The sequence below is a fragment of the Dipodomys merriami genome, unplaced genomic scaffold (assembly GCF_024711535.1).
Source record: "Dipodomys merriami isolate MVZ:Mamm:240054 unplaced genomic scaffold, mDipMer1.0.p SCAF_4, whole genome shotgun sequence".
Taxonomy (NCBI): domain Eukaryota; kingdom Metazoa; phylum Chordata; class Mammalia; order Rodentia; family Heteromyidae; genus Dipodomys; species Dipodomys merriami.
The window spans coordinates 55,140,198-55,716,913 of record NW_027205603.1 but is presented as its reverse complement, the minus strand read 5'-3'; the positions used below and the strand labels follow the sequence as shown (position 1 = coordinate 55,716,913).

Genomic DNA, 576,716 nt, shown 5'->3' with positions numbered 1-576,716 from the left:
TTAAACCTTTTATAATTTTAGCTCTTATATTTGTGTTTTGTTTAACAGTGAATTAATTTTGTGTATAATGATAGATAATGATATGACTCATTATTTCCTATGAGAATATCCTATTTTCTAAATAACATTTGTTGAAAAAGGTGCAAAAGGGATTTTGTTTTGCTTTTTCTGTCTTTTTAAAAATAAGCACAAGGATACTATTTAAGACTTATAGTGTGTTTTATAGTCATTTATTTGTAATTCACACAAACTATAACTATGTACTATATAATTTATTGACACTGAAGTGTATATCAAGCAAAGAATAGTCTTTGTAGTTTAATATTTCATATGGATAAGATGTTAGACTTGTTTCAGTTCAGTAACATGTTTGAGAGGCCCACAAATCTGACTCCAGAATATTGTTGCATAATGCAAATCTTTAATAAAGTTTTCATGGAGTATAGAGGAAAATATTAAACATAAAAGAACTTAGTCTCACTAATTTTTCCTCTTTTCCTGCCAAACTCACTTCTTTACAATATCTGATCTTTTCACCTGCCCCACCCCACTTCTTACCACCTGTCTGCCTCACTTCTGTTTCAAGGCAACCTGAGAATTTTCCCATGCATTCTAGCCTCTTCTCTGGGATTACCCCATTTGCTTTCCTCTTCTACAGGTTCCTTAGAAAAACAAAAATGATCTTATACGTAGTCTCCTAACTTAGAAAAATAGTAGGTTATAAGAAGAATAACTAAAGTGATTTCTAATGCATGTTCATGTGGCTGTATATTATACACAAAAGTCCTGTTACATATTAAATGAGGGTAAACCACCTCTTAAACAAAACTTAACATTTGTAGGTCCAAGGGCACCAGTTCTGTTACATCTTGTATTCTTCCTCCAAAGCTACCCCCAAGGATTATTTTGTATTGTAATATTATGGGTTTTTTTTGATAGTTTATACCACAAATTTTGTTTTGTTTTGTTTGTTTTTGTTGGTCATGGAGCTTGAACTCTGGGCCTGGCTGCTGTACATGAGTTCTTCAGCTCAAAGCAAGCACTCTACTGTTTGAGCCACAGCTCCACTTCTGGTTTTCTGGTGGTTAATTGGAGATAAGAGTGTCACAGGCTTTTACTGCCTGGGCTGGCTTTGAACCGAGATCCTCAGATCTCAGCCTCTGAGTAGCTAGGATTACAGGCGTGAGTCACAGGCACATGGCCCACATAAGTTTTTTAACTGAAACTTCAGAGTGTTGAAATTCATGACTTTCTCTTCCACACTGGACGTTAAGAGATCCTGGTTTCCAGAATTGCATCTTTAAGTGGAGTAATCCTGTTCTCCTTAGCAACTAGAATGACTTTAGGGAATTAAAGTACATACTGACCTAAACAGCTACGTAACTTAATAAAAATAAAACTTGGATCTGGTATCATAGAAAGGCTCAGGGATTGTTCATTTTTGTATGCGTTTAGTTTATCCAACTATTGCACTGCCCTTTCTGTTACCTACATTTTTTTTAATTTAGAGTTTTTGTTTTCTACTGGAGATATTGATGCATTTGGGATTGAGTTTAATAATAGGGTATAAGGTAATGGTCCATAATCATTTATCCCAGATGAATAATCAATTATTCTGGCACCATTTATTAAATAGTTAATTGTTGTTCCATTAATTTTCAATGCTGAAACAATTTGCAATGCCAAAGCTGTCATCTATCAGATTTCTGAAAATCTGATAAATGAATTCTGCTCCATGGTTCTTTTTAGTTCTCCTCTGTGTTACTATCAGCTACCTTTCTTTATGAAAGCTTTTATAATGGGTCTTAGAACTGAGAGAACAAATAGCTCCTTACTGATTTTACTTCAGTGTGGGTGTATGTGTTGGTGTGTATGTGTGTTTGTGTGTGTGTGTGTGTGTGTGTGTGTGTGTGTGTGTGTGTGTGCATGGTTGTGTGTCATTGAAGATTTAATGGTAGGGCTTCATAATAGCTTTAGTCATCATAGTCTTTCTATTTATTTAGGTTTTCTGCAATGGGTTTCAGCAAATATTTTTATCTGTGATAGTATAAAACAACCTTCATGTACTTTATACATTCTAATCCCAGGTAACGTACATGATTGATTGCTATTGTAAATGCCCCTTTTTTACTGTGTGTGCACACATATATACACATTGCCCATTCACCTCAGTGGGATCCACTAATTCAACCAATGAGGGTGAAAAATACGTGGAAATGATTTTGTCTGTAGTGAATATGTTCAAAGTTAAGTTTTCTTTGTCATTCTTTCCCTAACAATGCCATAAAACTGTTATCTTAATTACTTATTGGTGTTAAAAAAGTTTTTTGGATAACTTCTGGAATTAAATGTGTCAGGTTTGTACTAAAGTTGCATGTCTTTTTCCTACTTGGTGTTAAAAAAATTCAAAAACATTTTTCTTATATGGTATTGTCTGAAATTGTTCCTACCATGTGAGTTTTACTTCTCTAAATTATCATTGAAATGCATGGGGCAGGGATTATGTTGTATGATTTTCAAATCACTCCCATAACTTTGCCCAACGTGTTTCAAAAAGAATGTGTTAAATAAATATAAATAAGTTAAAATTGTTTGTAACTTTACCACAAAATTTAATTACAAATAAACACATATAAGTAACAAAAATAAGTAGAAGCAAGTCAGAAGGATGATTTGTAAAGACTTTCAAATTTTATCCTTAACCTTTATACTTCCAGAGGCTAAATGAACAATCCTTCAGTCTAATTGGAAATTCCAAGTGCAGACATTTTAGCATCCATAGAATGATTTTTTACATTCACGAATGAATATATAACTTTTCTCTTTTACAAATAAAGAATATTATCATTAATGTCTGGACCTTGCTAGTTTGTTAAAGAAAATTCTTTTTAGAGAGGAAAATGGCTTCCGTTGTTCTGAATCTATTTTTTGTGCCAATTTTTTCCCCTTTTTTAGAGTTCCATTCATTACAGTTAATTTGCTACTGTTTAGAGTTTATTCACTTTTATCAAATTTTATACAGTAAAGATTTTATCATACGATGTGATCCTCTGATATTAATTATATTTAATATGTAAACTAATTAATATTTAATTATTTAAATTATTAAATTACTTAATATTATCTCATTTTCTGGAAAATATATGGATATTGAGGGCCTTAGACAAAATAAAATAAACCAGTTCCACAAAGCCAAATATTATACTAGCATAAAAAAGAAAAAATTCATGTCATTAAGAGGGAAAAGGGTGGCATTGGCATGTTGATCATTGTAAGCCACACTCCAAAGGCCAGGTATCATGTTTTCACTTATTTGTGGGAGCTAAACATATATATTAAAATAATATATACCTAACACATTATATAAGACAAAATATAATATATAAAAATATATAATAAAATGTATACATATAAGATCTATACATATTTGCATAATGATATATACATATACATAAAATATGTATAAATATGGGGCTGTTCTTGAGAATAAGAGAGAGGAAAAGGAAGAAAAAATAATAATTTCAAAATCCCATACAATGAGGCTGGGAAGGTGGCTCAGTGGTAGAGTGCTTGCCTTGCATACATGAGGCCCTGGGATCAATTCCTCAGCACCACATAAGCAGAAAAAGCCAGAAGTGGTGCTGTGGCTCACATGATAGAGTGCTAACCTTGAACTGAAGAGCTGAGTGACAGTGCCCAGGCCCAGAGTTCAGGCCCCACGAGTGACAAAAAAAACAAAAATACCATACAACTATGTATGCAGATGTTAAAAGGAATCTCAATGAAAACTATTGATCAATAGGGAGTGGGGAATAGGGAAATGAAACACTAGAGAGAATTGTTCTGATTCAATGAATTCATGAAGGGAAGACTAAATATTCTCTACCTGTTTATTCTCTAGAAGCTAATCTACCTTTTCATTAAGTTCCTCCAAAGTTCCTAAGAGGAAGCTCTGGAATTTGAGGTGTTTTTGTATGAGAATTAAAAGTGTCCTTTCTTCTATTTTTTTGTCAAATACCTATGTACACAATTCAAATGTGTACAATTGAAAACTCACAAATAAATTTTAAATTACCTAGACAAAGCAATTGAATTATTGATTATGCATAAGACTCACATCAGCATGATACAAAGAACATGTTTGGGGGAGTTTCAAGCTCTAAGATTTTGAGGAGATTATACATTTAATGAAACAAATGAAAACAACTAATAGTGTTGGTCTCCAGCTACAATTAAGCAGATACTTGTTTCAAAATCTATTTTGGAGAATGTAACAATTGTATTTGATTAATGTGTATACTTTATGTTTCATATCATTGATACTTGTCATTTAGGGAATATATTGATGCATTTTTTAAAATGTTCATCCTGTAAGTCGGACTTGATGAATGGTTGTCATACTACCATTACATGTGAGGAAATAGACAAAATAAAATGACTGTTTCCAGTGAAGTAGTTAGTACTAATTCTTGTGAATTTTACTCCAGTGCTCCTTCAGTTACTCATGTTCCATTTCCATGATCATCTATTAACAATTATTTTCTCAATGAAACACTAAAATACATGAGTAAAGTGGGTATCAAGCATCTCTAATCTTCATTTTTATCTGGCTTGGAGACAGAAATAATGATTGTCTCTTTTTTTATTCTTCTGGTCAATGTTTATTCTACACCATTTAGTCAAGCTTTTGTTTGTTTTTAAATACATGCTAGTGCCTGAATCAGACTTTTATCGCTGATATCTTTAAAGATAATCTAATTTATATTTCAAAATTACATAGTACATTTAACACTTTCCCATTATTTACTAAAATTCTCTCAGGAAGAAATTATGTCCAACTTATTTTAGCATCCTATCATCTCATGAGATGTCTGGCGTATAGAATAGGGTTCCAAAAAGCTAGGACAATAAATGACTACAATAATACTGGGGTCTATGCTTTATGTTTATAGTAAAATACTATGATTGCAAAATATAAATTACCAGTTTGTACTTTTTATTTCCTACTCTCTGCAAATAACATTTGTCACACTTGTCTTTCCCAGATTATTTCAGACACACAGACACACATATTTATGGCACACTCATAAATTTTTATATATGCATATATATGCATCTATATATATGCAGCAGTCCTGGGACATTGGCTACTCTGAATTACAGAAGGCAATTTATCTTATACACTTTCACTGGCTGAAGCTAAGAAATGACCTTCCTGCTTAATTTGGGTACTTCCTGTAATATAACTACATTCAGTAACTGAAAATTAGTAGGCTACAAAAACAGCGTAGTTCATGTCATTCAATGAAGGATTAACTACAAGAATCACAACAAAAGGATATTTGCCATAGCTCTAACTGCCATTAGTCTTGGGTTTTAAATGTGATTTTCACATAGCTCTCTTAAATCAATGACCTCTTTGGAGAGCTGTCTGTGTAAGAGAAAAAGTACTATATAGTAAATTTGCCTTTGCTTCATTTTTATTGTCTCAGTAACACTGAAATGATCTCTTTTGTCCACTCTAATTTGTTCACCTTCTCCACATGCTTCTTATTCTAAAGAGCTACATCATATACAAATTCTATAAGGCAATAGCAATTTTTGTAAATTATAATGGAGTTGAATAACATTTTCTCATTCTTCAAATCCTAAATCCATTTAGTACAAACTGATCTCAATTTGTCCCAATGGTTCTCTTTCCCCAGAAGTCATGCCATTCATGCCCAACCTCTATCAATACTTATGCTTTGTTAGAAATATCATTCTGAAGATGAAAACTAAAATGTAGTGTTTTCCAACTATGTCAATTTTGAGCCAAATTTTAAAACATTACAACTGTGTCAATTTTTTATATCTCACTGATTACCTAATCCCCGTTGATCCATTTACTAAAAAAAGATTGATTTAATTTAAAAAATAAAATCCCTACCAACAGTGAATAGGGAAAGTGAAGTGAATTCAGCACCATTTCTTATTAATCTTCATGAAAGAAGTTTGACTTTCAAACATTGACTGGGACATAGAAATGAAAGGTTAAGCATAACTTATCTAATTTTTATATTTGTAATCTCTTGTTATGTCAGCTTCTCAGACTATTGAAACACTTTTTTTATATATTGTCTAGTTAAAGTAAATGAATTGGTTTACTGAATGTATGCTTAAACACAAGCATTTGGAAATGTCTTTTCCCTCAGCTTAGAACATTTTCCTGCTTTCTACATATGTCCTCTAGTTTAACTCTCAAACATGAGAATGTTTTTACGTGTATGTGTGCTTCCTTTCACTTTGATTGGATTACATGCTACTTGACAGCAGCTTTTGCAATTAATTACATTTTTTATCTTCTGAAATATTCAACAGATGGCTTTGAAATAGCTACTACTTAATGTTAACTTGAACTAATTTCTTTTCTTCAAAAAGATAGTGCTGCACAGAGAAAAAGAATCATTGTCTCCATTGAAATAACTATATTTATTCCTCAGTTAATATTTGGATCTATAGGAACCAAGTGATGAAAGTAAATGTAGAATCAAATATAAAAGTAATTGCAGTCTGAAGTAATCACCTGGAAATATTTTTTAAAGTACTACCATATTATGATTTCACTTGGAAGCATAAAGACTGGAAACAGAGAATTTCCCCTTGAACAAACTGAAAGAAAATCAGAAGGTTAAAGTTTGTGTATTGCTGCTAATGATATGGGTATGTGAGAAACATTAGCATCAATATCTGAGGGCTTGTTTTTATGTCAGGAGCTCTGTTATTCAGACATTTATTCACTCACTCACAAAAGACCTTTAAAATGGTATCTGCCAAGTATTGGTCTCTGCTCCAGTGACACAAAGCTGAATAGAACTTAAAGCTCCCTCAAAAGTAGTTTACCCCCTAGTAATGTAAAATTGCATTTAAGGACATATTTATTTTAAAATTCAAATAAAGAGCTTGAAAGATGAAATATACTTCTAAGTGTCCTATCTTTCAAATTCAAGTGTTTTCTAGACCAATGGAGCTAGTAGAAATGCCTAGTAGTAGAATGATTTGCTCTGAGTTCCTCTTTTTTCATGAAGAAGTTCCCTTGGAAAGAAAAGAGTTATGTCAAAATGCTTTTGCTGTATTTCACATTAAACCGTTCTTCACAGCCATCCTGCAGTGTCCAGATGTCTGGCGGCAATAGACCTCTATGTTGATGAAACGACTCTGAGCACATGGGGAGTTTCCCACTGAGAATTTCCCTGAAGCCAGTGAATGTGTGGATACATTTTCTTACTCCTATCAGGACACTCACAGAGACATTTTACAGTTGACAGTGACAGAAAGAGGCATTTCCTGTGGTGTCTTCCACAAAGTGCTGGGACTGCTTAGAATATGTGTATGTGTGCTTAAGTCAGATAGTGTGCAGACTAACAATTGATCTCTGGGGGTGCATGCAAGCAAGAGGTAAATGATTGGATTGATACCATTTTTCTTTGAAACAAGAATCATCCTACCTGGGGAGCTCATTTTTGACATGACTGCCTTTGATTACAAGTATACAACTTTGAGCATTCAAGGAACTAGAAAAATTAAATATTCTAAGTATCTTGTGAGGATTTCCTTGGTTTTCTTTTGTTTCCTGTTTTATTTTATTTTATTTTTTTATTGTTAAGATGACATACAGAGTGGTTACAGTTACATAAGGTAATAAGTACATTTCTTGTCAAACTTGTTACCCTTTCCCTCACTTTTCTCCTACTTTACCACTCCCCAACTCTCCTCCCCCAAGTTGTACAGATCATTTCCAACATATTGTCTTATATATACCACTGTTGCATTGGTTTCCCCTTGTCCTTTGTCTGACCATTCTGTTGTTCACCTTCCCTTCCCTAAGTCAAATAAATGTATATAAATTTTGGAACCAGGTACCAAAATCAAATACAGTGACAGCAGAGGATTTACTATAGGTAGAAGAGCATACAAAAGAACCAAAAAAATCACATAGTACATTAAAAAAATAACAACAATAAAGAAAAACCTCTTTTGTCCATTTCCTGGAGTCCATTTCACTTAGCATCATCTTATATGGTCATACTGAGCTACTCTGCTCATCTGCTAAGATTATCCAAATGTATACTAATTATTACAAATAAGGGAAACCATAGAGCCTATGTTTCTTTGGATCTGGCTTACTTCAATTAATAGCAGGCATAATATTTAACACAACAGTTAAAAACAAAATGCTTCCTATTTGTAAAGAAATAGAAAGACTTGGAAAAAATAGTATTAAGTGAATTAAGCCAGACCCAAAGAAATATAGGACCCATGGTTTCCTCATTGTATATGGCTAGCATAGTCCTAGCAGAGGATCATAATAGCTCAATAGCAAAGTATAGATGACCATATAAAATTATGCTAGTCAAAATGAACTCCAAAATATGGAAGCAAGAAGTTTTCATGTTGTTGATTTTGTTGTTTATAATGCACTGTATGAAGTTTATTCTTTTGTTTTCCTTTGGTTTATCCCCTGTAGTCACTATTTTTTATTCTGGTACCTCGTGTCTTACATATATGTTTTCTGAATTGGGGGAGGGAAGAGGAATAACAAAATGGTGAAACAAGGCCAAAGGTGAACCAATGCATCAGTGATACACGTAAGACACTAGATATGTCACTATAACCCCTCTGTCCATCACCTGTACAACAAATTAAATTAATTTTTTAAAAATATCATGTATGTTATAGGTCACTCTGTGATTTTTTGATATATATGTACATTTTATAATCTTCACACCAGAGTAAAAAGTATTTAATATTATTTAATGTTTCTTTATACTGAAAAAGGAAAATATGTTTTTCCGGATTTCAAAAAAATATACCATACATTACTGTAATCTATAGTCACCCTACAGTGCAGTAAAACACTGGAACTTCTTTTTCTTCTCTAACTGTAACTTAGTCATCATTGATTGACTTTCCCTATTTCTACTTCATCTCTGCATGTTGCCTGCAATCTGGAAATCACCATTCAGCTTTCAATTTATAAGCGTTTAGTCATTTTAGATTTCATGTAAGACCGAGATCATACATACAGTGTCTTTCTGTGCCTTAATTCACTTAAGACCTAGACCTACAGCTATATCTATGATCTATAATGACAGGATTTTATTTGTTTAATAGCTGAATAATATTTAATCTTCTATCCAGACAAAATTTTCATTGTCAACTGATGGACACTTTGGATATTTCCATTTCTTGGCTATAGTAGGTATTGACTAAACATGAGAGTAAAGAAATCATTTTGACACTTTGATATCATTTTCCTTTGATATATATGTATATGTGTGTATGTATGTGTGTATATATGTCTGTGTGTGTATGTGTGTGAATTTTAGCTAATCTTGAATTTATCAAGAATTTGTGTCCAATGACACAAACCAATACACATACAAGATTAGTTCAACCACTTGGTGCTTGCAGCTGATGTCTGTAATCCTAGCTATTTAGGGAGTTGAGATCTGAGGATTATGATTCAAAGCCAGCCCAAGACAAAAGTCTGTGAGACTCAACCCTAAAAATGCCAGAATGGGAGCTATGGCTTAAATGGTAGACTGCCATCCTTGAGTGAAATAGCTAAGGGATAGCACCCAATCCCTTAATTTAAGCCCAATGCTGACACCAGAAAAATTTTTAAAAAGATTGATTCAACCGTTCACACTTCTGACAATTTGAAAATGACCACCAAATTCATGCTGAAATAATTTGCTTCTGTGAAAACATTAGGAGGAGCAGCCTTTAACAGGTATTTAAGTGATAAGGACTTCAAACCCTCATGAGTAAACTAATGGTATTCTAGGAATGAGTCTAGTCTCATTTGTGAACTCCTCTCTCTCATCTCTCTCTCTCTGTCTCTCTGTCTCTGTCTCTCTCTGTCTGTCTCTCTCTGTCTCTGTCTCTATCTCTCTGTCTCTCTGTCTCTCTGTCTCTCTGTCTCTGTCTCTCTCTGTCTCTCTCTGTCTCTCTCTGTCTCTCTCTGTCTCTGTCTCTGTCTCTGTCTCTGTCTCTGTCTCTGTCTCTCTGTCTCTCTCTCTGTCTCTCTCTCTGTCTCTCTCTCTGTCTCTCTCTCTGTCTCTGTCTCTCTCTCTCTCTCTCTCCCTCTCTCTCTCGGTATCTTTCCATTATAATGTGATAGAAAGAAGGCCTCACGAGATGCCAGCTACTTGAACACAGACTTCCCAGCATCTCCAACTTTGAACTTGTGTCCACTATAAACTGTCCTGTGTGTATTTTATGTCATAGAAGCAGGAAAGAGACAAAATCATGGTGCAAGTGTTAAGCTTAAGCTTAACACTTAAAAGTGTCTTAAAAATTGTAAGATTAATATAAACCTCATGAAATTTTTAGTGGGCACGATGAATGATATTGTTTTAACATAGCAACCACAATGTGCAGTACTCCAATGGGAAAGTCTAAAGTTACATATTCAAAGTACAATGACACAGCTCCTCTGCTATGGTCTAGTTCTGTCACAAAAACATGCTGCCTTCAGCAACAGGCCCAAGCCAACTTAGGACACAAAAGGAGGTAAGGAAGAGACTAGACAATTGGACCTCTTTTTTTTAAGGACTTAACTTGATAGATCAATACATTTTATTATGTATCGTCAGGGAAACTAACATTATTGCAGCTACCTGTTTGAAAAAGATTTGGGAAACACATGCTTTAGCTAAATTGCATGTGTTCCATTATTATAGTTTAAATATTCCCTGAAGACAATGAGTTAAATACTTGGTTCTCAGTTGGCTCATATATATTAGAAGTTGGTGAACATTTTTAGAGATGATATCTAGTGTGGAGATTTTAGGTGATTTGGAGTACGCCATTAAAGAGGATTGTAGGATATGGGTCTATTTCTTTGGTATGCAGTCATGAGGTGAGCAACTTTTTCCACCACAAGCCCCCCTGCCTTTGCACAGGTTGAAACCTATATAGCAAATCAATCATAAACTAAAATTCTGAACACTGTGGCAACATAAACCTTTCCTCTCTTAAGTTGATTCTTTCAGGTATTTTGTTAGAATAAATAGCAAGTTTTCTAATACACCAGCTTAACATTCTGTTGTAATGTATAAGAAGAAAAAGTAGGCTTTGAGATTTAAAAATATTGCTAACATTTCTGTTACAATTGTAAAATTTTGGAAGAATAGCTAATGCTCCTATTTTTCGACATTTGTTCTCCATTTTCACTTGAGTGTTTGGGTCCTCCCCAAATATCATAATTATTGCTATCTAAACTTCAAACAGATAGTAGTGAAAGCTAGAGTCATGTGGAGGTGAGTGTTTAGGTTGTAAAGGCCCTGTCCTCATGAATAGTATTAGGGTCTATGATGCGGTCTACCTGTGTCTCAGTCGTGGGCTTCCTAGCCTTGAAAACCATAAGAAATAATTCTCTGTTGTTTTTAACACCCAGAATAAAAATTCTGTTGTTTTTAGCAATAAATTCATGGTGTTGTTGTTATACTGACCCAATTTGTCTAAAATATTCTTCACAAACTTCACACACAATTTAGAGTGTGATGAGCACTAGCTCAGAGAAAACCATAGCATTCAAACTAACCAAAATGCATAAAGCATGATTTTTGAGTTTCATATTTGAAGCTTCAGATTCATGCTCACTCCTAAAGTACCCAAGTGAATACCATATGTGTTCCAGCAAATCTCTAATACAGGACAGAAATATTTAGTGGTTGTGAAAAGTCAAATCAGGGCCTGAGAAGGTGGCTCAGTGGTAGAGTGCTTGCCTTGCATACATGAGGCCCTGGGTTCGATTCCTCAGCACCACATAAGCAGAAAAAGCTGGAAGTGGCGCAGTATCTCAAGTAGTAGAGCGCTAGCCTTGACCTGAATTGCTGAGGGACAGTGCCCACGCCCAGGGTTCAGGCCCCACAATCTATAAAAACACACAAACAAAAAAACATAGGGGATGGTTAAGCTGGAGGAAGCAAGTCACTGAGGCATGTCCTGTTAAGATATTCCATGTCACTAGACTAATTGCCTCTCTCTACCACCTGTTTATCATAGGTGAGCAGTCTATAGCACCTGCTCTTGCTCCTATAATATTCTGCCTCCTCTCTGGCAATGGAGCCAAATGGTTTTTGACCCATTGAAACTTCTCGAAAATGTGATTTCACAAAAACTCTTCTTCCATTATGGTGTTTCTATTAGGTGTTTTCACAGCAAGGAAAATGTTACTAACGTGAGACCAAAAAGATGAGCAAAAATGACAAACCAGAGCACCAACTTCTTTTTGTTACCTTTTTGTCTGTTCTGGTATTTTTTGTTATCCTTGGTCTCTGGGTCCTCTATAGAAACTAAAATTACACAGATAGTTCTACTTCTTTTGTCACAATAATAGGGATTAAAGTCTAACAACATTGGATATTAGAATTGGCATTGTGTGTCTTGGATAATGATAAATTTAGAACATTTTAAATGAGATAGAGTTATAAAACGAATGTTGCAGGGGCTGGGAAGTTGGCTCAGTGGTAGAGTGCTTGCCTCGCATGCATGAGGCCCTGGGTTCCATTCCTTAGCACCACATAAGCAGAAAAAAGTTGAAAGTGATGCTGTGGCTCAAGTAGCAGGGTGCTAGCCTTGAGCTGAAAAGGGACAGTGCTGAGGGACATGCCCAGGCCAAAGCTCAGCCCCCACAACCAACAAAAGAAAATAGAAAAAAAAACAACAACAATCATGAAATTTCTACAACAGGAAATACTACAGATTTACAAGTGATATCAACAAATAATCTCCATAGCTTTGACTTCACTTTTTCCTTAAAAGAAGAAAAATACAGTAAGGAATCTGCCAAAAGATTTAAGATTTATCTTTACCAGACTTCTTGAAATTATGTTCAGGCAAAAATTTGGAAAAACTACTTCTGGTATTTATATTTAACAATGGACATCCAGGGGTTCAGTAAAATCTAATGTACTACAGCTTCCTTATGAAGATAACTTTGCAGGGATTAAAAAGACAGATTAAATCTTCATTTACCACAGAAAAAGCATAACTATAAAAAATTCACAAGTTGTCTGCAAAATGTTTGATCATGGCAGAGACTAATGTTCTATTCTGGTTAAGAGAAACTGGAGCAGTTGCTTAATACATGTTAAATGGTTGGTGTATTTTTGCCATACTAATTTCTTATTTATGACGAAATCTGTATTGCCTTAGGCAATTACTTAAAAACTCATTATAATGAGAACTTTAGAAATAAAATAAAAGGAGTATTAATAATTAACAGTGATTGCAAGAGACAGAGAAAGAGAGAAAGAGAGAAAGACAGACCATCAGACAAGTGACACCTTCAAATGGATTAAAGGAAATTACAATACAAATGTAAAGTATTTCAATTGGCTTTGACTACAGTTGGATTTACATCATTTGTTCACCATTGGTCAGAAATGAAAAAAGTTGATGTATATCTAAGGGCCAGTCATTTTTATTCAAGATTTTACTAATAAATGCATTTGTTGATACACTTATTTCCTTTTAGTATAATTATCATTTTAAACATTTTCTGTGTGTTAATAATGAAGTTAAAGATGAATCATATAGTCTAAATATGACAGGTCCAAATGACTTCATAAAAAATGTAACATTTTCTTGATCCATTCATCTACTGAGGGGCATCTGGGTTGGTTCCATATCTTAGCTATGGTAAATAATGCTGCAATAAACATAGTTGTGCTGGTAGCTTTAGTGTGGTCTTGTTTGTGATCATTTGTGTAAATGCCCAGAAATGGGATTACTGGATCATAGGGGAGCTCTATGTGGAGTGTTTTCAGGAACCTCCGTACTACTTTCCAAAGTGGTTGAACAAGTTTACACTCCCACCAACAATGCAGTAAGGTTCCCTTCTGTCCACATCCCCTCCAGCATCTGTTGTTATTAGAGTTCTTGATTCTAGCCATTCTAACTGGGGTGAGGTGGTATCTCAATGTTGTTTTGATTTGCATTTCTTTTATGGCTAGGAAGGATGAGCATTTCTTCATGTACTATTGGCTATCCATCCTTTCCTATTCAGAGAGTTTTCTCTTTTTTTTAGGAGGGGGAGGTCTGGCCATGGGGCCTGAACTCTGGGCCTGGGTGCTGTCCCTAAGCTCTTCAGCTCAAGGCTAGCACTCTACCACTTGAGCTACAGCGCCACTTCTGTCTTTTTTCTTTTTACTTATGTGGTGCTGAGGAATCGAAGGCAGGGCCTCAGTCATGCAAGGCAAGCGCTCTACTACTGAGCCACCTTCCCAGCCCAAGAAGTTTCTCTTTAAGTCTTTAGCCCACTTATTTATCGGGCAGTTGTTTCTTTGAGGATTTGTTGTTGGAGGATTTAATTTTTTGAGTTCCAAGTATATTTTATATATGAGACCCATGTCCATTTTGTGGCTAGTGAAGATCTTCTCCCAATCCGTGGTCTTTCTATTGATCTTGCTAGCTATGTCCTTTGCCATGTAGAAGCTCTGCAATTTCATGCAATCCCACTTGTCCAACCTTTCTTGGATTTGTTGTGTTTCTGGGTCTCTTTTAAGAAAATTTTGGCCTGTGCAAAGGAGACCTAGGGTTTCTCTTATTCCATCCTGTAATGTTTTCAGGTTGTCTGTTTTGACTCCAAGGTCTTTGATCCATTTGGAGTTGATTCTGGTGCAGGGTGATAAACAATGGAATTCTTCGCCCCCATCGGAAAGAATGACATTGCCCCATTTGTTAGGAAGTGGAAAGACTTGGAAAAAATTGTATTAAATAAGCCAGGCCCAAAGAAACATAGGCCCCATGGTTTCCCTTATTTGCAATAACTAGTATATGTCTGAAACAAACAGAAACTGTCAGATAAGTTGATGTTAGGCAAAATGAACCCCAAGATAAGTGTTCAAATGTTTGTTTTCTTTCTTGCTATTGTTTCTAACATATTTATAACATGATTTCTTTGTTGCTTTGTATGTCCCTTTCCCACGGTATAACCCCTGTTTTTACTGCATTTGATGTTGGTATACTTTGTGGAGGGGAAGGAAAAAAAACAAATAATTTAAATAGGGATACAAGTAGACCCATTGCAACAATGAGATGTACAAGACATTATGTCGAAAAAAAAACTTTACAACTTTGATGGGGAGGTAGGGGCAGTGCAGTGGGGGGAGATGGGAAGGGATGGGAAGGGGAAACAGAGCAGGAGGCAACACAGCTTGATAAGAAATGTACTCATTACCTTGCCCATGTAATTGTAACCCCTCTGTACGTTATTTTCATAATTAAAAAATAAAATAAAATAAAATGTAATACACTTTTTGTTTAATCCTTAGAGATTATGATGAATTTGAAGGTGAACATTTAATTTCGATATTTTTAATTGTTTTAAGTGGATGATAGATATTTTAAAAAGTGTTTTATTAAAATATTACTTGATCATGAGGAGCAAGATTGTATTCATGATATCTCATTCCTAGTAAATTCTATTCCATAGTTTCTTAAAAGATAACTTTTCAAAATCGGTTTTATTTTATTTTATCGTCCTAGTTTTGTCTCTTACTTCCATAACTCTCCTATAATCCTGCTTCACAAGTATCCGTAAAACTATATTTACCTTATATTCTTACATGTGAATTTTCCTTATATTCTTATGCATATTCTTACATACTTCACATGTCCTATGTGTAATAGGAGGAAGCATTGACATTGTTGTAAATATCTTACAAACCAGTGTCTTACTTTTTCTCACTCAGCATCATTTTTGAGATTTACATTGGTCTGTGAATAGTTTTGTTTCCTGCAAAGAATTAAACATTATAGAATTTTTAACCATTTGCATATATTGCTATAATATTTGATTGTCAATTAGGTTAGGAGATATCTTGGAGATTAGTTAAGCACACCGTGAGGTTATCTTTCAAGAGGCTTTATTAAGAGGGCAGAAATCCTGAATGTGGGACAGTAGTTTGAAATTAAATTTGAAATTAAGTTTGAAATTAAGTAGTTTGGAATTAAAGGAGAAAAGGAAAAATCCAGCCATGGTCTTTTGCAGGAATCCTCTCTCTCTCTTCTCTCTTTCTTCCTCCCTCTCTCCCTCCCTCTCTCATTCTTTGGTTTCTCACTACCATGATGTGTCCTATTCCACTCTATTATACCCTTTCTGCCCTGACAGATCAAAACCTCCCAAACATGAGCCAAAATAAATATTTACTCCCTTAATTTGTTTTGCTCAAGTATTATATCACAGTGAGATAGAACTATCACACCAATTTTGGTCACCACAATCTCAGCTACTATTAATAACTGTGAATATCTATCCACATGCCACTTTAAGGATTTGTGTATAAACATTCTGAGATAAATATGATTAAAATAGGTCTTAAAAGGAGACAAATGTATATCATTAACTTCAGTCAATTAAACAAATACAGAGTTTATTTCTCTTTAGAAACAAAATTGCTTTGTAACATCCAAGCAATATTATCACATAATAAAGCAATTTTTGAAACTGCCTAATTTTGTTTCTCTAACATCTCTTTGCATTATTGTAACAAGTTGAAAAAATTGTCCATATATTGGTTAGCTATTAAGTCTTGTCTTTTTATTTTTTATTTTTATTTTATTATTATGAATATTATGATGATTATTATTTTGGTCAACTGTGGGGCTTGAACTCTGGGCCTGGCACTGTCCCTCAGCTCTTCAGCTCAAGGCTAGCAATCTACCACTTGAGATACAAGTGGTTAATTGGAGATAAGAGTCTCACAGACTTTCCTGCCTGGGCTGGCTTTGATCTCAGCCTCCTGAGCAGCAGGATTACAGGTGTGAGCAACTGGTGCACAGCTAGGCTTGTCCTTTAGAAACTGTTTATCTACTTAGCACATTTTTCTTTTAAATTTCCATTCTTTGATGGTATAGAAGAGATTTTTTATAACATACATATTAATACCTTGTCAGATTTGATACTGGAAATACCCTTTCTTTCTGTCATCTGTCACAATTGTCTATGAAGCTCATTGTTCAATAAATGCTATCAATTTGGGAGTAGTCACATCCATCATGTTTAGCCTTACAAATCATCAACTTTTAGAAACTTACTTGAGAAGTTTCTCCACACTTTCAAGCCTCAAGACTGTTTTTGTACATTTAGAGCGGTAAATAGTGACTTTGAAAATCTCTAAGACAATTATTCATCAGCTTAATTCTTTTAAATTTCCATGTATTTATGATATATACATGAATTCATACTAGTATTTGTGAAAAGAATATAATTATTCAAATTATATTTATAAAAATTTTGTCTGGCAATATCAAATAGATTAATGAAAACAGATATAAAAAACAAAGATAAAGGATATGACATTCTTTAAAAAATGTAATGGTAGTGACAAAAACAAAACTTTGGAAGACACACATCAATATCCAACAAAGATTGTTACATAATTCTCACATGTTTGGAATTCTTCAAGCCACAGCCTCTGTATCCTTTACTCACCTGGAACCTAAAATAAATTATTGAAATCATATGGTGGCTACTTCAGAGTCCTGCCAGAAGCAAGTGGAAGGCAGTATAACAGGTGATCATTTGTAAAGAGGTAGTTTGTGTTTCTTCTCACAAAATGTCACCTTTATACAAATTTCTTGTTATTTTGTATTTCCTTACAACAACATACACTACTACCAATGTTTTGTATTTTTCTTCTTCTTAGTGATGGAAAGTGGTTTTCCCCATATCAATCTAGATTATGTTGATACAATGTAGAGCTTATTATTTGTAATTTGAGCATAAGAATTATCTCTGCACATTTGCAATTTTCATCTTACATACTCTGCATGGATAAGCAAGTGAATTCCTAGTATAATGTCATCACTCTCCTGGTTTTCTAAGTTCTTCAATATCATGTCTGGCATAGGTACTATTTCCCTTTTGCCCTCACTCTTGTTCTTTCCCAAGCTCACATGGTAGATACACACACGCACACACACACGCACACACACACGTGCACACACACACACGCACACACATACACAGGCTACTTTCATGTTAGGAAGACCTCATCTTTTTAATTGTAAAATATATAAGAACCGATCATTTGAATAAACACAACTAAGAATATTAATTTTAATGTACTTCTCCCAGAATCTAAACATATAGAAAAAGTAATGTAGCTTTATCACAGAAAGTTCAGTGGTCAGTGGTATTTTTAAATATTATTTTATATTTTTTGTATAGGTTGAGGTGGGGGGATATGAAAATGTAAGAAAGGATGCAAGAAAACAGATTTTCAATTTTTTGTGTATGATTATCCTTTGCTTGAAAAGAACTGTGTTCATTAAGAGTAAATTATTTTTAAGCAGTATTAATTGAGGCTATATCATCCCAAATAAAAGTTTTTATCATAAGCTTTCAGTAAGTTAATGTTTCAACTATATTGCACAAATTTTGAGAAGATAAAAGTAAGAGAACAAAAGAAAAGGAATAAAAGACCTAAATGACAATGGAGCATTTTTTGACATTTTTTTCAATTTCTCTTGCCTGATAATGATTAATGATCCTTGACTTTGGCTGTCTCTTATCAAGTTTTTCCAGGTCCTGATTTAGAAAGCAAAGCTTAACCTTTCTCCTTTTGATCAAGGGTATAGAAAGCCTTCTGGATAATGACAGACTACAAATGAGGACTCTGAAACAGGAAAGATAAAAGCTGAGACGAACGATACAGACTTCTAAATCATGAAGTTTATGGATAGGTTGCAAACTTATTCCCTAAATTTTATGGTTCTATAATCAAGAACATTTCTTAACAATTATTGTTAGGAGGCTGAGGAAGATGACGGAGATGCACCTGGGGTCCAACTGAGCTCTCTCCAAGAAACCCGTGTTAGCATCCCAAGCAAAATATCTAGGCTAGAAAGCCACACCCAGTGAGCTGCAATGGAACAGAGATTTGGGCCACATGAGAAAACTTCGACAGATTTGACCACACAGCTGTGGTGGTAGCCATGATGGCAGCCAGACAGCGCCAGGACAAAGGCATCAGAGAGACGGTATGTGGCTTTTCACTCCTATCCAGTTCAAACTGGATAACCAGGGGTAGAAATCCACATCCTGCTGGCCACAGACTAGTACAGATAGTGGACTGTCTGAAAAAGCAAGGGAAAGCATGAGTACCCCACAAAAGATATCCTCACTCTTTCTCACAAAACAGCTTCTGAAGGTAGCCCTCTACCCCCACCTGGGAAGAACACCATCTTTGATAACGGCATAGTGCCAGAACAGCTAGCAGATAACTCAAGCTTGATAAGTAGCGACTGTGGCACCATTTTTCAACAAGGCAAAAGAATCTGACCCATGAGAGCCAGCTCAGCCCAGGGTTAGGTTGCTCAGCCCAGGAGGAGAAAGCTTCTTCCAAGAAGGGACAACTTTACCAAGGTAAGAACAGCAAAAGGTGGCCCCCACCGCTCTGCAGCAAAGACATTCCAGTCATATAGCAGCTAAAGCTAATAATGTCACTGGAAAAAAAAAAACCCTGGATAGTCCAAAAAATCCAAGAGCAGCTCCAGCCTGGACCAAACGAGAATCTTGGGAGCTAGCCCCTCTGGAACAAGACACTGATTCCAGATACACCACAACCCCACCTACACTCAAGCTCACTTAGAGACTCCAAAATACAGAAACCAGCCACCTCCTTCCTGCATTACACAGAAAACAGAACCTCTCCCACAAATTTAGTCTGGGAGGAGAGACAAAAAGACTCCAAGTGTGTAAGACAGAACTTTTTTCTGCCCATTTAAACAAAATGATTTAAGAAATCAATGAAGCCACAAGGAAAACTAACCATTGCAAGGAAATCAAAGGCTATATCAAACGCCTGAAGACATAGGGGAGACACAAGATCCCCCAAATAAATTGAAGAATAGTTTTTCTAAGTTTAATTTTTCTATATTTATATTTTTAACTTTTATTTTATTTTTTCCTTTTTTCCCATTTTTACTTAATGTTTTGTTTATTCCTAGATACAGCTCCTACAGTGATTATTAAGCATCCTCTTTGTGTGCATACCTTAGATTATTCAATTTTCTATTTCTCAACTTAACTATTTTTACCTTTAGTATCATTAGTCTCTATATATGTATATATATATAATTTTTCAGTATTTCAATTTTGTTCTCTATTTTGTAAATGTTTTCTTGTTTTTTATTTCTTTCTCTGAATTTAGGTTTTAGTTTTTTCTATCAGTCCCTTTCCTTCTCTACATTCCTCTATTCTTATTTTTTCTTCCTTCCATGTTTCATTACATCTCTTTATTTTTCTTCTAATTTCACCTCAACCTGTTTGCCTTTATTTATGGTCCTTCATTCCTTCTTAATAGATTTTGTTTTCTTTTTAGTTGATTCTGAGTTGTTTGTTGTTGATCTAGACTGCATCTGTATCCATTTTGACTGTGTAAATGTGGTTCATCATGTCATCCCTTCTATTCAGATTGCTTTAGAGCTCATCACAGATTTCTTCATTGTTTACAATTTTATTCTACATTGTTTACAAGTTTATGTGATCCCCACTCCTGAATCACAATACTCCTCCCCTAAAAAAATATAGGAATACCAATGATTTTAGTTTTTTGGTCGGTCATGGGGCCTGAACTCTGAGTTTGAGTGCTGTCCCTCAGCTCTTCAGCCCAAGGCTAGTGCTCTACCACTTGAGCCACAGCACCACTTCTGGCTTTTTCTGCTTATGTGGTGCTGAGAACTTGAACTCAGGGCCTTGTGCATGCAAGGCAAGCACTCTACCACTGAACCACTTCCCCAGCTCCTTCTATCTATGATTTTGAACCTCTAAAATTGGTGCAATTACAGGTCTTGGGGTTGATTTTTGTCTTAAAACTGTGTTCTGTAGTGATGTTAGATCTGTTTCCATAAGCCAAAAGGAGAGAACAAGTGAAAATACCTATCTATGAATGTGACTCTCTAATGTCTTTGCAGCCATAGGACTGTAGTTTGGTTCTTGTCTTCAACATGTTCTGGTCTGGTATTGGATTTCTAAATGGGTAGAATAAGCCATCAAACACAAGAAAAATAGCAAGTCAATTAACCTTAACTCTTACTTAAAATAAACAGGAAACAAAGCAATCAATGAAAAAACCTAGAGGATAGTTTTCAAAATGCTCTACAAACACTACTGGTAAAAATGCTAAATGAAAAGATTGAAAGCCTACATATAGCTATACATGAGTGTGATGATGCTAAGAATTCATGGAATCCACAAACTAAAGGATTTGAGAGAAAACACTAAAAACCAAATCAAGTAAGTAAATAAGTCCATATAAGATGTAAACAAAGCTTCAACAAATAAATTGAAACTATCAAAATTAAGCAATTGGAAGGGTGTTAAATATTAAAAAAAAAGTAAACAGTCTTAACAGTAGATTAGGTGATCCACAATCACCTATAAAGAGAAACCAGTCATATTTTACATCTCAAAACAATCTGTGAAAATTCAGAAATATTGAAATTATTCCCTTCTTTCTTCAAGACCACAATGGAATAAAACAGCTTAACACCAAAAGCCAATATAGAAAATTCTGTAACTCATGGAAACTGAATACCACATTGTTGGATCACTAGTGGGACATTGGAGAGATCAGAAAGGGAATTCAAATGTGTGTGGTACTTAACAAAAATGAACATGAAAATACCAGCTCTTCTGGGACACAACAAAGGCAGTACTTGAAGAAAATTTATAGCTCCGAGTTTCTACACCAACAAATCGGAATAATCTCAAATCAATAACTTAAAGATTTACCTTAAGGTCCTTGAAAATGAGCAACAACCCAAATCCCAATCCAGTAGATGGAAACAAATAATTAAAATTAAATCATAATTAAATGAACATAGAACATAGAAATGATCAACAAAACCAAGAGTTGGTTCTTTGAAAATTTTGACAAAATTAATAGACCCTTAGCAAATCTGACCCCAAAAAGAGAGCACACTCAAATAAATATAATCAGACATAAGAATGGGAACATTCACCACAGAAATAAGCAAGATTCAAAACATTATAAGAGAATACTTTGCAAACCTTTATGCTAACAAATTTGAGAATCTGGAAGAAATAGAAGAACTTCTAGCAAATATTGATAAATCAAGAAGATTTAAACCAACTAAATAGACCCATATCAAGTATTAAAATAGAAACAACAGTAAAAGACCTCCCATCTAAGAAAATCTCAGAAACAGATGATTCACTGCCAAATTCTATAAGGCCTTCAAAGGAGAACTCACTCCAATACCCCTCAAACTTCTCAAAGAAATTGCAAGTGAAAGATAACTCATTCTATGAGGCCAGCACAACACTCATCCCAAAACCAGATAGGGACACTACAAAGAAAGAGAACTAAGACCCATTTCTTTAAAGAACACTGATGTAAAACTTCTCAATAAAATTCTGGCTGCCTGACTTCAACAACCCATCAAAAAAGTTATACATTATGATCAAAAAGGATTCATTCCAAAGATGTAATACTGGTTCAATACACACAAGTCAATATAATTCAACACATGAATAAGATCAAGGACAAGAATCACATGATCATCTCAATTGATGCAGATAAAGCATTTGACAAGATCCAATACCCCTTTATAATGAAAGCTCTGGAGAAACTAGGACTCTATAGAACATTCTCAATGTAATAGAACATTCTCTGTATATGACAAATCTACAACTAACATTACTTAATGATGAAAAGTTAAAGCCATTTCCTCTAAAATCAGAAATGAGACAAGGATACACTCTCTCCACTCCTCTTCAATATAGTATTAGAATTCCTAGCCAATGGAATAAGGCAAGAGACAAACAAATAGGGCATCCAAATAGGGAAAGAAGAAGTAAAACTCCTTCATTGCAGATGACATGGTCCTGTATTTAAAGAACCTCATAGACTCCTTCCCAAACTACTCGAGCTGATCAAAAACATTGGCAAAGAAGCAGGGTATTTAACCCACAAAAATCAGTAGCTTTTCTATTTTCCAATATTGACAAAACTGAGGCTGAAATCAGGAAAGCAACTCCTTTTATAATAGCCTCAAAATAAAATAAAATAACTTAAAACACCTAGGAGTTAACAAAAGAAGTAAAGGTGCTCTATAACGAAATCTTTAAAAATCTGAACATTGAAATTAAAGCAGATCTGAGAAAGTGGAAAAACCTCCCATGCTCTTGGATTGGGAGGATTAAAATCTTGAAAATGGCAATACTTCCAAAAGCTATCCATAAATTCAGTTAATATCCATCAATATCCAACAAAAATAATAGAAGATGCAATCCAAATATTCACATGGCAAAAGGAGAAGACCCAGAATACCATACAATCTTTACCAGAAAAAATAGTGCTGCAGAAATATCAATACCAAACTTCAAATTCTATCATAAAGCCATAGTTATAAAAAAAAAAACTTGGTACTAGCATAAACAGACCTATGGACCAATGGAATAGAATTGAAGACCCAGAAATGATCCTACAGATATATGGACCCCTAATCTTTGATAAGGGAACCAAAATCATCAGATGGAAGACAGTCTCTTCAACAAATGGTATGTAAGATTGGTTAGACCTTATATATCACCCTGTACCACAATCAACTCCAAATGGATTCAAGACCTCTAGGTAAGAGCAAATAGCCTGAAGATACTACAGAAAGGGATAGGGGGTATCCTAGGTCTCCTTGGCACAGTTAGAAAATTCTTAAATAAAGATCCAGAAACACAACAAATCAAGGAAAGGCTGGAGAAATGGGAATACACTAAACTGCAGAGCTTTTGCATGGCAAAGAAAATAGCTAGCAAGATAAATAGAAATCTCACATATTGGGAGAAGATCTTCATCAGCTATATAACAGACAAGGGTCTCATATTTGAAATATATCTAGAGCTCAAAAAATGAAAACCCTCAATAAAAAATCCTTAAAGAAACAACCATCTCATTAATAAGTGGGATAAGAATTAAAGAGTCTTATATGGAGAGGAAATAAGAATGGCTAATAGACACATGAAGAAATGTCCAACATCTCTGGCCATAAAAGAAATGCAAATCAAAACCACATTGAAATTCCTCCTCACTCCAGTTAGAATGGCCACTATCAAGAAAACAAATAATAGTAGATGCTGGCTGGGATGTGGACAGGGGGAACACTAGTACAGTGTTGGTGGAAATATAAACTGATTCAATCACTTTGGAAAACAGTTCCTTAAGAGGTTCCTCAAAAGACTAAACGTAGAGCTCCCTTATGATCCAGTAATCCCACTCTTGGGCATTTACCCAAATAATCACACACAAGGCCACACTAAATCTAGCAGCACAACTATGTTCACTGCAGCCCTATGTATCATAGCTAAGATATCCAACCAACTGAGATGCCCCTCAGTAGAAGAATGAATCAAGAAAATATGTATATATGCAAAATGGAATTCTATGCTTCCATCAGAAAGAATGTCATTGCCCCATTCCTAAGGAAATGGAAAGACTTGGGGGGTGGGGAGGGGTGGGAAATCATTAAGTGAAATAAGCTAGTCCCAAATAACCATAGGCTCCATACTTTCCCTCATTTGTAATAGTATTTGTGTAGGATAGTCTTCGCAGAGTATCACAATAGCTCAATAGCTATGTACATGTGACAATATAAAATTATGTTAATTCACATGAACTCCAAGATGTGAAAACAAGAGGGTTGTTTTTGTTGTTGTTAATGTACTGTATGAAGTTTTTTTCTTTTTTCTTTTTATTTCTTTTTTATTTTTTTTCCTTTGGTTTATCCCCTCTTCTCTTTATTTTGGTATCCTGTGTCTTGTATATATGTTTATCTAATTTGGGGAAGGGAAGACATATCAAAGAACTGTGAGAAAAAGGAGAAACAGTGAACTAATGAAACAGTGACATTCACAAGACAGTATGTTGGAAATGAAGTCTACAACTTGCCTGGAGGAAGGGGGAGAGGCAGGAGGGTGGGAAATTGGGAGAAAATGAGGGAGGGAGTGACACTGATTTTAGTTCAAAACCAGACTTGCAGGAAAGTCCCTGAGACTCTTACTTTCAATTAACCACCAAAAGCTGGAGGTAGAGATATGGTTTAAGTGGTAGAATACTAACTTTGAGAAAAAGAAAAAAAAAGTGAAAAAAAGCCAAAATCCTCACATATAGAGCTCAGGTACTGACTTCAAGCTTAGTAGGACTACAGGATATAACTAAGTAAATAAGATTTTCAGAGATATAAAATACAAAAACAGTCAAAAAACCCACAAAGTAATGAGTTTAATCTTAGCTGGCAACTTACCTGGATTGAGAGGTGTTGAGAAAACTGGTAAACCACAATATCTTTGAGAATATTTCAGAAGATTGGCATATTGGTCAGTGAACCGAGGGAGAAGACTTCTCAGCATTGTGGGCTTTACTGTGTAACAGGCTGTTAGAACAGATGGAATGAAAGGGCAGAAGGAAAAAGAAGCTGTCTGTCTCTCTGTATCTCTGGATGGCTGTCTTTCTCTTTTTCCTCTTCCTCTCCAAATTGAACCTTTCTAAACAAATGTGTTTTTTTTATTGCTATTGCAACCTGTGGAACTCAGGTTCCAAATTTGTCAGCATTTGAATCTGGACTTCCTATTCCAAGTCAATGTGAGGCTAGAGTACTTCTAGTTTTCATTGCTATATGTGTGCTACATCATTGGGTTTTTGTTGTTGTTCTTGTTCTAAGGATTCCAGTTTCTTGGACATAAATACTACTGGTTCCCCAGCTCTTCAGCCTGTATATGGCCATTATGGGAATACACAGCCCCAATCACATAATTAATATACTATATCCTCTCTTATAATTACACAGGGACACCATTGGTCCTCTTTTTCTAGATAACTCTGACTAATACAAATGCTGAATTTATTTATTGGTTGAGTAAACAAACGGCAGAAAAAATGCATTGACTATTTTAAGTGAGGCAAAAGTGTGAACTCTAAGGGATAGACAGGCAAAACCTGAAACATATGCTTACTAAGCCATTAAAAACTGAAATAGAGCCTGGAGCCAGTGGCTCATGCCTGCAATTCTAATTATTAAGGAGGTTGACCTCTGAGGATCGTGGTTCATTGAAGCCAGCCCTGATTGGAAAGTTTGTGAGACTCTGATTTCCAATTAATCACGAGAAACAAAGAAAGGCAAAGTGGAGCTGTGACTCAAGTGATAGCCTTGAGAACAAAAGCTCAGGAATACTGCCCAGTCCCTGAGTTCAAGCCGAAGGACCAGCACAAATACAAATAAACAAATAAATAAATAAACTACACAGAACACACATCTATGTATATTTGAGCTGCACAGTACTCCTTTTCTTTGGTTACTAAAAGCCTTCAATTTTATCTACAGAGTCGGACAAAATTGCAATTACTCAATTTGATGCTCAAATGGCTTTGTCTGGCTAGAAACAGGTATTATAAAAGATAATCTCCCATTTTGTGTATGTCCACAGCAAACCTATTGAGAGAGAAAAAGTCATTTTATACATTTTTCCCCACTTACAATTCTCTCCAGAATGAACTGAACTACCTGGTTATTTCTTATTATGTGGCCTCTGAATCTCCTAATCTGATCAAATTTAGTAATATTTCTCCATCTCTCATGGCTTCAGCAATTCAGTATGAAAACTTATTAAAATAACATTACCTCAAATTGTTGTCTAGCATAACAGGAAGCCCCTCCCCTTGTCCTTTTAACTCAAGCTAAAAGTAGACTATTATTTGAGGACTCAGAATCATTGCAGCTTTGCCAGGATATGAATGGCTTGTTCTCACTCAGCCTCAGAGCACTGGATTTCAAACTGTACTCTGTCCTCATATCAACCCTTTTTGCCTATTTCCTTGTCTTTCCTACAGCTTTGAGTCTCATGTCAACAGCTTATGGTAGACAGGAACTTGGTTCAACATTGCCTCCAGGTTGCCCAGCTTATTTGCTTTGGCCATTCAAATACACAGTTGTGAATTGATTGACATGAGTACTGCTTTGTCTTATTATTTATAAGCTCCCTGTGACTACTGGAATGTGTATAATTCCAGGCAATCATGTTGCATAACACAGTACCCTTGGTCAAGACACCTTTATTATCCATACAAGACTTGATTTCAATCCCCCAAATTTTAGAAAGATCATTCTACGTCATCCACCTTTACCCAAGACAATAAAGACCAGAAGCATTCATTGGCAGATCCACAGAATCCGTTTGCTTTCTTACATAATTAATGATGGAGCGATTTTTATTAACATCTCAAAACCTGATACAGATACTAATGCATGACCTAATTCTCTATACAGAACAGATTATTAATTCACTTTCTAGGTGCTGGCAGCTAATGCCTGTACTCTTAGCTATTTAAGGAATTAAGATCTGAAGATTTTGGTTCAAAGACATTTTTTTCCAGTGGTATGGCTCTAGGGTCTGAAAATATTTAGATGTTCAACAATATCTCTTAACTACTTAAAAAGGTTAAATATATTTACAAATAGGCATTAAGACTAATTACAATGAAATACACATGTCTTTTTTGGTTCACAGCATATAAATTAGAATATATGTATATATCATGCATATTCTAAACTTATTAAAATGATAAAATGACAATTATTGTAATTGCAATGGTTGATGATATTGATAACAATTTTAATTGAATGTAATTATAATTTATTGAAAAACCCTTGGATTCTAAGATTGTGTTGATCTTCAAGTAAAATTTACAAGATGGACAGTTTTACTATCGTTCTATTCAGAAGGACTTAAGGCTTAGTTAGGTTAATAACTGATCCAAAGTTTCCTAGTAGCTAGGGAATAATTTTTTTTATTCTAACCCAGAACTCTCTTATTGTAGGACATTAGGTCTGTTTCTTCTCTGGGTGAATATTCTCTATATATCTGTCCTTTGATTGTTTGTGGTAAAAGAAAATGTTAATATGTCTCTTTCCATTTTTGCACTTAATAGATGAGGATACAGACAGCCGGTAAAATAACTAGTTAAGTTGTCCCAGAAAACATAGAGACAAATTTGTTTGCCAAATATACCAGGACCTAGAAATTAATCCCCCTCAGACTCATAAACTGAAGGAGAAAGGTACTTTTATGTATTGACCCTTTGCATGATCAGACATTGGTTAGATATGTTCATGCATATAACGTGTTTTAATCTTCACAGAAAGCTAAAAAAATTCATTTTACCAAAAAGAAACTTGGGTATGAAAAGTGGGTATAAGGTAATGCCATGTCTGAAATTCAAATATACTCTATCTGAATTCAAATCTGGTTTTGTCAATATATACACAGTGAGGTTTTTTTTTGGGGGGGGGTCACTGTTTTCTTTCTGTACATTTTCACTGAGACTTAGTAAGAAGGCTTTTATCTGAGGAAATATAGTTTCTATTTAAAATAATTCTCTAAGAAAAATAGTTTTTCATTATTTAACAAACTGGTGGACAAGAGGAGCATCAATCAAGATAGATACTTGGTTCTTAAAATATTTTGTTTTAAAATTACTTTATTTTATGTTTACTGATGCAGAGTATCAATCTCCTTTGTTGTATGCATAATATATAATTCATTCTTTTGACAATAAAATAACCACCTATTAATAAGCCTAAAATTTAAGCTAGACTGTATTTGTACAATATCAGAAAAAAGTAGATGAATATCCTTTAGAAAATGTGTTCAAAAGAGTATAAAGCTATCTACTCTTGAGATCTCAGGATGAAAGTACAACCCAGTCAGGGCAGAAAAGTTTGTGAAACTCTTACCTCCAATTAACCACCATGCTAGAATGAGAACTGTGTCTCAAGAGGTATAGACTTGGACTTTAGGAAGAAAAGCTCAAGGACAGTGTTCCAGCCCTGAGTTCAAGTCCTAGGTTTTTCACACACAAAGAAAAGTATGTAAGGAGATGGTGGCTCACCATTCACCCTGGAAGCAGAGACCAGGCCCACCAGAACATATGAATGGTAGTCAGGTCATAGAGAAAAGTGTCACAGGTTGAACAGGATCTTCTCATAGAAATTGCAGTACTTAACTTACCTAGTTACCTCATTTCTTGAACCAGTTGTTATTTCTTTAAGTGACAGAGTGAAATACTATGATGGATGGAAGAAGAAGGAATGAAATTAAGTTACTATGTGGAAAACTGAGCTTACTAGAAGGATAAGGCATATCTTAGTCAGAAGAGTCAGGATGACAGAATATTGATGAAAAATTACAAAATGAATGATAAGTAACATTTCTAAACCTTTGAACATTGAACATTTATGTTCAATGCCACTCTGAGTAGTGAAGATCCTATTATTTTTAAATTTGTATCAAGAAATTGATAAGATATTTCCACATTAAAGTGCAGAATGCCTCCTATTTATCCAGGTCTAGACAAGTAAAATATTAAAAGACATTTTGACATACTGATGAAAACATAGCAAAGTCAAAGAGAGTTACCATTTTACATTAATATAATTTTAATTTAAATATATGTCCATATCTTTTGATCATTATTGTGTTAATATTCAAGTTCATTATCTCTTACTAAACACGCTGTTTAGAGATCATCAGAATATATATACATACATGCATATATGTATATATATTATTAAGCATGCTTGCAATGGTTTGAAATGTTTAATTAAAGATATTAATTGAAATATGAAAGGTGAAGAAGACTCCATGATTTGGGAGTCTGCTTATGTCATCTCATTTCTCAGGAGATCCTAAGAAGATGAAAGCAATATCTTTTTTAGTTCAGCTTCATTTATTCTTACAATTATAAGTGATATCCAGAAATATTATTTCTTTCTGAAATCAATCCTGAAATATCTTTTCTCCATGCCCATAAAGTGCATCTCTCATCCTTTTTGAAAAACAGAAAGTGCTTTTATGTAGCACTCCTCCTGACCAATTCCTGGAAGTAATTTCCTACGCAGCTGGATTGCTATGAATCAGTATTACTGTCTTGAAAATTATTTAGCCCGTTTCAGAAAAAAATATATCACTATGGAAGTCTTTGACTGAGGTTACTAATGCTATGCAATTAAAGTCATGTATTAAGCCTTTGTAAACTGAAAATACCTTTTGGCACCTTTTGACAGGCGGTCAAGAAAGTAATTTTTTTCCGTTGGAATTTGACCACCAAAATTTTTTTTTTTACTGACAGACAGTTCCATTATAAATTTAAGCCTAGGATGTAAAGGAGTCAATAGAACTACACATTTATCATTTCCTCTCAGTGTGGATGAGAAAGAAGAAAAAAATGTGTTAACATTGGTAGGTGGAGGTTACTGTTTCTTGGGTATTGATCTAGTTTTGTCTGCAACTCAATTACAACTGAGGTGTGTGGGAAGCAATGAAATTGGGAAGTGACACACACAATAAAAATGAAAGTAATTCTTACAAATATGGCAAGTTGACAACTCAATGTATGGCATCGGAAACCCTGAATTTAGTACAAAGTGAATCTTGAAAAATGTGAAGCTGGTGTTTCTACTGCCATCAGTGGAAAACTATTTACCTTTCCTAAGCTTAAAATGTTTAATCTGAAAATAACAGTGATGAAAGAGATTTAAGGGCTTCAGTAATGGCAGAGATCAATACTGTTAGTGTAAATTGAAGGTATCTAACATAGGCAGACATTCCCAAGCGCACTGGCTCAAGACTATAATCCTAGCTACTTGGGAGGCAGAGATTAGGGGATTATGGTTTAATTCCAGCCTGGATATAAAAGTTTCCAAGATTTCATCTGAACAAATGGCTGGGCATAATGGTGCAACTTATCATCTAGCAACATGGAAAAACACATATAGAAAAATTGCAGCCCAGGTCAGCCTGGACTCTTATGAAAATACTAAGGTGGAAGAGAACTGGAGGTGTTTCCTAAGGGCTAGAGCATCTGCCTTGCAAATGCAAAGTTCTGAGTTCAGTCCCAAGTACTGACACCAAAACAAGATAACAAGTCACCACCACCAGAACAAAAGCACAGGCAAACCTAAGAGTTATAGGAAACTAACAACAGAATAGAAATGCTCTCAAGAAATGGTTTTCCTAAGTAACAGAAAAATTTTTAGAAAATATGATACTATGAGAAATCATATTTCATGCTGCTCAATGAAAAGATATCATTACAGAATGTCGATGAAGTAAACAACAATAACAATTAAAAATGGGATTGCTTTCTTAAAATTGATGTTTTTGTGCTTTGTCATCTATTGGCTAATTAATAAAACACAGACAAAGGTATGTCTTTTAAATAAGGGGACAAATTGCTAACCCTTACCACAAAATAGAAAATACAGTTTACACTATAATTTAAAAAATAGCTTAAACCCTTCGCAAAACTTTAAACTGTGATAGTTTCATATCCATGATTCATTGCTTTTCCATTTGCCAAATGCCTTCACCACTTGAGTTTCTTTTACAAATTTCTGAAACAGTCTCTATTCCATTAACTCTGCCAGTCTTTACTCCATAAACACTGAATTATGAGAGGATGCTTGAAAAATAAGCAAGAATGTGCAAAATGTACCTCCTCTGTAGAAATCTGAACACCTCGTAGGGCTTGTCCTGTTTGAGCCCTTATAATTTCATGACCCAAAGCACCTACCACTGAAAAATTTCTCAATTAGAATTAAACACAAATTTCGTATTATTATAATTGTTTATGATTGTATATATATAGACTACTGACTATAACTAAAAAGAAACAAAAGAAAAATATTATTCTCTGTTTTGTGTTCTTTTCTGTGGCTTAATCAATCACATTGCACATGATGTTATCCATGATCTATAAAAAGAAATCAAAATTAAAGTACAGGAAAACTAAAAGAATGGAAGATGGATTAAAATATCATCAACAAGAACTAGACAATTGATCATAATAAAGTAAATTTATTTCCAGATGTTCACATAATTATCTGATTGTTTTCACCATCAAAAAAGTGAAGTACAAGTAATAACAGTATGTACTCTATAAAGTTGTTAGCTTAAATTAGATATGATACAAAATAACGAAGTTGTTTCTGTGCTGGGAGAACACATATGAGGTCATCAAAGCACAATCTTGAAAACCTCTTTACTATCTGTTTCATTACTCAGTTTCCTCATTGTTTTATTTATACATGGATGCCAGTCTTGCAGCTTGAATTTAGAGTCTGAGTGCCTTCCCTGAGCTCCTTTGCTCAAGGATATTGCTCCAACACTTGAGCTACATCTCCGCTTCTAGTTTTTTGGTAGTTAACTGGAAATAAGAGTTCTATAGACTTTCCTGCCTGGTTCAAAGCCTGGTTTTGAACCATGATCCTCCAATCTTAGCCTTCTGAGTAGCTAAGATTAAAGGCATGAGCTAGCCATGCCAACTCCTAATTGATTTTAATATCTTTAACCAATCTGCCTCTTTTCATTTAGCTGATCCAAATGGTGGTGCCAATAGAAAATAACATATTAGAATGTTTCTAAGTTTTATAAAACTTACAAGCTTGGTAAATATAAATCCTAGACAAATAGCATACTGTAATTTGAATTTTGGAAATATTTACTTAACACTAGTCAAACCTCATTTTTATAATAAAATTATTAGCTGTCGGTGATGCTACAAAAGCATAACATATTTAATTGAATGTCCTTATTACTGAGAAAGGTAATTTGAATTTCTTTGACACATTATTTTCTTATTTTTTTACATCCAAAATACTTGTCAGCAAGTTGTACAATTATTTAAAATATTTTATAATTTATATCTTTGGTGGAAAGCAAGATTGTTTTCCTAACAAAATGTATTAATTCCTTCCATCTCAATAAGTCTCTTAAAATGGCAGTAAATTTTTTAAGTATGTTAATATTATTCTGCATATAAAATACTTTCCCCATGGTAGATTTTATACAACTCCTGCTTTCAGTAAAGGTGACCTTTAAAATATATGTTTCCATAATAGGAAATATAATTTTAATAGAGAACTGCATCTACATGAACTAAGACTTTCCCGGGACATGTGGGTCACTAAAATTCATTTGTGTAGGGCAGTTAGAGATGTAGGAAATAGAAATTGAGTTAATAAATAGCATTTCTTATGTTATACTCGCATAAATAATTAAACTAACCATGCAATTGTTCTCAAACTCTACTAGCCTGATTAACTATATCTTTAACTGCTATACATCTTTTATATAATACTGCAAGTTTGCAACATATGTTATTTATAGATCTTTAGTTATGGATTTAACATTATAAAATAATGATAATCATATACTGTCCTTTAAAATATAGTAATTGCCAGGCACTGCTGGCTCACACCTGTAATCTTAGCTACCGAGGAGGCTGAGATCTGAGTATCACAGTTCAAAGCCAGCCCAGACAAGAAAGTCCATGAGACTCTTATCTCCAATAAACCACCAGAAAACTGGAAGTGGTGCTGTGGCTCAAGCACTAGAGTGCTTGCTTTGAGCTGAAGATGTCAGGGACAGTACCCAGGCCTAGAGTTCAAGCCCCACAACCGACAGAAAAAAAAATATATATATAGTAATCCAGAATTATTCATTTTTAATGTAAGTTTTAGTACATAATGAACTATTCTATCAATCTCTCTCCCTCTTTCTCTGTCTATCTATCTATCTATCTATCTATCTATCTATCTATCTATCTATCTATCTATCTATCTATTTGTCCAATCACCTTACTGCTACCATACTTGTCTCTAACCCATTTATCTTTAAAATACATCAGCTTCATAAGTTAGAATTACTATATATTATGATTTATATTTCAAAGTCATTTAATGTCAAGCTTATACTTCATTCATCATAGTACTTCTGAAGGGCATAACAGCAGAATCTTATAATTCCATCAATATAATCAGTTTTTTAATTTATGAAGTATAACTTGTACATAAAAATAGCCAATATTCAAATAATTTCTTATATAAACTTCTAAACAAACTAATAGAACCATTTCTATATACTTCTCAAAGGATTTCAGCTCCTTCTATCCTGTGACATAATGACATGAACAGATTTCTGAGGTCTTTAGATGATAAAAAGAATATACTTTAATTGTTGTGGCTAGAATTGACCCACTTAACATCTAAATATGCTTCATTTATCCAAACTACAAATACTGTCCTGGCCTAACATCAATATTCATGGAAATATTAGATTATCAGCATTGACCATATCACTGTGAAGTACTTTCTAAAAATCAGAAAAGTATATGATAAATTCCCAAAGAACAGCAAAGTATCTGTATTTGAAATCACACTATAGCTAAACATGTAAAATTTCTATTAAAGGCTTTGAAAATAGACTGTGCAGTAAGTCCTTAAGACTCCATCTTCAAAATAACCAACAGAAATCTAAGCTTCCAAGCATGGCTCAAGTGGTAGATCTACACTTGAGCAAGTGGGAAACCCTAAGTTCAAGAGCTAGTACTGAAGAAAAAAAAAGCTAGAAAAGGACAAAGGAAAGTGATTATAAATGATGATGTGGATCCTGACTTTAGTCAAAGTAAATTCTCACAACAGCCTCTATCCAATTGCTTGAAATTGGACTATCAGCTGGAAATAGTACAATGAATGCAATGGATGTGGAGATAAAATCTTACAAGCATTTTTATTGCTTTTATTAATATCTGTTAATGCCTTCCGAACAATGGAATATAATTACTCAATACAGCAACTGCACAATATACATTCCTCTCAGGAAACCATGGATAGTTCACCAAAATAGATAATATTCTGGGCATAAAACAAGTTTGGCAAATAAAAGGAAATCTAAATCATCCCTATATCATATCAGACCATAATAGAGTAAAACTAGAGCCCAAAAGCTATAGAAATAACAAAAATGAAAACAAATCAATGATAAAGAGATTTAAAAACATACTGTTAAAGGACGAGCCTTTGTACTAAGGTGAAAAACTTAAAAGATCCTTAAATCCAATTAAGATGAAAATAAAACTACCAGCACCTTTGGGATATAGCAAATGTAATACTAAAAGGAATGTGTCTAGAGGTGAGGGACTACATCAAAAATCCCTAGCTACTACAAATAAATATAATAATAATGCACTTCAAGATCTTAGAAAAACAAGAACTTCTAAAGCTCAAATCTAGCAGACAGAAAGAAATAAGGTCAAGAAAGATATAAGTGAAATGGAGACAAAATACTATACAAAAATAATGAAACAATAAGTTGGGTCTTTGAAAAGACGTTCCTGCAGTTCTTCACAACCTAATAATTCTATGCAACAAAGGAGGAGACAACAATGCTTGATAAGAAATGTACTCGTTACCTTGCTCATGTGATTGTAACCCCTTTGTACAGTATTTTCACAAAATTTATTAAAAAAATAAAAGGTACACATCCCAATTTTAGATTATATACTGTGGTCTGATCCATGTCTCTCTCTAGAGAATCAGTTCCCAAATGAATTCTCTTGCTGTGTCCAAGCATCTTGGAGGCTACAACAAACTCACAAAAGGTTGGCATGACAGAAAAGTATATCCTTCTCTTGCTGCTTGAAATTCTTTGCCTACATAACAGATGTAACATCTCTTTTATAATTTACACTATTTAAGAGAAAAAGGTGGGTCTACTGAATAATCTTTGAAGTTCAAGAATGAAAGTTCTCAGATAAACAAGAAGGCTTCTACTGAAGCAATTTCTTCATCTATGACACAAAACACTACCTCCATAACACTATCTCTGACACAATAGGAAAGAATCTTGTATCTCATTCTCTGATGTGGCTTATCTTTTATCATCTGAGATAAACTTCTACCTAGAACAATTGTACTCTAGTCTCAAACTCAGAGTCACAAAGTTGTATCATCTTAATCTTGATGCTCTGTCAATTCAATTTTATAGGCTTTAGATACAGAGATAAATCAAGAGTGATGAATTCTTCTTAGGCCTTGGGACAAATTTGAGAGCAAGATATTTTTTCAAATTTGTCAAATAAAACATGTAATACACATAATGACAACGCTTAAAAGGTAGGTGGAAGGAACTCAAATTGAAGCACTGCTATAATCCAATTAGGAAATTATCCTTAGGAATATTTGAACACTTTCCAGAGTTAATTAAAACAGACTATTCCCACAGAGACATCTTTTAAAGTTATAAGCCAGAGGAGATTGGAAAAAACTATATATTTTCACCAAGTTTCAAATTTTAGAGACTCTCGTCTATCATATAAGTATTTAGTAGGGATGAAGAAACTTGAAAGGCTGTAGGACAAATGTAGAAAGCCACATAAGAACAGAACACTTCATATTAATTTGCTTTGATTTTCTGTTTCAGAATATAAGTATATCGTTATAGACCTATCCAGCTGCCTTGAATAATAATTATCATTTCATTCAATCATTTTATTTGGTAGTTAGTACTTTAAACTCTAAGACCTAGAATTTTGTGGTCCATCATTTTTCTTAAGCCTCAACTCATTTTCTGTTTAAAGTACCATTAATTTCTACAAGACAGAATAGGCAATACTATGTAATAGCCTTCATTCATCCTCTGTATTTGAATACATAGTTTAATCCTTATATCAATCTAGATTTTATCAGGCTTTAACATCTATTGTATAATTAATTTAAACACATCTAAAAGGATTTCTGTCTTTATATTTTTAATGTACTATTAATGTGCTTTTGCTTGTAAAAGCACTAATTCTTTTTGTATATGTCAAATTTTTTGCTTAGTTTATATAGTATTCCTAATATATATCTTCTAGAATTAAATAATCTCAAAATAAAACATATATACACAACTACATTATTTTTTCTATTCTGTGTGTGTATGTGTGTGTGTGTGTGTGTGTGTGTGTGTGCGCTCGCGCGCCCACGCGTGGACACGCACATGTGTTCATGTGAATGCATGGGGGTGGGGGTATGTGTTAATACTGATCCTGTGGTTTGAATTCAAATCTTGGGTTCTGTCCCTGAGCTTTTTTTCTCAAGAATGAGCCACAGCTGTACTTCTTCTAGCTGTTTTGCAGTTTAAGGGTCTCATATCTAAAATATACTAGGAACTTAAAAAATTAAATCCCCCAACAACAAATCCTCAAAGAAACAACTGCCCAATAAATAAGTGGGCTAAAGACTTAAAGAGAAACTTCTCTGAAGAAGAAAGAAGGATGGTCAATAGACACATGAAGAAATGCTCAACATCCCTAGCCATAAAAGAAATGCAAATCAAAACAACACTGAGATACCACCTCACCCCAGTTAGAATGGCAAAAATCAAGAACTCTAACAACAACAGATGCTGCAGGGGATGTGGACAAAAGTGAACCTTACTGCATTGTTGGTGGGAGTGTAAACTTGTTCAACCACTTTGGAAAGCAGTATGGAGGTTCCTCAAAAGACTTCACATAGAGCTCCCCTATGACCCAGCAATCCCACTTTTGGTCATTTACCTAAATGTTTACAAACAAGACCACACTAAAGCTACCAGCACAACTATGTTCATTGCAGGATTATTTACCATAGCTAAGATATGGAACCAACCCAGATGCCCCTCAGTAGATGAATGGATCAAGAAAATGTGGTATATATACACAATGAAATTCTATGCCTCCATCAGAAAGAATGACATTGCCCCATTTGTTAGGAAATGGAAAGGCTTGGGTGAAGTAAGCCAAGCCCTATGTTCCCATGGTTTCCCTTATTTGCAATATCTAGCATATGTATGAGTCAAACAGAAAAGGTCAGATAAGGTGATGTGAGAAAAATGATTTTCTTTCATGCATTTGTTTCTAACGCATTAATAAGATTATTTCTTTGTTGCTTTGTATGTCCCTCCTCCATAGTATAACCCCTGCTTTCACTATATTTGATGTCGGTATAAATTGTGGAGGAGATGGGGAAAAATAAGTCGTTTAAGGATACAGGTGGACCTGTTTCAACAATGAGAAGTTCAAAGTTGTCATGTCGAAAACGAACTTTACAACTTTGGTGTGGGGGGAGGGGGGGGAGAGGGGGGAGGCTGGGAAGGGATGTGAAGGGTAAACAAAGGAGGAGGCTGCAATGCTTGGTAAGAAATGTACTCATTATCTTGCCCATGTAATTGTAACCCCTCTGTACAGTATGTTCACAAAAAATAAAAAAATAAAAAAAAAAGAATCATAGACTTTCCTGCCTGGGTTGGTTTTGAACTATGTTCTTCAGATCTCAAATTATTGCGTAGCTAGGATAACAGGTGTGAGACTCTTGCTTTGGCTTTATTTTTTCTATTCTTAAAGCTTTTCTACATTGTACATGTTTATCTTGAATCATGTGAGGGGGGAGGGGTTATGCACATTATAGTGCTACTATATTTTTGAGAGTAAGTTTTTGGTAAATGTTTTTGGGGAGGGTCTTTTATAAGATGTACTCTGAGTCTCCCTATAAAATGTTTTAGTGTACATCCAACTTTTATCATAGTCCATTTTTTTCATAAAAATTATTTTTAACTTTCAAAGAAGAAAAGAAAGGGTCAGATCAAGAAAGAAAAGACTAGGAAATAAATGTCTTCTTCATTTAGCGGTGTTTGGTCTGCTCCTAATTCCTTTACATTTTTCCTTTAACTTCCTCAGAGGATTATATCACACTCCTTTTGGTCTTTGTTAATTTGATTTACATCTCAAGTATTTCATCTAGTTCCAATATAAAGCTCTCAGTTTGTGCACTATCCTGGAATATGCTTTTATAGTCAGAAAATTAGTTTGATTTTTCTCCTTGTTTGAATTCTGTGTAGAGCCACTTCAGGATGGCAAAAAGGCACTGGATATTGCTTGATTGTTTTTCTTTTGACAATCCTGCAGTAATTTATATTCACTCAGCATTTACCCAGATACTTTAATGTCCATTTCAATAACCATTTAATTGTACATGTTCTAATGTTTGGTATCACATTTATAAACTGAATAACCTTAATTAGCATACCTATGCAACTAGGCTTTAGTTCCAATAGAACCAAGGGTAATTTAGTGATCCTGTGAAGTAAAACTGGAATAACTATTTTCTAGCATCATATTTAAAAGGTCCTTGGCATTATTCCTGGAAATAGCAAATGAGAGCAAGAAATATTCTAATACTGTTTACTGGTCCATTACCAATATATGTAATTTTATATAGGTAAATATTTTGTTCAATGGTACAGCTTCTAAAAAATAATGTAATATGTTTTACACAAAATTTGGGACAGATTTTTGTTCCTGTGAAATGAAAGTAGGTGTAAGTATGAGAAGCAGGTAAAACACAATTCAAAAGAACTTTGCCCCAAGCTTTCTAGAATATAAAGGCTCATGGACAAAATAAGAAGCATTTAAAATGTTGAGTTATACCTGTTTAGTCTAGTGATCATTTGGTGAACTTGAAGAAGTGATATTTGATGCAAAAACACATTTTATTACATCTTTTAACAATCACTGACTTTGGTATAGATAAATGATTTATCATAAAAAACACAGAAAACTTGTTTTTGGTGTTATTTTAATTTTAGCTTCAGAATAAAACAAATATTAAAGGAAAACTGTTTATTGGGTTTCACTTTTTGTATTAGGTACCTAATATCTCTGGATTACATTCTCTTTTTCAAATCAGGGAATTGATATTCAGGGTATTACCAGAAATGATTTAACAACTTTGTGACATCTATGACAGAGGTCACTATAGTACCACTTAGCTATCTTTAATGTTTCAATCAGATGAAGATATTCTTGGAATCAGTATTTTGTCACTTGTCATTATTCATCCTTTCTCTGCAGTGACGTTAGTAAAAATATAATGATTCAGTGAAAACACATCACTGAAAACAAAGTAACAAAATCTCTGAATGAATGCCAAAGAAATGCCAGAAATTACATGGAGACAAAAATATGACCTAAATAACTGAACAAAATATTTGACGTCTTGAAAAGTAAATACTTTACTGTTCTTACAAGTGGGAAAAGCTTCTACCTAGTGAGGCTTGTTATTTATTCTTATGTTTATATTCTTAAATTTACCTTAGAATATAATTCAAATTCTATTTTAAAGCCATTATTATTTCTTTTGTCATTGGTTGAGGGTTTTCTTTTGCTGTTGGTTGAACTCAGGGTCTGGCCGTGTACTTGAGCTCTTTTGTCAATGCTAGCATTCTAACTCTTTGAGCCACTACTCCACTTCCCATTTTCTAGTGGTTGATTGGAAAGAGTCTCACAGATTTTCCTGCCCAGGCTGGCTTTGAACTGTGACTCTCATATTTCAGCCTCTGGAATAGCTAGGATTACAAGAGTGAGTCACTGGCTTCCAGCTAAACTCATTTTTATATTTTAACTATTTGCATACTATAGCAAAATTTTCACCAAACTATAAAAGAATCTTTAGCCCTTTTGTAGCTGTCAGTATATGTTTGTGGTATAAAACACAATCAATTTCAGAATATTTGCATTGGTATGACATTTTCAGAATATCTAAGGGAGTTCCAAATAGTTCATTCTCAATATACTAAAGCATTTTTTGGTATTAAATATCAAGTAACAGGAAATATTTTACTAGTACTTAGAGTGCCTGTACTGATGTTGACCAGAGAACATAAAGTCAATAAATGTTATTCCATCTTGGAAAGTAAATTTTTCATTTGTTGCTGATAAGACTATAAAATGACAGCTTCTCTGGCAAAAAAAGTCTGATATTAAGACCTGACAACTTCTCCTATGAGCATTTATCCCAGAAAATTGAAACTTATATTCACACAGAAACTTGTACATGATTATGCAAATCAGTTTTGTGTATAGTAGTCAACACCTAGACACAATTCAGATGCTCTTTCACAAGTGAATAGCTCTACAATCTATGACACATCCAAACCATAGGTTAGTACTAAGAAATAAAATGAAAGGCTACAAATGCACAGAGCTACTTGGATGAATCTCAGGACATTTATTCTGAATGGAAAAAAATCAACATCCAGTAGCCATATGTCATATAAATTAATTTCTATAACATTTTTAAAATTATAAAATTATAGAATTACAAAAACAGGTAAGAGTGGCCAGGGTTGGATTGTATCTTGAAAGCAGAGACAGTTATAAAAAAAAAAGTAGAACATGGAATAAATTGTGAAGAGTTATACTCAAATTCCCAATGGCCATTTTGTGACAAATTGGGAAACCTGAGTGAACCTGCAGATTTTTTTTCTGAATACTTACAAGAGCTTTAGCTTTATTTATTTTTCCCCCTACCATCCCTTCCCTCCCTACCTTCCCCGAGGTTCTTTTTTTTTAATTGTGATTAAGTGATTACATAATTTCCCAAATTTCACAGTATTGTGGAATAATGATGCTCATTTAAAGTCACAAGTTCATTCTAACTTTCCTGGAGCAAATTGTCTATCATGGTCTATAACATATAACAGTGTTCACATATACACCATACATGTGATCAGCAGCATGGAGATATTTAGTAGTGGTTCGACCAGATGAGTGGAATTTCTTTGTTTCTTAAGATTTTTTTAATGTCAACATCTTGATTTAGATATTGTACTGTAATTATGGAAGCTATTAACCTCAGTGATGGTTAATAAATGTAGCACAATTCCTTACTACTTTCTATGATCCTATAGTTACTTCAAAAAAAAAAAAACTTAGAGAACAAAAAGTCACCCAAAGGAAGATAGGCTCTACATTCTATAGTTGATACCTCTATATTATATAGTTGATTTGTTAGAACAATGCCAACTACACTAGAAAAGCTGAAGTAATTTTTAAAAGCAGTTACATATTAGAAGCAGAACAATCGTCTTCACATTAACTTGACAATTAACATTTATTTACCAAGTTCAGTATGTTTTTATGTGTGTTGTTCACTTCTAACTTTTAATAGATCTGAAATCAGTGTACCTTAGAGTTTTGCAAATGTTCAAGACATTAGTAAGATTGGCACAATACATTCTTAATTCTCAAACTATTGGGGTAACCAGAGTTCACCATATGTTATGGTTATAAAAGTGGATGCTATTTGTGTATAGTAAGTGCAGGAGCAGAAGTAAACCTTGATTACATTAATGCTGAGGAAAAGACTTGAATCCTTTAAGTTGGCCAATTTTCAAACTTAGATGTGATATTGATTTTGTACCTTGTTAAACTAAAAGTTACTGCCAGAATCATTTTTTATTTTGGGAGACCATTTAAGATTACAAAATTGGTCTTCATTTTATCTTAATTCTCCTGATGAAAGCTTTCCCATTCTCTCCTTCATTCTATCTCCTCCCCATGTCTCTTTATTTCTTAATAGACAAGACCTCACTTCAGGCACAGAAGAATCAATACAAAACTAAACAAAGTGCTGCTACACATCAAGGACTAAATGAAGAAGTATATAAAGAGTCTTGTACTTGAGTAAAACCATGGAAATCTATCCTTTTGCTACCAAATCTTTTAGCTAGTCAAAAGTTTATTTTATTACAAGTAGTAACTATGAGAAAGGCATATATTTTCTCAAATGCTGACTCAGTCATAACAGTAACATAAACAAACTCCAAATAGTGGCACATAAATATATGTATATATATATATATATATACATATATATGGAACTCAATTTTTAGATGAAAGATATATACAAATATGTTGTCATTGGGTAATATACGCTAAGTTAGCATATATTACTTTTCTGGACTTAAATCCTAAGGCAAATGCTGGCTGCCAGAGCTCCACCTCCTCCAGAGTCCTTGAGAATCCTGTACAAGCATTTTCATCCAGATGATAATGACAGAAAGCTCATCAAGTACTATTGTAAGACAGTTGAAAATGTTATATTTAAAATAGATGAAATATACCTAAATAAAAACTCTGGTGTTCTGAAAGTTTAGAGAACAAGAATGCAGATTGTTCCTTGAGAACAAAAAAAAACAGCCTACCACAGGTACTATATTAGGGTTCTCCAGTTAAATAGAAGTGTGTGTGTGTGTGTGTGTGTGTGTGTGTGTGTGTGCTTGCACACACACATGCATGCATGTACATGCGTGCTTCTGTGCACATGCTTTTGTGTACACTTGCACTCACATACACATTCAGGCATGCAAACAGGTTAAGAAACAAAATATGCAGAACCCAGAGGAGATCAGATAGAACAGTAAATAATTATACGTGTTAAAAAGTATTATATGCAAGTATGATGGGATATCAATATGCAGAACTTCGAAACTAGGATCCAATTTCACACCGTATTTTAAAAATCACCACAAAATTGATCAAAGTCAAATGCATGACCTGAAATCTGAAACTATTATAAGAGAACATAAGAGAAATGCTTCGGGGCTTTGGTCTGAGCAATGTTCTTTAAACCTGATGGAATTATTCTAAACTAAAATGGTTTTGCACAGTAAAAAGAAGCAGTCAGCAGAGTTTAGGTAAGAACTATGGAATAGAAGAAAGTATTTTGAACTATTCCTCTAACCAAGGATTAATATCCATAATATTTAAGCAACTCAAACAACTTGACAACAAAATTTAGTAGTAGTGGTAGTAGTAATAATAATAATAATATAAATGTGACTGAATTAGGCAAATGAGCCAAATAGGCATTCAATAAAAAGGTAATCATTAGGGAAATGAAAATCAAAACCATAAAAAAAATCATGTCATGTAATTATGAATTGTTACCACCAAAAAGACAAAAAGTAACAAATGGTGACCAAGATGTGACAAACCAGAATCTACTATATTGTGAGAATGAAATTAGTAGAATCATTACAAAAGGACATTTCTCAAAGTTCCTAGAAATAGAGCCAGTATTTGAGTCAATAATGGGTTATGTTTTCAAAGGAAAGTAATATTAAAGTGTAGCTCTAATTCGTTTGTTTAGTGTAGTACTATTCACAATAGCCGAGATAGGTAATTAACCTAGATAGCCACTGAAAAATGAATAAAGAGAACATGTTGGGCTGGGAAGATGGCTCAGTGGTAGAGTGCTTGCCTTGTATGCATGGGGCCCTGGGTTCGATACCTCAGCACCACATAAGCAGAAAAAGCCAAAAGTGGTGCTATGGCTCTAGTGGTAGAGCGCTACCTTGAGCTGAAGAGCTGAGGGACAGTTCCCAGGCCCAGAGTTCAGGCCCCACGACCAACAAAAAAAAAGAGAGAGAACATGTTGCGTATACCCAATGGAAGATTATTGCACTAGAAAAATGAACAAAATACCTGTCATCTGCAACAATGTAGATGAGTCTAGATGTTATTATGTTAAGAGAAATAAATCATACAAGATGGTGGGGGGTTGGTACTAAGGTGTAATTAGATGGGATAAATAAGTCCTAATGTTCTGTGGCACACTAGGATATCTATGGACTGACATAATATAATCATGTACTTCTAACTAGCTAACAGAAAGAACTTTAATGAATTCAAATCCAGAGCTCATTATAATACACAGTACAACTTTTTATCCTAAATATTTTACTTCATTTTCCAACAAATTGTTCACCCAGCACTTTAGCCAATATATATACTACTTTCTGATATTATGGAGAATATTTGCTCACAGCAAAACATGCATATATATGAAGAAAGGACTATTTACTCTCCCTTATATTTTTATATGCATACCTTTTCCTCCAAGTTAGTTTAGACTTGAAGAAAATGAAAAGAAGAAATAACAAAATTGATAGTTGAAGATTTCAGATCTATTCAAATGTAATGTATTTCTCTGTAATGAAATGTAACATTAATTAAAATAATCAAACTATTACTAGCATTTATTTATTGTTGCTTGTTGATGTTAGACACTTCGCTAAATTATTTCTGTGACTTTATCACTATATCCAAATGAAATTTATTCATATTTTTAAAAGATGAAAATAATGTTAGTGTCTAAAAATCCATTCAAAGTTATAAGGAAGATTTTAATCCAAGGAAGTTGGAGTCCTAGGTTTTTTCATTATGTATTCATTTTTCACATATATGTGTGCCTATCATTATGCTTTACCATTTTATTTAAAAAGTTAAAATAATATTAACTAATATTTCTTTTAAATGTACATATGAAATACCATACTATGAACTTTGTGGTATTTTTAATTTAATACAATTAAAGGAACATCATATTTAATACTAATAATATAAATGTTAATGAGTATTGTAAAACTAAATTCTGTCACTAATCATGGTATGATTACAGTAATGGCATAGCTGATGGAGAAAGTGTGTGTGAATCATTATAGAAAGATGACTCTAGCTCAGATTCCAAGAGTTCAACTGCTAACTTAATAATGAAGGAAGCTTGATAACTATCAAATACGTATTAATGGAAATGCAGCATGAGTTCCTTCTCCAACTGCTCTGAAAAAAAGATGAAGTGCAAGCTGAGTAGTATGTTTTAAAAGGTTTCTTTTCACACTTTCTATCTTCTTAAGGAAATCATTCAAGTCCAAGGAGGAATCAATTTCCATTTCTGCTATATTATCAAAAAGGTTTAAGAGAAGATTAAGAAGTAGTTCAAGTAGTTTAAAGTCAGTTTCTTTGTAGACCCTCTGTTCTGCTCCTCTGTCACTACTCAAAGCAATAATAAGACATTTGAGATCCATTGAGACATCTCATTGGGGCAAAGCCATGAGATGTCTTTATTTAGAACAAAGGCATTGATTTCTACTATTAAATCTCTTTTAGAAGTAATACTTTTGTGTATTTATGTGGATCCTTAGATTCTTTATTTAATTTTATTACCCTTGGCAAGAATATTGTCCATGGGTTGGTTTTGTAATTGTTCTATATTAGATGCCTGTTATTGATTAAAAAATAATTTACCGTTTAACAATGAGCAAAGATAAGACTTTCTATGCACTGTTTATTAAACTTTGAGAATAATTTGGTAACTATTATAACATAACTTGATGAGTATCTGGACTCATTTAAGTTTAAGCTTGGTTACAATTTGGTCCATGTTAGTAAGTGAAATAAGTAAGGGGGCTAGAAATAAAACAAGGACATGCCCTGACTAACTACATGAAGCAATCTATCAGCTACAGCTGCAGTGATATTTTAGATGAGATTTATATTTCTATATATTATATTATATAATTCTAATTATATATAATTATTTTCTATAATTATTATATGTATTATAATATATAACCATATACTGATTATTTTATATAATAAATATATGTTAAATATATTATAATATAGCATGAATATGCTATGTTATAATAGCATATTCATGCTATATCATAATATAATATGCTTATTATAATATTATATATAATATTATTATATTGTAATAATTTGTATTATGTTACATTATAACATATTATATAATAAATATAACATAATATAATACATATGATAAATATAGTATCATCTATTTATTATTATGTATTATATATAATTATTTATAATATTAGAATATATAACTATAATACACTATGCTACTAATCTATAATAATATAACCATATATTACATATACTTATAAACACTGTTCAACCTTGTATAGAATCATCATAATATACTCTTGCATAGTCCAGTCAAAGAGGAAATATCATGGAAAAGAATTGAAAGGGATAGGCTTGTTCCACTTTATGTCTAGAGTTTAAAATGCTATAGTTCACGAGAAATTTCTCCAGGAAGGCATCTGCATTGGTTCAATTACTTCCATTTGGATGAGAAAGAAATTCAGCCCCATATGTTACATATATTACCTTACGATATTTCATCCTATGACAGTCCATAAATTGAGCACTATTTTATTAGTTCTGAATCACAGTGCCTCCATTCTTTAATCAACTACTACCCCTTAAAAATGATACGCTCTAAGTTACTGGATGTTATGATCATCTCTGAAATCATGACATGTTTACTTCATAGACCATTTAGAGATATGGGTCCTGGAAGAAAATTAAAGTGCATTTACCAGGAGAAAGACAATTGCATGTTGGAGAGACAAGAATTATATACCATAGAAATCACTAGTTATGCTAGGCTTTCCTAAATATTAAATATATATAATTATATAAATATATAATACATACTACAAATATTAATATATTAATATATTTAAATTTTAATACAAGAGACAAAACATGATGCTGCAAATCTAATTAATATCATTTTCGTTAAAAATGCCTTATAGTAATAAACTATATCAGCTCCTAAAATCTCTATTACAAGACTTTATAACTCTTCCTGTCACAAACCATATTGTATAGTGTTCTATACTTCATTAATTAGTCAGACTACAACTTACCTTATTTTGCAAAATAATTTTGTCAGGCCCCGCAAACTAAAATAACCTGGTTAATTTACTTCTTATTGTTATTGTGATAATTTTTAAGTGAAAATAACATACTTTAAAAGTAGAAAATAAATGATTTTATTTAAACATATAATTTAATACAGTGTTTTAATTTATTTTATGCAATCAACTATTTTCATTTTTAATGGAATATGATTTTTTTAATTTTTATTTTTTGTGAACACACTGTACAGAGGGGTTAAAATTACATGGGCAGGTTAATGCGTACATTTCTTTCAAGCATTGCAGCCTCCTCCTTTGTTTACCCTTCACAGCCCTTCCCAGCCTCCCCCCAATCCCCCACCCAATTCCCCCCCCCCGACTCCCCCCCAACATTGTAAAGCTCGTTTTCCACATGACAACTTGTACTTCTCGTTGTTGCAACAGGTCCACCTGTATCCTTAAACGACTTGTTTTTCCTCATCTCCTGTACAAGTTATACTGACATCAAATATAGTGAAAGCAGGGGTTATACTGTGGGGGAGGGACACACAAAGCTACAAAGAGATAATCTTATAAATGCCTTAGAAACAAATGCATGAAAGGAAAAAAACATTAAAATACATATCTAAGGGTTCATTTTCCTAACATCACATTATCTGACCTTTTCCGCTTGACTCATACATATACTAGATATTGCAAATAAGGGAAACCATGGGACCTATGTTTCTTTGGGCCTGGCTTACTTCACTTAATATAATTTTTTCCAAGTTTTTCCATTTCCTAACAAATGGGGCAGTGTCATTCTTTCTGATGGAGGCATAGAATTCCATTGTGTATATATACCACATTTTCTTGATCTATTCATCTACTGAGGGGCATCTGGGTTGGTTCCATATATTAGCTATGGTAAATAATGCTGCAATAAACATAGTTGTGCTGGTAGCTTTAGTATGGTCTTGTTTGTAAACATTTGGGTAAATGCCCAAAAGTGGGATTGCTGGGTCATAGGGGAGCTCTATGTGAAGTCTTTTCAGGAACCTCCATACTGCTTTCCGAAGTGGTTGAACCAGTTTACATTCCCACCAACAATGCAGTAAGGTTCCCTTCTGTCCACATCCCCTCCAGCATCTGTTGTTAGAGTTCTTGATTTTTGTCACTCTAACTGAAGTGAGGTGGTATCTCAATGTTGTTTTGATTTGCATTTCTTTTATGGCTAGGGATGTTGAGCATTTCTTCATGTGTCTATTGGCCATCCTTCTTTCTTCTTCAGAGAAGTTTCTCTTTAAGTCTTTAGCCCACTTATTTATTGGGCAGTTGTTTCTTTGAGAATTTGTTGTTGGGTGATTTAATTTTTTGAGTTCCAAGTATATTTTAGATATGAGACCCTGGTCTGTTGTATGGCTAGTGAAGATCTTCTCCCAATCTATGGACTTTCTATTGATCTTGCTAGCTATATCCTTTGCCATGCAGAAGCTCTGCAACTTCATGCAATCCCATTTGTCCAACCTTTCTTTGATTTGTTGTGTTTCCGGGTCTCTATTTAGAAAATTTCGGCCTGAGCCAAGGAGACCTAGGGTTTCTCCTATTCCATCCTGTAATGTTTTCAGAGTGTCTGCTTTGACTTCAAGGTCTTTGATCCATTTGGAGTTGATTCTGGTGTAGGGTGATATATAAGGATCCAGCTTTAGTTTTCTACAAGTAGTTAACCAATTTTGCCAGCACCATTTACTGAAGAGGCTGTCTTTCTTCCATTCTATTGTTTTAGCTCCCTTATTGAAGATTAGATGGCTATAGGTCTGTAGGTTCATTTCTGGGTTTTCAATTCTATTCCATTGGTCCTGAGGTCTGTTCTTATGCCAATACCAAGCTGTTTTGATTACTATGGCTTTATAGTAGAGTTTGAAATTTGGTATTGATATTCCTCCAGCTGTGTTCTTTCCATTGAGGAGCGTTTTTGCTATTCGGGGTCTTTTATTGTTCCATATGAATTTTTGGATTGCCTCTTCTATTTCCTTGAAGAATGAGGTTGGAATTTTGATAGGTATCACGTTGAATTTGTAGATAGCCTTGGGAAGTATTGCCATTTTCCAATCCAGGAGCATGGGAGGTTTTGCCATTTTTAAAGTTCTGTGTTGATTTCCTTTTTCAAGATTTTAAAGTTTTCATCATAGAGGTCCTTCACTTCTTTGGTTAAGTTAATTCCTAGGTGTTTTATTTTTTGTGGGGCTATTACAAATGGAGTTGCTTTCCTAATTTCAGCCACACTTTTCTCATTGTTGGCATACAGAAAAGCCATTGATTTTTGGGGGTTAATTTTATAACCTGCTACTTTGCCAAAGTTTTGAATCAGCTTGAGTAATTTGGGTGTGGAGTCTATGGGATTCTTTAAATACAAGATCATGTCATCTGCCAAGAGGGAGAGTTTTATTTCTTCTTTCCCTATTTGGATTCCCTTTATGTCTGCATCTTGTCTTATTGCTGTAGCTAGGCCTTCTAATCCTAGATTGAAGAGAAGTGGAGAGAGTGGACATCCTTGTCTTGTTCCTGAGTTAAGAGGAAATGGCTTTAGTTTTTCACCATTAAGTATAATGCTGGCTGTAAGTTTGTCATATACAGCCTTTATTGTATTGAGGAACGTTCCATGGATTCCTAATTTTTTAATGGAATATTATTTAAGATATGCTTTGAGAAGGCTTATTGAAAGAAATTACTAGATAATTTAGGAAAATCTTAAAAACAGGGCATTACTAAAAAGAGAAATAATTAAGAAAGTTTTCAAAATCTTCTCAGGAAGTTTTGTTCCAAACCACACTGCCTTACATGTTTAACTTTGTTACCAGTTAGCAATTATATATATATATATATATATATATATATATATATATATATATATATATATATATATATATATATATATATATATTCCCTGACCTGTTCTATTTAGTCTCATCAGAAAGCTGTTGCCAGAAATCTTATGCTCATATTCAGTGTATAATCTTTTTCAACCTATAATTTTCCTAATCTGTTCCATTTACAAAGTAAATTTGCAAGCTGACCTTTTCAGTGAATAACTTCACTGAAATGACTTCAAATAATATAACTTCACTGATGAGTCAGTCCTCTTTCTTCTGTGTATTACTCTTCCTAAAGTCATCATTGCTGTTCTAACATCTCCCAGAGTTCTCACTGCTGAAATGTTCACCTGTTTTTTCTGTAGGCTTATACAGGTTTACTTTATGGATAGCTGAACATTCAAAAAGAATCCCCAAGATAAGAACTCAAGTGGATAAGGACTCTTGCTATTGTTTCTAACATATTTATAAGGTGATTTTTTGTATGTCTCTCCCGACAGTATCACCCCTGTTTTTACTGCATTTGATGTTGGTATAATTTGGGGAGGGGAAGGGAAAAAACAAATTGTTTAAATAGGGATATAGGTAGACCCATTGCAACAATGAAACATACAAGATGCTAGGTGGAAATACTAACTTTACAACTTTGGGGAGGGTGGAGATAGGAGGGCATGGATGGTAAGGGGAAACAAAGGGGGAGACAACAATGCTTGATAAGAAATGCAATCATTAACTTGCTCAAGTCATTATAACCCTTCTGTTTGGTATTTTCACAATAAAACCTTATGAATAAAAATTTGGGGGGGGGGCTAGGAATGTGGCTCAGTGGTAGAGCACTCGCCTTGTATTCCTGAGGCCCTGGGTTCAATTTCTCAGCACCACATAAGCAAAAAGAAAAAAGCCAGAAGTGGCGCTGTGGCTCAAGTGGTAGATCGCTAGCCTTGAACTGAAGAGCTGAGGGACAACGCCCAGGCCCAGAGTTCAGGCCCCATGACCAGATCCCCCCAAAAAAATTATTGATAAAAAAGATAACACTTATGTTGTGAAAGGTATGTATGATGAGAGTATTGAAATAGTTTGCTGTCTTTGCTTCTCTCTTTGCAGCCCACTGTCCTATTCTGCTTTCTGCCAGATGGGACATGTGAATTATATTCCAGTCACATCTCACTTCTTATTCCCATCTAGCAAAGACATCCAAAGCTCCCTGCATAGCCCAGCATTTCCTCAAGTGACTGTTTCTTCAATTCTGTTGGGATCTCTTTTCTAAGGCTTCCTGTTTCTGGAAACTGCACTTTTTTCAAAATATTGAAATTATCAATATACATCAGGCTATGCTAAAAGGAAAAAATGGGAAACTTGAACAGAGACTTGGAAATTGAATGTTGAAATAAATGTATTTGGAAAGTGAAAAAAATGTATCTAAAGTTTCAGAAAATATTCAACTATCCATGGCTGTAGGTAGTTAAGAGAGCTTAGATACCATGAATTTATACTGTCACTAGTTTTTAAGTTATTATGATTTTCTCAAGCACAATTCAGCTGAGATATGACTGCAAAAGTCAGCATGGGAAATATATCTATTTTCAAGTTTCCAGATGAAGAGAAAAAATTGGATATGTCTCAGAACATGTAAGGTCCAAATTTATGTCTATGGAGTAAGCTGTTGAAATGGAGTCAGTGGTAGAGCCTTGGGATTTCAGAGGTCTTTAAAGTTATGTCCTTGAGTGTTTCCAAATGGAAGTTCTCTGAAAATAGTAATAATTGACATCACAAAAGTTCTCAGTAGGAATTCACTTTTCTGTCACATACAGGGGAAATAGTAACTAATAAAAGAGAATTCATTAGACTGCTTTTTATGAATAGGAATAAAGGATGCTCATTAAATGGTGAAGTTAAATGGTGTTGATTTAATATCATAAGGCAAGCAGTTCTGGCTGCATATGTATATTCAGCTAGGAAACCAAGTCACAGAGGGCAAAAAGGCATGGAAATGAAATGTAAAGGAAATCACAAATTTAGATTATGAAGACAGAAAAGTCTGGTAGCATAGTGCTGGGGAAATGAAATTAGGGAAGTACTGGTAAAACAAAGGATATGTTTGATATTAATATTGACTTGTTTGAATTATATTTTCCTTATAGTAGATGATAGAGGTGAAAAGTATTTATAGTCAGATAAAGATAATGGTTGGCCCACTCCCAGTTTCAGTATGTATACTTCTATGAACATTTTTCCTTTTTAAAAAAATTAAATTTTATTGTAAAGGTGATGTACAGAAGGGTTATAGTTATATAAGTCAGATAATGAGTACATTTCTTTTTGAAGAGTGTTGCCCACTTCTTCATTTTTTCCTACTTTTCCCCTTCCTGGGCCCCTCCCTCCCAAGTGGAAAAGTTCATTTCCAACATAGTGTCTAGTGAGTATCACTGCTGAATTGGTTCATACTTTGTCCCACAGTTTCTGTGATTCGCCTTCCCCTCCCCAAATCAGATAAACTTGCATAGAAGACAAAGGGCACAGAAAAAATTTAAAACAAGTGACATCAGGGAATAAACCAAAGGAAATAAATGAAAGAAAGAAGAAAATCTGCAAACATTTCAATAAAAATACCTATTGTTTCCATTTTTAAAATTTTAATTTTATTGTCAATGTGATGTACTGAGGGATTACAGTTACATAAATAAGGTAGTGATTGCATTTCTTGTCTAACTTTTTACCCCTCCCTCATTTTCTTCCTCCCCCCTCCTCCAATCTGCCCCCCAAATTGTACAGATCATTTCCAACATATTGTCTTGTGAGTATCGCTGTTGCAGATTTCCATTTAGTCCTTTGTCTCAAACATTTTGTTGTTCACCTTCCCTTCCCTAATTCAGGTAAACACATATACAATACTCAGGGTGCTATAATCAAATGCAGTGACATCAGGGGATAAACCCTAGGAGGGAAAAACACAAAAGAAAAAAAGAAATCGTGTAGTACATTGAAAACAACAACAATGAAAAACCTCTTCTGTCCATGTCTTGGAGTTCATTTTACTTGCATCATCTTATATTGTCATATGTACATAGCTATTTAGGTATTATGCTTATCTGCTAAGATTATCCGAGATGTATACTAATTATTACAAATAAGGAAAAACATGGAACCTATGTTTCTTTGTGTCTGGCTTACTTCACTTAATATGATTTTTTCCAAGTCCTTCCATTTTCTGACAAATGGGGTGGTGCCATTCTTTCTCATGGAAGCGCATATATATATATATATATATATATGTATATATATATACATATATATACAGATATATATATATACATGCTTCCATCAGAATATATATATGCTTCCACCAGAATATATATATGCTTCCATCAGAATATATATATATATATATATATAATATTTTCTTTATTCTTGGATGGTTCCATATCTTAGCTAAGGTGGATAATACTGAGATAAACATAGTTGTGCTGGTAGCGTTAGTATGGCCTTGTTTGTGATCATTGCCCAGAAATGGGATTGCTGGGTCATAGGGGAGCTATATACGTAGTCTTGTTTCCATTTCTTAGAGTTCACCTTGATAAGCATCATTTTATTTGGTCATAGTCACATGGATATTGAGCCATTGTGATCTTCTCCTAAGAATATCCCCCTTTGTAGGTTGTACAAAGAAGTTGCTATTTAACAAAGCAATTTATGAATACAATGTATCACCCCTTTCACATTCTCATTTATCCTTCTCCTACAGACTCCTTCTCTCACTCTTCTTAATTTTATAGGTTATACATTGTATTCTTGTCTGCATTTCCTCCTCTTCTCTTCTTCCTCTATCCCTTTCCTTGCTTCCTTGTGACTTATTTGTCTGAGCTGTCTATGGAATTACACTGCTTGAAATATCCTATGCATCTCTTATATTTCAGTTGATACATTTGGTACAATATCTTTCATTCCAATGAATGAGTAAAATTCCATTGTGTGTATATATACCACATATATACCACATTTTCTTGGTCCATTCATTTGGACTGATTTCATACCTTGGCTACGATGAATAGTGTTGAAATATGGATGTGTGTATTGGTGGCACTATTGTATCTTAATTTTTGACTTTTGGGGGTAAATGCCCAGGAACAATTAGTGGATCCTAGGATAGTTCTTCATTCAGTTTATTGAGGCTTCTCTACACTGCTTTCCATATTTGGTTGAACAAGTCCACATTCCCAATGACAGTGTGTTAAGGTTCCCTGTTGACTGCATCTTTGCCAGCCTTACCATTTGTTTCCTTCATACTGACCATTCTACTTGGGGTGAGGTAGAATCTTCTTGTTGTGCCTACATCAAGAAATCAGAGAAATCCCAAATCAATATATTAATGATGAAATTCTATGGATTTTTGTACATCTCTGAAGCTATCACTTGTGAAAATTTGTTTGAAAAATTGAGTTCACTAGAACTCAATGGGAAGGATAATGCAAGTGAGTATAGTGAATTGAGAGAAAAAAACTTTAATTCTACTTTTCCATGTGATCTTTATTCTCACATAGTCACTTGCTAGTGGAAATTCAGCATTTTCTTGAGATAGTAAACAAGCTTTACTTGGAATATTTTTCTGTATCAAATGGGAGAATTCAGCCTGTTACACAATGAGTCACTTGCCAGGAAAATTAATAGCAAATAACCCATAAAATTGATTTATTTCACTTTTGCCTATCATGCTAAATATCACTTTTTCCACTATTACTTTAATTAATGTGCTTCTTTAATTTTTTGTTAATATCTTGTGTAATATAGTATCTTCAATAAGTATTACTTACATTGAAGACTTTCTACCTGTAAAACTGAATTTGTATAACTAGAAATACTTTCACTAGTAAATACATCTAAGTAGGATAAAATTGTGATGATTGAAAAAATACTTATCATAGGACATTATGTTAATGTCAGTGATTATGTATGTCAGTGATTTTCCTGTAAAAGGAATAAAATTCTATTTAAAAATATTGCCCAATATTGCATAACTACAGGACCTAAACAAGCCACAAAAGTGCAATAATCAATGACAATAACAGACAGGCTAGCAGATTGGCAGATTTAGAAAGCAATAAAACAGCACAGCAGCTGTACTAAAATTTCCATTTAATTTCTGGAAGAACTAATTTGGGGGTGAAATTTTGGTAACTAGATCTCAGGAAAAGGAATATGGAGTTATAGCAAAAAGAAGAAAATGGAAATGTAAGGATTGGCAGTATAATTGAGAAAAAATCTTGTCATAGAAAAAAATCTTGTCATAGAAAAGACTCATTAATAATATTAACTGCAGTGAATTAGTAAAAGTAAGAACACTTTTAATTAAACTGAAACATATGTTTTGAGCCAAAACAGGAAGAGACATAATCATTTGCAATTTCTGTATTGCTGAGTCTGCTTTTTGTTGTTCTTATTCCTTTGTATAAGGAACTTACTGGGTCTGCAGATGAACTTTAATTTGGTTGATTTAGTGACAAAGAAATAGTCAGGATTTAATTTACTGGGCTTGGAAAACTGGTTTTATTTATGCCAAAATTTTGCTTTAGATAACGTCTTACAATCCACAAACAGGAGCTCAAAATAGGCCAGCTATATTATACTTAACAGTTTAGTGTTACAAAAGTTCTGTATTATCAATGTTTTAATGAAATGTTACTTTATTTTCTATGCCAAGAATAGCAACTTCTCAAAAAGTTCAAAAATGCTGACTAATTATGTTTTACATATACATTTACTATAGTCTTAAATTCTTCTTATGCTAAAATGAGTACTCAGAGCTCCAACTGTTCAAACTAGGATTTGCCATTAAGCAGTTGTTAGAAATCACTCAATTCACAATTTTTCTGAGCTTAGTTCTCTGTTATAAGAAGATAGTAATAACTAACCAACCAAGACAGTAATAATCACGTTATATATTCTTGTAATCACCATAATAAATGAAAAAGAAGAAAGCAAGACATAGATACTTCACTATGTGTCTGTTATATTCAAAATACTAGTAACTAACAAGCACATTTTTATCAGGACTGTGATATCAATTATTCTCAATGTGGCTTGAGTCAATTCAGTTTTATCATATCCCCCTTAACTCACCAAAACTTATTTTTTTCAACCATCCCATATAGACAATGTAAGTTCTACTTGAAAACAATATGCCTTCTACTAAATATTAACTATATACAGAATAACAACTTTCATGAACAATTTGCTATCAAAAGTAATTGAAGACACAAACTGAGCACTTCTCAGAAGAAGAAAAACAAACAATAAATACATGAAGAACTCGTCAACACTTTAGCCATAAAGGAAATGTATATCAAATCTATGCCAAGACACACTCTCTCACTCTCTCATCCAATTTAGAATGTCAATTGTCAAGAAAATAAAGGACAATAAATTGTGACAAGAATGTGGTGAAAAAGGAACCCTCACACATTTTCATAAGAATATAAACTAGCCCAGTTATGGTGATGGTAGAATTATTCCTTAAAATTAAAAATTATACAACCTTATGACCCCACTACACCGTCTTTAGGCATATATCTAAAGGAATATAAATTAATATAATATAGATAGAGAGATACCTATATTCATTGACATTTGTAATAGTCAAACTGTGAAATCAGCTATGGAGCCCAGACATTTTGGAATGGATAAATATCATACATAAGTGGATATTAATTAGTCTTAAAGAAAAATGTAATTGTGTTATGTTCAGGAAAATGGATAGATCTGAAAATCATCTTTGAACAAGATAAGCCAACCTCAAAATGTTAAGTATCACATATCCGCTCTCATTTGTAAAATACAGACCTAAAATGACTATGGTGATGATGATGATGATGATGTAGATGATGATAGTAGTGTGAGAGTAGTGATAATGGGATAGAAATGTAAAAGGAAGATAATAAAAATGATATAAAAGAGGGAGATCGGTGGTAAGATGTTGTGAAAGGGAATATGGATAAAGATAATCTATATACAAATATACATGTAGACACATACATACATCTGTATATGTATGCATATATAGTATATACATATTCATCTACACACACATATCTATCTATCTATCTATAGATAGATAGATAGATACATATATATTTAAAACTACAGCATAGTAAATCCTACAACACTGTTTGAGAAAGGGAGAGAAAGGACAGGAGGAATGTGGATATGGATGGAGGAGTTGAATTTGTTCAAAATATACTGTGTGCAGGTATAGAAATATTATACAAAGCGGTCTTCTGTCATTAATATAGGCTAATTCAAAAATAAAATAATACAAAGAATGATAATAGTAGTAAATACAACTATCAATATTTACTATCCATTAAAGTCAATGGTAGAATCCTACTGTAGACTTACTCTTTACTATTCCATGCCTGAAGCAGTTCAAAACCATTTTGTTAACTGAATTTTTAAAAAAGACGAAGAAAACTTGATACTCCAGAAATGCTAAACTGAATGTGTCAGGATTGGAATCAAGTTGATCTGCCTAAGTAATCTTTAATTAGTCCACAGGAAATTAATGTCTCCCAATTTTCTCTCCCAAATATTCATCAGGAAAACAAAAGCTTCCATTTTTGAATACTGCTTGAAAGTTAATAGTCTCCCTTCTTATTTCCTAGAATATTGTCATTCTGCTTCCTTCTTCGATCATATTGTACAACAATCTTATTACTCACTCTGTCCTTAGCATCTTGGATTTCCTTACTAGACTCTTACATTTACACATATATGGTTCTCAAAACCTGATTGTTTGGATAGAATTATGCAAAAGCTTTTCAGGAATGTATGCTTAATGAATACCAGATAGTCACACTATTAGAACTTCTAGAGAGCATACTTGCTTTAATATGCTTTACTAATAAACAGAGCCACAAAAATAGACATCATTTATCAGATTCCACTCAAAATACTATTTAATACACAATAATAACAATTCAAAGTGTGCTAAGTGATTGCAACACAGTTATCAACATTGACTAAGATGATCAAGAAATGCTTCATGGAACAAGTGACTTGTGCTGGAACTCGAACTATTTCATTAGACTGAAAAATTAAGGGGTACAGAGAATGTTCCAAACAGTGATGTGAAAGTGTAATATGAACAGAGTTCAAGTATTCTGAAAACCGAGAAGGCTGGTTTTCATTTGTACAGTAATAACTATCAGTAGTCATAATGTTTTAGGAGGCAGAATTCACCATTATAAGTCATGCTCCACAGCTACATATGTCCAAATGCTTGACACTTATTCAGTACATTCTTTATTTGTCAACACTGCAATGTCCAGCATAGCTTTCAGGCTAACTTGATTATAACCTAGAGGTATGAACCAACTCTAATATCTGATGTATGCCACAACCATTTACAACATTCAACCCTTTAAATGTGTTATTTCATTTGCAAAAATAATTCAAGGTCCAAAAATATCATACAAAACAACTAGAATATTACAGGAATTTTAGAAGATATCTATCACAGTTTATGGAAACAAAGGAGGTCCTATTTTTTGTACCTTTTGGACATCTTGAACCCATTCAGATTTCAGCCTCCTGTTAATGCTACACAGAGAATTTGCAAAGATGCCAGCTGCTTCACTCTACCCTGCATCTCAAGAAGCATGTTCTCTTACCCTAACTCAAGTCTTCACCAAGCAGCATGAATCTAGGTCTGTTTAGATGTAGAATCTCTGCTGCTTTGCTATTCTGAAAGTCAAAGGAGAGATTTCCCAATTAAACCAGGACATGTGCAGTTAGGCTTCCAAATGTGTCATATTAGCTTAGATTCAAATGTAAGTCAGAAAACTTGCAGTCAACCTCCTACTTACATCTGCGAATGAGCACATAAGCTAGTGCAGGGTTGTGCAGGCTAAACAGATGGACGGTCCTGTCAGGAACAGATTGCCGCAGAGCTAGGATGTAGGATGTAATGCCACCCCCCACCCATGAAGGGGGAACGTTTTCAGTAGCAGGAAAAGCATCATTTTACTTGTAGTTACTCCTTTTCAAGTCTCCACATCTAACTGTTTCTAAGGAAAGGGTAAATCCTTTTGTCTTCCATAAATTATTTCCTTGGTTAAATTGGTGATATTGTTAACATTCCATTCTGTTGAATTTAGATACTATGTACATTTTCATTAGCAATAATCATTATATGTGTCTTAATGCTACTGTATGTATAATTAGTAATCTAGCTTTATTAACAGAAAGATGACTATACCATATACTATATTTCAAATAATAATCAGTGATTTTATATGAAACATTAGCATTTTATATAGATGATAAATATTAGCAGCTTATTCTTTCATAGAACATGTTTAATTTCCATATAAGTACATATAACCTTAAAACAAATTTAAAATAGTAATCATGAAAAGTACATAGAAAACATGTGCTTGAAACACAGTGTACTGCTAAAAATGGAATTTATAAGAGAGCTCATTTCAAAATTTTCTCAAATTAAAAGTTAACTATAAAATGAAGAATTTTTTAAAAAGATTACTGTATTTTATGGTTCTACTTTTGATAGTGACTTAAAGATTTTATATAAAGAAAAAATGTAAATATGAACAAAATTCTTATTGTATATTGGTATGTGTTAAACAATCTTATCCTTAATCTAAGATATTATTTTATTGAGGAATATGGGTATTCTTCTAGGATATTCATCACTTCAAAAGCTTAAAATACTTTGAGGGATATATGATTATTTGTCTACATCATGACTCAAGTAAGCAAATATTCATATTGGTCCATTTCTGAATCATTAAAACTTACATATGAAGGTTTCACATATATTAATCTAATATATGTTATATATTAATATTTTGCCTATATTAATTTATTTAATGTAAATTTTAAGCAGTTATACCATTAAAATAGCAAAATTATGTTCAACATTACATCTAAATTTTTATTTTGAAGTGAATGAAAGATAATCCAACAGAAAAAAGCTATTTATTTTATTTTTTTTAATTTTCTTTTTGAATTTTGGAATTATTTTGACATGGTGTTAGAAAATACCATTTTATTTAGATATCTATCATTTGTTATAGCTAGCAACATTAATATGATTATATCAATTTGAAAGTTCTTAAAAGCGAGATATATTATGTTTAATGGAAGGAATTAGAATTTTTTACAGGAAAGGAGTTGTGTGGGGGAGTGTGGGGGAGCAGTTGAGGAAGAAATGGAGAAAGGCAGAAAGGCAGGAAAGAGAAGAAAAAAGGAAAGGAAGGAGAGAAGGAAAGACAAAGGAAGAAGGAAAGAAGGTAGGAAGGAAGGAAGGAAGGAAGGAAGGAAGGAAGGAAGGAAGGAAGGAAGGAAGGAAGGAAGGAAGGAAGGGAGGGAGGGAGAGAGGGAGGAAGGGAGAGAGGGAGGGAGGGAGAGAGGGAAGAAAGAAGGAAAAAGACTAAGTATTGCAGTTAAGGAATTTTCCAAACAAAGCATCAAAGATGGGCTGCTTAAATATAAGAAAAGAAAGACAAATTGATGGGATAAATATTAAACCAAACAATATGGGACTTGGAGTATTGGACAATGTTCAAACTATTTGGAGTTTAGTGTTCACAAAATATGATATAAGAAAAGTTTGAGGGAATGGCTGTGTCACTTTTTGCTAGTGCCTTATAAAGAACTAAATAATTAGTGAGTAATAACACAAAAGTTTTTTGAAGAAATTGAGAGTATAACTTAATAGATCTCTTAAACCAAATAAGGTACTTGTCTCATCAATTCCAGGAAAAAAAAGTGAAAATAGTGAAACTCTTTATCCAAGAAAGGTGTATGGGCCAACATCTTGCCTAATTGAATGAATGCATGCAATACAAACAGAAATCCCACAAAATCCTGCAGACTGTTTCATCATTGAAGTCATTACTGTACTGGACTGAGAGGTTCAAAGACTATGAGAAAAGAATTTTGTTGGCAACCCGAGGTCTATAAGCAGGAAACAGAATGTTTATCTGAAAACAAATGCTATCTTCCAGAATCAAGCCATGATGACGTAGAAGTTAAAACTGTTAGACCAGAGGGCACAGCCACAAGTCACGAAAATTATTTCCTAGTCTTGATTTTCTTGATTGACTATTAGATTTGATTGACTATTAGAATTGCTTAAGATGAAACTCTTATTTTCTTCCATTTCCTCTTTGAGAACTGGGATGGCAACAAATGTCAACTTAAGCCTGCTACATTTGGGAGAGGAAAGGTTATTCTTTGTGTTCACAGGTCTATTGATTAAAAAACAAAATTGGGCATGTCTCCAGATGAGGTATATCCAGAGGCTCTTCTTTTCTTGATTAGACGGTATAATGGTGAGAGGGTATACATTTTGAGCTTGATGAAAGTTTTGAAGTTTAAGCTAGTATAGACTAAGACTCAATGATGAGGTGAATACATTTAGACTAGGTACAGACAGAGAGCACACTGTGGTAGCAAATTAATGCCACTTCAAAAATATCATTGTACTATTCTTTAGTAATTTATACCTTGGTGGAGCTGGGAAGGTGGCTCAGTGGTAGATTGCTTGCCTCGCATGCATAAGGCAGAGGGTTTGATTCCTCAGCACCACATAAGCAGAAAAAATGGGAGTGGAGTTGTGGCTCAAGTGATAGAGTGCTAGCCTTGAGCTGAAGAGCTGAGGGACAGCGCCCAGGCCCAGACTTCAGGCCCTACGATATCTATCTATCTATCTATCTATCTATCTATCTATCTATCTATCTATCTATCTATGTCTATCTATATATTTATATTTATATATATACCTTGGAAATGCATGGAAGGGGAGATCTTGATAATCTGGAGATTGTGATAGTGGATCTATTCTATTCTAATCACATGGGTCCTTAAGATCAGAGAGATGACAGTAATTATTGTCATATATAAGGAAGCCATATGAAAGGAGCAGATAGAAATTTCAGAGAACTATGAGCAGCCCTTAAATGACAGTTAGGAAGGAAACTTAAAACTCAATCCCACTAAGGAAGGAAACATAGAACTCAGTCCCACTATATGGAAATTAATCACATTAAAAACTTAAATGAACACAAAAATCAGTCCTCCTCTAAAGCTTTCAGAGATTAATGAAGACACCAAGACCTTAATTATAGACTAAAGAGACCTGTCAGATTGCTGACCAAAATCAGCATATTTTAAATTTTATGTTACTTAAGTCACTATGGGTTGTAGTAGTATGGCAGTAATTAAAGAAAATTAAAATGTGTAATGAAACAGGTGAAGTCAAGTCTATTCTTAAGAAGAATGAACAAAAATGTTCAGAAATGTTCAAATGGTTTGTTTTGCTTGTGGTGCTATATGAAGATGGAAATGTGGGGCCCAAAGTTTAAATTTAAAAAAGCATTTAAGGAATATGCCCTATAGAATGTCAGTCACTGTGTTGAGCAAATTATGGCTTTTCTTTTTTGTTTTTAAAGGGAAGAAGGGATTATAATGTTTAAGAAAATATTATACAGAAATATTATAGCAATTTGAAAGATATTTGTACATCTAATTCAAATACCTGAAGTGAACTGAATAAACATTTTCTCAGAAAAAATCTGGAAACAAATAGCATGTGGACATAGATGTGTCATCATCACTCTAAAGAAAGCATCAATGATGGAATAAAGGGGAGACATTTCAAAAGTATTGTATCTATGTTGACCAAGGAATTTAAAACTCAAGAATTTTTATAGTATATTTCTTTTTTAAATTTTATTTTGTTGTAAAGGTGATATACAGAAAGGTTACCATCACATAAGCAAGGTAATGAGTACATTTCTTTTATAATTTTTAATGTTTTTATTGTGAAAATACTGTACAGAGGGATTACAGTTACATGAGCATGGTAGTGAGTCCCTTTCTTCTTTTTGAACAGTGTTACCCCTCCCTTGTTTCTCCTGCTTTCCCTCCCCACTTCCTCTCTTTCCCAAGTTGTAAACTTCATTTCCAAATAGAGTCTAGTGAGCATCACTGTTGCATTGGTTCACCCTTTGTCATACTGTGATTCCCTTTCTCTTCCCCAAAACAGATCAACTTATATGCAAGGCAAAGGGTGCTGACATCAGAAACAGTGACCACAGGGAATAAATCAGAGGAGAATAAAAACCTGAAAGACCAAAGGAATAACTGCAAATAGTACACTAAAAAAAAAAAGAAGAAAGAAAAAAGAAAAACAAAGCAACAGCAAAAAACACCAAAATCTCTTGTTTCCATGTCATGGAGATCATTTTGATTAGCATCACTTTATATGGTCATATGTACATAGCTAATGGGCTATTAAGAACCTCTGCTAGGACTACCCTAGGCATGTACTAATTATTACAAATGAGGGAAACCATGGAACCTATATTTCTTTGGGTCTATATTTCTTAATAGTCAAATATAGCAGTTGTTCATTAGACAATAAGGAAACACTAGATTTAGCAATTAGAAGATATCAATCTCAGTAAAAGCAGTTCCTATAAAGTACCAGAATCAGAAGCCAAATTCTTAATGTATTTAATGGGTTATAGGAGATAAAGAACTAGAAGCAATAAAAGAGTCTACAGTTTCAGGATCCTTATTGGTATGAGACAAAATAAGAGGTTTCCATTTCTTTTTTTGTTTGTTTTTTTTAGGTATTTATTTATTTATTTATTGTGAAAATACCATATAGAGGGTTTACAATTACATGGGCAAGATAATGAGTACATTTCTATCAAGCATTGTTGCCTCCTTTGTTTCCTGTTTCTATAAGTTAATGTGATTATTGGTGAAGATTTAAGTAACATTAAAGGGAGAATAAAATTGGTAAAATTAAGACTATGAAGATGGGAATAGGTTCAAGATGATAAACTGAAATCTCAGTCTTGGTTGAACTACTTCCTAGAAGACCAAAGTTTAAAATGACTCATGTGAAGTTACTGCAGAACAGAAGGGAAAAATAAGCTTAGGCCATCTCAGCAATGTCAAATTTACCTACGGAGAGAAGCAGGAAGAATAGTATATAACACCATCAGGTTAGTCACCTAACAAAATACTATAGACAGAATAACTTAAAGATCATTTATTTCTGACAATTGTAGAGATATTAAATTTCAAACTCAGAGTGACAGAAAATCTGATGTCCATTGAGAACATGCTTCCTGGCTGCTTGTAGGGAGCTACTTTCTGTGTTCGTAGAAGTATGGGACAGTCATAAAAGTTCAGTCCACAGCAGCATCTGTGAGGGACAGAATCAAGAATCAAGTGAAGAATTGGTGACCCTAATGTCAGTTAACTAGAAGTTAAAGCATAAAATCTAGAACCTACAGTAAAGATATGGCAACCAGTAGAAAAATAATACAAATGGAAAAAATCAAGGGCCAGGCAAATTTGATTATTGTAAAGCATAAACTGAATACAAAGTTCTTCTTCTTCTTCTTCTTCTTCTTCTTCTTCTTCTTCTTCTTCTTCTTCTTCTTCTTCTTCTTCTTCTTCTTCTTCCTTCTTCTTCCTTCTTCTTCCTTCTTCTTCTCCTCCTCAGTTGTGGGGCTTGAACTCTGGGCTTGGGCGCTGTTCCTATGCTCTTCAGCTCAAGGTGAATGCTCTACAGCTTGAGCCACAGCTCCACTTCCGGTTTTCTAGTGGTTTATAGGAGATAAGAGTCTCACAGGCTTTCCTGCCCGGGGTGACTTTGAACCGTGATCCTCAGATCTCAGCCTCCTGAGTAGCTAAGATTACAGGCATGAGCCACTGGCGCCTAGGTTATGAGTGCATTTCTTTTTTTTTTAATTTTTTATTTATTTTTTATTGTGAAAATACTGCACAGAGGGGCTACAATTACATGGGCAAGATAATGAGTACATTTCTCATGAAGCATTGTAGCCTCCTCCTTTGTTTCCCCTTACCATCCATCCCTTCCCATTTTCCCCGCTCCCCATTGCAACAATGAGAGATACAAGATGTTATGTCCAAAATCAACTTTACAATCAATGTTGTTTTGATTTGCATTTCTTTTATGGCTAGGGAGGTTGAGCATTTCTTCATGTGTCTATTGGCCATCCTTCTTTCCTCTTCAGAGAAGTTTCTCTTTTAGTCTTTAGCCCACTTATTTATTGGGCAGTTGTTTCTTTGAAGATTTGTTGTTGGGAATTTAATTTTTTGAGTTCCAGGTATATTTTAAATATGAGACCCTTGTCCGTTGTATGGCTAGTGAGTATCTTCTCCCAATCCATGGGCTTTCTATTGATCTTGCTAGCTATGTCCTTTGCCATGCAAAAGCTCTGCAATTTCATGCAATCCCATTTGGGTCTCTATTAAGAAAATTTCAGCCTGTGCCAAGGAGATCTAGGGTTTATCCTATTTCTTCCTGTAATGTTTTTAGGGTGTCTGCTTTGACTTCGATGTCTTTGATTCATTTGGAGTTGATTCTTGTGCAGGGCGATATATAAGGATCTACCTTTAGTTTTTGACAGAGATTCCACCTCACCCCAGTTAGAATGGCTATAATCAAGAACTCTAATAACAACAGATGCTGGAGGGGATGTGGCCAGAAGGGAACACTACTGCATTGTTGGTGGGAGTGTAAACTTGTTCAGCCACTTTGGAAAACAGTATGGAAGTTCCTCAAAAAACTCCACATAGACCTCCCCTATGACCCACTTTTGGGCATTTACCCAAACGATCACAAACAAGGCCATACTAAATCTGTTTATTGCAGCATTATTTACCAGAGCTAAGATATGAAATCAACCCAGATGCCACTCAGTAGATGAATGGATCAAGAAAATGTGGTACATACACACACACACACACACACACACACACACACACACACACACACACACACACACACAAAACACACACACAGTGGAATTCTATGCCTCCATCAGAAAGAATGATATTGCCCCATTTGTTAGGAAATAGAGAGACTTGGAAAAAACTTATATTAAGTGAAGTAAGGTAGGCCCAAAGAAACATAAGTCCCATGGTTTCCCTTATTTGCAATAACTAGTACATGTGTAGGACAAGCAGAAAAAGCCCAAAGTTATGTACATATGACCAGATAAGATGTTGTTAAGCAAAATGGCCCCCAAGATAGGAACACAAATATCTTTTTTCTTTCTTGCTATTGTTTCTAAAGTATTTATAAAGTACCATGTGATTTTTTTTTTGTTTCTTTTGTATGTTCCTCCCCCATGGTATAACTCCTGTTTTTATCATATTTGATTTTGGTGCCCTGTATCTTGTATATACACTTCTCTAATTTGGGGAGGGGAAGGGAAAAAACAAAATCCTTAAATAAGGATACAGGTTGACCCTTTGTAAAAATGAGATATACAAAACACTATGTTGCAAACAAACTTTACAAGTTCAGATAGGGGGTTAGCTGTGGAGATGGCATCAATGCTCAATAGGAAATGTACTCATTGCCTTCCTCATGCAACCCATCTGCACAGCATTTTTACAATAAAAATGTACAAAAAACATTAGAGGCTAAAACTATTACATTACAAACTGATAAAATTTTTAATTGATTGAGTGCTGGGCTTTGAATTTAGGGTCTAAGACTTGCTAGAGAGGCACTTTGCCTGAACCACATTTCCAGCACTCTATTGCACTGATAATTTTTGAGACAGGATATTGTTTCCTGCCTAGGCAAATACCTGGGCTATCACTTTCTTATTTTATTGGCAGTCATGAAACATTGTGCCCAACTATCATTAGAAAAGAAGTATCATGGTCTTTTCTTTCTTCCTTGCCATGAGCTTCTATTTTGATCCTTTCCCTTAGAGTTTCCCAAAAGTATATGATTACATACATAAACCACAAGAGTTTAGTTTAGTCTTGCTTCTTAGTTTTAGAGCCTTAATAATTCTGTTACTCTGAACAGGGTATTACATACGATTTAGCCTAGACAGTTATTTTTTATTGTGAAAATACCATACAGAGAGGTTACAATTACAAAGATAATGAGAGCATTTCTTATCAAGCATTGTTGCCTCCTCCTTTGTTTTCCCTTACCATCCCTTCCTATCTCCCCCCACCTCAAACCCCCCCCCCAGCACCAAAGTAGTAAAGTTCATTTTCGACATAACATCGTCTACATCTCATTGGTGCAATGGGTTCACCTGTATCCTTATTTAAACAATTTGTTGTTTCCCTTCCCCTCCAAAAATTATACCAACATCAAATACAGTGAAAACAGTGGTTATACTGTGGGGGAGGGACATACAAACCAACAAAGAAATAACTTATAAATATCTTAGACACAATAGCAAGAAAAAAACATTTGAGTCTTTAACTTGGGGTTCATTTTGCTTAACATCAACTTATCTGACCATTTCTGCTTGTCTCACACATATACTAGTTATTGCAAATAAGGGAAACCATGGGACCTATGTTTCTTTGGGCCTGGCTTACTTCACTTAATATAATTTTTTCCAAGTCTTTCCATTTCCTAACAAATGGGTGATGTCATTCTTTCTGATGGAGGCATAGAATTCCATTGTGTATATATGCCACATTTTCTTGATCCATTCATCTACTGAGGGGCATCTGGGTTGCTTCTATATCTTAGCTATAGTAAATAATGCTTCAATAAACATAGTTGTGCTGGTAGCTTTAGTATGGTCTTGTTTGCCTAGACATTTATTATATTTTTCCAATGCCTCACTGTATATCCAAGCCTTGGCTCATTCTTGATACTCTTGAATCAGCCTCTAGAGTACTGGGATTATAGGTAAGGACCAAACTTGGCTAGAGAGTAGATTTTGAGATTATACATTCCAGAGGCAAGTTCTAATTGTGTGGCCATTAAACACACTCAGCACTCTTATTAGAGTGAGATTATTTACTGATCAAATAGGACAAGTAACATAAAATATCAATAAGGTGTATTGAAATACTTCACACTGTACAATGGGATATTTTTGATGAGTAAATGATGAAATACATATATCACAATTCAGAGAAAAGTTCAGTAGTGTCTGTCGTGCATTAATAAGGGCTTGTTGAACATTAAGTCAAGTGCCTTCTTATCAAGTGAAAGATGAAAGCATTAAAATGTAGGTCTTTTGCACTTGAGAGTAAGATATAAAATTGAAAGGAAAGATGTTTTAAGACTAAGAAAACTTTGCAATGGGCTTTCTTGTTTTATATCAAACCCTTTTCTATAGGAATGTGAACATATAAGCCTACAGTTTAAGCTAAATTGACTTGCTGCTTGAAAAAAATTATTAATATTTTCTTGAATGTACTATCTCTGGATTATACTTTGGTGAAAACAATTGCTTCAATTTAGTAGAAATAATAATTTTCACCTTTGACAATTTGGACTTTATTCAGGTGAGGGCAAGGCTGTGAGAGAGTTTAGTAAGCCCCACCTTTTTCAGGTAATTTATATACAAGGAGACAATGCTTCCTTTCTTTAAAATACTATTATAAATCACTTAACAGAAATTTTGATTTATTTTTTTCTCCCTTTTATCAAGTTTTCCCTTAGAATTTTCCAAATGTCATCTTGGAAGCCAAATAGATCAAAACAAAACTAAAAACTTTATTAATTCATGCTCATTCCAGAATTCTGAGTGGAAAATATCATGCTCTGAAGAGTCAGTGTTTGAGGCCAACCAACCTCCAAATAGCCATCACTTATACTAAAGGAGAACTTAATGACATTAGTAAATTGTGAAGAGTGGGGAAGTGATTATGATTTGGAGTTGAAAAGAATGTCACATGCATCCCCTACCTTTGAAGGTAATTCTTAAACTTTAGAAAAAGAAAACATAAAACCTACCCAGTGCCGAGTACCTTCTTGTCAGATAATGTGACTGTGGTATTAAATTTTCTGACTGACAAATATCTCCTTATTTCTCATGATCTTTTCAAAGTTCCTCTGGGAAAGCCAGTGAGTTCTATATATATGGCATAACTGATTCTCATTAAGAAAATGGCATTCATCTTATAATATTATTTGCATTTTTTACAAAACCAAATATTTTTCTATTATTCTAATGAGTTATAGTAAGTTGACAAACTAATCATAGTACAATGTCAGCTTTTAGATGAAAACTTGTTTCTATCTCCCAGTGCTATGCATGTTGCATAAAACCTCAGTGTCTTGCACTAATAGTGTACCAGATGGTACCATCTAGCTGTGGGAGAAGCCATGGATCTAGTATTATATTTCAAATTAGAATAGGTTCACTTTATTATAGACTGTGAAATAGCACAGAAGCACACATATGTTATTACAAACCAGTTTGCTTGTGATATTAAAAATGAAAATTTCTGAAAAGTCTCAGAAAACCTCTGAGGTTGAAGTGAAAGATTTCAACACCTACATGGAATGTGAGAGAAGTGAAATTTTAGGTCAGCATAAGAAAGGGTGAGGCCAGAAATCCAACATCACAGATGTTGGCAGATAACATAAGAATGATCTAGAGGTAAGCCATGAAAAATGAAACAAGAATAGGTGGATGGCAAGACCTCACAAGGATATTGTGGACTCAAGATGTCTGGAAATAAGCCAACAAAGGAAGCCAGGCTTTTTAAGTCACTATGATACAATGAGTACTGATATGCAAACAGATTTCTCAACTCCATTTCAGTAAAAGTCAGTATATGATACAAGTATTTTGACCTCTACCAGTCTGTCTCCTCATTGTCTTTCTGAACACAACTCTCTTGACTTGCTCCCAGTCTTACACGGAGTCTATGATTTTGTCTATATCCCATATGTATTTCACTCCTAAGGGTCTTTTATTACCTTAGTAGTGGTCCCTTAGAAAAGAAAAGAAATCCTTTCATAGCTCTGAAGTCTACAAGGGTGAAATCACACTGTCAGAAAGGTGAGAAGTCCCGCTTCCCCAATCCTCTGAGAGAAGACTCTTGCTTTGCTTCTTCACTTCTAGCATCTCCAGTTGTTCTGAACCTTGTGGCTGCTTCATGTGGGAAATATGAGAAGAATATATGGACAGAGATATGATTTGAGTGGTAGACTGCCTGCTGAGGCAAGTTCATTCCTCAGAACAACAAAAAGAGAGTAAGAAAGAGAGAAAAAGAAATAAATTAAGAGAGAGAAGGAGAGAGAGAAAGAAAGTGAGAAAGACAGCGTAAGAGAGCGAGAGGAGGAGGGAGGGAAAGGAAGGAACAAAGAAAGGAAGAGAAAAAAATTTTTCTGACAACGGTCTAATAAGCAGAGTTTACAAGCATCTCAAATACAAAAACTGTACTAAACTCCCAAATAATCAATAATCCAAAAATACAATGAATAGATAAGGGAACTAAATAGACAGAAATGGAGGGAGAACTCCCCCACGGTATAACCCCTGTTATCACTGTATTTGATGTTGGTATAATTTGCAGAGGGGAAGGGAAAAAAACAAATTGTTTAACTAAGGATACAGTCTGATCCATTGTAACAAGGAGATGTACAAGATGTTATGTCAAAAATGAACTTTACAACTTTGGTGGGGAGGGGCAGGGATGGTAAGGGAAAACAAAGGAGGAGGCAACAACGCTTGATAAGAAATGTACTCATTACCTTGCTCATGTAATTGTAACCCCTCTGTACAGTATTTTCACAATAAAAAACTTATTAATAATAAAAAAGAAATGGAGGGACAAAGAAGAGAGGGTGGATCAATGCACCAGTGATACTCACCAGACCCTATGTTGGAAATGAACCTTACAACTTGGTTGAGGGAAGAGGAGTCAGGGGAAAGAGGGACAAAATGAGGGAGGGGGTAATAATATTCCACACGAATTGTACTCATTTCCTTCTCATGTAACTGTAACTCCTCTGTATTTCACTTTTACAATAAAATCAAAAAACAAAAAATAGCATACCTGTTCATAAAGAAATGCACACCAAACTGTCCATTATGAACAATGTTAATAATGTAAAATTCTAGGATGGATGTGGGGGCAGGGATGAAATCCTAATTCACTGCTGGTGGAAGTAAAAATTAGCGGAATCACTAAATAAGGCTATAAATAACACTAGCTCATGGTCCAACAATACTGTACAGAGTATTTATTTGAAAGATCATAAGTCAAACTACAATAAAGCATATATCCATATCCATTACAGCATTGTCCAAGTGTGGAAACAACCTAGATGTTCTACAATCAACAAAGGGATCAAGAAAATGTAGCTATATATATATATATATATTTATATATATATATATATATTTATTTATTTATATATATATGTATACACACAAACACACAATGGAATTTTATTCATCCTTCAGGAACTATAATATTATCATTTACAGGGAAACAAATAGTCTTGAGGGAAAAATCATTTTGAATGATGTAAGCTAGGCTCAGAGAGACAAAGAGCATAGGTTTTCTCTAATATGTGTAAGGTATATCTAAAATTTCAACATATTTGAAAACACATACAGAACCATATGCATACATTACAATAAATATGACTGAAGGATGGGACTAAAGAACATAGGAGTAAATTGCTTGTGTGACCCCTTTGAACAATTAACAGGAATGAAAATGAATACCAGGAAACTGAAATATGTGAAATTTGAGGGGATGGATCTAAAAACAGGGTGGCAGATAGGTGAAAAGAGAAATGGTCGCTATATACAGTAAAATAAATACTCAATGTACATATGCAAACACTAACCTAGGAAACTTGAGATGAGTGACGATGGAAGAGAAGATGGTGAAAGGTGCAACACTAATCTAGGTGCATTGTGCACACAAACTGACAGCTTTAATTGAAACCCCTTTCTACAAGTATGGAAAAAATTAAATTGCATGTAATTGTTATGTTTTAAAAGACATAAAAATCTACCCTAAGTCTTTTATCTCATCCCAAGACATGTGTGGTTGGTTTGATAGCTACCATATGTCCTCTAAAATGTTACCAGAAAAAATTTCATAAATCCAGTGAAATCATGAATTGGCCTGGGCATCACATTGCTTTCATTTCATATTTAGAATGTTCCATCTGATCATCTGAATCTGTCAGGACCCTGCCCCAATGGAGAAAAGAAAAGATTTAACATTTTAGGAAATAGTTAAATTATTCAGAACCTTTCAGGTAAACTGCAAAGGTATGTGAAGACCCAACTTTGGTGAGTAGAATGATTGATACATTGATCTGTGTGTGTGTGTGTGGGGGGGGTGTCTCACTGGCACTTGTGGGAAAAATAAATAAATAAAATATGAGCAAAAGTTAAAATGTGTCACAAATTTGTATTCAAATAATGGTATTTTTACTGTAATTAGTTTTCTCATCTTCATATTGTCACTGCATTGCATATGTCCTTTCTCATTTTTCAAGATCTATCTGCATCATCTAACTTTCCCTCCATTCATGCTGTTACGATATCATTATTTTCCTGAGCAGGAGACACTTCTATTGGCACATGGAAAACTACTCTCTTAAGGCTTAATTCCCACTATCATTTTATCATTCAAAGTAAGTAGGATACTTCAGTGAGTGGTTCTCTGGTATATCTGTCTTGAAAGAGGAATTAGAAACCATTCTTCTTTTTCTTCTTTTGGTTTATTAGATTATGAAATCCTATTTTAGTTCAGTTGAGAGTGAAATTGCTGGATACTACTGTTGATGATTCTTTTATTATATTTTAATGTGTTTGATTTGTTCTAGATCAGATTTTGAGAGGTGAGTCAACCTCAAAATATCAAAAAATGTTTCTAGACAATTTTTGTTCCTCTTAGAAATTATTGATAAATTCCAAGAATAAACAATAATGTCTCAGAATGGTTATATTGTAAAGTCTTTTATAGTATTACTGCTTTGATGTTAACAATAGAATCACCATAATGTAGTTATTGTCTATTTTTTCCTTATTTTTAAAATATTTTTATATTCTTTAAGTAGTTGAACAAAGAAACTGTCACTCAACAAAGCTGTTTTTGAACACCATGCTTCTTGATCAATGTAACCTCTTTCAATATTCTCATATCCTTCTTTGCTTGATAATAAAAATGTGACATAAAACTCTAAGAAACTTTCTTCAAATTCACACAACTAGTACAGGTGGGAAAAATACTGTACCAAGTACCAGAGCAAATCCTATAGTCTATACACTAAAAGAAAGGAAGATATCCTGGTAATCAAAGTATAATTGGAGTATGTAGCTTAAAATTTGGTGAAACTTTTACCATGAAATTAAATTTCAGTTTTTATAATAGAAGATATGTTTCAAGGAACTAGTAGGATATAACAGTATAAGACTTTTATAAGAATTCTTAAACTGTCCGACAGAATATCTCTAAGTGCTTCAATATTAAAAGATTTATTTCACAATCTTAGTGATATAAAATCTATAGAAATTAGCAAGTGTAAAGCATCTACATAAAGATGTGGGGCTATTCAGTGAATGGTGTAAACTTGAGTATGGAAGTGATTGACAATCTTTACAGAATAGAAAACACCTTATAGTCATTAATACAATCTTACCAAATCTCTCTAGAAATTGGAAGAATTGTCAGTGTCTAAGCAATGCTAAGAGACAAGTGTTTAAGTATTACTAGGGGGGCTGGGAAGGTGGCTCAGTGGTAGAGCACTTGCCTTGGATGCATGAGTCCCTGGGTTCGCTTCCTCAGCACCACATAAGCAAAAAGAAAAAAACCAGAAGTGGCGCTGTGGCTCAAGTGGTTGAGCTGAAGAGCTGAGGGACAGCACCCAGGCCCAGAGTTCAGGCCCCACAACCAGACCACCCCCCAAAAAATTATTACTAGGGTGATGACTCGGGAGCTACTGGTACAGATACTAGGAAAGGCCGATGCCTCAGTGTTTGGTGCTGACCACAATAGCCTGAAGGCTGTAACTATGTGTTTTAGCACTTTATATAAAGCATTAGTCAGAGTAATAGGTCAGAGGAGAGCAGCAGACAGGAGTTCTGCATCTCAGAAAGAAAAATTCTAAGTATTTAAGTAAAGGAACATATTTTGAAGGAGCAGGTATTGGCAACTATCTGAACAATTTAGACCAGGTCTGTATACATCATGTAATATGAGCAAAAATTTTTAACATACCTCATAATATCATCAAAACTTTGCAAGTTTCTATTGGAATTCTTTTTTTTTAATTTAATTTTATTTTATTTGAGAACATACTGTACAGAGGGGCTACAATTACATGGGCAGGATAATGCATACATTTCTTACCAAGCATTGCAGCCTCCTCCTTTGTTTACCCTTCACCTCCCTTCCCAGCCTCCCCCCTCCCCCCACCAAATTATACCCCCCTCCCCCCCACACCGACATTGTAAAGTTGGTTTTGACATGACATTTTGTACTTCTCATTGTTGCAACAGGTCCACCTGAATCCTTAAACGACTTGTTTGTCCCCATCTCCTCCACATGTTATACTGACATCAAATATAGTGAAAGCGGGGGTTACACTGTGGGGGAGGGACATACAAAGCAACAAAGAAATAATCTTATAAATGCCTTAGAAACACATGCATGAAAGAAACGAAAACATTAAAATACATATTTAAGGGTTCATTTTCCTAACATCACATTATCTGACCTTTTCCGCTTGACTCATACCTATACTAGATATTGCAAATAAGGGAAACCATGGGACCTATGCTTCTTTGGGCCTGGCTTACTTCACTTAATATAATTTTTTCCAAACCTTTCCATTTCTAACAAATGGGGAAATGTCATTCTTTCTGATGGAGGCATAGAATTCCATTGTGTATATATACCACATTTTCTTGATCCATTCATCTACTGAGGGGCATCTGGGTTGGTTCCATATCTTAGCTATGGTAAACACTGCTGCAATAAACATAGTTGTGCTGGTAGCTTTAGTGTGGTCTTGTTTGTAAACATTTGGGTAAATGCCCAAAAGTGGGATTGCTGGATCATAGGGGAGATCTATGTGAAGTCTTTTGAGGAACCTCCATACTGCTTTCCAAAGTGGTTGAACAAGTTTACATTCCCACCAACAATGAAGTAATGTTCCTTTCTGTCCACATCCCCTCCAGCATCTGTTGTTGTTAGAGTTCTTGATTTTTGCTGTTCTAACTGGAGTGAGGTGATATCTCAATGTTGTTTTGATTTGCATTTCTTTTATGGCTAGGGATGTTGAACATTTCTTCATGTGTCTATTGGCCATCCTTCTTTCTTCTTCAGAGAAGCTTCTCTTTTGGAATTCTTTTATTAGTTGGATTTCTTCCACTAATCCTAATATTAAACAAAACCAGAACTAAACTAAAATGAAAAAGAAAACCATTACATTGTATATGATTCATCTATGTCTTGACACTAACAAAATTCCACCTTACTACCCTCCTTGTCTTCATCCTCCAGATCCTTCTTCTTTAAAGGGTAAGGATGCTGAATGTGGTTGAGTGAGGTACTCCATTATAGATGGAGTATCCTGACATTTACCAGGCACACTTCTTCCTTTCAGTTTCCTGTGGTTGCATGTGATTACAGAACTACCTGCCAACTGGGCCAATGGTCGTTCTAAGCACTCCTCAGTACCTATATATTAGCAACTAGAAGCCTATAAATTGTTCCCCTGAAGCTGTAGGGTTTCCAGTTTCTTCTATAAAGTGATTATACAAAGAGAATGAAATGAGAAAAGTTATCCTTATAAGGTTTTCCCAATTTTTCCAAATGTAATGCATCTTATTTGGACCATACAGCTTGCTGCCTAGTTGCTTCTGAGTAGGCTCAAGCTACTCATTGTCAAGTAGCCAAAAATGCTGGCTGCTGCTACACTATGCATGCATAGAATATAGCTATAGAATACCACACAACCATTCACTCAGCATTTTCATATAGTCATTCCTGCAATTATGATGGTGTATAGACTTTCTAGGATACAAAACTAGTAGAGCAGAGATGACTAATTTCATTTAATAAAATTTTTGTCGGCAACTACTGTCCATTAGGCATTCTGCCAAATTCCACTCATCTTAGTACCTACAGAAGCTAGAAAATGAGCCAGCAAATAAAATTTAATTCTACATCAGAATTATGGGAATATCAAGTATAATGCCCTTTAGTAGATGGGTGGATCAAGAAAATGTGATATGTATTTATGTAGTGGAATTCTATGCCTCCATCAGAAAGAATGTCATTGCCCCATTTGTTAGGAAATTGGAAGACTTGGAAAAAATTATATTAAGGGAAGTAAGTCAATCCCAAAGTCAATCCCTTATTTGCAATAACTAGTATATGTCTGGGACAAGCAGAAAAGATCAAATAAGATGATGTTAAGCCCATGATAAGGACACAAGGTTTTTTCTTTCTTGCTATTGTTCCTAAAGTATTTATAAGGTACCATGTTATTTTTTGTTGTTGTTTTGTATGTCCTTCCTCCACAGCATAACCCTTGTTTTCACTGTAATTGATTCTGGTATAATTTGGGCAGGGGAAGGGAAAAAACACATTGATTAAATAGGGATACAGATTGACTCATTGCAACAATGAGATGTACAAGATGCTATGTTGAAAAATGAACTTTACAATTTAGGCAGAGAGGGTAGGTAGGGGGGAGTGTAGTTGAGGAGGTGGGAGGGAAGGGATGGTAGGGGAAACAAAGGAGGAGGCAACAATGCTTGATAAGAAATGTACTCATTACCTTGCTCATATAACTGTAACCCCCTGTACAGTATTTTCAAAATAAAAACTTGTTTAAAAAAGAAAATAATAAATAGAAAAAAATAACTATTTAGAACACACACACAAAATAATACTTTTATTGCAATCTGTCTGCTGAAAATATTCACAATGGAAATGGCATTAGGGCTTAGTGTTGAAGACGACTTGGATTTCAACAGAGAAGTAGGTGAGTGAATTCTAGCCAAAAGGAGCAACTTATGTAAATATAGAAAGACATAAAATATGACAGTGTGGCCTAGGAAGGTAAGACATGTAATATGATGAAAGTACATATTACATACGATTACTCACTGAAACTGAAACTGAAAATTAGATCAAAGTCAGATTCCATTCATCTATGCAAGAAAAACAATTACAGTAACAAGTAGGTAAATAAGATGATTGGTTTGGAATTTTCACAAAAAAAGAAAAAACTAATGGTAAAAGAAAAAGTAAAAGAAATGATCCCTCAGACCTATAGCCACCTAATCTTCTATAAGGGAGCTAAAAAAATAGAATGGAAGAAAGACATCCATTTCAGTAAATCGAGCTGGAAAAATTGGTTTAACACCTGTAGAAAACTAAAGATAGATCCTTATATATCACCCTGCACCAGAATCAACTCCAAATGGATCAAAGACCTCAAGGTAAAAGCAGACACTTTGAAAACATTACAGGAATGAATAGGAGAAACTCTAGGGCTCCTTGGCACAGGCCAGAATTTTTTAACAAAGACCCAGAAACACAACAAATCAAAGAATGCTTGGGCAACTAGGATTCCTTGAAACTGTAGAGCTTCTGCACAGCAAAGGACATAGCTAACTAGCAAGATCAATTGAAAGCACATATATTGGGAGAAGATCTTCACTAGCCATACAATAGGCAAGGGACTCATGTCTAGTGCATTGGAAAGTGGGCTGGAAACTTAACTGAAGAGGAAATAAGAATGGCCAATAGACACATGAAGAAAAAAATGTTCAACTTTTCTAGCCATAAAAGAAATACAAATCAAAACAACACTGAGATACCAACTCACCCCAGTTAGAATGGCTATAATCTAAAAGATGCTGGAGGGGATATGGCCAAAAGGGAACCTTACTGCATTGCTGGTGGTAGTAAAAACTTGTTCAACCACTCTGGAAGTCAGTATGGAGGTTCCTCAAAAGACTCCACATAGAGCTCCCCTGTGACCCAGAAATCCCACTTTTGGGCATTTACCCAAATGAGCACAAACAAGGCCATACTAAGGCTACCAGCACAACTATGTTTATCGCAACATTATTCACTGTAACTAAGATATGGAACCAACCCAGATGCCCCTCAGTGGATGAATAATCAAGAAAATGTGGTATCTATATATAATGGAATTCTATGCCTCCATCAGAAAGAATGGCATTGCCCCATTTATTAGGAAATGAAAAGACTTGGAAAAAATCATATTAAGTGAAGTAAGCCAGACCCAAAGAAATATAGGTCCCATGATTTCTCTTATTTGTAATTATTTGTATAAATCTAAGATAATCTTACCAGACAAGCAGAAATGCTCAAAAGCTCTGTACATATGATCGTATCAACTGATGCTAAGCATAATAAACCCCAAGATATGGACACAAGAGGTTTCTCTTTGTTGTGGTGGTTTTTAATGTGCTATGTGTTTTTTGTGTTCCCTTTGTATGTTTTCCCCCTATGTTATATTCACTGTACTTGATTTTGGTACCCTGCATATATATAATTTGGGGAGGGGAAAGGAAATAATAAAATGCTGAAACAAGTACACAGGATGACCCATTACAACAATGAACTCACAAGACACTATGTTGGAAATGAGTTTTTACAACTTCTGGGAGGGAAGGAGGAGTAGAGGAAGTGGGGGACAAAAGGGATAGTAAGAGAAAAACAAAGGAGGTGATAACAATGACAAGAAATGTACTAATTACCTTACTCAGATAACTGTAACCCCTCTGTACAGTATCTTTACAAGAAAATAAAATTTTTAAAAAGAGAAAGTAAAACAGAGCAAGCCAGGCAATGGTAGCCTATGCTTATAATTTTAACTACTGGGAGGTTGAGCTATAGAGGATGGATTCAAAACCAGTCAGGATGGAAAGGTCCATGTACAAGACTCCACATATTCAATAACCTACAAGAAGCTTAACAGGAGGTTTGACTTAATCACTCATCAAGCAAGTAGTCCAAGCAAGCATGAGACTCTGAGTTCAAACTGCAGTACTGGTGCAATAAAACTTTCGAGGGAACTAAAATGAAAGAGAGTGAAATTGTCATTTTCTTAAATGTTGATTATCATGATCAAAGTAGATGAAAAAAGTTACATTGATCCTGACACTTTGGGCTTGATAAACAGTGAATCAAGACATAATTAAATAAGGTAATTAGAGAAACAAGTATGTGAGAACATGCTTTTTCAATGTTGTTTTGTTTTGGGTTTTTTTGTTTGTTTGTTTGTTTTTTTTGTCAGTTGTGGGGCTTGAACTCTTGGCCTGGGCACTATCCTTCAGCTCTTGAGCTCAAGACAAATGCTCTACCACTTTAACCACATTGCTACTTCAGCTTTCTGGAGGTTTATTGGAGATAAAAGTCTCATGAACTTTCCTGCTAGCCTAAGTTTGAGCCTGGATCCTCAGATCTCAGCTTCCTGAGTAGCTAGGATTATAGGCGTGACCTCCGGTGCCCGACATAAGTTGTGTGTTTTTTTTTTAATTGTGAAACATACAGGCAGATTTATCCAGTAGGATATTCAAAATAATCATGACTCTTTTATTCTTGTTCCTACCTACTTTGTATTGTGAAGCTTGCCTGATATGAACTGAATAAACTTCAATTAGCCAATACAAAAAAGAACAGAGGAAGAAAGAGAAGGTCTAACATCAAATATTTTTCTTTTATTCATAAAGCTCCTCTGCAATTCAGTGTCTTTTCTGATTGCTCCTCTTGGACTATGCTAAACAACTTACATTTATCACACAATCTATGATTGTTCAATTCCTCTTTATAAACTCGAGCCACAGCCTTGTTCCACATATGCTGGACCTTAGCTAGGTAACCCAGCAAATACAATGAACTGTTTATGAAAAAATAGACAGACAATCTTTGCACACTCTTCTCAGAAATATTTGCACCATGAAACAATTTAAATTGACAAAACTTATACCAATTCAACATTCATTTAGGGCACAAAGCAGTATTTGACCACAACGAAAGAATTATGAACAGCATAGAAACTGTACAGCTAAGTATATTAGATGTTAATTATTATGACAGTTAATAAAAATTATATAAAATCTCTTACTAAATAATTAGCTATTGTTGTCACTACTGTCTCTTGATCTCATTCACTTAGTCATAATAAACTCTAAAGAAATATTGCATAACAGAAAAAATAATAATTTAAATAATACTTTTGTTGAGAATTTTCATATGCATCACCTTACTATCTACATGGCTGTAGTGTTAGAAATGAAAATATAGTATTTATTACTCACCAAGGAAAAATAGTCTATGTTTTGACAGGAAGAATACAAATTTGTTCAACATTTAAAAAAAATCTGTGTGTTCAGTGTACTGGATATAATACTAAAAAATTATTCTGCCCTTTACCTGAAGCCTTTACAATGAAAACTTTAAGAATTTGTTTATTATTAGTAGTTTTAGTTTATGTATTGCTTAGAAAAGACACTAACCGGTGCAGATGTAGAACCTAAAACTGTCTTTTTTATGTATACATATTATGTTTAAAACCACCTTTATTAATTTGTTCAGAAATATATATTAAAGTATATGCAAACATCATGATAGGAAATATTCATGCCAGTGAACCAACTGAAATTGAAAGAAACCTGCATTCAAGCATGGGTTTGGGAGAAGTAAAATAATAATTTAATAAGTCAATATATATTTATAGCATATTCAATGGTTATGTAGTTAAGAGAAAATTTAATATTATGTGAGTTCAGGAAAATGTTTACTTTTCAGGTCACAGCAGAGTTCTCTGAACATGGAATGAAACTGTTGGTGGAAAATGACTTATACAGATATTTGGGGGATTCTCAGGAGGAAGAAGTATGAGCTAAAGACGTGCATGTGTCTTCCCTATTGAAGGAAGAGCAAGAATGCCATTGGGACTGGAACTTACAGAGCGAGAGTGCCTGAGATGAAGTGAGAATGTGGCACATTTAATTTACTAAGATCTTAAGTGCAGTGTGGGAATTCTGTGGGTCAGAGAGTAAGGTTAGTACAATCCAGCCCAATTAACACACACTTCTATGAAGTGTGATAAATAACAGAGAACTCAATACAACATATAAAGAAAGAAAAATCCACAGAATTAATGATTGATTCTGGGCTGACAAGCACATCATGGTTTCACTATCCTCAGGCTGGCTTTGTTGTATGCAGCAAAGTCCAGCAGAGACACTGAGTAGTTTTGTCATTGGACTAGTTTGGTCATGTGCTCTTCATAAATAGTCATGATTACCAGGGAGTGGTAAGTTCTGGATGAATGGGAGCTAAAAAGTACATGGCCTGGCTGAAAGGGATATTTTGTATCATGAAAGAAAGGTAAAAATTAGTGATAAGAAACTAGTAAACAATAAACATCCACAACAAGACCACAAGGGAATTACACCTAAGCTGAAAAGCATCTGAAGATAACAGCAGACGAGAATATAGAGCCAGAGAACAAAGAAAGATAGCAAAATAAAACCTTTGAAGGTTTTCAGCAGAAGAAAATATAGGTGCATTTCAACATTTGAAAAAACTATTGAATAATAAGGCATTTAAGAATGCCAGAAGAACCGTGGTACAGATAGATGGCAGACCAGGTTTTAGCTTTAGATAGAACTGAAGATGATGGTACAAACAGTGGCTAGCCATGAAGAGAATAGGCAGAATAATCATTTACTTTAAAATGTCAAAAATTTCTGATAAATAATAGAATTTAAGCCTTTCTATAAGATATAAGATTTATAATTTATATCTTACATACTAAAATTCTAAAGGGACTCTTCTCAGAGAAAGCATTATTTTACTTGTGTGCAGAGTAACATTTTATACCCTTTTAAGGAACATAGTTTAAACACAGTTGAAGACATACACACGTGTGTGTATGTGTGTGTGTGTGTGTGTGTGTGTGTGTGTGTGTGTGTGTGTGTGTGTGTGTGTGTGTGTGTAGGGGCATGTCATGGGGCTTGAACTCTGGGCCTGTGCACTTCAGCTCAAGGCGAGCACTCTACCACTTGAGCTACATCAGCACTTTTGGTTTTCTACTAATTTATTGGAGATAAGAGTCACACTGACATCCCTGCTCCGGCTGGCTTTGAACTGTGATCCTCAGATCTCAGACTCCTGAGTAGCTAGAATTACAGGCATGAGTCACCAGTGCCCAGCTCCTACACACTCTTAAAGACAAGCTTTAGAACATTCAGTGTGTTTATTTGTAAAAATAATTTTAGAGAAGAAAGCTATAATTAGAAAAACTGTTTTGAGTTCACAAAGTTGGATTTTCATATAAGAGACAAAAGAATCAAAAGAATCACTATTATATTACAGAATTCTTAGGTTTCTAATGAATATGAGCACTTTTTTCCAAAATTTAAAAAATTATATATATATATATATGTATATGTATATATACATATATATATATATACACACACACACACTAATAAATTCTGTTTTCTTTTTTTTGGGGGGGGGTCCGGTCGTGGGGTCTGAACTCTGGGCTTGGGCACTGTCCCTCAGTTCTTCGGCTCAAGGCTAGCGCTCTACCACTTGAGCCACAGCGCCACTTCCGGCTTTTTTCTTTTTGCTTATGTGGTGCTGAGGAATCGAACCCAGGACCTCACGCATGCAAGGCAAGTGCTCTACCACTGAGCCACCTTCCCAGCCCCATGAATTCTGTTTTTATACTTTGGCCACTGTTCAGATATTTGATATGAAGAATAAATTTTTATTTCATCTATGTGGTTCAATTTTATCAGTAATTATTTCTCCACTTCCTGTTATGCTAATATTTGATGATTTTGAGTTTTATGTAGCATCTAACTTTCATTCTAATTTTTTCTGTTTTCTAATTTTATTTTACACATTCAGAGGCTTTGTGCTCTGTGATATCAAAAAGAGATTTGGTATAGCTAGTTCTAATTTTTCCAGAAATTCTGTTGGCATATTCTGTGAGATGCTGGTCTAAAACTTTATTTTTACTTGCTCATATTTCTGGTAACTCTGTTTCTCTCACTCAGTGCACCCAGTCCAGCAGTGATTTGAATAAATGATTCAGGAGAATGCACATGTCTTGTAATTGCCCTGTCAACTTCCTGCTCTGTTCCAATTATCTGTCTACTACTGTGCCAGGATCATAATGTTTCATCCCTTTTATTTTATATTAATTTTGATATTTAGAAGAACATATTGATAGATTAGTTATTTTCATTGGCATTTTATTTCATTTTATGCCACTTTGCTAATTAAATGTAGTTTAATTATACTGTATTGAATTAAAATAAAAGCTAGATAAAAGCTGACATCCTAGGTATTTTTTCCTGTGTGTGTGTGTGTGTGTGTGTGTGTGTGTGTGTGTGTGTGTGTGTGTGTGTGTGTGTGTGTGTGTGTGTGTGTGTGTGTGTGTGTGTGTGTGTGTGTGTGTGTGTGTGTGAATCCTGGTGCTTAAACTCAGGGCCTAGGCACTGTCCCTGAGCTTCTTTGGCTCAAGGCTAACGCTCTACCACTTGAACCACAACACCACTTCTGGCAACACTTTTCTGAGTAGTATAGTTGAGGTAAGAGTCTCACAGACTTTCCTGCCTGGGCTGGTTTCAAATGGCAATTCTCCCATCTTACACTCCTGAGTAGCTAGGATTACAGGTGTGAACCACCAGCACCAGACATCATAGAATGTTTTAGATCTTCTCTTTGAGATAGAAAAATATCCAAAACCATTATACATACCATTCAGTTTTATATTAAATACTTTATATGAGCATCAATCATGTTTTTAAAAAATCCCATATGTAATATTCTTTGTCCACCATATTTTGTAAATTTGTGGTTACTAGTAGGTGCTTTCATTCATCTACCTAATATTTAAGAATCCTATCATATTCAGGAATTCTCAAATTTTGAAAATATGAAGTAGGAATAATTGTGAGTTTAGGTATGGATATGCCAGTCCTGGGACTTCAACTAGGCACTGTCCCTTTGCTTTTTGCTCTACCACTTGAGCCACAGACCCATTTCCACTTGTTTTTCCTTTTTACTTTTTTGAGTAGTTAATTGGAGATAATAGTCTGATGGGACATTTTTGCCTTGCCTGGCTTTGAACTATGATCATCAGATCTTAGCCTCCTGAGCAGGGAGGATTTCAGGCAAGAGCTACCAGAGATGGATTCAAATATGAATAACTTTTAATTATGATGGGAAATGATTTCAAAATCAGGATTAACACACAAGCAGAACCTAAATATCCTTACAGTTCTTCCAAATTCAGTTGTAAACACTTAGTATGTCACTGGCAATTAAAATGCTAACATTATTCTGAAACAAATGTCTTCTAGAATGAGAAATAAATGACTTGTTCTATTATCCTTCTTACAATTTAGAAGAAAAATTGTATCTGTGAAATTCCTTCTTAGTATCCAGTAAGGTGAGCTTGATTTCAGTCTTTGCATTTATTATTGTGATAAGAATGTTTAATGTAGTTTTAAAAGTAAGACATAATTTTGTCTAAAATCCTAACTGCTCTCTGTATCTACATGTATTCTTCTGATTATATAAACTGTATTAGTTCACATTGCAAAGAGAAGTCTGTAAGATGCAACCTTTTCCTCAAATTTCTGTGAAAATCTATCCAATTGGCGAACAATGTAAGGTGTGTCAATGATCAAGATGCATTGGGCTCAAGATATGACGTAGAATTAGATCTCCTTTGTACAACTACTGAAAATAAAAATTAAAATATATGTGTTTATGTGTGTATATGCATATAAACAACAATTTACATTTTGGAATATAATGTACAAATACATGATTTATATGCAATGCATTATATAATGTAAGTATAATGTAATATATAATGTATAATATATAGTTTATACTATATAAGTCAAATGTTTTGCATATATATGATATAATTATATCCCAAAAATAGATCTGGGGGCTGGGAAGGTGGCGCAGTGGTAGACCGCTTGCCTTGCATGCATGAGGCTCTGGGTTCTATTCCTCAGCACCACATAAGCAAAAAGAAAAAAAAGCTGGAAGTGGTGCTGTGGCTCAAGGGGTAGAGCTCTAGCCTTGAGCTGAATTGCTGAGGGACAGCACTCAGGCCCAGAGTTCAGGCCCCATGACCAGACCCAAAAAACAAAACAAAACAAAACAAAAATAGATATGATAGTGGTTTTATTTTACTTTGGAAAGAATTCTCTGTACTTCCTAAAATGAGTAGTAATATACATTTCAGCAGAGTACACAGTGCCCTTTCTTCTACATCTTGACCAGACCTGTTATATTGTCTTGTTAATAATAGGCATTTCGCATATGATAGGTGAAGTTAAACACATTTTCATATAAAATGTTTATCATTTCATATACAATGTTGGCATGGGTTCTTTTGATAAATTTCTCCTCTGGTACTTTGACCACATTTAAATTATTTGATTTCTTTTAGTTTTGTTCTGTTAAGTAGCTTAAAATTTTATTCACTTTCTTGAGATATTTTAGATATTAATCTTTCATGAGATATGGTGTACAGAGCTTTTTTGTTTGATTCAAATTTATTTGTCCATTTTCTTTTATCCTGCCTGAGTTTTGGAGGTGGTACTGAAATAAATCATTCTTCAGACTTATGTCATGTAGCCTTTTAAAATATGTTATTTTCTTTTGTTTTTCAGTTCTTGGTTTTACATTTCATTGTTTATTGTTTGCATATGCATTCCATTTTATCATTTTCTCTGGGTTTCTACAATTTTCTTATCATTGCAAGTCTACTTTTTCCAAATATACTCTTTTTAAAAAAACTTTTAATTTTATTGTAAAGATGCTATACAGAAGGGCTACAGTAACATGAGTCAGGTAATGAGTACATTTCTTGTCGAAAATGGTTATCCCCTTCTTTGTTTTTCTCTATGTATTCCCCTAACATCATTGTTAAAGGTTATTTGAACACAACTTGCAGGTTCATATAGAGCCCTCTCCTTAGTTTGACTGTCTCTTTTATGACTGTTTTTATTCTGGTTTCATACTATTTTTATTACTACAACTTTAACTATAGTTTCACTTCAGGAGATCAAACTTTTACCACCACCACTACCACCCCTTACTTTTATACTCAACATTGATTTGGCAGTTTAGGCTTTTGAATTTCTTTGTGAATTTTGTGATTTTTTTTCCTAGTTCCATGAAATATCCCTATTGAATATTATGAATGAGTATATTTATTCTGTGTTACTTTATGTAATACGAACATTTAATTACTCCGTCATTCCATTTTATACAACTAATGTCTTTATTCTTTTATTTCATATGTACTTTAACACTTGTTTGTCTACAACTATTTTCAATAATTGTGTATATAATTGTGATTTATAAGCAATCATTACAGTATCACACTATTCTAAATTTGACTCTATTCCAACCTTTTCCCTCTAGTTTTTACATGGGTTTCACTGTGATAGTTCCATCTCTCTATATAATGTACTTTGATCAAATTTCTCCCTTCTCCCTTTTTAAGACAATTTTGAGCATGGTTTATTACCCTATTTTCATACTTATATATGAAATACTTGGATTGTATTCACTTCTTTCTTCACCCTCTCATATTCTGACCTATATAATGAGTTTATATTCTAATATATGTTCATTTCATTAATTATAATCCTTTCATTGTTACTTGAAAATCATCTTATGGAATTTTTATGAGAAAAATCTAATGGTGCCAAGTTCACTCAGCTTTTACTTCACTGGGAAGTCTTATCCTTGTTTTTATTTATTTTAAAGCCAGTTTTGCTAAATAATATTCTTTTTTTGGGGGGGGGTCCGGTCATGGGGCCTGAACTCTGGGCCTGGGCACTGTCCCTCAGCTCTTCAGCTTAGGCTAGCACTCTACCACTTGAGCCACTGCGCCACTTCTGGCTTTTTGCTTTTTTGCTTATGTGGTGCTGAGGAATCGAACCCCAGGGCCTCATGCATGCAAGGCAAGCACTCTACCACTGAGCCACCTTCCCAGCCCCTAAATAATATTCTTGATTGTCAGGTTGGTGTTTATTTTTGTTTGTTTGATTAATTAAACCACTATTCCTAACCTGCCAGGTTTTTGTTGTGCAATCTCGTGATAACTCCACGGATTTTTTCCAAATTATGTGATGTATCAATTTTCTCTTGCTTCCAAAATTCTCTTTTATTTTTCACTTTTGAGAATTTGATAATAGTGTACAGCAGTGAAACACTTTTTGATTTTTGTTTTTTTGTTGGTTCTTTGAACTTTATGTATCCAAGTTCATGTCTCTCTCCAAATTTTAGAATAAGTCTGTCATTATTTCTTATGTAGGTTCTACTTCTTCATTTCGTTCTGTTTTTTGGGGGGACTACCCTATGTATATGTTGATTTGCTTAGTAGTTTAATATAATTCATGTAGACTTTCTTTATTTTGTTCTTTTTGTTATTTTCTTCATTCCTTTGGTAATTTCAAGTGACTTGTCTTCAAGATAGCTTGCTTCTTGCATTTGTTCTTTAGCTCCAGAATTTCTGCTTGCTTCTTTATTATGCTCTTTGTTTAGCCTATAATCTTGTTAATGTATTTTCCCCCTGTTTTTTTTAATGTGTATTCTGTTATAGCACTCCTAAAAGACTCTTACTTTGCTGGAAACTGCAGCATATCCCTGTAATCCTAGCATTCACGAGCCTAAGGTAGGAATGAACTCAAGGTCAGCCTAGACTACATTGTGAACCTTGTTTAAAAAAGGACTTGAACCACAGCTCCACTTCCAGTATTTTTGGTGCTTAATTAGGGATAAGAGTCTCAGGGACTTTCTTGTCCTATCTGGCTTTGAACTGCAATCCTCAGATCTCAGCCTTCTGAGTAGCTAGGATTTCATGGATTCACTTCTTTACTTACTGATGTTGTTTTGCTCATTTGGTGATATCATATTTCTCTCATTATTTATGATCCTTGTGTTTTATTTTAGTGTCTGTGCATTTGAAATAATAAATAGCTCTTCCAGTCTGCATTAGCAGAGAATAATCATTCACTGATTAGCCTGTCTAAAGATTTTTGGCTGAGTGTCATTGCAAAGCTTAGGGGAGGGTGATATGAGTGATGTTAAACTGTCCTTTCTTATCCTCATTGATGTGTCTTTCTCATTTCAGTACTCAAGAGAAGTGCCCTAATCTCATACCAGGATCCCCTTTTGTTTTTCAACATTGGTTATGCATCAGAATCTATAAAGATTTTCCTATTTTTTCCATAATTGACATAAATAAAAGTGATCTACAAGTTTGAGAATGATAAGAAAAGCAAAGGCATAGAATCTCTTTAACATGATCTTACTGACTTTCTCAGGGACATGGGAGTCATAGGCAATTCTAAAAGTATCTATTATGGTAAAGAAACTCTACTTGGAAACCTTAACTTGTTTAACATTGAATCACATGTGGAGATAGACTTCATGTAGCAAGGACACTGATGAAAAGAGACTTGTCAGATTTGTTGACAGATCCTAAATGTCAGATCTCTCATTATTTTCCAAGTAAAGTTATTCATATGGTAACCTTTATTTAGCAGTTCTTTTTAATCCATCACCTCTTAATTATAACATTCTTCATTTTTCTTTTTCTCTAGAAACAGTGTGATTGACTTTACCAACTCCATCATAGATGTGTACATGTTCTGTAATCAGGAAAGACATTAGTTCACGCGTTAGGTTTCTCTACCTCCTTCAACAACTGAAGACTGAGAGACTCAAATATCTTGTGAGTACAACATGAATAATAGACAAATACAGACACCGATTCTTGTAACATTAAGTTCCTTCTGAAGACTTGTCCTCAGAAATCTAACAGATGTCTCTGAGTTATCATGCTTTCAGATGGTCCTTTACCATGAAGAAGGACACCTGGGCCTTTACCATGAAGAAGGACACCTGGACCTTTACCAAGAAGAAGGACACCTGGGCCTTCTGTCACAACATCACCTCTCTTATTACTGGTGTCTTTTTTCTTTTTCTGGACATCTGGGATTTATTTTATTTCAGAAAACACATTATTTATTCTCCTTCATTCTGTTCTACGTAAATGGATATCTCAGAAAGAAGGAGGAAGATTTAAACATCTTTCCCTTTAACCATAACAAGAAATGAATGAAATTGTAGGCACTAAAATATAAAACAAAGAGTAGGCAACAATAATACATAAATACACACGTATAACACTCATTCATGTACAAATTTATATTGTTTTCCTCTTCTTCTGAAACAATTTTAATTTCAATATATGCTTACATAATTAAGAAAACCAAATGAAGTTCTAACACTGAACAATTGAGTTCTTTTCAATTTGGCAGTGATTTGTCTGCTTAAGGGGTCTTCTGGACTCCAGGCCAAAGAAATAGCCTATTTATTTAATGGGATTTCTGGATAATTTCTCTGCAAATGTGAGAATCATGATATGTATGCTTCCAAACAGTTCATGCATATATGTATATATGTTATATATATAAACATATGTAAACACATATGTAATTTGTTGCTATAAGTAAGGAGGTAATAAAAATGCAATTCATCATGTTTTCTCACAGTTTCAGATATTCTTTTTGCTCTTCAAAATTTATGAATCTCAATTCATCTGACTGATGAAAATATAGTTCAATTTTTCTGAATCCTATCTTTGTTTTACTCCTAAATCAACAAATCAATTGTTTATACCTTATACCAGAGGGAATAGTAGAATAATTCTTTAAGGTGTAGAAATAAAAGGTAGCATTTTCTTTACATTTGAGATATTTCATGCTTGTTAAAAACTAATATAAAATAGGATTTGCAGCTAATAAAATTAGCTACATGTAAAAATTTGCTCTGACGTGATGGATAGTTAAAGCTTTATATTTATTACACTGAATGTTTTGTCTGTAGTCATTAAAAATTACAAGCAACTAGAGAAAGGTGAAACTAGCAGAAATAATATTAACAATTTAATGTAACCTGCTCAATCAAAAATTCTAAGTTCACCCATAGTAAACAAGAAGTTACTGTTTTCTATTATGGGAATTCTGAAGTGGCACGGAGGTAGAAAATGTATTTAGAAGTATATATCTAAGGATATTTAGGTCGAATATATAGGTCAAAATCTATACAAGTACCTTATTCTATCAGAAATTGTCCTTGGTAATTTCTCTAATTAATATTAAGAGAGCTCAGGGATTCTTATTACAACAATGTAATATATTAACTTGCATTTTGAAATATATCATTTCAAGTTTAAAATGATTGCACACCTAGATCTTTTTTAAGGAGAGAAAGACAGTAAATTGGTGAAAAGAAGTTGTCTTTGATTGGAATTATTTTCTACCATGAACACAACAATGATTTTCCTATGTGTATTTCTTAATTAAAACAGAATGACATCAAATTTCAAATAACTCTTTGTTATATATTATAGAAAAGCAACCATAACAAATGATTACAATTTCATTTAATTATTAGGAAAGTTGTTAGTATTTCTTTTCAAAAGTTCACTCTATATCAAGATAGTTTTACCCAGGTAACTTTTCTATTGTATATCAAAATTTACTTACCCTTATAAAGATTTTGAAGCTACTTTAGTATTATTTAAGGTTAATTCATTAATACAAAGACGTTCTATTTACTAAGTTCTACATAATGTAAGATCATTTCAGGCCATATTTGTGGTATAAATCCCTGTTTTCAATAGGGAACCTACACCATTCTTTAGCATTTAATATTTTCTAGTGAAAATATAAGTAAGTTCAAACCTCCTGGGATGTGATAGACTAGATACACCAAAACACCATATAATAAATGCATGCATTTAAATTCTATAATTCTACTCTGAGCTATGTAGTCTACTAAAATATTGGTAATAGTTATATTGGTAATATTTATACTCAGATCGGGATAGGCATGAGTACCACACTTGAATTTTATGCATTTTTCTCTTGAAAATGTAAAGAATAGTCATTGAAATAAATATGGCTATACATATTAGAAATGCTGATTGTCTTTAATTCAGACACAATTTTCTAGAACCAAATAAAAGCCATGATATTATTTTGCCTTCCAAATGAATACCAGTTATAGATTTTTTTTAATGAATTAAGGAACTTTCAACTGATTTTCAAACCTTCCCTCCTTAATAGAAGAACTATTTTCAAAGGAGTATTTATGTGGAATATAAGTATTTTGGGTCTGGCTTACTTAACATGATTTTCTCCAAGCCTTTCCATTTCCTTACAAATGGTGTGGTGTCATTGTTTCTGATGGAAGCATAGAATTCCTGTGTGTGTGTGTGTGTGTGTGTGTGTGTGTGTGTGTGTGTGTGTGTGTGTGTGTGTGTGTGTGTGTGTGCAAGCATACAGATGTCCAGCTGTGTCTGTGTGTATCACATTTTCTTGATCCATTCATCTACTGAGGGACACCTAGGTTGGTTCTATGTCCTAGCTATGGTGAATAATACTAAGATAAATATAGTTGTGCTAGTAGCTTTAGTATGACCTTGTTTGTGATCATTTGGGTAAATCTATACTTTCCCTTACTTTCAATAATTAGTATACATCTAGGATAATCTTAGCAGATGAGCAAAATGGCTTAATAGCTATGTACATATTACCATATAAGATGATGCTAAGTGAAATAAACTCTAAAACATGTACACAAGAGGTTTTTCTTTGTTGTTGTTGTTGTTTTTAATGTACTATGTGATTTTTTTTGTTTCTTTTTTATGTTCTTCCCCCTATGGTATATCCCCTGTTGTCACTGTATTTGATTTTTGGTACCCTGGTTTTGTATATATGTTATTTGAATTAGGGAAAAGAAGAGGAACAACAGAATGGCGAGACAACGGACAAGGGGGAACCAATACAACAGCAACATACACAAGACAATATGTTGGAAATGATCTGTGCAACTTGGGGGTGAGGGAATGAGGCTGGGAAAGTAGGAGAAAAATGAGGGAAGGGGTAACAAGTTTGACAAGAGAGGTACTTATTACCTTACTTATGTAACTGTAACTCCTCTGTGCGTCACCTTGACAATAAAAAAAATCCTCCTTGTTAAGAGCTACTAGATAGTTAGAGCTTCAAGCTTTCCCCCATCTACACATCTTGCTCCATTTTCTGCCAATGGAGAACCTTCATAGAACCTCCAGGATCTATAAAATGTTGTTTGAAATTGTTGATTTGTTATACTATTCATCCAAAAATTATGGAAATCCAAACAATTTTGGCCAGTGGACAAGCACTAGAAAATGTACTAATAGTAATAGTAAACATATGAGCAAGACAAATGTGACTATGAAAATGGATAAAATAAATCCCACCAGATGAAGAGATAAATATTTAAGAATGAAAATTAGTTTACCACTACAAAACAAGAAAATGACACAAATTATTACAACCTTTTCCATAATAGCATCATTCAACTTTAATGGTCTCAATGCTCCAGTCGAACATAGAATAATTATTTTGATTGCAAGCATTTTTTAATCTTTTGTTACATACCAGAAATACATCTTAGTGTCAAAACCAAACACTGACTAACAGAAAGTATAGGAGAAAGTCAACCAAGAAAATGTACCCAATAATCATAGTGTGTGTGTGTGTGTGTGTGTGTGTGTGTGTGTGTGTGTGTGTGTGTGTGTGTGTGTGTGTGTGTGTGTGTGTACTGGTAGTAGGGTTTGAACTCAGTGTTTGGGCACTGGCCCTTAAGTCTTTCACTTAATGTTAGTGCCTTACCACTTGAGCCATAGCTGCATTTCTGGCTTAGTGCTGGTTAATTTGATATGAGACTCCTTCCTTCAAACCTACTTAATTTCTTAAGTAGCTAGAATTACAAAAGTAAGCCATCAGTGGCCCAGTTGTATTCAAATCTTATAAGGTAGGCTTCAAATAAAAATTCGTCAAAGTATACAAGGAAAGTCACTTCATACTAAGAAAGCGAATAAATCAAGTAGATTTGACAATTGTTAAGTTTTGTGCATCAAATGTTGGTGAAACCAACTTTAGTAAACACACTACTAGACTTAAAAATCACAGATATACCTCAATACAATAATAGTGGGAGACTTGAATACAACACTATCATCAAAAGTTAGTTTACTAAAATTTTTGAAAAATCAACAAAGAAGCCTCAGAATAAAGTAAGTCAATAGACCAAATAGACTCAATAAACACCATGAAGATTTCATCCAAAAGCCAAAGAATACATATTTTTCTCAGCCGCCTATAGACTTCCTTCATAGTTGGGTACCTACTGTCAGTTTTAGCCAATTGAAATAATTTCCTGTATTTTATGATATTACAATAATATCATTTTTTACAATTGCAAAATTGTCAATTGCAATTATTATTACAGTAATAATATAGATATCATTATATCAATTGCAATGTACTAGAAAAAAATACAAAATAAACTTCAGAAAATAATCAAGAACATGGGTATTAAATACACAATGTTGCATGATGAGTGAGAATTGAAGAAATAAGGCCAGATGGTAGAAATCAAAAAGGTCCTAAATCTAATGAAAACAATATACATACAATTTTTGTACATACAATTTTTGTAATTTGGGGAGGGAAATGCTTAAATGGGGATGCAGGTTGACCCAATGTGACGATGAAATGTACAGGACACTATGCTGAAAACGAACTTCACAATGTCTGGGGGGGGGGGAGGAAAGAGTTGGGAAGGTAAGGAAGGAAGGGATGGTAGGGGAAAACAAAGTAAGAGGTAACAATGCTCGATAAGAAATGTACTCATTACCCTACTCATATAATTGTAACCCCTCTGTAAAGAATTTTACAATAAATATATATAAAGACAAAATAAAGAAGAAAAGATATAAGCAAAAAAAGCAAGAAACTGAACCACTGATGCAGGTCCAAAGAAGATACTTTTATGGAATAATGTCTCAAAATGTGGCTTTAAAAATATCTTCTAGCCGGGTGCCGGTGGCCCTGTAATCCTAGGAGGCTGAGATCTGAGCGTCGCGGTTCAAAGCGTGAGGCTCTTACCTCCAATAAACCACTCGGAAAACCAGAAGTGGTGTTGTGGCTCAAGTGGTAGAGCGCTAGCCTTGAGCTGGAGAGCTGAGGGACAGTGCCCAGGCCCAGAGTTCAGGCCTCGCAACCAAAAAATAAATCTTCTAAAGATTTTTATAAGCATTTTAAGTTACTATTATTCTAATGATAGCAACACAATTATATTTTGGCATTTGCCTCTTCTCCAATATGTACTTTGAGGAATTGATTTGAACTATATGAGAAATTCCTCAGCTTAGGCTTGAACCTCTGAATTCATTCTGCCTTACCAAGTCTTTCTAGCTGTGGAAGTTGTATTGGTTATCTTTATGTAGCCATAACCAAAGGGAACAGTTTAAAGGAGGGGAGAGTTAGTTTTAGTTTCACCGTCTCAGAGTCTGGCCATCATGGTGGGGCCGACATGGCAAAAGAGAGCTGGTTGTTACTCTTGGCAGTTAGGAAGTAGAGAGGCAGAACAGCGTGTCTAGAGCAAGATTCAGCCTCCCAGGACACCCCTTTACTGACCTCCTCTCTAGTTAGGTCCCATCTCACAGAGTTTCCAGACTCTTCCCAAACAGTATCATTAGTTAGGGATCAAGCATTCAAAAACCTGAGCCTTATTCAATCTATAACAAAGAGAGAGAGGTTCAGGTTTTTCTTAAACTCTCTCTTCATCCTTCATGTCCATCAAATATTCCAAGGATGCTAAAATAAAGCTAGATAAACAAAAGTGTTTTAAAGATGGTCAGAGTTGCAGGCAGTTTAGAACATTGCTTTTATTTTTTAGATGAAAATATAGATTTCTAGTGAGTGCTAGTGATTCATACCTATAATCCTAGCTACTCAGGAGGGGGAGATGAGGAGGATCACAGGTCCAGGCTAACCCAGGCAAAATGTTCACAAGACTTCATCTAAAAAAGAAATGGCTGGTCATGGTGACACATCTCTGTCACCCTAGTTATGGCAAGGAGCCTAAAATAGAAGATTTCTAGCTAGGCCAGCCTGGGGGAAAAACAACAAGATGCTATCTCAAAAATAACTGGAGCAAAGAGCAAAAACGTGGAATCATGGCTCAAGTAGTGGAGCACCTTCCTAGCAAGTGAGAAACCCTGAGTTCAAACCCTAAAAATACAGAAAAAAGAGAAACTATCAGACCCTCACATTTTGAAATAACTTATTAAAGATTAAAGCCAAGTGATGCTGTGAAATTGCCAAGTCTTGGATTCTATTTCTCTGTATATAATAAAGCTATGGTTGATATGCAAAAAAGAGAACTCCAATTATAATTAATTGACGCTAGTAAAATTATGAGGGAATATAAGGGATTAATAGAGCTGGTCAACATTTAAAATAAAGCATAGATACTTAAGTGATTTTAGAAGTTATACTTATTGGGTTTTACTTATGACAACCAGACAGACAAACAGAACCAGAAAGTCATCTAGAAACATGTTTCTTATTCATTCAGTAAGTAAAGCTTTAAGAACACAAATTAGTGTTAGAATATTAAAAGAGATACTGGAAATGGAGCAATAATTATTTCTGGTTATATATTTTTTATTGTGAAAATACTGTACAGAGGGGTTACAATTACATGGGCAAGATAATGAGTACATTTCTTATCAAGCATTGTAGCCTCCGCCTTTGTTTCCCCTTCCCATCCCTTCCCATCCTCCCCCTGCCCCCCCAATCCTCTGCGCTTACCCCCCCCACACCAAAGTTGTAAAGTTCATTTTTCAACATAACGACTTGTACATCTCATTGTTGCAATGGGTTCACCTGTATCCCTATTTAAGTGTGGAATGAGATAGACTGTTCTTGCTGGGTAAAGGTCTGAGTGTCATGACTTTATATAAGGATAATAGGATCACACCCAGGGTTTGTGCTAACTAAGCAGGTGCACAGACACTGAGCTCAATCTTCCTTTTTTGTTTACAATAATTCATATATCATTTCTACTAAACTATATGGATCCCAACTCTATACCTATACTATTTCTGGGATTCAAATGTGTTTTCACACTTTCTGAACTCTGCTTTGGCTTTATCTTTGTAATAAATCCTCTTACCTATGTTGTCTTTTTTTTTTTGTATAGCACAAGACAACTGGGGATCTTCACCAAACATATACAAATATATATATATATATATATATATACATATATATATTTCCAGTGTGAAAATCATAGATTTTCTAGATATGGTTAACTTTAGATTCAATATCTTCTATACTGAATTACAAATAGCCTTTGAATTCTTCAGAACTACTTTTAACTGCATTAAATGGGAAATATGTTCTGTACTGATTTGTTCTTCATGATTGAATAACCCCCAAACACTGTCACTACAGAAGAGTTCTAAGAAAGGCTCCTCATAATGCCTTGCATGCTCTTTGAACAAAATATATAATAGGATTGACCTGATTTGGGGAAATAGGTTAATTAATGATTAATTTGGAAATGTTCACAAAGTACTAAATGCCTGATAATTAACAAGATAAAAAGCACCTAATAGGCTCAAATTATCCACCATGATTTGTCCTCATGAAACTCTGATAATCATAGGCTTTCACAAAGATTTCTTTGTTGCTGCCAAAAGCTGGAACACAGAATTACAGAGCAATTCTAACCAAATAAAAATGTTTGCTACCATTCGCTGTAGTTTCTATTAAATTTTTTAAATGTGTTCTGCTAATTATAATTCACAATAACATATTATGTGTCATTAGACAAGCTGCCTGAAAATAAGCTGGAATTTCCTAACCCAAAAATATTTAAAGACTTTGGATACATTACTTGAAGTTTAAACATTTCTTGAAGTTTAAATATGTAGTAGATATACTGACAAACTGCAAGTTCTTGTGTAAGAATTGTTTCTGTCATGGTATTTAGCCTGTGTCACTTTCATTAGGTTGGTGATTATAAACACAGAGTTGCCTGGAGTTCATTATAAACTGGTAGAAACCGTTGAATGATATAAACAATGATGATCTCATTCTTCACATCTTCTCTTGTTTGAAAGTGCCCCTCTCTAGTTCACATACGGTCCACCTGCTTTTTCCACATTTTCATCATACATTCACTAAAAGGTATAGATTCATCCCAATCTTGAGCTCCACTTTAAAAAAAATCCCTTCATATTGTTGTGTACCTAGTTGGTAAAAATCAGTACCCTACAGTCTCCATGTTATCTGAATTCCCTACATTTGATACTTTTGTAACTTTAAAATCTGTTTTCTCCTTATATTCAGATTCCAAAAACTGTTTTGTAATAACTAGGATAAAAATAAGGATAGCTTTTCATTATTAACTTACAATCTTCAAAAATATGTACCTAATTAAAATGTGTAAGAAATTAGAGGTAACATGAATCTCTTTTAAAAAATTCAAGTATGAGGACAGAAAAAAAAAAGAAAACTTTCTCAGCATATCAAGGGCATCTATGAGGTGACATAAATACTTTTTGGCTGGCTTGATGTTATTTTTGTTTGCTGAGTAGCATGAAACATTAATTTAAAAATGAAAAAGTTACTGAGCATGAGATTGAGAAATATGATTAATTAGGTTTATGAGTTCTTTTGTGATCACTAATCTTAGAAAGTAGCTCTATACTTTGGCAGCCAAACAAGATGAAGCTATAGGTCTAATTTTTTTTAACTCTGAGAGTCTGTTCTATCTACATTTTCTATCAATATATGCCATCATTTTATGCAACTAGTTTATTTTTAGAATATTTACATAGTCTTTCTGCTCCACCAATTTTTATATATGTAATTTCCAAAAATTACTTATCATCCTTCTTCCTCAGGTACCTCTTGGAAAATGGAGGTAATAGTAGCATCAATTTCATATAGTTGTGTTGAATATTAAATAGTTTGTGACATGTGTGATTTTTGCCATTATTCTTCTTTCTTTCTTTCTTTCTTTCTTTTTTTTTTTTTTTTTTTTTTTGGTGGTGATGGAGCTTGAACTTTGGGCCTGAACACTGTCCCTCAGTTCTTCAGCTCAAGTCTAGCGCTCTACCACTTGAGCTACAGCACCACTTTCAGTTTTCTGGTGGTTTATTAGATAAGAGTCTCACGGACTTTCCTGCTTGGGCTGGATTTAAACCGGGATCCTCAGATTTCAGCCTCCTGAGAAACTAGGATTATAGGCCTGAGCCACCGGCGCCAGGTGGCCCTTATTATTCTTACTGCTCTTATAGGTTAAGAAGGTATATCAGGGGCTGGAAAGGTGGCTCCGTGGTAGAGCGCTTGCCTTGCATGCCTGAGGCCCTGGGTTCGATTCCTCAGCACCACATCAGCAAAAAGAACAAAAGCCAGAAGTGGTGCTGTGGCTCAAGTGGTAGAGCGCTAGCCTTGAGCTGAAGAGCTGAGGGACAGCGCCCAGGCCCAGAGTTCAGGCTCCACGACCAGACTACCCCCACCCCCCAAAAAAGAAAGAAAGTATATGAAATGTATTTTTAAATCTACTTAAAATATATTTTCCTATATTAAATCTAGTGCTTATATTCTTATATTTTTCTCAAACTTCATCATATTATAATCCTCTTCAGTGCAAATAATATTGAAGTTTCACTATTCATTTAGTAAATATATCAAGCACTTAAGATCATTACAAAAAAAGCACATTAAGTAAATATAACTGTTCATTTTATTTTTCACATAAAACGCCCATGATTTTTTTTATTGTGAAAATACTGTACAGAGGGGTTACAATTACATGGGCAAGATGATGAGTACATTTCTTAGCAAGCATTGTAGTCTGCTCCTTTGTTTCCCCCTCCCATTCCTTCCCATCCTCCCCCGCCCCCCCCCAAACCTCCCCGCTCCTTAGTTGTAAAGTTCGTTTTCAACATAACGACTTATATGTCTCATTGTTGCAACGGGTCCACCTGTATCTCTAGTTAAACGATTTGTTTTTTCTCTTCCCCTCCACAAATGATACCGACATCAAATACAGTGAAAGCAGGGGTTATACCGTGGGGGAGGGACATATAAAGCAACAAAGAAATAACCTTATAAATGTGTTAGAAACAATCGCATGAAAGAAAAAATATTTGAATACATATCTTGGGGTTCATTTCCCTAACATCAACTTATCTGACCTTTTCTGCTTGACTCAGACATATACTAGTTATTGCAAATAAGGGAAGCCATGGGACCTATGTTTCCTTGGGCCTGGCTTACTTCACTTAATATAATTTTTTCCAAGTCTTTCCATTTCCTAACAAATGGGGCAATGTCATTCTTTCTGATGGAGGCATAGAATTCCATTGGGTATATATACCACATTTTCTTGATCCATTCATCTACTGAGGGAAAATGCCCATGATTTTTAATTTATATTAATTTTGCCATTCAAAATATGAACTTTTTATGTTGATGGCAAAGAACCACAAATTCACTTTGTAAATTTTGTCAGTAAGAATACCTTTATAATTCCCTTGTAATTCCTTTGTAAATAGGAATTCCTATATGTGATTTATAACCTCTGATTTAAAGTCTTTGCAAGTCTGTACTTGTTTTTGACTATATTGTCTTCTTGTGGTTTTAGTTTCGTGCTTTTGTTTCCCTTGGTGTTATTTTACATAGCCTTATATTGACTATTACCATTGAATTACTCGTAAGTTACAACTATACCTAACCCCCTTTTCTTCTACCCAATACCCTTGTCCATCCAGAACTAAAGGTGTATTCAGATGGAGGAATACCTCCAGTTGATAAGCTTTTTAAAGTAGGCAATATTATTGTTTAGGAAGTCAAATGCATAGACTGATTTCTTCAGTGGTGTAGACAACAAGGTCTCTCGACCTTATGTGTTTCCTTCTTTGCAGTCATTCCCTATCATCTTTTGCATGTTTCTTCAGCTAAATCTTCTATAACATAAAACCTCTCACCCATAGTTCTCTGAAAAATTATTCTCCCTTGCCTAACAACCTCATTTTTTCTACAACTGATAGAGGTGTTAAAACACAGTGTCTCAACATTATTAAACTTATATATTGTCATATATTCAGAAAAATCCTTTAGAAGATTCCATGGATCAAATAGGTATGAGTTATATTTTCACTATTAAAAGTAAAAGAACTATGGGGAAGGGAAGGAAGGAGAGAGATAGAGAGAAATGATATTGAAGGAAGTAAACATTCATACAACCATCAGTTTTATTTTAAATGTTAACATCTCAAAAAGTTAAAATTTAATCTCTATTTCAAAACCACCTTAAAAAATAACATTACTTCAGAACTGTGATTTTTAAAATGTACTTCTAAAATCATTAACAATTTCTCAATATTCTTCACATATTAGACACTAGATTCATTACCATTTTTTAGTTATTTTTGAGAATTTTAATATTTGTGTCCATTCAATTATGAGATAATACACAAAATAATCATTGTTAATTTATTTAGCAATTGGGCAGCATCTCAAGTTTTAGCAAGCAACGTTAATTAAGCCTTGCTGATACCTTCATGGTAAAGGAAGTGTTCTGTTTTTCTCACTAACAACTTGAAGTCTCTTGCTATACTGCTGATATATTGCAAGCTTTAGTATCTAAATCAGTTGCACTATTACATTTCCCTGGTGAGAAGAAGCAATGAATGCAACCTTTTAAGTGTGGTTCAATAGCATCTCCATACCAAACGACATTATTAAGCAAATTTAAATGAACCTTAATATTTTTTAAAAATTCAAATGTATATGTTATTACATAAAGTGGCCTGTTAAAATTATGACCAATTCAAGCAGAACATGCTTTTGGGAGGCTGAGATGGGAAAATCAGGAGATCAAACCAACCTGGTCTAGCTAAACAATCTTGAGCACACAAAATAGTAAAGATAATCACCGAAAATCCCTTACAAAGTAATGACAGTAAGTTGTAATGTATCTCTATGGTAGGCTAGATTTCAGCAGTACATCCTCTCAGTTTTACTTCTGTTCCCAGATCCTTGCTGCAAGTGTAAAAATCTTTTAAATAATTGCTTAAATATTTCACCTTTAACTATTGGCTTGTCTACACTGAAATTATTTGCTTCTATACTTTAAAAGTCATATAAATTGAAGCTGCATTTTCATGATCATCTAAATTCTGTGCTGGTCAGAACACAGAGAAGGCAGATATATCATTTATAGTACATAATTTGATATGGTAGCATAGCAAATGGTGTGATCAAAATGTGATTGTCTCTGGAGATATTTCTGTTAAGAAAAAAAGTACAATTTTTTAAACAATTCAATATAGAAAGTCTTTATCTTCTGGAAAAGTATTTGAGAACCTACCATAGATATTCAAATTTTCAGTTGTGAATGCAAATATCACAAGAAACCTACAAAATTTTCAACTTTTTTTTTTATAAGTTAAGACTATAACTTCCTAAGAGGCTACAATGCTTGATAAGAAATGTACTCATTATCTTGCCCATGTAATTGTAACCCCTCTGTGCAGTACTTTTACAAAAAAAAAACTAGTGAAACTTTCAAGAAAAAAATTTCCAAAGGATAAACTCTCCCAAAAAAGACTGTAACTTAATAAATTACCAATGTACTTGAAAAAAATCCATAACAATAAATATTTCAAACCCTCAGTTTTTATATTAATTCCTGAAGGAAAAATATTAAATATCCATTGTTCTGCCTTATCTTGATTAATATTTTCATAACTAAACAACCTTCAACCAGACATTAAAATAAATTGGAAAATGAAGGTAAAAATCTAGAATATTCATAATACATTTAGGAAAAATGGCTTCTTCAAAGATACTTTCTATTTTACCTAATTATATGAAATAATATTTTATGAAACAAAAATTTTTGTTATATAGAAATTAAATATGACTTAATAATGAAAAAGAGAAACTTCATCTTATAATGCTAACACAGTTCCTATTCCGCCGTCCTTGAAATAATAAACCACACGTTAGTTTATACAAAACAGAAATTCTCTCTCTCTCACTCTCTCTCTCTCTTTCTCTCTCTCTCACACAAATCTTCCACTTAGGGAGAGTGAAAAAAATCTAAGAGAAAGTTGGGAACAAATTAGGTATTGCTGAAGACTGATTTCTTCAGAGAATAACTTTTTAATTTATTCCAGCATTTCAATAGAAACAAATAATGATTTCATACGCACATTAATCTCAGTCATTAAAGATCCTAGTCCAGTCACCAACCAAAAGTTAATGCCTGTTAAGGACATCACTTTCTGTGTAGGATGTCAGTGCTTGAATTTAGGTCAAACACAACCTTCATACCACAGAATGCAGTAAGAAAATAATTTTATCCTCCTAATATTCTCTAAATAATACAACTGAAATATCATAAAATACAATTTGAAAATACTTAATATTGGTTGAATCCATCATATCAATAGATAGTCTATTTGGTAAAATAATAATAATAAAAATTTTTTTAAAAATCTTTACAAGCCTCACAAAGAAAATTAAAGCAGATCTAAGGAAGTGGAAAAACCTCCCATGATCCCAGATTGGGAATATTAACATCACGAAAATGGAAATAGTGCCAAAAGCTATCTAAAAATTCAATGCAATACCCATCAATATCTCAACATCATTATTTAATGATATAGAAGAAGCAATCCAAACAGTCATATGGAGTAATAAAAGATCCCAGATAAACTATTCTTAGCAAGAGTACAGTGCTGGAGGAATATCAATGCCAAACTTCAAATTCTATTACAAAGCCATAGTAAAAAACAAACAACAAAAAAACAGCTTGGTTCAGGCAAAAGAACAGGCCTGAGGACCAATGAGATAGAATTGAAGACCCAGAAATGAAGCCACACCCCAATCGCAAGGAAGCAAAAAAAAACCAAACCCAAAAACCCAGAATGGAAGAAAGACAGCTCCTTTAACAAATGGTGTTGGCACAATTGGCTATACACATGTTGAAAGCTGAAGTTAGATCCTTATATATCATCCTACACCAGAATCAATTCCAAATGGATCACAAAGACCTCGAGGTCAAATAAGGTACTCTGAAAATATTACAGGGAAGAGTAGGGGCAATATAATAGCTCCTTGGCACTTGGAAACTTTCTTAATAAAGACCCAGAAACACAACAAATCAAAGAAAGGCTGGTTAAATGTGATTGTATGAAACTGCAGTTTCTGTTTGGCAAAGCACATAGCTAGATAAATAGAAAGTCCACAGATTGGGAGAAGATTTTCACTAGCTACAACAGACAAGGGTCTCACACCTAAAATACACCTAGAACTCAAAAAATTGGAACCCCCAATAACAAGTCCTTAAAAAACAATCACCACATTAATAAGTGGGTTAAAGAATTAAAAAGAGATTTCTCTAGAGAGGAAATAAGAATAGCCAGTATATGTCTGAGACAAACAGAAACAGTCAGATAAGTTGATGTTAGGCGAAATGAACCCCAAGATAAGGACTCAATTTTTTTTTCTTTCTTGATATTATTCCTAACATATTTATAAGATGATTTCTTTGTTGCTTTGTATGTCCCTCCCCCACGGTATAACCCCTGTTTTTACTGTATTTGATGTTGGTGTAATTTGTGGAGGGGAAGGGAAAAACCAAATTGTTTAAATAGGAATACAGGTGGACCCATTGCAACAATGAGATGTACCAGACATTATGTCGAAAAACGAACTTTACAACTTTGGCACTGCCGGGAGGGAAGGAGGCGGGGAGATGGGAAGGGATGGGAAGGGGAAACAAAGGAGGAGGCAACAATGCTTGATAAGAAATGTACTCATTACCTTGCCCATGTAATTGTAACCTCTCTGTAAGATATTTTCACAGTAAAAATAGAAATGGCCAACATCTCTGGCCATAAAAGACATGCAAATCAAAACCACATTGAGATTACACCTCATCCCGGTTTGACTGGTCATTATCAAGAAAACAAATAATAGATGCTGGCAAGGATGTGGCCAAAAGGGAACGTTATTACAATGTTGGTGGGAGTGTAAACTTGTTTAACCACTCTGGAAAGCAGTATGGAGTTTCTCAAGAAACTAAACATACAGCTCCCCTATGATCCAGCAGTCCCAATACTGAGCATTTATCCAAAGGAATACAAACAAGGCCACACTAAAACTACCAGCACAAACACATTCATTGAAGTGTTATTTACCATAGCTAAGATATAGAACCAACCCAGATGCCCCTCAGTAGATGAATGGATCAAGAAAATGTGGTGTATATATACACAATGGAGTTCTATGCTCCCATCAGAAAAGTGTTTTCCAATTCATAAGGAAACAGAAAGACCTGGAAAAAATTGTATTTAGCAAAACAAGCCAGGCCCAAAGAAATTGTAGGTTACTGGTTTCCTGAGTTTGTAATAACTATAATATGTCTATGATATTCTTAGCAGGGGTAACAATAGCCGAATCACTAAGTGCATATTACCATATATAATGAAATGTATCAAAATTAATTCCAAGGATTTGCAAAAAGAGTTCTTATTATGTCCTGTATGCAGTTACTTCTATCTTCATTCTTTCTTTTAGTTTTCTGTACCCTTTGTCCTGCATTTAAGTTTATCTGATACTTGGAAGGGAAAGGGAATTGCAGAAACAGTAGGACAAAGAATGAACTAATGTAACAATAATACTCACTAGACTCTACATTGGAAATGATCTTTACAACTTGGGGGAGAAAGGAGTAGGGAGGGGAAAGCTGGAGAAATTGAGAGGAGGTAACAGTGTTTCAAAAGAAATGTACTCATTACCTTATCTATGTAACTGTAACCTCCCTGATCATCACTTTTATAATAAATAATTATATATATAAATAATTATATATCCTTAGAATTCTCATAAAACTCTCCCCTCAGAACTAATTCATGAAATAGTCACCTTTTGAAAACTTTGTCTTTTCTTGTTTGAAAATTTTCCTTATATATTATAATTTCTCTGTTTTAAAATTGTGGGTCCTGATTACTTTCTCAGGATATGTGTGCCTTGTGTATAAGTGAAAAGTTAGCATCAAAAGAAATCATGTAATGTCAAAAATCAACAAAATTTACTTCACAGTTATTTCAATGTTTGCAGCAGTTATAATGAAATTGTCAAAAACTCTGGCCATAATCTAGTGGCATAATTATCCCAGTCACTGAACCTTTCTCCCTTTCTACATTTCATTTGCTTTTCATCCTAGAAAAATAAATTTAGTTTGCAGATTAATGAGTGCAGCTAGCTGCCTGTATCCAACTTTGTTCAATTTCTCCATCATGAGTATATTTATGTCTTAAAGTTAATTGTACATGTCACTTTTATTTCACAATTTCCTTTCTCATCTCATTCTGTTTTGGCCTATGACAGAATTAATTCACCTATATTTTGGTAATACTTAAGAATATTAAGAAGTAGTTAATTCAAAGATATAAACTAACATCTCATACTTTTCTATTGGATGATTTTCTGATTAATAAAAACTAATGTGACCAAACAATCTCACTTTTATTTGATGTAGTAAATTTAAAATCATTGACTCTTTTATGCTAACATTTCAATGATGGTAAATTTTCAAAAGAAAGAAAGCAATCTACTGATAGAAACACATTTGGACCTAGTATACTTTTAATTTGCTTTCATAGTCCATAGGTGAATATTTCAAGAAATATTTCTTCTAAAATTTATATGACAAAGAAAATGACTCCTTGAGGGAGCAGATTTCTTGAGTCACCCAAAAATTGAACTGTATGCTTAATTTTTGGGGAGCTGTAGAAGAAAAGATAACAAACCTGAGCCCAAACCATAAATTTGTAATTTTGTTAAAATATATTTTGATGGATAGAAACAAGTAAATTGCAAATATTCACAGAAATTTACACAACAGTAAAGTATTAATCTAGCAAATCTATTCATTTGTATTTTAGTTTAACATAAACACTTACAAAATATCCAATCAGATAAAGTTAATTAAGTCACCAAGAAATTTAGCATATGATTATTAGGCCTAATTAGCAAATAATCAGTCTTTTATTTAGAATTAGAAATTTGTGTCAATTCTAAATTGGACTTATCCCTTGTGTATTCCAAGTATTATTTTTCATTAAGATGTGTTTCAATATATACAAGAAATGGAATTAAGAATCCCCAAATTAGTTGGGTGCTTGTGGTTCACACATGTAATTCTAAGGAGGCTCTGATTTGATGAACTTGGATTAAAGCCAGCCCAGGCAGGAACATACATGAGACTTGTCTCCAATCAATAACCAAAAAGTCAGAAGTGGAACTTCTGGCTCAAGTGGTAGAGTGCTAATCTTGAACACAAAATCTCAAGAATAGCACCCCACACTGTGTCCAAGCCTCCCCCCCCATACCAAACATCATGCACAAAATCCTAGAATTAGATCTCACTTCCGTGATTCTATACTAAATACATTCCTCTTGCTCATTTTTTGTGTGTTTATCCTGGCATCTTGTTCTAGAATAAAATTATTTATTCTAGAATAAAAAAATTAGAATGGACCTTTTTTCTTATTTAAAACCTTCCTTAATTTTGAAAACAAAATAGAGAAAATATATTAATACTATCCTTTTAAGCTGATACTTCAGGCATTTTTGCAATAAGGTTATTAAACTCCATGGCATTTGAATACGGAAAACTTTGAATTGTGACATGGGAGAAAGAATGGCAAATGTAAAACCCTTTCTTTTTCCTAACATTCCTGACCAACAAATTACTTGCCACATGAAAATATGAAGAAGGTTGTTGAAAAGGAAACTATTGGAAAATGACAAAGTATGCTGTTCACAGGATGTGCAATTTTATGTACCAATGCACTTGAAAATTACAATAACACCTTCAAAACCTGCATCTGAATTGACTCCTTATTCATATAATCAAAGATAAGCAGTCTAAATATTTTCCAAAATATGTCTTTCAAAGAATAAAATTTTTGGGATGTCATTTCATTCTCTGGTAACCTTTATAATTCTCATGGTCAAATGTATTAAAGACAATCTCATATAAGAAACAAAAAATGAAATTGTTTCTCTACTTATAGTTCTTACATCAATTGTGTGGGTCTTCTACACCAATCAGTTTTTCAGCTCTCTATAGACAGCAATGTATTTCAATGTATTACAATGTATTTCAATTGTGACCATATATGGAGTTAAGACTATTCTGAACAGGGTGATCGGAGTCCAATGGGAGTCTCCTTCCTTCAGACACTAAATATCAAGGTTAAAAACACCCAAGCTTTAGCTGCGTTGATACAAATACAAGAATTCCTGAATTTCTTTTCTTGGTTTCAACAATTTGCTTATAATGACTCACAAAACCCAGAAAATCTTTTTACTTGCATTTGCTAGTTTATTATAAAGAACTTCATTAAAAATAACATTAATGAATAGCTAGATAAAGCGTTACTGAGGGCAACATCCAGAACGGTTCAGAGCACTAGAACTTGTCCAAGTTCAGATGGAGTGTCACTTTCAGCACATGATCTGGTAGCTGAGTGACTCTTGAGGTTTCATCATGTAGGATATGGTTGACATATTTGGCTGATCTCTACATCTCTCTCTCCCTCTCCCCCACCCTCCCTTTCTCTCTCTCTCTCTCTCTCTCTCTCTCTCTCTCTCTCTCTCTCTCTCTCTCTCTCTCTCTCTCTCTCTCTCTCTCTCTCTCTCTCTCTCTCTCTCTCTCTCGCCAGCAGCTATCTGGGGTCCAACTAATAATCTGTTCATTAGAATAAAAGACATCTACATCACCACAAAATGTCCAAGGGATTTAGTTGCTCCATGTAAAAAGCTTCTATACTCTCTTTCATTTGAAGGAGTTCTATGTTAGGTATTAAGATCAGAAAATAAATGTTTATTTCCTGTTACATTGCAAGTACATCAAAAATGTAGTAACTTACTCAAATATTCCATGATTAATGTAGGAAGGAAATATGTCTCTTCATTTATCAACTGTATATCAATGAGTAGAACTATAACCAGAAGAGAGTTTGTATAACATGTGTTAAATAAGCACTTGCTGGAAGGCTCATAATGGAAAATTTGTGCTAAAAAGTATGAAAAGTCAATCTCAAGAATTCACATTTGTTGGGCTTATCTAACAATTATTTTCCCTTTCCTTGTAATTGTCTGGATACTTTATATTTTTCTTGGCATTTTCCTTCTATATCCTGAAGTTGAAAAGTTGGTTGTAATTTATTCCAAGTTCAAGAAGAAAGCATCTTCAGTCTCTCACCTCACTCTCATGTTTTGGAAATTGGCTTTGTATATCTGTTGATTTCAAACTAATAGACTGATTTGACAACAAATGCTTAGAATTTTGTTCTAGCAGAAAGAATAATCTTTGAATCATACCATCTTTAAACTCTACTCTCATTAACGTTGAAGCTCCGTTTACTAATCTATTTGCTTGTACTTTATGTAATTAATTTATTAAACTAAATTTTTAGAGAGAAACAATATTTTTAATCCATTTATCTTAAATTGTTCTTGCTGATGTTATATAGAAATCTTGTGAAAGAGAAAATAAAATTGAAATACATCCATAACTAAAGCCTTTCTTCTTCAGAAGGATATAATTATAGCTTAGATATTGTCATGAAAGAAAGTACATTTTATTTAGCTTTTACTTTTAATTTTTCCAAAGAGGGATGATAAAGCAAAATCTTGTACAATTTCCTTATTTCTTTAGTTAGCAGTAAAAAAGGACAGCATCGTACAATACTGGTTCTTTTGTGGTATGCCAAGGTATCCACTATTCAAAAGAAGAAGTTTTGGCAAAATCTCAAATAATCATTTGAAATTTTTGCAGATGGCCCTTTCCAGATGGCATACCTGAAAATTGCAAGTGCTTTTCATAAAATGTAATGTACACAGCTAATCATTGAATTTTGGCAATATTATATGGTTATCTTGGATGGAAAATTAAAACATTTTTTTTATTTTTCAGGAGAAGCACCAGAAATTTATTTTTAAATAAAATACACAATGAGAACATTCTTTTATTTTTTGGATACTATGTAAAATTTCCATGTTTTTGTGCACTTTGGCATTATGAATATATTTTCAATGTTTTCATGTAAATCAACAACAAAGGTGAATATAGAATATGTTTTAATTGAGTCCGAATCTATAAGAAAATAGCACAGATAGGTTTGTCTAACAAGCAGAAATGTCATTTCTCAGTTCTAGAATCTTAAAATCTTATATCAATAGTCGGCTCATCTTTATTCTCTTCTGCCTGATAGTCATTTCTTGCTGGCTCTTCCTGTAGATTATATGTTTGCAGAGAGAGCTTTCTCCTCTTTCATCTGCTCACTTGTTCTATGGGATGACAAACTCATTATGATCTTATGTAAACTTGTAACTTCATTCTTAAGGTAACCAGAAAGTTTATTACAAAAAATATATGGCAGAGGAGGGAGTAAATTCACACAAATTTCCCTTTCTCTATCACTAGCATTATAAAGATGATTGATATAAAAGCTGCACACTCATTGACCAAGTTGCCTTAATGCCAGAATGCCAGAAATATATTGAAATGGAAAACCAAAAAGTACTCCTTCCAAAGGTAAAATAACCATACAAAAGAATAAAACATTTAAAAAAAATCAAAAGTCAAGGATGAATTATCCCCAGTAGGTAGTATTGTTTTCATTCCATATAAGGAGTTTTATTTTTTTTTATTTTTTTTTTATTTGAGAACATACTGTACAGAGGGGTTACAATTACATGGGCAGGATAATGCATACATTTCTTACCAAGCATTGCAGCCTCCTCCTTTGTTTACCCTTCACCTCCCTTCCCAGCCTTCCCCCTCCCCCCCACTCAATCATACCCCCCTCCCCCTTAAATTTAGTAAGTTGAAAGCCCAAAAGTAAAACTAAGGAAGTAAATATGCATTTATCTTTATGTAAATCTAGTGAGAATAGGCAATTTCTGCCTGATAAAACACACTTTCCACTACTCACGTAAGCAGTGAAGTGAACTGTTTGGTCTACATGCAATTCTTTTTTTGGGGGGTGGGGGTCCGGTCGGGGGGCCTGAACTCTGGGCCTGGGCGCTGTCCCTCAGCTCTTCAGCTCAAGGCTAGCCCTCTACCACTTGAGCCACAGCGCCACTTCCGGCTTTTTTCTTTTTGCTTATGTGGTGCTGAGGAATTGAACCCAGGGCCTAAGGCATGCAAGGCAAGCGCTCTACCACTGAGCCACCTTCTCAGCTCTACATGCAATTCTTTAAGGCCAAAATACCTCAAATTACTCTTTCACTCAAATGTTATATATAGTTTAAAGATAAAGTACTATTCATTTGTTAGGAATATTATAGTGTACAAATCAATGTTCTTGCTTTCACTTTATTTATATATGCATAAATATGTATGTATGAGAAATATATCTATCTATCTATATATATATATGAAGCATGATCAAAAATAAGAAAACAGGGGCTGGGAAGGTGGCTTAGTGGTAGAATGCTTACCTCACATGCATGAGGCCCTGGGTTTGATTCCTCAGCACCACATAAGCAGAAAAAGCCAGAAGTGGTGCTGTGGCTCAAGTGGTAGAGCACTAGCCTTAAGCTGAAAAGCTGAGGTATAGTGCCCAGGTCCAAAGTGGAAGCCTCACAACCACCACACCACCATTACCACCACCACCACCACCACCACCAAATATATATATATATATATATATATATATATATATATGAGCTGAAAAGTTGAAAGCTTCACTCACTTAACTCAAAAGGTGAAAACATATACTATTTTAGATGATATGAATATTTATCTTTGTAATGTGTATAGAGGTCTGAATGAAATAAGGGATAACTTTCAAATGTTTAGTAGAGGAGTCCAACAGTAAAGTGTCCTTTACTTACAAACGATTTTAGAAGAGATTCAACATACCATTGAGTTAGATGATTTTATGGTTGCTTTAATTGAGTTTAGTTTTGTTATTGGACCGGGCTAGAATTTACATAAATATAAGCAATATTGTGTTTATGTGGTATTTTAATTCTTTAAAACATCTAATTGTTTTTAAGTGAAGCATGAAAGCTTATATCTCTACTTCTGCTCCATGATTAAATATAATCCATATTCATGGCCTAATAAATGCCAACTAGATTTAAAAATTCATCTTCAAACAGTGAGAAATTCATGTCCCCTTCACTGATGTCAAAGTACATAGAACTTATTGGACTAATACAAACAGAAATATTAAATTAAAAGCTTCTTAAATATATAAACCCTAGGCAAAATGTAAACATCACAGAATCTGAGCTCTTTCTTAATTTATAAACACACATACCAAATCTAGATAAATAACATGGGTATTTAAACAAGTATTTATAAACCTTTTTTCCTTCTCTTCAGTGGCTTCTGAGACTAATAAAGTTAGGGTCTGGATGACACTATTTGAATGAATTAATTCATTTATCACTATGTTGATTTAATACTAACAAACCCATAAAAACAAAAAGATTTTAGGCATGTATTTACAAAACTATACACGGGATGAAAAAGAATTCCCAATTTTAAGAAAGGTTATTATAACTAATAGGTAAGGTAACTTCTAAGTGTATTAAAGTAAGATTATGATGAATGTGCTGAGTTTATAAAAACCACTACTTTAAGTAGTGTTTGAGTAGCCAAAGAGGAGATAAAGAAACTAACAATGGATTTCCAAAAGTCCTGAAGAATAATGGAGAATCCCTTAATTGGAATTTAGCATAGAAACATTGGCTGAGGGAAAATTACCCAAGTGAAGAAAAAGCAGAATGTTGCACGTGAAAGTGAAGGCATCATGTGACCAAGACCAAATCAACACAAATTGGTGTGGAAAATAGCCTTAGGGACACATTTAAGTATTTTAAGTTAATGTCATGCTGGCACATCCTACTAACACATGCTGTTGACAGTCTTTTTGTTGTTGTTTTAATGTAGCCTTTCAGGTGATATTTAACTGTGATTTTCTTTTATATTTTTGTGTCCCTTCCTCTTGTTTTGCTTCCTATCTACGAGATGAGTGGTCTTACTTCACCCTAAACTCTTGTGGTGATGTGCTGTCATGACACAGTTGCAAACAGAGCCTCAAATTAGCTCAAATGGCACCAATTGGTCATGAGCTAGAATCTCTAATATTGTGAGTCAAAATAAAACTTTTTGGTATTTTGTAATAGTAATGAAAAGCTAACAGTGGACTTCCAAACTATTATGACTGTATTGTGCATTGTACATTTTACTCTGACTTTATCTCAGAATTTCATTGACAATGTTGTATCTGTTTTGGGGATGCTGAATTTCTTATAATTTTATTTTAGTTGTCAATTATTTGTGAGATTTTTCAATCATTATTTCTTCAGTCATTTCTCAACACTCATCATTTCCAGGGTCTGTATTGGGAATGCACTATTTTTTCCTATTACTATGTATCTAAAATGTGCTAACATGTTTTGTCTTTTCATACTTTCATTTATTATTTTAATTTCTGTAAATGATTCTTGATTGCAGCAAAACTTACTAAGGTGAAAAATTCAATTTAGCCATAGGGTGACTTTATTTTTCCATTATTTTCCATTTAAAGATAGTACTTTTATTTAAAAGAATTTTCCTTAAGTTTTTTAGTCATGTGTCAACATATGCTCACACATATGCTCACCAATATTATTTTTTCCTAGGGATTTTAATTGATGGCTATCCAAATTTAGCCACTGGGACCTCATAATTTGTTCCAGTGTCCTTTTGACATTTTTTTCAGAACTTCCTTATTTAGGCATCAGAAAATATTTTTCCAGGCTCATTTTGGTTTTTGGTTTTTTTGTTTTGTTTTGTTTTTAGAGAAGAAAAATGGCATTTAGAAGCCATGGATGGCCCTAGGTGTCCTCGTGGGTACTGCAGTGGCACTTCTCCCAGGACCTCTCAGCCTTTCATGGATAGCCCTGATAATTTCCAGTCTAGATTACTCTTGTTCTTGCCCTCTTGCATTATCATATTATACTAACTCGAACCTACAGAACAATGTGAAAAAGAAGCCAAAGAGTAGTTACATTGGTCTTTTTCCTTTTTTAAAGTGATTACAACTGAGGTTAATTTTGCACTCCCTCAACCCAAGGCATTTGAATCTTGTAGAGGTATTTGTGTTTGATACAAATGGGGAGAGTAAGTTGAAGCTGGTGACAGAGGACAAGGATACTAATGATAAACCACTGGACAAAATCATTAGTAAAACTGATGCTGAGAAATTCTGCTTGAGGAGCTCTGTCTTAATTATTATACTTACACTTTACCCACAACAGGGTTAAAGGGACAAACTAAACCTTTTTAATGCAACTCTCACTCTTTCTAAACCAGATCCCAGTTAATGAAAATGATCAGTCCCAAGTTATATATGTAAAGGCAAGGTTATATGCCCTAAGGTACAAAAAGTGATAGAAACTTTTGTCTATTATACTGTTCATGAAGTACCAACAATATAAACAATCTACACAGTATTTCTGAAAAGAAAAATAGATAAAGGTAAAGATGTACAGGTATTTAAGACAACAGACTTAGCATACAGAAATTCAATACATTTGTGTTCTTAGGAGCTAATAAGAGAATGGTGGCTGTCTATGCTGGAATGAGAAGATGTCAAACAAAGGTCAAAAAGTGTCGGTTAGTTTTTGAGTCTCATCCATTTCTTTATAAATGATGTAATATCCTTCCTCCTAATTTTACTCATGTAAAATTCCATTGCAAATATATACAAGATTTTCTTGATCCTTTCATCCATTGAGGGGTATCTGGGCTGATTATATACCTTGGCTATGGTAACGAGTGCTGCAGTGAACATAGTTTTGTTCTGGGCTATAATCTTTGGACAATATCCAGTAACAGGATTGCTGGATCACAGGGTTGTTATATGCTCAGTTGTTTTTTTGTTTTGTTTTATTTTTGAGGCATGTCCAAACTGCTTTCCAGAGTTAAAAATGTTTACATTCCCAAAGGTACACTTTCCCCACATCCATGCCAGAATGTTACAATTTGGTTTTGTTGTTGTTGTTGTTGTTTTTGTTTTGTTTTGTTTTGTGTATCCTAGGGCTTGATTCAGGGCCTGTGCACTGTCCCTGAGCTCTTTTGCTCAAGACTAGTGCTCTACCACTTTGAGTTACAGTTCCACTTCCAGTTTTCTAGTGGTTAATTGGAGACAAAAGTTTCACAGACTTTCCTGCCCAGGCTGGCTTTGAACTGTGATCCTCAGATTTAACCTCCTAAGTGGCTAGGATTGCAGGTCAAAGTCACTAGCGCCTGGTTTAATGTTTGTATTCTTGATGATGGCCATTTTAACTGGGGTTATTTTCATTTTCATTTCTTTTTTTTAAGAGAGGTAAATCAGGCCCAATGAGACAAAGGATGAATGTGTTCTCTCATATGAGGAAGGTAGAACTAACTTATAAAGGTATCAGTAAAAGCTTTGGGGCTGTATACAAGAGCAAAACACACAAATGTAGTAACTGATATATGGTATTTACTGGTGATAATTCAAATTATGTAATTCTTTAGAAAGGTTAACTCACAGTCCAAGAAAATGATTATCAGGAAATAGGTAATCAAAAGATATGAGGGTGGGATCAAGTGGGGGTGGGGGGAAATGATTGAAAAGAAGAAGGGAAGGGAAAATACAGTTATGAAGTTTCATGTATATCCTACACAAATGAGCGAAGAGGTACTGTTGAGCGGGAAAGGGAAGAAAGTTCAAAGGGGTGACATCTATCAAGATGCATGTGCTCATAAATGGATTTGTTAAATGGCAACTCCATTGTACATGTTTTAATGATAATAATAATAGTAATAAAATACTTTGCTTTGCCAAAAGAAGTGTCGGTTGGACTGAATACTTCTGGAGGCCTATTGTACACGAAAGAATGTTTAAAATTATATAAGAATCTAGCATTGAACATAAACATACCATCAGACTAAAAGAGGATACTCTTAGAAGAAAATCACAAAGGTGCAATGCCTAAGCACCTTTTCATATTTATATAAAATAAAATACATACTGAAACAAATTCCAAGATATGGGGGCAAAAGACTTTTTAAAAAATTTAGCTTTAATTATTTTATCTTATTTACCTTACATATGGTGTATTCGTGACTATATATGACTTCAGGAGAATTGGTGGGCACAGAACTTGAGGGAAAAAAGGTGAAAATTACAGAAGTGGAAATCACTGGTTATTAATGAAAGTGAACTATAAAACTTGTGGGTGGAGAAGAGAGGGAGAAACAGAGAGAATGAAGGGACAGAAAACACTGTACAATTAATTAAACAGAAATCTAAACATTCACACAGTGAGAACAAAGAAAATATTCTTAGGAGAGAATCAGAAGGGCTCAATAGCTAGCTAGGTGCAAAAGATCATATAAAATGATGCTTATCGAAATAAACTCCAAGAAATGGAAGATGTTCTTATTATAATTTGGGCTGTTCATTGTTGCTGGGGTTTTTTTTTCTCTCTTTTCTTCTCTTTTCCCTCCCTCTGGTTTATGTCCTTGTGTGGCTGATTTTGATTTCTGTGCCCTTTCTTTTCAAAAGTAAATGCACTCATCACCTGACTCATGAAACTGTATATCACCTTTACAATAAAATTGAAGAAAAAAAACTGCACAAAAAGAAATGCACTCATTTCTGGACTCAAGTAATTGTAACCCCTCTGTACATCATATCTAGAATAACAAGAAACTAAATTTTAAAAAGCTATGTCTAATGTATTTAAATGATGACTGAGTTCCAAAAACCACAGAGAAAATATATAACTAATAAGAAAATTGCAACATTAGAACCGAAGAGAAAAAATGAGATATAATACTATAAAAATATAAAATTAGGTGTTCATTGGATAAGTTTATTAATATATTCATTTGAAGAAGCAAAATAGAAAAATATTAAGCTAGAATTCAGACCAACAGAAGTTGGTTTGTTTAAAGAACCAAAAAAAGTGTGGGGGGGGAGATGAAGAATGGTGACATGATCAGTGAATCAGTGAAGAGTCTATTAAATGAATTTAAGTCTTGACAGAGTGAAAAGAAAAACAACTAGAAACTTAAGGGAAAATAATGTCTACTGTATGCCAAATCCACTGGGATAGAAATGTATGTCTGTGTTGGTATGTGTTTATATATATATATATGTGTGTGTATGCTTATATATATATGTCTATACATTTTTATATTTTCCATACAATACATAATTATATATAAAATATAATAAAATGATGAAATTTAGATTATAGAATTTATCACACAAAATATAAATTTTATATTTATATAACAAAATAATTTTATATTATATTATATTATACATAAATGTATTCATATGACATATAAATATATAAATAAATATATATTTGTATGCATATAAATGTAATGTTACATATATATTAATGCATGCATAATATATTATCTAATATCACTAAATATTTATGTTATATAATATATAGAATACACATATAATTATATATTGTCTATAATATATGTGTATTAAATCTACAATTATATGCATATATTACATATAAATACATACAAATTATAAACATAATATATACATATATACACAATAATTATATGCATAATATATACATATATAAACATACACATATTTATTTATACATTATATGTGTATACAACACATATGCACATTTTATAAACATAATTAAATGCATAATATATGCATTATGGACTTAACATATGCAATATATTATATATACATATTATATATAAAGTACCATATAATGCTATATAACATATACTATAATATAATATAGAATATAGTTTATATAAGGGCTGGGAAGGTGGCTCAGTGGCAGAGTGCTTGCCTCAGATGCATGAGGCCCTGGTTGGATTCCTCAGCACAACATAAGCAGAAAAAGCCAGAAGTGGCACTGTGGCTCAAATGGTGGAGTGCTAGCCTTGAGTTGAAGGCTGAGGTACAGCACCCAGGCCCAGAGTTCAAGCCCCATGACTGACAAAAGAAAAAAAGAACATACTTTATATAATATAATATAGTTTATTATTATGCCATTGAGAGCATTAACAGTTTATATTATATACCATGGTCTAATACAAAATTTTTAAATTATTAAATTTTAATTCATATTATATAATATATAATATCTATCATATCATATATAAAAGTATATGTTAAATATATTATGCATTGTATATTATATAATAAATATAATCTATTATATGTACTAGATTGGATATATCTTATGTAACTGTTTATATTTGTGTGCTTATATACACTCTTCTCTTACATACACATTTTTAAGAAAACAATTTATCAGGCACCCATTCAAAATATTCAAAGTAAGTTGAGTACCATTAAATAATATAGTTATATATTGGTTAAAATTTTTGAAGAAATTAATTTACTCTGAAAAATCAGCATTAATTGCTGAAGACTATTGATGCAAGAGATATTTCAGGCACAGAGAGTCTTTTATCTCTGTCATCCCTAAAAGAGTATGCAAACTTAAATATTTGTATGTATGTGGGGTAGATCATGGGGCTTGACCTCTGCCTGAGCACTGTTGCTTATCTGTTTGTTTGTTTGTTTGTTTGCTCAAAGATAGTGCTCTACCACTTGAGAAACTGCTCTACTTCCTGCTTTTGGGGGTAGTTTATTGGCGATAGAAGTTTCACATACTTTCCTTCCTAGGCTGGCTTTGGATGTTAGCCTCCTGAGTAGCAAAGGTTACAGACATGAGGCACTGGTGCCTAGCTTAAATATTTCTTAAAGCTTTAAAAAAATTAGGCATATGCAAATTTTTAATTTAGGGTAAAATTCCTCAATCTCATCTAATAATAGTATATAGACAGTATTACATGTTAAAAATTCTCTAAATTCTGATTTCTCTTGATTAGCAAGTTGAAAATACAGTGAAATATTAAATGCTAACTTTTACATGGGATCAAATGATTTTTATATATTAAAAGGCAATTATGAGAATTTAATCTCTCCCCTAAACTTTGATTGCCATTTATAATGTATTACTAAATTTGTTCTTGTTTCTGGCAGTATGGCCATTTTCACAATATTGATTCTACCTATCTATGAATATGGAAGAGCTTTCCATTTCCTGATGTCCTCTTTGACACCAACTAGCTACTAAACTAGAAAGACAGACAACCCACTGGAAAAGATATTTACTAGCAATGTATCAGACAAAGGCTTAATATCCATTATGTACAGTGAACTCAAGAAACTAATCCCTCCCAAATCTAATAAACCAATCACTAAATGGGCAAGGCAGCTAAAGAGAGACTTCTCAGAAGAGTAAAAATGGCAAAGAAACACATAAGGAAATGCTCATCATCCCTGGTCATAAAGGAAGTGTAAATAAAAACAACTCTGAGACACCACCTTACCCCAGTCAGAATGGCCCATATCCTAAATTCAGACAATGATAAATGCTGGCAGGGATGCAGAGAAAGGGGAACCCTACTGCACTGCTAGTGGGAATGTAAACTGATACAACTACTCTAGAAAGCAGTCTGGAGGTTCCTCAAAAAACTAAACATAGGCATCTATCCTGAGCAACAGGAACCAGAATATAATAAGGACACCTGTACTTCCATGTTCATTGCTGCACCTTTCACAATAGTTAAGATATGGAAACAACCAGATGCCCTACTACAGATGAATGGATACAAAAATTATGGTTCCTATATACAATGGAATTGTACCTAGCCACTAAAAAGGATAAAATAATGGCATTCACAGGGCAATGTATGGAAACTAGAACAAATCATGTTGGCTGAGATAAGCCAAGATCAGAGAAACAAACAGTGCATGGTCTTCTTGATATGCAGATGTTAGATTCAAAATGCAATGAGATATGACAAAGAAAACAGAACTCAAGATACCCATACACAGTGAAACCACAAGAAGACAGTCTTGGGAGAAAAGCATCAAATTGTAATACCCAAGCACTTCTCCATATGTACATAAAATAATATACAGACTGAGAATAACCCCAAAGACAAGGAAAAAAAGGACCTCTTCTTAACTTGTCATATCACTTTTAGATGACTGTATGTACTTTTACCTCATAGATGGTGTATAAACATGCACATCTGAGGGAAGCTGGGAAGAGAGAACAGAATCAGTGGGAAGTAGGTGAAAAAATATAGCAACGGGGTCCATCAACTGCACTGGACATTGATGAAAGTGAACTAAGCAACTCAAGGGTGGTAATGGGAGAGAGGGACTGAGAGAGAAAGAGGAAACAGTTGATATTAAACAAAAGGAAAAATTATGTATCACCTGATCTGGAAGAAATAGCTTTATTGTTACTGTTCATAGAGTTCATAAATTTTGTATATTTGTATGATGATGATTATCACTGTGAAAGTTAAAATGTGTGTGACATAGCTAAGTGTAACTATGCCCCAATACTGTGAAATTTATGTAATTACTTAATCTCTATAAAAAAATCTTTGCATATATAGAAAATAGTATATATGGAAAATAGTAGTATCATACTGACAGAAACTCTCCATAGCTAACCTCTGAGGTACAGAATCACTATTAGAAATATGGCCCTAATCATTTTCAGTGAATCCTTTTCGAAATAACTAAGCTTAATTTAGAAAATGAGTCATCACCGTTACTTTTTAAAGGGAAGTTGTTCTTCAAACTAAGATCTCAGAAGCAGCCAAAGAGTAATCATGCGTACAGACCACACAGCTTGTGTTGTGCTGTGTTTGAAAGAATTAAATGAGAGACAGTTCCACTGATTCCAAAAATCAATTTGAAAGGGGGTCCAAGAAGAGGAGCACAGAGATGCTGGCACATGGATCGACAATTGCTAGCTAAAAGGAAATGTTTATTCTCCTTAGAGAATCTCTCCTCAAAATTCTCAGTACCCTTAAAAGAATATTATTTGCTTTGAAAAGAATAGTTTCAAAGACTTTCAAGACTGTGAACTGGCATGACAAGAAACCAGTTTCCTTCTGCAGATATTTACATAACACTTATATACACAGTAAGAAAATAAGCACAGTCAAGCACTAAGAAGAAAAAAAAAAGAAAGATAAGTAAGAGAATCCTGAAGATGAAAGCAAAATAGAATGATTCAAGCTTGTTAAAAAACTGCTTGGGGAAAAATTGAAATGTAAATTATTCCGTAATAAATATTTTTACCAGATTAGCTCTCAGTTATTGCATACATAATTAAATATATTGTGGACAAATCAATTCTTAAAGGTTTTTTATCAATGTTATAAAAATGACAAGAAAAGTAATTTGACAAAACATTTTTTATAAACAAGGTTGGATGATATAAATAATGCTGCCTTGTTTATATAAAAGGAAACAATCTTTCCCAATAATTGGTTCAATCAATTGTATTCAAGCCTTGACATAAATTGTTCTGTCAATAATGTTTTTCATTTTAGAGATTCTCAGGATATTTACCAGAAGTTGGACTGAGACCAGAATAGAAATGAAACTCAAACACTCAAACTCTCTAAGAGAATTCTTTTTTTATAGCTGTTGGGAGAAAAAAAGGAGAAAATTGTGAACTAAAATGGCACTTTCTTACATTTCCCAAGAGCTTGAGTATTATTATTGTCTTTTTCTAACTAGAGAAAAATTGTAGTTGGGTCTCTTGACAGTATTCGATGTGTATGTGTTTCAGTACTATTCTAAATAATAAATTATTGCTGTCTTAAATAAGAAATTTAAAAAGAACAATTACACCCGTGAGGCATGTAAAATAAGCTTACTACTACAATATCTAAAATTAAAGTTTCCAGAATCATGTTTTGTGATATCTGGATTTACAATGTCAAAGGTCAGTTATGTTGGTTTGAGAAGCACCTAGATTACCAAAGCTCTCCTCTGGAAATGTCTGTGAAAGGGTCAGTTCTAGAGAGGAATAAATAGTGGTAAGTTTGGGACCCAGATGAAATAAAATACGAAAACAGTGAGAAAGCAGCCTGCTAGTATAATATTCATGTCCTCATCTTCCATGAGGAAAGCTATGTACCCACACATCATACTACATACCTTTTCACTATTGTGTCCTGCCTAATCATGGCCTAGAAACAACACAGCTAGCAAACCATTAATTGAAATCTCTGAAACCATGAGCCAAAACAAAATTTCTTCTCTTAAACGTTTTTAGGTCAGATATTCTTTCACAGCAATAAAGGCTGAATAAAATACCTTTGCCTAAAATGAGGACCAGAAACCCTTGTAGTTCTCACATTATTTATGCATGTCACTTAAAATATCTACATCCATAAATTTTTAGGGAACCTAGCTTCCCAAACTTCAAAGACTCTCCTAGACTTCCTGACAATCCCCAATGAAGTACCTGAGTAATTTCTCCTCTTAAGAAGTTTTCCAGCTTATCTGACACATCTTTTAACCGTGTTCAGTGAGTACCACCCACTGTGTAGAATGGATTGCCCCAATACTTAAGAATAGAACTAAAATTGGGTCAAATAAAACAGTACAGGATTGAAAAATAAGCTGCTTGGCAGATGATTCTGCCTTTTGTTTTCTTAGAGCAATGTAACAATTTTTTCACAAGAAAAGCAATTTTCCCTCGTTGAACCTGACATAGATATAAATTAACTATTTAAAGTTCACTTCATATTCTATTTTTCTAATTTTTCTATGAAATATTTTCTAAAGTCTTTGAAGTAAATATAAAGAATGGTTGGTTCTGCTTCAATAAATTTTATTTTTCACTCTGTCTTGAGTTTTTGCTTTACCTCAGAAAGCATTCCATTATGTAATGAAAAGCCCTGTAAGTATGAAACTCCATCTAACATCTAAAAAACTCAAACAATAATTCAATGTATACCCTACAAATTCATAGTAGTCATAAGGTGCTTTGTCAAATGGTAACTTCTTTATACAACTACTTAAAGATAAGAACTGACCAAAGGAAGATAGAAGAGGAGAAGCTGGAAGCTAATCAAGTTTTCGCAGAGAAAGAAGTTTTTGTTTTCCAGTGAACAGTCCTAGGCTAGAGAATCACACCAAGTATGCCATCACAGTACAGAGAGTTTGATCAGAGAGGGAAAATCCAGGCAGCTTGGTCAAGGAGACAGATCTGAACACTTGCCGGTGTCTGCCATGGCGGTGGCTGCCACAGCCACCATACCAACAGAGAATGTCCAGGACAAAGGCGCCATATGTGGTGTGTGAGCAGATTCTAGTCACCACCAGCAAGAACTGATAAGGAGCAAAAATCTTCATCCTGCTAATCACAGGATGGCCTGAGTAGAACCCTGACATCCTCACTCCTTCTCACAGAGCCGCAGCAGAAAGGCAGCTCCTCCCCCACCACTGGAGAAGATCTCCATCTTTGATACTGACAAAGGCTGGGCTGAGCAGATAGTTCCAACTAGGCTTTGGAAGGAAACAATTGGAGCCATTAGCATGGCATAGGAACCTGACCGGACCTGCCAGGCTCACCTCCATCCAAAGGAAAGTCACCCCACCCAGGCAGGACAAGCTCCACCACTGGAGAAGTTACTGTCTTTACTGTGTAAATAGAGCCAGAGGCTGCCTCTCCCTACAGCAGCCTAGACAAACTATTGAAATTCAGTAAACATAAACTCTGAGAATGGCTCCAGACTGGGTTCTGACAGTGTCTCAGGAGCTAGCCTCTCAGGGAAAAGCTACTGTTTGCTGAAAGGCCTCAACTCTATCTAGAACCTAGAATCACAGCATCTCTAAACTAGAGGAAAAAGCCATCTCCCTCTTTTGTGATACTCAAAGCAGATCTCCCTCCCATTGAACTAGCCTGGGAGGAGAGTCACAAAGTCCTGGGTAAGGCAGAGCTGTCTGCTTGCTCAAACAAACTGATTTAAGAAACCAATCAAGCCACAGGAAAATCAAACACCACAAGCAGACCAGAAATTTCACGAAGAGACTTGTTATGGATGCAGGGGAGAGACAAGATCTTCCTCCCCCATTCCCCACAAAAAAAAAAAATCAAAAAACTCTTTTTTGCTACCTATTTTTTATTATTTTAAAAAAATTGTTTTCTATTATTTTTTTCTTTTTTATCTTTCATAATTTTTATTTAGGAGTGTATGTGTGTGTGTGTGTGTGTGTTCTTTTAAAAAAACACTTGACCTTCTGGGTTTTTCCTTTATTTTTATTTGTCTTGTTTTTTCTTTTCTCTTTCTTTCTTTTTTGCATGACTTAATTGCTGTTCTACTCATCCCTAGATATATATCAGTAATTGATTATTAGACTTTATACCTCATTGTGTACATACTTAATCCAGAAACTTATTACTCAATTCACAACCTCTTAGGCTTAACTTCTTTAATAATAGTATTATCTCTTTATACCTATATAACTTTCAAGTATTCCTATTTCAAGAATTTTTATTTTTCATTTTGTCATTTTTCCTTTTTATCTTTCCCCTCCTCTCATTGTATCCTTTTCTTTTCTCAATATCATTTCTTTATACTTACATAATTTTTAAATGTTTCATTTTTCAATTTAAATTTTTGTTCTGCCATTTTTTCTTGTTGTTTTTTTTAAATTTCTATCTTATCATTCTGTCATATCCATTTCCTCTCTGCGATTAAGACTTGGTTAAATTCACTCTCCTTTTACCTCTCCATATCACTCTAATCCTATTTTTCCCCACAATTCTCCCTAAAGCTATTAATTTCTGGTTTGATGAATCCCTCTTTGATATTCTTAGACCATTAACCCACAGTTGTTTGATGCTGAATAGATTGTATCTGTTGAAGTAGATTGTATCTACAGCCATTTTGACTGAGCAACTACAGGACTCTGGTTGATGCTTGCCTTAATACAGTGTTCTAACACAAAATTGGTGTTACTTTCATACCAAATGGGCAGAACAAGCCAGAGAAATACATGAAAAATGACAAGTCCAGGTGTCTCAGCTGCCACTCAAGATAATCAGGTGCCAGAACAGTTAATGAATAATCCAGAGGAGAGTTCCCAAAAAGATCTACAAACAATACTGGTAAATATGGTGAATGAAAAAATTGGAAACCTGCAAAGGACTCAGAATGAGCATGATAAGCATGATAAGGAGCGAGAGGAAAAACAAAGATTAGTACAGGAACTTCACAAGCATGTTGAGGCTAACCAAAAATTACTTCAGGAATCTCGAGAGCATGAGGAAGCTACTCAAAGATTAATACAGGAATTTTATGAGCAGGCTGAGAACAGTCAAAGAGAAAGACAGGAATTGCATCAGCAGGATGAGAATAGACAAAGATCAATAGAAGCATTCATGGAATCCATAAACAGACAGCTGAAGGAATCCAGGGAAACCACAAAGGGAATGCTGAATGGAGCCCAACAGAAGGAAAGGGAGTCCAAAGAAACCATAACTAATCAACTAGGTGATTTGAGAATAAACACTGAACACCAAATTAAGGAAATAAAGAAGTTTATACAAGATCTAAAACAAACATCCAACAAAGAATATGAAGGCATCAAAGCCAACCAATTAGAAGGAAAGGAAATAAAAAACAAAGTAGAAAGTATTGACAGTAGGTTAGAATCTTGGGGATTGAAGACAACCTAGATACTATAAAGAAAGAACATACAACTAGTCAAGACAAATCTAATAAATAAAATAGATGTATTCAACATTTGAAAGACACCATCAGAAGACTTAATCCGAGAATAATGGGTATAGGGGAGCACCTAGAAACAGAAGTTAATGGTCTAGGAAATTTATTTAACAGGATCCTAACAGAGAACTTCCCAAATATGCAAAAAGATAGACCTATTCAGATTCAAGAAGCTTTTAGAACCCCAAATAGATGAGACCAGAACAGGACATCCCACCATCACATTATAATCCACACAGGATCAATTCAGACCAAGAAAATAATCCTTAAAGCTGTCAAGGAGAAAGATCAATCACATATAATGAAAACCAATTAGAATAACCTCAGATTTCTCAGCAGAGACATTTAAGCAAGAAGAGCCTGGAATGATGTATGCCATGCCCCAAAGACAAACAACTATCAACCAAGAATACTGTACCCAGCTAAACTCTCCTTCATAAGGGAAGGTCAAATACAAACCTTCCATAGCAAAGAAAAACCGAAACAATATATCTCTACCAAAACAGCCCTACAAAAGATACTTAAAGATGTCCTACACATAGAAAACCAACAAGACCACAGTAAAGGCCAAGAAACCGCACCAAACTGAGAATCCAAGAACCATAGGAAGTACCTAGGCTGTCTGAACCACCAAGAAGGTGGATAACATGACAGGAACAATCAAACACCACTCAGTCTTAACCTTCAACATTAAACTCTCCAATTAAGCAACATACACTGTCTAGTTGGATTACAAAGCAAGATCCTTCTATCTGTGCCCTTCAAGAGTCACACCTTGCAGATAAAAACAAACACATTCTGAAAGTGAAAGGCTGGAATAAAATCTACCAAGCAAATGGCCCCCATAAACAGGTGAGAGTTGCAATCCTAATATCAGATAAAATAGACTACAAATTAAAATTAGTGAGAAGAGATAAAGTAGGTCGATACATACAAATTAAAGGATCGCTCTTTGAGGAGGATATTACAAATATATTACCAAACAACATAACACCCAAATGCATCCAAGAAATAGTACTCTACCTCAAATCTCACATAAATCCAGACATTAATTTTTGGGGACTTTAACACAGCACTATCCCCACTAGATAGATCAACTCGGCAAAAACTCAACAGAGAAACCACAGATCTAAACTACTGCATAGATCAACTAGATTTAACAGACATCTACCGAATATTTCACCCAGCAGCACACCCAGAATACACGTTTTTCTCAGCAGCACACGGAATATTTTCCAAAATAGACCACATTTTAGGTCATAAAGCAAACTTGTCCAAACTCAGAAACATTGAACTTATGCCCTGCATTCTCTCAGACCACAGGGGAATAAAATTATAACTCTGAATTAGCTCTGAATTTCTACATCAACAAATTTGAGCTATCTGAAATCAACAATTTAATGAGACATCTGAACCTCCTTGAAAAAAAGCAGCAAGCCAAACCCCAATTCAGTAGATGGAAATTAAAATTAAATCAGAATTAAATGAATTAGAATCCAAAAAAAACATAAAAAGAATCAACAAAACAAAGAGTTGGTTCATTGAAAAAATTAACAAAATTGACAGACCCTTAGCAAATCTTATCAGAAAAAGAAGAGAACACACCCAAATAAATAAAATCAGAGATGAGAATGGAAAAATCACCACAGAAACAACCAAGCTTCAGAACATTATAAGGGAATATTTCTCAAACCTTTATGCTAATAAGTTTGAGAACTTGTCAGAAATGAACCTTTTCCTAGCAAACATCGACATGCCTAAAGTAAACCAAGATGAATCAAACCATCTTAACTGGCCCATTTCAAGCATTGAAATAGAAACAGCAATAAGAGACCTCCCAGCTAAGAAAAGCCCAGGACCAGATGAATTTATAGTGGAATTCTACAAGGCCTTCAAAGCAGAGCTCACACCAATACTCCTCCAACTCTTCAATGAAATTGAAAGAGAAAGTTCACTAACAAACTCGTTCTATGAAACCATCATAACCCTCATCCCAAAACCAGTCAGTGACTCATCAAAGAAAGAGAACTATAGACCCATTTCTTTGATGAACATTGATGCAAAACTTCTCAACAAAATTTTGGCCAATAGACTTCCACAATTAATCTAAAAAATTATACACCATGATCAAACAGGATTCATTTCAGGGATGCAAAGCTGGTTCGATATACGCAAATTGATATAATTCATCACATCAACAAGAATAAGAATAAGAACCCACATGGTTATCTCAATAGTTGCAGAAAAAGCATTTGACAAGATCCAAAACCCCTTTATGATGAAGGTACAGGAAAAATTAGGAATCCATGGAGCATTCCTCAATACAATAAAGGCTGTATATGACAAACCTACAGCCAGCATTATACTTAATGGTGAAAAACTAAAGCCATTTTCTCTTAACTCAGGAACAAGACAAGGATGTCCACTCTCTCCATTTCTCTTAAATCAAGTATTAGAATGCCAGCTACAGCAATAAGACAAGGTGAAGGGTAAACAAAGGAGGAGGCTGCAATGCTTGGTAAGAAATGTATGCATTATCCTGCCCATGTAATTGTAGCCCCTCTGTACAGTATGTTCTCAAATAAAATAAAATAATATTAAAAAAAAAAAAGACAAGATGCAAACCTAAAGGGGAGCCAAATAGGGAAAGATGAAGTAAAACTCTCACTCTTTGCAGACGACATGATCTTGTATTTACAGAATACCATGGATTCCACTCCCAAATTACTCAAGCTAATTTGAAAATTTGGCAAAGTAACAAGGTATAAAATTAACCCTGAAAAATCAAGGGTTTTTCTGTATGCCAACAATGAGAAGAGCACAACTGAAATCAGGAAAGCAACTTCATTTGTAATAGCCCCCCCAAAAAATAAAATAACTAGGAATTAACCAAAGAAGTGAAGGACCTCTACAACAAAAACTTTAAAAACCGAAAAAGGAAATCAAAACAGAATTTAGAAAGCAGCAAAACCATGCTCCTGGATTGGAAGGATCAACATCGTGAAAATGGCAATACTTTACAAGGCTATCTACAAATTCAATGCAATGCCTATCAATATTCCAACCTCATTCTTCAAAGAAATAGAAGAGGCAATCCAAAAATTCAAATGGAATAATAAAATATACCGAATAGCAAATATGATCCTTAACAGAAACAACTGTGGTTGAGGAATATCAATATCAAATTTCAAACTCTACTACAAAGCCATAGTAATCAAAACAGCTTGGTACTGGCACAAGAACAGACCTCAGGACCAATGGAATAGAATTGAAAACCCAGAAATAAACCCACAGAACTAATCTTTGATAAGGGAGCTTAAAAAAGTAGAATGGAAGAAAGACAGCCTCTTCAGTAAATGGTGCTGGCAAATTGGATAATGACTTGTAGAAAACTAAAGCTAGATCCTTATATAGCACCCTGTACCAGAATCAACTACAAATGGATCAAAGACCTTCTAGGAATCAAATCAGATACCCTGAAAACATTACAGGAAGGAATAGGAGAAACCCTATGTCTCCTTGGCACAGGCCAAAATTTTCTTAATAAAGACCCAGAAGCAAAATAAATCAAAATCATCATCCCTGGTGGTGAAGGAAATGCAAATAAAGACAACCCTGAGATACCACCTTACCCCAGTCAGAATGTCCCACATCCACAAATCAGCCAACGACAAATGCTGGAGGGGATGTGGAGAACGAGGAACGCTATTACACTGCTGGTGGGAATGTACACTCATACAACCACTTTGGAAAGCAGTCTGGAGGGTCCTTAGAAAGCTAAAGATTGACCTCCCTTACGACCCAGTCATACCACTTCTAGGCATCTACCCTGAACAACAGGAACCAATATACAAGGACACGTGCACCTCCATGTTTATTGCAGCACTGTTCGCAATAGCTAGGATATGGAAACAACCTAGATGCCCCACCACAGATGAATGGATCCAAAAATTGTGGTATCTATACACAATGGAATATTATGCAGCCATTAGAAATGACAAAATAATGGCATTTGCAGGGAAATGGATGGAGCTAGAAGGAATCATGTTGAGCGAGGTAAGCCAAGAACGAAGAGACAAACAGTACATGGTCTCCCTGATAAGTGGATGATGAATCCAAAATGTTAGGTGATATGACAAAACTAACAGGACTTAAGAAACAAAGAACTCCCACTCATCTGGTTGAACCACTACTAAATATCCCCATGCTGCTGATCACATATATGGTATATAACATATGAGCACCGTTATATATTACAGACTGTGATAGACAATTTGCTCCAGGAAAGTTAGAATGAACTTGTGACTTTAAATGAGCATCATTATTCCACAATACTGTGAATTTCCGGAAATTAAGTAATCACTTAATCACGATCAAAAAAAAAAAAAAAAAGAACCTTGGGGAAGGGAGGGAGGGAGGGGATGGTAGGGGGAAAACAATGGAGGGGGTAACAATGTTCAAGAGGAAGTGGAAGTGTAAAAAAAAAAAAAAAAAGAAAGATTGGACAAATGGGCTTGCATGAAATTGCAGAGCTTCTGCGTGGCAAAGGCATAGCTAGCAAGATCAATAGAAAGCCCATGGATTGGGAGAAGATCCTCACTAGCCATACAATGGAAAAGGGTCTCATATCTGAAATATACCTGTAACTCAAAATTAAATTCCCCAAAAACAAATCCTCAAAAAAACTACTGCCCAATAAATAAGTGGGCTAAAGCCTTAAAGAGAGATTTCTCTGAAGAGGAATTAGCAATGGGCAATAGACCCTTGAAGAAATGCTCAACCTCTCTAGCCATAAAAGATGCAAATCAAAACAACATTGAGATACCACTTCACCCTAGTTAGAATGGCTATAATCAAGATCTCTATAAACAACAGATGCTGGAGGGGATGTGGCCAGAAGGGAACCCTACTGCACTGTTCATGGGAGTGTAAACTTGTTCAACCACTCTGGAAAGCAGTATGAGGTTCCTCAAAAGGCTCTACATAGAGCTCCCTTATGTCCCAGCAATCTCACTTTTGGGCATTTACCCGAATGATCACAAACAAGACCATTCTAAAGCTATCAGCCCAACTATGTTTATTGCAGTATTATTTACCATAGCTAAGATATGGAACCAACCCAGAAGCCCCTCAGTAGATGAATGGATCAAGAAAATGCGGTATATATACACAATGGAATTCTATGCTTCCATCAGAAAGAAAGACATTGCCCCATGTGTTAGGAAATTGAAAGACTTAGAAAAAATTATATTAAGTGAAGTAAGCCAGGCCCAAAGAAACATAGGTCCCATGGTCTCCCTTATTTGCAATATCTAGTATATGTCTGAGTCAAGCAGAAAAGGTCAGGTAAGATGATGTTAAGTGAAATGAACTCCAAGATAAGGACACAAGTGTTTTTTTCTTTCTTGCTATTGTTTCTAATATATATATATATATATATATATATATATATATATATATATATATATATATATATATATATATTTGATACCAGGTGATTTTTTTGTTGCTTTGTATGTCCCTCCCCCACAGTATAACCCCTGTTTTCACTCTATTTGATGTTGGTTTAATTTTGGGAGCAGAAGGGAAAAAACAAATTGTTTAAATAGGGATACAGGTGGACTCAATGCAACAATGAGATGTATAAGATGCTCTGTCGAAAAACGAAGAGAGAGGGAAGAGATGGAGAAGAGAGGGAAGGGATGGTAGGGGAAAACATAGGAGGAGGCAACAATGCTTGATAAGGAATGTACTCATTACCTTTCTCATCTGATTGTAACCCCTCTATACAGTATTTTCACAATAAAAAACTTATTTAAAAAAGATAACAACTAAAATATAATACCTAAATAAAATAAATAAAAATAGAACATTACAAAAGGAATAATATTATACACTGATACAAAGAGAAGGTCAATCTAAAATGTATCCTTCAAAGAGGCATATATGATATTCAAGAACTATTTTTTGACATGGAGACATTATTAAACTTAATAACATCTCAAAGATTAATTATAATAATACTGAGCCTAGCAGCATGGCTCAAGTAGTAGAGGCTTTGCTCTGTTTCCTGAGAAGGTAGCCCTGAGTTCTAACCTCAGTACCATCACATCAAAATAAAACAAAAATCCAGATACATAGTTATGTTTAATTTGCCTCAAATCAGTGTGGCCTTGTAAAGATAAAATACAATGTGAACATTTTGCTTTTATTCTCTGTATAAATTCTTAACTTATAATTCAGAAACAATCAAAACAATCTAACAAATGATAAAATATACACAATGCATGACAAAATGTTTTAGGTGAAAGTGACTAGTACATAACTTCTTTTTGTTAATTATTGTGTGGTGACTAGAGTGCCTCTCTTATTTAATTTTGTGGCTGAGTAGTAGTTCATTGCATATGTGGATCCTCTGTCCTTTCAACGGTTGATGGAAGCTTTTGTTGTTTCCATTTCATGGCTATTGTGAATATTGCTGCAATAAATATAGTCATGCAAATGTCTTTTGACATATTGCTTTCATTTCCTTTGGAGATGTGTGTGTGTGTGTGTGTGTGTATGTATGTATATATACATACATACATATATATATATATATATATATATCATTTCCTTTGGAGATGTGTGTGTGTGTGTGTATATATATATATATACATATACATATATATATATATATATATATATATATAGTAGCTGGATTACTGGATCATATAGCAGTTCTGCTTTTAATTTTTTGAGGAGCACACTTTCCATAATGACTGTACACATTAAGATTCTATGAGGTTGAATAAGATTTTTCCTTTGACCTACCTCTTGGAGTTGAGCACTGAATATATTCATGGCAATCAGTCATTAGTCTTTCCAATCTAGGTGACAGTCATTGCTTGCCTATATAATAGCATGTAAAACTAACTGAAAAAAATCACAGAGTCACTTTGTAGTTATACATCCCAAATAAATGAGTTTACTAGTACTATAATAGCAATGTACCTTAAACTAGGGGCTTAAGACAACATCAAGTTTTTTGGCAGAGCTCTGGAGGCTGAAGTTTGAGACAGAAGTGGTGGCAGGCCCATCCTCTTTCTGAAGGTGCTAAAGAAGTACTCGTTTTGGTCATTGCAACTAACTGCTGATAATTATTTGACTTATGGCAGCAAATTCCAATCAATATAGCATTTTTGTATGTAAGTCTAAGAATAGCTCAGGTCCCATTTACCCTATTCTTGAATAGAAGCTATGCCCGAAATTCTCTTCTTACCTACCTATAACTTAGAACCCATTGGTCAACATTTTCACATCACCTTCTCCTCCCTACTGTCCCCACATTGTGGTAACTACTATTTTACTCTTTTTTCAAGATCGACTTTTTAAGAATCCATATATAAGTAAGAGCATGCACTATTTGTCTATCTTTGCTTCACATATTTCACTTAACATAATGAACTCAGTCTCATAGATGCCAATGACAAGATTCCATTTTGTGACTGCATAGTGTTGCATTTTGTATGTGGATCCTCTTGTCCATTTATCAGTTCATGGATGCTTTGATGGTTTCCATTTCTTGCTATTGCGAATAGTGCTGCAATGAATATGTTACTGCAGATGTTTTTTAACATATTGATTTCATTTCCTCTGGATATATATTTAGTAGCAAGATTGCTGGATTGTATAGAACTCCTGCTTTTAATTTTCTGAGAAACACATTTTCCATAATGGCTGCATTCATTTAGACTCCTACCAACATGTGTTCAAGGATTCTCTTTTCTGTTGGCTATAATCTAAACTGAGACTGAGTAAAACGAGTATTTGTTATTCCACTATCTTAAAGTTTACCTATTCCAATGTGTTGAAGTATTTTCCTCTAATAAGTTTTATAGTTTCAGATCTTACATTTAAGTTTAGTCAATTTTGAGTTGATTTTTATAACTGGTGAGAGTCATTCAAAAAATATGGCATACAAAAATGATTTAAATGTTGCTTATGATTTTCAATATTTTAATTAAATGCTTTATCTACCAAGATATTTATTGAATATTTGTTAACTTAGCAAGATGTTAATTTTTTAAGATTCAAATGAAACCAATCTAAAATTGGCTGAAAGCTGTGCTTTAAGTACAAAACTGAGGTAATTAATTCATTTTCACATGAGCTAATGACTCCCTACCTGTCAAATCTCTATGAAACTGCTTCTATCTGATGAAAAGGAAACAACCTCCCATTGTATAAACAATTTTTAACAAAAAATGGTAAATATACTTTTAAGTTTATGCATATGATGTATATTTTATATCCAGTCAACTTTAAAGTGAAAATAAAAGGCTACTGATTTTCAGTTTTATTTTACTGGTTTATTAGTTCCTGCCTTGAGTTTCAAAGAGCTCAGGGAGCTCTGCAGATGAAGAGCCTTTTAAAATATGTATGATGAGATTCTCAGTAAAGCGAAATGGTCAGAAACTATTTTAATATCACAAATATTTGTGAATTGCCAACAACATGAAACACATTATAGCAAGCAGTGTGGAAAATCAAAGAGAAAATAAGGTATTGTTCCTGACTCTGAAAAGGCTACAGTCCAGATAGAGAAAGTGAAACAATTGAAATAGAAAATTAAAATCAGTAGATACCACCCTAGAATTTTAAAATATAATAATGAAAATAACAATGATAACAGAATATTTAAAAATGATGCCTCTGTTATGCCAAGAGTTATTTTAAATGTCACACACACACACACACACACACACACACACACACACACACACAATTTATTTGTCTTAATAACATCATTATGAGAATAATCTAATTAGCACTTTGTACTTCTAAGAGAAATAAGGAGCGTGTCTACAGGTAAGCAGCTGAGGCTCCACCATCACCTACAGTTAGTTTTGGCATCAACCCAGGTACTCTTTGTTTCAAGACTTTTTCCTTCTAGTCATAACCCTGCCTTGTCTCTCTTCTTTTACAACCTTTGGCATCAGGTAAGTATTTTTAATGTGCACAATAGTTTGGATACCATTAAATACTGTAATAAAAATTGCCAAAAAGATTAAAACCAAAGTTTAAAAATCACAAAATTATTTCTATTTTTGTAAATTTTGGAAAAAATGTTGGGGAAAATATCTGCTATTATAAATATGAACTAAGCTTTCCCTCTGTTAAATCCTTCTTGGGACACAAGCTACATCAAAAAATAGGAAAAGCTGTTCAATGAACACTTCTTAATTGGAAAAATGAACCAAAGGGGACAGGCGGATCATATAAGAAAGGATATTCTTGCAGAAATACAGAGAAGCAAGACTACAAAATAAATGTCCTACTGTCGAAATTTCATTTTCTTAGTCTGGAGAAAGTCTGGAAGAGGGGGAAGCTTCAAGAATGAGGGACAAAGAAGACAGGCACTCTGATCAATGCTAGCTAGTCATGAAGAAAAAGGGAAAATCTGTCACACAGACATTCACTTGCTAATCTTTTTTTTTACATGAAGGAGAAAGTGACAGTAATTATGGAGGATAACTTTAGAAATTAGTTCACTGTAGATTTATAAATTAAAATTTATGATTCCTCTGGCATACTTCAGAAATGAGTGAGAAGCAACTCATGCTCACAGGAGAACATAACAAGTAAGAAGACATGGTCTCTATTGTCAGGAGCAACTCTGAATGTGAATGCATTCAAATAGCAAGGAAAACATTCCTTAATGTGTGCCTCTATAATAGTTTTACTGCTTTCACATGATTGAGCCAAAAGAAGAGGCAATACTTTCAAGGTAGCTAATCAAAAAGACCTTTGCAACCAAGTTAATTATTAAGATTATGGCTTCAAATGACCCATACCTTCATCTGTCTAACTAATAAGGATAAAGCCTGGCATCCCTCTTAATCACTAGCAAGGTCAGAAGCCCCAATTTCTTTGGATATTTGTTTTCATTAGGATCTTCATTTTCAAAGACGTATGTATATACTTCAATCTGACCTATTCTCCTAACTTTCTCTTCTTTTCTTGTGCCCTCAGGTTTTGCACATCTGAACAAGCAAACTCTTCAATCTGCATAATTATTTATTTAAACTCTCTCCCAGCCTTCTTTTCTAAGCTGCAATGGCTTTACCTAAGGGCACCATGTCCTCATCTCAAAGTGAAGCTACTTATCTCTTACCTTCCCAAATATCAGCCTCTCTCTGCACCTAAGTAACTAACTAAAGTTTCAGGAAGATAAACAGAAGAGAAAGTATTTCATAAAATACAATGACAAGTTAGAGAAATTGAAATCAGTAAACAAAATTTAAATAACTATAAACTCAATTGGACACCACCACCAGGAATTACTTATTTGGGCTTAAAAAAGTAAATCTGAGCTGTGCACGAGTGGCTCATGCCTATTAGCCTAGCTACTTAGGAGGCTGAGATCTGAGGATCACAGTACAAAGCCAGCCATGGCAGAAAAGTCCTGTGAGACTCTTCTCTCCAAAAAATACTCAAAAGAAAAAAAAAACTGGAAGTGGTGCTGTGGCTCAAATAGTACAGCACTAACTTTGAGCACAAAGAGGCCCAGGAACAGTGCCCAGGCCCCGAGTTCAAGCCACAAGATCAGCAAAAAAAATAAAAATAAAATAAAATAATAAAAATAAAAATAAATCTAACTCTGGGAAACAGATGAAAATGTGGACATATCCCTTGCTACAATTGCTGTTACCTAATTTAACAAACACTAAGGTTTCTAATTCCCTGTAAAACATCCTTGTCTTCTACACTAGTTTTCTGCTGTTGAATACTCTAACTTCGTTGAATATCAGGCATAAGAGCTCCCAAGGAACTCATTATTATTTCAGTGTCCCTTGGGTAACTCTAAGAGATTTGCTCCCTTCATTTAGCTGTGTCTCAGATTTCTCTGCACTTCAATTCCTCTTCCATTATTACATATACTTTTTCATTAACATAATGAGTTATATTTACTGACATTGCAGCGTGAAAAACTAAAATTGAGTAACTATTAGGCATAAAATATGCAAAGACACATCCTTACCAATGTGAGAGGCTCCTGTCTTAAATGCAGGCACAAGACAATTCTACAGTAGGCAATAAAAGTAGAAAAGATAAATTACATTTTTATTTAGTTGGAAAATTATCTCAGCATTGTGGATCACCTGAGTCTCAGAAACTGACCACATACACATCATAAGAGTTCTTCCAAAGAAATTTCATTTTGCTTAACTTCATCTTATCTGGTTGTATGTATATAGCTTTTCTACTTGTCCCAGACATGTACTAGTTATTGCAAATAAGGGAAACCATGGGACCTATGTTTCTTTGGGCCTAGCTTACTTCACTTAATATAATTTTTTCCAAGTCTTTCCATTTCCTAACAAATAGGGCGATGTCATTCTTTCTGATAGAGGCATAGAATTCCACTATATATATATACACACACACACACACACACACATATATATATATATATATATATATATATATATATATATATGTGTGTGTGTGTATATATATATGTGTGTGTGTGTGTGTGTGTGTGTGTGTGTGTATCACATTTTCTTGATCCATTCATCTACTGAGTGGCATCTGGGTTGGTTCCATATCTTAGCTATGGTAAATAATGCTGCAATAAACATAGTTGTGCTGCTAGCTTTAGTATGGTCTTGTTTTTCTTTCTTGCTATTGTTTTTAATGTATTTATAAGATATCATGTGATATTTTTGTTGCTTTGTATGTCCCTCCCCCACAGTATAACCCCTGTTTTTACTGTATTTGATGTTGGTATAATTTGGGGAGGGGAAGGGAAAAAAACAAAATGTTTAAATAGGGACACAGGTTGACCCATTGCAACAATGACATGTAGAAAACACTATGTTGGAAAATGAAGTTTACAATTGGGGGGGAACGGGTGGAGTGTAGTTGTGGAGGTGGGAGGGAAGGGATGGTAGGGGAAAAAGAGAGGTGGAGGCAACAATCAGGATAAGAAATGTACTCATTACTTTGCTCATGTAACTATAAACCCTCTGTACAATATTTCACAATAAAAATTCATTAAAAAAACAAAGAAATTTCATGTAAAAGGTAGATGTTTGTGAAGTTCCAGTTCAAGGAATCATCAACCTACACATGCTTCATTTAAAATTTTAAATTCTGAGACAAAGGACAAAGAGTGAACCAAGGCAATAGTGATATTCACAAGACAGTATGTTGGAAATGAATTGTATAACTTGGGGGGGGGTGATTGAGAAGGAGGGAAAGTGGGAGAAAATGAGGGAGAGGGCAACAAGTTCAACAAGAAATATACTCACTACCTTACATATAAAACTGTAACCCCTCTGTACATCACCTTGACAATAAAATTAAATAAAGAATGAAAAAGTAGATATGAAGTACTTTAAAGTTTATCTACCATCTAAGGATGAACTAATAACAATATCTGCTCTATTGTTTACTTTTTTCAACTTAATGTGTGATGTTTCCTCTTCATAAAGGTTTCATAGCATCTCATCATTTGTTAATAAGATACTTTGTATAGATCAGACATAGCTAATGACCCTGATTTTAAAAGTCATTGCTTTAAAGAAAGGAATCCAGGTTCCTTGCATAAGTTACTGTCTCTTAGGCTGAAGATAAAACATGTATAAGACAGTTGCAGGTTCTTTAGCTCCAGGAAGGAAGTGTCCCCAAACACACACAGTTTAGATGTAAATGACTTTTGGACATTGATTTTTATATTGGGTAATGATTACAAATAATCACATTATTTCTGGAAATTTATACATAGATTTTCTTCTAAATCTTTTTTTCATAACATTCACACATTTTAAGGATTTGTTGAGCTTGTAAATATATATTCTCATGAAAACCATGATTAGTATAAAAATAAAGAATAATTTCATCAACTTAGAAAGTTTCTTTGTGGCTTTGTCCCACAGCCCAGTACACTCAAATACATTTAATAATTCGAATGCTGTACCAGAAAGTAAGTTTCATTTTCTTAGAATATCAGGTCATTAGAAATTTAATCACACAGCATGACCTCTTTGTATCTGGCTTATTTTTCTCTATCCAGTGATTTTATATTTATTGTTGCTCATATGTGGATCAGCACCATGTTCCTTTTATTGTTAATTAGTATTCTATTGTATGAATATACTGCAATTTGTTCATCTATTCTATTGATCAACTAAAACAAACAGCTCCATAAGGACAGAGAAACCACAATGTAATTTAAACAACATTTAATATTAAGAATGATAAAGTTCAAATGGGAACCACACTAACCAAATACTGGCTAGGAAGACATAAAACTCTAAAAATATGGAAATTTAAGTTACAAGGAACAGTTACTGTCCTTCCTGGGCTAAAATCTAGCAATTGTTGGTGGATGATCTGGATGTACTAGAAATACATTCAACAAAACTTGCTGGAAATCTAATGTCTAGGCAGTGGGAGAAGCAGTTCATAGGAAAGAAATTTGTGAGAGGAATTTTGCTCCCCAAACCACTCCAATGTAGGTGCTGAAATGCTGAATTTTGGTAAGTGTTGATCTTGACTCTTTAGTTTTGACTACTGAGTGCCTGAGTGCTACCTGAAGTGCACAATAGGAAAACAGGCTGCGTTAGCCAGTTGAGAAAACTCTTTTTATTGTTTTTTCATGCAATGTCTTTTCTCTACTTAGTAAACTTCAGTGCCAAATTTTACACACAAATATATTTAAAATGCTTAGATCCATTTCCACAAGTGAATCTAAGAGGATAATTTGGGACCAAGAAATAATAAATCTGTAACCAATATTCGGATCTTTTAAGAATTTTGCATGAACTTGTAAGGAATGTACTTTAGAGGGGTTTGTAGAGACATACTTCCCTTTCTCTTAGATAAATGTCTTGCAAGTAGAATTCGTAGGTTGTAGTTATTTATTTATAAGACAGGGCCAACAGAGGGTCAACATTGTAGAAACAGAATGTTGTCAATTTCTACAAATAAGCCACCAAATATTTTCATTGAGATGACATCAAAACTCAGTTACAAATAATTGATATTTTAATACTATTGTATCATTTAACCTATGAATATATCTTTCTAATAAGGGCAAGTTAGTATCTCAAATGGTGTTTTAAAGTTCTCAGGGTAATTTTTTTTTGTGTTAAATGTGAACTAATGGCATTTTAAAAACTATTTTTAATTGTTTGTTGCTAATGTGCAGAAATGAGTTAATTTTTAATGTGATTATTTTATGTCATTTTGTTTCCTTTTAATCAAATAGTAGAATTTATAAATAGTATAAATATTATGTCTTTTGCCTTCATAACCTCCAGTAAAACACAGAATTGTACAAAGATACTGTCTTCCTTTTCTTTCAAATATTAAGGGATATTAATCAATATTTAATTATTATGAAAGATTTTACCAATGTAAAATGTGGCTTAGTGGTAGTGCTTGCCTAGCATGCATGAAGCCCTAGTAGTGGTAGAGTGCTAGCTTTTGGCAAAAGAAACCCAAGGACAATGCCCAGGCCCTGAGTTCAAGCCCCAGGATTGGCAAAAAAAAAATCAACTGAATTTATAAAATATATTGAGAACTCTTCCTTTTCTGATTTTTTCAAATTATTATAGCTACTGAAATGTTTGATCAATTTGAAGATAAAGTTATTTGAACATACTTTTGTAGAAAAACAATTTAATTATGAATTCAATCTTACCAGATATAAATCTATTCATATTTTCTATTTTTTCAGAAATCATATATATGTTATATCTAAAACTATATTTTATATTTTATAACTGTTTTAAATATGATTTTCACTCAGGTTTTAAATCTGGAATATCTTTACTTATCTCTGTTAAGTATGTTTTAAAGTAAATTTTAAATTCTTATATTGATTTGCTATAAAATTTCCACCTTTTGGCAGTCATAATCTATAGATCACTTCTATACATTGTTTTGAGGGAAATTGTTCTATTTAGATGTTCAGCTCATTGTCCTTTAAGGTCTTTTTCATAGAGGAATATCAACACCATGAAGAACAGAAATTTGTTACAAGTCAGGCTCCAAAACTTGAAAGTCAAACTATGATTCAGTCCTCTGTTAAAAAATATAAGAGATTTTATCATTGTTGTTGTTCTTTTAAATGTACTTATACTATGTGATTTTTTTTGTTTCTTTATATGTTCTTCCCCTGTGGTACAACCCCTGTTGTCACTGTATTTTATTCCAGTGTCCTGCATCTTGTATATACATTTTTCTAATTTGGGGAGGGGAAAGAAAATAACAAAATGCTGAAATAAGGATACAGGTTGATCCATTGTAACAATGGGATGTACAAGACACTATGCTGAAAACAAACTTTACAGCTTTGGTGGGAGGAGGTGGGGAGATAGGGAGGAAAGGGATGGTAGGGGGAAAACAAAGGAGATGGTAACAATGCTGGATAGGAAATGGACTCATTACTTTGCTCATGTAACCTTTCTGTACAGTATCTTTACAATAGAAATATATATTTAAAGGTAAAAAAGAATATTTGTTTCAGGGATCTTGCATCATGAATTTGTCACTGCAAAAAAAAAAAAAAAAACAAGAAAATTCAAGCTTTTGTCTTTTTATATACGCCTTTAGTAGACACTCAACATAACCATAACACTGACCCTGGGTGTTCAGTCAAAGGAGAAACATCTACGCAATTCCAAATTGTCTTTTTCTAATTTCCTCAGGTTCTGTCAACCATATGATTTCTGATTTGTCCTAATCATCCTGAGCAAGAACGTTGGAACCTTTGTTTCAAGGCAATGATTGGAAAAAACGTAAAGAGAACATGATAATTTATTTTCCTACTTTGTCTTCATACATCCATGCTAGATTTTCTGATGTCAAAGACATTACTTATAAACAAGTTCAGAAGGCTTAACCCAAAACTTTTGAAGTTTTAATCATATGTTTCAACAATTGCAATGTAGAACTTTGTCCAGGAGGATAGTTAGTATAGAAATACTATAAATTTGAAGCTCTTAAATGTTTACTAAAACATTAAAGAAATTCTTATTTGGGGAATATATGTATATATATATATATATATATATATATATATATTATATGACTTTATACTTTGAAAAGGTTTAAATAGCATTGTAATCTGAAGAGCACAATTAAATAATATTAAAAATGATTAACATTTGTTACAGGTGGCATTGACAGTATTATGTAAAAAGTTGAAATGATCTTATTCACTTTTATATTTCTTTGGCTGTAAATCTATTCTATATTTGTTTGTTTGTCTCATAAAAAACCATAAGAAGATTGTTTTTCAAATTTGAAATACAGGTTTTTTTGTGGTATCTAATAAACCAACCAACAAGTAGAAAACTTAGAGGACATGATAGCTATTCAGTTAACTACCATGTAAGAGTAAAAAGGAAATGGATCTGACAACAATAGTACTATATAAACATAGACAATCATTCTTGAAACTTTCATACATTTGTCGTCATCATTATGTGACTAGGGAGAAATTGAGAGAGTTGGTAATACTGTTCAAAAAGAACAAATGTATTCATTACCCTATTTATACAACTGTAACTCCTCTGTACATCACCTCTACAATAATTTTTTAAAAAAATGTTATATGACTAAAATGACTCTCATTAGATTATAGAGTAAGAGAAGATTTAATGCTTTGCTCATTTTTTGTAAGTTTGGTTATTCATTTACCATTGCCTGTCCCATTTCCAGGAGGCATAGTGTAGGATTTTATTTTTGTTTTGTTTTTGAGGGTGTTTTTTGACCAATCACCATAACCAAATGGAATTGAAATCCTGCAAATTTTAAAACAGAAATCACACTTCTTCATTTGGAAAAAGTTATTTTTTTTCCATTCAGGTTCATTGAAATTCATGATTAATATAACTAAAGTTGTCTTCCTATTCTTTTCACTGTTTTTACCATTCTAGGAGACAATTCTAAGTATTCCTGCTAATTTTCTTTCCATAGGTTACTGGGTTCTTTGAAGCATATTGTATAACTTATTGGTCATCCGTGATTTGGATGTATTTGAATTCTCATGGAGCCAAATCAAAACATCCCAGATAATAGGATATATTTTAAGCATTTTTCAATGCAGAAAATGAACTAATAAACTATTATTCTGTTGCTGAAGTTATCTACAAACAGTTCTTCACAACAATATAGATAGAGAAGCAATTCTTTCCTAGAATAATGCTCTTACAGACCTACCATTAATCCCTGGGGTGTTGATAGTGGGGAAAAACTACATAAAACAAGCAGATATTCATCTTTTTCTTTTGCACCTATCTTAGGTCATGCCTAGAGAAACAGGGAATGTTTTTTGTACCCCCAAATCATAAAACTGTCAAGTGAATATTTCAATTGCAAACTTGAGCAAGTATTCTGATAAAGGAAAATTGGAAAAGCACACTATTTCTTCTAAGCCAAGAGTTACATTTCCAAAGAATTAACCATGAATGATTTTATTTCCTTTCTCACAACTATAAATGGCACCCCCAAACATCAAAAACCTACCTAAAAGTAGGGAAAAGTAGTTAGTCTACCTTCTTTTGTGAAAGAAAATAATAATAAAAATACTACTTAAAATATTTTACAAAATAAATAAATGATGTCCCAATTATGATTGATAACAAATACAAAATCATATAGAACAAAGGCAAGAATTTGAAATAGAAAAACTAGATTTCTCTCTTATAAGTGAGCTTATATGTTAATATTTCTCTCTTTCCCTAGACCTAACATAGGCAAAAGGATGGAGTAAATTTAGAGTAATCAGCAAGTAAGTTATAGTTTCCAAATTTCATGTTCTAATCCAAGATATATGTTAGATGGTGTTGTTTAATCCAAGCCTCTAATCTCTGTTACAGAATTCCAGAATGCTATAGAGCACTAGAAACTTCCCAAGCACTCTTAAAATCACATCAAACAGTTAGCGATTTTCTTCTCTAGAGAATATTTCATGAGAAAGATCCTTTTTATCTGAACAGTAGCCTCTATAAGATAAAACATGATAAAGAAAAGAGAATATGCCTGAACAGAATATGCCTAGGCCTCTTGTTATGTAGGCTTGTGCATTCTTTGTGCATGTTAATAGTTTAATAGTGATTTTAACTGAAAAATCATTTTATCTGCACACCAATCTCTCCATTTATAATATGGATATACAGCATAGAATAAACTGAGAAAAAGATTTGTAGGCCATATTTCCTAAATGTGTGTGACATTTTATTCATTTTTACACACTGAGTTCATCAAAATGAAAGTACTTTGTTACTTTCAAATTGTCCCTTTATTCCCCAGCTTGGTTTCCAGGAGTGTTTTATTTCTCCAGGATGCTCATTTTTCAATTGAAAGTGCATTTCATATATTGTCTCATGCCAAATATCCTGTTGCAGTTTCTATGTACTTCTGGCACAGTGCACATCTCTCTACTATAAATGTCACCTATAATAGATACTTTTGGCTATCAGGCCACTGGCATCTCTGGCCCATGGAGTAGGTCAGCAGGCACTTTTTTGCAGCATGTCTGAACAATCTACCGGAAGAACTTACTCAGCAGCAATACCAATTGCTTTTACTTAAAATTTAATTTGTATGATGAGTGCTTAATGCAAGTTTTGACTCTTACCACCACATCAATAGCTTCCAAGAAGAAACTTCAGAGACATAAACACAAAAAGGAGATGAAGAAGCAAAAATTTAATAGGAACCAGGCCGTCTGGAATGTGAAAGACCAATTTCTCCTTGAACATCTGTGACTGTCTGGGACAGCCTGTGTAGAAGATTGACTCAGGCAGTGAACTGAGGTTCTTTTTTTTTCTTTCTTTTCTCTAGAAACTGTATTTTTTCCTCCAAAAGTGATGGGAAATATTTTATCTGATATTGCAAGTATCAGGAACACAAACCAAGTTAAAAGCTAATTCCACTATTCTGTCTATAATTCCGAAGGTTTTTGAGTACTTTATAAGGAATTGAATAGACTGTTTATAGAAAGCATTAGAAGATGTAATTGAACAATGTAAAAATAATTAGTAGACCAATTCTGGAGCATTGGAGAGGAAAAAAAAAGGTAATAGTTGATTGAGAAAAATGTGAAACATTATTAATAGTAGTCAATGAAAATGTCTATTTTGTGGTCTTAGCCATAAACAAAAGTATGTGGTTTACAAGAGCCATTGTGGGTTTCCACAATCAAGTCTATGTGAAGCGATCTTTTAAGTTTATTTTGCTGCTATAAGTATTGACTTGCATTTTGAAAGTCTGCAAGTAAAATATTTACTGTAAAAATTAACAATAATATTTGCTTCCTTTTCTCATAACTCTTCAAATAAATTGAAGAGTTTGGTTTAAAATTCAAGGTTTAAAATTTAAATCAGTCAGATTAAGCAGAGCTGAAATGCAGATTTTTAACTGATTTCTTATGTTACTTTCTGAAAGTCGATGTTTTTCATTGCTTTTTCACATCTAGAACTTAAAATATAAATCAAGGAAATGTTTCATTAGATAGTACTAAAAGCAGCTATGACTATGATCCAGTGTCTGAAAGTGTTATTACAATATATGTGTTCAATTTCTTAGTAATCTTACAGTATATTTCCACCTGAAATGGTAGAATATTATTTCCTTTTAATTTACCATATAGATTCCATTTCTTTTAAATTATAAATTTTCTCAGGGCATCAGCAACTCAAACCTGTGATCCTAGCTAATCAGAAACATGAGAACTAACCCAAATTTGGTTCTAATAAAAAAGTCCTCCAGACTTCATCTGCAAATACCAGCAAAAAGTGAAGCTGGAGATATGACTCAAATGGCAAATACCAGCAGAGCAAGCTGAGCAAGCACACAACCCCAAGTTCAAACCTAGTACCAAAAATAAATAAATAAATAAGCACTGTATTGTGAATGACATTTTGTTATGATAAATGCTCAGAAGAAAAGGCTTATTTTAAAGTACCCAATTATTATTTATTTTTAATCATTATTTGTTAAAAAAGATAAGCATCATGTGGCTGTTTGCTATTTTTGCTTTATATATCTTTTAAAAATAAGATTCCAAACATGTTGTCCTAAGAATATTGATTGTACACAATAGAATAAAAAGCACCTCACTTAGAATACACTTACTTTAGTTATCAAGTTTTAAACTTGTGTCAGTTAATATTTATTGGACATCTAAAAAACAAGCTTTCCAGTTTACATATAAATTAATATTGATTCTACTTATGTTACATGATATTATCTAGATATTCTTTTTAAATGAGTTATTTGGCAGTGCCAGATGTAGCTAAGAAATGCCAAGGTGAACCTCAATGAGCTAGAAGAAAATACTCAAAAATCATTTTACTATTCTAGAAGAGCAGGTAAGCAGTAGAGATGGAAAAAAAACTTGCAAATATCATACAAATTCTTGAGCTCAAAATTACAATAACTGAAACTGAAAGTGTGATAGAATGTATCAATAGCAAGGTTTCATGAAACAAGAAATAATTAGTGGACTTGAGCACAGGTTATCTGAATATACATAATTGCAGAAAAAAGATAATGAAAAAAAGGTCATCTGTATGAACCTCGTGGCAGTTCATAAAGAGTAAATGTTAGAGTTACTGGGTTTTCAGAAAGTCTTGAGTGTGCCAAAGAAACTGAAGGCAGATTCAAAAATATAGAAGAAACTGCTGGGTGCTGGTGGCCTATGCCTATAATCCTAACTACTCAGGAGGGTGAGATTGCGGATCAAGGTTTGAAGCCAGCCCCTGCAGGAAAGTCTGTGAGTTTCTTTTCTCCAATTAACCACTCAAAAACTACAAGCGTAACTGTGGCACAAAATGGAAGAGCACTAGCCTTCCGTAAAAAAGCTAATGGACAGGGTCTAGGCCCCAAGCTCAAGCCCCACAATGGATGAAAAAAAAAAACAGAAACCATTCCAAGCCTAGAGAAGAATTACAGATATCATATCAAGTACAAGAACGTCAAAGGTTACCATTCTACCTCCAGGTATCTGAAAATAAAATAATACACAGAGTTCTCAATTCACTTGAGAGTAGACTTCTCTGCAGAAATCTTAGGTTAGGAAGGCCTGGCATGAGATATTAGCAGTACTAAAGGAAAATAAAAATACCTGTCAGCCCATAACAGTACTCAGCAAAGCCATAACTTTAGAATGAAGGAATGATATTTTTCTACACTCACAGAAGTCATGTTGTTGTCCAAAAATGAGGCCCAAAAAAAGGTAACAAGAAAATAAAAAAGAAATAAAAAGTTCTTAAACCAATACAATGAACAACAGAGTCTTTTAAGAGTAATGGGAAAATGGTTAGCACTGTGCACTTACCACTAAAACTGCCTAAATTTAAGGGGGCCCAATGCTTTTTATTAGCAGAATTCTGCTTATTCAAGAGTTTAGGGAGATGCTGGTATACATTCACTGGTTCATGAGTTGTAAAAAATTTTGACTTAGTTGTGGTGACTGGTGGTTTGGAGTCCCTATTAATACTGAAGTATTTTTATATTTACAGTGACTTCATCTAAGATCTGCATTCTCATCTTCACGATGGCTACAGCTATTCTTCTGGCTACAGCTAATCTTCCTCTCTTTACTTGTTTCCAAGAAATATCTACTTGTAGGTGAATATTCAATAAATGCTATTGACTAAGATGATTGACTTCAGTGGCATTTGTACTGGTAGCCTTGGTGATGGAGTGAATGGACAAATTTCTGAATCTCGAAAGAATTATATCCTTTAGTTTTAGATTCTCCTAGTAGAAAGTATAATATATTCTCCCATTAGTGATTTCTTATAAAGTATATATTATATTTTGAAGAGATTGACTTATTCAGTTGAATGCTACTGCAACTTTTTCAAATTGCTGTAGTCATACCTTTGTAATTGACAGCATTCTCCTAAACCTTAATTGATGATGTTTAATCTCATATTTATTGAACACTTTTACTGATTATTTAGTCTCAGTATACTTTGCATACATGATCCTCTTCAAGCAGAAAAAATGTTAATCATTATAAAAATTAAAACAATAATAAAAATTTAAAACCATTTAAAATTATAAAAATTAAAACAAAATTTTAGTCATTATGAGTAGTTACAGGAGCCCAAAAGTCATATTAAATGTTTCCTTGAACTTCTTATCAAGGCATTTTTCTGTCTGTAAGACCCTCTTGAAAATGTACCCAGAAATCTTTATTTTGTCAGTACTTACTCAGTTGTGTGGCATTCCTCACTCTTTTCCTTCTCTCTGTATTTTTCCTCCTCTCTGTATTTTTCCTCATCCCTGTTCACACTTAGATCTAGTTCTATTTTTTTTCCAAAAAGGAAATACATATTTGGCTGAGCAAGAAGGAAAGAAATTTGGAAGGGCAAAGTCCTCTCACTGGATTGAGGCAAATTACTATTGTCAAGAGAAAATATTTTGGACTGTATTACTATACTAGAGATTTCCCCTCACAACCTAACAGAGACCCATGAGGGGAGGGAGTAAAGAAAGAAAGAAAAAAGAGCATTAGTAAAAAACCAAAATATTGTCCTTATTACTCTCATTATGTTATCCTTAAAGGGTATAAGCTTAAGAAATTTGAAAAGCAATTTAATAATCCTATTTTCATAATTCTGGAGAAACAGACAATCTAAATGCATATTTTGAGTAAATTAGTCCACACATAATCAGTACATGAGAGATGATGTCAATTTCCTGTGAAGTTGCTTGGGATCATTTGTGGTTCTCCCTCCCCCCACACTTTTTTTTGGGGGGGGGACAGTGCTAGGCCTGGATCTTGAACTCAAGTTCTGAGTGCTATGCCTGAGTATTTTTGCTCAAAGCCATCACTCTTCTGCTTTTTTGTGGTGGTTAATTTGAGATGAGAGTCTCACTGAAGGTCCTGCCCAGGCTGGCTCTGTACTGTGATCCTCAAATCTCAGCCTCCGAATTGAGACATGAGTCTTACTGGTGTGAGCCAATAGTGCCTTGCTTTCCCTGGCACTTTTTGTGTGTGTGTGGGGAGGAGGGGGTCCAGTTGTGGGGCCTGAATTCTGGGCCTGGGTGCTGTCCCTCAGCTCTTCAGCTCAAGGCTAGCGTTCAACCACTTGAGCCACAGCGCCAATTCTGGTTTTTTTTTTCTTTTTGCTTATGTGGTGCTGAGGAATCGAACCCAGGGCCTTGTGCATACAAGGCAAGCACTCTACCACTGAGCCACCTTCCCAGCCCCTCCCCTGGCACTTCTAATACTTTCTTCATCCAATAAGAACAGCCACTGAAGAATATAGCCATATGACACAGAGAAACCTGGTCCTGCTAACTGCGCAGGACACCTGCTGAATTATTCTTGCATTATCTATTAAAAGTAAGTCTGAAACTTGGTCTTTAAGAATAGTAACCACACTTACTTGGTTTCATTGACATATTAAACTTTTTATGCTTATAGCAGATTATATTGCATGGTTAGATATATATGTGATAGCAAATGCATAAATCAAACCCACTAACATGCCCATTCTCTCACATATTTTTATGGTAAGAATACTTCAGGTCTACTCTACGATTTCAAACATACAATACATTATTATGAACTATGAACTATAGTCACCAGGCAAGGAATAATCTTGGACTGTGTGGCTAGCTCATGGGTCAGTTCAGAAGACATTCTTCCCCAACTGATTTTTTGCCATTGGCAATTTTCAGTTCTTCTTAGGCTTTTGAGTTCCCTGTTGTTGTTCCTTGCTAGCTATTGGTCCAATAGATATTTTTATGTGGGTCATGCTCTATAGCAATTCGAAGGACAGCAAACAAACAAGAAAATAGGGAAAGCCAGGCAGAAGCTAACCTCAGAAATTATATCTCATCAGCCAGAATGGTGGTGCCTGCCAGTAATAAATGAAAAGGATGAGACAGGAGGATCACAAGTTCAAGACCAGCCTGGGCTACACCTTTGCAACATTGAAATTCACTTGACACTATGTTGGATATGAAGCTTATAACTTGGGGTGGGGGGTAGTGGAGTAAAAAAGGTAAGCAAGAGAAAATGGGGATAGGGTGACAATGTTTAAAAACAAATATACTCATCACCTTATTTACATAACTGTAAAACCCCTGCTCATTACTTTTTCAATAAAGATTTTAAAAAACAAATTATATCCTATCACTTTTACTATATTATTTGAGATAGAAGCCACTATGGAAACCACTAGTATAGGACTGGATATCAGGAAGTTGGCTCTTTAGATGATACTTGCTGTAAAATAAGTATTAAAGATTCTTATAGCCATTTACACATTTCCATGACTGTATTTCAATGTGTGTGTGTGTGTGTGTGTGTGTGTTTGTGTGTGTGTGTGTGTGTGTGTGTGTGTGTGTGTGTGTGTGTGTGTGTGTGTGTGTGTGCCATTCTAGGGCTGGAACTCAGGGCCTAGTCTGAGTTGAGCTTTTTTTTTTAACTCAAGGATGATATTCTACCACTTGAGCCACAGATCCATTTCTGGCTTTTTGGTAGTTTAATGGAAATAAGAATCTCTCAGATTTTCCTGCCCAAGCTGGCTTTAAACCATGTTCCTCAGATTTTAGCCTCCTAAGTTGCTGGGATCACAGCTGTGAGCCACTGATACCTGGCTTAATTTTACAATATTTTAATAACCTGAATTATTTTTCCTGTTTTATTACCCTACAACCTCATCTCTTTTTACCTTGACAAGTAAACATTTTATGTAAGTGCAATGCACTGATTCTCTAACCTTAAAATACATTTAATTTGTACCACTATAACTTGCATTTAACTGTACCTAGAAAGCTTAGTAAGTCATGTGCTTCTTCATCTTTTACCAGAAATTCTGATAGGGTGATCCTGAGAATGAAATCTTTCCAGTGATGTTAATATTATAACTACAGCAGTATTTCTTTCTTTATTAGGAATATATCATATCTTTTGAACTATTTATAGCTTGTTCTGCTTACATGTTATATAAATCTAAATAATAATGTACATTCTTTCTTTTATCACAACTATTTTTGGTGTTTGATTTTTTTTTCTCCAAGATGTAATCATTTGGCTGTAATATTGTCATTTGTGTCAGCACATGATACACTGAATCATTTTGCCCAAATTTCTTATGCTTGGTGAGATGGCATTTGGCAATAAAGATAATAATTTTATATCTATCTCTGTAAGAACAAGATGGTTATATTCCATCATTATTCTAGGAAATAGTTTTAATTTTTTTCCTGTTAAAGAAAGCAAATAAACCAAAACTGGGAAATAATGATAGTTGGTCTTTTCTTACACTTCACAGACTTAAAGTTGTGATCACTCTGGAAAATCACTCCCTCAAAGTTTTTTCATATGACTATATGGAATTATTTGGCCTCTCCAGGACTATATTTCTATTAATTACAATAATAATTAGTCTCTTTTGTCTTGATTATCAAATTAGCAAAAAGTAGAGAGTAGGTATGAATAAATAAATCAGGCAGAAACTTTAAAAAATGCTATTATCTTGATCAATGTCACCCCATCAACATTCTCACCCATCATCCCCCCATCTACCCCTTCCCTCACTCTTCTTAATTTTCTAGGACATGCATTGGATTCTTGCTTGCGTTTTCCTCCTCTTTTCCTAAGGCAGAGACTTTGTAATGTGGGAAGGTAGGTACACTGCCAAGTGCAAACAGAATGAAGAAAAGGACATTGTCATGTAAACATAGAGTATATGGATTGGTGAATTTTCTTCTGCTCCTAACATAGTACTGGCTAGAGCTTAAAGACTTTCCATTTTGGTTGCTTTTGGCAGAATGTGGTTCTGGAAAATCAAAACCATTAAACACTCATTGGAGATGGGATGGCCTTCTTTCAGGACCATGCAGGACCATGGCAAGAAACAAGAGCTCCAGCTTAAGTCTGTTGGCCTATTTGATGTCTCTTTTTTCTTTTTTGGGGGGGGGTTCGGTCGTGGGGCTTGAACTCTGGGCCTGGGCGCTGTCCCTCAGCTCTTCAGCTCAAGGTTAGCATTCTATTACTTGAGCCACAGTGCCACTTCCGGCTTTTTCTTTTTGCTTATGTGGTGCTGAGGAATTGAACCCAGGGCCTCATGCATGCAAGGCAAGTGCTCTACCACTGAGCCACCTCTCTTTCTTCTTATACAGGCTCAGGGATTCCATGCAGCTCCATCCTGGTGACATCTTCTGATCCTAATCAGCCTGGAAGGGACCCACCCCTACATACAATAGTCAATTAAATTTCTACTTCTTAACACTTACAAAGAGGATTAAATCCCAAACATAAGGCCTGGTAGGGGGGACACATTCAAGTCATACTGATATCACAACATGTTCTTTCTTTATATAGTTTTCACCTGTGATGAGAGAAAAAATGGTGAAATTTCTCTTTATATACCATTAGATGATTTTTAGTGGACTGGGAATTATTAAAATGTGAATTTATAAAGTATTATGAAAAATAATACAATACTTGGACTAAACAATACTCTTGCTTTGCCTGAAAGGTTATATGGAAAATTAACACACATCCAAAATATGATTGTTAAGTCCTATAATATTATTGCTTTACAATATATTTACTTCTCTAACTAAACTCAATATGAATGTATCTGACCTGTGATATATGGATTCAAATTAAGAGTTTTGAGGTTAGATACAGTGGTTTATAATTGTAATCCTAGTTGATTGTGAAGTAGAGGTAGTCTGAGGCTAGCCTGGGCAAAAGTATGAGACCCTAACTAAAGTCTTCCAAAAGGGACTGTAGCATAGCTCAAATGGTAGAGTACCTACCTAGCAAGAATATGGCTTTGAGTTTAAACCTTTCCAAAAACTGAATGTAATAATTACAAAAACAGAGAACAGAAACAAAAAGTTGGGGTTTAATTATGAGTTCTCCATGCAGCATTTATACTATCCCTAGGAGCATCAAATATACTCTAAAATATTTGAGCACTTCAAAAATCTTTTTCATATGAATATTACCCATATACTGCTCAGTTATATGTTACAATATCTAGACTTAAATTTGCAATACAGTGCAAGGATTATTCCATGAACAAAATGAGGATAAAACTTACTATCTAAAATATGACTTACCCTGTTAGAGAGACAGAGAGAGACAGACAGAGAGACAGAGAGAGACAGAGAGACAGAGAGAGACAGACAGACAGAGAGAGAGAGAGACAGAGACAGAGACAGAGACAGAGACAGAGGGAGAGCGAGCAAGAGAGAGAAAGATATTAAAGGGTCCATCTAAAAATGGCAAGTATAGATGCTCACATGTGTCAAAGAAACAGAATGCAATTTGTGTCACCATTAAAAGGTCCCAGATATTGACAGGAAGGCATGCTGTGGCCTCTCCATCTCTCAGGTTACTGTCTGGAGCTCTTTCGTGAATGGCTGAGGTGAAGCTTTATTGACAGCACTTATGGTAGTACCTGACAGAGTCTGAAAAAGATCGAAGCATACAACTTCTACAGAAATTTTCCGAGATAAACAGAAGAATGAAATATTTTTCAGGTCATGTCGTCTTCAGTTGTGAGATTTTATTTTCTGTATGAAGAAGATCCAGACATCATGACAGTTTATAGGGCATTTTTAAATAATTAAATCTGTTTGAGCAGATTTGAATTCTCTAAAATCTTAATTTTTCATGTTATATAAAACCAGGGAATATGTGAATGCATATTTTCTTTAAAAACATGGCAAAATGAAACAAATAGCTATATGAAATGACTATTTTATTCACATTTATAATACCATAGATGACCTAATATCTAAGAAGATGGGATTCTCCCTCATTTTCACAGTGTGAAATGTGACTTTTTGCAGAAAATACATCAAGTATTTACTTTTTCTGGAGCAGAGGCCAACAAGGGGTCTAGCCATCAGTATTATCACAGAACTTCATTTGATGGGGTAAGAGAAAGTACTTTATCTACCTCCCAAGCATTTAGGTAATGAACAAATGAATCATAGTTGTCACTTCCATGGTGAACTGTGAAAAATAGACTGGCATAAATTACTTCACAGATGGAAGAATATCATGTGACCAGAGCAGTAAATTTTAACATTTTGAACATGATCTAACTAGTGGAAATATTTCATCAAAAACAATTTTATGATGGGTGCTGATGGCTAGATAAGAATCCTAGCTACTCAGGAAGCTGAGATCTGAGGATCATGATTTGAAGCCAGTCAGGGCAGATAAGTACCTGAGATTCTTATCTCCAATAACCAGCAAAAGGACAAGAACAGAGCTATGAGTAAAATTGTAGAGTCCTCATATATAAGGACTGATATTATGTAGGTATTTTTATCTAAAGACCCTTTTAGGACATATACCCCATATCTCTATTCTTTCTACTTCTTAGGGTCTTTATATCCCTACACCATCTCACATTCAATATATTCACAATGAACTCATTAGTGTCTATTACACTTCGTTATTTTTCCTCATGTCATTGCTTTTTTCTCTGACACTGAAACCTGAAATAGCACATGATTTTTTAACATTCTAATTACAGAATTTTTTTAAAAAGAAATTGTTTACAATCCATCAAATTTGGCCATGTTTTCTTAATTTGTAAAGATAGGTTGCTTTTTTTCTTTCTTAATGAGACACAAAATGTAGTCACCAAAGGATGAGTAAATATCCTTCAAAAGTTTCAGATGTTCTTTAATTCCTGTCAATTGAAGTGTCCATCAAGTCCTGGGTATTCCTCCAATCAATCTGTTCTATACTTGAAAGAAGACGTTATTGTTCAAATGCTACAGGCCACTCACATAGAACAGCTCCCTCTCTGATTTCAGTAAGTCAAAAGGAGGTGGTCTTAGATATTCTTTAGCAAAGATAAAGATGTTTATTGGTGTGTGTGTGTGTGTGTGTGCGCGCGCGCTTGTACTAGGGCTTGGAATGCAATTCTGATTATTCCTTTGACCACTGAAGTTTGTTCATTAATGGGTTATTAAAAGAAGGCACCAATCTTTTGAGTCAAACTGACTTAGTTGAACTACCAACTCTTTTTTAATTTTCAAATATACATATATATATATTTGATGTCCTTTTTATATATTATATATATTATTATAAAGGTATCTTACAGAGGGGTTACAGTTACAAGAGCAAGGCAATGAGTCCATTTCCTATTGAACATTGTTACCCCCTCCTTTGCTTTCCCCTACATCCCTTTCTTCCCCAACTCCCCAACTCCTCCCTTCCCCCAACAAGTTATAAAGTTTGTTTTCAACACAGTGTCTTGTACATCCCATTGTTACAATGGGTCATCCTGTACCCTTATTTAAGCATTTTGTTATTTCCCTTCCCCTCCCCAAATTAGAAAAAAAAATGTATATACAAGGTGCAGGGCAGCGGAATCAAATATAGTGAAAACAGAGGTTATACCATGGGGAAAGAACATACAAAAGAAACAAAAAAAATCACATAATACATTATAAATACATTACAAAAAAACAGCAAGAAAGATAAACCTCTTGTGTCCCTATCTTGGAGTTCATTTCACTTAGCATCATCTTATATGGTCACATGTACATATATTTTGTACATATACTTTTCTGCTTGACATACACTAGTTATTGCAGATAAGGGAAACTATGGAACCTATGTTTCTTTGAGCCTGGCTTACTTCACTTAATATACTTCTTTTTTTGCGGGGGGGGGGGGGGGGGGGGCGGGGAGGAAAGGAGTCCTGTCATGGGGCCTGAACCCTGGGCCTGGGCACTGTTCCTCAGCTCTTCAGCTCAAGGCTAGTGCTCTACCACTTGAGCCAAAGAGCCACTTCTGGTTTTTTTCTTTTTGCTTATGTGGTGCTGAGGAATTGAACTCATGCATGCAAGGCAACACTCTACCACTGAGCCACCTCCCTAGCCCCTTAATATACTTTTTTTAATCAATAAACTGGTAACTTTTTTTTGTCAGTCTTGGAGCTTGAACTCAGGAACTGGGAGCTGTCCCTGAGCTTCTTTATGCTCAAGGGTAGCCCTCTACCACTTGAGCCATAGTGCCACTTCCCATTTTTCTGAGTGCTTTATTGGAGATAAGAATCTCATGGACTTTTCTGCCCTGACTGGTTTCAAAACGTGATCCTCAGATCTCAGCTTTCTGAGTAGCTAGGATTGCAGGAATGAGACACCAATGCCTGGCTTAAACTGGTCACTTTTTGAGGAAATTAGCCTCAGTATGGTTTATATTCCTTAGTACACATAATTTTAGCAAAAAAGAAAATAATACAGACTTTTCACAAGTGGGTCTCAGCTATGGTACAAGCTATTCAAGTGGTTAAGAATTAATAATTGGCAGTTCTAGGCCAGAGTAGGTGTCCAGATTCACACAATTTTCACTTCCATATAACTGACAAGAAACTAGAAATGTGAGTCTTGGCTCATGTGGTAAAATACTCATTGTGAGTGAAAAAAAAACCACCTAAGCAAGACCCGGAGTTCAAGGTTCAAGTTCTAGTATCATGTCTCTCTCTCTCTCTCTCTCTCTCTCTCTCTCTCTCTCTCTCTCTCTCTCTCTCTCTCTCTCTCTCTCTCTCTGTTTCTCTCTCTGTGTTTCTCTCTCTCTCTGTTTCTCTCTGTGTGTTTCTCTCTCTCTTTCTCTCTTTCTCTCTCTCTCTCACTCTCTCTCTCTCTCTCTCTCACACACACACACACACACACATACACACACCCCCACACACAGGTGTATGTGTTCATACACACATACACAGAAATCTAAACTGTTCTCTTGTATATGAATTATAAAAACCATACTGTATAGTGTTGACTACATTTTCTAGAATATTTTGGTAACTTTTAATCCCTAAGAACCACATGAAGTAGCATAATTAATGACAAATATACCAACAATTTTTTTCTGGCTTTCAACAAAGACCAAATTTTACTGTAAGAGTTTCCAAATACAATCTGTGCTGCTGTGGATGACAAGGTGATGGTGGTTACAACTGAGAACACAAAACAAGAGGGAAAATAAAGATAATCCTTACAGTTAAACAGCTTACAATTCGGAAAAGAGCCATAAAAATTATCACCACTATCACTGTCAATAATAGGTTAATCTAAAATTTTGGAAATTTTGCCTGCTTTCAAGATTCATCCTATGTCAGCTTTTGGTCCTAGTATTTTAATGTTTCAGAGCCATGGATGCAAGTTTTCATCATTGTACTTACCCATCCTTGTAATCACATGTTTGCAAGCTGTTAGAATAGAATGATATCACCTGTCATATTTTTTGACACCATGTAAATCATAGCAATGGTTTTATAGTTTCGTAAATATGATACTGTCATTAATTCACTTCCTCAATGAGCAAGGTCTATTTTAAGAAACCTAGTATGTTCACAGGATATGAAATATTTGTATATGAATAATGGGTAGTTATGTCTCTGTATTTGAAACTGAGTTGTCTATTTTAATTTAAATAAATGCATATCAAAGAAAATATCCTGGAATATGGTAAACAACATAATCTTAATATCAAGCAGATCAGAGTTTTGCAACTCAGCTTTCATAAGTATTCTTAAGAAAGTTTCTCCAATAATGTTAATTCTCCCTCTATCTTTCTCTCATTGAGAAAATATGTAACATAGAAAACCAAAGGGCCCTCAACATATTCTATGCTAACCATTTCATTTTTAAGTGCCTACTACTTACTATGATGTATCCTAACTTTTTAATATATGTTTATTTAAATACTCAAGTTATTGGTAGTTTTGACAAGGAAGAAGAGGAAGAATGATGGAATTTAAAGAAATCAGTTGGTTGTGGAATACCACCTAGCTAATAAGGGGCATAGCACATGTAGAGTTCAAATTCTGGCAACCTAGCAGCAAAGCCTAAACTCCAAGCCTACATACTTTATTACATCACACCACTATTATTCATGAGTAAAGATATTGCTTTTCTTTTATCTGTTTAAATGGGATATTTTTGGTAGCCTTTGATATTGTTAGTACAAGTTCTGCTAAGAAAGCAATGAGGGTCTTAGTTATAACTTTGTTCTGACTTTCTTCCTCATTTCATATGCAGCATGTTTCTCCATCCTGGCTCTCCAGCTTCCAGTAATCAATGATAAATGTAAGGACTTCAGTTTGACTAGAATTATCTAAAATGTTGTTAGTTATACCACATAAAATATTAAGGCTAATCTTCCAGAATAAAGCCTTATCTTCCACTGTGAAGGAAAGTACCCTCAGTACCTACCATTAACACAGCACTCCAGAGTCTCTTTTAAGCATTTTTCTCTATGCCTAAGGTTCTCCAACTGTTTTAGAAACAGTGTTTACAAAAATATTTTTCATTACTAGGCACCTGTGGCTCACACCTGTAATCCTAGCTACTCAGGAGACTGAGATGTGAGGATCCTGGTTTGAAGCCAGCAGGGAAGCAGGAAAGTCCATGAGACTCTTATCTCCAATTAACCACCAGAAAATTGAAAGTGGCTCTGTGGCTCAGAATTGTAGAACAGTACCCTCCTAGAGCAAAAATAGCTCAAATGGGCCCAGGCCCTGAATTTAAGCACCATGACCAACAAGAAGAAAAAGCAAACCAAAAATTACCCCGCTTTTCATTTAAATGCCCTCAATAAGTCTACCACCATGCCCTCATATGACAGAGAGCATTGTGGGGGTAATAAAGCACAGATTTGGATTTGTATTAGCCTTCTTAATTAGAGAAGTGCTCTTTGCTGTGCCAGACAGGAATGAGTGAGGGACCACTAAAATTATATTTCCCACAACCAAGAAGTACTCCCATAGACATTCCCTTTGCTTTCTCAGAAAACCAGCATGGTTCTACTTATCTTGGAATAGTGGTCCGACAAAATGGCCTTGAGCATTTCTTAATCAAAAAGCATTTGACTCAAATCTTATTATTCATTATGCCACTCAGCAATATCTTTCAAATTAAGCATGTAATAATACCTCATCTTGTATTCAGTTAAGCTTCATGACCAGGTAAAACAACTAGACTGGAGTGGGGCAGGTCATGTGACCTACAAGCAATTCCCAGGGGCTGGGCTTCTCGATCTGGGTTCTGGTAGAGATGGGGACATTCTGGACATGTGAGGAATTTCTGAGCATGGGAGATTTCATTCACCTATCTGGCCATGGCCAGTTGTACTTCTTTGTGTGTCTTTACTGTGCCCGCTTCACTTGCATTCTCTGTTTAGCTTAGATTCACATGAGGTTTGGCTTGGTAGTAATCTCTGAGATGAATAAATTGCACACAGAAATAAGAGCACCCTTATGTGCTGGGTGCCTTTCTATAGTATTAGGAAAGTAAGTGAAGCAGTTTCTCCTGCTCATCTAGGGCAAGGAATCTGTGTGGGCTCATGTAGCAGAGATTTCATGCTGGGTTCAACTGGAAGCATTCCCTGCCATGTCACTCTTACCCTGCTAAGAGGGACACAATTTCAGGGCAGTTTCTGTTTCTAATCTTGTATTTGCAGGGTGAACATAGGCAATGCTATATTCACGAGGTTCACTGGGCTGGGTGAGGGGATGTTGATGTAGCTCTGAGATCATTTAGTGAGAGAGCAAGCATCATTCTTCTTCTGCATGACTGTTTGAGACTTTGTCTTAGCAAAAGCTTTTCCTTCTTTGTTTCTTTTAGAGATTTAAAATTCCATAATCTTCATTTCCTCTAGTCACTAACTAAATAATGTTTCCAATCAATCTAACTAGATTTTACTCAAGCCCTCCTTTAGCTGGCCTACATGTTTTTAATTTCCTTCAAGCTATGTAAGTGTGGTTTTGTTCCTGGTTCATGCAAATGTAGGAAAGCTGTATCTATCAGAAATCTGCCATTATTTGATAATTCTTTTCACAGAGTTCTAAATTAGTACCTAGTCTCACATTGTTTGAAAATAGTAGCTGAAAACTCTATAGAAGCATTCAAGATTTTAAGTGATATCCAAAGTGTTCTAAATTATTCCTAATAAGTAAACAGCAATAAAAGTTTTGATTTTGTGTGTCCATGTATAACTATATTTAAACCATATTGCAGACTTTCTTTAGAGTTCTTTGGAAAATTTTGTTTTCAATAGGAATTTGATCCATTAATTAGAACAATAATAACAAGTGCAATTTGGCCTTCTATATGACTCAAGTAATAAATGAATAATAAATCTAGTCATCATCCTTTAATGTTAACAAAATTTATGAGCTACAATCTGTCTTCCTTCACTCAACCCATACATGAAGGAACCTTGCTTCCCATGTGGCTTTAAAGCCAATGCCCTAATATCAGAAAAAACAACTTTTTCTCTTGAAATTTCCATCTGAGTTTCCATATTAATTCTGGAAAGTGTATATATTACCTACATTTTATAAAAGAACATATTGCATATCTTATATTTTTTTCACATAATCTTGATTTTACCAATTAATTAAAGTCACGGAAAATAATAAAGGCCTTAAAGTAAAGCAAGTTAAGTGACAATTCTAGAACTGTTAAATCCAGTCTGAAAGCTCTAAGATATGAACAGATTCATGATAATCAGGAAGAATCTCATGATAAAATTTTAAGTTAATGTAATAATTGAAGAATCTCATTTCAGAATATTTGTATTATTTGGCAAGAGATAAGATACGGATCAGAATTAATGGTCTTAACTTGTAAATAAGAGTCAAATCTTTCATTATTTTAGGGTTGCAGAATAAAAATGCATTTTTAATGTTTAGGGTATTTTTTGGGGTGGGGGTTCGGTTGTGGGACCTGAACTCTGGGCCTGGGCGCTGTCCCTCAGCTCTTCAGCTCAAGGCTCGCACTCTACCACTTGAGCTACAGCACCACTTCCGACTTTTTTTTTTCTGCTTATGTGGTGCTGAGAATTGAACCCAGGGCCTCATACATGCAAGGCAAGCACTCTACCACTGAGCCACCCTCCCAGCCCTAGGGTAATTTTTAAAATAAGTTCTACCCTTGTAGTCTAGGCTGGTCTTGAAATCAAATTGTGATCCTTCCACCTAAGTCTCCTCATGTGCTGGGATTATGGGCCAGTGTCACCATACTGACTCCAAAGGTAAGTTTCACAAACAGACATTAGAACTGTGAAGATTAAAGACTGTTTTCTGCTAAAATCTAAATCAGGCATGCATACAGACTTCCTATTTGATTTTGGCAAACAAAGCTAAAATTAGTATCTCTAAAACTTAATGATGATATAACAAGTTATGTCCCCTTTTTACTGGTCTAAGGAAGCAAAGCAACATTTTAAATGACTTTATAGGCACTGAGGAAGGCCAACACATTTCCCATCATTTGCTTATTTGTTTTAAATGGAATGATTCAATACATTGAAATCCCTTAGCTCAAGGAGAGTAGTCATCCTTGAAATAGCTAGAAAGTAGCGAGCAATAAATATTTACTCTCTTAAAAGTGCAGGATAAAGATGCCACATTGTGCTCTGTTAAAATTAAATAGATTAGTGCTCCACACAACTAGAGTCTATAGCCTGGGCAGCAACCATCAGCTGTGAAGCTGGGGGTGACAGTGGCTGTTCCAGAAACTCAGCAAGAGATTGATTAAAGAAAGCTTTCTACCATCTGTGGCCACGTTATGCTCGAGATGGTTCATATATCTGCAAGGGCAGCAGTAAATACGCCAACAGTGGCAACAGGTTTCCTTGAAGCAGAAAAGAAAGTGGAGGCAATCTAACTGAAGCTATAGCTTAAATCTGATAGCACAGGATTCATGAAAAAGAGCTGACTTTGGTATTCTATGTGTACAGACCATTCAGAATGGAAATATTATGCTAGGAAAATAATTCTTAGAGAATTTATGATTAAAATTTCAATTTGTTCTAATATTTGTCCAATTAAGTCAGTTATAGGCATTTTGGCTGAAAATCAACCTTTACATTAGGAAGCAATATTTTAAGAAGGATTTGGCTAGCAATGGTTATATTTTATTTGGAGGAGAGGCACACAGAAGGAAAAGATGGGGGATAACATAAATAATGGCATACAATGCAGCTATTTACCTGAAAACCAGGAATGTGGTTTATTGAACAATCTCCTACTCCTATAAAATTCTTAATAGCCAGGGTTATTTATTAATTTTCAAATGGATATGTTTGACCACTTAGCACATAGTATCAGAAGTGAAGTAACAAAGCAGACAAACATTCCTGAAGTTCAGGAGTGTATAACAAAGGTTCAGGTGGTGTTTGCCACAGTAGAACCATGACACTTACTCCAGAAGTACTTCTTGCAGTCATAATTGCTATGAGCAACCTAAGGCAGGCAGAACAAGGTCTTTGACAGCTCTGTACTTATTCTCTCTCAAGATGGAAAAGGGAGCAGTTCTTCAATAATTCAGAAAGAAACCAGTGTTCATTGGGGGCTTGTGATTGGTTCTTTTTTATAGAACTGCAAGTTTTGCTTTGATGATCGAATACACATACCTCTTGACTATGTAATCATGTTGTGTAACTCATTTTTTAAGTCAGCTAAGAAACACTTAAGTTGTCTGGCTTTTTTGTTTGTCTATATTATTGTGTTTGGGTGTTTGGCTTGGTAATGGTTTTCATCACAAGTAGAGGAATTTTAGCTGATTATATAAAGAGGAGTAGTAGCTGTAGTAGCTGGACACAAAGGCAGAAGACATAAAGAAGGATGGGTAAAGGAGGGAGATATCAAGAAAATGTGGAGGAAGAAGGGTAGTTACATGCCTACATCAGAGGCTGATTTATACCTACAATTAAGAGGCTGAGATGAGGAGGACTGTGGTTTGATTCCTGCTTAAGAAGAGAGTTTATGAGGCCACTTATTATCACAGAGCTATGGCTAGTGGTGCATCTCTGTCATCCCAAGCTATGTGGGAGGCTGAGATTGGAAAGATTGCAAAGATCAAAACATTACTATTGAAAAACTAAGCTAGAGGTGTGGCTCAAGTGACAGAACAACAGCCTAGAAAATGTATGGCCTGGGTTCAAGCACTAGTGCTTTCAGAAGAACAGAGAGATAGATACAGAGATGGTGAGACAGACAAGGATGATGAGAGGGAGGAAAGAAAGAAGAAAAGGAAGGGAGGGAGGTAGAAAGGAAGACAGGAAGAGAGAGCTCTAAGAATATAAGAATACTGAAAACAGAAAGTGGTTAAAAATGAGAGACTGCAGGCTATGATTAATAGAAAACTTTTCAAAAGCTGTTAAACATTGAAGGCTAGAGTCCCACAACTAAAGGCTTAAGAGGTTTAACACTATTTGATGCTTACTGTTGCCAAATGTTCTCATCACTAGCTGCTCCATAGAACTGAAAATTTCATTAGCTCCAGAGTGCTGGGCTGCTGTCAATTGGAGTCCAGGGTAGTAAGACTAGCCTAGAGCAGAAGTCCCTAGCTTCTAAGGCCTTGAACTATAAAGATGTAGTTTTAATAAGGTCATATATGTATCATCTTATGAGGCTGCTATCCCAGCTGATAAGGTTTTGTCATTCAAGGGCTACAAACACTAGAAAACCAGTCTTTTCCTCTGTAGGATTTCAAACACTAGGATACATGGCCAGCTCATTGGTTCAATAACCCTCTATGTACAAAGAAAATAAAATTTAAATTCTAATTACCATCTCATTTTGACAATGTGTTTGGGTGTTTCAAACTTAATTATTTTAAAATTAAATTCATTCCCTTCTTTATCATTATTCTACACTTCAATAAAAATTATATGAGATAGTTTTATAAGTAAACATTTGAGTCACCTAAGCCTCTTCTTTTCCCACCTTGCTTACTGGCCTATCAGTGTCAGCAATTCAATATTTCTCACCTATGTAGAATACATTCTCTTTCTTTTCTATTCTGCTATGGTCGTAACTCTCACAAAAATCACTGAATAAACTCTTAAATTTCACGTTTACTTCTTATCTTTCTTATCGAACCTGTTTTCCTGAGAAGAGCAAAATGACTTCATAAAACATGTTACTTCATAAAACATTCCAAGGTACATCAAATAAGAGCCTATTGTAGCTGGTAATGCCCTGAAAGATTTGGCCTGTATCTCTGTCTCTAAATTTTCTAGATTCTCTTCCCTCTCACTAGCAGATTTTAGTTTTGGTCCATTCAGTTCTACTATAACACATAAATGTTTGTTGAAACAGATGGCTTTCATCTATAGAATTCTGCCCACCTTGCCTTTTCATGCCTGGCTCTTATCAAAAAATGAGGCTTAGGCTTATTTGATTATTAGCAGTGTGTCTTATTTTTTCTGCTTTCCCAATTACAAGATACTATTTTTTGTCTTTTTATTGCATCTTAATCTTAATTGTATTTACCTATCAATTATCATTTGCATTAGACGGTAACATACCATTTCTGTAAAAGCTTTCAAGGTTTTATTGCACAGTAGAAACGAAATAAGTATTAGTTGAATGTGTTTTGCTTAGTTTCAATATGCAGATTAATGCACATGCCTCCACCTTCAGCTCCATCTTTTCTCAGTTGCCCAAGAAAAATATAAGAATACCTTAAATAATAGAGAACATAAGGATACTCCATTATGGGACACATTTTTCCACAAATATCTGCAAAATAACAGGAAATAATTATTAAAGAGTGATTAGGGAAAACACAGGAAGTCACAGTCTGGAATACATACTAATGTGGCTACATTCAGGACAATTTAAACAGTTAAGTTCAGCCAAGGGGCAGGGGAAAAGATATGGGCTGGAAGCAGAAGCTGTAGTTGAAGGTTTATATAAGGAACAGTTGATTCACCCATTCCTTCCTTCTAAAACTTATGTAGAGACAGAAAAAAATCAGACAGGTTCTTAAGCTGAGGTTAAGAAAATATCATTTTTATTATCTGTAGAAATGATAGGAAAAAAAAACTATTGCAGAGGTGAAGCTGCTATTGAAAGTTTTATCACATTAAATCCAGTCTTCATTTCTTTTTGACATTTGAGGGATTTTCAGGTTAGTAGGTAGAGCCTCATCCTGTTACCTTAAAGCAAAAGCCAGTTGTGTGTACTTAAATGTGCTGGAAATGTGCTGGAGCTGTTCTTTTTTTTTTTTTTTTTTGGCTGGTCGAAGGGGTGGGTGCTGTCCCTCAGCTCTTCAGCTCAAGGGGAGCGCTCTACCACTTGAGCCACAGTGCCACTTCTGCTTTTCAAGTGGTTTATTGGAGATAAGATTCTCATGGACTTTCCTGCCTGGGCTGGCTTTGAACCGTGATCCTCAGATCTCAGCCTCCTGAGTAGCTAGGATTACAGGCGTCAGCCACAGACACTGGGCTGGAGTTTTCCTTATTCCTTTAGTTAATATATGTAAATAAATAAGCAAACATTATTCAGGAATTCGTATAAAAGTCATATATAAAGTCATATATCAAGGCATATATAAAGGCATATATAAAGTCTCAGATGAAGCTATAATTTTATCACAGATGTGAAGTATTAGGCATAGCTGCAAATGTCAGTTATTTTCATCTCATCATTTTCTTAGGAATTTTTCTGAGAAAATACAAAATGTTTATCAAACTTTATTTAACCAAAACTCCTGACCTAAAAATCTGTTTTAAGTGAAATTTTCTGCTTAAGTCAAGAAACAAGAAGCAATTTTAGTACCCAACAGAACTGATTCAGCTCAAAAAATTCTAAAATGAAATAGAACAGTTTAGTATTAGAATTGAACACTTAGCCTATAACATTTAGAAAATTCTGTTTAAAAATCTAATACATAATTATTGATGTATGAATTAATACATCTGGAAGGATTAAATGAAGGTTATTTAAGAATATATCCAACAGGTGTCCCAAGCCTGGCTTAGACTATCCTGAGATTTCATCCCAGTAATAAGATATTGGCTTCCTTTTTATCAGAGCATTAAATTTAGATCACTCGTGTTAGTTCTTTCCCTGACCACTTAAGATGTAAATCTAAATTCCAGCCAGTTTTACAACCCAAGAATGTCTTTCTGAAGGGCTTAGGAGCTATTCCCTTGAAATATAATCTTCAAAAAAGATAGTTCCTATCTCTCCCAATCTCTTTAGAAAACTAAGAGCCTAACTTTTTCAAGGTCAAACCAGTAAGACACAGATTCTCTACTCACATTGATAGTCTTTCTCTACATTAACCTTCTCCAATGAATTTGTTCTGGCTCATTTTAGAGTTTAAAGTTTCCCCAATTTTTATTTCAACGGATGTAAGTTTGATTTCTCCTTTTGCAGTAATGTTGAGTTGAATCTTTGTTTAGCTTTGTTTGTCCAAAGTAGTTTTTGTTGGATGGAAATAGTACATTTTTATATTTATCATTTAATAGTGTTATTTATTTATTTATTTATTTATTTTTGTCTGTCGTGGGGCTTGAACTCTGGGCCTGGGTGCTGTCCCTCAGCTCTTCAGCTCAAGGCAAGCGCTCTCCCACTTGAGCTACAGCGCCACTTCCATATCATTTAATAGTGAAGGATTGACACACACCCTGTTATCTCAGGTGCATACAGACATCAGGCAAAACCCCACACATGCTTGATGTGCGGGCAGGGCAAACTGACCTAAGCCTAGCACTCAACATTCCATTTGGGGCCTAGCCGGAACTCCCCGCCTACCCAGCCCTAATAGCCTTTTCAATAACCTCCAAGACTCTTTGCTCTGACCCCTAAAAGCCTAACTCCAACTCCATCGCCTTGCACAACCTCCATTCCCATGGGGAAGGTTGTTGTACCTCACTGCTGCTGTGCCTCAATAAACAGTCCTAGACTTGAATCCGAGGCCAGCCTTTCCTTTCTCCTCCATTTTCCTAACACATAAAAATTATGAACTATCTGCTTTAACATTTTCAACTTTGTTGTTTAAAAAATATTATTGTTAGGTGTACAAAGGTGTTGTCATATAAATAAGAAAGCAGTTTATGAACTCAATGTATCTTGTTCAGTGTCACCCCCTTCAACACCCTCATCCTGTCTGACCTACTCTTTTCCTTACTTTTCTTAATTCTTGACTGCGTTTTCCTCTACTGCCCTGGTCATTCTCTCCATTTCCCTCTCTCTCTCCCTTTCTCTCTCCCTCTCTTTCTCCTCCCCTCCCCCCACTCTACCTTCTCTTCCATCGATATACTCTTTCCTGGCGTTGATTTTATTTGTCTTTGACCTAGTCCTTTTTAAAGATTTTTAATCTTTGAGCTCTCCATAAATTCTTTTGTACTTCAGTTAATTCACCTATAATCACTAGCACACTGCCCAACATATCTACTTACATATTTCTAGGTCTATTCGATCTTTCACAAATGAAGGAAACAAGCAACCTTTGCTTCTCTGGGTCTGGATTACCTCACTTAATTCAATGATAGTGTACCATTCACAATGAAATAGACTGTGTCTTAAGGTCAACAACAGCTTGTTTCTCAGTCTGTAATCATAAACCTGATCACTTAAAATAACATTACAAACTACTGTGTGGTTTATGAAACTTTTCTTTGAACATTAAAACAGTAAAATTTTGTGAAAGGAAGGGTGATAAATAAGGAAAAACTAATGAGATAACATTTAGAAGAAAGTTAATTGATCTTAAGAATATACTTTTCTATACTCCTTATATAACCCCTTAGAATACTTGAGAAATTTACAGAGTGGGGCTTCAATTTGTTAAAGAAAAATCTGCTTTTACAGCCAATTTTAAATCTAGCTGTCCTTTAACATCAAGTCAATACTAAGTCTAAATAGTTTCTCTACCTTGTACTTGAAATTCCTGTTTCATTGGATTTGATCCTGTATAGTTTTGACGTAGAGAGGTTTCCTATGAATTTTCAACTGTACTGTAAATCCTTATGGCAAGAAGCAAGATTGCATCTACCCCTAAGTTGAGAATGGTGGAGTAGAGATCTAGACCTAAAGTCAGATTGTTTACCTGTAAAAGGTAAACAATAATCATGATCTCATATATTCTTAATAGTCATCTTCTAAAAATTAGAAAAAATACACTTTAAAATTTTTTTCTCTCCCTTCCTCCTTTCCGTTTTTCCTTTCCTTCCTTCTCTTCCTTTGTTCATTTCTTCCTTCCATCTTTCTACTCTTGTAGGTGTTTCTTCTCTTTCCTTTCCTTCTGCAGGTTTTTTTTTCCTCTCAGGTAATCACTGTAGCATAAAGGACGCAATCTGTTTTCCAATATGTTTTAATTATCACTTACAAAAGGAGAAAAAAATTCAATGAACTTTGGAAAATTTCACAATTTATAGAATTTATACTACATATAATATCTTGTTAAATTTATTAAAATTAAATTTACTTTTAAATGCTCAAACATCTTGAGTTGTTTGAGAAAAAATGTGAGTGTTCAGCTGGTTTATTTGCTTCATACTGTAGTCAGAATCAAAGAAGACAAAGAGGTAATCTTTAACTTTTTGATTACAATGCCTTCCAGACTCTTGATTTTTCTGGAGTCTGTAGATAGTGGATTCTAGTTCTAACAATACTATATTTTAATACAAAAATATTTCATTCAAAAAGTGTTTATTAAATGTCTATAAAGGACTAAATAATAAATATACTCATGTGGCACTACCACATGAAAGATGATTGTACATATATCTTCACAAATATTCATTTTAATAATTTGCAAGTGGCCATCATTAGTACAATAGTCGGAAAATGTTGGCTATCTAGAATTTTGGTTTTTTGATGACAAGTACTTTCCCATAACAAATATTGATTGTGGTGTTATCCTTTCCCTCAAATAATTTATTGACAAGTAGCTGGAAGAAGCAAATAAACCTTTTTATTTCCATCCTGAAAAGATAATTCTTGGGTTGGTGACTAATATAGAATGAGAGTGGAAATATCAATAAAATGATTTAAAATTCCATTCTGTGGAATTGAAGTTAATAGGAAAATGATGTTGGAGAAGTAAGGAAAATGGAGAAGCAAAGTTGGGTACATAAAGTTGGAGCACATTGGTTTAACATTAATATATTAATATATTAGTCTTCTACCATCTAAAGAATTGAATAGCAACAGAAATTACTTTATTATACCAACTCCCTAGACAAAATGCATGAAAGAACTACTTGTAGCCAGAGTTCAGGACAATCATTTCTAAGAGAGGGAAACACAATACATGGAATTTGTTGCAAAGCAGGAGGCAATATCCACAATAGAGTCCATAGTTCTAATTGAAGTAAAAAAGTTTTTGAGACAAGGCAGGGATGATCTCTCCAAGAGTTTTCAAGTTAATTTTTCATGGGCAAATCAATTGATGGTAAGCACAGAAGTATATGTCTCTATTCTTAACACTAATATTCGCTAGGATGGCTTTTTTCTGCCAGTCCTGAGTTTGAATTTAGGGTGTGGGAGCTGTCCTTGAGCTTTTTCACATTGAAACTAGCACTCTACCACTTGCGCCACAGCTCCATTTCCAGCTTTTGGTGATCATTTGGAGCTAAGAGCCTCACAGACTCTCCTTCCCAGCTACATTTGAACCAGATTCTCAGGTCTCAAACTCTTGAGTAGCTAGATTACAGTTATAAACCATTTGTGCCCATCTTAAGAGAGCTATTTTAAAATAGGACAGGTAGTGACAACTGACAAAATATAGTGCAATTAGGACCCTACCCTGCTGGTCAGAATATGAACTGCCTGAACTATATTTCAAATTACTGTGACAGATTATCAAATAGTTAAATGGAGATACCAGGGATCACTAATTCTACTCCTAGAATATACCCAACATAAATGAAAATATATTTGCACATCAAAATTTATGGCCAACTAGTCACAACAATATATATAAAAGCTTCAAAGCAGAAAGAACTTGAAAGAACTCAAAAGAACTTGTGTCTCTCAATAGAATTAAAGAATGTGTAAAAAAAAAGGATAACTAAACAGAATATTATTAGTAAGTAGAACTGATGTTTAGAGACAGTCTACAATAAAAATGAAAATATATAAACAGAAGAAATGAGTCTACTTAGATGAGCTATCTACAATAAGCAAATCATTGGCTAGAAAGTAGAGTTGTGTTTACCTAGGACTGGTATGGAAGAATCATATGTGGAAGATTAAAGGAGACAAGACCTTTTGGGGAGAGTAATATAATTATTCCAAAAATAATTGTGGCAATGTATGTAAATACACCCAAAACATGCAGTGAATTATTCAATTGATATGGAAAGATTATATGCTAACTTTTATCTCAATAAGGCTATTTAAAAAATAATAAATGCACTAAGCATAAATAGCCAAAACCATCCAATTGAGAGAGTTTCAGACTGATAAGTGAAGAACAGTTGCAGTCCAAATATGGGAAATATACTTAATTTTAAAGACATAAATCATTTAAGATGAAATTATGGAAAAGATATATGATGATAATATTAAACAAATGAAAGATGAATAAGTTATACAAGAGAAATAGAATTTAGAAAAAGGAATATTTTCAAATGTAAAGCACTGCTTTTCATCATAACAAAGGAAATAAGTCTTCAACATTACACATTTTAATACATCTGTACCTAGTGTGACACAAAAATGGATACTTAGAAGAAAAAATAGAAAAATCCACAATTATAGTTGGTAATTCAATGATTCACTGCTAGTCATTGATATAAGCAGGCAAAATGCCAGTAACAATATAAAAAGTTAGAACATTTTTGTCTAATGATAAATAAGATAATATTTGTAGAACATTTTATTCAATGAAAAAAGAAACACATTATTATTCTTTTCAGTTGTGCATGGAACATTCATCTAGAGAAATAAAACTGATAAAATACTAACCTGATAACCAGAAGGAAAAAGTACATATGAATACTGAAACTCATAAAACAGGAAACATCAGTGATCTACAGACAGATATTAAGTGGACAATAAGCCAACTTTCTGAAGCTTTATACTTTTAACATGATAAAGTGGACAAATGAATTCAAAGTCACAAGTATCAAATCCCACAGAAGAAATAACAGAAAGAAAACAGAAGTTCTGCTGCTTTTGCTAAAACAATAATGTAGCTATAGATGATGATAAATTACTTCATATTTAGAAAAAATTTAAAACAAAATTTTTGTTGTTATTACAAAAGTGATAAATATGAAGATATTTTCCTCAGTAAAATGCATACAATATACACATGTATCAAACTATTCAAGGGAACCTTTAAAATATGTGCAAAATTTTGGTGTCACTTCAATAGAACAACTAAAAAAGAAATAATAACTATAGGCATAATCCAGATGAAAAAGAACCATGTGATCAGTCAATAGATGGACGAAACTTTTTAACTCAAAATTTGTGATTTTTCATCACAAATTCATAGTAAAAAAAAAGTCTATCACTATAATAGGAGTGAGAGTAGTAAAAGGCCATCTCAGAAACATTCAAGCAACAATATAATTAACAATGAGGGACTAAAGCTCTTCCCTGTAAAGTTGGAAATAAGGCCAGGATACTTCTTGACACTTTTGATCAATATTATCATAAGGTCCTAGACAATGAACTGAGAAGTCAAACAAAAAGAGTACAAATTATAAAATACCACATACTACCATCTGGTTTTGATCTAGCCGATCTGAAAGAATGTACGGGGAAAAAAACTATTTGAAATACTAAGTATTTGCACAATAGCAAAATATATGGTATATATATATATATATATATATATATATATATATATATATATATATATATATAAAGCAAGACTGGCAAAGGGAAAAACTACCAAAAATTATGATAAAATCTAAATACTTAGGCAAGTTAAGAAATACATGATTATCATGTATTAGAAGACTGAGTAGAATTAAGTTAAAAATTCTCAAATTAATTTAGAAACTGTTATATCAAATTATAATCACAATCCCAGTGGATGGCCACAATATTTATATAAATACACAAAACACTTAGAATTGACAAAGAAACATTGCCATACAGGCACAAGGAAATGAATTGTGCCAGCAACCTCAACAAACTTCAGAATGAATTCTTCCTTAGATAGACCTTCAGATGAAAATGCAGCTTGGCAAAGAGGTTCAGATGTCTCAAGAAGCAAAACTGAGAGATTAGCAAAGCACCCTGAGCAATGAAAGCAATCACAAATGCTACTCATTTCTTGTTTCTTCTCAGCCTTTTCGTCCCAGACTTACCAGGTTAGAAAAGACAACATGATATGAATAGTCTTATCTTTATGTTAAAGTTTCATCTTGGTATGTTTTTGTCCCTGCTCCAGAAAGACCTGCCTGGCCACTAACCACAATATGCCAAATTAAAGAGATAAGGAAAGAACAGAAAAAGCTTTATGAGTGTATCATGGGCATGCTGTGAGAAACAACAACAACAACAAAAACAGTCCAACTGATCTTTTAAGTAATGACCAGAGCTGTAGATTTAAATAAGGAATGACTTGTATTCTGGAGGGGAGCCATTTTGTTGCTTGATACATGATCTGTCCAGAGGAAGCTCTGTTGTTCATTTCCTGGGGACAGTTCCTGCCCCCTTTCTGTAAGGTATTGTCAGTCAGTAGTCCTGTCCTTCCTAGATTCCAAGGTGGCTATAAGATGAATGTCTAGCACAGTTACAAAATGGAAGCAGACTTGCCTATGATTTCTTTAAATTTTATGCTTTTAACAAAGCAGTTTGATCACAAAAAGTATGGATATTCAAATAACATATTTCTCTATGAAATATGCAAAATTCAAGATAAGAATGATTATTTTTTACACTTAAGGGTATAAAAAATGTCCAAATCTCATGATTCAAAGCACATATTTTTTTATTTTTTTATTTTATTTGTAAACATACTGTACAGAGGGGTTACAATTACATGGGCAGGATAATGCATACATTTCTTACCAAGCATTGCAGCCTCCTCCTTTGTTTACCCTTCACCTCCCTTCCCAGCCTCCCCCCTCCCCCCACCCAATCCTTCCCCTCCTCCACCCCCCACCGACATTGTAAAGCTCGTTTTTGACATCAAAGCACATATTTTTTGAAGGCTCAAATTTTGCTTTAAATGTAAAAATAATTTGAAAACAATATAAATAAAATGAAATAAATAAAATGAAAACAGAAACACAAACTCATATTATATGAGAGAGAATACCAATGTGATGTCCTTAAAAGTAATTTCCTAGGGAAATACTTTTTAACCTATGGATGTAAGTAATATGCCAGATGAAATAAGAGAATAAAAACTGAATTTACCATGTCACCTAAAACAACTGAAAATGAAGAAAGAGTAAAGCAATGCATCATCAGGCCTGAGAGAAACAGGAAACGTAAGATGAAATTCATAATTGATATGGTGGTAATGTAGATACCTCAAAATTAAGATGGTGGAAACTGTAGTTTTTAGTCTCAGCTCCACATAGGAAATATCATGTTGACCAAGAAAGTAGCCATGAATGACACCAGAAGCTCTAAGTCCTATTCCCATTAGGGTTAAGAAAGATCCCAAAAAGCCAGTATTTTGATATTTTTTAAACTTAACTTGCTAGGATTTACAGCTGGATCTCCATACATGTATGTCCTATTTGGTATTTGTTCATTATTTTACTATTCCATATGAAACCAGAATAAATGCCAGAAATACCAGGATATGTCCATTTTGCCTGGAGGGACCAATGCAAAGGATGATTAATCAGTAGTACTCTCAGAGGAAAAGCTTATTGAAAGACAGGCTACAGTGGAAAATCACCAGTCATTATTACCTTTGTTGCTCAGTAGGATATTAGAGACATGGGACTCTCTATGACCATTTTACTAGAAGAGGCTCCTGCCAATACAGGAAATTCCTTATAAAACCATTCACAACACAATCATAAAGAATATGAGTAATCTAAACAAACATTCAGTAGAAAACTACAACATCAGCATGTCAAATTAGCTCAAGGTTCTCACCCAGAATGTCAGTGGGCTTATCTTTTTTTATTAATATATATTTTTTATTGTAAAGATACTGTACAAAGAGGTTACAGGTAAGATAATGAGTCCATTTCCTATCTAGTCTTGTTACCCCCTCCTTTGTTTTTCCCCTACCATCCCTTCCTTCCTTCCTCACCTCCCCAACTCCTCCCTCCACTCCCCCTACCCTGAAGCTGTAAAGTTCGTTTTCAACATAGTGTCTTGTACATTTCATTGTTATAATGGGTCAACCTGTATCCTTATTTCAGCATTTTGTTATTTCCCTTTCCCTCCCCAAATTAGAAAAATGTGAGGGCACTGGAATCAAATACAATGAAAACAGGGGTTATACCATGGGGGAAGAGCATACAAAAGAAACAAAAAAAAATCACACAGTACATTATAAGCACATTAAAAACAACAGCAACAAAGATAAAAAAAAAAAAACCTTTTGTGGTATATATCTACAATGGAATTCTACGCCTCCATCAGAAAGAATGACATTGCCCCATTAGTGAAAAGACATGGAAAAAATTACATTAAGTGAGCTTTCCCTAATATGAATACTGCCAAACTCCCAACAGTAGCATTTGGAACTCTTTCTCCTGTGGGTACAGGAATAGTGTTGCCTCAGATGATTACAACTAACAAAGCCTTACATTTCGTTTCTCTCATCTCTCTGGATTCTGATAAGATGTTGGATATATGGGATTTGCTTTTTTTTTTTTTTTTTCAGAGACAGAGTTCTAAACCTACCATTATACTTTCCCTTTACAGCTTAGGTAGACATAGACAAAAATAAGAGATTAACAAAGATGGACTGAGAGAAAGAATGTGTAGGATAAACAAATGGAATTCATTTCTGCTTTCAGGACATTTTACACTTGATCGCAACACTTTTTTATGTTTGATTCACAAATCTTTTTCTCTGTGTGTGTGTTTGTGTGTGTGTGTGTTTCTTGTTCTCTGGTGGGACATATTGATTTTTATTCCACATGCTTCATAAAGCATCTGTAACAGTAAAAGTGACCATTCTAGTCAGTAACTCATCTATGTTTTCCCAGAGTTTTTCTCTTGGGAAAAAAAAATTCCTTAGAGAATCAAGCTCTCTTTCAGCTTATAGAATCCATTCTAAGAAAGCAAATACCAACAGCAAACCTCAGATCTTTAGTGTCATCCTTGATTCAATCTAAGATTGGTATGATAAATTATAGCTTATAGTAAGGGTGGGTAAGATAACATAATTATTTCCATTCTTTCTGAATCTCTTTTCTGAAATAAATTAGCCATATTTTTTGACAAGCCACCTAACTGGGGGCATGCTTCAAGCAATAGCAATTAAAAAGGTCCACCTACTTTCCATCCAAGTTTCTTGTGAATTTCCATTTTGCTATGTTAAAAGGATGGTATCCCTTTAACTATTACCCTGGAAAGAAGTAGAATCTATTCTTCACTTCCAGAACAAATCTCCTGCTAATTATCACATTATTCATGTAGCTGTCTTTGCACCTACATTCTATTTGTCAATATGCATCCAGTCCCAATTTCTTTGTATATATGCAATACAGTAGAGGGCCATTTACTTCCTGGTTAGCTAATGTATTTCCTGGTTGATCACACAATTTTATCATCATGTTTATTATGAATTCCCATGGATTTTCCCTAAACTATTATCCTATATAACTCATTTTCTCCTCCAGAAACTCTTGCCTTTGTCAATACTCTAATATTTTGCCAAAATAATTTTTAAAATGATACAGAGTCAAACATTTCTACCCAGTTCATCAACTAGCCTGCCACAGTCTCCTAGGTTGGGACAAAGATGTTTATTTCTCATGGCAGTACCAAGCAGAAATTAGAATTTTGCACAGATTCAAAGAACTTCATTTTCACAAAGAAATATGAAAAAAAAGCCCAATGATCTCTCAAAATAAAATGGGTTTCAGGAGAGGAACTGTAAAGTTCATGAATTTGAATCTTTTATAAAAGAAAATAAACATATCTAACCTTTAATCCTTTATCTTTACTTCCCCCCTTGTTTTTGGGGTCCTGGGGCTTGAATTCAGGGCCTCATTTTACTGAGAGGCATTCTATCACTTTGCCATTCTCAGTGATTATTATATTGGCTATTTTCAGATAGGATAATGCCATAATGCCTTTTTCTTGGGTGACTACATGAAAGAGATTCTCATATTTTAAGCTTTCTATTGTAGGTAGGATGACAATGCATGCCAACACATTAATTTCTTCTCTGATGAAAACTTCCAAAGTGATATATGTGTGTGTATATATGTATGTATATAAGTGATTTTGTTTTTTCTTTTTGTTTTGTCTTCATTTTTTATCTTAATTTTATTGTCAAGGTGATGTACACAGGAGTTATAGTTACGTATGTAAGGCAGTGATTACATTTCTTGTCTAACTTGTAAGCCCTCCCTCATTTTTCTCCTTCTTCCCTTCCCCTCAGTCCCGCCTGCCCCCTCTTAGTTATACAGATCATTTCCAACATACTGTCTTGTGAGTATTGCTGTTGCATAGGTTTCCACTTTGTCCTTTGTCTCACCATTTTGTTGTTACCCTTCCCTTCCCTAATTCAGATAAACGTATATACAATACCCAATTGCAACAAGGAATAAACCATAGGGGGGAAAACACAAAAGAAAAATTCATGTAGTTCATTGAGAACAACAACAACAAAGAAAAACCTCTTGTGTCCATGTCTTGGAATCTTTTGTTTGGTTTTGTTTATTTTTTTGATCTGTCATGGGGCTTGAACTCTGGGCCTGGGCACTGTCCCTCAGCTCTTCAGCTCAAGGTGAGCACTCTACCACTTGAACCACAGAGCCACTTCCGGATTTTGAGTGGCTTATTGGAGGAAAGAGTATCATGGACTTTCCTGGCCCGGGCTGGCTTTGAACCATGATCTTCAGATCTCAGCCTCCTGAGTAGCTAGGATTACAGGCGTGAGCCACTGGAATATTTTGTTTTGATTTTGCCTAGGGTTGCCTGGCCTAGAAACAATCCTAATGGTCTCAGCTTACTTCATCCCTGAAGCAATAGATACATACCACCATACCCAAGCTATTGGTTAACCTGAGCTATCTTTGAATTCTTTACTTTTTGGGGATAGGGCCTATCTTACCCATGCCAATGGTGAATGCCTGGACTCAAGGAATTCTTCCAGCTCAATCTCCTGAGAATCTAGGACCACAGCTATCTACCACTGAACTCAGCTAGTTTTCAATTACTTTTCAAGTATATTCATAGCACGCAATCTTATAAAGAAGCTTAATTTAAAAATACAATATGAAAAATAATATCTGCAATAATGTTTTGACAGAAAAACTCAGAACCTCACTGTATTTACTAAACACTCCAAGACAGTAATAAACAAGATTTGGAACTTGAAAAGCTATATTGAAAAGCAAGAGAACTACAGATAATTGGATATAGAGACACAGTTCATAAGGGATTTGCAGTTAAGCCATCTGTCATCAGAGATGTTTGTGACTCAAATCTTATTTCTCTTGTTTCCTCTGACCTAAAAGAGATAAACAAAGAAAGAAAATCCATGATGATCAAAGAATGACCAAGAGAATCGTTTTACATGTGATCATGTGTTTTATACTACAAAAATCACTGAATATATATTTTTTCAAATTCATCATAAATTTATTTAAGTAAATAATTAGTGAAGCAAAATTTACTTAAATTCTTAGAATTAATTCCCTGGGTTATAAAATAAATTGATGGGAAGTGCACTTCTCTTTTTATTTTTAATTTAGAAGTGTGTGAGCAAATTAGATTGAGAGAAATATCTAACAATTGTTCAGGAAGATTAAAAGGATGGTTGCACATAGCATACAAAAGAGATCCATTATGCATATGTTTTGAAATATAGAAGAAAGTAAACAAAATGTAAACATACTGAAAATCCAATAAAGTAAAATTTATCAGATTTATCAGCTCAAGTAGGATAGCTATGCTAGGAAAATGGACACTAGCTACCAGATACTGGTTTCACAGATGCCCCAAAACTTTCATTATTTACACCAAAAAAACTGAACTATCAAATTTATACTAAATCATCTTGTTGCTCAAGTTCAAAAGCAATCAACAGATTTCAAGAGCCAGAGAAATCAGGAATTACAAGAAACATGAATACAGCTTGAAATTACTTAATAAAAGCTGAAGTGTAAAACAATTGCATTTGTAAAATACATCACATTGGTTTATATAATGTCTTCTTAATTTTAAACTCTGTAACCCATTCTCTCATTCCTTTTTAAAATTTTTATTTTATTGTAAGGATGCTGTGTGAAGGGGTTACAGTTACATGAGTAAGGTAATAAGTACATTTCTTTGTTGTTTCCCACTACCCCTTTCTTTCCACCTCTCCCCCTCCTTTGCCTCCCCCCGAACTTGTGAAGTTCATTTCTAATATAGTGTCTTGTGAGTATCATTGTTGCAATGGATTATCATGTGTCCTTGTTTCAGTGTTCTGTTATTCCCCTTCTCCTCCCCAAATTAGACATATGTATATATAAGATGCAGGGTACTGCCGGGTGCCAGTGGCTCATGTCTGTAATCCTAGCTACTCAGGAGGCTGAGATCTGAGCATCGCGGTTCAAAGCCAGCCAGGGCAGGAAACTCCAAGAGACCTTTATCTTCAATAAACTACTAGAAAACCAGAAGTGGCGCTGTGGCTGAAGTGGTAGAGTGCTCGCCTTGAGCTGAAGAGTGCAGGGACAGCGCCCCAAGCCCAGAGTTCAAGCTCCACGACGGACCAAAAAAAAAAAAAAAAAAAAAAAAAAAGATGCAGGGTACCAAAATCAAGTACAATGACAATAGGGGATATACCATGGGGGAAGAACATACAAAGTAAACACACAAACAAACAAACAAAAACTTAGTACATTAAAAACCACAACTACAAAGAGAAATCACTGTGTCCATACCTTGGGGTTCATTTTGCTTAGCATCATCTTATATGGTCATATGTACATTGCTTTTGAGCTTTTCTGATCATCTGCTAACATTATCCTAGACATATACTAATTATTGCAAATAAGGGAAACCATAGGACCTATTTTTCTTTGGGTCTGGCTTATCTTACTTAATATGATTTTTTCCAAGTCATTGCATTTCATAACAAATAGGGTGGTGTCATTTACTCAAAAAGTTAACATCCATTCTTTTACCTGAGTCAGATACTAGGCTGAGTGCTGGTCATAAAGCAGCAAACAGATTAGGGGAATTTTTGCTCTCTAGAAGCTTATCTTTTTTTTTTTTTTTACATTGTGGATGAGAAATGAAAGTTAGCAGTAGTAATAAAATAATAATTTTCCATAGCGTGTAAAGCTAAGAAAATAAAAGAAAGCTGGATTCACAATGAGTAGCAGCGTGGAGTATGAAGTGTGGAAATAGTTTGAATAAATATTTACTAAGAGATTTTTTAAGGAGATGCGTAATGTGCTGAAAATTCTTAGTAGCCACATCATTTATAAATATACAAATGGCTAACGATTTGTGAACAATTTGTACTTTCCACATTTATTTTCTATTTGAAATATCTATCTATCTATCTATCTATCTATCTATCTATCTATCTATCTATCTAATCTATCTACCTATTTACCTACCTATCTACCATGAAAGTTATATCTGTCAACTACATTTCTTTCATAATGCCTCCAGTTCCTGAGCAAGTAGAAGTCTTCATTGGCATGAGAAATTGCTAAATGAAACAAATAGGGACTTTTTGGTATATAATGTGGATGTGCATTCTGAGTACCACTTTACTCACTGCATGACTTTGGCTAATTAAAGAGCTTCTCTCATTTCAATGAAATTTGAAGATGTGTAGCAAGGCTGATTTGTGTTCTTGGTGAGGCAAAATGGTTCAATATTTGCACCAAAAAATAGTTTTGTTGTGATGTGAACTTCCTAATTGATATATGCTGCATGCTACAGATATTGCCCAATAATAACATGGCTTCCAAATGGCACCCTGATACCCTTGCTTGGTCCTGAGAATAAAAGACTGACCCACCCCTTTATACTTCTGCTGCTAACAGAACTAACTGAAGCAACTGCATCGCCTTTCAGTCAAGACCTCCATTCCTATTCTTTTATCCCTTGCCAATTCTATTTTGCTGTTTTGGCTTTTCCAGTCTCTTCCCCACTGGGTTCCCAGTTTTGTGCAATTACTTGCTGATAGGACATTGCTTTTCACTCAGAGGGAAGTGTACCAATTTCTTCAGGCTTAATCCTTCTCGTGTCTGGCTATTTTTGCAGGCACTAGATAGATGTTGGCCAGTCACTTTAAAAGAAGCAAAATCATCTGTAATATTCTTCTTCTTTTCTTACCAGATCACTGTCTTGTCTTTCTGTAATTCCGACTATACTTCATTCTTTAGCCTTAAGGAAATCTAGACCTCAACATTCTGATAATGGAAATGAGGTCATATCATGCATATCTGTCTGTCTGTCTGTCTGTCTGTCTCTCTCATTATCTACTTATTTATCTATCTACTTATTTATCTACTCTATATCTATTTATCTACTTGTCTGTCTACTTATCTATTGCCTAACTTTTTGGTTTTTTGTTGTTGTTTGTTTTTTGTTTCTGTTTATGTAGGTCCTGGAGCTTGAACTCTGAGCCTGGGCACTGTCCCTCAGATCTTCAGCTCAAGGCAAGCACTATACCACTTGAGTCACAGCGCCACTTCCTCACCTAATTTTGTAAGTACTTTTAAACTGTTGCACATATTTAAACCTTGTGGGGATCTGTCATATAATATATAGCATGTTTTCTTAATTTAAAACTACAGATAGTGATATAAATCTTCACTATAGATCCTAATTGTAGAACACAAATTGGGGCAAACTTATATTAAAATTTTAATTGCTTACCTGAAACTCAAATTCAACTATGATAATCATTAATAATAATCCTATGTTTTATTTGCAAAATCTAAATACCCTAACGTTATTTATACAGAGGAGATGAGGAGGTTATTCAACTAGGAGATGTTAATAATCATTTTATGGTTTTAAATATTAAAATGATGACAGTGCTCCATCAAGGTGATATGAACATTTGTTATAATTAGAAATGGTAACATTAATGTAACCAAATGCTTGATTGATGTAAGCCCTATTTTTCACCACACAATTACCTATTGCTATGTTCATGAAGTACTATTACTTGTGAATAAATGTTAATTGATATTACCAGAATAAAATAAGCATAGATTTCTTTACAAAGTCATACATAGCTGTCACATATTAATTGACTTATATTGACTTATTCTAAGGCAGTTGTGTACAGGTGAAAACAATTGAATTCTAGAATAAAAATAGCAAATTCGCAATGAGAACCTGTTGTTTTTACTGGAACAATTTCACATTTATACCTATGTCTAAAGCTATTCGTACAAAGAAGTTCCTTTTAAATTATATAATTCATGAAAGAAATCTCATTATCATGTTTTGATGAACCTATACAAAAATACAAATAAAAACATAAAACATTGACTAGCTGTGAAGTTTTCCTTAGTCATATACATTATAATGACGCCTAGTGGGTAAGATAGGGAATTGCACCACACATTACAGATAGACAAGAATAATTTTTATTAAGAAGCTACTCAAGAATATAAACAATCAGCTTACTACTGTGTAAATCAAGAGTTTCTTTCATTTTAATTCCAGCTAGCCTAAGAAACTTCTTTTATTTACTTAGTACACACATGACATTAAAACTTATTAAACTGATTGGAACACTTTTAAATCAAATTATATTTATTACTAGCCCCTCATTTTGAACTCTTTCGCCAAGACAGTTCATTATGACTTTTGAGTTAATATCAATTTATATGTTCACAGAATTTGAGAGCTGTCATATTCTTCCAAATTTATCTGAATCAGACACTAAAATTTACAAATAGAATCTACATAGCATAGTATAGTTGACAGACTTGTTTGCAACCAATGACTTAATAAGGAAAGTATGCACACTATTGCCTCAGGGAAATCTCCAGTATTCACTAGTGTATCTTTTGAAAGGTTACGTTATTTACTCAAGAAGCGGGGAAAAGAGCAAGACCTTGTGGTTGTTTGGACACATATAGTCTTGAGGAAAGGGACTAACTTAAGTCTCTACTGAATAGTTCACAATCAAAAAAGCAAGTAATAAGGTTCTAGATTTTATTTAGTTTATTTAGATACAGCTAATTGCATAGTGACAAAAGGCCTAAGCATTTTTAAAGAAGACAGCATGTTAAGGAACAAGGCATATCAATGATGATACATATAAAGTACTGTATAGAAAGCCCTACAATAGATAAGTGTAAAATGGGGCACATGCATACACAATGGAATTTTATTTATCCATTAGGAAGAGTAATATTATGTCATTTGCAGGGAAATGGATGAACTTGGAACAAAACATGTTAAATGAGGTAAGACAAGCTCAGAGAGACAAATGGCTCATGTTTTCTCTCATATTTGGAAGGCAGATTTCCTAAAACACAACTAGGAAGGATAACAGGACTATAGGCCTTCACACACAAACAGACTAAAGGAGAATACTCTGATACTCTTAGAGGAGGAACACAAAAGCATAACTCCTCTGAACATTTGCAATATGTATTAACAAAATGAATTCCAGGAAAAGGAAACTTTTTTTTTACTTTTGATGGAGTTTTGGGGTTCTCTTTTTGTGGGAGGAGGTAAAAGGAGACACAGTAAAGGAAGGAGGAAAATTGAGCAAATGGAGTCATTGTAGTCATTATACACTATGTGGAAAATTAACTACACAGTGTGTGGTCAGGGACGGGAGGAGAAAATGGAGGGAAAGCAAAGAAAAGGATGACATTGTCCAAAAAAGAAATGTACTCATTACCTGACTTATGAAACAAGTATAACACCTGGATGGTAATAATGAAATTATATTAAAAATAAATGATTGTCCTTCTAGTTTGGTAGCTATGTCTTTAGCTGTGCAGAAACTTTTTATTATAAGGTAAAATATATTCAACCTAATTGTACAAAGAATTTTTAAATAGTATAAGTAATATAAAATAGCTAAGTGCACATGTAGCTTTATTATAAAATTTTGAAGTATTACTTATCACATATATATTATTATTTCAGAATTATTTCATAGAACACTTAAGTAGCATTGATGGGCAATCTGTAGCGTATAAGTATATTTGGCATTCCTGTGGAAGCTGTACATTTATAAGCCAATAGCTGTGATATTATTGCCAATATTTTTGGCCAATATTGCAGTTTGTTTGCTGTATGGATATATGCACCAATGTTTTTAAAGACTTAGTTTTTTTTTTCTTTTCTTTTCTTTTTTTATTTTTGAGTCAATCCTGTGGCTTGAACTCAGGGCCTGGGTACTCTCCCTGAGCTGTTTACATCAAGGACAGTGCTCTACAACTTGTGCCACGGTGCTACTTCTATATTTTTAGTAGTTAATTGGAGATAAGAGTTTCAAGATCTTTCTGCCTGGGCTTTGATTCACAGTACTCAGATCTCAGTGTTTTGAGCATGTAGGATTGCAAGCTTGAGATATGGGTACTCATCTTGAAATCTGTAGATACTATTGTGTTTATATTTTAAAATGAATGAATCAACTATCTTTGATATTGTGGATAAGAGAAAACAACAGCTATTTAATGTAAATAGAAACTGTTTTCTTACTGATATTAATCTATTGACAAATTCTCACAGACACAACAGTGGAAATGTCTATCTTGGGTGGTATTATAGTTCCATATTAATAGTACTCCTTAGTAGATTACCAAATATTAGAACAACCATTCTTCAACAAATGAGAAAACAGTGAGTCACACAGTTTTTAATAAAAATAAATAATAAAGAATAAAATGTTCCTTAAAATCAAAAGTTGTAGGAATGATTCTGATTATTCCAGTGGAGTTAAAGATAAGATTAAATAATTCTAAAATGGTGGACCATACAATAAACACACAAAATACATTAAAACTAGGGTTTTCTTACATTATTACTGTCTTGTGCTAATTATAATATCAATATAATTCCTTCTAAAATGTATAAAAAAGAGCAAGTCACTTGGTTGCTAATTTTCTCACTATTATTGGGAATTAGTTCATAAAATCTTCTCCTAAATCATTAAGTTCAGATTCTACTTGAATGACTATGACTTAACATAAAATATCCATTTTATATGGTATGTTTTCATTGTGACATTTTAGCCTTTAATGAATGCCAACTTAATTTTTATTACATTTTGCCTTTCCTGCCTGTAACTAACAAAAAGTGCTCCTACATATTTTAAAAGGGACTACTTATATTTAATAACAATATTTTAAAATTATTTTTATTACTACTAATTTTTATTGTAAAAATGTTGTACAGAGGGGTTACAGTTACATGAGTAGGGTAATAAGTACATTTCATAGAGAGCATTGTTACCTCCTCGTATATTTTTCCCCTACCATCATTTCCCTCCCCAACTCTCCAACTCCTCCCACCCCCCATCCCGATACTGTAAAGTTCGTTTTCAATATAGTGTCCTGTACATCTTGTCCTCACAGTGGGTCAGCCTGCATCTCCATTTAAATGTTCTGCAATATCCCTTCCCCTCCCCAAATTACAAAAATATATATACAAGGAGCAGAACATCAGCATCAAATCCAGTGAAAACAGGGATTATGCCATGGGCGAAGAACATACAATAGAAACAAAAGAATCACATAGTGTATTGTAAGTACATTAAAAACACTAGCAAGAAAGAGAAAAACAAAACAAACAACAAAACAAACAAACAAAAACGCTGGTGTCCCTGTCTTGGGTGCATTTTGCTTAACATTATTTCATATGTTTGTATGTACATAGCCTTTGACCTACTCTGCTTTTCCTAGACATGTACTAGTCACTGCAAACAAGGGAAACTATTGGACCTATATTTCTTTGGGGCTACCTTACTTCACTTAATATGATTTTTTCCAAGTCTTTCCATTTCCTAACAAAAGAGGCAATGTCATTTTTTTCTGACAGAGGCATAGAATTCCAATATATATATATATATATATATATATATATATATATATACACACACACACACACATATATATATATATACATATATATATATATATATATACACATATACATGTACCACATTTTCTTGACCCATTCATCTACTGCGGGTCATCTGTGTTGGTTCCATATCTTAGCTATGGTAAATAATGCTGCGATAAACAAGGGTTTCATACCTAAAATATACTTAGAACTCAAAAATCTAAATCCCCCAACAACAAATCCTCAAAGAAACAACTGCCCGATTTACAAAGGGGCTAAAGACTTAAAGAGAGACTTCTCTGAAGAGGAAATAAGGATGACCAATAGATATATGAAGAAATGCTCCACCCTTCTAGCCATAAAAGAAATGCAAATCAAGACAACGCTGAGATTCCACCTCACCCCAGCTAGAATGGCTATAATCAAGAAATCTAATAACAACAGATGCTGGAGGAGATATGGCCAAAAGGGAACCCTACTATATTGTTGGTGGGAGTGTTAACTTGTTTAACCACTTTGGAAAGTAGTATGGAAGTTCCTCAAAAGACACCACATAGAGCTCCCTTATGACCCAGTAATCTCACTTTTGGACATTTACCCAAAGGATCACAAACAAGGTCATACCAAAGCTACCACCACAACCAAGTTGATAACAATGTTGAAGGCTCAAATTCTATGGCTCCTTTTCTTTTAGTAGCAAATAAAAACCCTATCACTTTCAATAACTTCAGTTACACACACTCACTTGTTATCCCCAACTTAACTTACTAGGTAGGCTCTGAGTCCTAACTGAATGCTAAGCAGTCTCGAGGCATCTTTGCTGCTTGCCTATGAATTTACAGTATGCTATAGCCACATGCAACAATGATCACTTTTGTTTAGCATTTACAAATTTATATCAACTTTCACATAGTCTATCTCAATCCCAGAAATACTATGAAATCTTATTGTACAGATAAAAATAGAAATGAAGTTAAGAGCCAGGTGCTGGTGGCTCATGCCTGTAAGTCTACCTACTAAGGCTGAGATCTAGATGCAAAGCAAGCTTGGCAGAAAAGTACATGAGATAATTTTTTATCTCCAAAATTTGGGACTAGAGATGTACTTCAGGTGGTACCAGCTGAGCAAGTATGAGGCTTTAGGTTCAGACCGTTACTAAGAAAGAAAGATAAAATAAAGACAGACAGACAGACAGAAAGAACGAACAAATGAATGAAAGAAAAAAGGAAGAAAGAAAGAAAGGAAGAAAGAAAAGCAGGCAGGCAGGCAAGCAAGCAGGAAAGAAGGAAAGAAAGAAAGGAAGGAAGGAAAAAAGGAAAGAAAATGAACACTAAAAAATAATGAATTACCTAATGCTACTTCAGTCTTTTTCATTTTCCATCCAACTACATAATGAAATTTTTATTCCTGAAATGTGTCATCATACTATCAAACCAAGACATATATAATAATTTTAACATATTACTCAATTGTAGTTTACCACGGTTATTTACATAGCACCAATAAAATAGCAATAAAACTATTTTCTTAAACTGGGCTGTTTAGCCAGGGTAATTTCTTTCATATCTAAAGTAGCTTATAATAATCATGTTTTCTTTTTCTTATAACTATTTTTTCTTTTAAAGAAGCAATCAGGTATTGAATTCAAAATGCATGTGTGTATTTTTCACCTTGTTAACTAGTCATATAACTTAGCTAATCCTGATGACAATTAATTTCCTTTCAAGAGTAATGTGAAATTTAAAGAAGAAAACTTTAAGAATGTCTTTTTAATGTATAAATAGTGTGTGTATGTTGAAAATTGTATGTAAGAAATATAATGTCAATGGATTGACATGAAAAATCATACAGACATAGAAAGAATATATAGACACAACATATTGGAGACTACTGCAATGGTTAGCCATGAAATAACAAGAGTGTGAATTAATAAGGAACAGTCATTAGCTGAATTGAAGATAATGAATTAATCAGAATGGTGAAGTACAAAAAAACACTATTACTACTGGTAACAGACTCAATATTGAGGACCAATATTAAGAGTCAAAGGTGTGTTGAAGGATTTGTAGTATAGTGGAGGCTAGGCAGAAATGTGTAAACTAAGGAACACACATCCTGAAGTTGATTGGAAGCTCACTTTCAGATGAAAGTGATGATATTAATTCCAGTTCTTACAAAGGAATTTAAGACTGGTGATTAAGGATCAAAAGCTACCAGAGTGGAAGAAACAAATAAAAAGTTAAGAGGGGAAAAAATCTTTTTTAGGAAGATTTTAAAGTGAGAAAACCGCCAAATTACTAGCTTGAGCTTCTAGAAATCCTGCTATACGCTACAAGGGACCAGCATCACTGGGATTAGTTACTACAGGGCTGGAGGAATGGGCTAATCTGGTGAATGGACATAATTATGGGCATCTATAAGAATGGATCTCTGGCCTACTAGTATAAAATGGTCACCCATTGAGTCTTTTCTTCTTGGACGTCATGGTTACCTCTCATTTGCCAGCCATTTTGGACCACAGGCATTCTGTAATGAATTTTTTGAAAAATTGAGTCCCTCGGGATCACTTTCATGTGCTCATCTTCACCAGAATCTAGTCTTTACATTCTATGCTGGTAGATCTTTGTTATCTGAATAGCACTTTCAGTTGGAAACAACTTTACAAGCCAGTATTTCATTCCCATCTACCTTAGAACCGCCCATCTTAACACACTTAGTGTTTGTCTTTTTATATCTTCCATTGATTGATATTGTTGAGTGTTTAATATATGCTTCGTGTAGGAATAAATAAAAGTCAGATAACCAGACAACCAAATACTTGGGAAGCACTCATAGCTACAAAGGTAAACATGACACAGAAAACAGAAAAAAATCATAATATCACAATGGGTAGTTATGACAGTCATGTTTGTTATCACAAAATGAGGTGTGTTGCACAAAACACATTATCAAGAAACAGTGGACCACTGACAGTGAGAAATGACATCAATAAATTTAGGCCATATGGCAATTAGTTTTGAATAAATAATATTTCAGTACCAGGATAACTCTGATTGGAATTGTCCAATCACCACACTGACAGCTAGATGTGGAAGAGCTGTAAGGTGGCTGATACATTGTGAGCATGTGTCTCCATTTTCCCATGACTACCAGTCACCAGAGAACCTTGATACAGTGAGCAATTCTGGATTTCTGACAAATGCCCAGGGTTTAAGTTTCCTTCTAGACAGCACACCTTAAATAACAAGGCTCTAGAGGCCTGATCTACATATGCATGCCCCTGTAGTAACAGAGAATGCCAACTGCTTGGCAATAAGCCAGTGTTCTCTGAATTTAAGAAAAAAAAGCACTGTAGATTTAACTGATGCAAATGGGAAGAAAGTACATAAATTGATATGAGAAAGGAATGGGCAATTTATGCAAATCCCCACTTAAAGAATTCATTCTGCAGGTTTTAGTTTACTAAGAAATCTGGTTCAATCATGGTTATACTGCATAATTTACCACTAAGGTTATTTTAGTAGTAATAATCACTCTCATAACCCAGCACGTCCCTGAACCATGTACTTTTAAGTATCTGCCATTTGTCTCGTGATATTTTGGTATCATGTGCTTCCTCACCCCCCAAATCTCTCATGTAATACTTTCATTGAATTGAAATTAACTTTCATCAGGCACAAGTACTCCTTTTTAGATATCTTATTAATGCTTTTTCTTGGATTCCTTGTTGTGTAGTCACATGTAATTCTGACAATCACATTACTTTTGTATAATTGTGAGGAGAAAGCATCTGACAGAAAGCACACACAGTAAGAGCCAAGAGTTGCAAGGAAAGGTTTCATTAACACCCTCAAGGGAAGGGTGATGTTCTATATTAAAAACAACCTCCTAAGAATAACAGTAATAAATACATACACTAACATGCAAGAATAGAAACTTTTACTTAACTCTGGCTCCTTAAAAGATAAGCATAAAAATAAGTAAAATAGAATAAAATATAAGCATAGATAATAGATAAGAAATTGATTATCCGCTGGGTGCCAGTGACTCATGTCTGTAATCCTACCTACACAGGAGTCTGAGATCTGAGGATCAATGTTGAAACTAGCCCTAGCAGAAAAATCCCAGCGACCCTGATTTCCAATTAAATGTCAGAAAGCCCGAAGTCAGGGTGTGACTCAAGTAGTAAAGCACCAGCTTCAAATTAAAACCTAAGCAAGACCTTAAAGTCCTGAATTCAAGCCCCAGTATAGACACACACACACACACACACACAGACACAATTTAAAAATTCACCCGAGAAAGAAATTTCCTTACATTTCTTCAGGCAATAGCTTTATCCGTATGGGACACTGTTATGCTAGGAAAGCAGAGGCACAGATAGTAGATATTAAATATTTAATGGAAGGTATAGATTCATGAAGATATGAAAACTGTAGTAAAAATATGAGAACTTCTAGAAATTGACTCTCCATAGAGTTGGCAAACAGACCAAGGCCAGCAAAAACTTAATAATTTCCTCCTAAAAATTTCTTCAGGATAGATTCTAATCCCCAAAATGTGGCATGCAAGATCCTTCCTGACCTGACCCTTGTCCACTCATGCATGCACACTCTGGCCTTGAGCTTGTTTTAACCAGGTCTCCTCCTCCCTGTTAAACCATGTGCTTCCACTGATATCTTCTTGCAGATTCAATCCCCCATTGTGCACAAGTCCAAAGTGTCCTTCCTTTACTTATCTGCCTACTCTTTATTTAATATTCCAATCAAGAATTACTTATTCTGTGATATTATCTCCAAAGAGAGAGAGGAAAAGTAACTACTTCTTCCATTCTGTTCTCTAGCATCTTGTATACATAAGAAACTGAGTCCCTACAGGCTTGCAGTATTATCTGTCTCATTCACTGAACTATGAATCCTGACCTCCAGCACTGAAATGAAATGACATTTGTATTAGTTATCTCTAAAATGCTGATCACTTTAACTACTTAGTAGAGAATGCCCACTAGTAAATTTAAATAATGTCACAAACAATTCAAAATTTGTATCATTCCTACTTATTTTTAATTTGAAATTATCTTTTGAATTTAGAATTTCTTGCTTTCAGTATTTTTCCCTACCAAGGCTTAGGACTGCTACTTGAAAACATAGGTTTCAAGCATGGGGCATTCCATTAATACAAGATTTTACGGTGTAATTCTGGGACAAAAACCTTGCTTGGTTATCTCTTTGAGCTTACAACCTTCCTCTAGCACGTGTCATGCTTAGTGTTTAAGATAATTTCCCCTAACATCTATTTATGTCTAAGATGGTTCCAGTAATCCTCCATTGGCTATTTGATCATAATTTTATTCAATATTTCATTGTAAGTCCCATTCTATACATGCCCTCCACAAATTCTGTTAATGAATTCCGCTTTCTTTTTTTCTGCTTTTTTAAAAGTATAATTTTATTGTTATTATGAAAGTGTGGCACAGAGGAGTTGCCACTTCACAATTCAGGTCATGTGTACATTTCTTTTTTGGACAAAGTTACCCTTCCTTCTTTTTCTTCCTGCTTGCTCATAGCCTAGCAGCACTCACCTCCTAGTCTAACTTCTTAAATGTCTTGGAATATTCTGTCTCAATTAGTAAAGACTCTATACCCTTTAGGATTGTTTGCTCCTGTACATTTGGTTTAAATGTGTTTTAACTCCCCTTCTATACTGTCTCAAAGACAGGGTCATCTTCTTTTCTATTTCACACCTTGCTAGATACGAGGCAAACATAAAATCCTTTTTTTTTGATTTATTGACAAACACATCCCACCATGTTTTGATAATTTCTTATAGCACATAAGTTTGCATTCATGTTGTTATGTGGCTTTTATAAAAGTCACCTCCACCTATGGATTATAAATCTGTTTAGAGCAGGAGTGAATTTCTATGTGGAAAGCCATTGGAATAAGTAATATACAAATTCAGAGTCAAAAACCACCAGTCTGAACATTACTGCTTCATGGAAAGTTATCTTTTATGATAACTTTCTTTAAGTGGCTGTACAAAGAGGTTTTACAATGCAACTTGACGAATTCCATCATTCTCCTCCATCTTCTTTATTAAAAAATCTTTAAAATAAAAACAAAACACTTGGAGATGGTATGAAAATTAAGTGAGATGGTATGTCTAGAAACATTCTGCAAATGCTATCATGTGGTTGCTATAGATGATAATGCATTTAAAAACATTTCCAATTTTTAAAATTATTTTGTGGGAATACATGTTGTGCAGGAGATAGATTGTTTTAGAAGAGTCTGAGTCTCAAGTTGTGTTAGCCTGTTTACTAGGTTTTTAAAGCAATAGCTAGAAAAGTCCCATTTCTCAGCTTGCCTCCTCCTATCTTTAGGATGCATTTTTTTTCCAGCCCAACATAATTTATGGCAATCCATTTTACATTTTTCCATCTTCTTATCAAACAGGACCTCTTATGAATCCTATTTCTTCTTGGTTGCTTGACCCATTCAACCATAAAATAGGCCTTGTGGATTCTCTCTGCCACGTCACTGGGGTGGCTGTGGTACCTGGAGGAGTGTTCTGTACCTCTGCCCGTCCCCCCCCCCCCCCTATCTCCTGTCTGCTTTGCTTTCCTGCGGACTTCTCTTCCCCTCTGCTGGCTGCCTGGGAGAAGCACACTTCCTGGCTTTGCCCCCCACCGACATCAGTTTAGCTCCCTCCCCCACCTTTCTCTCCGAGCCAAACCATCACCTGCCAGGGGCTGGTGGTGGTTGCTGCGTCCCCGGTCCACTGCCTCCTACGGCTGCAGCTCTAGTCCTTCCTGGCAGCCTCTTCTAAAGTTCCCCCAGCCCCGTCTCACCCGCGCCCCTTGCCAACAGCCTCCGCCTCTAGCCTGCAGCTTTCCGGTCCCCCGCCAGCCGCGCCCCCGCTCGGTCTGCGCGCTGCCTCTGCCTCCCGCCCTGGCCAGCTGCTCCACTCGCCTTTCCTCAGTCAGCTCCCTTCTTTCCCCACCGCTTCCCCTCCACCCCGCAGCCCATTTCCTTCCAACCTCCCCACCCCTTCCTTGATCGCTGTTTTGTGAACACCCCTGGCCACCTCTGCACAGTCTCCTTGGCTTCGAGAAGGGTGCACCATCTAACTTGGAAAGAGCATTTTTATGCCTCTCCTGTCTTCCCCACCCGGGAACCCATGCCAACTCCCCAAGCCTGCCAGGCGGATGGTGAAGAAGGTGGATAGGATTCTGGGAGGCATCAGGCCATAATCTCGGCAGACCCTCCCCCCCCAACACACACAAACACACCCCAACAAACTAAAGTTTTGGACGCTTGAGAGATTTGCCATCTTCGTGTTTTCCAAAACTTGGTCATCCCTGATAACTGATCCAACCCCCTTCTCCCAAGCTGCGCGTGGGAACCGGGGCGCTCTCCGCTCCCCTGCTCCCCAGGTTATGGCTCCTCTAAGGATGCCCAACGATCGCTCTGCAGTCCCAGCCCCGAGCCAGGATCTGTAGCTTGAGTCCCCCGCCTCCCCCAAGCCCGGATGGGGAGGGGCGCACTTTGTCTGGAGGCCTGGTGGTCGCGGTGGAGCCAGGTGAAACGGTGTATCCGCGGGTGCCAGGCTCAGGATGAAGGGCGGGTTACCGTTCAATCCAGGGCCCTGCTCACACACAAGGCTGAGACGTCTCCTTTAAGAAGAGCGTGTGCATGCGTGTGTGTGCATGCGTGTGTGTGCGCGCGCGCGGTGTGTATGTGGGTGTGTGGGACCGGGTGTGGGCGCGCGTGGCGGTGTGCGTGTGTGTGTGTGTGTGTGTGTGTGTGTGTGTGTGCGCGCGCGCGCGCGCGCCTGGGCCCAAGAGCACGGCGGACCCCGGGAAGGAGGAGTTATGTAGATTACGGATGAACATCCTGGAGGGGAGCGCGGCGAAGAGGGGAGGCGAAGCCGAGGCGACGGCGCGCGGAGCGGCCCAGGCCCTTCCCGCAGAGGCTGGGGGCGGCGGCGGCGGCGGCGGAGTAGGCGGTGGCGAGGGCGGAGGAGGAGAAGGAGGAGGAGGAAGAGGAGGAGGAGGCGGCGGAGGACGCGCGGGCTGGAGGCGGTGGCGGCGGCGGCGGCGGCTGCTGCTGCAGCTGCGACTCGGTGCTTTTGAGTCCGAACCGCCTGTGAACTTGGGCGCCACGTTCTGGCTTGACCGAGCCCCCCCAGCCTCTCCTCCCAGCCCGAGGATGGTGGACGCCTGCTGACCCTGCCGGCCCCCGCCGCCGCTGCTTCTCCGGGGCTGCCGTGTACAGGGGGCGCCCTCCCCCCCCCGCCCGCCTCAGTTTCCTCCGGCTGCTGGTTTGTGGGTGAACCTGCCAGCTCCTTGCCCACCCCGAGGACTTTTTTTTTTTTTTTTAAGGAAACGAGAGAGGGAGGGAGAGGGAAAGAAGGAGACAAGGAAGGGAGCTCGTCCATCCATTGAAGCACAGTTCACTATGATCTTACTCACACTCAGCACTGGAAGACGGTTGGATTTCGTGCATCATTCGGGGGTGTTTTTCTTGCAAACCTTGCTTTGGATTTTATGTGCTACAGTCTGCGGAACGGAGCAGTATTTCAATGTGGAGGTAAGAGTGTGCACGGGTTTCCTTCCTCTCCCACCACCCCCGCCCCCACCCCCTGCCTGCCTGGGCTCTTCCCTGAAACATTCCCTTCACTCTTCCTATCCTCCTAGCTGGGAGCAGCCAGGTCCCTGCACACATTGTTTCCCTTTCCAGCCGCCAGAACCCGGGTTGAGTTTCCCTGTGTCTTAGGTGATGGATGCCTGTGAGACCCAGAATCCGTTATCCCCAGCAGCACAAAGCACGATGCTGTGTGTTCAAAGACACAGCCCCAGCTGTTCCAAGCCTCTGACCCAGGGGAGAGGCGAAGCCCTACCTATGGCAAACGGGTCGCTTCCGAAGGAAGCCTGAGTTTATGATGGATGAACAGCCCGGGGAACAAAATTGATTGCTTGACATCATGGGCTGCCTTGGTATTGTTCCTGGAATCTTTCTCCCCTTGGTTGGTGCCTAACAAAGGAGGTAAAAAAAAAATATCAAAGAATCTAGATGAGAGCGTGGGAATACTTGCTATGTTTAATAACATTACTTTGTGATAAAACACTGGGCCAGACAGAAATCTCCCCCCGCCCCTCATTTAGACATAACTTAATACACTGTAACTGGATCTGACTACACAGAGGACATGAAATCCATCTCTTGTTAAAGTGTCTTCTGGCCCCCTTCCCCCGCCAGTGGAAAAATAAAACGTGGTCCCATGTAATAGTTCAGAGCTCTCTCTCGTTTTTGTCTTTTTAAATTTGATTTCACGTACTCACAACAAGACAGAGATCTTGGATTGTCATTTGTTTGATTGTGATTGCTTTGAGCACAGACTGCACAAAGCAAGAGGCAACTTAAGGATAAGGGCTTGTCAGAGCTCTGCCAAACCCTCTTCCAGTCAGTCATCAACTCAGGGCAGGAGCCAGGGAAGGGCAGTAAATCAATGGAAGCGTGCGTGCACCACACACCTGGGCTGTGACACAAGCTCATTATACATAAGGTGGATATAAAGATAACAAAGGATTTTTCTTTTTCTTTTCATTAGATCTGAAGTCATTCCTTTCCAAAGGAAGATAATTAAGCCCTTATGCAGTACAGTGACTTTTGTCTTATATTGTGGATTCATTAAATCTTCCTGTCATTGCTGGGAGCCTGTTGTTTACACAATGGCTGGACCTGTTGCTTAGCATTTGAACATGCTTCCTGTAACCGATTTCTATACCAAGTGTGCAAATAAATGCCATGTGCAGAGGTATATTCTGAATATCGTTGCTTACAGGAACTGTTCTTAGGACTCCACGTCATAAGTGGTGGCACACAAACAAAGTATTTGGGAAAGTAAGAGACTTTATCAATAGAGTTCAGGAACTTTGCAATTGTTAAGGATGGACATGTCACAGGAGCACCCCAGTGAGTAAACCAAAACAGTTTAGCCCTTTCAAAGATAAATTTTGTGTTTCCTGTATGAAAAGAGGAATAGGCAGGGACTTTGCTGGATGGAAAGCTAAAACTTTTGATACTCCATGCCAGAGAGGAGAATTTTGGTACCTAGCCTTTAGATCAAGAGATAATTTAAGGTTGGAATAAAGAAACCATTAGTTAGTAGGCTGGAGGAATGAACATGGCAAGCTTTTCTTTAGAACATGACAAACAGAAGGAAAGGCCTATTGCTTCAGATTGGTGAGGTGAAGTCTGGGGACTGGGGAGAAGGCAAGTGCTTTCTGCTTTTCTTGGGAAGAAGAGAAGGAGAGCCTGTTTTGAGAGCTGCCTGCTTTGGGAAAGTCTTCCATTGGCTTCCAGAGACTAGCAGATATCAGTGTTTTGATGATTTTTTTAGGTATCTTTTATGATGCTAATCATAAATTAGATTGAATTTCTTTATGTTAAAGTCCCTTAGTTCACTCAGACAAGATTATGCAAGGAAAGTTATATGACAAAAAAAATCACTTTGTTTCTAATTCCAGTCAATTTTTCAAGATCTACATAAAGGAATGGTTCCGAGAGAAGAGTTGTATTTCCATTTTGGGAGTATTTAAAATATTCCAGCCATACTTATTGCACCATGGAAAGGCAGTTAAGAGAATCAGAGTTAGATGACCTGGGAGACTTGAAAACGTTTTCCTAACACAAAGAGGAGTTTCTAGTGATTCAGAAGAGATACGATTTCATAGTCTGTATTATTCCTGAATAGTTTTACAAACTCTTAAGCTCTTCCTTGGTTGGGTTTGTAAGCTTGTACTGTGAAATAACTTCTACTCTTTTTTTGTCCTAATACCCAAAAATACTATAAAGAACATCGAATGTTTAGACATCCTAGTTCATTTTTTAAAGATATTTCTTTCTGGGCAGAAAACATTAATAGAAAGAATGGTCCATTATTTTCTCCCCAGAAAAGTCACTTATATTGTGTTCCTTATTTTTGGTAGCAAAACATACACACTGGGTTGCTTCATCTGATTGATTCTCAAGGACAGTCTTAAAATAAACACTAATGGTATCAATCATGCATGAAGTGCACATGATCATATTTTTTCTAGTAAGCCTCCAAGTTATTATAGTTAGAACAAAGCTTCAAAGAGATGCTTTTAATGCTGACAGCAAAAAATTACAATGCTTTATTGATCACTGAACTTAACAGTTTGTCATAGCCCATACTTTTCATCTCTATGATAAAAAATTTAAAAGCCTATTCTCCTCCACGAGGAAGGGTTGAGATTCATATTAACTCTTTCGTGTCTCTCATTTAAAACAAAAAATATTAGAAATTTAAGTTATAAGAGAATGCTTGAACATTTTTTATATGGATGTGAAAAGCCAGGAACAGAAAAAGAGGTCATTGGGTTTTTGGTTACTCTTGTTTTGCTTTTTAGTAAGCCAAAGGGAACATTTCTTTACAGCAAGAAAGGGTTACATACTATCAAGAATAGTACTATGAAAGAGATCCAACACACTGCTTCACCTATATTTCAGGTACAACACTGGTTAAATGTTGTTTGCAGTATTCACTCATTTAGACAAAGGTTTTGCATATCATTGGATTTTTAGGGGAGGGTTCTTTTACTGTGCAATAATTTACAAAATGCAAAGTAATTACACTGACAATAACTAAAAGAAAAAAATGTCATTGTATATCATTCTGAATCCAAAGTGTTCATTGGTCAGGAGCAGCTAACTTATGAATGAGGAATTATGATTTAATTTCTGCTCTCTTAAAATCATTTTAGCTTGAAAATAGTTCATATGGGTAATTTTCATGATGCTGGGGCTTGATATATATGTGTGTGTATGTATATATATGCATGAGACATATTACATGAGACACTTCAGGGCATAAAAATATATGTTACAGATTTTTGAATGTTCTGTGTTAGGCAGGCACCATGGTAATCCTAGAATTTGAGAGTCTGAGCCAAGAGGACTGCAAGTTCTCTGGCAGCCTTGGATATATTTTCAGTTCAAGACCAGAATGAGTTCCATAATGAGAAATGAGAACTTATCTCAAGAAACTAAGCGGTGGGATGAAGCTTCGTGTCAGCGTACTTATTGGGAATGTGTAGGGACCTGAGTGTGACACACACACACACACACACACACACACACACACACACACACACACACACACACACACACACACACAATACACATTGTCCTATGTTGAGAAAAAGTTTTCTTCTTCTGTCCTTGTTGAACTAATCAACATGCATTATTCCATTTTCTCCTGAAAGTATTGTAACACCTTACCTCCTCAGGTCAGGGACTCTCTATATCTCATAATTTGTGATAGCAATTTTTAAATGGCTAACAGAAGGCGCTGTGTGGCAGATTGATAAGCATTTTATCTGCTGCAGAAGTACTGGTATACAGACACCCCAAATGTGCTTGCCATTTAAAGTGATCCTGAAGGCCCAAATCTGTCACAAGCAGACTCAGAATTCTTGGCAGCTCACAGGTTCTGAAGTTTCCTGTGTAGGACCCACCTTGGCTCTGCCTGTTTCTGTCAGAGTTGCCTGGATGGGCTGCTCCCAAGCCAGGGGTTATGTAGGAAATCCTGGCTTCTGTCCTTCTGTTAGACATGCACATTTCTCCTCCTGCCCCCTTGAGAAGTTCAGGAACAAAGTCCAAGCTAACCCCTCTCTGTACAGTACTGCTGGATTTTCTCTTTCAGTCTGTTTTCTTCCTGAAAGAAGGTTAGAAGAGGGGTTGAGAGTAGCTTTCATATCTCTAGAATCAAGTTAAAAATGATAGATCCACAGTTTCTACTCATTCATATTATTTATTCACATATAAAACTACAGTCGTTCAGTGGCATAATTCATTTCTCTGAAGCTGGATTAATAAATTGTCATATGCAAATCAAGTAATTCACTGAGATAACTTATCCCAACTACTCAAAATGAACCTGCTAAGGAAAATTTGGTAGATAGCCAATTGGAATTTTGTCAGGACCTCCCCTTCCCCCCCCCCCCAAATCTGTGGAACATTTGAGTCAATGTGTTAAATGTATTCAGTGTTGGAAGAAAAATAATTTCCTTATGGCACTTTAGGAGCTTTCTGACCTTTCAGCATGAGTATTTCAAGGTGGAAATTTTATTCTTTTCTTTTATTGTGCTTAAATATCTGTATATGTAATTCGATACATTAACTTCTTTTCATTGTGGAGTAATGTAGTGATGAAGAGCATGTACTCTGGAAGTAGACTACCTGGGTTCTGATCTCAGATCTTTAGCTTACATCTGAATTCACCTCTGTGAGCCTCAACTTACATACCTATAAAATGAAGATGCTGAGGGCTTTTCAGTTTGTTTTGGTGATTTTATATATATATATATATATATATATATATATATAGGATATACAAATAGATATACTCTATATCTCTATTATATACATATCCTTTTATATCGTATATCTTTATATTTCATATGAATTAGGATATATCCTTTATCATATATAGGCTATATATGTATATATATAGGAGATCTATCTATATATGGAATATATTGGATATATACAATATGTTGTTATATGCATGGCTTTGAGCATACTTTTATGTTTATGTCATTATCCTAGGAGATGTATGTTAATGTAGAGATAATAGCATCTAATTAAATAAAAGTCTATCAGGTTAAGACATACCAGCTGTTCCAGAATGATTTTATTTGAACACCTTTTTCATTAAAAAATGCAATATACTAAAAATCCAGTAAGCTACCATCAGTACATTTTCTTCCCTTGGGCTTTTCTTAGACAGTTCAGCTCAGGAATGAGATTTTTTTCACATTTTGTCTTGTCATCTGTTACTATCAAAGTATGTCAAGCTCATCTCACACCTTCTATATTAAAAGACTGGGTTTGCTGAAATCTGTTCATTTATTTTTTTCTCTAATGCCATGGAAAATAAACAGGTCTTTACATTTCAGAGGGTCTGTTCATCTTAATTGGCTCCAAGCCAAAATGCCACTCTATAGGAGGAGTAGTGCCATATATAACTTAGGGCAGTTCTGGGCTGTACCTCAGTTGAGAAGGTAACTCCCAATACACAAGAGATAAGGATGTAAGAATGGTCTAAAATATTTCCTACAATGAAAAAGAAGGCTAAAAAAATTTCCATTTTCCATTGTGAATGACACCATAGCTAGCAATATAGTGTAATGGAAGGTTGGAAGAAAAGTCAGAGAATGTAGGCTTTAACTCTGGTGTTTGCATTAACATAGCCTTAAACTTTGAAAAGTACTTTCATTAATACTTCTGTCTGGAAAAAACTGAGTATTGAATAAAATTGTCACTAATGTCATTTCCAAATTTGAAATCTAATTCTAGTTAGTCTTCAGGCTAATAAATATAACTATGGAGTGGGGGCACACCAAGTTACTATCTGCATTTGGGGACAACTTAGATCACATAGGTAGATGATTCACACATTTTTTTTCTCTGAAATGAGTATCTTGAGAAAATATAAAATGCATAACTTAACATATGTTGTCATTGGTAGTGACAGAGGGCGCTTGGTTTTGGGAACGTTAGCCTTTTGCTGAGTAGCACAAACACTGGCAGCAAATGCTATAGACACTTAAAATCAATTTTTACCACAGCAGCAGATTTTAAACGATTAAAGTTAAAACATTAAATCTCAAAAATAGCTTAATATTATTTGGAAAAATACATATTATCCACAAGTAGCACCTCCATTATAAAAAAGAGAGAAAGTTAGAAGAAATTAAAAATCTTGAATTTTATCTGAGTAATTTTTTTAGAGAGAAGGTGTCTCAAAATTTGCATCTATTTTAATTGATTTACACAAATTTTGTAAAATGAAGTGTTCCTACTCTTTTCTCCTTGCCTGTTGGGGAACTTAATTTTCTCACATGCTCTTTGAAGGTTATTTTTATCTTTACGATAGTAAAAGTTTGAATTTGAGATTAGATTGCCTTTTTTAAAAAATGAAATCAAGCATGCAGCTCGTTTAAACAATGAAAAAAATCTTGTAAATGGGTAAATAGTGTTGCAACAAATTTTCTTTTGCACTTTTTTTTCTTTTTTGGGGAATAGTTATTTGTGGATTTTGTGGTTAGTCATGAAACCATACTGAATATTGCTTCCTGTCATTTAGCACTCTGAATGGATACCTTTGTCTAAGTGTTTCAACACCACCATTTGGTATTGTGCCTTCTTGGGTTTGGATTAGTGGGCTAATAGCATGATGGGCCACATAGAGATGTTTAGACAAGAGAACAGGAATGTTGTCATTGAAGTCCTTAAAATTTGATTAACTGTGACCTCTAGGTGCAGTATATAAAAAGTGGCTAGAGGGTGCTATTGAGCTGTTTATTAGGGACTCCAATGGCTTGTAAGAACTTGGTTTAAAATCAAGGATGCTAGGTGCAATCAGATGTCTTAAAATGACTCATAGCCAATCATAGAGAATTTTGGAGAAATCAGGGAACACATGGCTCATGATTTAAGATGTTAGTTGGGATTTTGAGAGCCACTTGGCACTAGTGATTATATCTGATGAACTGAGAAGGAAATTGGTACTTCATTGTGGGGGGGGGGGGAGGGGGGAGGAGTTCTTAGCTGGAGAGTAGGGTATGCTCTAATGCAATATTTTATTGTTTTTAGGTGTGGGATAGTAAAAACTATATTTGGTAGTGACTGAAGCTGCTTTTGATGTTATCATTTAAATTAAAATGATGAATGAAATAGTAGTGGCTTTAGAGCTTAGAGGTGAGGTAGATTAAACTTGATACTGCCTTTTAGATTAGCAAAAATCCAATTCTTAAAAGCTCATTAAAGTACTTTTAAATCTTTTAATAACTATTAAGATGGTATTAAATGGATGCTTTTCAGTGAAAGCATGTTTGCAAGTATAATTTATATTTGTTCTTTTATAAAATACTAACTACCCACAAAAGTGTGAGACTGTAGTTTATTTCAATGGCAACTTCAAAAATGTTTTAATCTTTGCAGATTATAGGACATATGTGGTTATTATTTCATGGAAAGGGGATTAAAAACACATTATGCATTGTGCACCACAACATTAAGATATTACAACCTACTCATATCACCACTCAATTTTTTAAAAGTATTTTCTAAGTTAAAGGAGATACACATGAATAAAGTAAACTGTGTACTTCAGACCAAAGCTCTCAGGAGATAAAATACTTGGAATGATATATTCAAGTGACCAGTCATGTCTAAAGAAACTACATAAGTGAAGATGGACTAAATATGTCTATTTTAGTGAAAGGTGGATACACTAATGAAAATCATTTCATATCTCAAATATTATCTGCACCTGATTTGACACCCGTAAAGTATAAGTATGTGCCTCAAGATGACAGTGGAAACATTTTTCCATGGGAACTTTTCACAGTTAAATTCTTACCACATGTGAATGGTTTCCTGTTGTTTAGAGTGATTGGAGGTTTGTCTTTGCATTAGGTTTCTAAAATCTGTATATTTCTTCCTTCTTTAAACAATTACCAGTCTATTTCTTCTCATGGTCTGACTAGTTTCTTCTAGTTGGAGTTTTTGTTAAGGGACTCTATAGTTTAGGAATATTTCAGGACTCCAGGCTTAGAAGTTGGCAACAAATTGCTTACACAAGCAAAGGATATTCATTTTATATAGTCACATGTTCATAGCTATGTGGCCTCTGTGTTTCTCTCAAAGAATACCTTCTTTTGGTCTCACTATGTGAATGTCTGGAGTCCTGTATACTTTATCATATTCAAGGGTAGTTTTTTTTAACCATCCAGAAGAGGGAAAGCATGCAACCTATTTTGAGTTGGGTCTGGTTTACTTCCCATAATAAAATATTTTCCAAGTCTTTCCATTTCCTTAGAATCTCACAGACTTTCTTGGCTGGGCTGGCTGTGAACTGTGATCCTCAGATCTCAGCCTGTTGCATAGCTAGGATTACAGGTGTGAATCACCAGTGCCCAGCAGGTCCAGGAGACTCTTACCTCCAATTAACTACTAGAAAGCTGGAAATGGCGCTGTGGCTCAATGATAGAGTACTAAAGAGCTTAGGTACAGCACCCAGGCCCAGAGTTCAAAACTCACAACTGATTTTTAAAAAAATTACTGTCCTGCTTCTGTAGTTGATGGATTCATTGTAGTTGTTTGCTCCATGGGAGACCAAAAATTACTTAAGTAACCATTGCCTTGTTATAGAAATAAGATCTTTACTGCTTGTAAAGTAGTATAGGTAGTATAGTAGGACAGGTTTTGTAATGACATCACGGAGATGTTGCAGACTGTCAACTTTGTCAGTATGAATATGAGGCTGTTTCAATTGCATTTAATTCCCTTTGATGATCAGAAGTAATGCAACTGAATACATTTTGCCATTACATTCTGATGAACAAAAAATCCAGATAGTTGGTAAAATACCTAGCAATTTATTTGTGAATAAATTTCTTTTTAAAATCATAATCAAAACAATATAACAATGGTTGAACACTTGTCAATTTCCTTATTATACATTGTATAGTAAGATATAATGTATCTAATGCATTTGAACACATTTTATTCTTGTTATCTTCCCTCTATCTTGATGATGATACTGGCATTTGCACTCACATCCTGCCTGAATGGCAGGTACTCTACTGCACAACCACACCTCTAGCACTATTATTATTATTATTATTATTTCCATTGTTGTTGTTGTTACTATTGTGCCAGTTCTGGGACTTGAACTCAGGGCCTTGGCACTGTCCATAAACCTATTATATACAGTAATAAATATGAAAATGAATTCTAGAAAATGGAACTATTTGTTTTTCTTTGTTGCTGTGTTTCTGTTTTCTTTAGTTTGTGTATCTGTCTTTGAGAGGATAAAAAGAGAGCACAGAAATGGTGGGAAATGGGTGAACAAATGTAGCAGTGGTACTAGGTAGACACTATGCTGATAATGAATTATACAGGTTACGGGAGGGAAAAATGGGAGAGGGAGTGAAGGAAGGAGTAACATTGTTCAAAAGGAAATATGTGAAATTTATGTAATCACCTAATCTCAATTAAAGAAAAAAAGTGAGAGAAGGGATGGGTTAAGAGAGGTGGGTGACAATGTTGTCAGACACTTTGTACTCATATACTGTTTTATAGAATGGGAACTTCTTTGTACAACTACTTAAATTTAATAATAAATAAAATAAATAAAGGAAATGTACTTTTATCTGACTTGCACAACTATACCTCCTCTGTACATAACCTTTGTTATAACAACAAAAAATGGAAAAAAATGTTAGTGTGATCCACTTATATTACTAACATCATTGTACTGTTGAGAGAAAGGGAATGCAGTAATTTTCTTTCTCCTTTGTTTGGAGCATATGGCAAAAATTGAAATATTGGAACTAATTAAATGTTCATGCAGATAGTCTATTAGACACATTGTTTGTCTAATAGACTCATACTTGTTCCTTACAGTAAATTATACTCATATCTGATGAGTCAGAAGTAGTCTTGGCTACCTCTGTATATCATGAACTGAACACTGCAGTGCAAAAGTAGAGAGCTCACTAGATATGCCTCGAAGGAGTCAGTGTATTATATCATTCTTATTCATTGATGTTGGCTTCTAATACAACTAATCTTTTCTGATCATTACAGTTCTTGTTCCTTAAATAATCTGCACTGGGCAATGATATGTTGTCACCCATTTATTTTAGTTCCTTCATTAACATATTAACAAATAATAACTCGAAATAATGAAGGATCATGTTTATCTAGTGACCAGAGGTCAACAAGTGAGCATTTCAGACTTCTAGGCTGTTGTTGATAAACCATACACAATGGTATATTTGGTATAAACTGTGCTGCCTGGCTTTGTTTAATGACAGTATATTGCTATCAATACAGTTTGGCTTGGCACTAAAAATACCATAAAATTGTTAAGTGGTTTTGAGATGTGTATTAGAATATTTAGGGCAAGTATAAAAGGAAAATAACCTTATTCCAGTTAAGTGACTTGCCTTGTAGTTATTCTATTAATGAAGAACAGCTTCTTCCAAGTCAGTTTTCAAGGAAGAGTAGAAACAATTTTACTTAGTTTTTCTCATTTAAGTACAAGAATGAGAAAAAAGTTACTTTACTGTCAACTGCTACATCTATTATCATGTAAAACTCTAAAGTGAATCATCACATAATTGGAATTTCTTTTAAATAACTTGGCAGGAGTATTAGATCATGCTTGTGTTCTAACAAGGACAACCTATGAAGAATTAACTGAAAGGATGTTAACAATTTGATGGACTGTCTTCTAACTACCACCTCCTTGTTGGCTTGCGGCAGGATGGGAATAGGGAACACAAGATATTCTTTAATATTGAACCTGACTCTTGAACCTATAACTTGAACCTGATCTCTCTAACTACATTCTCATGCCTAAAGCAAGTTGGAAACATAGCAAGACAAAATCAGTAACTTGGGTATACAGTTGGCCTGTGATGAGGTTGTAGTGAAGGTGTTGATTTATAAAGGAAGAAATGAGACCAGTAATTCATTCAGTAACATATGCATCGACTTAGTTATTACTTGTATCATATCTGTATTTTTATAAATATTTAAATTCTTTGAAGAAAACAATTTTGTCCACTTTTTAAAAGTTTATGGTGAAAAAATACCATGCTGTTTTATTTGCTCATATCTTTTATTTTTATTTTAAAGGTGATGTACAGAGGGATTACAGTTACATTGGGTCCAGTCGTGGGGCCTGAACTCTGGGCCTGGGCGCTGTCCCTCAGCTCTTCAGCTCAAGGCTAGTGCTCTACCACTTGAGCCACCTTCCCAGCCCGAATTAGTACATTTCTTTTTGAACAATGTTACCCCTCCCTCATTTTCTCCTACCCTCTCCAACTTCCCTCACCTCAAATTGTAAAGTTCATTTCCAACATAGTATCTAGTGAGTATCACTCTTGCATTGGTTTATCCTGTGTCCTGCTGTTTCTGTGATTCCCATTCCCTCCCACAAATCATATAAACTTATATACAAGACAAAGGAAGGGTACAGAAATAAAAATAAACAGTGACAACAAGGCATAAACCAAAGGAAAAAGAAAGAAAGAAAGAAATAACTACAAACAGTACATTATAAAAACCTCTTGATTCCACTTCTTGGAGTTCACTTTGATAAGCTTCATTTTATATGCTCATATGCACCTAGCTATTGAGCTATTGTGATCTTCTGCTAAGAATATCATAGACATATTCTAGTTTTTACAAATGAGGGAAACCATGCAGCCTGTGTTTTGGGGGATCTGGCTTGCTTTGCTTAATATAATTTTTTCCCCCAAGGCTTTCCATTTCCTTATGAATGAGGCAATGCCATTGCTTGCATAACTTTTACAGATAGAAAACTAGTGTCTTCTTTTTTTTTTTATTGCTTTTTAAGAATGAAACCTTCTACTATGTTTACCAAGAGCTTTCATTTACTTAAAGAAATTCTATAGATTTACATGCATTAATATTCAAATAGTCATCTTGCTAGATATTGTTTCACATTATCTATTTGTGGATTGTCTTTTGTGTTCTGGTACATGGTCTTATGCAAAGATAATTTTTTTCCTGTTTCTCTATTGTGTTTTTCTAATTCATTCTTTTAGATAATTACATTGTCTCATTTTTTCCAGCATAGTGTTAATTATCTGGATACTAGACATAATTGTCTTTATTCTGACATTAAGGGGAATGAAGACCATTTGTTTTCAATTGTCACTCATTAACCTACTAAAGAATTAAAATCCTAGTGATTTTATACAGGATAATTAATTCAAACATCCAACTATATTGCCTGGAAGTTAACATTGATAGTAGGGAGCTCAGTTGTAGTGCTTCACTCAGTGTTAGATTGATGATGATGATAATATAACAAGTAACACAAAAAGCTGAAGTCAGTGCAGTCAGTATTCTGTTTCTGCCTTCCTTTTTCATATCTTAATTTTAATGTTCCCCTGTAGTTCCTGAACTATCTGTATATTTCCATGACTCTCAGCATAGTGGGTACACAAACATGATTTTCTGAATAAAACAAGCCATACGTTAATTTTTTGATAGGCTTTGGGGATTTTTATTCAAGACATCCATTCAAAACTCTTGATTTCATGCAATGAAAAGTGCATTTGAGCTATCATGAGTAATACTGGAGGCCTGCTGAAAACAGGAATAATGTTCATAGAGAAGGTGCACCATGATAGTCCAGAGCAGTGAAACTCTCTTAAACCTGAGATCTTCACGGAGCTTTCTGTCTTCCCCTCATCTATATTTCTGATTGGCTTCATTCTTTCTTGAGCAGATTTTCATTCTGGTACAGTTCTCTTCTAAGCTGGCAAGGTTTTTCATCATTTCCATTTTGGAAAAAAAAAACTATTCTATACTATATGCAGTTTGCTTTTCTTTGCTTTTTGTTAATAATGAAGTTTGGACCTGTGGCCTCAAACTTGATACCCATACAGTATACCTGCTTTCCTTACTTGTAGTTATTTTTCATATAGGGTCTTGCTTTTATCTCGGGCTAGCATATAGCCATGATCTTCTTATCTATTCATCCTGAGTAGATGGAATTACAGGCATGCACCCACACACATTTACTTCTAGCTCTACTATGAAAATTTCCTTATGTAGATTTGTGATGAGCCTATTGCAGATCATGGACTGTTTCTGTAGCTAGAAGTAATTTGCATGGACCATGAGTGGAAGGGTTTTACTATATAGTCAGATAGTATGAGGAAAGGAGTAGAGTTTGCATCAGAATCCATGAAACATAGCATACATAAACAATAAATGTCTAGAACAAAAGAATTGATTTTTTCTTAACTTTTTCTTTTTGCTTATGCATTTTATCTGTTTCTTCCTTTCTCCTCTACATTTCCCATGATCCTACACATATATGCTCAGTTATTTCCTTGCCTATTTTCTTTTCTGTTTCTTCTTTTTTTTCTGTTGTTTTCTCCATATCAGGGTGAGTTAGGATTTAAGTGAGCTCTCTCTGTTAATATCTTTACTTATTTGGACACAGATATCACAAATGCAGGTGGAAAGTACAGATGAAGGATACCAGGGACATAATTTTGTGCACAAATCATAGAACAAATGACAAAAATTAGTCCAATCCAACTAGTTTGAGTTTATGGAGACTGGAGGCTTAAATTGGACATAAACAATAAATTTAGATTTTATAGTATACCTTTTTTGCTTTAAGAGGGAGAAATAAATAACATTTTTCCCTCCAACTTTTGAAGGCATGGTTATTTGACAAAATAATGAGAATTTTCTCTTTGACTTCCTAATTAATTCCTATGTTAGAGCTTTTGCTAGAATGTACTTTTAAAGTTAAGAATTGGGAGATGGTATGGGCATCACCTCTCATGGACTTCATACAAAGTCTTTGGTAATAACCAGGGCGGAAAATAATACTTTAGACTGTGGTGTTCTATTGAGAGTTAGTGAGCAATTGTGCTTAAAAAATGATGGACATTCTTTTATTGTGGCTCTTGTAAGATTTCAGAAGTCATTCTTATGACAAATCACTACCAAACAGCACTTGATTATTATTTACTTATATCCTTTGCCACTGTTCATAAAGATACATTTTGATTAAATTATTTTAGCCCTTGGGCTGGGAAGGTGGCTCAATGGTAGAGCGCTTGCCTTGCATACTCAAGGCCCTGGGTTCGATTCCTCAGCACCACATAAGCAAAAAGAAAAAAGCCGGAAGTGGCACTGTGGCTCAAGTGGTAGAGCGCTAGCCTTGAGCTGAAAAGCTGAGGGACAGCGCCCAGGCCCAGAGTTCAGGCCCCACAACCGGACCCAAAAAAAAAATTATTTTAGCCCTTAAATACTGATATATGGATTTGTGAGTGTATTTTGCCAAAAGCCAATTTTGTTTGCACAAAAAGCTAATAAGTGTTATGATACTATTAAATTTCTTTTTAATTCAAACTGGAAAACTCAGAGTATAACACAACTAACTAAATTGGAGACAGGGTTTCTTTCTCAGTAGAAAATATGTTTATGTTGTAGCTGTGATTCAGTCATCTTAGTTCTAGGCCCTGTTAAATATAAATACTGTATTTCATCTGTGTATAAATTTGTAAGTAATGTTACAACTGAACAGTTTTTATAACTATATACATATCAGGGCATCTTCTTGCAGCTATCTGTATATTCATAAATATGAGACTTAGATTCTACCATATGTATGCAAGAATATATTGAAAGAGTTTTGAAAATAAATCAGCTTTTTATAAATGTCTTAGAATTTTTAACTTACTTGAAAACTGGTTAGCCAATAAACCACAGAGATATTAAAGGGAGAGAACTGTTTTCCTGCTTCCAGGAAAGAGTAAGAAGAAGATGAGACTCTTAAGATCCAGGGTTCTTTCTTTTTAGGTCTTGCATTTAAAACTTATTGCAGTTATAACAGAGAGAAGCAGAGAAGAGGCGGTGAGAAGGATATATTGAGGGAACAAGAGAAGGCTGAGAAAGGATTTTCTTCCTCTGTGCACATTATCCCTAGATGAATTAGCATTGCTATAAAGAATAACTTGTCCTTTGTTCTAGAATTATTGCAAGGAGCTGTATGAGAGGCTTTTTACAAGAAACATTTAAAATAAATGATGATACTGTTTTTGTGCAAGGCACAGTAGATGATTTATTAAAATTTAAGACAATAGGAAAGAATAGATGAGTGATATTTATTTATTTTTGTGCTGGTACTGGGGTTTGAACTTATATTTTCGATCAGCTTTTATGCTGATAGCTGGTGCTATATCACTTGATTTGTGCCTCTAGTCTAGCAGTTTTTTAGGCACTTTTAGGATGATAATTTATTACTTCAGATAACAAGATAGTGTCATATCAGAGAATCTCTTAAATTCAACTCCAAAGTTTACACCATCTAGTTCTTTCACAATGAATGTTAAGTGAAAATTTTTCTAGACACCTGAAAGACCCACTGTTCACATGAACTATGGTAATAAAAAATTTGACCTTTAATTTGTTCAATGTATAGTATTTATATTGCAAAACCAACAGTGGTACAAGAAGCTGTGATAAAGAAATAGTAAAAATAAGCTTTAAAAAGCAAAGGTCTATAGTCTTACAATGTGTTAATTATTTTAACTGCATATAAAATCTAAAACATAGCAGAGCTTTCTGTTTAGTTTTACTCATGAATTGACTATAGATTCTCTCAAACTTTTCTGCCTCTGATGACTTCAAACCACAAACCTCAGGTCTCAGCCTCCTGAGTAGCTAGGATTATAATTGTGAGCTATTAGTATATGGCATCCTCTTTAATATTTATCTTTGAACTTTGAACTTGATTTCTCTGTCTACCTTTACACATATAGGAAATAGTAAACTTGGTGGTTTGCTCATTGTGACTTTTTCATACATCACGGCTTTGAAGTCCTCCTCATACTGACATCCAGTCAAATTGCTATACCAATATTTTGTCTAGCCTTTCTTCAGTTTCAGAGGAGTTTAAGGCTTTCCTTTCCTCCCTCATTCCCTTTCTTCTCTCTCTCTCTCTCTCTCTCTCTCTCTCTCTCTCTCTCTCTCTCTCTCTCTCTCTCTCTCTCTCTCTCATTTTCTTTATCTTTCTAATAGTGAAGACTTGGCTCATTCATTAAATAATTATGTTATTTTGGTATAAAATTATTTGATCATGTTATTATAGACAGTTTGGACTTTTACAAGTTTAAAGATAGTAGAGTACAATTTAATTCTTACAAGTTTTCATTAACAGGGAGGTGGGAAATTTTCTCTATGAAGTGTGGAAGAGCAGAGATGCTATAAAGATGCTGGCCACACTTTTCCAGGGAACTCACTTGTGTGTGGTCCATGTTTTACTCACCTTTTTAATGTGAATGTTTCTTGGCACAAACACTTCTCTACCCATGTGGTGGTTCTTTATATTTACTTTAAATTGGAAGGATATCTAAACATAAGTAGGGTACACACTCTAGATTGTGTCTTTTGAGTCACATACACAAATAGATATTTGAAGCCTTTTCTGTCTTGTTAGTCTGGAAACAAGGGATTTAGTTGCAAAATTAGTATAGACAATAAGTGGAAATGCTTTCAAATTCTGATTTTTGTAGTACAAGCTAACATTTACAGACTTCTTTATAGACTCATTTATAGGAGGTTAGTGAGGAAATGGTTATGTGAATAAAAAGAGTCCTTTGTGTTTTCTCAGATGCAGTTGACTTAATGTCTTTGCAAACCTTTGACAGGAATACTTTGCAAACAAAACTAATGATATCATTATAAATCACTTCAAACCAACTCATTTAATGAAGTTATGGCAACTCAAAGTTCTAAAATAGCAATAGACTTTGGTAAATATCTGGACAACTGCAACACTATCAGGCAAGTTAACCCACTTTTACACTTTGTATGATGAGATTCTGTGCTTTCTTCAGAAATATTCTTTGGGGGAAGAAGGAAGTACATGATGTAAAATGAGACTTCAGGTCTCTAATTGGGCTCCAAGCAGAGGATAAAGATGTATCTACCATGCTAGTATTCACTAAAGGATTTTGAATTTGGAGTACTTTGGCTTTTAGAAAATATATTGAACACCATATTGAAGCAATAAGTGAACCCAAAGCACAAAGCAAAGATGTGTGCACTTACTTTCTGAAGAGAAGATGTCAGAATGAAAGAATGAACTAATCCATTTGTAATACATTTTCCTAAATTTGGGAACAGATGCATGGGTAGTTTGTGTGTAGGTTAATAAAACTGAGTTTTAAACTAAATAAGGTTACTTTTATGTTTCTGTCCACTGTAACTTTATGCCTTTGAGAATTATGTCTCCTACTACCCACTGTTCTGTGATCTTTTTATTAAAAAACTTTTCCTTGGGTAGTTGTAAAAGGGAGTGTCAATTTAACAAAGCAGTTTATGCAAACAGTATATCTTAATCAATGTCACCACTTTCAACATTCTTCCCTCACTGTTCTTAAATGTATAAGCTATACATTGGGTTATTGACTGCATGCTTTCCCTCCTCTCTTCATTTGCTTTCCTCTTTTCCCTTGACCTCATCCTACCCTTTTCAAGTACTCGCTTTCTGCTGTTTTATTTTGCTGAATTTTGACTGCTTTTATAAAGAATTACACTATTTGAGTTCACCCTACAATCTACTATATTTATACTATGTATACACTTGCATACCACCCAACATGTTTATTTCGAAGCTTATAAGCTAAGTCTAGCTTCCATATATAAAAGAAAACATACATCCTTTGTCTCTCTGAGCTTGACTTACTTTACATAATTTTTTCAGGTCTTTCCTTTTTGTTACAGAGCATACGATATCATTCTTTCTAATGGATGAGTAAAATTCCATTATGTAGACATATATATATATATATATATATATATATATATATACACACACACACACACACACATATATATATATGTACTTTATGCATTTAGCCATTGAGAAGACTGATTTCATATCTTGGCTAGGCAAATAGTGTTGCAATAAACATGGTTGTATTTTGATGGTATTATTTTATCCTGGTTTGTAATGTCTTGAGTAAATTCCCAGGAGTGGAACTACTGTGTGATCTTGTTATGATAAGCCTAAAAAGAAAAATCTGGGGTTTGTATTTGACAAACTATGGATTCGAAATGAATGTCATAAGGTTTTTTAATAGTATTTTATGATTAGAAAATCTCAGGATGTTACTTTAAAATTAATTATAATCATATTTTGAAATTCAGTTTGATTCTCAAATGATATATGTGAAGTAACATATTAACCACCAGTGTACATAAAAGTTACTATGCAGCCAGTAGCAGGGTTAAAAATCGACATTACTCTTTAAGTTTTTGGTCCCCTATTTTGCCTGTCACTTTTTTTCTTTCTTTCTTTCTTTTTTTTTTTTTTTTTGGTGCCTTTGAAGTTTGGGTCTTCATTTACCAGGTGTTTGGGTTTCCTTGGTTTGGATGGGTGTCCTTGGATGATTCTTGTAAACTAAGAAACTATTTTAGAAGGACAGATACAACCCCAGAACATACATTTTAAAATATTTTTGCCATATTCCCATGTAATTTTTTTTAATGCTGTTGAACCATTGATCTTACTTTGGAAAGCACAGTTATAGAACTTCCTCAAGGATTGTTATTTGAACAATTGCATGTGTTTTCCATTACTTTCTCTAAATTGAATTCAGGTTTATTGGCCTGTAATTCTCTGCTTCATCTCTTGTTCCACACGTAAATTTGGCAATTACCAAGCAGTACATTTTCTACCTCCCAGTCTGCACTTTGATGCTTAGATGGATTTGTGTTTTTTTATACTGTTCCTAACATAGAGTATTTGAAGAAGGAGGGAATGTCTTACGATTTTTACTGAATGAACTCAAAATGTTCCGGAAACTTCCTCTATCCTTTACCTTCAATTACCATGAACAAGCTCAAGTGCAAATTCACTTATCTGTTATTTTCTTTTTCTGTGTCCTTTGCAACAGGTACAGGTCTTTTCTTTGGGTATAGTTGTAATCACTAAACTCAGTTGCCTGTTAGAACTGTAATGTTTAGTTGCTGTGAATTTTCTTTCCAAAGTTGACTTCTTAGACTTGGCTCCTTTGCCTGAAAAATAGTCAGTATTTCAAGCAAATGTGTCAGACTCTGTGCTAAATATCATATATATTACATTATCTGTTTTTAACTCCCTGAGATATTTATGGTTTCTAGTTGGACATGCTTGTGTGCAGGATGCTTGAGAACAGAAACACTTCAGCTTTAGGAACTTTTCATATTGGGGACTATTTGCATACATATTACTGGATAAGCACCTCTAACATGGAGAATGCAAATCAGAAATGCTCCCAAATCTAGAAATTTCTGAGCAATGACTTCCACTTTGGATTTCTGAACATTTTGGATTTAGGTCATTTTCATTAGGAATGATCAATGCTACCATGCTCATTTTCAAGACACAAAATTTGAGATAACAGAGAAGTTGGAATTTTTCGTAAATGAGGTCTTGTAAATAATAATCAGTCCCCTTGGCTGGTAACCAACAGTGGTCAGACAACACTGCTACAACCCATGCATAGTGTCTATAGTCTGTGAGCTGGAGTGAGGTCTGGTTTAGAAACGTCTTAGGTTAAAGACCCTCATTGGCATCTGTATGTAGTGGTGTATATCCATAGTCTTTAAGTTATAGGCAGGAAGATCTTTAGTTCAAGGCCAGTTTAGACAAAGCTGGCAAGAACCTATCTCAAAAACAAAAGAAAATACTGGAAGAGCTTTACATATAGCTTGAGAGAGGTAGAATGCTTATATAGAATGCCCTGGGTTACTCCCCAGAAATGACCAGAAAAAAAAGATGAACCAAGCTTCATTGGTACCCCTGAAATCAGTAGGATGGACGTGTTAGTGTTTCCTTTTTCTCATTGGCAAGTTCCTAAATCTTTGGTAATTTATCTTGGGCTTTGATGTGGCCATATTCACAGAAGTAATTTCATTGGTACATTAAATGATTTCTTTAAGTTTCTTTTCAGGATCATTGAGATTGCTTTCAGGTTTCAGAGATGCCAGTTAATAGAAAAAGGATGTTTGCATCAGATAACACATTTCTAGTAGGCTTTCCAGGTTTTCTTTGGAGCACTCTTGCTGTCTTTCTTCCATTACTAGCATTCATTGTGGTAGTAGCCCTTATGTCTACTGCAGGACCTTTAACAAACTTCCCTGCCTACTTCCCCTTCTCCTTCCATCACTGTTTCAGATTGAGGATTGCAAGCAAGATGTCAAGATCTTGTGTTAAGGTTTGTGGAGCTAATCCTTTGGACAAAGTCATATTTTAACTAATCTAATAAAATGTTATTAAAATAGGAAAATACTAAAAAATGCACACTTGAATGTTACAGACTTTTCTTTACACTAAAATGCTAGAAATTTATTTTTTATTCAAGATCATTTTACTTTTCATAGTCACTGACATTCACTTAAAATTTTTGAATTTTCTTTATTATTAGAGAGAAAGTCAACCAACTGTGATACTAGGAGTCAGTGGGGTTGAAGCTCTTACTTTGATCATTATTCACCTCCTTGCTGGTGCCTTAGAGTATGCCTTAAAGTGGAGTATACTGTTATTCATTTCATATTCAGCATAACATCTGATAATTAGTACAAGCTAAGTAAATGTGTGTTGAATGAATAATAATTGAATAGATAACAGAATGGAAATTTGAAGTAGCAAAAATATTATTATATATCAATTTTCAGTTATTTTATTCAGTCTGTGTGTGTGTGTGTGTGTGTGTGTGTGTGTGTGTGTGTGTGTGTGTGTGCGTGTGCATGTTGGTGCTAGGGCTTGAATTTGGGGCCTGGGCACTGCCCCTGAGCTATTGTGCTCAAGGATAGTGCTCTATCACTTGAACCACAGCTCCACTTATGAACTTTTACTTGTTAACTTGACATAAGAATCTCACAGACTTTCCTGTGTGGACTGGCTTCAAATAATGGACTGGCTACCCAATACTCAGATCTCAAATCTCCTGAGTAGCTAGGATTACAGGCATGAGCTACTGGGCACCTGCTCAGACTAGTTTTACTTAGTCATTAAGAGTAATATTCAATTATTATGTTACCATTATGAATTTTAAATTAATGCATTCAAGTAAATATTTTAAAGGTTCATTTGACTTTCCTGAGTGGTTTTTTCTTTGTGTGCCTATTATGCAGTGTTTTATGTCTTGTTAGAGAAACATGGCACAGTACTGGGTTCATCATGGTGATGGTTTCATTTAGCATATAAAATGCATCCTATAAAACAGTGTATTACCATCTGTGCTTCACTTAACTCCAAAGAGATTACACAACTTCAACAATTACTGAATGTCTCTTTAAACAACATGTAGTTTATAAAAGCAGATTAAGTATTGTAAAATATTTCTCAATTCTTTCCAAAACCCACCATGTTTAGATGATTTCAGAAGCAATAATAAGAAAAAGAACACATTTGAAAATATCTTTCTTTGATAGACTTAATCTCTTTGAAAAGTTGAGATGATCACTCAACAATACATTGCTCTCTATAAGATACATTTTCTGCAATATAATATTTTCTCTGAACAAATATGTAAGTGTAGACTTGATAAGGCTCTGTCCAACCTATAGATCTGTATTACCTTTCCATTTGTTTTCATTTCTTCAAAATGGATTGCTCCTACCTATAGCAGTTTCTACCTGAGGTTGTTGAGCTCTGTTCATCTGTAGTTTTCTATTCTGAGTCTTTGGAGACTCTACAGTGTAAAGCCAAGAGATAACCAAATATTTGTTATTAATAGTATATAAGAACTTGGTGTGGAGCATATATTTGAAAAGAAAGAGTCTAATTTTAAATCCAGGAGGAAAGGTAGAAGCAATTTCTCATCTATGAGTTAGGATTTGACTTGATTCTAAATTCCTTTATGCCCTATCTTGTAATGTTCACTATTCTTTGTAGGATGCAATGGTATATGGAGCACTAATGTCTTGAAAGTAAGAATTGAAACACAAGTAAATATGCTTCTTCGGTATTCATTGCTTCTAGTGAAACTTTTCAATCAAGAAATATAAACACTGATACACACACACACACGCACACATACACACACACAAACACAAACACATACACACACAAAATCTCCCTCATTCTCTTCTTCACTTTCTTTCTCTCTTAGTTGGGGATTCATGAAACCTCATAGTTAGAATGTATTGCAATTCCAGTTGTTTACCTAGAAAACTGTAGCCCATGAATACACGTGTTGTCAAGAAAGCTTATTGTATGTGCATAAACATATGTATGCGTACATATATATGTATATATAGGACTGTAAAGCTTCTTGACCTAATGGACTATTGAGATTTATAAAACCTCTTATAGAAAGTCAATTATTATGCAAATATCCTCATATATCAAGTTGAAGTATCTTTATATTTATACTGGCTAAGTAAATATAAAGCAATTGTACTGATGCTTGTTCTGGTTTTGAAATATTTTAGCCAGGTCTTTAAACCAGTGCATATTGTTCTTTCTTTTTGGTTCTTATCAAATTAATTTCCAGTAAAGTGTCTGACTCACAGAACTTATTCAGGGAATATTGGCCAATAGAAGTTATCGTAAAAATAATGGTTCAGCAATAAGAAACCTTTTTTTTTCCTACCAAAGCTCTTTGAGTATTTACAACACCATTAGTGGGCCAAACAAAATTATCAATACAAGCAGGCAGCTTTGGACAGCCTATGAGAAGATATGAGAAGCATACATGTCTGTCTAGTCACATACATGTCTGTCTAGTCACATACCAAATGATTTCTCAGACCTTATGTGGTATGTAAACTGGACCTTCCCTACTCCTTGTTAAGAGGGACTTTTACTCTTTGGCTAGACATCTTGAATTTACTTATTATATGTTATACTGGACAGATTAATTAAATACTCTGAACCTCATTTCAACCGTGTAAAATACAGAGTGACATACTATGTAGATAATAATCTCAATCCTATGCTTTTGAGAGTTAAGTGAAATATTAAAACACATAATACACTCTTAGAAAGAATTTCCAGTGTTCATGTGTTACTTGTTCAAGTTCAGGAATGAGCTATAGTCTCTCTGAAAAACACATTATTAAAGTTTTTAGAACATGTTTATTTTCCTTGTCCTTTAGATTATTTGAAACAAGTTAGACTTAAATTATTGGTCTTAATTTGAAAACAAGAACAGCTGATTAAATTAAGTCTTGCTACTCTAAAGATACTTTGAATTGATAATGAATTCACTGAGATACTGGCCAGTTGTTAATTCAAGGGTAATTTTTATCTATCAACAATAAACACTTGGAGTTGTCTCTAAATAGTGTATGTGTAAGGGAGGGGAAATAGCTTGAATCAACCATTAGCCCTGTAAGTACTAAAGAGAAATGGTGGAGAGAATAACTAAAACATATAAACAAGAACTTAGAATTCTTTCCATAATGTTAAATGCTTCAACTAATTCTTTTAAATCTACTTATAGTCATCTCTTAGTCAGCAGTGAAGACAGTATAATCAAATCTACAGTTGTATTGTTCATTCACTTCGAAAAACTTACAAAATATGGAGTGATCATTACCAGAGGCTTGCATGGATTGACATTAGGATCTCATGAATCTTGAGAGGTTGGTTCTTTCTTCAGATACTTAGAGATTCAACTTCTCTTGCAAATGTCCCCCCCTTAGTCATAACAATTAAGAGTCATAATTACTGTTATTTTGCAGTAGTCTACAAAATACAGAAGACTTAAAAGGTATTTAGAAGTTTGTGTAAATGTTTCATATGTATGATTTCTTATTAGATATTGATATTTCAATTGTCTCTGTGGGATAACTGGATCCAATCATATTTGTGGATTTCTTTTATTTATTATTTTTTATTCTAAAGATACTGTACAGAGGGGTTACAGTTACATGAGTAAGGTAATGAATACATATCCTATTGAACATTGTTAGCTCCTCTTTTGTTTTTTTTTTCCTTACTATCCCTTCCCTCTGCCCTCCCATGCAACTTGTTTTCAACATAGTATATATCTTATCGTTACAAGGGGTCAACTTGTAACCTTGTTTCAACATTTTCTTATTCCCCCTCCCCTCCCAAAATTAGAAAAATACATATACAAGATGTAGGGAACCAGAATCAAATACAGTGACAACAGGGGTTATACCATAGGAGGAAAAACATACAAAAGAAACAAAAACGTCACATAGTATATAATGGAATTCTATGTTTCCATCAGAAATAATGACACCATTCCATTTGTTAGGAAATGGGAAGACTTGGAAAAAAATATTTTAAGTGAAGTAAGTAAGACCCAAAGAAACATAGGTCCCATGGTTTCCCTTATTTGCAATAGCTAGTATACATCTAGGATAATCTTACCAGACAAAGAGAAAAGATCAAAAGATATATAAATATGACCATATAAGATGATGCTAAGCAAAATGAACCTCAAGTATGGACACAGGGGCATTATTCTTTGTTGCTGTTGTTTTTAATGTTTGTGGATTTCCATATTTAGTCTTCAGTGCACATTAGTACTGCAAACATTGATGTTTAGTAGATGCTAAATTTAAGGTATAACTTCATTTGAAAACTAAAGAGCAATCAGAAACTGTTTCATTAATTCCTTAGAAAGTGATCCGTCTCTGCTACAGTTATATTTTCCATAAGCATTTAATTTTTTCTTATGCATTTACCTTTCACAAGTTTAGTATTTCACCATTTTTCCAGTGTGGTTTGATTACAAAAGAACAGATTATTTGACTCCATGTGATCTGTGTTTCTGCTAGTACTTGAACATTTCCAGCACTCAAAGGAGTTGATGAGCTGGACAGCGGGATTCTAAATAGCAGAAGCTTATTGCAGCATTTACATATGAATATTTTCTTGAGTTCTTTTCCTAGCCTCTTAAGTTCATAATCCTTTCATCAACTGACAGTTAAAACTACTAATACTGTGAACTAATATAAAAATGAAAAAAAAAACAAACAGATCAAAGGATTTTATGGACTTTAACATATATATATATATATATATATATATATAATGTTTTTCGTGTTAATCTCATGAGCAAAGCATGCAGCTCTTTGGAATGATTTTTACTTAATCAGCATTGATTTTGGCTTTCTAGTTATTATGTTGAGGAGGCAGTGTTTGATGGAATGAGCTCCTTTGAAAATTCTAGATGTGCACAGCCTAGGAAAAACCTTGGTGTGTTTGTGTCTCAGTATCCCCAAGAAAGAAACTAGGGTAGTATTTTTTAGCCACTACTGCTAATGTGAGGATTAAATAAATATGTAGATGGACTCTGATAAGCATCAATCCTTAAAGTCTACTCATTATTATTCACTGGGGAAGAGTGAGGGAACAGAAGGCACTGTGCAAAAGAAAATGTATTCATTTCCTAACTCATATAATTCTAATAATTCCTCTGCACATCACCTTTGTAATAACAATAAACTAAATAATTAAATCTATGGAAATAATTAACCTATGGAAAATATAATTTGTTTTATTGTGCTCTATTTCTTAGTCTTTCATCAGTTTATCCTAAATATTAGATTGCTGTAAGAAATATTACAAATGGCTGTTATCCATAAGTATAGGCTTTACCTTTCTTTGGATTTTAGTCTTACTTTCACCTTTTATTAATTTGTTTACAGTACAGGATGTTTTTCTGGTTAGTTAAGAAGAGACAGCTTTAGTTTTCTATGGAGAATGAGCACCTTTCTCTGTGACACAGAATTTACCTTTCAACTCCTGGCAAAAGCAAGAAATGTACAGACAAACAGACAGAAGCAGGAAAGTCTTTCTGATCTACTTCTTTCTTTTTGACTAGCAGTTTAGCAGTAGCTGCTAGACTGGATGCAAAAATGACATTCTAGGTTAAATAAGGCTTTAAAATATTTTAGCTGTGATTATACAGCTAACTCTTTCCTAAATTCCTATTTGCTTTTGAACTTATTTCAACAGTCTAACAAATTTTATAATTTTTTCTTAAAAAAACTTTATAGATGATATTTAAGAGCTTATAGATTTTCTTACGTTAATATGTCCTTTAAATAAGAGCTGCCAGTTGGCTTATCTGTGAAACAATTTTTCTGTTTTCCGATGTATTACACAATGATATTAATTGATACATGATGTTAGTGTTTCCCTGTGTTCTTGATTCTTCTTTTTCTGTGGATTCTGTATTTGCAAATTTGCTTAGGTACTGTAATTTCTTACTACAAAATAAATACTGGTGTTTTCCTGCAAATGTAAAATGTATTATGTGAAATTAGTGGTACTGTTACACTGTTAATGTGTATGTGGGTATTAGATGTACACGTTAAACATATCGAAGCTTTTTAGATCTATTGCCCTATTTTCCTCTGATGTGAGGATTGTTTGATGATGTATCTCATATGTCACGTGTCTTTATAATGATGCTCGTGTAACTAGTTTTAATAATCACTTTAAAATTTTCTCCCCAATGAACAATGTAAAACTGTGAGTGATAGGAAACATGCAAGAAAGAAAACAAAAATGACCCGTGGTCTTATAGCCTTTGATATTTTCCTTTTAGTCAATGTCCTTTGCAGGCATTGCTGCTCTGACCCACTCCTAATATGAGTTGCTCTTGTTCTGTCATATCATCTGATTAGAATGTTCTCCCTGGGCCATCTTCCAATTACCTGTGGTACTCTTTTCATTAGGTATCAGCTTGAGGCTTTCCGATTCCCTATCTGCAATAGGAATTCTACTTCTGCAACTAAAAATTGGATTTTTTTTGTTTCATTTTGCTTTTGTGTGCATACCTTTATGTGTATTTGTGTGTGTGTGTGTGTGTGGGCTCCCTTGTAGCCCAAGCCAGCAGAATCTGTCTTTGCCCCAGAAGATGTCTAATATTATTTACTGATGCCTAATACTATTAGTGAATAAAGTGATACAGGGTGTGGTTTGGTAAATTAGTGAATAGTAAACAAATAAATGCATTTTCTATTTAAAAAAGTGATTATTCTTCATGAGATAATGTGGCAGAAAATTTTTGATACATAACAAATAGTTTTCGTGATATACTAATATATACTCCCAAAGAAATATTTGATGTACTAATGTATACTTTCAAATAAATATATGAGAATTTCTGTTTTAGGGAAACCTCACCAACATTCATTTCTGTATACATAAGCAATCTGCCAATTTTGTGCTGGAAAAAACAGGACTCCTAATGCTTTATTTTGAAAAACCATTGCTTTCTAAAAATACCAGAGCACTAGTCATTAGATGCTCAGCAGTTATAGAATGATGGACTGTACACCTCTCTGTATACTTAGCCATATATTCATGAGGTTATATAGGTCTTAATGTGGTCTTAACATTTTTTTGGAACTAGTTGGTGCCAGCTACATTATGTCTCTGATAATAGCACCTGGTACCTGAGGCCTTTCCACATTTAAAAAAATGCATTTTTGCAATATTTATGTCACTGTTTGCAATTACTTAGTTGAATTTGGAAGAAAGGAATCACGTTTCATGGTCTTTCAGAGATGAACTTATTGGGAAGTTTTTGACATACATTACATTTATATATTACAGGTGTGCAGTGACCCATTGTAATACATTCCATATAGTGAAAAGCAGTGAAACATTGAGTTAGTGTTGGTAGAATATATATATCTAACATTCTCTTTTAAACAGCTTCAAGACTATGATACATTCTTGAATTTACAATATATTTGTGGTATGTTTGAAATGTACGCATGTCATCATTCAGAAAGCTCAATCAAACTTTCCTTTTGAGTTATCTTATGAAAATCAGAAATTTTGGACCTCTTTTTCTTTACCTATGAATTAAGACTAATAATGTGATATATCTAACATGCTGTGACAATATCACCCAGAATGCCCAAATAACTCAGAGCTCTAGGCATTGTTTCTGGCACATAGAAAATTGTCACTAAATGTTAATTATTATTCAACAGTTTTGGATGGTATTTAGAGTAAGAAGAATAAGCTTTTTCAACAGATATTTTAGGGGCTTTCTTTAAAATGTGCTTATTATTTTGGCCAACATGTTTATTGAATGCCTACTCTATTCCAGGGATGTAATTAGGTAGAGGGCATATAATGCTAATTTCATTATCAATTTAAGGTTTTGAAGGGAAACTTGTATATGATTCAAGCAAATTAGTCATGTGTTAGTACTATGAAGATGTCCTTAGTTGTATGAAAACTAATATGGAGACTTGATAAAATTGTGGTAATTTTTTTCTTAAAAATGGTATTTGATCTGCCTTCAAGTTTTCACAGGAATTAGCTATTTCAAATATGAGGAAGGCTACGGAACTTCCTAAACAAATAGAGTATGGACATAATAAATGGAAAGGTATAGTATTAAGAATAAAGGATTAAAACACAACCAAGGATGGCTGGATCTAATAGAGGGACTGGTTCTTTTATTTAAGTTAGGGCTAAAGTATGGTAAGGATCAGAACTTGTAGACCATGTTAAGTGACTTTACCTTTGTTCTAAGAGCAAGAGAAAGTCCTTGTGTGGCCTTAAATAGACAGGATATCAGGGGTGCATGTTGCAGCTTGGAGTAAGTATTGAGCTGACTCCACAGGGCAGATGTAAATAAACCAATTAAATGTCAATCATTGCATTCTAAGTGGGGAACTGGTGTGAGATTTCAAGCAGAGGCAGTGAAACATTAGATATCGTGGTAGTACTGAAGAAAAGGATGACTAAAGTGAGAATTTTGGAAGTAAAATCTATAACACTATGATGAAAAGCTCAGATATGAGAAATGTCAACAGTTTAACATTAGTTAAACGGATATTCATTGAAGTAGAGAATCTTGGAAAAGTACATGTTTGGGGGGAACATTAGGGGTTTTATTTGGAGTATGTAGAGTTTGAGTTGGTAGGAAATGGTAAAAAAGCAATTTTCAATACTTGTTGAATCTGAGGAAATGTTTTAGTTGAACTGTCTTATATAGTTATGTGAATCTGGAAAACATAAGTGTATCCAAAGCCAAGGTTTATTAATGAAGGAAAAAGTATACCATGAAGGCAAGAGAGGATCTAGAGAAGAACATTCAAGGTGTGTTCATATAATGTCTTTGTGTAAACAAAGGAACAAAGGATTTAGAAAGCAACCACTGAGAGGCACCATAGAGAGGTACCCTAAATCAGAGAAGTCAAGGAGAGGAGAGCTGAGAAGGAGGGAGTATTCAACACTTCCGTGGAAAAGTGAAGGAGCCTTTTGAATGAATTAACATGGAGAATTACTACTGACTTATTGAGGTCATTTAGAAGAATGTAGGTGAATTAGTTAAAAGTAAGAGGATAGTGAGGAAATAAATACCATGGAAGAAAGGGAAAGGTTATCACTGGGGGGAAGACAAGAAAATATAACATTTTGTTATGTATGTGTCTTGATGTTACTTAATTGTACACTCAAAAGGATTGAAATGGCCCATGTATGTTTTGTTTATTTTACCACAATAATAAAATGTTTGAAAGAAAGAAAGCCAGTGAACCATCCAGTTGACAAGAAGACTTATAATGCATCATTAAAAAAAAATCAAAATCTTTTACCTCTCCAACCAGGCAATTAAAGACATGGGAATCTCACCTAGTTGCAAGGATTTGCCTTAAGAAGAAAAAAAATAGTTCATCTTTCATAAGTAAGTGTGAAACTGAAAAGGAGGGACTTTTCATGAGCTAGTTTCTTTGATATTTACGGTCTAAAAGGTCTTGGGGGTAAGATAAAATGGTGAGAAAGATAAAAATTGTTCCCTGTCTTGTTAAATGTATTTTCTGTCAGAAAGATAAATAAGGAATCACTGTAGGAACATATTTGTTTTCCTTATTACAGAGAAAATAAAAACTCATGGTAGTATATTCTCAGGGGCACAGACCAGAGACAGGAGGAGTCAAGGGAGTTTTCTTTGAGGAACTTATATTCAAGTTAAAACATTAAGGTTAAGTGGAAGTTTGCTAGAACTATAAAAAATGGTGAAAATGCTTTCTGACTGAGAAAATTGAATGAATACAAGAAGCATAGATATAAAGGAACTGGGAATGGAGTCTGAAACATTCAGTGAAGGAATTAAAGGTTTTTAGAGCTGGTTGGAGAGGAATTATTTTAGGATGCATTGATGTAAAAACATAAACTGTAGAAAGAGGCCAAGTGTGCACATGGTGAGTAAATCACACTTGACAGCTCTCTCTGGCCGTCTCATTGTCTGCTATTTTCTTCTGAGAAGTGCCTTGCTTCTGTCCACCAGGAGTGCTGGTATTCACAAAGCAGACAGCAGGTTGAGGTGAAAGGGGCGTTTTGCATGAGGATCAGCTGACCTACAGTCTAGAACTGTACTCCTGGTAACATGGAATTTCTTTTGTGAAAGTCAGTGTCCTTGTTGTAAATGGAGGAAATGAAATCAGATTCTTTTGGGACCCACCTAACTGAACATTTTCAAAGATTATCGTTTTTGTTTACAATAAGCACCTATTCTATAGGCTCCACACGAGAACCAAAAGCCAAGTATTGAGCAGAATTTATTCAAGAGCAATTTCTTTGTATTGAATGTCTGCATTATATAGCTGCATCATTTATAGGCTCTGTGAGACTATATATTAAGAGAGTTAACTGACAGTATTGCGCTGCCCTGGATGACAATGGAGTGTCATTGCTATGCCTAGTGACTTCCACTAGCACCATTGAAGATAATATTTTCTTAATAGTGCCATCAAGTAATTTTTCCAAAATATTGATTATAGACAGAAAGGTGGTGATGCTTCAGGGCACTGTTTTTTAGCTTTGAGAAAGGGCATGGATTTATTTTAATAGCTGTCACCAGTTTTTTTCAGTATTTATTCAATGTGAAATACAGAACTGTTAGTACCATTCTATGCTCGAAGTATGTAAAGATTTACCTTGTTTGCAGTGCTTAGTCCATGGAGATGATGAGCATGTCATGTGGGTGTCTCCTTTGTGAGAAGAGGAAACACACGTATCGGTGCATGTGTAGGAATGAGTACACTTCTGTATTAAGTAGGTCTCACAGGTGGGCCAGTGTATGCATTTATTGTTCTTAATAGTTTAAAAACACTGTTGTGCCAGGCGTTGGTGGCTCATGCCTATAATCCTAGCTATTCAGGAGGCTGAGATCTGAGGATCCTGGTTCAAAACCAGCCAGGGCAAGGTTCGCCTTCTGGGTATTCATTTAATTAAACACTTCATTCATTGTTTAGAAGAGTTACATCTCCCCTAAATGTATCATCCTTTAATCATTTATTTTGTGTTATGCATAGAACCCTTCATACATTATCACATGTTTGTATTTTAGGTCTATCTTCCACATGTGAGAAAATTTTAAGCAAGATGATATAGTGGCCCAAGAAACAATGTAACAGATTGTGGGTATGCATCCATAAGTACAGGGTGACCGCAGTGGGACAGAGGAATGAGATGGACACTGACAAGCATCTGTATAGTGCTAGGCATTTAGTTTACATTGAGCCACTTAATCTTGCTGATACCTTTATTTTTTCTTTAACTCTTGTTTTAATTCATATGAAGAAACTGAGACTGAGGGAGGTTCCATGACTTGCTCAATGCTACAACTCAGTAAGCTTCAGCATCTGTACCCCAAAACATGTCTACTGCAGTTACAAATTTATCTTTGTAATTGTGTTAATGTAGAGAGGAAATGAGAGAAGGAAGTAAGGAAGGCAGGTAGGTGGGAGGAAGGGAGGGAGGGAGGGACAAAAATGAAGATAAGTACAGCAGTTTTTGCATAAAATATTTTTTATCTCCTTTATCTTACAAGTCTCACAGTTAAATGGAACTTCTGAGCTCATTGAACAACAGGAGGGTTTTATTGTTTTTAAAATGATCTGCTTCAGCGTACCCAGAATCTATTGTCAGAGAACTCAGGCCAAGAATAGCACACTTTTTACTAAACATTAAGATTTAGTAATTAAAGGTGATAAAATAGGCTTTCTTGTAAAAAAAATCCTTATTCTTGCCATGCTATTTAAAACATGACATAAGAGGAAAGTCAGTCATTATTGCTAACACAAAATTTCATGTAAAATTTTTGAGTAAACTATATTAAATAATACATTAAAAGAATGATATTACCCAGTAAAACTCAACCTAGGAAGGGGAAAGATGTTTAAAGATAAGAAATTTCTTAATATTGTACATTCTATTAATTCATTATAGAAAAAAGTCCTCTGGCTCTTTAAAAGAATGCTGAAAAACTTTAACAAATTAGTTTGATATCTTTTTCCCCACATGTATGTGTGTGTGCGAGTTCCTATTTCTTGAACTCAGGGCCTACATGGTGTCCTTAAGCTTCTTTTGTTCAAGGTTGGCACTCTACCACTTGATCCATACCCCCATTTCCAGCTTTTTGATGGGCAGTTTATTGAAGTAAAGGGTCTTATAGACTTTCCTGCCTGGGCTGGCTTTTGAACTACGATCCTCAGATCTCACCCTCTTGAGTAACTAGGATTACAGGCATGAGCCTCTAGTGCTTGTCTTGGATACCTATTTTTGTAAACAACAAAACAAAAATTTAGCAGAATACAAATATTTCGCTAGCTCCTTAATAACCAACATTGAGAATAATTAGCAGAAATATTTTTAGTTAATTCAGGGAAAATCTTTTCACAAATATCATATTTATACTATACTTAATATTGTTCTGGAAGCTTTAGACAGGCAATTTAGGAAAGAGGAAAAAAGAAATGTGTATATATTGGAGAAAAGATGATATTTAATGTTATTTGTCTATAATATGATTTTACTCTGGAAAACACACAAATTCAGTTGAATGGATTTTTATAATTTTTGGCTTATTACATTTTGTAGCTCATTGTTTACATATGGAAACACTGGAATTTTTCAATATTATTTTTATCTTTTGGTTGAACTGTCAATATTTCTTCAAAACAACATGCTTAGCATTTTTAGTTATTTAAACCTGACTGTGGTCTAAAAAGAACAGCTTGGAGGTATTGGGTAGTTAGAGAGGCATGGTAGGAGATGCTCAAATAGAAATTTCCAGAAGAATAAATAGACATTTTTAAAGTTAAGAATATAGCCTGTCCCAACTTAAGAAAGCCTGGTGATTCTGGGGAAGTGCTGTCTTCCATGTTGGAATTTCGAATTGACTGGTAATATCTTAAAGAAATAGACATCCTAGAAGAGGATCACAATAGCCCAATAGCCATGTACATAGGTCCATATAAAATGATGCTAATCCAAATGAACTCCATGATCTGAGAGAAAAAAAAGAAAGATATCAGGAGAAAGAGTGAATTTAAGATATCCGTGATGACAGCATTAAACTTTCTGGCCTTACAAATGTGTTGAGTCACTTTGGCTTACAAAAATAGAATTTCAGGAGCATATACAGGATATTAGATCCTTATTCATTGAAAATACTGAAGAATTTTCAAGAATTCAATGTAATTAGTAATGCCAGAGAACACTGTTCGATAACATACAGAAAACAGCGCTGCAATAGGACTTCCTACAGATGAGAGAAGGGGTCTTACTTGGTTTCTCAAAACAAAACCATCCTTCTGAGACTTCATGGCTCTTGTATGCAGAGCTTGGCTTGTAGTTGAAAGCTAAATATGCTGGTTCATTCTTGGTATTATTTGTCTTTCATATAACACGTTGCAGGTTTGGTAACATACCATACTTTCCTTGTATGTCAGATTTATCATCTAAAGAATAGCCAACTTTAGATACTCTTTCTTAGTAAGATTTAAGTAAGTATAATTTTACTCTTTTGTTTTACAAAGGCGTTATATTTCTATTCCAGATAGACATTAATTCTTAGAATTAAATTGCAGATGCCAGCTCTAGCAGATGAGGAGAGGCAAAGGATGATAAATGTTTTGTTTCTCATTTCTTCCTCTCCACCCTCTGTAAGACATCTGTTATTAGCTTGATTACAAAGTTCCCTAAAGATTCACTGAGCTTTATCCTAATAGTTTTATCCTAATAGCTATGGATCTGGAGGCTTCAGACTGTATCTGAGTAGCTTGACTTGAATATTAATTAAAGTGATTTTTAAAAAATACACATTATCATAGTGACAAATTATATAGGGGAGGTACATCCAAAGTAATTAGTATTGAGCTGCTGAGCTTTTTACTACTTTCTCTTGCATTCAGAATTCTAAATGTTTTGAAACTGAGAATAAAAACCAAAATGTAAAAGTAGAATATCTTTAGTTCTTCTTTGATGGTTTAAGAATAGATCACATGTATTGTATATATTCAAAGTTCATTCATTTTTGTATTGTATGGTCTAGGTAAGACTTTCTAACTTTAATAGTATTTCATAAAGAAAATCTTTTCTGGTGAAAATCTTTTGTTTTTTTCATTTTTTCTATACTGGGTTTGAAGTCAGGATAGCATGCTTGCTAACTTGGCATTCTGCCTTTAGTCTGGTTTTTTACTATGTGTTTTGGCAATCTGGTTTCACTTCCCATCTTTGTATCCTGAGTCACAATCTGCCTACATTAAGCTTACTGTCATTGCTGGCATGACATGTACATGCCACCACATGCAGCTTTTCTCTATTGAGACTATTGAGACTGAGTCTCATGGACTTTTCTACCTGGACTGTCTTGGAACTGAGGCGCTCCCAATCTAACCTCTCAGGTAGTTTAGGATGACAGGAATGCACTACAGAACCAAGCTGTGGGTTGAGAAGAGTTCTCACAAACTTTTCTGCTCAGGCTATTCTTGAACTATAATCTACCCATCACCTAGTGAGCTTCAGGAACCAGTTTTTGTAGTAAAAATGTTAAGGACTTGTGAAAAGTGTTCAGCCAGGAATAAAAATAATTGTGTTAGGTTAGAATACTGCTTTTGAACATTTGTTATTTGTACATTCAACTGAATCATTATTTAGTATTCATTTTTATGGTCACGGACATAGACAAAGTAAACCTTGGCTGAGTAACATTTGACTACTTTAACTAAAGTAACTGGTTAATGAATCATTCAGAGTTTTACTTACTTATCATTAAGAGATGAGGAGTAGCAATGTCTCTTCAGTGGTATAAAAACATATAAAGAGGAATAACTTTTATCACTTATTTTCATGACATAATGGGTAGATGAAGTAGTAATGTGAATACTACATATTTAAATGAAATTTAAAATATTTTCTTTAAAATAGTAGACAAATAGTTCTCCTCTTCATACTTCTTCAAAAAATTGGAGAGACTAATTTGATCATTTACATAAATATAAAGTAACACATTTGAATGCAGAAAGCAGATAATTATTTTCATATCTTCTTTAAGCTTTTATAAGGTTGTAGAAATATCCCCAAGGGAAATGAGTAACATTAGAGAGCAAAGATATAACAGAAAACATTATATAGGAGAATATATGTGTGCTAGTACCCACACATACCCACACACACACACCACACTTATTTTTACTTTTAGGGATATGTAAGGTGTACTGTAATGTTGGTAAACTAGTATTGTTCATTCTTAAGATACATGTGTTGCTTTTGGTCGTAGGGCTTGAACTCAGGGCCTAAAAGCTGTCCTGGGCTCTTTTGCTCAAGGTTCTCTGTCAAGTTTGAGTTTCAGTGCCACTTCTGATTTTCTGGTGTTTAATTAGAGATAAGAGTGCCAGGGACTTTCCTGCCTGAGCTGGCTTTGAACTGCAATTCTCAGATCTCATCTAGGATTACAGACGTGAGCCAGTGGTGCCCAGCTCTTAAGATACTTTTTATGGCTTGATTCTCACTGTCTATTTCTGAAAATTTAAAACTTCACTTGTTTTTAATTACAATTCTGTAACTGCTTACTTTAATATATTTAAAGACCTAATGTATTTTTGCCTTAGAATTTAAATTTGAGTATCAAAAAAAAGGATTTGAAAGCTACAACTAGAAAACAAGAATATTAATGATACCGACATGCTATTATTTGCAAAGAACCAATATGACTAGTAATTGATTTTAAGGAACTTGGGCATGAGAACATCAGATTCATATCTTTTTTGTATAGTTTTTATTGTAAAAATACTGTGCAGAGGGGTTATAGTTACGTGAGCAAGGTAATGAGTACATTTCCTATTGAGCATTGTTGCCTCCTCCTTTGTTTTTTCCCTACCATCCCTTCCCTCTCACCTCCACAACTACCCCCTGACCCCAAAGTTGTAAAGTTTGTTTTCAGCATAGTGTCTTTTTTTTCATTATTGTGAACATACCATACAGAGGGGTTGCAATTACATGGGCAAGGTAATGAGTACATTTCTTTTCAAGCATTGTTGCCTCCTCCTTCGTTTCCCCTTCCCAATCCTTCCCATCTCCTCCCGCCCCCACCAAAGTTGTAAAGTTAATTTTTGACATAACATCTTGTACATCTCATTGTTGCAATGCATCCTCCTGTATCCCTATTTAAACAATTTGTTTTTTCCCTTCCCTCCACAAATTATGCCAACATCAAAAACAGTGAAAACAGGGGTTATACCGTGGGGGAGGGACATACAAAGCAACAAAGAAATCATCTTAAAAATATGTTAGAAACAATCGCAAGAAAGAAAAAAACACTTGAGTCCTTATCTTGAGGATCATTTCCCTTAACACCAACTTATCTGAGAGTTTCTGCTTGTCTAGACATATACTAGTTATTTCAAATAAGGGAAACCATGGGGCCTATGTTGGGCCTGGCTTACTTCACTTAATATAATTTTTTCTAAGTCTTTCCATTTCCTAACAAATGGGACAGAAAGGAACCCTACTGCATTGTTGGTGGTAGGGTAAACTTGTTCAACCACTTTGGAAAGTAGTATGGAGGTTCTTCAAAAGACTCCACATAGAGCTCCCCTATGACCCAGCAATGTAGTGTCTTGTACACCTCATTGTTACAATGGGTCTGCCCCATCCCTATTTAAGCATTTTGTTTTTTCCCTTCCCCTCCCTGAATTAGAGAATTGTATATACAAGATGCAGGGCACCAACATCAAGTACAGTGAAAACAGGGGTTATACTGTTGGGGGAGGAACAAACAGAGAAACAAACAAAAAAAAACACATAGTAAATTATGAATACGTTAGAAACAACAGCAAGCAAGAAAAAAATTGTGTCCCTTTCTTGGGGTTCATTTTGCTTAACATCATCTTTTATGGTCAGATGTACATAGCTTTTGATCTTTTCTAATTGTCGTACACGTTTACTAGTTATCATAAAGATGAATTCCTACCTTTCCTAAGAAAAACAACATTGCTAGGTCTTGCTTTAAAATGTACACAATGGCAGTGTTTATAGTGTTGGCTTTTCTCTGATTTTTTAAAGTTATATATATTGATTTTATATTAATATTAAACAATATACTATAAGGACTGAAAATGATTAAAGGTGTCTTGAAACCAAATTATAAAGCTATATTATAAAGTTATATATGTAAGCACTCTCTTCAGAGGTAATTTATCTTGGTCTTAGATATTAAGATATATAACTACTTTGTCTCTATTACTCCTCATATTAATAAGTACTTTTATTCCAAGTGTTTACTTCAGCATCGATGTGTATAGATATATACATCAGATAAGTTTGTCTAATTCTATAATTTATAAGGTACTGTTTCTGTTGATCTTTTATCAGAGTGATACAAAATGATGAGGATGAATAACAAAAAAGTTTAATTCTTGCAATTGCTTTTCATAAACAGTACCATAAAAATAAGTTTTTCCTGCTTCTATTTATTTTGGATATTTGAATAGCCCCGTACAGCCTGTCTCACAAACCTTTGCCTTCTACAGTGTCTTTGGATTTTTCTTGATTCTACTGTCACTCTTTCTGAATGACACTAATCTTTTTTCCAAATGTGTTGGAGAATTTAGTAATTATGCATAAATATGCTTTTTAGTCATATTCAGGAAAATTCAAAGAATATTTTAGTAACATTGTTTAGATTTGTCTTTTAAGTTTGTTTAATGATAGTCTTAGTAGTAGTATTGTGTGATTAATTATTTTCAGTCCAAGATGGCCTTAGTGTTTCCTTTTCCTTTTTTAATGATTCCTGATTCCCTTGCACCAGGGCATATAACACTTACATTTCCTTCTGTCAAGAAGAGACAAGATGAATAATATTTACTATTTCTTTCCACAAGTACATATCTTGATGAATCTGTAATTACTTGGAATTATTAAAGCTTTTAAACTTGGCTGTATACCTGCTGGAATATGTTAAGTAACCTCGTGCACTGTTCATTGTTTTAGTTAAGCAGTTTTTTTTATATAGTTTTTAATACATTTATTTTTGTTGCCTTCTTTGTGCCAAACACAGTACTGGCTGTTGGGGGTATGAATTTAGGTAAGATAGCATCTCTATGCTCAGGGAATTTTTACCATCTGATGTCAAAGGCAGGTGCATATTCATACTTGCAGTTTAGGGGAGAAGTCCATAATGGAGGCTTGCAAAACGCATAGGGAGCTAATTGTGGACTTAGAGCTTCAAAGTCAAGTTATTTGATAAGTGAAGGGGAGAAAGAGTAGAAACAAACCTTCTTTTAATTAGTTTTTTATTGTGAAAATACTGTACAGAAGGATTACAGTTACATGAGCAAGGTAATGAGTACATTTCTTCTTAAGCATTGTTGCCTTCTCCTTTGTTTTCCCCCTACCATCCCTTCTCTCCCACCTCTACAACTACACTCCTCCCCCCCTTTACCCCCTGCATCCCACACCCCCCCACCTAAATTGTAAAGTTCGTTGTTCAACAGTGTCTTCTACATCTCATTGTTACAATGGGTCAACCTGTATCACTATTTAAACATTTTGTTTTTTCCCTTCCCTTCCCCAGATTATACCAACATCAAATACAGTGAAAACAGGGGTTATACCATGGTGGAGGAACATACAAACCAACAAAAAATCACATGGTATCTTATAAATACATTAGAAACAATAGCAAGAAAGAAAAAAACCACTTGTGTCCCTATCTTGGGGTTCATTTCGCTTAATATCATCTTATCTGGTCATATGTACATAGCTTTTTACCTTTTCTTCTTGTCCCCAACATATACTAGTTATTGCGGATAAGGGAAACCATAGGACCTATTTTTCTTGAGGCCTAGATTACTTCACTTAATGTAATTATATCACATATACTAAAATTGGAACAATACATAGAAGATTAGCATGGCCCCTGTGCACACAGTATTTTTAAAGACATGAGCATGCTAGAACATCAGGAACATCACAACAAACTGAATAGCTCTGTGAACTGAGACAGTAGAGATGAGCAAGTAATAAACACAGAAATGAAAAGTAATCAGAGACCAATCTAGTCACAAAGAATGCTCCAAAATTTACATTAAGTGAAGTAAATGAGACCCAAAGAAACATAGGTTGCATAGTTTCCTTCATTTGTAGTTATTAGAATTTGCCTCTCTATCTACAAGCAAACCCATTGGATAGTAAAAGACAAAAAAATGAATCTGGACATCATATTAAACAGGAATCTAAACATTCACATAGTGAGAACAAAAGAGGATATTCTTAGGTGAGGATCACAAGGGCTCAATAGCTATGTGCATATGATCATAGAAACTGATGCTTTTTGAAATGAACTCCATGAAACGGAAACAAGAATTTTTATTGTACTGTTTGTGTTTCTTCCCCCCCGCCATTTTCATTTTTTCCCGCTGTTTTTGATTTCTATATCCTTTGTCTTGTATGTAAGTTTATCTGATTTGATGAGGGGAAGGGAATAAAGGGTAAACTAACTCAGCAATGATACTCAGTAGATACTATGTTGGAAATGAACTACACAACTTGGGGGGGAAAGAGGGAAAATTTGGGAGAAAATGAGGGAGGGAGTGACTCTGTTCAAAAAGAAATATATTCATTATCTGGCTTACATAATTGTAACCCCTCTGTACATCACCTTTACAACAGGATATGCAATATTGTATATACATGTATATATATATATATTTATATATGAGAAAATGCTCTGTTTAACTAGAGATTTTCCTGAAAAAAAGTCAATATATAGGCTAGTGTATTTCTGATATAATTTGTAAAGGGTTACAATTGCATTTGAAGATGTTTATTAACAGTTCTATTATTTGCAAACTTTCAACAAAATTTTATATGAATTTTTAAATTTGAATCACAAAAATATTTCTAATTTAAGCAAGGCACTTTAAATATACAAAACATTGAAAAAAGTCTCTGATTTCAAGCATTATAATTAGAAAATTAATGTTTAGAAATATGGTCATTAGCTTATTTAATTTATTCAAGGTAAGATTTAAGGGTTATAATCTAGTGGCAGATTGCTTGTCTAACATGTCGCTGTGTTCAGTCTTCATCATGGAACAAAATAGATAAGAATATTTTCATTTGATTTCTGGCTAGAATTGAGAATAATGGTGCTTGTTGTCTGAAAGCAGGTATGTTATATCATCTGTGTAGGATTAATTCAGAGAGAAATGGAGTGTTTCCCAAATGGGTCAGCTCAGAGGATTTATTACTAGCATCTTCCAGTATTTTCTATTTCAGAGTTTGGGTTCTCTCTTAATCAAGTGAAGATGATTAGGGATATTGGATGATAACATTGGTTGTGGTGATGATGATGATGATGGTGATCTTCTAGTGATTATAATGCTACTGTTAACATGACATCACCATTCCAAAGATGATAAAAATACCAGTAGTATGTCATTAACTTGACTAAATTTTACACACACTCACTTGTACATGCATATTAGTGACATTAATGGCATGAACTATGTAATAAATTTTATGTATACTAACTTCATTTAATTTTCACAGAGCATTTTGTGACATGAATATTCTTAGTTGGTAGGTTGTTAAACCAGAGTTCAAGTTTTGTCTCATCTGGTCCTAAAATCCAATTATACAACTATGATTTAACAGATACATGCATACATGGATACACACTTTACATGTTTAACTTCCTGTTTCATCCAGTTTTCTTGTGTTTATAATGTGGCTGTTCCTTTTAGCACTTTACTTTTAAGATAATATATTTTAAAATTTTTTTACTTGATCTATAATATCTATGCTGTCTTCAATCCCAGAGATTTTAATTTTATTGTCAGGTGGTGTACAAAGGGGTTACAGTTTCATTAGTAAGGTAGTGAATACATTTCTTGTCAAAATTGTTACCCCCCCTCATTTTCTCCCACTTTCCCACCCTTTCCAATCCACCCCAATTTGTACAGATCATGTTTTTAAACTGAGACTATGAAGACATTGTCTATGTTAAGTACTGTGCATGTAATATTATATAAAATCTAAAATCATATATATGAAATATTGAAAGTCAACTTTTGCTGAGATTCAAATGCATGCATGCTAGTGTCAGAAGTGTAGCTCATAAGCTCTTCTTTAAAATTAATTACATTGTGATGTCTTTTGTACATGTCTGATGGAAACATTGTTAGCTTATTCAAAGTCAAATTTAGAGAAGAATTTCTGACATTTGTTTTCATAATCCAAGTAATAAACAAACAATACAAAGTATAGCATAGATTCATCATTATTCTTTAACATATTAAAATGTTCACTGTTGTTTCTCATAAATTACATGATTCCTATAAATTTTAGAATTCAGGAATTATTACATTTTCATCAGATTAAATGGATATATTTCTCCTACAGAATATTTTTCCCTCATTATATGTCTGTTTGAGAATTGAAACCATAGCTTAAGCCCAACTCATGTGAGCCTATCTTTTTTTATGTTTTATGTTTTTTTTTTTCCCTCAAGGCTAGCATTGTACCACCTAAGCCAGCACCACTCCTGGCCTTTTCTGTGTGTGTGGTTCTGAGGAATCGAACCCACGGCTTCATGCAAGCTAAGCAAACATTCTACCACTAAGCCACATTCCCAGTCCCATGTGAGCCTATCTTTCTTTTGTCTCATTCATTTATTACCCATACATAAAGCAAATTCTAGATTCTCTGCCAGGTCCTGGACATGTATAGAGTTAAATAAAGTTAATGTATGCACTAACTAGTTTTTCAAATAGTTGGATTCTCTGCAAATTTTTTGGACTATAATTCAATCAGTGAAATATTTTCTAAGAGATCTTGTGGGAAGGTAACTAGTTATCAAAGACTAATCAAGTTGGATGGGTATTAAGAAAACAGAAAACTTAGAAAGCTACAAATAAATTTCACTTATGAGAGGGAACCATTTTGACAGTAATAACTGTTATGACATCCAATGAAATGAAAACATTTTGCCTTTGAATGCTTACATTTTGGTAAAGACTTTTCATACATTTGTCCAAGCATTCATATTAATTCATTACTAATTCTTATCTTCTTTGCCTGATACAAAGGACTTCTTTGCATTCTGTGTCCTTCTTTACAAAATGTGCATAATAGGTTATTGTAAACATTTCATGAGCTCTCTCTCTTGAGTTTTTTTGTAAATGATACGTTGACTTCCCAATTATTTCTCTTTGTCTTCTTATAATTGCATTTTAGATACTATGTAAATTACAGGGGAAGTACAATAGTTGCAGACTCTAATTCATGTACTTGATACCCATTTATCCTTCTCTGTCCTCCATGATATTCTCAAAAGTAATCCAGTGAGTTTTGTAGGAAATTGAAAATGAAACTATAACATTATATTTCCCAAATTCATAAAAAAACTTTTTTTCACTATGACTTGGTTTTGGTCTTTAGTTTTCTACTGTATGTGTTTCAATAAGTTATTTATTGAGATCTTCTGGGAGTCACCATGTTGGATAGTGGAGTTATGGTGCCCTTTGTCTTTAAGAACTGAGTCAGAAAGCATAAGATTTCCAAAGGCTTGACATAATTGAATGTAAATGACAGTTTTTTAGCTTCATCACAAATCATCACTGTTAACTGTGCCATATACTTAATTCCAACCTGGGTGATAAGGGCATTTGATTCTTGAGTTGAATACAAAGTATTCTAATGTCAGTAAATGTATTAATTTCAAGAGAATAACTTTTAAAATGAATACCTTACTTTAGATACAATTTTTCTTTGAAATTTAGCCTCAAAACTATTCTATATAAAATAAATCTCCCTTATTTGCAATATCTAATATATGTCTGAGTCAAGCAGAAAAGGTCAGATAAGGTGATGTTAGGGAAATGAACCCTAAGATATATATTCAAATGTTTTTTATCTTTCATGCGATTGTTTCTAACACATTTATAAGATTATTTCTTTGTTGCTTTGTATGTCCCTCCCCCACAGTATAACCCCTGCTTTCACTGTATTTGATGTCGGTATAATTTGTGGAGCGGAAGGGAAAAACAAATTGTTTAAATAGGGATACAGGTGGACCCATTGCAACAATGAGATGTACAAGTGGTTATGTCGAAAATGAACTTTACAACTTTGGTGGGGGGAGGGGGAGCGGGGAAGATTGGGTGGGGAGGTGGGGGGGATGAGGATGGGAAGGGGAAACAAAGGAGGAGGCTACAATGCTTGATAAGAAATGTATTCATTATCTTGCCCATGTAATTGTAACCCCTCTGTACAGTATTTTCACAATAAAAAAAATCTTAGTAGACATCAGTCCAATGAAATGTGGGTGCCACAAAGATATACCATGATCCAAGAAGTTGCTGTATTTTCCACCTTTGTTCATCAGTCATTGGTGTGCGAGGACTGATTGAGACACTGGTTGTTCTAATAGTAATAGTGGATTGTTGCTCTCCAAAAAACCACTGACTCTTGTCCCACGCTGTTTACTTGCTTTCTTGGATCATGCTATTTTTTAAAAAATAGTTCTGAATAAAGATGGTTTTTATGCAAGTTCTTTTTTATTCTCATCCCTAAGATAGATAAAAGAACTTTGGCAATGGTTTCACTGTGCTGGTCTTACCTGATATGCCAAGCTCTTCCTATAAGAGCTCATAACAAGTTCATTATGCCAACTGCATCTGACATTTCTTTCTGATTTTTTCCCAGTTTTTAGGAATAACTATATATTTAGTAATTTTACTAATTTTTATTTATTTATTTTTTACACAGAGAAGAAACACAAGTAACTGAAAGAAACATTCTTTCATATGTATCCGGTGTGCATTTATTTAATAGTGCCTTTTATGACCTTGGTGTTATGCTAAGGATTGGCTATTTATAAATTAAGCCAAACTGAACATCGATGGTCACAGCTATAACATTAACTGTTTAGGAAGTTGAGCTCTGAAATACAGAATTTTGAAATAGTCCAGGCAAAAAAACTCACTAGACTCCATCTCCGAAAAAATCAACAAAAAGAAAGGCTGGAGGAATGGTTCAAGTGGTATGTCCTGCTCTAGCAACCAAGGTCCCTCAGTTCAAGCCCTAGAACTGCAAAGACATTTTTTTTTGTTGGTTGTGGGGCTTGAACTCTGGGCCTGGGCGCTGTCCCTCAGCTCTTCAGCTCAAGGCAAGGGCTCTACCGCTTGAGCCACAGTGCCACTTCCTGCAAAGACATTTTTTTAAAGCATGGCGTATGTGATTTTTAGCCTAGCACACCTCAATCTTATGTGAAGAGGTAGCATAAGGAAGAAGCTGATGTTAAGGGACTCAGCTACTGTAGGAGGCGCAGAGAAATCAAGAGGCTTGAATGTAGAAATTTGCTTGCTTAAGGTCTGAAATGGAAAAAAATTTGACTTAAAAGTTGATTGCAACTTCCAGTGGTATCTTGGGTAAGTTATGAGTCTACTCATTTCTGTCAGCTGTGAATTAAAAATGGATGGCCTTCAAATGAAGTTTTTTAAAGTTTTTAAAAATTATTTATACTATAGAAATGTTCGCCCTCTCTCTGAATAAGTCATCCTATATAAGAAGGAATGAAAGCTATTAGTATTCTTTAGAGAGTGTCCAAGAAGAAAATGTAGGAATGATCAACATTTCAATTGCTCACAAGTATCTCATAAATTAACATTCATCACATAAGCCTTTTCCTATTGTATACATATTAATTCTCAGTAATCTTCCCTCACTTAGGTTGTACTGTAGAATGGTTATTAGGTTCTCAATTAATCTGAGCACTTGCTATAAGAAAATACATAAAGTTTAAGGTTTTTCTGGAGTCATGTAATAGCTATTTGCAGGTAATGATTACTGATTCAGCATGGTTGAAATCTAAATGGTAAAATTGGTTATAAAAGGAATGTACTATGTTCTTTTTTCCATGCTCTAAGTACTCCCATTAAAAACTGACCATGTCTTGGGTAGGCATATTTCTTTTTATGTTTCTTTTTTTGCGGGGGGAGGGAGGTCCGGTCGTGGGGCCTGAACTCTGGGCCTGGGCGCTGCCCCTCAGCTCTTCAGCTCAAGGCTAGTGCTCTACCACTTGAGCCACAGCACCACTTCCGGCTTTTTTCTTTTTGCTGGTGTGGTGCTGAGGAATTGAATCCACGGCCTCATACGTGCAAGGCAAGCACTTTACCACTGAGTCACCTTCCCAGCCCCTTTTTATGCTTCTTTAAGCTACTAAGTAGATAATCTCTTAGAGAAGTGAAGATAGACTTTTGGAAAATTACCTCAGAGTTGAGAAATATTTATTTTACCACAGTAGTAGGGAACTTGGGGAAACAGGAGTAGCAGATATGTAGAGAAACAGTGCTCTATAAAAGCTATGGGTAAGATGCCAGGGCTGGTTCTTCACAAGTTTTCAAGCATACTAGGCCATGTTCAAAACTATAGATGACACTGATATAATAAAAAGAAAAAGTGGATAACTTTTTCCAACTGAGTGTATAATATGTCAAAGAACAGCATATTCACTAATATATAAAGGATATTCCTGATGTATATAATAGACATAGATGATACAATCAGAGGCCTGGAGAAAAATTCAGAATTTATTTGGCTTATGAGTTCTAACTAATTGTAGTGATAGTCTACGTGTCTAGAAAGGAATTTGCAGTGCCGGGGGTGTGTTCTTGTAGTAATAATGTCACCATTAGCATTTAGGGAAGCAGAAATACTCATGGTCTTACAGTTATGCAATGATAGAGATGTTATAGTTACACAACGCTGGAGATTGCCAGTGGTACACCACTGAGTCATACACAGAGAGCAGGCATTCATTTTACATAAGTCAAGACATTTTTAAGAAGTGAAGGATGAAGGTCCTGCACACCGAGCAAGTTTTTGTGGAAAATTCAGGATTCTCCTGATTCCCAAGTCATTCATTTTCAATTCTTTGTCTCCTGAATGCTCTGGTTATTGGCATACATTTGCTTTCACCTTTTTGAGAAAGCTCCACCAAAAGTTATAGTAATGATATCTGGGAGTTTTGGGTTCTGCATTCAAAATTTGGTTCTGCTTACAAAATTTATATCATCCTATAATCATGGATTGGTTAAATATTATATTCTTAAGGAATTTAGAAGCAGTTATTTGGAAAGAGATCCTACTTTCTTATATCTTATAAGATTTTCAAACTATTCAAACTACTGCAGAAATATAATTATAGGATATTTTCTTCATAAAGTATCAATTGTACAGTAGCAACTTCTTTAACTTATCGACATCTGTATAAACAGTCACAAGTTTTCTTTTCTCTTTCTTTTTTCTTTTTCATTTTGGCTGGTCCTGAGGCTTGAACTCAGGACCTAGGCTGTGTTCCTGAGCCTCTCTGTGTTCAAGACTAGTGCTCTACTACTTGAGCCACAACACTACTTTTTTCTGAGTAGTTTATTGGAGATTAGAGTCTCAAGGACTTTCCTTTTGGGCTGAACTTTCCTTCACAGGCTGACTTTGAACCATGATCCTCAGACCTCAGCGATATCACTATGGTTATTCAAGAAATGGACTTTTTCTTCCATTAAACTAGAGCTCCTTATGATAAGGACTGTCAGTAATTTACCATTAAATTCTGAAAGCTTCCTTTTTTCTGGCTTTAGTAGTACCTCGAATGCTTGCAGCCCTGACTGCAAAATCCAGAAAGAATAAAGAGAGAAAGATCATGATGGATATCACATCTCTATTCAACTATTGGTCTTGTGTGGATTCTTTCTTTTTCTGAACTCAGAAATAGTGAATTCTACCCTGAGTTTGTCAGATTGAGTACTTCATCTGAGAACTGGTGAGACTGAATTATGAGAAATATTAACTAATTTCTGAATTTTTTCCACAGTAAAGGATTCTGCTTTCAGCAAAGGATATGGAATAAGTAGTGTTATGAGTTCAATTTTGACTTTGCCAAATTCATGTTTAATTCTAGTACCTTACTGTGTGAGCTTATAAGGGCATTAAGTATCTATAGTGGAAATCACATTAAAATGAAGTCATTGGATACTGTAACCCAATATGCTTGTTATCCTTAAATAAAAGAGAATCTTGGACATAAAGTATGTATTGCAAGATGAGTGCTGGTTGCTCAAGCCTATAATCCTAGCTGCTTAGGAGGCTGAGATCTGAGAGTCATGGTTTGAAGTCAGACTGGGCAGAAAAGTCATTGAGACTCTTAGCTCCAGTTAATCACCAAAAAGAAAAAAAAAGACAGATGTACAGCTGTTGTTGAAGTGATTATTAGATGAGCGTAACTCAGAGATAGTGTACAGTCTGAGTTCAAGTCCAAGGACAACACACACACACACACACACACACACACACACACACACACACACTTTGCATTGTGGAGAACGAAGAGGTAAACAGGCAACTAAGAGAGATGTTTAACGCAAATTCTTTCCTCAGAACTCCCAAAAGGAGCCAACACTACTGACAACTTGATATCAAATGCTAAGTACTGTGAAATACTTTGATATGTTTGATATGTTTGCTCTTGAAAACTAATGTGTGGGCTGGATAGAATTTTTTTTCTATGTAGAGATCAGAGAGAGAGAGAGAGAGAGAGAAGACAGACAAAGACAAAGACACAAAGAGAGAGACAGATACAGAGAAACAGAGACACACAGAGGCAGAGAGACAGAGAAAGACAGCAAGAGAGAGATTTCTCAGTAACTATGCCTCTCTTTATGTAACTTTCCAGAAGAATTTATGTATACTATGATACATTAAGAGAGCAAGTATCTTTGGAAAATTGAAGTCAATGTATTTCAGTGTTGAAAAGGAAATGGAAATTGAATTTAAAGAAATAATTGCAACCTTTTGTTATGTGATTTTTTAATGTATTTGTAGGGGTTGGAAAAATTACATTGTTTTATATAGAGGAGAGAGTGTTGGCTCTCATAATTGATTTTCTCCAACTGTAATTTATATGAAGGTTTGGTGTCAAAGATATCAGTGTATCAACAATTCTGAATTTAATTTAGAAAGTACAGAATTACAAATTATCTGAAAAGTAAAATTCTAAGGTGAGGAAGAGTTTATAATGCCTGAAAACCCCAAAGAAACATATGCACACCAAAAAAGAAACAGCCAGTAGTCTATGTAACTGTCACTAAATTGCTAAGAACAAACATGAGAGTTCAGATTCTGTCCAGTAGTAAGCAGGTCTTCAGAGCCTCAAGCTGTGTACTTTTTCCCCCCTAGTGAATGCAAAACGTCACAAGAGTGGGTAGTCTTATCTCTCTTTCTGCTGAACTTACAGAAAAAAACACATTAGTGTTTTATAAAATGTAGGATCAGTAGGCAAGCCTAGACTACTAGGCCAAACTCTTGAAAAGTGTTGAAAATCAAATGAAATTAAAAGAAACCTTCAGCAAGGAAGTACTTTTGGATATTCTTAACTTTCCTTGCCTTAATAAAATGTGGACATAGTTTTTCTTCTCTTTCTTAAGCCTTTATGCACCTTATCTTATAAAAATGCGTGACTCAAGAGTCCATTACATATTCTACAAAATGAAGAAAAGTACAGGAAGGGATGGGTCAAGGCGGAGGGTGAAAATGTGTTTTATTCACAAACTGCTTTGTTAAATGGCAACTCCTTTGTACAAGTATTTAAAGATAACTTTAAAATGGATGACAGCATTTCATATAGTCATATTCCAACAAATATTATTATGCATTAATATTTGTATATCATATGTATTTCTTGTGCTTAGCCTATTCTTGCAGTAGTGTACATCTCACTGCTGCAGTGAGTCTTGAGTATGCATTATAATTTAGTTTATTCAGTGATAGTGTAATATTGGCTTGGAGTAACTGCTGATCGAATGTTATTTTGCTGTCAAGTATGATACCATTGATGTATGGCCTATGATAGTCTCTGAAACAACTGAGAGACACGATCCTTTGCCGTAATAAGTTCATTTTTTAGATCTTATACGCATAATCCCTTAGTAACCTTTATTGAATTACTCTTGAATCTTACTTTAAAATAGACTCCAAAGTGAAGTAAGCCAGGCCCAAAGAAGCATAGGTCCCATGGTTTCCCTTATTTGCAATATCTAGTATAGGTATGAGTCAAGCGGAAAAGGTCAGATAATGTGATGTTAGGAAAATGAACCCTTAAATATGTATTTTAATGTTTTCGTTTCTTTCATGCATGTGTTTCTAACGCATTTATAAGATTATTTCTTTGTTGCCTTGTATGTCCCTCCCCCACAGTGTAACCCCCGCTTTCACTATATTTGATGTCAGTATAACATGTGGAGGAGATGGGGACAAACAAGTCGTTTAAGGATTCAGGTGGACCTGTTGCAACAATGAGAAGTACAAAATGTCATGTCAAAACCAGCTTTACAATGTCGGTGGGGGGGGGGAGGGGGGTATAATTGGGTGGGGAGAGGGGGGAGGTGGGGAAGGGAGGTGAAGGGTAAACAAAGGAGGAGGCTGCAATGCTTGGTAAGAAATGTATGCATTATCCTGCCCATGTAATTGTAGCCCCTCTGTACAGTATGTTCTCAAATAAAATAAAATAAAATTTAAAAAAAAATAATGATAAAAAAAAAAAAAGAAAACTAAAGCTAGATCCTTACATATCACCCTGCACCAGAATCAGCTCCAAATGGATCAAAGACCTCGGAGTCAAAACTGTGTGAGTTTTGTAGAAGTTGAGCATTTTTATGGCTGGATAAAATGTTACTTCTATACAAAAATAAAATAAAATAAAATAAAATAGACTCCAATTATCTACACTTTTGACTTTTAAGGTTTATGATGCCCATGATCAGCAACAGTAAAAAAAAAAAGCTAAATGAAAGTTTAGAAATAAAAAAAAATCTAACATCAACTTATCTGTCCTTTTCTGCTTGTCTCAGACATATACTAGTTATTGCAAATAAGAGAAAATACAGGACCTTTGTTTCTTTGGGCCTGGCTTACTTCACTTAATATAATTTTTTCCAAGTCTTTCCCTTTCCTAACAAATGATGTTAGGTGAAATGAACCCCAAGATAATGAATCATACGGTTTTTCTTTCTTGCTATTGTTTCTAACATATTTATAAGATATTTCTTTGTTGCTTTGTATGTCCCTCCCCCACGGTATAACCCCTGTTTTTACTGTATTTGATGTTGGTATAATTTGTGGAGGGGAAGGAAAAAAAACAAATTGTTTAAATAGGGATACAGTTGGACCCATTGCAACAATGAGATGTACAAAATGATAGGATGAAAAAAAAGAACTTTACAACGTTGGCAGGTGGGGGTGTCGGGGGGGGGGTAGAGGGTAGGGGAGTAGTTGTAGAGATGGGAGGGCAGGGATGGTAGGGGAAAAACAAAGGAGGAGGCAACAGTGCTTGATAAGAAATGTACTCATTACCTTGCTCATGTAATTGTAACCTCTCTGTACAGTATTTTCACAATAAAAAACTTACCAAAAATAAAATGAATGGCTCTCTAATAAAAGAAATAAAAAATCATAATATTCTATAAATCATTTTGAATAACATAATAAAACTTGTGCCATCCCACACTGAGTTATGCCTAAGACATGAATTACACTTTGTCCAGCCTAACCACATTGTGTAGTCTATTGGGTTACTAAAGCTACCATCACACTATTATAGTGTGTAAATTTGCTGAAGCTTTATTTTACTTAATAATCATCCTAGAGCAAGAGTCGTAATGCTGCCACTTCAGATTTGCTGAAGAGAAGCCATAGTGTTTCCTTTAGAGCAAATGATAAAATTCTTCAAATCAATTATGAAAGGGAAAAAAATCAGTTACTATGATTGGCAAGATCTACTGGAAGAATGAATTTTCTCTCTGTCCAGTTGTAAAATAATGAAGGAGAAATTCATGCAGTTTTTTGTCTCGCTTGAGACTAAAATATTTGGCCACAATGTAAGATAAGTGTGAATAGTTTTGATGGAGAAGGCAATAAACTCATAGGTAAAAGTCATGAACAGAAAATGTGCTTGGAATGACAGAGCTTATTACTTAGGTGTTAAATCTATATTTTTTTACACTATCCAGAATCCCATGTGTTTTGCTAGTGAGGATTGTTACATAGTCTCAGGGAAAAGTTTGGTTTAAAATTTATATGAATTACAGGAGAGGCGTAGAAAGAAGTTTTGTTTTTTTTTCACATTTCCTAGGTGACCTGAAGTTGATTAAGGAGAAAGGATACCATTTGAAATAAGTGTTTATTCATAATTACACTGAAAAAAAGTTCCCAGTTGGAGTTGATAATAGGTGAAGAAAGGCCATGGTTGAATGGATGATCTTTCGTACCTGTGTAGCAACACATCTAAGGACTATGATCAAGCCAAGTATAAAACCAAAGGCACTTGCACTCTTGAAACCAATACCATAAAATCTGTGTCCTGGCAACATAATCAGAAAATAGACATTACAGTCATTTATGGAATGCTTTTACATCAGACTGAAAAAAAACGTGAAAGATGGTCAAGAACTTATAGTGCTGTTCATAATAAACAATGTACCTAGGCCATCCTCAGTTTGGGTTCCATGAAAATGAAAGTGTTAATGTTATATTTTGCTAGCCAATGCTACCATGTTGCTTCCACGTCTCCACCAGGATATTAGTCAATTTATAACTGCTTGATATGTGATCATATTTGACCAGAAATTTATGTAGATCTTAAATATGACCAGAATATAGTACTGGAAATCATACATGATTTCTGAAATAATACCATTGTTTATTGCTTCAGTAGATGGATTTAAACCAGAAAGTGATAATTCACGCTGAAATTATGGTACTAATTTCTTTATGATCTTAAAGTCTTTCTAGAGAATGATGGAGAACTTAGGAAAAGCGTTCATCAAGACAAGTTAGTAGAGAAATACCGCTGACATGCCTCATGAAGAAATGCAGGGCTATATTAAAAGAAACTGGGATTTGTTAAATGAGTAGTGAGACAAACATGTTAAGTCAGAGGATGAGGATGATAAAAAAGTATAATGCAAAGCCAAGCTAACAATGTTGACTTACCATATATAAGAATTACCTAATTTAGTATATTACAAGCCACATTTACATTAAAACAATTTCCACCAAATAGGAAACACTTATTCATCTTAAGGTATGTATAGATTTATGTCTGATATTCAATAGTTAAAATGTTTGTTAATTGAGGAACAGTAAAGAGTTTATTAATGGGAAATCAAGGTTTGTCTGCCTTGGACTTATGTTTATAATTTTAATTTTCATCTTTTTTATTTTTAATGTTTGTCTTTTTCTTAATTTTTAATATATACTCTAGCTGCCAAGTTTCATCTGATTACCATTGGTTGAGCTTCTTTTCCTGAGCGAGTTTTGACCTTGAATAGTTGACTTGCTATGTTGGTGGGAGTGGAAGAGCTATGTCTTCCAGGTTTCATTTACCAGTCTTTTTTTTAGTACAGTACAGTACAGTACCAGACGATCATATTATGTTTCTATTAGTACCATGAATGATCAATTAGAGTTGTTGAAAATGAAGCTTATTTTAGTAACCTATCAGAGAATTTTAAAAATTGAATCTGTACAGCAGAAAAATAAACATAAACTATAGGTGAAGAAAGATAATTGTCTTCAGTGCCAAGAAAATAAGTCTTTTTACATTCTTTATTATTATTATCTTTTTTTTTTGTTGGTCATGGGGCTTGAACTCTGGATGGGGCTTGAACTCTGGGCCTGAGCTGTGTCCTTCAGCCCTTCAGCTCAAGGCTTGTGCTCTACCAGTTGAGCTACAGCGCCACTTCTGGTATTCTGGTGGTTTATTGGGGATAAGAGTTTCACGGACATTCCTGCCTGGGCTGGCTTTGAACCGCCATCCTCAGATTTCAGCCTCCTGAGTAGCTAGGATTATAGACGTGAGCTACCATTGCCCAGCTCTTTGTTATTTTTATATGGTTAAGAAAATTGATGTCTAATGAGGGAAGTATTTTGTATACTTCAATACAGATAAGAAATATATTTTTGGCAAAATGATAGAAATGATAGATGTTATATATTTCTCCTTGACATAGTCTTAAAAAAATAAAAATAATCAATAGTTTTATGTGGAGTTACATTTCCATGTTTAACATAGTTAAGTTTCAATAACTGGAAACATTTCTCTCCCATCTTTCCTTTTTCCTTCCTTCTTTACTTCTTCCCCTCTCCTTCCCTCTTTTCTCTCTCCCTCCCTCCTTCCCTTCTTTGATTAACTCCTTACTCCTCTTTTTTTTCTATTTCCTTTCCTTCCTACACTTCAGATTGATTCTCTAAAAACACTATTGCTCTTTTTCCTAATGTGATATCAAGCCACTTCACATTAAGCAAACTGTAATATAATGTGCTTTAACTTGCATGCAATAAATCCTCACCATTATCATATTCATTTGTGTTCTTCCATTTTAATACCATATGAGATTTTGCCTTAATATTTATACTGTACTGCTTTTTGAGACATTTTTATTGAGTATTTCCATTTTTCAATCTTTAACCTCTCTTTTCCCAAAGCTGTAACTTTGACCTGAAAGTTGTGGCATACTCAGTCTTTGCTTCTAGAGAAGTGGACAGAGGAGGATTGTAAATTTAACTCCAGCCCCCATCCCCCACCCCCGCCTAACATGAAAGACCTGGGTTTTATCCATAGTACAAAAATAGTTATAATTTTTGTCTTGGATAAAAGTTTCCAGACAAATGCATAGAAAACATTTGTTCATATCTCCTTAAATATCCTCAACTTGGAGTTAGAGAGTTCAAGTGATAGTTCAGTTTTAGGGCAGGACACCATTTTGAGACAGCAGATTTTTATTTTCATATATTATGTAGAATTGATGATGGTGAAATAGGGAAAAGGAAGGCAGGAAGCAGGCAGGCAGGCAGGCAAGAAGAAGGAAGGAAGGAAGGAAGGAAGGAAGGAAGGAAGGAAGGAAGGAAGGAAGGAAGGAAGGAAGGAAGGAAGGAGGGAACTTAAACTTGATTTCTCAGAGCCTCCTTATAGGTTCTTGGGACTTTTAGGATTTTTTTTTTTGTAAAGGAGTGATGGCATATCTGGATTATTACTAAGCAACTTCTGTATTTCAGATAGAACTAATCCAAATATTTTATTTAGTTTCCAACAGTGATAATTTGCTACTGTTTTCTTCCTGTAGTATTCCAACTATTCTACCATAAAAAGAACTGACAGGTAGGGGTTGCCTCAAGTGATAGAGTACTTGGCTAATATGTTTGAATCCTTAGATTCAGTCTCGAAGACTGACATTTCTAAATCAGAGATAGAAAAAATAATAGGATGATTCATTTTTCCTAGATCTGAAAAAAATACCCTTTTTTGGCATATAGGTCACCTGTGTTCTCAGTTATTGTGAATATTATCTATCTCTTACTATGCACTGGACAGTGTGGAAATCACATGAAAAATTAAAGGGCATATTTTGTTCTATAAAGCTATATGTAGCCTTTGTTTGAGTGGTTTCCTGTGTTTTAAAACAAAAGGGTAGCTAAAACAATGGAAAGATTTAGGAAGGAGAACAAGGGATTAGGCAGAGTGATTTTTTTTTCAAGTCAGGGAGAGATCTGACATGTTAGACAGGAATTAGTATTCCTTCCAGCAGACTCACTGGAAATTCAGTTTGGTTACTGATTCAGAGTTTATGAAATTGAAAGCCTATTTTAACTACTGGTCTTAAATATAAGCCACTGACTGCAAAACTAGGTATTTTAATCTTCTTTCTTCTTGAAGGCATGTAAGAGAAGACGTTTTATTAACCCCCAAGAATTATGAATATAGACAGCTGGGCAAAGCAGTTAGAAAAGAGGGGATGGTGAGCTTACATTTGTAGTAGCTTCAGGGAGCTAGAAGTCATTTTCATGTTTAATTCTTCCTCACTATTTTCCTATCTTCTTTGTTTTTCTTTTCTAGAAAGCATTTTTCTTTCAGAATTGAGAAGTAACCAACCTGACTCTAATGTACCCTATATAACCATAAACTTCTTGAAAAAAAATTGATATTATTTTTCTTTTTGTGTGTGTGCAATTCTAAAGATTAAATCAGGTACCTTATCCATGTAATATGCTAGTTCTATCAGTGAGCTCCATTTCCAGCCCTTATTTCTCCTTGGGTTGACCTTAATAGGATATAATCAATGTATTCCACAGGGAGAACTCTCTGTAAATAATTACATATTTCTTCATTTTGTTAGATTAACAAATATTCAATTCATAAGTTTTACCACTTCTGAATACAGGCAGTGTGTCAATAAACAGCAGTAACTTATATAACAGAATTTATAGCAATAAATTAGAGCTAAATGTGGAATGAGATTCACTGTTAAAAATTCTTCAGCCAATAAATGCTAGATCTTTTTAGAGAATATCAATCTACCTAGGAAAATGTAGTATTTGTTATATGCATGAAATATGCCAAGGAGGGTCAAAATAATTATAACATATATATTGTACTGTGTTTTATTTCTTCATTAGCTCTATTTATACATGTTTCAATGTTTAGGACAACTAGCATATGTTCCCAGTTGCTAGAAGATAATGCTTCCTTCTACTTTTCTCTGTGTTATACAGGTTTCTGGAATTCATTGTCCAGCTATATTTACTATTATGTATACACAGCTGGTTTCCTGAGAGCAAATACTGTCTCATGATTTTGTTGAGTAAATATTAGTTTCTTAGTGATTAAATCTTCCTATGAGTGGAATGGCTGCATAAAGTGAAGCTAAGACAGATTCAGCCTTATTAAGCAAGTGTTAGAATACAAGCTGGTAAAAAGATGCAAAGTGACAGTATAAAATTTCAAGCAACTGAAATTACTGAATTTGAAACATCAGCAGCTGAATATTGATGTGACTGTAAGGAGAGCAATGATGCTTTTTACTGAAATCAGAACAAAAATTATAGAATTATAATGATCTACAGTTCTTTTTTTTGAACACATGCAGATAATTTGTGTAGAATTCCTTAAGTAGGTTCCAATATGAAGAGAAAACATTCGTAACATTTTGACTATATCATTTGACAACATTGCTATCAAGAAATTCCTAGTTAATTGTAGATGTTTGAATTGTTTTTATGAACTACTGAGGTTATAAACCAGTTTCATGTTGCAGTTTTTACTGTGAAGATATTGTGTGTGTGTGTGTGTGTGTGTGTGTGTGTGTGTGTTTTATGGGGTAATTATGGAATGGCAGAGGAGAGGAAATAAAGACAGGTGAAAAAAAGTTAGATATACATATATATGTACATGTATGCATATGTATGCATTTGTGTATGTGAGGTATATTTGCATGTATATATGTATATAAACACATATAGAGTGGTATATCTTTTCAGAAATAGCTACAACAATTAGTTATGAAATGTACATTCAGTTTCTCTTCTCTGAGTATAACTTGGTGCTTAATATCAAATTCATATAGATCAGAAGAGAAGGGGCTTGAGACAAGTAGTAGCCATAGCTTTATTCAGTAAAAAGCCCTGGTCTTGTTTTGGTAGATATAAGTGAATCCAAAAAATGTTTGAAGGCCCTAAACTTTGAATGTTTTTCCAAGAACAAACAAAAAAGCAGGAAATGTTGGTGACTCATGCCTGCAATCCTAGCTACTCAGGAGGCTGAGATTTGAGGACTGCAATTTGAAACCCGCTCAGGCAGAAAAAATCTGCAAGACACTTATCTCCAATTAGCCTCAAAAATCTGGAAGTGGAGCTGTGGCTCAAGCTAGCCTTCAACAACAAATGCTCAGGAACGTAGTTCTTAGTTCCAAGAATTCAAGCCCCACATCTGGCAAAAGACAAAACAAAAGCAGAAAGCAGAAGCCTGAGCAGCTGTTGGTTACAGTGGATGTTCACATAATTCATGTTTATTTAAAACTTACCTCTGATACCATATATCACCAAAGTTAAAGGTAAGAAATGGTTTTCTTTCATTGACAATATATTATTTTCATATACATACCAGAGACATATTCCAAAGACTATTGACTTTGACATCCAGAACATTTTTTTCCTACTAAAAGAAGGCATTGACAATTGGTTGATTGAACATGTTTCCATAAAAAGCTATTCATGTGCTGGGGAGAAAATTTTCTATGGATCGATCAGTGCTAAATTCAAGTAAGACTTGCCAAGTTCTTGTGTTTTAAAAGACAAATATGTTTTCAGGTGCTTTAAGAAATCTTCAGTTAGGGACTAAAACAAAGTAGAGGTCTAGATTTTCTCTCTCTTCTGTAACATAATAACATAGTAAAAATTTTCACTTGTCTGATAAACCAATAGATCTGCATTCCTACTTTAGGTTGTTTAGTTGTATAAACTAAGTTTTACATGTCCTTATGTTAAGTATCTTGACTTACAATAGTGAACATCTAGAGCTTTCTGGCCTTAAAGTGCTGGTTCTCTTACACTATCCCTAAATATTGGATATATTGGATAAGTAATAAATAACATTAGCAGAAATTTTTATAAAGGATTTATCTGAAAATAACATTTAAGATGGTAGTTAAGTGGAAGCAAAATTTCTGTAAGCTGGAACTAGTAACTAGTTCAGTGGATGAACTTTCTAGATGTTTTGCCATCTCAAGATTAGTCTGAATCACTAAATGAGAGACTTGAATACAGATTTTGGAAAATCTTTAAAGACCAACTATGTGTCTCTACTACAGCTGACCCAACAGTGAATCTGTGTATTTCATTGTCATTAGAATCTCAGAGAAGCAATCAAAACAAGAAAGTTTGACCTTAGTGGGAAAAATAGAAAGGCAGTTTCCACCCAAAATCTGCTTTCATTCATGAGAATATTATTGTTTAAAGAAAGCATGTACTGGGATCTCTGTGAACATCCAGACAGACTTGACGTCAGCAAGGATACGGGTCTGAGATTTGTTAAACAATGGGAAAGGTCTATTTATGTATCTGATTTCAAACATGATACTAATAATGGAACTAAAATAATGATAGTTACATATAGCTGTCCACAAGGGCTATTAGTTTTACTTAAAAGTCAATCTTTGGTTGAACTTTTAATATTAGACTTTTTTCTCCTTTAAATTTTTTTTATTATCTCTAAGTTTCTACAGTCTATTAACTGTCTAGCACTATCCAAAGGAATTAGTCAGCTTCATGTAACAAGCTTCTTTAAGCTTTATTTTGTTCATATCTCTCACAGGCCATTCTTACATTCTCAGACACAATAAAATACGTTGTAAGGAAGCCAAAATATAATTTTTACATACTCACTTTCTAGAATAGTCTCCACAATTTTAGATTTTTTTGGACATTTTTAATTGTAAAAATGCTGTACAGAGGGGTTACAGTTACATGAGCAGGTAATGAGTACATTTCCTATTGAGCATTATTGCCTCCTCCTTTGTTTTTCTCCTACCATCCCTTCCCTACCACCTCCACAGCTACCCCCTTCCCCCACCCCAGCCAAAGTTGTAAAGTTTGTTTTCAACATAGTGTCTTGTACATCTCATTGTTACAATGGGTCAGCCTGTATCCCTATTTAAGCATTTTGTTTTCCCCTTTTTAAATTTGATTTTTATCACGAGAGAGTTCAACAGTTCAACAATCTTGTATGAAAGTTCTGTTAACCCTGTGATTAAAAAGAGGCTTCGGCCACCTGAGGACATATGAGTATCTAGGGAGCTACTGAAGAAAGGAAGTAATTTCAAAATGATAGTGTGAGAGGGCTATGAAAAACGAAGAAACTTTCCTTCCTAGTCACTGCCTAGTTTTATTGGGAAGTGTATCCTGCTTCTAGCTTCCTGTGCATCATCTTGGAAAAGCTATGGCTTTGTGGTAGAGGCTTGGCATTTACAGTCATATTGTGGTGAAGATACAAAAGTTGGTGTAGGATACAGGAATACGTTCACTGAATTGTAAATATCTTGCAACCTTCCTCTGGCTGGGAAGGGGACAGGCATCAGATTTGTACCTGAGACAAGGTTGTATTTAAAAGAGAAAGCATTATATTACAGAATCACATATTTAGATCATTCAACCTTGAAGGTTATGTAAAATCCATCTTACCATTTAATTTTCAGGAAGAAGCACATCAGCTCATTATTTAATTGAAACATTTGATTTGTATCAGAGATTAATTAAAAAATAATATTTGACCTGGATGCCAGTGGATCATGCCTGTAATCCTAGCTAATCACAAGGCCAAGATCTGTGAATTTTGGTTAGAAACCCAGGGAGGAAGCTCTCTGAGATTCTTACCTACATTAAACTGCACAAAAGAAGCCAGAAGTGGAGCTGTGGCTCAAAATTGGAGAGCTCTAACTTGAACCAAAAACTTAGATAGCACTCAGACCCTGAGTACAAGTCCTAGGACTGGTACATGCCTGTCCATGTCATGTGCATGCATGCGCGCGCGCACACACACACACACACTCTATTATTTTAAAATGTAAACAGTGTAATATGGATTTTGATGAAGAAAGCAATAAAAAGTTTTTTCCCCTATTTTTAATATTTGGAACTTTACTAACTGCTAACTTGGTTTGGAAAATATTCAACTACATACAAAGACAGAATTGATGAAGGAAAAATAAAGAGTTAAAAATTCTGTCTAGAAAAATCTTAAGCTGTAAACAGTACATGAGCTGTTTAATAAGATCAAGGGCACCAGGTGCAGAGACATTACAGCGATAAGCGGAGACAACCTTGAGATTGAACCAAGTGTAGAGATAAGAATAACCTCTGGATAAATGAAAAGATAGAGTAGGAGAAAAGGAAAACAGCATCTGCAGAAAAGTTCCCTAAAGCCATGACTACAGAAATTGAGATCTAAATGATTGGATTCTACAACTTTCAGAAAAGGACTCCTCAAACCTTACTTGTCTGGTGGAAAAATTAAACTCCTACTACCTGTCCATCAGTGTATATGACTGCATAATTCTGACATGCTTTTTATCTGCATATTCATAAAATAAAACAATTAACTCTGCCAATCCTGGGAAAATAAGAATATTCTATTTTAAACTCAGGTGTGCATATCAAGTCTATATTTACCATTTATACCTCTTTTATATTGGAAAAAAGCTTTCAATTTATATATGACTATCCTTTAATTGAATTACCTGTACTAGTGACCCAGTCAGATCACTGGATGTATGCGAATCTCCAGTTTCCAGTTGTAACTTAGAATAATACAAATTTGTGTATGTTCCTACATAGTTAATAAAACTTATTTCAGAAGAGATTTGGATTTGTAGTAAAGTTGTGATGTTTTTATCGATCATATTCATGGTCTCCAAAATGTTTTGTCTTGTACAAACCTCTAGGAGTGGTATGACTCATCAGTCATGTTTATTGACTCACAATTTATGTATCATTTTTATACTACAGTTTATTTTAAACTTCTTTAGGTTTTCATGTAATTGTTCTCTTTCTGCTCCAGCATCCTATCCAAAATACAACATTGTATATGGTTGCTCTATCCCCTTAGTTTCCTCTTTGATATCATAACACATTTTCAATTATTCACTTTTCAAAGTTCTTCACAGCTTTGAAGACAACAGGTCAGCTATTTTTGAAGAACCCTCTACGGGGATTGGCTTCATCGTTTTCTTATGATTATTCTGAGTTTATGAGTTTTGGGGAAAAGTAGATAAACAGAGGAAGGGTTTCATTGCTATCATATATCAAGGGAGTAATATCAAAATGAAGTCATTGGCATTTATTAGGAAGTTGATTATTATCAGTCTCTCCTGTATAAGATCTTCCCCATTTCCCCATATTTTACTCTTTGAAAGGAAGTCACTGTGTATAATCAATGTGTGAGATGTGGATAGTTACGTTTACTCCAAAGTTATTTTTTATGAAGATTATTATGCATTCTAATTTATATTATGCTTATCATGGACTTCAAAAACCTAGAGTATTTTTGGAAGCTCATCCCAGAAACAAGTTAACAATTCTCCATTTCAATAAATTAACTGCCTATAATTGCAGCTACATAGGAAGCAAGAGCATTGTTCTGAGCCAATCCAGACAAAAGTATGAAATCCTTTCTAAATCAAAACTAAAGTAGAAAGGGCTGGAGTTGGGGTGGTCTAGGTGGTACATTTGCCAAGCAAGTGCAAAGCCTTGATTTCAAGTCCCCAGCACCATTGAAAATACATATAGTACTGTATAACTAAATATTAATTAATTATAATAATTTCTGTCAAATGCATTCTAGTATTGTTATTTAACCAGTGCCTTTACAGATGACCAAAAATGGCTTTACAAACTTGAAGGGTAAATGAGAAGGAAGAAAGTAGAATTTTAAGTAAGGAAACAGCAATCTTCCTAAAGAATTGTCCTATTTGAATTTAATTTCCACAGCTTGCCATATGTCTGAATTACTTCACAGAGACATGTTCATTTACTTTTCAAATCTAGTACTCATTTAGTACTTTTTTCAAATCTACTTGGTTTGTCAGATAAGCCAAGTTATCCAATATGCATTATACTTTTACATTTCAATATTTTTACATTAGTGCTCTGATTTGCTAAAGGATTAAAGCTAGATTGTCTGAGGAGAATTTTAACTTGATTTAGATTTTCTTGTATTTTTAAATTATAGACTTAAAACTGAGAGTATCATTTAAAGGTCTAGAACACCACATTAAATGCAATTTATTTTTGTTAAAATTTTGTTAATTTTTTTCTTGTGCTCAAGAAGCAGAGACATTTTTTCTCTGAAATTTTCTTATTATAAATGATGTTCAAATGAAATTTTATTATTTTTCGAACCTTGTACATTCCTTTGTTATGAGAATGTTGGCTTTTAATGCTAAGAAAATAGATAAATGAGATGTAAATAAAATATACTGCTTGTCAGAAGCTGAAAGTATAAGCAATAATGAAAATATTTCCATTAACTGTAGTGAGTGGGAAGTCAGCTAGAGTGCTGTGATTGTTAAGATAATGAGCATCTTGAGGAAGAAGCATCATGTGTAGAAGAGGTATTAGTGCAGTGCTTATGAAGACAGCTACAGCTATCAGAGGATCACAAAACAATTGGAAGTATAGCCCCTGATGGCTGCTTTGGTTTAACTTCAGGCCCCTTTATTATGAACTTTTAAAGATTATCTTACTTGCCAACTTGCCTTTTCTATATTTTGTACCATGTATTCTTGATTTTATAAAACAAGGTATTTTAATGGCTGATTCTTTCTTTTTTTCCCAAGGCAAGATAAAGTTGCTCATATTTGATTCAGCATGCTAAGATGAAATGAACCTACTTTCACATTTAAAATTATTGTACATTTTATTTAAAGATATGGGAAATTAAGAACTTTACCTTTTTATTAAGCCTTCAATAGAAGAAGAATATATAATATCAATGGGGCTGGGAAGTTGGCTCAGTGGTAGAGCGCTTGCCTTGCATGCCTGAGGCCCTGGGTTCGATTCCTCAGCACCACATAAGCAAAAAGAAAAAAGCCGGAAGTGGCGCTGTGGCTCAAGTGGTAGAGCACTGGCCTTGAGCTGAAGAGCTGAGGGACAGTGCTCAGGCCCAGAGTTCAGGCCCCACAACCGGACCAAAAAAAAAAAAAGAATATATAATATCAAGTTTTCAGAGTTAAAAACTAAGAAAGACATGATGCCTACTCTCAGTCGAGTTTAAATACTAGTGGTAGTTCTGTGAGATAAGTTCTTCTGTAGAATTTTACAGAACTTTCAGAATTTCTCTTTAGGGCCTTATCAATCCTTGCAAACTTCTGCAACTCTTATGCCATTCTTTTCCCTGGCTTCCAAATTTGTTTTCACCTTGAATATTCCTCTACCTTCACCATTTAAGCTCATTTCTGCTTGCTCTTTCTCTCCTCCCATCCAACAAATCCGTAGTATGGATGGCATTTTAAGCCTCATCTCTGTCACATCTGATTGTTTCATTTTATTCCAGCATTTCTCTTTGGAAATGGAACTTGGATCCATCCACAGCTGACTGTTTTAGAGTAGTGGTGATAGGTCTTATTTTTCCTTTAATAATTAATTTTATAGGAGTTAACATGAATTTTTCTAAAAATCAAACAAGTAGAATTACAAATGAAGTTTGCTAAAATACTCCTTTTAAATTTACATATTGGCCACATTAATGTGAACATATTCCTTTTAAATTCACATATTGGCCACATTAATGTGAACAGTATTTCAGATGGGAAACCCAATAAAAATTTGTTTTCAACTACAGCAACAAGATTGTTCTAATCAGGTTCTATCTCCTTTCCCAGTACCCACACTGAGCAAGTCCTTTGGATAAAACTGTGGTGATCTGATGTGTGAGTGATTATGGACCTCACAGAACTCTAGAGTAGAGGTAGACTCACTAGAACCATAGGGACTTGATCCCGGAGTTTCTGTTAATTAAAGATTTCTAATAAAGTGGGAAAGGGGGTGCCTGTGTGAATCTGTGCATTGATGATAATTGTAGTTTGTGACTTTGAAACTTTATAGCTCCCACCCTGATTTAATTCTCTGCAGACAGCTTTCATGAATGCTCCTCAGTCTGCATTGTTGCCTCTCTAGGCTATTCCTTATCCCTAACTTTAATCTGTTGAGTTCACTGTTTCCAGTGTTGTATCATGCATACTCACATCTCCACTTATTTGGTATGTCTTTGCCTGAGTTCCAAAAACGCCTTTATTTTGGATGAGATTTCATATTTTTCCTTTACATTCTTGCTCTTTCTATGCTTATGATTGTCGCATCATGTTGTGTAAATGGCTTGCCTCATTATCAATTTCAGCTGGAGCTTATGCTATTGTGATATGGTTATCATCTGTAGAACTGACCTCAGCTTGTGGATATTTGTGTACTAAGGTATCCATGACTTAAAACTAGTCTCTTTTTTAAACTGCTCCACTTAGTTTTAGTCTAGGGATTTCTCATCTTTTATTGTCATATCTCTGTACTTTTTACATCTCTCCTAGATTAGAAGGAAATTTGTCTTGTAAAAAGCTACGAGTCTTCAGTTTCTTTTTTTTCTTTTTTTTCTTTTTGGTCAGTATGGGGCCTGAACTCTGGGCTTGGGCACTGTCCCTGAACTGTTCAGCTCAAGGCGAGTGCTCTACTGCTTGAGCCACAGTACCACGTCTGCTTTCGAGTGGTTTATTGGAGATAAGAGTCTCACCGACTTTCCTGCCCGGGCTGGCTTTGAACCTTGATCCTCAGATCTCAGCCTCCTGAGTAGCTAGGATGACAGGCGTGAGCCACCGGCACCCGGCTAAGTCTTCAGTTTCTAACTCAATTATTTTCTTTCCTTGTGAATTATTTCATCTGTTGACATGAGATGATGTCAACAAAGATGGTGAATTAATAACACCAGTTAGTGGATATGAATATCTTCTTTTTGTCCTACATTTCCCCATATACTTTATATGCATAGAGCACCTTGTCATGTGTTTCTGAAAACCTATGTATAGTAATAGTATATATATATATATATATATATATATATATATATATATATATATATATATATATATTTGGTCTGGTCGTGGGGCCTGAACTCTGGGCCTGGGCACTGTCCCTCAGCTCTTCAGCTCAAGGCTAGCGCTTTACCACTTGAGCCACAACACCACTTCCAGCTTTTTTCTTTTTTCTTATGTGGTGCTGAGGAATCGAACCCAGGGCCTCAGTCATGCAAGGCAAGCACTCTACCACTGAGCCACCTTCTCAGCCCCAGTAATAGTATATTTTATTTAAAGAATAACAAAATTATCTAAATGAAAAGACTGAAAGGGCTGACAGAAAACATTCCCATGGACTATTTATACTTGAATTATTCCAACATATTTCTGTTGAAAATCTTAAAAGATAAGATTGTTGAATCAAGCATTGTCTTTTGAATGTATTTTGAAGGGTTTGTGAAGATGTAAAATAATCATAACAGAAATTACTGATTGTGACTTTCACTGAATGAATCTTTCATGCTTCCTAGAGCTGAGCTGATAGCAGTTTTTATATTTTATGATTTTGTTATTCTATTTCCTATGGCCTTCAGAAGAATTGCTTCCTCTGAGTCATTATTTGACTCTGTAATGTTTTGAATGAAGTTTTTTTTGTGTTTATAGTTACATGATAAAGAATAAATACACGTAGAATGAAACTAATTGATAAAATCCAATGATAATTTTGAGATTATTTTTCTTCAGGGAAACAGTATTTGGCATATTCCTATTTTGGAACTGTAACATAATCAAATTTACTAGATACTTTAATGACCAGTGAATATGAAAACTTGCTCTAATGTAATAGTAATATCACATGTCTCCTAAAATAATCCTTTCCTTAATGAATAATGAATGTAAATTCCTTCTTTCATTCAGTATTGTGTAGGAATTTTTTTATCTCTAACGCACTGCTAATATATTGCTAATGCATTTGATCTCTGATAGATATTCTAATCTGTTAAATATATTTACAGATGCTACTCTAGATCCATACAATATTTCCACAACAGGAAGAAGTTTAAATTTGTACATGTTGTGGGGCTGTCTACTGAGCATGGAATAAAAAGGATGATTATGTAATAGCACAAATACATTCAAAATCTTTCTGTCATCTATACTGTTAATGTGTCCCTCCTCCACGGTATAATCCCTATTTTCACTGTATTTGATGTTGGTATAATTTGTGGAGGGGAAGGGAAAAAACAAATCGTTTAAATAGGGATACAGGAGGACCCATTGCGACAATGAGATGTACAAGTAATTATGTCGAAAAATGACATGAGGTGGGGGATGGGAAGGGGAAACAAAGGAGGAGGCAACAATGCTTGATAAGAAAGGTACTCATTATCTTACTCATGTAACTGTAACCCCTCTGTATAGCATGTTTACAAGAAAATAAAATTTAAAAACAAACAAACAAAAGAAAGTCATGGGAGGAGTGATACAACAGAGTATTTAAGAGCCAAGGCTCAACTGATCTTCACTGCTTGTGCCTGCCTTTATATCAGTTGAGTAGATTAGACATCTAACTCAGCCATCATCCATATTAGTTTCCTTATATTGCATTGCAGAGTATATGAATGTGTTTAGAAAATGCTCAGTTAGTGAATGTAGAAAATGTTTGATATGTCTTAACTAAAAAATAAGTAAGTAACTGATGTGTGTGTGTGTGTATATATATATATATGTATATATATATATATATATATATATGTTTGGCCAAGAGGAATTTCTGTCTTAAACTTACTTATCTCCTAATAGTATTCAAAATGTCAATACTGTATCTGATATGCCTGTTTTATTTAGGCCCAGATGTTTTTTAGTCATGTGAAAGATCCCACAGTTTTTAATTTCACAAAAAATAACGTCTTACATATTTATGCTTCTCAATCTTAAGAGAAGGGATTCTTGGTTTTAGGCAAAGTAGGTATAGTCTGTAGAGAGAAGTAGGTTTGTTTTAGATTTTGCATGTATGCTTGTGACTGGAGAGGATACAAGAATACAAGGTTCATTATTCATTTGTGATGAATGTCGTGATCAGCTGTGGCCTCGAACAAAAGAAAGATTGGCACTTTCAATCTATAGGTTCTCTACTAGTAGTTTTCAGCAGGTAAATTTAAAAAAAAATCTTTATGTTATCTTTAATAGAAAAGAATTCTGTAAACTAAGGTACTTTTGAAAAATACTAAATTGCAGATATCTTTTTCTTTTTTTGTTTTGCCAGTCCTGGGGTTTGAATTCCGGGCCTGGGCTCTGTCACTGAGCTTCTTTTGCTCAAGGTGAATGCTCTGCCATTTGAACCACAGTGCCACTTCCTGCTTTTTAAGTATTTTCTACCTGGGCTGCCTTTGAGCCACACTCCTCGGATCTCAGCCTCCTGATTGGCTAAGATTATAGGCTTGTCTTCTTTTATACTGTACTTCCTTTTGACTAATGCTTTGGCTCAAATGAATGACTGTAAGAGCACAATTTTAGCAACTCAGGCTTCACGTTATTTTCAACAGGCAACCTGAGGACTATTACCTGCAAAGCACCTCATTATTCATCCCTTTCAGGAGTGCCCAAATGAAACAATGGTGTCATACATTATATTAACATGCAGCACAAAAGATCCTTGCTTACTAAACAATTCTGAGCTCTACTGATGGATTTTGGCCTTCTTCCAAGTATTAATGTGGAAAAAAAAAACATTAAAAAAACCCTACCTGCATCAGCAGGAAGCCAGTATTTAATGTAGGTCCATAATAAACTGGAGAATTCTTTTTAAAATTCTGCTATTTCCAACTGATCTTTCTTTTAGAGCTTGCTGCATTTTCCAAGTGAAATGATGCAGACTAGACATGATATTAGGAGGTCCTATGAGACAGGGATTAAATGACCTTAATTGCAAGAATGCCCAGGGCCACTACTCCTCATTAAAAACAAGAAGATTCTAGGAATAGTGAAGTCCTTCCCAAGTCACAAAAAACAGAATTATTCCTAGTGGAGTTTCATCCCAATACTAATCATCATTAAGCAGTTATGATTTGGGGACTGATTTTTGCTTTCTATTCTGAAACTTGTTGACAACACTGTCATCTAGGGTTTTTCTTCATGCCTAGAATTAGAGTTGAAGGGAAGATGGCAGCTAAATGATAGCACTGAGTTCTCAGTTTCTTCAGGATGCAGGAGAATGACAATCATGTTGCAAGTCTACCTCACCTTGGCTTTTGATATCACAGGAAATTTGTGTTCAGAGATGCTCAAGACACAGTTTTGGCATCACAATAACTACTGTCATGCTAAGACTATTGAATAAACAAAAACCTGGAGGATGTATGCTAACAAATGGTACTCATTTGTAACTCCCCCATCCTCCACTAATATAGGAATGGGAGCATTAATTTACCCTCTAGCAAACCTGAAGAAAACTAAAATGAAATTTTCTCATCATTTAAAACCGGGTTAGCAAAGTCCTTTATTATTGTGATTCTCATTGCCCAAGATAGAGTTACGGATCTCAAAAGTACTGTGTCCACCGTAGAATTATCTCAAACCATCATTTTAAGCAAGCATGTGGCATTCAGATGTGGAGTTCACTGATTGCATTAAGATATGTAGGCAATTCAATAACAGAGCATTTCTGTGGTACTCTTCCCTCTATAATTTATGAGAGGTTGCTTGCTTTCAAGTCCCCTGACCAGTTTGTTGGGCTACAGTTCTTTGCATGGTTATATCCATACAAGGGAAACATACTTTATCACTAAGTGTCATTTGTTTTAAAATAACCTCCCCCTCACTACAATATTTGTATGTAAGTATGTAGAAAAGTTATTGTTGTGATATTCTTTTTTTACTGTGAAAATACCATACAGAGGGGTTACAATTACATGTGCAAAGTAATGAGTACATTTCTTATCAAGCATTGTTGCTTTCTCCTTTGTTTCCCCATCCCTCCCTCCCTCCAGACAAAGTTGTAAAGTTCATTTTTCCACAAATTATAACAACATCAAATACAGTGAAAACAGGGGTTATACCATGGGGGAAGGACATACAAAGCAACAAAGAAATACCTTATAAATATGTTAGAAACAGTAGCAAGAAAGAAAAACATTTGAGTCCTTATCTTAGGGTTCATTTCGCCAACTAATCTGACCATTTCTGCTTGTCTCAGACATATTTTAGGTATTATTGAAAATAAGAGAAACCATGGACCTATGTTTCTTTGGAACCTAGATGCATGGGGAAACAAAAGTAAAACAAAGAAACAAAAATCAGTAATAATTGTATATTTGTGATTGTTAAATATAATTACTTCCATGATGCCCTCTTTAGCCTTCTTAGTAACGAAGGGGGAAAGGAGGATATCCTCCATATTAACTTCTTTCAAGATCGTCAGATGAGCTGGTATTATATATTCCGATTTTTTAATGAAAGTACTAAAATAGTATGTATTTGGCTCTGTGATCTATATAAATGTCATATAATTCTTAATGGCACTTAATCTGAAATGTTTACGTACTTCCTGTCATTCCCATAAAATTTACAATTATCTGTCAGTTATTAAAATTAAACCCATAACAAAATCATGTATTTAAAAATATCATATTTGAGATACTTATAATTACATAAGCCTTGTTGCCCTGGGTATCATTATGTGTCCTTCTTAGCTTAAAAAAAAAAACCTGATTGCTTAAAATTACCTTCTTGGGTTACAATATAACCTAAAATTACAGATAATCATAGCTGTCTTAAATTGTTGGCAAGTGATTTTTTTCTGAAGTATATATTGAATATGAACCTCAAAGGTAATATTATTCACCACATTTTGCTCATAGCTTTTAATTTTCTGACGTCACATGTTTATGAAATACAAATAACTATTTCAGGTTTTATTTTAAAATACATGTTGATGTTCTGAAGGAGATCTGTAATGTTGCAAATGTTATTAATTAAAGTTTCTATGCCAAATAGAGACCTTAATTTGCCCTTATGGAATGGACGTAGCCAGAATAAAAGGAGTACTAAATTTTAATTACTTGTACATTTTGACGGAAAATAGATAACTTTGACATATTTCTTTTCTTTCTTTTTTTTGGTCGGGGGGGGGGGTCCGGTCATGGGGCCTAAACTCTGGGCCTGTTCAGCTCAAGGCTAGCACCCTACCACTTGAGCCACAGTGCCACTTCCGGCTTTTTTCTTTTTGCTGAGGAATCGAACCCAGGCCCTCATGCAAGCAAGGCAAGCGCTCTACCACTGAGCCACCTTCCCAGCCCCTCTTTCTTTCTTTTCTTTTTTTTTTTTTTGAGTATGTGCTGGTCCTGAAGCTTGAACTCAGGGCTAGGATACTGTCCTTGAGCTTATTTTGTTCAAGACAAGTGCTTAGAGATCAGAGTCTCAAAGACTTTTCTGCCCAGGCTAGATTCCAATTGTGATCCTATCTTCCCGAGTTGCTAGGCATTGGCCACGCACACAACACCAGGCCTGGCCTGGCCTGGCCTGGCCTGGCCTGGCCTCCCCTCCCCTCCCCCTCTCTTCCCCTTCCCTCCCCTCCCTTCTCTTTCTCTCTTTTCTGTGACAGAACTAACGTTTGAACTTCAGGCTTTGTGCTTGCCAAGTAGATTTTCTATGCTGAACCAGACAGCCTATTTTTATGTTTGTTTACTGCTTGTTTTTGAGAGAGGATCTCACTTTCTTCTCAGTCATGTTCCCAGATAGGGATCCACCTATTTCAATCTTCTTGTCCTAGCTAGGGGTGCAGAAACTTTCAGTCATACCCAGAGCATGTTTTTACTGAGATGGAATCATAGACTTTTCTGCCCAAGCAAGACTTACTAGCCAGTGTGGGACATTTAGGCAAACAACCACACCAATCAGGGGCATTCTGCAGCCTTTCTATACAGAACTGATGACTTAGCTGGTTATTAAAGGGCAACTTTACATTACCTAAGTCAACAGAAATATCTGTCGTAGGATAACGCTAGCAGGTATTACAGATGAGAAAAAAGAATAAAATTATGGATATATAAAGAAGATATATTAGTGTGTATGGTAAGCTTGAGTACTGCAATCTCAGTTTACACTGTACTCCTAGAGCTTGGGAAGAAATTTGATGTTGTAGGCAAGCCTAAGCTACATAGTAAGTTTCCGGTCAACATGGACTACATAAGAAACTGTCTCTCATAATAGAAACAACAATAAAAGTTTTACAGTAGACCCTTGGTGTCCTCAGGTATGTCTCAAAAGAATACTTTTGAGGAAAATCCATGAGCTCAGTGTGCATAAAGTTCAATTATAACTGATGGTAATGCCAGTGACAGAAAGGTTCTCTGCAATTATTTAGCTGCATATAAGGATATTTTATAATGTGCTTGTTCAAAACCATATGTCATTAATCCAGGAATAAGGCAGACCTATAGTAAGTATGTAGATATCAGGAATATTCAAACATACGTGACAAATATGTATGGTAGAAGAAAAGGGAGATGGAGAATCTAAAAATAAATCTTCATATTCAGAGTCAATTGGCCTTTTTATTTTGTCGGTTGTGGTGCCTAAACTCTGGGCCTGGGCACTGTCCCTCAGCTCTTCAGCTTAAGGCTAGCACTCTACCACTTGAGCCATAGTCCCACCTCTGATTTTCTGGTGGTTTATTGGAGATAAAAGTATCACAGAATTTGCCTCCCAGGCTGGCTTTGAACCAAAACCCTCCCATCTCAGCCTCCTGAGTAGCTGGGATTACAGGTGCCCGGCTTGAGTCAATTGATCTTCAACAAAGATGCCAAGTACACACAATGGAGAATGGAATGATCCTCAGTTATTAGTGCAGGAAACCCAAATATTCACCTGTAGAATTAGACCCTCATTTTACCATATAAAGAAGTCAAGTCAAAATAGATTACAACTGAATATCACACTTAATGTTGTAAAAATACTACAAGCAAACAAAATGAGATTGGAGGGTGGGGGGGAGGGGAGGTGGAGAACGCAGTCAAAAATTCATTGCATATACCACAAAATGAAGAAAAGTAAGGGAAGGTGTAGGTCAAAGGAGGATGAGAATGTTGAAGGATTGACCCTCATCACAATGCATTGAGTTCATCAACTGTTTTGTTAAATGGTACCTCTTTTGTACAACTACTTAAAGATGATTTTAAAATGAGTGGAACATTCCAAGAAACTGATCTGAGTAAATAAAGCAAACTTGTGGCTATCAACCACAAAGCATAAGCAATAAAATCAAATAAAGTACAAGTGTGAGATTGTAGTAAAATAAAAATGCTGTACAGTAAAGGAATAGAATAGACACAATCTGTAAATATCTCTTAATTACTTAATTTCTAATACATATGAAGAGTACACAGCTTAATGGCAAGGAAATAATCCCATTTAGAAATGGGCAAGAGGAAGAGTTGAAGGGTGTATTGCTCAATGGTAAAGTGCTTTTGTAGCATGCTCAAAACCCTGGGTTCAGATTCTAGCACCACAAAAACATATCAGAAAAGACTCAAAGAGACATTATTGAAAAGACATGCAGATAGCTAATAAATACATGAAAAATTATTCTCAATATCACTAATCATCAGGGAAATGAAAATTAAAATTACCCTGAGATGGCACCTTATCTCTTAGAAAGGTCATTATCTGAGAAATGGTATGGGGAGGTAAGGATTTGAGTGGAAGTAAAAGAACCAGCCCTTGTATACTCCAGTGGAAATATACATTAGTATAATTATTGCACAAAAGAGTATGGAGATTTCTTATAAAACTGAAATACAGATTGCCATATGATCCAGCAATATGACTTTTAAATATTAAAAGAAATGAGACAAGATTGTTAGTAATACCTACACTCCCATATTGACTACAGCATTATTCATAGTAACCAAAGTATAGAATCAACTAAGATATACAGCCTGTGAATGGATAAAGGTAGTATCTCTCTCTTGCTCTCTCCCTCTCTCTTTATATATATACATTTATATATGTATATATACATATATGTACATACATACATATCTGTCTCTATATTTAAATATATGTGTGTATATGGCTTTCTTATAATGCCTAAAAGATACATATGGAACTGAATGTCATTCAGCCTTTAAGAAATGGAAGGAAATATCATTTGAGGCAACATGAATGAGAACAATACATTACATGAAATAAGCCAGACACAGAAATACAAACACACTTTACATAACTTGTAATACTGAGTGCCAGAAAGCACAAAATTTCAGATGAAAGAATAAGAGCTACATTGCATCATGGTAACCATAGTTAATAGTAATATTTTATACTTGAAAAGTGCAAATAGTACTTTTCAGCCAAAGAAGAAGCTAAATATGTTAGGTAAATACACGTGTGGAATAGCTTGTAGTCCTTACACAATGCATACACCATATACCAAAAGTATATGCCATTTTTTTCTTGTCAGTCAAAAACGAATTATAAGAAAAGAGCAGCGAAGCCCTTTTCCTTTCTCTATCAGGTTAAAGTTTTCCTCACACTTCTATTAACACCAATCAAGGGGGTTGCATTTTGACAAATCCACATGTGCATACGTTGCACTTTGATGTGACTCACCCTCCTCTGTCAGTTTCATTCATCTCCCCTTTCCACTACCCAAACCCATCTTAATAACCTACACTATTCCATCCTCACACAGACACATGAAGTATTTTGACCATATTCATGTTACTTTCAGTAGTATCTACATTTCAGACCTTGTTTTACATTTCTTTGATTCATTTAAAATTTTTTGTTCAAGGAGATTTCATAACAATATTAATATAATAGACTGATATAATAGATTGATAGATACTCATGTATAATATACCATATTAACCTCTATTTAGGTAATGTCATCCACTTTCGAGAGAAAAACACAGTTTTATCAAGAATGCATGAGAAATTATTAGAAAATCATTGGCAAGTTTGTATCTTAAAAAATTTAAGCAGATTTCAATTTCTGACAGTGCAACAAAGTTAGAACAAATTTATTCTAAGAAATTTCACCATATTGTGAAAGTTTAAAAGTTTGTATTCACATTAAGGTTTAATTTGTATCTTTAAAAATGTGTATATTTTCTGTGTTAATTGTCTTTATCTCTTCCTTTCTTTATGCTTGCCTGTGTCAAGAAAACCATAAATCAGATATCAATTATAGCAACATACCACAAAAAAGTTTTGTGATGAGGTGAGGTAAATATAAGTTATATTTATTTACTGAGAAATACACTGCAATGGGAGAAATTAAACTTGATTATCTTATGTTGTTTTGTTAAATTCATAATTAGTCAAGAAGTCGAAGCATTTTCACCTATTTTGAATTTTCCATTGTGATCACAATATTTTCTGAGTGCCTATCATGAATTTAAATAGCAAGGAATTTTCAATGTGCCTCCAAGTTATTAGAAAAGTTATGCAAATATATGCAGTATGAGAATCACAGATAGAAATGAGCAGTCCAGGACTTCTCTATGATCATTGATAGATAGTAGGCTTTCCCCTTGCATGGGACATAATTAATTATTTGGAACACCATTTTCAGATACAGGATATAGAAGAAAGGCAAAATGAGCTTCTTGTCACAGGTTCACCATTTCCCACCTGGCTCTGCTAGGTGTGTTCTAAAGCAATTCATCACATTTTAATTATATCAAGTTGGAGAAAATACATACTACTTTGAAGTTAAACCTGTTGGCTTTGGATGACTGATACCTCTGTTTTCCTTGAGAGATTGATGGACATACTCATTCATGTGCTGTTGTTACTTACAGTAGGTAATATGCATAGTAAATGTGCAAATAATTTCCAAGACATAACCTAGTGATAAATCTAGTCATCTTCCCAGGATACTAAAGTACTTATTTTTAGTGTTTGAGGTCAAGACACAAAAGACAGACATATACCACCAGTAGTAGCCTTAACCTATGCACATATAGAGCATCAGATAAAATTTAGAAAAACTTTATACAGGCAGGTGAATGTGGATTAGCATGATTCTTAGCTAACTTTGTGCTTTAGAGTAAAATGCATAAATATATATGTATATAATAAGGTAGTTGGGCAAAAAAAGAGATTAAAGTTCCTTTTGATCTAGAATTCATGGAATAATTTTGTAAAAGTTGCTATGGAAGGCGATCTTATCAGTAACTTGGAAATACTACAGTTTAAGAGCATTATTAATTACCCATGAGTTGCTCATATGATCATTTTACTGTGAATAGTTTTTGAATTCAAATTTCAGATATGTACAATCTGGACTAACTTGCCTATATCACCCAACTATGGAGAGCATATGGTTTGGATTGAAAGCCCACAGATTGGGAGAAGATCTTCAGTAGTCATACAACGGACAAGGGTCTCATATCTAAAATATACCTGGAACTCAAAATATTAAATCCCCCAACAACAAATTCTCAAAGAAACAACTGCCAAATAACTAAGTGGGCTAAAGTGTCTTCTCTGAAGAGGAAAGAAGGATGGCCAATAGACACATGAAGAAAAAATTGCTCACCCTCTCTAGCCATAAAAGAAATGCAAATCAAAACAACACTGAGATACCTCACCCCAGTTAGAATGGCTATAATCTAGAACTCTAATAACAACAGATGCTAGAGGGGATGTGGACAGAAGGAAATCTTACTGCATTGTTGGTGGAGTGTAAACTTGTTCAACCACTTTGGAAAGTAGTATGGAGGTTCCTCAAAAGACTTCACATAGAGCTCCCCTATGACCCAGCAATCCCACTTTTGGGCATTTACCCAAATGATCACAAACAAGACCATATAAATTTAACTTTTATTACTACTACACCTAATTTGTCCTCAAGTGCCATATAGTATGAGACATTTTTTATTGTGAAAATACTGTACAGAGGGGCTACAATTACATGGGCAAGGTAATGAATACTTTTCTTACCAAGCATTGTTGCTTCCTCCTTTGTTTCCCCTTCCCATCCCTTCCTATCTCCCCCTACCACACCAAAGTTGTAAAGTTTGTTTTTCTTTCTTGTACATCTCATTGGTGCAATGGGTCCACCTGTATCCCTACTTAAACAATTTGTTTTTTCCCTTTCCCTCCACAAATTATACCAACATCAAATACAGTGAAAACAGGGATTATACCATGGGGGAGGGACATACAAAGCAACAAAGAAATATCTTATAAATATGTTAGAAACAGTAGCAAGAAAGAAAAACATTTGAATCCTTATCTTAGGGTTCATTTCGCCTAACTTATCTGAGAGTTTCCGCTTGTCTCAGACATATACAAGCTATTGCAAATAAGGGAAACCATGGGACTTATGTTTCTTTGGGCCTGGCTTTACTTAATATAATTTTTTCCAAGTCTTTCCATTTCCTAACAAATGGGGCAATGCCATTCTTTCTGATGGAGGCATAGAATTCCATTGTGTATATATACCACATTTTTTTGATCCATTCATCTACTGAAGGGCATTTGGGATTTTGAAAGGAAAAACTGAAGATTAAGTGGTGGGAAAATGAAATGAACAGTGGCCTGGATTTGAAAAGTGAGTTATAACTGATGTTATAGCTGATGTTGTAATTCTGAGAAACATGTATATTATCTATACAATGAAAGAGAAGTTGAGCAGCCTGGTCCCAGAGTCAGTGTTCTTTATACTCTGTTCATTCTAGATGAGATTTCCCTCTACCATGATTACCTCCTCCTAGCCTCTGGTGTCATGGTAACTTGACTATTAGTTCATGGTAGCTGTGGATGAAGCACTGCTAAACACACTGCTTTTAAACCTCATTCCATGGGGTTTCACCCCAATGGGAAGCCACACCACTAATTCACACATGACAGATGTGATTCCATTTCTGGTCTTTGACTCCAGAGTGTGTGCATCCTTCCCATCTGCTAGACTCTCTCTTGATCACACTATTCAGTTTTTCTGCTTTGTGATTAAAAAAAAAATTCCATCTCCAGTTTCCATGTCTAAGCACAGATTTTTACTTTATGAAACTCCTTGTTTCCAATAAATGATAAGTTTCAAGATATAATTTTTGGTGTATTTTTCTACTAGAAATTTAGTTATTTGACCAACAACATCTATATGCACTTGGAATCTTGTGTACTTGGAATTATGTTCTGGTTCCCTGACTTTAATGAATGCTTGTTCATATAGAATTTTTTCATGAAGTCCATGGTGTTGGACATACTAATGACTATTCTGAGATCAGTGATTTACAACAGTTGGTCCATGGTTTTTATTTTATTTACTCACAATTAGTAATATAAGAAATGCTGTAAGTCTATTATAGTACTTTCTGAAGGACATTTAGTAAACACCAAGTACATCAGTGGAATGAAGGACAGCATATACTTTGGGGTTTTGAAAGGCCATAAAGCACCTTTTTCCCATTAGTCTTTGACCTTTCTTTGCTGGCCCTCTTTATAGCCAGTCAGCTTTACTGAGTTACTGTAGTTAAAAAGGCTGACTCTAATTGTGTCTATCAGGAAAGGTCAGAGCCTAACCCTGAATATCCTGTATTTGTCCTAGTATCTCTTGAAAGAAACAAAAGACCTGCTACAGCTAAAGCAGAGTCAAGATAGAAAACTTAATTTATTAATAACTCAAAAACTTTCACTAATTTAAAATTATTGCTAGGAAGACACATGGCACCCAGAAACATTAAAGCAGAAAGAGCTTGGTATTTCATTCCTAAGAACAGATTTCTTCCTTGAAGTGATGGGTTAGAAAAGGAATTGTGTTCACTTGATTTGGATCATGTTATACCCTTAGCCAAAATAGGTCAACTTTTTTCATTTCTAAAGAAAACATGAACTTCATATTTTAGATCCATGGCATACTCAAATTCTAGCTTCTGTTAGGTTCAATAAAAGGCTGCAACATAGACTCACATTAATAAACATTTAGTTAATGAAATTATGTATCTGCTGTTTTGTAATATGATCTCGACTTCACTTTAAATTTTCCTATTAAAGAAAGTGATTTAGAATGTTTTTTCATTTCTAAAAAAAGAATATATCTGTTTTTTGAGAGATTAAAGCATGCACTTAAAACATTAATTTAAGATTTCATTGCTAGTTCATTTTTTCAAAAAAGTCTTTGAATAATATTATTCTCAAGAAGCTAGTCTTAGCTCCTTGGAGCTGGATATATGTCAATTTTCAGGCTTCACTGTAAAATAGAGTGTCACTATAAGATAATTTGACATCCATTTTGGAGGACTTTTCAAATAAGTAATGAACAAAACTAGATACTCTAGTGTATTAATGTCATGAATACTAAGTACTTGATCTGATATGAATAAACTGTGCTGCAAGCTAAGTTACCACATTAGGGACAGGTTGCATGTCAAAATTTCCTAAGTCCGTTTTGTTCATCACCATATCAAGGTGTACCTCAATCATGCTTTGTGCTAACAGTGCCCTAGTAGTTTTTGTACTTGCACGAAACAACCCAACTCCTAATAATAAGCATTTCTGTAGTGGATTATGCCATTTGTTCGGAGAGGATATTCTCTGGGAAGTAATAGAGGCCTTGTTTTGGTTTGGGTGGAATCAGAATAATTTCATGCAGCACTTGGATCTGATTGTCAAGAAATTGAATTTGATGAGTAGAAGGTAGGATGGAAAGAACATGTGAATGGCATTGTGTGAATGGTTAGGGATTATGTGAATGGTGTACCAAGTGATTTGGTCTCATCATGGATTGCTAAAGGAGAGTAGTGTGGTAGAAATTCTCAGAAGCAGGTTGGGCTATAATGTGAATTGGCTTCAATTTTGGGCTTAGAAGTTCAGAATTTTTATAATTGGCAAGGTTAAAGGCATTTTTGGGGAGAGGGAGCTATAATGACAGTAGTAATATCTAGCATTTGTTGGGCACTTAATATGTGATAAATACTCCATCAGAGATTCCAAGTCTTATTTTATTCTCATGATAGTTCTTGAAAAAGGTAAGTTACAAGATACTTATTTATGTATGTATGTAGTCATTTAGTGCTAGTCTTGGGGCTTGAATTCATGGCCTCAATGCTGTTCTTACTAAACAAAATTGAAACTAAAGCTGAAAGTATTTTGTAAGCTTAATTCAGTATTAAATATTCACCAAAGTTTAAATTAATGTTGGGACCACTTTCTTACTTGTCCATATGTGGTCTTTGATCCAAATACATCAAAGACTCTTGTAAATAGTAGATAACTACCTAGTTTTCTCCCTCTTCTGTTTCTTCTTTTAATGGCTTGATGTCTGTGCAGCAGGTTGAACCCAGAATTTTAATGTACCTTGGTAAAAACATCATAAGTGTTGAGCTACATTAGAAACCTGAATATTTGGAATAGATTTTAGCTTTGATGATGAAATACATAATCACATGTGACATTTTCATCACTGAATCTATCTATTTATATCTATATATACCTACATATACCATAAACATATATTTATATATGTGTATCACATATACCAAGTGTGCTATAGTTGAAATAAGTTATGTACATATACAAATATAAGTATAAATAGATTATATAAACACATATGATTTATCTATTCTATAGCCACACATGGTATGTATGATATAATATGTATAGTATATATAGTATATATAATATATGTATAATATTCACATACATATTGAGAATATGTATACTTTGTATACATATATGTATACTAATATTAGAAATAATTTTGATAAAACATTCTTCTCTATTTTTAATTTCTTCCTTGTTGAATAATCATCCATTGATGAGGTAATAGTTATTCCTTCTTAACTGATCAGTTGCATATTATTTAAACTAAAATATTTTATGTAGCTACGTGTCACTGAAACATTTCTCTGACTCTGTTTTTCACCTGCAAATAAAAACTAGATTAAACAAACAATTGCTTATCTCCTAAAAGCCAAATGACCTGTACTAGCTGAGAGGTCTCTGTGATGTCCTTATAACCTAACCTTTCTATCTTGTCTCCTCTTTTTTTATAGTGAGACTGAGCTTTGAGAGGATTCATTTGTGTGTGTGGGGGGGGGGGCTTTTTGGGGAGAGGAAGGTGCTTAGGTGAAGCTAAGAATCTCATTGACTCTCCTACCTTGGCTGGCTTTGAACCATGATCCTCAGATCTCAGCCTCCTGCATAGGTAGGATTACAGGTTTGAGCCAACAGTGCCTGGCTTCTGTATGTTTTAATGTGGACTGGACCCTAGACAGGCCGAATCTCTCAGACATGCTTTATCAAGGGAGGAGTATTGACTATGGCTTTTTTGTAAGAAGAAAAACTCAGTAGAAAGCAGATCATGGTACTACTTTGGGAGGAGAGAAGACAGAGATTATGATAGAAAATATGAAGTTGATTGAATGTCATATAAATGTGTGGTGATGTAATAATAAAATGTCACGCTTTATACGTAATATAAACCACTCATAATAAAAAAAAAGAAAGCCTATAGTCTGTGAGGAAGAGAGAAATTCATGTAGAAAGAAGTAGGTGTTAGAGGCAGGATCAGTGTAAACACAATTGGAAAACCTGGCAAAAGTTCACACATGAATTTAATTAAAAAGAAAAACCTTTGTTTTAAAAGAATAATTTACAGAAAATAATATGGAACCTAGGAATGGATCCACTACAAATAAATTGAAATTCTAATATCCACAATTTAAATACCTAAATGTCTTCATTAGTGTTGTTCATTTTCTTATTTTTGATAAATAAAGCTGCTTTTTCTTTGCATTTTGTTTGGATTAGCTCTATGAGATTTCTCAAAAGGAAACATGCCTTGTTTTAATTCAATGTTTACCACATATATTAGACTATGGGATTCTTTTTGTTGTTTGCTCAGAACATACAATGCCAGGTCATGAAAACAGAGCTCTATAATTGAAAGAATAATGTGTTCAATTATTTAACTTAAGTGCAGTGACAGATTTATACAAAGGTCAAAATACTTGTCTCCAATAGTCTTGTTTGGTTAAGTTGTGAAACACACATAAAATTAAATAGTAAATAGCAATTGGAGTGAAGTTAACCAAATTTATTTCTAAGCATTGGATGTGTAAATGGTACAGTGATTCTTTATATAAACTATCCAAGAACTACTCTTGCATGCAGTGAACAGATGCATTCTGGGAAAGGTAACTCTTTTTTGCCTGTTTAATCATTTTAACTTTTTAATTTCCTTTTATTTTATTGTATGGGTTAGGCACAGAATGGTTACAGTTACATAAGTAAGGTATTGAGTACATTTGTTGTCAAACCTTGAAGGGAAGGTAACTCTTGATGGACGTAAAAACAACCAAAACATCTATTTATATGAGTTTATAGTATATATAGCCTATAGGTTTTTTTTTTCAATTTAGTTTGCTGCTTATAAACCTCTGTAAACTCTAATCATCTATCTAAATCTTACCAATTGGTATCCAGAATTTTCAATTAAATTCTTGAAGGGAGACTAAAGGTAAAAATAGCTATCTGTTTTTTTATAATCTAATGTTACAACACAAAATAAAACAGACCAGTTTCTTGTTGGAAAAACCTTCCATTAGACAGAAAGGTTCAACACAGCATGTTAACATTTTGAAGCTGTTTTATATGTTCAAATGCTAACAGTGCCTGCCTCCAGTCCACCTGCAGCCTCCCAGTGCAGACTTGTCAGTTCTTCTAAGACATTTTCTTGTGTTTGTGATATACCTTGTAGGTATTACTCTCACCTGCCATTTCTAAAGCTCTAAGTTTGATCCCGGCAACACAAGAAATAATGACTCTATGATCTCCATCTCGCAGATAATTTCTCTCATTATTTTCCCTTCCAGAGCTTGTGCACCTTGGCCCTGTCATATTTTGAAAGTTCAGAATTCACACTTTATAATTTACTTTTATTTATTGACTTAATTTTTTTCTGTTATATAGTTGATAGATGAAAACAAAATATGGGCATCTTTATGAAATAATTTGTTACTTCTGTACTGCATAATATTTACATTTAACTCAGCTTGCTGAGAACATGAAAAGGACTCTGCATTGTTTTCATTATTAAATTTTCTATTGTTATTGTAAAGGTATTGTAAAGAAGAGTTACCGTTTTATAAATCACCTGAGTACATTTCTTTTTAGACAGTGTCACCCCTCCCTATGTTTTTGCCCACTTTTTCCCTCCTGTCCCTGCCCACATGTTGTATAATTCATTTTCAACAGGGTCTACTGAGTACCACTGCTGCACTAGAATTGTGCATCATTATTTTAAGTAAAATAAACCAGGTGCAGAGAAACAAAGAACACATAGTATCACTCATTTGCATAGTCTCAAAACATTGATCTTCTTGAAGTTGAGAATAAAATGGTAATTCTCAGAAGATGGGGTGGGAAAGTGGGGATAGGAAAATGTTGACCACTGAAAACAAAATTAAATTTAGATCAGAGCAAGAAATTCTGGTGTGGTACTGTACCATAAAGTGATTATTGGTAACACTCATGCACTGTATATTTTAATGCTCGAAGTAAGGGAATTATCATTTAGGTAATAGTCATTTTAGCAAGCATGATATCTTATTGTGGTTTTGATTTGTATATCCTTGATTCTTTGCATTTCTCTTACACCTTTGGGGCATTTGTGTCTCTTCCTTGGAGAAATATCTATTAATTACTATTTTCCATTTTTAACCAAATTTGTTACTGCTATTAAGCAATCCAGTTTCTTCTATGTTCTTTATTTTAACCATGCAAATATTTCTCTCATTCCTTAGATTTCTCTTCTAATTTCTCATTTCTCTCCTAATTATCTCTTTTCCTATATAGAAAGCTTTTAGTTTAATAACCTCATTTGTCTATTTTTGCTCTGGTTTCCTGTGCTTTTGATTTCTTATTTAAAAACATCCCTACTCATTCCAGTGTTTTGAAATATTGTTTCTATGCTTTCTTATAGTGGTTTCATTGTTTCAGGACTTATATTTATCTATATTTCGTTTTGTGTTGATTTTCATAGCAGATGAGGATAAGGTTCTATCATTTTGTAATGAAAGACAGGGATCGTTCATTTTGTAATATAGAGACACATTTTTCCTAGCACCATTTATTGAGGAAGCTGTTCTTTTTTCACTGTCTGTTTTTTTGGTGCCTTTGTTACTAGAGAATGTTGATTCACAAATTTAAGTCTAGGATTTTTATTGTCTCATTTGTCTTTGTGTCTTTTTGTTTGCTAATATAATGATGTTTTGATTACTACAGGTTTGTCCTATGTTTTGAAGTCAGGAATTACAATGTCTCCTGATTTTTTTGTTTTTCTTCCAGTTGCCTTTGGCTATTCTAGGTTTATGTGGCTACATATAACTTTAGAATAGTTATTTCTTGTTACTTGAAAAGTGTTATTTTTTTATTATTGTGAAAATACCGTACAGAGGAGTTACAATTACATGGGCAAGATAATGAATACATTTCTTATCAAACATTGTTGTGTCCTCCTTTGTTTCCCCTTCCTATCCATTCCCACCCATCCCCCTTCCCGATCAAAGTTGTAAAGTTCATTTTTTGACAGAAGGACTTGTACATCTCATTGTTCCAATGGGTCCACCTGTATCCCTATTTTTCCCTTCCCCTCCACAAATTACACCAACATCAAATATAGTGGAAGCAGGGGGATATATCATGGGGGAGGGACATACAAAGCAACAAAGAAATCATCTTATAAATATGTTAGAAACAATCGCATGAAAGAAAAAACATTTGAATACTTATCTTGGAGTTCATTTCACCTAACATCAACTTATCTCACCTTTTCTGCTTGACTCAGACATCTACTAGTTATTGCAAATAAGGGAAACCATGGGGCCTATATTTCTTTGGGCCTGGCTTACTTCACTTAATATAATTTTTCCAAATCTTTCTATTTCCTAACAAATGGGGCAATGTCATTCTTTCTGATGGAGGCATAAAATTCCATTGTGTAATATATACCACATTTTCTTGATCCATTCATCTTCCCAGGGGCATCTGGGTTGGTTCCATATTTTAGCTATGGTAAATAATGCTGCAATAAACATAGTTGTGCTGGTAGCTTCAGTATGGTCTTGTTTGTGATCATTTGGGTAAATGCCCAAAAGTGGGATTGCTGGGTCATAGGGGAGCTCAATGTGGTTCTTTTGAGGAACCTCCATACTAATTTCCAAAGTGGTTGAACAAGTTTACACTCCCACCAACTATGCAGTAAGGTTCCCTTCTGTCCACATCCCCTCCAGCATCTGTTCTTATTAGAGTTCTTGATTATAGCCATTCTAACTGGGGTGAGGTGGTATCTCAATGTTGTTTTGATTTGCATTTCTTTTATGGCTAGAGAGGTTGAGCATTTCTTCATGTGTCTATTGGCCCTCCTTCTTTCCTCTTCAGAGAAGTTTCTCTGTAAGTCTTTAGCCCACTTATTTATTGGGCAGTTGTTTCTTTGAGGATTTGTTATTGGGGGGAGAAAAGTGTTATTTGTATATGAGGGTTTACATTGAATATGTGGATTTCTCTGATAGCATGAATATTTTAACAACATTAATTTACCAGTCTATGAGCACAGAATGTCTTTCCATTTATTTGTGTTCTCTTCAATTTCCTCTATCAATGTTTTATAGTTTTCATTACACAGATCTTTCACTCTGATTAAATTTATTGTTATGTTTAGTATTTTGTATAGCTATTGGAGATGAGATTGTTTGCTTGATTACTTTTTGCATGTAATACAATATCAGTTTATAACAAAACTTATTTTGCATAGTGATTTTGTGTTCTACAACTTCACTAAATTCATCTATTAGTCCTAATATTTCTTTGTGGAATTATTTTAATTAATTAATTTCAAGTACAATGTTTTGAACTTAGGGCCTGTCATGTTCTACTAGATACACCAGTTGATTAACACCTCAAGCTCTTTTTTGCTTTCGTCAATTTTGAATGGGGTCTTGTGTTAATGTTGAATTAATAAGAACCCTGTTCGTTTTATTTGTGCTCTCAAAATAGCTGGGAAGACAGGTACACACCACCATGTTCACTTTTATTAATTGAGACAAGATCTTAGAAAGCAAACTCTTTGCCCAAGCTGACTTCAAGTGCAAACCTCCTGATATCTGAGTAGCTAGAATTATAGGCATGAGCTCTGGCGACTGTCTGAGAGTACATGATGCCTGTTTCCACCAGCCATAAAATAGGGTAACAAAATGGGGCAATGGATATGTTAATTAGCTTGATAGTAATAGTTGTTTCCCAAGTTGTATATGCATTTCCAAATATCACATTGTCTTTCTTAATTGTGTGTAATTCTTATTTGTCTATTACACTTCACTAAAAATACATAAAAAGTTAAGAATGCCTCAATTGAAAATGTTCATGAACTCTACATAGTATCTGTAGTGCCTTGGGGTCAAGAATTATTTTAAGAATTTAACAGAAGTGTTGGAAGTAGATCACTGCACATCAATCAAACTTCTTCATACTGAGTTCACATCCCATGTAAACGGAAGTAAAGAGTAATTTTATGTTGACTATACTTTGAAACTCTTAGAAAATCTCTACATTACATTTGAATATGTAGCTTTTAATGTTTGCATACTCATTGTCATTAATTAGTTATGGAGCATTTATTATGTGCAAGGCATTGTCAATTTTCGCAGACCATCAAAGAGATAAAAGTCTTGGGCCTCACATGTTATTTGCTATGATAAAGTAAGAAAGTTAATAAACAATAAAAAAAATTTCAAGTAAAAGTACATAAAGATAAGCGCTGCAGGGAAACTAAATCAAGAAAGGATGACTGGGAGGAGCAAATCAAAGACAGGATAGCCAAGCATGATTTCACTAATATTATAAAACTTTGAGTAAGGAATCGAGGAAGGAACAGTATGGATAAATCACATTCAATAACACAATAATTCAGCTTCATCATAGCATAACTGATGATATCAAGTTGGACATCCAAGGTGGAGACAACAACAACTAAGCATGAAAAGGAGGAAGGGACAAAGGGTAGAATGGAAAAGGAAACAGGAAAAAATATGAGATGAATAAAAAACAATTACAGGGAGCTAATGCAGTTAGAAAAGGCAGGCTATTATTATTATTTTAAATAATTACGCAAAGGGCTTTTGATTCAACATGTTAGTTTATAAGTAGAACGCATCTTGATTGTTGTCATACCTTCCATCTTTCTCTCCCCTCTCTCTCAACCTTATCAAGGATATTCTTGCAAGTTACCTGGTTCCACTTTTACATATGTAGATTGAGTATTATTCATGTTTTCACTCTTTCTCTCTCCATTGTCCTTCCCCTTACTCCACCCCCAGCAATTTGTTTCAGCTTCCTGGTATTCCTGGTATTTTTAAACTGTAATTTCCTTGTTCAAAGGAATTACACCATTGGAATCTTCCCCTGAGAGTACTTGGCCTTTTATTTACATGACATTTGGGCCACTGGTGTTTTATTCACTTATAAAACTTCTATTTTAAAAGTAGGTATTTGAGATCAAAGTCTCACCAGATCTATGTCTTATTCATTTGGGGATTCCTACAGCCTTCTGGTGGCCTAAAATATAGAGTGATACACTAAGCTATATATGCTTTCCCTCAAGTAGCCACTTAGAACATATTATACAATGACAATATGTACTGCATTAAAAAAAACAAAACTTCAAGATATTCTAGAGTTATTTATGAACATTTGAATGCCCAGCTCTGATAAGCATGCATGTCTCATCACAAACATTTTTCCTTCAAATGCAGAGCTTTGCATTCTGAATTGTACTCTCGAATCCTTAATGAGTTTTCTTTTCAAAGCTCTTTGAATTCTAAGTTGAATTTTCCAGAAACAGACACACTCATCTTTCCAGTCACCAAAGTGGCATTCCAATTTTTTTTAAGTTCTTCTGAAATTTTTTCCAACACAGATGTAGAGAGAATGCTAAATGAGCATAACATACCCTCAGCATCTTCAGCAACTAGTCAAACCTTCCAGTCTAGTTTCATTTTATTCCTCACCTACTCCTCCATCCAGGTAATTCTGCAGTACATCCAAGTAAGCACAGGTAACACATCATTCCTCCAAGGTTTACTTTACTTCCAACTGTTAGTGTTTTCAGTCTCTTAAAAATAACCCCCTCACACTAACCAATGACATCATTAATGTCTACAAATGCATAGACAATTCCTATATCAAATTTATCTCATAATTTTTATACAATAATTTTACTAGAATTTGAATATATTCTACACATTTTGGTTGTTATGCCTTTCATCCTTTGTGTTGTTGTTGAAGGAAACAAATGGTTCCATAGATATTCTCTTAGGCTTTATGCCTACAATAGACTGATTGCACTTCCATAGAATCCTTTATGATGTTCTTCATCAATTTGTGAGCTTGATAAATTGATAATTAGATCTGGGGAGCTGTGTACATTGTAATTAGATATTTGTATGTGTTTGTGTGTGTAAGAGAGATTGTTTTTCAGTCTACTTAAGGTAATATGGTGGAACATTTGTATCTAGTACAATTTTTACAATCATTGCCTACGTGCATTTATTTATTAGGAGCAAAAAGGTCTTTATTTTGAAGGTATACTTACCCATAAAAATCCATTGTGAGGATAAAAGCAAATGAAGAAAAGTCTGTTTACATTGTCATTTTGAAGTGATCCATGATCAGTCAGAAGTGATTGCACCATGGAAACTGCCATAATTTCTCTCTCCTATCCCAGTTGTGTCTGAGGACTTTTAATTCTATTTTTTTCCCCACGTAGCTAAAGGGGATAGTTACGATTTGAGTAAAAGTTGGAAGATTGAGTATGTGTACTGATGTTGCTCTCTTCTGAAACTGTGCTAAATTAGAAGATTAACAAATTTGGAAAGGATCATCTTAAGCATCATAGAAGGATCAGTGAGAATCTTGAGCATTTAATCTAGGTCAGTTTTGTACCCATGTGACTATTTCACAATTACTCAAGGATTCCTTTCCTGAAAAAGTAATCTCCAAGTGTGAGAAGTACTGGTATCCTGACATTAGACATCCAAAAACTTTGAGGTGAAGACATTGAAATGGCTGGGGCTGTGATGAGTGACTGCATGCACAGTAAAACCCATTGACAATGATTAAAACTTGGCTCATATTTTGGCTTCTGAACACCATTATCTACTAAAAGAAACCACTGTTTCTTACAGAATAGCTGTTTCTATTGGTAAGGCTAGGAAAGTATAAGATGAGTCTGAAACATCTTGCTTGGTCAGAATGCAAGAAGATATGTAAGGGATTATGGAAATATATTGAAAGGACATACTATGTTTTCTTTCTGAGTAAAGGAAAATGTGAGTCTTAAATCTGGTAATGACTGCAATAGATTATAATATGTTGGTAAACAAATCATGCCCCTTGTGGACATAAATGCTGAAGTAAATAATTTGAAGTTTCACAGAAAACACAATATCTGTATAGTTTTAAAGTATAACCTATCAAGTTCTGATTGATTACAACTAGATAACACATGATTTACTTTCAGCACAAACCTCGCTGATAGCACAAAAAACACATTGTTAAAGTAAAAGCCATCATGAAGGTGACAAATAAAAATCATTCATGATGTAATTTGTGTATACAATACTGCTTTAAGCTGTTTCCGACAAATATTTGCAATCTAGTCAATTTTGAGACAACATCAGACAGAGCATGTTCTTCAAAATAATTTCCTTTAAGTCCTCTAAAGTGCCACAGTTATGAATATCAAGAAAAGATAAAGTGTTTGAATATCAAGAAGGGATCCAAATTATTTTGAACAGGAGATGAAGGTGACAACAATAGGCAACTTGCGTATGAACTGTAGTCTTTTGTTTTTAAAAATACTATTGAGACAACTGGATAATTTTAAGTGGAATATGACACTTAAATGACAGTGTAATGTTACTTTATGGATAGTTTGTGATATAGTTGACTATTTAAAAGAATATTCATCTTTATAAGAAATACAATTTTCATTGGGCAGTATACTGTTGCCAATTATAAATGATTCAGAAAAAAATTACAATGTTCATATTATGCCTACAATTCCTAAAGTTTATGCTTGTTTCAGAGTAAAAATTGTGCGATGAACCAATATTTTTTTAATTTTAGAGTGTCAAATGGATCAATATTTATGGTTAGAAATATTACCTGGTGTCAATTTTTCTACAAAAGTTCCTGAAATTGCCTGGTGCTGGTGGCTCACGCCTGTAATCCTAGTTACTCAGGAGGCTGATACCTGAGGATCACAGTTCAAAGCCAGCCTGGGTAGGAAAGTCCGTGAAATTCTTACCTTCAGTAAACCACTAGAAAACCAGAAGTGGTGCTGTTTAGAGTGCTTGCCTTGAGCTGAAGAGCGTAGGGACAGCGCCCAAGCCCAGAGTTCAAGCCCCACAACCGACCAAAAAAAAAAAAAAGTTTCTGAAACTGTATTTTCTGCATTTGACCCAGATCAATCAAAAGTCATACCTTCAGAATTGTACCAATATTGGATCATGTTTTCAAGTAAACTTCTCCAGATGATGTATTCTATGTTGTGTTAAGATATGTACAAATATATATTTCTGTAAATATATATTTGTTATTCTGACTTTCAATAATTAAAAGTAGTTGTTAAATCATATGGAACATGCATGGCTATTATCCCATGGTTTCCTCAAAAGCTTTTTGGATAAGTATGATCCTCTATTGCTGCTTTATTCTATTTATATAATAAGCCCAAAGTGCCATGCACACAGGTCATGAATGTTAGGATCCTGGCGGGAAAAAGATGTCACATCAAATTTCAAAACGGAACTAGAGCAATGACAGCAAGGGACACAATTTAGGTTTCAGAACGTGGCATTATAGAAGACTAACTGCCCAGTATTCATGAAGCCTTGCAGAAATGCAGTGAGGATGAAAAGAAGGGACAAAAATAGTTCAACCTCATCTCTATGAATAGAGCTTTGGATTTCTCAATCCAGCTGGGAGTCAAATGTGAGAGAATGTTGACGACAGAGGTTTTCTTCCCAAGGTAAAGAGCTTTAGGCATGGGAAATCTGGTATAAGCAAGGGAAGACCTGAAAAACAGCTCTCAGAAAAAATAATGAAATGTAAATGACATAACGCTTTCAAAACTGCTTTCAGATTTAGTTTCTGTTCCATACGTTTAACAGTCCTTTAACCAGGAAACTTGTCTCAAATTTATTATCTGAGGACTTATTTTCAGGGCTGAGCACTGAATGGTAGAATTCATTCACTAAATAGATTTACGAACTCCTGACCAGGTATTATGTGTTCTCTTCTTCAAGCATTTGGAAGGCTTCCTAAAGATTTTCATAATGCTGTGGATAGGGAGGTAAATCAGGAATAGAGGCAAGAATTCTTATTCAGCTTTAAAAAGTTGTAATTCTGGTTATAAGTTAGAGAATTTAACTCAAAAGTCTAAAGATATATTACATAATATGGTGATTTTTTAAAGAAAATATGAATCATATAGCAGAACATTTCTGTGAGAGTAGATTTTAAATTTTCAATACAAATAATGATAACCACCTTAGTTATGATTAGTTGTTTGTTTAAACTACCCATTTCATAATGAATTCATAGTCTTAAGTTGTAACTTTATACAGCCCTAGTCAGCATAAAAAAACAGGATAAAAACCTTTAAAATCTAGGAAGTGTATTGAAGGTGAGTATGAACAAAGTACTTTATGAATATCATAATGAAAATCATAATGCTGTACAACCAAATAATGATTATGAAGAAAATCCAGAAAAAGAAAATGTTGAAGGTCTAATTTGAGCTTGAGGATTGTATTTCAGATGTATTTATGGAACAAAACAAGTCAGATATGTATACCTGTCAGTTTTTGAGAATAATAAGAAAAAAGAACATGTTAAAGATAACTCCCAGACTTGAAGCTTGGTTGATGGGATAACATCATTTATGTGAATGCCAAGTCCACCTATGCCTGCACTAGGAGCCAGCAAAATCGTGATAAAAGTTTTAAACCTGATGAAGGTGTGTAGCATCTGTGGGCATGGCTCAATGTTTACTAGAAAGTATGATGTACATTTCGGGAGTTTCAGAGAGCAAGAGATCATCTGAAGTTAAACCTAGAGAAATTGTCAGCTTCTTGTTTTTAAAGAAAGCTAGCACTGTTGTTGTCATCGTCATCATTGATATTGTTGCTAGCAGCCTTCCTATGTTAAAAACTTATTAGGCCCTTGCTATTAAAAGAGGTTCGGTAGCCAGTACTCTCAGAAGATGAGTTCATTAAACAGATTGAAACAGAACCTATCCAAACACTTGAGATATGGCTTTAGAGAGCTTTACAAACGTAAAGAAAATGATCTGACTCCTTTTTGGAATTTAGTGTGCACTTCTAGTATTCATTTCTTTTCCTAGAGTGTTCCTTTGGTATGCAATAAACAAATCTATGAGTCTGCTTAAGGATAACACATAACCTCAGAATCATAGGATCATAATACTCATAAGAAAAACAATATTTAGGATTAGAATGAGAAAAGTATTTATGCTTCCTGTGAAGAAATCCTGTGACTACTAAAAATTGATTTTTCTAATTGATCATCTCTCTATCTTAGTCCTGAGTTTAAGAAAATTCAGAGAATTTAGGAATGTGATGTCTGCAGAGGAGAGTAGAATGCACATAATCTGTACAAATGTTACTACTCACATTGCCTGATTTTCTATTCCACTCCAGTGATATAATCAGCCACAATATATACATATGTGTGTATATGCATCTATCTATGTATCTACCTACCTATCTATCTATCTATCTATCTATCTATCTATCTATCTATCTATCTATCTATCTATCTATCTATCTGTCTATCTATCTATCTGAGGCATTAAATGTTGGACAAGGTGAGATTTTTTTAATGAATTAAAAACAACTGTGTAACACTATTCTTCTGAAATGTTTTCCTAATATTCCTAATATTTCTTAATAATGTTTTCTCAAATATTTTGGGATTACAAAATTGAGCCATTAGAAATTTTAATTTGGAGTATTTATTAAGTCAGTATGGCTTGTTAAATTAAACACAAATTAGCCACACATAAGAGTAAATGTATAGGATCTTAACATAATGTTTACCAGATTAGTGGCCTAATCTCTATAATACAGTCCCTGTATAGTCCAGTCCAGTCCCTGAAATCATTTTAGAGTTTATTGTTCTAGACTGTCTGAAATTCTTGTGGGATATCATATGCTGTGCAAAGAAAGAATTGCTTTTAACTGATCTTCTGTATTTAAACATTACTAAAAGTTTTAAAATCATCATCATAAGAGTTCTACTTAATCATTTGCCCATCTGTTCCATTTGTAAGAGTTATCTGATTTTCGTAGCTTATTTGATTTGCATCTAGAAAATTTCTGTATATTAACAAACATAATGTATAGGTTGTGTACATGTTTTTTTACTTACCACAATTTAATATGTAACTTCATTTAGATCCATCTGATTTTATGATTATATAATATTCCATTTTAATTTACAAGTAAAATTAAAAGTCATGATGGGGAATGAGTATAGTTTAAAGGCTGTATATCTGCAAAAGATGAAATCTTAGAGATGTAAGATGGTCATCACAAGATAAGCAAATAGGAAGAAATGTGTATTTTATCTTAATTGGTAGAGAGTTGACATTTCTTCAAGAAATTTAACAACCTGTTACCTAAAATTGACATATATTGTTTTAGGTGCTTACCCATACTGGGATTTGAACTCAGGGTCTAGGTTCTGTCCTTGAGCTTTTTTGTTCAAAGCTTTTGTTGAAAAAAAAAAAAAAGCTTTTTTGATCCACAGCTCCACTTCCAACTTTTTGGTGATTTATTGGAGACAACAGTCTTGCAGACTTTTCTGCTCAGCTTGCCTCAGATCCCAGCTCCTGAGTAGTTGAGGTTACAGGAGTGAGCCACTGTTCTCTGGCTGGCATGTATTTTTAAGATATTTTGGAAATACTGAAAATCTTTATGTCAAATAATTATAACGTGTGTGTGTGTGTGTGTGTGTGTGTGTGTGTGTGTGTGTTTGTGTGTGTGTGTGTGTATTGGTACTGAGGACTGAGGATTAAACTCAAAGCTTCACTTGGTAGGCAGATGTTCTATCACTTGAGCCATATCGTCAGCCTTTTTCACTTTATCTTGTTTATCAGTGTCTCCTATTTCCCCTAGGTAGTTACTGACCCATAGTTCTCCTAGTTCTGCCTCCCAAGTAGCTAAGAGTATAGTTGTTATTCCACATACACACACCTTGAATGTATAATTTCTGTGCTAATTTTATTTCGTGCTTTCCCTTGTGCTCACCCCTCTGGTACAGATTATTTTTAAAATGTTTTTCACAACCCTCGAGGTGACAGATGTAGACACCAAAACTTAAGAAGGCCTTTGTGCTTTCGTCAAGATCACTTCCCCCTCCGTCCCTCTTTTTCTGTTGTGCTCTGGTCCTTGGGCTTGAACTTAGTGCCTGGATGCTGCCCCTGAGCTTCTTTGCTCCAAGGTTAGTAGTCTGCCACTTGAATCATAGCTCCATTCCTATCTGTTTTTGGTGGTTACATGGAGGTAAGAATCTCCTGGACTTTCTGCCCTAACTGGCAGAATCCTCAGATCTTAGCCTTCCTGCATTGCTAGGATAATAGGTGTGAGCCACCAGTATTATTTGATGGTTTCTTATTGAAGGTCCCTGAAAAACCTGTATCCTCCACACTTAAAAGCTTTTGTATCAAGTGCAAAACATGATCTCTCACATCATAACAGGCCATCTACAGCCTAATTCTCTCAGAGGCTAGAAAGAGTGATAAGGAAAAATAAGGATTTCTCTAATACTTGGTTAGCCAGGGAATGTAAGTATATATGAGACCATGATGGTTGTGGGGCTTGGATACAAAAAGATGAACCATTTACAGCTCAGTTGGGATAAGGTTTTAGATAGTAGATATACATTTTGGAGATATGTGACCTTGATGAGGTAGTTATGCAGAACTTTGGGGATTTAACAAATGCAAAGATAAAGAATTTTAAGCCATTAAAAAATAACCAATGGCAATCATACTGTCAAGAGCCAGAAAGTTAAATAAAGGAACTGATATTTTAAGATACTTCATCTTTCCATACGAAATAGGATAGGTCAAAACTGAAAACAAAATATAGAGCCAGAGAAGTTAATTAAGCAATTAGGAAATGTGTTAGATTATTAAAGTGCCAGGAAAAGAGAGCCCTGGTGCAGGGAAGTAACCTTGAAGATGGAAGGGCAAACCAAGGAGGCTTTTTAGAAACTCAAGAGATTCAAATGTTTTGAAATGTGTTTTCAGTTGTATTTAATGCTCTATTTTCATCCCCCAAATGATCTGCCCTATGACATGCATATGCCCTATCTGTGTGAACTTGTAGTGCACATACAGACTTCTATCCGAACCCCTGCTTGGGTCTGATGGTCAGACAGTAACCTTGATACAAATACTGTGATGTTATCTTTGTATCCAAGAGACCAGTATGCTGCTCAAACCACTATGCCCCAAATACATAAATAGAATAACAGCAGTGGTCACAATTATATCTGTAACATACTTTATAGCGTGCAGAGTTGCTTCTACCTCTAAAGTGAATAATCAATTCATCCATTAATCTGTTTCACCCATCTCCAGAATTGCATTAACTTCCTTACTGTAGCTCCTTTATGCACCTCTACCCCCCAACTCTACTCACAGTTCATAAAAAAGAAATATTTCTAACACAAATTTAGGCATGTCATTAAAGCCTTAATCCTCTTTCTACTTTCCTTATTATCTACACACACACACACACACACACACACACACACACACACACACACACACACACACACACACACACACACACACACACACACACACACACACACACACACACACACACACACACACACACACACACACACACACACACACACACACACACCCTACATGTTGCTTCATAGGCTGACAATGTAACTGTCTTTTCTAATCTGTTTGACCACATTTGGTTCCTTTTAGGTTCTTAAAAGGTTAGGATTCTTCAAACTCTTCCAGTTCTGTAGTGTGATGAAAATATCTGCCTAAAATATAGTAGAAAAAAAAACAGCAGCTTACAATTTTGTACTTTGGGTGAGGCTCAGCTAGAGCAGTTTATCTCGGCGAATACTGCTGCAAAGCCAGGAGCTGGAATTTTCTCAGTGCCTTTCATTCACTTGTGTAGCAGTTGATGCTGGCTTTAGATGAGGCAGCCAGTGGGAACACCACCTTGTGTGTGTTTTATGTTTCCACATAATGACAGGTGAGTTTTCAGGACAAGACTCATAAAAGAGAAAGCCAGGTGAAGATGGCCCACTGCTTCTACCATAGCCTACAAACAATCAGCACCATCTACATCACATTGTGTCCATCAGATCCAAATACAAACATTAGTATTTTTAATGCTAAAGAAACTTGTACTCTTTCCATAGCTGGGATGTGTCAAATAATTTGTACATGCATTTTGAAGATACCATCAATTCCTCTGTGTATTTGTACCCACATTCTCTCTCTTTATAAAGGTCAGCATTCTCTTTCTTATCTTTTTTTCTTAAAAGTTAAAATTCCAGGTTAATTATACATTTATCATATCTCTTCTTATTGTCCTATAAATATAAATTAGGTGTCATAGATCTTCACAACATTTATGTTCTGATTTGAAATTCTGTGTTTCTTTGGAGATTATTTATGGATATCTTTTACATTGATAATCCTCTAAGTTAAATGTGACCTGGTCTCACCCTGGTCTCAAACTTACACACAATGGGGATTCTGTAAGTATTGATCTAAAGAGTGAATAATGGAAAAAGTTTTAGTTTGTTTAGTCCTCTCTTTGTAAAAATCTGAAATGTGGTTTGTGCCCTTGAGAAATTCTAACTTCCACTCATTTGTCCTAAGATAGATTGATAGATAGATAGATAGATAGATAGATAGATAGATAGATAGATAGATAGATAGATAGATAACAGGTAACCTTATTTTGGAATTGCATGTCTTAATGTCACAGAGATACAAAGAATTTAACTTTCTAATTATCTTAATTAAAATTGTTCAACATTCACGTCACACTAGTCCCCCAAGAGAAAACAGCAAGTTTCACATTTAAGAACCTCTCCAGGAGAGGTGTTATGTTCAAGATTCTGAAGTACCCGATGGCCTGGAGAGAAGCAGCTGATTTGCAACTGATAGTTGGAAGGATTGTTGTGTTTTTAAATATCCTTCCCCTGTTCTCTATTTTGGAATTGTATCTGCCCCACTTAATTCTCTTTCTCCAAATCACAATTAACTTTCAGGTTTTAGTGCTTAGCAACTTCAATATCTATTATTCACTAGTAGAGAGCCACTATTAGACCCCTTTCTTTATAATTAGGTGGGGATCAGGAAGAATCAGGACACCATGTTGGCTTTCTCTTCAGGAGGCTTTGCTACTTTCAAAATCATCCCAGTTTGCTTGAACAGCTATGTCTTTTCAGCCTTTGGAGAACTGCCCATTCTTCCTTGCTAACTAGTAACTGATAGATAATATGGAAGCTAGTATCAAGTCTTATTTATCATGTATTTATTATTTTAGTGTGTTTTTCCCTTCCAGTAAAATGGATCACCTGACACTGATGAGGTTTAGATGTATAAAAGCAAAACATAAGATTTCTCACTTAGAATGCCTATAAGCCATTTTGTAGTAACTAGCATATGTCTGAGACAAGCAGAAACGGTGAAATAAGTTGATGTTAGGCAAAATGAACCTCAAGAAGGACTCAAATGTTTTTTCTTTCTTGCTATTGTTTCTAACATATTTATAAGTTGATTTCTTTGTTGTTTTGTATGTCCCTCCCCCATGGTATAATCCCTGTTTTCACTGTATTTGATGTTGGTATAATGTGTGGAGGGGAAGGGCAAAACAAATTGTTTAAATAGGGATACAGGTGGACCCATTGCAACAATGAGATGTACAAGACGTTATGTTGAAAAATGAACTTTACAATTTTGTTGGGGGGGGGGATTGGTAAGGGGAAACAAAGGAGGAGACAATGATGCTTGTTAAGAAATGTACTCATTACCTTGCTCATGTAATAGTAACCCCTTCGTACGGTATTTTCACAATAAAAAAACCTTATTAATAAATTTTTAAAAAGCAAAAACAAACAAACAAACAAACAACAAAAAAAGACTAGGTTTGTCAAGGGCCTAGTCCTCTTGGCTTCCTTTCAATTGCTAAGAGCAAGAGCCATTTTGGAGTCAAACTAATCCCTATATCTCTGGGTATCATGTAATTCCTCCATAGCCCTGAGCAATTTGATTAACCTTTCTCATCTTGTTTGCTCACCTATAAAATGAAGATAATAGTACCAACTTTTGAGACTTGTGGTGCTAATTATGTGAGTTAACATTTTAACATTAGCATGCTGGTTGGCTTAATAAATCTTAGCTCTAGGTGTGTGTTCACACTGAATATGAATGCTTTACTAAAAGCAATTTTCAAATACTTAAAAAAAAAGGATTACCAAATGACCTCCCACTAACCCTGACCTCTTAAAGTTCCTCTAAATTATATTATTGTCTGGTGCCTGCCCTTGAGGGATTACTGTTATTTGTTTAAAAAGTATGATGGCAGAGTTGGATGAGTTCAAAGTTAAGAACTGATGAGTCATCAGCCTTGAAAGTAGTAAGAGATTAATTTTAAGAATGATAACTAAGGACAACCTAGACATAGTTGAGGAACAACAAAAGACTGCAAGAAGGAAGTTCCATGGAAGAATAAAGTGAAAAGAAATGAGGACTGTGATTTTTCACCTGTACCAGCACTAAAATGACCATAAGTAAAATAAGAATCTTAACTGTGTTAGCCAAATTAGACTGTAAAGTCTCTTTTGCATTGAGAATTAAGATTAAACCCTTGGAAATAGGATTAGTGTTATTCCTAGAATATAAGCAACCTCAGTTTGGTGCCTTTTTATGATGTAAAATGGTCTGCTTTGTTTGCATGAAACCTGAAAACTCTTGGTTTTTGTAGACATGTTTTCAGATGGTCTGCTCTCTCATCTTCAGACTTAAATAGCTGCTCCTATGACTACCAAGCCTACTGAAAGGCAGCTGGCTCTCTTTTAAGAGGCAGACTATAATGACAGAGCCAAGTTTGGATATCAGTCAGATCTCTCTCTGAACTCTGATTGTTCCTCTTAATCTCCAGATATCTTGCAAGTTAATTAATTTTTCTAGGGCTTTATTATGTCATTTATGAAACACATTATGCTGTTAATTTAACTATTAAAGACAATGCATATAAGTTGCCTGGTCCATAGTAACAGTGAAGGAAATGTAGCAAGTGTTATTATCAATGATTGTTGGGAAAGGACTGACATTTACCAAAGAATCAATTGTTAACAGGTAACAAGAGAGTAGTTTGAGACAAAATCTTGAATGGATTGATTGTCCTTATAAAAATTGTTTCCACAGACTGAATAGCTTCAACAGAGTGAGGGAAATGGAAGAGCTTGGGGATTATCACATTGGGAAGAGAATCTAAAATATAGCTATTGATTGTTAATATATATACACACACACATATGTATAGCTATTGTCCTCTTGTCCTTTCTGGAGAGTGTCTTTGACTCATTGGAGAGAATTACAGGACATCTTCATTTATAAGAACTTAATTTTTTGCTAATGAGATAATTAATAATCAGATATTTCAAATGGAATATTTTCATCAACCAAGTTTTTAACATCCATCTTCTTTAAATTATATTTATGAACTCAGATGTTAAACATTATATTTGTCATTAAACATACTCAAATTATACATATTAAGATGACCTACGGATGATATAATATTTAAAAATAACTATTGCAAATTATATTTACATTGATTTGCACTCATTAGAGAGTTGCCATTAATCATCTTTATTGAGGATTCTGTGGCTATGCTTCATTCTTCTACACAGTGTTAAGTGGATCAAAATTCATTATTTCAAGGCCAGTTTATTTTTAATTTCTATCATTAAAATCTCATAAGCCAAAGGAGACACCTAACCAGGAAACATAAATTAAACTAGAAAAATGTATATAATTTTACCATCAACTAACCAGTGGTTTTTATTTCAAATAGAATTTGTCTAGTTAATTATTCCTGGAAAGTAATCAGAAAATATTGTGTTTTTATATTTTTTTAAATGTGGGGTTAATTTTTCCAAGTCTTTCCATTTTCTAACAAATGGGTCAATGTCATTCTTTCTGATGGAGGGATAGAATTCCATTGTGTATATATACCACATTTTCTTGATCCATTCATCTGCTGAGGGGCATCTGCGTTGGTTCCATATCTTAGCTATAGTAAATAGTGCTGCAATAAACATAGTCATGCTGGTAGCTATAGTGTGGTCTTGTTTGTAAACATAAGTGAAGTAAACCAGGCCCAAAGAAACATAGGTCCCATGGTTTCCCTTATTTGCAATATCTAGTATATGTCTGAGTCAAGCAGAAAAGGTCAGATAAGGTAATGTTAGGGAAATGAACCCTAAGATATATATTCAAATGTTTTTTTTCTTTCTAACACATTTATAAGATTATTTCTTTGTTGTTTTTTATGTCCCTCCCCCACAGTATAACCCCTGCTTTCACTGTATTTGATGTCGATATAATTTATGGAGGGGAAGGGGAAAAACAAATTGTTTAAATAGGGATATAGGTGGACCCATTGCAATAATGAGATGTACAAGTTGTTATGTCGAAAATGAACTTTACAAATTTGGTGCTGGGGTGGGGGGAGCGGGGAGGGTTGGGAGGGGGTGGCAGGGGAGGATGGGAAGGGATGGGAAGGGGAAACAAAGGAGGAGGCTACAATGCTTGATAAGAAATGTACTCATTATCTTGCCCATATAATTGTAACCTCTCTGTACAGTATTTTCACAATAAAATAAAAATAAAAAAATAAAAATGTGGGGTTAAAACCACTGAAACTATTTTTGGCAAGTTGTCTTAAAGGTAGAGGCTTTTGTGCCCAGGGTTTTAAAAACTAATAAAAGTATTTGAATAGAGCATGATTTTTTTGTGATTGTAGTGTTACATATGATGAGAACATTTCCACCCATTTATACTTAAAATAAACTGTGTGTATCTTCCTTTGAAATCAGTTCCTTTCTTCTGAATTGCCAACACATCATTTTTATTTTTAGAAACAAGGTCAAAGAGTTTTATTCCTTTTTTCTCCTGTCCCAAACAGGTATTGTATAGCATTTTACTAGCAACTACTGTCTTCACAAAAACAAAACAAAACAAAACAAAGAAACATGCACACACACTTGTGATAAAAGCAAATAAACCCTTTTATGTTCCATAACTCCTTTTAAAAAGTTTGCTATGAGAAAACCAGCAAACTTATATGTAATAGAAGGTGCTTGCTTCTTACTCTATGTATTTTAAAGTTGGATGATTTGCCTGGCTCCAGTGGCCCACCCTGTAATCCTAGCCTCTCAAGAGGCTGAGATCTGAAGATCCTGGTTTGAACTGAAGTCAGCCTCAGGAGGAAATCTGTGAGATTCTTATCTCCAATTAACCATTAGAAAACCTGAAGTGGCACTGTGGGTCAAAGTGGTAGAGCTGCAGCCTTAAGAGAAAAAGCTCAGAGCCAGTGCCCAGTCGCTGAGTTCAAGCCCCACAACCAAAAAAAAAAGTCTAATATTTGTATTTTAAGATAACATTATTCACAAATCCATATGAACTGACTCAGCCAAATAGCTTGTCCCGTAACATGTTAGAATCAAATCTGATCTTTGATTAGCACATTTTATTTGTTTTAAATAATGAGTTTTATATATGAAATTTTCATACCCTTGATCAGTGTCATCCCTTATTCTGTTCTGTCTCCTCTCCTCCTCAGAATGACTTTATAGTGAAACACTGTCCACTTTGGAGCTCTACCTCCACTCTCAGCACACCTTGTAGCTCATTGTCAGCACTAATCTTCACTTAGCATTAAAACACTGATTTAATGGGGGGGGTTGTCTGCCTCGGAATAAGAAAATGAATGTGATAGAAAGTAGAATCATGCCAAGATTATTTTAAAGCAGATTTTTGGTCATTATTTCTTGCTAAGTAGCAGCATGGAGACTTGTTCTATTCATTATTGATCATGCTTTGCTTTGGGGAGGTATTTGTCGCTCTCTTTGTATAAGGATATATAGAGTAAATTTACTTAGGATATCTAATCATAAAGGCAGAGCAAATGATAGATTACAATCCCCAGTAAATATCCAGAATGTCTTAGATATGAGCTGTTGTTGTTGCTGTTGTTTGTGCCAGTCCTGGGCTTGAACTCAGGGCTTGGGCACTATCCCTGAGCGTTTTTGCTTCAGGCTAGTGCTGTACTTGAGCCATAGCTCTACTTCTTGCTTTTTGCGGGGGGTGGGGGGTGGGGGAGTGGGGGGTGGGGTAAGGGGGTGTAGGGGGGTAGCTAATTGAGGGAGATATGAATCTCACCAAAGCTATCTTCAGATCCCAGCCTTTTGAGTAGTTAAGTTTACAGTCCAGAGCCACCAGCACACAGCAAAGGAATTGTTTTTATCTCTGTAGTTCAGTGATTGCTATCCAAGATGCTTTTGCTTCCACAATGACAAAGTACAAAGCACTGCTCACTTATAGGCAGAGAGGAAGAGTGGAAAAAAATACCTTTTACAGCATTTATAGTCCAATTTTTAGTTACTACTCCAAATAAAAGAGTTTTAAGTCAAGGTGAAAATAAAATATGGTCATGATAATCATTGCAACTTTTACTAAAAAGCCAGCTGCTTGGCTTGGTGACCATTGTTTCTTGAGTGATAAGATAGCTAGTAGAGCAGACTTTTTTAGTAAGATGTTTAGTAGAATAGACTGGTTTCTTTACTGTTTTACTTCAAGTTTAAGAAGCCAGTTGATAGATGGTAAAATTCTAAATGAGCTGAGTTCTGTATGTTCAATTTCACACACTGTTTCATTCATGGTAAGGATGAGATGGTGATTTAGAACCCATTCAGAGTTTTGAAAGAAGAGGCAGACTAATTTCTGCCTCATTAACTTATCTTATGAATTTTCAATTTGACCAATTCTGTATGCCTACTCCCACATTACTTTTAAGTTTTGGGAGTAACAGGTAGCCATAATTCATATTAATAGTACTTTTCAGTCTACAAAACGTTGGCTCTAAATCTGACCATTATTTGGTGAATAAATGTCATTTCAGGAAAAAGTATCCTAGATCTGTAGCAGAGTTGGCTGATGATGACTAAAATAGGATGCTGATCATTTTTGTTATTAGTTTTGCTTTATAACAGAACATAATAAACTTTTATAGATATTACATACTGAAAAATGGAAATTCATCTTTATGAAATCAAGATCTTTTCTATTTAAATGCATTCTTTCAGTTATACATCATCAATATGGTCAGTTATTATTTCAGAATATGTATGAACAATTATGGATTTAAATACATTCATTAGTATGATAAGGTTTTATGTACCAGTATTTTTAAAGTAATTCCATTAAAAACATATAATTTTATAAATAATAATTTACACTAAACAAATGCTTTGAAATATTTTATCAGTTTCTCTTTTATTTGAGGAGTATTATGGGTCATATGAACTTCATACAGGGAATCACAGACTCACTCTATATTAGTGGAAAGTTAACTACATTGAACATAGCCACAAATCTGTGCCTCAGTTTCCTATAGGCATTGAAGACTAGAAAAATGATTGTCCAAGTTAAACAAAATTCTAAAACCATTCCTCCTTAGATATTCTTCCAATGATTTTTGCAATATATAAATATATAAAAAAGAACCCTTCTAATCATAATAAATTCAGTATTTCAGTCCGTTAATTTTATGTTATTTTGAACTACATCTTAGCTCCTTGTAAACATTCAAGTAGTTATTATAAAATGTTGTTGCTTATATAATATCCTGTAAGAAGTAGTTTTGTAATTGTTCTTCTATTTGTGATTCACTTGAGTAAAGCAATTATAGTGTCTAAATTTACATGAATGAGTCAATGAATTATATTTATTTATTTTGCTGTTTATATTATTTATTTTTTTGCTGTTATTCTTTTTATTAAGTAGTTGTACAAAGGTGTTACAAGTCCATAAGTTATGGGTAGTACAGTGATTCTTGGACAGAGTCACCCTTTCCTTCTTTCTCTACCTTTTTCTCCTTCTTGTTCTTAACCTTCTGCCTTTGATTTACTCCCCAAAGTATTCCATTTTTGAATACTAGAGAAAAGCATTTATTTTTCTAGTTATCATACTAGTCTAGTGAAATAAACAAGAATGACTTAGTCACTGCTTGAATTTGCTGCTCATTATATGAACTGTTAACATCTTTCATTGATAACTGTCAACATTCTGCTTAACCTTCAACAACTGCGTTCATTAATATAGTTCTTCATAATATGTGAATCTGAAATATCACTGACAAGAACATTTCTCTAGTGGATTTGCTGGCAGGTTGCATGCCTGCTGCATCTTGTTTATATTACAGTCTAAAAATCAGCACATCACTTAATATTCAAGTCTTTACCTTTTATTTCTTGATATACCTTCTTGCTCCACAGAGAGTAGCAGTATTCTGGTTGTTCCTCCACTGGAGTTATCACCAAGTGTGGAAAATTAGTTCTATCCAAAAATAGCAAGATACTTGAGTAAGTTAGTAGCACGAGGAGTGCAATTCAAGATCAGATTTTGCAGTTCCTTTAGAGGTTCTGTAGTTGTTCATCTGCACGGTAATGTGATGCTGTAAGTCCCAGATAGTACACAAATCAAATATTTCTTTGAAGAAACATATTAATCTCTTGATAATTTTTAGCACTCTTATATGGACTTATCATTCCAACGAACACAATAAGCAAAACAATAGAACAAGACAAAACAGAACTTGCCAGATGGTTTAAATTTCTTTGTTTTTAAGAAAATGGGATTTTAAATAGTATATGGTTATTTCTTTCCAAGGACAATTTTAACTTAAACAGAAGCAATTTTGATAGCTGAAGACAATTAATTGGCATGAAATAATAAAACTCACTGAGCACGAGGTTATTTTGGTAGCCTAATACTATCTAAGGTGAACTATACTAGCATACAAAAATGTTTTATTTCTCCAAAAGTACATACTAGAACTTGCTCCTTAACTATGAATAAAATGTGTGTTTGAGATCACTGGAAAAGTATCAAGGCTCAAGTAATTTCAAGAGGCAAAATCACTATTCCCAATTTAAAAAAATATTAAAAACAGATATGGTGTAAGACAACATGATGTCTGTGGGAAAACATGCACATGCATATATATTTGAAATGTGTACATACGTCCTCCTCTCCATGTATGGTCATCTAAATGCATTTTATGAATAGTAAATATAGAAAGACTGCATAGCACATTAACCTTGGACTTCAGAAGATTGCAAGTAAGGTGATATGTGAAATATTACTTTGTGATTTATTTTCTTTTCCAATTAGATACCATGTTTTAATTTCATTTAAAAAAGTTTGCTTCTTGGCTAACAAATCAAAATGTTGATCTATTATCTAGAAAACAAATTTTCACCATAGAATGAAAGATCTCATAGGCTTCCTGTTGTTTTCCAATTAAAACGAATTACCACCTTGTCAGTCATTCAGAACAAAACAGCATTTCCTGATTAACATAATATAAAAAAATGACTTGAAGAAGTCACAATTCATTTTTTCCTCTTATTTGAATATTTGAAATCATTTGTTTGAAATGCTAAGGCATAAATCAAATATGCATTTGCAGAACATGCTATTTTTTCATTATATACTTAATGTTTATGTATTTTTTAGTCCTTCCATTTGTATATAAATGATAGGGTTTTATTAATGATTTTCTCTTCTTGCTGTTCTCATAAATGTAATTGCCAGTAGCTTAGCATCCACGTGTAACCTAGCAACAAATCAACTGTAACAAGAGAGAAATGAACACAGTGTTATGGAAAAATTATTTATTTTAAGCATATTGACACATCTATATTATTAAAATTATCTAATTTTTGAGAAATGGAATAACAGTAGTTATTTTTTTACCAAGTAATATTCCAGCCTGCCTCCTGAATGGAGTAAAAATGGAATCTATTTCAGATTGCACCACTGTTATCTAGGTAACTGAATATATTATCCCTGGCAGCCTATTCATTACAGATCAGATGAACAGATTGTCTTGACATGCTTTGGCTATATGGTAGATACATTTACTAGATTGAGTTTCCCCAGTAAACCTTCATGATACTGATATATTGCTCATCTCATAAATAGTTTTAGAATAAATGTTATAATTTGTTTTCAAGAAGTTCTGATTATACTACATTCTTAGGCAAGCAACATTTGAAAGTATCATAGACTGTTCATACATGTATGTTTCATATTTTAAGACTGATATAAGTATGAATCTCTTTTGAGGAAGTTTGATGTTTTCTTATTATAGTCACTAGGGAATTAAGCCTAATGTGCTTTGTTAGTAACTTTATAAAGGAAACATTTCAGTTTCCTGAACTTCTGAAGGATTCTCATTCATGTGATATAGAGACAGAGATAGAAAAGCACACAGTGATGAATGCCTTCCACTGAGTAGTACTACAGCAGCTATGTGGCCTATATCAATTGTAGCTCACTGTACTTCAAGAAACCTCAGAGCCCTTGGGATGATTAAAGTAAAAACAGCTGGTTGGACCATAGACTATACATAGGATTTTAAATGAATGCACCAACTTGTAAAACTGGAAAGCATCTGCTTCCTGGTAGATTGTATTTTTGTTCAAATGCTTTTAAGCTATCACCTCAAATGACTCTGACTTATTTCTCTAATCAGGAATAGGATATGAGCTCAACTCTAACTTTCTCTCACTGTAGTTTTTTCTCTCACTATCGTATTAGATTCTCTTCACCAAGGAGAGTTCAAAAGAGAGTTAAAAAGAGAATTAAGCATATTTCATAAGACAGTCAGATTTCACCTTTGCAATGACATCATATAAATTTGACCTTATAAATCATGTGAAGTAAATAAAGACTATCTTTTATATGAAAAAGCTGCCTTTTCTAGGAAATTCCTTGCTACAACCAAATAGACTTGTTATAAACTTAAACTGAAAATGTCATGACAGAATAACAGGGATTTCATCTTAGAAAGTCACTCATCAAGTTGTAGTAACTGTCCAGTTATTCAGTCTTTCAGAGGTGTACATTAACTGACTCTTCTAGTGAAGATGCCTTGATAGAGTCATATTATTAACACAGAACATTCTTCACTGTGAGAGGTTGAGTTCCTAAAAAGCAGCGAAAACTTTGTGTTTTGTGCGATATTTACTACACTACTTTATGTGCAATAGCCTTGATATACAATAAGCTTCTAGGGAACAGTAATCTTTTCCCAAAGTAAAATATATGGATATATTAGAAAGGCCCAAAACATCTACTAGAATAGTACTAGCACAGTATGTAATTTATATTAGAAATAGATATATGAATAATGTTCATGTTAATGAAATGAAGTTTGCTAATCTATAGTAGACACAAATTAATTGCTAGGAAGTTATTGTTATACCGTGAGGCTGATTTAAAGTGACTCAACTTGTTATTGCAGGTCTGGTTACAAAAGTACGGCTATCTTCCACCGACTGAGCCCCGGATGTCGGTGCTGCGTTCTGCAGAGACCATGCAGTCTGCCCTCTCTGCCATGCAGCAGTTCTATGGCATTAACATGACAGGGAAAGTGGACAGAAACACAATTGAGTAAGTAATGACACCTGAACTCCTATTTTGTCCTTTTAATCCAAACTAATAGACTTTAAAGTATTACACAAACTTCAGCAGCTCCTAATAGAATAATTTGTCTCATGAACTTTCTTTGGCATTTGTCCATCTTAAAACTTCTGTCCTCAAAGTTATTGTACATAACCCCTGTTTTCACTGTGTTTAATGTTGGTATAATTTGGGGAGAGGAAGGGAAAAAACAAATTGTTTAAATAGGGATACAGGTGGACCCATTGCAACAATGAGATGTCGAAAATGAACTTTACAACTTTACAACTTTGGCTGGGGGAAGCGGGGGCAGGGATGGGAAGGGGAAACAAAAGAAGAGGCAACAACATTTAATAAGAAATGTACTCATAACCTTGCTCGTGTAATTGTAACCCCTCTTTATGATATTTTCACAGTTAAAAAAAAAGATTTTGTACATTGAAAGGTCAATCTAAGGTTTACTCGCCTACTTTTAGCAAAAGATGGAAGACATGATTATGAGCCACAGTTGGTGTCTGGTTGAAGCCACTTTATGAGAAAGTGCCAGGGAAGGGTAGAGCCGGTCTTTATAACTGGTAATAATGTGTTATGTTAAGTGTTATTAGGTTAGTACTATAATGGAAATATAAAGAACTGGAAATTTGGAAGCAGTTCAAATCAGATTTTTTATTTTGGGTGGGAAAGATGGTTGATGCCAGAGACCAAGTTTTTAGCAGGTTACGACTTCCACACTGGTGAGAGTCCCCAGAGGAGATAAATTAAATTGACTTTTCAGTGACATATCATTACTTTCGGTTTCTTACACACAAAGGAGTTTCTTACTCTCTAATAATATTTAATTCCTTGATTCATCTACTAGTAACATGTCAGTGATCACTTTGTGAAAGACACATGTATAGTGGTAAGAGCCAGGGCCTTGTTACCTTGCTGTGAGTAGAACACCATCTATGGGTAACTACATAGTCACAGAGTGTTTACTCACTGGCTCACTATACTTCCCCTAGCGTCATGAGGTTATGTTGTTGCTTCTGGGCGAGAAAGGAAGAATGGTTAAATATTTTTTCAGTAGAGGAAAAGTCATGTGTTTTTAGAGATCTAAAACAAATATGTAATAAAGAAACATATGTAAATAAATCTGTTTTTTAGTTTGATGACCAGACATGGGCTTCTGAGCAGGAAGACACGATCGATTTATCTCATTACTTGCTCAGATAAAGAAACTGAATGTCAAAGGCTAAGAGAATTCCAGAATGGTGGCATAAACTAACTCCACCATGTGGAACTTGCTTCACTATAGACCTCAACAAATAATATTTCATTTTTGTTTATTTTTTTGTATTTTGGGTGCTATTGCAATTTGAAATCAAGACCTGAAACTTATTGCATTAGTTGAGCTGAATTTCCAATCTTTTTGCTTCAGTTACTTCATATTTTCATTTAGAGTCTTGTGTTTTTCCATGGCGCCACCCGGCTCAAATCTTGCTCTTTATTCTTTATGGCTAGGATGGCTTGTCATATGCAACACTCAGCTTTATTGTTTGAGCTGGGGTCTGGATGACTGCCTGGCCTCATTAAATCCAGGAACCTCTTGAGCTCTCTCCCAAGTAGCTAGGAATATAGCCATGAGCCACCATATCTGGTCAAGAAATAACATTATTTACCCTTTAATATCTGAAGTATGGGGCTCAGACATAACTCTGACATGTCAAACTAACAACATACAATTCTGAAATTACATTTTGTCTTCTGTTATTTATAGTATTGTGATTCTATATCATTTTATATCATCAGGAGAGGAACACAGACAGTTAAAGCTTTAAGATGAAAAAACTTCAAACCCATTTGTGAAAATAAATACACAACCTCCTCTATCACTTTTTTATAGAAGTGTAAACACTTTCATTTATATTTTAGAAAATAAAATTAATAAGTGATATAGCAAATCCTTCAACAGTTATATGCTTTGTAAGTATTGAGATTCAAATTTTGAAATATCTGCCCAGCTGAACTCTGATTATTGCAATTTTCTCTTTATAAAATAATACCAAACTTTTACTTTTAAGCCATGATTACAACTTCTCCAAAATTAAAGTTTCAAGTTAGTAAAACATAAAACTTCAGCTAGTTCTGTGTTTTGATACCAGCTATAGGATTATAGTCTGTTTAAATTGCACAGTTAACCCCAACATTGTCATTGTATAAAACACACTGGACAGTTTGCTCATAGAGAACTGTTACCTTTTGATTCACTTTATTTTTGTTTGTATTTCCTTCCTCTTTTGAGACAGGGTCCTGCTAGGTAATCCCACCCTCCAGAGTGCTGGGCTTACACATATGCATCCCTATGACTCAGCCCACTTTCTTAGAGAATAGAACATAATTTCTTTTTGAATTGCAAGTAACTTGAAGTTTTGGAAACAAATGAAAGTGCTTGAATGCCTAACTTTACTAATGCCAGAATATTTAAAAATTTAGCTCTAAATATTGAATTTATCAGAGTTGGACAAAAGGTAGTATCTGTTTCTCCACTTTAGAGAAATTGGTTATTTGAAGGATTCATGATGGATAGGTTTTATTGTCTGAAAGTGAGATAATAAAAGAGGATAACATAAAATATGTGCAAGATTTATTCGGTCCATCACGTGGTGATGAGTGTGAACAATTTGTGGCTGTCAGGAGGATGTAAAATTACAGAAGTGCAGAGAAGAACATGGTCCTTCAAGCCTAGCATGGCTTAGTAGCCACACATAAAGCGTAGTAGTAACAGTGAATAGGCGGTAAAATAGCAGATCATTGAAACTAATTACAGGAACAGATTATCCATCCAGGCAGCCATTAATGTAAAACCAAATTAGGTTTGTTGCTTGCTTTTTTCCTTCTTTGTTTTTGTATGTTTTTTAACAAAAATCATCCAATTCAGTTTGAATTTTATTTTTAATTTATGGTGTGTTTATCCGGCAGTCATTTCTAGGTGAAGCTTCAAAAGACTTGCTGACCCTCTCTCATTGTTTCTTTGTCCCCAGCCACACCTCCTCTGCTCCTTCTGTCTGCTTGGACTTTATTATTCCTGTCACTCCCTGGAGAAGCCCTGTGGCTTCATTTACTGGCTGCCTATTTTTCCATTAGAATATTTCTGCTTCTGAGGTGTGACTTCCCAGGTTACTTGGATCAAACAGTGTATACTGGTTTTAGAAGCATAATCCCCACAATCATACTGTTCAAATAGTGTTTATACAATCACAGGCGAATATATAATAACAATTCATGCTGAGATGACATTATTATTTTACATAATTAAATAATAAGGTATGAATTTTTAATCTCAGTCTTGCTACATAAAATAAGGTCTATAAGTATAGGATTAAACTCATGCCTTTGTATTAAAATAGCATCTTATCCATTTTCAGATACTATAAACTATTAACATATCTTAATCTTTTCAAAACTGCATGTGTTTATATTGAATAATTGTATCCTCCTTTGGCAGGCAGACATGGTGTGTTTAATCTATAATTCTTGGGTAATTAAAAGTAATGATTACAATTGTGGTAAGCTCTACATTATGTCGATGAATTTAACCAGTTTCAAGTAACACATTCAGATATTATTTGACCTACTGTATGGCTTATATATTAATTAGAACTAGTGTAGGAGAAATAGTAATACATTCTTATTCCCCACAAAAATTAATTACCTGATATTGTCTTTGTTCTTTTAAATTATGAGGTTGGCTAGCAACTTTTTGTGAGCAAGCTCACTTAAGTTGCTTAATGAATATTGTTGTATATAGTATGCATAAAAGAGATATTTTAAGCAAGTCAAGAATGCAGTCATAATATTCAGTGCATATTTTTTGAAACTAAGAAAATGAAGGAATGAGTCAGGTTGGGAGGCTTAGAATATGAAGTGAGTAATATTCATCAAGATACGTTATACTTATAAATTGACATGTTAAATGACAGACCATTTGTACAACAACTTAATAAAAAAATAATAAAATATTTAAAGATATTTTAGCATGAAAAATTCAAAACAATAGGAAAATAAGCCTGATATATTTTATATGAATTGTATATGAACTTTTAAATCTCCAACTTGCTACATAAAATAAGGTCTATAGGTATAGAGGTCAACTCATACCTTTGTATTAAAATAGCATCTTATCCATTTTTTACATGCAATAAAATATTGACAAGTCTTAGACTCTGCTCAAAGTTTTTAAAACTTTGGTTTATTGTTATTTTGTGTATACAGTGTTATGTATTGAAGAATGACTAATGAGAGATTCTTTCTTTTGTTTTTTTTTTTGGTACAGTCGTGGGGCCTGAACTCTGGGCCTGGGCACTGTCCCTCAGCTCTTTAGCTCAAGGCTAGCGCTCTACACTTGAGCCACAGCGCCACTTCCAGCTTTTTTCTTTTTGCTTATGTGGTGCTGAGGAATCGAACCCAGGACCTCAGGCATGCAGGGAAAGAGCTCTACCACTGAGCCACCTTCCCAGCCCAAAGAGAGAGAGAGATTATTTCTTAAAGCATTTGATCTTTCTTTCAAAATACATATTTTATATATATATATATATATATATATATATATATATGGGAATATATGTGTGTGTTTATTCTAATGCATTGAGTAATCTGAATATACATATTTTATTTAAACTATGCTAGAAATATAATTTAATTAAAATTCATTTAATACAAGCAAGTACCTTTTCTACAAAATTATTGTAGAATTGCAGTAATATTTGAACTCTACATTGCCAGTTGAAATTTGTATATAGATATACTAAGAGCCAGAACAATTTGGACTTAACAATGTTCTGTGTGGTTTTTATTATTTTATTTAAATATTCAAGTTAATACTTAGACTTCCCTTTCAATTTAGGTAGAAAATATGTGGTTTTCAGTAACTAATGGTATTTTTTAAAAGTACTGAATATTCTAGGGTACTGAAATATTATAGCATTACAGGGTGGGTCTATCCTCAGTTGTTTTGGAAGAAGTGATAATAAGAGAAACCTTATATTCCCATTCTAAAAGATGAAAGCATTAACAAGAGCAGACACTAACTGGACTTTCTTCTCCTTTATGATCTGAATGGCTTGATGCATTTTTCTCTGTACTTATATTGAAGTGCTTTAAATTTGCCCCTCTGACCTGTGAGTCACATGAGCATACATGCAGGCAGTTCATGAATTGGTAAAGATACTCTGGTCCAGAGCAAGCTGTCCGCCAACATTTTGAGCTCTAAGTAAATGTTACTTTAAAATCTTCTTGTGACTACTAGACTTACCTTCTTTGAGCACAAACAAAACCTAAAGCTGTTTAAAGTAATAAAAACAAACATATTTAAACATTCCGAGAATGACCTCAGGGACAGCCCTAAGCTGTAGATACTACTTTTACTTTCAATTAAAATTTGTAAAGTTTGATAGATGAAAGCATCTCTGTGAAATGAATATTGTTCTCACAGTGATAATTGGAAGAAGCATAAAGTATGTTTGGGGACTCATATTTTTCTCTTGGTAAAGATATGCCAAGCTACTGCATGGCGCAATTCCACCAGCCAGGGGTGGCACTCCCATTCTATTCTGCTACAAGACTGTTCGTATAGCCCACTGCAGCACCAACAGATACTTGGACTACAACTCTTATATTCATTCCACTGGGAGTCCTGCATTGGGCGGCCTGTATTTCTCAAGCATGGTCAGTGTATGTCAACACCTGTACATATGCTATAAAGCTGTTCAGAGGTTGTTACTACTTTATTTACATTAAAAAACAGATATTTGTCCTTACCTCTATTATCAAAGCATGAGAAATATCTCTGTTTTGAATAATGTAAAATGTTTCATTTTAGCAAACAGGTCAAGGTGAACAGAAACAAGTAAATTTTGTATGCAGCCATTATTTCTATTGCTTTTACTATTGATACTGGTATGATTACTACCTGATTATTTACAATTATTATGATGGTAATAGCAGTAGCTATCTATTAGACTGTAGTCCAAATGATTCACACAATTTAACTACATTAATCTTTAAAGTACTTTAGTAAAGGAGGTAACATTATCATCTCACTTCGTAGATGAGGAAACTGAAGCATAGAAAGCAACCTTTACCTCCAGGCATCGGGCAGTGAGGTAGAAGGAAAAGTGTGATAGATTTCTTTGAAAATATGATGATGTATTTCCTCTATATAAAATCAACTTTGTCAGAGGTCCATTAATGTTTATTTGTTCAATAAATTTGCCTTAAAATATGCACTAAAATGCCATTTTAATTTTGAAAATACAAGAGTGGCTGATTTATCCATGTAATATATAAACTAATTCATTTTTCACATAATGGGCAGTTTCAGATAGCCATCTCTTTAGTCAATTCCATTTTTAAAATTTATTTTTAAATTGTATTGTCAAAGTGATATACAGAGGGGTTACAGTTCCATAAGTAAGGTAGTGAGTACATTTATTGTGAATCTGGTTACCCCCTCCCTCATTTTTCTCCCACTTTCCCGCCCTCCCAGCCTCCCCCACACCAGTTGTACAGATCATTTCCAACATAGTTTTTGTGAGTATCATTGTTGCATTGGTTCCCCCTTGTCCTTTGTCTCACCATTTTGTACAATAAGGAAATTATCAAGTGCCTGACATAATAAAGCAAAAACTGATTCTTTCATTCACACACTCTGGGTCATGTAGCATCACAGGACTCAAAAGGAAAACTCAAAATCATGAACATCTTTCCCCTTAGAAAACACAATAGGATAGATAGAAAACATAACAATGATCAAATGACACTCTCTAGAAATGACGTTAGACTATTATATGTGAATAAACATGAAACTCAGTGAATTGAAAGCATCATTTCACTTCCAAATACAAATGTTGCACTCTATTCCTCAGCTACAGAGCTTCATTTCAGAAACCTTATTTTTAACTTAGCTTTATTATTAGTAAAGATTCACAGCAAAGGACTACTTCCTGAAGATGGGATAATGATCAAAAGTAAGAAGAAAATTTGGGGACATGAATTTATATGTACAAACAACTCACTGCTACTTAAGTTAGAAGAGAATGGATTATACCAAGTTGAATCCTGGAACTAGATTTAAAAAATTGTTGAATGCTAAATTGAATGAAACTTTAATGACTCTCACATAGTTACAGATCTTCTAAGAGCAGATTCGTTTTGGAAGCTATATTTCAGTCTGCAATTAGCCAAAAAAAAAAAAAAAGATTAGGAGGAAAAATATCTAAGGAATGCTAATGTTAAACCACTGATTCTTGTATATGCCTTCCCAAAATTCTATTTAGATTCAAATTGCAAGAAAATTACTTTTATCCCTGGACTTTATGGTTTACTGCCTTCAATAATATTGTCTCATATTAAACTATTCATTGATTTCCTTTTAAAATTAATGATTAGGAGTGCTGGGAAGGTGGCTCAGTGGTAGAGTGCTTGCCTTGCATGCATGAGGCCCTGGGTTTGATTCTTCAGCACCATATAACAGAAAAAGCCAGAAGTGGCACTGTGGCTCAAGAGGTAGAGCACTAGCTTTGAGCTGAAGAGCTGAGGGACAGCACCCAGGCCCAGAGTTCAGGCCTTATGACCGACAAAAAAATGATTAGGGGTTTCAATAAATAACAGATATTACTGCTTTTTTTCAGCTGGATGAAAAAGCCTCGATGTGGTGTACCTGATCAGACAAGAGGTAGTTCCAAATTTAATATTCGTCGAAAACGATATGCATTAACAGGACAGAAGTGGCAACACAAACACATCACATACAGGTACAGAAAGAGAACAATTAATGGCTTTTCCATTGCAATTTGTTTTGACACAGTTTATATATTTTATGCACTTGGACTACATGTTAGCATTGGGTGTAATTATGTTAAAACTCAGTGGAAAGGGGAATAAATTATCCACATGGGTACATTAGTTGAAACGTCTCTTTTGTATACTAGTGTTTCTCCTTTTGAATGGATTCCAGCACTCTTTGAAGGATTTTGTGATGCATCTCTGAATTAGTGTCTTCTGAGATAAGTGTTCATATTATAAAAGGAAAATCAAATAATTAAGTACATAAAATTGTCTTTTAAATGAAATACCTTGAGAATCAATAATTTACTCAGTCTCACTTTTATTATTTTGCTTCTTATCTTTTTAGAAACCATTGAAATATATAGTCTTTGTTGTATTATTTCAGTGAAGCAAAATTCTTTCCAAACTACAATGACAACTGCTGATCATATAAATGCTTATGTTTATTTTCAACTGAACTGCTGCTTATGGAATACCAATCCAATAGTGGTAGGCCCTGGGCATAAAATACAGGACCCTATTTGTCCTCTGCAATTTGTAGTCATGTAGAAAAGTGACAAAAAATGGAAAATCTGATTGAAATGTATAAACAAAAAGCAAGAGAAATACAAATGTCATCCAAACATTCTGAAAAATTAAAGAAAATCTCCTTGAAAAATAACCTTATCGCCAAATCAGGACCTTGCTAAGCCAGTGGGCAGGGACAGACAGCTACATTGAAAAAAAGTGTAGGTATACCATAAAATACATGAAGAGAATTTTGTAATTCATATTCTTTATCAACAAGACTTTACAAACTGATTAAAGATAAAATGAGAAGCTCACAAAGGGCTTTTTTTCCCTCTCATTATTTTCTTTTCCCCCATCTTTTTTATTCCTCTATTTTTTCTTCTCTCTTGCATTTGTTTCATCAGGAAAAAACTCAATATATGTTGGGTTCCTATCTACATAATTTGAATTTGCCACTGAGATTTGGTTACTTGAGGAATACTTTTTTTCTTGTGTCAATCTGTATTCATGTCTTTCCAGAAAGCGTTACACTAGATTTTTGTTTTATGGAAATCAGGTCCAGGTCTAGTGCAGATAAGAGAAATTTAAGCAAAGCATTTTTAGGCCAATCCTGTGAAGTTGGTATTCAACCATCATTTACATTTTTTCAGTGGAATTTTAACTTTATAACTTTGATTTGACAATCTCTAAAATTGGCACTTGTAAAACTGCTCTACCAATAAATTTATATATATATATGTGTGTGTGTGTGTGTGTGTGTGTGTGTATATATATATATATATATATATATATATATATATCCAAGAATGGCAATATTAATTCATATGTCTTCATGACAGTTCACTCCAATGAACTTTTTGTAAGTAAAATCATTTATCAAATATTTCCTAGAGAGGGGAAAAATTAGGGAGAAGGTTTTCTAACCTTTAATGAAGAATAGAAAGATTTGTTTTTAAATTTTTTTTCTGGCAAAATGACTATAAAAAGCCTTAACTCTACTCTTGACTAGGGTTAAGCCTAGGCATATAACTTAAAATGCATTTTTGTATAAAAGTAAAACAGATTAGGAAACAGGAAGAGTGAACATAAAGGTCAACTGTAAAGATATTGAATTTCTATCTTGAGAGAAATGTACAGCATTAAAGAGTTTTATATATATGGTGTCCTTAAAATACGTAGACAAGTAGTAACTGTTATAACTAGGAAATAAAGCAAGGACACTTCATGATCAATAGAAAAGCATCCACAAAATTAAAAACTGTCATAATCTGTTTCATATTCAAACAGTGGGAAATGTTCGGTAAAATCTTTAAGTAAGAAAGACAGCAAATGATGTTGACACCTGTACCTGTATTAACAACATGGTGTAGTTAAGAAGAGAGAAAGTCAATGTATGAGGGTTTGAAAAGAAATTATCTTTACTCATAATTTGTTTAAAAGAAACTCTTAATAATTTAGAAATAATAAAAGCATATAATCATCTTAAATTAATAATAAATTTTCTTTTCAGGACAAGTATAGGCTGGCAGAAGTCACACAGCACACAAAGTCTCTCTTGTTATTCAAATCGTCTTTAGGATGGTATACTTGTATCAACTGATGATTCAAATATGATGCATGATTCAAAAAATTGTACATTGAACTGTCCACTGTTTGTATTGTGCAATTCCCTGGGTTTGACAATTGCACGATGTCATTACCTACCATTAAAATTTCATGTACATTAGTTTCACTCCTTGAGACTCCTATATGTGATCTACTTATCCCTCTCACCTTCCTCAAAACCCCTACAAATCATTGATTTAAAAAACTCTGCAAGAATTATCCGAAGTCTTTTTAAACTAGCTTCTTTTCCTTAACAAATTACATTTAAGACTTTGTCACAAATTATACAACTTGGTAGTTCATTTATTTTTATTACTGAATAATAATCAACACAGGTTTGTGCATTCTTTCACTGATTAAGGCCATCATGATTGTTTCCCAGGTTTTGACTATTAGAAATGAGTCTAGTCTCTTCTCCCCACTTCTAAGTACCTATGAAAACTTCTGGAACAAGAGGTGTGTCTCAAGGCCTTGAGTATTGTCAGGAAGAAAAAAGTAAGGAAAGAAAAAGAGAGAGAGGGAAGAAAGAGAGAGAGGGAAGGAAGGAAGGAAGGAAGGAAGAAAGAAAGGAAGGAAGGAAGGAAGGAAGGAAGGAAGGAAGGAAGGAAGGAAGGAAGGAAGGAAGGACAGAAAGAGAGGGAAGGAAGGAAGGAGAAAAGGCAGGAAGAAAGGAACGTTTTTTATGTCTTTAGCTACCTTGTTTGTAATTTACTGTTATTTACTCACACTAAGTAGGAATGATGTAAGATTCTGTAGAAAGAAAATCAGCCTCGCCTTGTGATTAAATTTCTTGTTTTTACAGGGGGCCTGGATGTTAAGGCTTGATTTACAGAAACTTTTCTCCTCCCTTTGCTGAATGCATCCAAGACTTTTTATATGTTGTTCAGTGTAAGAAACTGAAGTAGCCACCAGAAGTAAAACTCATAAATGTATGAGACCCTCCCACACACTAATCTTGGTGACAGATTTTTTTTTTTAAGAGAGATGTTCAGTTTCAGATTGAGGAGATGGGGAGTGATGACCTCCAGCCTTTTTTCCCCCAAAATTGGAAGCCAGTATGCTTTAGCTGTCTTTCCCTCAGCACTTTTTCAGTACTGGATCCTGGGGATTGAATCTAGGTCCTTAGCTGTGCTGGATAAATGCTCTACTTCCAAACTACATTTCCATGTTTGTTTGTTTACTTGCTTGTTTGTTGTTTTTCTCTATGCAGTTTTAACTGAAAGTCTTGTCCTTATAAGCAAAACACTCTTAACACTTTGAGCTCCACTCCCAGATCTTAAAAGGAGATATAAAGTATTAGCATAGGTATAGATAATATATTAGATAGTTTAACAGGCCAATAGTAAAGGAAGAGACACAGAAACAGAACCATGAATATATAAACAATTCATTTATACCAGGGTAGTCCTTTTAGATCAGTAATGAAAGTATGGGCTATTTTATTCACAAAATTATTCAGTGATAGATCTTTATGCACAGAGATGACAATGAAAACATCAGTTTGTACTAATTGACAAGATACAAATTCAACCATAGAACTACAAAGCTAAGGTCATTCTAGCCATCTTAATCATTTTTCATTTCAGAAAAATCTCTTTATTTGGCTTGAACATTTGACCTCAACATTTTGACAGGGCACCCTACTTCATGTCTGCACTTTTAGGTATTGCCTATACCTTTTCTTTTAATGAGAAAAATAGAAGAAGAGAAGAAAGAGTGAGAATCGAGTCATTATATTTAGAAGTGACTGCTGAGTTTCCATGCTGACAGTGGCCGAGTCCATTGTAGTTTTTAAGGTTATAGAAAACATAAAATGTGGCTAACATTCCTATTTTAGAGTTAGAAAGACCTGTTTTTAAATCCTGCCTCTAAAGCTTACTTACATACATCCAGTTACTTCAATCTACTAAGCTGCAGTTCTTCATTGTGCAAAAGAAACATTACAGTAATTGAGGAATATTAACTAATATAGCAAACATAATAAACTCTGCACCATGCTTGAAACATTGTGCTTCATGAAGGCCACCTATCATCTCTATTTCTTTTAATTTCATGGGCAATATCTGAAACTGTTGAGGGTATTTTAATGGGAATATTAAAAGGTGGGCACAAGGACTAAGAATATTACATTTTTAAATTAATGTTTGAAAGAGTTTCCTAAAATATATTGAAGTATTACATGTACGGTTTTTGTTTTTTATTATATTTATAATATTTTATTTATTTTTCCTTATTATATTTATAAAGGTAAATACAAAACCTAGCATTTAAACTCATGAAGTAGTTATTTATGCAAAGAGCAGCTGAATTATGAGGTAAAGTGTGCCATTACCCGCAGACAAGATTTAGGGTGATATTCAAGATGATGGTGCCAGGTTGGGTGTCCAGGTATATAATCTTGGAACTTAGAAGACTGAAGCAGAAGGATTGACAGTTAGGGGCCAGTCAGTCTAGTGAGTGTGACCCAGTCAAGGTACAAAGTTTTAAAAAGAAAAAAAGAGGGGGCTGGGAAGGTGGCTCAGTGGTAGAGCGCTTGCCTTGCATGCCTGAGACCCTGGGTTTGATTCCTCAGCGCCACATAAGCAAAAAGAAAAAAGCCGGAAGTGGCGCTGTGGCTCAAGTGGTAGAGCACTGGCCTTGAGCTGAAGAGCTGAGGGACAGCGCCCAGGCCCAGAGTTCAGGCCCCACGACCGGACCCCCTCAAAAAAAGAAAAAGAAAAAGGAAAAAAAAAGGTTATTGTGATAATATTTCACTTTGGTTAGTGAACCAAAACTTACCTTGTGGACCTCTTATGGTCATCACAGTTGGCTATTTTCTGGCTAATTAATATACATTTCTTGAAAAGCAGCCAAAAGGCTAAGTTGCTGAGGAAAAGTCAAATTTAATGTGAGGATTTTCAACATAATGGGGAAATTTTCTTTGCCTTTTGGATGGGAAGGAAGCACCAGTAATGTTCAAATATTCACAGACTTTCAGAAAACAAATATTTTAAACTACAGGAAAATTAAATTAGGCATCTTCCAATTTTGTTCATTATTGTGGCATTAAAAGCAAGAAACTCACATGTTAAGTATATAAAAGAACATTATTTACTGCAATGATTGGAACAATAGTTTCCAAGTAAATTAATGAATTTAAATTAAGGTTTGTTTTACCTTTTCCACAGCATAAGAAAAATGTATTGAATAAAGTGACTGTTTTAAATAGATTTTTTATCACATTTGGCTTAATATTATACAGCAGGAGTAAGAAAATTATTTAGTTTTACAACTCTAAATTATAGTTTAAAATGATAAGTTGCTAATGAGATAAATCTAAATTGCTAGTTGGTTTAATTTTAAAATTATATTAATGAGTATTAGTATAGGAATGCTCTGTTTGAATGTCTTAATTAATTGTTTGGGATTGATTTGTGTTTTTGAAATTGGCTCTTGCTGTATGACTAAAGCCAGCACTCCATGTTGCTATGCAGCCCAAACTAATCTCGAACTTTTCATCCTTCTGCCTTAGTCTGAGATTACAGGTGATTGCTACCATGCCATGTTTATATTAATTAGTGTTAATTTTTTCAGTATATATGTCACTTAGTTACCACAGCTTTTAAATGCATCCCTAGTGATAACTGAGGAAGCATTCTTGAAGTTATTTTATTTCAGTAACATGAACAGCACTGAAACTCAGAAGTTTTAAGAAATAATCAGCTTCTCCACAGACAGATGTTTTATTACTTTATCTGAACCCAAAGAGCTCACTGAACTTGAGGATTCTGTTGACTTCAAAGAGAATTCAACTTGTGTGACCAGAGGATAAGTTACGGACTATGAAATGAAATGAACATGATTTAAATAAGATCCAAATAATTTTGCACTTAAATCCTCTTGCATCATGAAGAAATAGCCAAATATTTGAGACAGGTTTTCCTGGAGGGCTTCTGTACTTTCTTTTCTGGAACCATTTCTCACACAGTAGAAGGTGATGAAACCCGTCAACAATATATGCACAACATGAAGAGTAAATCAGTCTATTGATTTTTCCCTCCTAGAACATTATATTATACTCTGAATGTGAATATGCTAATAATTTAACTGTTACTAATCATTTTTATTATATTCTTAAAAATTGCTTCCCTCGTTACAGTAAAATCCTTTCCTAATCATTTTTACATAGGATATTAGTATGTATTACTAATGACCAATCCTCATTTTCTTTCTAAGCAAGTGTTCTTCCTGGCATGAAATTTACTTGATCTATCCAACATTGGTCTCAGTTCAAAACTATTATATCTTCCTAACTCTTCACATTTCTCATAATTTTAAAGAATCATTCATCTAGTCATGTCATAAAATTCATTTGTCTTTATCTCCATTAAAACTAGGCTGGTTCAGAATACCAATATTATTTACCTGGGTTTTTAACAGTAGTTCCTGAAGGATCTTTTTGTTTTGACTTTTGCTCTACTGCTATGTGTTTTTCTCATTATGGCTCAAGGTATTTAAGAAGCATAAGTCAGTTTTCTCATCACTGTTGATGATACTCTGTTCTTTCTCTCAGTCAGAAGATAAGATTGACACTTCTTCTCTGCCCAAACTATACCAGCCCCTTTCTCTTTAAATTTTCCCAGGCTTTTTTTCCCCAAATCTTCCACTTCCCAATTCTTGTAGAGTGCTCCTTACCTCCACTTCGTATCTGGTAGGTTTAGACTTCACTGCCTTTAAGTAGAATGGATTATAAATACATTGGAAGTTTTAGCTAGGAATTATTGTAGTATAAAAGATATTAAGTAGAGAAAAAGATACTCTTTTCTTGTATCCCCATGGAGAAAATAAGGGATAAATACTCCTAGAATGGAGAATATTTATGATCACATAGCCACTGTATATACATTCTAGATGGCTTATTAGGAAATAAGGGAAACATTATACATGTAAACTAGCATAGAATTCAGGACAATGGATTCTTAAAAGGCTTAGGATAAAACTACTTAACATATTTTCATTTTTGTCACATCAAAGCTTTTCTTTAAATTCCTAAATGGTAGCTTCTTTTGTTGTAAGACAGGCATAAACACTCATCTAAGTGAGTTGTTTGGGGGCATTAATAAGAAACAGTAAATATAGTTTAGCATAACTCTCCCTAACATTTGTACTCAGTTTGGCATAGGTGCACTTGAATCATATTATACTGCTTTCACATACAAAGTTGATCGTGTTCTATATATGCAATGACATATAGAAGACACCCCATAATTAAACTCTCACTCCATTACTCTACAACTTTAGCTTTCCAGTTCTCCTTTATGATAATATAAAGTGAATATTGACTTGATATTAGATTTTATTTCCTATTAAAATATGCCTCCATATAAGTTCATGTTTGAAAAAATATGAGTTGAAAGTATTTGAGATGCATATTTGTAATTGGTATGGAAGTTATCAATTACTTTACTTATATACAGTATGGACTTATGATACTATAATACAAAAATGTGCATTTTAATTCTTTTAATTCACATAGAGAATTATCTGGGAAATATATATAAATGACAAATCAGGAAAAATAATAATTGTTTCACCAGTTTATATTTGTATGAGAACAAGCTGAAAGAATAGCCACATTACTCTTAAATTTTGTTAGTTCCATTTATTAGTTATTTACACATAATACATTTTAATCAGAAAGATAGTTACAAATAGTAGAACATCAGAAGCTGTAATTATGAGACTTGCTCTTTAAAAGTTAAGGACCTTAAAAAATAAATACCTTTGTGTCTATTGAATTGGTGTTCAGAGACTTAAAGCACAAAACATGAGAACCTTTGGAGTTGATTTACACAGATACAATGATGTACCCCTAAAAATAATTACAAGTGTAAGGAAGTTGTTTTTATTTCAGCTCAAAACGATATTTAGAAAATCTCCCTTCTTATTGTCCAGGAAGCAAAGTGACAAATGGACTACATTCGCTCTGTTAACTATTCAGTGAAAATCTGCTCCCTGTAGCTTTAGCACATGAGTACTGTGGTGCTGATATCTAAATAATCCCCAGTGCAGTGAATAGTAGATATAGAATGCGTTTCTATTCAAGCTGTTTTCTCTGATATTTTGCTGAACTAAATAGATAAAATCTGTCATATTGCACAAAACAGAATCACATTGATAATGACTTTTTTTCTAACTTTCAGTATAAAGAACGTAACTCCAAAAGTAGGAGACCCTGAGACTCGAAAAGCTATTCGCCGTGCCTTTGATGTGTGGCAGAATGTAACTCCTCTGACATTTGAAGAAGTTCCCTACAGTGAGTTAGAAAATGGTAAACGTGATGTGGATATAACCATCATTTTTGCATCTGGTTTTCACGGAGACAGTTCTCCCTTTGACGGGGAGGGAGGATTTTTGGCACATGCCTATTTCCCTGGCCCTGGAATTGGAGGAGATACTCATTTTGACTCTGATGAGCCATGGACACTTGGAAATCCAAATCATGATGGTAAGTGCATAATTTTCTTCCAATGTAATTTGTTTTCAAAGCACTCAACTATTTATTGGTCTGAGTCATTACACAGTTTCATTTTATGGGTGTTCTTTTTATTGACTATTAGAAACTTATGCAGTATCTATAAACATGTTAAAGTATTTTTTGATTATTACAAAATTTCTTAAAAGATTATATAGTCAATATTAAAATCTTGAGATATGTACCAAGAAACTCGGGGCTATTTTTTCCAACATCTTATGCTAATATTTCCACTTGAAGTTTAAAATCAATGAAATTAACATTTGTGGTGCAACTACTACTCTGTATGTCCTAATATTTTCTGTTCTGTTTTCACCTTGGTAGTCTATGTATTTTTCTCCCCCTTGTCTTTTGTCTCAGCTATTTTTATCTGTTTCCTCATATGAACTATTATCTTTGTTTTATCTTTATCTTTATTTTTATCTAACACATCTATTAGTTTTTTAATCTTTTTAATTGTTCTGATGTTCTAAAATAATATGAAGTCAGAAAAATTAATAAATAAAATAATAGGTTTATCATATAAAGAAATATGCTTCTTTCTACATAAAAGTATGCTTCAATCTTGTTTTCTAAAATAATAAGCACTACAAAATCTTCCTGTCCTAATATTTCTAATTCTTTTTTATTTTTTTTTACTTTTCTAATGTAAAGGGGATGTACAGAAGAGTTACTAGATTTCTAATTCTTAAGGTCAGAACTTTAGAATTTTTCTTTCCCATTATTATACAATCCTACTGTACTACTTACTAGAGTGCATCCTTTTAGTGACAACTCATCAGCTAATATACACTAAATTCCTCTTATTTATTTATTCACTTTTTATATTGTAAAAGTACATACAGAGGAATTACATAGGTCAGGAAATTGGTACATTTCTTTTTTAATAGAGTGAGACATATGGGAACTAATTCAACAGTGATACCCACTAGATACTGTGCTGAAAATGAATTATACAACTTGTGCAGGAAGGGGTAGAGAGGAAAATAAAACTAGGAGAAAAAAAGGGAAGAGGTGATACTGTTTAAATTACTCTGATGTGTTAAGCCTACCCGTAAAAATAAATTTTACTAGTCCATAACAGATGTAGTTAGCTGGATTATTATAATAGCTTTGTATTTTTAGGATACCTAACATTCAATCATGGGATGGATAGAGGTATTAAGTTTGCTTAAGCTTAACACCAATTTTGAAAGAGAAAATAACTGAGCATGTTTTCCCAAATAAAACAAAATGTGTGATATTAAGGTGTGTTTACTGAATTGTTAACAGTGATATAAATTGTATTACTAAAGAAGGATCTTCATTTTAAGAGTTTAAAGAAAACAGCGGATATGTCTGTGGATTTTGGTACAGTGGAATAAAAAGCCAAAACCTTTGTAGTCAAACAATTTATGTTTAAATACTGGCTGACTGATTATTAGTTCAAAAAGCCTTTAATATCTGTATTTTTATTCATAAGGTGTAATTTATACAGTGTGTGGTAGACATTATAAGTGGTGCTTTATATGTAAGAATGTTTAACCTACTGTCTACTCTCCACACATCTAATAGTGAAATATCTACAGACATTACAGTTGAACCAAACCAGTTGTGTTCATTTGACTTTGTGGCCTCATAAATTTAAAATGATTAAAACATTATATGAAGGGTATGCCTGTCATAGAGCTTATGCTTTTGTCTTAAAACTTTGAAGTCCTCAATAAAGAAGATGGCATTTTCCTTTAGATGAATGGCCTATGAAGTATCAACCGCCGTTTTTGAAAGTAAACAAATGTTTTTAAAAAATCTGTAGGAGTATTTTCTTATATAGAAAATGAGAATATTTACACAGATTTGCATAGGATCAGCACTATGACTGCTTGTGTGTCTTGCATGATTTTAAAACTTGTCTAAGGAAAACTTGTCTGTGTGGAAAAAATTTCTCAAGTGTAACATATGATCTAAAGCTATGTAGCCAAGTCCAGACACTTGTGATTGAGAGTATTCATTAATGCACCTTGTTTGTCACCTTTGTGACTTATTCTGCAAGCTATAACATAGTTTGTACATAGACATGCAACTGAAAACAATTAATTGATAATTTGGGTGGGTTTTTTTCCTCTGTTGGAAAATATGTCTTTCCCAGTCAAATATAATAGTTTGCTTTATGAATGAGCCTGGAGGAAAGAACTCTACAAAATAATAGTGTTTCAGAATTCCAGCGGATTAAACAGATGTTAAGTGACTGTTGGAAATGTAATTCCATAAGGATTTACTGCTTAATTGAAATTCAGTCTCTTAAGCAGTAACAGCAGTGTAGCTAGGGTGATGTCAGTCCGAACTATTGATCATTTATCAAAAGAGCAGCCTCTAGCTTTGCTTGTGGTAGTAGATGCGAGGAGAAATCATGCATTAGAACATCTTAAACACTAACAACACAGGAAGAAGACTGGGAAGCTAGTCTTTTTGTATTACAAATAACACAAAGCACAATTCTTCATTGATAAACTTTTTCTTTTCATTTATTTTTGTCCTGGAATGCCTCTGGCTTACCTGAACTATTTTCTTTCCTTCCTGTTCACAGCTCTTGAGCAGCTAGAAAACAGAACAGCTTGGTTATACAGGAAAAATGCAAATGAAAATGTCTCCTGATAAGTCTCCCCCTCATTTTGCGTAGCATATTGCTCAGCTAATGAAGGCAATTTGAGTTCTGTCTGCCTCAGAAGTGATAAACAGTATCTTAGGCTGGCATAATCCTTAATTCATTGTTATCTATGTTCCTATCGGTTTGCTTATACTCATGATACCTTTTGAAATCTCAAGCTAAAGATCATTAAGCAAATTCCAAAATCTTTTTTTTAAACAAATATTCAAAACAAGCTACCAGCACGACTATGATTATTGCAGCCTTATTTACCATTGCTAAGATATGGAACCAACCCAGATGCCCCTCAGTAGATGAATGGATCAAGAAAATATGGTATATATACCCAATGGAATTCTATGCCTCCATCAGAAAGAATGACATCGCCCCATTTGTTAGGAAATGGAAAGACTTGGAAAAAATTATATTAAGTGAAGTAAGCCAGGCCCAAAGAAACATATGTCCCATGGTTTCCCTTATTTGCAATAAGTAGTATATGTCTGAGTCAAGCAGAAAAGGTCAGATAAGTTGATGTTAGGGAAATGAACCCTAAGATATGTATTCAAATGTTTTTTCTTTCATGCAATTGTTTCTAACACATTTATAAGATTACTTCTTTGTTGCTTTGTATGTCCCTCCCCCACGGTATAACCCCAGCTTTCACTGTATTTGATGTTGTTATAATTTTTGGAGGGGAAGGGAAAAAACAAATTGTTTAAATAGGGATACACTTGGACCCATTGCAACAATGAGACGTACAAATCGTTATGTCGAAAACCTTACAACTTTGGTGGTGGGGGGAGGAGGGTTGGGTGGGAAGGTGGGGGGAGGATGGGATGGGAAGGGGAAACAAAGGAGGAGGCTACAATGCTTGATAAGAAATGTACTCATTATCTTGCCCATGTAATTGTAACCCCTCTGTACAGTATTTTCACAATTAAAAAAAAATAATCACATACATACGTACACCCATTCGCATACACATAAACACACCTCTAATAAAAATACTGGCAATTTTTTCAGGTTTTTATTGAAATTTGATTTTCAAATCTCAATTGTGAAGAAGCCAACATGTGTATAGTAATTCCAAAGGGAAACATTTATCATGATAGCTTTGAAAATGTATAACCTCAGCTCTTCTAGAATAAAGTTCATTTTCAGCATATTAACTTATTGTTTCTTTGGCTATAGTATCAAGTGCTATTAGCAATCTAAATGTAATATATCCTGAAGATTGGATCTAAATAGCCAAGTATCAACTAATAAGATTTCAAAGTCATTTAAAGTAAAATTGCCTATTAAGCTAATATATAACACTTATGATAGAAAAAATATCCAGAAACACATCCTGTATCACCATGCAGTTACAATTTAATTTTCAAATAGAGTACATTGCAGAAACTGTTGACAGGAAGTTCCCTACCCCACACAGGAAGGCATCCAGAGATGTTGTATTCAGAACTGTTAGGGCAAGCTTTCAATATCAGGGAGTAGAGGCTGGGGAGGGTGTGGCTCAGTGGGATAGCACTTGCATAGTATGCTGAGTGTTTGATCTTCATCACTGCAATAAAGGAACAAACAGAAAATTCTGGGGAGAGTACATGATGATTATATTGTCACTAGAGACAGCAAAAGTCTTGTTATTACTACTTGAGAGTCTAGGCCCTCATGAATACACCTAGGTAGAGTGTCTCTATGATGCAACACCCAAGTCAATAGATAGGACTAATAGATACTAACAAGTGTCAGTTCTCTCCGAGAGAAGCTGTCCTTGAAGTACTAGTACAGAAAAATCCTGACCAAACTATAACCAGGGCTGTATTCAGTGATTTCAGATGTCCTAACTTTTCTGTTTATTTGCAGCTGCCTCTGCTGTATGTTTCTCAGAGGCCTATTAGGTTTGATTTTAAGATTTTTATTGTAAAAGTGCTGCACAGAGCTGTTACCGTTCCATAAGTCACATATTGAGTATTTGTCTTTTTGAACATTGTCACCTCTTCCCTCATGTTCTCCTAGGATTTTCCCTCTCACCTCTCCTTCCCCCCAAGTTGTACAGTTCATTACCAACATAGATAGTGTATAGTATCACTGCTGAATTAGTTTACCTTTTGTCCCACCATTTCTGTTTCCCCTTCCCCTCCCCAAGTCAGATAAACTTACAAAGAAGACAAAGGGGAACAGAAATAAAAAAAAATCACAAAAGTGGAGAAAAACAGAGAAAAAATAAAGAATCGTAAACAGTACAATAAAAATTCTTGTTTGCGTTAAGCATCGTTTTATATGGTCAGATGAGCATATTTGACTTTGATCTTTAAGGGAAAAAAAAGTTAAGCACCAATCATATATTTATGAAGACATCTATCAGTCAGCACTGTGATTTGTGGAAATACTGTCTGGGGCCATCTGTCTTGTGGGTTTGGAAGATAAGGAAAGGACTTAATATGACTGAGTGGTCAGATGTCTATTCTTAAAATAGGAGTAGTGACTGAAATTTTTCATTTTAAAATTAACTCTTACCATATAGCTCACATTTCATCAAAACCTGGGAACTCTTACTCTCAGTAATTTTTACCTTCACAATTATAGTTGGTCTTTTGTGTATGTTTTTAAACAAGTCTCTCTTTTATAGGAATGAACTTTATTCTTCTATGTTATTTCATTTTAATAGACTTGTGATTCAAGTCTAATATACTTGATTTTTTCAAAATCATTCAAAATCTTAATGTGATTGTTATATGGAAATGACTTGGTTCCTTACTTTTAAATCTTTGTGTGCAATTAGAGGATTGTAAATGAATCAGGGAAATATATGCATGTATCCTTGTAATGGAACCTGATTAAGACTGCAGAATATAAATCTGTTTTTAATGTTTTAATTGAAAATACAGCAAGCCACTGTGGATTACCCCTGTAATTCTGGATATTTGGGAAACTACAGGATCATATTTGGAGGCCAGCCTTGACAGAAACATTTGTTAGACTCCTTTCTCAACCAATAGTGTTGATTGTGACCCGAGTATGTTCTTGGAAAGGAAAAGCAACCCTATCTTAAAAAATAACTACCATATACTTGTTAGGTTGGAGACATGCCTAAAGAGTAGAGACCACTGCCTAGCCACACAAGGCCTGAATTCAAATTCTAGTACCACAAGAAAGAGAGTGAGTGAAAGAAAGTAAGAAAAAGCAAGAAGAAGGTCAAGGAAGGAAGGAAGGAAGAAAGGAAGGAAGGGAGGGAGGGGGAGGGGAGAAAGGAATGAGAGCAAAGGTATTTGAAAAGTTTGCAAAATAAAAGTAGAACAAAAGTGAGAGGTGATTTGTAAGCCTTCTACTGACTATAATTAGTTACTCAAAGATGTTCTAAACAAGAAAGTAAAAGTAATAATACTAGCCTCATTTAATTGTGCAATTTTTATGTCTCAGACATTATTCTAAATTGGTTTTATGGATGAACTCATTTCTTTTTCACAACAAATTTATAAGTAGATAATGCAAGTTCTTCTGTTTCACTAAAAAAAGACACTAAAAGACTGTAATTTTCAAAACTAGGTAGATAAAATTAACAACATGCTATTAAATGATACTCAAGAATCCAGAAAGAGGAACAACTACCTGGAGAATCAGAAGGAAAGCTTATCATTGAAAATTTTTTGTATGGTGAACTGGAAAAATAGGATTGGAACAACTCAGAACACTCAAAAATGTTCACATGGAACAGGAAAAAAATCATGTTATTTTTGTAAAAACTGAGAGATCATGTGGAAGATCTTGCTAAATCATTCCCAAGGAAGCAAGAAAAGATAAAATGATAATTCAGGCCAAAAAGTGAGGTAGCTACAAGATGTGTGTCATTAGCTCATCCCTATTAGTTCATGCCTAGTTCATGTGTCCTTAGCAATTCAAGAAGCAGGGACACAGAGTATTGAAGTTTGAAGCTAGCTTAGCTACAAATGTTTTTGTTGTTTTAAGATTCTATCTCCAACTAATTATCAGAAAGCTAGATTTCTGCCATGGCATAAGTGGTAGAGCAACAGTCTTGAATGAGAAAGCCAAGGGAGAGATTTTGGTCCTCAATTTAAGCACTAGCACTTACATGAGAATTTAGGAAAGTGAGTAGCTTCAAACGAACTTTACAATTTAGGCCCAGGCCGGGGTGGGGTGTGTGTGTGTGGGATAGTTGTGGAGGTGGATGGTAGGGGAAAAACAAAGGAGGAAGCAACAATGCTTGATAAGAAATGTACTCATTACCTTGCTCATGTAACTGTAACCCCTCTATACAGTATTTTCATGAGAGAGAGGAACATGGTAGACAGTTACAGTTTAAGAATTAAACATGCTATCAAAACGCAGACACAGATAGGAAAATAAATAAGCAAACACAAAATAGCCAAGTGTCCAATCCTAAAATAATACTGCAGTTGTATGAAATTCAGAAGTCATTGCATTCACTACAAGTAACATAAGACATGTAAATATTGCTTTATAAATTTTAAAAATTCTTAACTCTCTATAGTGATACGTAGCTGTGATCTCAGCAGATGTGGACACTGGATGAATATGAATTTGAGCTCAGACTGGGCTATTTTGTAAGAGCCTGTCTCAATAAAACAAAGATCAAATGAAGAGAAGAGGAGAAGGGCAGGGAAAGAGGGAAGGAGAAGGGAGGAGAGGGGAGAAGAGAAAAACAAAATAACTCAGGGTTGTCACTATGTTAACCTATACAAAATGGAAGAAAATATAAGTAATATTTTCATATTTTTATTTTCCTGGATTAGCTGTATGAATGAAATTATATTTGTGTTTCAGCTATTTGTGTATAAAACATTTAGTTTAGCCAGGTTCAGGTGGCTCACACCTGTAATCCTAGCCACTCAAGAGGCTGAGATCTGAGGATCATGGTCCAAAGCTAGCCTGGGCAGGAAAGTCTGTGAGACTCTTATCTCTAATACACTATCAGAAAACTGGAAGTGGTGCTGTGGCTCAAGTGGTAGAGTGCTGAGGGACAGGTCCAGAGTTCAAGCCCCATGACTAATATTGACCTGACTAGAAGCAGATGAAGCCTGTAATTCTATCTATTTGGAAGACAGATATCTGTGGATCACAGAACCCAGCCTCATGACTAGGCCATTGTTCCTCCTCAGTAGCTGGAATAACAGGTGGGCGCCACTATACCCAGCCATTGATTAAAATAGAGTCTCATGTATTTTCATGCCTGAGCTGGCCTCATTTTGTGAAGTTCCGTTGCCTACATATGTTTTTATTCCATCTCTCTCAAGATTATTGTTTTTCCTTCAATTCCCAAATCAGATGTTCCTTTTTATATGAAAACTTTGATTTTCTCATGGCCTGATAGCATTCACTGAACATTTGAACCAAAAATAATATACCTGTGATTTTCATCTATTTATGTAGACTATGAGATCTAAAACATTTCAGGAGTAAAATTAACAGGGTTTATATGGACCTGCCCTGAACTCTTCATTTATTGTCTTTCACCAGATCATTTAATTCATAATATAATATAAAATTTAAAACATTAAATAGAACAATGTTTGAAGACATCCTACATCTCCTTGTGAGTACATTTAAATTAGAATATCATATAAAGCAAAACATATTAGCATGTGTAAGAAATGGTTAATAATTTTTTTTTTTTTTGTCGGTCGTGGGGCTTGAACTCTGGGCCTGGGCGCTGTCCCTCAGCTCTTCAGCTCAAGGCGAGCGCTCTACCACTTGAGGCCACAGCGCCACTTCCGGTTTTCTGGTGGTTTATTGGAGATAGGAGTCTCATGGTCTCTCCTGCCCGGGCTGGCTTTGAACCGCAATCCTCAGATCTCAGCCTCCTGAGTAGCTAGGATTACAGGCGTGAGCCACCAGTGCCCAGCTTAATTTTCCTTTTTTAATTTAAAATTTATTGTAAAGGTGATATTCAGAGGTGTTGTAATTATGTAAATCAGGTAATGAGTATAATTCTTTTTTTTATTGTGAAAATACCGTACAGAGGAGTTACAATTACATGGGCAAAGTGATGAGTACATTTCTTATCAAGAATTGTTGCCTCCTCCTTTGTTTCCCCTTTAAACAGTGTAACCTCCTCCCTCAGTTTCTCCCACTTTTTCCTCTCCTCACCATTGGGTCCCCTAAATTGTGAACATTTCCAGTATAGTCTCTATCACTGTTGAATTAATTCACCCTTTTTCCCACCATTTCTGTGATTCCCTTTCCCCTCCCCAAATCAGATAAACTTGTATATAAGACAAAGGATACAGAAATTAAAAACAGTGACAAAAGGGAATATATCAAAGGGAAAAAAAGAAAGAAAAAAAGAAATAACTGGAAACAATAGAGTAAAAACCTCTTTTTAACTATATGATTTGACTTACTTCATAGTGGAGAGAGAATAATATTGTTAGTTTTTGTGAACATTAAAATGCTTATGCTTAATGTTTAGGACCCTTGTTTTAACTATTATGACTCAATTTGTGTCTTGAATATGTTTAATTCTAAAGTTTCTTGTGCATAATATTTAATATTTGTATATGATTTAATATGAGTATTTAAGTTGGAAAAATCTTATTAAACATTTTTAAAATATCAAAATGATACGTATTTCAAATTTCTTCAACTTATTTGTATTCAAATATCTGAGTCATCATGTCCTTTAACTGTTTTAGTTTTTAATTTTGGTCCAAGACCAGGACTTGACCTCAGTACCAGATGCACATAGGTTAGTACTCTACTAGCTTAAGCTATGCCTCCATTCCCTAGTAAATATTTTTATGCTAATCCTTAGGTCCTTGACACTGAGTTGTTTTGCTCATGGCTACCACTCTACCACTTGAGTGAGAGCTCTAATTCTAACTACTTGGAAATATATTGGACAGAAAGGCCTTATGGATTTCAAGAGCTAGCTAGGATTATAGGAATGAGCGTCAATGCCCAGCTTCTTTAAACTTTTCAAACTTTTCCAATGTGTCAGATTATATATATATATATTTTTTTCGGTCGTGGGGCCTAAACCCTGAACTCTGGGCCTGGGTGCTGTCCCTCAGCTTCTTCAACTCAAGGCTACTGCTCGACTACTGGAGCCACAGCGCCACTTCCTGCTTTTTCTGCTTATGTGGGTGCTGAGGATTCAAACCCAGGGCCTCATCCATGTGAAGCAAGCACTCTACCACTGAACTTCCTTCCCAGTGTGCAGAGTATAAAATTTTGAAATATGTGCATATGCAGATTATACATAAAATATTAATATGAGCATGCATTTTAATGATAATTTATGTTCTTTTACTAAAGAAAAAATTAGCACTTGGTTATATATTTCTTTTTGCTGTTAAACCTGCTATATTGTATTGCCACCTGGACATTTTAATTTTATTATTAAATAAAATTATTGGATGGATGAAGAAAATGGATTCATTTCATTCTAATAGTTCACTCATCTGAGGCAGATGGGGAAAAAAGGAAATACTAACAAGAAAATGTTTTATGGTACATAACTAGTTTTTAATGATTAGAAATTAAGTTAATGACAAATAGGATGTTTAAATTTTTGTACTTAATTATAATTTTTATTTGGATCTGTTTTGAGGGAGGAAGTTCATTGAAAAACTTTTAGCTCTATTACTGGATATTACCAGTTATATTCCATGCATTCATGCTAGGGAAATGTCTCTTCCTATCATATTTTATTTTTATCAAGGGAAATACATTGGTGTTTTGTTAAGTTTAGCTTATATTAGACTTCCACCAAAATCCCTGGCATTAGGAGAGAACTACACATTTTATTACTATTGAAATCAGTTTATGTAAATAATCACATAAATTCAAAGCTCTCTTTGACTGTCTCCTCTGATCTTCACTTATGATTTGTTTTGAGGAATTCTTACCTTGTAAGGTCCATGATTTTAGCTCAGTAGTAGAATAATTGGGAATATATGCAAGGCCTAGTGTTTGATTCCCAGGAAAAACATACCACACACACACACACACACACACACACACACACACACACACACACACACACACACACACACACACACACACACACACACACACACACACACACACACACACACACACGAATTCCTACCTGGGAAAGTAGGACACAACTGCATTTTGTATCCACCCCAGTTTTGTCATAATGTCTTTTTTGGGGGGAGGGTCCGGTCGTGGGGCCTGAACTCTGGGCCTGGGCGCTGTCCCTCAGCTCTTCAGCTCAAGGCTAGCGCTCTACCACTTGAGCCACAGCGCCACTTCTGGCTTTTTTTCTTTTTTGATTATGTGGTGCTGAGGAATCAAACCCAGGGCCTCATGCATGCAAGGCAAGCGCTCTACCACTGAGCCATTTTCCCAGCCCCATTTCATAATGTCTTATTCAACTCTCATCATCCTCCCAACCTTTCTTTAGTCATTTTTTCTTATTTAACTTTATAGTTTTCCTCTGAATGTTCCTGGCCTTCAGAATAAACACATTTCCTCCACTGTCTCAAAAAGTAACAAATTGTTATGGTATAAATTAAATCAAACTGTAGGTAATAAACTTATAGAATTATCTTTCAACCAGATTACATCATATATTTTTCTTTTCCTCAATATATTCAATATAATCATTTAATTAAGGTAATAGAAAAGCTTCAAGTAGAAAATTTTTACATTGTTAGCCAAAAATGGAACAGGATAAAATTCAGTCTTCTTTGGGAACCACTGGAAATAGTTTCCTGTATCTTTGTTTATAAAGTCATATTTAACCTGAAGTAATAAGCATGGGCCATGTTTTAATTTTCATGCATTAGAATATTCTTTTCCAAATACCATCTGTTAGGTTCAACACTGTGAGGTTGGGATCAGGATGTGAGGACAGAGATCAGTAACACTGCCTTCCTTCTATCTCAGTGTCTGTTACTACTCTCAGGTTCCAGGATTTACATTTTAAAATCACAAATAGGGACTGGGAAGGTGGCTCAGTAGTAGAGCACTTGCCTTGTATGCCTGAGGCCCTGGGTTGGATTCCTTAGCACCACATAAGCAAAAAGAAAAAAGCTGGAAGTGGCGCAGCGGCTCAAGTGGTAGAGCACTAGCCTTGAGCTGAAGAGCTGAGGGACAGCGCCCAGGCCCAGAGTTCAGGCCCCACGACCGGACCCAAAAAAAAAAAACCAACAAAACACACACATACACACACTTTGATATTAGTAGGTCTCAAGTGATGTGGTCCAAAAAAATGCCAAAAATTAAATGAATGAATTTTTTATATACGTATGACTTCTTCATTTCCATGTTCCGACTCTTTTGGCAGTAAGATCCTTGAATGCAGAGCTTCTACACATGCCAGTCTGATGCTCTACCACTTGAGCCATGCCAATGGCCCTTTTAGATCTGGTTATTTTTTATATTGATTCTTACTTTTGTTTGGCCTCAATAAAGATCCTCTTTGCATGTTTCACTGTAACTGGCAAGACAGGTCCATGTCATCCCACCTACCAATAAGCATTGCTGAAATTTGTATAGTTTTACAATATGTGCTCACTTCAGTAAATATACTTGTCCATTATTTTCATAACTCATGGAAAGATCATTAGTTTGTTTTCTTGTTTGTATGCTTGGTTTTATAACTCAGAGATGTTCCTACCTCAACATCCTGAGTGCTAGGATTATAGGCTTGTTTCTGCTGTAGGTAAATACAGTCCAATGATTCTTCCATATAAATTGAATTTCATTTAAGATTGCTTTAATAACAAAACTCCAGATTATCTGTAATATTAGCTATTCAATATACTATGATGGACATATTTGCAAAAAATGTTTTGTGTGATACTAGTTATTTCTTTATAAGAGACTCACATGATTATTTGGTCAAGAGAAACTTGTTTTAAAACAAAAGCTTAATATTTTGTTAGGTTAGTTTTCTGAACTGCTGAATCGGTTTACACTCAAATTGGCAACATAGGAAAGTATAATCTGTTGGCCCAGAACAACACTGTACCTGTGACAGAAGTTATAAAATGAATATCAAGTCATTATATTAATAATATATTGAATATTACTTCTAAGTGCTATAGATAAATTTCATATAATCTTCACTACTATACAACTGTATTTCACAGATTTTGTTAGTATACCAGCTTTACATATGAGGAAATTGAAACAGAAAGGACTAAGTGTTGTGTTCAAAGTGTAATTGTAATGTATCTGGGTTGTATACCCTAGTATGATACATGCATAGCACACAAATTCAACTTTCAAAGCTCTTCACCTCCCTACTAACTCTAATAATTGATGTTTTATTACCTTTATTGATGTAGAAATTCAATGTTAGTTGTATGTATGTTTTGTTCATAGTGAAGGACATGCATTTTTGCTTGTAATTTTCATGTTTGTGTATTATGTTCATGTTCAGAAGCTATTTTCCTTCTTTGCTCTGGACAGGCTATTCTACTGAATGTTATTCATTAATTTGTAGTTTTTTTAAATATAAAGGATATGGATTATGTATCTCGTTTTTTACCACTTAGTCATTTGCAAGAAGTAAGACAGTTTTCCGGTTGGGTATCTGTGACTTTTCAATTGGTGTAGTTTTGGTCTTTTGAAGTTTTGAAGTTTTGCATTTTCTCTATTAAAACGTGCAAAGTACATTTCTTAAATTTCTTCAGGCATAGAGCTGAGTTTAGCAGAGAGTGTTTTATCTATTTTCTTTTTAAAAATTTTTGATGTGAAATAATTGGTTTCTTGAATTCTTGTAGGCAGCAATTCTTTCTAATCAAAATGTTATGAAATATGCTTAGTAAGGTTATTAAGACTTTTGAAAAATATAGAAAAATATTATAAAGAACTTAGTTATATATTCAGTGTCTCATGGAAAGTTAATTCAGTAGAATTGAATTCACAGCAGTAGAGTAAAGCAGATTAACTTTATCTTCCTAGTTGCCATAATTGAATAACTTATGATTTGAGTTTAAGGCATATGTGTCTATTGCATTGCTTCTAAAATATGTCTGAATTCTTTAATGCCTGAACAATTCTAATGAATAGAATAATCCTATACAATTTATGAGACTAGTAGGTCATAAATCATATCTGGATCTACTATATTTTATCTCTCTATTCCTATTTCTGTTAATTCTCTCTGTCTATCTTTAGAGTCTAATTACTGTTTTGTAGAGTTCCATACCACATAGAGGTCACATGGAAACTAAAGTATGATAGACATCAAAAATAGCAAGCACCAATTTGTGGTTATATGACCATTTTGGAAATGGTTCCCACTTGACTTAGTTTTCAGAAAAACACAAATGAAGGCTACATCAAATTGTAACTTCCTGGGAAACCACAAATTAATATATAAAGTGTGAGATTAAGTTAACATCCATCTTTTCTGTCCACAAGGCTATTCAGTGAAATTAACACTATACACTGCTATCTGTTCCCTACTATATCACTGTATAATAATCATCCTTAACAAAGGGATATGTGGATTTATTTATGGATATCTTCTATTCTGCTCTGTTTACAATAGACCTCATGTATCATAAACATTGTCGATTATTTCAGTAGGTTACTGAAAGTTGTAAATATAACAAAAGGAATTACATATGGTAGAGAAAGTTCTTTCTTGTATGGATATTTTTTTATTTTATTTTATTTTATTTTATTTGTGAACATACTGTACAGAGGGGTTACAATTACATGGGCAGGATAATGCGTACATTTCTTACCAAGCATTGCAGCCTCCTCCTTTTGTTTACCTTTCACATCCCTTCCCAGCCTCCCCCCTCCCCCCCCCAATCCCAATCCTTCTCCTTCCCCCCCCCCCCCCCGCAACGACGTTGTAAAGCTCGTTTTGGACATGACAACTTGTACTTCTCATTGTTGCAACAGGTCCACCTGTATCCTTAAACAACTGGTTTTTCCCCATCTCCTCCACAAGTTATACTGACATTAAATATAGTGAAAGCAGGGGTTATACTGTGGGGGAGGGACATACAAAGCAACAAAGAGATAATCTTATAAATGCGTTAGAAACACATGCATGAAAGAAAAAAAAAACATTAAAATACAGATCTAAGGGTTCATTTTCCTGACCTCACATTATCTGACCTTTTCCGCTTGACTCATACATATACTAGATATTACAAATAAGGGAAACCATGGGACCTATGTTTCTTTGGGCCGGGCTTACTCCACTTAATATAATTTTTTCCAAGTTTTTCCATTTCCTAACAAATGGGGCAATGTCATTCTTTCTGATGGAGGCATAGAATTCCATTGTGTACATATACCACATTTTCTTGATCCATTCATCTACTGAGGGGCATCTGGGTTGGTTCCATATCTTAGCTATGGTAAATAATGCTGCAATAAACATTGTTGTGCTGGTAGCTTTAGTGTGGTCTTGTGTGTAAACATTTGGGTAAATGCCCAAAAGTGGGATTGCTGGGTCATAGGGGAGTTCTATGTGAAGTCTTTTGAGGAACCGCCATACTGCTTTCCAAAGTGGTTGAACAAGTTTACATTCCCACCAACAATGAAGTAAGGTTCCTTTCTGTCCACATCCCCTCCAGCATCTGTTGTTGTTAGAGTTCTTGATTTTTGCCGTTCTAACTGGGGTGAGGTGATATCTCAATGTTGTTTTGATTTGCATTTCTTTTATGGCTAGGGATGTTGAACATTTCTTCATGTGTCTATTGGCCATCCTTCTTTCTTCTTCAGAGAAGTTTCTCTTTAAGTCTTTAGCCCACTTATTTATTGGGCAGTTGTTTCTTTGAGGATTTGTTGTTGGGTGGTTTAATTTTTTGAGTTCCAAGTATATTTTAGATATGAGACCCTTGTCCGTTGTATGGCTAGTAAAGATCTTCTCCCAATCCGTGGGCTTTCTATTGATCTTGCTAGCTATGTCATTTGCCCTGCAGAAGCTCTGCAACTTTATGCAATCCCATTTGTCCAACCTTTCTTTGATTTGTTGTGTTTCCGGGTCTCTATTCAAAAAATTTCGACCTGAGCCAAGGAGACCTAGGGTTTCTCCTATTCCATGTATGGATATTTTTTAAGTTTAGAATGTCTGTCAGAATCCAGAAGTCCTTTGGAATTAAGTATAATATTAATCTGTTTTGAACAAATATTAGATTTAAATTTGTGTGATTCACATTAATTTCTGAAATAATATTTCTGACAAAATAGGATATGAAAATTTTTCATCACCTGGAAAATATGAATCAAGACATTATATTGTTTGTTACATTGTGGAAAAATTGGAGCCTCTTACAGTCTAGAAGAGGTGACAGACTGATATACAAATTTTAGGAAACAATTGGTCATTACTTAAGTGAATATGTGCATACCCAATGAATATTATACAACGTTGAGAAACACAAGATTGTGTGCAAAATTGTGGATGAATACTGCAGCATGTTTACTTTTTTTAACTGTATTTTTTTTGTCTTTTTCTTTTTTGGTACTGGAGATCGAACGCAGGACGTTGCACTTGCTAGGCAAGCACTTTGCCACTGAGCTACAGCCCAGCCCGCATGTTTACTTTTAAAAGCATTTTAACTAAGTACAATATGCAGTTTTATCTAATACATCTAAGTCGAGCAACCTAATTTGAGGATAGCAAACTGATAATACTTTCAGGATAAATTGACAAGAAAGTACATGTATTTATATTGCTTATATGAGTCATCAATTTGTAATGACAAAGTGATTTGTGTAAGTAGGATTTATGAAATTTTGTTTTATGTATATTTTACATAAATGTAAAGGTTCACTTAAAATTTTTGGTGAACCAAACTAAAGACACAGAAACCCACAAAATATGGCAGTATTTCCTGTCTATGACCAGAATCATAGTGGGCTCATCTGTCTACTATTTCACTTGCTGCTCATTCTTTCAATTCTACCATCTGCAAGAAATCATCATTACTTCTTTTTTGTCAATCCATAATTTACTTCTGATTTCAACTTTCATTTGGCCTTTGCTCTCGAACTTATAGCTATTTATTTATTTATTTATTTATTTATTTATTTTTATTTTATTTTATTTTTGGGGGGCCTGAACCCTGGGGCTGGGCGCTGTCCCTCAGCTCTTCAGCTCAAGGCTAGCGCTCTACCACTTGAGCCACAGTGCCACTTCCGGCTTTTTTTTTTTTTGGTTATGTGGTGCTGAGGAATCGAACCCAGGGCCTTGAGCATGCAAGGCCAGTGCTCTACCACTGAGCCACCTTCCCAGCCCCATGAGTACATTTCTTATCAAGCATTGTTGCCTCCTCCTTTGTTTCCCCTTCCCATCCCTGCCCATCTTATCCCCCGCCTACCCCCCAAAGTTGTAAAGTTCGTTTTCGACATAACATCTTGTACATCTCATTGGTGCAATGGGCCCACTGTATCCCTATTTAAACAATTTGCTTTTTCCTTTCTCCTCCACAAATTATACCAACATCAAATACAGTGAAAACAGGGGTTATACCATGGGGGGAGGGACATACAAAGCAACAAAGAAATATCTTATAAATATGTTAGACACAATAGCAGGAAAGATAAAAACATTTGAGTCCTTAACTTGGGGTTCATTTCGTCTTTTTCTATCATTTTCTTACTAGTTTACTCATTGCCATGGGTTAATAAAATTGTTGATTATAGGCTGGGTTAGAAGACTTTCTATTGAACTAGTTTTCCTTTTGACCTCAAAACCCTATTTATATTGTATATAGGAATTTAAGTTAAATATTAAAGATTAATTTATCATTTTCACTAATGTATGTTTGTTTTGATCTTCTCTGTCTTTATTAATTTGTTAACATCCATATAATTGTCTAGAACAAAAACATAGTATCAGCCTGAGTTGGTTGCTTGTGGTTGGTTGGTTTCTTGTTTGCCTTCTATTTCAGAAACTCTTCACAACAATTTGGCCATGTTGATTCTACTGTTTCTTGCTTGCCATTAATACTATTTTTCCTTGGCTTAATTTTCATTATTTCTCACACAGGCATTTTTATTAGATTCTAACTGATTGCTGCATTTCTGAGAACCAATCTCAGTGCAGAATCATAGCAGACTATTTCCTTACCTAAGAACCTTAAACACTTGTCATGCTTCCTTGAAGTTGGATATACATCTATCTAAAAATTGTAGACTGCTACTAGGATCTTACCTGTAACATTTTATATACAATGCTTATAGTTATTAACCTGAAATTTCTGTAATCTTTTATTTGTTAATGTTCAGTTTTCTGTTCATTTGTATATCTGTCCTGTCAGACTATACTCATTGAAAGTCAGGTCCATGTATTGTAATCTGATTCTCAATAAACTTTGGCTTAATGAATAAACACATGTAGTGGAAGTAAGTTTTGCTGAAATAAGCTTTGATTAGGAATTTGTAAGAGATGAAAAGATTAATAAAAGAGCTTTAGAATAGTTCAATGGAAGAGAATCGCATAAAGAATCTGTGAAATGATTGCAACATAAACTGAATTCATTTTAGAAAAAAGAATGATTTATTCATTATTCTTTTTATGATGTGAAAAGCATTATCTGGGAAAATTCTATTCATATTCTTTTCAAGATATATGAGCAGACTGAAACATAACAAACCACACAGCAATAAATCTTATGATATTTTAGGACACATCACCAAAATAAGCCTGAACATACATTATCAGGATTAGGTCTGAATGTGTTTTTAGGTAGGACAGATGTTTATCCAGGCAAAGTAGTGAAAGAAACAGTAATAAGTATGGTATTAAATCAACTAAAGGAATAGCTATTGTACCTCTAGAAAGAGACAACGGACAAGTAATTGCACTGTTTTGAGAGGATATCTAAGAAATATAGATAGATGGATTCAAATATTCAAGATTTCTAAAATTCTTTAACAATGAGTAAGACAACATTTCAAATATTGAAATAGGTGGATCCTCTTTATCACGAAAAATAATCTTGCTAGGAAAAGAAAAACATGTAGGACATACAGGAACTTGTTAGTAAAAATAGGCTTTTTCTTTAGAAATACTTGTTTCATATAGACAGTTGAGAAGAATTTTAAAAGCTGTAAGTCAAAAGATGCATGAATGCCAATTATTTATGTATGATGTAATAAAAATAAAATCTGTTTTATGCATGAATGTGTAAAGAAAATTGCTCTGTTAATAATCTTTAATAGTTTATTAGCCTAATGGTAAATCTAGCCTTTTTTCAGCCATTACATAAATCATTTATTTTGTTAAAATTGAAAATTATATATTCATATGTACATTTTATCTGAAAGTGTTTTCATTCAGATAAAAGTTTTGCTTTTTTAAAAAACTATGCTTTTGGAAGCCATCTGATTTGATATCAGTTCTTTGTGATTGAATTCAATTTTGCTTTCAATAGAGAATTTTGTTTCACTCTGAATACTGATATGAATTATGAACTATTTTTTTCTTTTCACTTTAATATAGTTGTCATGAAGATTCTGTGACCACATGAAGGGTGGAAGGACACATGAGGACAAAAAAAGTGAATCTCATGTTATGTGATGATACATTTCTCATAATTAGAACGATGAACATATTAGGGGAAAAAAGATTTTTATAATATTTGTTGTGCTGGTTGAAATCCCAAGTGCCGTGTTTAATTCTGAAACATTATTTTAAGCTATGGCTCTGTTTCTCTAAAAGTTTAACTGCTGAAATTAAAGTCACTAATCTGGAAATTTATCCAGATAATCTCTTTGTCAGAGATACAGATGAAAGGCCTTAGATTACTCATTATTATAACATGAAGATCTGACTGAATGGAATGGAAAAAAAATTCCATAACTAATTCTTCATGTTCTGTCTAGCTGTCATAGACTCCCTAATTGTCTGTTCTGTGTGTTAGTCAGAAGCAGAAAATTCCCCATGAGCAAGACTAAGAAGAGGTTCTTAGGGTTTTACATGATTCTTGGAGAAACAGTTCTGAGAGCAAATGTTATTTCTGAATTTAGCAAGTCAGTAATGCTATTTATTTTTTTCTCTATCCAAATTATATTGAAGAGTGATAGATTTTTTTGAAGGTTGTAATTTTCAACAAGCACATAATCTATTAAAACTAAGATCAAGATTACTTAGTACTAATCTTTCTTCCATGCTTAAGTAACATGAATTCCTAAAACAATGTGCAGAATAAAATTTATCATAGTTTAGATCACTTATGATTGGTAATGTGGAAAAGCTTTAAAAAGTTAAAGTATTGATGAGGATTTAACAAACTGCTCACTTTGAAGACTATAGAGCTGGATTTGAATCCTAACTCTTTCAAGCTGTCTTGTTATTTATTTACCATCCCAGGAAATTAATTCCTTGAAAGGAAAATGTAAATAGAGAACAATATTCCACAGTTACTGCAATGTATTTGAATACCTAATACATTTCTGCAAATGTATTACTCCAAAATGTCAGCATTCACTATTACTGTTTCTTTTTTTTAATTTAATTTGATTTGATTTGTGAATATACTGTACAGAGGAGTTAAAATTACATGGGCAGGATAATGCGTACATTTTCTTTTCTTTTTTTTTCTTTTTGCACACCAACCAATGTTTATTGAGGCATTATTCATCATGGCCCTAAATTGGTTGTAACTCAAATACTTTTTTTTTTTTTGTGAACATACTGTACAGAAGGGTTACAATTACATGGGCAGGATAATGCGTACATTTCTTACCAAGCATTGCAGCCTCCTCCTTTTGTTTACCCTTCACGTCCCTTCCCAGCCTCCCCCCTCCCCCCCCAATCCCAATCCTTCTCCGTCCCCCCCTTCCCCCCCCCACACACAGACGTTGTAAAGCTCGTTTTGGGCATGACAACTTGTACTTCTCATTGTTGCAACAGGTCCACCTGTATCCTTAAACAACTGGTTTTTCCCCATCTCCTCCTCAAGTTTACTGACATCAAATATAGTGAAAGCAGGGGTTATACTGTGGGGGAGGGACATACAAAGCAACAAAGAGATAATCTTATAAATGCGTTAGAAACACATGCATGAAAGAAAAAAAAACATTAAAATACATATCTAAGGGTTCATTTTCCTGACATCACATTATCTGACCTTTTCTGCTTGACTCATACATATACTAGATATTGCAAATAAGGGAAACCATGGGACCTATGTTTCTTTGGGCCTGGCTTACTTCACTTAATATATTGATTTGCGTACATTTCTTACCAAGCATTGCAGCCTCCTCCTTTGTTTACCCTTCACATCCCTTCACAACCTCCCCCCTCCCCCCCAATCCCAATCCTTCTCCTTCCCCCTCCTTCCCTCCCCCCCACCCGCGCACCAACGTTGTAAAGCTCGTTTTGGACATGACAACTTGTACTTCTCATTGTTGCAACAGGTCCACCTGTATCCTTAAACAACTGGTTTTTCCCCATCTCCTCCACAAGTTATACTGACATCAAATATAGTGAAAGCAGGGGTTATACTGTGGGGGAGGGACATACAAAGCAACAAAGATAATCTTATAAATGCGTTAGAATAACACATGCATGAAAGAAAAAAACATTAAAATACATATCTAAGGGTTCATTTTCCTGACCTCACATTATCTGACCTTTTCCGCTTGACTCATACATATACTAGATATTACAAATAAGGGAAACCATGGGACCTATGTTTCTTTGGGCCGGGCTTACTCCACTTAATATAATTTTTTCCAAGTTTTTCCATTTCCTAACAAATGGGGCAATGTCATTCTTTCTGAAGTTGCCATTTGGCAACAAAAAGTGGACCATAAGTTGCCATCTTGGAGACTGGCTACTCAAGAAACAGTAATAGTTTCTGATGGAGGTATATATACACAATGGAATTCTGAAGAGTCAAAAACAACAATTTACTGGAGTTTGTGCACAGCTAAACCTAGTGAAGTCTTTTGACAGTTTAGTCCAATAATCTGACTATAGCCTTATAAAAAATCTTGGTCTTAAATAAACCAGTTACTATTATCAGATTGCTGACACAGATAAATAGATATGTTTTAGCCTGTCAGTAGTTAGGTAGCAATGACTAAAAATTAATCAGTATTGAATTTATTAACGAAGAATAGTTTATAAAATTTATTTTAAAAAATTTCCCGGGGGCTGGGAAGGTGGCTCAGTGGTAGAGCTCTTGCCTTGCATGCCTGAGGCCCTGGGTTTGATTCCTCAGCACCACATAAGCAAAAAGAAAAAAGCTGGAAGTGGCTCTGTGGCTCAAGTGGTAGAGCGCTAGCCTTGAGCTGAAGAGCTGAGGGACAGCGCCCAGGCCCAGAGTTCAGGCCCCACAACTGGACCCAAAAAAAAAAAATTCCCAAAGGCTTTTCAAGTATTAAAACTTCTTATGTACATATAAAATCTTTAATGTCCCACTTTTTGGCAGTACTAGAGTTTGAACTCAGGGTTTTGCTTGGCAGTCATACCACTACTGAGCCATATCTCCAGCCCTAATTTCCCAACTGAAAGAAAATAATAAAAGGAGGAATGCATGATTTTTTCAAAGCTAACATAGCCCTTGAGAAATAACACAGAACAGGAAATAGCCAGAAGGAAATATTTGAAACAGTTGCACATTCCTCTTAGGAATTAAGATGATGAGTAGGGTCCTCACACACAGTTTAGATGTCATCTCTTTTCTTTTTATTCTTTTTGGTTCGTCATGGGGCTTGAATTCTGGACTTGGGCACTATCCCTCAGCTCTTCAGCTCAAGATAAGCGCTCTACAACTTGAGCCGCAGCACTGTTTTGGTTTTCTGGAGGTTTATTGGAGTCTCACAGACTTTCCTGCCTGGGTTGGCAGATCGTCAGATCTCAGCCTCCTGAGTAGCTAAGATTACAGGCATAAGCCACCAGCAGATATCAGGGGTATAAACAATGAGAGAAAAGAAACAATACTTATCAAAGTCAAATATACGGTACCCATATTAAAAAGCATGAAAGAGAAAATAATATAGCTTGTTAGAGGAACTTTTAAGAATTTAAACTCTGTTTTAGTAAATGAAAGTAGCTGATGTAAAGAGCAGAGTTTGAACTAAAATCTGGGGGAGAATTTTTAATACGTAATTCATACTGTAGGAAGGAAGCATTTCATTACTTTGAGTTAAGGAGTATTGTCTACCCATTAAAATGGACTCTGGGTGTAATTTACTGGAGTAGAATTGGTTCCTCAGAGGCTTTCATGTCTCCTCTTGATAGTATGTGTTCCTGGTTAAATATATACTGGAAATAAATTCTTTCTCTCTGTTGTTAAAACCCATGCACAATCATTAAACGATCTTGCTTTGGATATCATCATTATTTCTTTTTCCATTTACATGAGAAGCCCATATAAGAATCTTCTATTTTAGTTTATGCAATGATGTTTACTGAACTTTGTGTGTGTGTGTGTGTGTGTGTATGTGTGTGTGTGTGTGTGTGTGTGTGTGTGTGTGTGTGTGTGTTTATAATAACTAAGGCAAAATACTTTGGTTGCAAACAAACGTAGGTATTGTCTTTCCTGTACTGTGTAACAGCTTCTAAGCTATGTAAGCCTAACTTTCCTTCAGGTGATACCTACAGGTGTTTATATGCTCCTAGAGAAATATTGTGTGAGGATATTTTCTAATCCATACTGGGTACTGCATGAATGTTGATTTTCATTCCTTTCTGTAAGGAAAAAAAACTTCCTGAATAACTGAGTCCCTTGAAATCAAAAAGGTGTAATGAAAAGTAAAAGAACCTCAAAATCAGAGAATTATAAATTCTCTGTCACTCTTTTCTCTCTGTCTCTGTCTCCTTCTTTCTGTCTGTCTGTCTGTCTGTCTGTCTGTCTGTCTGTCTTCTCTCTCACGCATGCTCTCATGCTGGTTCTAGGGCTTGAACTTTGTTGCTTAAGGCTAGCATTCTCTCACAGCTCAACTTTTGGCTGCTTGTTGCTCAATTGGAGATCAGAGTCTCATGAACTTTTCTGTCTGGCCTAGCTAAGCACTTTGATCCTCAGATCTCAGCATTAGGATTACAGTTAGGATTTTAGCTGTGAGTCACTGTGCCTGGTTTTACTTTGTTCATTTTTTTAAAAAAATTATTGTAAAGATACTGTACAGAGGGGTTACAGTTACATGAGTAAGGTAATGAGTACATTTCCTATCTAGCCTTGTTACCCCCTCCTTTGTTTTTCCCCTACTATCCCTTCCCTCCCCATCTCCAAAACTCCTCCCTCCCCCCCACAAGTTGTAAAGTTCCTTTGTAACATAGTGTCTTATACATTTCATTGTTACCATGGGTCATCTGTATCCTTATTTCAGCATTTTGTTATTCCCCTCCCCAAATTAGAAAAATGCATATGCAAGATTGAGTGCACCAGAATCAAATACAGTTATACAGTGGGGAAAGGACATACAAGAGAAACAAACAAATCACATAGTACATTAAAAACAACAGTGACTAAGACAAAATCTCTTATGTCCCGATCTTGGGGTTCATTTCGCTTAGCGTCATCTTATATGGTCATATGTACATAGCTTTTGACATTTTCCACTTTTTAAAGTCAGTTTTTCATATACTTCTTATCTTTGGAAAAAATTCTAAGACTACATGATATTACAGTATGAATTTATTTTCTTAAAATTTGTTAAAGCCATGAGATATGGGTCCTTTTGCCATTGTTTTACTTACAAAACATACAGAGACTCACAAAAATTTCACAAGACATAAATAGACATTTAGTTTATAGTTTCCTTCCAAATCATGAATCCTTGAAAGAAAATATTCTTCAGAACATTTAAAATTCCTAACCAGTCTGCCAACAGAATATTCTTCCAACTACTAAGTTCAAACCCTGGCCTTTCATAGACTTATGTACTTAAAAATAAAACACATTTTAATATATGTTTTAATTGTAGTGAATAAGGACATACTGATATAAAGTACATGTATTATTGAAAGAGGAATATCACTCCTTTTCACTTCCATTTTAATCTTCCTGTTTCAGTTTTTAGAATCTAAAGCAAACTAAAGAAAGCACACAGAGAAGAAATGAACCCAGTTGACATCACACCTTTTCCTAAGATTGAGAAATATTTTTTCAAAATTGTTATATGGCCAGCTAATGGTGGCCCACGCCTCTAATCCTCCCTATTCAGAAGTCTGAGATCTGAGGATCAGAGTTCCAAGAATCCTCCCTATTCAGAAGTCTGAGATCTGAGGGTCAGAGTTCCAAGCCTGTTTAGGCAGAAAAGTTTGTGAGAATTTTGTGTTATTCAGCAAAAAGCTAAAAGTGGAGGTATGGTTTAAGTGGTAGAGCACTTAGCTATGCAAGAGGGTAAGGCCCTGTGTTTGCCTTCAGTACTGGCACAAATAAATAAAAATAAGACATTGAAACATTGCTACATGGATACCAGGAGTGAAGCTTTTGATTCTATTTATTTGTGTCATAAAATGTATATTTATTTTATTTTATTAATTTTATTTTTTATTACCTTCAATTCAACATGTCTGTTAAAATGTATACTTAAGTCTACTGTTATTGTAAAATCCACTTTAGTAAGCTGGTTCACTTTACCTTTATAATATTAAATGCACAAATAATTATCAAATATGTGGCTTCTTATTATTTATTGGTGCCAGTCCTAAGGCTTGAATTTAGGGCCTGAATGATGTCCATAAGCTTCTTTTACTCAGGGCTGGCTCTCTCTCACTTCAGCCACAGCTCCACTTCCAGACTTTAGGCAGTGTAGTGGAGAAAAGTGTCTCACAGACTTTCCTGACTGGGCTGGCTTTGAATCATGATCCTCAGATCTCAACCTCTTTAGTAGGTAAGATTACAGATGTAAGCCACTGGCACCCAGCTCTTGTTTAAATACTTTATTCACACATGAAATCTGATGTACTGATCAAACTTTTGCATTTTTCTCTTTTTCTATTGCAACACCATTGAAAGTTCAAAACATTGATTTAAGGTGAGAATTACAGAATGAAAAACATTTGTTTTTGCTTATTGACATCAATAGTTGTAATCAAATTGGGTAATCTTAACATACTTTCATAACAAATATCTGAAATTTTTTTATCTGTAGCTGTGGATGATCAGTCTGTAAGTCAGCTTAGTAAATGCATGACAAATTTTCTATTGGCAATTATAAGATTGAAAGTGTGTGCTAAAGTTACACATACACCACAAGAGCACACACTAATATATATATATATATATATATATATACATTATATATACACACATTACACACATTTGTGTACATATATGCATTATGCTTGATATAAAATTATGTAATTACATTAATGTAATAATTGTATGGTTGATTTTGTAATTTGCACAAACATGTTGGTCTTGTTTAACTCTACAGTATCTTTGTAAAAAATATTGAGTGGAGAAAACTAAGGAAATAGAATAGGGTCTCTTTTGAGAAAAATCTGTAACAAAAGACTCCTAAGAAAAGTCTCACTCTGTATGTACAGACCGACTTTGCTGGTAGAGCAGCAGAACATACTAATGTTTTGTCAAAACAGCTTTATTTGTAAGCTGTTAGTTGATCTGCTGTATGTACTTTAGCATTGGGAAATTTTATTTGCTTTGGAATTTTTTCCAAACCCTAAAATTACCCATATGTAAACCTTCAGATCCATACTATGATAGAAATGAGTCATCTGTTGGCAATGAGCTGAAAATAAAGTACAATCTGGGAAACAACTAAAATGCACTTTCTCCCAACTTTTAAAGATGTATGTGCTCCTACATTCAGAAACCAAGCTATTGTACATATAAAATATAGGTCAATTGCTTCTAGCCATGTAAACACATGCAGGTGCAGAGAAACGTTTGTGGGTATACTTTTGAGGGACATACACACCCACTCTGGTGACTCAATACACAACAAATCCATTCAGGTATTTCTGTAACATCTTCCACTTGATTTCCTGCTTTTTCTCTCTCACTAGAGTCTTCATGCTGAAATTTGCTTGCTCCTGTGAGGGATTCTATTTCAGTCCTCTAGCGCTAGAAATCTTAACCCAACTGTTCTCCAGGTTTAGTTTGTCTTTATGAAGTAGAAATGAACCAAAAAAAGTACTTTAGTGCTTCCAGCTGTTCAGATGAGCATCACTATGATCTATTCTTTACATGCCTTCTCTCTACAACCTAAAAATAGTTTCCAATGTTTTCCTAAGAATATAGAAACATGATTGTCCCATAGTAAGTCTATATGGTGGAAGGAGTCAATCAGTGAGATCAGGGCTAATAAAGTAGGACCTGAACTTCTCATAGAGACTGAGAAGTAGGGGGCAGGGGGCTTATCTTTATTTATTCATTTGTTTGTTTATTGTTGGTTGTAGGGTTTGAATGTAGGGTCTAGGCACTGACCCTGAGCTTTTTCCACTCAAGGCTAGTGTTTTACCACTATAAGCTATAACACCACTTCTGGTTTTCTAGTGGTTAATTAGAGATAAGAGTCTCATGGACTTTCCTGCCTGGGTCAGCTTTGAACCACGATCCTCAGATCTCAGCTTCCTGAGTAGCCAGGGTTACAGGCATGAGCTACCAGCACCTGGCTGGTCCTATCTTTTTAATGAGCTTATATAAAAATCCATACATGATTTGTAGATCCTTTAAAAAGATATTGCATGTTTATAAAACTGGTAAAATGTTGGGGAAAATTTATCCTGTCAAATGAATACAGAAGACATTTCTATAGTTGCTAATTTTTTAAATTTCCTAAAGCAGATGCTCTAAATGAAAGGAAGCTAAGATCCTATCATCAGGGAAAACACACTGAACTTATAGTGAAGGGAAAAATAAAGGCAATTTGATCATAGGTAAGAGATATGCCACAAGAAAAACAAAACCATATTCAAGACCAATGTAAATTTTCCTTTTTTTAATGCTTTGGCTAGCTTCTTCTTTGATGTTATGATCAAAAGTTACTTTCTAGTGAAAAGTAAAACAAACTTCTTGTGACTGAGCCTGTAGACAGAAAAACAGGCACTTAGTGAAATTTCCTAATTCTTCTTCTCATTTACACACACGCAAGTCTGTAGTAGCTTTCAACTTTATGAAGGTTTCATTAAATAAGTTGTAGGAACAGAGATATTTTTCCATGCATTCCTGTGAGACATAACCTTGAGCGTGCAGTTTCATTTAGCATATACTACTTACAGAGGCCAGGCCTGTTTAAAGTCTGTCTGTCTGCATCACAGTAAGCCCAAACACTTCCTCAAAATGTGTTACCCTTTGCAACTGTTGTGAATCAGTCCTTGGGTATAACAGCACCATGTCAATGATGCTGCAATAAGCCTTTCTTTCAGATACTTCCCCTATGTGATAAGTTTATAGCTCATAAAGGAGTGCTTGAGAAATATTATAATGTACATATAAAAACAACATTCCACAGTGAGAATAAAATATGTGACATCTTTACTTGGAATTTGATGATTGAAGGATTATAACCATCTATTTTGATAAGAAATAATATTTTAAATATTATTTCCATCAGTCTATCACTCAAGCATTTTCCTTTCTAGTTTCTGTTCTCTTTGACATCATCACGGCCTAGACCTTCCTACCTAAGAACTGCCTAAGAACTGCAAATGTTTGAAGCAGTCTTCTGATTGCTCTCTTTGACTACAGTTATGTAAGCAGTTCAATCATCCTGAGGCCAAATTATTCAAGTTCCATATCATTTTAATGAAACCTTAGGAGTCTCCATTATCCCCATATATTGGTCAAGAAGTGAAAACTACCATTCACATTCCCCCAAACTTCACTCTAATGTATTTCTCATCCCTGTTATATCAATATACTGTTAGCCATGTTTAGCTAGTTGACTTTTTGTTGAAATCAGCATTGATATTTAAATTTTTATCCTGACTAAAGTCAGGATAAAAGAAACAACAACCCAATTAATAAATGGGCAAAGAAGCTAATAGAGACATCTCAAAGAAGAATTAAAAAGGGCCAATAGACAAATGAAGAAATGTTCAACATCTCTAGCTATAAAAAGAAATGCAAATAAAAACAACACTGAGATTCCATCTCACCTTAGTTAGAATGGCCATCATCAGAAATACAAACAACAACAGATGCTGGTGTGGATATGAAGAAAAAGAACCCTAGTACATTGTTGATGGGAATGTAAACTGACACAACTACTCCAGAAAGCAGTTTAGAGATTCCTCAAAAAACTAACATATAGCTACTCTATAATCCAGTGATAACACTCTTGGGTATTTATCCAAAATATTATAAATCAGGATACATTAAAGCTACCTTCACAACTATATTTATCGCTTTACTATTCACCATAGCCAAGGTATGGAAGCAAATGTTCTTCAATGATGAATGGATCAAGAAAATGTGTTTATACACAATGGTATTTTACCCACACATTAGAAGGCCTGTATTACATCATTTGCAAAGGAATGTATGGACCTGGGAAAAATAAGGGAAGTTAGTCAGGCCCAGAGAGATAATAGACACATATTTTCTCTCATATATGGAACTTAGACCTAATTAACAAATACATAGGTAAATACAGCGTCATATACACATATATACAATATACTAAACAAAGTATTATATATTCAGGAAAGAATTCAATTGGTGTAACTCCTTAGAATACTTACAGTCTAACAAAATGAATTCTAGGAAGTTTGTACTTGAGATGTGTGCAGGGGAGGTCACTGGGAAGGAGGGCAGATGAACAGAGAGGAAGAGGAGGGAGAATGCAGTAATACTATTCAATGCATATCCTATGAAACCAGGAACATTGATGGGATGGGTAGGATTGGGTGCTGAGAAGCTGACATGTTGAATGGTAATGCCTTTGTACAACCACATAAAGATATAATTTTAAATAAATACTACGAAAAATTCCTGTTCTGATATGTCAGACTTCTGACCTTTTATCATCAATATCTTCTTATCTCTTTTTCAAAAATTTGTTATAAAGATTATGAATTATAGGAATATGAGCAGTAAAAGACAATTGTTATGTTGCTAAAACTTGCACACATTAAGCATTAAACTATATTCTTAGAACAATGGAAAATGTTTTATATACATGCTATTATTTAATTTGACCACAACCTCATAAGACAGGTAATTAGACCCACTACACAAATGAAGAAACTAACCACAGATGTTCTTTTCACTTTTATGTTTATGTAGTTGTATAAATGGATTTCAATTCAACCTGTCAGATTATGAGTACAGTGTATCTTGATCAATGTCACCCCTTCTAAAATTTTAAATCAAGTTGATGTTTAACCCTTTATATATCCTTCAGAAGCACAATGTTAATATAGGATGTATTATAAAATGACTATCACAACGAAATTAGGACATGCATCACCTCATACAGTTTTTACACTTTTGCTTTCTTTTTATAGAGACAATAGTTAAGATCTAACCTTTCAGAAACTTTCAAGTGTACAATTCAATATTTTGAAGTATAATCATCATGATGTGCATTAAATCCACAGAACTCTTTCTTTTTTCTTTCTTTTTTTCTTTTTTGGTCCATCATGGGTCTTGAACTCTGGGCCTAGGTGCTGTCCCTCAGCTCTTCAGCTCAAGGCTAGCACTTTACCACTTGAGCCATAGCATCACTTTCCTGCCCTGGCTGGCTTTGAACTGTGATACTCAGATCTCAGCCTCCTGAGTAGCTAGGATTACAGGTGTGAGTCACGAGAGCCCAGCAGAACTGTATATTAAAAGTTAAACACTTAGAAGAGTTCATAACTGAGTTTGTCTTAAAGGACACAAATGGCCAAAAATAAATTCATAATCAGGAGCAGTGTTTGGTTAAATCATTGATGATTCTTAAGAGAAGTTGTGTAATTTCTCAGATTTTCTGAAAGGTTTATGAGTTCGAAAGAGCTCAGATTAATTGAGCTGCATTCTCAGTTTTTTAATTAGGAACAAAGGCCTTGGATGTTTTATCCTGAGAGTCCATGACACTCATAGTTTCTGCTACACAGTAGAAAAATCAATTACATGATATGATAAACAGCTTAGCAATAGTTCAATAGTGATATAAATAATTCCTTGAACATAGTAGAAAATGTCTTTTTTTAAATATATTTTCAGACTCTAGTGGCTCACACCTATAATACTAGCTACTTAGGAGACTGAGATCAAAGGATTGTGGTTCAAAGCCAGCCCAGGCAGGAAAATCCATGAGACATTTCTCTAATTAACTACCTACCTCTTATGCCACAAAAAAAAAATGTTGTCATTGGAAATTCTCATCTCCAATTAGCTCCTCCCCTAAAAAAGAAATAAAAGCCAGAGTGGAGCTGTTGCTCAAATGACAGAAGATTCACCTTAACCAGAAAAGCTCAGGGAAAAGTACCCAGGTCCTGAATTCAAGCCACAAAAACAAAACAATAAAAATAAAGTGTTACTTTGTGGCTGTTTGTCTAAAATTGTAGCACATAATACCAAGATTGCTATACAAATAATCATTTTTGTTATTTAAATAATAGTAAACACATCAAATCAGTTCCTGAAAAGTGTATTTGTAATTTATTATGGTTAAGAAGTCATTACCATTGACATCTTTTGCACTAACTGTATCAAGACAAATAGACCTCCTGAATAGCTTGACAAATCAACTGAGTTGTCCACAGGAAAGTGTAGCCCAGATAAATCACATATAAATAAATCACATGGCACATAAATGAAAACATTCTTAGAACCTTAACTGGGCTTAACAGGAAAGTAAACAAAACAATCTTGTTTCAGTCATGCAATTTAGTATATCCGATTTGGCTATTTTGTTGTTTTTGTTGTTGTTGACAAGACTTTATCAAATTAAAAGAAGACATATTTAATTGACTAAGTACAAATTTCATAGCCAAACTGGAGTCCAAAAGAATAAAAAATCTATTTTGGCCTTTATTAACCAAATATTATTCTGAGGTTTTCCCCTGTACCTGGCTAACATAGAACCAAAGTTGTTTTCTTGGTATTGAGTTATTCTAAGGTATTTATTTTTATCAGAAATCCTATAGGTTTGGTACATTTTAAAACATTTTTTCTTTTTTTGGAAGACCTATTAAGTGGGAGTTCCTTTCGCTCAGATTGTAAATGCTCAGTGTTTAATTGTGACTTATTGATGTGCACCAGTGGCAGGCTCAAACCTAACCACATTCCTACAACTCCACTCTTTTCAGCAAAACATCCTCAGTCCCTAAATGATATGTTTTGAAGGACAGTTTTATAAATCAAAACATATATGCTCTGCTTCCTAATGGTAGCCATGCATCTTCCTTTTCTGGTAGAAATTTTTCCTTTGTTCTAAGTCTTTTTATACTCAATTAAAAGTGAGAAACAATGGAAGTGATTAAAACTTTCTAAGCCAGCCAATAGACTGAATTGCACATTTATGTTATAGTTTGAGAGTGAAGTGTCCCCCAATGGTAGGTCCTCTCTCTCTCTCTCTCTCTCTCTCTCTCTCTCTCTCTCTCTCTCTCTCTCTCTCTCTCTCTCTCTCTCCCTCTCTCTCTCTGTTTCTCTCTCCCTCTCTCTCTCCCCTCTCTGCCCTCCCTCCCTTCCTCCCCCCATGTCTCTTTTTTGTCTCTCTCCCTCTCCCCCCTCTCTGTTGCTCTCATTCTCTCCTCTTGCTCTCTCTGTATCTCTATCTGTTTCTCTCCTTTCCTGTCTGATCTGAGAGGAACAGCCTTTGCCCTATTCTGCTACTGCTATGATTCTCTGCCTGATCATGAGATGAGAATCAACAGAGCCAAGGATCATGAACCAAAATAAGCATTTTGTCACAGCCACAGGCAGTCTTGACTGATACACCCCACAAAATTTAAATGTTAAAACCCTACTCTCTGACATCCTAGAGAGGTATTGGGAGGGGGGTAGGTGAAGCAATTAGAGCTAGATGAACCCATAAAGGGCCCCTTTGATGAGATGAAATGAATGTCCTTACTTGAGACATCAGAGAGCCCTCTGACCATGGAGGGAGGACAGACAGAAAGAGAAGAAGAAATCAGCAGGATGTAAGCCAGGAAGAGAATCCTCTCCATGAAACCAACCCTGCTGACATCCTGTTCTCAGATTACACTCTCCTGAGGTGTATGAAAAGATCTTCCTTGGAAATGGTGTTGTGGCTCAATGTGTTGAGTACTAGCCTTGAACAAAAAAGCTCAAGGACAGTGCCTAGATAGAGTTCAAGCCCATGAACAACAACAAAAAAGACATTTTTGTTTCTTAATTCAATGGAGTGCAGAAATACTATTATAGATGTCTATAACTAATTCTTGTAGAAAAGCTCTATTGTTTGAACAGGTGGCTTGACCGAGCAGCACTCATATCCTGGGATGCACACATGCATCCCATGAAAAGATGTTTATGGCTGAGGAAAAAAAAACAGTGAAGAAACCCATTTTCCCACATTAAGTTCTAGCTGGCAGGCCTTAAAAAATGTCTGCCACTTACTCTGTCACTTTGGTCAATTCTTGTAAATTCAAGCCTCATTTCCTTATCTGTAAAATAGTGATCACAATGTAACCTAAATCATATGGTAAGAAAAAGAAAAGCAAATATAGTTAAAGCATCTAGTACTCTACTCAGCACATAGGACTATTTGATGCCTAATCTTGTTTCTTTTATCACAACACTTCATTTTTTTTTTAGTTTTCAATCCTTTTGGTGTACAGTAATAGTACTTTATACAACAAAACATTTCAAAGTTCTGAACATAAGTTTATGTAAATAAGGTTTATTGTCAAATAACATTTAGCTCAATAACATTTAGCTGGTACATGTAAATAGTACTCTAAATTGTAATAGTATTTACATTCCTTTGCACCAATTGTAAGCAACTAATAAATGGCTCTAATAATAAACACTACTCATAGTAAACTATGTCTAACCCATATGTCTAACATTGTCTAAGCTATCTTTAACATTAGCCATAATAAACCTTGGCTAAGCCAGCTGGAGACAAGTATCTAGAAGAAAAGCCAATGTTCATTCTGAAGCTTGAGGTAGAAATATCAGAGATGTGTGAAAATCTACCCAAGACCAACTTCTCTCCGTTTCTATTTTGCGGGAAAAGTTTGTGCCATGTTCTTATCTGGACCTGGAAAAGCAAGATGCAACTTCCAATAGATTTCTTGACTGAGAAAGTTCCACCATCATCAAAGTGTTACTGGTGAAAGGAAAAATAAGAAAACACAAGCAATGATGTGTTCAATACAAATTCAGTGCCATTCTGTTTCTTTATAGATGCTCAGTAACACTGAAATTACTTCCTTCTCTTTTTTTTATTCCCTTCTCATATTACTCTACCCAACTTCTCTTGTTTTCAGGGAGTAGTAGCAAAGATATCATGGATCCCAATACCACATGATGTAAGATTCTCCCTTAGAAAATTTCAGTCATAGTCTTTCCTTATGAGTCAGAGTTATTGCTAAATCTGTTTATGTAGAGACCATCCCAGATTTTTAAACAGGATTACTGTACACATGCTCTGCTGGATTTCAATTGAATAAGTTGTATTATTCACCTTTCTTTCCTTATTACTAATTCTAAGCAATTGGAATGGAATACAGTGATACAGGATCTGATATTAATGATCTATTGGTACAAAAAAATTGCCACAAATTTAGCACTTGAAATCATAAACATTTATCTTCTCATAGTTTTGAAGGACAGGAATGTAGGGGCTAAGATAGAAGGGTCTAGCTCACAGTATCTCATGGTTCAACGTCCAGTTGGTTTGCACTCACCAAGAAGCCAACTTCACTGTCCTGGCTGTTATCATCTTCTCTTTATGTCCTCCCTAAGGAAGTGTTTGTGTAACATGACAGCTTGTTTCTCCAAATGAGTGAAAAAGAAGACATTGGAAAATGGAGAAGGAGGAAAGGAAGAAAAAGACAGTTGGAGAGAAGAGAATGGAAGTTAAAGTCATGAGTGAACTTTATGACTTCATCTTGAAAGTCAAAGGATGTCACTTTTCTTTATTTTGCAATAGCAATCCCTTCAACCTTGATTGGATGTAACCATTAAGAACCAGTTAGGAATCATGGAAATCATCTGTAGAATAGCTGACACACATCAGTTCATCTTTTCCAGCTATATGCTTTGTCTTAGATAAAAATTAAGAAAAGTAGCTTATTCTATTGAATAAGTAGATAATGGAAAAAATTCTACCAAAGAAACATTGGATGGTGATTTTGGGATTGTAATTATAGGCATGGATTTCAACATATTAAATTTAAATACTTAAAAGTTTGAATCTCTTCCAGTCTCTCATCATGTAATATACAAGTAAATATTAAGAGCATGAGAAATTTTGAAGGAATGAAAGGATGTGTTACAATCAAATTGTTTATAAAGAACAATATGTAGAGAAGGTGGCTGTGTTTTGTTTTTAAAGATTAATAAAATTTTATGAAAATGACATGGACAAGCTAGAAGGTACATCATAGGAAAGATACTGACTTTATGCAGCTTTCAGAAGGCAGAGTATAAAATGATACCTATCTAAGGGGTGACTGATCAAGATTCATTGTATTCATACTGTTTTGTTGAATGGCAATTCCCTGTACAACTATTTAAAGACAATTTTTAAATACAATGGCAAATGCAATGATATCTATTTTACAAAGCTTAAACATAAGAAAAGTATTGTTCATTGAAACAAGCATATAGAAATTATAAGAAGTAAATAGAGCATGAGAAATTCAAAAGTGAAGTTGATGATTACCTCTGAGGGAGCAGGGGCCTGAAAAAAAATAGAGTCAATGAATGGTGTTAGAATTCCATAATGCACTAGGTTTATAGGATTGTAAATGCCAGAACTCCAACAATTTTTATATCAGAAAAGCTACATAATCATTATTTAGCAACATTCAGTATATGTCAGCAGAAAAAAGGATGTATGAAAATGCATGGAAGGGTAAAATAATTTAGCTTAAAATATAGACATAATTACAACAAGGAAATGAAAATTAATGCATTATCATTTATAATGTACAGTTCAGTGTTCTTCAATGGCACTGGAGAATACAAATGAAAAGAGATTAATGATTGAAAGCCACAAACACAAAACTCAAAATCTTGAAAAGGAAGCAAGTATGTTTCCATACTAAGAACCAGGAGACGAATTTTCTCCCTTGTGGCCTGACTGTTAATAAGATCATGGCATATTTCAACCAAGAATCTAAAATAATGTGAATTAATGGTAAAGTGCAGGAGCAGTTATTATTTTCATCATTGGGAAAAAGGTTCTAGTGGTACATTTTAATTACCTAAGACTCATCATGTCCCAACAACTTTTATTCCTCATGGAATTTAAATCAGAGTGATACTATATTTACCAACTTACCCTTTTTAGACTATTATGAATCTACAAGTAGTTTTTAATTATATTATTATCAATCATCTGAAAAATGGTAATTAGTTGAAGGCCTTGGCCAGTGTTTTTGATTAAAAGTGCTGTGGCATGCTCGACAGGTCATAAACTCATATCCCAATTCTTTTTTTTTTTGGTCCAGTCGTGGGGCCTGAACTCTGAGCCTGGGCACTATCCCTCAGGTCTTCAGCTCAAGGCTAGCGCTCTACCACTTGAGCCACAGCGCCACTTCCGGGTTTTTTCTTTTTGCTTATGTGGTGCTGAGGAATCGAACCCAGGGCGTCATGCATGCAAGGCAAGCGCTCTACCACTGAGCCACCTTCCCAGCCCCCTCATATCCCAATTCTATTTTGTTCCTTCTAAAGCCTTACTTTCTTCTTTAGACCAGAATGGCTCTACCCTTGAAAATGGTACTTAGGGGAAAATCTGAGTAACCGGTAACAGAAATATGAAATAAAATGTTTTTGGCTGTTGAAACATATTTGCTATTAGATCTGTTTTATTCTTTTCTTACTGTATTTTTTACTAGCAAAAAAGGAAAGAAAAGCAAAGGAAAGATGGAAAGAGGGAGGGAAGGAGGCAAAGGAGGGAGGGAAGAAGGGAGATGGAGAAGAAATTCTTATGACCAAGATTTGTGAGACTTGAAATGATTCCTTTATATTATTTTGACCACAAGTATATATATATTTTAATTTATTTATTTTTGCCGGTCGTGGGGCTTGAACTCTGGGCCTGGGCGCTGTCCCTCAGCTCTTCAGCTCAAGGTGAGCGCTTTACCACTTGAGCTACAGCGCCACTTCCGGTTTTCTGGTGGTTTATTGGAGATAGGAGTCTCATGGTCTCTCCTGCCCGGGCTGGCTTTGAACCGCGATCCTCAGATCTCAGCCTCCTGAGTAGCTAGGATTACAGGCATGAGCCACCAGCGCCCGGTCCACAAGTATATTTTTATCATCCACATTTTCTTCATATTCACTATTAAAATCCTCCAATTTTCATGTGTGTGTGTGTGTGTGTGTTTTTGCGCGCGCGCGCGCGCACCTGCGTGTGTGTAGTACTGGGTATTGAACTCAGGACCACATACTTGCCAGGTAAATGTTCTCTATGTGAGCCATGCCTCAGCTTCTTTTTGCATCGATTATTTTTAAGGCACAGTCTCACTTATGCCCAGTCTTCCTGGACGTGATTCTCTTACTTGTGCTTGCCTATGCCCCTGGGCAGGACAGGCATTTAGGACTGTATCCAGCCTTTGTGATTCTCCCGAAGATAGGGAAACAGGCAAGTGCTACTGTCATTACCAGAATTATCTATTAGCCTTCAGGTCATGACTATCTATGCCTTTACTATTTTATCTCCTGGTTCAATGCTGTTGACTTTAATATTACATTAATACTAGATGACCTCAATACACATGCACATAATTTTTCTACTATTGTGGTATCTCAGTTACTGTATTTCCTCTCCAAGGATTTTGTATTCTATCCCAACTCATTTCCTCCTATACATATACTCTTGACCTTACTCTTACAAATCTGAATTATCATTAGAAATCTCACGTTATCATAAGCACCCTCACTGTTCATCTTTCCACCTTGTCTTGGAAGCACCATGAATCCAAGTTTTCTATAACTATCCATGAATTGAAGAGTGGACCTTAAAGTATTTTATTATTTGTCTTTGTCATAGCCTTCTGCATTCTATAAGTATTGCCTTTTTTCCTTTCACAGCACAAACCATCATGATAAGCCAAAAATATACAGTCCTTACATATAGCTACAGTGTATCTTTCTCTCTACTTTTCATATTCAATGGGATATACCAACATCTCATTTAAAGCAACTCTTCTAGGGGCTTGATACCTGCTTTAACATATGGAATGAGGCTTGATGAGAAAAATACACCCACATAATGAAACAAGTTTCCTTAAATTCATGATCATGAATTTAATCATTCTGTATTTTCCAGTGTCCCCAAGTTTATTTTCTTCCAGCTGAAAGAAAACACAAAAAAACTCATATTTTTTCTCTCTTTATATTTTCCTCTACAAATGTTCTCTAAGTTGATAAGTCACTTCATCTCTTCATCTTCACTAAGCAAATTAAAGAATTCAAAAGAAATTTCCTACCGCTACTTGTGTCAATCTACAGTTTCATTCTCTCTCTCTTTCTTACTCTCTCGTTTTCCATGATTGATTATACATGCTTTTGAGGACAGCCTACTTGTTTTAATCCTAGTCCTGCTTATCAATCCAAAAGGTATAATTTTACCCAACCTCCCACCTTCAGATATCAAACTAGACTTACCATTTCAACGGAATATTTTTAAATCATCTGTTACATGACAATTAAAGCCGGTGCTTCTAGTAATATCCCCTACCTTTTCCCCCTTCTCTCTGCCACATATGGACATAGGAATAGCAACTTACAGCTCTTCCTACGGTTTTCTCTATCTTAGTGAATGTACTGGATATAAGTTCAATTTTTCAGTTGCATGGACAAAACACTGGGTGTTATCACTGACATTTTTTTTACTGTTTAATCTGTGCATTTTTGTTCCTTATGAAGCACCCTGTTCTCCCTTCAGTGTATCAAGAATCTTACCATACTCTGTGATGATCCCAGCCTAACAGCATGTGTGCCTGCCTTATTTTACTAACTTCATTTCTTAAATCAGACTGCATTTCTTCCTCTGGCTGTTGATTCTCAAGAGTAATTGCCAGAATAATTTTGTTAACATGAAAATCACATTACAGCTTTCTCTCCTAAAAACATTCATTGTTCTCTACTTTAGTCAGACTAGAAGCCAAAACCATTACTGAACTATCATAAATGTTGTAACTCTGCCTTCCTCTTTGACTTCAGCATTTTCCTGCTTTGGTGTATCTTCTCATCATTTTTCAATTTATAATGTACTTTACTTTAATTTTTTGCCACCTACTTCTCCAGTATCCAACCTTACAATAAATACTATAAAGGCATTTTTTTGTTTATGTTGTTTTTGGGGGGAGAGAGGGAGGTTCTATTTTGTTCATTTTGTTGTCAGAGCCTACGTATTAGGTACGATTAAATCCTTGCTGAGTAAATGAGTCACTTAATGAATAAAGCTATTTTTTACTTAGCAATATTATATAATCTCTAGAGAATGGTAATGGTATTACAGCTGTGCACTTTCCTATAGTGACTGTTTAGAAACAATGAATCCTGGAATCCAACTGAGAAGTGTGAATCCAGCCCTGCCTCACCCTGTAGCTTTCAAGTGTTACAGGCCATCTCCAGACCTTGTATTCCATTTTTAAAGTCCAACACTCATATCTCCATTTTTAAGTGGAGATAATAGTCAATTAACTCTATTGACCATTGTAAAACTTAGATTAGAAGCCAGGCACTGGTGGCTCAGACCTGTAATCACAGCTTCTCAGGAGGCTGAGATCTGAGGATCTCGGTTCAAAGCCAGCCCTGGCAGGAAAGTTGGTAAGACTCTTATCTCCAGTTAACCACCAGAAAACTGGGCATGACACTGTGGCTCAAGTGGTAGAGCGTTTGCCTTGAGCTGAAGAGCTCAGGGTCAGCATCCAGATCCATTTTTCAAGTCCCATGGCAAACAAAAAAAAATTAGATTAGGAAATGCAGGTAAAAATGTTCAAAGTTCCCACTAGTAAACTTTCAATAGAGATAGTTAATGCTTTATTATCATAGCTAATGAGTATTGTGCTTTTCTTTTGTGTTTTGAACCTCACTTGTAAGTAATTGTATTAGAAGATAAACTCTTTGAGGTTGAAAATGGTCATATTTATCTCTTTTTAAAATCTAAAAAATATTTCACAGCAATATCTAATCTATATTACTTCTTCCAGAATCAGGTTGTCTCTAAAACTATTACACAGGCTGATTTCCTATGTGATGTTATATAGAAAACTAGTCCCATCATCTCATCCATTCTTTGGTGACAAACTCCCAAGGGGAAAACTGTGGGATTATTTAGCTGGTATTTTGTTCATAAACTAGTACATTGAAGGGAATTACCCCAGTGCCTTATAGAAATGGCTAATAAGTGGGTTTCTTACAAAGGCTGTACGTTGAAATTATTTAGATTTACGGCAAGTCATTCATTAAAACCTTTGCACTTGATCCCCAATTGTGTTAAAATTTACATTTAATAATCAACTACGATGATTCAGGAGTGGAAAGCATATAGAAGATTTTGTTAGGATTATCTTTGCATTGATTATACAATTGGTTTTTATTGAGCTGACACTAAAATTTCAGTTCCTAAGACTGCTATTTGACAGCCTTTATTTTATAGTACTATTTCTTCTTACATCCTCCACAAGTAAAATAGTTCTCACAGTCATAATAACTGAGTTCCAATTGCTGCTTTATTAATGGAGGATATGCTGTCTCTGACAAGAATATTTTTTGTGCCTTAATGCATTTACCTATTTTTTAAAAGTAGGGAATGTGTCTTCCATATGGTTTTCATTTTTAACTGATTTGTTAGGATTACCTTAAATGTAAAGGTTATAAAGTAAGATGTTTATATAAACATTGTATATGATGTTTACCTTTTTGAGGTTTACTTTAAAACTGGAAGGATATTTTAAGCCAGCATTATTAGTTTCCAACATTGTTGCTCATTCTTCAAAGTTTATTCTTCGTTGTTCCACTTTATAAACTTACACAATGTCTTCATCACCCCCTTTTGCCATATCAACTTTTTTTTTGTTGGTTGTAGGGACTGAACTCTGGGCTTGGGCGCTGTCCCTCAGCTCTTCAGCTCAAGGCTAGTGCTCTTCCACTTGAGCCACAGTGTCATTTCCAGCTTTTTCTGCTTATGTGGTGCTAAGGAATCAAATACAGGGCCTCATGCATGTGAAGCAAGCACTCTACGTAGACACTGGGCCACCTTCCCAGCCCTCCCCCCATATCAACATTTTAAAGAATTTTACTGTATTGTGCCAGTAGGAAATCCAATGATAAAATCCTATGGATAATTAAAGCTTCTCTCATTTTTAATTGGGTGATAATTTAGTAGTACTAAACTATTCTTTTTCTCTGCCCTTTGATATTACTTACATGAGCCTTAACTTCTTGTTTTTTTTTTTCATTTGTTCAGGAAATGACTTGTTTCTTGTAGCAGTTCATGAACTAGGACATGCTCTGGGACTGGAGCATTCCAATGACCCTACTGCTATCATGGCTCCATTTTATCAGTATATGGAAACAGACAACTTCAAACTTCCTAATGATGACTTGCAAGGCATCCAGAAGATATATGGTAGGTTTCTGTCTAGCTAATCCAACAGTCAAATATAGACTTCCTGCCATTTTCTTGTTTGAGAGATACTCTACATATACAAGATAAAGAAACATTGTTTCGCCTGCTCCAGTATTTTTTCTGTTGATTTAATTTTGTTGACAGCTACCTGAGATATCTTATATGTGATAAGGAAAAATCTTAAATACTGTTTTTGTGTAGGTGTTTTTTAAAATTGAGATTAGTTGAAAGTTTCAATAATGCTAAGTTCTACTGAATTTTTGCTTTTGCAATTAAAAAAATGGAATGAGTACCATCAAAAACAGTAAGAAATGCAAGACTTTTATATAAGGTACTGAGCCTGGTGCTAACTGACAGATTAAATAACAGTTCCTGCAGCTTGGTGCTAGTTCTCACTTTTGGTACTTTTAAAGGTCCAGTTGTGCTCAAAAGCATAATAATTACTAACTCACCGAAAGTGACTAGCAATGGAATGAAAGATAACACATGGCTTAATATATGAACACATGGCACAAAATAAACTTTTAGTATGCTAATAGCATTTGTATTTATTGGATTCAGTCAGGAGATGCAAATTTAAAATAAGCAGGGATACTATTATGCATATTTACTATAATCCCAACCCCCTCAATACAACCATTGACCTTTATAAAGACATTTATTTCATACCTAATTGTTAAGAACGTGACATTCATAATTTACATATAGCAAGTAAATTAATGAAGTGAAGCTTTGATTTTTGCAATACAAAGACAACTGTGTGCTATCTGTATGTTAATCTCAAGTGTCCAGAAGATGTTATTTGCATTTTTAAACAGTGTAGTTTAAATTCACTAATTTGTTTTGCATTCATTATTTTTTCAGTTTTAATATCTCAGTCATTAGCATTCTCTTAGAATTAAAATAATTTAGGAACAAAATAGGTCAACTTTTGTGCTGCTCTTCATTTTGTCAGGACGATGAAAAAAAGCTATGTCTCCAATTCAAAACGGAAACAGCTCAGGTATTGAATTGGACTATTTCTTGCTTTAGTGTATTTCAACAGAAATTAATCTTGAATGGTTAGCTAGAAGCAGTCTCTTTCTCATGACCTCATGAATTATTTCCCTAATGATTTGGAAAACAATCTTTTTCCCTTTCTAAATACTCAGTGTGTACAGCTCTATATTTCAGTTTTTTAAATATACATCCATTAAGAAATAATGCAGAACATACATATCAAGTTGCATGCCTAAACTTTAGCTTCTTTTTAGGAGTACTTCACATTAATATTTTACTAGTGGTATTTTAATCAATAGGTATTTTAGATTTCATATTTAAATAATACAGTCAACCAAAAATTTGCCAAAACATTTCATTAGAAAAAAAGCAGTGAAATCAGTGAAAGTTTATAAAATATAGTTAAAGACATATGGCAAAATAATGTTTGATGAGTTCATGTTCATCTTCAGGAACTATTTGCATAAAATCATTATCACAATCCAAGATGATCTTGGGTAGGGCTTACATGCCTGACTTCAGTACTCATTTTCATTTATTATTCCTATACCACCTAGTTCCAAAGACTTAAAGACAGCTTTCCTAAAAGGACTGTGATAAACCTATAAATTAAAATCATTTACATTAACTAACAAGCACTAATTTCTCCTATCCAGGATCCAGATGGTAAGGACAATCTCAGATAGAGTTGGTCATGGTTGGGTAGGTTAAAGTGGCTTATTTTTATCAGAAAACATGGTTGTAAAGGCCTCTTAGCAAGCTTAGTAGTCTGTGCCTTCTGCTGACAAGTGATCGTTCTCTGTATCATATTTTCCAACACTATTCCAAGTTTTAAGTAAGTCAAGCACTCTTCTCCTATTTTCAAAAGGTCCTCCTGACAAGATCCCTCCACCTACAAGACCTCTACCAACAGTGCCCCCACACCGCTCTATTCCTCCTGCTGACCCAAGGAAAAACGACAGGCCCAAACCTCCTAGGCCTCCCACCGGCAGACCTTCCTATCCCGGAGCCAAACCCAACATCTGTGATGGGAACTTTAACACTCTAGCTATTCTTCGCCGTGAGATGTTTGTTTTCAAGGTAGGAGGCTATGACTACTTTTCTTTCTTTTCTTTTGAAACAGTGGACCAAGTACCTAATGTCACTTAGAAAACATGTTCTCATGCATTCTAAAACGACTTTCCCAGCCCTCTTACAGCTAGGAGATTTTATTTATTTATTTAAATAAAAAGCATCCTTAAAAAATGAATGCACAAATGGGCTTGAATGAATGAGAATGAAATGAGAATGAAAAACAAAAAAAAAAAAAAAAAAAAAAAAAACACTGCTAGTTGTGGGGAGATGAAATGGCATCATTTAAATCCTGAATGGAGATTAATTGGGATGTTGAGTTTGGGAGACTAGCCACTTCCAGGCAGATTGTGACTATTTTATCTCTGACTTACACATCTTTGTAAGATCCTTATGATTTCACTTCACATTATTGCATTGTTTAGAAGTATTATTGATCAATTTGTTTGTAATCAAGTGGTAACCATTTGAGTTAAATCTCCTCTAAGAATATTATCATTTTGACTATATGTACATGGCTCTTTTCAATAACAATTATGATCTATCTAATTTACATTATTTTTTAAACATTGGAAAGGAAAATTAATTTTACATTTGTTAATGATACCTCTCAATTTCACAGTACTGGACACTATATCTAAATTACAGAATATTACAGTGTGAACATACTGAAACATATTTTTTTCACTCAGTATTTGTAAACTGAGGTTAAGGACTGAAGAAGAATACAAATTTTCAACCATGTCACTCAAGTATGTACATAGCCACATTTTCCCAGCACTATCTATTTCAATGTAAAATAATGCACTCTTATTTTTAGTGCCCATGGATCAATACATAGTGAAATATTGCCCTGCTTATGCAGCATTTCCTGTGTATCAAGGATATACTTTAAAAATATAGATTTTATTGTAATGCTTCAAAGAAAATGTACTCTGTTTCCTTTATTGTAAAAATAAGATCTAGATTTGATATGGTATGCATGAGACCATTATGCTTTCTAGAAAAAATCAATGCATTTCTTCAAACACATGAATAGATTTTTGAATTCTATAAATACTCTGCAGATATCACCATTCAGTTTCAAGTAGGCTGATAAATTTAGATTTGACTAAAGAAAATGCTTACTTTAAAAAAAAGCATGTTTGTGTGTGTATGCATTTGTGTGTGTTTACATATGAGTGTGTATAACCAACATTACACCTGGTTGGTCAAGTTCGTGGTTTGCGTGGTAATCCATGATTATTCACGGTTATTTTGTGGCTATAACCAGAGCATCTAGTTGAAATGGAAACAAAATGCCATAGTTTATATTTTCTTTCAGACAGCAGGATTGTGTCTTACTACTTTGTCTAAATTTCCACCTTGTGGCTTGATATTTTGATACTATGGTGAAGTCACTAAAATGTCAACAGTCTCTAAGAACACAATGTGAAGTTTGGCTCTAGAGGCATTCTTTTACATTATTCCTCTCTGGCTGCATAGATTGTTATTCTCAAAGGAACTTAGCATCAGTATACCTAGCAATTAATTTCACCTTTCTCTTTGTACTGTACATTGTAGGTGCTTCTTAGTGGTAATGATTGGTAATCTGAGATCCTCTGATCACTGCTGTCTGGACTTAATACCACTCTGTATAATAAAATGATTACTGTTTGCAATATCAAAACAGCTGCATTAAAACCTCTTTCCCTAATCTCTTATATTATCTTTGACTCCTTAACCAAAACTCTGTAAAGGATAGACCTACTAATACCTCACCAGTGTTTTCTTTTTTTTTTTTTTATAGTACTAGGGCTTGAAACTGTCACTTATGCATTTCCTTAGTGTTTCATTTGTATTTTGTTTTTGAAATTAGTTCTGAATACCTTTGCCTGAACTCACCTCAAACTTAAAATCCTCCTCTTTCTGTCTCATGAGTGATGGGGTGCCGGGCATGTGTCCCATACCCAGCCTATCTGCTCTTAGTTCATAGCTGTCATGGGTTGAGTAATTTAACTACTGTGAGCATAGATGCCTGTTAAGTAAACATTCAGGATCTCTGAATCCCACAAAAGCACTGCATTATCTGTATTATAATTTGAAAACTGAGGATCAGAAAAATTAAGTTGTTACTCCAAGTTAGGTGTATATAAATATTAGTTTTACCCAGTTCTACTTAGTTCCAAATATGAGTTTTTCCCTACAAAGTTTTGCTGTTCTGTGACATATATGAAATAGTAGAGGGCTGGAAATGTGGCTTAGTGCTAGAGTGCTTGCCTAGCATGCATGAAGCCCTGGGTTCAATTCCTTAGTTCCACATAAACTGAAAAAGCCAGAAGTGGCGCTGTGGTTCAAATGGAAGAGTGCTGGCCTTGAGCAAAAGGAAGTTCAGGAACAGTGCCCAGGCCCAGAGTTCAAGCCCCAGGACTGGCGAAAAAGAAAAAAGAAATACTAGGTGTTACAAAAGAAAGATGGACTACATACCATATTTTGAAACAGTAACTGTTCAATAATGATTTACTGTGTTCTTACTAATATGCCAGGCTGTTTTTGTTTTAGGCTCTGCACAAACCAGACAGACTTGGCTCTTTTGGCTAGCAACCCAGTTTCACAGATGGGCTAGTGGGTGCCACTCTTGAATGTTAGGGGGTGTGAGAGATCAGGTGCATGCATGATGCATTAGTGAAATGCTGCTTTCCTTTGTTCATGGCTACTGGTCTCTCCATGTCTCCCTCTACATCAAGTCTACCTTTCTTTTTTACATTAATGCCATTGCCGTATACCTGTTCTTTCTGGTTGAAATTGCTCTCTGAACTCCTATATTCTAAATTTCCCTCAATAGGTTCATCATTTTTCATGTATTGTCCTCCTGTTGACTGTCCCTTCAAATGTATTTAGGAATGCCCATTGTTTGATCTTCCTTTTACTGATGTAGCTTGATTTTTCTAATTTTCTTGATTACTAGCTAGAATCCTTTTTGTGTCATCAATCCTGCCTATTCAATACTAATTTTTACATTTCTTTTTATGTCTGAGGTTGTTTACACAAACCTTTACAGATCAAGCATCTTACAGAAGTGTGTTCCAAACTAGACTGCCTCATCAACCCAAAATCTATCTAGTATTTTTTACCATTAGTCTTTACACACATGCAGTGCATTATTAATACATTATCTTCTCTGTTTCTCCTGGCTGTGTATTTTCAAACCAGGCATAAACTTTCTTAGAGCACTGAGTGGATCCTAGCTAAAGGTAGGTTCATGTTTCCACTAGGCAATCAACCAAAATGAAAGTACTGAAACTTGACCATTCTAATACATTCTCTTCCTTGTCCAAGCATGTCAATGAGTATTATTTACTTAAATGTTGTAGGTATGATTTTTAAGCAAACAATTAGTAGCAAAAACAAAAAAAAGGGGATGCAGTTTTGTTTTCTTATTATTCTTTCCTTTGCAATAAGAATTTCAGCATCACTCATTTTTGATAACTGGTTTCTTCTCAGATGATTCAATTTACATTAAGACTTTTAGGTATCCATGCATTTATACTGAATTCATTTTTACCTATGGTTCAGGGGTGAGGTGAACATGTATATATGTGGAATATATGTTTGAAATATACATTATGTATTTGTATTATGTGTAGTTTTATATATATATATATATATATATATATATATATATATACATATATAGTCCATTTTAATGTCTACATAAGAGAGTTAAACCCTGAGGCTTTCTAATCATTGGGGAATATAAATCACCCTACAGCAGGAACTGAAAGTCAAAGTAAAATAACAAGGAACAGAGAAACCAATCAGCTATAACAAAAGAAGCTTTGTCCTTCCTTTGGAGAAGGTGATTTAGACTACTCCAGGAGGAAAGGAAGCTATTTACCTGAGCTGATAATAGAATAGCATGATCTGATCATTCAAATCAATAGTCTCAATGTGCTTTTGGACTGCAAAATAAAAACGTGTGTGTGTGTGTGTGTGTGTGTGTGTGTGTGTGTGTGTGTGTGTGTGTGTGTGTGTGTGTGTGTGTGTGTGTGTGTGTGGTGTGTATGAGAGAGAGAGCGAAACAGAGAGAGAGAGATTGAGGGAGAGGGAGAGAACAGGCAGAATTACACAAGGTTGTAACAGAGTTGTAGAATGAATACATTCTAAAACATAATATTTACATATATACTAAAGAATGCAGAGTTAACTATGGTAACTATATTCTCTTGAAGCTGGGAATGAGAGGAAATACCTTGTCTAACACCTGGGGATCTTTTATTTAAAATAAAAAATAGTTCTATTTACTAGTCAGTTTTTTAAATCAAGAGAAATAAGGCTAGTGCTTTGTACTAAACTAGATGGGCTAACTTGAACAGGCACAGTTTCTGTGTATCATCTTCCAAATGTATCAGAAGTGTCTTCTCAATTAATGTAGAACAGATTTTCAGGCTCTTTGTAAGTGTTGTATGAAGAGAAAATAGAGAAGCCACATTTTGAAAGATTAAATTGGGAGTCTTTATTAAAAGGACAGCCAATGCAGGTATACTCTTTGTTGCAAAGATCTGCAGCCCCATGAATACACTTAACACTGTCCAAAAAATGATCCATGAGAAAAAGCAAAAAAATAATATTAACAAATCAGATCAGCTCCAATGGTGAACTGAAGTGAGACACCATGGTGACCAGAGAAGAGCCCAGAGACAGGAGAGAGGACATAAACATAGAGACAGTGGCATGGCATAATTGCCCCTGAGCTGGTCCAGACCTAAATAAGATCAAGGGGTAGGGTCACAGGAAACTTGAAAGTTCACGACCCAAAATTGGCAGGTCCAGTGACCATTTATCCAAATCCCTACCCCTGCCTCTAGGAATTCAAGTATACCCTATACCTGGGAGATGGGACTTCCTTGCCTCTTGCCTCCACCATAAAGACAAAATGGTGCCAGTTAAACCCAATAGCCTATCATCCACCACATGGCCAAGATGACACAGGTTAGATTCAGCATCCCTATTTCATAAAGGAGAGCATTTATTTCACTACTTAGAAAACAGAAGTCAAAGCAGATACCACCACTTGCTTCCTCTGTCATCAAATTCATCATCACTCTTTATGAGTTTTTCCCTGGATGAGTACTGACTTATTTCTACTAAAGAACTCTTAAGTTACAACTAAAGGCTTGGGTTAATTTCATTTGGCGAAAAAAAAATTCTTATTTGTTATGTGTTTTCTTAAACCTGGAGGATTTTCATTGAAGAGTAGAGAGAGAGAGAGAGAGAGAGAGAGAAACAGAGACAGAGACAGAGAGAGACAGAGAGAGAGAAATGTTTATTGAAAGAGATTGAATAAATGTATAAGAATTGCTCTTCAGCCAGGCACTGGTAGCTTACAACTAAAATCGTGGCTACAAAGGATTCTAACATCTGATGAGTGTGGTTCAAAGTCAGCCTGGGAAGGAAAGTACATGAGACTCTTACCTACAAATAATCACCAGGGGGGAAAAAAAGAAAAGAAAGTCTAGGAGTGGAGCTTTAGCTCAAATGGTAGAGTAAAAAATGATCACGGAAAGCATCCAAACCCTGAATTCAAGCCTGTTTACCAGCAACAAAACAATAATAAAAACTGCCCTGATTTACATTCATGATAGTGATTTCTTATTAAAATCCTTCACAATTGGTCAACCTTGAACTTCTTGACTCTTCCCTATATGATTATTTTACCTTTTCATCTAGTCACTATGTCCCCATCTCAATTCAATATATCTCAGTATCGTCTTAAATATAATATCCTCCAAGTTGGTGTCCTTTTGTTCCTCCTGGATCTCTCCTTCTCAGATCTTTTGCCAATACTATCAAATGATATTTTAAACATATATTCAATCCTAATACTATCAAATGATATTTTAAACATATATTCAATCCTAATCCTGAGCTAGAATAAAAGCGAAGAGTTCTGTCTGTTGACCTGAAGACTGCCATCCTCCAATTTTGCTACCTCTTGTATTTTGCCTCCTCTGTCTTATTTTGCTCTGTCATTTACTCAAGCCCATCTATTCTTTTCCATCCTATTTTTCTAAAGTTTCAAGCTTTCCTGCATTTGTATTTTGAGACTCAAACTAATGAGATAGTATGAGACGTTTTTTACAGTAAGAAAAGTAATGTCCCAACTTATAGTAGTATTGTTAGGAAAATGGAGGAGAAAGGAAGGAAACAGGTTTGACTCGATCTTCTACAGGCAAGGACTGTTGATTGAAATTGGGCAGTGAGGCACAGCAACCTTCCCATGAGATCAGAGGTTGTCCTTGGCCAGGCCCAGAATCAAATGCTTTGCCTGGGATAAGGGGGCTTTCAGCTAAGTCAGAGTCAGAGTGGCCTCCCTGCAGAAAAGCACTATGAGCACGAGGGAGCAACTGGTGCTTTGCTCTCTGGGGGAATAAGATGGGAGTCAGTCTTTCACAGATGGCTCTTTTACTTTTGCCTAAGTATGCATAAGTATAAGCATTTAGATAGGATAGTATTTGAATGATTAGACATTAGATAAAGACCCAGATTCTACTCTCATAGTTGACAGACAGGAACTATAATGGGTTTATCTCTACTGGATTGCACAGCGACCAAACCGTAGAAGAAAACAGATATTTGCTAAATTTTTTAAAGCTTACTTTCCTAATCTGTGTAGTGGCTAATAAATTCCATCAGAATTCTGTAGTAAGCTCGGGAAATGATGGCTATTACATAGCAAGCCAGACTCATCAATTTTAACTACTCATTGTATTCATTTACTCAAGTTCTAGTGCTGTTTGACATTATTCTTAAAAATAGCATTTAGCTATCAATACAAAATAGCATTAATACTTAGAATATAAGGAAAAGAACTAGAACAGTTTACTATTATTTTATGTGTCATACTACTTTGCTTGATAAAAATGATTGAATATATTTTGTTGGCAGAGAATCTAATAAATGTTTTACAAAAAACAAGAAACTATTTTGAGAACACAGCACAAGGTAATCTGAAGTTACTTGCAGTTAACAACTGAATTCTATATTCCCAGGATATACCACCTGATAATAGAACATGTGATTGGATCCAGATTCACACAAATCAAAGATATTGATATTTGGGGCTGGGAAGGTGGCTCAGTGGTAGAGCGCTTGCCTCGCATGCATGAGGCCCTGGGTTTGATTCCTCAGCACCACATAAGCAAAAAGAAAAAAGCCGGAAGTGGCACTGTGGCTCAAGTGGTAGAGCACTAGCCTTGAGCTGAAGAGCTAGGGGCAGCGTCCAGGCCCAGAGTTCAGGCCCCACGACCGGACCCCCCCCCCCCAAAAAAAAGATATTGTTATTCAAGACACTGTTAACAGATAATTCATTAAAATTTTATTATAGTAAAAAAATCATAATTTTGGAAATATTTTATGTAAACATTGTTGAAGAGAATGGTATTAGGTATGAAATGCCATTTCAATATAAATATTGATTTTAAAATATTTTATTTGCTTACTATTTCTCCTTAATATTAATATTTTATTGGAATTTCCCTTACTGCTTAGCTATTAGGGCAAGTGAATGAGTGTTATGTAATAGGAGTGGATTTAGAATCACGGAGTTTTTTCTCTCCTTCTCAGAAAATCTCCATTTGAGATCTTTTTTCGTGCACCCTGAAGCTGAAACTCTGTTAACTGTGTTATAGTCATCATTGGAATTTTGGGATTATGTAGCTTTAATATATCTTAGTGTATTTATTTGTTTTAGTTTTTGTAAAAGAATTTTTTTCTTGCTGAATTTATTTTTCATTATTATTATTTTTTTTACTGTGAAAATACTGTACAGAGGGGTTACAATTACATGGGCAAGATAATGAGTACATTTCTTATCAAGCATTGTTGCCTTCTCTTTGTTTCCCCTTCCCATCCCTTCCCATACTCCCCCCCTTCTCCCCCCACGCAGTCCTCCCACACACACACCAAAGTTGAAAAGTTCGTTTTTCCACATAACGACTTGTACATCTCATTGATGCAATGAGTCCACCTGTATCCCTAGTTAAACGATTTGTTTTTTCCCTTCCCTCCACAAATTATTCCAACATCAAATAAAGTTAAAGCATGGGTTATACCGTGGGGGAGGGACATACCAAGCAACATAGAAATCATCTTATAAATATGTTAGAAACAATTGCATGAAAGAGAAAAACAAGAGAATTTTATATGTACAAAAATTTAAAATAAATAACATAAACTTGTACTTGTGTGAAGTTTATCTAACAATCTCCCTAAAATTTTCCAAGGAAACAAACAGAAAATTTAAAAATTTTTAGGAAATATGTCCTGAAATACAGGGGTTTTCTTAATGGAAATTACAACATTTTTAACGACCAATATTACTACATAATTTAAAACTAATTTGTGGAATGATTAAGCAATTCATAATATTCAGCTTTATCAGCACTACATTGGTAGCATTCAATAAATATTAATGGAATAGTAGTTTTTGGGTTGGGGGGGGGTTGGTGTGAGGCTTGAACTCTGGGCCTGGGCTCTGTCCCTGAGCTCTTCAGCTCAAGGCCAGTGCTCACCCATTTGAGCCACAGCACTAATTCTGGTTTTCTGATGGTTAATTGGAGATAAGGGTCTCACAGACTTTCTGCCTGGTCTGGCTTTGAACTGTGATCCTCACATCTCAGCCTCCCAAGTAGCTATGGTTATAGATGTAAGCCACCAGTACCCAGATTCGGAATCCTATTTTTGCTTTTAATTCTGTTACCAGCAATGAAACTCCATGAACAAATTCTTTCTTTAAAATTTTTATTAGTAAGCAAATTCTTTACTATCTTATTCATTATGCTCTTCCAAAGCTTAGAAAAGTACTTGCCAATAGCACTTCATAATTATTTCTTGAAATGACTATAATTTTCAGGAACTATAAGCAAGAAGAAAACAAATTGAACAACTTAATGATGGAAATTGAAATGAGTTGAACTAAAGGGGAGATTACAATGTGTTTGGATTGAGAGACTTAGTATTGGAAAACCACTAATCTCTGACATTATTTTACACATTATAAATGCTTATGGTCATATTCCAATAGGATTAGAGATGGGAGACCTGGCTCTTCAAGATTTTAATTTATATTTGAAGAGGATAGTAATTCAAATTGTGCAAGTCTTGTACTAAACACTCAATCCTAGCTCTATCAATCAGTAATTCTCCTACACAGCATGATTGATTTGTTTTAGCTCTGTGTTTTACAGTGATTTCTGCACCTGCAGATAGTCCATGTGCTTTAAAGGAAGAAAAATAAAACAGAAAGGTATAGTAAACACATCAGTGGAAGCAGACAATGCTTCCTTCCCAGATCTAGAACTATTATGCTGCTAATCTTGGGCACAGATTTGTCTGGGTAAGCAAGAATTTTAAATTGTGCAAATTACACTCAAACAATATAAGAATTTGTTTTCAGGGAAGAACAAGAACTAAACTTTGAATGAATAGTTAGAGGCTACTGCAACACTTACTGAATGCTTGTTACTTTTTTACAGATAATTACAGTTTTGTATATTATTTGTATGACCCATCAATTGCAGAATTCTTTGCTAGTTCTAATTATCATTCAAAACCAGGATTTTTATTATTTCTGTCATTCTGTCTTTTTTTCAATTTATTGTATTTCTTTGATATTTATTGTAAAGGTGATGTACAGAAGGGTTACAGTTACATAAGTCAGGTATTGACATTTCTTTTTGAAGAGTGTCACCTCTTCCCTCATTTTCTGCAGGTTTTTTTCCTCTTGACACCCTATCCCCCAAGTTGTATAGTTCATTTCCAAATAGTGACTAATGTATATCACTGATGAATTAGTTCACCCTTTGACTCACCATTCCTGTGTTTCCTCTCCCCAAATCATGCGAAAGGTACAACTTTTATATTTAACCTAGAATTCACTTGGACATAAAGCAAGATAGTAATAATTATTTTGTAGGATCATGGATGAACCAACAAATTTGTGTTTGCTAAACCAACATTTGACCACTGGGGTCATGTGACCAAGATTTTAGTTTTTTTCTCTTTTTCTTTTTTCTTTTTGTTCTTAATATATATTTTTACTGTGAAAATACTGTACAAGGGGTTACAGTTACATGAGCAAGATGATGAGTCCATTCCCTATTAAGCATTGTTACACCCTCCTTTATTTTCCCCTAACATCCCAATCCTCCCCACCTTCTCAACTGTGCTGGTAGCTTTAGAATGGCCTTGTTTGTGATCTTTTGGGTAAATTCACAGAAGTGGGATTGCTGGGTCATAGGGGAGCTCTATGTGGATTCTTTTGAGGAACCTCCATACTGCTTTCCAAAGTGGTTGAAGAAGTTGACATTCCCACTAACAATGCAGTAGGGTTCCCTTCTGTCCACATCCCCTCCAGCATCTGTTGTTATTAGAGTTCTTGATTATAGCCATTCTGACTGGGGTGAGGTGGAATCACAATGTTGTCTTGATTTGCATTTCTTTTATGACTAGGGAAATTGAGTATTTCTTCATGTGTCTATTGCCAATTCTAATTTCCTCTTCAGAGAAGTCTCTAAGTTTGTAGCTCACTTGTTAATAGGGAGTTTGTTTCTTTGAGGATTTGTTGTTGGGGGATTTAATTTTTTGAGTTCCAAGTATATTTTAGATACGAGACCCTTGTCCATTGTGTGGCTAGTGAAGATCTTCTCCCAATCCCTGGGTTTTCTATTGATCTTATTTGCTTTGTCCTTTGCCATGCAGAAGCTCTGCAGTTTCATGCAATCACATTTGTCCAAACTATCTTTGATTTGTTGTGTTTCTCAGTCTTTATTAAGAAAATTTCGGCCTGTGCAAAGGAGCCCTAGAGTTTATCTTATTCCTTCTTGTAATGGTTCCATGGTGTGTGCTTTGACTTTGAGGTCTTTGATCCATTCTGAGTTGATTCTGGTGTAGGGTCATAATATGGGGATCTAGCTTTAGTTTTCTGCAGGTGTTTAACAAATTTTGCCAGCACCATTTACAGAATGGGCTGTCTTTCTTCCATTCTACTTTTTTTTGCTCCCTTATGGAAGGTTAGGTGGCTATAGCTCTGTGGGTTCATTTCTGGGTCTTCAGTCCTATCCCATCAGTCCTCAGGTCTGTTCTTGTGTCAGTAACAAGCTGTTTTGATATTGATATTCCTCCAGCACTGTTCTTTCTGCTAAGAATTGTTTTTGTTATTTGGGGTCTTTTAAGAATTGTTTATGCTATTTATGGTCTTTTATTGTTCCAATTGAATTTTTGGATTGCTTCTTCTATTTCATTGAAGAATGAGGTTGGAATATTGAAAGGTATTGCATTGAATTTTAGATAGCCTTTGACAGTATTGCCATTTTCATGATGTTAATCCTTCCAATTCAGGAGCATGGGAGGTTTTCCCCCTTGCTTAGTTCTGCTTTAATTTCTTTTTTCAGGATTTTAAAGTTTTCATCATAGAGGTCCTTCACTTCTTTAGTCAACTCCTAGGTATTTTATTTTTGTGGTGCTATTAAAAAGGAGTTGCTTTCCTTATTTCAGCTGTGCTCTTCTCATTATTGTCATACAGGAAAGCCATGATTTTTGAAAGTTAATTGTGTATCCTGCTACTTTGCCAAAGTTTCAAATCAACTTGAATAACTTGGGAGTGGAGTTCATGAGGTTCTTTAAATACAAGATCATCTGCAAAGAGAGAGAATTTTACTTCATCTTTCCCTATTTGGATTCCCTTTATGTTTGCAACTTGTCTTAGTGCTTTTGTAAGCATTCCAATACTAAATTGAAGAGAAGAGGAGACTGTGGACATCCTTGTCTCTTTCTTGAATTTAGAAGAAATGACTTTAGCTTTTCATGATTAATTATAATGCTGGCTGTAGGTTTGTCATACACAGCCCTTATTATAATGAGGAATAGTCCATGAATTCCTCGTTTTTTCCAGAGCTTTCATCATAAAGCAGTGTTGTATCTTGTCAAGTGCTTTTTCTGCATCTATTGAGATAATCATGTGGTTCTTATCCTTGCTCTTGTGGATGTCATGAATTATATTATTTGATTTGCGTATATTGAACCAGCTTTGCATCCCTGAGATGAATCCTGTTTGATCATGGTATATCATGTTTATATCTCATATAGAAAATGATATGGAAAAAGTATAAGAATCATATTTACTACTCCAACTCTAAGTTATATATGAACTCCCTGTCTTAATTATTTCTATTTCTGTTTTGTAGTCAACAAATTGAATTTATTTTTTTACATAGTGGCAAATTTTAAAAAAATAAAGGAAGATCTCAACATACTAATAACAGAAAATAATATATCTAAGAGTAACTTGTAAAGAAATGTACAGAACTTCCAGGGAAAAAATGTTAAAACTTTATGACAAAGCCAGACTATGATTCTTATAAATAAAAGGAAGTGTCTTATTTTTTAATGAAAAGATTCCATTTTGACAGGCGTCAAAGACTCATGCCTATAATCCTAGCTGTTCATGAAGCTGAAATCTGTAGGTTGTAGTTTGAAGCTACTCAGTCAGGCAAATCTGCAAGACTTGTATTTATAGTTAACCATCAAAAAGACAGAGTTGGTCTTAGGTACAGAGAACTCATATTGATTGAATCATGTGTGTGTGTGTGTGTGTGTGTGTGTGTGTGTGTGTGTGTGTGTGTGTGTGTGTGTGTGTGTGTGCTGGTTCTGAATCTTGAACTTGGGGTCTTGCACACTGATTCAGCTGCTGGTACTCTTATCATTTGAGCCATGTAGCTTGATCTTGATTTCAGCATTGCCTGCAGTGAAATCCAATGTGTTCATCAAGAGCAGGTTGGCTTTAAACATTGGCCAATTACCTATAAAATGGAAGTGTTATAAATTTTAAACAAGATTACTCTCGAAGATTTAACTTTTTAACATAGAAGCCAGGATAATTTTTTAATTAATCACTTGTTATGTTACAGGGAAACATTGAAGTATCTCAGATTTTGTCATGCTCTTTGTTTTGTGTTCATTGAACATTCTTTATTCTTTTAAATTATTTTTAAGACTCTAGTTGTACAAAGGGGTAGCCTTTCAACAAAGCAGTTTATGGATATAGTGCATCTTGATCAATGTCACCTCTTTCGACATTCTCACCTCTCTCTCCCAACCAACACTTTTCTTCATTAAAAAAAATGTTGTAGGATATACATTGAGGTTTTAACTTCATTCTCTCCACATCTCATTTCATCACAATAAATATATTATTATGTTGTTTGACTTTAATAGGAGAGTCTTATTTTAAGGATATAGCTAAAATTTTATCTTTCTTTTGACTAGCATATTCTAACCAGAGTTAGTTGAAATATTACAACCCATCTCCAGAATTTAGACACTGCACCTTAAAAACAAAAATAATTGTGGGAAACTGAAATATCTTTTCACAAATATGCCCTTTAACTCTGCAACAATAATGAAACGAGCAGTTAGAAAGAGGTGGTAAGGTGTGCAATGATTCATAGGGCATATTTGACATGTATTCCAACCTGTTCTCCCCATCTACTAATACTTATACTACTATACTATTTCACATAAGTAGCAACTCCAAGACATTGTGCATGACTCTAAGATTAAAAACTACTTACAAATTTAAAGTAGTTTATTTTTCTGTGTTACAATGAACAGCAAAATATGCCTAATTTGAAAATTAGCAGCCCATTGAATAATCATTCATCTGGAAAATATCAAAGAAAAACTCAAAGGTACAATAGCATTCATTACCACTTTTTTGCTAGTATGATGAACTTCCTTAAGTAATACTGATTTATCTGGCACTGTAGTAATGCTATAGCAAATAATAGGATACCAACTGCAAGAAATGCAATCATTTGAAAGGTCAATGCTTAAGAAAGTATGAAACAAATGTAACTGCAATGTACACATGAGTGAAATAGTAGAAGATCATGAGCTTCATTATTTGAAAGGCATAAAAAGACTAGAAAAATAAAGGAAAGTAAATCTTAGAGTGATGACACTGAGTGGAATTTTGAAGGTGTACCTTTTAAGAGTCTTGGCTATACATTTAAGAGCCCATAACATAATGGCATAAAAGAAGGTTGTGATATATTAAGTGATGGCAGAAGCTATTACAGTCTACACTGAAATTTTCCTTAGATTGTTACTAAATCACTTTAGACAAAATGATGGTGGTACCGCTGAATGATATTATTCTGGTGAGCAAAGATCTCCAATTAGATAAAGACCTGTACCTACTGTACATTTCTTTCAAATTGGAATTACCTTCTGGGAGACCAGCTACCTATTTTATTTTTATTCAGTTTGACCATTTTGAAGCTCACATAGTAAGAATTTCTAGTACAGAATTGATTTAAAACCATGCAAAAACAACAAGATATTTAGAATTAATCTAGAGAGTATTTTTAAGAAGGCTGTCGTATAGCAAAGTTGGTCAGCTCTAGGAACATTAATAAATTATAAGCCAGGAATCCAATATTCACCAAATGTCCAAGTAATTTTAGCATCTGTCGGGTAATGATAGCGTTTTTCTTATTATACTAGTAGTAGTAGTAGTAGTAGTAGTAGTAGTAGTAGTAGTAGCAGCAGCAGCAATGGTAGTAGTCGTACTGGCAAAGACAAAATTTGACCTGGAAGTGATTGCCAGAGTGTCTGTATCATCTTTCCTGGCCTCATGAAACCTATGACTACTATAATCTTTTAATTCAGGAAAATGTTTACTGTTTACTAAATAATCACTAGACATGAAAACAAAATGATCACTAGAACATTCCCTCTTCCATTCCTCAGTCCAAAGGAGAATATGTTAGCAACTAATGCACAAAGTACTATAGGAGCACTTATGTGGGCCACATACACTGAGAAAGATGTCCTATGAAGTTTATCTAATTTGCATCTATTATCCCAGCTAATTATTAAGTTAGAAGGTTTGAAGGCTTTGAGTACAGTGGAAATACAATGCACTTCGCTAGAGAGATTGAGGCACAGTCATTGAGACATGAGGAAGAAGAGGCAGACTATTTCATTAGTGACATCATTGAGAACCCTAAGCTTTATTCAGCTGGTAGGGAGTTACAGATGAAAGCAGTAGATACAAGAAGAAGCTAATGAGAAACACTGAGCAAAGAAAGTATGGAAGAAACTGGTGAGAGTGAATGAACAGCAGCATTCCTAATGAGTAGGACTGAAAAGGACTAGAAGACAGGGATGTGGGGACTGACAAAAGAGCTGCCCTAACAGGCTGCTGGACATTGAACCCCTGGAATTAATGAGAATGGGGCTCATCTATGGCCCATAAGGCTGAACTTGTGAAAAGAATTAGAGAAAGCTAAACAAGTCCTACCTAGCACATGAGAAGTATCACTTCTTTTATATATCAGAAGATTGGGACTTCTGAAAAAAGTACGTTATGTTATTTCCCCCTTGTCTTTAGGAATATTATTCATTGAAATTTTATTCAAAAGAATGGTGCATCATATTTTAATCTACCTACTCAAAGAAAGAAATAATTTTTATAGAAAATTAAGTATGGTGATTATTAATCTACTATTCTTGCCCCTCATGGAATTGCTAAGTTTCTGCATTCTGCAGACTGCCCTACTTACATGTGAAATGTATTTGGAGTAGTTGCTGGTCAGATCATTGGACAAAGAAAGGCTGTTTAGATCCCTCAGCTGAAGCCCAAAGGAGCTGATGTAAGAGCTGGCTGTCCATGTGCTACTGACACATAAACCTCCTCATTTATAATCCTGAAATACCTTGGAATAGAGTCAATGTTTTCTAAGTAACTGCATTGGCAGTTAGTACAGATAATGTTGGAACCAGTACATTCTTGAAGCTTTTCCATGTAATTTAATGAATTTGTTACAAAAGAATTTATTTTAGAATTTAGAATTTATTTTAAACTGACACATAAAAGCAAAAACATATATTGTGGTGTACCATGTGATATTTGGTTACCTGTGTGCATACTAAAATGTTTAAACAAGATTAGACATACCTTTTTCCTCAACTCTTATGATTGCTATGGTAAAATCATTCAGAATCTTTTCTTCTCACATTTTTAGCATACAGTACATTTCATTGTCCTTCTGTGTAATAGCATACCACAATTACTCTCAGCTAACTTTCTCTTAGTACCATTCATCAACATGCTGTCAACCTACGTCACCCTTATGTGCCTTGTCTCTGGTAACTAGTCTTCGACATTCAAACTCTGCAAGATTTTCAAGGAGAATTATTTGCAGTTTTGCAATTGAGTTTTTGTTTCCTATATATTTTGTATATTCATGCCTTGTCAAAAAGATAGCTCACACGTATTCTCCTATTTTGTAGGCTGAATCTTTGCTGTTTTGATCAATTCGTTTTCTAGTAAAAAAAAGAAAAAAAATCTTAGTTTCATTTTTTCTGTTTGTCTATTTTCTCCTTATTTTCTATTCTTTCGTTTTGGAGAATCTTTTCTATAAAAGCCACATATAAATGTTCATGCTCTCAAACATTTCCCCTATACTTGGATATTCGTGGTTTTTGTGGTGCCATCTAACTTTTAAGATTGCCTTTTGTAGTTCTGTGAAAGGTGACACTGACATTTTGAAAAGGATGCTTTAATTTTATAGATTGCTCTGAGTAAATTTATTAAAGTACTTTAATGTGTATATGTGTAAAGTTTCCCTGATTAGACACAAATGATAAATTAGACAGCCCAAACATAAAATATATAATTAGAAATGTGAGCATTACTGAAAAAATCAGATGCTTTACCAAATTTTTACTTAAATATAATACTCATTCCTGGGTGTGTATATATATATATATATTATATATATATATACGATACGTATTATATATTATATACATGGAGATTTCACTTTGTTCTATTTCTCTTGCATAAATACATATATTACATATACATAAAATAGCTATTTAGATATTGAAATATTTTATTATTTATTTGATGAGTCCTTGTTGATGCTGCATTGTGTGTAAGATAATGAAGTGGAGTAAGATTCAAGCAGACAAGTCTAGGCTATGTGGCCGAGAATGCACTATTAAAGTTGAGCATCTTCAAACAGGAAAAAGTTTGTTACTGTCTCAAGACTGCTTCAAGAAGTTATAATAAAGGGCTCCAGAATACATTAACTGGTTAATCAGAAGGAGATAAGTAAAATCACAAGTACTGTGTAGAAAGGAAAACAGTGGCAAAGTTCAGCAAGAACAGATAAAATATTCTCTTGGTTTTGAAATTCTAGTCAATGAGAAGACAGAAAGCTTTGCTGTGGGACAATTGTCTAACCTGATAGTGTGATCTGTCCTCTCTTTTCTAGAAGATGATAAAAAAAAAGAAATCTCAATGAAAAGCCAGGAGACATGATTGTTAGTGCCAGGATATTTTTACCTTGATGAAAATTTCAGCGTGGGGCTTTACGTTTCTAATGTATCAAATACAGGAAAAAAGAATTTCTATTTCCACTCCTCACAGTAAGGTAAAATGCAGAAAATATCTGAATGTTTCCAAATTCTTGGATGATTTGTGTTTTGAAATATATGGTAACTGTCAGTTTTATACTTTCCAACTCATTAAGTCAGTATACATTAAATTTGGAGGTTTTAGCAGGCAGGGGATGGGGGAATGGGAAGGGATGGGAAGGGGAAACAAAGGAGGAATGCTTGATAAGACATATACTCATTACCTTGCCCATGTAATTGTAACTCCTCTGTACGGTATTTTCACAATAAAGAGAAAAGAAAAGAAAAAACTTAAATTTCATAACAGAAAAGTTGACAGAATAACTGATTGGGGCAATGTGATACTTGAAAATCATGGCAAAAATCATAATCAAAAAGCTGGGCACAGGTGGCTCACGCCTGTAACCTTAGCTACTCAGGAGGCTGAGATCTGAGGATCACAGTTCAAATCCGGCCTGGGCAAAAAAGTCTGTGAGACTCTTTTCTCCAATAAACCACTAGAAAACTGGAAGTGGCGCTGTGGTTCAAGTGATAGAACACTAGCCTTGAGCTGAGGAGTACAGGGACAGCGCCCAAGACCAGAGATCAAGTCTTACGACCAACAAAACAAACATACAAATAAACAAAAAGCAAATTTTATTTAAAAAATTTTTTGAGATACCAGGGTTTAGATCAGAGTCCTGCTTACTAGAAAGGAACTCTACTACTTAAGCCACTCAATCAGCCCTACTAAAAATTTTAAAATACTGCCAGACAGATTAGCATCATTGAAATATTTTGGGGTTTTATAATGAACAAATTTGTTCTTATATTTTATTTCAAATATATAAAGACAAGTTGATATTATTGTCTATTGAGAATCTAGATGTATATTATCCAATTAGCATTAACATTATTTACAGGTTTCTTTTTACATGATTATATACTTTTCTACTTTTGTTTTTGTTTATATGAAAGATGAATTTTCATGATATTTTACTTGGATATGCCTTCAAAGATGTAAAACAAACTAAGTCACATTAATCCTGGGCACTAAACCTCTATTATTTTATATTTCTTTTTGCCACCTATTTATTTATTTATTTACACTTATTTTTTGAAATGAGTGTCTGCTTTGCTTTCTTCTTCGTTAAAAGTCTTGAATAAATACTTGGCATTTCCAATTGTTTTTTATTTCAAATATTCTTCTAATCTATAAGAATATTTTTTACCCTCCACATACTTGATGCATTTTTAAAAGTTGACTTGCTCAAAGAGAAGTCTGTTTGCCCTTATATAATGTGAGATAATATATTTTATACCTATGAAGTGTCTCTATATATGGCAATATTGGCTACAGAATCTTCAGGTGACTTCCAATACTTAAAAACCCAACCTGTGAATCTTCAGAGGTTGACCTGAAAGTGCGTTAGATAGGCACATTTTGCCTGGGGGATGCTGGATCTCATTGAATTGCACTGCAGGGGCTACATCCTAGAATTCAGAGATCCGTCCTCTGGATATAGAACATGTGATTCCTCACAGGATTACAGTGTTAGAATTCATAATGTTACAATGTTTTCTCATGTTGCCAGTGATGGATGAGGCCTGCTGGGAAACCTAAGAAAATGAGAACACACACATTCATATAGCCCCGTATGTAGACAATGCTTGCTGGAAGAAGGTGGGACCTCCACATTCTCACATAAGGGTGGTGTATCTCATGGATTGCAGTGGTCTCCACAGTGCCTGTGGGAAGGCCTCTAATCAATCTTCCTGACAGCAGCTGTCTCTAGACAGAACTCACAGTCTGGCAGGAAATTATATACTTACAACCTCAGATAATAGACCAAACAATTAAATTCTTTATTTTCCAAACCAGTTCTCTTCTTTAAAAGTGCAAATAAAAACAGTCAGTGATTTTTCTTCAGAAATCAAGGAAGCAGAAAATTAAATTTCTAACCTTTCAAAATAATAACCTTATTATTTGGATTTGAAATAAATGTGCTTACATAAGACTTTTTTGTAATTTAGTAAAAATTATTAAAATCGGCTCTTAGGACTAGCCAGCTTTTATGTTAAAGATAAGATTCATTTTAATTTCAGTGGAATAACTCAGCGCATTAATTCTTTCTTCCTTAATGCCTTCACAGAAAGAAGTGAGAAAGGATTCTACCCACAGTCATATCCACAAAGTTTTCCTCTGTGAAACTCAGAAATATTCCAGGAACTATAGTAGGCATTTTAGCCTTACCTGAATCTGTGTACACAGAAAGTTTATTCCAACCTCAAGAAAAAAACTTCTTTCACTCTCTCTGTATTTTACAATTAGAGATTGGCTTATAGACTTATTCAGCCCATATGGCACAACAATATAAACTAACATTTTGTATATTTCTTCTTTAGAAAGGATAATTTAAGAATACTTGTTTAGAACAGCTTTTTGTGTCTCAAAGCCGTGTGAGTACAAATATTAAGTTGCTGTGGGTTTAAAGCTTGAAAAAATGTAGATTGGCTTTCTTATACCACTGTCTTATTTACAACTCTACTTTCAATGCTAGTCAAACAGTCTTACTTTGGAAGTGAAAAATAGGCATTTATTAAATGAATATATTCTAGATTATCAGTAGTTGTGAAGTCTTTTGAATACTCAACTAATAACTTGATGAGAGTATTCAAGAAGGAACTCTTAGAGACACCTTTACATTGTCATGGGATAATTAGATAATCAGGTGTAGATTCAGGTTGAAGGGCTATATTCAATTTTCAAGCATGCTATTAAGGGCAGGAAATCACCTTACATAACAATACTCACTAATTAATCAAGAAAATTTGTTGCTGTGAGTCTTTCTTGCATTTATAAATGGAGGAGCTACTTCCAGCGAATTTTAGCAGAGCTGGAACTTAACAATGTTTTCCCTCAGTCCGTTTCTGTTGCTATAAAAGATTAGTTGAGAGAGGGTAACTTGTGGGTAAAGAAGAAGCTCGGGGCTGGGAAGGTGGCTCAGGAGTAGAGTGCTGACCTTGCATGCATGAGGCACCACATAAGTAGAAAAAGCTGGAAGTGGTTCTGTGGCTCTAGTGATAGAGCACTAGCCTTGAGCTGAAGAGCTGAGGGACAGCGCCCAGGCCCAGAGTTCAGGCCCCACGATTGATAGATAGATAGATAAATAAATAAATAAATAAATAAATAAATAAATAAATAAATAAATAAATAAATAGAAGAAGCTAATCCAGCTCCCAATTCTAGGCATGGAAAAGTTCAAGATAGTGTGACAACTTCTTAGAAGATTACTATATGGAAGCAAATCAGCAGGTAGACATAGCAGCAGATGAGACAGAGTGGCAAGTAGGCCAGTGTGAAAGAGAGAGAGGAGACAAAAGGAAAGAACTCATGTTCTAAGAACCTGCTCTTCTAAGAACTGATACAGCCTTATGTTAAAGACATTAATCCCCCATAAGGGATCCATCTCCTAAGGCTGCTACATTGGCAATCAATTTTCAATCTTACTTTTGACAGGCCAAATCATGTCCAAATTATAACACTTGCATTCTCAGTTCAACATAAAGTAAGCCTTCTAACATATTTTTCCCTGTTAGATGAATGAGGAACTAAAGCCTGAGAGGTAACGAACATGACCTAATACACACCACACAGTACTGAATCTAAAGGCCAAAATGAAAAAAAAAAAACAAAAAAACAAAAAAACTAGAACCCAAGACTTTCAGTCAGCACTCCTGACATGCCATTATAACATATACTGCTATACCGGACAAAAGATTATTTTTTTAATCCAGTGTCCTTTTCAATCTATCTGTGGTGGTAGTAATAATAAACTTTCCAAAGTTTATGTCAATTTTCAAAGCAAAATTAATAGAGCTTTTTAAATGACTTGAAGCAAATTGTTGCCTTTTTTCCATGATACCACTAAACATGGCCAGTAGTAAAATATTAATGTACTGTAAAATCTGTGGAGCTCTGCCTTTTTATTTTTATACCTAATCAAGCCTGTCTATAATTCTGTAACCACCATGAGGCCCACCCTGAATTACAGTGGCCAGCTATATGCATTAATAACATGGAATTGGGCAGCAATGAAATAAACCTTTGAAAATGGGTAGGAAAGAAAAAGAGAGAAACTGAAATCCTTGTAAGAAGCAGGTCCGGAAGCTGCTCACTTTCCTTAAAGACCTTTTTCATGTTAGAGCACAGAGGGGTTTCACATAACACACCAAGCAAAACCCATTAACCACTGCCACACTACAAGGGACCAACAGTTTTTCAAGACACTTCACAAGTAAATAGTTAGACTCTCCTACTGCTGCCATTTCACTTTCAAATTCTGTTTGAATTGTTGGACAGAGGAGGCGAAGACCTAATTTATTTTGAAATGTCCATATTTACCTCTCATTTCTTTAAAAGCTGAGTATAAATAGTTTGGAAAATATTTTATATGTTATAAGAATAAATACCCACTTTTTTTTTTTTTTTGGTCCGGTCATGGGGCCTGAACTCGGCCTGGGCGCTGTCCCTCAGCTCTTCAGCTCAAGGCTAGCGCTCTACCACTTGAGCCACAGCGCCACTTCCGGATTTTTTTCTTTTGCTTACGTGGTGCTGAGGAATCGAACCCAGGGCCTCGAGCATGCAAGGCAAGCGCTCTACCACTGAGCCACCTTCCCAGCCCTAAATACCCCACTTTTAACCCTGTAGAGTAAGTAAAACTTGCCAGGAGAGTGAAATATACTAATTCTTTTGTGAACCTCTAATTTTATAGTAATCATATGCAAATATTTCTGAGAATACACTAGTAGTTCAAATTATACTTGGCCATAAAAGAAAATGTTTATTTTTTTTAGATGAGTTAATATCATTAGCTAAATTTTCCACTCTACTAATTGCTACCAATAATTTCAGTCAATTAATTAATTAGTTAATTTCTTTATGAGTGTCTATATATTAAAAATGACATATAATCTTTAATTTATTAGTGATTTGTTTCAATTGAATATGTCATAATCTAGCATTTATGTTGTTTTTAAGAATCCATTCAGATTATGTAGAAAACACTAGCATGGAATAGTTATTTTACAGCTCCAATATTGGAAAAAAGAAATGCATGCAATTATCTTACAGCAAAAATATACCCTGGTACTTCTCCCAAACCCACATTACATGGGATCTGTTACTCATGAAATAAAGACCTCTTTCTGTGATTTCCAGGAATCCACTCCAGCTTGGTCTAAGTCCAAAATGGACCTCCTTATACTAAGTCAACGTGCACTCAGTTCCTCTTCATATTATAATTTAGCGTTGATCGGGGGTAAACTCTCACATAGCCCAAGAGTTTGTTTTCTTAAATATCTTTCATTGTGAATTTCAAATATAGCCTCATTGAAATGACTACGGTGTACATAAACATAAAGATGAAAAATATATTTAAGGTTTTTTTTTTCATTGTGCTTATCTGTAAGTCAAATACTCCTAAAACGAGGAAGAACACCTTAACCTATACACTCTGCCAGGCTAGTTGAGGTGGCCTCTACCGTGGTTTCTTGTGTTACTGAAACGACTAATCCAGGCTCGTGCCTTGTAATCTTACCTCTTTGGGAGGCTAAGATAGAGAGGACCACTGTTCAAGGTAAGCCTGGAAAAAATGTTCATGAAACCCCATTGTAAGCAACAGCTGGGGATGATAATGTGTGTTGCTTTCATCTCCGCTATACAGGAGGCTGAGATAGGGAGGATTACAATTCCAGGACAGCCCAGGCAAACAAATTTGAGAGATTTCATCTCAACTGAAAAGGCTGGGTGCAGTGGAATGTGCTTATCATACCAGTTACCCCAGCAAGTATGGATAGGAAGATCGTGGTCTAGACTAGTCCAGAGAAAATGTTAATAGCTTATTTCAAAAATAACCAGAACATAAAGGGCTGGAGACATGGCTCAAGCAGCAAAGAGCCTGAATAATGAGTGTGAAGCCAAGAGTTCAAACTCCAGTACCAACAAACTAACAATAGAATTATGTAAGTGCAATTATTTTTAACCTTTAAACTTCTGTATTAAATTTCATTGTAACCAAGAACAAAAATGACCAAAATCTTGATATCAAGGCATATTCAAAGAGTGTAAACCAGAATTACATTATACTTTGAGATGCTAAAAATGACCAAGAAGGACTAGGGGTGTAGCTCAATGGTACAGTGCCTACTTATCACATGTGAGAAACTAAGTTCAATCCCTGGCATCCAGTAACAGAAATAGAAAATTAAAAGTAAAGAAGAGAAATGACCGAAGAAGATCAGCTCTTATCCAGTATTAGGAGCCAAGGGGTCTCAAATGTTTCATCCTTGGACTTATGAGTCAGGGGATATAGGTATTACAGGTTCCAAAAGACTCAGTCTCTAAAGCACAGCCATGAAACACTGGATGATGTGTGAGCCAGAATGACAACTTACAATTTACAGTGACAGTTATAGTGATCACAGAACATATGCTAAGAATTACTTATGCCCAAGAAGATTTCTGCATTATAAGAAATATTATAATCAGAGAGCTGCTTATGAAACAGACATTATTATTGGTTTACCTAGAACCCAGTATGCCTGTGTTATAGTTAATACAGAATTAAAAACTGTGCATGGTGACAAGTATTAAAGTTTCAAATCATTCACGCCCCTGGGTATTACTAAAGTCCTCTAACCAAAATGTCCTTTTAATAGCCTTATTTTCTAGACAGTGAGCACTCTGAATTGATCTTTTTCAAAACCTTCATTTACACTGGGTTTTTCGATCCTGTGTGTGTGTGTGTGTGTGTGTGTGTGTGTGTGTGTATCTGTGTGTGTGCATGACTTATTTTGGGTTATCTTTTTTTAAACTAGATTTACGTGCACCTCAAGATACCCACCAGCACTTGAGTAGTTACTGCTATATATGGCCGAACATCATCTATAGCTTCTATAGGCTACCTTTCACTTGGCTTTTATGAAAGTACATTTATGTGGCTTTGGGCATAGTGGTATATACCTGTAATCCCACATATGCAAGAGGTGGAGCTTTGGAGGATTGTAATTCAAAGCCAGCCCAGGAATAAAGTTATTAAGATTCCATGTCATCAAATAAGCTAGATATATTGGCACATATGGCACATACCTATCATTTCAGCTATGTGTGAGGAGTTGATAGGAGTATCACAGTCTGAGACTGGTCTGTGCAGAAACTAAATCCCTCTCTGATAAACCAAAACAAAAAGAATTCACATAACACTACAGGTGTTAGCACATGACTAGTAACCATCACAAAGCCCCAAGCTAAAACCAAGCAGTTTTTCAGAAAAAAGAACAGAAATAAACTTCTGTATATTCTCTGTTCACAATTTTTTAGTTACTGCATTTCTGATTTCAAGTTTGATGAATGTGAGTGGCAAAAAGTCAGATTGGGAAAGAAAACAAAATGTATTTTTAATTTGAATATGCCAAAAAAGTATATTTGCATTGTGAATAATGTTAATCTTCACTTCCTGTCCAATGCATTCACTGGTTTATTTATGCAATAAATATTTATAAGGTACATGCCTTTGTGTGGAAGCCTCTTAGGATCTAAAGATATTACACTGAGTTCCACAAAATTCTTTTAAAATGAGAGTTGTGAAAAAAAAGAGCCAGTGAAAAGTCAAACATATTTAAGTACCTGTGACATTAATAAATTCACTGATGAAAGGTAAACAAGGTAATGTGATAAAACTATGAGTCAAGATACATGGGAAGCAATTTCTTAGCTTTCCATTACAACAACAAAATATTTGAGCTAATCAACTTATAAAAAGGAAAGGTTTATTTTGAATCAAGATTTAAAAAATTATAGCCATTGTCCTTTGTATTATGGGTTAGTGATGAGGTAGCAGCATACCATAGAGGGAGCATGTAGGAGAGAAAAGCTTTTACTTCATGTTGACCAGAAAGTGAAGGAGACAGAGAGAAGGAACTAACTGGAGTTCCAGTATCCCATTCAACAGCACATCTACAAATATCCGAAGGACTTGCCTCGTTTGAAGGGTTTGTCATCTTCTCGTAGAATTGAAGACCAAACATTGAATACATGGGTCTTTGGAGGACACTTATCCAATCTATAACAAGGCTACTCTTATTTCAGTGGGAAGAAATGGAAGGGGTTTTTATTTGAAGAAGTGACATGTTATTTAGAGTTTAAACAACAAATAGAACTAGCAAGGTAAAGTCAGAATAAACATTCCAGGTAGACCCTTAGCTAAATAAAATTTAAGATTTTTCCCTGTATGTTATAAAAAAAAATCTGAAAGTTGAGGTCATGCTTTCTGTACCTACAATACTGAGATATCACAATTGGCTTTCCATTTACTCTACCAGTAGTTTTTTAGTTGTTCTACATTTTTGATTAACACTGGTAGTGCTTCTGCTAAAGGTCACAGAGATGCAGTTACAAGCCTTGATCTCATTTAGCATTTTCCATGGGCTTGTGCCACCTCTGCACTTGGGAATTTATTTTATTCATGATTCAGGAGCCTTAAAAAATCAGAATGTGGAAAAAATAACAGCATTTGTCAAATTACATCAAAATGTGATACATTTTGTCACATTTCTATTAAATAGAACACACGGCACTGATGGAAACATTGTGTATGGGATGTCTAATATGCTAAGCATTAGTCTCATATATCTGTTGAGCACCTGACATGGACTTAGTGTAACTCACAATCAGATTATTAATTGTAAATCGTTAATTTAAATTTAAATTAGCATCTTTGGCCTCTGGCCACCATGTTCACAGCATGAACCTGGAGAAATAAATTGACAATGGTTAAATCTATTATTATTATTATTATTATTATTTTGTAACTTGGGAATTGCTTCTTACATATTTTTTAAATTTTATTTATTTATTTATTTTTATTATGAAAATACCATACAGAGGGGTTACAGTTACATGGGCAAGATAACAAGTACATTTCTTATCAAGCATTGTTGCCTCCTCCTTTGTTTCCTCTTCCCATCCCTTCCCATACCCCCCTCTCCCCTACCCAATCCTCCCCCCCCCCACCAAAGTTGTAAAGTTCATTTTTCGACATAACGACTTGTACATCTCATTGTTGCAATGGGTCCACCTGTATCCCTATTTAAACACTTTGTTTTTTCCCTTCCCCTCCTGTAGATCTGACAAAGTGCTTGCCAAGGAATTGCAACATTGGGTTTGATCCCCAGTATCAAAAGAAAAAAAGATACTTAAAACAATTTTTATTAGCTTATAACTGTACAAAGAATTTTCATTATATTTCCATATGACATCCTTAGATAAATTCAGTCCCTCTATTACTAACCCCTTCTGAAGTCATACTTTGTTCAGTTAATAAGAGAAGTAGATTGTGTGTGTGTGTGTGTGTGTGTGTGTGTGTGTGTGTCTGTCTGTCTGTCTGTCTGTCTGTCTGTCTGTATGAATGTATGTATATATGTCTATCTGTTCTAGTAGTTGAATACAAGGCCTGGGAACTATCCTTGAGAATTTTTGCTCAAGACTATCCCTCTACCACTTGAGCCACAGATCACTTCCAGCCTTTTTGGTAGTAAGTTAGAAATAAAAGCTTCACAGACTTTCCTGCTTGGTCTGGTTTTGAACTAGGGTCTTCAGATCTCAGCTTCCTAAAATTGCAGGTGTGAGATAGTAGTGCCCAGCAACATACAATTTTTTAATGTCTTAGTTGGGGTTGCATAGCCATATTGTCACCTACTCACCCAGTTTAGCCATAGGGTGGGCTCCTGACATAGTTCCCTTAAAAATAGTGGTCTAAATGTAGCCCAAAACAAAGAAACCAGAGCCAATGGATCCCAAAACAAAGAAACCAGAGTCAAAAGTATCTAACAGGGCTGGAAAGGTGGTTCAGTGGTAGAGCACTTGACTTGCATGCATGAGGCCCTGGGTTCAATTCCTCAGCACAACATAAGCAAAAAGAAAAAAGCCAGAAGTGGCACTGTGGCTCAAGTGGTAGAGCACTAGCCTTGAGCTGAAGAGCTGAGGGACAGCGCCCAGGCCCAGAGTTTGGGCCCCCTGACCGGACCCCCTCCCAAAATAAATGTATCTAACATTAAAAAACTATAGCCAGTATTTTGTTATTCCCCTTTCCCTCCCAAAATTTGATAAATGTATATACAAGATGCAGGTACCAAAATCAAATACAGTGACCACAGGGATATACATAGAGGGAAGAACATGCAAAAGAAACAAAAATAATCACATAGTACATTAAAAACAACAACAACAACAACAAAGAAAGACCTCTTGAATCCATATCTTGGGGTTCATTTCACTTAGCATCATTTTATATGATCATATGTACATAGCTTTTTGAGCTTTTCTGCTCATCTGATAATATTATATTAGACATATACTAATTATTGTAAATAAGGGCAATGATATTCACTAGACACTATGTTAGAAATGAACTTTACAACTTCTGGGGGGAGGAATGGAGGAGGTGGGGGAGGGAAGGGATAGTAGGAGGAAAACAAAGGAGGGGTAAGAATGCTTGGCAAGAAATATACTCATCTCATGTAACTGTAACACCCCTATACAGGATCTTTACAATAAAATAAAATTTAAAAAAAAAATATTGCTCTACCTGTAATCATGACTATTGGGAGGCTGAGAATGAGAGTATTGCAATTTGAAGCCAGTCTGGGCAAAAATGTTCACTAGACTCCTCAACACATAGCTGGGCTTACTGGCATGACACTGTATCCCAAGCCACAGGGGAGGCTAAGATTTAGAAGATCTGGGTGGCAGGCCAGCCCCAGCAATAAAAGCCTGGGACTCTGTCTCTGAGTAAGGGAAACTAGACCAAGTGGTGGTGGGCACCAGTAATGACACCAGGAAGCCAAAAAGTTGGCAGAATGTTGCTCAGACACATGACCCGGAGAGACTCCATCCTAAAAATAGCCAGTGCAGAATAGAGCAAGCGGCCCAGTTCCACCAAAACCAAACAAAAAGAACCAAGAAAAACAAAACAAACAGCAAAGCAAAGAAACCTATTTTGATAACATTGATTTTTATATTGTAATATTTAATTGCATAGAGAATTTACACTGCAGTGAAATTATTCCTTTAAATGCATTTTTCTAGAAATGGTGATTCTTTTCAGTCAATTAAAATAATATTTGCTTCACACAATAAGCAATAGTTAATTGTTCAGTAATAAATTTGTTGTATAAAGTGATACCTTTGTATTTTGGATGTATAGAAGATTAATTGCAGTTCCAGCTTTCTTTTTAACCACAGAGAAAATATTAAGAGAATTTGACATTGTACATATTACATAATTAAGAACAGAGTGGGAAGGAGTGGGTCAGGAGCCGTGGCTGAGAAAGTTCAAGGGTGACACTAGTCAAGCTGCCGCATTGTATTCATGAACTGCTTATTGTATTCATGAACTGCTTGGTTCAATGGCAGTTGGTTTGTACAACTACTGAAGATAATGGAAAATAATAAAAAAAAGAGAAGTTGCAAATCTCTGAAGCCTTGGTAAAAATGAAGCGTGTGTATGTATGTATGTATATATATATATGTGTGTATATATATATGTATATATATATATATATGTGTGTGTGCATATATATGTGTGTATGAATATATATATATATATTCCTCCCTGCTTAAAAATCATATGTAGTATTTTAAATGTTAGACTATTGATTAAGCAGGGAGTAATTTTCCCAGTATATAAACTTTTATTTCATTCATCTTTTTTGCATTGTTAGTTGTTTGACTAATTTTTAAAAATAGTTTGCATACACCAGAATAATTGTTGATGCCTCTCCTGTTTTGGTGAATGACTAGGTAATTTATTTGTTTATATTTTTACTTTGTTTTTATCTTACATTATTTTCCTTAAACAAGAAGGAAACTTCCATTGTTTCACTGGATGGAAATGAACAGTATCTCAGGACTTTCTTTTTGCCATTGTGGTCCTGCTACTCCCCTAAGGACTGTCTTAGAACTGCACAGTCAAGTTGTTTGGTGAATACTTACCTGCAGTATAAAGCAAGGCAAGGCAAGGCAGTTACCTTTTGAACTCTGTTTTTAAGTAAATAAGCTCCAGTATAACCATGGCAGCAGAAAAGATGTTCTCAAGAGCCTATTAGCATAAAGCAATTAGGCAATGGTAATGAGGATTAGTCTCTTCTGTTATGGCCACAACTACTCCTGAACTCTGTAACACAGTCACTTAGGAATCTTCCAGGGTTTTTTGTTTTAAAATTCCTTGGGAATACTCTGCTATGCTACTCTTATCACTTAGGAGCAAATTTTTAATTCAACATAAGCCTTTAACTAGTAATTTGTTGACAAGTTCCCTTTGAATGAAAAATAAAACTCTTTCCTTGTGGTTCATTCTTTCTTGGACAACCTCCTGCCTTCCTACCTCCTCCAACGGCCTCTGCACTTGCTCAGAGCTTTTAAGTAATGACTGTTGATGACTCTATTTCAGTTCTATAGATTATTATTAAGTGGGTTCCTTGTCCACTTTCCACATGTGTGGCATATGGCGTCTAGAAAGAAAGACTGGGTCTGCTTGAAGATCAAGCTGAGAACATACTACTAATGTGGTCTCCACCCTTTGAATCTTCCTCAGCTTATTATGAAACCTCTCCTTTCCCCACCCTCCATGGTGTGACTCCATCTTGGAGCACTGGCCAGGATTACAGGCTGTGTAAGATTTTACTGGAATAAATAGGGAGTCATTGAAAAGTCAAAGTGAATCTTGGGGGAATAGAAGTCATAACTTCAAGTTTAGAATTCCTGGAGGAGATGAAACTCGGAGTGAACCTTTAAAACAAAATGATAATTATGCCCATGGGGAAAATTATAGCATATAGGATAAAATTGTTTGGTTGGCTATTTCCATGCTGTGGTTTAAGTCTGCTGGTGGATATGACCCACAGAGTAGCAGTAGAGAAAGCCTAAGGAATTTTCCAGAGGCCACTTTAGTGCAATAGCGGTCAGACAGCCCCCCACCCCAAATCCAAGTACAACCAAAAGACTTGCTGAGTTATCTCACCGTCTCTATGTCTCTCCCTTTCTCAATGCTAATTCAGCAAAAGTAGCAGATACTGTTCCAGGGCTGAAGGGTACAATAGTTTGACAAGCCAAATGAAGTACATATTCTGATGAGGACAAATAAAGAAGGGAATTTCAGAGAACAAGAGGCATTGTGGAAAACAAAAACAATGCTTTCATAGAAAAAGATTGCGGAGACAACTTTTGAATAGGTAGTCAGAAAGTAAATTGAACGTTCTGCCCTGTGTACCTTAGCTAAAAATAGCCCTATGCTTTTGTTCAGCAAGAACATAGTTTTTATTGCAAATGAGACATCTTTCTTCAGGTCAAAATAAAAGACTGGTAATTCTTGATAGAAATGCTAATGATACAGCCATTTTTCAGCTCATTATATGCAATAAATGGTAGCTCCTATTTTATAGAGAAAGCAATAATAGCATTTTGCAGAGCATTTTGAAATCAGTGGTTTGTTTCTCTGATTTGAATATTCTCACTTGAGGATTTTCGTTGTGGTTGTTTTTATATCCAGAATTGAACTGTGAAGGGAATGAGACTTTTGTTTGTTGTTGTTGTTGTTGGAGTCTTAATAGTTAACTATATGGCCTATAAACTAACATTGAGATCAGCCTGACAGTATTCATCATGATTTCCATATCCCAAAGGAGGAATACAAACACAAATTGTAACATTATGTGGAGTGCTCATTTATGAAGTTTGTGGACTCTCCCTAAGCCTGTGTACCGATTCTGCATTTTTTAAATAAATAGGAGGGTTTTGTTTTGGTTGTTGCTATTGTTGTTGTTGTTGTTGTTGTTGTGTGTGTGTGTGTGTGTGTGTGTTTCTTCATTGAAGCATTACTACCTACTTTAGTAACAAGAGGGACATGGGAAAAGGTAGAAAGACATTATGTGTCAATGTCAGCACACATCCACCTTCCAGTTCCTCTTCAGATCCTTTATTCAAGTTTGAATTGAAGACTCTTTCTTACTTTGTATTATTTATAAAATGCACATTTGTTTTAGTAAATTATACATTAAATTGTATATCATTGATTATAAATTTATATTTTTACATCAGGATTTTTAAAAAGACAAGCAAATACTAATTAATGAGATAGTGATTGCTTATCCTTTTGTTATCCATATTTACCAACATAAATTAAACTAAATCAAAACTATTTCTTTTATCATTTGAAAACTATACAAGTCATGACATAAATTTGGCATAAAATATCAAAAAATTCTGACAATAGTAATTTCATTTTCCTCAAAAACATCTATTTATTTTACATAAGTACTTTAACTTTCTGAATTCTAAGTAGTGACTGTAATAGATGCCAGCTTAAAAACATAAAAAGGAAAAAGTCATAACCCTGAATTTAGGAATGATCTAAAGAATAACTTGTTGATGTTACTTTCATCCACTATTATCATGGCTCTGTGTGTTGAGCATTTTGCAAAGCCTCAGACACTATCCAAAGTATTGGGAAGAGATGCTGCATAACCCTTTCCAGAATTACATCTGGTCGATCTGGGAATGATGAGTCCTGAAAATCATGCCTGCAAAATCATTACAGTCTTCGTGTATATTCTGATGTTTGCTTTGCACAGGCTTTTCCCTAATGGTAAGATGCCCAAACCAGCTGTGTCAGCTGTGGTGATAAGATAATGAAAGCTTCCCAGAATGCCATTATCTTTGGCCAGATACATCCACTAAGCCTTCCTTAGCAGTGATTTTTTTTTCTTTTCCAAGTTACAATCCTTATTTTTCCTTTCCCAATATTGAAAAGAAATATAGCTAATTCAATATGAATGGCTTTGTTTTTAATTTAATTTATTTATTTATTTTGTCAGTCTTGGGGCTTGAATTCTGGGCCTGGGCACTGTCCCTCAGCTCTTCAGCTCAAGGCAAGCACTCTACCACTTGAGCCACAGCGCCACTTCTGGTTTTCTGCTGGTTTATTGGAGATAGGAGTCTTCCAGACTTTCCTGCCCGGACCTGCTTTGTTTTTCACACTGTAGAGTACCTACTACAATATTAAAACAATGATTTAAAACAACATTAAAACAATAATTTAGTGTGACATTTAATGAATTTAAAATATATATATATTATCACAATGAATGATTTTACATTCCCAATCCATACACACACACACACACACACACACACACACACACACACACACACACACATATAATGGTCAAAGGGAGTATGTATTAAATTTAATTATGAGGTGTAAAGTATATCTGTTCCTTTAATAAAGCACTAAAATGTTGGCTGTAGCAATATATACACTAATTTTTATATAACATTTTACCATAAAGTAGGTAATTGCACATGAGATCCCAGATTTTTTAATGAATATGATTTTTAACTTTTTTAACTTTTTTATTTATTTTTTATTGTGAGAATATCATATAGAGGAGTTACAATTACATGGGCAAGATAATGAGTACATTTCTTATCAAGCATTGTTGCCTCCTCCTTTGTTTCCTCTTCCCATCCCCCCTACCCAATCCTCCCTCCCCCACCACCAAAGTTGTAAAGTTTGTTTTTCGACATGACTTGTACATCTCATTGTTGCAGTGGGTCCACCTGTATCCCTAGTTAAACGATTTGTTTTTTCCCCTTCCCCTCCACAAATTATACCAACATCAAATACAGTGAAAGCAGGGGTTATACCATGGGGAAAGGACATACAAAGCAACATAGAAATCCTCTTATAAATATGTTAGAAGCAATTGCATGAAAGAAAAAAGAACATTTGAATACTTATCTTGGGGTTCTCTTTATTATGAAAATTTCTACAAATATAGAGACTACAGAGGGAACAAAAATCTCCTTTAACCACTGTTAGTGTTTTGTCTCTGGGTGATTTGCAAGCATATGCAAGTGGAAAATAAAATGTAGTTCGCTGATATTTATATCTGAACCTATACAATTGCAGGCTTTTTTTCCAACCTGTTTTCTGTAGAAGATAGCATAGCTGGGATTCTGTTGTTTGATTGATTGATTGGTTGTTTTTGCAGTACTGTCACTGTACTTACTAAGCAAGCACTCTACCAATTGAGTAACACTTAAGCCCCTTGATACCATTCATCGCAATCATAAATGACATCCAATAAAAGGTCCACAAAAACACTTTCAGTATTTTTTAAATGATTTTGTATTAGATTTTATTGCATTGTATTTTTTTCATTTGAGAGGATGCATCTTCATTTGGGGTCGATTGCTAGAGGACAGATTACTGGGTCAAGAAAACAGTGCATGTATAAGTTCTATGAGACTTCACCAAACTAATCTTCATAGGTTTTGCCCTGTTTCATACCCTTATCATGACTATATGAGTAATCTCATTTCTATATGACACCACACTGAAATAATCTGACAAGAAAGACATCATATCATAGAGAGTTTTCAGCCTATATTTCTCTCATAATTGAAGTTATCTTTTCATTCACTTTGCTGTTACTTTGAATTATCTGTACAATTGTTACTGAGTTTTTATGACTTTGAAAAGTTTCTTAAGCACTATCATAAATATTGTTTGTGATAAGCAAGTATTTTCTTCCTGTCATAGACTTTAGTTTGCCAAAGGCATGCTGCCTTTTTTGTTAAAAAGAGTATTTTTCAGTGAGCTACAATGCATGAAAACAAAATAATACTTCATGTAATATAGTTAATTTTTAATACAGGGTAGCACAAACTTATTTTTTTACTTTAAAATTTTTTATTGTCAAGGTGACGTACAGAGGGGTTACAGTTGCATAAGTAAGGTAATAAGTACATTTCCTATTAAATGTGTTACCCCTTTCCTCATTTTTCTCCTAATTTCCCTCCCCCTTAATACCCACCCACAAGTTATACAGATAATTTACAACGTACTGTCTTGTGTATATCACTGTTGCATTGTTTCCTTGTCTCACCATTATGTTGTTACCCTTCCCTTCCCTAATTCAAATAAACATATACAATACTGGGGTACAAAATCAAAAACAGTGACACCATGAGATATACCATAAGGGTAAGAACATACGAAAGAAACAAAAAAGTCACACAGTACATTAAAAAAAAGAATACCAAAGTAAAACCTTGTGTCCATGTTCATTTTTCTTAGCATCATCTTTTTTTTTAATCTTTTTTTGTGAAAATACCATAAAGAGGGGTTACAATTACATGGGCAAGCTAAAGAGTACATTTCTTATCAAGCATTGTTGCCCCCTCCTTTGTTTCCCCTTCCCATCTCTTCCCATTTCCACCCCCACCCTCCCCCGGCCTGGCCAAAGTTGTAAAGTTCATTTTTCAACATAACGTCTTGTACATCTCATTGTTGCAATGGGTCCACCCGTATCCCTATTTAAATGGTTTGTTTTTGCTCTTCCCCTCCACAAATTATACCAACATCAAAAACAATGAAAGCAGGGGTTATACCATGGGGGAGGGGCATACAAAGCAACAAAGAAATCATCTTATAAATATGTTAGAAACAATTGCAAGAAAGAAAAAACATTTGAATATTTATCTTGGGGTTCATTTCACCTAACATCAACTTACCTGACCTTTTCTGCTTGTATGGTCATATGTACATAGCTATTGAGCTATTCTGCTCATCTGCTAAGATTATCCTAGATGTATACTAATTATTACAAATAAGGGAAACAATGGGCCTATGTTTCTTTGGGTTTGGCTATTTATAATCATTGAAATACAATTTAATGAATAATTTACTAAAGCATGTGCATTTTATCTGCTTTTTGTAAATAATACAGAGTAAGGCAGTATTGTATAAAAATGTGACTGAGTCTTCAATTAGAACTTGAGAAGGATCTGAAGAGGAACTGGAAGGTAGATGTGTGCTGACTTTGACATATAATGTCTTTCTACCTTTTCCCGTGTCCCTCTTGTTACTAAAGTAGGTTGTAATGGATGCAGTGAAAAAACACACACACACACACACACACAAATCCAATTTTCTAGTGTGTGGATTTTACATTCCAATATTCTGAAGAATAAGTATTTTATCACCTTTCTATAGTCTACTAATATATAATTTAAATTCGATTTTTTTTATTATTATTGTGAAAATACCAAACAGAGGGATTACAATTACATGGGCAAGATAGTGAGTACATTTCTTATCAAGCATTGTTGCCTCCTCCTTTGTTTCCCCATACCATCCCTTCCCTTCTCCACCCCCGACACCCCCACACCCCCTTACCACAACCACCACCACCACCACCACCACCCACCCACCCACCCACCCCGCCAAAGTTGTAAAGTTCGTTTTTCGATATAACGTCTTATACATCTCATTGTGGTCATTGGTCCACCTGTAACCCTATTTAAACAGTTTGATTTTTTCCTTCCCCTCCACAAATTATATCAGCATCCAATACAGTGAAAGCAGGTTTATACTCTGGGGGAGGTACATACAAAGAAACAAAGAAGTCATCTTATAAAAACAATCACAAGAAAGAAAAGAAAAACCTTTTGAATCCTTATCTTGGAGTTCATTTCACCTAACATCAACTTGTTTGACAGTTTCTGTTAAACTTAATCTTTCTGTCTATAGTTTGTTAAAATACTTGATTTCTATTGTATGTATTTTACTGTTTAAATATTAAGTGATGAATCCAAATACTTATCTAAAATATCCTAAAAATAAACGATGTAGCAATTGGTGCTGTGGCTCAAGCAGTAGAGTGCTAGCCTTGACCTGAAGAGTGCAGGGACAGCACCCAAGCCCAGAGTTCAAGTCCCACAACCGACAAAACAAAACACAACAAAAATAATTAAATAAGCAATGTACTCATTAGGTTGTGATTGTCAATGTTTTTTAAAATCAGTGATTTCACTAATTAGTTACAAATGTGCCGTGAGATAAGAGTCTGGCATATGGTATTGATAGACCTTTCAACAAATATATGAGAAATTCTGAATATTTCTGATTATTTGCTTTTTCTCCTTGTGTTAAAAGTATATATACATCAGTAAGCCAGATTAATGGTGTGGGCATCAGCCATCTTGCCTGTAAATCCTATTCAAGTAGAATGTTTTTCCTGTGGTCTCATGACCCTCAGCTTTTACTTTTGATAAGTTAGGTCAACATCTTGTGCCTTCAAAAGAGCAGTGGCCTGAATGGATAAGTGATTTAGACATCCACTTTTATCTGATAACTCATTGCCAGCTCCTGCCTAATAGTCATGATGTTAGCCCTGAACAGTTCCCTATTCAACTCCAGACAACTATGAACCTGGCTCCCAACAGTTACTCCTCCCTGGAAAGATCCACATTAGCTCCTCGGATATCTCTTTCTGCTTGGTAAGGGGTAGACACAAATTCAGGCCTCATGAATTTCTTCTTCTGTTTTTTAAGTGTTCAAATAAATTCTCTTTCCTCCTGTTTGGTAAAAAGCAGCAAGACTTGGTCTATCTTTTGCCATTGTTACATATCTGATTTCTAGAAGCTTGAGAAACCAAGATGTTTATTGCGTATAGAAATCCTGTATGTGTTTTCTTAATGTGTCTTTACCACTAATGAGTCCCCTTGATTTTAAAAGTCCTGAATATAGCGTTCTCCACTGATAGTCCATCAATCACATCGTCACTTCATATTCAGACTGCAGGGGAACACTTTCTCCATAGAGTTCTCTGCAGCAGTATGTTTGTGACAGCCAAAATTGTAAAGGAAATAGAACAGTGAACCTGAACTAAACGCTTCTTGTTACTGCTTCCTTATATATACTCCATAGTCCTCTGAGGATTTATCTCTGTGAACAAAATGTTTTTTCTGGATCCAGTGTTACATGAAAAGTTAAAATGATGTGTAAGACCTCATACATGTTTATACCTCAAAAGAAATATTCATATCTATGTAGAAATTTCAAATTAATCATTTTTAGAACATTTTTCAGAGGTTTACTTCACAGAAGTGCTGGTGATTAATTTATTCAACTTACTTTTATCCACTTCTATTAGTACTATAGAGAAAAGAAAGGGGAAGAGGCCAGAAATGCCACAGAAACAGATTTTGGGGGTGAAGGGGGGATGGGGAAGCTCTGGTGAGGTTGCTTCTCATTCTTTCTCTTCACATCTGAAGGAAGAACAGAACTTAAATTGTTTGCAAAGTTGAAAACAAATATGTTTTTCCTTTATAGTTCAAAGATTTAAATATCACATCCTTCTAGAAACAGAATATGTGCTAGACATATGCTTCTTCAAGTAGAATGTCTTTCTTGTAGTCTTATGACCCTCACACAGCTTTTACATTTTATAAGTAAGGAAAACATCTTGTTCATAGACAGGAAGACATGTAGGTTTAATTTTAAAGCTTTGGATTTTAAAGGATCACTTGGTTTGTACCTTGCTCTTTCAAGTTATTCTCTTTCAAAAAGTATTTATAAATTATTTACTATGCACAAGGAAGTTTTCTAGCATGGGAGATCTATACATGAGCAAAAGATAACCCTGTCATTATAGAGGTTAGATTAGTATGAAGACAGAATTAACAATAATAAACAAAATTGGATAAAACAGTGAAAAATGCAACAGAAGAAAATCATGCTTGGTAAGGAGGTGGGGAAAGACAGCAGATGTGTGTGGGTGAAGTGATGGACTTCCTTCACTTTTAGATAAGGCTGTTGGAGAAATGTATCATGTATAAGGAGAGTTTCAGCTGTGCAGAGACCTGAATACCACTTGAAATCTTCCTTCTCTAAAGATTATTCCCAGTCCCTTTTTCTGAAATGGCAGTCTCTGGTGACTGGTAAAAGTCTACCTCCTCTGTGACAAAATGCATCCTAAATTGTTTGCACCATTGCTTTCTGTTAAATTGACAAGCCCGTGGCTAAGGTGAATAGAATCACAACCAACCAGAGCATCTATAAGTGACTCTGCCAAGTCAAAGGAAAAATTAGTCTTTCATGGTGCTGCATTACCTTCTGAGGTTTTGCAAATGCACTGTAGCTATCTTGAGGCAGAAATTTCATTTCTCCACTTATTAGAGGCAAGTTAGGATTGTTTTCCTATCTACCAATGGCAGCCTGTGTCTGTGCCATTCCCCGTTGGCCCTGTCTTCAAATATGGGGACAGTGTAGCAATATAAAGGGCTTCTGTAGGAGAAAGTAGGAAAGAGCTTGTGTGTCATTGTTCATGCCATCAGTAACCAAATAATACTTATTTCTTTATAAGAATCTAGTACATGTGTGATGGACTTAATTTTTTACTTTACAATGTAGGTTTAAATTATATCATAGACACATTTTATTTGGAGGCTGGCAAGATATTTGACTCAGTTGAAAGCTTTGTATAGCTAGACAGTGTTTATTTTCCTTTGCATGATCCTAATATCATATGCTCACATTCTGTGAGCAGATACCCCTAATCTTTATGCCCCTATCCATTTCCCTGGATCAATCTTTTCACGAAGTAACTTTTTAAAATTCATTTAGTTTTACTACTGCACATGGACAAAATCATCCCAGTGGCATGATGGTTATCAAGGAAGGCTAATTACATAAGAAATGCTGAGGAAGAAAGAAATACACGACTAGGATCACAATGTAGCTGCAATCTGAAAAGGAAACAATAAACAAGAGATACACTCTAAACAGAAAAGTAAATGGAAAGTATAGAATAACTCATTTTCAACATAATTTTAACAATTACAACCAAAACTTTGGTGCTATTTGACCAGTTTTCTAGAAGTTCTTTATATTTAGTACAGTAATTATGCTATGAATTAGAAATAAGTTTGTAATTAACTACATGATAATTATTTTGGCCAAGGCCACATAATAACTATCTTAGAGAACAGAGTATGAACTCAGATCCATTAAGTTATTTCTTCTTTTCTAAATGACATCTAGAATATGTTAGGACTGTTCAAGGCACCTAAGAGAGCTGATTATTTGGATGTGCTAGGTAGGACACTATTTTTATATTTTCTGAAATCCAAGAATTCTCAGTAGATGTATACATGCATTAATATATGAATAAATGATAAATCCAGGAAGTTCAGTCAGACCAACCTATTATTAGCCCCAAATTTGGGGAAACAGTCTAATAACTCATTTATTAATATCTTATTCCAGAGATATTTATTAATATCTTATTCAAGAAAGAAGAAAATGAATTAAAAATATTTTTGTGATATATCCTTGTCCATCTAATATAAATGTTTAACTTTTAAGTGAAATTAGCTGGTATAGACTGAAATTTGAAATGAAGTGAAATATGACTTCAAATAAAATATTTAGGGCTGGGAAGGTGGCTTAATGGTAGACTGCTTGCCTCACATTCATGATGCCCTGGGTTTGATTCATCAGCACCACATAAGCAGAAAAAGCTGAAAATGGCGCTGTGGCACAAGCAGTAGAGCACTAGTTTTGAGCTGAAGAGCTGAAGGACAGCACCCAAGCCCAGAGTTCAGGTCCCATGACTGACACAAACATAAATAAATAAATAAATAAATACAAATAAAATCTTTAATACATTGAAAATTAATTTTTATTTTTAACAAGTTTTTTAATTGCGAAAATACAGCACAGAAGGGTTACAATTACATCAGCAAGGAAATGAGTACATTTCTTATCAAGCATTATTGCCTCCTCCTTTGTTTTTCCCCTACCGTCCCTGCCCTCCCATCTCCATGACTACACTACCCCCCTACCCCCTGCATCTTCCACCAAAGTTGTACAGCTCATTTTTCAAAATTAAAAGGGTTGGTTTTCTCATTTTAAAGAACTATGAAAAATAGATAATAGAAAACTAATAGCTTAAAACCAATATTATAAAATGTACCTAATTCTGGGTAGGTTTTGGGGAGTTTATTTTGTTATTTTTTTTTCTATCAGTACTTATATCAAAACTCATTCACTACTTCATGAGCACCTTTAATAGGAGAAATCTGATGTTATTCACTTGAAGAAAACAAGAAACAGAGTGGCCTGGGCTGTGATTGAGTTTTTGTTATGAAAGTGAATAGCACAAGCAATTAACACAAACTGATGATGGTCTTTTTCAAGATAACCTTTGTTCCTTATGTATCCAATATTCAACATCCCAGGAAACATTTTGATGATTAAACAGAAAAGAGTTCTTGTCATTACACAGTAAAATAAGTGTAACATGGGTGAGCTAGGAGGTGGAACCTCCTTGTTTAATCCCCAACTTTTCAAATATGAAGGACTTTGCATATATTTAGCAATGCTAGGATGCATATAATATGCATATGTGGCCACAGTACCAGCCAATTCTCTGTTTTTTGTTTTTTTTTTTCATCTAGAATGCCCTGAATACAAAATTAATCATGAGGGCAAAGCTAGCTTATAAGCAGAAACATTTACCTATTTTCCAGTACCATGCAATTTGTATCTCTTATTTATCTGAGTATGAATTTGAATTTCACAAGTGCTATTAATTGCCTAGTACGAAAAAGTTGAAAAGGATCACCTAGTAAAGTAAAATGGAAAGTTCAAGTATTTGTCATTATGTTTTTAATCACATGACATGATTTTAAATTTGGGAGTTTATTGCAAAGCTTTTTACCTAGTTTACTACAAAAATTAGTCAGCTATTTCTCTGTTTTGTTTTTGAGCCATTAAAATAGTATTAAAATAGCTTCACAACTGTCCAACTAAACATTGGGGAGAAAATCTGGAGAGGCCTATGTGTTCACTGAGTGACATTTTGCTTGGTTTGCAGGACCAGTGGTTTTGGCGAGTGAGAAACAACAGGGTGATGGATGGATACCCCATGCAAATTACTTACTTCTGGCGGGGCTTACCTCCTAGTATTGATGCCGTGTATGAAAATAGTGATGGGAATTTTGTCTTCTTTAAAGGTAAGGATGTTTTCCATATCTTCTCTGTCCTATATTGGTCATTTTTTTCATAGACATTTATCATATATAGAGATGAGTAAGTAAACCTGATTCTGATTAGGTAGCAGATAGATTTTATAAAATTTATATTGAATAGTGATATCAGTATATGAATGAACATATATATGCATACATATTTTTAATACATCCTCAAATATGAAATCAAATTTTGGTGACATCCTGTTCTTTAGGAACTTTTATATATAAGTTAAAAACATAAAACATAAAAGATAATAAAAGTCAGTTGCAATGGCTCATACCTGTGTTATAGCTGCTCAGTAGGCTGAGGCAGGAAGATCATTTGAGCCTAGGAGTTGAGACAAGCCTGGTCAACATAATGAGATCTTGTCTTAGAAAAACAAAAAAGGGAAGAAAGAAGGAAAGGAAATAAATAGACTTTCTTATTATCTTTGTTGGATGATATCTCTGTCATAATTCATTTCCACATATTCTTAAATTTTTGCTGCAGCTGTTCAGCAATAAAGCAAGAGAAAAAAGGTTAAGAGAAGCTATGAACAGAACAATTTCCCTACTTATATATATGTGAAATGTAGTCAGTTATTCATTTGAGTGGTAAATTTCACTTTCACAAATGCTGCTAATTGTCTCCTTTGAAAACCATCACCTACTAAAGCGATTCCTCTGTCCTTAAAATTTGACAAAGGTAAACCTTAATTAAGCCTGGGGAAAGCATAGGGATGAAACAGACTAGATTTGAGAATTGAGGGAATTGTGACCTGAAACTGTAGAAAGAATATGATTGGATTTGTCAGTGAAGAGACTGAAAGACTGAACTATGAGTTAAGGGAAACAAAAGGAAATTTGCACCAAACCCAGGAGATTTTCTCATCATCAAACCAATACAATTTGATGAGGGAAAATTAAAAAACAGGGAAACTCTTGAAACATTATCAGTGAGGTTCAAACTATCCGTATAAAATAAAAGTCTGCCCCAGGAATTTATTTTGTCTTGGAAAATGATATAGAAAGAGAGAGAGAGAGAGAGAGAGAGAGAGAGAGAGAGAGAGAGAGAGAGAGAGAGAGAGAGAGAGAGAGAGAGAGAGAGAGAGAGAGAGAGAGAGAGAAAGAGGGAGGAAAAAGAAGAAAGAAAGAAAGAGAGAAAGAGAGAAAGAAAAAAGAAAGAAAGAAAGAAAAAGAAGGAAAGAAGGAAAGGAAGGAAGGAAGAAAGAAAGAAAGAAAGAAAGAAAGAAAGAAAGAAAGAAAGAAAGAAAGGAAGGAAGGAAGGAAGGAAGGAAGGAAGGAAGGAAGGAAGAAAGGAAGGAAGAAAAGGATGGTACAATCTTGAGATTATTGCTATATATAAACTACTTAGCCCATGATAGCTGCCACAAAAAAATTATCACCTTCTGTTGCTGGTAATATGTTTTGTTCTTCCCTGTTGTTGTATAAGTACATAACTGAACTAGACATGTATTGTAGCACTGATCAAGTTGAGGATACCACCTTAAAGACTGTGAATCTTAAAAGCATGATATATGGAAGGAGATTTCCTCCCCCATTCCCTTCTGAGCTCCCAAGAGTGGCTACAAAAGGGAGAGGAGAAGGCTAACCCCTTCGGGCTATTCCAGGAGGCTTCGTCTCCAGGCAGCATCAGTAGTGCTCTCTGACAGAACTGCCTGAGGGAAGAGCTGCCATAGCAAACCAGAGGTGTGAGAGCTTTTTGCTGTCTCTGAAGCTTTTCAGTTTTGTGCAATGTGCTTTTTTCTCCTCACTGGTGGAATAGCTGGAATCTTTTCATGTGTCACCAGCCAGCATAAAAGGCCAGTCCTTTTATGTAAGCAATACTTTCAGACTAACACACAGGATTTGTATTTTCAAAAAAGCCTAATGTTAACTCCAACATTTAATTATAAATTGCATCATTGGAGATGGATCTTGTTTCTATTTTATTGATACCAATTCTGTTCCCCAGGTAATATTGGGGAACATAGTACACACTCAGTAAATACTTTGAAAGGGCTGAGGGGAATGCAGCCATCAAATTCAATGCATATTCTACAAAAATTTAAAAAATCAGGGGAAGTGATGGAATTGAGAGGTATGGGGGAGAATGATAAAGGGGTGAATTTGATCAAGATTCATTGTCTTTATATGCTGCATTGTGGAATGGCAACTCCTTTATACAATTGCTTAAAGATAAAAATAAGACTTCAAAATTATTTTGATTAAAAACAATACCATGGAACCTGGAGGGATCCTCAAGTAGTAGAGTTCAGCTGTGAGTGAAAGTTGATTGGGAACAAGAGGCCCTGAGTTGAAGCTTCAATGCCAACACATATATTTTTTTAAAGCAATATCATGAAATACTAATTTGACTCCATAAGTGTTCCTTATTTTTCTGGTGCTAACAGTAACAACTGTGTCTCTTGTCACAAGCTATATTTAACTTCTAGAACAGTAGTTTCTTGTGATCCATTGTACTCATCGGGCAAAGTTCGTTCCTTGGATCTCTTGTTTGATTTACCTCCACCTTCAGATTAACAAACTCCCCAATACCCACATAGGATGTAAATAATCCTGCTCCAAACCAGTTATTCTCCAGAGGGAACCAATAGCTCTGGTGTCGCTATCAAGACCATCTCCCCCTCTAAATCTCTTCATCACCTGTGGAAGAAGCTAAGGAGAGAGCTCTAGAAATGTGGCCTTCTGATAGAAGTTACAGCTTGGCCTGACCATCCCCACAACAATCACAATCAAAAGGAAAGTCTCAGCTCAACACTATCTTCTTATGTCCTTTATTCCTTCAAAAAGTCCAGATAGTGACTTACTTTATTGTTCATCTCCAGACAGCAAACCCCACTCTGCCCTGTGGGTCAGGAGATCTAAGCTCTTTATCTAACAATCCAACCCTTTCCCCACCTTAATTCTTACTCCTTAACCACCTACGTATTTCTCTCATGTGTCGTTTATCCAGAACCTTCCACTAGGACATCCACTTCAGAAAGAAAGGTGTTCTTTCTTCTCTTTTACCCTGTCATACTCTCAGCATTTTAGCAACATTTGAAAACTTAGTTTAGGTTACAAAACCTAAATATATAATCTCTTTATCATTATGCTAATTTCCTTAATATTTAAAAGTGTAAAAATTATTTTCGTGTCAGTGGTTATATCCTAAATAAATCAGGCCAGAGTTCAGTGTCTTTGTAGAAGAATTCTGTCTTATTTATACTTTAGATGGCATATACTCAGCAAAGACTTCTTGTGTGAAGTAAGAATAAAATAGAAGCTTAGTTTATAGTCCTATATTACAGGCCTATGCAGATTTGTCTACACTAGTCGTTGTGAATGACCATTGTAGATGAAGCTAGAGTGGATTTAAGGATTGTTCTCGAAAATGTTCCTTTCTTTAGACCGCTTCATCTTCATTTACTTGGTCTTTGTCCTTTCCTTCCTTGTGTTCACAGTGTCATTTTTAAGTTATTCTCTCTTGTCTTCTAATAGTATACAATTATAGTGAATTCACATTATCTTTTATTATCCCTATTTAATGAAAATCTATGCTCAGATGTAATAGTTATCAAGAATATAATTGCTGAAAATTTTCTGTTAATGTTTTTGTCTTATATAATGGCATGTTAATTAGTGTTTTATTTATAAAGTATATTGCCTTAGTAATATAAAAATAAGAATATCATCCATGTTATTTGGCCAATACAGCATCAAAGGACAAAGGAAAGTGGAAGAGAGAACTGCTTGGGGTTAGAGCCCAGACATTAGCAATTAGACCTTATAAGTCCTAGAGAAAGCACTGGTCTATACATCTGTTTCAGGGAAACCATAGTAGAGAATCATTCAGTAGGAATAAAAGAGTCACACAGAGCAGCACTCACAGAGGGATGTCTATTGCTACAACGTGCATAATAAACATTAGAGAAGGTACTGAAATATAACATGCCTCAATAGTGAGGGGTAATTAAGAATATCCATTATTCTGACTCTGCCTAACAGATATTCAAAGTAAAACATGAAATAATTAAATTAGAATCATGTAATATGTCTAGAATAAAGTTCAAGATATTTATAAAAACACAAAAACACTGCCCTCAACTGTAAAATTTATAACATCAAGTCTATTCAACATTCTACTGGAGAAGGTATCTAGTGTAATAAGATAAGAAGTATGAATTAAAATCAGCCATATTGCAAAGAAAAAGAAATTGCACCCGCAAACCAATAGGGATATAGAGATTGCATTCAAAAAGGTTTATCAATTGATAAGTGAAGTCAGCAAAGTTGTAGAACACAAGAAAATTATAGAAATATCAGATGTTGTGTGTGTATATGTGTGTGCATGTGTGTGTGTGTCTGTGAAGAGCTTTTAGAGGCTGAAATTTTATCCTCTTTATAAGTCATTTCTAAGGTAAAAGCTTAGGCTGTCTCACTTTCATGAAGATTGGTAAAAGATATGGAATTCCTTAAACAAAGAATACAGTATAGACAAACTTGACCATAGCATTGCCATGTTTACAATTTTGCTGAACACCAGTTCTGAAGGAGTGATATAAAGATGACCAGGTAACTCCTTTGCCTATAGGTAATTTTATCATACAAACTTTAAGAACTTGAATTGTGTGTGTGTGTGTGTGTGTGTGTGTGTGTATGTGCTGGTCCTGGTGCTTGAACCCAAGGCCTGGATGCTATCCTTGACTTCTTTTGCTCAAGAGTAGTGCTCTACCGTTCGAGCCACTTCCAACTTTTTAGACCCATTGGAGATTTTCGTTCCTGGGCTGGCTTCAGACCATGAGTCTCACATCTCAGTTTTCTGAAGAGCTAGGATTACAGCCCTGTGCCACCCTGCTGCCTAAATAGCTTTTAAGGGATTTTTTTTTACTCTTGACAGTAAACAAATCTTCCCTTTATTGTGGAAAAAGACACTCTCTTTATAAGCTGAGATTATTTGATGTGAAATATATTCCAGAACAAAGGCAATCAGTGCCTCCCTTTGTAAGGCATTCTGAAAAGCAAGAAATCTCTGGAAAAATGTCTCCTATCACATATTAGCAAAGAAACATGAAGAATTAAAAAAACTATTTTAAGGCCACAACATCCAAAAGTAGAAAATATTGGGGTATCAGCAATAAAATGTATGTACTCATACATTTCCAAACTCTACTAAGTAAGGAAAAAATGTTTTATTCATAAGTTAGAGCACTCCAAATTGTTACAATGCAAATTCTAACCAAATTTATCTGTAGCTTTATATAATCTCAATCAAAGCATTTACAGGCTTTTATGGAGTAATGGTCAGGCTAATTTTAAAATCCATATGCAAAAGACCTAGTATAACTAAAACTATTTTGAATTTTTTATTTTAAATATTATTTTAAGATTATGGTTATGATGACTGTGACATTGTCATCAAGATAGAAAATATGGATCAGTAGAGGAGACGAGACTATTCAAATAATCACAAACTTATGTGCACAAGTAACTTTTGTCTTTTTTTTTCCTTTGAAAGATACAGGGAAAACTTAAGAAAAAGTAGACTTCTTTGTTAACAATGCCAAGACTATTGTATATTTATGTGTAAGTAAACAACCATAATTCAATTTCCTATCTCCAGCCATACACAATAATTAACATAGTCTTAAGCTTAACGATTAATTCGCACTCAGATTAGAGTTGGGGAAAGGGAGAAGGAGTACAAAGAATCATGAAAGAACTCAGGATTATTAAAATGTTTATTGTATTAATAATGTTGAGCTTTTGAATGTTGAGTTTTTGAAAGGTAGGGAAGGAGAAAGAGACAAGGCAGGAAGGAATCTAGTTTTAATCTTGTGTGTGTGGATATTGAGTATTTAAAGTGTGTACCTTCTCTCCAACTTACAATTGGGGAACCTTTATCAAAAGTCAGATGGCTATATGTGTGTAGATTCATTTCTGGGTCCTCTAATCCATTCCATTGCTCTATATCTGTTTATGTGCCATACCACATTGTGTATGTTACTGTATCTCTGTAGTATAATTTGAAATACAGGCTCATACTGCTTCTTGTGTTACTGTGTTTTGTTGTTGTTGTTGTTGTATTTTTTATTAGGATTTCTTTAGTTATTCAGACCTTTGAGCTTCTATATGAGTTTAGGGATTAATCTTTTCATCTCTGCGTGAAATGACATTGGCTTTTGATAAGATTACATTCAGTCTGTCTATGATTTTTAGAAGTATGGACATTTTAGTAATATTAGTTTTTTAATCTATGCGCATGGATGGGAAGTCTTTCCGTGTTATGGTGTCTTCTTAATTTGTTTCCAAAGTTTTATAGTTTGCAATATAGAGGTCTTTCACCTCTAGGGTTCTTATTCATGGGTATATTTTTGAGACTATTGTAAATAGAATTGTTCTATTAATTTCTTTCTCAGCCTGTTCACTATTGGTATACAAAAAAGCTACTGATTTTTATATTGGAAATTGTAACCTGTAATGTATTGCCAAAGGTGTTTATCAGATCTAGGATTTTGAGGTGGGGTCTTCAGAGTCCTTTACCTGTAGGATTGTACACATTGAAAACAGGGATAGTTTGACTTCATTCCCAACTTGGCTCTCTTTTATTTTTTTCTCCTACTTTATTGCCCTGGCTAGGAATTCCACTACTCTATTGAATAAGAGTGTGGTGAGGGGAAGCTCTTGTTTCATTACTTACGTTAAAGCAAATTATTTTTTCCCTGTTTAGAATAATATTGATAGCCAGGATCCATTGGCTTTGGCCTGTAATCGTAACTACTCAGCACGCTGAGATATAAGTTTAACAAGAAGCCAGCCCAGGCAGGAAAGTCTCTGATAACCCCCAAGAAACCAGTGGAGTTATCCCCTAGGTGGTAGAGGTAGAGTGCCAATTTTGAATGAAAAAGCACACATACGAAATGATGATCACCTTTTGTTGTAGTTTCTTCTGAGTTTTTATCATAAAAGGATATTGAATTTTGGCAAAGGCTTTTTCTGCGTCAGTTGAGATGATCGTATGATCCTTGTTCTTAACACTGTTTATGTGATGCATTTTTAATATCAATATACATATATTCAATCAACCTTGCATACTTGTAATAAAACCAACTTAACCAGGGTATATAATCTTTCAGATGTGTTGTTGCTTTCAGCTAGCAAGTATTTTACTGAGATTTTTTGCATCTGTATTCATCAAAGAGATTGGTGTACAATAGTCTTTTATGTTATAGCCATGACCATTTCTATAATGAGTGTAATGCTGGTTTTACAGAATGACTTGGGTAGCTAACCTTTTATTTCTATTTCATAGAAATAGAAGATGGGGGGTATTGGTCATAGTTTTTCGTGTAGATTTCAGCAGTGAATCCATTGTGTACTAGCTTTACTTTGTTGGGAGATTCTTTATTAATGCTTTAATCTCATTGTTTGTTACAGATATATTGAAGTGATATATACCCTCTTGGTTCAATTTTGATGCATCAAATTTATCTAAAAACATCCAGTTTTTTAGATTTATGAAATGGTTGCATTAGTTAGAGAGACTCAGAAGTAGAGAATGTCATAAACTTTTCTCCAGCAAGTAAATCTACTGCACTGTTTGTGTTAGTAAGCTCTCTTCCTGTTATTCGCATTAATCCATACAAGAAACTAACATTTTCTAGGCACAATCAAGGCAGATGTTTACATTCTAAATTATGAGACATTTTCAGATTGAGTGGTTATGTGATAATAATATCAAAAAGCCTGCATTGAAAATTGAGCTGGGGCAATCTCTTTCAAGAAATGAAAATGCATTTTAAAGTAAAGCTGCTGGAGTTGTCAAAATCAGTAATAGGCAAAAATCAAGTAAGATGCACAGTTGTCTCAAAATTCTTATTGTTGCTATCACTTAATAACTTTAAGTAGTTCTTTTTGCCATGTTTGACAGTTTAATTTCAAAAGGCAAAAAAAAAACATTTGTAGAATGGAAACTGAAGTATATGAGGCAGAAAAGAGGATAATAAAGTTGGAGAACAGAAGAGGCATACAAAATATGTGCAGAAAAAGAGAAGAATCATTTAAAAATACATATCTTCAGAAGATGGCAAAGCAAACAACTATTTCAGAAAGTTTCTATTATTTTCATTTTTACTTTATTCCAAATGAATATTCATAAGCAAAGAATTTATTTATGCTATTTACAAATTGTATTCTTGAGATGCTACCTAGGTCCAATGAAGTTTATTTGAGAAAATAATGTGCTTCTTACATAGTACAGTGGATAACAAAATAAATTTTTATTATAAATCAGTGAGTACACTACATACTTTTTAATGTTGGAAATAATGGAAAATTATTTCTAGAGTTGCATTTGGTTTTTAGTGATTCTAGTATATAAAAAATAAGTGTAGAACATGTGAATTCTTGTTTTGTTGAATGACAATTACTAGAGAATTTTAATAATACTTTTTAGATTGCACATTGAGAAGAACTGAATATTTAAATAAAATGTCCAGAAATTTAACCATTAGGAAGAGTCCATTGATAGTATGCCTTAGCAGATTTAAGAATTCAAAAAGTCTATGATAGATTTCTATTATGGCTCTTTCTTTTCAATCATTCAAACTGCAATCGTTGAAACTAATTACAACTTTTTACTTTAAAAATTTCCCTAATCTTCCAAAATTTTTTAGCACTGTGCCAATTTGAGTTTCCCAGGAAGCAGAGATACTGTTTGAAGGTCAAGAGTTTTGTTATAGAGGGAGGTGAGTCTGTGAAAGATAGGGGAGTAGGCAAGGCAACAGAAAGCCTAGATCTGTGCTGCAGCTGTTACAGAGTGTTAACAAATGTCTTGTTGAACTCTGGAGTAGACATTGCTATTATAGGAGACTCACACAAAGCAGAATTGGCCAGACTTCATTATCCTCCCGTGATCAGTGTTTGCTTCTAAGCTTCCGGGGGGAAAATCATATGACCAAGTAATGCATAAGTTACAAAGGCACTTAAAAGATAGTAAGTTCTTCTTTGAAAGAAAAACAGATCTGTACACCTCAGTAGCTTCCACATTTCCACAAAAGCATTGCAAATATAAGCCCATTAACTGGTGCCATAGAATCTAGAGAAATATAAATGGAGGCTTTTAATGACATCTTATAACGTTCAGACATTGACATTTATCCTAATTTCTTGAGTTACCTATGCATATGCAAGGCAGAAATTCAAACATAATCCAAGTAGGAGTACTACCATAGATAAATATAAGTAATTATTTATTTTGGCATTAGTTATTTGAGAAGGTGATAAGCCAATTTGATCAGTACATTGCTGTTATATGACAATAACAATAAGTATAATTTACTGAGTCTTTCACTGGGATTGAGTGATTTAAAAGTCTCATTTTTTTTCTGGAACTCTGAATTAAAAGTGTTAACATCTTATATACAAAATAGGAAATGAATGTTCAGTTACAATGACTTGTCCAAGATCTTATAACTTGTAATTGGGAAAGCTGTTCTCTTATTTCTTACTTAAAACTTGTTGAATACCCCCTTAATCCAAGACTCTAACAAAGAGAATATTAATGCTTTATGATAATTATTTTCAAATCCTTAAAATGTTTTCAATAAGTGTATAGATAAAGATATAGATATAGATAATTTTGAAAAGTAATCATCTCTATGGTAATACTTACAAGTGGAGGCTTTATGGTATGAAGAAAACTCAGACATAAAGAATTTTTGTTTTCTTTCTTTCTACAAATCATTTCACAGTCAGTGCTTCCTTCTTGATGAATCCCATTATCCTTCTCTTACTCTCTTAGCTACTGAGTTTTTCAAGGAAAGGTCAAAGAAGATGGTGTATAAAGATGGTGTATTGGCCTGTTCTTTACAAATGCAAGCAGCAGTGAGTGTCACTGTTCTACTGATCACTGTTAATAGTGGAAGATACAAAATATAAAAATAGAGTTATATAAACACTGAAGAAAAATAGTTAATTTATTTTTGAACATTTTTAATAATAAGGCCAAAAAAGAACCAACAAGCATGTATAGAAAATGGTGATTTATTTAACAAATTATTTTATTAATGTAGTTATTAATTAATATTTAAAGTGGAGAAAATAGCAAATCTGAACATAGGCATATCTGAACACCAGAATGTGAACTCCTGTTCAGAGTTGATTTGGGAGAGTAAAATTAAAGTTAAAATGAGAAGACCTGAACATAGTATAGCTCTATTACTGATTGAATGGTATGACTTTTAGCACATCACTTTCTTGACCTGTAGAAAAAAAAGGCACATTGGTTCTCAAGTACATTTTTAGATTTAGTACACTGAAGAAGAGATTGCACTCATGTTAGTAGCACTGATGTTGTCATAGAGTGTCAGGAACACATGTATGAATCATCACCCCCAGAGTAAGCAATATCCTATTGATAAAACTACAGTTGTCAGGTGACACTAAACTTCTCCCTGTAGGAATAATAGTTCATTTCATTTAACTCTTGATATGATTACTTCATGTGTGCCTCTGTCCTTTGTTAGCTCCAACAGAGCTGCAACTTGGCCTGTTGCCCTTCATTAATTTACTCGTAGCTCCTTTTCATTCACTACTATTAGCTTTTAATAAGGAGGTAGAGAATAGATGGATGGATGGTTCTCACTGAAAAAAAAAACTGTCATAGATGATACAAAGTCCTCCCTAATGATAATAATTTTATGAGGTTATTTGATTTATTTATCAAAACGTTTTCTAACAATGTGCATTATTCTAAGTACAATGTTAGTAAGGATCAGTGTTTTACCACTTACTGAAGAACAAACATGTCACTGAAACCCAGTGAATCATTTCATTTGCCATAGAAGCAATATTTTCCTTGAAAAGTCAGACAATCTGATGTGAAGATAATTAAAAATCTAGCTCATGTATGCAAAAGGAAATTAATTGGGCATAAGTCTCACAGTCTTACAAATTAACAAACAGGAAGTAACTTCAACTTTGTCATGTGAAAAATGTTAACGCATTAAAATTTGAAAGGCATTATATAATTATATCTTCTTAATAAAGAGTTAAAATTAAACGTTAACATTCAGTATATCCCAGAATTCTATACTACAAGGCACATAAGGCCTTTTTATGTTTAATTGCTATGATTCTATCATATAAACCTATAGTAAAGGTTGTCTGATATATTTGGGCCCAATTTTGTTTATTAAAGCACATACAAGTACACCTTTTAAAAGTCCCATCATATTTATTCCTAAAAAAGAGGTAAGGAGATAAAAAAAATCTCTTGAGATGAGCATAGTAACCTATAATCTTAGTTACTGCTAGGAGGCTTATTTCAAAAGTATCATGGTTTGGGTCCAGCCACTCATACAATTTTGATACCATCTAGGGTTCAGGTACATTTCCTCCGCTGATTAAATAATTAAAGGACAAGAAATGGTATGAAGCAAACAGAGCAGTTTATTTGAAAGCAAAAGAAATAGAAAAAGGGACAGTGAAGGAAACAGTAAAATGGACTATTTGTGCAATTTCAGGTTCCAGAACCAAATGTCCATAGTCCCTTTCTCAGGGCTCCCATATGTAGGGTCCCTTACCTTCTCTCTCCTAGTCTTATTGGTCAAGAAGTACACATGTGTTATGAGTAGGTTTGTGATTGCATCCCCTATGGAAGCTTCACTATGATTGGATCTCCTATCATAGTGCAGGAGTATAGAAGATGTGGATTCAATGGAAGCTGGGGAACCTGTACTTGGCCGTGGCTAGCCACTCAGGGCACATGAGTTTGGGACCTGGGGCCTTTAGACATGATGGATATTTATTACTGTGTCATTATTCCCTATCGTGTTGGAGCCAGTCTTGGCCACCATCTTCCATCCTAACTATCTAGTCAGGGAGGCCTTTCTTCGTAGTTTTTAGGACATTCGTCTTATCAGGAAAACCAGAGTATGGTGGGTTCCTGCCTGTCATTCCATATATCCAGGAAACATGGACTACAGGTCAACATTACTTAAGAAGTGCTTCCCAGAGAAACAATCCTAGGTTAAATTATGAAAGAGTCACCAGATTCTTTCAAGGCAAAGGAAATGAGAATGAGATGAGCTAAGTACACTTAAAGGAGCTTCAAAATGACATAGGGGAATTTGAACCAATGCAATGAAAACCAGTAAACGTTTAAGTAGAAATAAAAATCAGTTGTGCATTAAAAAGAAATTTATTTAATGGCCTAGAGAAGGCAAATAAAAGGGAAACATACTGGACGGACACAGGTTGATAAGAAAGGAGACTTTGGGAATAATGAATGCTAGAAAATTTTCTTAAGGCACTGGGATGGAGGCAATATGACATCCTGAGTTAAAGTCAGAAATCTTTCCAATAGATATGGGGGCTCAAATAGACTTAATGTCTTATATAATATTTGTAGGTTCAAAATTTGTACAGTGCAGTCTTCTTTGCTTAGAAGAAAAATAAACCATTTGGGTGATTTGACCTAAGGAGGATTTGTGGTATGTGACAAGAACTCATAGCTTAGGAACCAGAGACTCTTACCATCCGTCTTAACACACCTGCCAGTCTCTGTCCCATTCTTGGTAGAGCCCTTACTCAATTTCTACCAGAAAGAAACATTGAGAGAAGAGAGAGAGGAACAAACAGAAATAAACAAAGGTGGAATAATAAATAAGTAAATATGGAAAATTGTTTTTAGTTGAAGGCATTATTGACAAGAGGGCAGAAAATCGCAGAGAACAGTTATGAAATCACCTTTCAGTGATTAAGAAAAGAGTGTAGATTGTTGGGTAGGCATGCTGACAGGTGCTGGATTCTGTGTGCCAGAATGGAGAACACAAGGAAGTATGTTGTCTGTAGAAAATTTTCCAAAGAGCTATACAGCTGACTGAACTATTTCTCCTTCCAGTATAGTATATCATGCTCCGATAATCCTGAATAAGGATGGCATTGATATTTTCCTTCCATTTGGTACCACTCTTAAACTGAATGATAGTTTTTCAGTAAAGAGAAGACATGGGGTCAAAGGACAGCAGCTTTATAAAACTAGAGACTCGTGAATATTTTCATAACAAAAGGAAAAGATCCACCCAGAAAGTGTTTCAGTAGAGTAGGGATCATAAACACTAAAGCAATTAGAAGACATACTCAATGTCAAAAACACAGGAATGTTGTAGGTTTGAAAAGAAATGTAAGGTCTCTAATATCTAAGAATTTGCTTTAGAATCACTTCTTTCTGGCTAAGTTTTAGATTTAGTTTATTTTTTAAATTAAAACTTTTTTTTACTATATTATTAAGTACTTATTATCTTTAAAAAACTCACAAATTCTGATGACTGTAATCATTACTTTTGAAATAAAATACATGTTTGTAAAAATAACATCAAGTCTTTGGAGGTGACAGGCACTAAATTATATCAAGAATATTTCTCGCATAGTAATTCATATAACAGGAGTTGACAGTTATCTTCTAATCTGACAATAAACTAATATATTTGCTTTATCCCATACAGGTAACAAATATTGGGTGTTCAAGGATACAACTCTTCAACCTGGTTACCCTCATGATTTGATTACTCTTGGAAATGGAATTCCTCCTCATGGTATCGATTCGGCCATTTGGTGGGAGGATGTTGGGAAAACCTATTTCTTCAAAGGGGACAGGTCAGTACACACATCACATAGGAAAATATGAACTTACCTTTCTAATTTGTTATAGGCATGTATAGGTACAGCTTCTGCATAGATATAAACACAAGAATTAATGCAATAGTAATATTTCTAAAATAGGTTTAAAACTAATATTTAAGACAAATTATCATGTGATACATTCAACTATAATATTCTTAGGACTGTATATATTTATGTTCTTGTTCTTTTTCCTGGTCAATTTAACATTCCTATGAAACTATGGAGAGAGTATAGATATGTGTTCTTATGATACATTTTCTTACCCTTGTACTTCACTGTATGTAGAAAAAAATACTTTTAACCACAGGTTTTGTGTACTTCCACAAAGTTATTTATTTTTTGCCTTTCACCCAATTAACTATAGTCATTTAAAATAATTTCATTTACCCACAGGTTCTATTTCTTAAGAAGCTATTTATTTGGAAAGCAGCAAGCATATGTGTGAAATATGAACAAACTATCATGAGGATAAATACTTTGGGCTTAAAATATAATATTCTTTCTCAGTTATTTTACTTTCTCTTTTTGTCTTTTTCTTTTGTGGCATTGCTAACAGGGTGCATAAAATGTAAGTAAAATGTTAGCCTTAAAAATCACAACAGTTCCTTAATCTATATAGCTCCACCCTACCCACTTTTTGACAAACTATATACATATATATAAAATCATATTAGATGAAGACTATATTTTTATAAATTTAAACATACCAAGATCAAGAGGAAAATTAATGAGAGTTAAGAAAATGTGGTATTTATACACAATGGAATTCTATGCCTCCATCAGAAAGAATGACATTGCCCCATTTGTTAGGTAACAAATATTGGTTAGGTAACAAATATTTGTTAGGTAACAAATGGAAAGACTTGGAAAAAATTATATTAAGTGAAATAAGCCAAGCCCAAAGAAACATAGGTCCCATGGTTTCCCTTATTTGCAATATCTAGTATGTGTATGAGTCAAGTAGAAAAGGTCAGATAAGGTGATGTTGGGAAAATGAACCCTAAGATATGTATATAAATGTTTTTTTCTTTCATGCATTTGTTTCTAATGCATTTATAAGATTATTTCTTTGTTGCTTTGTATGTCCCTCCCCCACAGTATAACACTTGCTTTCACTGTATTTGATGTCGGTATAATTTGTGGAGGGGAAGGGGAAAAACAAGTTGTTTAAGTAAGGATACAGGTGGACCCGTTGCAGCAATGAGAAGTACAAGGTGTCATGTCGAAAACGAACTTTACAACTTTACAACTTTGATGGGGGGGGGAGGATTAGGTGGAGGAGCAGGGGGGGGGAGGCTGGGAAGGGATGTGAAGGGTAAACAAAGGAGGAGGCTGCAATGCTTGATAAGAAATGTACTCATTATCTTGCCCATGTAATTGTAACCCCTCTGTACAGTAATTTCACAATAAAAAAAAAAGAAAAAAGAAAATGTCAAGAAACATGAGACATCTCTCTATAATAATTCTAAATATTAATGGATTCAATTCTCAAATTGTAATAAAGGATATAAACCATTTAGTTTGAAATTTGTAATTGCAAACAATACAATGATAAGCCTTATCTGGATTAAAATATCTTATAGTTGGCCTCATTGATAGATGGAAATATGTCCATCTGTTTATTAAGATTTTTATTAGTGTATATTAATTTTACAGGAGAAGTTCATTGTGATTTTTCCACACATTTATACAGCATACCACATCAACCTCATTTTATCACTCTCTTATTCTCCTCCACCCCTTCTTTTTTTTTCTTCTTTTCTTTTTTGTTGGTCATGGGGCTTGCACTCTCAGCCTGAGTGATGTCCCAGAGATCTTCAGCTCAAGGCTAGTGCTCTATTTGAGCTACAGCACTACTTCTGGTTTTCTGGTGGTTTATTGAAGTCTTACCGACTTTCCTGCCTGGACTGGCTTTGAACTGTGATCCTCAGATCTGAGCCTCCTGAGTAGCTAGGATTACAGGTGTGGGCCATGGATGGCCAGCTTCCTCCCCACTTTCTTAAAAACAATTTTAACATGTTTCATTGTTCTGCTTTCATCTATTTCTATAAAATACATGGAATCTATGAATCTACACTTTTAAATTTATTGTTACTAATCTACAGGTTCATAACATATTCTGGGGGGGGGGGTTGGTGATAATAGTGGTGGTAGTGGTGATTTTGTTGTTGGTTTTATTTTGCTTTATTTTGTTTTGTTCTCTCTCTCTCTCTCTCTTTTTATTTTTTTTACAGAATTGTACTTTATAGCCCAGGCTGATACTGATCTCACCGCATATTCACAATGTTTCTACCTCATCCTTTCAAGTGCTGGTATTAAAGGTGCTTACCACCAAGCCCAATTAATGTGTCATTTAAAATGTTATAAACCTTGCAGATGGTTAATTGCCCAGCTGTTTTTAATTGCTTGTATATACTGTCTTAGGACTCAAGAGAGAAAATGACAGAATGTAGAGATTTGGAAAAGTTAGCTTCTTCTTAGGAGAAGAGCTTCTAAGAGGAAGAAAATGAAAGTTCAGTACTTATGTAAAACTTAGAAGAATTTCATGTATGATGATAAAACCATCATTCTATTATTAACTAGTCCTTTTTCCATACATTGAATTTATATCTAAAATGATGTTCCTAAAAATTTAGCAATTACTGGAAATTTTAAGTTTAATGATTAACTATATGCTACCTCAAATTAGAGAAATCAATAACAAATTTATAATAAAATAAAAACAACTCATAAGCAATTTCCCCCTCCCCCCTCTGGTCCTGGAGCTTGAATTCGTGGCCTAGGCACTATTTCTGAGCTTCTTTTGCTCAAGGCTAGCACTCTACCACTTGAGCCCTAGCACCACTCCAAACCTTTTCTGAGTAGTTTATTGGAAAAAAAAAAAAAAGAGTCTCACAGACTTTCCTGCCCAGATTGGCTTCAAACTGCAATCCTGAGATCTCAGCCACTTGAGTAGCTAGGATTGTAGCATGAGCCACATGCCCAGCTGGTTTTAGTTCTTTGCTAACTAAATGAAGTTATACGTAAAATTACAGTAATGTATGTAGGAATGCTTGCATTAATTGTCTTAAATTACTATGGGAATCTATAAGATATAAAATACTGAAAATAGGATTCCAAATAATTTTTATGTGTATGATCTTACATTGAATGTCATCAGTTCAAGGTGTTTTATAAACAGGCTAGTTCATATTTGTATTATCGTATAATTCCATAGTCATAACATTTATCACTGTACTTATTCTATTAAAAATATACCTAACTACCTGAATTAAACATATGGGTTTGAACCCGCCCATTGCATTTTCAGTAGCTCTAATGCATTCCCTTAAGATTTTTCTACCAGTTACTAGTATACTCTTGTTAATTCATACAGAAGTTATTTTTAAATATATACTAGATGGCATGTGCCAAGACATAAAGAACTAGTAGTAGGAAGGCCACAGGAGTCCTATTCCTGTGGCTCTTTCTGTTGAAATAGAATAATAATGAATAGTAACCAAATCAATGGTCTTCACCATTTTATATTGAGAACTCCTCCTGAGTACATGAAGGTAATGAGTGACAGAGATTGGTATTGATGGTATTGACTGGCTGGTAAGTCATTGTGGAAGTTCAGAAGGCTTTGTTTGCATATGGAACCACAGTAATTTCAGCCACATGTCAGACCAGTGTGTTGTAATGAAATAGTAGATAACAAAAAATAGAATAATATCATGGCAATAATTTAGGAATGAAGAATGATTGTTCAGAAAACAAGAAAAAGATTTGTAGCATTGTGTACTGCTATTGTTCTAGCTTCTGTGTGAAAACTGGATTTGAGAATGGAATTAAGGCTGGGCTCTGGTGGTTCATATCTGTAATCCTAGCTATTCAGGAGGAGGCTAAAGTCGAGGATCATGGTTTGAAGCCAGTATGGAAAGGAAAGACCATGAGACTCATCTCCAATAAAATACCCTCCAAAGACGTAAGTGGAGTTGTGACTCAAGTGGTAGAGTGCTAGCCTTGAGCAAAAATGCTCATGGACAGCTCTGAGGCCCTGAGTTCAAGCCACTGGACTGACATATGAAAAAAGTTGAGAATGATCAGTGGTAACGGGACAGTGACAGTAGAGTTGGAGCAAAGTGTATAGTTACAGAATATATTTTGGATCCAATTGTGATGCCTTGTTCTTATGGATTTTATTTTGGGGGAGAGGAAAAAAAACAACAAATCATTGGTATTTTCCAGCTTCTACATTTAAATAATTGAGTATTTAGTAGAGGGTTTTAGAAAAAGATTGAAGAGAAAGGGATTCAGAGATTAAAATATTTGTATTTGCTGAGGCACCTATTACATTCCAGTTGAGAAAAGTCAAGTGAGTAAGTAGTTGAATATTCAATTTGCCTCAGAGGATAGGTCAATCAAAAGCACAGGACTAATGGTAATTGAAATAGAGGAAGTACTGACAGCAGAATGAAATTTTCTAAATGCAGAGAAAACCAAAGACTAGAGGAAATTACAGTTCTTTAAATAGAGCTATAAATTCCAGTGAAAATATCTACAGTTTCACATACAGCATGGAACTCATTCCCACAAACTTCTACTTGCCCTTTTCATAATAGACTATAATTTGATACTTGGAAACATTTTGATCTTCCTAGCATTTAGCTCTAAAATGCTATGTTTCTAAATCATCTCTCTGTATCTTTTTGAAGATACATCTAAGTTTCTAGTGCCATATTTCATACTCAACATAACTATTGAGATTTTAAGATATTGTCAAATAAAAAGGTGAAATATTCACCCCCTTTATACATTAAAAAAATGCCACAGAGAGTAAAGTGAAAAACTATTTTGACTTTGAACTTGTTATAACTTTATCAAGCAATTACTTCATGTATTTTGAAATATTCATCGACAAAGTAAATTAATGTTTTCTATTCTACTGAATTGTTAAGCATGTTTCATAAAAGAGAGATTATTAAAAATGTCTTTTATTGTGAAAATACTGTATAGAGGGATTACAGTTACATGAGCAAGGTAATGAGTACATTTCTTACCAAGCATTTCAAGCATTGTTGCCTCCTCCTTTGTTCATCCCCTACCATTCTTTCCTTCCCATCTCCATAACTCCCCCCCCCACCTAAATTATAAAGTTCGTTTTTTGACATAGCGTCTAGTACATCTCATTGTTGAAATGGGTCAACCTGTATCCCTATTTAAACAATGTGTTTTTTCCTTTCCCCTCTCCAAATTATACCAACATCAAATACTGTGAAAACAAGGGTTATACCATGGGGAAGGGACATACAAAGCAACAAAAAAAAATCACATGATACCTTATAAATATGTTAGAAACAATAGCGAGAAAGAAAAAAACCACTTGTGTCCCTATGTTGGGGTTCATTTTGCTTAACATCATCTTATCTGACTTATTCTGCTTGTCTCAGATATATACTAGTTATTGCAAATAAGGGAAACCATGGGACCTATGTTTCTTTGGGCCTGGCTTACTTCTTTAATATAATTTTTTCCAAGTCTTTCCATTTCTTAACAAATGGGGCAATGTCATTCTTTCTGATGGAGGCATAGAATTCCATTGTGTATATATACCACATTTTCTTGATCCATTCATCTACTGCAATAAATAATGCTACAATAAATCTAGTTGTGCTGGTAGCTTTAGTATGATCTTGTTTGTGATCATTTAGGAAAATGCACAAAAGTGGGGTTGCTGGGTCATAGGAGAGCTCTATGTGGAGTCTTTTGAGGAAACTCTATACTGCTTTTCAAAGTGGTTGAACAAGTTTATACTCCCACCAACAATGCAGTAGGGTTCCCTTCTGTCCACATCCCTTCCAGCGTCTGTTGTTATTAGAGTTCTTGATTATATCCATTTTAACTTGGGTGTTGTCGTATCTCAATGTTGTTTTGATCTGCATTTCTTTTATGGCTAGAGAGCTTGAGCATTTCTTCATATGACTATTTGCCATTCTTATTAAAAATGAGATTTTTATGTGATTATTTGATAATGGGAAAAGACATGTTCTTATGTTTTGTGGCAGTGTAGTAGAAGCAAGTAATTTTGACTTCAGAATAGAGACTCTCTGAAGCCCAATCAGATAGAGAGATGACTGAGTCATGTGAAATGAGCCCTGTTGTTCCTTGTGGAGTTTAGGATGTAGCAGTTTTCCATTGAATATTTCAGTCTAGAGTATTATGGTCCTTTTTTTTCCTAAGGTTAGAGGCTTTTTAAAAATTCTCTATGCTATTACATAAGAAATTCCTATCTTTTATGGAAGTCTAAAAGTCTGAAAACTAATGAATCTCCTTATTTATTCTGAATTATTGATTAAGAATGCTTTGTTCAAAGAATCGTTTACTTAATGTCAAACTTCTCTAGGAGAGAAAATTAATGAATTAGAAGAAAAAGCTGTAATAACTATACTTTTTATTATTTACTGACACTCTTGCATAAAATTAAAATTTCCTCTTACTGTATCTAAATTTTTAATTCATTAGTGGATTTATTCACAATAAAACCATCCATATCAGAATATTTTCTTTAGTTTTTAATGAATCCATTAAAAACTTATTTTTCAGAGAGACAGACATTTTATTTCCTGGTAAAATATGTTCAAGTATGTTGAAAATTGAAGTACAAACCTGTATTTTTAAATCTTGGACATTTAAAGATAATCCTGAATATAGCTAAATAATTCCAATCACATTTAAGTTCTCTAGATATTTATCAAACAGACTCATTTATGTTAAAGAATCTAATAAAATTTATACACCATGAATATTTTCTTGAAATGTGATCTGCATTAATCTTATATAGCTTGCAATTAATTTATTAATTTATCCATTAATTGGTGAATGGATCTTTGAGTAAAAATTCAAAGGAAACATACCCAAACAATGAACATCTTGTGATTAAATGTATTATGCACATTTGGATCATGGAAATTTATGATAAGAATAAAGTTTCCAGATAAAGACTAGCAGCATCATGGTATTCAAGCCAAACTGAATCATAAATCAGACAGTTCATGTGAATTTCACCTGCCTCATATTAAAGTGAGAAAATGTAAATAAATTTTCTTTGAATAAAATAATACCCAATGCTCTGACATTGATGGAACTGGTAAACAAATGATTATACATGCTGCAGTTATGTTAGGACATTATAATACGTCATATGAAAGATTGTTGTATAAATTAATATAATTATATACCATACTTCATAAAGTATAGCTGTTTTGTTAAAAAAGAAAGAATATTTTGATTATAAGGTCTGTTTGGTGTCTAGAAATATAAAATGTAAAAAAATGGCTCTCTTAATATTTGTGAAATAAGGTATTCAAATTTTTCTGTAGGCATTATTTGGATCAGTGAAGAAAACAATAAACATGTATGACTGCTGTAAACTCTACTGAAGTATTTACTCAAGAGGAGAGCTTTTTAGATTATAAACACAATCTCAACCCCACAAATAATTCTGTGTCCTTACAGAATATTCTATGAAAAAAAGGATGCTTAGAAATAATTTAAAAGGAGATGTCTCTGTGAACAAAATATGAAAGAAAATATACTTCAGGATTGTTAACAATATATAGTACTGAGTCATCTTTTTTTCAGCTTATTGCTTCTCTATGAAACTTTTCCTCCTCTGCTCATCAGATCTGTTTTCATCATCCCTGTGATGAGAAGTTATGGCAAATACCTAGGAGAATTTGTTTTCTTTCTGTGCCTTGTGGTTTCCTATTGGAATACATCTTGAAGCCATTTCTTCTTTTCATGAGAACATTGAAAGTGCAAAATTTGTTTTATTCCACATCTTACCTGAGTAATGTTTACAGGAATTTACAGCACAGACTTCTGAACAAGAGCTTATAGTTATGTTGATAAAGGCTTCTCCATAAATCTAGCACAGGGAAAATAACTAGAGTGGAAATCATTTTGCTTTTTCAATTTTCAGGTAAAATGGCTAACCTAAGACCAATTAAGCAAGTTCATTGTCTTCTCGACATGTAGGTACACACTAGCTTTAGCAGTTCAGTGAGGGCCAATGAGCATTGTCAATTAAATTTAGAAAATATCTGCTTTTGACCAAAAATTTGGAGGCCAGAGTCATGTTGGAAAGTGATGACTTTTTTTTTTGGTCTGTCATTTTGCCTGAATGCTGGGCCTGGGCGCTGGCCCTCAGCTCTTCAGCTTAAGGCTAGCACTCTACCACTTGAGCCACCTTCCCAGCCCATGAGTGATGACTTTTGAAAGTAGACAAACTAGTTCTGTCATCTTTTGACCAAGAGAACTCTGAGTTCTCTCTTCAATGGAAATAATGATGATTAATTCATGGATTTGTTGTGATTAAATCATATAATCCATACAATGTTATGTCCTATAGCTTATAGACTTAGAATCATACCTGGAATAGGCCATCTTATTACTGTGAACCCCCAGTGGTTTCATGTAATTGTGTTAGAATTCATGAGTTTACCAGGAACATAATTTTCCTACTTTTGAGATATATAGATGCTAATAAGTAGGGCTATGGACATAGAAGCCTAGGGGTTCTGGAAAAGTTACCTTATAGGCCACCTTGTGAGAGGAAAGGGGTGTAAGAATTCTGACTATAATTGAAGTTTACTTTCTGTTGATAGACAGACAGACAGACAGACAGACAGACAGACAGACAGACAGACAGACAGATAAATAGATAAGCTTTCTTGCTCTGGCTGGTTTCAGATCCTCAAATCTCAGCCTACTTAGTAGTAAGGGTTATAGTCATGAGCCACCAATACCCAGCCTTACTTTGCTTCTTTATGTAATAATTTTCTGCCAGAAAATTAGATTGAAATCTTCAAACTATATTCAACTTCCTTCTCACATACCAAATCTAACATATTAGTACATACTTCCAATTCTTTTTATCAAACTGAATTGCTTGAATTATTATTCTCCTTGTAGGTCCATTACCAGTTCAAGGTATGCAAGGCAATGATATGTCAACTGGTATCCCTACTCCTACCTTGTCCCTTTTAATCTATTTTATTACTGCAACCAGTGTACTCTTTTCAACAATAACCCATATCTTGAAGTTACCCATCTCAAAATATATATTGGCTTCTCTCTTTTAAAGCAAAAATCAAAGACTATTATAGCATAAAAGTATCTCTGACCTTAGTCTTTTGTTTTTACTCTATATTATCTCCCCATCACTAAGTCAATTGTAATTACTGTAGGTTCTTGGTAGATAGTAATATGCTTCAAGCATATCCTCACCATCAGAACTTTGGGTTTCTAGTTCCCATGCCTGAAATGTTCTCTTACCAAAAATTACATGTGTCATTCTTTAGTTATCTCTGCTCTCTGCTTAAAATATCAGCTCGTCAAAGAGGAATTACTGTCTACTATTTAAAAATGGCATTCATACATTCCTAGATAACTTGTCTTGCATTTTTATTGTTCTTAATACTTCCTATCAAAATAGGTATTTATTGATAAATTGATTTATGGTCTGTATTATATCACATAATATACAATACAAGATCAATTAAATCTAGTGCATATGTGTTTTGGTGAAAGTGATATAGTTTGAAAACTAAGGTTCCATATTCAAGACATTACATAAATAGGTATAATGTAGTCTTATAAATTACAAGTAAACTTATGTATCATAGAGCATAGAGCATTTGTTAATTTTAGCAGTTCAAATAAATACTCACTTTAACATATGCAGGATGTGTACATTAATATGCATTTTAAGACACACAGAAGAGGAATCAAATTATTTATGTGCACTGACTTTCTAGTAATTTAAATCAGATACTCTGTAAATCAGTATCAAGAACACAGGTAATAGTGTCAAGATTTAGTAAGTGTTAACTATAACTGTTTTTTTGTTTTTTCATGCCAGTCCTACAGCTTGAACTCAGGGCCTAGGCACTGTCCTTGAGCCTCTCTGTGCTCAAGGCTAGCACTTGAGCCACAGCACTACTTGTGGCTTTTTCTGTTTATATGGTACTGAGGAATTGAACCCAAGGCTTCATGCATGTTAGGCAAGCACTCTACTGCTAAGCCACATTTCCAGCACTGACTATAAATGTTTTCATATGAAATTTTCCCATGCATGTATTGTTGTTGTTTTGTCTTTTTTAGGTATTGGAGATATAGTGAAGAAATGAAAACCATGGACCCTGGCTATCCCAAGCCAATCACAGTCTGGAAAGGCATCCCTGAATCTCCTCAGGGAGCCTTTGTGCATAAAGAAAATGGTATGCAATGGACATTGTACATTTCCTAAGTTTCAAGTTTTAGTAACACATTATTCTTTCTCACTATGCTAAAATAAATCATTAGAAAATACCATACTATGACTATTTGCAATATTTATACTGTTATGACCTAGCTTTCTACATTTACACCTAGCATTATATGCTAGACAATTTTTTTTACTTCAACTTACTTCGGTTCATTTGAAAATCATTACAAATAGATAAAAGTAATACATTAATAGATACTTCATAAGAGATAAAGCCCTCTAAATTATCAAACATTACAAATTTTCCAGATTTGATACATTTCCCTTACCAAGATTTTAGACTTTTTTTCTAATACTTACATTTTCTGATTTTTTGACTGATTTCTCAAAAGTGTACTCAGTAACTACAAATTCTATGCCTATGCAAGAAGTATGTTATTGGCCTGCAGCACAGATAAATGTAAACAAAAAAAATGGATCTTCGTAACTTTTGTGTGATGCCCAGTAGCATTGTAGTAATTAATTTTGACTAAAAATTGAAGATGAGGACACATTCTGCTGTAAGTTTCCCAGTTTATAAACAAGCATCTTAATTTACTTTGAAGGTCTCTTCAATTGTCATTCAATGGTATTGTTCAGTTGTGACCATCTATGGTACAGTTATTTGGCAAGCCTTCAACATTCCTTTATCCAAGCTTATTAAGTAATTACAATGGATGTTATTAGCATGTTCAAATACTAGCTCCCTGCAGAAAAATTTAAATCTGCATACACCTGTTTTCACTTGGCAAGTTGCTCTGATTACCAAACTGTCCTTGTAAAATAAAAGCCACAGCAGAGTTTTTAATGCCAATGAACATCATGATTTCCAAAATGAAGTGACCTGAACTGAGGATCCTTCTTATCTAAAATTTCTGTGTAATGTCAGAGTTCTTTATGCCAAAAGTATACCTAATGTCATCTTTGATGTTTCACTAGTAAAAATGTTATGTGTTCAGGCTCTAGATTAAGGTGAGGGTTTGAATTTTATTCTCACAAAGGGTTCAGGGAAATACACAAACACACACACACACATACACACACACACACACACACTCATCTTTGTGACAACAATGGGTAACTAATTCTCTTTGATGGACTGAAAATAAGGATTAACAGATGGCATATGCTAAACTTCTAGCTTGTGCTTCTGATATAATAAGCCTCCATAATATAAGAAGAAAAAAAGCCTTTCTTAATGACTATGAATGAACTCCAAGTTACATATTCTGTGAAAAATAGATAACTCCCAAGAACATTTTATACTAAATGTTGCATTACTGCATTTCTTCTTTTTGTATTATTTTGGCTTTTATGCTTTTGTTTTATATCAAAACAAGAATTAAATTCAATTAGCATAATCCTAAAGAAACTTTATATGAAGGAGCTATGGAAAGAAAGAAAAGACTAGATATGTCCCTTTAAGAAAAATGAAAAATACGGGGCTGGGAAGGTGGCTCAGTGGTAGAGCACTTGCCTTGCATGCATGAGGCCCTGGGTTCGATTCCTCAGCACCACATAAGAAAAAAGAAAAAAGCCAGAAGTGGTGCTATGGCTCAAGTGATAGAGCACTAAGCCTTGAGCTGAAGAGCTAAGGGACAGTGCCCAGGCCCAGAGTTAGGGTCCATGACTGAACCCCCCCCAAAAAAAGAAAAATGAAAAATATTTTAGAAAAATGCACATTTATACTTTGTCAGGAGCTTACAAAGATAGCAAGGCCATTACCTATAATCATAGTGTTTTAGAAAATAAAGATCTATCTATATTCTACTAAATTATTTAAGCCTTCTTATACTTCTTTATTAAATAGAAACTATTAGAATTGTGATACATTTCATTTTATTCCTAGAAGAATTAGTAATAACTTTGAAAGTTAAATAAAATATGGCTAGGTGACACAAATTTAACATTAAGCAAATAAGTCAAATAAAGAGATAAAACACAAAATAAGCACGACCTTGTACCAGAAATAAGATACCGTACAAGACACTATAAAAAAGGTTTATTTTTTAAGATTCCTCGTAGAGAGAACCAAACATCTCCTGTCTGATGATTTATTATGGTATCTTTTCCAAATGACAAAAAGAATCCATTGCTTAGAAGGAGTACAAAGATGCCTGATGCTAAGATGATTAGAAATTTCCCTTGAGGTGTAAGTAGGTGAGAAACTTCTTTACAATATATTGAACAATCACTTCAGCAACAACCTCAGTGTAAACAGCGTTTCACTTTATGAAACAATTTCAGCATCCTCCACTGTAGGTTGTTATTATCACTGTAATGTATAATCCTGTGACAATATTCTCAGAATCGCTCTCTCTCGCTCTGTCTGTCTCCCTCTGTCTCTCTCTCTCTACCTCTCTCTGTCTCTCTCATTAGGTATTTGAGGACATATTTCCTGGAACATACCATGTACAGTTAGTTGATCTGAAGATAGTGTTTAAAAGTATCCTATTTTATTAATACCTTAAGGCATATATAATATAACAAATATGTGATACCTGCATGTGTTTCTCCCACCAGGCTTTACATATTTCTACAAAGGAAAGGAGTATTGGAAGTTCAACAACCAAATACTCAAAGTAGAACCTGGATATCCAAGATCCATCCTCAAGGATTTTATGGGCTGTGATGGACCAACAGACCGAGATAAAGAAGGACACAGCCCACCAGATGATGTAGACATTATCATCAAACTGGACAACACAGCCAGCACTGTGAAAGCCATAGCTATTGTCATTCCCTGCATCTTGGCCTTATGCCTTCTTGTATTGGTTTACACTGTGTTCCAGTTCAAGAGGAAAGGAACACCCCGCCACATACTGTACTGTAAACGCTCTATGCAAGAGTGGGTGTGATGTAGGGTTTTTTCTTTCTTTCTTTCTTTTCCAGGAGTTTGTGGTAACTTGAGATTCAAGACAAGAGCTGTTATGCTGTTTCCTAGCTAGGAGCAGGCTTGTGGCAGCCTGAATCGGGGCTGACCTTCAAACCCAGAGGGTTGCTGGTCCTGCACATGAGTGGAAATTCACTCATGGGGAAGCTTCCATGATGCACAGTATCTGCCGTTCTTCAGTCCTTTGTCTTTCTTTGTCATTCAGTTCTAGGCCTTTCCTCTGCACGCTCAATGCCCAATTAAATTTCAGGATTAATTAAAGAAGAGGAAAAAAAAAGAAGAAATGATTCTTCACAAAGGTTTTTAATGTTATTTTTTTCCTTCTGAAGTCTGAGCCCATTTCTGGGAAAGAGAGATTATTTAAAAAGCAAAAGAAAGAAAAGCAGAAAACCCACATTTTTTTTTCTTTAAAGCAAAGGAAAATACAGTTTAAACAACAACAACAAAAATCCACCATTGAACTTTCAGGAAAGTGTGAAGACCCAAAACAGCTTTGTCTCCAAAGAAGATAGCTCTGTGACAGCTACGGATAGTCTCCGCGCAGCCCTGTGTCAGGTGGGAGTTCTGGAATACACATGCAGGACTTTTAGACTGTTGGGACAGCCATTTTCCAACAAACTAGGGGCCAAAATATCTGCAATATAGTAACAGCCTTAATAATACATCCATTTTTCGTTTTATACAGCTGTTCTCAGCTCTGTCCTCAATGTTTCATCACATTTATATTCATAGCTCTATCACACAGGACCTTTAAGTTGTTCTGAAGTGTTTCTAAACCTTTTCTTGCCACCTGACCCCCTCCATCATTGTGATATCTCCCCAGGTTGTCTTAGGCCATTGCCCCAGGCCTTCCGTGGGTCTGTCAGCAATATTCATTATAAACAGAGCAAGAAGCAGTATGCCTCTGAAATAGATATAAGTGACAGTTATTTTACAAGGATTTGTGACTCTATTAACACATTGGTGTAACCCTTTGAGAACTATCAGACCAGCTTTCAGAATCTGGTACGTTGTAGAACAGGGCAGTGAACAGTCACAGCTTCAAGAACTTTGGTTTCTAAAGCATAGCCTATAATCTCATGTAATTCTTAAATGATTCATAATAATACATAAATGCATTTATAACAAAGATAATAATGTCACTTGCCAAAAAAACTTTTCTGGCAAATAAAACAGATATTTTGCTAACTATCTCAAAAGAGTGAAATTTTATTCGAACAAGTGGTTATAACAGCTGAAGTCTTCTCTTTTTTCTTCTTTCCTAGACATATTGAATTTTTGTTTTAAAAACTATTGCATGAAAATTCAATTTGCCTTAGTTCATGCAGTTACCATTGCCATTTGAAAACTGAATTAAAAGATGACTCTGAGGTTGCATGAGAATCTTCCAATGCATTACCTACTGCATGTCAACCGTAGTTCTCAAAGGGTTAGTGTGGCTTCTGGCATTCAGCCATTCATTTGATCACTGACAGAGCCAAGAGACCACCAAAGCATTTCATTGTTGAGTGTAATTTGTCCTAACAACAGTATTGTCATTTTCATGTGACCTGCAGAGCAGGTTTGTATCAATATTTTTTTCCTAGAGAAAAGTCAGCAACTGACAGACCTCTTTATTGATTTTTAGGAGCTGCTTCTTGCAGTGAAAGGCTTTACAGCCATAGGGGCTGTGAACTTATTAGAGATGGTCAGAAGGAATGCACCCCGTGAGTCAGACTTTGGCTTTGTGTGAAAGCCAGCTTTTGAGGGGGATTAGCTTTTGAAACAATGAACAGCTTGCCTTGAACTTGATTATTGATCTGTTGACTGTCATTAACAACAACTTAAACATTGTCTTCTGTGAAAATTTTCCTTGAAGAGTCCTGTTCTATGTCTTTGCCCTTTGACCTTTAACTTGCAAACCGGCACAAACTGAAGGAATTGTGGTGGTGTTTTCACCATTGGATTATTGTTCTCTAAAAACCTAGTAAGCATGAGCTGTTTCCTTAGAGTGGGGAAGAGAAAGAATGTTGATTGTGGATCTGCAGATGGACACTTGCTCTTTACATGCACGCTCTAAAACCGCCCTGTAGGTAGAAGTGAATTTTTTTATTTCCTTTTAATATAAGTTCAAGCCTAATTTCATCATTTTAGTATGACTTACAAAAACTATAGGGGAAAAACAAAACCTCAAATACTTGAATGGCCAGTGTGGCTTTTATATAAAGCAGGAATTTTATACTAGTGAAAATTTCTTACTCATTTGCTAATAATACACCTTTCCAGATGATTTTTAATGAGTGTAGGTATACATTCTTATTTGGAAATGGATAGGTTGGCTGCCTTGAATTTATATTTATACTCAACATAGCATGAAAATTAGAATGTCTTTTGGTTAAACTACATGTTTCTGATTTGGTTGGGGAAAATATTTTCTAATCTGGGTGGCATGTTGAAAAGCCTTGCAAAATGGGTATTTCTTACAATCTGAACATATGTATGCACCGTAAGGCTAAGGGAAAAGAACCGTTAGAAAGTAACAAGGAATGGCTGTATGTTAAAGCATTATGCATATGCAGACTATACTCTGACCAGACATGAAGGGTTATGAATGTGAGGGCCGAAAAAGCATGGAGAGGAGGACCAGACTCAGCCCTGTAGCTCTGCTTCAGTGCTTCCATTGTAGATGATGCTGATAGCACAGAGATAGCCACTGCTGCTGAGCATGGAGGACGTTATACATAAGTTCGTTTATACAGTGTTTGCTTGGGAGAGGGTTAATCCTTTCAACACCTTGAAGTCAAGAAAAAAAAGACTGGAAATTATATTTTGCTAAAGATAGAAATGAACTATGTCATTTTGGGACGTGTGCAAATCACTGAGGAACTCCATCACCCTGCATTGATTTTTTTTTCTTCTCTAAAATGAGAAACTGAATAAGCACTCTATTGCTCTTTCCTCATTCATCACAATCTTCTGACTCGTCATAAGACTGTAAGTATATAAGGGCTAGAAAATAATCATGGCATTAAGAAGGAAGGAGTCTTTCGTGCTTGAATTCTGGCAAATGTCATGGACAAAGTTTGAGTGATATTTACTTGAATATGAGAAGAAGGTTATATGATAAGAAAAGGCATATGTGCTGCTCTCTTGACTAGAACATTCATCAAGCTGTAAGATCACAAAGGATATGAAAACATAAGTACGCAGACTGGGATTTCAACTGTGTGTAATACACCAGGCACTTTATGAATACAGTTGCTGACTCTTCTTCCACCTAGAATTTGTTTGTTTCTTTTCAGATGACAGTTTTAACTGAATAGTAATAGGAGAATGAATAATTGATCTAGTACACTAGAATAGAAATTCAAATCCAGTGAGGAATTAATTTCCATAGGTCAGTAACGTATCACCTGAGTTTCTGTAGAGACATGGAACTCATCAACTATTTTTCATTATCTCATCACTAGTAACATGAAAAGCTCATACCTAGTGCTTCCCAAATTGAATTGAAAATAATTAATGCTCACATAAAAGCAACTCTTCTGCTTAAATAGTTTTCACTATTTTACCAAATATAAGTTCAAGCATAAAGAAAAGAATGTTCTTTACACATAATGACTGCATCATTTATAATTTTAGGCAAATATTGTTCTGTGTATTTTTAACTGGACTGAATGAAGTACTAAAATATCCCATCAGTTTGAACTGCCTGTGAAGCAGTAATTCCACATCAGTTCTCTAGAGAAGGTTGTGAATTTAATACCTGACCCATTTGAGAACAAAGTGTCTTCAGGATGGCGGTCAAGACAGGTGAATACAGATATTGCTTACAACTGCAAAGGTTACAGAGCTACATTAAAGAATATTATATGTTGCTAGCAAAATCAGCTTCTGTTATCAATCAGAGAGCCAGGCTTTTCTGAATCAAGCGATAAATTACTAAGTAATGATTACCAAAAAATAATTACTAAGTAATAAATGATACAGACTGGTTTACTGAAATAAGCTAATGTTACCTTTGTTATTCAAGTTGTTTATAATTCTTTTTAGTCATACTACATAATTTGGCTTTCCATATATTTTATATTTATTTTCCTTTTCTTTTTATGGATGATGAAAATCCATTGTGGTGGATGAGAACATTGTCCGAAACTCAGTGGTCCTTCGAATACCTGGACGGTGGTGTATATACTGGATTCTAGGCATAGTGCTGTAATAACTTGCAAGTTCTACAATATTGTGTTGATATCTCTAGTATGGTACAAATACAGACCCATGCTTTGTGGATCTTACAGTAGAATAACAAATGTGTCTATATTGACTAAACCAATGTGCTGTTGAAGAGGAATGAATGTTATTATCAAATAGACATGTTAAACAAGAGTCATGAAAAGATTCTCTTTTTTTTAAGTTTTTGGAATTATTATTTCCAGAAACTTTAATAAAGACAGTGAATTACTTATAGTTTTGAGTCTGTGAGATTGTAGTATATACTGAAACAACCTTGGGGATGGTAATGAAATCTTTTTCCACAAACACAACGAACATTTATTTAGTTTTAGATGCTTCAAAGTATTACAGATCTCAAACATTTCACCTAAACCAAAAAAGGCAAAATGGAGGTGATGTATCATAAATATCTATAAATAAAACCTCAGCCAGTGTAGGATATCACAAAAAGTATCAAGGCAATCACACTGGAGAATTTCACCATTTCTTTGGATTCCATGAACCTTCATGATATTTGTTGTGACCAAAAGGAAGTAAGTGCCAGAACATATGAATCTACGTTACAGGTTTCACAGTTCATACTAAGAGTTTAAACAGGTATATTAAAAAATAGAACTTTATACAATTAAGAAAGTAGCAACTGGGGCAGTACCAACCATAAATATGAACAAAACTATTATATTTAATAATATAGTGACACTGGGGCGAAAATGAGTCTTTTATAAACTATAAAGATATGTGCTAACACTCCTTAACAAAACAACCAGAAATTTTTCCTTAAGCAAGCATAAAAATAGTAGATAAAAATGCACCTTCAAGTTCTTTTGCACTAGTGATGGTTATCGATTTACCAATGTACATATTCCCCAGTGGTTGTTAGATGTTACCTGTGTAAACACATCTAATACTCACACAGAGCCTTCTAGGCCCAAAACGCCGGAACTAGGTGTTCAGTAACCTCAACTGGAAAGATGTATAATGTTAAAAGCTCATAAGAAAGGCCATTTTCCTAGGGTAGAACTTTACCTCAGTAATCATATACCATAAAACACTTGGCATAGTAGCAAAACAACTGCCTTAGTGTTCTAGTCTCAGCTAACCCGAACCTTTGTCTTTAATGTATTGCTCAAATAATTGCTCTTTTTCTTCTATTGGTTGAAATTTGAAGTGACTCTGAAATATTTCAGGTCAGAATAACAACGGCCAATTTAAAACATTTTTTAAAACATATATGTCTATTTTGAAATTTAAACCAATAGTATAGAAAGCCTAAGAATGGGAACTGATTCAACGTATTTACAGAAAATAAGGGGGAAAACTAGTGATATTGTAAAATACTTGTCAATTATCTGGTAAGTGTACAAAAGCAACAGCCTTCAATTTTGTGGGCTTGTAACTAGATACAACATTCATTTGTTTTTTTAGAATCATCCTAATTCTTTATAATGAGGGTATAGGATCATTAATACTATAAACAAAGACTTCACAGGCATCCATAGCTAATATTTTTTCTTTTTTTTTAAATTTAATTTTATTTTATTTGTGAACATACTGTACAGAGAAGTTACAATTACATGGGCAGGATAATGCATACATTTCTTACCAAGCAGTGCAGCCTCCTCCTTTGTTTACCCTTCACATCCCTTCCCAGCCTCCCCCCTCCCCCCCAATCCCAATCCTTCTCCTTACCCCTGCCCCCCCGCACCGACATTGTAAAGTTCGTTTTGGACATGACAACTTGTACTTCTCATTGTTGCAACTGGTCCACCTGTATAGCTAATATTTTTTTAAGGAAAATGAGGACATAATCAGTAACCATGGTCAAAGTGTATGTATAAAAAGTTATATATGGAAATCACTTATATATTGAGATTTCTAATATTTAAATGCCTTTTCAATTTAAAGAACAATGTGTTTTAGAATTCTTTTCATATACTAATATAGGATTGGAGATAACGTTCAGATTTGCACTCAATGTGTCCTTACATTAGATGATACATTGAACAGTGTAAGAAAATGTTTAAAGATAGAATGTTGTTCTAATTCCCATAACTTTGCCATGTGCTCTACTATAGAGCTGGATATATATGCCCTTATGAAGGGAGAAAAATTAGTTAAATATAAATGTGAAAATATGATAATTCTACATATCAGGCCACTTAGCATCAAAGCCAGGTGTTGTTCATTCTTACTTAGAAAAGCTGGAGGAGAGAATGATGAAAAAGAATGATCAGCTTTTTAACTTATACATGTGTCTAACTGCTTAATTCATTTGTTTGTATCCATGAAAGAAAATATCATTTACCATAAAGATATTGCTTTAGCACTTGTTCTGTACTAAATTGGAACCCAGATGCCATCACATTTAGTGACATAGGCCAGTGAATACATGTGTGCCTATGAAGCTTTAGTGCGATTTGACTGCATGGTAAGATGTTTTTAGGTAGGTTAGGCTATGGTGTTGCCTGTATTCACCATCTTGTATATGAATGTATGTTGCCATGTTGGCCTGTCTTGCCAAAATATGGATGAATAAAGCCTGGCGTGAGCTGTGTATGTGAAAAGTCACTAGGATGCATGTTCTTTGCTCTCATGTAATGCTGATTTGGACCTCTCTCTCTCTCTCTCTCTCTCTCTCTCTCTCTCTCTCTCTCTCTCTCTCTCTCTCTCTCTCTCTCTCTCTCTCTCTCTCTCTCTCTCTCTCTTCTCTCCATCAAGATGAAACAAAACAAACTGAATTAATGACTTTGGTAGCAATGCAAGAGCTATCCTTAAATCAATGTTTTTAGTGAGTATACGTTTGCAGACATCATATTAGTCCCAGTTTTCTTACACCTCTGAGTAAAATTAGGTTTTTGAATTCTTTTTGTCATTTACACTTTATTGGATATGAACTACATTGTTCCTTTTCATAATTCAAAATACAAAATTATCATCAATACTTTGATTTTAAACAAACATGATTTCCAAGTAAAGGGGAGTGTGTGCCTTTGTCTGCTCCTTCGATTCTGGCACCATAATAATAATAATAATAATAATAATATTGCTTTTTAATCTCTTCAAAATAAAGATGGACAGGAGGAATAATTCATAATGTGTTGTTTGATAAAGTCTCTGCCTATATTTGCAATCCTTTCTCCCACTTGTGCGCCCCTTTTTTCTTTTTATTTTGGGTATATTCCTTTCTCCTTGTAAAAAACTGAGAATGAGCATTATTATACATCAAAAGTGATGCCCAGGAAATACGTCTTTGCTCTTCAGTATTTTACTTCATAAATTTTGGTGCAAAGACTTCATCCTTGTAGATTTTGCACACATCCCAATCTTTTTTATTGGCTTCTAACTTTGAGTACAGCTACTCCCTTGGGAGAAGTGGGAAGATGAGTATAATGGCCATTGTCTGTTGACAAGACAACTAGAAAAATTTGTTTTTAGAGAAAGTGTCTTAAAGAATTATAAAGTAAACATAGTGTTCTGTTCAAGATACATCATGTAGACATGAATGTCTAAAGCCTTGATTCTTTGGTCTATTTCCCTTTAAGCATAAATTACATTTATACATATATTAGGAAGAGAGATAGAATAAAAGAATGAGGGATAATAAAGCAGCTGGTTTTCCTTGTATCAGCATTTCTGTAAGGACCTCTATTTTCAGGGGTTTTAGAGGCTTGGCCATAAATTTTGTTTCAAGCTTAAAAGTCTCGAGAGATTTTTTTAAGGTATGTAATTTTAAACAAATATATCTTGTTTTGTATTATAGAAGAAAAATAAATGGAATTTACTAGTTCAATTTTGAACTAATATAACTTTTAATAAACTTAATTTTTAGCAAAAAACATAAAATCTAATTAGTTCATACTCCATTGACAATTTTTAAAAGAATCAAATATTAACATTGAGAACTTTGCCTGCTTCATCAGTATAATAATTTATCTTTGAGATCTTTTAAATTCTTTATACCTATATTAACATTGTCTGATTCCAGTAGTGGATCAATATGATAATGAATTCAGACTTCTGAAATCCATAAAAGCTATCTGGTAATATAGATTTGGAAATATATAGTATATATGTTATATATACATATATTTACTAGATAGACTAAGGAGATATAAGCTCCCATAGACAGTTTGTCAAATATATACTATATATTGAAAAAAATATTGCACAGACATTTATCTTCCAGAGTCCAAACTGAGAAATAATTAGAAAGGAACATTGTCTCTTAGATAAACTGTAAGCATTATATAGCTTCTTATAAAAATCAGTTCCTTTTTTTTTCATTGTGGATATGGGAAATTAAAATAATTAAACTAATGTAGACTTTATTTAAATAGTATTAAACTGTGAAGTGGAGAAAATGCCAGAAAATTAAAAAATTAAGCCACTACCAAGTGGTTTTCTAAACATACTTTATTTTAATTCCCCATGATGATTTTAGTTATGGAAGAGAATTAAAGCTTAACTTTAAGTTTCTAGATTGTTCACTTTATACTATACTATTTTATTAAGTTTTTGAGAATAGTTTTCTGTATGCAAGGAATGAAATAAATACCCAGTTATCTGCTGAGTGAGTTTTAAGATGTGCAAGTAATGTTTTTGTCCACATAGGATTCTGTTCATTTTTACCATCTTAAATCTGGCGTATATAGTTTTTTGTTTCAGATAGCTTCTACTGACAAACACAAAGCTTGTTTGTGTGCAAATATAGGCTAAATAAATGGTGCTAAAGTGTATTATGACTGTCAGATATAATCAGGCAAAATTTTGTGGTGCTTAAATTAATTTTTCATTGATTTTATTGATCAGTGCATTGAACAGTGTTTATTCACAAGTTGTCTTTTATTAGTAAAATCGAGGCCTCATAGCACATTGTTAAATAAAATGGTTGACTAGTCTATGTAACAGCTCACCAAGCTATTATCTCTTTAACTTCTTATAATGTTGCGTCATTAAAGGTCAAGGGGTCATGCTATTAATCTCATTTCTATTGACTATTAACATGACTGAACATTTTCACAAAGTACTTATGTTTACAATGCTATAACCCTTTGACTGCTGCGGCAACCTTTAACCACACAAATGTCACAAGCTAGAATCATCAGCATGGTTCTTGCCATGGCAATCAAAGAGTTAAGGGCTGTGCAGTGATTTGCTTTGTATTTATTAATTTATATTTATTTTGTTTCCATTCAAGGAGGGGATTCGGGGTGGGGCAGTTTTTGTCTGCTGTAAGTGTCTTAACCTAGGGAAGGGTTAAATGGCTTTTTATACTATTGCATCTTCTGTATTTACCATCAATTCATTGTGTTGTAATTAAAAAAACCTGTCAATAAATAAGAAAACAGAAAATGGCTCATAGATATTGTGGTTTTACTCAATGAATGATTTACCTTCATCACCAATAGGTAGGATATGTTCTATAGAGTAGTCTTTGTCTGTGCCTTGCTATTCATTCTGAACAGAAAATGAAAAAACTTGAGTAATGTAGGAGAAAATTTCCTATGTGTTTGAGTGAATTACCACTCATATTGATCTAGTCACATTAAGTAGAGGATTACTAGGTGGTGAACTACGTGTATTGTAACTGTGATCTAGGACAGGAGTACATCAGGTGAATTTCAGTGAAATGCCCATTAAACATAAAATAGGTTCATTGTTTAAATTTTTATTATTATCTTTAGCTGTACAAAAGAGTTGGCATTTAACAAAAGCAGTTTATGAATGCAATGTTCATATTTGTATACTTTGGTTATGTGTGCTATTTAAAGTGGTATGTCATTACTGTCTAAGTAAAGTTATTCAGTTGTAGAATGTTATTTAAGAAATATTCCTCCTTTTTTTGGAGACAGCAGAATTGGGAATTGAATTCAAGGCTGTGCTTAGGTTAAACATATATTCCACCACTTACATATGCACCATTCTGCTAGTAATAGTATTATAGTAAAGGGAGGCCTCATTAAAAGCTGATTCACAGAGAGATAGTAAAATTAAAAACAAATACTGTTTTATTTGATATTTTAATTATCTTGAGCAAGTAATTAAGCATGAATTCTCTTTCAGAATAATTTATAGGCAAATTACAGGCTGACCCAAGGGTTTTCTGAAATTCAGACTTAGTATGTATCAATAGTTTTAAAGACTACCTGAATTTTAGGAAGAATTTGGAAATCATATTGTTAAGCAAGAAAATGTTCTCTTATCCAAAAGTCAAGCTCCATCTGCATCAAGAAATTAATGAATTAATTTTATTTACTTTTGAGAGAGGATCTCACAATGAAACCCAGGCTAGTAATTTAATTTGAATATTTCTAATGCCAGATCTGAAGCATAGACTCTACAACTTACAAATATCTACTTTTGTGAAGATTGAATTATAAATACCATGCCCACAGTGAATATCTTGTGAGGAATGAATGGAGACTTGGTATATCTCCCTCTCTGCACAGTGCAAGAGCTTCTTCCCAGGTTGATACTGAGCAGTGTTAACTTTAAGCTGCTTCCATGTGTAACCCCACCCACAGGAAAGCCTGGAATTAATAACTTTTCTGTAAGTAAATTTCTGTTACACATGCATTGTAAAAACAGTCAATTCTGCCTTATCTCTGAGTTCTAGGATTATAGGAGTTTACCACCACAGCCTCAGCTTAGAAATCTGAGCCCACCTGCAAATGAGGAGCATCGCTTAAGATCCAATTAGATCCTACAGATTCAATTGCTTCATGTAACAGAACGTACACTAAAGACCTTTGTTTGTGCTTTGTTTCTTCTGATGTGTTTTGCTTCTTGAAGGTCAGATCCCTGAGAGTACACACATGTATGAAGAATTTAAAGGACACTTCAGTATAAGAGTTACTAGACTTTTAGAACATGCCAAAGAACCTGAAAGGTTAGCCAACCAACAATATTTTTCTTTTTTCTATTTTTGAAAGGCATTTAAACAAAATACACATTTTTGGTTGCTTAGTAAGAATGATAAGCCATAATTATTAGGCTGAACCAGAGAATGACTTTTCCTTGTTCTTATTTATCAAAGGAGAGGGAAAAGCTAGAAAAATCAGACTCAGTAGAGAATCTATTTTTCTTGTCTCCATGTATTTATATGTTAATTAAATATCAAAAATATTTTATATGAGACATAAATACGCATGTGCTACATGCTGTTTCATCAAAATCAAGTGCCAAATTCAAAAACACCTTCAAATAATAAAATCTAGGTAAGGTTTACAGAACTTAATAAAACACCTGGCATATTCCAGGAACATAAATATTTACTAAGGTGAATGATGATGTTTGCATAGATAAGCCTATTTTAAAAGATCTTCAAATGAGTGTATCTTTAACCAGAATTTTCCCTCTCTGCTATTCTCTCAAGTAAATTTCAAGTTAATTATACTATCTTACCACTACCTCTTCTTCTGCCACTGTCACTGCTACTTCTCTTTCCCTTCCCTGTATTCCTCTTCCCTCCTTTGTTATTTCTTTTTAGAGAAAAATTTTAACTACTATTTTATTCTTTCCTCCTTAAAATTTTGTTGGAGCATTTACGTCTCCTCAGGACCTATTTGTTTAGATGTGAATTAAATATTTATTGCCTGGTCTAGTCTCTGTTATTCCCTGTCTTGCTTTATTTACAGTATTTAATACTAATATTTACTCAGACATCAGTACTTTCCTAGACATTTCCTGACAGCAAAACTACCCATTTTTTTATCTCCAGAAATTAGTAACAGCCTTTTTCATATTTATGTCTCAATAAAATATCCATTTCTGGATATTTGACATTGAAATCATTTCCTATTATGGCTAGCTAGTTTTCACTAGGTTTCATAAACCTCCCAATATGTTCTTAATCTCATTTATTTTACCTGGTTTCTTTGGCTCTCATTCACATCTATGGCTTTAGTTTTATGGATATAATGCATGCTGAAATCCCTGTTTCCAAAGTCCACCCACGTGCTGGACAACTTAATCTAGAATCACTTGTCAGCCTCTGGGATTCAGTCTCTATTATAAATAAAATTCATCACCATCTTTTCACTTCTTTCAAAAGATGTTTCCTCCTGAATGGTCTCTTTCTCTTTCAGCCTACATACATTTCCTGGAACAACAATCATTTACAAAAATTATTTCATTCTAGTGTGAAGAACAAAAATGTTATGTGCACATCTCAAAATCTATTCTCTACTTTTCATTCAATATTTTTCACCATTGCTATTATATACCCAAAGCTATCCAGATATTTTCCATTTCCCATTCATGGGTTGCTCATGCATTTCTCTCGATTTTAAATCCCAAATGACCCATCTTTATATTCCCAGACCTCACTAACTAAACAAACTTGTCCACCTTTGATACTTATGCCATTTATTTCTGCCATGTTTTGTCTACACTGATCCCAGCATAATTTAATATCACCTGCTTTTCACTTCAAGATGTCCAGGTGTTATTAATAAATTACATGCTCATTCTCTTAATTAATATTAAAATATATTTAAATAAAGCTTATGATTTTATGTAAACTTGTTAATACATAGCTCAGGGGACTGTATTATCTCCCTGTTCTCTGTTTCTCTGTTTTTTCTCTCTCTTTTCTCCTACTGTCACATTTTATAGTACCTTGTTTAAAGAAAACTCTAGATTTATACTAAGTCAAAATTTTTGTCATACTATAGCGAATGTTACAATATGCCTTATTGTGCCTTTTTACATATTTAACCTATTTTCTAGGAGTCTTATGAATAAATGTATTGAAAAACATTTTTCTAAGGTCAAATATTTTAAAGTTAACCTTGAGTCTTTCCAAGACCTTATTTTATTTTAAAGCTCTTTTAGATCTTTTTCTCTTAAGTTATAAAAGCCTAAATTTTAGAATAATTTATATGGCTATCTTATAATAACCTTATAATATCTTATAATTATCTTATAATCATCACCTTTGTAAACCAACAGAGAATTCTTTACCAACAGACTTATGGTTTCATAAGTAGGGCAATTATCAAGATTTAAGTTATTCAAAAAACTAATTTCACTTTCTTAAAGGTGATGCTAGACAGCAAAGAAATATTATTAGTGTACTTGCCATGAGGTGGCAGAGTAATTCCTTCTGAAAATGACATTATGAAAGTCTGTGAAGTTATTGAGAAGGAAATTCAGTAGTGTGGACTCTGGTGCTAGGAATAAACACAGTGTTTAGTATGGAGTTAGCTGGGATGCTGTAGCAGGTGTTCACAATGAACAAAGTCAAGAATAGAGCAATAGATAAGCAGTTTGATATCATTGAGCCATAATGCTCACAATAACCTGCACTTGAGAACCCTTTACAGAATTTAAGTGGTGTCTGACATACATCCAAACCCTATAGTTACACATGCAGGTCCAATGACAGATCAGACATATGGCATGTCATTTTCTTTCTTGCAAAATCCTACATAAACTACAGAAAATAGAACTTCCCTCTGCTTGTTTTTCAAGGACCTAGGGAAAGAAAGTACAAGAAAAATGATGGCAGTAGTAATATTTGGAAAGCAGACAGGGGACATCTAATGACACAAAGAAACCAAATCATGAACTGGTTGGGTCAAACGGATGTGCTGAGGCTGGGAGAGGGGAGCACCACGTTCCTGAGGAAATGTAGTGAATGAGTTGACAAAAGTAAGACTCGGAAACTTCGCAAACACCAGTCAGCTGCTCCACATCTTGTCAGGTTTCTCTGCCATTGATCGATTTCTCCTGTGTGTACCTGGAACCCCCCCCCCCTTTTGTCCTAAAGAGAAAGTAAAGAGAAAGCTCTGGATTGAGCACCAGCACTTGCTTCTGTACTGAAAGCAAGAGATTACATGGAACCCCTTGTTCATATTTCAAGTGCTCAGGACACCTCAAATTTCTTCCTCTTCCTTTTATATGAAGATCAGCAGTAAGTATCTTGTCTGTTTTTTTTCCCTAGGGGGGAAAAAGTCTTCTCTGGGCAATCTGACAACCTAAGCAGAAACATGGTAACATTTTTTGGCACAAGTTTCCCTAGGAAACAGCTCTCAAGATAAGCCTTCCTTAGAGATAATGCTGGCTGGTTCATCCTGGCAGCCATTGAATACAGAATCCTACTAGAGAATATTTCTAGGTATTTGAGGAAAATATGAAATAGTAAAATGGAGAGCAAACACCCAAAAGTCACAGAAGAAATATTATGCAGGGAAAATAACTTTGGCAACTTTAAAAAATTTCCATAGGGAAAAATAAAAGCCTTTTGCTTAGAAATTAAAAACAGGGTAAAAAACAATGAAAACGTCCCTAGAGAAGTTGGAAAAGTAAATTGAATTTCTTGAAATTAAGAAGGAGATATAAAACATCATAGAGTACACCATTAATTAAGGACATTTAATTAAAGACAAAATAGCTTGATAACTCATTTCTGTAACTGCAATTGCTTCAAAGGCAGAAATTAGGAGGTCAACATATGAAAAAGGTTAGTGAGATCTCATTTCGACCAACAAGTGAGATGTAGTCCCATGTATCTGTAATCCCAGCTTCTAGAGATGTATTGGCCAATGATCATAGTCATAGTCAGTCCCACTCAAGACTCTATCTAAGAAAAAAAATCTAATGCAAGCCAGGCACTCAGAATTCTGAGATACGAAGATCACCTTTGAAAACCAGACTGTTGTCTCCAATTACCCATTAAAAAAATCCCAGAGGTAGAACTGTGGCACCATTGGTAGAGCATTAGCCTTGAGGAAAATGCTCTGAGCCATGGCCCAGAATTTAAGCCCAGGAGTAGTATTAGATAAATAAATAAAGCAAAATTGGTTTTGGTCATGGTGTGGATCATGTGATAGACACAAGTATAATACACAGCTCTGGCACCACTAAAGTAAAAAATAAGTAAATAATGAGTAAAATAACACAAAGGTTAGCCCATACATTCAGAAAAGAAAAAATTCAAATAATTGAAGCTCTAGAGGAATAGAACAGAAAAATCAAGCCATTAGGTCACTTTGAATATCCAAAGCATGAGGAACAGGAATATCTCTCAATATTTTCTGAGAGAGCTTAAAATTTGCTTGTATGGCAAAAAACAATTACATGGATTCAGATTTCCCTAAAGTAACTCCAGAAGAATTAAGATCATAGGATGATGGCTTCAAAATTTCCTGTACAAAATTGTTTTTGGTTAGAAAACTATGTTCAGAGAAGTATTTATTAAATGTAAGTTTCAATGAAGACAAGTATGCTCTCAACATCCTTCCCTTGTATGATTCATTTCTTGGCTAGAAGATATGTTGCCCTAAATAATGAAGAATCAAGAAAAGTGTCTGGATTCATTAAGAAGAAAATGAAAATTAAAGGGATTGTCTAAGACTATCGTAGAGAAAACATTGAGAATGAAACCAGGCCCTAAGCATACAGGCAGTGAAGTCAGACTAGAGCAGGATGGGAAGGGCCTTTGTGCTTGTGAGTGTTAATTTCTCATCATCTTGTTTTTGTTTTTCTGATATTATTGGGGTTCAAACTTAAGGTCTTGCCTTAGCTAGGCTTATACTCCATTCCTAGAGCCATACCTCCAACACTGCTTTGTGTTACTTAGTTAGGAAATGGAGTCTAGGAGATATATTTGCCTGGGCTGGTTCTTTCAGATATCAGCTTCCTAAGTAGCTAGGATTACAGACAAAAATCTAGCTCCTGGCTCAACATTCTTTGTAAAACTATGAAGCTACTACACCATGTATTCCATTCAAACAAGAAAATAGATTAACCCTGAGATTAAGGCAGGAGGCTTGTGAATTAAGGCTATAATGGTGTTAAATAGGGAGGCACTGTCTCAAAAACACAAAGCAAAACAAAACAAAACAAAAAAGAACAGAAATGAAGAATAGGAACACATGAGATCAAAAAATTCACTTTTTAAAAAGGAAATTTTCTGAAATAAAGGCAAAACTAAACTCCAGATATTAGACTGAGAGAACAACTAATCTAACTAGGAGAGTGGATGACTATGTCATATTGATATATTTATACTCACATGAAATGCAGTAAAGAAAGTGAAGCTAGTAGATTATTTGTGTGATTGAATTCATAGGAGATGGACATCTGAAATACATGATAAAATTAAATTTTTATTTAACCAAAATTTATAATGAAACTAGATTGGATATTGAGAAGGGAAACAAAGAAGACAATTCAAGATGAATACCATAATAGGAAATTCATAGACAATGTCATAGTTTGTTTAGATTAAAAGTAGAAGAGGATTTCCTTTAGAAATACTATACTACTGAATACCAAGAAAAATCTCAAAGGAGATTTTTTTGGAAAGAATTTAATGTGAGTAAATGCAAGGCTGGGAAAGGATATTTTTGTTGTTGCTTTAGCATTAATGATATATCAATGTGAATCTAATAGAAAGTTTAAGCTCAGAAGCAAGACATGGACAACATACACGGTTCTCACTGCTTTTTCAGCTTTGCCATTGCATACCAATTTGATCACATTTATATTTTCAGTACTGGGGTTTGGACTCAATGCTAGAAAATGCTCTACTTATTGAGCTCTGCCACAGTCCTTTGCTTTTATTTTGTTTTTTAGAAATGGTCTCAAGCTTTTCCTGGGACCAGCCTTAGACTGTGATACTCCTACTTCTCCTCCTGAGTATCTGGAAAAGAATCATGTTCCCTCATGTTTGGCCACTTTGCTCCTTTCCTCCAAACTTCCACCATAGTACTCCCTTGTCTTTTACAACTTTTGTGTTCCCTTTCTTAATAAAGAAAAGGGGAAATCATGAAAATCCAGAAAAAGGGAAACCATGAAAACCCTGAGAAATTTCTTTCAATTACACTTAGCCTTTACAGTAGAGAGATATTTAGTCAGACAAGTTAAAAATGGTGGGACTTTAAATTTATTGATTACAAGACATCTTCTTCAAAGGTAAATATCTGTTGGGCAAGAAGTAGTCAGTAATAACCTACAAAAGGAGGTCAGAAATTTCTAGGTCATCTTCCCTACCAGAGATAAGACTCAAATGAGAGAGTCAAAATTTAAGATAAGAAAGTAAAAATTGTGTATGCTTGAGTAAATTACTTATGACATTAGCATGCTCTCAATGTAAGTGAGAGTGAAATCACTAATTACTATTTCAAAAAATGATTAATGTTTTGTCTTTTATTCAATATTAATTGAATCTTGGTTACATTGCAAAATTTGCTACAGTGAGATATAGAATGTAGAAAGTCAACTAGAGAAGTCAAATTTGCTGAAGCTATTATACCTTATCATAATTAGTACCTTGGATAACACAAGATGTGTAACACAATGCAACATTATACTATGTGCTATGTGATATAATGAAATATAATGGTTCCAATCAGATAACAATAGGTTTTAAGTATCCATTTTGTTTGGGATAATAGGGGAAGGGTTTAAAATGGAAGTAAAACAAAAAAAGGAGGAGGAAATAAATAGGTAAAAGGAAGTAAAATAGCATTTTATTCAAAAGGGCAAATAAGTGAGAGTATAGCATATTGGAGAGAACTAAATTATTATACAACTGGAACACAATGTATCTGTTAATATTGTAAGCTTCATATTCTGTTCAAATGCATTCATTTTTAGGTAATGCCAGGAAGATATGATTGCTTTGTATGCACTTTATACCCCTCACTGACATGTTTGTCTTCAGAGGTCAGAAGAATAGGAAGGCCAGGAATTGCATACCTCTTTTTTAAAAAGAAGTAGCCAAGTAAGAACTGCACCACGCACATGGTATTCAGGTAAGGGGTAGGTTTATTCAGTAGACCTGCTGGGACCAGGCAAGGTTGGCACTCCACGTGGCTGGGAAAAGCCTAGGAAAGAGAGAGAGCTGGGAAAGAGAGAGAGGAAAGAGAGACAAAAGAGCTTGAGAAGAGCTAGACAAGAGCAGAGAGAGAGCAGGGAGAGCTAGAAAAGAGCAGGGAGAGAGTGTCTGGGCCTGGGCTAGGCCTTATCTAGGGTATGGGCGGAGAAAGGTGTGGCCACATCAGATTCAGATGTGACCTCAGTGGATGCAGATGTGACCTCTTCCAGGTGTGCCAGTTGCCTAGGTAACGCAGGTACTGGGTGGAGACTTTGCTGCCAGGAGGGTGGAGTCTGCTGGCCATCCAGGAGAGAACCTTACAGATTGAGACTGAATAATTAAAATATGTCTGTTTGAAAGGGAGATATCTTGGAGAATGATGGCATATGAGGGCAAAACAGATCATTAAATTATTACCAATCAGGTCCAAGAATCAGGTACAATTGAAGAAGGCAAGGATTGAAAGAGCATGACTTCTTCTGCTATGTAACTATGTAAAGTTATCAGAGATAAGAGGATATTACACACCACAGGCTTAAACTACAATTTCTAATGATGCATGAAATCCTCAGAAATAAAGGATATTATAAATTAATTATTATTTTTCTTGGTTCCAGCAATTTGGTAACTTTCACAGCCATAGTACTGAAAGTAAAATGCCCATTTGATCTAATACATTACCAATTTTTCCTGGCCATTAATGTGTGCCCTCATTAGATCTCTTGAACAAAGCATATCGTTGGAACTGAGAAAGAATAGATACTTAGTAAGTGAACAAGTAAATGGAAGAACTTACAGGATTCACAGTACCTCTAAACTCCTAGACTACTAAGAGCATTGTCATTTATTTTTCCCAATTTGATGAGACTGTGTGGCCTTATTTAAACACTTTATAATGAGTTATTCAGTAGAACTGGCTTAAAAAGAGAAATTAAAAACTATGTGCCTTATGGCTATCACATGTAATTATCTTTGAATAGTTATGTTCCAACACGCTGTGAGAAGAGATTAATTATAAGGCAAAACAATGGTGGAACCTACTTACATACAAAGGTATCTCAAACTTCAATAACGTGCTGTGATATCATCCAGTTCTTAGAGAATGTGTATAGGTATAGATTTGAAAAGACTGGATCGAGAAGACTCTTAAATGACTGAGTATGGGTTTTTTTGCTTTTTACACAAGAAATGGTAGTTAAGACACACCCTCCCAAATAATTTCTGACTTGGTACTGTGTGCTATCAGGTATTAAGCCACCAAACATAAAAGTACCTAACATTCCTGAACTCATTGTCTAATATAAGCATGCCAAAACAAAGGTAGCATTCCAGTAAAATGTCATCACTAGGTGGAAGTTGAGGTCTAAGCAGATTCTGAATGCACAAGGTGTGTGAAGAAGAGGGGTGCATCACAATTTTTCACTAGTGCTCTCTAAAGCTTCAGAAGTGGCCTGAAGAGGAAAATATTATAGCCTGTTTGCTATTTTCAGCTGTATTTCAGTGTTGAAGATGCCTGTTACAGTGCAATACTCCAGTTCAAGAGGCTCTGAACAAGAGTGTGGGGAAAAATCCCTTTCCAGTGATAAATCTTGACTGGGCCTAGAAAGAGATAGTATAAAGTGAGTGTCTATACTGATTCACAGACCGTAGCTAATCATTTGGCTAGATGATTTGAGAGCTGCCCAAAGTCAAAATGGGAATCACAGTAGCTAATTTACCAGTGGCCATTCTTCATTGTCTCAGGTTTTAGAAATGGAGTAGTCACTTTTCAGAGCAGACTTTTTTTCATAACTGAAATCAATACCTGTTTAAATGGGCACATTGATCATGGTTTGGATTTTCTGGCTATGACATATTATGGTATGTTAGGTGTAAGGACACTTTTTACAGAAAAGATACAAGAGATATGACATTGTTGGCTGGCTTGTCAGTAGATAGTCAAATACCTGCTGCTGTTTGAACTAGTAGCAGAGTTCACCAGGATATTCTGTCTAATGGTGTTTGCTTTATCAGAGAGAAGCACATACTTGAATCTAGAGATCAACCAATTAAATTCTGAGAAAATAAACTGGGGATGTAGCTCAGTGATAGAGCAGTTGCCTAGCAAAATAAATAAGTTTCAAAACAAGACAAATCATCTCTTTGAACATCTTGTTTCACATTCACAAAACCAGTTGCTTTACAGGGCTATTATATTCAAGGATTCTACAGGTGAATGCAATGAAATAATTATTTGAATGACAAAGTTTCATTAAAAAAACAGATTTAAGCCAGTTGCTGGTGATCCATGTCTATCATCCTAATTACTCAGGAGGCTGAGATCTGAGGATTGTGGTTTGAAGCCAGTTTGGGCAGGAAAGTTGGTGACTTTCTCATCTCCAATAAGCTACCAAAAATCTGGAAGTAGAGTTGTGGCTACAGAGGCAGAGTGTAAGCTTCGACCAAAAAGAAGCTTAAGGATGCTCTGGCCCTGAGTTCAAACCCAGGAACTGGCACAAAAATATAAAATGTAAAAATGAAAATAAATAATCATAAATAATGCAGACCCCAATAATTTATCTAAAGTAAGCATGCTAGCTTGTGGTCTGTTTTTGGATAAAATAATACCAATTTGTATCATATTTTAGATATTGTTTTTTATGGTATTTCCTTAAAAGCAATTTTGCAGAATTGTTAAAGAATTACTTTAGGAAACTATATAGACTCACGAGTTCCACACATAATTTCTTGAATTAAATTTAACCAATACTTCAAATATTTATGATAGTTATCCAAGGTTTGGAAACACAGATAATTACCACTGATTGTGTGAATTGTTTTCTGAGAATATTCTTGGCTTAGCCATCAAAAACCTTCTTTTTTTGTGGAGCAGATGCTAGGTGGCACAGTCCCTTTATTTCCCATAATACATAGCCAACGTTTGAGTACAAAATATACTCTGTGTATGTTTGTGTACTTGTCAAAGTGCCTTTAATTTAATGAATAAGGATTGCACAATGAAGGCTTGACCTAGATTATATTTTCTTCTGGATAAAAGAAGACACTTTATAGACCTGACAGCTGGAAACATCTCAATTTGAATTTGTTTGTAGCTGTGAATTATTCAGCATACTGACAGTGATGTTTGATGTGAAATTCCTTTATTTCTTTCACTAGTCACAAGGTATAACACCTACTAAAGAGCATATTTAATTACCCAGATGTTTGTGTGAAATTACTGCCATTAATCACAGTATTGATTATACTTCTCCTGTTTTTCAGAAGTCTTCTATTTTTAAACGGTCCCCTGAAGTGGCATACTTTTTAGCCATGGCTTTCTAGTTTGCAATCTAATTGATAGATGAAAAATTCATTGTGCACCGTTCAAAGCTGCTGCTTGTGTTGAAAAGATAGTTACTTTTGTCCCTTCCTGTTTGCTAAAAAGCATGTTCTGTACTGCAGTTTCAATAACTGAGCACTTTTTCTCTAGTTAGTGTCTCGGCATGTAGCACTAGCCCTGAGCAACATTGTCTAGCAAGCAAAGCTAAGCTTTTTTGGCTTTCTCTTAACTCTTGCCCGCACACTAACACTTCCTTACCCTGCCCCTGTTTCCTGTCTTTCGTCCTGCAGGCTTCTACATGATGTTTGATAGAGTACTCAATCGTCAACTAGCTTAGCTTAAAATATGTAAGACTCTGTTTTCTCTTAGAGGCACCTGCACTTCCATAAGCACTTTGAAAATCAATATTCATTCAATCCCTAAACCAGAACACATTGATGACATAAAAAAAATCACTAGTAAAAAATTTCTACCACTCATTAAGACTTTCTGTTTTTTTGGAGTAAATACATCATTTTTTATTTTAGCAGTATGAAATCTCTTCCTGAGAGGCTGTCCCCAACCTGTAAAATGAAACGATCGAGCAAAATCATTTGAACTCGTTTCAAGCTTCCAAAATGTCAGGTCTTCATGAGGCAGATTGCTTCTTGGTGGGTTGAGTGGGGTGGGGTTGAGCAGGCTGTTGCAAGGCACTGGCCATCTGCTCTGTAACCTGGGCTCTAGCATCTTTGATGGCATTTCATATTTACTTTTTTTGGGTCTAGCATTTATAGTTGACAATGTGTGATGGATTTATCCAGGATAACAACTGCAGTAGAGAATAACCAAAGCCTTTTCTTCAAGATAGCACGTAGTGTTAATGAAATGTTAATACAGGAAAATATTCAAATGCACACATTTTAAACACACACTCAACTCAAAAGCAAATAGATAACATATTACAAATGAATTTTAGTTTGTCTCTGTACTAGTTAAAATATCTCTTCTCTTCCAGAAATTGGTAAGGCTTAAAGCCATATTTTTTTAGTTATTCACAATATTTTTATGACTCTTTGATTGGTTACTGTGGATGTAAAAGAACAGATTTCTCCTTATCTGAATCTCTGTCTTGGACTGGGAGTATAGCTCAGAACCTAAAATACAAATGGAAATCTACTTACCACATCTGTAAATATCAAATTCTAATAAGCTAGTAAAGATAAGATGTGTCTATTCATGTACCTGGACAAACATGGCTTCTTAACCACTGGAAGTTAGGCTTGAATTTAGGATTCTCAGACTTCTGTCACTGACCTCTCAGAGTTCTTTCAACTTCACCCTGGAGTTGCAAGAGAAGCAGCATATTAAGCTGGGCTTGTGGTGGCCTCCATTACTCTTTATACTCCCTATCTATCCTGGAGCTTTGGAATCACACATCTAAGCTCTCTCTGCCTGCTGCTAACAACCAGCTACCTCTTGGATGCTTCAGTTTGTTTTCAGTTGCTATAATTGAATACCACAGATTGAATGATTTATGATGAAACCATATAACGTAAATACCTCCTACTATGCTCCACTTCTGATTATTGCAACAATAAGGAAAAATATCTATTGTATGAAGTCTGGGGGCAGGATGATATACCCACACCATACTACATGGTCCATTTTCAAAAGGATAAATTTATACAAGTTTTACAAGTAGATTCAGAGTTATTTTGGAAGAGAACTCCAAAACCCTGAGGTACCCAGATATTGTGTGTATGTGCAAGCGTGAGAGAGAGAGAGAGAGAGAGAGAGAGAGAGAGAGAGAGAGAGAGAAACAGAAAGACAGAGATAGAGACAGAGAAAGACAGAGTGAGACAGAAAGAGACAGACAGAGAAATAGAGAAAAGAGAGAGATTGTCAGGTAAGCATATCTAACTCATCTTCCCTGTAGACATATATAAAGATCTACAGCAGATCTTGATAGGCCAGGCAGAGGCAAAAGCTTCATTGTTCTACATCCAGTAGTGGTACTGGATATGACTGAAGAACTTTGTGTTTCAACCTTAGAACAGTTGTATACTTGAATTTCTGTATTTTTTTGTTTGTGAATCAATTTTAAGACTCTTTAACTTGATATTTCGGTTGTAACAGAACATATTTTTTTCCTTATCTCAAAGGCTGCATGTTGCATTGGGGGTGTAAATCCGGTGATAGAATACTTGCCTAGCAAGTGTAATGCACTAACTCCATTCTCTAATACTGGAAAAAAAATCTCCTTTTTCCTCTGTCATTCTGTCTACAGATGTTTATAGTTTTATCTTAATTATTCTCTGTGTTTATTACTACTCCTTTCTTATTTTCTAAACTATGTTTCTATGAAAATCTTTATACATAGGAGCATAACCTCTGCAGAATTCATATCACAAAATCAAATACCAGGATACTTGCTTACCTATTTTGTTTACTGTGTTTTCAAGACCTTTAGTTTTAGACCAAGAAGAAAACAATATCTGTGTCTGTCAACTAGAATTCTCCACTCAGCAACCTTTATCATATTCCTTACAATCATGTCTTTCCAACCTCCTTTTGTTCTGTTTTATAAGTTAATAATCTCAATCCACTTACATAAATTACTATCTAAATACTACTGCTGAATTTAGTTAATGAAACCATAATCAAAACATTCTCTATTCTGATCATACATCTGATTAGGATAAAAATATGCCTTTGTAAAGAAACAATAAATTCTATAGAGAAATAGACTTTTTCCAGGATTCAATTACAGTAAGATTAAGCTGATGTCTATCTTTCACACTTTTTCAGAATGGTTTATTCCATTAAAAAATTCTAGTTCAATGTGAAAGTACACATTCATTATCTCAGCTACTCAAGAGTTAGAGGCAAAAGGAACAGAGTTTAGGCCAGCCTGGGCAAAGTTAATGCTGTTATCTCTACAATAAATGAAGAAGCCAGGTACTTGTAGCTCCCATCTATAATACTAACTACCCAGGATGCTGAGATCTGAAGATCAGAGTTTTGGAGCTAATCTGGACAGACAAATTCAAGAGACTCTGCCTCTAATAAACCTACGAAAAAGGAGGAAATGAAGGCAGGGCTCAAGTAGTAGAGTGCTAGCCATGAATGAAAAAGCTGAGCAAGACCACAGGTTACCAACACAAGAAAATAAATAATAAATAAATTATAAGTAAATAATAAACAATAAAAGCCAAAGCTCAATGTTGGAACCCTTTCCAATATACATAAGGTCCTGAATTTAATCCTCAGTACTAGTAAAAACAAATAAGTACAGTGAAAATTGAGAAGTTACTGTTAAAAGCAGTGGTTTATTTTGGAGGTATTTTAATCACATATAAAAGAGGAATTATTCTGACATACTCTCATAGTACTATCATTATTATGCTTATAATGACTACTGACATTTTGATATGAGCATTATTAAAATCAAAGTGTCTATATATTTTATAACTATAGGCTTCTTCCTAGGACATCTTGAGATTTAATTCTCTGTGCTTGCAGTATTTATCTCTCCCGAGGTTTCCTACTTGGATTTCCTATGAGGCAGTGCTGGTATAACAGGGAAATAATGCTAATAGTTATGAAAGCCTCTGGAAGTAACTGCTGAGTTTTGTTGATAAATTACGTGATTAGGGAAAATATTTGAAAGGATTCCAGTCATTTTAGAGAAGTTCTGAAAGTCCTACAATGGTTTATTCTGAATTAAACCTTCAATATCCTTCAGAGATACAGGTACTATAGCCTTCGTCCCCTAGGAGAAGTTTCTGGGGATTGTTAAAACCTATAGGAGAAGCCTTGTGAGGAGATGCCGAGGTCATTGATGATGGACCCTCAAAGGAGATCATGGGAGCTTATACTCTTACTCCTGCTTTTAGCTCTACCACATACTCCTTGTCATTGGCATTTGTCACCCATTTCAGAGAACTAAGAGCAATGGGCCTACCTACCCAATAAAGAACAGCAGCATGCAGAGATATGAGCCAAAATAAGCCTTTTCTTTATGAAATCAACCATCTCAAGTATTTGTTATAATAATGGAAAGCTGACTAATATAGTATATCTTGGAAAGAAATTTCCCCAATTTTCATGCCCTTCAAAAGGCTTTTTTTTTACCTTTTCAAAAAAAATTTTATTGTGAAAATACCGTACAGAGGGGTTACAATTACATGGGCAAGGTAATGAGTACATTTCTTATCAAGCATTGGATACAAGGAATGCTGCTTCATGCAATTATTCCAGTCAATGTTCATTGAAACAGGTGTGAAAAAGGAATCATGTTGTAGATGAAAACATAAGGATGTTGTGATGTGTGTCTGTTCTAGTCACACAGGTCACATTTTAGAGAAGAACTTATCTGCTCTACCCTAACTGAAGGGAAGTCATCAAATTATTAGATGTTGGGAGGGATGAGCATACTTATAATTGCAGATTTTCTGGCTGCTAGTTGATCTTAGTATGATCAACAAATGAATAAGAATATGCTGTAAACCATTTTCCAGACTTAAAAATAACATGAACACACAACCTTTTGTCAGATATGAGCAATTAAAATAGTTGTTCTCTTAATTACCTCTTTGTCTTCAGAAAGCAGAGTGATGGGGTGCTGGAAGTAGTATAAAAACACTAAATAGACATGACAGCTAATTAAAATGTCTGATCCAGGTCTATAAAAATCATAACTAAAAATTAGAAATTTGACAAAATTTGAATATGAGCAATGAGTTACAAAACCAATTTCTACTCATGTAAAATCTCTTGGTTTTGATAGGGGTGTGTGTGTGTGTGTGTGTGTGTGTGTGTGTGTGTGTGTGTGTGTGTGTGTGTGTGTGTGTGTGTGTGTGTGTGTGTGTGTGTGTGTGTGTGTGCGCGCGCATGTATGTACCAGTCCTGGGGCTTGAACTCTTGAGCTCAGGGGTTGGGCAATGACCCTGAGCTTTATGTTCAAGGCTAGTGGTCGAGCACCTGAGCCACAGTGCTATTTCTGGCTTTTTGGTGGCTAACTGTACAGAATAATCTCACAGAATTTTCTGCCTGGACTGGCTTCAAAAAGCCATCTTCAGATCTCAGCCACTTGAGCAGCAGGCATGAGCTACCAGCACCTGGCAGTTTTGATAGTTTTCGAAATAGCATATGTGAGAAATACCCTTTGCATAGGAAATGCCAAATGAAATACTTATAAAAAATAAAGTGTGATTGTTTTTCATTTAACTTTCAGATGGATCAGAGAAATTAAGAAATAGAATTGATAATAAAGCAAATGGAACAACATGTAAACAACTTATGAATCTTGATTAAGGGTAGATAGGAGTTTATTAGTATTAAAATGTTTGAAAACATATTAAAATATAAAGTAGGAGAAGCAAAAGGAAATAAGAGGAAAGGTTTAGAGTGTCTATATTGAAGGAGTAAAGGTAGATGAGTGGATGGATAGATATATGAAACTCTTATATGAAAATCATCCAAGCTGAATATCAGTGACTCCAACTTGTAATCTCAGATACTCAGGAGACAGATCAGGAGTCTGATGGCTCAAGGCCAGCCCTGGCAGTCAAATTTGATAGAGCTCATCTACAAACTAAACAGAAAAGACAGGCATGGTTCCAGTATAGGGTACTAGCTGAGCAAGTGTCAAGCCCTGACTTCTAACCCCAGTATCACCACCAAAAAAAAAAAAAAAAAAAAAAAAAAAAAAAAAAAAAATCAAAAATCAGTTCTGTTCATTTGGGGATAGTTATAGTTGTTAGATGATCTTGCTCTTATTCTCAAAACACAATAAAAGCCAGTTTTTTTGTTGAGTTACTGAGAAAATGGAAATTTGTACTGAGCTAGTAGGTAGATATTATTTTCTATTTTCCTTCTTTTGATCGGATTGGTCCTTTCATTGCAGAATAGTGCTGTATGTGTTTTAGAATTAATCAAGGATAAGGCTAATTCCAGAGTTGAAATGCCAACTTTAAGATGAGCTTTACAGCTTATTTGTTGAAATAGTAACTATTAATTTAAGAAGAAAATTTGTGGAGAAAATTAAGTGATGCCTCTTCAAACACCATCAATGTGAAAAGGATGTAATGGAACCAAACCTCCAATGGCCTTTGAAAGTCTAAATTGGAAAATGCATTCTCAATGCATTTTTAATTAAGCAATTGAATATAAGCAATTTAGATAAACAAGGAATTGGAAGGTCTAAACTTTAATTTATCACTTTGATAGGGCAGATTATGAAAATTGTATTTTAAATATAGGTCTCTGTTGGCTTTTGCTATAAGAAATCCATCAGATACTGTGCTGAAAGGCATAGTCCTGGTCTTTCAGTTAATTGTCTTCTTGCTTAGTTGATTAAATAAAGATTAGCATTTATTATCTTCCCAGCATTTTACAAGCTTTCATAAATGAAGCTAAACAGCCTTCCTATGCTTTACTATAGCTTTACTCTAGCTTTACCCTCTAACTTTATTCTCATTTACTGAGAAACAAAAGAGCAAGACAAGGAATCAAGTGACCCATTGACAAAAGTAGAAAGCCACACATCTTAGCTTCCAACTAGGTCTGCAAACAATTTCTCCTATATTCAATGTATTGTTAAAAAAAATCGTATCACTCAATTGGAATTTAAAAACACTTATAAGAAATTAACCTGGCAGAATTTCTGTCTTTTCAACCAGGCAAAAAGAGATTATTCAGTTGGCTTCTTAGAGCTCTTGTAGCCAATTACCATAAACACTTAAAGCAACACAGAGATGTGTTTTTACAATTCTGGATGTCAGAAGCTTCCAGAAATCATTACCAGCAGGATTTATTTCTTTGGAAGGCTCCATACAGAACTCAGTTATTATGGTTTAAATGTGTTTCTTCTCAAACTTTCCAAGTGTGAGAGTAGTATAAGGTGGAGTTGTAGATCACCTAAGGAGATGACCAGCATGAGCACCCCTCCCCAGTTAATGAGATTTAGGCTCTTGTCAAAGAAGCTTCATCTGGTTTTGCTCTTTCTCCCATGTGCCTCATGAGAGCAAATTATTAAGTCCCCTCTCACCATTTTTTCTTTTGCCATGTGATGGTTCAGCCAAAAGAACCTCATCAGATGCTGTTACTTTCATCTCTGGATGCCAAGAACTGGAATAAACGACATTTTCATTTGTTATCACTTACTCAGTCTCTGTCATTCCATTACACCAATACAAACAGACTAAAACTATATCCTTGCTTTTACTGGCTACTAGAGGTCACCTGCATTCTTTGGCTCATGGTATCCTCTGTTACCATCTCCCTAATATTGTCACCTTCTCTTTCACCAGATCTAAAATGACTCCTTCCTTTTTATAAAACTTATCAGGTCCACTGAAACAATCCAGGATAATCTTTCCCTATCTCGAGATCCTTAATTGTAACTGCGAATTTCCTTTTACCTATAAAAAATTAATCATAGGGGCTGGGAAGGTGGCTCAGTGGTAGAGCGCTTGCCTTGCATGCCTGAGGCCCTGGATTCGATTCCCCAGCACCACATAAGCAAAAAGAAAAAAGCAGGAAGTGGCTTTGTGGCTCAAGTGGTAGAGCGCTAGCCTTGAGCTGAAGAGCTGAGGGACAGTGCCCAGGCCCAGAGTTCAGGCCCCACGACCGGACCCAAAAAAAAAATTAATCATAGACCATGTGAGAGAATGTGAATATCTACAGCTGACCTCTGTCCAACTCAAAAGTTACATGAAGAAGGTAACTCTTTCATCCCTTTTCAGTCTCTCAATCTGGCTACCAAGGTAAAACAAAACAAGACAAAAATACAACTAGCCAAACAAAGACTGAAACGAGGACATTCTCTCCATTGAAATGGAGAGCTGACAGTATAATGAAATCTACAACATTGGAATTTTGCAGTAGAAAGGGATGATTTTTAATCTGATAGAGCAATCCTAGGTAAAAGGGGGTTACATTTCTAGTTGACGAATGAGCAGGCAAGAAAAACAAATAAAGCAAATCAAGACAAGACATCGTTATCTTCATTCACTTAGACCAGATTTTTCAAGAATTTATTCTAAACTACTTTCTAAACAATTTTTTCCACTGGCCTAAGAAACAGTGGCCTGTGGACCCATAACATGAAACATAATAAGAAGTCACTATTGTAAAAGAAGAAAACATGGGCTTTCTCTTTCCCCTATCATTCTTCTTAATGCTGCTAGTTCTAACCAGGCCTGGCAATTTACCATCAAGGAGACTGTAGGCCAATTTATGTGATTCCCTGAGTTTTTACTTGCTCTTTTTGTTAAAAGGGCAGAATAATTCTTACTTCACAGATAGTAAGATGAATCATGAAGACCACCAGCCATATACTGGCTGCAGGAAAAATCAAAATGAGAAAGATGGAAGCAGTGACATTGGTTAAGATGCATTGGACTCATCATCTAACTCATTCGATTGAAATCCTTTTGTTCAACTATTTAAAATTTTAAACATCGATCTAAAAAATAATCAAAAAGTAAGAGAATCCAATAATTCTGAAGTCTGTGTAGTTCAAGAACCTACTCTGATCTCACTTTAAGCAAGCATATTTCACTACTTATCCTGGCAACATTAGGAATATAATCATACAGCTGAGGTGGATTAGGATAGAAAATACCTTAAACAATAGACACTATTGAGATTTCCCAGGCATGGCTCTAGGCACGGTTGTCAAAATCCACACAGGTTCAGAAAAGATAAGTCATTACAACATGCCATGGGAAATACTGTTGTGGAAATGTAAGAAATTGCTAAAAGAAATGTGGAGCAGACAGACATTCCCTCCTTCATGCTCAGATGTTGGTGCAAGAAGGTGGAGAAATTGCGTTGTGCTTCTTCACAAATGAGGCCAATGGCCAAGTAAATGTTCCTGACAAAGAGCTTTCATCCTTTGTTTGTAAGGCCTTGAGTAGAGAAAGACACGATAAACTATGCACAAAATCCCAATCCACCAATATCAGCACATAATCTTTGTTATTCAGCCAAATTGTATGTTCTGGCTGATTGCTCATGAAAGTACTAATGTTTTGTTTAACTAATTGCATTGTTTCCTTGCAAAGAATAGTCTGGGTGTTACTTGATTTTCTCTCTAAATGACAGCCTATTTTTAATTGCTTTATTCAGTAGTTTGCCACATCCTGAAAAGTATACATAACATGGTCTCTCAGTAAAGCCTTTCATTCTTCATTTCTTCTGTAATATCCACCCAGTTCCTCCCAATCATATTCCATTAAAGTATAATCTACTACCTTAAGTAATACATATCACTGATAAGCCCTCACTCAACACAGAAAAGCTTCAAGAAGGAAAAGAGTGGGTGTATGTTGGATGCTTTCCTCCATAAGAGATGTGAAGTGTGTTCCATGTTAATTCATTTTGGAGAGATCAGACCTACCCAGCTGGACTTTTTATTCTACTAGTGCAAGCTAGCATGTACTTTATAAGCTTCTATTACTTTTAGTAAAATTCCACTGCAACAGAACAACTCAGGTGTCCTCTAGAGTTGTTTATAATAGGATTTCATCTTTATGAGAAGGAAAGCAACACTATTTCCAGATGCTCTTGCTTTGGAGGTTAAGTCCTAAAAATCACTTTCTATCAGCAGACTGTATAAAGTGTAGCTTGACAGCTGGCCTCATCTACTTAAATGCCATTTCATGTTATTTAGTTTAAATTTTCTTTCATAATGCTAGACACAGATAAGAGACCCAGGTGCTGAATAGCATAGTTTTTAGTACGAGTGAACCTGGTCCACAGAGTTGGAGAGAGTAATAAGGAAGAATAACTGAAAACTTATTTGAATTAAATCCAAAGTATACAGTCTATGCTTTCATGAATTTTGCCAATAGTGTGAATGCAAATAATAAAAATTGATTCTGTCAGCAGAACTATACAGTAAAATAAAATAAAATAACTCTGAAAGAAAACTCACAACAAGATGAAAATGCAGGATTTGTATGGTTTGTCTATTTCCTTCACTATGACTTTCAAAATGTGGAAGAAATAAAACAGCCTATGCTGAATAGCATTCTTCACTTTCTGAGGCATGAATTGAGAAGTTCTTGTAAGATTTATAGAATTTGCAGCCTGTTCTCCAGGGGGTCAAAGGTCACTTATGATGAAATACAAGTCCAACTCTTGGAGAACTCATTTGTGAACCAGGGCATGTTTTCAATGCTATTGCAAGAAGAGATATTAAGTTGCTTACTTGCTGTTAGTGCAGACTGAGCCAATCCCACAAAAGTCATACAAGTAAATGCATTGTTATTAAAGAATGAAATTGTGGTGCTGATGCAATGAAATTGTCAAGTGCAGAGTTAGAGATTATTATTAGATCAACTGGGAAGGCCCCTGGCTATCATGAAGTCAGGTTAGGGGCAGCATCACTCAACGCTAGGCACCTATTAAGTGGGTTCATGGGCTATTACATTTATCAGGCAGTACTATTAAAAACTAAAATTTTTACTTTTATCCATGATAGATTTAATTTTAAACATTATTGGTTTCCTTACCACTTTGAAAGACATGTAAAAATTGCCAAATAGGGAGGTAACTAGACACTCCATCATGTCTGGAAGTTCTCACGTAACCTCTGTGAGAAGCCTTTCATTATTTCTCTACAGTGGTATTTTTTTCATTTAGTATTACCAAGAGACTGAAGTGTGACAAGCCAGGTGCCAGAAGTCAAGCCTGTAATCCTGGCTACTTGGGAAGCTGAGCCCTGAAGGATCCTGGTTTGAAGACCACCTGGGCTACCACTCTCTAAGACTCTGTCTCTAATAACTGAGAGAAAAGAGAAAAGCACCAAATTGCAATACCCAAGCACCTCTTCATTTGTATATAAAATAAGATGCACAGTGAAAAGAAACCCAAAGATAAGGAAACAGAAGACCTCTTCTTAATTTTTCCTATTGTTTTTAGATGACTCTGTATTCTTTACCTCATCTATGGTGTATATGCCATATATGGGAGCAGGACACAGAATCTGGAAAGTGGGTGAAAAAAATGCAGCAGAGGGGCCCATCAGCTGCACTGGACATTGATGAAAGTGAACTAAGCAACTCTAAGGCGGTAATGTTAGGGAAGGCAGGAGAGAGAAAGGGGGTATAGCTGATACTAAGCAAAAGGAAAAAAAATATATCACGTGATTTGTAAAAAATAATAGTTTTATTGGTAAAGGTCATACAGTTCATAAGCAATGTAGATTAAGATAATAATGACTAACGTTGTGAAGAGTAAAAATAAAATAACTGGGAATATCTGGCATGACTCAAGTGGTAGAGATCCAGTAGTGAACAAGCAAGCCAAGTAAGATTATAAAGCCCAGAGTTTAAATCCCAGACTGGCAGGAAAACAAGACGAGTACTAGAGATAGGTATATGTATGTTGTTATTCCTTTCTTCTAATGTAATAGTGTGAACAAAAGTATTGGGATGAAATGGAGGAAATTATCCAGAAAAATCTAGATACAAAGCAGAAAATTAAATTTTTGATAACCACCATATAATAACATAATCATTATAACTTTTGATACTAAATAGTCCCACGGTATCTATTATGTGCAACACTCATTAAAAGATGATGGAAACCAACAGAAGCATCTGATACTAAGGATATTCTTAGCCTAGCAAAAGTGAAGGGAAAGAAGATGGGGTCATATAAAGAATAATGGCCCAACTATAGCTAATAATAAAGATAGACAACATTTTTATAGTATTTTGTGTGTGTGCTGGTCATTATGTTATGTACTTTTCATTCATTTTTCCCATTTTTTCTTTATGCCTTTATGAGATTATTACTATTATTGTTCTCTGTTCATGTATGAAAGAACTGAGATCAAGAAAGTTTAAGATTTTTGTTCAACATTACATGGCTGGAAGGTGATTTATTAAGTGATTCTTCCATTCCTTTATTCATTCAAACTGGCAATTATTTACAATGGATTTATTATGTACTGAGCACTTTTCTGTGTACTAAGAAATAGAACAATGGACAGAATATTCAAAGTCCTTGCACTCTGGTTTACACTTTAATGAGAATTGGTTCAGAGATAAAGAAAACACAAAGTAAGAATTACATATTTGTGCTGGTAGCATTAGTGTGGGCTGGCTTGTGATCATTTTGGTAAATTCCCAGGAATGGGATTGCTGGATTATAGGGAAGCTTTATGTTTAGTCTTTTGAGAAACATCCATACTGATTTCCACAATGGTTGAACAAGTTTACATTCCCACCAACAGTGCAGTAGCATTCCCTTTTGGGCACATCTGTTATTATTTGTTTTCTTAATAATGACCATTTTAACTGGGGTGAGGTGGAATCTCAATGTAGTTTTGATTTGCATTCTTTTATGGCCAGAGATGTCAAACATTTCTTCATGTATCTATTGGCCATTCTTATTTCCATTTCAGAGGAGTCTCTTTTTAATTCTGTAGCCATCTTATTAAGAAAGCATGTTTCTTTGACTTTATTTGTAATAATTACTATATGTCTGGGAGAGTCCTAGCAGAGAATCACAATAGCCCAATAACAATGCACATAGACCCATATGAAATGACGCTAATTGAAATGAATTCTATGATATAGAAACAACGCAGTTATTTCTTTTTTCTTTCTTTTTCCCCTCTCTAGTCTATTCCCTTTTGTCATTGTTTTTTTTTCTTTTGGTACCTTTTGTCTTGTATATAAATTTATCTGATGTGGGAGAAGGTAGGGGAATCACGGAGACAGTGGGCCTGTGAGAACCTGGGAGGGGCGTGGGGGTAGAAGGGCGAGAAGTTCAGCTCCATGCAGACTTCACCAACCCATGCCAGGCTGCTGCAGGGTGGCACTTCAATGGGTGGCTTGGGGGCAGGCTCCCAGATACAGGGAGGAAGAGGTTCTGGGGAGGAGATAAAGAAGAGGGACACTGTAAGAGACACGAGGTACGGGACCACATTTCCTGAAGCAGAGCAATGTTTTGCTCTCCTCAGGCCTAGGGAGAGCCCAGGACAAGCAGAGGAAGCACTCACTGCTGGACTGAGGCCGGGGAAAGTCCGGGCTGGTGTGAGGTAAAGCCTGGGCTAGCAGAGAGGCCTGGGGAGGTGGAGGGAGGGCTGGGCTGGCAAAGAGGCCTGGATGGTGTATAGGCCTAGGGCTGAGAGGCTGGCGGAGAAGGGGGCAGAGAGGTGGAAAGGCCTGGGAAAAGCCAAGAGACTTGCAGAGATCAGAGAGGCCCATGCAGAGTAGAGAGTCCTTCAGAGAGTGGAGAGGCCTGCAGAGGTCCGAGAGACTTGTAGAGAGGTGGAGAGTCCTGTAGAGAGGCCTGTGAAGAGCGGAGAGGCCCTTGGGAAGGGGAAAAAAGGGAAAAAAGTCTTGCCTCCTTGAAGGTTGCAGCTACTCTTGGTTCTGAAGTAACCAAGGACAGGATTGCAGACCCACTAATAAACCTCTCTTGCCACCTTTAACGTGCCTCCGTGAATTTTCTTGCTTGCAGGGTATTATATATAGGTCCCAGTGAGATAATCCATCTGGACATCATCGGGCCTTGGACCCCAGGAAATTCCCTGGTAGGTGAGTGCCTCATCCCTTAGGGGTGAGATCCTCCCTGGAGCTTGTGATTCCTGAGGACCAATGTGGACAGAAGTCATTTGGAAACCCTCCAAGGGTGAAACTAGGTATCCCTGCATCTGGGGAGACTCTGGAAGGCTGTACACAGCACTACTTCAGGAAGCTGAGGCTGGGATGAGACATCACCCATGCCTCCTGGGGCTTCCTTGAGAAGCCATCTGGGACTTCTTTGAGCAGTCTTCTGGGATCTCCTAAAGAAGTCATTTGGGGCTGCTTTGAAGTCATCTGGAACTCCCTTGAGAAGCCATCTAGGGCTCCCTCAAAAAGCCATCTGAGACATGTGAGACATATAGGTTAAGTGTCTGTGGTCACTTATCTCTCTTATTTGTCTTTTGGTGTTGACATTTGTGTTCCCTGGAGTCACTGGTGGATGGCCTCGTTGGACTGGCTACCAAGGAATGGAAATTACCGCAAGGGAGATGCCCCCGAGATATTTCACAGCCCATGGTCTTTCCACCACTCTGAAGTCCAGCTCATGGATGCTAGACAGGCCACAAAATTTCATTTTAGAGTCATTCAGAAATCTTCTGGAAATAAGTCTGTGTCTTGTCTTCTATCTGCATGTTTTCTGAATGTTGGGGATTGGTCCATCTGGAACAGTGGAGATAATGGGAAGTAGATATACTTGGTAACCCCTCCACTATCTCCAAGGGTGTGATGGCATCATGAGGTTGTGTTCTGCCAGGCCATACTTGAGGGAGACCACTCACCATGACATCTAGTCTGATTTTGGTTGGATTTTACCTGGCATATGGTCTGGCCATGGTTAGGGGGTTTTCTGGACAGCCCACCTGATTCAGTTTTTGTCTTGTCTTGCTTTTTGGAATTGGTACCAGTTTTAAATGTAGATCCATGTTTGAGTCTGTGCAGTTGTTAAATGTTGTATATAATTTCCAGTTTTGAGTAACATATTGTTTTTAATGACATCTGATTCTGGAAACCCATTGATAAAATAGGCTAAGATTATAGGTTTCTGGCTAAATAGGGTCAGCGCCCCTGAGTCAGCTTGAAGAAGTTACAGAAAATAGATGATCTTCGCCCCTCAACCCCCTTTAAAATCAAGGCACCAGAGTCATCTTTTGGAAAATAAGGCAGGATAAGATGAAAGAATGAGGCATGGAATAAACAGTGGTAACAAGTGTGCAGGTGTGGAGACTGAATTTGTTAAAAAAAAAAAAAAAAAGCAAAACAATGGTTACAAGCTCAAGCTTTCTGTCTATATCTGGTTATTTGTCACTCTGGTAAATTGCCCGGGCTTCTGCCTAAGACTGTCTTGAAAACCAGTGGGGTCTTACCCTGCCAAACCTATGTAATGTATCTTTAGTTAGTCTATGCAGAAATTTGTAGGAAATGCAGCAGGAGGTGTGACATTCCATCAAAGCCATTGGGAGACACTAACACAGCCCAGCCCAGATCTAGTTCATCTCTTCCCACCTGGAGATTCCATTTGGAAAAAGTTCAAGGATGGCTGTTATTATTATCTGCTGGACCTGCCTCCTCCCCTAAGGGGAGTTTAGGATTTCGCCTAAACAAAGAACTTAAAAATCAATGATTTGATTGCACATAAAAAACAAGTGGGAGTATGGGAACCTGGGGAGGCGGGACTTACTACCTCACACTACTTCATGGCCTTGCACCAAGCTGTGGAGGGATGGGGTGTCAAGGGGCAGCTTGGGGAGCAGGCTACAGGAGATAGGAAGGAGGAGGCCCTGGGAAGGAGAGAGAGCAGAGGGACATCACAAAAGATATACTGTAAGGGACTCAGCTCCTGGAGCGGAATAGTGCTCAGGCTCTCCTCATGCCTAGGGAGAGCCCAGACTGACCCACGGTGTGTTCCAGCCCAGGTGTGTATGAGGGGAGACCCACACCAGCAGAGAGGCTTGGGGAAGGCCTGGCTCAGGCTGGAAGAGAGGCCTGAGGAGCCCCGGGCCTATAGAGAGGCCCGGGAAAGTCTGGGCTGGCCTGAGGGGAAGCCTGAATCAGCGTATAGGCCAGGGGACTTCTGCAGAGTGAAGAGGCCTGCAGGGCTGAGAGGCCAGCAGAGAGGCTGAGTGGTAGGCAGAGAGGCTGAGAAGGCAGTGGAGAGTTGGAGAAGCTGGTGGAGAGATGGAACTGCCTGTGAAGAGCCAAGAGGCCTGCAGAGATCAGAGAGTCCCACATAGAGTTGGAGAGGCCTGTGAAGAGTGGAGAGGACCGTGTAGAGGTCCTTGTAGAGAGCTGAGGGGCCTGTGGAGATTGGAGAGGCCCGCTGAGAGGTAGAGAGGCCTGCACAGAGGCCTGTGAAGAGCAGAGAGGTCTACAGAGAGTCGGAGAGACCTGTGGAAACCAGAGAGGCCTACCGAGAGTGGAGAGGGCCTGCAGAAAGGCCCGAGGAGATCAGAGAGGCCTGTGGAGATCAGGAAAGGCTTGTGGAAAGTAGGAAGAAGGAAAAAAAATGTCGCCTTGGAGGTTGCAGCTACTCCTAGTTCTGAGGTAACCCAGGACAAGCTTGCAGACCAACTAATAAAACTCCTTTGTCACCTTTAAACATGCCTCTGTGGCATACCTCACAGGGTATTACAAGACAAAGGGTGAACCAATGTAACAGCGATGCTCACTAGACAATATGTTAGAAATGTATTTTACAACTTGTGGTGGGGAGGGAGTCAGAGGGAAGGAAAGTTGGAGAAAATGAGGGAGGGGTTACCACTGTTTGTAAAGAAATGTACCTCATTACCTAACTAATGTAACTGTAACCCCTTTGTACATCACCTTTAGAATAAAAAAATAAAAATAAAGAAAGGATTACATAGTAGGAGGCAATAAATATTGTAAAGATTGAAACGGTAAAAGTGACAGTGGCTTAAAATGTTTAAAATGGTTAGGGGTAAAGTGGATTATTTTTGTTAGTCTTTGCTTAATTTTTTTTCTTTTGAGGCAGAGTTTTGATAAGTAGCCCATGTAATAGGCTACCCTTGAACTATCTCAGCCTCCTTACTGTGATTACAGGTATGTGCCAACATGTGCCTTGATGTACTATTCTTTATAGGGTATTTTGGATAACCTGCCTCAAGAGGTAATATTTACACTGTTTTCAGTTTATTTAAAAATCCTGTAATTTGCTGGGTGCCAGTGGCTCATGCCAATAATCCTAGCTAGGCTGAGATCTGAGGATAGTGGTTCAGAGCCAGCCAGAGCAGGAAAGTCCATGAGACTCTTACCTCCAATAAACTACTCACAAAACTGGAAGCGATGCTGTGGCTCAAATGGTAGAGCCGTGAGCTGAAGAGCTGAGGGACAGCACCCAAGCCCAGAGTTCAAGCCCCACAACTGACAAAAAAAAAATTACATATCCAGACCTGAAGTGATATAGAGACTAGCATAGACCATGCACTGTAAAATATTCAGAAAGTTAAAAACACTGAAAATGGGTAAAAGTGAAACAATCTAATCTAGGAAGTAATATTAAAAATACAAATTGTCCATTATCCACCCCCTGCAGGTAACTGCTCTTATTTTTACAGTCTTTGTCACATGAGATATTTAGAACAGTAAAATTATACTGCTTTATAACTGTGTCTGGGCTTTTGCTTCTAACTTAGTGACAAATATATTTCAGTATTACTATTTATATAACCTGACTTGAATATTTTCATAGAGTTTAACTATTTAGGTGAACCATAGTTTCTCTAACTTGACTGTGAGATTTATTCTTTCTGTCATATTTCTTTGTTGATTTCACCAATGGGAATATTAGCTTGATAATTATACATATATTTAACTTTCTGGCTTCATGAATATTTAGGTAAGTTCATAGGTGATGAATTTGGGGACATATATATATATTCATTGCATATATGCATTTGGGAATAAAAATATTATCTGTAATGTAATATATAGTATATATATATATATCCAAATTTGCTTTCTATATGGCTCATGTCAACAAATTCTTGCACCATAAGTTCTAATTCACTATACTCTACTTACCATGTTGTTATTGAATATGCATCAAATAATTTTGTGAGTGAAAACTATCACTTTTGTTATTATTTATATTTATGAAATTTATGCTTTACGGAAAATTACTTCCCAAATTCAGACCTCCTCCACAAATCCACATGGTTGGTGAGAATTTTGACTTATACATTGTGTAGAAAACAAGGTTATTGGAATTGCTATTTTCAAATCCTTCACTGTAAGAAATTCGATGGCTGAATTCATTTTAGTCTTCAATCTATCTATTCATTATTTTATTTATTCAGTTAAAAATGTTTATGTAGTGTTTGCTGTAAGGCAAGCAGCATTAGAACCTCCAAGAACAAATATTAGCAACTCTAAGTCCCTGCTGGCAGAGTTTTATGTTCTTGGGGAGGAGGAGAAGGCCAGCAATAAAAATCTCAACATGTAAATACAGTTTTTCACATTGAAATAACAACCTTGGAAAACATGAGCAGCCAGCTAGAGTGTAACTTCCATGAGAACAGAGTTTGGGGTTATTTTTGTTGACCTTATCTCTAGAAAACTAGAGTGGTGACTGAAATATGGTGGTAAATAGTGCTTATATGGTGAATAACAGAACACCTAAATCAAATAAAGCAGGGCAAGTGATAAAGAATATATGGTGATAGTGGTGTGCCATGTACTATTAGAGAGAAATTATGAGTTAACCTTGGTAAACTGACATATAACCCACTAGGAGAACTGGTAAGAAACAGATCGGGGTTCTTGGAGCCAGCCAGGAGGACAGGAGGAATGGAAGATTCATTACAACGGGGCCATTCAGTCTGAGTAAGGTGAAAATCCATCAAAGCTTTCCTAAACTTAAGAAGGACAGGTTCCAACCGGCATATTAAGAGGCTCACTCCTTCCAATTTGAGAGGATACCAAAAATGAGGAGTCACTAAATGGGCATGTTGCAACAATCCATGCAGAAGGGTCCGTGGCTTGGAAGAGTGTCCTGGCAGTTCAAGCAGCAAAAAGTGTTCAAGTTCTGGATGTACCTGGAAGAGGAGCCCACAGAATTCATTGGTTTATAGAGTGTGGTGTGAGAAAAACTGAAGTCAAAGATGATTGATTCCAAAACTTGCAGCATGAGCTACTAGAAAGATGTCATTGTTTTTGACTGGAAAAACTATTGTGGGAGGTAATTAAATTTTAGAAACTACTTTCATATACTCTTAGCATTAACAACTAAAGATATACATAATACTATACATATCATATTATAAGATATGTTTTATTAAAATTCAGCAAGAAGAAACATTGTCTTTGTGGTCCTTTAATTTATTATTATATGAAGGGAGAAGGGAGTTTTCACTTTGCATGAGAAACTGGAGCTGATTTGTCATCTTAGAAGACCCAAAGCTTAAAGAGAGGGTATGTGCCTCAGTCTGTCTGTGTTGCTATTGCATAAATTCCATAGGTTAGGTGGTATAAAACAACAGAAATTTACTTTTTACAGTTTTGTGGACTGAGAAGTCCAAGATCATGGCATGTTAAATGGGCAGTGGAAACTTACTTTCTGGCTCACAAATGCAACTTCTTACTGTATCTTGACAAGGTGTAAGAACAAGGGATCTTTCTCTGGTCTCATTTGGGGATAGTTTACACTGTTATTACCTAGCAAGAATGCCCTTTGTGAATTCAGGTATGATTATCTCTGAGTTAGTACTGCTAATCTCACTTGTTTTATCATCTACTGGCTGATAAGCCAAAGAAATGATCAGTTATACAGGTTTTGGGGGGTGTTAAAAATCATTTTTTATTTTTATTATAAATTAGTACAATAAAATAAAATAGATGTATGTGAATATATTTTAGGCATCCAATAATCTCACTTATATTTTATTGATAAACATAATCATAAACCAATAATTAAATGGTTAGTCAGCAAATTGTCCAAAAGAACCTCCAAAACTTTCTTGTAAAGGAATAGATGTGGTGGTAATTTCCCCAAGATGAGTGTTGGATTTCAGTGACCTTAAATATCTGTGTTATGGTAGTTTAGATCTTTCTTTGGTTTACTGAGGAACCAACAGCTTTTATTTAAAAGGAATAGAAACAAAAGACACAACAAAGGGGACACTAGAAATCATGTTGGGATAATACTTTGTCAGAACAGAGTTGGGTCGGAATAGGGACTGACGTAGGGAAGACGTAGCATTCTCAAATGTTGGGGTGCTCACCAAGATTAATGAATAAAATGTTTAAAAAATGTTTTGGTATATGGATATATTAGTTTTCTCTCTGTTTCTTTTTGTCTTTCTGTCTGTCATTACTCCTCTCTTCAGCAAATTTCTTGTAACAAATTACTATTATTAATTGAATCATTGAAACATTCTCAAAATTGTTTTTAAAAGTTAGTTTCACTTTGAGAAAAATTGATGCACAATTCTAAGGCTCAGAGAGTGCCTCCTTTGTGCCTCAATCAAGACTTTTCCCTGTGACTTTTATTTCTATGAATAAAGAATCCCTCAGGGCCTTAAGTCTTCCACATGCATCATAAATTTTCTAGTGACATATTTAACTCAACTTCCTCTGTTGGGGCTGGTGTGTTAACAAACAACTCCTCTGACTTCCTAGAACACACACCTTTATTGAGTTTCCAAATGACCGTTTTTCAGGCTATTGGAACACGACACAAAGCTCCCCTTTGACCATGGGCTTATTGAAGGCCACTTTGATTCTTCCATCAACACTGGGGACTGCCAGAACATTTTCATTTTTTCCTGTGCCTGTTGGCAGTAGGAAAGAGGATCTAATGAATCAATTGTCAGCAAACATGGCTTTCTTGGATTGCAGAAAACCCAATGACACATCAGTTGCACTTTTAGTTTATAGAGGTGAATGTGTCAGTGTTCTTGCTCCCCTGAAACTTTGCCAATTAGGAAGCAGATCTCCCATCCTGCATTTCAAAGCCTTATTCAGGAATTGACATTCATGTTACAGTTTCAGCAATGGGCCCTAAAAAAAGCCTTACAGCTAAATGATTCTAATTTCCATTAGGGATGACATCCTATAGAGTGAATGCTCAGACAGATGCTTGAGGCACTAAGTAAGTATACTAGGTCCTAATTGCTTTGTAATCTTTCAATTCAGATACAGGGGATACATCAATCCTGTTGCTTAACTCTCTCACTCCCTTTCTCTCTTTCTCTCTCTGAGAAAGTAAACATTAGGTTTTAATGGGCTGTACTAATTATAACTACTCAAAGCAGTTAAACAAAACTCCGGTTCTTTCCAAGGCTGGCCGAGAAAAGGAAAGTTTTTAAAGGAAGAACTGTAAGTGTCTGAGAAGAGTGTTGAATTTAGGGGAAAAAAGGTTGAGCTTTTATAACAAACATCAAGGTAGGTCAGAAAACTCTAGTGAAACTAGTGTTTTAATGCTAAATCAAAAACAAAATCTGAGGTAGACTGAAGGACTAGTCTTTTGTCTCCATTTTCAGAACTCTGTCAAAACATAGTCCTCATAAGTTCAGAACCCTTCTTGAAAAATTTATGAAAATGGTTGCTCTATTTTAATTTGAGAGATTAATTTTAAACATACACTTTTTGCTTTTACAATTCTATCCAGCCTTCTACTTCTAAATGTGAATGTAAAAATAGGTTTGGGAAGGAGTTTTTGGTAACAGGAATCAGCAGAGTTTGTGGCCATTTGGGTAACTCTGATTCTTCACTTTCTGGGATAGTGAAGGTGAATTCCTGCATGTGGCCAGGTTAGAGATGAGGGCAATATTGGGAGATGCAAAGGAAACACTGAGTAAATACTCAATGATTTCTATTCTTACTGGCACTTTTGATCTGACATGCAAACAGAGTCAACTCATGCTATAAAGTATTGAGACATTTGATAAACATCTGAAAACATTTATGAAACCAAAATGAAAAATGTGGAATTCCTTATTTTTGAATTAGACATCTGTAAGTGAATGTGTGCTTTCCAAGTGCTTCCTATTCCTACTCTTCATTTGGGAGCACAAGAAATAGATTGGTTAGCCTGAGCTGAAATGCCTCATGAATGACACTTGAGAGCTTTGCCTATACATTTTATCATGCGCTGTGAAATGCCTTATACAATCACTCTAAATTATGCTGAAAACAGAACTCATCTGCCATGTACACAGGAATGATTTGTTCACTCTGTAATCTTGCCTTTTTCCCAGCCCCTGACAATTATCTAAAAGAAGATCCCAGAAGAGCAAGTCAAGTGCACCTATGTCTGGGATTCCTCCAGTAATAGTACAATTTGGGAGTCTGATCATTTCTACAAGGTTTTTCGACTCTTTAACTTACCAGCTTTTACTGGTTAAATAATTCCTACTGAGACAAACCTACAGCCAGCAGTATACTTAATGGCAAAAAACTAAAGCCATTTCCTCTAAACTCAGGAACAAGACAAGGATGTCCACTCTCTCCACCTCCCTTCAATTTAGTATTACAATGCCTAGCTACAGCAATAAGCAAGAGGCAAACATAAAGGGGATCCAAATAGGGAAAGCTGAAGTAAAACTCCCTCTTTGCAGATGACATGATCTTGCATTTAAAGAATCCCATGGAATCCACTCCCAAATTACTGGAGCTGATTCGAAACTTTGACAAAGTATCAGGGTATAAAATTAACCCTCAAAAATCAATGGCTTTTCTGTATGGCAACAATGAGAAGAGGGTGGCTGAAATCAGGAAAGCAATTACTTTTGTAATAGCCCCACAAAAAATGAAATACCTAGGAATTAACTAAAGAAGTGAAGGACCTCTATGAAGAAAATTTTTAAAACCTGAAAATGGAAATTAAAGCAGAACTTAGAAAGTGGGAAAACCTCCCATGCTCTTGAATTGGAAGGATCAACATTGTGAAAATGACAATACTTCCCAAGACTATCTACAAATTCAATGCTGCGATACCTATCAACATTGCAACCTCATTCTTCAATGAAATAGAAGAAGCAATCCAAAAATTTATACGGAACAATAAATGACCCCAAATAGCAAAAACGATCCTTAACAGAAAGAATAGTGCTGGAGGAATATCAATACCAAATTTCAAACTCTACTACAAAGCCACAGTAATCAAAACAGCTTGTCATGGCACAAGAACAGACCTGAGGACCAAGGGAATAGAATTGAAAACTCAGAAATGAACCCACCGACCTACAGCCACTTAATCTTCAATAAGGGAGCAAAAAAAAACCCCAACCCCCCCAAAACAACAACAACAACAAATAGAATGGAAGAAAGAGAGCCTCTTCAGGAAATGGTGCTGACAAACTCAGATAATCACCTTTAGAAAACTAAAGCTAGATCCCTCTATATCACTCTGCACCAGAATCAACTCCAAATGGATCAAAGACCTCAGAATCAAGGTAGACACCCTGAAAACATTACAGGACGGAATAGGAGAAAACCTAGGTCTCCTTGGCACAGGCCGAGATTTCCTTAATAGAGACCCAGAATCACAAAAATCAAAGAAAGTGTGGATTAATGGGATTGCATGAAGCTGCATATCTGCATGGCAAAGGACGTAGCTAGCAAGATCAATAGAAAGCCCACAGATTGGGAGAAGATCTTCATCAGCCATACAATGGATAAGGGTCTCATATCTAAAACATACTTTGAACTCAAAAATCTAAATCCCCCAAAAACAAATCCTCAAAGAAACAACTGCCCAATAATTAAGTGGACTAAAGACTTAAAAAGAATCTTTTCTGAAGAGGAAATAAGAATGGCCAATAGACACATGAAGAAATGCTCAACCTCTCTAGCCATAAAAGAAATGCAAGTCAAAACAACACTGAGATACCACCTCACCCCAGTTAGAATGCCTATAATCAAGAACTCTAGTAACAACAGATGCTGAAGGGTATGTGGCCAAAAAGGAATGCTACTACACAGTTGGTGGGAGTGTAAACTTGTTCAGCCACTTTGGAAAGTAGTATGGAGGTTCCTCAAAAGACTCCACATAGAGCTCCCCTATGACCCAGCAATCCTACTTTTGGGCATTTACCCAAATGATCACAAACAAGACCACACTAAAGCTCACAGCACAACTATGTTTATTGCAGCATTATTCACCGTAGCTAAGATATGGAACGAACCCAGATACCCCTTAGTAGATGAATAGATCAAGAAAATGTGATATATATGTATATATATATATATGTATATGTATATATATATACCACATTCTATGCTTCCATCAGAAAGAATGGCATTGCCCCATTTGTTAGGAAATGGAAAGACTTGGAAAAAATTATATTAAGTAATGTAAGCCAGACCCAAAGAAACATAAGTCCCATTGTTTCCCTTATTTGCAATAACTAGTATATGTCTAGGACAAGCAGAAAGGGACAAAAGCTGTGTACATATGACCAGATAAGATGATGTTAATTGAAATGAACCTCAAGGTAGTTACACAAGTGGTTTTTTTTCTTTCTTGCTATTGTTTCTAATGTATTTATAATGTACCATGTTATTTTTGTGTTTCTTTGTATGTTCCTCCCCCATGGTATAATGCCTGTTTTCACTGTATTTGATGTCACTGCCCTTCATCTTGTATATATACTTCTCTAGCTTGGGGAAAGGAAGGGAAAAAACCAAATAGGGATACAGGTTGACCCATTGTAACAATGATATGTGCAAGACACTATGTGGAAAAAGAACTTTACAATTTAGGTGGTGGGGGTTAGAGTGTAGTTTTGGAGCTGGGAGGGAAGGGATGGTAGGGTGAAAACAAAGGAACAGGTAACAATGCTTGATAGGATATGTACTCAATATCTTGATTATGTAACTGTAACCCCTTTGTACAGTATTTTTACAATAAAAAACGTATTTAAAAAAAGAATTCCAAATTACAGCTTTTCAGAGACTCAATGGTATAAATTCAGATTACCAAAATCTTCATTCGCATTTGGCTTAAGAGACTCTAATTTCATTAACTTTTAATTGTATAATGTACAGAATCATATTAAATAGTTTTTCTTTCTAAATATTTCACAAAGTTTTTCGCATAGGTAAACAAGTTTTGAAGCAATACATTGTCAACATATACTACTCATCACCTTTCTACACTGATTATCATCAAATAAACATGAAGCTCAGTAACCTACTCTGCCTACTAACAAACCAATAACAAATCATTGGGATAGAATTTAGTCACTATGAATTTGGTTCTACTATTTCTAGGCACTTTCATATATTTACTCCTTTCAGTATCACAAACAAAATCTCATGTTATATGACAGCTGGGAACACTGGAGCTCAGAGCTGTTAGGACAATAGTACAGATAGTTTAGCACATAACAGAGTGTCAGACCAATGTGAGTTTACTATCAGAGCTTTTACTGACTTAGAAAAAATTAGTCCAGGTAAAAGCTGACAAGTTTCATTTCTTCTTCTATAAAGTGGGATCAATAATAATACTTGTCATATAAAGTTGTGCTTAGTTACACATGATAAATATCCAAGATATATTAACTACATGCTATGAAGAATTTAAATAATTTACCTAGGGTTATTGGTATACAGTAATAAAGCTAAATCAATGTTAGTTTTCTCCAGTTTCAAAATCTGTGATCCTAGTCATCATATTCTGCTACCTTCTATCCAGCTGTTAAACAATGTGCACAGCTGGACCATCAATTTTCTAATTTTGAAATATTGTCAATGGGCTGAGAAGATGGCTCAGGGGTAGAGTGCTTGCCTCACATGCATGAGGCCCTGAGTTTGGTTCCTCAGCACCACATAAACAGAAAAAGTTGGAATTGGCACTCTGGCTCAAGTAGTAGAGCACTAGCCTTAAGCTGAACAGCTGAGGGACAGCACCCAGGCCCAGAGTTCAAGCCCCACACCGACAAAAAAAAATTGTGATGTTTAGCCATGAAGATATGTCTTATTTCTTCATTTGCATTAGTCTACAATGGTTTGTTTGGATCTCGAATGTACCTTGAAAGCTCATGGGTAAAAGGATTAGTTTCCAGCCTAGGTGATGTAACCTTCAGGATGTGGGACCTAGAAGAAGGATGTTAGCTCATTGTGCAAAAGCATGCCTTTGAAAAAGTTACTAGTACCCAGACCTTCTTCTTCCTCCCTCTTCCATGGGGTAAACAGATCTGAACTGCCATATCTTCCATAGTATACAGGATCAAAGGTAATGGGGCCAGGAAACTAGGGACTGAAACCTTCAAAAGTGTGATTAACAGTTGATTATCTCACTTTTATTTTCACAGTAATGGAAAACTGACCACTGTCAGATCACAAAGATTACAATTTTACAATTAATGTAACTTTTTCTGAGAGATGTCTTTCCTTTGTTTAAACCAGTTACTTAATGTTTAAAATTTGTACTAAAATGAAGATACCTGTTTAATTCAGGGTAGTTCATCTATATTAGTATAAACTTAAATGAAGATTTCAATTCAAACTTCTTGCCTGAATTCAAAAAACAGAATGAGGAGTCCATGTGCATAACAGCCCATAAAATTCAAATGTTTTCTTCATAAATTCATTTTCTTCTCACATTGAGCATAAGGTAGAAGCAGTTGGTAGATCAATATTTTATTTGTCAAGAAAATTAGATGAATCCAACAAAGAATTGATCCATCATCAGGTTGAAAGTCACAAAATAATCCAAATACCTCAATTACTATAGCTTATATGAAGCTGTTCTAATTTCAAGCTCAGCATTCCTTTCAAGCATGTAATTTTATGGGGATGAACATAGATCAAAGAAGGAATAAGTAAAGATAGTGATTGTATGTGGTTGTATCCCTAAATATATGCTTCGTATAAAGAAGTTGGCTTAGGAGATAGCATGTCATGTAAGGATACATTTTATTTCTGGAAAGAGAAGAGTTTTCAAGCACTATTTATGTCTTAGGAAGAATGAAATTTCTTCTACCGAAGTTGTTCTCATTCATATATATTCATGACAAATTCTATTTTCATATTCATGTCACCTGTGAGATGTTTATGAAGGTAAATATTAAGAGGGAGGACGTTAGTGAAATACTATAAAAATTGTCTACTATATATAAATATATACTAAATTGATTTTAACCTCTATTGAACCTTTCAACATAAAACTTTGAAGGTCGCATATTAATAATTTAATCAAAATGAAGAAAAACAAAGTCTACTACCCAGACACCCATACATCCATCCATAGAAAAATCAAGGCATTGTGAGACTTTCACGTTTATGAAAGAAATCTGAATACTGTACTATTCCAAAATACAGTTGAAGAGGGAACTTTTAGCCAAAAAAAGGATAGGCAAAGAATTTAACAGTCATAAAGCTCATCAAAATAAAGCGTGATTTAAAATATTTCAAAATATAATAAAATGGAATTTCTTTTCTTGCTACCATTACCTCACATCCACCCAGTTATGTCAACTCTACAGGGATAAAGAAGGACCAGAATTTCCTTAACTATAGCCAGGTCTGTCAAAAGAACTTCACCTACAATACTGTCCACAAAACAGAAATTATTTGCTCTGATTCTAGGTTGTGTTAAACAAATTAAGCGGGCTAGTATAGAGATGAAATGCCCAAAAGGCAAGTCTCAGAGACATACTTTCTAAAATGTGAAAGAACAAACTTTTGGGATTTGGAGGATTATACAGGACTCAGGCCTCACACTTGTGCTCAAGCATTGTATTATACTACTTGAGCCACACTTCAAGTCCAGCTTTTTGCTGGTTAGTTGGAGATCAAAACATGCAGACTTTTGTTTCCATGACTATCTCTCAGCCTCATGAGTCACTAAGATTAGAAGCATGAACCACTGGCACCTAACTAAGAAAAGTTTCTGTTGCAATCAGTCATTATCTTAGAAGTTATCTTCTTAAAATCTTTTTCTTTGATTACTAAAATATGTTAGACTTTCAGGAGTGAGAAATATTTGGAATATATAAACTGGCAGTTGTTAACCGTAGTGAATCTACGGTTAGCAATAGAAACAAATTTTTAGAAATATTTTGTGCTCCTAGAAATGTATGATATTGAACTCTTAAATTTTGATTCGAAAGTCTATATGAATTTTGATGATCTCTCCTGTAAAACAGGCTGTGGCAGATGACTATGACTAAAGCTAAATATATAAAAATAAAAATATAATAAAATTTCAAGATTTATTAATGGCAAAAAATAAACTTGCAGTTGTATGAAGCTCATAAAATTATTTAGTATGTACAAGACACATGTTTCTCAACTGCTTCTTCATAGATCTCAGCCTCATAAGTTGCTAGGATTAAAATTATGAACCACTGGCCCCCAACCAAGAAAAGTTTCTGTTACAAGCTGTCATTAGCTCAGAAATAATCTTCTATTTTTTTTTTTTTGCCATTCCTGGGGCTTGAACTCAGGGCCTGGGCATTATCCCTGAGATGCTTTTTTGTTCAAGGCTAGTGCACTACCATTTGAGCCACAGCACCATTTCCAGCTTTTTCTGTTTATGTGGTGCTAAGAAATTGAACCCAGGGCCTCATGCATGAGCGGTAAGCACTCGACCACTGAGCCACCTTCCCAGCCCAAAATCTTATTTTTTGGGGGTTACTAAAGTATGTTAAACTTGCAGGGATAAGAAATACTTCGAATATATAAATTGGTGGTTGTATGGGGCTCATAAAATTTTTTGCATGTCCTGAGAACTATAATTATCTAAATGGCCTTGGCAGAAAATGTTGTGTCACCCTGCTTGGATCAATAATTACAATGGTAGTTGTGGACAGAAAGGAACCTTACTTCATTGTTGGTGGGAATGTAAACTTGTTCACCCACTTTGGAAAGCAGTATGGAGGTTCCTCAAAAGACTTCACATAGGTCTCCCCTATGATCCAGCAATCACACTTTTGGACATTCACTCAAATGTTTACAAACAAGACCACACTAAAGCTACCAGCACAACTATGTTTATTGCAGCATTATTTACCATAGCTAAGATATGGAACCAACCCAGATGCCCCTCAGTAGATGAATGGATCAAGAAAATGTGGTATATATACACAATGGAATTCTATGCCTCCATCAAAAAGAATGACATTGCCCCATTTGTTAGGAAATGGAAAGGTTTGGAAAAAATTATATTAAGTGAAGTAAGCCAGGCCCAAAGAAACATAGGTCCCATGGTTTCCCTTATTTGCAATATCTAGTATAGGTATGAGTCAAGCGGAAAAGGTCAGATAATGTGATGTTAGGAAAATGAACCCTTAAATATGTATTTTAATGTTTCGTTTCTTTCATGCATGTGTTTCTAATGCATTTATAAGATTATTTCTTTGTTGCTTTGTATGTCCCTTCCCCACAGTGTAACCCCCTCTTTCACTATATTTGATGTCAGTATAACATGTGGAGGAGATGGGGACAAACAAGTCGTTTAAGGATTCAGGTGGACCTGTTGCAACAATGAGAAGTACAAAATGTCATGTCAAAACCAGCTTTACAATGTCGGTGTGTGTGTGGGGAGGGGGGTATGATTGCGTGGGGGGGAGGGTGGAGGCTGGGAAGGGAGGTGAAGGGTAAACAAAGGAGGAGGCTGCAATGCTTGGTAAGAAATGTATGCATTATCCTGCCCATGTAATTGTAACCCCTCTGTACAGTATGTTCTCAAATAAAATAAAATAAAATAAAATAAATTACAATGGTAGTTGCTGAGTAAAATATCCAGAAAAATAATTAGGTTACCTGGAAAACATACATCCTGTGCCACTATGAAAAAATATTTATACATTTGCTACATTTAAATGCAGAAATAAATGCAAATTTTAAATTCTAGGAAGTGGTGCTTCGGCTCCAGTGGTAAAACACTAGCCTTGAGCTAAGACCTCAAGGACAGCACCCAGGCCCAGAATTCAAACCCCACGACTGACAAAAACAAAAACAAAAACTGAAAAACAAAAAAAAATCTAATTTTTTTTAGACCTGACACTAGTAGAAAATAGAGCCAAGGACAAATTTAAATTTGGAGGAGTCTCGGGAATTTTAGAGTACTTTTTGACAACTAAAAGTCCTTTTATAATGACTTCATCTGTATTCTTACAACTTACCTGTCAAGCTTCCTCGGGCTGTTTGTGTGTGGTTACATGTAGAGGATGTTAATAACTGATGGTGTTTAGCTATAAGGACATTATCTATAATTACTTTCCTTACTCATCTGCATATTTAATTTTAAACAGTACTTTAAATTTCTATAGTTTCTACATCATTTATTATAATGACTAACACATATCTTAGCTGTTGGTGATTTGCTTGCTGATTAGTCAATCATTACTTGTAGATTGGGTTTTTCTGACCTCCTATTTCTTTTGGCAAGACGAGACCAAAGTGATATTTGTAGTTTGTGCCCTTTAAAATCTATTTTTTTCTTTTGAATACTTGTCTTAGAATTGATATCTTGGAATATAAGTTACTATCCAATAATTACAATTATTTGGTTAAATTTTGCTGTATACATAGATAAAAATGCCATATTTAGTGTTCAATGTATTTACTCATATGCAGACTTTCTAGATTTCTTTTTAAAAATTGTTATTATAAAGGTGATAAACAGAGAGTAGTTATAGTTACATATGTCATGTAATGAGTACATTTCTTTTTGAACAGTGTTAACTCTTCTCTCATTTTCTTCTAGTTTTTCCCTTTCAGCTTCCCTACTCCCACAAGTTGTATAATTCATTTTCAACAGTGTCTAGTGTGAGTCAATGCTGCATTTGTTCACTCTTTTTCCCACCCTTTCTGTGTTCCTCCTTGCCCTCCCCAAACAAATAAACTTATATACAAGACAAATGCTACAGAAATAAAAAAACATCAAAAAGAAAAAAAAAAACAAAAAGGAAAATAACAAAGAAACCTCTTGTTTCCATTTCTTGAAGTTCATTTTGATGAATATCATTTTATATGATCATATCCACATAGCTATTAAGCCTTTGTGATCCTCTCCTAAGAATATCCTCAGTCTGTCAAAGTCTAGAGTCCTATATAATTTATCATGTCATAGTATAATATTTTTTTTAACCATCCAGTGTGTTTACTTGTAGAATTATAGATACATTCTAGTTACAACAAATGAGGAAAGCATGCAACCTATGTTTCTTTGGGCCTTCCTTACTTTACTTAAAATAATTTATTTCAAGTCTTTCCATTTTATCCTTTCTGATGGAAGCATAGGATTCCATTGAGTATGTATGATTCATTTTCTTGATCCATTCATCCACTGAGGGGCATCTGGGATCATTCATACTATAGCTATGGTAAACAATTCTGCAGTGAACATGGTTGGGCTGGTAGCTTTGTGGATCAAAGACCTCTGTATAAGGCCAGATATCATGAAAATATTACAAGAAGAGGTAGTGGAAACACTAGGGCTTGTAAGCATGGGTCAATACTTCCTAAGTAAGATTCAGAATCACAACAAATCAAAGAAAGACTGGATAAATGGGATCACATCTAACTAAAAAGTTTCTGCATGGCAAAGGATATAACTGGCAAGATAAATAGAAATCACACAAAGAGGGAGAAGATCCATACTAGCTATGCATCAGACAAAGGCCTCATATCTAAAATGTACTTACAGCTCAAAAACTATACCATCCCAAATAAACCCTCAAATACACAACAAACCAATTAATCAAGAGCAACTTCACAGAAGAAGAAGCAAGAATGACCAATAGACACATGAAGCAATATTCAACTGCTCAGGCCATAAACACTCAAAAACTGAGCAACCCAATCAATAAGTGGGCGACTTAAAGAGAGACTTCTCAAAGGAATGAAAAGAAATGTCCAATAAACACATGAAGAAATGCAAATCAAAACAACATTATGATTCCCTCTCACCCCAATTAGAATGGCCATTATCAAGAAAACTAACAATAACAGATGCTGGTGGGGTTGTGGCCACAAGGGAACACTATTACATTGTTGGTGGGAATGTAAACTTGTTCAGCCACTCTGGAAAGCTTCCCTATGGCCCATCAATCCTACTCCTGGGCATTTATCCAATGGACCACAAACCAGGCCAGATGAAAGCCACCAGCACAACCACATTTATTGCAGCATTGTTTACCTTAGTCAAGAAATGGCAGTTCCTCAAATGACTAAACATAGAGCTTCTCTATGACCCAATAAGTACACTCCTGAGAATTTAGCCTGTAGACTTTTAAAAAAATCAAAGTCAAATCTATTGATTAAAATGTTATTTTTAAAAGAATGAATACAGACAAATTAGACCAGCAACAACCTTTCAAACCAAATGCTATAATCAAGAATTTGATTTGGTAACTGTAACCTCTCTGTATAGTATTTTTACAATAAAAACATTAAAAAATAAAAAAAGAATATGATTTGTAATTTAACAAAATAGAGTCAAATCCCCATGTAGCAGAGATGATATGTTTCCTCTTTCTCACCGGGACAAACAATTGCAATACATATCACCTTTGGTGTCATTAGAATAAAACAAAGAACTACAAAATAACTGTGAGAAGTGACCAACCAAGAGATTAATAAACTGAAGATCTTTTGTCTTCTTTGTGGAGATTATGAAAGATCTTAAAAGTGTCTGTGTTAAATCCAGTATTATTTGATACCTAGGATTATAAAGTGCTTAATTGCTTTGTTTGTTTTTGTTTTCTTGCACTGTTATATTGGAAACAGAGTTTCACTTCTTTCCTGGGTTTGTACTTAGACCATGATCTTCCTTCTTTTCCCTTCTCATCTTAACTGGGTTGGCAGGGATACAGCACCACACTTAGGTTCTATTCAGATAAGACATTTCCTCCTGGCCTGGCCTGGAAACATTATTCTCCCTATCTCAACTTCCCACATACCAGGGATGATAGACCTTATGGTTGAAAAGGGGTTACCATAAATGTCTGGACTGCCATCAAACTAATTTTCTTGTTCTGATCTTAGCCTCTAAAGCAGCTAGGATTAAAGGCATGAATCATTGGCACCAAGCCTGATTTACTCTGGTAGAAGAGAGGAGACAATTTTTGCATTTTCCTTTGCACTAGTCATATATAGTTTTCTCATTCTCAAAATAGTTTGAATAACATCATTATACTCTGATCTCACCTGGGAAGAACACTGGCATTCCCTCACGAAACCAGACCCTAAGTCTTTGAAAAAAACGTCTCAGCTTTTACAACATCAAGGGTAGTTGAGGATACCTTTTATTTTTGTCTTGCATAAAATTGTTGTTTAAAAATATTTCAGATTTTTATTAAACAGGAGGTGTGCTGTATGCACATTCTATTTATAAAGGAATTAGTTAAGATTGTCAGAATTTCTAAAACATCCCACCTTTCTTTCCTACAACATTGTACCTGGGCTTGTCTCATTTATCCCTGTTGCCTTTGAATTTCTTGCTCTCTCATTGTATTAAGATTTTTTTAAAAAGAAAAAAAAAAGCTGAAACCTCAAGACATGCTTCTTTAAGGAAACCATGTAAACATCAAGAGCCTTAACTCCAAAACTCACATAACTGATGCCAAACTTTGGTGTAGCTGTCCAATTTTTATTTGTGTGAACGAAATTATGACATATAGATGCCATGTTATACATTTTGATCAAGCAAAGATTATGATTTAAACATGTGTAAGTGATCATTTGAACAACTGGGGATAGCCACAAAATATTACAAAGGAGGAGGCTGCAATGCTTGATAAAAAAATGTACTCATTATCTTGCCCATGTAATTGTAACCCCTCGGTACAGTATGTTCACAAAAAATAAAAAAAAAAAAACAAAAAGAAAACAGCTATCAGAACATACAAAGAAACAAAATTTGGAAGAACATACTCTAACTTTTGAGTTTTTTTCTATTTTTGCATTAAAATTCATATAATATCTCCATCAACTAGATAAGGGTCAGAAAAGGATGTTTATTTCTATCTCAATAAAAATAAAATCTTGTGTCATATTCTAAGTCAGCTTTTCTTTCTAGAAGTGTCTGATAGAATACTGAGATTTTTCTTAGTACAATCCACAATCAGATCATGTAGGAGTATGCAGATAATGTAAATCATCTATTTGATGTCATCTTTCAACCTTCCTCTTCTGAGGCCCTTCACCTATTTGTTAGTCTAGCAGTGATTCATTTGAAACTATTTCTTGTTTCTCTTTCCTTCCTTTTGCCTTCAGCACCTCCCTCATCCTTCCTGCAGAAGCTAAGTCCTCTCTTTGGTTCTAGTTAACTTGCTGCAGGAAACCAATCTCCATTGTAAGCTTCCTGCTAGAAAAATGGAAAGACACACCTCTGGACGATGAAGACCTCACCCAGGGCATGGATTTCCTGCTCATTGTCTCTCTCTTCTTTTTTATTTTTACCATAAAAGCTCACTGTTCTCACAGACCTCCTGAGGTAGAAATTTGACAACCAGAGTCTTCTCTGTCTTCTTCAGGCCCATTTTGAATAAACCTGTTTTCATCTACCATTTTCTGTCTTGCAGGTTTCCTATTGTAGGGTGAGGAATAGAGACCAAAGATTCCAGGCACAGTATCAAGTGGCTAGTAAAAAGAAATAAACATAGGAAAACAATACAAGCATCAATTTTCATGGAAACAAAATTTGACCTTCTGAAAGAAAACCTTTTGAAAACTACGTTTCATTAAAGAAATAATCCATTCAAACATTTAAGTCATATCCCCACTCCAAAGAGAGGTCCACTAGATATTGCAAATCCTCATTTCTGATATCCTGATGGTTCCATATTCTCCCACACCTTTAACCACCAGACGTAGTTTCCTTGGCCAGAGAATGATCAGGGCATCATCTGTCTTTATAGACCTGTACAAGCTAAGAGGATTTTCTTTGGGCATCAGTTATTTTCCTAATCTCATTATTACTGAAGCCTTAAAAATAGATGGAGCATTTCTTCTCCAGCAAGTTTTTTGTTCTGTTTCTGTACACCAGTGCATATGTTACCAACTTCTTGTGAGTACGTTGTAGTTTGCTTTATTTTAAAGCACTTAAGTGTACCAAAGGGACACTTCAGTTGGCAAAATTACTAATTTATTGTGTCATATTAATGAACTGTTCCGAAGCATCTTTCTAAAGAGCAAAATGTGCTTGCAGAGAGTAGTGGATGCACTGAACAGAATCTATTTATAATTCACTCACAAAAGACTTTGAAATCATTAATCAGGTTCATGATGATCTGGGGTTTTATGTTTTAAACCTCAGAGCATTTTGGAATTAGCCACTCTTCAATCATTTCTCAAAAGGCAGCTTGCTGTAGTGGAAAAAAAAAGCAAGGGTCAGCCAGGGAAAGAAAACAGGTCTTAAGTTGTACACCAATGCCAATTGATTGGTAATGGCTTCCTGAAGTGCTAAGTAGAAAAGGATTCTGGGACCTTGTGGATGCTTAGAGTAAAACAGTATTGCAATTGATTAGCCATGTCTGTCACAAACTCAGGAAAAGAACAGTTGTGTGACACAGATATGCAAATGGTATGTACAGTGGAGATAGAGTCCTAATTTCCACCATGGAACTTTCATTTTAGAGTACTAGACTTTGAGGGACTTAAGTTTTCACTTACATTTTTCTTGCCAGTGAAAAGGAGAAAGAAAATTGCAGCTTAGTTTTATTGTGAAAGTCAGAAGAAGAAAACCAGTGGACAAAGGGTCGCAATTGATTTACAACAATAATCACTTATTTTTTTTTATTTTGAAATGATTTTCTAAACGTAGACTGTTGTCTGTTTGTCCTAGAATGGAATGACATTCTTTCTAATAATTAGACACACCAATAAAAACTTATATTGGACTTAAAAATATTTTCGCTAGGTGTTGGTTGCTCATGCCTGTAATTCTAGCTACTCAGATGGCTAAGATCTGTGGAAAAAGGTTGGAAAAAAGCCCAGGCAGACAAATCTCTTAAGTGTTACCTCTAACTAATCACCACAAAGCTGAAAATGGAGATGTGGCTCAAGTAGTAAAGCATTAACCTTGAGCGAAAAATCCAAGTAAGCCCCAGTATCACTACACACATACACACACACACACACACACACACACACACACACACACACACACACACACACACACAATCTCCTTTAAATGACACAAATGTGTATTTCATAAGAATGATCTTATTATTATTTTTTTGTCTGTCATGGGTCTTGAACTCTGGGCCTGAGTGCTGTCCCTCAGTTCTTCAGATCAAGGCTAGCACTCTACCACTTGAGCTACAGCACTCACTTCAGGCTTTTTCTGTTTATGTGGTGCTAAGGAATCGAACCCAGGGCCTCATGCATGCTAGGCAAGCACTCTACCACTGAGCCACCTTGCCAGTCCCTGTTCTTATTTTTCAATTAGACTAAGGGTTGATCTTTGATGTATGAAAGGTTTTTTAGAGTCCTTGAATAAATGTAAATATATCTCTTAAACTAATATGTTATTTACATAAAATACCCTAAATAATCCTGCAAAATTGGTAAATAAAATATAAACTAGAAAGTGCCACTGACATGTTTGATAATCACTAATCTATTTTTATATCATAATGAGTAATAATGTGTGACTTTAGAGTAACATTTTCATTATCATATAGATACAGGTTAAGGAGAGAATCCAGAATTATAATTGATTTTTCTCTTTAGATCTTAAGATATCATTAATTCTTAGCTGGTGTATTTGAACAAATGTTACTCATTTTCCCTCTAACTTTGTTTCTACTTGTTTGATCCAGATAGCTGTCTTAGGCAAGAGAGTATCTTTTGTTCATTGCTGCCTCTACATGCAGAGGACATGGTGATGAATTCTCTCCAAGTATCTTACAAAATTGGTTTGTTTGCTCATTGTAGGGCAGCACTGGTAGGTTTGAGAGGAGAGAACAGTAATTAACCATGGCAGAGGAAAGGCAATTTAAACTGAAAATGACCACATTCCTTTCTCTCTAATAGACAAATGAGCTATCAGGGACCAGTTTGTGGTATTCGGATTTGGTGTACAAAACCCAGAGGATATCAGCTAGCAATGTCATTCATTGTAGGCACTGGCTAGGAAGTTCAAACAGCCAATTGAAAGGTGAAAAATAGAATCCTTGTTTAAATCTTCACATGTGGACTTGCCTGAGTGATGGGAAAATATCTCCCGCTCCCCCACATCTCAATTGATTCATAGTTGAAACTTTATATTAATTAGTGTCTTATTCCTTGGTGTACAAAATTAGAACATCTCTACATCAATTGCATAGGGTCATTCACAATGTAAATTCACTACCTGTGGTTGTTTGTTCATGGGTTAAATAATTTAACATCAGGTCAGTTAAATCTCAGGAGAAGTAATTTTACAACTAAATGAGAAGGAGTTTCTGTGAAAGGTATGTCCTTACCTTGAATTTATCAGTTTTAAAGCCGGCATTTCTGGCTTGCTCCACATAGCACAGCATTCCCAAAACACTGAACACACATTGGGTGACACATCTTTCTCCTTTAATCCTGCCTTATGGAAAGAATACTTTCATGTAAAATTCTTTAAAGTGTTTTCCTCAGCAGGGAAAATCATATAAGACCTGTCACATATGAGGCTGAAGAATTTTTTTTATGGTTTATGTGTGTTTAGTAACACATTTCATATTTTCTTTCAAGGATCCCAATATTGGTCCAATAGAAATAGTTGTTTGAAACACTTTGTTCATTGTTTGCTAGAGACCTAGGGTGGGAATCCTGAAGAATTTCTCACCTGGCTGTAGAACAGTGTACTTCCTGCTTACCATATGAATGTTGGGTGTTTGGGTTTACGTTATTCTCCTTGTACTTCTAGTGTACTAGTCATGTTTCTTAGAGGTTTCACACCTCCTGCTCATTTTCTCAGAAGTAAGGAGAGACTGCCTACAGAATCAACATGAGAAATAAAATTAAAAACACATGCAAATTACATATAACTTGCTTGGTAAAAATCAAACTTGCATTGTAAAAAAAAAAAAGAGCCTGCATGGGTTCTTACAATGCTAAGGATCTTAGCTGAATTGTAAAGTGAACTGCCTGTTATGTCTGCCATCCCATTGTGCCCTTTGTCAATCTTCACGCATGTTTCACAATAATTTGAGAGCACACATACACAAGAATATCAACATCTTCCAAAAGCCACTATATTAAAAATATTTTGTTGAAGGACCTTATGTAGAATACTTCCAAAGAATAAGATACAATCATTTATAGTCATTATTAAAATTTTGATAATTTTAAATGTCATACATTTTATGTTAATTTAAAATTTCTAGTTTAGAATAGAGCAATGAAAAGGTGGATGAAATCTTGTTTTCTGTTTAATTTTTTTAAAAAAGGAATTTGAATGCATATTTTGATGTTTTTCTGTAAGAGTCATAAAGCAAGGTTTGAATAACAAGAAGTTTTCAAGAATACTGTGGTTTTCTATTGCTAAGAATTTATATTATTTGCTTTTATAACAGATGGAAAGGATTTCTAGTCAGTGGTCAACTCTCTTTTATCTGAAGGATAAAAATAAAAATTTCTTTGAACTGAGGTTCCCAGGAGAAGTGGAATAGTGTAATTCCTTAGGTAGACAAAATGAAAGTTCAATAAAACAAACACCTGGAAGCTGGTACTTAAAAGGGGGTAGTGAGGTCAAAGGGAAAGATAGGGAGATGAAGGGAAAAAAGGGGAAGAATGCAGTCAAGAATTCAATGTATATCCTACAACAAGTTGTCATGTCCAAAACGAGCTTTACAACGTCGGTGGGGGCGGGGGAAGAGGGGGGTAAGGAGAAGGATTGGGATTGCGGGGGGGCTGGGAAGGGATGTGAAGGGTAAACAAAGGAGGAGGCTGCAATGCTTGGTAAGAAATGTACGCATTATCCTGCCCATGTAATTGTAACCCCTCTGTACAGTATGTTCACAAATAAAATTTTAAAAAAATGTGAAAGCGAAAAAGAAAAAAAATTAAGAAGAATGAATTTAGTAGGGGAGGGATGGTTGAGAATGTTGAAAGGGGTGATAGTGATCGAGACATATTATATTCATAAACTGCTTTGTTAAATGGCAACTCCTTTGTACAACTACTTAAAAGATAATTTAAAAATGCTAAGAGGAAAAAAAATAAAATTGAACTCATGGAAACAAAAGCATGACATTTTATAATTCAGGACAAGAAGCTCTTTTTATGTTCTGTAAACAGCTTGTGCTGAGTAATAAATAACAGCATACTTCAGGTTTCAGAGTTAGAAGTTACATAAATATATCAAGTACCTCCTGGAAAAACACATTCACTGAAGTGCTCTCCTATTTCTCTTATAGTTACTATTGTTTGTTTGTTTGTTTATTTATTATTGCGAGAGTACCATACAGAGGAGTTACAATTACATGGGCAAGATAACGAGTACATTATATAAAGTTATACATATCTATGGGACATTTGGTGATGCTTGGTATATATAATAAAGCATTTAATCATTTTCAGTGGTAAAAACAGAGTTCCTGGAGTTTAAAAAAATATTTAGTAAACTTTTTGCTATCTATAGTTATCTTTTGTACAACAATCACCAGGATTTATTTCACCCACAACACCTTAATACCTCTGGATCAGTCTTTTCCCATGTCTTTCATCGCCCCTTCCCCCATTCTCCCTGAACTGTGGTACCCACTGTTCTCCGCTTAACATTTTTAGATTCCTCTATGGGACTTCTATTTATGTGTCTGGTGTATGTCACTTAACATAACAATGGCCAGCTTTGTCCATGGAGGCAGAAATGACTAAATAATATTGTACTGTGTACACGAACTACATTTGCTTTATCCATTCAACACTTAATGAACACTTAGGTTATGATATCTCAACTACTGAGTCATGAAAATAGTGCCAAAACATGGGAGTACTCACGTCTCTTTGAAATATGAATTTTTTCTGTACTCAGAAATAAGACCTCTGGTGGTTCTATTTTTCAGTTTTGAGGAACTGCCATACTAGTTTATGGGAGTACTAACTTACATTTCCACCACCAATGTTCAAGTGTTCTCTTTTCTCTGTATCACCACAAGCTCTTAATAGCATTAGTTTTGTTTTGTTTGTGTATTTTGGATTGAACCCAGGGCCTTAAGCAGGCCAAGCTATTTGCCTACTAGCCATTCTTACTAGGGTGGAGTGCAGTTTCATTAATATATGTCTATGATATATATATATATATATATATATATATCAATATTTCAATGAACACATACATCTCTGCATTTCAATAATGATTAGTAATGTTTCATGTACTTATAGGATATTTGTAGGCTTCTTTTCAGAGAGGCCTTTTTAGATCCTCTGCTGATTTTGTATGAGATTGTTACCTTGCTATTGAGTTGTTTGGGTTTTTATTATTTAGAACAAGTTTTAAAATAATTCAATATATAATGGTTCCTTTCTTAGATCTTATAAATATAACAGACCTTCATCTTCCACTAAGCCAAAGGTTTAGATATAAATAAAAAATAAATCATGGTTTTTAAAGCAAGAAAAAAAGTACTAACTTCAAAGAATGATTCAAGTAACTGAAATTTCCAATAAGTACATATTAATAAATCACTGGAAAAGTAAAGAAAGCTGTTATCTAAAATATTTCTTAATTAAAAAATATTTTGAGAAACTCATGTTTTGGATTTTCTTTTTTTTTTTTTTAATTTAATTTAATTTTATTTGTGAACATACTGTACAGAGGAGTTACAATTACGTGGACAGGATAATGCGTACATTTCTTACCAAGCATTGCAGCCTCCTCCTTTGTTTACCCTTCACATCCCTTCCCAGCCTCCCCCCTCCCCCCCAATCCCAATCCTTCTCCTTCCCTCCCCCTTCCTCCCCCCTCCCCCCGCACCGACATTGTAAAGCTAGTTTTGGACATGACAACTTGTACTTCTCTACATATTAAAAGAAATAATACTAATTTTTAATTGTTTCTTATAAAACAGAAGAAAATATTGAAAATATAAACATTTTCCCTCCAAATTAAATTCTCTTTGTCTGTGGTAATAGAACTCTGAGGCAAATATTTGATTGGTTTACTAATAACTACATTTCCTAGCATTTTTTAAGGTAGTTCTTGCCAATGATATCTAAATCTTGGCCAGTATTACTAATAAGAAAAAGCAGTAAGAGCTATTCCTCAGATGTACATGACTTCCTCCATTCTGTTTTCTGAAATATGGATTCAATGGAGAAACACTTAATATTGTGGCAACAAGGATAATCCACTGGTAAAAATGGAACATTAACCCCAAAAGGGCCTGAAGAGCCTATGCCTCCAGATGCTCTTATAAAGTAGCTCTGGGCATCCACATCCTAGTTGTTTTTAAAGAACTCATTAGATCTGGAACTGTAGGTGAGTAATAGAGTGCTGGCCTAGCCTGTTTGAGTTTGATGCCTAACACTGACAGGAGAAAGCAAGACAAGAAGTGGATAAAGGATGAGTGAGGATGAATATGATTGGTATAGTTTATTTGAATGAATGAAACATATTAAAATTGTTTTATGAAGAGTGAGTGGGATGGGGAGAATACGAGAGAAGGCTAAGGTTGATTGACATGCATTGTTTACCTGTGTGAAAGGTTACAATGAATGCCTGCTTTTTACAGCTAATATATGTAAATAAACAACACAAGAATAAAGAATTGGGCCTCAGTGGTTCATGCTAGTAATCCTAGCTACTGAAGAAGTTGAGTTCTAGGTTTGTATCTGGAAGTCAGCATGGAAGAAAATGTTAACAATCAAAAAAGCTAGAAGTGGATCTGTGGGTCAAGTGGTAGGGAACCATCCTTGACTGAAAAAGTTAAGGGATAATGCCTAGGCCCCAAGTTCAAGCACAAAAAATAGATAAAACATAATCAATAAGCGAATGAATAAAGGAACAAAGTACTTTTATTTTGGTCTCCCTATAAGCAGGGAAACTACTTTTTGGTTGCCAGAAAATTTGGCATTTAAAAGCAATGTCTTCATATAACACATTTTGAAACATGCAGCATTCATTTGCTAAGCTGTCAGAAGGTGAGCAGCAAAACACAAATAAGTCTGACTGGAAAGTTGGAATGCTGTCAAAAAGTAGTTTGTAAAATTTTTGCTTATGATATATTGGAATAAAAGTTCCCATGTTGACTCTTAACTCTAGGGAAAATATTTTCTTAAATTCCTGAATGCTGGTATTCATTGGTATGTACTAATGCTTTTAGCAAATCCTGCAAAGAAGAAATCAACTCAGGTTATTGCTAAGCAGTTTGCGAAACAAACTTAAGTATTCATGATTAGGATAAAGGCCATTTTTTTCTCCTGTACCAGATAATGCACATTGGCTGACAGTAACTATCCACTTGACAGTGACTAGAAAGTTAAGGCAAAACCAAATTTCTTTTGTACCTTAACCTAAAATATTTATATGATGTAGCTCTCAAGCTAGCAAGAAATATGCCCCCAAGTATTCTTCAGATACTGGTAACTTAAAAATTTTAGACCATATAAAAGAAGCTATCTTCATGGCAGAAATCGTATTAAGTGGATTGTCTTTGTTCTCTAAACCTGTCATCTGGATTACTTTAATGTGAGTCCCCTTAAGAAAGATGAGTTAGAGAGTCTAGTAAGTTAGAAAAGAAATTCTTCAGGCACAAATTTTGTATGAACAAGATCTGTGGTGGTGGTTATATCTACATGCTTTGTTGGAAGTAAATGTACTAATAGCCTGTTAAGTTTCATGAGTGACATCACTAACAAAGCTTGGATGCCAAAGGATGTGTGACTTTAGCCAGCCAGCAGCCTTCAGAAGTTCAGTGGCAGGAACAGGGCTGTTAAAGTAATTTAGCCATTAAGAATGGCAAAATTGTCCCCATTCACTTCAGATGTGGTATTGGAGGACAATAGACAGGAAAGCTTTCCAGGGAGAAAGGTGTGACTGGAAGATAGTGAATCAGGAATTTGAAGGTATAACTTATTGTCAAGGCCAGGACTTCTGTGAGAAATAGTAGCTACAATGGACATGGAAGAGCTGGGTATCTCTCATTCTTTCCTTCCCTGAATATACTCTTTGTGCAAAATTATCTTGTTCTGACACTCTATTTATACATGTGTTATTTGGTGGGTAAGATTAGGGAAGGTTTAAATAACTTGTGTCTAATGATGTTATGGTTGTGAATCTCCCCCATAAGGGTATGTTATACTTAGTGGAGGTAGCTGTATATTATCAAGATCCTGTGATTTCACTATAATGATTAATAGAAATATGGTATTACATCTTCCTGAAATGGAATCAGTATGGTCTATATTGACAAAGTAATGCAGAAAAATGTTTAGTAATCAAAGGGAGCAGAATACTAATACAGTTTCAGGAAGAATACTAATACAGTTTGCTATAATCTCATTTTGTAAAAATATCATACTATTTTCTTTGTCAAAGATTACATTCTCCATTTCTGGCCATTTCAGTACATTTAGCAATGGCACAATTGGCCTTTTCATTATACATTTACAAATTATTCATTCTCGTTCCTGAATCAAGAAGCTGATGATGAGCTATGTTGGATTTTGTGGACAAGGAACACTTCCCCTTAGTCTAGGGAAACAAGCTAGGAGCTAACCCTGGCCAGGGTTACTGGGTGCCATACAAGCCCAGGACTGCAATCACATCTCCTAAGGGAAAAGAATCACTATCTAGATTAATTCATTCTAATTTGTCGGTGTACCACAAATGCAGGTGTTCCACAAATGGATTTCAAATGTGGCAAAATATTGATTTCTTGCTCTCTGAGTGGCTGGGTAGAATTTGAAGCTATTAGTCTCTAATCTAGTGCTTAACTTTTCAAAATGTCTTTTATGTTAACCCTGTTCTACATAGGTCATGGTAATGGAAATATTGAGAAATATGGCCTAATTCATAATACCTTAATGTTTTAGGTTTTGAAACTTTGCTGCACTGGAACCTCTGGAACACCCAATACAACTGTCAGAAATACCACACTGAGGTGACTAGGTTATGACTAGTGGCAAGTGTCAGTTTTCCTTTGGTAGCAATGTTAGCTGACTGTTTATCCCTAAGCCCTGTGAAGGTGTAAAGGCAGTGTGTAGGTCTTGACCTCCATTCAACTGATGTCTGCCTCGATCTAGTTTGAGTTATTAAAAAGATCTATCAATGGGAAACAAAGAGGGAACCAAGGAGATGAATGCACTGGCATCATGATGTACTGTTCATTGCCTGTATCCTTGGTTCAAGTTCTAGCTAAACCAATAGATCCCTTAATCCAACTTCTAGCTAAAACAATAATTCTATAGTGGCTTAAAAGAAAATAAGTAACCAGTGCCAAAGTAGATCCTGCCATTAACAGAAGAAAATGTGAATTGTAATTAGGGAACCACTTGCAAAAATCTCTAATGTGTCTTTCTTGACAGTAAGTATGAGAAATATTCTAGGACATTTTGAATTTATACTAGGTCAGTGATTCATAAAAATAAAAGCAGATTTAATGACTCTTTGCTTGGAATATTAAACTGTACACAGATGTTAAGAAATACTAAAAATGGATTGGTAAGCCACTAGGTCATCTGCTCAAGGGAATGATAATTCACGCGTTTCTTTCCCTACCACCCTGGATGTGCTGAATCTCAGAGATCTCTATTCTTCTATGACTAATAGTTTCTTTCCAGTCTGGAACTTAAAATGCAACACAATATGAAAGGTCCACATCTTTTCTCAAGACCCTTATTAACCATGAGAGAAAAAATAGTGGTCTCTCCCAGTGGACAAATTAATAATTAAAATGTTAAAAAAAAAAAAAACTAATTTATGGGCTGGGAAGGTGGCTCAGTGGTAGAGCACTTGCCTTGCATGCATGAGGCCCTGAGTTCGATTCCTCAGCACCACATAAGCAAAAAGAAAAAGGTAGAAGTGGCTCTGTGGCTCAAGTGGTAGAGTGTTAGCCTTGAGCTGAAGAGCTGAGGGACAGCGCCCAGGCCCAGAGTTCAGGCCCCACGACTGGACTAAAAAAATAAAACCAAACAAACAAAAAAAAACAATTTGTCTTGTGAGACAATAAGTTATAGATCAAGGAGCCAGAAAGCTCCTTTTATGGGAGATGTCCTTCTGCCTCAACCAATATTGTGAGACCTTCTCTTCTGAATAGAATCTTAGCTGTGGCTCTTGCTGTAGGTATTTGTTCAAAGACAAAAATAGGTGAAGTGTTGATCTAGAGTCAATAGAATGTATTTGAAAAAATGAAATAGATCAATAAGAAGTCTGCTTTAAGAATCTGAAGAGGAGGCAAATTTACTACTTAACAAAAGGAAGGGACAAAGTCATGGTGTAAAAAGAAATGACAATTCCTTGCTTGGCTAATTTTTATTATTGCAATGCGATGTTGTTCACCTCTTAGGTGGAATCTAATGTAATGTAATGAGTTTTTACTTATCAAATCAGCATGTATAAGGTCTGTTTTCTCCTCTATACTGTAAATATATAAATTTTTTTTCAAAGAAGAAACGAGGTTGCTTCCTTATTTCTGTGTTCAAATAATCAGGAATTCTCATAACTTTATTTAAAAAATATATTTCAAAAATATCACTATTATTTTCTCATCTTAATAGTAAAAATCTTACCCCAATTCATGTTTTCTCTCCAATGGACAAGAAAAAGCCTCCAGGTGTTTAAGAGGTTGCTGATTTCCAATTTACCTGTTCCCCATATATTTCCCACAGTATTATCGGAATAATAGCTATAACATATAATTTATCCTAGGTCACTTATTTGCTTAAAATAATTTGAAGGATTTCTACTGTGCTTAGAATAAAAGCTAAACCCTGACACATTGAATTAAGCCTTCAGGATCCCCTGCTTGCCTAGCCCTGAAACCACATCTTATATCTACCACCCCTTCATTTGCCACATGGCCTATATTTGGTTCTTCTGGCTCACTTTCACTTCAGAAACATTCCCAGAGCTTTCTGTTCCCCGAGCCATCCCTTAGTTTTCAAATAGTATTTCCTTAAAATGCCCCTACTTTATTCTCTAGCCTCCATTAGTTTTTCTTCTTATACTCTCTTATGATTACTTTCATAATCTTGTACATCTTGATAGAGTAAGTTAACTTTATTGTCCAGCTCCCTTCAAGAGTGATCAAGTCTGTGTGGGCAGGGACCTGCTTGATTTATCTCATATCATAAGAATTTCCATATAGTACACACCCAGAAAGTAAATCCTGGACTAGAGAACAAACAAAATTGGTTTCTTGAATATGTATAGATAAAATGAGAAAAGAGATGACATACAGATAGATACATAGAGATAGATAGATGAGAGAGAGAGAGAGAGAGAGAGAGAGAGAGAGAGAGAGAGAGAGAGAGAGAGAGAGAGAGAGAGAGACCACTTCTAAAAGATATAAGGGAAGTATTTGGTACTTGGAATTGTAATAATTATAAATGTTCCATTTTTTGCTAAATCCGTACTCTTTAGAAGAAATAATACAAATACAAACAAACAAGAAAATAAAAAATAACATAGGCTTTGAAGTAAAAATAAACAAATGTGGTTAGTAAATATGGTATTATTATGATAAATTGAATTTTGCAAACAAAGTTGAAAAAGGAAAAAAGTATATATATAGAGAGAAAGAGAAATATAATGTAATATTTTGCATTCCAAGGAACAATAGGTCATCATAGTGGCAAATTATTTTTTATTCTTCTTCTTCATTTATTGGCAATGTATTATTTGTCCTTCTTAGCTGACTGCAACTGCCTAAAGCTGAGGCCTTTTTCTATGTTATTTATAAATGTATATCTACAACCAGTAAAAGTGTTTAAATAAACACTTAACGCATACCTGATGGTAAAACTGCAATTACAGAGCTTGATAGATGTTCAGAGAAATACAAACACCATTTAGGAATTCATCATATAAGTTTGAACATATTTCTCTGTATAAAGTTTTGTCCAGTGGTGAATCTGTACAAGTGATGTATGGAAAGCTGAATTATAAGTGAAATTTGTGGATATCAACCATGGCAAAAGGAAGAATTGAACATCTACTATCCTAAATAGGAATTCTGCTAGAGATATTGCAATGGAAACTATATATTATAGGAAGGATAATGTAATCAAAGCTTTTTACGGAAAAGAAGATTACAAGATTGAACAGGCAATTTCCTGGAATAGTCCAACTTGCATTCATTTCTGTTTTTAACTTACACATTGAAAAGAAAATCTCAGAGAAGTCTGAGAAAATTCTTTCTTGAATTCAAAGGACTTAAATTTTTGACTGCCCAAAATCTGCAGATACTATCACATCTATTCAGCAAGTTTAAGAATAGTGACACATGTTCAGTGCTTCTCCAAAAGCAATGCTTTCATTTATTCATTCTTCCTTTCAATACATATCTACACCAATTCTTGAGTGAAAAATTTTTACAGAGAAAATTGTACAATTGGAAAAGTAATTAACAGCTTCTATAGAAGCCTCATGAATGGGCTAGATCTTTAGTTTTCAACATCAGCTACATATGTTTCTTTGGGCCTGGCTTACTTCACTTAATATAATTTTTTCCAAGTCTTTCCATTTCTTAACAAATGAGGTAATGTCATTTTTTCTGATGGTGGCATAGAATTGCATTGTGTATATATACCACATTTTCTTGATCCATTCATCTACTGAGGGGCATCTGGGTTGCTTCCATATCTTAGCTAGTATATGTCTGAGACAAGCAGAAAAGGTCAGATAAGTTGATGTTAGGTGAAATAAACCCCAAGGTAAGTATTCAAAATTTTTTTCTTTCATGCGATTGTTTCTAAGATATTTATAAGATTATTTCTTGTTGCTTTGTATGTTCCTCCCCCACTGTATAATCGCTGCTTTCACTGTATTTGATGTTGAGATAATTGGTGGAGCAAAAAAACAAATCGTTTAAGTAGGGATACCAGTGGACCCATTGCAACAATGAGATGTTCAAGTCCTTATGTCGAAAAATGAACTTTACAACTTTGTGGGGGGGAGATGGGAGTGGGAATGGATGGGAAGGGGAAACAAAGTAGGAGGCAAAAATACTTGATAAGAAATGTACTCATTATCTTGCCCATGTAATTGTAACCCCTCTATACGGTATTTTCACAATAAAAAATTTAAAAAATTTAAAAAAGAAAACAAAAAACCCCACATCAGCTACATATTACTGTCTTTTGAGTTACTTAAATATCCTCATAAAAGTCCCATGAAAAAAATGTGAGATTTCTGAGAGAGAAATTTCTTTTCTTCTTTCTTGTTTTCTTCTTTACTGCTACAGCAATGCCTCCAGCCTTTTTATTCAGGTTATTTTTGAGCATTTCTTCATGTGTCTATTGGCCATTCTTAATTCATCTTTATAGAAGTCTCTCTTTAAGTCTTTAGCCCACTTATTAATCAAGCGGTTGTTTCTTTGAGGACTTGTTGTTGGGGGATTTAATTTTTGGAGTTCTAAGTATATTTTTGGTATGAGGCCCATGTTCATTGTATGGCTAGTGAAGATCTTCTTCCAACCCATGGGCTTTCTATTGATCTTGCTTGGTATGTCCTTTGCCATGCAGATCTGCAGTTTCATGCAATCCCATTTGTCCAACCTTTCTTTGATTTGTTGTGTTTCTGGGTCTTTATTAGGAAAATTTTGGCCTGTGCCAAGGACCCTAGAGTCTCTTCTATTCTATGTTTTCAGGGTGTCTGCTTTTACTTCAAGTTCTTTGATCTATTTGGAGTTGCTTCTTGTGCAGGGTCGTATATAAGGTTCTAATTTTAGTTTTCTACAGGTGTTTAACCAATTTTGCCACCACCATTTACTGAAGAGGTTTTCTTGCATTCTATTTTTTGGCTCCCTTATCGAAAATTAGGTGACTATAGGTCTATGGGTTCATTTTGGGTCTTCAGTTCTATTCCCTTGGTCCTCAGGTCTTTTCTTGTGCCAGTACCAAGCTATTTTTATTACTATGGCTTTGTAGTAGAGTATGAAATCTGGTATTCACATTCCTCTAGCACTGTTGTTACTGCTAAGGATTGTTTTTTGCTATTTGGGGTCTTTTATTGTTCCATATGAATTTTTGGATTGCTTCTTCTATTTCACTGAAGAATGAAGTTGGGGTATTGATAGGTATTACATTGAATGTAGATAGCCTTTGGCAGTATTGCCATTTTTACGACATTAATCATCCCAATGCAGGAGCATGGAAGTTTTTCCACTTCCTTAGTTCTGCTTTAATTTCCTTTTTCAGGTTTTTAAAGTTTTCATCATAGAGGTCCTTCACTTCTTTAGTTAACTCCTAGGTATTTTATTTTTGTGGGGCTATTACAAAAAGAGTTGCTTTCCTGATTTCAGCTGCACTCTTCTCATTATTAGCATAAGGAAAGCCATTGATTGTTGAGGGTTAATTTTTTTAATTTTTTTTACTTTTGGGTCCGGTTGTGGGGCCTGAACTCTGGGCCTGGGCGCTGTCCCTCAGCTCTCCAGCTCAAGGCTAGTGCTCTACCACTTGAGCCACAGCGCCACTTCCGGTTTTTTTTTTTTGTTTTTTTTTTTTTTTGCTTATGTGGTGCTGAGGAATTGAACCCAGAACCTCCGGCATGCAAGGCAAGCACTCTACCACTGAGCCTCCTTCCCAGCCCCATTGAGGCTTAATTTTATACCCGGCTACTTTGCCAAAATTTTGGATCAGCTTGAGTAACTTGGGAGTGGAGTCTATGGGGTTCTTTAAATGCAAGATCATGTCATCTGCAAAGTGGTAGAGTTTTATAGGAGCTAACAGAGAACTTTACAAAACATTTTTTGCTTGGGTTGGACAAGAATGTGATTCTTTAAATCTCAGCCTTTCAAGTGTCTAGGATGATAGTCATATGACATCAGGCCCAGATTATGGCTGAATTAGGGTCCTGTTACCTTTTTGCCTATATTTTTCTACAACTGTAACTGTTTTTGTTTCTGCCTCCTGAGTAGATAGGATTCTAGGCATGAGCCAGTGGCTCCGCTTATGAGCTGAATATTACCATGGGCTGTTTTCTTCATCTGAGACCTTAACTACTAACAGATTCATGCTTATCTATGTATTAGCCATGTGCTTGTTTAATTTGTAATTTCATTTACATTAGTGCAACATTTACCTTCAGTTTCCATAGGTGAAATTATCTAATGGATTAAGTATTTCTTTTATTAAAAAAAGTTTGTCATACTAAGAACTTAGTATTTCATAGAATGATAAAAATACAATGAGTATTTAGGACCAAGAAAAATAGACTTCTGGCCTCCAGGATATAGTCTCCCATGATATTGTTAAATTCCTCATGGGTCCATCTGGCCATAATACTTTATATTTTCTTCCCTCTAAGTGCTGAAATTTGTAATAGCTGTGCAATTTTCAGTTGAAGAGAGAAAAGAGACTCCTCCCCCTAGGGAGTGAATGGTGATGTTAGACATTATAGGAAGTGAGTGGAGCTTGGTAAAGAAAAGGCAAGACAAGATCTGCCAGGGTTGCTGTCAGCTCACAGCATTCATCTTGTCCTAAATGCTATTGAGCATTTGCCAAGATCCCCAGAACAAAGCGACTTATGTGGAAGCCAAAGAGAGGAAGAGCAGGTGGCTGATAGAGGAGCCCTGGGCACTCCAGACTTCCGCTGTTCAGTGGCCCAGTCTTGAAAGCTGCTCTGCTTCCAGATCTGAATGAATAAATCTCAATGTGATTGACACATTGTGTCTGAGGGGTTCTGAGTCATCACTGACATATACATAGAACCCGGAAATTCAAATGAATTACTGTAGTCTATCTGCCTTTATATTCCAACTCCAAGGGCCAGTCCATTAAAAGTCAATTCCTTTTTTGCCAACTGGTTATATTTGAACTACAAAATTAAATATATGCATTAACCAAACATACCAACATAACTTCAACAATTCACTGGTCACAGTTGTTCTTCAAATTTAAAAAAAAGTAAGTCTTAAACTGTTTTCATATTCATTCATGGTACTTTTAGTTTACATTCCTGTTGAAAATCAGAACATTAATCCAGCTATATATGCATTACTAAAACACCCATTAATCTTAGTTTTATAACACTAATGATCTCTTTTTGTATCTTTACCAAAAATCGTAAATTATCACTACTGTTGGGTCATCATATTCAAGATGCTTGGCTTCCTTTTCCTAACAAAATTTTGGCATGGATACTTTATGTATTATGATTGGTGCAATAATAGGTTTTGATTAATAAGTTTTAGAAATGTATTTCATGTTAGAAATATATATATATAAGTGATTGACTGATAAAATGTTAAATATATTCTATGGGACAAAAATATTAAATCATATATTTACTTAGTAAAGGATAACCAGTTCTCAGGTTGTTAATACTGTATTGAATATTAGCTTTTTTTCCCAAATTTAGAAACATTTACTTTTGTAAACACTACAGGCACATAAATAGCACTGGCCTTTTCTTTTCTTTTATCTCTGGAATATACCGAGGCTGCTTTACAGGAGACAGTTTATGTAAAACTCAATACTTATGGATGTTTTCAAAAGTATCAGGTTTAGAAATAAATTATTATTGCAATTCAATCTAACATATTTAAGATTCAGATCCCAGCAGGGGGAGATGATTTCCTGACTTGATTAAAGATGACACTTCTTGATTATATCCAAGATTTCTCTTCTGACATTACATGTGTTTTTCCTCAGTTTAATTGTGTCTGGATTGCTATAAATTAAAAGTATTTTTGTATACTTCTACTTTCTAGTTCTTTAATTATTTGTTTAAATTAACTTCTGATCCTAACATAACCACAGTATGGTTAAGGTTAATATTCATTTATACAGCCACATAGATCAGTTCAACTATGATATTTTTTTCTAAAACCTAGCTGAAACCAGTTCTTTGAGAAGTCAAGGTTGGTGTAAGAGAAGTCAAGAAGGCCATTTTGTTTGTGTATGTCTTTGTTTTGTTTATTGAGATAGGATCTCTTTATGTAGCCTAAGCTGATCTGGAACTCATTTTGTAGCCCAAGCTAAAGGAGATTTATTTTTTTATCATTTATACCTTTCTATATTTTATTAGATCTGTAAACACATGGTATAACAAGAGAAGTTATTTTGTGTATTTTTATTATATTTCAGCTAGAATTCCAAGATTCTTTTGATAGTACTTGTAGATGAAAACGTAGATTGTTACCAAAAGAACAATAAAAAAGAAATAAAATATGAACTGTTAGATTTCTTCTATTTTTCTTTTCTATTATTGCTGAAATAATTGGTTGTATGTCTGTCCTTCCTTCCTTCCTTTCTCCCTTCCTTCCTAGTTTCCGCCCACCCTCCCTTTCTCCCTTATTCCCTCTTTCCCTTCTATCTTCTTTCCCTCTTAGATCTCTTTCATCCCTTTTTCCCCTGCTTTTCTTCCTTTTTTTCTTCCTTCTTCCCATTCTTCCTTCCTTCCTTCCTTCCTTTAAAGGAGATTATTTTGAAAAGCGGAAAAGAAATCAGACTTTGTGGTAATGCTTCTTTAAGAAGCTTTAGTGAGAAACTTAAAGAAGTAGCAGGGCTCTGTAAATCGAAAATGGGGAAAAAAGCATAAGTTTGAAAGGGATGTAAAATGAAACAAAAGCCTGACACTATGGCTCATGTCTGTAATCCCAGCAATTTGGGAAGCTGAGATAAGGTTCACAGTTCAAGACCAATTGAGACAGAAAGTTCAAACAACTCCATCTCAGTCAATAGCTGGGCACAGTTGTATATATCTCCATTCTCAGCTATGAAGAGGGCTGAGATTTGAAAGACTGTAGTTCAGGACAGCCCAGACAAAATAATTGCCAAGACCCAACTTCACCATCTTTCATACATCTATGGAAGCAAACATAATTGGGAAAATTATGGCTTAGACTAAAACTGGAAAGATGAACAAACAAAACAAAAAAATCATCAAGACCCTATTTCAGATCTAAGAATAGCAAAAACAGCTGGAGTAAAGGCTTAATTTGTAAGGCACCTGTGTAGAAGATATGAAGCTCTAAAATATACTATGAGGTGGAAAAACTATTTAAGGTATAATTTTTCCATTACTATGTTTCTTGCATCATGGAAAAAGTGAATTCAATATCCGGTTCCTTCTATTCATGCAACTGTTCAGTGCTTTAATACAATTATCAGGGTTTTAATTAAGAAGACTACATTCTTATCACAATTGCTCTCTGAGATTAAAAGCTGAACATACCATATTATTGATGAAATAATTAGATCTCTGGGCAGAGTTTATCCTATTTTAAAGTAACTTTATGCTTGTTATTTCCTTTATAGCTATGAACATTTTCTGTATCTTAGCAATGGAAATCTTTTCTGAGAGTAATAATAAACAATAAATCTAGAACATATTACCCAAGAAGAAAACGAATATTTGAGCTTCCATAAATGAATACACAAACTTCAATATATGGAGTACACCTTTTTTTTAAACTAAAATCTACTTTGTTTCAGTGGCCAGTAAAGAACATTGAGAACAAAATCCTTTTCAGTTGTTCAAGTGAAGATAAATTGGTGATTAAGAGTGTAGCATTGCTAAATATATCTGAGATTGTCTCATCAATGTAAATTTTAATATACATGGAAGGATGAGTGCATCCCCAGAACCATATACTATGGCAGAAATACTTAGGAAAAGGGAAAAAATTCATTGGGCTATTCTGGAACTATTTTAGTACTGTAGTGCAAAAAAGAAAGAGGTTTGAATTATTCAGACCTTTATAAACTGATTTTTGGCAGTAAAGAAATGCAGTTAGCAGGGAAAATTAAATGTGAATATACAAATAATATGAATTAATATTAATGTAATTGAGGCTTGGATATTGAATACACATGCACATACATTTCAATAGATTTAAATCCCACCCTAACATTGTTCATAGAACACGTATTCACAGTTAGAATGTAGCTGTTGGGACTCACTGTTTTCCAAATTGTAGAAAGTAACCTAATTTCTCTGATGTGCAAAATGGAACGCAGCTTACCAACCTGTTGACTTGATCCATTAAGAGTTCTCTTTTTATAATGCAGAGATAAAACACATTCAATGAACTTCATTTAATATTGCTCCATTTAATGTAAATGAGATGCTGCATGAATCTGTACTTCTTACAAATTTATAATTTTAATATTTTTATTCTTCTTTAGCAAGAATTCATATAACTGAACAAAAATAGTTGGTTAAGACATCTAGGATTAAGTCTGGAAGTAGGTTTGGCTAGATTTGATTCCAAATCCTGTACCAACCACTATGCACCACTATACCTGGCTCAAATATTATCTCTTTCATAGAGACAGCCGTTATAAGATAAACTCACTTGAATTCTCTCCACAAGATATTTGTTTCTAATACATGAAAAGGATCTTTTGAGAGGATAATTTCAGTACTACTTGTGCTAGTTATTTCTGCACCGTTAGCAAGAACAGTATCACCAGATCACAGAGAGTATACTTGGTATAGAAAAATGGCCTAAGGTTAATTGGGGTGGAATTGCTTTGGAAATTCTTGGGGAGGGGTGCAGGAATAACAATTATCTAAAATGCTGAGCACAGAAAAAAAAATTACAAGTTGTGTTGGAACATAATGCTCAAATCAACCCCACAGGATGTCCAGGAAGCAATATGGGCAGTTTTCACTTTGGGGCATTGATTACTATGAGTCAAAACATAACAACACAGAAAAGTTAACAAGAATATTTTTATTATCTTTAAATGGCTTTGCAAAGGTATTGCCATTCCACAAAGCATTTTATTGTGCATCTTTATTAATGTCACACCTTTCAACATTCTCACCCCCTTCCCTTCCTCCCCCTTCCCTTGATTTTCTTAAGTTATGTACTGCAAAATTTACCATTTAACAAGGCAGTTCATGTATACAATACATCTTGATTCATGTCATCCCTTCAACATCTTCTCCCCACTTTTACCCATCCCTTCCTCATTTTAATCAGTTCTGTGGTTTATACAATAAGTTCTTGCCTGCATTCTACTCCCTTCCTGCTTCATTCATTTACAGATCTCTTAACAACCTCCACCTCCCTCCTTGCCAAGTACTCATTTCCTGGAACTCATTTTATTGAGCTTTGACTGAATCTTTTCAAAGAATTCTTCTATTTGCACTCTCCACAGAGTGTGATAGAGAGTGTTCGGTTAAGCCATTTATAACCACTTGCATATACATCCTTTGTGTTTGCTTACAGATTTGTAGGCACATTCTACCTCCCACAAATGAGAGAATCTATGCAACCATGTGTCTCTGGGACTGACTTATTTCACTTAATATACTTTTTCATTTTGTTCTAAGTCTTTCCATTTCATTATAAATCTACAATATCATTATTTCTGATGGATGAGTTGAATTCCATTATATATAATATACTATCTATCTATCTATCTATCTATCTATCTATCTATCTATCTATCATCTTTTCTCTATCCATTTGTCAATTGAGGGACAAATTCCTTATCTTGGGTATGGTAAATAATGCTGTAATAAACATTGTTATGCTGGTGGTGTTAGTGTATCCTCCTTTTGATCTATTGAATGAATGTTCAGGATTGCAATTGATAGGCCATGAGGTAGTTCTATGTTTAGTTTTTGGAAGAACCTCCATGCTACTTTACAGAGTGGTAGCAAAAGCTTACATTCCCACCAGTAGTAGTAGAGTTTGCTTTTGGCCACATCCTCACCACCATTTGTTATTCTTAGTTTTCTTAATACTGGCCATTCTAATTTAGATGAGGGGGAATCTCAGTGTTGTTTTGATTTGCATTTCCTTTATGACCAAAAATGTTGAACATTTCTTCATGTGTCTATTGACCATTTTTACTTCCTCAAAAAGTCTTTCTTTAAGTCATAAGCCTATTCATTAATTTGGTTGTTGTTTTATTTTTGTTAGAGTTTATTTGGGGGGGTTAATTTTTTTAGCTTGATTTATATTTTAGATATTAGGCTCCGATGTAGAGCTGGTAGAAATCTCCTGTTCTGTTACTTATGTCCTTTGTGGTGCACAAACTTTTAAGTTTGATGCATTCTCATTTATGAATTCTTTGATTTCTTGTGTTTCTGGATTTTTACTTAGTTTCAACCTGTGCCTAGGAGTTCTAGTGTTTCTCCTAAACCTTCTTGCAAAAGACCATCCATGTTCCTGGATTGGAAGAATTTACATCGTGAAAATAGTAATATTGCCCACAGCAATTTACAAATTCAATGCATACCCATTAAAATCCCAACAACATTCCTTTTTTTTACAACATCCCTTAATGAGATAGAGAAAGCAATCTAAAAATTTGTATGGAATAATAAAAGAACCTGAATAGCAAGATCAATCCTTAGCAGGCAGAACAGTGTTGGAGGAATAGTAACACCAAATTCAAACTCTATTATAGAGCCATGGTAATGAAAAAACCTTGGTATAGGCACAAAAATAGCCCTAAGGACCAATGGAACATAAGACTCAGAAATGAAACTATAGACCTATAGCCATCTACCATTTTATAAAGAAGCCAAAAATATAGATGGGAAGAAAGATAGCCTCTTCAAAAAAAGGTGCTGGCAAAACTGGATTACTATGTGCAGAATAATGTTAACTAGATCTCCATATATCACCTTGTACCAGCAAACAAAACAAAATGGATGCAAGACCTCAATGGAAGGCCAGATAACATGAAACTTCGATAGGAAACTTTTGAGCTAACCTGTTGAGTTTTCTTGTATTTATCTGAACTTCATTTGCACTAACGTGTTCTGTAGGGCAGATCACTCAATCTTACTATCGTTCAATGTGGTTTTCACATCTGTAAATTGAACATAATGATATCAAAGTGTTGGAATCCTTTTTGTCATACAATTTTTTTTTAGAAAATAGTGATCATTTTTCAGTACTTGCCTTTGAACTAGGGCTTCACATTTACGACACAAGTACTCTGACACTTGAGACATGCCCCCATCCTTTCTGCTTATTTTTCAGATTGGTTCTTGTCCAGGACTGGCCCCTGATCATGTGCACCACCACAACTTGTGTGTTGTTTGAGATTGAACCTCATTAAGTTTTCTTTCTTTCTTTTTCTTTTTGTTTTAATTAATAAGATCTTTTTATTGTGAAAATACCATACAGAGGGGTCACAGTTACATGAGCAAGGTAATGAGTACATTTCTTATCAAGCATTGTTTTCTCCTCCTTTGTTTCCCCTTACCATCCCTGCCCTCCCCCACCAAAGTTTTAAAGTTCGTTTTTCGACATAATATCTTGTACACCTCATTGCATTAACTTCTTTAAAATTTTATTTTATTGTCAAGGTGATATGCAGAGGGATGACAATTACATACATACGTAAGTTAGTGAGTACATTTCTTGTCAAACTTATGACTTTCTCCCTCATTTTTCTCCCACTTTCCCTCCCACTCAACCCCCCCCCCAAGTTGTACAGTTTATTTCCAAAATATTGTCTTAGGCTGGCATTGAACAGTGATCTTCCTATCTCCAACTTCCAAGTAGCTGACATTACAGGTATTTTTCACAGTCAGACTTTTAGTAAATCTTTGATGACAATTTTTGCTATTATTTATTTTTCTATAAAATTCTTACCTCCTTTTCATGCTCTTTTCCTGTCATTTCACTCCTAAGCCTTATAATCAGCTCTCCATTTATGCATCATTGAGAAGTTTCATAATAAATTTCCATTTAGAAAATTAAAATAATTTTAGTATTTTTACACATTTCAATAGTATTTGTAATGTTGATATATTTCATCTGTTTGAGAAGTGTTTTTCCTTGAAATCTATGAATTTACACTCTGAGTTTTCAGAATGCTGTGTGATTGAATGAAATGTATTCATGCCAAATCCTTAAGAATTTGTCAGGCTTATGAGTAATGTACTATGCTACTCCATTTTCTAGTGTTATAATCTTCACTGAATTATTATATTGTCATTATTATCATCATGTCTATCTTTTCATATCACCTCAAAAGTCATAGTGATGTCATAGCAGATGTCACACGCACATTGTACTTGTCAGAAAGTGCACTCATTTAAATGGGATGATGCCATAATTATATATATGTGTGTGTGTGTGTGTGTGTGTGTGTGTGTGTGTGTGTGTGTGTGTGTGTGTGTGTGTGTGTGTGTGTGTGTGTGTGTGTGTGTATAGCAGCATTACTAGTAATTTTTATAGAGTGGAAGAAACTGAGATGTCCTTTATTAGATCAATGGATACATGGTGGCACATTAAAAGAATATACAACTAGTACTTACTAAAAAGACACGAGCCATCAAATTATGAAAAATCTGGAATGAAAGAAGCCAATTTATAATAGCTGATCCCTCTGTGGTTCCAACTATATGACACTGTGGAGAAGCATCAACATTGGAATGACTAATTTAATGAACTTTTGTTTGCTGTAACTAGTCCAGAGAGAATTGGCTAGGCAGATCTTGGAGGATTTGGTAGGATAGAGAAATTCTTCTGTATGGCAAGATAATGATGGATATGTTATTACAACTATTATTTCCAAGGCCCATAATATGCACAGCACCAAAAGCCTACCCTCATGTGAGCTGTTTTGGGTGCCAATGATATGTCCATGCAGATTTTGATTTAACGAATGTAAAGGACCCATCTGGTGCCAGAAGTGATAGTGAAGGAGTTGGTTCCTGGCAGGGTGAAGGTAGAGAGCATACAGAGCATACAAGGGCTCTCTACTCTCTGCGCTCCATTGTGTTATGCATCTTGAACTATTCTAAAATAGAATTTCTTGAAAAGATACAAATAAATAACCCTTAAAAGGGAAAGGCATGCTTGAGCTAGAATCAATAGAGTTAGGCCTAAAGCATGAATAGACAGAATTCTCAGGAGACAGAAAGTAAATAATAACTTGGCCTGTATAAATAATTGGAGGCCCGAAAAAAAAAACAATTTGAATTTAGAGGAGAAATAACCTAGGTATATCAGTTCTGATAAAACACACTTTTTTTTCCAGTGTGCATAATTAAATGCATCTCTAACTCCTTAGTGTAGTCAGCATATTTGATTTTTTTTACCCCGAATATAGTCACAATTAAGAGTATTAGGCTGAAATATTTAAACCATCAGACACACCAGTGTGTGACTTACCTGCTTCCAGTTCCATCGAGGAAAAAGCATTTTGAATTTGTTCATGGGAAATGAGGACACTCATACAGCTTCCTTTGTGTTCCTAAGGACTGTAGTTAAATAGTGTGCAATCCACTGAAACAGACAGTGGAGTTCACTAGAATGACATCCTGTGGCCTCCAAAGAGATTTCCATTCAATTCCTACAGGACGTGAAGTATTTTTTGCAGGCTTTACAAGAAAGCACTGTTAGAGTTGTCACACTAAGATTTCTTTCATTCCATAAAGGGAAACACTTTACAACAAGAGCACAGTTCACCCCCACCTCCTTCTTACAATACTGGGAGGCCACTGAAAGATGGTATTCTAGATGTCTTGCTTTCAAATAGAACTAACTGACAGCTAGATACTTTTCAAAATGAGATTACTAAAGCACAATGTAATGAACCATTTTTCTCTACAACCGGTTATTCAGCTTTATGAATGTAGCCATTGATAGGCTAGCATTAAAGAGTTTACAGCTTGAAATGAAACGAAAACACATGAATGTGTAAGTTTGTAGGCATGGGTGTGCTTTTAGTGGTAAAAACCAAACCTGAAGAAAGTTTTCATGCATGACTTCTTCAGTGTACCTCTGTTTCTTAAAATGTCTGTTAAAATTCATATGTACAAAACACAGTGAATACATAGGCTGGAAGACACTTTATATGGACTTTTTCTATCTAATATAGGGAGACTTAAAAATAGTGATTTTGGGCTTCTTTTTCTGTATATATAAGCCTCCTACTATATATTACTTATTACCTACTTATATATTACTTATGCATATTAACCATATATTAAATATATTTTATTATGGGACTGCATAAAGTTGCAGAGCTTCTGCAGGGCAAATGACATAGCTAGCAAGATCAATAGAAAGCCCACGGATTGGGAGAAGATCTTTACTAGCCATACAACCGACAAGGGTCTCATATCTAAAATATACTTGGAACTCAAAAAATTAAACCCCCCAACAACAAATCCTCAAAGAAACAACTGCCCAATAAATAAGTGGGTGAAAGACTTAAAGAGAAACTTCTCTGAAGAAGAAAGAAGGATGGCCAATAGACACATGAAGAAATGTTCAACATCCCTAGCCATAAAAGAAATGCAAATCAAAACAACGTTGAGATACCACCTCACTCCAGTTAGAATGGCAAAAATCAAGAACTCTAACAACAACAGATGCTGGAGGGGATGTGGACAGAAAGGAACCTTACTTCATTGTTGGTGGGAATGTAAACTTGTTCAACCACTTTGGAAAGCAGTATGGAGGTTCCTCAAAAGACTTCACATAGAACTCCCCTATGACCCAGCAATCCCACTTTTGGGCATTTACCCAAATGTTTACAAACAAGACCACACTAAAGCTACCAGCACAACTATGTTTATTGCAGCATTATTTACCATAGCTAAGATATGGAACCAACCCAGATGCCCCTCAGTAGATGAATGGATCAAGAAAATGTGGTATATATACACAATGGAATTCTATGCCTCCATCAGAAAGAATGACATTTCCCCATTTGTTAGGAAATGGAAAAACTTGGAAAAAACTATATTAAGTGAAGTAAGCCAGGCCCAAAGAAACATAGGTCCTATGGTTTCCCTTATTTGCAATATCTAGTATATGTATCAGTCAAGTGGAAAATGTCAGATAATGTGATGTCAGGAACATGAACCCTAAGATATGTATTTTAATGTTTTTTCTTTCATGCATGTGTTTCTAATGCATTTATAAGATTATCTCTTTGTTGCTTTGTATGTCCCTCCCCCACAGTATAACCCCTGCTTTCACTATATTTGATGTCAGCATAACTTGTGGAGGAGAGGGGGAAAAACCAGTTGTTTAAGGATACAGGTGGACCTGATGCAACAATGAGAAGTACAAATTGTCATGTCCAAAAGGAGCTTTACAACGTCGGTTCCGGGGGAGGGGGGAAGGGGGGCAAAGGAGAAGGATTGGGATTGGGGGGGAGGGGGGAGGCTGGGAAGGGATGTGAAAGGTAAACCAAAGGAGGAGGGTGCAATGCTTGGTAAGAAATGTACGCATTATCCTGCCCATGTAATTGTAACCCCTCTGTACAGTATGTTCACAAATAAAATAAAATAATTAAAAAAAAAGAAATCATCTAAGATTTTACCCCATAGCTAAGATTAGAAATTTTCTATCAAATAGCAAGAAAATCTTGTAATTCTCCAAATTCTATTCTCAAGGAGACATTTATAAAGAATTAATGCCATCCATCCAATGAATTTATTAAAAAATGTTCACTGAGCATCTATCAAGAAAAAAAAATAAATAAATATATTTTATTATGAAGTATATAAGATCCATTTTTCAGGAGCTAGACATGTCATTTCCTGTGGTCACTCCACAGAGCAACAAATGTTCAGAGATGACATGGTGTTGAATGTGTGGAATCATTTGAAACCCATCAATGATATGATTTAAAAATGACATAATATTGATTACTATAGTTTAGTTTGGGGGTAATAAAACACCGGTGTAAGTAATTAAAAATTTCCATATCCTACTGTTCTTTACCTTCACAATAGATTTTTACACAAAAATCAATAGCTTTACTGTGTTTTTAGATGAGATCTATCTGAAAGTCCAAACCTATGTATTTGTTACTGCCTGCTAGGTAAGTGTTCCTTGTCGTATAGTCTCAACTATTATGTTTCCAATATTAAAAATCCTTTCCCATCAAAAGTGTGTTTAATTGTAGAAGGAAAAGAATTAAGTATAAAATAAGCTACTGAATATTGGAGATTTTCTCCTGGTGACTGTTGATAATCTTTTCCTTACATCTTTTACAACCCAGATCAGAGAGGCAGTGATTTTCTGAAAACTGTGTAAACTATTTAAACCACTTATGTTATTTCTTGTATTAATGGTCAGAGATGAACTTTTGTTATAGCACTGAGGACTGAATCCCTATTCAACTGGGTCTTGCACATCTTAGACAAGCTACCACTTGAAACATACCCAATTTATTTTCTTTGTAGCTCTTTTGCGGGGGGGGGGGGGATAGAGGGTGGGTGGGCAGGGTCTCCTTAATATATTTGCCTGTACTGTCTCCAATATACAATATTCCTGCCTTTGCTTCTTGAGTAGCTAGAATTATAGGCATGCATCAATAGACTGGGCCAGGGATGACACATTTTCAATGCTTAAAAACAACTGAACCAATATAGATCAATAATACAGTAATGATGCATTTTGCTAAGGATATTAATTTTTCATCTTTAATGATAAAGTGATATGACTAGATGGTAAATTTCAATGACTAATGAACTATTAAGCTTTCAAAAATTTATAAAAAATAATTTCAAGTAATTTTTGGATTAAATAAACAAACTTAATAAATTGAAGAACAGCTGAAAGTGCTATTTTGGGTATGCAAATCTCCTTTAATTTTAAATGCTATAATATTTTACACTTTTCTTCTTACAGGAACTGTCATGTAACAATTTTCCATCTGCACATGGTGACAGGTCATCCAGATGGTACCGAGGTTTTTCTCTAAAATTGTCTTTGAACGTCTGATGTATTGAGCATTAAAAATATTTTCTCTCTGATCAAAAATTGTTTTCTGCTTTTTTATATCATGAAAAAACATCTTATAAATGCATAATATGCACAACAAACGTACTAGTTTTTTTTCCTGTGGGAGAGTGTATAGAAAACAGTTAGAAATGCAAAAATAAAGACAAAATATAAGTTATCTTGATGTGGCAGTTGTTGAATTTTGCAGTACATATATTTCTTCCACAGAATTTGAGTCTCAGTATATATCCCTAGATGGAAAATTGGGAAGTGGTGTGTGAAACAGTTCTTTCCAAGCAGTGTGAGGCAGCCGCAGCATCTCTCACTAGAAGTCTCCAAATGTGCTTATATTCCTTATCCATAGAGACCCTCTTGCTCCAACTAGGCCTCCTACACACAGTTCCCTCACCTTCAAGTAGTCAACTCAGATTTTTTTTTAAATTTTATTTTATTTTATTTGAGAGCATACTGTACAGAGGGGCTACAATTACATGGGCAGGATAATGCATACATTTCTTACCAAGCATTGCAGCCTCCTCCTTTGTTTACCCTTCACCTCCCTTCCCAGCCTCCCCCCTCCCCCCACCCAATTATACCCCCCTCCCCCCCCACACACACCGACATTGTAAAGTTGGTTTTGACATGACATTTTGTACTTCTCATTGTTGCAACAGGTCCACCTGAATCCTTAAACGACTTGTTTGTCCCCATCTCCTCCACATGTTATACTGACATCAAATATAGTGAAAGCGGGGGTTACACTGTGGGGGAGGGACATACAAAGCAACAAAGAAATAATCTTATAAATGCGTTAGAAACACATGCATGAAAGAAACAAAAACATTAAAATACATATTTAAGGGTTCATTTTCCTAACATCACATTATCTGACCTTTTCCGCTTGACTCATAGCTATACTAGATATTGCAAGTAAGGGAAACCATGGGACCTATGGTTCTTTGTGCCTGGCTTACTTCACTTAATATAATTTTTTCCAAACCTTTCCATTTCCTAACAAATGGGGCAATGTCATTCTTTCTGATGGAGGCATAGAATTCCATTGTGTATATATACCACATTTTCTTGATCCATTCATCTACTGAGGGGCATCTGGGTTGGTTCCATATCTTAGCTATGGTAAATAATGCTGCAATAAACATAGTTGTGCTGGTAGCTTTAGTGTGGTCTGGTTTGTAAACATTTGGGTAAATGCCCAAAAGTGGGATTGCTGGGTCATAGGGGAGATCTATGTGAAGTCTTTTGAGGAACCTCCATACTGCTTTCCAAAGTGGGTGAACAAGTTTACATTCCCACCAACAATGAAGTAAGGTTCCTTTCTGTCCACATCCCCTCCAGCATCTGTTGTTGTTAGAGTTCTTGATTTTTGCTGCTCTAACTGGAGTGAGGTGATATCTCAATGTTGTTTTGATTTGCATTTCTTTTATGGCTAGGGATGTTGAACATTTCTTCATTTGTCTATTGGCCATCCTTCTTTCTTCTTCAGAGAAGCTTCTCTGTAAGTCTTTCGCCCACTTATTTATTGGGCAGTTGTTTCTTTGAGGATTTGTTGTTGGGGGGTTTAATTTTTTGAGTTCCAAGTATATTTTAGATATGAGACCCTTGTCCGTTGTATGGCTAGTAAAGATCTTCTCCCAATCGGTGGGCTTTCTATTGATCTTGCTAGCTATGTCATTTGCCCTGCAGAAGCTCTGCAATCTTATGCAATCCCATTTGTCCAACCTTTCTTTGATTTGTTGTGCTTCCGGGTCTCTATTCAGAAAATTTCGGCCTGAGCCAAGGAGACCTAGGGTTTCTCCTATTCCATCCTCTAATGTTTTCAGAGTGTCTGCTTTGAGTTCAAGGTCTTTGATCCATTTGGAGTTGATTCTGGTGCAGGGTGATATATAAGGATCTAGCTTTAGTTTTCTACATGTAGTTAACCAATTTTGCCAGCACCATTTACTGAAGAGGCTGTCTTTCTTCCATTCTATTGTTTTAGCTTCCTTATCGAAGATTAGGTGGCTATAGGTCTGTAGGTTCATTTCTGGGTTTTCAATTCTATTCCATTGGTCCTGAGGTCTGTTCTTATGCCAATACCAAGCTGTTTGATTACTATGGCTTTATAGTAGAGTTTGAAATTTGGTATTGATATTCCTCCAGCAATGTTCTTTCCGTTGAGGAGCGTTTTTGCTATTCGGGGTCTTTTATTGTTCCATATGAATTTTTGGATTGCCTCTTCTATTTCTTTGAAGAATGAGGTTGGAATTTTGATAGGTATTGCGTTGAATTTGTAGATAGCCTTGGGAAGTATTGCCATTTTCACGATGTTAATCTTGCCAATCCAGGAGCATGGGAGGTTTTGCCATTTTTTAAGTTCTGTGTTGATTTCCTTTTTCAAGATTTTAAAGTTTTCATCATAGAGGTCCTTCACTTCTTTGGTTAAGTTAATTCCTAGGTATTTTATTTTTTGTGGGGCTATTACAAATGGAGTTGCTTTCCTAATTTCAGCCACACTTTTCTCATTGTTGGCATATAGAAAAGCCATAGATTTTTAGGAGTTAATTTTATAACCTGCTACGTTGCCAAAGTTTTGAATCAGCTTGAGTAATTTGGGATTGGAGTCTATGGGATTCTTTAAATACAAGATCATGTCATCTGCAAAGAGGGAGAGTTTTATTTCTTCTTTCCCTATTTGGATCCCCTTTATGTCTGCATCTTGTCTTATTGCTGTAGCTAGGCATTCTAATACTAGATTGAAGAGAAGTGGAGAGAGTGGGCATCCTTGTCTTGTTCCTGAGTTAAGAGGAAATGGCTTTAGTTTTTCACCATTGAGTATAATGCTGGCTGTAGGTTTGTCATATACAGCCTTTATTGTATTGAGGAATGATCCATGGATTCCTAATTTTTCCAGAACCTTCATCATAAAGGGGTTCAACTCAGATTTTGAGTCCATCAATGGATCAAACAGCCTTTGATCAATGCCCTCATGATCTAATCATCCCTGTAAAGGTCCTCACAGAAAGGACCAGAGATGTGCTTTAATAAATTCCTGGTCATTTCTTCATCTAATTGATAACTGAGATTAAGCAGAATGGAGTCTAATTTGCTTAATGTCTTGTGTTTTTTTAAAATTTTATTGTTAAGATGTAGTATGGAGTGGTTACAGTTGCATGAGTAAGGCAATGAGTACATTACTTCTCGATCATTGTTACCCCTTCCCTTCCTTGTTGTTATGTCTTGGTTTGATCTGATTTCTAATTTTCCCTTAGTATTCTAGAAAACTTTTGTTTAACATATGATTTGAAATTCAATAGAACGGTGTTAATAGTGATATTCAATCACTTCAAAAAGAAATCTCTTATCCAGAGGTTTAAGGCTAATACCTGTAATCTTAGCTAATCAGGATGCTGAGACCTGGAGGCTTAAGGTTCAAAGCCAGCCCAGACAGAAAAATCATTGAAACTGCACCACTGACTTCACTTCCAATTAACTAGCTAAATTCTGCAGTCACAGGAGACATTGCTCAAATGGCAGCACAGCAGTGATAAGCAAGAGAAACAAGCAAACTCACTATCTTTCTGTGTGAAAAAAATGAAAGAAAAGGGGAATTAAAATTGGCATCTATGGGTCTTACTTTATTATAAAAGTGGGAATCAAAAATTAATATTCCATATGGTTTGCTAGATATCTGAATTAAATGATGTATGTTATAGTCAGCATTCTACTGGTAACTGACATAAAAGAAAGACTATATCAAATGAATAAACAAGAAAATGACAGATGCACTTTTTTTCCACCTTCCTCCTCCTCCTCCTTCCTCTTTCCCTCCTCCTCCTCCTCCTTCCTCTTTCCCTCCTGCTCCTCCTCCTCCTCCTCTTCCTCCTCCTCCTCCTCCTTCCTCTTTTCTTCCTCCTCCTCATTTTCTTTCTCCTTCTTCTTGCACCACTTCCTCCTCCTCCTCTTTCCTGTTTTGGCACAGCTACAAAGTCCAGCTTCTTTCACTAAAAAATTAGATCCCTCTGTTTATGATACTTTTTAATTGCTGGAAATTTACTTTATGTAAACAACATATGCACTTGTTCAATGTGTGTTATAACAGGTACATAAAAGTTGCTTTTTCTGGGTCATAAGGAAGATCAAGATTTGACATACCAGACTTCTCCATTTTGCATTTGCACTTTTTGTCCTAAGCCATTCTCTCTAGCAGTCACTTTGCAGATATCTTGGAAGCCAGGAAGGGTCAAATCACTTTCCAGGAGGCAATTATTCTTACTGTAAAAGGTTCCACCTTGCTATAGTAAAACAATCCTAAGACAATTGTCTGTCAAACTTCCTCACTCCTGTGACCCACCTACGAACCTATCTGTGATTTAGACTATTTTTTCTAAAGTAAACCTTTTCAGTCTCTGCTCTGAATTCTCCTTATTTAACCTAAAGCAAATGTGTGTATTTCAAAAGATGGATGGAAATGTACTGAAATACTGTCTTCTGTGGATGCCCTATAATACATATGTCTCCTCTGTCTCTTTGGCATGTAGGAGAGTGTGACTGGGCCTGACATGTGGAAGTTCTGGGGTTTGGACCTGGGGGACAAAAAAAATTCCTATTTCATCTCTCACTTGAGAAGCAGAATGCTGTTCTCAAAGCAGTTCAGAAATATGCCATCTTGCTGGGCACCGGTGGCTCATGCCTATAATCCTAGCTACTCAGGAGATGAGATTTGAGGATTGCGGTTCAAAGCCAGCCTGGGCAGGAAACTCCGCGAGACCCTTATCTTCAATAAACCACTAGAAAACTGGGAGTGGCGCTGTAGCTGAAGTGGTAGAGCACTCCCCTTGAGCTAAAAAGCACAGGGACAGCGCCCAAGCCCAGAGTTCAAGCCCCACGACAGACTAAAAAAAAAAAAAAAAGAGATATGCCACCTTTTAGAAACACTGTTTGTCGAAGAACATTTTTTCAATACTAAACTGTGAAAGTTTGGAATAAAATTAACATACTTGCACACTGCAGATAATGACTTTTCAATACATTCTCTTATACAGTGACATTACTGGTCTCTTTTCTCTTAATCATATTTCATACAAAATATCCATAGTGTAAAAATGATAAAAGACACAATGCCAGATTAAGACTTTTCAAAAACAGATTAAAAAATCCTCAAAGATTGAAAAATCAAATACCACAATGAAAAGAAAATGTGACATGAGCTAGTGAGGGAAATACTGAGAACACAAAATTCATTAGTTTTTTTTTAATCAACTAACTTCATCATGTTATTAAACAAAAAAAGAAAACAAAACATAGTCCCAGTGAAGGAAATAGAAAAAATACATTAAAGACTAAACTGTAAGACTTGAAACAAAAATAAAAAAGAATGGGGACAGTGGTATAGTCATTGAGAAGTCTGATCTCTAGTTTGTTGTAGACTAACTCACAATAGAAAAGACATAGACCATGAAATGAAAACAAGAGGTTCTTTTATTTTTTGCTGTTTTTGTTTTCCTTCCCTTTTGTTCTGTTTGTTTGTTTACATGTCTTTGGGAGTGTAGAAAAGGCATAGAAATGGAGGGACAAAGGGAGAAAAAATATAGCAGTGGTACTAACTGGACATTATGTTGAAAATGAACTAAATGACTTGTGGATGGGGATAGAAGGAAAAAACTGAAAGAAAGCAAGGAAAGCATTGCCTTATGTAAATGTAATCCTTCTGTAACTCCTTTTAAAAAAGAAAAGATATAGAACCACTAGGTATGTAATAAAATATTATTCAACCATAATAATAATGAAATCCTGATATTTGTAATGAAGTGAATGTAACCAGAGAACATTATATTTAGAGATATGTTAAGTACAGAAAGACATATGCAGAAGCCAAAACAATTATTTGTAGAAGTAGAGAGTAGAACAGTGGTCAATAGTTATTAAGGAAGAGTTGGGGCAGGTGGAGGGGGCAGCGGGGGAGTGGCTAATAGAAGATCAGATGAGGGATACCACAACATAGATATGAAAAACAAATTTTAATATTCTATTGTATAGTATAGTGACCATAACAAATAACTCTAAATGTTACAAAAGCTAAAAGTAAGCATTTTGAATGTCTATGTAAATAATGAACCACAAATGTTTCAGGAAATACATAAGATTATTTGAGCCTCATAGACACACACACAAAAATCTCCAGTTGTACCCAGAAATATGCACATTTTTTGTTATAATGTACAGACACAGAATTTTATGGTCTCATCTAGCTTTAGGAAATAAATAATAACATAAAAAAGGATGAGCAACTTAGATAAATAAAAGACAAAACCCCAAGTTTATAGGGGGAAAAGTAATAATCAGAGCAGAAATTAATGAAATGCAAACTAAAACTAAAACAACTCAATGAATCAAAAAATTGATTCTTTGAAAAGTTAAACAAGATAAACTCTTAGTCAAGCTAATCAAAAAGAAGGAGAAAGACTTAAATTAATAAAATTAGAGATGAGAGAGAGAGAAAAGTCTTGTTGGGAAAAACCAAGTTAAGACATCTAAGAAGGCAGAAGCTTCAGGTAAGAACAACACTTCTTTAAAAAGGGGCTAAAAACAGCCTCAATGAAAGTGGAGATGTGACTCAACTGGTAGAGTGAGTGAAAAAGCCAAGCAATATTTAAGGCTTTGAGTTAAGGCCCTAATACCATCTCCCCAGTCTCCCTCTTTACCACACACACACACATTGAAGACTGAAGTTGGCATATTGATGGGTTTTCCATTGAATTGCTAGATAGCCTTTGGAAGTATTGCCATTTTCACATTGTTAATCCTCCCAATCCAGGAGCATGGGAAGGTTTTCCACTTCCTTAGTTCTGTTTAATTTCCTTTTTCAGGTTTTTAAATTTTTTCATCATAGAGATCCTTCACTTCTTTGGTTAATTCTTAAGTATTTTATGACCCAGCAATCCCACTTCTGGACATTTACCCAAATGATCACAAACAATGCCATACTAAAGCTACCAGCACAACTATATTTATTGCAGCATTATTCACCATAGCTAAGATATGGAACTAACCCAGATGTCCCTCAGTAGATGAATGGATCAAGAAAATGTGGTATCTATAAACAATGGAATTCTATGCCTCCATCAGAAAGAATGACAATGTCTCATTTGTTAGGAAATGGAAAGACTTAGAAAAATTATATTAAGTGAAGTAAGCCAGGCCCAAAGAAACCTAAATCCCACGATTTCCCTTATTTGTAATAACTAGTATATGTCTAGGATAATCTTACCAGACAAGCAGAAAAGGTCAAAAGCTATGTACATATGACCATATAAGATGATGCTAAGTGAAATGAACCCCAAGATAAGGATACAAGAGGTTTTGTCCTTGTTGATGTTGTGTTTAATGTACTATGTTATTTTTTGTTTGTTTCTTTGTTTTGTTTTGTTTGTTTGTTCTTCCCCCTATGATGTAACCTCTTTTGTCACTGTATTTGATTCCCATGTACTGCATCTTGTATATACATTTTTCTAATTTGGGGAGGGAAAGGGAAATAACAAAATGCTGAAACAAGGATCGAGGATGACCATTGTAATAATGAGATGTACAAGACATTATGTTGAAAACAAATTTTACAATTTGAGTGGTCGGAGAGAGAAGAGTTGGGGAGGTACAGAGGGAAGGGATAGGAGGGGAAAAAACAAAAGAAAGTCTAACAATGCTCGATAGGAAATGTACTCATTACCTTACTCATGTAACTGTAACCCCTCTGTACAGTATCTTTACAATAAAAACATTTTTAAAAAGAAAAATATGAAGTGATAGGCTAGTGAGACCTAGAGTAAGGCTTGGAGTAACAAGATATCCAGAGGCTGTGGGAGGAGTTTCCCCTGGGAGCTTGGGGAAAAGCAACAGCCACAGGACAGTTGACCTGATGCTGGGACTGAATCCATATGGGAGGATGTCAATTGAGCTACCAGAAATAAGGACTCTGAAAAAGTGGACAAGAAAAGTTGTGGAAAAAATACTGTGTGGAGATTAGATGAGCTACCTTGCAGGTGATTTCTAATACATTGAAGTATGAGGCAGAGGTTTGAGGTGTTAGAAAAGGGACTGTAAAATGATTTTCCTATAGCCTATTCATCACCTACCTACTCACTTCTGTGCCCTGGGACATAGACCCTCTAGGACAAGGGAAGAGTAGCAGGAGGGTGCAGAGTCATCTGTAGATGACTCTGAATACCCTAACAGTGTCTCTCCCCCTTTTGATTGACTTTTTGCAAATTCTGGGGCTTGAACTCAGGGCCAGGACACTGTCCCTGAGCTTCTTTTGCTCAAGGCTAGCACTCTACCCCTCTAGAGCCACAGTGCCATTACTGGCATTTTCTGTTTATGTGGTACTGAGGAATTGAACCCAGGGCTTCATGCATGCTAGACAAACACTCTACCACTAAGCCACATTCCCAGCCATCCCCCCTTGATGTTTTAAATAAGATAACATTAGTTAATGACCCTGATGCTGACAGTGGCCTGAACATGGAAGAGCTCAGGAGCTTGACACATCTTTCTGAATGCATAATAGTTTTATGTCTGAGACCACACTCAATAAAGATAGGAAGAGTTTCCCATGTTCTGAACTTATGGATGATCTTGAAAGACTATATGCCTTACACCTCTGCTGTAAAAGCAAGAGCATGAGGAAACTGGACAAACAAAACCAAGATACTCTGAATGAATTGCAGAAAGAGAAGGATACAAGCAGAAGTTGGTGGATGAACAGTAGGAGCTGAAGAAAGACCTGCAGTTCCATGAACTAACCATTGGGATACTAATATCTCACATGACTGATTTATACATAGCCCTGGCCCACATGCATTAGGCTGCCACTCAGAACTCAGGAGAGCTACAGGGTCCTGCCACTGCTCTGCAATCTTCCCAACTGCAATGACACAGCTGGAAGCCCTTCCTTTCTGCCATGTCCACCCAGCAGGAGCAGGAGATGCAGCACAATAGGGAGCTCATCAGAGGAAGAGACAGCCTAAAAGTGGAGCTGGAGAAAACCAACAAAGGATAGAACTACAGGAGTACAACTCCAAACTAGAAGAATGCCTTCAAATTTTACTGCTTGAGAAAAGCATCTATGGAACAAGAAATAGAGGAGGCACAAAAGAAGCTAGCAATATCTCACATACTCCAATTTCAGTGCTCTAGCCTGTCTGAACAACCAGTCAGTCATTCCAACAAGCTGTTAGAAGGCACAGCTTGGGAAACCCAAGTAGGAACACTGAAGAAGTCCCTAGAGAACCTGGCTGAGCTCCAGGATGGTTTTATCAAGCTCCCCAATAGCATGTTGGAGCTGACCAGTGCCTTGCAGTCAGGCAGCACATGAAGAACCAGCTGCAAGGCAGCTGGAGTAGCTGCAGCAAGAGGTGTTATAGGGCAGGAGGGAAACAGAACTTGTCTGCAAAAACCTGCAAGAGACTCAGGAGCCCCTGATAGCAAGGAGACAGCCTCAGGCCCAGCTCAGCCACCTGACTCTCCCTGATGAAGGAAAAGAAATAGCCAAGGAAAAGGACGAGGAGGTTCCCAAGCTCAATCTCACCATCCCAGAAAGCATAGAGCGGAGAAGACAAGCTGGCCTTTTCAACTCCCGCTCAAGCCTCAGCTGAAGAAGAGAAGGCCTTGCTGGGCCAGCAGCTGAGACAGCAGAAGTTGCAATGCCAGTGCCTGGCTCATTTGACAGCTGGAACCACTCAGCAGTAGACCCCGGCCCCGGGAACTTGGGACAATTGTGTGTCCACAAATTTACCAGCCATTCAAAAACTTCAAAGCTGCTTCAGTGAGCCCCTACAGGTGAAGATGTTTTTGAAGGACTGGGTGGAAGAGCTGGAACTTCTCTGTGTTCAGTGATGTGGAGAGGTGGACAATACAGGGCATGACATTGCCATCTGTGAAAAGCACATGGCTATAGAGTAACAGAAGATGGAGGAGGAGGAGGAGCACATTACTTGGCTAGATGAGGACATGCAATGCATGGCACTGGATCTGCAGGAGCTAGTGTTGCAGCTTGTGCAGGAGTAAGGCAAGTTCTAGGCAGCCTCTGAGAGGGTTGCTCATGAGCCCACCACAGGCCCTTGGAAGGCCCAGGAAGCTGAAGCTGCCTATGAAGATGGATTTGAAGAAATCAACCTGGATACTGATGATGAGGAGCCAGCGGGAGGAGGGACATGGGTGGCTTCACCCTTGGAGAATGTTATTGCACAGTAAATTGCAGTAAATGCTGCCAGACTTCCAGAAAATGCAGGAAGAGAAGGCACACTTGGACAGCTGAGGGTGATCAGAGGGACACTGTGTTCATAAAACAACACTGAAAATGAAAACAAAAAATAAAACAAACAACAACAACAAAAACAGAGCCAGGCACCAGTGGCTACTCGGGAGGCTGAGATCTAAGGATTGCAGGTTCAAAGCCAGCCCAGACAGAAAAGTCCTCATGAAACTCTTATCTATAATAAACTATTCAAAAAAGCTGGAAATGGTACTGTGGCAAAAATGGTAGAGTGCTAGCCTTGAGCTCACAGAAGCTCAAAAGCCAGGGCCAGGCCCTGAGTTCAAGCCCTAGGACTGGCCACAAAAAACAAAACCTGGTTGTCTAAGCCTCACCTACGCCTTGTCACTCCAGTTCTTTACACCCCTGTCTCTGCTACTCTATTCCTCCCACCTTGTTCTTGCCTTTCCTTCCCAGGCCCCCTTTTATGTTCACAGTATCAAGATTAGACCCCTGTCCAACTGGGGGACTCAATCAATGTAGATGGCAGAGATATCATCTTGGCAAGGACTGAGATTTACTTTCTTTCCAACACTCAAAAAGAGTGTTACATTGCTATACTATTCAAGAAGGATCTTGTTATTGTTGGTGGTCATTGTGGGGCTTGAACTCAGGGCCTGAACGCTGCTTTTTGGTTCAAGGCTAGTGCTCTACCTTTGAGTCACAGCTCTACTTCTAGTTTTCTGGTGATTATTAGGAGATAAAAGTCTTAGAGATTTTCCTAAGAGGGCTGGCTTTGAACTACAATCTTCAGATTTCAGCCTCCTGAATGGTTAGGATTATAGGTGTGAGCCACCAGCACCCAGCTATTGAAGATTTTTATACTCTTTCATAGAACAAATAAATTATATAATTAGTATATCTATAAACTACATCTATAGATATACTAATTATGTAATTATATAAAATTACTAATTATAAATACTAATTATATTTTACTTTATTATGTGATAGTAGGGTCTGAGTCAGCATTTTTCAAAGTGCAATAATTTTTATTGCTTATGGATTAAAAGGCCACAATTTGGATGTTGAGATGAGAAAACACAAAAACTAGAAAATGATATTAATAAAGAAAAAGTTGTATTTAATTTGACTCCCTGTTTTTATCCTAGTAGGTCATTCAGAGTCTTAGAGCACATAATGAAACTCTCAAGTATTGTTTTAAAAAGAGAAGGAAGAAAGATAGGAAGCCCATAAAATCAACAGGGTTGCTCACTCAAATAACTGTACACCTCTATGAACTTTTATATGAAATCCCTTTGTACTATTAATGGATCTTTTTAAAAGGGAAGTATTCTCCCAGCCCCAAAAGATTCACAGTATATCACCACATGTGAAGTGACGCCTAATAAAGGCATCTATGATATAAATCTGCCTGCCTTCAACATGTGAGACAGATAAGTATTGAACATGTTTGTATTTTTATGTAAAATGCAAGTCTTACTTTGAGTAGCTAATAAACATCTGTGGAGCTTTTCTTGTAATAAAGTTTAAGAGGAAAATGTAAAGGAGATGTTGGAGGATTAGCGTGTTAGATGTACCTGAGTCTTTCTAAGCATAAAAGCTAACCTTTGGTTAGTAGCTCACCTTTTTCTGGGTACCAGAGTTCTGGCTAATTACACTGGTGGGACACTAATGGAATAGGATAGGGTTATGATGAGTGTTTGTGAACTAGGGTGCACATTCAAGACATACTGCAGAATTCCCATATGCTGTGGAACAGAAATCTGGTGGTTCTCTTTCATATAAAGGAGAGTTCGAAAATGAAATTACAATCTCAGCACAGTCAGTACATCAAAATAATGTACCACTAATGGAGATTTTAATATGGTTACAGTATTTCTGGGTCTTATGAGGACCCAACAGTGTATGCAAATTATATACTTTTGTCGGTATGCCAAGCATTTAATGAATCTATTATAGAATAAAGCTAGGCAAAGTCACATCACTATCACTGATGTTTACTAGTATAGGTTATTCTCAAAAATAATTAAATCAACTTGGAAATTCAAATTGTTTCATTTTATATATTTAATTCACTGTGCATAAAGCTTTATAGATGTGTCCTTTTAATTTCATGTATCATCAAAAAGAAATAATAACTGACTACATTGGCTAACATCTGTAATTCTGCTACTCAGGAGGCAGAGATTGGAGAATTTTAGTTGTATATCAACCCAAACAAAAATTTTGGCAGGACTTTTACAAGTAAACCAAGCATGATTGTTCACAGTTACAATGTTATCTTCATAGGATGTATAGGTAGAAGGATCAGATCGGAGTCTGAAGCCACCCTGTACCTACCTGAAAAACACAAAGAAAGGAGTTGGCGTGTGGTTCAAGTATTTGAGTGCCTGCCTAGCAAGCATAAGATGCTGATTTCAATCCCAAATCCTGTCAAAAAGAGAAAAAAGAAATAAATTTCACACTTGAAACATTTAAATAATGGTTTTGAGAAACGTTTGTTTGTTTCTTCGTATTTCTATATAAGAAGATACAACAGAAAATAAAGGTTAAACTTGAAAATTATAAAATATTGTTGGCTTAAATTAGTCCACAGCTTTCCATTTCTTGGTATCATGTTGCTTACATGTAAACTGAAGGTGCCCTAATCCACACGAGGTTAGGTGAAGTATAGTTTTCCTTTGAAATTAGTAATATTAAGTGTTCATGACTTAGATATGTTTCAAAACATTATTTTACAATCTAAAAAAGAATACAGTGTTCTTACTGTAAACATAAAGGAGATGCCAATGTATTCCAAATGGCTTAGGTTACAGATATAAGTGGGAGTTCACAACTTCACTGGATCAAATAACAATGAAGATATGACACTTAATACTTTGTCTTTAATGAATTTATCTTTCCCCTTGACTTAAAAGATGTATGTATAGGTAAAGGTAGGTGTGGATGTGTTTAGCTGATTCTACATACATTGTGGTTCTACAGAATTAAATACTAGGCAAACTCTCAGAAATTCTTCAATGTATAGTTTTATATAGAGCATTCATTTGAGAAGAAACTATTTCAATAGGATTGAGAAGTATAGCTGCTCCTTTATAACAGTGATCTAACAGTTGTTATAATAATATTGAAGCATCACTTGCAACACCAAAATCTGTTTCTACTAGTAATACATTAGCAAATATAATTGAATTTTGCTGTGCAATCCATTGACATTTACATTGTATCTTTTATTGAAGAATTGAGCTAGTAAAATAAGAACAAATCCTAGAATATGTAAAACAGCTATAAATGAGTCAGATATCTAAAATTTAAAATAGTTAAAAGATCTAGTACTTCACAAATGTAGCTAGACACAAAAATGTAACATTTCAATATAGTTGTTATACTTGTAAATGTATCTCAGGAAATTTTAACCATCCAGTCAATCAACAACAACAACAACAAACTTACATACAATAACAGGGTACTGAAATCAAATATAGTTACAAAATGAGATATACCAGAGGAGGAAGGACATACAAAAAGAAACAAGAAATCACATAGTACATTAAAAACAATAACAACAAAGAAAAACCTCTTGTGTCTATGTCTTAGAGTTCATTTTCTTTAGCATCATCTTATATGGTCATACGTATGTAGCTATAGAGCTATTCTGCTCATCTGCTAAGATTATCCTAGATGTATACTATTTATTGCAAATAAGGGAATCCATGGGACATATGTTTCTTTGGGTCTGGCTCACTTCACTTAATATGATTTTTTTCCAAGTCTTTCCATTTCCTTACAAATGGGGTGGTGTCATTCTTTCTGATGAAAGCATAGAATTTCATTGTGTCTGTGTGTGTGTGTGTGTGTGTGCATCTGTGTGTGTGTATACACCATACTTTCTTGATCCATTCATCTACTGCAGGGCATCTGGGTTGGTTCAATATCTTAGCTATGGTGAATAATGCTGTGATAAACATATTTGTGCTGGAAGCTTTAGTATGGCCTTGTTTGTGGTCATTTGGGTAAATAGCTAGTGGTGGGACTCTGGTATTGTATATATCTTAATTAGATGATGCAAGAGGAGCAACAAAATGGTGCTACAACATCACAACAGCAATATTCAGAAAATAATATTTTGGAAATAATCTGTACAACTTGGGGGGGAATTGGAGGTAGAACGAAAGTTAGAGAAAAATGAGGGAAGGGGTAACAAGTTTTACAAGAATGTACTTGTTACCTTACTTATGTAACTGTAACCTCTCTGTAAATTACCTTGACAATAAAAAAATATGATGCTAAGTAAAATGAACTCTAAGACATGGACACAGAGGTTTATTTGCTTTCCTGTTGTTGTTTTTTAATGTACTATGTGATTTCTGGTGTCCTTTGTGTGTTTTACCTCATATGGTTTATCCCTTGTTGCCACTGTATGTGATTTGGTACCCTGGCTATTTTTATATGTGAATTATTTTATATATGAATATATATAATAAGGAATTATTTTATATATGAATTAGGGAAAATAAGGGGAACAACAAAATGGTGAGACAAAGGACAAGGGAGGAAAACCAATGCAACAGTGATACTCACAAGACATGATGTTGGAAATGATTTGTGCAATTTAGGAGGGGGGAAAGTGGGAGAAAAATGAGGGAAGAGATAACAAGTTCCACAAGAAATGTTTTTTATTACCTTACTTATGTAACTGTAACCCTTCTGTACATCACCTTGACAATAAAAAATAAATATTTTTAAAAAGAGCAAAAAAACCCTATCAAATATATCATGAAATTGACCTAATTAAGGACTCTGGGAATGTGGGTCACTATCTGAAAAACAAAGTAAAAGGTCTTGAGTGTGTGACTCAAGTGACAAGAGTATCACTAGCAAACATAAGGTGTTCAATTCAATCCTAAATACCACCCCAAAATATCCTGATAGGTAGCAGTTAGTCACACGTGAAGGGGAAATGCAACCCAGGGAAATGCAAATGGAACCTAAAATGGTCTAAAAAAAAACTATTGTAATTAAGTCTACTTACAAGTAATCAGTCTCACAAACTGGACCTAGAAATAGGAGTTTCTTATAAGCAATACAATAAGTACTGAACCTCAAAGTCTAACTGTAATGGTGTTCTCACCCAGATACAACCTATTTTCAGTCTATTGAAAGTGTATGTGTAACAGGTATTTAAACTGTTTCTGCCTCCATTAATTAACTAAAAGCAGGAGAAAGGCATGCCATCACCACCTCCATTTTGTGTTTTCTCTTAGAAACCATGCTTTCCTTAGTCATATTACAATCACCTTGACACATAGCACCAAATCCTTAGACAATGGCTTTCAGTGGATGAAAAGGATGCAACTTACCCAAATATATACCAACCTTCACAACTTCCTCTAGCCTGTCTTGCCTTGAATTCTTTCTGTTTTCACCCATTCATGAAGAGTTTAAAGTTATTTCCATCTCAATGGAAAAGGCAAAGTTTAATATTCTCTTTCTGTCTCTTCTTACTGTGACTTCTGGAGGTAGATGTGATGAAAGGTGGAGCTTGACTTTGTCGTGTGTATGTGTGTGTGTGTGTGTGTGTGTGTGTGTGTGTGTGTGTGTGTGTGTGTGTGTGTGTGTATATTAGTTTGCCTTCTATTTCATATGTCTGAGTAAGGCTGTTATTCTCAAATGTAATTAAATTTCCCTGCCCTCTCATCTATCCTGCCTTAATTGTGATTTATATAGGACAGGAAGATAATTTCAAGGTTAACATCAATATTAAAAACAATGCACCAATTAAATTCATTTTAATAGGATACTTATTTTCAATTATTGGTTAGTATTGTAGGATGATATAGCTATTTTTCCATTTTGCTTATGTGGTGAAATGCTACCAGTCATATGAAACATTATTTTATTATTGCAAATTTTGAGAAATGAATCATAAAAACATTTGTGAAAAACTTGAAAATAAGGAGGAATAAACATTGATAATATATTATAACATGAAGGTGTATTAGCTTAACAATTTTATGATGAATGATGAACCAATATATGTTAATAGATACTAATTAACCCTTTGAAGTATAAGTAATAGCAACATCGTTAAAATACAATTTCAATATATGTGTGTGTAACTCTAAGAGGTGCTTAAAAACTTCTGGCTTGTTATTTATTTATTTAGAAACATTGTTTTCTTACTTGGAGCTGTGACTTAACTAAAAGAAGAATAAAAGCTGGGCATCTAATATCTCTTCCATTTTGTATCTATGTCCTTTGTTGAGTCATTTGTCTTCTACAATAGCTTTGCAGTCATCCTGAAATCCAGGAAGGCCTGAACCACCTGTCAGTTGTCCATGACTCTTACTGGCACAATACTCCTCACGGTCATCCCGAGAAAACAGAATCTCAGGCCACTATTGAAGCCACCTCTGACCACCTATGAACATGCATTACCTGCTATTGTTTTGCCTATGCATACTTTCCCCATTCCCAGCACAAAATTCTCTGTTTAACCTATGACAAATTTCTGTACCCAAAGGGCTTGCTGAAGATATGAAATAAGATATGATACGAAGATAAGAAATGCTGTCTTCTGGTTGCTGCCTTATAATCAATTTCCATTCTCTTCCCTCCACTAGCACATAGAGTGATTGGGGTAGTTTAATACATGAAACTCCTGGAGTCTTGGACTGGGGTTCAGAAACTTTCACTCTCTATGTCTCTGTCTCTGTCTCTCTGTCTCTCTCTATCTCTCTGTCTGTTTGTCTCTCTCTCTCTCTCTCTCTCTCTGGTAGTACATTTAAATGCTACACAGTAGTTAGCAATCATACTACTAATAGAAATAAAATTTAATAGTCTTTGACCCAATTATTTCTTTTTCAGTAACATCACTCTTAAGAAATTATTTTAAAACATGGCATGTCAGGATAAAATAAAGGTGTCTACCAACTCATGTTCACTGTAGTACTATTCATAATAGCCCTAGCATGGAAATAACACAGATTTCCTTACAATCAATGAGTGGATCAAGAATGATTTGTACTTATTAGCATACCTTAATTATACAAAGAGGTTTCACTGTAATATTTCCATAGATTTATATACTTTTTAATATGCATTTTGGATTGTAAAGATACTGTACAGAAGGGTTGCAGTAAGTTACAGAGTGAGGTAATGGGTACATTTCCTATCCAGTATCGTTACCCCTCCCCTTGGGTTTTCCCTTACCATCCCTTCCGTCCCCACCTCCTCAACTCCTCCCTCCCCTCCCCGAAGTAGGAAAGTTCCTTTGATTTCCCCCTCTCTTCCCTCCCACCTCCACAACTAACCCCCATTGTAAAGTTCATTTTCAACATAGTGTTTTGTACATCTCATTGTTACAACGGGTCGACCTATATCCTTATTTAAGCATTTTGTTTATTCCCTTCCCCTTCCCAAATTGGAGCAATGTGTAGACAAGATACAGGGCACGGACATCAAATACAGTGAAAACAGGGGTTATACCATGGGAGAGGAACATACAACATAGTGTCTTGTACATCTCATTATTACAGTGAGACCCAATTATTTTTATGCCATGAGTTTCTCCAGGAAAAAAAATTAGTCTTATTTGAACATTTTTATAACTTCTAAAGATGGGTGAAAAGATACCTAAAATTTACATGGAATACAAAATTGTGAATCCATTTATGAGAAATCAACTGCAATAAGATAGTATGATAGAAAATAAAGTTTTAAAGAAGAGGAGTCCTATTCCATTTGGTCTCACGCAAGTATATAAGAAATAGATATAACATGTCAACTTCTTTGTGTAACTAATTAAAGTAATTTTTAACAAAAAAAGTTTAAAAAATAAGAATCTTTAAAATAAGCAGTTGCTAGAGATTTGAGCCTTTAAGTATTAGGAAGCCAAAATTGTTGAATGGTTATTATTGATTGCCACTTGGGGGTAGTTAATTGTGAAGAACAGCTGAGATTTGCCAAGGTGATTTTGTCCATTTATTCTGACAAGATTACTCTGTGACAGCTGGCAGACTACATTTGATATCCTGGTTGTTTAAAAGATAATAAAAAGCATATTATCTTGAAGTGATTATAGCAATATATACAAAACATAATGTGAGAGCTCAGTCTCAACTCTGAATAATGATAGGATGCTTGCTGTCTTATCATGAGAAAGGGAATCAGAGTGAACTTTCAATTGCAAGCTGAGATTGAGAAGAAAGCTGAATAAATACTAAGAGATGAGACGTGAAAAGAATGGTAAAATCAGGCCTGATTCATAGACATCCATCTTTAGCTGGATTCTACTAGTTTGGCCCATTTTCTAAAATTTATTACTCAGGTTCAGGGATGGCAATAGTTCCCCCAAGGAGACCATTTCAGTATATACATTATTTTCCCCTAATTTTCAAGACTATATCCTCTTTTTAAAATATATCTGAGCAATACTAGGAACTATTCAGGATTTAATGAGTCTGGTTTTCTGCCCTGTGGGGTGGGAAAGCTAGCCTGAATAAACATACCCTAAAGCAGCATAGATTCAAGCAGAGGAGGTGAGCAGCATGGCTGCTTTCCTGTGTTCCAGCTCTGAAGGACTGCACTTAGCTCCAGGAAGTAATTGTGCTGTATCTTTGAAGGGGCAATGAGAATTGTAGGAAAGGGGGGACGACAACACAAGGAAGCCAGTAGGACAAAGGAGCATCCACTATTTTCAGCTTTGACTAAGCCACAGAATCAAGAAGACAATTTGATAAAGAGATTCTACATAAATATTCTAGTATAAATAAGTAAGAATGCAGTGTTTAAAAATATATCAAGAATCAGATAATAGCTGTGTACAAGTGGCTCATGCCTGCAGTTTTCTTTACTCAGGATGTTGAGACCTAGAAATTTGTGGTTTAAAGCCAGCCTAGGTAGAAAAGTCATCAAAACTCATCAAGCAAATTGCTGGACTGGAGGGTTTGATTTGATTGGTTATGCTCCAGCCATGAGTAATCAAGCATAAGGTACTAAGTTCAAAACTCCATACCAGCACACACACACACACACACACACACACACACACACACACACACACACACACACACACACACACACACACACACACACCAGGTAATGATTATTCCATATCCAGCTTTCAAACATTTTGCTAGAGCTTAAATTATAGTGAGTGAATTCCCTAATTTCTAAGGCATAATTTTGTTTTCTATAAAAATTCAAATACTTCAAAAGTCAGTGGAAGGTTTATTTTTTAGGGCAGCAGAGATGTTTCCCAGTGATTAATTTCTGCCCTTTATTCATTTTCTCCCTATTTATTTTCTTAATGAAATACAAATATGATGAAGTAAAGCAAAATTCTTTTGAATGAGTATCTTATTTATTTACTTATGACTGTACAATATTTATTCACTATATGGGGCTTTCTAAAAAATTTCTGATATATAAGATTATTTCTTTGTTGCTTTGTATGTCCCTCCCCCACGGTATAACCCCTGCTTTCACTATATTTGATGTCAGTATAATTTGTGGAAGGGAAGGGAAAAAACAAATCGTTTAGGGATACAGGTGGACCCATTGCAACAATGAGATGTACAAGTCGTTATGTCGAAAACGAACTTTACAACTTTGGTGGTGGGGGAGGAGGATGGGGTGGGGGGTCCAGGGGGAGGATGGGAAAGGATGGGAAGGGGAAACAAAGGAGGAGGCTACAATGCTTGACAAGAAATGTACTCATTATCTTGCCCATGTAATTGTAACCCCTCTGTCCAGTATTTTCACAATAAAAGCAAAAAACCCAAAAAATTAAAAAAATCTGATATAAACATAAAGCTACAATATTAATTAATAAAGTAAGTTCTACTGTAGAGAATGGAGATGATTCTAAAGAGAGTGGGGTGTGGAGAGGGAGAAGGAGAAGGACTGTCTGAAAGGAGTTAGAGTTTGGTACCTACGAATCTTACTCAACAAAGGCAAAGCAATATCACTTGTTAAATTAAGTTAAATGTTTCCTAGACTGAAGGAAAATCCAATCGCAATTGTTATTAGATGGCCAATCTTTTTTATTAAGGTTACAAAAGACTTCAATAGGGCCCTTTGCTATATAAAATAGGGGACGGGTATTATTTATCATTGTCCAAAAACCATGTAATATCACATCTGGCAGCTTGGTGCTTTGTAATAGGCTGAATAATGTCTTCTGAAAGGTAACTGCATCTTATTTTTTTGGCAAAGGGAATGCACAAATGCAGTTAACTAACCAAATTTGAGAAGGTGTTCCTATTTTATGCAGATGTTGATAAGAGATTGACAAGCAAATCAAAAGAGGGAGTAGCAGATGTGATGACAGAAGAAAGAAATGAATGATTGTAGGAAGGTGCCCAGGTGCCAAGGGGCACAGGCACCTTCCCAGGGTAGAGGAATCAAGGAAGGCTACTGTTTCCTGGAGACTCCAGAAAGAGCAAGCACAGCTAACATCTTCCTGTAATGGAGTGAAACCAATTTTAAACTTTGGCATCAGGAACTGTAAGAAAATCCCTTTGTATTGCCAACAAGATTGAGATAAATTTCACACCAGTGTAAAGGGAACCAGTGCATGTTTCCTGACAAATGTGAGTCCCCGGATATTTTGCCCAGGTCTGGGACCCTGGGACACTTGACCTCAGAGAGTGAAGTGGAGATCTCAGCTGATGGATAACCAGAAAGCTGAGCAAAGGGGTACTTAAAATTCTGAAGGATGACTTTTTTCATTTGACGCCACTAGGTCTCAGCTGAGATTTACTCATCCTTTTATTCATCTTTTACAAAAGCAGGAGTTTGGGAATTAGGGGCTGGGATCAGCAAATGAGGGTGAGTTTAGCAAAGGTTTTCCATTTCTCTAGTGCCCAGTCTCATTCTGATTGACACCCTGTCTTCATGTTTCCATTCTGTAATTGAATAGAGTCTACCTGTGATTACTGTTTCAGACCAGAGTGTGGGTCACAAAGTATAATTTGCTTGGTCTTATCACGGCTTTGCTAAATCACAATCTGGGTCTTTGGAGGTGGAGTAGAAAACACTCTGTCATCCTTGTTAGCTACTCTCAATCCACTGGCAGTTGGGAGCCACTGAAAGGTTTTGAGCAGTTACCTCTTGTTGGGTTTTATACAAGAAATACAGAAACTCATTTCCCTAAATAATAATCCAGTGACTGGCCAGGAATCATATTGACTGAGAGGGTAGAGTGATTTGTAAAAGACCACTAAGTCAGCAAGTAGGGTGACAATTTCTGGTTCCTCAGCCAATGAACTTCCTATGCCATCGGTAATTCTTCTAGTTACCTCTCAGAGATGTCTACATAAAATCAAAGCAACGAATCTTTCTTGACCTACTTGAATGTTTGTATTTTTCTACACCTCAAACTGATTAGAACTGAGATGTTAATTTATTAGAGAATCAGAGATTACCTTCTCAGTGTTGCAGCTAAACCACAGAGTGAGGGAGAAAATGGCCTCCATTCCTGTGTGGGGACCCAGACCTATGTTGGATTGCTGACCCTGGAATGGTTGAATTTTTACATCTCCCTTGCCAGGGCAGCTCTTGTCCCATTGTACAGGGCTCAGTGTGCCATTGACATGCAAACTGAACCTTGGGAATCAGCAGACAAGGTGACATTCTCATGAACAGAAAGAACTGGAAGAAGAGAGATTTAAAGATCTATATAAATGAACTGTTTGAAATCTGAAATTAAAAAATACTACCCATGCTTAAAGGATTCATTAAGGTAAAGAAATGATACTTTTCTAACATAGTACATCATAAACCTTGGGAGCCGGAGGCTTAGTTCAGTGAAACAGCACCTTTATAGTGTGTGAGGCCCTGAGTTTAAACGCCAATACTGTGAAACAAACAAACAACTACCAAGCAACCCAACAGGCAGAAAAGCAACTATCTAGAAAAACCAGTATTTGGTATAAAACCAAGCTCAGTCCCACCCTTGGTACTGCACAGACTATTGTGTATTTCCATGCCTGGAAGACAGCTCTCATTGTTTGACACAAGAACTTTTTGGGATACATCATGTCCAACTGTACTGCTACATGGCCTGTGATGTTGCTACCTGGCCTGGAGATTGAACCAGTATTGTAGGTATAAGGATGGTTTCCATTTTAATCTCATTGACCAAAATATAAATTTGGGGAATTACTTCCCAAATAAAATTATTGTTTGTGGAGCATGGGTACACCTGTGCTCCACAAACAATAATATTAAACAGTGATATTTTGTCTTTAGAAATAAAAGAGAGAAATACTTAAATATGATGGACTTCATGTATAGAAGCCATAAAGGTTATAGGAATATTTTTGTAAATGCTTAAATCTGATTATCCAAAACAAACAGCAACAACAACAAAGCACAAGCTAGATTTAAATTGAGAAATTGAGAAAGCAATTGTTTCTAATTCTAATTTATTTTATAGAAATAGTTTATATTTTTGATCAATAGTATTTTTCTTTTTAAAACTATGACACTTGCAGAAAACAACGTAAAATGAACACAGAAACTGAAATTACAACCAAAGTTGTAGGATAAAGTTTTAGGATAACCAACCCAAACTTTAAAACAGTATTTAATTTGGTATACAATATCAGGTACAATGTGATATTTGAATCATGTATAACTTGGATTGTGATCAACACTGGGTAATTAACATATTATCACCTAATGATTTAATGTTTCTTTGTAGTGATGAATTCAAATTTCTCTTATCTACATATCCTGAGTTCATTACTGTTATTGTACATGTACAAAAGCTGTGCTGTTGTTCATCAGAACTTAGGCTTCCATACTTACTGATCACCTCCTCTTTGTAATTATTTTCTTACTTTCAACTCATGAAATCTACTTTAAGAATCTGTTATCTAAATATGCTATTTAAATGTATTCTCCAACTGCATTCATGTTTTGCAAATGGCAGGTTTCACTCTTATTTATGACTATTCCATGTCACATTTCCCTTTTGTACATACATCTCTTCATGTACCTTTAGTTGGATTCTATGTTCTTCTAATTGTGAACATAAAATGCTTAAGAATAGAAAACAAAACAAACCAAAAAATGTGCAAAGAAACAGCCTATTTAATGGAACAAATACTTGTAAAGAAGAATACATTAGAATACATCAGACAAATGGTTAATGTCTAGAATAAATAACAAATTAAAATGACTAATGGCAATAATACTCTTAACTCAATTAAAAATTAGCTAACGATCTCAAAATAAAACATAAATGTAGCCAACACACAAATAAAAGAAAATTCCCAAATTATTAAGGAATTGAGAATGAAAGACTACAATGGGATCCTATATCTTTCAATGAGACTAGCTATTATCAGAGACAACTTCCACAAAGCTTAAAACAAAATCAACCTACCTTTTCTAAGTGATTCAACTTTATTTTGTAAGTACTTTGTATTGTACTCAATTTCTCACATTCTTGCTTACCTTTTCTACTCAAGGCTGATATTTTATCATTTGAGCCACATCTGTACTTCTGGCTTTTTGTTGGTTAGTTGAAGATAAGAGTTTCTCTAATTTGCTCAGGCTGGCTTACAGTGTCCCTCCTCAGATTTCACCCTCTTGAGTTGCAAGGGTAAACAGGCAATGCCACCACTTCCTGTTTTAGGACCCAACTTCTTATTAGTTTATATTCTCATAGTTTGGACCTTATATAAATGTTTTAAATACATTGATTTGAACATTTTTGGTATGTATACGTTTCATGAGCACACACAGAAGAGTATCTGATACTTTTACAGGGATTTTTCCATTGAGGGCCGTTCAAATCATGCTGCACTTGTACTAAATTAGATACAGATCAAGAACACTGTTGAATGCTTATCTTCCACCCTCTTGCACATATGTCAAGTTTATATAATCTTCAAAAATATGCTTTGAGTTTTGGGGTTTTGTTTTCACTAGTTTTAGAAGTTTCAAAACTGAGGTTCAACAAAAATATGCAGCTTTATTGTTTCATACTGAGGTAGGGTGAAGACATTGACCTAGATTTAAACTCTAGTCCTTTCCCTAAAATGGGAGAGAGGGAATGACAAAGAAGGATTTGACAAACCTGGGGAGGATATGGGCCATATCTGTAAACATGGATAAGCACAAATAGCATCAGCTATGAAGACTTTGTTACATCCCTTTACTTCTCCGTGTGCAAACTTGTATATATCTCATCTCAGACCAACTGTTGTCTTTTTCTTTCTGGCTTCCTTCATGCTAAAACCTGCTTTTTCTTTACAAATTTAATAATCTCTGTTAAGCACTGTGTCTAAACTGATGATTGAAGTATATAGCTATGCCTTCTTGAAACGTATGGTCTAGTAAAGTATAATGGTATATTAATATCCAACAACATACAGTTCCCAAGATGGTCCTGAAACACCTTCTGAACAAGCTAATATTTTCATGTTTTTGAGATTTTTTTAGCATCTTGGTCTTAACCAAGAATTATTATTTCATTTTAAATCCATAGATCTCCTGTGTGTTTGGAGTTGCAATATCCTCCAACTTCTCATGAGGCAAAAGCATTATACAACCCAGTGTCTTTAACTCAGACATATTTAGAATAGTGGTCAAAGTTAAAATAACTATATAATTATTAGCTAAACTATATATCATCTTTCCCTCTTCAATTTCCCTTTATTTTGAAAATATATCTAAATTTTATTCTACCTGCATGGGAGGTGCACAACATAAGATTATTATTTTCAAAAAAATGTAATCTAACAAGAGACTTTTTCTTCATTGCTGTTTTTTTTTGGTTTTGTTTATTCATTTATCTGTTATTGGGAGGGTAAAAGTGTAGCACACAAAGGGAGGGACAAAGACTGAAAAATGGAGAGACTGAGGGAAAGGATAACATTGTCTGAATGTACTCTTTCTCTGACTTATGTAACTGTAACCTCTCTGTACATAACCTTTATAATAACAATTAAAAAGTAAAAAAAATAGAAATCTAAGTTTAATATTAGTTCTATTTTATTTTTCAATTCTTATTGAAATTGACTTTGAATAATCTCCTTCAAATAAATCCTTTATTTTTGTCACAATGATATGAAGCCAATTAAAAATACTCATGTTTCCACTAAAGCTTGGAGGGAGTGTATGAAATACTGGTTCTTGTTCTTGCTGGAAGACAAAGAGGGAAAAGAAAGCAATACTTTTCTGATAGGGTGGACTACAGGATTACAATGGATGTGTACATTACCTTTTCTCTTTAGAATACTTATCAACATCTCAGATAAACTACATTGGCATTTATAGCTTGAGATGCCAGGTAGAGATGACAAGCCCTTTTCTATTGAAAAGGGAAGGAGAGACTAGCTTACTGATCCTCTCTGCTGTGGTGACCTGCTTCCTATCTAGCCCCTACCCACATTTTACCCTTATCTTGGCCTATAGATGAATTCTGCCTGGTTATGCGGGGACCCGTCTCATTCCTGATTGCTGACAATTTGTGGCCCCTGTTTATCCCAGTAGATAAATGTGTCTTGGATAATAGAGTGGAATAAATTTATCTGTACTATAGTTGAAGGTGATATTTTTTAGCTTCCTCTTTCTCAATTCTCTTAATCAAGGTTGATCATATATAATTGTGAATTGTTTTAATTTTTGTTGGCATGGAGCTAGCAATAAAGAAATTTAATAGGTATTACTAACAAGTCTGGGAAGTTGTGAACTTCTAATTAAGAAATTGTTAGTCTCCTAAATAGGAGGGGGTCCAGAGTGTTGCTCATCTGCTAAAATGGAAACACACACAAATATTTTAATTTTTGATATATTTCTTCCAGTATTAGAGTCTCACAGACTTCTCTTCCTTGTATAGCATAAAATCTCAGTCCTCTGAATTGGAGCCTCTGGCATAGCTAGAATTACAGGTATGATCTACCAGCACCACCTCTAAAAATACTTTTTAAGACAGAAGTTTTATGAATTCAAGTTAAAGCAATCCTATATAACAAAGTAAATCAAACATATTAAAAATAAGGAACTAGCCAGGTGTTGGTGGCTCATGCCTATAATCCTAGCTACTCAGGAGATTGAGATCTGAGGATCTTGGCTCAAAGCCAGCCACAGCAGGAAAGTCCATGAGACTCTTATCTCCAATAAACCACCAGAAAACTGGAAGCTCAAGTGGCAGAGCATTCACCTTGAGCTGAAGAGCTCAGGGACAGGGCTCAGACCCAGAGTTCAAGCCCCACAACCGACAAAACAAAACAAACAAAACAAAACAAAAACAACAACAAAGGAACTAGAATGAATAGGAAAAAGGTGAGAAAGCACTCATGAAATTCAATGCATATCCTATAAATTTAAGAAAAATGAGGGAAAGACTGGAATTGGGAGGTATGAGAGAGTGATGGAAAGGGTGACATTGATCAAGATTAATTGTATTCATATACTACTTTGTTGACATGGCAACTTATTTGTACAACTACTTAGAGATAAAATAAAAAAAAATGAGATAGAACTACCATGTGCTCCTGATATACCACTTCTAGGTATGTACTTAAAGACAGCATGTCAGCATACATGAGAGATACTTGACACCCACATTTATAGCAGCCCTATTCACAATAATCAAGCTACGGAATCTGTACAGAATTAAATCATGTTTGGGGGAAGTAGATGGAAGTAAAGATCATATTACGTAAATGAAGCAGACTGAGAGAGACAGTACTGTATGTTTTCTTTCCTGTGTGTTTTCTTTCCTACCATTAAGAGGGAAAAACTGGGAGAAAACAAAAGGAGAAGTGACATTGTTCAAAAAGCAATGCAGTCATTACCTGACTTATGTAACGGTAACCCCACTGAACATCACCTTTACAATAACAATTAAAAAAAACAAATGCAGATTTTTAAGTGTCAAAGAATAACAAGGAAGATGCTGTCATTGAGTCTACTGCTGTCAACTGTCTGTGGAGATGTCAGTGCTAATATGCTTAAAATAGATACATAAATGAAAATAATTATAGCTGTAAATACACTAAAATATTCACTGTTGCTGTATTTGAATTAACTTACATGACCGACTTAGTCTATGTGTTACTGTCACAGAATGCCAGGGATCAGGTAGTTATAAAGAGTAGAGATTAACTTTTTTTCAGTTCTGGAAGTTGAAAAGTCTGAGATCAAGGATTCCATGTGTGGTGAGGATCTTGGCATTCTATCATCACATGACATAATGTCAAGACAGCAACCAAGAAAAAGAAGATGGTTGTACTTTGCTTAGCAATCCCACAGACAATGACAGCATTAGTGTCTTCTACACTCATGGCCTTGTTACCTGTGAAAGGCATACCTCTCAACACTGCGTACTGGAGATTTAATTTCCAACCATGAACTTCAAGGTCACACTGAAAACACAGCAATGACCCTATGTGACAGGTGCTAGGGCCAACGCAATGGGCAACATAGACAAGAAATGTTAATGGGAATTTGGCTGCTCGTATGTTTACTCTAGTTTGTATGAGAATTTAGAGTTTCTACAAGTTTGAATATTTCTCTTGCTTCTGATTTTGTTTCCATTGTTAATCAGTCAACTTGTCTGCAGCCATTTTGATGTCCCTCCCTCTGAAAAGAATGAATTGCAAAAAATGTGAAACAAGAACTCTGCAGGGACCCATAGGGAGGGGAAAGGGGAAAGGAGAGAGTGACCCAGGGTAGAGCATTATACATGGTCCAAGTGCTTCATACACAGGTATAAAAATAGACAAAGAACCTGTTAAAACTTGTTTAGAAAGGGGTAAGGGTTGTGAAAAAGAGTAATAAAAGCAATGAATTTAACCTAAGCATATTATATGAATGTGTGGATACATTACATCTTGGTACAATTAATGCACCAGATGGGAATATTAAAATGTAAACCCCAGACAGTGTGTGGTTATCTGAACAAAGGGGCAGAATGACAGGTTACCAGTGAGAAGGTTTCATTTTGTTCCATTTGGATATAATAGTTTTCCTCCAATTTAACAGAAAGTTATAAATATATTTTTAAAATCTTTAGAGATGCAGCACTCGATGAATAAACATTTCAAAGTAAATCTTGCATCGCTGCTTATTTCTGGTCACAGTTTTGCTGCTTGGTGTCAACATCTAGAATAATTAAAAGAGGAAGGTGTTTCATTTTTTGAGAAGAGGTCTGTCTACATAAAAAATATTCCATACTCGTTTTATGTTCCTAACTAAACTAAGAAAGTTACTTTTTTTCCTACATATGAAAATAAATACTTCAATTTTGTCTCTGTGTCTAGACAGCTTAGATTTCCCTTTGGAGAGCATATTAATTGTCTAGAAAAACTAAGAAGAACATGAAAATGAGTTTTATAGCTATTTCCTGACTCAATTCACTATTTTAATACAGAACAGGTTCATGTCATTTTATAACCAACCTAAAAACTAGATATGGTCATTATTATGTTCAGGCCAAGGCAATATTTTTTAAAAGCATTAATAAGAAAAAAAACAGGAAAAAAACAAATTGTTTGAATAAAGATACAGATTGACCCATTGCAACAATGAGATGTACAAGACGCTATGTAAAATGAACTTTACAATTTAGCCGGGGGGGGGGGGGCAGAGGGTGGTGAGGGGGGTGGCAGGGGTGGAGAGGAAGTAGTTGTGAAGATGGGAGGGAAGGGTGGGTAGGGGGAAAAAAAGGAGGTGGCAACAATGCTTGGTAAGAAATGTACTCATTACCTTGCTCATGTGATTGTAACCCCTCTGTACAGCATTTTCACAATAAAAAAACTTATTAAAAGAAACAGGAACAAATTTAAACATACTTGAGAGTATGTTTATAATCCTTTTTATAATCTCTTCCCCAATAAAAACTATCTGGAAAGATTTGTACTTGAAAGCACACAAAACTTTTGTTTTTGCTTGTTTTTCATTGTCATTCTCTTCAGCTTTTATACAAGAATACAAAGTAGAAGTTTCTTCACAGGAAAATAAAACCCATACTAGGCAACAATTATCTTTAAATACATATCCAGAGGTATGGGATATGGCTGCTTACATGCTGTTTTCTCATTTATTTAGTCCAGTTCCCTTGGGGGGGGGGGGTCCACGGCTTCAGCCCGGGTCCTGCATGAGTTGTGACTGCGGTGATAATCAGTGAGGGATGGAAGGATTCCAGATGTACCTCCAGCTGTTCACGTTGAGGAAGGATAGCAAACACCAGCAGGCTCCACAGAGAGTTGGCTGAGGAAAAACTTCCTCAGTTACATTATTGAAAAGTATCCACCTGAAAGATGGAAAGAATTCTCAAGCAGTGGCACATTTGTAGCAAAGTTCACTAGAGCTTCTTTATACATAAGCAACACATGGCTTTTCTCAGCAACATTTATCAGCTGTGATAGGAAGCCTGTCACTTCCTATATTTTCCCATTTCTCATTACTATAATGAAATGTCTGAGACAAGATAACTTTATAAAGCAAAGAGGTTCTCTCAGCTCACATTTCTGGAAGATGGAACTGGACTTTGCTCCACTTTAGTAGAGATCTCAGTGCACAGTGTCTAAATGGTATGAGTGTTTGGAAACGTGAGATCACGTCATCACACAGGAAACCAAAGGGGAACCAGCAGATGGTGGAGCAGACTCGGGTGTTTATAGCAGTTCAATCTGAGAGGAATAGGAGTCCCCAGGAGAACTTGTTCCTTTCAGTGGGCAGTGCCACCAGCAACCTACTAACTTTCCAAGACTTCGAAAACCTGATATTTACCTTGGAGGACAATTGTGCTTAAGGAAGGAGAAAAAGATGGCTTTCCATGGAATCTGTTCAGACTCAATATCCAGTGTGTTGACTTTCAGTTTCGCCTAGTCAGGAACTTCCTCATTTGTCCATCTTCAGGTGAATGTTGCATCCTTCTTGAGGAAAAGCAGGACTGTTCTCTTCTTTCAATGAGGAATGCAATTATGATCTAGGTCTTCTTCCATCCTTCTATCTCTGATCAGCACGTTTTACATTTTGCCTTGTTCAGCTTATGACATTCTATAATGAGAAATACCACATACAATAATGCCAAATGTTCTATATGCTAAAGGAGTTAGTAAATGGTGCCAGGAAGATATATCTTCTTTAACTTTGTGTGTGTGTGTGTGTGTGTGTGTGTGTGTGTGTGTGTGTGTGTGTGTGTGTGCGTGGGCATGTGCCTGTCCTGGGGCTTGAACTCTGGGCCTGGGTACTTTCTTGAGCTGTTTTTACTCAAGGGCTCTACCATTGGAGCCACAGCTTTATTTCCAGCATTGTTTATTTTTAATTTTATTTTTTAATTTTATATTTATATTTTTTACTTTTATAGAGATTTTTATGTTTTGGTGCTTAATTGAGATAATTATCTAATGGACTTTTCTTCCCTGACTAGTTTTGAACTGCTACCCTCAGATTTCAGAACCCTGAGTAGCTAGTATTCTAGGTGTGAACCACCAACACCCAAGGCTCTCCCTTAATTTTTTTTTAAATTTTGCCCCTTGCCTAATCCATAAAAATGGAACAAAACTAATAAGAACATAAAAGATTTTTTAACTCTTCTTCATTATACAGAGAGTTCTTTGAGGCTTCCATGCTCTCTTACTTTCTCCCAGAATGCCGCTGGGCATTTTTAGTAGAGGCAAGCAGATGTGAATTTGCGTTTTTTATCTCTGTATTCTTCATCTAGTGCAAATCAGCTCACAGAAAAACTTCCCTCACCCCATTATCATGCCTAAATCCAGACTGCAGCTGGGCAGTGAATCACTGTCCAAAGTGTGACGATGATAAAGGTATAAGTCAATTCAAAAACACTCCCTGGATTTTCCCAACAGCTGTATTCCACAGGCCTTTCTCTCTCCTGGCTGAGTTACTTATCTTGAGCTCCAAAGTTCATCATGATTTTCTGTAAACTCTCAAAACTCCCTAATCATTTCTGATTAAGTTTTTGTGATGGCAGCTATGTGATAAAAAATGAACCTTATTGATGTTACATAATTGTCTGTAAGTACATGTTCATATGCTAAGAAGTGAGTAGGTCTTCAAATAGAGGTAGGAGAAACCTAGACGACACATTTTATAGGAAATGAAGGGTACTCTTGGGGTTGTGATGCTGTATGGAAAATCATATGTAGAAGGGGCTGATTTTCTTAGGTCATTGAACATTAATGAGCTCAAGATTCATGGAGGCTTTCATTTAGGGTTACAATTAAATAAGGCTAATGCGATTTATTTGTAAGTGAAAGAGCAAATCATTGGTAAACTTGTGCTGATTCATTAAGTACCAATTTAAGTCTAGTATCACATTAATACCATACTCCTGTTCAGGGAGACAGATGGAATCAGCACTGCACAAAACTGTAGAATATCAAGCCTGATCTTGTCAAATATAAGGAAGAACACTGAGCAGATGCAAGAAGAGACATACCATCTCTTGTTCATGGGAACTCCCCTTTCTGCCCAATTCAAATCCATAGACAGAAATGTTCTCTGTAGAAGTTCTTAGAGAAAATTGCTGCACAGACTAGACTTTGACTTACTCTGCTAAATGGGTTTAGCAGGGATCCACAAATACGTAATGAGCAGGTTTAATTTTTGTGTTTTTGCCAAGGAGAGTCCAGAAACTATTTCTTCCTGTGACCAAAGGGATTTCTGGTTTTCATGACTGAGAACTGAAATGATTTTACGTTTCGCAGAGGCTCTCTTTCTGAACCCTCTTCTCTATTATTAAATTAGCCATGCTTTGGAATTTTAAAAAGGCCAATTGCCAACTAAAACAAACTCTGGCATATGTGTTCTGATGCTAATGGCTAACCAGAATATGTCTTTATCTTTCTCAATAACGAGTTTTATTTTTCTTTCACCGTAAGGAAATATAATTCAATAAGTAAATCCATTAGATTGCCAGTTAGGGCTTAGGAATTTCAAGTAAAATAATTCCACTTTAAAATATACTGTACTTCATGGACAAAAGAGGCTGTTTTGTTTTACGAATAAGAGAAAGGAGAACAAAACTACCATAACATGTAGGGTTAAAAAACAGTTTAGTGGTAAAGTGGAGGTCACTTAGATGTCATGAATTTTCTCAGGAATAGCAGCAATATGAATGATCTAATTTTTTCCCCATAAAATGTGACAAGAAATGGTTGAACATTTGCTAGGAAAGATTCATAATTAAAAGCACTCTGGAATATTTGGTTAAAATTTACTTCTCTCATAGCTTTCTCACACTTTCCTCTACCAATGTCAAACTCTCCCTTTGTGGCTGATTTTGTTTTTGCTGGCCTGCTCAAAAAGCTTTCTTGTTGCTTAACTGTTGGAATAACCCATGAGACTCTAACCCCTAAATGCAGATCTGGACAGTCTGTGGTTTCTACCATGCTCTACAGATTTATTTATTAAACTCTTGGTATCAGAGATGGGATGTCTCTACAATAAACCTCAAAATAAATATAATCAGCCTTTTGGGAATAGGAGAGCATTACTGAGCAGAATGCAGAAGCCTTAGCAGGCCCCTAGGTGAATAATGGAAGCTTAAAGTCAAGTGGAAAATGTTACACTGGAAATTAGAGCAAAGGAGAATTTCATTGTATGGTATGTGTGTGTTGTAGGTGAGGGATTTAACAAAAACTAATACCTGCTATTTTGTGGAAAAGGAATATAGACCGAAGGAATTGATTGAGCTAAGGACACTTCCAGGCAGAGTATAGAAAATGTCAAATAATATTTTAGTTGCAATATCACATGTTGCAGAGGAATATAAATTGTGTATTTCCTAATTTCTGCTAGATATATAGAAGAAAGATATACAAGTCAAGACTTTAAATTTGATTATAAAACGCCTAAGAAAATTTCCCCAACTGAAACAAAAATGCCTTAGGGAAAAGATAAAATGCTGAGTTCTGCCAGGAAAATGTGGCTTCCAGGCAGGTCAGAGATAAAGTCAAGATCATGACTCTGAAACCTTTGTGGAGGAATTTAGAAGGCTTTAAGTTGGTGCTTCTTAGACTCCTTGACATAGATAAAAGGCAAAGACCTTTTAAGGGTCTCTGGCTGTTCCCTGAAGATTCTCTTCTTTAAATAATATGTGCTTTAAGACTATTAGGAGATTGTCATATTGGAGCTTCATGAAAATTCAAAGTAGAGAAAGATTTACTTTAAAAAATTTAGGTGCCTTTTCCTAACATCACATTCCCTTAGATATGTATTTTAATGTTTTTTTCTTTCATGCATTTGTTTCTAACACATTTATAAGATTATTTCTTTGTTGCTTTGTATGTCCCTCCCCCACAGTATAACCCCTGCTTTCACTATATTTGATGTTGGTATAATTTGTGGAGGAGATGGGGAAAAACAAGTCGTTTAAGGATACAGGTGGACCTGTTGCAACAATGAGAAGTACAAGTTGTCATTTCGAAAACAAACTTTACAACTTTGGTGGGGCGGGGGGAGGCTGGGAAGGGATGTGAGGGGTAAACAAAAGAGGCTGCAATGCTTGATAAGAAATGTACTCATCTGAAGAGCTCAGGGACAAGCGCCCAGGCCCAGAGTTCAAGCCCCACAACCGCCAAAAAAAAAAAAAAAAAGAAATGTACTCATTATCTTACCAATGTAATTGTAACCTCTCTGTACAGTATGTTCACAAAAAATAAAAATTAAAATTAAAAAAAATTTTAGGTGCCATGGTTTCCCTTATTTGCAATAACTATTGTATGTCTGAGACAAGCAGAAAAGGTCAGATAACTTGATTAGGTGAAATGAACCCAAGATAAGTATTCAAATGTTTTTTCTTTCATGCGATTGTTTCTAACATATTTATAAAATGATTTTTTTGTTGCTTTTATGTCCCTCCCCCACGGTATAACCCCTGCTCTCACTGTATTTGATGTTGGTATAATTTGTGGAGGGGAAGGGCAAAAACAAATTGTTTAAATAGGGATACAGGTGGACCCTTTGCAACAATGAGATGTACAAGTCATTATGTCAAAAAAAAACGAACTTTACAACTTTGCCTGGAGCAAAGTTGTTTGCCTGGGGGTGGGGGAAGATGGGAAGGGTTGGGAAGGGGAAACAAAGGAGGAGGCAACAATGCTTGATAAGAAATGTCCTCTTTAACTTGCCCATGTAATTGTAACCCCTCTGTGCGCTATTTTCACAATTAAAAAAAAAAGAAGGCAAAAAAATTTAGTTGTAACTTTTTCATGTATTTTGAAAGATGCACAAAATTTTGAATGACATCTTCAATAACATGACACCTTTGGAACCCCAAATTGCTAAAGATGCCTGTTAGACTGAAAAAGTTATGTAGCCAAGAAAGTAATCACACTGCTTAAATACTCAAACAAGAGCTAAGTTTACGGAAAGGAAAGAGTGATTCCACATTGAAATCGAAGTCTGCAAGGCAGGGATACAAAGCCTGAACAAGGAGTTGGCAGCCTGTACTCAGCTGGGCATCAGTCTTTCTGTAGGCCAGTGGTCATACACTCTCTCTTCTTTTGCCTTTTTCTGTTTCCTGTTTCTCTTTTCAAGTGTGTAGACTGTATATTTATTCAGAGCTCACTTCTTCTAAAGCGCTTGAGCTTAGCATATTTTTATTTTTTTTGCTGTAAGCATCTGAAACTCTTCATAACATTTGAGTAAGCAGCATTGCATGTGAATTTTGCCAATAAATTTTGTCCTGGGAGTACAATACTTTGAGTTCTTCCAGTTACTAAAATATAGTTTCTATTGTAAGATATTAGAAGAAGAGACAGGGAGCTCAGTCTTACAATTTCTAAATTAAACATTACATTTATATACTAAGATGTTAAAAATACATGTTAAAATCCTAACCCCAAGAAAATGGTTTTCATGAGGGGAACTCTGGGTGGGGATCGGTGAATGGGATTGTTATTTTTGTTAAAATAAAAACAGTCCCTAAAAAGGATCCTGACTTCTCTCCCTGTTCAGATTCAGTGAGACAGATGAGTTCTAAAGAAGTACACTCTAGCCACAACTACCACAACAAAAACATGAATCTATTGATGCCCCTATATCAGACTTGTAAATCTTTAGGAGTAGGAAAAATATATTCATGGTGCTTATAAACCACATAATCGATAGTATTTTGTCATAGCAGCTTAAATAGATTGAAACATTGCTTCACAAGGATAGTAGAGTTTGAGTGAGTCTATAAGTTATGTATCCAAGTATGGACTCACACAATTCTCTTCTCACTACTACCTTGATCAGATTTAAGAACTATGTGTACACTTCCCTTATCTTGTTTCTCCTTTGAAATAACAATTAAAATCCCAACTTTACATATGAGGAGAAAGAAAACAAAGGTAAGGCTGAAATATAGTCTCTCTCTGTGTCCAGCAAGGAAACATGTGATGCCCTGCTTCCATTCATTGGCATTTAAGAAAAATCCCTCTCTTGGGATAAGATGTTTTTACATATTTCACAACACAATGGTTAAGAAATTGGCTTTGGGAGTTAGAAGAAACTGTCTCAATTTACACTATGATCCCCACTTAAGTCTGTGACTGAATCACTCTGAACCTTGGTTTCCTTTAATAGTATTAATCACACAGTGCTGTGGGCAGAAATTAAAATAATGTCTACATGATATAATGGCTATAACATATTAATACATAGTAGATATTAGTTTTTATTATAAGCCAGTCATCAGTGGCTTAGTCTCAAATCCACCCTACAGCTTGCATATTTATTCTTTCAAAATTGGGTTACCATTTCTTCTCAAGTCTCACCCCCTTTGTGCCTAATTTTTTTAATCTGGTCTATTTTTCTGGATTCACATTTTATTCTGAGGAACCTCCCTCCCTCCCTCTCTTCTACCTTCTCTCTCTGTTTCTCTGCCTTCATCCCTCCCTTTCATTTATTCATATTTGCTGGTAACGTCATACCTACTCGCTTCCTTTCTTATGACTCACATGCTCATCAGTTTTCTACTATGGCCTCAGTATCCTGCTCTTCACTACTGTCTTAAAAATGGGTCAGCCCATTACTTGGTGCTCAGCCTCCTGAAAGTCCTTCACTTAGAGCCCACAAGCTCAACGTATTTTATTGAAAGGCCTAAATATTCTCCTTTTATACTACATAGACTAAGGCCATGCCCCACCTAATGCTTGTTCTGTTGGTGGAAAATTGCAGCCATTTTGAACTCTCTTTCAACTGCCAAGATGAATATTCTCAATCAGCCACAACCTCCCTCATCAGACTCTGAGAGTCACCAACCCTACTCAGTTGTACTTGAGGATAACATAATACAAATAAATTCTGAGGAGCTCAGGTTTCTTCTCTCTTAGACTAGGGAGATTCTAGAGAAAGTACAAATAGGCCCAGTGAGGGATCAAGTTCTTAGGTGTGGGGATGAAAGTAAACAGAGGGACTTTCTCTTCCAAGCAATATTGGGCTAAGATAATGGGAGATCATCAGTGAGGAAATATTAAGTAGGCTCAATGGAAAAGGCCTTCACAGAGAACTTGAAAGAACCTAGGATAAAATTTATTCCAGGGGTCACAGGGTAAGTGTTGATGCCATTTTTAGGAAAGGGAGTTGACAAATGGAACATAATTCGATTAAAGGTTCATTGAGAGAGTTAAAATTTGAAGTCATATAATAATAACCTGATGTACATCTCTTAGTAGGAGGCTGAAATGCATGACTTGTACTGTATGATGAATTGAGGAAAGTTTAAGTGTTGGAATTCAACATTACAATAAGAACCACATGAAAGAATGAGAAACAAAAAAAGATGAAAAATAAAAAAAGCTCAGTGGTAGAATGCACATACCTGAGCAGCAAAAGTAAGAAGATGAAGTGGCAGAAACTTGGAAGGAGTGAATGTTGATGGCAGAGGAGGAGCATATTAATAGGTCTGTCTAGAAAGTAGGTTTTGCGTAGACTAGATGATCTGTAGGAACAAATGTAGCAGAAAGGTCAAGAAGGAAAAAATCTGAGAAATAATCACTGAATTTTAAACAAGATCATGGCAGTCTGCCAATTCAGTTCCCTAAATGGATGAAAGCCAGCTTTCGTGTGATGAAGAAGAGTGGTGAAAAATTAGACAGTAAAAATTGTATTTCTAGTATCTTGAATCATTAATCTTAATGTAGTCCCATCATTCACTTGACTTTTGGAGTTGCTAGAGACATTAGTGATAGCATAATTCAATATTTCAGAGTTTTAAAAAATCCAGCTTGTTGACAGTAAAATTTCTGCAATTTAAATTCCAGGGACTTTTGGAGAACTCACTGTTTCAGGGAATAATTTACTCATTTATTTAAATGTCCTTTTGACTAACCTAATGCCATGAGTAGTAGAATTGATACATAGTTCTCTTGGTGTTGGTTTAGTCTTGAGTGTGCTTTGAGTATCTATGGAGTTCATGCCTCCTTATGTTCAGATATTGACTTTAAAATATCCCATGATAGATTTTTTTAGTGCTATATTTAAGATTCATTTTTAAAATGCTTTGGTTAATGGGCCTCACAGTCACTTTCGTCTTTCAAATTTTCATGGAAGTTAACAGTAGTTTCGTTTTTTTTTGCCTATTGTAAAAATGCGAAACCAAGAAAAGTAGATGATATCAATAAAGGGAGTAGATGAAAGTATAGCAGGCCAACAACCATTCCATGGGATTTTTTCATACATATTCAATTTAAAAAGGAAGTAAAATTCATATAATCCCTGATTCCACGTGGCGTTTGTGTTGTTGTATGTGTTTCTATGACTCCTGTTCTGCGAAACCTAGGAGTTGTATTATACAAGTCACACAAGTAAAATGGACTAACATTTTTCTTATTGTATTTTTTTTTATTGTGAAAATACTGTACAGAGGGGTTACAATTACAGAGGGGCTACAATTACATGGGCAAGATAATGAGTACATTTCTTATCAAGCATTGTAGCCTCCTCCTTTGTTTCCCCTTCGCATCCCTTCCCATCCTTCCCCCTGCCCCCCCCACCCAATCCTCTCCCTACCCCCCCCGCCCCCCCACCCCTCCCACACCAAAGTTGTAAAGTTCATTTTTCGACATAATGACTTGTACATCTCATTGTTGTAATGGGTCCACCTGTACTAACATTTTTTATAAGTGAAGTCTCAAATGAGCTTACACTTTTGATGGGCCATGTCTACTGTTTGCTTATAGTCATGCTGATATCTATCTGGAGAAGAGTAGGACACGTGAAGTGACATTTCCATCTGAAAAGACTAAATTTCACACCAGTTTGCAAGATGAGATTTTAGTTGATCTGAAAAAGTTCTTGATATTTTCATAACTTGTGTTTTTTACTTGAATTCCTAAGAAAGAATTAGTCATCCATCTGGTGATCTATAATGACCCAGTTAAAAAAAATGTTACTATTCTTGAAGATTTGGGTTCTTTAACTGTATAAGGACCAATGCAGAATCAAACTTTCTCTGAGGTTCTCCCATCTATGTAAGGACTTGAACAGAATTTCAGCAAAGTGGAAATCACTAACTTAGCTCTGTCATCTACTTAAAGGTCCTTCTAGTTGTGACTTCTAGTTTTTTCCTTTAACCTCCTTGTTTAAGAATACTAAGTATTCAAATCTAGATCTGAATACTAACTATATCTGATACTAAGTGTCTGGCCATTCTGCTGGCCAATGTGGGAGGAAAGAGAAAGGAGCATTGAATAGAATCTGCTTCAAAGACAGAATTCTTATAATATTGTAAAACATTAAATTACAGAATAGCCTATATGTTCTAATTTGAGAGTAATGCATCTTCTATATTTTATGCAGCTTCTTACTCAACTGACATGGTGCTAATTTTTCTGTGCAAATTACATAGGTCTTGTTGAACATTCATCCAAATGCAGCATTACCCAATTCTGTACTATTACTATGAAAATGAAAGGCTATATAAATCTATTTTTAGTTATAAATAAATTAATAAGGCACATATATTCTTTATAGATGCAAGGAGTCCAGCTGCCAAGAAGATTATAACACATGCCTAAAAAAGTAAGAAAATGTACCCAAGGTCAGAGTGCTAATGAACGCCAAGTTAAAAATTCACACAGGCCATTTGGAACAAGGTAATATTCTTGATTCTATGTTTCTCTGAATTTAAAACTTTTATTTTGGTACTTAAGACTGAACTATTTTCATGTTCCATTTTTCCCTATGATGGCAAGAGCCTAGAAGATGGTAGTGAAGGTTTATGATTTTTTTTTTACCCTAATTAAAAACAGGTTTGTTTAGACAAAAAGTTATTTAACTTCAAGTTTAGGCAACTTTTCCAGCTTATTCCATTATGTATAGTTTTAACATCTAACATACTTGAAATAAATCCAGTGAGACAGGATGGAGGAAGGCACTGAAGAGTAACACAGTCATATTAAAATTTTACTAAAGAAATAATCTTGATGAATTTCAAAATTTGGCAGTTTTGTGTTTACACTATAGGAGTTACAGGAGGGAAGTAGGAGGTAGGTTGCTTTTTATGCCTGTTTTTGCACGTGTCATTGTTACATAATACCATAATTCCTGGATGTGAGGAAACATCACAAACCACTCCTTGTAGATCATTATAAAGGTTAGAGAAACACACCCTGAAGAATCGTTTTATGTTATGTACAAATGTTGTTCTCTCTTTTAAAATAATAGTACCATTTATATTCTAAGAACAAAAACTAATAAGTGCATGTATGTGTGCATATGTATAGGTATATGTATGATTAGTTTATGGTATGAGAAATTACAACCAAGCATCTAAAAATCAGTTGGTTCAGTTAACATTGTTGGATTTAAACAGAAAGTTTGTGTTTATAATTTTCTTAAAAAGGAAAATAAATGTTAGCATGATGAGAAAATATGGGAACACTTATACATTGAAGGCAGGAACATCAATTTTTTTTCCCGCTGCTGTGAAAAATAGCTTTGTAGTTCTAAAAAAGTTAAGCAAAGGTTTAACGTTAATATGACCTCATATAATTTAAAGAATTGAAAATAGTTGTTTAAGAAAAACACAGATTTGTACACAGATACTCATAACAGCATTATTGATAATGTCTTAGAAAGTAGAAATACTCAATATTCAAATATTTATGGACAGAGGAAAGGAAAATTTTTACTTTAAAAAGACAATAGAACCAGGCACTGGTGGCTCATACCTAAAATCCTAGCTACTCAGGAGGCTGAGATCTGAGGATCACCGTTCAAAACCAGCCCTGGCAGGAAAAGTCCAGGAGACTTTTATCTCCAATAAACCACAAGAAAACCAGAAGTGGTGCTGTGGCTCAAGTAGTAGAGTACTAGTCTTGAGTTAAAGCCCCATGACAAAAAAAAAATTTGAGGATTGCAGTTCAAAGCCAGCTAGGCAGGATAGTCAGTGAGACTCTTTTTTTTCTGGGGGGGGGGTCCAGTCATGGGGCCTGAACTCTGGGCCTGGGCGCTATCCCTCAGCTCTTCAGCTCAAGGCTAGTGCTCTACCACTTGAACGCCAGCGCCACTTCCGGCTTTTTTCTTGTTTCTTATGTGGTGCTGAGGAATCGAACCCAGGGCCTCAGGCATACAAGGCAAGCGCTCTACCACTGAACCACTTTCCCAGCCCCAGTGAGACCCTTATCTCCAATTAACCACCAGAAAACTGAAAATAGCTCAATTAATAGAGTGCTTGCCTTGAGCTGAAGAGCTCAGGGACAGTGTCCAGGCCCAGTAAGTAACTGCCAGTAAGTAAATAAAAAATAAACAAAATATATAAATAAAATTTAAAAACTAAATAAATAAAATAAAATGAAGCCAGACCCTGGTGGCTCACTCCTGTAATCATAGCTACTCATGAGTCTGAGATCTGAGGGTCAAGGTTCACAGCCAGCCTGGCCAGGAAAGTCCATGACACTCTTATCTCCAATTAACCAACAGAAAAACAGAAAGTGGTGCTGTGGCACAAGTGGTAGAGCTCCAGCCTTGAGCTGAAGAGCTGAGGGACAGCGCCCAGGCACAGAGTTCAAGCACCATGACTAACAAAAATAAAATAATAAGTAAATGAATAAATAAATAAATAAAAGATAATAGAACTTTTTTTCAGTCAGGGAAAGAAACAAGGTGCAGATACATGCCATAACATGGATGGACCTAGAAAGCATTGTAGGACATAAAAGGTTACTATGAGTATATCAATATGAAATATCTAGAACAGGTAAATGCTTGGGTGAAAAAACTAGGCTAATAATCAATGAAGGGTACTGGGGCACGGATCAGATTTTATGTTTGTTTATGTGGTGCTGAGGAATAGAACTCAGGGCCTCATGCATGCAAGGCAAGCACTCTAACACTGAGCCACCTTCCCAGCCCAATATTTTATTTTTGATGATGGAAATACTTGGGGATCACAGCTGCTCTGATCCTACAATGGACATGAAATAAATACAAATTATTCACTCTAGAAATATTAATGCTAAATTATGTGACTTTTACCTCAATTAAAATCAGTTTTGCTTATATAAAAAGCTGTTTAAGCTAAATATTTTGGCAAACTTTCCAGACTACTCTATTGCATGAGTTTTCTTAAAAAAATATATTTCACAAAATATAGTGTCTAAGGTAAAAAGAAACTAGTAGACACATGAAGAATAGACACATGAAGAAATGCTCAACCTCTCTAACCATAAAAGAAATGCAAATTAAAACAACATTGAGATACCACCTCATCTCAGTTAGAATGGCTATAATCAAGAACTCTAATAACAACAGATGCTGGAGGGGATGTGGACAGAAGGGAACCTTACTTCATTGTTGGTGAGAGTGTAAACTTGTTCAACCACTTTGGAAAGTAATATGGAAGTTCCTCAAAAGACTCCACATAGAGCTCCCCTATGACCCAGCACTCCGACTTTTGAGCATTTACCCAAATGTTCACAAACAAGACCACACTAAAGCTACCAGCACCACTATGTTTATTGCAGCATTATTTGCCATAGCTAAAATATGGAACCAACCCAGATGCCCCTCAGTAGATGAATGGATCAAGAAAATGTGGTATATATACACAATGGAATTCTATGCCTCCATCAGAAAGAATGACATTGTCCCATTTGTTAGGAAATGGAAATACTTGGAAAAAATTATATTAAGTGAAGTAAGCTAGGCCCAAAGAAACATAGATCCCATGGTTTCCCTTATTTGTAATAACTAGTATATGTCTGAGTCAAGCAGAAAAGGTCAGTTAAGTTGATGTTAGGGAAATGAACGCTAAGATATGTATTCAAATTTTTTTTCTTTCATTTGATTGTTTCTAACACATTTATAAGATTATTTTTTTGTTGCTTTGTATGTCCCTCCCCACAGTATAACCCCTGCTTTCACTGTATTTGATGTTGTTATAATTTTTGGAGGGGAAGGGAAAAAACAAATTGTTTAACTAGGAATATAGGTGGACCCATCGCAACAATGAGATGTACAAGTCATTATGTCGAAAACAAACTTTACAACTTTGGTGGGGAGGTGAGGAGGGTTGGGTGGGGGTTTGGGGGGAGGATGGGATGGGAAGGGGAGACAAAGTAGGAGGCTACAATGCTTGATAAGAAATGTACTCATTATCTTGCCCATGTAATTGTAACCCCTCTGTACAGTATTTTCACAATAAAAAAAATAAAAACCTTCTAATTTCTAGTTTTGGAATTTCCACCATTAATTTGTTATTCTTTAGGTCATATCCAATCATTAAAACCAAAGAAGTAAAGTGTAATATCAAAAGCTTGCCTTCCAACATATTGTTGAAATTTTAAATTATACTTGTTCCAGAATGATTTAAAACATTGGGCTATTGTATTTCCAGTTTCATTATATTAAATGTGATTTACAGATATTTCAGAAATGTATCACGGCCAGCAAACATTCATAGGATCTTCCAAAATTGAGTTGTGTCTATCATCCAATTGGAGAAGTACTGTCTCTGAATTTATGGCCTCACTGAGCACTGGAGGAAGGCAGAGTCAGGCATCATCTGTTGGCAATTTGTGGGTAGGTTGACTGTCAGAACCTGACAGAGTTTTGAGTACACCCCTACATGGTTATTCTTTTGCTGGCAGAAAATATCTTGAGTTTTCTCCTTTACCAACATTTACTGTTATAACTAGTGAATACTGAATATAATAATTTAAGATTTTTGGGAGGATAGTTCTTCTTGACTCCAAAATAACTGTTCATGACTTTGTACTAGGGGAAAAAATGAAACAGGTAGATTGTTTTTCTCAAGTGTTTTGGTTCCAATGTATATGTGTACAAGATTGAAAACTCTTCTCTGTTTTCTTCTAATCCTTCTATTGAGCAGATACTTGATGGAATCAGGATACATACAATTGATGTGAAACTTAAGCTTCACACTAAGTGAAACTTAATTGTCTGGGGAAAAATACTTCTTTTCAGGACTCAAATGGTTTTTCTTTCTTGCTATTGTTTCTAATATATTTATAAGATGATTTCTTTGTTGCTTTGTATGTCCCTCTCCCACGGTATAACCCCTGTTTTCACAGTATTTGATGTTGGTGTAATTTGGGAAGGGGAAGGGAAAAACAAATTGTTTAAATAGGGATACAGATGGATCCATTGCAACAATGATATACAAATCATTATGTCGAAAAATGAACTTTACAACTTTGGTGGGGGAGGGGCAATGGTAGAGCAGGGATGGGAAGGGGAAACAAAGGAGGAAGCAACAATGTTTGATAAGAAGTGTACTCATTACCTTGCTCATGTAATTGTAACCACTCTGTACGGTATTTTCACAATTAAAAAAACATTAAAAATACTTCTTTTCTGTCATGATAATAACTTCTTAGACTACGGCTATATTTAAATATTTCTGTGTGTCTTAGATGGTTTTAAAACAGTCATAGGTACTTTTTATTTATGCTATTGTTCCACAGCAAAATAAATTAAGTTTACCCAATACTCTGACATTATACATGTCCACTGACTACAAGACAGTGTGAATAACCTTGCTAATACCTATGTGTACTTCACCTATGATAAAATGACAGGCTTTCTCAATGGTAGCTGTAGATTTATGCATCTCTATTCAGAAATCATATGTTTTGGTTAGCAAATATGTATACCCAAATTTATCTTTCTACCTACTAAATTCAATTGCTCAGTTTCTCCATAATTTATAGCAGGATATATTAATTCAAACATCTTAAATTTGCTACCGTTTTCAAACAGCACTAACAAGTTATTCACAAATTGGGAGTGTGAAAATCACAACCAACAACTATTTAAAACTTGCCCTGCAAGGTTCAAACATAATGCTATAATTGCACATAAACAACTTGAACGTTTTAACTATGTACATGTTTAATTCCTTTAGAAGATAACAAGAAATATAATCAAGGTCAGATATTTAATATGTTACTATGATACTGTCTTTATATCTTAAGTGTTTGAACATAGAAGTCTGTAATGGAAACACATACATACCAGTTTAACCACCTCACTCCTGGCATAGCACCTCAAATCAGGGTTTTAACAGAATATTAATTTTCCTTATGGGTCTCCTATGTTTCTGATCTTGATGGAGCAGTGAGAGACTTCAAAATAGTTCTCAATATGATTACACTGAGAAAATAAAAAGGAATTTATTTAACCTAATCTAATTTAGAAGAGAGAAATATGAGAGAGGCCAATCATTTATTAATTTGTTAAATATGTATTATATGTAATACACCATTCTCTATCCTGAGAGGTAAAATCATAAACTCATGCATTATTTTCAATATTCATAATTATTTTTATGTTTGTATGAAATATTTACATCATCCAAATGATCATTGAAAATTGGCTGAAATATTTAAAAAATAAAGTCAAGAAAATACTGTAATTAGTTTTCATGGGAAAAAAATCAACAGATAGAGTGGCTAGAATCAGTTCACACTGATGTAAAAGTAGCTAGCTTTATAATTGTGTTAAGTGATACAAGAGAAATACAAACTGAGAGATCTAGTGGATCCTCTACAATTAAATAGTATAAATAATATAATGTATCTAAAATATATAAAATACATAATAAATTATATGAATAAGAACTAGTGTAAATTCATTGTGGGTTGTAAACACACATTGAGGCTGTGGAAGAAAAGGTCATTTAATTTAGAAGACATATCAGTGAAAATTCTTCAGTCTACAAGTAAACACACTTGATGGTAAAAGAAAAAAAAATACACTGGGATATGCTAAAACGTGCAAGTTTCTAAGCATTTACACAGAGAGAGACCACAGGAAGATAATTTTAGGAGAGGATTACATAGGGGCAATACCTATGTGGATGTGACCATATAAAATTATATTTATCAACATAAATTCCAGGTGGTGGAAACAAGAGGTTTTTCTTTCTCTCTTGCTGTTTTTGTTTTCCTTTTCTTTTTCTTCTTTGTACTTTTATCTCTCTTTGGGAGAGTAATGGGAAGGTAGAGAAATGGTGAGACAAAGGGTGAATAAATTGAGCAGTGATTCTCACTAGATATTACGTTGAAAATGAACTATACAACTTGTTGGTGAGGACATGAAGGAAAAACTGGGACAGAAAGAGAAAAAGGGTGACCTTGTTCAACATTTTATGTACTCTGACTTATGTAACTGTAGCGCTTTTATACATCATCTTTGCAATACATAAATGAAAACAAATAAATGAAAAAATTAATGAAAACTAAAAATTATCTAGTCTGAAGGTTCAAGAATATCTTGTTTTAAAAAGTGAAAAGAAGGTTGGTTCAGTAGTAGAGTGCTTGCTTTGCATGCAAGAGGTCCTGGATTCGATTCCTCAGCACCACATAACCAGAAAAAAGCCAGAAGTGGGGCTGTGGCTCAAATGGTAGGGCACTAGCCTTGAGCTGAAGAGACAAGGGACAGCGCCCAGGCCCAGAGTTCAGCCCCCAAGACCTACAAAAAAAAAAGTGAAAAGACCCCCAAGGATGGTGTGTACAGCTGAGTCTATGCAGGGGAGAGAGAGAAAGAGAGAGAAAGAGAGCTAGAGGGAATGAGAAAGGAGGAGAGGGAGACAGAGGAAACGAAAGGGAGAGAGAGAAGAAGGAAGGGAGAGAGGGGGAGAGATGGAGGGAGGGATAAGGAGAGCAAGGCAGAGAGGGAGAAAGAAAAAGGGAGAGAGGGAGAAAGAGAGAAAGAAGGAAAGAGAGGGGGAGAGAGGGAGGTAGAGAGAGAGGAAAAGGACTGGTGAAAATATGTTTCCATTTGTATAGGTTATATTTTTAGAATGGCTGGAATGAGTCCTATTAACCATGAAGAAGATCACACACATTTCACAAAAGATGTGAGGGCAGTGAGAGGGAAGGCCTCTGAACAGCTTTTTGACTAGTTAATGAATAGCTGAGAGGCCATGGGAGTTTCCTCTTTCATCAGTGAGATAAGATGTGAACTGGCAATGAACAATGTCCAACAGATGGTGAATTTTAGTTAAAACACTTTTCAGTGAACCAGATTGCTTACTTTTGTGTCTGTGGTTGCTATGGGTGTAAGGTGAGTAAATTAATCATTTTAATCATTTTGTCTAAATAGCAGTATTAGTTTGACGAAGGCATGGCTATTCAGTCAAACTACTTTCCACATGTACTGACAGGTAGGCCAAAATTTTACATTCACTATTGAAGGATTCATCTTACATACATAGTATCAACAGCACACAAATACTTAATAAGCATTTGGCAGTGAATATATCTAGCAGCTTAGAGGAAAATATGGTTTTGTTATAATTCTGAAGGGATCATTACAACAAAAAATAGGAGAAGGACTGAAAATATCAATTTGTACATCAAATGTTAATACTGAATTCTTATTTACTAAGAAAAATGATATTTTATTTTAACCAAACACCCAAAAATCATTTTATAATAGGTAATTTAAGAGGAATTTGCAAATTTAGCCAATAGATTAAAGCTTATTTGCTGATTTATTTCCTACAAAGATGATATGATACACTTATGTGATAATGATATTTCACTGATATTAATTTAAAATTACAGGCCATTTCCAGATTTTTAAACTCAGTATTAAATTATGTCAAATCCTGAAAGCTTATTTCATCTTTAAATTGCTTCTTATCATCTCTTTGCTTACATTCATCTTTTCCAAGTTCAATATAGTATTAATAGATTGGTGATACTTGAGACAATGTCTGCTTTACTAAATTGTAGTATCCCAACAAGGTTTACTGGAGTGTCTTGTATATAATAGCTAGTATAAATAAATGAATAATGATTTAAATCTATGCTAAATTTTGTAGTTTTATCATAGACTTATATACAACTATGTTCTAATGCAGTAATTATGCTAGGATTTTGGAGCAAGTATTTGACTATCAATTATATTTTCTTAATTGATATGTAGCTTAGGAAGAAATGTGTTTGAGTAAATGATACCTTAGTTTTCTATTGTTTATCCTTCAGAAGGAATAGAAATTTTCTCATATAAAACTCAAATTTTATAAAGTTCATCAATTATATTATTTTTATTATTTGTGGCAAATATCTTTCTTATAAAAATTATCTAGTAGGAATGTAGGCAAAAACAACCCAGACTAAAGAGGCTATATTTGTATAAGGTATTTGGAATGGTAGTTGTCCTTTTTGAAAGTTAGGTTTTTAAAAATATTTGTGTGCATGTACATAAAAACAACACATAAACATAATACATAAATTTTAAGTTTTAATACTCAATGTGTATGCATGCTTTTTATATATGTGAGTGTTCATGACTGGATTGTTAATACTTCACTCAACCATGCTCATGAGCCATTTATTATAGTCTTACTATACTGAAATACATATATCTCCACTCCTTTTCTGTCTTCTCATTGTTAAATCTAAAATCAAAGTAATTAATTTCACACTTGCCACGTAGAACAGCACAATGACCTTGAAATCCACATAACAAATGGGCCATTTTCTCTATTGAGACTTTTTACTGCTGTATTTGCTCCTCAAGGCATTCCAATACACAGCCCTCCATTTCATTCACATAAAACTTAAGCCTTGACATTCAATTCTATATCCTCTTGGCTTTTCTACAAGGAGTATTTTATCTCAAATTCCCTTAGTTGAAGAAGATAACTTATATAGCTGTACCCCAAACACTTGAACACATATATTTGAAATGAAAACCAAGCTTTCCCATAAATCTTTATTGTTGGCAATTCAACTGGTATGAGATACTGAAGCATCTGAAATAGAAAGTCATATTACTTATTACAAGCCTTACACAGAATTGAGACAAACAATCATGATTATGAATGAATTTTTTCTTTGAAGAATATTTATCCTCTTTAAGTAAAAAAATGACAGAATTATGATTATGTTAATCTATTAATAACAACAAGACAAATTTGAAGCATGAATCTCTCAGACACTGAGTATGTGCAACAACATTAGAACTGGCCCATCAAATCAGTTCCTTTAAGCAACTGGTTTTCAAATAAAAATAAATAAAATAAAAACCACATCAAATCAGATTTTTGGCAGCGCATAGCAAACTGATTAGCTGAATAATTTACTTCTAACTGGGAGTTTTGTAGCCATATCCTCGGGCATATATAGAAGACACAGCTTGCTTTATTTTTGTTTTGACTGAAATCTCTGGTCTAAGATTTCCACATCCTTTGTCTTGAACATTTGCACTGAAATATTTCTCAGATACTTGGAACTAGGACTATGTCGAAAACATATTATTTTATTTCCTGCAAGGAAATGACCTTTGTAAAATGTGGTGATAAAATAATAAGATGTTTCTTATATTATTTTTATATCAGTAATGAAAGTAATGTCACAACAGAGCATCCAAATATTTATTCTGATTTGGAAAAAAATGATAGCTAAGTGAGAAAAGAACTCAACATCTGGATATCACTATCTTGAAAAACAATGTTTTATTAGAGAAGTTCTGACATCCTTAGTTCAAAACTAAATCGGGCAATGTAAAAATCAATCACATCTCTTTGGTTTCCCCATCTGTGTAGATTATTGTGGATTTATAGTTTCCTAACTGAAGATAATGTGTTTCTTTGAGTGTAGCTTTGATAAAAGTCCTTTGGGGGACTTGCTTTATTAATTCTAGCTTAGGGTTTTATAAGATAAACTTGCTTTAAATTGGAGTGACAATAAAATTGGTTGTTTCAAGAGGCTAAGCTAAAAAAAAGTTTAGATTGTCATCTTGGAAAAGAGCAAGGAAGACCCTATTACCTTAAATTAGACTCTAGGCTAAATTTATAGTGTAAATAAAAATGTAGGTCCAGAAGATATCTATATGGCTAAGCCCAGCTCCTGAGAAGAAAGAAAGGACCAGCTGAAAAGGGAATAATTTCTAAGAATGAAACAATTCATGCAGTACTACCTGCCTTGGAGAGGAACAGACAATTGAGTGAGTAATACTGGCATAGTAGCTAACTAACATGGACCCGAGAAATCATCAGCGTGGCTATTTGTGATCCTGACTAATCAGTCAACTTCTTTTCAAATTGTCTGCTCTTTTTCTTTTTCATTAAATAAGATGAAAAGGAAAGCAACAGTGATTTTCCTTTTCATTCAGAACTCAGTGTAGAAATACTATGGAGTAGGGAAAAAGCATCATCAAGATCAACGTGACATTTTCCAATATATTCGTTATTGAAATTGATTCAATCCATGCAGTTAAAAGAAATAATCTAATATTTAAATCAGGGTATTTGAGATACTTCTTCCAATTTCTCTTTTCTCCAGAATTCCCTCAACTGTAAACACACTTTATGAATGTGGTTGAGTAGTATAGTATGTCTTCCTTCTTATTCTCTTACTCATTTGAGGTACATGCTTGAGTTTGAAGAAAATGAGGAAAAATATTGAAGGAAAACCCATGTACCCAAAGATGACCGAATGGTGGTCTTTTACAATTCATTCAAGTTTCAACTGTCGTTCCTAGAATCTTTCTTTGTGTAATAAATAGAAAGTGTCTTTACTTTTGAATCTGCCCCGTCATTTCACATAGTGAAAATCTTACAAGAGGGTATTCTAGCTTGACCCATAGTTCTTGTAAGAAGCAGTCTTGTTCAATGTTGATGTCTTAACAGACAGCTGTTCTTCAAATCTAACATAATTAACTAGTTCCAGATAAAAATATTTAGTTGGGGACTCCATGCCGGAAGGATTCTTCCTCCCCCAAAGTTCCAGAGAGTCACAACATGAAGCTACACTGCATTTAGTCCTGCTAGGTCCATAAATGAGGGGACAGCAGAATTAATTGAGGTAAATACTTGGCACTCAGCAATAAAGACATTAAGAGAAGGAACCCTAGTGGCAGCATAAAAACAGTTGAAACAAAGTCAGATTACTTAGTACAGTTACTGACTGTGGGTTATCAAATTTGAATGATCTCTGCATCTTATCTATAAAACTTTTTGAGAACACAGAAGTTAAAATCTGAGTATATTCACATGTGCTATTACACTGCTCAAATCCCTCATTCTTTACCCCAAATAGTTATTTACTCAAACTGAGCCCTGCCTAGATGACAAGTGGGTTGAATCTGCATAACAGCAATAGTCTTCTCTAATTCACCTACCGCATATTCTTTTCTTGTCATGCTTAGTCAGCAGAAGGAGACTTAGATCAATTTAAACACAAACTTGAGGTGCTTTGCAATTGAATGTATCATGATTTAATGTAGTTTTATGATCTTGACTAACTTAAATGTAACACTAAATAAGTTGTTATTGCAAGTATAGTAAAGACTATGTAGTTGAATTATGGAAAAAAGAGTTGTTCTGAGAAGGAGTGTGGGGTCTGATATCTGAGAGTCTGCTCTTTGGTGGTTACTGAGTTCAGCTAGATATTATTGACCTAATCTTTTGAACCTGTTTCTTGTTGCTAAGCAACTCACTTGTTCAGCAGCCAGGCAACATGTTCACTCTCCTTGTCACTTCACAGGAAGTGGAGTTGAGTGTGTTCTGAATATTCCATTGATCATGATTCATTTAGTTTGAAAGGCAACTAGATAATGTCATCATTGTAAATCCACCTGCATAATATAGCATTTCTTTTAAGATGTGCATTTCAAATATTGGGAATACATATGAATAAAAATATCTTTTATATAGATGTTTTCTTTCTTTACTAATTTTTTTTTCATTTTTGCATCCACTAGTTGCCAGTGGTCAGGAATTGTAGCATAGTTTGAAGTATTTGGAGCATGTGCTAGAGGTTTACCTGCTTAAGAATGCAGGTCTGAAGTATTTAACAATGATCATCTAATATGCTTAGCACTGTTAAAGTTAACAGGTCTAGTTTTATGCAGCTCAGACTCGGTTATCATTAGGTGTTAAGTGGAGATACACATTATGTTTCAGCTTATAAAAGCACCTACTTCTCCAGTCATGTACTGATGTTAAAAGGTCCCAGAGGTATCTTAGAAATTTGCTTAAGGTCTCGAAACAAGCACCTGTGTGTTGAATCATTTCCAGGCATTTGTATCAATAGCCAGGGTTGTCAGGCCAGAGAAGGGAGTTGGTAATTATTATATGCTAGATTGTGTTTATTATCAGGAAGTTATATTTTGCTTTTTGTTCTCTCCAGTGGACGGATCCCAGAGATGTTTTCTCATTCAAAAAGTTTTCCACTCACAATTAATGAGTAGGTGACTGATGTACTACTGTGCATGCTAACTATGAAGTCGGAGAAGTCACATGGGTTATATTGTTTAAATTTTTTGTTGTCTTTACAAATCTGCATTATCATTGGCATTTTATACCAATGGAAACTGATAGACATGAAGACAAAATGATTTGTTCTAAATGTATTAGATACAATAACCCAGAGCACTGGTATGTAAGAGAGTACTACAGTTACCCCTTTGCCTTCTGCTGCTATAGAATTTAAGAGGAATAGGCTAAAGAATGCATGTGCTTTGTTCAAACTTCATTTTAATCAATTCTTAAGAAAATGTTTACTGTTGCTGACAGCTTTTCCTTCCTTCCTTCTTTCCTGCCTTCCTGCCTTCCCGCCTTCCTGCCTGACAGCCTGCCTGCCTGCCTTTCTTCCTTCTTTCCTTCCTCCCTTCCTCCCTCCCTTCCTTTCTTTTTTCTTTCTCTTTTTTCTCTTTCTCCATGCTCACTCCTTCCTACCTTTCCTTTATCCCTCCCTACCTTTCCTTTTTCTCCCTATCTTTCCTTTTTCCCTCCCTTCTTCCCTCCTACCACTCAGTCTATCCCTCACTCTCTCTCTACCTCATTTCTTCTTTTCTTTCTTTTCAGAACTGGTTTAATATTATAAACGGTAAACATACTTTTCTAAGATTTTTTTCTACTCTTCATGTTATCTAACCTACTAAAATAGCAACTAAAATTCTGGGGAGAAACAGTATTATTTGTGTTTTAATGAACTGATTTCAGACAATAATCTTTAAAAATGATGGTAAATTGCTATGGTTTCATATTTGTTTATTTAAATGCACAGGTGTTTCCTGTCTTGTAGAATCTGGTCTAAGTCAGTGTGTGCTGATAACCTACAAATCACACCCCAGGATCCTGCATAGGAACAGCTCTATCTTTGTCTTCCAATTAGTGTCTCTGCCATCAGGTTTATAGTGGATTTGTTCCAAGTTTTTGGCCAGAATTGATTTAAATTCATATCTGACAGACTTCCACACAGCTTCTCTGAAATTAGTAGGAGACGCTCAATGACAGTAACTCACAATCTAAAACTAGGATGGTTGTTAAAATTAATTTCAGAAATATTATATACATGGGAAAATGTAACTGATACATAGAGTGAACAGATTTCAGAACAGTAAAAACTTTAACAATATACTTACATGATACAAAGAGAGCAGAGAAGATTGCTATTTCTTCTTTTTTTAGTTTATACAGTATTATAAGCCAGTATAAACTTTATAAAAATCAAGATGTGATAATATCTTTATTTCTCCATATTCCTTTATGTAATGCTTATGCTTTAAAAAAATACTAAATGATACAAACAGCATTGATGCTTTTGCATAATACATCATTGATTAATTTTCCAATATGAGATTATTACAGAAAAGAGCAAAAAAACTACAAATTATGCAGACATACCCAGTGAGATTGAAAATTTGGCTGAATATAAAAATTGTCACAAATAATTGCAGACTAAGAATGAATTGTGGCCTTAAGGCACTTGAACAGAAGGTCTAATGAACCTGCATCTCACAAAATGCCATAATGTGTGGTCATTCAGTTAAAAATAAAGAATGTCAGCTTGCTGCCACAGAGCCACCAGAGTGATCGGGTTGTGGGTGAAGTGTGACCTTGTAAGCTACATATATTACCTGATATAATCACTACAGTGAATTTAGAAAGAAGAATCATTTATTTGACATAGAGTAGCAATGCTCAATTTTAGACCTTTACTCAGTAAGGGAACCTTTTTATGCACACAGTTAATCGAGATCACATGTGTGTACTACTCTGCTTATTTTAAATTTAAATGATATTTCATTTTTTTCCAAATCTTTATAAAGCTGATTTAAATTTAACACCTTATTTATTGAACCTACTCTATGCTTGCTGGTGAGGTTTGGATCCATGCTCATGGAAACACAGTAAACACTAGACAAAAATACACAGAGACAGTTCATCCACATCCTGAAGTTTCAGAACTTTCAGGACACTGAATCAACACCAATGCTCATATAAGAAAGTTGATTTTGGATAGAATACCAAACTTTCTGGAAATTTCTTTCTTATTTAACTAGATTAAGCACCAGGCAAAATGACATTTACGGAGTGGAAAGAACTGAAATATAACATTCTAGGGAACTTGCCATATATGATTTTAGTTTCATTATGGTGCTATCATCAGGAGCACAGTATAGGCCTGGGTCATTCCTTTTTGTGCAGGTATTTTCTGATTTTTGATATAATTATTGTCATATATATTTATATCAGTTTTATCTATTCTTTAGAGAAATAAGCAATTTAAAGATTTTTGATAAACTATTATTTTTCAAGTATAGATGGAAAAGATCTGTGACTTGAATTCTGTTTTATTGTATGACTCTTCCAGGTCAAAAAAGGTAACTGATGAGTAATCCAAGTTAATAATGAAATGAAGTAAATGCTGCACATTCACATTAAAGTACTGTTGCATTGACTGAGAGACTGACATTTTTAACTGTTGTTATTATCTTGTTAGATGTGATTCATTCCATTGGAAAAAATACATCATACTGTCCACTTTAGCTTCAATAAGCCTTCAGTAATCAAAACCAACATGTAATGGAAAGACAAGAGGCTAATATTCATTACTTAAGAATTGAATTAGGACCAGTTGCTAAGAACTGAGATTTTAGTTTTTTAAAGTAATGAGCCCAATGATGATATAATTTAGGCAGTTCTAGAAATCAAAAGGAAACTTTTCAGGGGAAAATTCAGCTGTCTATGGTGTTTTATTGCTAATCTGAGAAGAGCAGTATTAAAGTAGAAATAAATACAAGTTTTATCTAGAAAAGCTATATTAAACCTGATTCCATTCTGACCACTTCCTTTCAAAGTTCAAATTCCAGTAGCATTCCTAAGCATTGATTTACAAAGTTTTGTGAGATGACAATTTGTTGTGATTCAGGGACTGGATTTATTTTATAAGTCTGTTTTGTGGATGGAATTTCAGTAAATGTGTCATAAACATTTCTAGAGGCTAAATCTGAGACTGTAGTCAGCTTTACCCAGAGCAGGCATAGTATGCTTTTCACAAAGGAAGATGAACGATACATTGTAAAGATATGATGTTGGGGAAGTGCCCTGTTCTCCTTTTGTAAAAATTGAGATTAGGAGGAAAAGCAGGAAAATATGGAGTCTGTCAGACTGAAGAAAACAGGAAAGCATTGACAGGCTGGAAATATAATCTTTTGGTAATTTTCACCATCATTACCCTTACATACACTGCTTTATTTATATATCTATGTTACCTTGAAAAGGAAATCCATACATCCCTTTAAGAGCCTGAAGAGCCATTTCAGCTAACAGACTGTGATTCTTGGTGATCACATATCACTACTGCTGGGGCTTCTACTCATCCTATATCCATAGTGCACTGTCTTCCTTCATTTCAGACTTTACAGAAGACCCTGGTCTTCCTAAGACTGAAATTAAGATCATATACTTCCAGTTTTTCTATAAAATATAAGGCATAAAGAAACACTAAACAAAAATCTGATTTTGAGAGTTGGGTGAAGTCTGACCTGAATGTTCTTTTTCTTGACATAGACCTGCCAAGTCTAAAAATATAACCACCATAGTCTGGAAAGAAAAAAAAAACCAACTCTCAAACACAAGATAAAATGAAGTAAGCATGAAGCAATTGTTTGAGGAGCTATGTTAAATTTTCCAGTCCACTGACCGAGAGCAGGTGGATTATTGAAAGAAATGCATTGACTGTAGGATCACATCAAAATCATATACCATGATAAAAATACCATATGCATTGTGATCTGTATAGCCTATTTCTTATTTTCCCATACCATGTATGATATTTTGTATTTAAGCGAGACCAAATTGAGTCTGTAGACTTCAAATCCCTGTGCTCCCCCCCCCCCAAGTACTCCTTTCTACCTGGGAACCTGATTGGTGATATCTTAAACCTCTGCTTATTTTTAATGGTCAGTTTAAACTAGACTGTGACTTACAGTCGATTAAGATTTCACTTTGAAAATATACAGGCAGTTTAGGATTGCTGAAGCTATATTTGGCAAATAAAAGACATTAACATCAAACCCAGTATCAAACAATACAAATAACAAACAAGCCACCAGCTGCAACCGGATAATTTTAATAAAAAGCATTAATACTAAAAGGAAGAATGAAAACCTAAGAAGAATAAATGAGCCTTACAAAAATATCACTATATTCTTTTATTCTCATTTTAGACAGGTACTAGTCTGCAAAGTTTACTGAAGAATATTTTTCCCTGACAGATTCAAATAGGGACAATTGCTTTCTTCTGGAAATGTTACAGCTGTTTGTTTGTTTTTTTTTCTAAATAGTTGTACAAAGGAGGTGCCATCTAGTAAAGCTGTTTATGTATACATTGCATCTTGATCAGTGTGACCCTGAAACATTCCTGCCCCACTGGAAGCCACCTTTTGCTTTCATTTTCTTAATGTTGTGGTATATGTAATGAATTCTTGATTGAATTCTCCCCTTCATTCATCTACCCTTTTCCCCTTTGGCCTCAACTCTCATTTATGTACCCATTTCCTGGTGCTTATTTTGTTGGACTTTGACCTCTTCCTTCTAAAAGACTGCTTAGGTTCCCAGATCATGAGAGATTGAGTGCATTAGGCTGGTATGGCTCTTGACACAGCTGTTTTGTACTGAGGAGTACTGTTATAGTTTTACCTTGTTTTTTGAGAAAGTACATTTTTAATGACGTAAATTGTCTTTCCTGTCTTCACATCTACATCTGAGTGGAATGTCTACAATATTGTAAGAACACAATGTTGGCTAAATAAAAGGAAAAATTAATAAATGAAGACAATGTTCTTCATGGTTTGACAGTTTGACTTCTTGGAAAATCTCTTATACTGAGTTGGAATTCTTTCCTAAAGTTCCCATTTGTGTTGCAAAGAACAATTCTATTGACGACATTTGGGAAGATGGCGGAGCAGAAGCTGGAATCTGAACAAGCTCTTGCATAGAAAGCAGTTTTAGAGTTCCAGTGAACAGTCCTAAGCCAGAGAATCACACCAAGTGTGCCATCACAGGACAGAGAGTTAGACAAGAGAGGGGAAGCCAAGGAAACGCAACAGCTGCCGCTGCGGCGGCAGCGTCGCGGCGGCGACCACCGCCGCACGGTCATACCTGAGACACAGAGAGTCCTGGACGAAGGAGCCAGACGCAGCAGACGAGCGGATTCTACTCAACACCAACAAGAACCGACAAGGAGCGAACATCTTCATCCTGTGGTTTGCAGACCAGAGACGACCCAGGATCCAAGACTCGGCGTGAGTACAAGCCCGAAGTCCTCACTCCTCAGGGAGCAGAGGAGGGAAGGCCACCCCACCCCCCCCCAGCACCGGTGATCTCCATCTTGGATACCGACAAAGCTTGGAGGAGCTGCTAGCTCCAGCTCAGGCCTTGGAATAAAACGAGTCATTTAGCAGGTCACAAGAACTTAACGGCGAAGTGACCTGCCAGACTCAGCTCCATCCAGGGAAAAGTCACCCAGCTCAGGCGCCAGCCATTGGAGTGCCTTGCCTCACTGGGTAACCAGAGCCAGAGGCTGCCCCTCCCTCTAGCAGCCACCACAATCAATTGAAAAACAGAAACCCTGAGAATGGCTCCAGGCTGGGCGCTGTGAGCTTTATCACAAAATAGCCCCAGGGAAAAGCTACTGTTTGTTGAAAGGCCTCAACTCTACCCAGAACCTAGCCTCATCACCACATCCCCCTCTTTTGTGATTCTCAAAGCAGACCACCCTCCCAGAAAACTAACCTGGGAGGGGGATCTCAAAATCTTGGGTAAAGCAGAGCATTTTTCTGCCTCTTCCAACCAACCGACTTAAGAAACCAATCAAGCCATAGGACCTCAAGCTGACCAGAGACTCCAACAAGAGATGGGTTACAGACAAAAGGGAGATACAGGATGCTTCCCACTCCTCCCCACCCCCCCAAAAAAAAATCAAAAGACTTTTTTTTCTTTTTTTTTCTTCTTCTTCTTCTTTTCTTTTTTTGTGCTTGTTTTTTGTTTTTTGTTACCATATACATATATATATATAAATTTTTTCCCTTCTAAAACTTTTATTAATCTTTAATTTTTGCCTCTTCTGAAAAAATAATTGTTTTCCAGTAACTTTTTTTTCTCATCTTATAATTTTTATTTTAGGAATACGTGAATGAGCGTTTTCCTTTCTTTTCTTGTCTTCTTTCTCTTTTTCTTTCTTTCTTAATTATCTTTTTGTTTTTTATCTAGCTCTACTGAACTTCTGATCTTTTCTTCTCCCTTTCCCATCCTTGAAGTTTTTCACATCTCCTCTATGTCCCTCCCCTTCTCTGAACATATTCACATTCCTCTCTAAATAGACGGTCTTTTAACTTCTATAATAACATTAATTTTTACGTTTCTATTTTTTTTCTGGTCTCTCTTTATTCCCCTTTCCGTCTCTTCTTTTTCTCTCTCTCTCTACTTGCATCCTACCCAACCCATTTCCTGCATTGTGATTAGGACATAGTTAACTCTCCCTGTGCCTCCCCACACCAATCTATTCCTATTTTTTACCCACATCTCTCCCTAATCCTAATAATTTCTGGTTTTCCAAATTCTTTTCTGCGGTTCGAAGTCCTTTAACATATAGTTGTTTGATGTTGAATAGATGTATCTGTTGAACTAGATTGTATCTGTAGACTATTGACTGTACAAATGCAAACTTTGGTTGATGGTTGCCTTAAGATAGTGTTCCAGCACAAAACTGGTGCAATCTTCATCTCAAATGGGCCGAGTAAGCCGGAAAAACACAAGAAAAATGGCAAATTCGGGTATCTCAATTCCCAACCTTGATAATCAGGGATTAGAACAGATAAAGAATAATCCAGAGGAGAGTTCCCAAATAGCTCTACAAACACTAATAGCAAACATGATAAATGAGAAGTTTGACAATGTACAAAGGACTCTGTATGAGCGTGATAGGGAGAGAGAGGAGGCATCCCAGAAGTTTATACAGGAATATCATAAGCGTGAGGAAGCTACTCAAAAACTGATACAGGATTTGCGTGAACAACTTGAGAATACTCAAAGAGAAAGGGAGGAATGGCGTGAGCAGGCAGAGAACACTCAAAGAGAACTTCAGGAATCCCACGAACGGGAAGAAAGACAACTGCAGGAATCCCACAGACGGGAGGAAGCTAATCAAAGAGTAATTCAGGAATTGAGAGACCAGGTAGAGAATACACAAAGATCACTAAAAGCATTCATGGAATCCATTAATAAAGAGCTGAAGGAAGTCAGGGAGACCACAAAGGGAATGCTGAATGGAACCCAACAGAAGGAATGGGAGTCCAAAGAAACCATAACCAATCAACTAAGTGATTTGATAACAAACACTGAACACCAAATTAAGGAAGTAAAGAAATTCATACAAGACCTAAAACAGAGCTTCAACAAAGAACTTGAAGCCATCAAAGCTGACCAATTAGAAGGAAAAGAGATAAAAAACAAAGTAGAGAGTCTTGACAGCAGGTTAGACCATGCAGAAGATCGAATCTCAGGGATTGAAGACAGCCTAGATATTATAGAGAAAGAACATACAACCATCCAAGACAAGTCCAAGAAATATGATAGGTCTATCCAACACCTGGAAGACACCATCAGAAGGCCCAATCTAAGGATAATGGGTATAGAGGAGTACCTAGAAACAGAAGTTAATGGTCTAGGAAATTTGTTTAACAGGATTCTAACAGAGAACTTCCCAAACATACAAAAAGATAGGCCTATTCAGATACAAGAAGCTTTTAGAACCCCAAATAGACCAGACCAGAATAGGACATCCCACTGTCACATTATAATCCACACAGGATCAACCCAGACCAAGGAAAAGATCCTTAAAGCTGTCAAGGAGAAAAGGTTAATCACCTATAAAGGGAAACCAATTAGAATTACCTCAGATTTCTCAGCAGAGACAATCAAAGCAAGAAGAGCCTAGAATGACGTATGCCATGCCCTAAAAACAAACAACTATCAACCAAGAATACTGTACCCAGCTAAACTCTCATTCATAACTGAAGGCCAAATAAAAACCTTCCATAGCAAAGAAAAATTGAAACAATACATCTCCACTAAACCAGCCCTGCAAAAGATTCTTAAAGATGTCCTACACATAGAAAACCAACAAGAACGCAACAAAGGCCAAGAAACTGCACCCAAACTGAGAATCCAAGAACCATAGGAAGAACCCAGTTTTGCAGCCCCCAAGAAGGTGGATAACATGGCAGGAACTCCCAAATACCTCTCAGTCCTATTTCTTAATATTAATGGACTGAACTCTCCAATTAAGAGACATAGACTGTCTAGTTGGATTAAAAAACAAGACCCTTCTATCTGCTGCCTGCAGGAGTCACATCTTGCCCGTAAAAACAAACACATCTTCAAGGTTAAAGGCTGGAACAAAATCTACCAAGCAAACGGCCCTCATAAACAGGCGGGAGTTGCAATCCTAATATCAGATAAAATAGACTTCAAATTAAAATTCGTGAGAAGAGATAAAGAAGGTTGCTACATACTAATTAAAGGATCTGTCCTTCAGGAGGATATTACAATTCTAAATATCTATTCGCCAAACAATGGAGCACCCAAATTTATCAAAGAAACACTACTTTCCCTCAAATCCCATATAGATCCAAAGACATTAATTGTTGGGGATTTTAACACACCACTCTCCCCACTAGATAGATCAACTCGGCAAAAACTCAACAGAGAAACCGCAGATCTAAACAGCTGCATAGATCAACTAGACTTTACAGACATCTACCGAACATTTCACCCAGCAGCATCAGAATACACGTTTTTCTCAGCAGCACATGGAACGTTTTCTAAAATAGACCACATTTTAGGCCACAAAGCAAACTTGTCTAAATTCAGAAACATTGAAGTTATACCTTGCCTTCTCTCTGACCACAAGGGAATAAAATTAGAACTCAACACCAAAAGCCACCAAAGAAAGTCCGGTATCACATGGAGGCTGAACAACACACTGCTGAATCATGAGTGGGTCATGGAAGAGATTAGAAAGGAAATTCAAATGTTCATGCTATTCAACAAAAATGAACACACAAACTACCAGCTCCTCTGGGACACAGCAAAGGCAGTACTCAGAGGCAAGTTTATAGCTCTGAGCTCCTACATCAACAAATTGGAGAGATCGGAAACTAACAATTTAATGACACATCTAAACCTCCTTGAAAAAGAGCAGCAAGATAAACCCCAATCCAGTAGACAGAAAGAAATAATCAAAATTAAATCAGAATTAAATGAATTAGAATCCAAAAAAACTATAGAAAGAATCAACAAAACAAAGAGTTGGTTCTTCGAAAAACTTAACAAAATTGACAGACCCTTAGCAAATCTAATCAGAAAAAGGAGAGAACACACCCAAATTAATAAACTCAGAGATGAGAATGGAAACATCACCACGGAAACAACCAAGATTCAGAACATTATAAGGGAATACTTCTCAAACCTTTATGCTAATAAGTTTGAGAACTTGACAGAAATGGACCTTTTCCTAGCAAATATTGACATGCCAAAACTAAACCAAGATGAGTTAAACCAGCTTAACAGGCCCATATCAAGCATTGAAATAGAAACAGCAATAAGAGACCTCCCAGCTAAGAAAAGTCCAGGACCAGATGGTTTTACAGCGGAATTTTACAAGGCCTTCAAAGCAGAGCTCACACCAATACTCCTCCAACTCTTCAATGAAATTGAAAGAGAAAGCTCACTACCGAACACATTCTATGAAGCCATCATAACCCTCATCCCAAAACCAGGCAGGGACTCATCAACGAAAGAGAACTATAGACCCATTTCTTTGATGAACATTGATGCAAAACTTCTCAACAAAATTTTGGCCAATCGACTTCAACAATTCATCCAAAAAATCATACACCATGATCAAACAGGATTCATTTCAGGGATGCAAAGCTGGTTCAATATACGCAAATCAATTAATATTATTCATCACATCAACAGGAGCAAGAATAAGAACCACATGGTTATCTCAATAGATGCAGAAAAAGCATTTGAGAAGATCCAACACCCCTTTATGATGAAGGTTCTGGAAAAATTAGGAATCCATGGAACATTCCTCAATACAATAAAGGCTGTATATGACAAACCTACAGCCAGCATTATACTCAATGGTGAAAAACTAAAGCCATTTCCTCTTAACTCAGGAACAAGACAAGGATGCCCACTCTCTCCACTTCTCTTCAATCTAGTATTAGAATGCCTAGCTACAGCAATAAGACAAGATGCAGACATAAAGGGGATCCAAATAGGGAAAGAAGAAATAAAACTCTCCCTCTTTGCATATGACATGATCTTGTATTTAAAGAATCCCATAGACTCCACTCCCAAATTACTCAAGCTGATTCAAAACTTTGGCAAAGTAGCAGGTTATAAAATTAACCCCCCAAAATCAATGGCTTTTCTATATGCCAACAATGAGAAAAGTGTGGCTGAAATTAGGAAAGCAACTCCATTTGTAATAGCCCCACAAAAAATAAAATACCTAGGAATTAACTTAACCAAAGAAGTGAAGGACCTCTATGATGAAAACTTTAAAATCTTGAAAAAGGAAATCAACACAGAACTTAAAAAATGGCAAAACCTCCCATGTTCCTGGATTGGCAAGATTAACATCGTGAAAATGGCAATACTTCCCAAGGGTATCTACAAATTCAACGTGATACCTATCAAAATTCCACCCTCATTCTTCAAGGAAATAGAAGAGGCAATCCAAAAATTCATATGGAACAATAAAAGACCCCGAATGGCAAAAACACGCCTCAACGGAAAGAACACTGCTGGAGAAATATCAATACCAAATTTCAAACTCTACTATAAAGCCATAGTAATCAAAACAGCTTGGTATTGGCATAAGAACAGACCTCAGGACCAATGGAATAGAATTGAAAACCCAGAAATGAACCTACAGACCTATAGCCACCTAATCTTCGATAAGGAAGCTAAAACAATAGAATGGAAGAAAGACAGCCTCTTCAGTAAATGGTGCTGGCAAAATTGGTTAACTACATGTAGAAAACTTAAGCTAGATCCTTATATATCACCCTGCACCAGAATCAACTCCAAATGGATCAAAGACCTTGAACTCAAAGCAGACACTCTGAAAACATTAGAGGATGGAATAGGAGAAACCCTAGGTCTCCTTGGCTCAGGCCGAAATTTTCTGAATAGAGACTCGGAAGCACAACAAATCAAAGAAAGGTTGGACAAATGGGATTGCATAAGGTTTCAGAGCTTCTGCAGGGCAAATGACATAGCTAGCAACATCAATAGAAAGCCCACCGATTGGGAGAAGATCTTTACTAGCCATACAACGGACAAGGGTCTCATATCTAAAATATACTTGGAACTCAAAAAATTAAACCACCCAACAACAAATCCTCAAAGAAACAACTGCCCAATAAATAAGTGGGCGAAAGACTTAAAGAGAAACTTCTCTGAAGAAGAAAGAAGGATGGCCAATAGACACATGAAGAAATGTTCAACATCCCTAGCCATAAAAGAAATGCAAGTCAAAACAACATTGAGATATCACCTCACTCCATTTAGAACGGCAAAAATCAAGAACTCTAACAACAACAGCTGCTGGAGGGGATGTGGACAGAAAGGAACCTTACTTCATTGTTAGTGGGAATGTAAACTTGTTCAACCACTTTGGAAAGCAGTATGGAGGTTCCTCAAAAGACTTCACATAGATCTCCCCTATGATCCAGCAATCCCACTTTTGGGCATTTACCCAAATGTTTACAAACCAGACCACACTAAAGCTACCAGCACAACTATGTTTATTGCAGCATTATTTACCATAGCTATGATATGGAACCAACCCAGATGCCCCTCAGTAGATGAATGGATCAAGAAAATGTGGTATATATACACAATGGAATTCTATGCCTCCATCAGAAAGAATGACATTGCCCCATTTGTTAGGAAATGGAAAAACTTGGAAAAAATTATATTAAGTGAAGTAAGCCAGGCCCAAAGAAGCATAGGTCCCATGGTTTCCCTTATTTGCAATATCTAGTATAGGTATGAGTCAAGCGGAAAAGGTCAGATAATGTGATGTTAGGAAAATGAACCCTTAAATATGTATTTTAATGTTTTTGTTTCTTTCATGCATGTGTTTCTAATGCATTTATAAGATTATTTCTTTGTTGCTTTGTATGTCCCTCCCCCACAGTGTAACCCCCCGCTTTCACTATATTGATGTCAGTATAACATGTGGAGGAGATGGGGACAAACAAGTCGTTTAAGGATTCAGGTGGACCTGTTGCAACAATGAGAAGTACAAAATGTCATGTCAAAACCAGCTTTACAATGTCGGTGTGGGGGGGTTGGGGGGTATAATTGGGTGGGGGGAGGGGCGAGGTGGGGAAAGGATTTGAAGGGTAAACAAAGGAAGAGGCTGCAATGCTTGGTAAGAAATGTATGCATTATCCTGCCCATGTAATTGTAGCACCTCTGTACAGTATGTTCTCAAATAAAATAAAATAAAATTCAAAAAAAAAAAAAAAAAGAACTATTCTATTCCTGCTCTTAAATACCAGGACTTTCCAACAGCTTTCATATTGATCATGTCAGGTTATATAATCCTACTTCCTTAAAATATTACTACTAGGAAAATTCTCTGTTTCTTCATATGCCACTCAGTTTGTTTTAATCACCCTTAAATTATGTCAATGCTACAAAGACATCATGTGCATAGATTTTGGTAGAGAAAGAACAAATTCCAGTTCTTGCTTGGCCACTAACTACTTGAAAGAGCACTTTGAGATGATTGATGATGAACTACAATTTTCTAAGATTTAGTTTAATTGCGTATGAAATAAGATGATAATGATTTTTGTATAGTATACACAGAATCACAGCAAATTGCCTGAAGTAGTTAAGCATGAGCCGTTTGTTAACAGACCTAACATGTAATGTAATAATACAATATAAAATAATTACCTATCACTCATAGCTGTTGAAGAAAGCACTACATAGGTGGCATGGCAGGCTGTCCAACATTCTTTCAGAGATTCAACTAAGGGAAACTCTGTTTCCAACGTGAGCCTCTAGACTCACCAAGGATGACTTCCCAGTTAGACAGAAGAAAACTTAGAAGATAGTAGAGGAGCAAGAATATAGGCTTCCATGTGCCATGCATGGAAATGGTGCATCTAATTTTGAATCCCATCCTCTAGTTAGTATTCATAGAATCAGAAAAATGTCATTGAGGCAAGCAACTAAAAGATGGAATTTGGTCAAATAAACTTAGGTGTGAAAGTTCAATACAAGAAAGACTATTCAATTAGATTAAGGTGGCTGATATTAATTTGTGGTATCATTTATTGTTGGCTGACATTAGATTTGTGGTCATCTTCAGAGTTTTATGTAGTTTCTAAAATGCAAATAGCTTTCTACTATTCTGTAAATTTGGGCAATCATTTTTATATAAAAGCTTTATTCATATCTAACTATAAAACACTGGGTCTATTAAATTTGGAAATGAAATTTCCACATAACATCCAAAAAAGATAATTAAAAGTCACTGTATGTATCATTAAATTAATGAATATAATGATTACTACCTTGAGGACTTTATGAAGATAAGATTTTATACATATGGCAGCATAAATTGAAAATACTAGCTGACAGAGTTTACCACATTTGTTAAACTTTGAATGTATAAACATCATAATTATTCTCTCAGACAAATAAATACATTTTAGGGCTGGGAAGTTGGCTCAGTGGTAGAGCGCTTGCCTTGCATGCATGAGGCCCTGGGTTTGATTCCTCAGCACCACATAAGCAAAAAGAAAAAAGCCGGAAGTGGCACTGTGGCTCCAGTGGTAGAGCGCTAGCCTTGAGCTGAAGAGCTGAGGGACAGAGCCCAGGCCCAGAGTTCAGGCCCCATGACCGGACCCAAAAAAAAAAAAGCAACAAAAAACAAAAAATAAATAAATAAATACATTTTAAACCAAATTTGAGTCATTGTATTGTGTATTGTTGGCTTTTAAATATATTTGAGTTGTTTTATGGTAAATGAAATTATTTCTTTATGCTGCAGAATGAATTCCTGTAAGTTAGTGTGTTAAGATACATTTTAATTTTTTCTCACTGCTTTCATGGATCAGGGTAGGTTCTCTCCCTCTCCCTCCCTCTCCCTCTCCCTCTCCCTCTCCCTCTCCCTCTCCCTCTCCCTCTCTCTCTCTCTCCCTCCCTCCCTCTCTCTCTCTCTTTCTCTCTGTCTCTGTCTCTGTCTCTGTCTCTGTCTCTGTCTCTGTCTCTCTCTCTCTCTCTCTCTCTCTCTCTCTCTCTCTCTCTCGCTCGCTCTCTCTGTGCCAATACTGGGACACTTCTACCACTTGAGACACATCTTCCAGCTCTTTGTTGGTTAACTGGATGATTCGTCTACCTGGGCTGGCCCTGAA

At 35.0% G+C, this 576,716-nt stretch overlaps 1 protein-coding gene and 1 pseudogene across 1 annotated transcript; both read left to right on the top strand.

Moving 5' to 3' along the window:
* Positions 1-191,600: 191,600 nt before the first annotated feature.
* On the top strand, positions 191,601-431,089 carry Mmp16 (matrix metallopeptidase 16). The gene is made up of 10 exons (XM_069991021.1): positions 191,601-192,058; positions 298,486-298,634; positions 306,314-306,436; positions 314,768-315,072; positions 356,177-356,338; positions 358,206-358,417; positions 399,638-399,776; positions 413,285-413,435; positions 423,609-423,724; positions 426,274-431,089. The coding sequence occupies exons 1-10, from the start codon at positions 191,927-191,929 to the stop codon at positions 426,606-426,608; spliced, it is 1,824 nt and encodes a 607-aa protein (XP_069847122.1). The 5' UTR covers positions 191,601-191,926; the 3' UTR covers positions 426,609-431,089.
* On the top strand, positions 231,224-231,317 carry LOC138806375 (U6 spliceosomal RNA; annotated as a pseudogene).
* Positions 431,090-576,716: the final 145,627 nt, after the last annotated feature.

Excerpts from the sequence above, each read along its gene's own strand:
- Mmp16 (XM_069991021.1), top strand. The coding sequence starts at position 191,927 with ATGATCTTACTCACACTCAGCACTGGAAGACGGTTGGATTTCGTGCAT. Across the intron at positions 298,635-306,313 it reads GTGGACAGAAACACAATTGA|CTGGATGAAAAAGCCTCGAT; the intron begins GTAAGTAATGAC and ends GCTTTTTTTCAG. Across the intron at positions 423,725-426,273 it reads CTTTGTGCATAAAGAAAATG|GCTTTACATATTTCTACAAA; the intron begins GTATGCAATGGA and ends TTCTCCCACCAG.